Raw genomic sequence first — 573,656 nt, forward strand, 5'->3', positions numbered from 1 at the left:
GGTCTGAAAGGTCAGCCCAGGGCTATGGCCTGGAACAGGGCACCCCCACTACCTTCCCTGGGGAAGTGGGGTTCCGGGAGGGCCAAGGCAGCCAGCGTGACCGTGTAAGGGCATTGTCTGTCAGAGGAAGATATTAGGTAAGAGTTAGAAAGAGCCGGGCTCTGAGCCTGGCTCTCCCTGGCACTAGTTGTGTGAGATTGAGTAGGTTTACTGAACATTCCTCCTGCTTATAAAATCTTAGCAGTGATCAATGCCTACCTCCCAAACTTGTCTGTGATCAATGAGACGATGTATACAAGGTGCAAACCCCAGGTACCAAATACATGGTAGCTATTTTATGTTTATTCATTACGAGCCACGGGTGTCCTAGCTTGTAAAATGAGAGTAGACAGAGGCCTGGCACATGGTAGGAACTAAATAAAAGTTAGTCCCCTTTCTTTCCCCTTCCCTTCCGAAAGCACCAAGTTCTAGGCCTGTGTCATCCCTGGGGATGCAACAGCCCCAGCCCTGCCCAGGGAGTTTTCTATGGGCTCACGTTAGTGTTATCGAGTCATCTTCCCAGAGCAGCAGGGCTGCGGGCTGGAGCTGCTGTGTTAGAAGTTCCCCACCCCCACCCGCCTCCTCCTCTCCTTTTCTCCTTGCCTCTTTCTTCCCCGCGTCCCTCCCCTTTTCTTCCTTTCTTTGATTCATTTGTATTGAGTGCTGACCAAGTGCCAGGCCCTGTCTGTTCTGGGCACCGTGAATGCAGCCGTGAGGAAGACAGGGCCCCTGCTATCATGGAGCGTAAATCTGCTTGGAGTCAGGTGGGGAGAAAGAAAATAAACACGTATGTAAGAAAAAATAGAAGCACTGTGAAAGCAGAAAATAGAATCATGTAACAAGGAGCTGATGGGGGGTTGCTTTAAAATTTTTAAAGGTTTTATTTATTTTGAGAGAGAGGGAAGGGAGGGAGAAAGAGGGGAGAGAAACATCAGCGTGAGAGAGAAACATCGATCGGCTGCCTCTTGTGCCTGCCCCGACCGGGGACTGAACGTGCAACCCAGGCACCTGCCCTGATGGGGAATTGAAGGGGCAACCTTGTGCTCTGCGGGATGACACCCAACCAACTGAGCTGCCCTGGTCAGGGCAGTACACTGACTTTATTTATTTATTTATTTTTAGAGAGAAGGGAAGGGAGAGAGAAAGAGAAACATCAGTGTGTGGTTGCCTCTCGTGTGTCCCCTACCAGAGACCTGGGCCACAACCCCGGCATGTGCCCTGACTGGGAATCAAACCAGTGCCCCTTGGGTTCTCAGGCTGGCATTCACTCCACTGAGCTACACCAGCTGGGGCAAGTACGGTTACTTTAAATGGGGAGCCAGGAGAAGCACCGCTAAGGAAGCGGTATCTGAACCAAGACTTGAAAGGTCAGGAGAGGCCAACCATGTTCCACATTGGGAGAAGGGATTTCAGGCTGCAAGGACGGCACATGGAAAGGCCCCCGGGTGGGGTGGAGCTGACCTGTGTCCCTGCGCTTTTCAGTGGGAACCGTGGGGCTCCAAAGTGAAGCCCCACTCCGTCCCTCCAGCCCAGGCAAGGGAAGCAAGCTTCCTTTTCAAAGGTTGGCTGCTCTTCAGGTCTTGGGTGCTCTCAGGATGTCTCTGCAGTTCATTTGCTGCAACTGGCATCGGTCATTCATGTCTGTATCCTCGGGACCCCTGCCAAAGCCAGCCTTTCCCTCAGGCGCTGGGTCAAATTAGGGAGATTATTTGCTGAAGACTCGATTTGGCAGTGATGAATTGCAAACGGGTCCTATTTCAGAGTCCTCCTGCTGGGCAGGGAAGAACACTGGGTGAGGCTGGCATCCAGCACAGGTGGGAGATGCCAGTGCAGTGAGAAGCGAGTCCAACTCTGCTAGTCCTCCTGCTAAACCCTTCCAGCCCCCTGCTCAGCCACAGTGGCAACCAGGCCCGAGGGGCTCCCATTTGAGGTGCTCCACGTGCAGCCTGCCTTGCTCCCGCCCCATTGTGCGCACTCTTCCGGCTAGCTCCCTGCTTTCACTCGCCTTACCTTCTGTGCCCACAAGGCACCTCTACTCATTCTTGCAGGATCTGTTCAAGTGCTTCCTCCAAAACAAGGACTTCTCAGACACCCGCTGGGGGAATTCTGCTCTCCTTCCTTATTCTTCTAATTTCTCTTAAGCCTTTGAAGGCATTGGTCAGGGTGCGTATTGTGTTGGGGAGCCTGAGTTCCAATGCAGTGTGATTTCCTCGAGGGCAGGGGGCTGGGCCACACATCTTTGTAGCTCCAGAGCTTGCATGTCCTTCATGCAGCAAGTGCTATTGGGGGCCCGCTCTGTGCCAGGCCCCTGAGAGGTGAAGGGGGGACAGCTGTGGGCGAGGCATGTTCTCTGCTCCTCAGTCGCTCCCAGCCCAGTGCCGGGGACAGGCCATGAGGAGAGCATGGTAACACATAGTGCCAAGAGACAGATGTATCATCTCTAACTAGGAAAGCCCACTTGAATCTGGGGTGGTCCAGGAGGGCTTCTCAGGGGAAGTGACCACTAAGATGACGCTGAGGCTTAGCACATGCCTTTCTGCTCCTGCCTCACAGAGTACGGAGGAAAAGGACGGGACCCGCTTGGCCAGGGCCTGGGGAGCCTGGTCACATTCTGCTGCAAAACTGTCCATTTTCAAGTGACTTCAAACTTATGATGACTCAACAAGTCTTTGGACTCAAAGAGACTGTCAGCAGAATTTGAGGCCAGTGAACAGAATTCCTGCCACAGGACACTGCAGGGCAGCTTTCTCCTTGCTCATGGTTGCTTGTCCCCCCCACCCCCCGTCTCCCCAAGTAATGCATAGTAACTGTGGAACATTTGGGGGGAAAACACAAATCATCCATAATTCTGCTACCCAAAAATAACCATCATTAACATGTTGGTGTATTAGATTATTATTTTGGGATATTATTCTAAAATTGCTACAATAGATAGCTACTGTTTATTAATTTATGTAAATACATGAATATGATGAACTTGCATATATTTTTCCTGGTGTGAAGACTTGCACGCTCCAGTGCCTGGAAATCTGAGGGAGAGAGAGACACGCACACATGGAGGGAAAGAGACAGACAGATGGACGGAGAGACAGAGAGAAAGAGAAGCAGGAAAGGACTAGATTTTATTGAAAACCTATAAGGCAAGAACGAAACTTATGTGATAAAACAAACATCTCATTTATTCTGATGACAACCTATCAGACAGTTTTTGTTCTTATTCATATTTTATAGGAAAAAAAAAGAGGCAAGGGCAGCAAACCCCATGACCTAAAGCACCGAGCTACGTACAATGCAGTGGGCCCGGGAGTGAGCTCCCTGTCTGTCCTACTTTCAGAGCGTGCGTTCCTTCCGCCACCCACACAGGGACCACGGCCTTGTGAGATGGCTGATGGCCGTCCACTGGGCCCTGCTGCCATTTTTTTCACTGAGCCCTCTGACGGGGCCGGCCCTGGGCCCGCTGCTGGAAGGACTTGCCCGGAGCAGGCCTCGCCCTCTACCCAGGCTGCTGCTCTGGCCTCGCTGTGAGACCTCCACCCTCAGAGGAGGGGAAGGGCCACGGGGGACCAGCCAGATGCACTTGAAAAGGAAGAGATGGGGTCTGAGGTTGTCGAGCTCCAGGAGATACCCTTGCCTGGCTGGCTGTGGCAAGGCCTCCCCTGTAGACCCCTAGTCGTGGTTATGCAGCTCAAGGCCTGACTTCACCTTGTGGGGCTTAGAGACTAACTCATACCCGTCAACTCCCGGAGACCAGTCTGCACTCCAGATGGGAAGGTGCTGGTTTGCAGGCTTTGCAGGCCGGACCCTCCAGGTTGAGATAGGGGTAGAGGTGTGAACAGGTTCCCAGGAGTTAACACCTTGAAAAGAAGAGGAGGGAAAGTGAGTTTGTGCAGGGGGACCCTCTGATTAGGAGGCAGTCAGGATAAAGCCTCTGTCCACCCAGGAGAGGACAATTGTCCGAGCAGAGATGGTCATCAGAGGGGGCCCACAGTGGACAAAGATGGCAGGGGCCCGTTCTGCTGCCTTGTATGGTCGCTGGCTGGGGCAGGCCCAGGAAAAGCAGGCCTGCAGGCACCCCACACTGTTTGCAGCCGGCGCTGGGCCCTTGTTGGAAGGAGGATTCAAGCTGCGCATCTCTGCGTCTGTCACATGAGGGGAGTCTACCGGTTGCAGCACAGGGAGCACACCATCCAGCTTCTTAACGGCGTCAGGCTGCAGCCGTCTGGCAGAGTGACACGCTGACGGCTCTCTCTTTGGGCTGATACCGTCACCTGCCTTAGTTTTCTGGGGCTGCCATAAGAAGATGCCAGAGACTGAGTGGCTTAAGTAGCAGAAAGGTATGTTCTCAGGGTGGTGGAGGCTGGAAGTCCACGATGAAGGTGCTGGCAGGGTTGGCTTCCCCTGGGCCCCTCTCCTTGGTGTACAGATGGCTGCCCTCTTACAGCCTCATCATGTGGTACTGCGGGTGCCTCTCTGCGTGTCCCAGTTTCCTCTCCTTGCAAGGATGTTGTCAGATTGGCTCAGAGCACACCCTAAGAGCCTCCTTTTGACTTACTTACCTATCTTTAAATACAGTCGCATCCTAAAAGGGCTTCAAAATATGAATTTTGAGGAGACATAGTTTAGCCCATAACAATGTCCAGCTCCTTGTGGGCGGGCACAAACCTTGCCTTGATGGGCCCACCCTGCCCCTATAGTAGGGCAGGGAGGGTTAACATGGCGCCAACTTGAAAGAGATAGCCGGTCACGAGGACCTTGGATGTCATACTAAGGAAGTTGTATTTTCTCCTGAAAACCAGAGGTTTTCTCTTGATGGGCAGTGGCATGATCAGATATGTATTTCTGAAAGATCACTGTGCCCGTGACTTGGAAAAAATGTATTGAAAGAGGTGAGACGAGAAGGAGAGTGGCTCGTCGTGAAGAGATGGTTGTGCTGGTCCAGAGAACAGATGAGGCAGCTAGAACTGGAGCGGTTGCCATGGGGATGGAGAAGAAAGGACAGCTCTCAGAACCTGTTAAGATCTCTCCTTCCACAGTGCAGTGGCAGATACAAAGTCTGTGAGGGGGTTAATATTCAGATGCCCAATACGTTAATGAAAGAATAGGACCTTAATAGGACCTGCAACACAGGAATCATCTTTTTAACATCAAAATACTTGCTCCTGATGGGATCTTGAATGGGAGATTCACATGCAAACAGATTACATGCCTTTGGCAACAGGCCCGAGAGAAGGCCAGCATCTCTGCCCATAGGGACCGCTCATGACCTCTGGAGGCCCTGGCCCCTCCTCAGGGTTCTTTCCCCCCACTCCTCCCTCCGCTTGGACTAGACATTTAGCCGGCACACTTGGATGTAACCACTCCTCTGAACCATCAGTGAATACCGCTCCCCCTAGTCCTCCACGTGCCCCCTGTCCAGCAACCTCCAACCATCCAGCCACGGTTCCCGGACTTCCCAACAGTCCAGCCACCAGTGGGACAGGTCCTGCTGCAGGGAGGGGCTCCAGGACCCTGTTCTCCAGCATTGCACCCAGTGTCTGTCGACTCCTTGGTTCCTTGCCACGTCAATTATTAAATGGGCTGGATGTCATCAGCCCTTGTGTCTTGCATACCAGCCATTTCCAAACGTGGTCCTTCTTCTCACAAACACAATACTGTTTATTCCTTCTCATGGGAATGCCTCTCTCCCCTGTCTTCCCGGACAGCTCCTATACCTCCTTCAAGACTTGGCCCATGTCACCTCCTCCATGAGGCCTTCCTGGCTTTTCCCACAGAAGTATTCATGGTTCCCTCTTAAACCTAACTCAATTATGGTCCTATTTGTGTTGAGTGACATGTATCTGTTTATCTGCCTGTCTTCTCCACCAGGCTGCGTGCTTCAGAGGGACAGGTGGAGCCTTTGTGCCATTCCCTCTCGGTACATAGTGCACAGGAGGCACATAGAGTTGGATGGACTGTCTCTGTGGCCCAGAAAATGTGTTCTAGGGCCTTCAGTTTGGCTGCTTCAGATCGATCAGGGCTGGTTCTATATTTTTAAGGTGGGCTCTTGATTCCCTAAGGAATTTACTATCTCAAAGTCTCAAGGCTCAAGGTATCCTGGGTTCCCAGGCAGTGCCTGGCCTACAGGATGCCCTCAGTCCATGTTTGCAAAGGCCAGGTGACCTGATCAATGCCATTTTGGTACACAGCATGCAGGTATTACTGCCACAACCCTATGACGTGGATCTAATACTATCTCTATTGATCACATGAGGAAACGGAGGTCCAGAGAGGTTCGGTGACTTGTCCAAGGTTGCTGTGCTTAAAAGTGGCAGAACTCCAAAGCCAAGTTCTTGGCTAGTCTCTACCCTGCACTCTACCTGCTTCCTTCACGGGGCTGCATTTCAGAGCCCGATCCCAGACGTGCAAACTACATGAAGGAGCCTGCCGGCTCGCCCTCCTTCAGTGCCGGGAGGCCAGGTGACACAGCCCCGGACTGGGGCCGCCGACGCAGAGGAAAGACAGGCCGTTCCGCCTCGTCATCCACGGGGTCCTCTTGGCCCCTGGGCTCTGCCCCAGCTGCTCTGGTGCCCCGGACTGCCACGGCCGGCCCACTTCTGTCCCGGTGCCCTTCAGCACCTATCTTTTTCACAGCTCTATTTCCTCTCTTGTCAACAGATCTCTCAACAACATGTTTTCCATCATTGCCAGCTATTTTTATCCCTTTATCGGAGTTATTTCCTTTGGTAAATAGCTTCCTGGCACAGGGTGGGCGGCCCAGCCCGGGCGCCAGCCCGCGCTGCGTGGGCAGGAGGTGTGGGGTGGGTGGGCATCTGGAAGAGAGGGAGGAACCGAGCGATGCGGGCTGTGCCTGGCCACTGGGGACTGCTTTCTGTTCTGATGGCAGCGGTGGCAGGAGCGGCAGCAGCAGCAAGATGCTCATTCATTCTGCATTTCAATTTGTTAAAACCATTCTTTGGGAAGGCAACGTGTGCCGAAGCAATCAGCGAACGGTGCCCGAAATAGCCTCGAAATCAGCAGCATTTTGTTTTGCTCCGGGCTTTTTCATGCCTGGGAGGGGAGGAAAGAAAGGATCCAGAGCATTTTCTGCGTCCAAACACACATCTATTTTATAATAAGACAAATGACTCGTATTCCTGCTATTAAGCCCAGCAGCGTCCCCGCCCCACCAACCACCCCTCCTCTGAAGACCTCGCCAGCATTTCCTTTTGTGGCTGCAACACCGCGTCCCCGCTGCAGCGTGCCTCTGCCTCCTCCCGTGAGCCCAGCTTTTACAAGTTGGGATTTTCATAAATTAACGCCGCGCGTGCTGCTGCGGCTGCTGTGCCAGCTTCTTCAAAGGTGCTGCGAGAGGCAAGCCCTGGTGAACAGAAATAAGCCAGTGGTTTGCCAGTGGGAGCCTCCTGCCCCCAGCCAGAGGCCAAGCCTGGCCTTTGCAGAAAGCCTGGCTGCTCTCTGAGTGTGGCCCGTGGCACTGCCCACCTCTCAGCAGGGCTGCAGGACCGGCTTCAGCTTCCAGAGATTTCCCGATGACCAGGGAGATGGTGTGTGCTGGCGGGTGTCCCTGGAGAAGAGCAGGCAACCTGGACTCCAGCTCTAGCCTTGCTCTGACTCAGAACCCTGTTCGAACCACCATACTCCTTGAGCCCAGGTCCTGGGGAATAAGCTCTCAGAGCACCAGTTAAATCTCTTCCTTACAGCGCTTGTACAATGATGTACTTGTGGGCTATTTTGGCTGTCTAGACCACGGGTCTGCGTACTTAGGCCCATGGGCTCAATCCGCCCATATTCATTCATTTCCGTATTGTCTGTGGGGGAAGTAGACCCTTCCTTGGAGGGTAGTACTAAAGATCAAGTGCAATAACGTGTGTGGCTTTCACAATTCAGTGTCAGAGCTGAGCAGTTGCCATGCAGAGATTGGATGGACCCCAAAGCCTAAAATATTCACTCTCTGGCTCTTTACAGGGGGAAAAGTTTGCTGCCCCCTGGTCTAGCTGGTGAGCCCCAGGAGAGCAGAAACCATGTCCTTTTGGAGAGGTTTAGGGACACTCTCAAAATTCCTCCACTAGTAAGTGGCCTGAAAGTCAATATGAGTGTGGAGGCCTCAACATCCAGGACTGGCAGGGAAGCTGTCAAGGAAATATGCCCAAGCGGAGCAGGAATGTGACCAAAGAGAAACCCTCCCTGGGACAAAAGCCACATGGTGCGTCAGTGGGTGAGCTCAGGGTTTCGCATGATGTTTCTGAGCGAGGGCTGTGTTCGGGCAGACTCTCCACCGCTTCCTAGCCACGTGGTCTGGGGAAAATGCTTCACTTCTCTGAGCCTCTGTTGCCTCCGTTGTAGAATAGGTTTAACCATCTTTGTTTTGCAGGACTGTTATGAGGACTTAGCCTAATAATCTAAGTAAAGCGATAGCACAGCGCCTGGCTGATACTGAGGGCTCCCTCTAGGCCGGGCTTCCCTCACGGGTCATACGTTTCAGCTGAGCCCCTGCCAGGAATGACATGTCTCACCACAGCCCCCTCCGGAATGGCCTTCCCCGTGCAGCTTCCATGGCTGAACAGGGAGAGAGCCGGGCCCGGGGCTTATGCATGGCAACAGAATGTAGCGTTGAAGGATTTAATCATCCCAAGACTCGAGTTCAAATCCAACCCCTGCTGCTCACTGAGCTGCATGACTGTGAGCACGTCACTCGACGTCTCCAGGCCTCCCTTCCCTCATCTGAAGATTCAGGTGGGGGAGGCGGAATAGACCCCTCCTTGCAGGATGGTAATGAAGACGAAATGCAATCACGTGTGCTCTGTATTTAGAACAGGGCCTGGCACTCCAGAACAGTGCATCGTAAGCACTTGGTTGTTACTTCTCTCCCAGATGAGCTGGTTTAAGTCGGTTCCAACTTTTCTTGAATTCCCACATTAGGAATGTTAGCCTTGGGGGTCTCTAGGCCTCTCGTGGACCATACCACGGCGGGTAGGGGCTCTGAGAAGGCCTCTGTCTTGTCTCGCTGAAGTGGAAATTTCTGTAAAGCCCAGAGGTGCAGCACGCCAAACCAGCCCAGCTATACTCCTGGCATGGGGACCAAACAGTGACTTTGAAAATGTGTGTTTGCCTAGATCAAACCTCTAATTGGACAATTGTAGGTCTTCTGGCTTTATGTAGACTTTATGACTTTGAGAGTTCTTAAGCTGGGGTGAGGGATAATTTATGAATGGGATTTCTTTATTTCTGCAGCACACTGACTCATGCTGTTGACCTAGTTGAGGGGCAGGGATTCCATTACTTGCTAATTTCGCTTTGCCAGGTGGTCCTTGCTCTGCCAGCTCCCTCCGGGAGCCACAGCCAGGGGTACCGAAACCCAGAACAGGGTTTCTGGCTGCTTAAGAAATTGTCCTGGATGCAGATGGATTTCCCAGGCAAAGGAATATGGTGCTTGGGAGTTTCTCAAGGAAGCTTTACAGTTTTCTCTTAAATTTTGAAAGCTTATTTTACCAGGATTTTAAAGTCCTTTTATAGAAAACTCTCACAGTGTGCATTAAAGTCATCTGGCCTAGAGGGAGGGCTTAATCCCAGAGCTCTCTGCAGCAGAGCTACAAAGCCGTGTCTGAGTCGGTGTAGCGACGGCTCTGCCTTCGCTTAAAGATTGTGTTAAGGGGATGTAAGCTTCTACAACAAAAATACCCCAAAACATAGAAAGGCTCAAACACAGTAGAAATGTATTTCTCATTCACAAGCTAGTCCACGGCTGATACTTCTGGCCTGTGATTTAGGAACCCAGGCACGCTCCTTCCATCTCATGCCTTCGCCATCTTCTCTGGATCCTTGAGCTAACCTGTGTCTGGCCAGCAGAAGGCTGGCCACTTCCTAAAGGCCTTGGCCTGGGAATGACTCGCATCCCTTCTTACATGCCCTCGGTGAGGTCACTGGGGCACACCCAGGTGCCAAGTGGGGCCGGGAACTGTAGTCACTTGCTGGGAAACCTCTTCACACGGACAACCACAGATGGTAGAAGGCAGAAGGTGGATTTTGGTGGCAATTAGTAATATTTGCTACAGAAAGGGAAATATACCAAAATGTAGGCCACAAAGGGTTAAATAGATGGGGTGCCATTATGTCTAGCACCATGAAAGCTGTTGATATTTTTGTCTGTGAATCCCCAGCCCTTAGAGCAGTGCTGAGCATGTAGTAAGTGCTCAGTGAATGTTTGAATGCAAGGACTGACTGACTGACTGACTGAATGAATGAATGAATATTCTACCAGTTTGATTCCTTTGTTCCCTGGCTCAGGCCACCTAATAGAAAGACCAGATTCCTGGTCACTTGCTTCAGGCCGCCTGGAGAGTGTCCCTACTGGGCCCAGAGTCCAAGAGTTGGTTAAATGTTCCCCCCAAATAATCCACTTTCAGTTATTTATTTAACTTCAATTACTTTTATTGAAAAGAGTAAAAATTATATAAATTGGAGACCCTCCTAACCAATCTAGTGGACGGATGTGGTGCCCAAGAATCCCCAGGATTTCTACTTAGAAGTTTCCTTCAGGCGCAGGTGTGAGTGGGCCGACCCACCTGCCAGCCGGGGCCTGGCACTGGATCCTGCAGGGAGGCGTGTTGGGAATGCTAGGTAGTGGGAAGGGCAATGGGAAGCCAAGTCCCTTGTTTCTGAGAGATCTTATCAAGTCTAAGAGTCCTGTATGTCCTAGATCAGGGCGAGGCTCCAAGAGGAGGCGAGGTGGCAGGCCACAGAGAGGAAGGCCGGTCTGCAAAGGATGTCCTGGAAGCCTCTTCCGGAAATTCAAGAAAGCTAAGATCTAGGGCCTGGTCAGCTCTTGTGGCTCTTCCGAGAGAGAAAAGTGGAGGCAGAACACGGAGTGTGGTGCGGTTTGGAATCTGAGGCTTGGTCAACATTCAAGGGGTGTGATGAGCTAAATTTTTTCCCCTAAAATTCATATGCTGAAGTCCTCACTCCAAGTGCCTCCAAATGGAACTGTACAGGGAGACAGGTTCTGAAGAGGCAGCTAAGTTCAAAAGAGGTCACTGGAGTGGACCCTAGTCTGTTAGGACTCTGTGTCACAGCCAGAAGGGGAGGTCAGGACACAGGCACACGCACGGAGGGAAGGCCGTGTGCAGACCCAGGGAGCAGCCAGCCATCCACCAGCGAAGCTGAGAGGTCTCAGAAGAAACTAACCCAGGGGACACCCTGGTTTTGGATGTCCCGCCTCCAGAACTGTGAGAAAATACATTTCTGTCATGTCAGCCCCCAGCCGTGGTCATGATGTGCTTTGTAATGGCAGCCCCGGCAGACTAATCCATGGGGAAGTGGAGTCTGCTCTGCTTGCCTGTGTTTCTCTCCCTCAGGGCGGGTGCCACGAGGCCGTGCGTGAGCTCAGTGGGCAGTGGGAAATGGTGTCGGGGAGTTCTGGGCCTCTGGGATGCCCCGAAGCTTAGATCCCTGCAGGCTGCCCACAGCGACCAGGGCACAAAGGGCGCTGTCCAGCCGGTGAGCACCAGGACTCACCACCACCTGGTCCCTCCTCTGTGCTGCCCTCTGCTGGCTGCTGGGGTCCAGAGGCACAGGGGTCATGGCCCCCAACCCAGGTGAGCTCCGTCTGGAGGGCGACAGAAAAGTCCTGCGTTTCCTAGATCCTAAGAAGGCATTGGTTCCAAAATACTTTATCTAAAATTTAAGAACAATGTTTTGGGAAGCAAGACATACAGAGAAGCCCGGATTGTAAGAACTGCCCTGATTTTGCTGAAGTAAAAGGGGATCCCTGGCATGTCTTTGAATCCAGGAAGTAAAGTCAGTGCGTAGAGTACTGGGCACATGGGCTATGACGAGGAGGGTGCTGGGGAGGCTGTGAATGACTGGGCCTGGGGAGGGAGGTCAGGACCCTAGGGAGGGGACGGCAAGGGAGGAGTATGCCAGGCCGACGAGGCAGGGATGGTGTTCCAGCAGCGGGAACCTCATGGGCAAAGGAACAGGGTGTGCGCATATCTGTAGCGGCCAGAGTGTGTGTAAAGGAGCAGCCTGGGTGAGGCTGGATGGACAGACAGCATGCAGACTGCCAAGGGCCTGGCACACCGTGCCCACAGCCCCCAACATCCTCTGGACCGGAGGGTGGCAGACGAGGCTGCAGGCCAGGAGAGAGCCCCCGCTCCCTGTTGAGCAGGGGTCCCTGGAGCAGATCAGCCATTGCGGCTCCTTCCCCTCCGCGGCTCCCCACGTGGGCGCACAGGTGCTTGGTAACCGAGGGATGGTCTATTTAAAGCCCCTTCTGAGTCTGTTTTGGAAGGCACAGTGGGATGGAGTGGGAAGGAGGGAAGGTGCGTGTGAGGAGGAGGGGGCCCTGAGGGGGAATGCTCTACCCCGAGCTCACCGTGGGGCTTGTGGCCAGTCCCTGCTGAGCCCCGGGATTCAGCTTCCTCAGTGGCTTATAGCTCACAGTTATGCGCGCTCGGGAGCCAGCGGCGTGCGTTTAGAGCCGGGCTGCACCACTCACAGCCCGTGTGCTTTGGTCACGTTACTTAACCACTGGCCTTAAGTCCTCTCCCGTGTGAAACGGGGCTAATAATAGTCCCTATCTTTTAGAGTTGCTGAGAGGATTGAATGAGATAATGCATGCAGAACACTTTGAACAGTGTCTGGCACCTGGAAAGCACGTTGTAAAAGTTGACGATGATGATGATCGTGTCAGACTAGCTTTGTGGGCTGTGAACCTAAAACCAGGGAATCTTCCAACGTATTTGGAGCTTCAATGTGTAAGAAAGGTCACACCGGGCTCTTCTGGATGAAATAGGTGGGGACCCTGAGCCCAGGCCCTCAGCACCCCCTGCCCCAGGGCTGTCTCCCACCCTCCTGGGCAGTTCCACAGAACCCTTAGGCTCTAGAAAACTCAGGTTGAAAGCAATTGTCCAAGAGGAATGCTGAGGTCCCTCTCAGCTGCTCCTCTTAATCTAATCCTTCCTTCCGAAGCTTGAGTATATGTCTGAGAAAACTGTCCTTCAGTTATTGGCCGACACTCAAAATCCATGTTCTGCAAAATCCACGTTCTGTAAGCACCAGCTGAGCCAGGCCCCAGGCACGGCCTAGTGAGAGCCAACCACAGCGGACACGGAGGGGCAGGGAAGTTACCCACGCGACAGCCCTGGCCGCAGAGGCCCACAGACGGGCCGCGCCACCTCCACACGCTACGTCGGTAGATTTTTATTTAAGGGATTTTACATGTTGTGATTCATCCCTCTGCCCATCACAGCCACCTTAGCTGCTCCGACGCTTGAGCCAAGACCTATTTTCAAGGCCTTTTAGGAAGATCCCACGTGCCATCCACAGTTGTTCTGCGCATCAGCCTGGCCACAGTTTTCCGAGTTGGTCTGCCTCTCCACTTGAATACAGACACGCTGGTGACATACTCCATGAAGTGTCCCATTAGCATCTTTGGAGCCTGTTTCTCCAGCTAATCCACCGTCGGATGGCAGAAAGCACGTGGCTGCCTGGGCCGCTGTTGCGGTTGTGTGACATTCCATTTTCACTCAGTGCTTCAGCAGAGTGTTACAGGTCTCATCGTCACTGTTGCAGCAAATTTACTGAGCTAGAAGCAGAGCCCGTGTCTCAGTTTAGCGCCAGTAACACCTTCTGACACCCTGGCCAACAGTGCCCAGCCTCCTTCAGGAAGGAGGCTGCCCCTCCACAGTCACTAGGATAAGTTATGCAGATGTGCCTGCCTCCACCGGTCACAGCCCAGGGCAGGTTCCCATCCTGTTGCCTCCAAGTGGGCAGCACTTCAGTTGTCCTGTGAGTGGTTGTCTGTCTTCCGCACCGTGTCTTGTTCTCTCACCTCCAGTCCCTAGCACAGGTGCCCACGAACTTGACATCATGTCAATCAAATGAAACGGAATGTGGACACCTCTATGGGGCTGACTCAGCGATGACCCAGACAGACCTGGTCCCTGACCCCAGTGAGGTTACTGTCAGGGAGGGAAGAGAGAGAAGTATGAGTGTGGTAGGGTTCACAAATTATTATTGGCAGATGAAGTTCCCAAGTCCAGGGTACCTGCCAAGGGCCCTGGTCCCCACGAGAGGCAGGGTTTGCCTTCAGGATTTGCCAGCACTGGGCCTTGGGAGGACTCTGGAGAACGTCGTCTCGGGGTCCTTAAATGGGAGAGCACCTCGCTTCCTGGGACTTCAGGGCCCACAGTGGAGCTCTGCCTGGATTTTTCAGCATAAACAGAAGGCCGGCTCCTTATTGTGTCCATTGTTTTATTGCCCATGCACTTTAGACTTTGGACTTCTGGCTTCCATGGCAGACTTTGGAGGCCACAGTGAGTGAAAGCTGGGAGAATGGACCCAGTCCCCAGCCTGTCGTTCAGACCCCATCTCATGGACTGCTCTCTGCTTTTCCTTCATTCCCATCTGCCTTTAGTCACGTGCCGGCTGCTTCAACCACCCTGGGCTTGTCCTTATTCTCCAGATACTTCCATCCCTGAATGACCAGGTCCTCTCCCTGTTTACAACAACTGTTCTTGCACCACTCACCCTTTTATACCTACTGAGCTTCTACTCAGTCTTTAAAACAACCCTGCATGCCACTTCCTCCAGGAAACCTTCCTAGATCTCCTCAGCTGGAATATTGTCTTTTATTCTTCTCTCACCTGTGCCCACACAGAACTCGTACATGTATGCCATTGTGCATGGACTCTAGTTAAATCTCTTACTTTCCTCATGGTGTTGTAAGGTCAATGAGGGCAAAGCTTTTGATCCTACTGGTCTTTGGACCTGCATGTGTATGAGAAGTGCATGGAGTTTTGGCTTTAATTGCTAGGTCTTTCTGGATATGAGGACTTAGATAAGTTACCTAATGTATCTGAATCTTAGTATTCCAGTCTATAAAATGGAGGTTTAAAAAAAGACTTTCCTGACAAGCTTATCGTGAGCATGAAATAAGAAGACTTGTAGGAAGTAATAATGACAATGGAATCATAGTAATGTGAGCTAACCTTGACCAAGTGCTCACTGAGAGGTCTCTTGTAGCCTTCCCCCCCCCCCATTTCTCTAGTGGCTACATCTTACACAGTTGTAGCACAGCATCAAAGCTGGGACACTGACATCGTCCTGACGGCGTGTAAGTGTAGTTCTCTGTCTGTATCATTGTGCGGTGATACTGTCTGTATCACCGTTGCAATCAAGACACAGAACTCTTTCATCTCCACAAAGGTCTCCCTCATGCTGTCCCTGTATGGTAGCACCCACCCTCCTCCCTCTGCTGCCCGTAACTCCTGGCAAGCATTGGTATGTTTTCCATCCGCATAGTCTTATCATCTCAACACCCCATCTCTTGAAATGGGGTGACATGGCATGTGAATGTGACCTGGTGAGATGGGAATTTTCTCACCGAGCACAGTCCATCCAAGTTGCTGTGTGGGTCAGGAGTTCCTCCCTTCGTCGTCGCCGACTGATATTCGTGATGTGGATGTACCACCATTTAACCATTGAAGGGCATCTAGGGTATGTCTAGCTTGGGGCTATTGCCAAAGAAACTTCTAGAGACATTTATGTATAGGTTTTCATGTGAGAATGTCTTCATTTCTCCAGGATAAATGCCTAGGAGTGCACTTGTTGGCTTATGGTACATGCATGGTCAGTGTTTTGTTTTTTTTTAAGAAAGAGTCAACTGTTTTCCAGGGGGATTGTACCATCTCACATTCCCACTAGCAATGCATAAGTAATTCAGCTTCTCCCCATCTTCACCTGTATTTGGTGTTATCATATCACTATTTTTTACCTTACCTGTTCTAATAGGTGAGCAGTAACGTCTCTTCATGGTCTTACTCTCCACGTCTCTAATAGCTGCTGATGTTGAGTATCTTTTCACATGCTTGTTTGCCATCTGTATATTCTCTTAGTTAGCATGTCTCGTTGTGTCTTTGCCCATGTTCTAATTGGACTTATTGTTTGTCTGGACTCTTAATTGAGGTGTAATTGACAGAAAACATCAGTTTCAGGTGTACAACATAATGATTCAGTATTTGTATATATTCTGACATGATCATCATGAGTCTAGGTACCTCCATCACCACACAGAGTTTTTTTGTGATAAGAACTTTTAAGATCCACCCTCTCAGCACCTTTTAAATATGCAGTACACTATTATTAACTGTAGTCACCAATCTGTACATTATGTCTCTGTGGCTTATTTATTTTATAACTGGAAGTTTTACCTTTTGACTGCCTCCACTCACTTCGCCTACCCCCGTCCCCCTCCTCTGGCAGCCACCAATCTGTTCTCCATATCTGTGAGCTTGGGTTTTTGTTTCAGGTTTGTTTTTTTTTTAAATTTCACTTATAAGTGAGCTTATATAGTATTTATCTTTCTCTATCTGACTTATCTCAGCATAATGCTTTCAAGGTCCATCCATATTGTTGCAAATGGAAGATTCACATCTTTTTCGTGGCTGAGCAGTATTCCGTTGTATGTGCACCACACTTGCTGTGTTCATTCATTCAATAATAGGCTGTTTCCATACCTTGGTTATTGTAGATAATGCTGTAATGGACGTGGGGTTGTGTGTGTCTTTCAGGTTACCCTTTTCCTTTTCTTTAAGTCAATGCCTAGAAGTGGAATCACTGGATCATATGGTAGTTGTATTTTTAATTTTTTGAGGAAATTCCATACTGTTTTCCAGAGTGGTGGCACTTGTATTATTTCTTTTTTAATGTGGAGTTGTGACAGTTGTTTAAATGTGCTAGAAATGAGTCCTTTGGCAGGTATGTGCTTTGCACAATTAGCTCATTTAACCTTTATACCAGCCCACACAGAGAATGCTAACATTATTCTAATTTACTAGGTGGTGGGTTGAGAAAGTTCGTGGTAGCACTATGCCTGGCACAGAGCTGTGTGCCTTGAATAAGCATTTACTGAGCACTCACTTCATACCAGAATCTGCTTGTCTTAAGTTGAGTCCATCCGAAATAAGATTAGACACCAACACAAGGATATAGATGCCGTGAATAATAGGCTTTATGCCTATGGAACTGAGGCCAGAGGCACACAGGAGCCAGGGCCCTTTGGTGGGAATGGTGGGGCTGCTGGAGATAAGGAGGCAAAGATGCAAGTTGAAGGCAGCGGTGAGCAGAGGGACTTAACACCAGGTCATCAGCCCACTAACACGCTGAGAAGTTGAAGCACAAGCATTAGAGCAGACCTCTGTCTGTCTGGAAGTCTAGTAAACCTGCTAGCATTGTCCCTTCTTTTCACAGGCATCCCACCCCTCTCCTGTGCCACGGGTTTGATAAAGAGCTGGCCAGTTCCCACCACAGGGGTTTTTTTAAAAAAGGGAAGGTGATTCCTCCCATGCCTGCCCTTTCTGGGGTGCTGAGAGGAGGCCTGCTATCGAGAGAAGCACAGGGCCAGGAGTTGGAATGCCAGGTGCGGGTCCCAGCCTGGTCCTGGCCTGGACTCCCCATTTCCACATCTGCAAAACCAGAGCGACACCAGAAGCTAACGGGCAGGGTCCTTGTGCAGATAAACAACAGTACAGAAGTTGGGACAAGGCTTCAGTAAAACACATGGGTTCCAAACAGAGTTCTCTTTCTATCTATGTGCCTTTGAGCAAGGTGCTTAACTTTTCTAAGCCTCAGTTTCTTTATCTAAAAAATGGGGACAATCACAGTTCCCACCTTATGGAGTTGGGATGAAGATCAAATGAGATGATGCATATAAAGCATTTGCACAGATCCTAGTAAGACGAACACAATACATACACATTTTATTGAGCATTTACTTTGTGCCAGGATCTGCTTATCTTAACTTGAGTCCATCCCAAATAAGATTAGGCACCAAGACAAGGATATAGGTGTAAGAAGTTTAGTTGGGGGAAGGGGGAGGGAGATGAGGAAGGGAAGTCGCTTCCATGGACAGCTGGGGCTCAGTGCCCTGGGGCACCCTCTAAGAAGCTGTGGGGGACATGCCTCAGAGTCATTGTGCTGGGCAGTCAGGAGGCTGTGGGGTTTATCCACCATCTCCCAGTCCTGATAGGCTGATGGGAATGCCTGTGACATGAATTCTCCCACCCTTCACCTGCCCTGCACTTAAGCTAAGCCCATTCCCATGGGGAAGGAGGGAGGGCGAGGGAAACTCAGGAAGCTAGTGGCAGGTACAGGGAAGCTGAACTGTCTCCACAGGACATGGGTGGGAGCTGGCAGCCTCTGCTACACTGCTTTTAAGCACTTAAAATATTAACTCGTTCCATCCCCACGATGGCCCTGTGAAATGAGCATGATTTCTATCCCCATTACAGCCTAGCTGCCAAGTACTCACACACACATATGAAAGAGTACTCACACACACACATGAAAGAAATGAAACTCCTACCAAACAGACTCATCCTTGTTCTGTGCAGGGCCCTCTGAAATCTTCCGGAGTTTTTTTTTTTTTTAATTGTGTTATTTTTAAAATGCTATTTGTCACCCACTAAATTGTTTTCGTAACCCAGTAGTGGGCCGCAATCCACAGTTTTGGAAATGCTGGTGCCCTGACATTCTTTTTAAGAGGACGACGTAGATGACGGTGACGATGTCATAGGTCTGGCATCAGGCCTGGTGCCCCAGAGGGTGCCCAGAGCATGCTGGTTTCCTCGCTTGCCCTTCTTGGCTCTCAAGCAGCTGCCTCCCAGCCTCGCAGACAGCGGGCTGGACCGGCCCCGGCGTGTCTCCTGCTCTGACCCAGACTTGCCCCATGGGGTCTGCTCAGCCTCCTCTCTGGGCGGGGGGGGGCACCCTCTTGGACCGTGACCTTCAAGCCCCCAGCTCCCCAGAAACCAACCCCTCCTTGGGAGGCGAGGTTATGCCCTGTCTCCACCACGCTGTCACTTCCTTCCCCTGAGTGTCTCTGAGTGAGGATTGTTCTTCTAATCAGGATGGAGACGCAGCTCATTACAAGCTGGTGAGGCAACGACTCTGTGCTCCAGGCCCGAGACAGGCTGTCTGGGAGCTTGGCCAGTCCCCCGCTGCCCTGGACAACAGGGCAGTGGCCTCAGAGGAGAGCCAGCCCGCCGGGTTGGTCTGCCCCCTGCCCAAGGGACACAGGCAGGCAGACACTGTGCCGCGACTGGCACAACCTCCACTGCCGCAGAAACTCTGCCACGCTTGGGTGGTGAGCTTCTCCTGCACTCCGGGCTGCTTCCAGAAGCATCTGAGCAGCATCTGTGACTGTGACTGGCATTTATTGAACGTTTGAATTTATTGCACTGAACACTGTGCTACATGCTGATACGCAACATGTTGAGGGTCTTCACAGCAAACCCACGAGGTGGGCAGGATTGCCCCCACTCTGCAGATGCAGGAACTGAGGCATGGAGCGTTTTGGTAACTCGATGAGCTCATCAGGCAGCCACGCCCAGCGGCTCCCCCTGATTCTGTCCTACTCACACTGCCATGTTGGTGGCCTGCAAGCAAGTGACCCAGCCTTCCCGCTTCCTCTGGGCTCCAACCCTGGCGTCACTCTGCACAGTGGCCAGGTGATTCCCCACAGGGGGCTGCACATCTCTGAGCCCAGTGACCCTCCTCCGTAAAGCAGTTCCTAATGGCACCTCCGTCCCGAGGCTATTAGGAGTCAATGAAATAATGTATGTAAATGCATCTTCCAGAGCTTCTGACACATTAGTGGGGCTCGATAAATCTATGTGTAAAAGAGCCAATTCAGCTCTTTTCCCACTGATTTGACAGTCCCCCGCAGCCATTTCCCATGATGTCACTGTCCTGAGGGGGACGGCAGCCGATCAGAAACCTCCACCTGCTCCTGGGCCTCTCCCCTCTGCCTCGTCTGGTCCCCCTGCCCGGCCACACTGCCTTCCCCAGGCAGGAATCTCAGAATGACGAATATCTCCTAGAGGACTGGGAAGAAGTCATTTATTTCCTGCAACAACAGACCCTCCGCCCAGTACGAGGGGAGGACAGCAGCCGAGTGGCGGCTGCAGAGCCTCGTGCTGAATTCCTCGTTAGCTGCAGTTTAATTACTTCCTACAGTATGGGTTTTAATAACCGTAAGTCCCAATTAGTTGCTTGTTACTTCAGAAATAATTACTGATAGTGCCCCTTTGTCTTTGTTTCAATTCCTGCTTCGTTTCCAGCTGTAGGGGTCTAAATAAGCGGGCATTTTTCACTGAAAACGCTGCAGGTCTGGGGTGCTGCAGGAACGCTGAAACAGAGCTGCGGGTTTCAGCTCTGTTTGCACGGGCACCTGCATCTCCATGTAAGATGAGCAAAGGGCTGGCCATGGCCACTCCTCACCCCTGACGACACCACTGCAGAGAAAAACCCGGGCCCTGTGTCTTCAGTGAAGCATGAAGATGTGGTTCTGCTTTCAAGGTCCCAGGGGTCTGAGACATGCCCCCCATGACACAGACAGAGCACAGAGCTGCTGGCCTCCAGTTGCGAGCCACACCAGGGACAGGCCCCTCCACTAACCAGGGTTCCAGGCCGTAGTCACCGACTGAGGCCGCCATAGGCACAGCCGGGTGGCAGAGCTGTGTTTGGGGGCGAGCAGGGGGTGTGCCATCTCCTCCCCAAGAGCAGAGCCCTGATCTCAGCCACATTTCTGATGTGCAGCCCTAGAGGCCTTCTGGTCACACGGAAGAGGACATCAGGGGGACTTTGGAGGTGACCGGGACAGCGAGTGGCCCTCTGTGCTCTGACGGAGCTGTGCTCCAGCGGGGCCCTCCTCGGCTTTCCTCTGGGCAAAGAAGCTCCACACTTCGGGGAATTTTTTTCGGTCTGACCTGCTTCCATGCTGCGTTGCCTTTCTTAACTTTTATCCTGTGAGAGTATGGTCGTGCCCAGGAGCTGTTGTCTGTGGAAGCCAGGAAGCCATGACAGCTGGCATGTTTAGGTACTTGTGTGGTGGACACCTTTGTAAGGGCTTCAGATGTATCTACTTATTTCATCTGTACAGACAACTCTCTGAAGAAAGTGTGACCATTATCCTCAGCCCTGATTGGCAGATAGGGAAACTGAGGCATGCAGAAAGTTTCAATTACTTGTCCAAGGGAATCCAGCCCATAAGTGGCAGAGCTGGGGATTCCTTCCTAGGTACTTTGGCTCCACAGCCAAGTTTTTGACCATTAGGTAACCCTGCTTCTTAGGGAACTGGGTCAGCTCTGAATAATATATTTTTTCATAGACGCTTTTTTAATTTTTATTTTTTAAAGATTTTATTTATTTATTTTTAGACAGAGGGGAAGGGAGGGAGAAAAAGAGGGAGAGGAACATCAATGTGTGGTTGCCTCTTGTGCACCCCCTACTGGGGACCTGGCCCGAAACCCAGGCATGTGCCCTGACTGGGAACCAAACTAGAAACCCTTCGGTTTGCAGGCCAGAGCTCAATCCACTGAGCCACACCAGCCAGGGCATTTTTTTTTTAAATTCTTGTGTTGATTTTTGATTCCACGGTATTCTCTGAAATCTTCTCTCAGTGTGGACCTCAGGGCAGCTCCATCCACTTGCCTCCTGTTCTCAGAGTTTCTGCAGCTTCCGTGGCTAATGAAGTGGACGAGAAGCCTTCTGACTCTGGCCCACATGGGCTGTGACTCGGGCCCCCTGCATTTTGAGATGACAGAGCTCTCTTCCCCATCCTGCCGCGGCCTCCTCTGTGCGTCCTGTCCCTCTTGCAGCGTGGCCGCCTCGTCCAGGGAGGAAGTGCACCGCTGCCAGTGATTTGCTTTGTCCCACCACGACCTTGGGTCTCTTTCCCCCTGAGGATTCCTTCCCATGAAACTGCAAGTGCTTGACCAGAGGAACCTGCTGAAAATTCATCCTTTCTGGTGGTTTTCTTCTCACCTCCTGTTCATTTAGTCCGTCCATCTGAACCACAGTGCTGTCTCATTGTTAACGAGCTGGGCTCTTCTGGGTTGGGAAGTTCATTTGGAAAATCGCGTCTGTGAGGCAGAAATGCTCCACTTCCTTTGGGTCACAAAGGGGCCCTTTGAAGGTGCGTGGGTTGGGGGTTAAGTAAGCAAACAAGCGTGGCCTGTGAGGAGAGGCGTGTGGGAGGGTGGGGAGAGAAGGAAAACTGCTCCGTACAACGGTGCCTCGGTTTATTTAGACACGAGGAGCCTGTTTGTGTTTATCCCACGTGCACGTCCCAGGATTTCAGGGAACGCCCCATCATTGGCTCCAGAGCCATGGGGTCTCTTGCCGAATCCCCTGCTGGCCAATCTTTCTGGAGTGTCAGGAGAAGTGTGAGGTGCTCTCCTCTTTGGGAACCAGCGTGAGAGAGATCTGGTCCACCGTCTCAGCAACCGAGACGCTGCTCTTCTGCGTGCGGGAGGACGTGCCCCTGCTCCCTCCAGCTACTCCCTGCACAGTGTCTGTCCAGGAAAACCTCGAGTCTCCACAGCTGACATCTCTTCTTCCCCTCTCTCTCCAAACTGCTTTGCATCCCTGTCTTAGATTGGGTCCCCCCAAACAGACCCGAAGGAAGGGTTTCATGCAAGCGGTTTATTTGGGAAGTGATTCCAGGAAGCATCATGCGGGAATGGGGAGTGAGACAGGGAAAGCCGGTGACAGGTGCCCCTGTGGGTGGGTAACTGTTGTGTGGGTTGGGGTCAGTCCTGTTGGGGACCCTCTGAGGGACCGTGTAGGACACACCTCAGAACTGTCCCACTGATGGGGTGTTTATCCACCAACTCACATAGCCTATCAGTTGAGGGTGTTCCTGGGGGTGAGCACCGCAGCTCTCCTGGCGCTCCCTGTTGGATGATCAATCAATCGCTTCAGAGACAGAGTGCCCCCCGACCCCAGGCAGAGGGGCATGGTCACTGTCTGTGGGCGACCCCTAGGCTAGGCCAACAGTAATGCCAGGTCGTCAACAGCATCTGTTAAAGCAACTGAGTGCTCTAACACTGCACATGGGAGTGTGGGACAGAGCAGTAACAATGGTTAATATTTACATCTAACTGCTGATCAGTCACATGTGTATTGTGTATTAATGTGACTGGTCTCCCCACACCTTCCAGGTGGGGGCTGCTGGCATTATGTCCAGTGTAGCATTTCAGCTGAGAACACAGACTCTGGAGCCAGAGGAACTGGTTCAAATCTCATCTCGTCTACGGAGCACTTGTGAGACTCAGTTTCCACACCTGCAAAATGGGGGTAACCATTGCACCTATTTTATAGGGTTGCTTTGAAGATCAAAATGGCTATGACATATAAAAGCACAACAGTAGCTGGCATGCATGAAGCATGCAGTATGTACGGACCGTGGCACCCTCCCATAGATGAGGAGACTGGAGCTCAGGGCGGTGGTCACGAACCAAAGGTTGTGCAGCCACCACCACATGGCAGATGCGAGACCTCACCACAGGCCTTCCACAGCAGCAACCTCCATTTTTCTACTATGCTGCATGACTCTGTAATCATTACTGTGTGAGAAAGCACTTTATAAACTATAGTGCTCCATAAATGCTTTGGTTAGTGCTATTTCCCGGCCTTGTAACAGCAGATACATTCTTGTTCTCTTAAGAGCTCCAGTCTGGTCTTTGAATTCTGCTATCTGTCATCGCGGTATAGCTGGCACTGGGCACAGTGCCTGGTGGGATGTCAGCTAAGTGGACGAGTTACCAAAGGCGCCAGGATGACCCCACTGAAACCTCCAGTCAGAGCCGCCCCCACCAGAAATCCCGCTTGAGTCTGGCCTATCTCTCCCATGTGCCCCTAACACTGCTTTTTTCTCCTCCCACCTCCCATTCTCCCCACTTGAAAGTCCTCCCTACTCCACAGTGCCTTCTGCCTGCTCCAAAGGTTATTGCCCACACTGCCGCCTGCACAGTTTCTCCTTCCCCTGGCCTCCCCACCAGCCCTCCCTGGCTGTCCCCTGGGGTCAGAACTGCCCTCTTCTTGCCCTACCCCCACCCCGGTGTGTGTGCCCCATCACATACTTCTCAGGTGTTGCTCCCACAGAGTGCATGAGTCTGGGCTTCCCACCCTGACCAGAAGTTCCTCACAGGCAGAGCTGAGTCATTCACTCCTTTATTCATTGATTTGCCCACTGTTGGTACCAGACACTGACCCCCCTGGGTAACTACTTGGGAAATGGGGACACACAGAACAAGAAGGGTCCCTGGCTGCAGGAGCTCAGGCTGTGGGGGAGGAGGGCACTGGCATGCAAACATCGCTAATGATGGCGATGGATCTTGGTGCTGGCCCAGAGCTGAGGGTGCTCAGAGACCAGGGCCCTGTCTCCCCACAAGGTGGGACCAGGGAAGCCTTCCTGGTGGTGACACTGGCGCTCAGCCATTAGTTTGGGGCTGATGTGGTTGCAAGGAAAAGGGGTCTTCTCAAGGGAAAGCCAAGTCAGGGAAAAGTGGAAGTGGGCTGGATGTCGGAGAAATACAAGGGACTCTTCTGAAAGCAGAGAGCAGGGCCTTCCCTGGGGGAGCTGGAGAGTTGTCAGGGCCCTTGGTCTCCTTATCAATGTCTACTCTGTTCCTCTCCTCTCCACTCAGCTTCCTTTCTGCCCTTGACCCCACAAGGCCCAGCTCTGAGCCTAGATTCCCCCAGCCCCAACCAGTGCCCTCTGGCTTCATTGTTCAGGTCCCAACACCTGGGATACTGACTGGCCCAACCTAGGCCAGGTATCTATCCCTGGTCCAATCAGCTTGGTCCAGGAAGTGGGGCCTTTAGTTAAAAAAAAAAAAAAAAAAAGTCCTCGGCCCCCAGCAGGGCTGGAAGGCAAGGGCTGCCTCTCTACAGCAGTTGTCAAAGGAAATATATTAGATTCCTGTGGTTGCCGTGACAAAGCATAAACTTGGTGGCTTAAATCAACAGAAATGCATTGTCTCACAGTTCCGAAGGCCAGAGGTTCAAAATCAAAATGTTGGCAGGGTTGTGCTCCCTCCCAAGTCTCTGGGGAGGCCTTGTGTTCCCAGCCTCTTCCAGCTCCCGGTGGCTCCCGGTGGCTCCCGGCAGCTCCCGGTGCTCCTTGGCTGTGGCAGTGTCACTCTGGTCTCAGCCTGGGTCTTCACGGGGCTTCTCTACCGTGTCTTCTCACCTTTCCTTGTCTCATCAGGACACTGGTCATTGAATTTAGGGCTTGACCTGATCCACAATGATCTCATCTCAAGATCTTTAATTTAATGACAACCGCAAAGACCCTTTTTCCAAATTAAGGTCACAGTCACAGGCTGTGGGTGGACGTTTGGGAGGCGGGCAGCATTCACGCCACTACAGTGCGGGTCTGACGGGTGGAGAAGGGATGGGAGGGCATAGCTCGCTAAAGGAACAGCATAAGCAGAGGATCGTCACTGGGGAAACAAGGACGCATGACTGCTCCAGGAGCACAGGGTTTGCTGGTGGCGACAGAGGGGGCCAAGATTAGGTGGGGCCAGACCCCAGAGGCCTTCTGTAGCTTAGAACAGTAGCTTTGCCCTATGGGCAGCAAGGGGCCCCTGGTGGTTCTTGGGCAGTGGCAGAGCATCACAGACCTTGTGCTGTAGACAGGCCATCCTGGCTGCAGCATGAAGCTGTATTAGAGGGGGACAGGAGTGGGGGAGGGAGGCAGTCATTCAGTAAACCATTATAAAGCACCCACTATGTGCCAGACGTGTTTCTAGAGACTGGGAGCACAGCAACAGAGAAAGGGACTATACTGCTGCTGTATTAGTGCTAAAAGGAAGAGAGAGAAAAAAGCAAAGAAATGAAACTTTATAATACAAACTGGCTGTAAGGGCTAAAAGGAAAAATAAAGCAGAGAAAGGGGGACAGTGAGCAATAGGAGGTTTTTGTATCTGAGGTTCAAGGCAAGCCTCCCTGATGTGGTGGCATTGGAGCAGGGCCTGAAGAAGCAAAGGAAGGAGTCCCAAGATTTCTGAGGGAACAGAGTTCTGGGCCGAGGGAGAGGCACATGCAAATGAGGCTGAGGCTGAGGCAGCTGCATTCTCAGCCTGTTCAAGGAACAGCAAAGAGGAGAGTGTGGCTAGGGGACAACGAGCGAGGAGGGGAGAAGTGGACGAGGTAGCAACAGAGAGGCAGGGGGCCTGCTGACACAGGGCCTTGCAGATCCCAGTAAAAACCTGACTTGTACTGTGAGTGAGATGAGGAGGCTTTTGGAAGGTTTTAGGCAGAGACACATAACCAGACTTAACTGTTTTAAAGGGATTTGTCTGAAGGAGCAGGAGAGATTGGGGGCCCGGAGGGGAGAGTAGGAGACTACTGTGATAGCCAGCAAGAAAGGTGACACTGGCTTGGAGTCAGGTGGCAGTGTTGGGCGTGAGAAGTGACTGGGCTGCCTCTTGTACATGCCCTGACTGGGAACTGAACTCTCAACCCAGGCATGTGCCCCGACCAGGAATCGAACCTGCGACCATTGAGTTTGCCCGATGATACTCCAACCAGCTAGGCCACACCAGCCAGGGCCTGAATATACTTAAATCCTTGAACTGATAGCATTTGCAAATGGCTTGCCTGCAGAGTATGAGAGAGAAAGAGAAGTCAAGAATGGACTTTGGGGCCTGAGCAACTGGAAGGATGGGATGGCTGTTTACAGAGATGAGGAACTGTGGAAGGTTAGGGTGGGGCGGTGGGATCAGAGTGTGGGGACATGCTAGTTGCCTGTGGTCTGTGACATATGAAGTTACTGACACTCACTTTGTGCCGAGCAGTGTTCTAAACACCTTCCAGGCATTAACTCCTTCGAGACTCACAGCAGCCCCCTGATGGGGGCCATGTAGTCACCCTGCTCGCAGGTGAAGAAACGAAGGTGCTGAGAAGTGAATGAACTTACCTTACCCAGGTTCTCCCGGTTCACAAGTTGCAGAGCCAGGAGTGAGCCCAGATGTGTCCCCGACCACTACACGGGACAGCCACGGGCAGTGCGACAGGTCCAGGGGAGTGAGGAGGGCAGGGGGTATGGATTCAGGAACAAAACACCCAGAGGAGATGCTGATATGCCTCCTCCTGCCCCCTCAGCCCCTAAGCTCATGTGGAGCTCCTGGCGTCTAGGGAGAGCCCTCTCCCAAGGGGACATGGGGGTGCTCCTCTATGCTGATTTTAAGTGTATTTTCCATGTTCTCTTGTTCTGTTTGTGAATGCTGCTTTTGTTTCTATCTACTTAAAATAATACACCACAGTGGGCGGGAGGGGGGGCGGGGAACCCACTTGGTGGGAATGTTTAAGTTTCCGGGCCCAAAACCATTTCTAAATATTATTTTTAAAAAAGAAAAAATATGAAAAGTGGCCTAGTTTCTGCTTGGCTGAGAAGGCCTGTCCGACAAAGTGTGTGAGGAGGAGGAGGGCGGGAGGGCGGGCGGGCGCCGGCCCCACAAAGCCTTCCTGGAAAGGCTTGCTTGTGGGGGCTGCCTTCTTCCTAAGGGCTTCCAGCAGGGACCTGCAAACCGGGGCATTTCTTTTCTTAGCTGCGTCAGATTTCAGTGTGGTCTCCCCAGGCAGCCCCGGTAGCGTGCAGTCCATGCAACCCACTGCTCATCTTGGGGTCCGTGACAGAGAGCTGGCCGGTTATTCCCGAAAACCCAGGGGCTTATGTAATCGGCCACTCAGAGGCAAAAGATTAATGGGAATTCGTGAGAGGTCTGCATTCAGGACTCGTTCTGAATTCTGTAATTTTATCTGTTTGAGTTCCATTCAGATGCCCTAGAATTACACAGAAGCAGTTACTTGGAGATCTCTCGGGGGGCCTTGCTTTATTGCAGAGCTGGGGATAATTTGTGACTGGCTTCTTGGCACACAAGCCAAGCTCCTTTGTTTGCCTGTCAAGGTGCTGCCCAGGCCGAGGCTGCTTATTTGCTATTTATTTCAAAATGCATAGGGTATTGGATACTATTATGGGCCAGGTAATTTTCGGGATGCTTTCACATTTGTTGCTTTATGGTACCCTCACACTAATCCTCAAGTCTAAATGTTTTAATGCTTACAGACCAGGAGGCTGAGGCTCAGAGAGGTCAGCTGGCTGGAGGTGTCACAGCTGATGACAGTCAGAGACTCAACCCCGCATCCAGAGCTCCTCTTCGACCCCTCCTCTCCCTTCCACCTTTCTCTCCCCTCATTGCCCCGCCCCCGCCAGCACTCCCCGCGTCATCCAGCCCAACACCACTCAGTCCCTACTCCACCTTTCCTTCCCAGGGCTGTTCCAAGTGGGCAGTCAGTGTCCGTCAAATCCAAACCCCCAAGCCCTGCCCCTGGCCCCTATTCATTCCCCAGAATAGCACACAGGAAACCCCAAAGGCCATGAGGATGCAAGGATACCCTAAATGACCTCTACCTAGAGATGTGGCACCTAGAACATCCTGGAGTCCAGAGAACTGCCTCCTGCAAGCCCCTCTCTTGTTTCTCTATTAGCCTTTATTTTATGATTTCTCAGGCTAACTGCAGTTCCAACACGGGCCAGGAGTATAGCCTTACCTGGGACCTTGATAGAAACACAGAATCTCAGGCCCCAGTCCAGATTTGTTGACCCAGAATCTGCATTTTAACAAGATCTCCAAGTGATTCAGAGCACATACACTTACGTTCAAGGCGCTCTGCTCTGGCTGGTGTGTGCCCTTCACGCATGGCCCAGGTCCCAGGTCCCAGGTGCTAGGTCCCAGGTCAGGGAAGGGAACCAGGGCTTGGCCCACAGCTGTGTTCCATTCAGCCCCCTCCCTGGTTAGAGGGGCCTCATAGTGTGTGCCCCTCTGGGCCTGGTGAGGGCACAGTAAATAATAGCTCCCTCTCTATTGGATGAGTGAGTGACCCAGCTTCATAGTTGACCCCTCAGCTTCTGCTCAGCTAGGCCCTGGGGGTGAGTGTGACCCAATCCTGACTTCTGTCCCTGTTTCGCCTTGTCTGCCCTTGGAAATGGGAGCCGCCTTAGCCCAGAGCAGATGGGATGATTCCTTTTTAGCTCTCCTGTCCACACTCAGCTAGACGGGGACCCGCACTGCTTACTTTGCCATCGTGAGCATTGGGCAGTGTGGCAGAAGAGACACTGCCTTTGTCAGCACAGCTGGGGAAGCTGTCATCCGAGGTTGCAGCCAGAAGATGACTGGCTCTACATTTAAGTGTGTTTGGCCGCTACCTGACCCGATACTGCAGGCTTCCCGCCCCATCACTGGATCATACTCCCTGCCCCAAAGGAAGGAGTAAACAGGTACTTCTCCTGGCAGGCTGGCCTCCCCGCTCACAGCTCAGCTCTTTGCCTTATCAGCCTCAGAGCCTGTAATGAATGAGTTGGGCTGGGCCGAGGATGCTATTGTGGGGCGAGAAAGAAAACAGGTCCATTGAGCAGGATGCAGGATGGGAGCTCAGATTATAGGCTTTTTAATCACAGCATGTAGGAGATGCTTCGGGCATACAGGGAACCAAGGGGACACATATTTTATGCTTTTTGGAAACCTTTCAGCAGAGATTCCTTGAAAAGATAAGTGACCACAGAACCTTGTCTTATTTCTTTATTATCCTTTATTTTTATTCCAGATCAGGAGGCTAAACGCAAGGGCTACCAAATATTGAGGGCTTCCATCTCTCCGGGGACCGTGTCAAGGATGTAGATGCATGACCTCATTGTGTACCCAGGGCCACCCCACCCTCCCATTTTACAGATGAGGAAAAGAACCGTGACAAATCTAGGGACCACACCCAGTAGGAGCCAGGGTTCAAATCCAACTCTCTGCACCACGGAGTTCTTTCACCTTCCGGCGGAGCACAGAGGACTTTGCAGAGCCCCGTTTGTCAAGTGAAAGTCATGGGGTCCTTCTAGCGGAACTCATGTGTGAACCGTAAAGTGCGGGTGTGTTTATAAATAGTAAAATGCCGTGGGGACTCTTTCTCAGGTCTCCGCTGCCCTCATCTAATCTGCCCTCATGCCCCCTCTTGCACAGTACCCAGGATGCCAGCTGAAGACCAGCCGATGCCACTGTGAAAAGAAAGAACAAGGAGAGTGAAGCCAAATGCCTCGCAGTGCTTATTAGTGCGTGAACACAATGATGCCCTTGATGTTGTTCAGAGGAGGGGTGCACAGGCCAAGTCCACTCCGCCCTGTGAGCTTGTCTCCACACAAATGCTCCATTGAAATGAGAGCATCCATTTATTCTGAGGAAACCTGTCCTGTGTCAACCATGATGTGGGGGAGGAGAGACACCCGTATGCCGTATGGGCAAGTCCCCCCCACCCTCATTCCCCTCCACAGAGCCCAGTTGTGCACACTAGGCAGTGCCAGCCCTCCCGTGAGAAACCTGGCGTCCTCTTGCCCTTCCAAAGCCGGCTGTGTTAGTGTCCTACTGCTGCTGTATCTGTCGCCACTAACTCTGTGACTTAAAACAACACAGATTCATTCTCTGGAGCTCAGCGTCCAAACTCAGAGTGTCAGTGGGGTGTAGGCTTATCTTTTTCAGTTTCTAGAGGCCTCCCGAATTCCACGTCTTAGGGCCCCCACCAGCAGTCAAGCCCATTATCGTGACCTGTGTCGTCGTCACAGTTGCTTTGCTTGCTCCCTGCCTTTCTCTTTCATCCTCAAGGGCCCCTGTGATTACCTGGAGTCCACCTGGATAATCCAGGATAATCCTCCCTATTTTAAGATCCTTAACTTAATCACGTCTGCAAAATTACTTTTGTCCTGTGAAGGAACGCACGCACAGGCTCAGAGAGTTGGGTTGTGGACATCTCCAGAGGGCCGTTGTTCTGCCTTTTTAAGAGCACATAACACCGTAAAATTAATCAATTAATTAATAAGATGCATATTTTAAGTCATTAATATCAGTGCCAAAAGGACAGCAACCAATTCCAAATATAAAAATTGGAGCTGGAGTCAAAAGGTTGAGAAAAGAGAAAGGAGGGGAGGGAGAAGCACAGAATGCCAAACGCGTCAGGAACAAGCATGTGGAAATACAAGTTAGGAAGACTTTCAGGGGCAGTGGGGGAGGAGAGAAACATGGAGGGAGGATGGAGGGAAGGAAAGGTGTTAGAAGTCAGGGAAATGGGGAGGGCAAAGGCCCATAGGAAAGCTCGTTCCTCCTGGTGCTGCAGTTTTGCTGGCTTGCAGGCTGGTCTCCCCTGGTAGACACTGAGCCCGTTGGGAGCAGGGCTCATGCCTTCGATTCTGTGCACCCCAGAGGGCTTGGCAGAGGCCCTGACCCCTGCAGGCCTCTCCCCCAGCCTTCACGAGGGGTTGTTTCCATTCAGTCTCTAGGATCAGTGGAACCACTGATGCTTGGCCATGTGAGCCTCTGTGTTCTCAAAGAGTCTATTCCTGCTCTGTCCTCAAAGCCTGAGAGGGAGGGATAAGGTGCTGCCCAGGCTGTCCCCATGGGCTCCGGCACAAAGACTGAAACTTTAAATCATGGGTAACTTAAGCCCGCCAGCAACATAACAGCTAGCCCTTCCTGACTCTTACCACGCATGCTCCCATCATTCTTGCAGGCTAGGAACTAATATAACCCCCATTCCATATGCCCCTAAACGGGGCAGAGAGTTGCTTCTTGAAGGGCTGCCACCGCTCAGCCAGCAAGAGGTGATCCTTCACTCTGACGGCAGTCTCATCCCCAGGGGCATGAGGGAGGGTCATAGAGAATGTTGAACGCTCAGTTCTTAAAATGACTATCTCTTTACTCCATCTGCATTAGTTCAACAGAGTAATTTTTTTCCTTCATAATTCACCTTTTTTTTCCCAAGAGGATTTGAGGAGGCTTAAAATATAAGAGCTAATGTTTGGCAATGACCTATGTGTAGACGAGGAAGTCAGAGGAAAGAGGAAAACACAGGGAAGGGGACATCTGCCCCGGGACCGTAAGTGCCACGTGTGTGCTGCGACTTTGGCTCTAAACCTTCCGTGAAATGAACTCCCTTTGAAGCCTCAGAAGTCTCTTATTGCTTTATAGTACATGTACAACATAGACAATTTCTCATTGGCCAAGTGCCTCATAACTTGGAGAGCTTCGTCATAGCCTACCTGCATCCAGTTCCTACACAGCCTTTGCTCTTAGGGAGGAAGCCCAGGGGTCAGTCCACCCCAGAACAGCATGATGTGGGCACTTATTCTTTGTGCCATAGTTCCAGCAGATGGGCGGATGCATGGATGGAGGGATGGATGATGCATAGATAGATGATTGGTGGATGGTTGATGGATGGATGGATAGATGGATGATGGATGGTTTGATGGAGGGATGGTGGATGAAAGGATGGATGGATACAGCAGTAAAAGCCTGGGCCTACCTGCCTACATTCCTGGACAGGGGCCACTTCCTCATCTCCCTCTGGAATCAGGCCAGACCATTCCCAGATCAGAGAGACCCAGCTTGCAAAATTCCACAGCTGGCTGGGGTCCACCCAGTGTGTGAGCTGAGCATATGGACCAGATGGGAAGCTTTAGGAAAAGAGATTGTGTTTTTATCTTGCTTTTTAATCATTGTTCTGAGTATGCCTTCCTGTTTCCTTTCCCTGCCCTCACCTCTACATCAGACAGGCCTTGGCTGTGGGTGGATCTCCTGGGAAGCGCTGCCCTTGGCCTCCCAGGCTGGGAGAGTTCTGCTGTGTGCCAGGTGGTGGGGAGCCAGCCATGCCCTGCCCTGCCCAGGCTGTGGTAACCATGTCTGGACGCGGTAGGAGGGGATCTGAGCTGTTCCTGGGATCCGAGCCTAGCCCCACCACTGGGCCTCCCTGGGACTTGAAAGGCTCCCTACCACTCTCCCAGCCCAGGGTTCACTCCATGTGAGAAACTTGTCGTGATGGGGAAGAACCAAGCTGTCAGAGTTGGAATCTCTGCTGTATGACCTTCAGCAAATTAGTTAACTTCCCTGTGCTCTAGTTTCATTAATAATAATATTACTTACCTCAGAGTTTTGTAGGGAAGATTAAATAAGTTAATTCATGTGAAGTGATTAACACAGTGCCTGGCCCATTGTACGCAACTTACAACGTAAAATGGGTGAGACCAAAATTACCTTGCCCGCCTCTTAGATTTGCTGTAAAACCCAACGGAGTCATAGTTCATGCAGTAAGTATTATCGAGCACTTTGTACATGCCCAGCCTGGTACTGGGTGAGCCTAGAGGCGAGCGGCCTGCCATTAGGGGCCGTTTTGTGAAAGGGCTTTGCAAACTTCAGGGCTGCTCAGGTAAGAGGGAGGGTGGTGGTCTCACCACGTTTGAGCCTCTGAAACAGAGTCCTTGAAACCTCGGCCAGCAGGACCACCTCCCTCCGGTGAAGTTTATGCAGAGCTCCAGTGGATAAAGCACAGAGAATCAGGGCAGCTCCAGCTGGCGCGGTGGCAGGGCTGGGTCCTGCTGGTCCTGATGGCTCTCTCCTCTCCATGCCAGCCCCAGCCCCTAGTGGCCCTGAAGGTACCTCCTGGAAACCCCGTGGCTGCTCAGAACCCAGATGAAACTCTTGGGCCTGGAGGTGGCTCGTGTCTTTCTTTGGCACTCTGTCTTGCTCTTTCTCTCTCTCTTTAATTAATGAAATTTAATAAATTTTTAGAGCAGTTTTCTGTTCATAGAGAAATCAGGGAAAGTGCGGAGAGCTCCCATACGTGCCCTGTCCCCACGCACTCACGGCCTCCCCACGGGCACCGCCCGGCACCAGGGCGGCACCCCTGCTGCAGTGGATGGGCCTCCCTCGGCAGGTCGGCATCACATGAAGCCCGTAGTTTACATCCGGGGCCCTCTCCACACCTCACCCTCCTGTAAACGTGCACCTCCGTGGTGTGCTGGGCGCAGGTCTGGATGCTGAGGACACAGACCCCCAGCTCCATCGGCCAGGTTGGGGGTGGCAGAGGTCCTGCCGAGTGGGGGGCCTGCTCCACAGCTGTGGCTTTGCTCCACGTCCTGGACCTTTTACTTAAAGACTCCTCTGGCCCACAGAACAATTTTATTTTTAACATTGAATGTGGCCCTCCCCCTTTGTGACTTTTATACCATCTCCTGGGCCAGTCCGTCACATTCAAAATAATGCCCCAAGGGAGAAACTACAATGGACTCACCAGATGGCTGCCTGCCCCAAGCTGAGGGGAGCTCAAGAAGGGTGATTTACGGTCATTACCTGAGAATCGAGGGTTGCTAGTGCCCACGTGACTGTTTTAGTTGGCTTCCTTCAACAGAAAATAGATGATAGATAGATAGATAGATAGATAGATAGATAGATAGATAGATAGATAGAGCTATATATGCATTTATATACTAGGAGACAGAGAAATGGGTATATAACAACTATAGTTCTTCATTGCTTAAGTGCATTTACATTCCTATTTAAGTTCCGTATGGGGAAACTTGCTTAACACCTGTGTGCCTCTATCCCCTCATTTGTACAATTGGTCGTTGTGAAAATCAAATGAAATAATACACATGAAGTGCTTAGGACAGTGTCTGCCACAGAGTGAATATTCAATAAATGCTAGTTGTTATTTTGCACTTGTTATTACCAATGCATTTCATATAGATTCAGTTCAATAAAATATGTCTGAGACAGACGGCGCTGTAACAAATCAGCTGTAAACGGGGAGGTGCTGGAGGTGGCAATGGGATGAGTCAAGTCTTTATGACCCGTGGTCTGGGGAGCATCACACTTGACAGCTTTCCTGTGCTGAGTGCCTAGGCTGTGCTAGGCACTGGCATCAAACATCATTCCACCAAATCTTAACAAAGCCACCATTAAGGTAGCCTGTCTGTCTGTCCGTCTGTCTGCCTCTCTCTCTCTCTCTATTCCTTTCAGGAACCTGAAGCCGTACGCCCGTCAGCAGGAGACTCCCTCTGCTGCTGCAGCAGCTGTTGGGACACCCTGCCCTCTGTGCAGCCCCTGCCCCTGCCCCTGCCCCTGCCAGCAAAGTGCGTCTCTCCCACCACGTTTTCCAGGTGGTTTGTTTTCGAGACCCCCCACTGTATCTGACGGCCCACACACAGCTACACGGCTCGGGGCCCTCCCTCTGGCCTGCGAGATTTTTACAAGCAGCACACAGTGGAAACATTGGCAGGTTCTATTTTTTATTTTTTCAAATTTTCCAAAATACAGCCCTGCACACTGTGTACACATCCATGTTTCAGCCTACGAGTCTGCGTCAGAAGCCCAGGGCCTCTGGCTGTTTGGGTGTGTGCGTTGTAGTGTGGGCCCCCCTGGCTATCAGAGTTCAAAGATAACAGTTTCTGCCTTCGGGGTGTGTGTGTGTGTGTGTGTGTGTGTGGTATTGTGGATCTCTTGGCTTGCCTGCCTTCCCCAGGCAGTGTGCACGAGCTCGCCCTTCCCTATACGCATGTTTGTAAGCCTGGGCACGTGCCCACCCCTCTCCCAAGGGTGTCCACAGACACGTGTAAACTACCCTTCACTTCTGTTGTTGAGACTCTCCTAGGACACTGCTGGCCCTGTGGAGCAGGGAGAGCTGGGAGAAGGGAATGTTTAGTCTGGAAGGCAGGCAGGCAGGCAGCCGGAGACTCCCTGTGGAGCACCCAGGCGGGCGCGCTGGGCGCCAGCGCTGCTCCAAGGGCCCTGGCTGGCGGGGAGGACTGGGTGGCCGCAGCACGCCTGGGTCCAAGGTGCAGGGCGCCTGCTTGGGCAACGCTGGGCTCCGGACAGCTCCTACGGCTCAAGTGACGAGCTGGCTCTCAGCCAACCCCAGCTCTGTTGAAACAGGTTCCTTGTTTTTCTTGTTTTCCAATTCTTGGTTCTTCTTGGTCCTCTGAAGAATAGAATTTTTGTGCTGAATTGAAGCCGGGTGAGCAGAGGGATGTGGAAGGAGCATGACGCTTTGGCGTCAGGCAGACCTGAGGCTGAATCCTGGCTCTCCCATAACTAATCATATAACATCGAGACAGGGAGAGTTACTAGATTTCTGAGTAAAGCAGGCATAATAACATTACACTGCAGGCTTGCTCGGGAGCCTGGATGATAAAATCTATGTAAAGCACCTGGTAGGTTCTTGGTCACTTTTTGTTTCCTTTGCTTCCATGGAATTCTCTGGGCAACAGCTTTACGACTAGACCGGCAGTGCCATGAATTTCTAGGAAGAGAGCTATTTATTTTTTGATGACCTAGTTGAGGGCAAAGAGGAGGGCTCGGCTTTGCAAATGGTTTCTTTAGCTTGTTGTAAGTTGAATTTAAACCCTCATGTTCAGTTTTAATAGGTATTAGGAGGGCATTTTAGGAGGATGGTGGCAGTTGGAGGAGGGGCAGGTTGGAATTTCTGCAGAAAGTGTGCACCTGCCTTCCCCATAAGACCCAGGTTTATGAGCCAGTACCCAGCCCCCTGGGGCACGTCACAGTATTAGCAGGCTGGTAATGGGGGGATGGCAGGCTGCTTGCCACCTTGCCATGTAGTGCTCTGCTGCCCTCAGACACTGTTCTAGGCAGGGTGGATTCCACATTAAATGAGAACACTGATCCTCCTGCTCCTACCTGGTGGGTGAAGACACAAAACCAACAGAGGGACCCAGAAAACTCATATTAGCTACTTCCCAGAACAGCAAGTGCTAGGAAGATAAACTATGGTACTTGTGATAAAGGGTGCATGGTGAGGTGCGGAGGGCCACTTACACGAGGTGGTCCTAGGAGAGGCCTCCCCAAGGAGACGGTTTTCGTCCAAACCTGAAATGATAAGAAGGCAACAAAACAAAGTTCTGGAGTGGGGTGGGGGAGGAAAGAGGGGAGGAAGGCCCTCTAAAGCAGGGATGTCAAACTCAATTTCACCGGGGGCCACATCAGCCTCACGGTTGCCTTCAAAGGGCCAAATGTAATGTTAGGACTGTACAGATGTAACTACTCCTTAACAGTTAGGTGAGAGCTTGGCACTGCCACCAGGTAGAACCAAGGTGCCAGGCCGGATAAAACAAGGTGGAGGGCCGGATTCGGCCCATGGTCCTTGTGTTTGCCACCTGTACTCTGAAGTCTTCCTCTTTGCACTGGCCGGTGTGGCTCAGTTGGTTGGAGCGTTGTCCCATACACCAAAAGGTTGGGGGTTCAATTCCTGGTCAGGGCACATATCTAGGTTGAAATTTCGATTCCTGGTCAGGGTGCGATCCCAGCTAAGAGTGCATATGGGAGGTAACTGATCAATGTTTCTCTCTCACATCAATGCTTCTTTCTCTCTCTGAAACCAATAAACATGTTTAAATTTTTTTAAAGTCTTTTTCTTCTTCAGAGTACAAGTCCAGGGCCTTACAGTGTCCATCAAGTCTCCACATGATCCGACTGCTCCCCTGTTGCTCCCCCCAGGTCACTCCACTCCACCCCACACCCAGGTACACATCCACCTCAGGGCCTTTGCATGTGCTGTTTGTTCTACCCAGCGCACGGATGCCCACATGGCTAACTCACTTCCTTCTTCAAGTCTTGCTTGAAGGTCACCTTCTCTGCAGGCTCTGGAGCTATCCTATTGTTTTCCTTTTAGTCATCACCTTCTAACATTCTCTGAAATGTATGTATTGCTTGTTATGTATTACCTTTCTCGCCCTCCTAGGTGATTGACCCATTAGGGCAGGTACTTCTGTCTGGTTTTATTCTTCATACCTAGAATGGTACCTGGACCACAGTAGGTGTTTAATAAATTTTTTGGACAGACAGATGGACAGATGGACAGATGGATGGATGGGCGGGTGGGCTCCTGGTAACTCAAGGCATGTCTTCATCAGCAGGAGGAGCAATGGGTACAGTCTGAGTCTCTACCAAGGGCCTGGCCCCGTGACAAGCCATGGTGGTAGGGAGCCCCAGCTCTGTCATGGATATGGGCCAAAGAAAAATCAGCCAAAAAACCCAGAGTCAGGTTGGGGAGAATGGGGCTCTGAGGGAGGGACACCGGTGCCCTTCTAGGACCATGAGAATTCTGGGAAGGGGAGAGTTGAGCAAAGTGAGGAGGAGCAAGATGGCTTCTGTGGGACCGGGAGGGGAGAGGCCCTTCTTGGCTGCGGGTTGGGGTGGCAGAAAAGGGGTGGAGAGATCCAACACATGTGCACATATACCCATTTCATAATGTGATCTCAGGGGTAAGCTCATGTTCCTATGGACCTGAGTTCATGTCCTGCTTCCGCTCCATACTCAGTATGTGTTCTTGGGAAAATCACTTTATTCCTTTTATTTTTCAGTTAAGGTGGCATACACTTTTATACTAGTTTCAGGTGTGCAACATAGTGATTAGGCACATATGTAACTTACAAAGTGGTCGCCCCAACAAGTCTAGTGCCCGCCCGACACCGTACGGAGCTATTACTTAACAATTCTGTGCCCTGTCTCTGATCCTGGGCTAAATGTTCCCTACCTCACGGGAGTATGATGGGGCTGGAATGTGACAATTTAACCATTGAAACATATGCTTTAGAATCAGACCAAAGTTCAAATTCTGGTTCCAGCTTTAAGAGCTGTGCATCCTTGGAAAGTGACTTAGCCTCTCTGATCCTCAGTTTCCTTGGTTGTAAAATGGGAATAATGTCAACCTTACAATATAATAAGGTTGTGAAATGGAGGTGAAATGTGGTAATAAATGGAAAGTATAATACGTGCTATACATGACATGTAAAGGCTCGGCACATAGCCTGGCATGTCACAGACCGTCAGGTGCCGAAGGGATGTTTGAAGCAAGTGAGGATGGCTGAGGTGTGTAGGATCGTTGGGGGCCAAGAGACCCCTGTGCCGGCTGTGCTGGGCCAGGACTCAGTCAGTTTGGGAGCTACGCCAACCACAGCAGTGGAAGGTTTCCCATGGGTGTAGTTCCCTCGCTACAGAAGCTCCAATTCTAATCTCATCAGTCCCAGCAAAGGGGAGCAAGTGATTCATGCAAATGCCTATGTGCCCTGGGCCCTTATGCAAGACCTTTCCCAAGTGGAGAGACCGATCACAGTTGTCTTGAGGTCCCTTGCCTTGGGTACATCCCACCTGTCTTCGGGGCTCCGAGAGGACAGCCCAGCGCAGAAGGCAGCCTGGTAAGAGTGGGTCCCCGCCTGGGCCTCAGTCGCCCTTCCACACACTGGGAGTGGTGGGCCACCTGGGAGGTGCTGGGCCTGCCTCTGCCAGGAGGCCTCCACTCATTGCCTGTGCCATCTCGAACAAGTTCCTTAACCCGAGTCTCAGTTTCCTTGCCTGCCAAAGTGAGATAATGGCAATCCCTAGCAACCAAGGCTGTAGGGAGGCTTAAATGAGTTTATGAGTGTGAGATACTCTGCACGGGCCTGGCGCACGGCGAACACCCCATAAATGAGGCTACTTGAATCACTCCCGGGGAGGCTCTCCTGTTGTTGACACTCGAGGAGCCGGTGCGTCTCCCTCCCACTCTGCCCCCAGGGTTTGGCTCCCTGGATGCTCCTTGTCCTGGTCAGGAAGCGCCTCACAGCCGAAGGCAGCAGGGGAGTTGGACTCGGCGGGCGGGAGAGGAGCCAGCGGACATTATGTTCCTTCCCAGGAATGGGAAAGTGGGAATGTTCCTGGGCACGCAGCAGAGCTCCAGGACAAGCACGCCCCGGAACATCCACTCCCCCTGCCCCGCTGCCCTGCCCAGGCCTCACCCCTCCACGCTGGGCCTTGGAGGGGGGGAGCACATTACAGAGGGGGCCAGGTCTCCCCCTGGCCCCGGCACACACCTGGCCACACACACACAGCAGAGGGTGGCACACATTTGTAAATATCCTCACAGCCCTACACACACAGTGACACACATACACACTTGCAAGTGTTCTCAGGACCATGTTCACACATCCACACCCACTTGGCCACTCACTCATCTGTATTCATTTGTATGCATGTCCCCACAGGTCCTGGAGCATGAGCCCCATGTGCGTGCACTCACGCGTGGGATATTTGCTCTTTCCCATATACTTATCCCTACTCACAAATACACACACATTGACCTGCACAACCACACAGGTGTTGACACTCATGAACACACTTGTACAAATATGCATATCCTAAATGTGCGTACCTGTGTACACACACACGTAATTATACACACATATCGTTATACACAAAGTGCCTCAGCCTTCTGGCAGCATCCATTACTATACTATTCAAATACAACAGCTCATGCCCTCTCCCTGCTACTCTGAGAAACACCCCTTCCCCTGCACTTTCCGAGTGTTCACCTGCTGTGTCCAAATGCATCTGACTTCCTGACCTTGCTCTAGGCACCTGAGAAAATAGTCCCTTCTCCTCTGTCCACCTTTGTTCCAAAATGCCACTGACACAAGGCTTGTGGCCACCAGGCTTTTGCTGAAAATAAGAGCAGACAGAAAATAACTGATGTGCTGAGAAACAGGGTGGCTGCTCTCTGTCTCCACACAGCACACCCCCTGCTCTGTTCGGAGCTGCATCCTCGTGTCCTGTCACACCCCTCTCTCCCTCCATTCCTGAGCTCCTTCCCCAGCTCTACCCCCAGGCTTCGCCTCTCAGGCTCCTGGAGCTCCCAGGGAACAAGCCCGAATGTCATATTAGGTTCAGCAATTTAGCCATCTTTTCGTTTCTCCTTCCCCTTCCAGACCAGGGACCAAAGAGGCCCATTAAAGCATTTTCCTATAATAATGATGATGATGATGATGATGTCAGAAAACTCCCCTGAGGTGGATTGCTCCTCTTTGTTAAAAGACAGAACTAGCTTCAGACAATGTTTGATGTTGATGTTTTTTTACATAACATTCTCCCTTCTTCTCTCTCTCTCTCTCTCTCTCTCACACACACACACACACACACACACATGCACGCACGCACGCGCACACACACACAGACGTACGTGCACGCGCAGCATTGAAGAATTAATTTCCTGTTTCCTGCTCTCCTCCACTCCCCTCTCCTATCTTCAGGACAGTTGCTGGAAAGGAAGAGGCTGAGCTGCAACGTAGATCCCAGAGTGTGGGGGCTGGGGGCTGGGCTGGGAAGGACAAATCCTGTTAGGAAAGGAGGCGGGTAAGAGACGGACCTGACCTCAGTTTCTCAAGGCCTCAGTATGTCCACTGGGTCATGCCCTGCACTTGCCTGTCTCTCTGCCTTTCCTTGCAGTGTCTCCCCCTGTTATGGTCCCATCAACCCTCCCAACTATGGTGGTCCAAGTCCCCCCCCTTCCCCAAAGCCTTCACCCCTGCCAGTCCAGGACAACTCTTTCCCACCGTACACTCCTCCTGGGCTGTTATGGGCACTTTCACCAAAATCCTCTCCATCCTCTGGTTTGTGAGGCAGCCCTGGGGGCCCTTGTCTGTCTCCCCATCCCTATTGTGAACTCCTGAGGAATGGAGCCCGTGTTCCCCAAGTTTGGGTCCCTAATATACTCACATAGCCTGGCTCAAAGAATGTTCAATAAATTATGAGGGCTGACCCCCCGCCCCCAAATCAGAATCATCTTCTGGAGGATGGGCCCCTTGTAGTACAGGCTTCCCCTGGTAGGTGAGTGCCCTAGGAACCCATCTCTGTCAGTGTGCCAGCTGCATTGTTGTAAGAGGCTGCATTTGGCTTCAGCAAATTTTTTTTTGAAAATTTTTTCAACGTGTTTGCCCATTTCACGATGGGGGTGATTGATGAGGGCACCTGCCCACACCAGGCTGAGTATTCATCAGTTTTTGACCAAAAAAATGGCAGGACCCCAGTGCCCCACCCTCCCTTTTCACCCAATCTCGCCCCAGGCAATTTTCTTTGTTTCCCCAGATGAAAAATGTCCTCAAAAGAAAACGCTTTGCTGATGCGAAAGAGGTAAAACAAAAAACAGCAGAAGCAGTAAAAGGCACCAAAATTGATGAGTTCAAAAACTGTTTGGAGCCGTGGGAAAACCGTATCAGTAGGTGTATTGCATCAAATGGAGAGTCTTTTGAAGGTGACTGAAGTTTAAACATGTAAGAATAAATACACATTTTTAATAAATAAATCTGGGTTTTGGGGGGTCTCCCATCATACATATTTTTATCTTCATCTCTGTGTCTGTATAGCATTAGTATCTGGATGTCGATACTATGTAGGTAGATGTCCATCTAAGTACTAACCTACAGTAGAGGTAGATTAGACGCTACGTCTAGGGCAGTGAAGGCTGCCTGGCCCAGCCAAAAACCCTTGGCTGGAATAACAGGAAGCCTGATTTCTGCTTCTGCTTCTACCACTTACTGGGTTTTTGACATGGGTGGACAGATAGATCATTGAGCTTCTCCAGGCCTCTGTTTTTTCATGGGTATAAGGAAGGAGTTGAATACAGACAGTGGTTTTCAAACTAGGTTCCGGGGAACCTTGGGGTTCCAGGAAGAGGTGCTGGGGAGACAAGAGACTAGAGGGCTGATGGGCGGGGTGCCCATGTCTGCCGGGGCTGCTCCTCCTTGTTGTGTTTCATCCGCCATCCTTGCACACAAGAGTGCATTTAAACTAAGGGTCCCATTACTAAAAAACATTTTTTTTAGCAAAACACTGGCCTAGATCTTGTCCGAAGGCCTTTCCAGCTTTGACAAGCCAGGGTTGGCCATCTAGTTCACCCCATAAAACGCCCATGTGAGGAGGAAGCAAACACCATCCTTTCTCTGTGGGTTTAGGGCTGCCTTTCCTCTTGTTTCCACAGTCACCGACCACCTTTCACTTCCCTACCCAGGCCAGCGTGCTCCCCTCACCTCTGCTTCCTCATCCAGTAAATGAGGGCACTCAGCACCCTTCACTCTCAGGGTTTTAAGGAGAGACTTGTATTCAGGAACGGCAAATGCAAACCCCCCAGCCCACAGGGTGCCACCTGGAAGGTGCCCTCTTGGTGGCGGCTTTGGTGGCCGCCAGAGCCCCAGAAGATGGTTGCCTCTGTGCGTCGCGCCTGGCTCGTGGCTGAGGTTTGCAATCTGAGGGTGAAGATTGCTTCGTGATTAGGAGCTAGTGTGCTGTGAGACATCTAATTAGCCATCATCTTCCCAGGAGACAGCTCAGTTGTGTAATTTTTATTTCCACATTATACACGCCCTCCATGAGCAGGAGAGAGCAGGGCCAATCTCTCACCAGCTCCATTGTTTGTTTGCATTCCAGCTGTGCCCTTCTCATCTTTCCACAGTTCCCACCCACCAGGGGCGTGCCTGCTGGAGGGCAGGGCACTGGGTGCAGGGAACAGCCTTTACATGTTGCTTCAAAGACCCATCTTCATGAACAGCACACTGAGAGCAGCTGCATTGGTCGGATTTCCTGTCTGGTTTGAGAAGGTGGTGGTGGTGGTGGTGGGGAGGGTGTCAATGACTAGATACCCCCACCTACCACCTACTTACAGGAAAGATTCAGGGTTGTGCAAAGGACACTATTACAGCATCAACAGGACCCATCTTTTTCCAGCAATTTCGTATACCTCTCTGAGCCTCGGCTACCCTATCAGTTAAATCAGTGCCCTAATACCTTGCATCACAAGGCTGATGCAAGGCTCCATCCTTCAACACGTATTTATCGGGCTCCCCAGATGGAAGAGTGTGTGTGGTAGAGCGTGGCAAATGGAGAGTGCTGTCTAGATAGGACTTATTCTCACAATTGCAGTCTGTCCTTGATTATTCAAGGAGCTCTTATCAAGTTTAGATTATCCAGACTCATCATGAGATTAGAAGGCTGGCCAGCCTCTTCCTGCCGGCTGTTGCCTGCTTTGTGGTTTTCATCGTGGTCAGTTCAAAGAGGCTGATTCCTTGGAGCAAGCCCAGTAGGGAGAGACTGACATCCTGAAGCTATTAAATATGGCAGTTGTTTCTATCCTGTGGGGCTATGCATTCAACCTCTCTCTTACTTACAACACCAACTGCTTAGCACCGGGCTGGAGTCCATGTCTCTATAAGAGAAATATAAAACCCAGTCCCTGCCCTTGCACACGCTCCTTCTAGTTGGGAGGACAAAGATTCACACAGCATTTAGAAGCACCATTCTTATGAGCAAAGTGCTTTGCTAAGCACTTTTACCCATATACTTCTCATTCAAACCCTTTAAGTGGATATAATTAGTCCCACTTCACAGATGAGGAAACTGAGGCCCAGAGAGTTTGTCATTTGTTCAAAGCCACAGGGCTGGTAAACAGTGCACCCCAAAGACATTTCGACCCTGTACTAAGATCGTCTGTCCTGTGTCCATCCCCTGCTCTAGACTCCGAGCTCCGTGGGGGCCAGAGCTGTGTCTGTTCATCACGGTGACTAGAAGAGGCCTGTGATAAAGTGCTGGCCTCTGAGATAGCTCATCTGGGTCTCATATACCTCCCAGCCATCCCCTGCCCCCCGACTAACCTGCCCTCCTAGTCACATCCCAAAAGGACTTCTCCCTTCCTGACCTCCCTGCCAGGAATTCAGGGGCCTCTGCTCAGCTGCCAGGTTGTTGAAGCCAGTGGAGGCTAGACTGGGGCCTGGGGCTCCCGGCCAAGCTCCTGGACCTGTCTCCCCAGACAGAGGGGGTGGTCCCTGGCACCCAGGACCCTAGGCCCTTACCTGCCAGCAGGGCCAGAGGCTGCGCAGCCTGCCAAGAGCCTGCACCAGTGACGGCTGCCAGTGGAGACAGAGCCCAGGAGGCCTGGTCAGCGGTTGCCTGAGGGCTGAGAAATGTGCCGGCTCCAGTCTGGCTCCTTCATCTGAGAACTCAGGGGAACCCGACCCAACGGCCCGGTATTTGTTTCCGCAGCGTCTGGGGCAGCTGTGCAGATGAGGCCTGCCTGGAAGAGCCCCGGCCCGGGAAAAAGCAGCCGGTGCCTTCACCTCCCCCTCAGTCCATGTTCATGGCCTGCTGCCAGGGGAAGCTGCCTGCGTGTTCTCCCGGGGCCAGGGCCGATGGGAGGGCCTCGCATGTGTGCAAGGTCTGGGTGTCATGGACAATCCGGGTGTGTCTGGCTTCAGTCTTTGTCCTCCGAGGTGCATTGGGAGGAGCCCCCACTCAGAAGACAGACAGGCCTGGTTTGGATTCCAGCTCTGTCCCTTTCCAGCTGTGTGGCCTTGGGCAAGTCACTGAGCTTCTCGGAGCCTGCTTCTTTATCTGCCACGTGCAGATACTAGGGATAATTTATAGGGTTGTTGTAAAGATAGACTCACTGACATAATCCATGCAAATGGCCTGGCACATAGTAGATGCTTAATAAAGGCACGTTCCTTTCCCACCAGGCTGAGGTTTCCTAACTTTCTCTTGCTCGCTCGCCCGTATCCATAACACGGAGAACTCAGAGCCCTGGCTTCTGCCAACAACTGTCCAGCAAATGTGCTACCTACATTTCTCAGTCACCTGGGCTGCTGTACCCAGATTCCCCAACCTTGTCCCCAGCACACACATGTGAGGGAGGTGGCACTAGGTAAACATACAGGTTATTAATCAAGGAACAGCTCACTTGCAAATCTATGTCTTAACTTATTCTATTTATTCATCCATTTATTCATTCATTCAAAAACATTCATTTAACTTCTCCTCTGGGGAAGGCCCTATTCTGGATCTTAGGACAGTAGGGATGAGCAAGACACAGTCCCTGCCCTTAGTCTTGCGTAGCTAGAAGAGATGGGCAAGTGAAGCCATAAAAGAAAAAAGGAGAATTCTGGGAGACTTTAGAGATGAGGCTCCTCCCTAAGTCAGTCTGGAGAACCAAGGTGGGCTTCTCAGAAGAGGTGATGCCAGTGTATTGAAGGCACTTAGTTACTTTCTAGGCAGCAAAATAAAGGGAAGGATGGTGCAGGGAGAGCGAGCACACATGCACAGGCCTGCTGGCTGAGCAGACAGGCCCGTGTGTGAGTTAGAACTCGCTAACTTCTCTGACAGGTGTCCCCGCAGTATCAGTGAGTCCACACAATGAAAGTCTGGTTGTTGCTCCTCCACTGGCCCAGCTGGATGGTTCCAGATGTTTGTCTTCTGTGCAGTGGTCCAGGGACCCACGAGCCTGCTGCGTGTGACTGCCAGTCTTTATTTTTTCCTTTGTTGTAAACTTTAGTTTCTGAAAGTAAGTAAAATCACATCATGAAAAGCTTTTGGTTTGTTTGCTAATTCTTTTTTAAGTTTATTTTATTGATCATGCTATTACAGTTGTCCCATTTTTTATTCTTCCCCTATATCTCCCTCTGCCTAGTACACCCATTCTATCAAGCATTCCCCCCCTCAGTTCATGTCCATGGGTTGTACATATAATTTCTTTGGCTTCTCCATTTCCTATACTGCTTTTAACCTCCACCTGTCTGTTTTGTACTTACCAATTATGCTTCTTATTGACCGCCATCCTTTAGAGACTCAGAATCTGTCACTTCTAACAGGGTCCCCAGGAGGAAAATGATGTGGCTTTTGGTGAGCACATAGCAGTATTTCCACCAGCCCGTGTGGAGAATTTCTAAGAGCTGGAGAAAGTTGGAACAAAAGAGATGTCACAGAGTGGCAAGAGATGTGGTTGTTCTGGTAGGCGAGACTGCAGCCTCTAGCTGATAGAAGCCAAGCTAAGAAGTTTGGATTCATCCTCAAACTAGTGCAGAATCATCAGAAAATGTTAAGCGGGGATGTGTCAATCAGATTTGCTTTTCAGACCAACTACTCCAGCTGCAGTGTGGAAGACAGACTGGAAGCAGTGGAACCAGGCAGAAAAGCATTCTAGAAACCCGGACGGTTTTACCTTAAGGGTGGTGGAGAATTGGGGTTGGAAGGTGGGTGTAGGATTGAAAGTTGTCCTAAGGGGCAGCCTGGGCCCTTATTTTGGGTCTGCGTTGTAGCAAAGCAATGCCGATCCCAGTAGTCTCTGGACCCATGTCTGTCTGGTTCAATGGCTCGTTGAAGTTCATGCTCACCAAACAACAGTCAGTGCCAGCACCACTGCTTTGAGCTCTGTTTCCACAAGCCAGGGCCTCATCTGTTCGGGACCTGGGCTGTGGCTTTGGTCAGTGCATTTGCAGCTTCTGGAGACATCAGAGACATTTGTGTTGTTCTGTGAGCCCTGTGTCTCCCTTTCAGTGTCCCACTCTGTTCTCCATGTCTGTTTCTCAATACCTTTGCCTCTGCCTAGAGAAGCAAGGGTCTACCCCTGAGCATCAGTGGGGAGATAGAGACTTCCTTGCCCTTGGAGGAGGCTCTGGGTGTGTGGTTTTCTGTGCTCACCATCTTGCAGAAGGCCCCACCTGTAGCTCAGGGGCAGGTCACCCAGAAAGGGGCTGCTGGCCACAGGTCTGGAGCTCAGAAAGCTGCCAACTTGCTTCACACTAGAAGAGAGAAGAGATTATAGTCCCTATAAGCAATTCTGTTCTTGGAATCATAAGTACTGAGTCCTGTGATCTTTAAGTTTTCTTTCACCAACTCCAAAGGATGCTGGAATTCAGGCTGCCCCACACCTTATAGGTTAATATACAAGACCTGGTCGGTCCAGACCCACTTAGTATATAGACTCACACCTCATAAAATAGCACAATATGTTTCCTCTTAACCAAAGGGAGCTTCAGTGCTAGAAGCTGCAAATACTCAACTGGACCACAGTGCAGCTTGTCAGCTCTAAAGTAAGGCTTCCATGAAGCAGCCAGGGAACATACCTCTGGCCCTAATTTTTTCTGTTCCATCGAAGAATTAGGGTTTGGTGTCCTAGTCACATGAAAGGCCAGGAAGTTCTACCTGGCCCAGCCTCTAGCCTCTGTGTCCCCTGACTACTGGCCTTGCCTCCACTTTGAGCCTCTGTACACTTCTCTTCTCACTCCCATTCGCCTCCATGTTTGGGGACCCCTGACCCCTTTCCCTCCCAACCCGTTCCATCAGTGCTCACCCCCACAAGGCACACATTCGGTTGTGAGCACCTCTGAGCTTTAAGTTACTCATCTGAAAGTGGAGAGGGTATCGGCCCTTGTGCAGAAAAGCATTAACACAGGAGGCTAAGACCGCTGCCCTTAGAAAGGCCTGCTTACAGGGTTGGGCCTGGTCTGGTGGATTTCTGGGGGAAGGGGTCCCCCATTCCCTGATCAGGGTGTCTGACTCTGCCTGAAATGTTGTGCAAACAGTATGGCTCTTACTCGAGGACTCCCGACACAGCTGCACTTCAGTGTTGTCGTATGAAACAGAAGGTGAATTAGATTCACCGCTTTGAGGAGGATTTGTCTACCGAGGGTTCCTATGACATGGTCAGACCCTCTGCGAGCAGCCCCAGGTGGACGGCGCTGCCCACACAGCCCCACGCGAGGCCTCTGGCACCCCCCACCCCGCACCACCACCGTTACTCCTCACAACCCTCCCACAAGCGCACATTAGGGCTGGCATCCCATGCAGAATGGCAAAATATTTCTAGATATTTTATCAACAAAGGAAGTATTTATTTTGAGAGATATTTCCAGTTTTTAATAAGATTGTGTGTGGGGAGGACATTTTCCGTTGCTGTATTTTTAGGTTAAAATTTTCTGGGAAAATAACCGCCGCAGGCCCACTGACGGGGAGGTGGCGAAAACAAACCCGTCACACGTGGGGGCCTCGGCGTCTTCTCCTTCCTCCGACAGTGGGGCAAACGGAGGCTGGGGGGAAAGCGACTTCCTGGGTCTGTCACAGGAGGCCTGCGGCCGAGTGTTCCCCCGCTGCCATCCTCCTCCCCCTGTCCTCGTGGAGCCAGGTGACCCCACGCGGACCAGCGCTGTGAGTGTGATCAGGGAGGCGGAGCAGGAGGTAGGGAAATCGTGGGAAAAGTGCCCAGCTGTTGGGATCTCCTCCTACAAATCGGCAGCAGGATGTAGACGTTCGGTCCCGTCTAACAACTGGTCAACAGCCAAGGGATGACTTCTGTGAGTTCAGCAGGGCTGCAGGAAGACAGCAGAGGGCCTCCGGCTCACTGGATGTGATCGGTGTGTGTGTGTGTGTAGGTACATGAAGCCAGGCTGGAAGTGCCAAGAAAGAGAGAAAGAACCCACTCGGCAGGTCACTGAATTCAAAAACACCATTTGGGCTTTAAAACTCCTAAATAGTTCATGGCAAAATGGGACTCGAGGGCTTAAGTTACCCATCTTATAACTTGGTCATCTGGGATGACATTTCCCAAAGCAGATCTATTGTAGATATTCCGGGAAGAAAGGTTGCTTTGGTCAAGTTTAGGTAATGTGTTAGTCAGCCAAGTTCAATGGGTATCTTTATTGCGGGACTTGTCAGAGCTTGCTCGTTGTAGTATAGTATGATATACGAGGTCTGTCCAGAAAAAGTCCAGCCATTGTTGATATAGCAAGAACAGTTTGCACAACATTGATGTAACCTGGATGCTAAGGAGAATGGACTGAAATGTGCATACACGAACAATAATGACTTCACTGTACTAGTCAGTGGGGGCAGTAGACAACATTGAGTGAGCATGTGTACTGTGTGGCCATTGCACTCAAAATGACTGAGCGAGTCTATAGCCATACTACCCTGAACGTGCCCGATCTTGTCTGGCAAAATGACTGAGCAAGCAGAGCAACCAGTCTCCCTCAAATTTTGCATTAAGCTTGAACATTCCTCCACGGAAACTATTCGGGTGATTCAGGAGGCTGCAGCTATGGGCAACTGGTGATTGGCAGCGTTATCACAACAACCCACCTATTCATGCATCACAATTTGTGCAGGGTTTTTTGGTGAAACATCAAATCACCCAGGTGACTCAGCCCTCCTACAGCCCAGATTTGGTGCCCTGTGACTTCTGTTTTTTCCCTAAGCTAAATTCACCTTTGAAAGAGAAGAGATTTCAGACCATTGATGATATTCAGGAAAATACGATGGGACAGCTGATGGTGATTGGGAGAACTGCGTGAGGTCCCAAGGTATCAACTTTGAAGGGGACTGAGGCGTCATTTTCCTATGTACAGTGTTTCCCATAGTTTGTATCTTCTCCAATAAATGTCTCTATTTTTCATATTACATGGCCGGATACCTTCTGGACAGACCTCATATACACATGTAGTACACATATATTAACATAATATTTGGCCAAGTTTAGGTAATGTGTTAGTCAGCCAAGTTCAACGGGTATCTTTACTGCAGGACTTGTCAGAGCTTGCTCCTTGTAGTATAGTATGATATACGAGGTCTGTCCAGAAAAGGTCCAGCCATTGTTGATATAACAAGAACAGTTTGCACAACATTGATATAATCTGGCAGCCAAGGAGATACATGTTAATATATATTATTATATTAATTATATTACACTTATGTAATTATGTAGATATATATCACAGATACATATTATTAATATATTTATCTGTGATGTATATCTACATAAATACATAGAATACATGTAATACTATATATTATAGTACACAGCATTGCCTGGACTGTCATTTCAGGGTCTGCTTTGAGAAACACAGCTCTGGATTGCGTTACCCCTCCCCTAGGCCTAAGAGAACACTCCAGGACAAAAGGACAGTTCTGTGAGGCAAAGAAAAGGCTAGAGGGACAGGGTGAAGCCAGCCCAGTTTTCTGGGCCGAGTGGCTGGGTCGTGAGGTGAGGGATGCAAATGCAGAGCTCGACAAGGATGACGTCTTGGCTTCTGGTTGTTTGGGGGTTCTCTGAACCCGGCGTGTTGAAGTCCCAGGCCCACACTGGAGTACCACAGCTGTGACGGGACATTGTCACACTGATGTCAAGTCAGGGGCAGCCCCGAGCAATTGTAGAGACACCGGGGATATTTGGCCTAGAAAAAAGATGACCTGGGATACTATTAGCACTGTCTATAGTTATCCAAAGTCCCCTCTGTGGAGGGAGGCTCACCATTTCTTCATGACCCCGAGACAGGGACGTCACCAGGACCAGTGGATGGACGTTTCGGGGAGTCCAAGTTCAGCACCACTCGAAGGAGAGCTCTCTGTGGATCTTTGGTACCTATCAGGCCATGGGCAGGCTGGCTCGGCAGCTGGTCAGTTCACCATCCCATGCAAGCAGGGGCTAATGGCCTCCTGGTGGGGCAAGGGTCAACTTCAACTTTGGAGAATGAGTGACTTTGAAGGTAACTCAGAAGCATGGGACTTTTGACTCTAGGTCATTTGACTTTGGATTGACAAATGACAGCATTTTCCTGTCCCCTCACCCTCCACGTGCAATCCATCAGCAAGTCCATCGCTTCTATTTATAAATGACTCTCAAGCCCATTCACGTCTCCCCACCTCCGCTGCCACTACCGTAGTCCCAGCGACCACCATTTCCAAGCCAGAGTCTGCAGTACTCGTAGCTGGTCTGTCTGCTTCCACTCTTGCCCTCTTTCAACCCATTCTGCAGAGGACTCACTGAGCGAAGACTCTTGGAAGAAGGGCAGCCTCCTCATAGTGGCCTGCAAGGCCTCTGTGAGCTGCCCGAGTCCACTGGCCGGTCTCACCCCGTCCCACCCCCCCTTGCTGACCATGCTGCAGCCACACGGCCCGGCCTCACACACAGCAAGTTCTCATCGCCTTCTGTCGCCTGCACCTGCTGTCCCCTCCGTCTGCAACACAGCTGCCCCTGCTCTTCACACGGCCGGCTCCTGCTCATCCTCCAGGTTTTACCCCGAGTGTCACCTCCTCAAGAGGCTTCAGTGGTCACCCTATCTAGATGAACATGGCCTTCTGTCCCCATGGTTTCTATCTACTCTCTCTGCCTGTCAAAGCACATTGTCTATTTCCTTCCTAGCACGTGAAGCAATCTGAAATGTAATTTTCAATTACCTATAACCTGACCTGTCTTCCCCACCCTTCTCTCCCAATTCCATCTAAAATGTGAATTCCTGAGGGGCATGGATTTTGCTTTGTTCACGCTGTATTCCCAGCTAGACTGGTGCTTGGCAAATAGTAGGTGCTCACAAATACTGTTTGAATGAATGAATTGACAAAGGACCACTTTTAGTGTATGCAGGGTGGTGGTGTCGGAAAAGGGGTTCTTTTGGTCGAATACCTTTGGTGAAGAATGTAAGCCACTAGGAAGTCACTGAGCTCCCCTTGTCTCCACATCCCCACAACAGGGTGTACCTGCAGTGACTCCCCACTGCACCCACCCCTCAAGTCTGAGCCAGCCCCACCCAGCGACACTCAGGGAGGGAGCCATGGTCCGTGTAAGCTCAAGGATGTTTCATCAGACCTGCACCGGGAGATGAAATCCTTTCCTAAGTGTGAGAATTGCTCAATACAGTGTTAGGAAATCTTCCTCCCTGGAGGGCTTTTTAAGCAGCTTCTCCTCTTTCTGGGGCTGTTTTGAACAGACTTCCGTCTGGAGATGGAGAGACAGACAAGCTTGGGACTTAGGTGACCTCAGGAGTACCTCCCTGAGTCTGCCGGCTCCGTTCTTGTCGGGCCTGGAATTCCACAGCGGGTTTCTCTCTGCCTCCTATGCTACCTACTTTGACTTCTTCCCCTCCACCTTGGCGGTGGATGCACCAAGGCGCTGTGCACTGAGTCGACAGCTTTGATTAAACAGCTTTGATCTCTGTCGAGCATCTCCAAATAATATCTTTGCTCTCAGCATCTGTGCCAATTCCCAAAATAGTTCAGCCCAGCCAAGCGAGGAGCAGGGGGCTGAATTGCAAAGTGTATTATATGAGCGATTTAAAAAGAAAAAGCAGCTGCAAACAGTCAGGGGTGGGCGTGTGTGCGTGCGCACACGCACATGCTAATGCAGGCACCCCAGGCCCCAGGGAAATGATCACCGTGCTGTCAGCACACACGAACCCTGTGTTCACGGGGGCTGCCTGCTGCGAGAGTGGGCAGCTTGCGGCAGCCAGCCCCTCCAGTCAGGTGGCAGTCGTGTGGCAGAAACGAACACATCAGAGGCCTTTGCTTCTATTTACTTGGCTTTTGCTTGTTTTCATGAAGACGTTTGGAGACTGTGTGCCAGCCAGGTTGCCTTCCGCATGGCTGCCCATCTGGCGTGGGCCTCGGGTGTGTGCGTGAAGGAAGAATCGCCATGGTTTTGAGATGTTGATTCTATGTGCAATTATGTGAATGCCACAGGGGAAGAGCCGGTGCTTCTGAGTCGGCATGCTGCATTTTAGCCCAGGTTTGCCGTGAAGGTGGGACTTCACCACCCCCATGCAGTTAAACACGGATGTGTCTGAGTGTTGATAAAGGAGTACCTTGTGTGTCCGCACTGTGGTGCCCCTGTGTATGCTCTTCCATTACAGGGGTGAGCGTGCTGATGCCTGGGGGTGCAAGCGTGTGCACGTACACCCATGGATTGGTATGTTGGGGGGTACACACACACATATGTGCACATGGCTGTCTCTCTGTGGGTTGGGTTGGGCTTTCCTAGAGGGGGGTGGTGTTTGCACGCAGCAGAAGAGTGTGTGTGTGCTTACATCTGCCTGGGCTGACCCCCAGAGATGCTGGGGTAAAGATGTTTGACCTCCAGCTGTTTTGAGCTGTAAGTCATTATTTTCTCCCCTTTGGTGCCCATCCCCTGGGAGCCTGTCCATGTCTGTAGCTCCTTCACATTCACAAGTGGAAGGAAAACATCTCTATTTGGGACCCTGTGCTCCTCCACAGGAAGCATTCCTCGGTGCTGGGTGCTGCTGCAAGAAACCTTTGTTCTTATGGTGGCCAGAGGCCAGTGGATGTGAATTTCTGTGTCTAATATAACCCTTGTGGTGAAAGGCCTTTGTAATGAAGCTGGGGGAAGTGGGAGCCAGGAGGCAGGCTGTGGTCTTACATTCCTTCTGATCCAGCCCTTCATGTGGGTTCTTTTTCTCAGGGGATCCTCCAGCTGTGGGTCACGGGGCAGCCACAGAAGCCAGGCCCTTGCGGGAACCCTGAGAATAAAGCCCTGAAAAAGAGTAGTTCTGTTTTCTAGGGCCATTAAGGGGTCTGGGCGTGCAGGAAGAAGTCCAGAGCTGGCTGGGGTATGCACCTCAACTTGCTGGGTTTCAAGCTAGGGAGAAAGTAGGTGGCGGAGGTGGGCTGTGAGGCCGGGGCAGGCTGCAGTCAGAGTGCTGCGAGATGAACCAGTGTACGGCGTTACCTGCTGCCCTCGTGGGGCCTTGACAGAAGGTCATACCTGGAATTCCTCCCTGGTAGCTGCCTACAGCACTGTATTGAAAGAATTCTCAGGCCAAGTGCGTTATTGTGGGGAAAGTTGAGGGGTATGTTAATTTCCCCTGCTATAAGAAATTACAGAAATTTGGTTGCTCAGAACACCTCAAATTTATTCTCTTCTCATTCCGGAGGCCAGAAGTCCGACACAGGTCTCACCGGGCTGAAATCGAGGTGTCGGCAGGGTTGCATTCCTTTTGAGGCTCTAGAGGAAAATCCATTTCCTCGCCCTTTGCAGCTTCTAGAGGCCGGTCGTAATCCCTGGTGTGTGGCCCCTCCCTTCATCTTCAGAGCCAGCACTGGCCAGTCCGGTCTTCCCCACACTGCATCTCTCTGACACTGACTCCCTGGCCTCCCTCCAGCATGTGAAGGATCTTGTGATTACATTGGGTACCCCCTCCCCCAGCTCACCCAGCCTCTTCTCCTCAAAACCCTTAAGTTGATTATGCCTGCAAAGTCCTTTCGCCATGGCACATGATGTAGTCACAGATTTCAAAGTTTAGGATGTGGACAACTTCAAGAGGCTATAATGCTGCCTGCCGCAGCACACCAAGGACAGATCAGCAATGTCTGCCGTGGCCCTGGGAGAGTTTGGGGTGCTAAGTGGGCCAGATGTTCACTGTCCCTAGTCTGGCAGCTAACTGCGTGTACAGTTAGATAAGGCACATTGACAGGCTGGGGAAGGATGGGAAGAAAGGAGAACTAGCATTCACTGAGCCTTTACAAAGTGCGAGGCACTTGCTATGTGACTCAAAGTCATATCTCATTTCATTATCCTCACAACTCTTTGGGTGAAAAAGTAACTGGTGTTTTACAGCGGAGGAAACTGAAGCCCAGATAGGTTGCGGGACTCTTCCCAAGTCACCCAGCTGGTAAAAGACAAGGTCAGAAGCCAAAACCAAGTTCGGCTACAAAGCAACACCATGGCTGAGGCAGAGAACAGGGGCAGCTTCTGACATGACCGCAATGTCCTTTAAAGTCGAGTTGGCTGCAGGGGCAGTGGCGCTGCCCTGGATCGATGGCAGCGCCTGACACAAGCTCTTCTCTGGAGCTGTGCCCGCCTTGCAGATTATCCCCTGGCTTTGCAAGCGGGGTTGAGTGAGAGGCCAGGGCTGGGGGCTTCAGCCCCATCAGCAGAAATGCTAATAGCCTCCCTGGCAAACGTCAGAAAATGCACACCCAGCATCTCTGAGTGTGACTTCACGCAAACGTGGTTGGCATTCCAATCGTCTTTTCATTTCTGACCTTGAGGGGCTGCAGAGTGAAGCTGGCTAAGAATATACAGAGGTACAGGTGGGGGCTGTGTTTCTTTTAATACAGCTATTCTACAGCCCATCGGGGTTGTTTAAAAAGGGGCGGGAGAGGCCCGGCAGTCTGGCTTCCTCCTGCTTTTTGTCTTTTGTGCAGACGAGCACTGGGCAGCCACACGTGGCAGGCAATGATGTGGATTTATGACTGCGTCTGAGCTGAGGCCCTGCAGGGGTGTGTGCCACGTGCCCAAAACCCGGGGAGGCCAGAGGTGAGAAGGGAGGATGTTCTCAGAGAGGTTAGGGGGCAGAGCCTGGAGAGCTTCCTGGAGGGGGTTATGATGGATGTATTTTCTGGTGAGGGGAGAGGCCAGGGACAGCTGCTAATGGACACCATTTTAGAGGGAATCACACCGCAATTTTCAAACAGCAGCTCTATTCCAGGTACTATGCTAGATGCTTTAAATAGAAAATTCTTAATCTTCACAACACTATGAGGTAGATATTATTGATTTCCCCAATTTGCAGATATGAAAGGTAAGACCCAAAGAGGTTAAATAACTTGCAAAAAAATCACACAACTTGAATGTGGCAGAGCCAGGACTTGAACTCAGGTCCAACTCACTCTACAGCCCACAACTCTTCAGGGGTTGCAGACCCTCCACACCCAGCCTCCAGAACCCCTGAGGATCTGCTGCACAGAGCACGGCCCCACCAACACCTGCATTTCAGACTGCCAACCCACAGAACTGTGTGACAATAAATAAGCTAATACATCCGCATGACCCAGGACTTGTGTACTTTGGTATTTAACTAAGAGAAATAAAAAAACGGAGTTATACCAGAGCCTTGTTCACATATGACCCTAGCAGCTTTTTTTTGTGATACCCCCAAACAAGAAACAATCCAAATGTCCAACAGCAAGTAAAAGCACATGCAAAGGATGGTGGTGTCCAGCAATGGAACGCTACCCGGCAATGGGAAGGAATGAACTACTGATGCATACATGAGTGGATCTCAACGGACTTCGTGTGGAATGATAGAAGACAAACAAAATGACTACATGCAGAGTGACTCCACCTGTATAAAATACTAAAAAAAGACCAATTTCATCTTTAGTGAACGAAAGCAAAAGTAGAGCTTTTGAATGGATGGGAACGTGTATATTTTGACTGTGGTAGTGGTCACAGAACTGTCACATTTCTAAAACTCAGAGAAATGAACAATTAAAAAGCGTGCATTTTATTCTACATAAATTGTTCCTCAATGAAGTCGGCCCAAAGAGGGAGAGCTATTTGCTCAGGGTCACACAGATCTGATGGGCCAGACAGAACCTGAATCCCATCGTCTGAGTCTTAGTTCAAGGCAGCTCTTGGGAGAAAACACACCAGCCCCCAGGTCTGCTGTGCAAGGCCATTAGGTGCCTGGTACCCACCCTCTTGAAACACTCAAAGAGCCTTTCTCTGGAAGGCATTCTTCACAGCTCATCTCTAGGAAGAATGTCTTTTCTCAAGGGCCCTGTAAGAGCCCAGAGATTAAATAAGAGCCTGACTCAAGCGTTTTCAACCTGCCAGGCCCCACGGGAAGAAGGGAGGCCCAGGTGCACCTCCCTGTGGGGAGAGGGACCAGCAACTCTGGGAACTGGGATGCACAATGGGACCCATGATGCGGCCTGTTCTTAGCCACATATCCCAACAGGCCACTGTGACTGCAGAGGTGCCAACACGTCTGTGAGCTCCTGTTAAAAAGGGTGCCTTGGGGAGGCAGTGCTGCCTAGAGGTCAGGAACCCCCTTTCACCTATGTTTGCTCAGCCTCAGTTTCCTCCTCTGTGAAGGGAGCACATGAGGCTCACTTTGAAATGTCACCATGAGAAGTAAGGAATGTAATACACAGGAAGCAGCACCGTGTGGCACCAGGTAAAGCTCCACGCGTGGGAACTTGTTCTATCCTTTGAATGATTGTTGCCCATCCTGCTTCTTTAAGAGCCTGCAGATGATCTGAATGAAAAATCGAGGTGGGTGAACCAGCTGGTCATCCACTCTGGCCTTCATAGCCAAGTCAGGGCAGATGGCAGCCCTGACAGATGGCATCTGTTTCTAAAAACCGTTTCTGGCAAGATGAATTAGAAAGTGTAACAGGATATGCTTTCCTTCTGAGCTAGAAGCATGAGTATCTAGTTAGGCCAGATCCTCCAGGACCCCGAGTCCCAGGGTAAGGATGTATTGTATTCTATGTATTGTCTCGTAATGGCAGACCGTAGTATGTCCTGGAACAAGGAGAGAGCTGACGGAGGTGAAGCTCAGATATGAGGCAGTGCAGTGCCTGCAGAGGTGCTGACAAAGCAGGTCAAGGATGGGCAGTGAGGGAGCGTATCTGGACCTTTCTCTGAAGCAGCCGTAATATCCAGGGAGAAAGCAAGTCTTCCCCCAGGTCTGCAGCATCTTTGACTGGATGGGCTTGGGTTCATGGACAGAAATATTGGTTTTCTCATCCTTTTCCCCCCCTTTTCTCTAACTTCCCAAGCAATACAAGTATAAAACAATCAGTAGCACAGGAGTACGTGAGGTAGAAAGCAAAAGTGTGGTTTCCACCTCCATGCCTACCCCGGAGGCTCCGCCCCCCTGCCCAGAGATGGCAGTTTGGCTCCGGGCGCATTGGCGTGCATATCTATCCACATACAACCACAGAGATTTTTTTTAAGCACAAATGGAACCATCCATACATAGCATTCTCCCCCTTGCTTCTCACTTGGCAGTTTTTGTGTGGCAGCACATACAAATTCACTTCTTTCCTTCCAGTGGATGCAGAATATGGAGTACTTCATGTGGACTATCATTTCTATAATTAGCTCCCTGTTGATAGATATTTAGGTTGTCCCCACCCTTTTCTGAGTCTTCAAGGCATTGGTTTTTTTACACTCAAAGCTCTGGGGGAGGCAGGGAGCTGCCCGGCATGGAGCCCTGGCTCTGCACAGGCAGGTTCTCAGCTACCATCCTTTCTCCGTGCCTCCTTAGGGCTCCCCTTCATGTTCACTTCTCTTGCCCTTGGCCTTTAATAACATGTGACACTTGGCACAAGAGCCACGGAGCCATGGAGGAGCTCTGCTCTGTCTCTGATGTGCTGTGTTTCTTTAAGTGCTCTTGTTAGTGTTTCATGATGGATGGCAGTGAAACCTGGGAGGTGTACCAGCCAGGATTCTTAAAGTATCTGCTCGCACGAACTTAATGTATTCATTTATTCAGTGTGACGGTACAGGGGAAGAGAAGCATTGTGAATGCAGAGGCAAGCTTCAGAGGGAGGTAGAAGAAGACAAGAGGGAGGGAGACTAACATGTATTAGGCCATACGAAGCACCTGGCCTTTTATATGCATGCGTTTATGAGCGCTCCTCGCACACCCAGGGCATTGCTATTAACATTCTCATTTTGCAGATGAGAAAACTGAGGTGAAGCCACTTGCCCAAAGACATGCAGACAGGCAGGGCTGGGATTCCAACCTGGACGTGCCTGGCATCACAACTCAAGCTACTTCCATCCAACTCTGCCACCCTGGTTGCCGTGTTCTTGGAAGAAACCAGAGATAATGAGGCATGGTGATAAAAAAATAGCTAGCACTTATTGGTTGCTTACTGTGAGCCAGGCACCATGCTAAGGTCATGATGCACATGAACATATTTATAATCCTGTGAGGTAGCAAACCACTGTCCTGCCCAATTTATAGACACAGAACACAAGGCTTAGGGAGCTTATGGAGCTTGCCTGTGGTAGCATAATCCTAGCTGGCAGAGCTGGGACTTGAAGCTGAGTGCAGACTTTGGAGCCCCTTGCTTGGCAGAGCCACCCAGCTTTCCACCTCTTGCCTGGATGACCTGACAGGATGGAACGTTACGGTTGACTGCGAGGACCCAACAGCAGGCTGGCATGCCTCTGGGCGCCTGGCTGGAGAAGGAAGTTGGTCCAGCTGCTTCCTCACTTTCCCAGGAGTCAGGATTCCGATGGGGGGCAGGGCATCATTTGCAGGGCATGTGCCTTGAGAAGACCTCTGTCCGTGCAGGAGCTCGGCAGTGTCATTTGGCTTTGCTGCACTGCGGTTACCTCACATCACAGCTTCAAGCTAAGTTTCTCTCTAAATGGCAAACAAATGACAAAGGGCAGAGTGCTGAGTGGCAGTGCCTGGTGGCCTCCATTTCCAGGGAGAATGGCTGTAGGAGGAGCTCCAGGGTCGGTTCTCAGTGGCAAAGGCCCATTCCCATCCCACGAGGGGCTCCATCTCTCTTGTTTTCATGGAGCTTCCTGCTGCACTGGTCTCTCCAGCTCAGCATTCGTTTGGCACAGGGACCAGCACATGCACAACCCTGGAGGCAGCGTGGCATGTCTGAGGAACAGGGAGGAGGTCATCTGGTAAAGTTCCATGAGCGGGGAAGAGACACTCAATGTAAGGCCAAGGAGGGACCCCTGGAGCCAGATCAGGCTGAAAGGTGCAGGTCATGTTAAAACTTTGGATTCCACTCCATGTTTGAAGGGAAGACATTGGGGAGGGTTTTGAGTAGGGGAGTGATTTGATCTGATTTATATTTTACATCTCTCTGTCTGCTGAGGAGTGAGTAGACAAGTGTGGACACTTGTTAGTGGCTTCTCCATGTGGTCCAGGGTCCTGACAACACTACATCTCCTGGAACATGCTAGAAATGCAGGCCCTGAGGCCTCACCACACAGTCGCTGACTCAGAATCTGCATCTGCAGTGATGATGGTCACTGACTGAGGTAGCGACAGTGGAGAAGCTGAGAAGTGGTCAGGTTCAGGATGTATCCCAGGGGCAGGATTGGCCGTGTTTGGACGTGGGGTGTGGGAGACAGAGGAATCTCGGCTCTCGTGTGTGCTTTCAGCCTGAGCGGCCAGGTGAATGGAGATGCCGTTCACTCCGTTGGAGAACGCTGTCGAGGGAAAGCCTGCTGCGCGGTGGGTAGACACCTTCTACACATCCAAGTGGTGCTGCTGTGTGGGGAGTTAGCTCTACAGACTCAGAGCTGGGGGGAGAGGTCTGGGCTGGGGACACAAGACTTGAGTATAAAAAGTCCATGGGAACTTCTAAAGAGTATGAGTAAAGTAAGGCCAAGGCCTCAACCTGGCCCTCCAGCATTTAGCGCTGGGAAAAGCAGGAGAGTCTGGGGTGGATTGGAAAGATGTCTGTGATGGCCACTCCCTTCTGAGCATCTAATTTATGGCCGGTACACACGTATTTTTTGTTGTTGGTACTTTTGAGTTCCACTGAGCAGGTAGAACTTATTTTGCACGTTTAATAGGTAAAAAAAAGTCTGTGGTTCAGAGAGGGCAGGCATATCTCTGGGGATTTGAAATCAACACAACTGTCAGTGCCTGTGTTCTCCTGCTTATGCCACGTCCTAGGGGCTCTTCTTCCAGTGGGTCCTGTATGGTAGGGAAAGTGCATATAGCTGAGTTATCGCCCCCTTCTCACCACCCTTGTGCTGCCCACATCCTAAGCTCTCTGAAAGCACTCTGTCCTGTGTCCTGAGAAGGCCCCAGAACACATGGTTAGGGAGAGCAGGGAAGGTAGACCGGATGGGGAGGGGCTTGAGTGAAAGACTACGCCAATGTCCATCACCCACCAAGCAAGGCTCATCTGATGCCTTGGGGGTCCAGAGCTTCATGCAGGCGGTAAGTGGGTCAGGGGTGCTTGAAGAAGAGCTGGGTGTCCCGAGAGAAGGAGACAAGCAATAGGTTCAAGCAGCAAGACCACACCACTCTGGGGTGGCAGAGGGGCGCAGATTTCTGGACAAATCAGATCAGGGACAGAGGCACAGGGTGATAGAGATGCAGTATTAGGTCTGTGGCATAGGTGGGGACTTGAGCTGGGACCACAGTGCAAGATCAAGTATTATCTATAATGAAAGGGACTGTTTATCAAGCACTTTCTGTGAGCCAGACACTACATTAAGGACTTTTATATGTTTTACTAACACTTACTCCCACACCATAGTAGCATTTTCTCTGTAGAAATACCTGACGTCCCTGTACATTTATGAAGTCACTTAATTTTTACAACAACTCTATGAGGTAGGTACTATTATTATTCCATTTTATAATTTAGAGACTAAAGCACAGAGAGGTAAAGTAACTTGCCTAAGGTCACAAAGCTAATTACTGGCAGAATCAGTATTTGAACCCAGCCTCCAGAGTTTCTTTAGGCTTTTAACTATTGCTCTATAGTGAGCACTTTACACATAGAAGCTCATTTCATCTTCCTAAGAACCACATTTTCTCTATTATTATCTCTACTTTACAGAAGGGGAAAGTGAGACTTAGAAGGCTGTTTGATTTATTCAAGGTCACACAGCTGGAAGGCAGGGGGAGCTACATTACAAACACTGAAGTCCACACTTTGAACCACCAGCCATCACACCAGATCCATGCCACCTGGTCAAAGATGGCGCTGGCAATGAGGGTGCTTCATGCTGAGCCCTTTGAGTGTGGAAGTCAGGCCCCTTGAATCCCCTTACTGTGGATCAGATGGGCTCTAGACTGGGATGAGCCCAGCAGTGCACTGGAGCAGACTCTTGCTGGCTGACAAGAGCTAATTACATGCATTTCTTCCCAACTCTGCATTCACCGACATCACACTGGTTGCTTGAAATCAGCTCTAGTGGGAATGTTCACACCACGGAAATCAGCAAGTGCTGCGAATCAGGGTTTTTTCCCCAGACAGCTGATGTGCCGATACTCCACTGGTTAGACCTGAGCTGACATCTAAAATCAGGTGTGCTTCACTGGGGCCAGAGGAAGGTTGTGGAGCTAGGAAACCTGGCACATCCATTTTTGCCCTAGTCCTGGGGGTGGGGATGGAAATCAGCAAAAAGACTCTACAAATGCCTACTTAGCAGCTCAAGTGTGTTCTGTTGCCATAACATTAGGCCCTGGACATACATTGATGACTTCAATAGACGCGTCCCTGATCTGGTGAAGATTGTAGTCTGGTGGGGGAAGATGGCGAGCAAAAAGAAAAATAAAGAAATGTAAGTGTATGATTTCAGGTTGTGATGTTATGACGGTAACAGGAAAATCTAGTAGTAACAAGAGTCAAGGCAGGCGACTGGAAAGAGATGACATTTAAGCCAGAGACCTCTGGGATGAGCAGGAGCCTGCAAGACCCAGGTGGATGAAAGAATGTGCATGAGGGCCAAGTGCTGGAAGAAGCTCGGCAAATGCTGGAGGCCAGTTCAGGTGGACTCAGTGATGGCCGAGGGAGGAAGTAGCATTATTAAGGCATGGCCAGTGAGTGCCAGGCCTTGTAGGCTCTGGGAAGCGGGTTAGTACAATGGGAAGCTATTGGAGAAGGATTTTAAATAGGACCTGGCAGAGGGGAGGTGACATGCTCCAGTCTGTGATAATGAAAGGTGACTTGGGCTCATGTATGGGGATTTCACAGGGAGGAGGCTTGTCAGAACAGAAGCAGGGAGATCTCTTAATGAGAAATTGCAGGAATTCAAGCAAGAGATGGCAGTGGTCTGGACTCCATGGCAACACCTTTGAGATATGTTTAGGAGGTAGAATCAACAAGACAAAGCTCATGGATTGATGTGAGCTGCACAGCAAGAGACATATCAGATCAGGGACACAGGCACAGGGTGACAGAGACCCAATATCAGATCTGGAGCATGGGTGGGGGCTTGGGGAATTAGGGATGGCTCTGTAGTCTAGAGCTCAGTTTTTCTGAGACATTGAAGACCAGATGCCCAGGCCAGACTTCCTGAGTTCAGATTGTGACCTTACCCCTTGCTGGCAGTGTAGCCCCGAGCAAGTGACTCAATTCCTAAGGGCCTCAGTTTCCCCATCACTAAAAGGGAATTCTTACTCCACAGGCTTCTTGTGAGGTTTCAGAGAGTTATTCTGTATAAAGTGCTTAGTATAATACCTGAGTATACTGAGCAGCACACAAAAAAGACTGATCATTATTGCTGGTAGTCTATTGATGATTTCTGTGCCTGCCATTAGAAATCGAGCCTTTCAAGGCAAACAACCTGTGTTTGGAAAGAAAATGTTCTGGACAGGAGAACCGCAGGCGTCCCTTTCTCTGTTTGTGTTCCCTTCCCCAGCGTGAGCTTGGCAAGCCAGGCTGTTCAAAGTAAACACAAGTTCAATGCCCCAGAAAACACGAGGTCAGGAGGCACAGCAAAGGCCAGACAAACACCACTGCTGGACAGAAGGAAACAGGTTTGCTTTCTGCTGACCTCACCAGGCCACTGCGTCGCAGGGGCTGCCTGCGACAGGGCAGGACCTCCCCGGCGGGTGGGGACTGCATCGGGGAGCTCATCACCTGTGTTGTCTGGTTGCTTTTCTGGTGTGGCTCGGAGTGAGTCATCACTATCACTCACTGCTTCCTTGCCTGGACATTATGATTCACAGGCTCGTGAACTTGACATCCAGGTGGCAACAAGAGGTGGGGTACGGAAGAAGGCAGGTGGGCAGTGGGAGACAGTAATACTAGTGATGTCAAGAGTAATTGGAGTCTGCAGGGTGCTGGGGAAGGCAAGCACCTGGGGACAGGGCAGCAGATCCTAACAGAAGCAGGAGATGACCCAACCGGCTGGGATTTCAGCCGCCTGGACTCAGGGTGTTTCCGCCCTCCTGACCCCAGGTCCCGCCAGCCTGCGGGGTTTGGATGAGGTGTATTATAAAAGTAATAGGTAACTCTTTTCTTTCTAACTATAAAACCATACGATTGAATATAATTTCTAAACCATGTGTCTGCTACTCTAAGATTCTGATATGAGAGTCATGGTGGTGTGGCCCCACACAGAAGGGAAAATTGCCCTTCTAATTTTAGTAGTGTTAATAAGAACAGCTATTTCTGTGTAAACATTCTAACAATTGAGGGGAAATGGAACTTTTCTGTTTTGTCACTCTCTTTTTTTAAGATTGTGGTAAAATATGAAGTGAACCATTTTAACCATTTTTTAAGCATATAATATACTTCAGTGGCATTAAGAACCTTCACAGCATGGGACATCAGCGCCACCCACCTCCAGAGCTTTATCTTCCCAAACGGACACTCTGTGTCCATTAAACAATCAACACTCTACCCCCAGCCCAGGCCCTGGCAACCTCCACTCTACTTTCTGTCTCTGCTAACTCAGCTGCACTGGATCCCTCATACAAGTGCAATCACCCGTCGTTTGTCCCTCAGTGTCTTGCTTATTCCACTTAGCGCAGGTGTTTGTGGTTCATCCATGTTGTCGCGTGTGCCAGAATTCCAGTCCTTTTTAAGGCATAATAATGTCCTGTTTCATGGATACAGCACATTTTGTTTATCCCTTCATCTCTTTATGAACACTTGGGTGGCTTCCACTTTTTGTGTATTGCTGCTGTGTCACTATTGATGCTAGCTTTGATGAAATGATTCAAAGGCAAAAAGAGCACAACAATAAGAGGCATGGGTACCTTCTGTTTGTATGGTGTTTTTGACTTGTCAGGGGGCTTTGAAACTAAGGTGTGAAGGTGAATGGTAGTTTGAAGGTCAGACAAGCCTATATTGCAATCCTGGCTTTTCCCCACTACTAGTTGCATGATTTGGGGCAAGTTCCTTAAAGGTACTGTATCTCAGTGACCTTGTGTGAGAAGTGAGGACATTATGCCCAGTGTGGACAGTTATTATGATATTAAATAAGAACAAATGTGAAAATGTTGAGCAGAATCTGACACATAGTACTCAATGGATTTCATTGTTAATTTTGTGTTACTTGGTTGTATCCATCCTATTCAAATGGGAATCTGTGGTTAGGCAGGACACTTGACCCTGGTTTCATATAATGGACAGGGGGCTAAGGCTCTAACTGAATTAATGGCAAAGATCAGATTGGAACCCAGGTCTCCTGGCTTTCAGGCGTGGGGGTATCGGGGTGCAAATCATGTTTTATTCACTTCCCACCCTGCACATGTTGACTCTGCATCACGTTTTCTGCATGGGAAACCCAATCCCTTCCGCGGGAGACAATGCACATATGTGCAGAGTATACTGAATATTTGCTGGTGAGACAAAGAGGGGACATGTATTTTAGAAATGCATGCATTTTCATATTGGGTATTAGGTTCTGTGTGTGATAAATAAAAATAAAAAAAGGTGATGTTTATGGAGTGCTTATTATATGGGAGCCATTGTGCTAAGCATTTTATATATATAATATTATTTGACTTTATTGTCCCCACAACCCTATGAATTAGGCACTGTTGATGTGTCCAATTTATCAATACAACTGAGGCTTAGAGAGGGTAAGAAACATGTTCAAGTCTACACAGCTGGGAAGTAGCAGAGCTAAGGAGCTGAACTCAGGCAACCTGACTCCAAAGCTTGTCCTCCAAACCACTCCTGTGGTCCCTGGTCTCCCACTCCTGATTGGCTTCCACTTCTGATTCTCTGCCTCACCAAATAGCATCCCAGCCCCATACCATCCTGGTAGCAGATTCTTTTCTTCTCACTCTCATTTCTTATCCTCATTTCCTTCCTTCCAGATGAGCATGGAAAGTCAAGTATTTTCTCCCTCTGTTACTCTGAGCAATTCAAGTGTCCCCAACCCAGAGCTCCCTACCTCCTCTCATACCTCAAATCCCATCAAAGTTCTCAGCAGAGCAAAAGGCCCCACATACAATAACATCCACCCACCTTTGATGTTGGGCGTATGGACTCGACTTATAATACCATGTTTTCTACCATAGGGCAGGGATGACAAGTGTGTGCCATGCAGCTGCCACTCCCCACTGCCAGACCCATAGTGGATATGCTCATTAATGACAGTGCTCCTTCCTGTGGAGCCAGGTGTGGCTTCGTTTCCACGGCACAGAGCTCCAGAAAGTCCCCGTCAACTGATCTGCTCTGTTGCATGAAACGAAACCCTCTTCCTTCCCTCCCAGGGTACAGTCATGACTGTACAGGACCAGGATCAGACCACCCTTCGAGGGGCTGGTGAATCCCAGTCTCAGTCACTGGAGGTGGAAGGTGGGCCTCCAGCCGGCCTGGTTCCTTCTCTGGCCTCAGTCTTTTAGCCTAAACTCTTCAGTTGGAAGCTCTTTTAAGTGAGAGCAGAAAGTTGACACTGTCACATGGATATAAGCCCCACAGCTGGACATGGAGGCAGCCATTGGAAACTCCAAACTGAAGTCAAACCAGATTGGCCAGTTTCTTTGCACTGCCTGTGTTTCCCTGTCGCTGACCTGGAGCCTTTTAGTAGTCACGTTGCATGTCCCAGCCCAGGTATGACTGATCTGCAGGACATTCATGGGGAGGTCATAAGTCCAAGCTTAATTCAGAGCCATTTAGAGAAGCACCTCCTCCCCCAAGCCAGTCTGACGGATACAAGCTTGACCGGAGAAATGAGTCTCCCTGCCAGACATGAGAAATGAGTCTGCCATCCGTAGAGCTTCTGGGAAGCTTTGTAAAGGGGTAGGTTACAGAACTCTGAATCTCAGTGGAAACTGAGAGCTGGCTCATTCAAATCTTGAGCCTCAGCCTGCTTCAGCCTGAACCAGTAGCACGATGCCAGGAAACACGAGCCATGGAGGAGAATGCCAAGCCCCCCTTGCTCAAGGAAAGAGGGGGAAGGGCACTCATGGACCGCCAACTACGTGCTTGCAATGTGTAAGACATATTTATACCCAGTCTCATGTTCAGCCTCATAGAAGTTGCATGAGGGATATATTATCTTCACCTCACAGACGAAAAACCCAGAACCCCGAGAAATTAAGTAACTTGCTGAAGTCACAGAGCTAGTGAGTAGCAGAACTGGAATTCAGACTCAGGTGTTGTGAAACTTGAAAGCCAAGGAGCATATCCCCTGTGCAATATTTTTGCAGGAGGGTGGGGGGAAGGTAGTGAGGAAGAGGTAATCTCAGGCCTGAGAGGCTGAGCTAGTGGGTTAAGCAGAGAGAAACACATTGCAGAGACCGGCACCAAATTAATACAACAAAAATGACCTGTTAATAGACCCGAGAAGGCAAGAGACATGCTCTCGCCCACTCCAGGGACAGCAGCTCCTGCCGTGTGGTGGCTGGAACCATCTGGGCTGCAGACAGCCAGCTGGGGTGCTCTTTAACTCACCAGTACCCAGGACTTCCTTCAGACCTCCAGAGCCGGTGCTGTCTCTGAGGCTGAGACACAGACAGGGCATGGTTGAGGGGGTGGTGGCCTCCCCTTCTCCCCACAACAGCTCCGTTTGGGAAGCCCAACCCAGGAAGATCCTTGTGGCATGTTTTTACTAAGGAACTCGCTCTTCTGTAAAATGGAGATGTTAATATTTACCTGGAAAGGTTGTTACTCATATTAAAATCAATCTAATGTAAAAGCTCTAAGAGACATAGACACTCAGTCATCATTACTATTAATATCCCTTGATTTCTGATTCATAAGATGTAGTGTTGAGGGCAAATATATCTCACACTCCTCACCATAAAAATTTTTATCATCATCTCTTGGAAGAGCAGCAAAGTATGATAGAATCAATTTAATAATGAAACGTTGGCAAAGTGTTTTTTTTTATCATTCTTCTTACAACGAACTTTTAAAGTCAACCTAGGTATAAAATATGAATATGATATTTATGATCAATGCCAATCATAATGGAAAGTTATATCATTCTAAGGTTATGAGTCACAACATCATTTCAAAGAATTAAATACCACCATTCTCACCCCATCATCATCGTGACAACCTCCGTCTCAGGCGACTGGACCTTTCCCATTGCTAATGTCAAATCCTTCACAGGCTGACAAGGAGGCATTATGAATTCCCTTCGCAAATAAAATAAGATGGAGCTTGCAAGAGGCTGAATAACTATGAGTTCAAATGGCAGTTTTTCAGAGTCAGAATTTGAACCTAGTTCTCTCTGGTTTTAAAGAACATGTTCTTTCCATTGCATCTGCCAAATCCCAATATGTCACATGGCTTTTTCACTGGCTGCACCTGCAGGGATTCTGATTTCCTTCCATTGGTGTCTGGGATGGGGCAGCAAGGCCACAGTCAGCCTTGCAGAAAGTAACTGTCACTCCTGGTGCCATCACAGTCCCTGCCTGGCTAGGTGTTCCTAGCTGTGCCTCCTCCAGCAGCCTGGATGCAGTGAGGAGTAACCACCACTCAAGTATCACTAATGTCAAGGGAGATTTGGGGTGATGGCCTTGCACACAGGCGGCCTGAACCCTGAATATTTCCTTTCCCCCAGATGGCCAAGTAGGTTCCCAGGCAGCTTGGAGAGCTGTGGCATCCTGCTGTGGATTTGCTGGTACCGATGGTGAGGTCTCAGATGCCATCTCTCCCTGTCTTCACCTCCACGTTCCTATACTTGTAACTACTTGGAACTTGGAACTCCTAAGACCCTGCCATTCTCTTTCCCAGCTCAGGACCCACACACATGCTTGCTGCACTTTCTTCCTCCACCTCCACCGGGTGTAATGAGACTCCTCTCTGGCATCTTACATTAAACTCATTTGATAAGGTTCAGAAAAAGGAAGGCAGGAAGGAAGGCAGGAAGGAAGGAAGGAAAGAAGGAAGGAAGGAAGGAAGGAAGGAAGGAAGGAAGGAAGGAAGGAAGGAAGGAAGGAAGGAAAGGGAAGGAAGGATGGAAGGAAGGAAAGGGAAGGAAGGATGGAAGGAGGAAGGAAAGATAATGTTCAGACTCACCCCAGACCCACTGAATCAGAGCGTCTGGGGGTGAGGCCCTGTCAGCAGTATTTTGGTATCATTCTCCAGGTTATTTTTACATGCAGCCTGTGTTGAAAACTGCTGATTCTAGCCACTTCCCACCTGAAGTAAATGTCACTCCCCCCAGAAGTCCTTCCCCAGCCTATTTCCCACACCATCCAGCTCCCTCACACCCCACACTAGACTCATCCCCTCTTCTCCCCACTCCCATTGTCCATGCCCCAAGTGCTGCTGGTTCTTGGGCACAGTGATGGTGCCCACCATGGCCACTGGCTGGTCTCAGAGCCAGTGCCTTCCACATAGGATGAGCCTGTTCTAATTTTTGGGCTGACGGAATGGAACCAAACAGATATTCTGAAACTCCAGTTATTTACTAATGTCTGCTCTGTGCCAGGCCCTGAACTGAGTTCTGGGGCTTAAAGCTCAGTAAGACGTGGCCCTTGACTTTGTCATTGTCAGGCATGAAAGTCAAACTCATGAAAAAATAATTACAATGTGGTTGGTGTCTGACTAGGGGCACAGGTGGAAGTTTGTCAACTTCTTCAGGCTGGATTATACCCCTGGGGACAGCCAATACCCATGGGTGTGCTTTGGGGGCACCAGGAGCTGGGGAAAGAGAAGGAGCCGGGTGAAGATGAGGAAGCAGCTCAGTTGGTGGGTTGTGGGGCCCAGGACTGGGACTGGGCCTGGGCAGCTGGGGGAGGAGTCATCCTGGATCCCCTAGGGTAACCAGGTAACCTGGTGACCAGGACCAGGCTCAGTGCTTGTGAGGAACTTGATGAGTGTCGATGAATGAATGATTGAATGAGGCCAGTCGATGCCTAGTCTCTGATGAACTGGAGAACTCACTGGACACGTATCAATGTGTCTCTTATAGATTTTTTTTTTTGGCCAGGAAATTAGCTGAAAATAGTTTGTAAAGCGGTGACCTGGGCTCCAGGCCCGGAGCGGTGTCATGGTTAAAAGAACACAGATCAGAAGCCGAAAGGAAGTTCAACTTGATTTGAGTCCTTTATTCGCATTTCTCAAATACTACGAAAGGGACTCAGATCCAGTCACGCGTCTCAGGGTGTCTGTTTCCTTGTTTTTTCTAACACTCCCATCCACTGTCCTTACACCTCTCAGTTCCTTTGAAGCCCGTTTCCACCAGAGCCTCCCCAGCTCCCCAGCTCCCCAGCCGGGGCCCAGAGCCTACTGAACGTTACCGGACGTCTCCGCTCCCTGTCCACTGAGGTCCACCTCTGGGGAAGGGAGAGGACAGAGGAAGGAGGGAGTCTGAGCAGGCAGAACAGGAAGGGAAACCTTCTGGAATGTATCAAAGAGAACCTTTTTTTATCACATATAAATAAGATCTGCACTTCCCCTGTGAAATGCTATTTCCATCGATTGCCTTAAAGCGAACTTTGGGTTCTACAGCGGTGGTTTGAAGTGTGTTTGCAGCTCCGTGGTGATCTCAAACCTTCAGTCTAGGGTAGGATCACTCTCTTTCTGTCCCTCCTTATTCAGGCCCCTGACTCACCTGTTTCAACGTTGGCTTAAGGAGGGGACTTTGAGCACCTTACCCTGGGGGTCCATTCTGGCTGCCCAGAATTTGGGCTCTTTCCCATCAACTCACCTGCTTGGGGAATGAGAGAGCAGGCTGCTGGCTTTCTGGGCCTCTCTCCCCAGGCTATTAAATGGACTTCTTTCGAGGAAGAACTGGTGTGACTGAGAAGAATGTCTTGCTTCATTCTAAATAAGGTATTTTCCTCTATACTGCAGGCCCACAGGACACTGCAGGCCTTGGGAATGTATCTACTGTCCATCTTCTTGACCAATAAAATAGAGAATGAGCAGATGGATAGATGGACAAATGACTACCACACAGCAGTTAGAGAGGTAGGGAACTCAAGAAGATGTACCAGCTGCAAAAAGAGGGTACAGCTGGCAGCTGAGATTCATTGAGCTACTCGTTGGTGTCAAAAGCTGTCCTGGGCCTTTCTGTATAGAAAGTCACTTAATTGCACAAAGTGAGCTCCACTGCCCATCCCCCGCAGGCCCCAGACTCCTCAGAGCCCAGCATGCACACCACCCCCTTGGTCTCCTCAGCTCTGTTTGGTCTCACTTTCCTATTCCTAAGCCCCAGAGGACCACTCCCATTCCTTTCTTCCTTCGCTCATTCACTTACAATGGCTCTACCACTTACTAGCTGTAGAGCCCCGGGCAAGGTGCTTTCCGTCTCTGAGTCCCAAAGTTGGTTTCTGTGAAATGTAGATAACAAGAGCACCTCTCTCGTGGAATGTGGGTAGAATGGAGTACATGCACGTAAAGTGCAGTGCCTTGTGCACGGTGTGCTCTATATAAGTGCTAACTATGTAGATCCCCTACTAAGTGCCAGGCGGGGGGGGGGGGGGCATGCCACTCACAGCCTCCCCCCTCTCCCTTTGCTGGGGCTGTTCTCCCTGTGATGAAGCTCTGTACTTGTGGGCAGGGCCCTTGAGCCAGAGGTACCTGGCTGGGTGGTTGTGTTTGGTCAAAGGGTTCTAACTATTCCTATTCCCTTTGCTCTTAGGAGATTCCAGGTCAATACCCTTTTAATGCCAGTGCCCACTGTGGACCCAGCTTGCCTGTGACGGCCCACAGAGGGTGGTACTCCTTCTTTTCTTGTTCTGGGTGATGTCCAATGGGTCAGACCTGGTAGACCACCTGGCCTCCAGATTTCAAGTTTCTCTAAAATCCTAATTTAATTATATTGCTTGTTGCATACAACCCCTGATGAATTCAGGAGGGAGTCCAAATGTTCAGCTGCCACAAAGTCCCCTGTGATCTGGCTCCTGCCCACACGGATCAGGGACTCCAGTCCCTCCTCACCACGCCCACCTTGCACTCTATGACCCAGCCTTGCTGAACCTCGGTTTCTTGGATGTGCACACACACTCTCTGGCCTCTGCTGGCACACCTGTCCCACCTTCCTGGAAAGTTCTCCACTCTCACCTCTGTTATCACCTTCAGTAACTCCCCTTGAGCCATTATATCTCTGCCCAGGCCTCAGCTCCCCCAGCAGGTCCCAGTCCCTCACCTCCTCACATAACCCTGAGCTTGCGGGCAGTCTTGGCCTTGCTGGGCCCCACGAAGGCCCCAGCAGGAAGGCACAGAAGTGCTCCTGGAATGAGGCACCTGCCTTGGCAGTGCGCAGGGGGCTCTGTGCAAAGGGGACAGTGTGCTCTCTTCTGTCACACTCCAAGGACAAGGAGGCAGCCGCGCCATGACTCCTCATCCCAGTCGCTGGCAGCCCGGCACTGAGGGCGTCTGCCATCCTCAGGGGCCCGGCCAGCAGAAAGGACTGCTGACCAAGCATCTCTCTGACTCACTGGGCAGAGGAGGGAGGAGGCGGGTGCTAATTGCCTGGTCCCTCCACACCCAAAGGAAGGCCCAGCCTTTGAAGCTGCAGCTGGGCCACGGGGCCACCAATGAGGTGATGCCGTGGCTGCGGGCACCTCTGAGCCCACAGGAAATTATTAATAAAGAAATAACAGCCGCTAAGCACTCTGTGTGGATAAATAATGACACCCTGTCTTCCCTGACTGCCTGGCCTCAGCACTTCCCAGCCACAGTCTGTTCGTCGCCTCCCTTGGACTGCCAGGGAAGCTAATGGAGGGCCCCATGCATTTTCCAGTCCCTACCCCCACCCCGGCGTAGCCCCCTGGCTCGGCCAGCCCTGTAGGCCCCTCCCCTCCAAGCCCAAGAGCCTGTGATTCCATCTAGTTCAAAGGTGGCAAATAGGTTACATATTCTGCTTAGCTCCTAATGGGCAGAGGGGCTGGAGCTTGGGTTGAGAGGCTTTTGAAGCTCTCTGTCTGAGTCTACCAGAAAAGAGGGTGGCGATCAATTAGTGGTGTTTGTTATTATCTCTGATTTAATTCTCACGACTGGCCTTCTTTTGGACTGTTTGCTCTTGTTCTTGTCTCACCAACAACTTGTACATGCTTTTAAAAATCACAGATAACAGACAGCCTCTGGCACATCCGTGTACATGCACACACATCCGTGCACATATCCCTCCATGATTGATGTGATTTCTCGGCGGCCGTCTTCTTTATACAGGGCCTCTTATTTCATTTAGTTTTTGTGTCCTCTCCTTCATCTGGGACCACCTCTTATTTATGGAGACGTTGGAAATCCTCCTCACCCTGTGAACTCGGCTCCCTCTGTGAAGTCTCCTCTCTGTAACGTCCTCTGGTCCAACTGCCTGTGGCATTACTTACCCTCTCTCCTGCTCCTGGTGGCCCCTGTCTTCTGCTGCAGCCACACAAGCTCCTTGGGGTCAAACCGAACTCCACGTATCCTAGTAGTTCCACTGCCCCACCTGCCCCTCAAGACTTCGCTTCAACGGGTTAGACCAGAGGTCGGCAAACTTTTTCTGTAAAGGGCCAGATCATAAATATCTTAGGCTTTGGGCAGGCCAAGGGCCCTCTGTCTCAGAATCAGTGTGGGTCGGGGTCCAAGCGACCTTCCAAATGAGAGGATTTAGAGTTGAGAAAAGCAGACAGAGGATCAGAAAAGGGTGTCTGTGGCACAGAATGTAGATTTGTATTTGTGTTTGTTTATTTGCTGCTGGCCTTTTCCCAACATGAATGTGAGACAGGTTGCAACAAATTATATGTGTTCAAGATAGCTGATGGAAAGGGAAAAGTCAGAAACAGCCAGAGCCAAAAGCTGGATTAACATTGAACATGGCTCTGAACCTCCGAGCAGTCTAAATAAGCATAAGCAGAGGCCAGGGAGAGAAAGAGAAAGGGACTAACACTGAGCCTCATTTCCGCACAGCAACCTTATGATGATAAATAGTATCTCCATTTACAGGACCAGCTAGAGAGGCCACATTGTGTTCTATGAATACATTCAATATGCCGGTGTTTGTTGAGTATCTACTATGTGACAGGCATTCTGCTGGATGCCTTGCACAGAGTCTTAATCTTCTAATAATTCTCAGAAGATCTTATTATCCTCGTTTAACAGCAAAGATCAGAGAGGTGATTTCCTCAAAGCCTCACAGCTAATAAGTGCCCACGGCAACCTTTAACTCAGCGGACTTTGATTCCAAACCTCTCTTCTCACCACCCTGACAACCCAGCTTCTCGGAGAACAGATTCCTTGGCATGAAATTCTGTAACAAATTTCTCACATCGAGCCTTAGCTGTGGGGAGAGAAGGACATGGGATGGCACAATAGTCAGTTTTACAGGAACTGCAGAAACAGGATGTGGGGGTTGAAAGGTTCTGTGCACTGTCTTTTGGCTTTGATTAAACAACATGCGGACTGAAGCCCATGGTTGGCCTCTTTCCCCTCCTGGGAGGTGTAACCTTCCCTCCATGACCAGCTGAGCCTGGGCACGCCGGGCTCAGGAGCCAAGTCCCAGCATCACCAGAAACCACATACCCAGGATGGTTTGAATTTACCACCTTGCCCTTCCCTCTCCCCTTCTTGGGGCTGTGTTTTTATGACGCTTCAGTCTGATGCTTTTTGGGACTAGGCGCCTCCTCCGAGCTGAGCCAGCCTTTTATGGCCATGGAGCTAATTAAGTAACAGCAACTCAGGGGCACTTGGAGAGCGGCTCTGGCCATCGTCAGGCCTGGGCCTCGCAGCCAAGTGCCTCCAGCCCGGGATGTGGAAGGAGCTCTTGGCTGAGCATCAGGCTCACCCTTGGCCCTCTGTCCTGCTCCGACTCACCTCCTCTGTTCCCTCTGATCCAGAGCCCTTGAGCCACTTCTTCCCCGAGCTAACCAGGAACCTTCCGACCCTGGCCTGAGGATCGGCGTGTCCCAGACGTTATTCCTATTTCCACTCTGGGACGGTTTTTGCACAAGAGGGACACGAGGATGAGCTCTCAGAAGAAGCGTATGCGTGCCTCTTCCTTCCTTCCTTCCTTCCTTCCTTCCTTCCTTCCTTCCTTCCTTCCAGCCCCTTTGGCTACTAGTCCTTGGGGCCCAGGGGCGCCCTTGATGGGAAGGAATGGCTGCAGCTCCCAGCCAGAAATCTTTTCTCAATGGAAAGTTACAAGCAATCAACCCTGAAGGCTGAATTCCCCAGGGGAGAGAAAGTGAATTCCCCTGCACCTTTCTCTCAGCTTTGGAGTGGGGAGTTTGTTCTCAGCGGTGCTGTCTCCGGCAAGACTTTCCTTCAAGGAAAAAGTGAGGGCGGCCCAGAGAGGAATCTCAGTGGACACCCAGTGACAGGTGGGAGTTTCTGTCAGTGAGGTCATCCAGAAAGCAGGTTTTCTGGAGCCTCGGGCTCACTGGGTATTTCCTCACTTCCCTGCAGGAGACATCAGCTTCTCTACCCTCGGCCTCCACCCTCGGCCTTGCAGGCCCACACCCTCCTTCAGACATCACACCGTCTCTCCCGGCCTCTCCAAAACCTTCTCCCTGTCCACAGGAAGGTGGAGCAGCCCCTGTGAGGGGAAGAGCCAACGTGCCAGGTTCGAATCCGATGTAGAACCTTGCCGGGCCTCAGTTTCCTCTTCTGTAAAATGGGAGGAATGGTTGGGCCACCCTGTGGAGTCCGGAGGAGGCTTAAAGGAGAAAATCCGTGCAAAGAGCTCGGCAGGGCCTCTGCCTGCAGGGAAGGGCCTGAGATAAAGTGCAGCTCTTCCCCCACCTCAGCTGCTGCCCCTCCCCCACAGGGCCTCCACCGCCAGTCACTCCCTCACAACAGGCAGCATCTTCCCCTCTGCCCTTGACAGTGGAGATCCTTCGCATGAGACCAAAGGCCCTGCCCAGCAACTCGGTCCCAGCCCTGTTTTTCATTCCATCTCTCATGCTGCTCACACCTCTAGACTTCCCCAACTCCCCACCGTGTGTAACCCTGGAACCTCTGACCCCATGTTCCCAAACGCCCCGATATCTTTGTAGGGGTTGTTCCTTCCTCTCAACCTGCCCTCTCCCACATCTCACTTGATAAACTCCTACACATCTTTGAAGGTCGAATTTAAATGTCCCCTTCTGGGAGGAGTCCCCCTGCCCACCCTCACACACACAGGCACACGCCCCTGTATGGGGACCCCCTGGGAAGGGAATGGTCAGTGTGTCCTTTCCTGTCTCCCTCAGTCTGAGAGCTCCGGAGGGCAGGGGCCGTGCCGTGTTCCTGCATTCCTCTTGGCACAGGACAAGTCATGAACCGGCCATTCAGTGAATACATGTGGGGCGATAGCCTGCCTACTGTTCTCACCAGGGGGCCTGCGGTAGGATGTTTCCTTTTATCCCCAATAAGTCTGGGCCACTGGGCACCGTCGCGTAGTCTGTGGAATGTACCACCTCTGTGGCCACGCCCAGGATCCCTCCACTGACTTAGCCCCAGAGTTGCCCAAGTGCCTCTTAAACTAATTGATGTTTGCACAGCAATTCATCATTTACATGTGTATTTTCACAAATAGTGACATTAATAAGGTAACAGTAGCTGGAATGCTAACATTTCCTGAACACCTGCTCTGTGCCATGTCTTTGGCATTCCTTCTTATTTCACTTAATTCTCAGACCAACCCTATGAGGCCGATGTGATTGCTGTACCCATTTTAGAGATGTGGGGCCTGAGGCTCAGACTGAGAGTGGGAAAGTGGACCTTGTCCCCAGGCCCTTTGATGCCAAGTCCTGCAATGCTTCCGTCCAGCCTGAGAGCCTGGTGCTAGTGCATCAGAAGCTACCTTGGTCCTCACTCCTCAGGTCTCCAGTTTCTCATTTAGCTCCTTCCCTCTCTGCTTGTTGCCCTGTCTTACCCCTGCTCCAGGGCCTGGCCTTATGCTAAGAATAATCTGGGTTGCTGGATCCCCTGAATCCCACCATATGTATTTGAAAGGCAGCAGTCACTGGAGTGTGACAATGTTGGGTTCACAGCTGGCTCTGCCACCTTCCAGCTGTGTGCCTGTGAGCAGGTGTCTTAGCCACTCTGTGCTTCTATACTTTCATTTGCAAAATGGAGATAATAGTACCAAACAGTGGTTTGCTATGAGAATTTAGAACCTAGATCAATACCTGGCTTATAGCAAATATTGAAATAAATGTTTCCCTCCTTACCTCTCTCTTAAAAAAACCCCAGAAGTTTTAAAAAAAGGTTTTTTCAGAAAGCAATTTCTATGGCATTACGCTCAAGGAAACCATAGCAACCAGTTTCCTGTGGCTTGGTTTCTGGCCTCCCAGCTATACAATAGTGCTAGGACACAGCCTTTGTTGTCCCCGTGCCCCAGGGAAGATGCGGAAGTCACCCACTCTGTGGGCTGGAGGCATCGGCCAGGTAGAATTGCCCAGGCTGATGGTGCTGCCATTGTCACCTCAGCTCCCAGGGGACCGAAGCTGTCCCCGTCCTGTCCCTTGGTGGTCAGGCCGCAAGGGTGCTGCGGTTTCCCACCAGTGACTCAGTTGGTCTTCTAAGGCCTGCCTGGTTGTGAGTCAGGCCTCAGCAGCTGGCCTTCTTTTTTTATGGGAATAAAAGCAGCGTTTTGTTGGGTCTGGAGAGCTTCTTGACTCTTCTCAGATCTTTAAGACATTTCTAGGCTAAAGAGGCTACGAGAGCACCCTGTGATCATGGGGATGTGTGAGTGCTTATTAACCATGCAAGGAGGGCAGGCACACCTCTGGAGGGCAGGTTAAGGCTGCCAGCCACAACGAGGCTCTGAGGTTGGCCTTGTAGAGCAGGGAGTTCAGCATCCCTACTGGCCTCCGAGGCAGGCAGCAGCCTGATCCAGACCACGGTGACGCTGCATCCAGCTTGCCCTGCCACCTTGCACTCTGCGAGGAGTTGTCCCTCGGTGCCTGGCGTAATAAACGTGAACCGTGGCAGTCTGGCCGAGGAGGGATTTCCAGGCAAGCCATCTGAGCAAGAGCAGCCTGGCTGCATCGCAGTGTGTGGTGGAACATGGGCCCAGCCCGGGGGACAGGCTGCGGGGGTCCCAGGCAGTGGGATGGACGGCAGTGGGGTGGGGAAGGGCAGTATCTGGGTGTGGCTGGGACGCCTGAGCTTCTGTCACTTACCCTACAGCAGTCTCAGGGCCTCCTCAGCCCAAAGGCTCCCACTGGGCAGGTGGTAGAGGCTCAATATTTGATGCATCCCCTTCATTTTATAGAGGAGGAGATTGATTCAGAAAGGAACAGACTTTGCCTGATGTCTCACAAAGAATTACTGCATTTTAGAGAAAGAATGCCTCTTAAAAATTATCTGTCCCAATCTCCTCAGTAGGAATGAGGACTCTGAGCTTCAGGGCAGGAAAGGAACTTCTTCTTCTTTTTATTTGTTTACTATTTTTTATTTTTTATTTTTATAAGAACACAACTAGAATGGTTAATGTATAATCATTTGTATTTACACATAATATAGCTATATAAAATAAATACCATATGTGTATAATTGTGTGTGCGTGTGTGTGTGTGTATATATATATATATAGAGAGAGAGAGAGAGAGACTCTATAGGCATAGATAAAAAGATCCCCTTTACTTTATCTTCCATTGGCAATGTTTTTATTTTTATTTTATTTTTTCTATTACTTTTAGTCCCCTTATACCTCCCTCCCCTCCATAATCACCACACTGTTGTCCATGTCCATGAGTCCTTTTTCCTTTTTGCTCAATCCCTCCACCCCCTGCCCTACACACCCTCCATAGCTGTCAGCCTGCTCTCTATCTATGAGTTTGTCTCAATTTTGCTTTAGTTCAGTTTGTTCATTAGATTCCACATATGAGTGAAATCATATGATGTTTGTCTTCCTCTGACTGGCTTATTTCACTTAGCATAATGTTCTCCAGGTCCATCCATGCTGTCGCAAAGGGTAAACTTTTCTTCTTATTTATGGCCTAGTAGTATTCCACCGTGTAAATATCCCATAGTTGTTTTAAAGGAGTTTCTCAGGGTCACAGAGCAGAGGAGAGGATCCACAGGCCTTGGCTGCATGAGTGGGTGATTGGTCCACCCTGAGGTCAGCAAACTATGGCCTCCAGGCCAAATCTGGCCTGCTACCTGTTCTTGTAAATAAAGTTTTATTGGAACAATCCTGTGACCATTCATTCACACATTTTCTATGGCTGCTTCCTTGCTACTGTGGGTTGGGTAGTTACTGAAGACTATAGCCTTCAAAGCCTAAAGTATTTCCTATCGGCTCTTTACAGGAAAAGTTTGCCCACCCCTGGTCTAATTCAGTGAAGTTTTCCAAAAGCCTGGAAACTACTGGTCATGCCCCCAGTATCCTCCTCCTTTGAGAAGAAAAGATTCCGTCCCCACTGTCATGCTGGGGACCAGCCAGAAACCCCTCTGCACAGCGAGAGGCTGTGCCAGGAGTAGAAGGAGGGCAAGCTGACAGAGGGGAGTTGAGAGTCACAACTCACACCTGGGGACAGAGCTAATACGATGGTAAGAGTAAACACAACAACTGACATTTGTGATTGTGTGTCAGGTTCTGTCATAAAGTCTTTTTGTGTAGGGTGGAACCCTCCCAACAACCTGGCGAGATGGACGCAATTCATACTCCCATGTTATACATGAGCAGTGGAAGTGTGGGGAGGTTTAGCAACTCACCAAACCTACTCAGTGTTGGAGCCGGCCGTGAACCCAGGCCGACTTGCCCAGAGCCCGGGAGCAGGATCCACTGCCGGATCTGGATGAAGGGAGGCGTCTGGGGGAGAAGCAGGGCTCTGACCTGGTTTAGGGGAAGCAGAACCTTGATCTGTGACTCCTCTCTTCATTCCTTCGTCAGACATGTAGTGAGCACTTGTTGAGCAGGTCACCATGGAGCTGTGGGAGGCAGGCTTTCTGAGACAGAGGGAGAGAGGAGAAGGAAGAAATGTCAGACGTGGAGCCTGGGTCTGAGGAGCTCACCAATGTGGGGAGAAGGCAGCTGTGTGGTTAGTCACTGTCAGTGGTAGAAACTGACTGTCATAAAACCAGCATAGGTGGATGCCGGGGAATTCAGGGCGGCTCACATTCTGAATACTACATAGCCATTCAAATGTCCAGGACCAGGGGCTTCAGTGCCAATGCCTGGAGATGGAAATGGAGAAGCAGATCCCCTTGGTGTAAGACCGGTGGGGAGAGTGGGCTGCAGAGAACTGGGAGGCGCATTGCCCAGTGCTAGGTGCTCAATCACAGACGTTCCTGGCGCCTCCGCGAGCCAAACGAAATCTTCCTCAGGCCACATAGGCTGTGACCTCTGTCTAATGTCAACCGATATTTATTGCCATGGAGAAATTTATTTGCTTCTCTGTTTTTTTCTTCATGTTTTCCCCTTTTTGTACAATAAGTTTATAACAGTTGCCTAAGTTTTTAAGAGTTTAAAAGAGTGATTATTTGATATTCCTTCCCAGTCCACCATCTCCTGACTAAATTCATCCTCTTTGAGATTCAGCTCAAATATCACTGCCTCCAGGAAGATTCCTCATGTTCCTTGAGTGGATTGGGGTCCCCAGAAGTGCCCGGTGCTCCCCACGCCAGATCATCCAGTTAGCCGTGTACATCTCGTCCCCTGGTTGAATTAGCACTGCATCTGAGCTTCCTGAGGGTGGGGACCACATCTAGTCCATCCCTGTATTTCCAGTAGCTGCCATGGAACTTAGCACATAGCATGTGCTCCATAAACATTTGAAGAACAAGGAACTGAATTTAGAGCTGAAGGCAGGAGGGCATAGAGGAGAGGCAAAATGTGGGTCCAAGGGCCGGGGGAGGAGGACGGGGATGTGGAGGGCTGAGGCACCTGATCTAGGGAAAAGGACATTCCAGGCAGTAAAGAGAACCAGGGCATGGTGAATCATCCCATTTGGCTGGAGCGCAGGGTATTTCAATAAGAATAAGGATAAATCAGGTGGGAAAAGCTGGGGGGTAGGGGTGACCACAGAGGCTGGACCGTGAGACTTGGGAGCTTGGATGTTGTTCCTGGGACCAGAGCAAGGCTGGCCCCTCACTTACAGAAGCAGCTCTTGCCCTGGCTCCTCGTTCCTTTCATCTCCTGCTCCCCTTCAGAGATTTCCTCGCCTGTTTGGCACTGAAAGCAGTGCTGGCTTCTGTCCCGAGCAGCGTGACCTGCTGCCCATGAGTCAGGGGCTCGGCCATTCCTAAGTGACTAAGGCTGTTGCTTCCCGCCCGTTTCCCGTAACTGCCTGAGTAAAGACTCAGTCTGAATCACTGTTTATTGTTTTTAGGGACTTTTTTTTTCTCCTACCCTCCAGTTTTTAAATAACAACCACCTCAGCCGGGCCAGTGGAGCTGAATGAGTGCTAAGGAACTGGTGGACACAGTCCCCCACACAGAAGGGACCCAGGAGTTCCATTCTGTGCAGGGAAGCAAGGCTGCTATGGTTACGGAGCCACAGAGGCTTGTGTTCGAATCCTGCTTCTATCCCTGCCCGCTGTGCTCCCTTGAGCAAGTTGCTTCACCTCTCTGAACCTCAGTTCGCTTATCCGTGAAAAGGGGATCATATGTCACGTTCAGAGAGTTATCGTGAAGATCGGAGGTAGAGTCCGTGAAGCACCTGGCACAGGGCAGGCACCCTGTAAGTGATCGTTATTAGCACAAAGCATGGCTCCTCTGCTCAGGAATGAGCTCATGCAGGGAAAAGGTGTGGTTCTTATGCCTGCTGCCCACCTATCATTTCAGGAAGGCAGAACAATAATGGGCTTCCTGAAAGTCACACATTAGGAGTTTATTTCAGGCTGCTGATAAATCATTTTGTTCTGTTATTAATAGCCAACCTTTATTGAGCACTTGCTGTGTGCCATGTACTGTTCTAAGCATTTTACATGAAAAAAATTAATGTAATCAGCATAAGCCCATTTGAGGTAGATATTACCATTATCTCCATTTGCATCTAGAGAAGCTGAGGCACGGAAAGGTTGACTACCTTGCCAGAGGGAGGCAGAGCCAGGGTTGGAGTACAGATGAGCTAGCAGCTCCAGGAGTTGACGTCAGGCTCCCCGGTGAGCTGCTGAGGGCCGTTCCTGGCCTGGCTGCCCTTTCCCACATGTTATGCCCTAACGTGGTCGTCATCAAATAGCAAGGATGTTCCAGGCTCTGAACTAAGTATCATTGACTTTCAGCTTAATGTTCACAGCATTTATAGTTGGTAGGGTGGGTTGTCCGCATTTTACCAGAGGAGAAATTGAGGCTCTGAGTGGTGAGGCCGCACTCCGAGTCAGTGGGTACCAGAGCCAGCCTTTGAACCCCAGCGTCTCTGTCTCAGAGTCTGGGGTAGTCTCACCGCCCCATGCGACCTGGCTGGCTGCCGGACTGAGAGCAGGCTGACTCTGTCTTTTTGAAGCTTGTTGGCCTGGTTATTTGGCCTTAAAGGCCTCTGGTCTGCCTAAATCCACCTGAACAAGAGACCAATTTCCTGAGATGTAGCAACAGGTTCCTCCCTCAGGGAGAGTCCCTTGGTCCTTCAGGCCAATGGTCTGTGGCTCTGAGAGGGTCTGGCCAGCCCCTGGCCAGGGATGATTTGACAGCCGTGTCTCCTGTCCAGAGCTTCTCATCAGCTCCTAGTGAGCACATCCTCCACCACGTGGTCAGGAAGCTGCATTGGAACCTGCACATCCGAGTGGGATTCCTGTGGGGACGGAATGTGTCAGGTGGCTGACAGCCTCAGGAGGCTGCATGGCATTTTCACACAGGGTTTTGGACACCATACCTGATGGAATATACCGAGAATGGAGTCAGATAGGTGTCCAGATGGTTGAGAAAGCCTGTGTTGGCCACGTGACCCAGATCAAGCACCTCCAGGAGGAGCAAGCCATGGGGTGGACTTCACCTCGCAGGCCTCCAGGGCTGCTGACCGCCGCCAGAGCCTCAGACAGGGCAGCGGTCCCACTCCCCTGGCAGCCCCTTACAGCATGCTCGCCCGTGGTGCACCCTATAATTTGTATTTTTCCTTTACCTGCATCAAGGAGCGGGAGACTTGAGAGGGAAGAGAGGAGGACAGAAAGAAGGGGCCGATAATGATAATGTGTTAATAATAATTGCTTCCATATGCTTGCTACGTGCCAAGAACTGGGCTCAACCTTTTACATCCATTCATTATCTCCTCTAATCCAATTATCACTCCCACTCCACAGACAGAAGCACTGTTTACACTGAGAGAAGTCAGAGAGCTGCCCAGGAGGACATGTGTGCTGAGCACTTCACTGAGCACTTCATGGATGAGGTGCCCAGCACCGTGTGAGGGGCTCTATGTGCCTGGCCTCATTAATCCCCAAGAAAACCCTGGGAGGCTGGTATTTATTTTGCCCATTTTTCAGATGGAAACACTGAGGTTCCAAGAAGTGAAGGTTTGCCCAAGGTCACACAGCCAGGAGGAGAGAGGACAGACTCACACCTGAGTTTGAGGATTGGCAACTGTGCCACCCTGGCTCTGGCTAGAAGTTAGAAGACCTTGGTGTTAGCGCCTGCTGTGCCTCTTGTATATAAAATGGGAAGGCTGGGTGATAGGATCCTTTAAGATCCCTGCAGCACTCATATTTTGTGGTTCTCTGAGGAAGCAAGAGTGCCTTAGAGTTTCGGAAGCCATCAGTGGCCTGGTTCTGGGACCCTTCTAAGCCTGTTGAATGAGGGCTCCCGGGGAGAGAGCGGGGTCTTGTGCTCCCTCCCAGCAGGGTGTCTGGTAGCTAAAGCCCCAGGGCAGCAGCTTATGTGCGAGTGAGGGCTCACGGGTATGCCTTCCTAAAAGAGAAAAGGGTTAGAGGGAAAAACTGCGACCACTGTAATAGAACAGGCAAGATTTTTTACTTTTTTTATTTTTTTATTTTTTAAATTTTTTTATGTGAGCTCAGTCTCTTAAGATAGTTTTTTTTTTTCTTCCAAGATTTTATTTATTTATTTTTAGAGAGGGAAGGGAGGGAGAAAGAGAGAGAGAAACATCAATGTGCGGTTGCTGGGGGCCATGGCCTGCAACCCAGGCATGTGCCCTGACTGGGAATCGAACCTGCGACACTTTGGTTTGCAGCCTGCACTCAATCCACGGAGCTACACCAGCCAGGGCGCAAGAATTTTTAAAAAGGAAAAAAGAAAGAAAAGGGTGAGCTGGGTGGTCTTCCTATGCAACTGTGTGTGTCCCAACAAGGGCTGCATTTTTATGGGCCGTGACCTGGTGCAGAGAAGACGTAGGGTGACGTGCTCTGCCAGGGCCTCTGTGCTGGGGCCCCTGGCCAACTTCTCAGCCAATGACTGAACCCATCTAAGAGGCCCACCTAAGAGTGGGGAGTCTGGAAAGGCCCACCTCTGAGCCAGGCCTGGGGTGACCTTGGGCTCTTGCCCCTCTCCGGCTGGGTGAGTCCCTCAGCTCCGGGTCCCCACTCCACAGAGCAGACAAGTGCAGGGCTGCACCTCACAGGTCCCCAAGGAGGGGAGAAACATAAGGCTATTCGGTTGGGCCCTCCAACAATATAACTCTATTAGGTTTAAAAGACCTGCTTTTATTCTGAGTAGTTTGTTTCCTACATTTTTGACATTAAAATATTCTTTCTTCTACCAAGAAGCAATAGTGAATGCAGATGGAGCGATTTCTGGTTTTTTAACTTCCTTACTTAGGAAAATACAATAAAAGTTAGCAACCCATGTATACCCCCCAATTAGTTTTACCTTGCTCATGTGTGAACTCTCAGAGCTGGAAATCACCGATATAATGCCTCTGAATATTAGTTTCTTCATCTCTGAAGTAGGGATAGTATTTAGTTCCATTTCCCTCGAAGGGTCATTACGATGGAAACGTGAGGTGATGTAGAGTCTACACGCACTGAACTCAGTTGAAGATAGATTTATACCCCCTTTTCATGCCAACCGTTACAGCCAAGGCCTGCTTGCTGGGCATCAGCCCTTGTCGCCACGTGTGCCCATCATTTCTGAGGGGCTTCCCGGGGCTTTGGCTCATGTGTGCTCTGGAGAGGGGGCTCTTCTGTTGCATAGGATCCCTCCTGTCCCCACACTACAGTCAGGGTTATTAATGCCCCATGTGAAGTCACCGCTTGGCCCGCCCAATTGTCCTCACCAGTGTCTCTCTCTGAGACCCCAGAGGCTTGCCTCAGCCCACGGGTCCACCCATGGTCCTCACCTCTCAGAAGAGGGGCAGGCACTCAGACACACCCCTGGAGTGTTGCCTAAATGCCCATCATCACCCAAACTTGCTGCTCTTTGAGCTGTTGCTGCCCCTGCCACGGTAAACAGTAGGGGTGAGGTGCTGCCCAGCCCCTGGACAGTTTCCACATAGCCAAGGGCAGCTCACCGACCCCCAGCCTGCCCAGGGCCTCACCACACTGCAGGTCCCATGGCACCAGAGTCAGGAGCGCGTGCTGCTGTCCTCTAGTCCCAAGGCTCATCCCGTCTCCTACACCTTCTGGATGACTGAATATGGGAGCACTCATTCTCTTCAAGGGCAGTGAACCCCTCCCGCTTCACAGTGCAGGACTGGCCTCATCTCTAAGGCCCAAAGAATGGCTGGTTGGTACACTGTCGCTGGTTAGGTCATTGTAACCCACAGTCCCCCAGCACGGTGCCTGGCCCATCATGGGTGCTAGTGAGCCTTCATTTCCCAGCCTACATCCTTCACTCCATAAGAGCACAGCTTCAGGCAGGCCTAGAACCTGGCAATTCTTCTCTCAGGAAAAACCTAAGATTCTGCTGGTGGTGAATGTGGGGTTGGGGCAGGCCAGAAGCAAGACCCGAAGGAGGCCCCCAGTCCTGACCCCGAGAGGGGGCCCCAGCCGTGACACCCCGGGCCCTGCTCCCAGCGCCTTCCTGCCAGAAGGCTCAGCTGACCTCGCAGCGGGGTGTGTTTGGATGACTTGCCATGCCCTCGGCGTTCAGCTCTGCCATCTGGCTTTAAAGCACCTTCATTTCCAGCCTAGCAGGAGTTTTCCTCTTATTTCAAAGGCCTGTAACATCGCCCGTCAGTGGGGACCAGTTGAGGAAGAAGCCTTGGGAATTTCCAGACCCCGGCAGCAGGGTGGGGAAAGCAGCCTACTGGCATCCCTGCTGGATTTGGGCCCTGTGGCCAACCTCCCTCACAGGCTCTGCTTGAGCAGATCTGCAGGTGTGGCCAGGCAGAGGTCAAGTTCTTCAGGCTCCACGGTACTGTGAAGGAAGAGGAGGAAGGAAGAATAGAAGGTAGCAGATCCAGGGTCCTCGGAGAAGGCCATGCACTAGAATTTCTTCATTCTGCAAAGATGCATTCAGTGCCTCTAGCCATAGGACGCGCTCCTGTCCTTTAAGAGCGTATCAGTCCACCTGGAGTTGAAAGACTGTCACACAAACCGGTGAGACCGCCAACCAAGGCAGGGCGATGGCTGCGTGTGTGGGACCCAGACCCGGCTCTGCCTCTAAGTGCTAAGTGACCTTGGGTATGTCATTCTCCCCCTCTGGTCCTCCATTCTCCTGCTTGTTAAACGAAGATGTGTCCATCCCCAAGGGCCCTTGCTGCTCTGGCCCTGGAAACTGTGCGAGGCTGCAGGAGCTCCCCTGACTCACGGTACCAGCTGGTGTTTTTGGACCTGGGCTGCCTCTCGGGGCTCAGGGATTTTCTAAAAAGCAAAAGCACATCTCAACCATGCCACTGTCCAACTTAAAAGTCTGCAGAGGCTTCGCACAGCCCTCGGGACAAAGTCCAGAACTTCAAGTGTGGCTCGGGAGGTCTGGCACAGTCCTCCTGGCTCCCTGTATTCCACCAACATCGGCCCTTTTCCTCTCCAGGCCCCCGGGCCCGGGCCCTGCCCCTGCACCTTCCTGCAGGCTCTCCTCTGCCCACTCCATTCCTCTTAGGTCCCCTGGCATGTGTTCTCCTTTGAATAACCCATGTCGTGTCATCACCACGGCTGGAAATCTCTCCACCCGCCCCCTCCTAGATCGTGAGCTCCAGGAAGACGGGTCCTTTCTGCTCCCCATGCTATCCCCAGCACCTGGCCTGGCCAATGAGGCTGGCACTTGGTGTTTATTAGATGAGAGTCTCTCTTCCCCCCTGGCTTCCATGCATCGTCCCCTCCAGCTCTCCTCCACCTGGGAACTGGCCTATTAGCAAACCTGAACACACCACGGTCCCCTCTCTGCAAGATGTGTGTCTTACAATGCAAACCACTCCGCCTGTCTGAGGGGAGTGTGGCAGCGTGGTCCTGCCCAGGGCCTCCATGGAGGAAAAACACTGCATGCTGGTCCTGGTCATTGTCACATCCTGGCTCTGCGACCTTCAAAAAGAAACTCCTTTCTCTCGGTCTTGGTTTCCTCACATAAAATGAGGGGTTGCACTTGATTATAACATTTAGTCTTTAATGGGCACAGACTTCTTTGCCAGGTCCTGGGCTAAACCCTTTATAGGTAGTATAGGTTATTCCCACAGCAACTATATGGGGTAGGCACTGTTATTAGCCCCATTTTAAAGATGGGGAAACTAAAAATTAGAAAGTTTATGTAACTTTCCCAAGGTCATGTGGCTAGAAAGTGGCAGAATCAGAGTTTGTGCACAGGTTTGTCTGTCCAGCTCAAGACACTCAGCTCTTAACCACTTGGCCTCCCTTCTCAGGGCCTCCTGACCCTGGGGGTGCGAGTCTGCCCAGAGCCTTAGAAGGGGCAGCATGAGATCTGAGATGAACAGGCTCTGCCTGGAATCCGGGAGACCGTCAGACCTTCCGCCTGCCGTCTGGAATCTTTGGCAGCCCCGTAGCCCTACGGTAGCTCTCAGCTGCGCAAACACGTGAGAGGCAGAAAAGAGCCACAGAGATTTCTTCTCCAGATAGCAGGTCTCCACGCGGCAACTACTACCGCATACTGTGCTTGTTTTCAAATTTAAATTTTGAAATTTAAATTTTCATTACATGCGTTCAGAGAAGAGCACACGTTGTTCAGATGCAGCCGAATGAATCCTCTCCAAGTGAACACACCCATGGAACTGGCACCCAGGTCGACACACAGAATATTCCCAGCAGCCCCGAATCCCCGGCAGGCCCCCTCCTAATCATTACCTTCCAGGCCCTGTGCATTTTGATCTGGAGCTATGAGGAAAAGCTGAAATAAGAAGTTAATTTTCAAATTATCCTTTCATCTCCAGGGAAATCGCACATCTGCAGGAAGGAGTTGGAGGAGGGGAGGAATTCAACACAAGACGTATTAAGCCCTCAGACATAGCTAATGGCTGCAGCTTCCAGATTAAAAGGAGGAGAGAATGACTTGGTGTTCTGGGACCAGCCTGCGTGTGTGCGTGTGTGCACGTGTCTGAGTGTGTACGTGTTGTCTGAGCAGAGCAGGGCGGGGCTGGGTCGCACGGAAGCACAAGGAGGCTGTAGGATGAGTGCTGGGCCCCATCCGCATGGTTAGCTCAGGCCTCACTGAGGAGCTCGTGCTTAGCTGAGTTTTAGAGATCGAACCTAGCGCCTCTGGGTCCCAGCCTGCCTCCCACCCTCCACCCAGAGGAAGCAGCTGCAGACTCTTGCATTCCAGGTGTGCCTGCTGGGGAGCTGCCTCCAGCTTCTTCAGAAACCATGGAATGGGATAAAAGGGAGGCTGGGGGTTCACACAAACACCTCCCATTTGGGGAGGGTCACAGGTAGAGTTGGCCTCTTGTCAAGCTCAAGAATCTCTACATCAGGGGCTAAGAGTCCCTGCAAGGGCCTTGAGTGCATAACCATGAAGCCTTTGCCCCCTAAGGCTCTTGCATGGAGGCCTATTGGCCTTCCCTCTGCTACAGAGAGAGGAACGGAAGACTCAGTAGCAGGAAAAGTCAAATGCTAAAGCACTCCCAGACCCTGAGCTAGGCCTGGATCTGTGGCATTCTTACTCATTCCAAACAAACTACTTGGACCAGGTGAGCGTGCGTGGTTTTCTGTCCACCCTCCCACCCCTCACAGGCGAGAGGCTGTTGTGATGTCAGGTTTCTCAGATGACCCTGGAGAATCAGGAGGTACACGAAACCAGTGTAACCCTGCAGCAAGCATCTTTCTGGGCCTCGATTTTACTTCGAATTTTGTGGGGAAAAATACAGGCAGTTCAAAAAACCCAAGAGTGTATTATTAAGCATAACGACAAAATTCATATGCCCTTTTGAGACTTCAAAGAAAAGTTCTGCTGTCAGGAGGCTCCAGGTGGTCCCTCCACACTGGGCCCCGTCCCCAGGGCAACACCTGCGTTCCTGTGCTGTACAGGCATTCTGTGGACAGGTCCGAGTGACACTACGCAGAGAGGTAATCAGCAGCTATTACAGAACATAGGGATATAGTTATTATCAAGTTTTATCTCTGAGAAGAAAGTTGGGCTACAAGTAAGGGCACCAAATCCCCCAGCTGGCCTGGAATAGTCCCAGTTTGTACCTGTTGTATAAGCATCGTTATTAATAGCATCCCTTTCCACTGCCAGAAGAGCCCAATATGTATGAAAAATCATACGGTCACTGTAGCTATGAAAACCCAGCAAGACTGCGGAGGAGGCCTCAGAGACATTTCCTGGCTAGAAATAACTCAGAGGGAGAGCCTTGCATGCCCCCACAAGGAGCTCTTGGAGGCTTTAGGAATCTGGGGGGAGGGGGAATCCTGATGCGACCACCATCCGTGGTCCATTCTTGGCCTTCTTGGTCAAGGCCAACTTGCTCTGGACAAAGGTCATGTGACAATGCCAGACAGAGCCCGGGAGGCCTAGCTAAGCCAGCCTCGGTTGGTTGGTCCCTGGAGCAGCCAGAGAAGGATGGTCTATAGCAGCAATATGAATTATGCTCAGGGAAGTTGGCATGCCAAAGCCAGAATAATGTGTCAGTTCCGAGGGATAGGTACAGAGACATTGTCAGGAGGTGAGACAAGGAGCGGGGAAGCAGGAATGGAAGGAAGGGCTTGAGAAAGGAGTGCAGGGTGGTAGGGAGGGGAGCCCTGGAAACAGCTGGGGCAGAGGCTGTGACAACGCTAGTGACCGAGGGCTGGCATAGGAATGGAGCGGCCCGGCTGGGCAGGGGGCGTGCACGGGCCAGGCAGGACAGGCCCTCCCCGTGCTGTATTCACGGTCCGCCAACTGAACTGTCTTTCGATTCCTTGGCTTTGGTTGCATCACCTTAGGAGTGGTTATTTTTAAGTAAAAATGTACTCATGAGAGAAGACAGGGATCTTAAAAAAGAAAAAGGGCTTATTTTAGTATGAACCCTTTTCAGATTATTTCCCTGGGGACAAATTTATCAGCCTGCCCCATCCATGGAGACCAGCCTGGCCAGAGTGTGTGTCCAGGTACCGATATCAGTGTGACAGTTGGACGGAGTGCCCTTCCCGGGGAACCGCCATCAGGTGGGAGCTCGGGAAATAGATTGCCAGGATTGCCAGGTACATGACCTTGACCACCGTGTGCACGTCCAACGGATGTTGTAGGAAGAAAAACAAGACAAAACAAAACAAGAGTTTGGCCCTGTGCATTGATTGGATTCATCTATATCTATTTTAATACTTTCCTTTTTTCATTCCTATTTTTGCCACCTCACAATCTCAGGCTTGTCCTCTAGGCCACTCCTCTCCTCGCTTGTCACAACAGGAGCCACAGCCGGGAGGGCCCCGAGCCCACCGGCAATAGGACTGGGTGGAGTGAGAATGCAGCCCCTGGCTGTGGTGTCTGCAGTTAGGGGCTGGGAGGTTGTGGGGACAACTACAAGGGTGATGCCCTCTGGGGTTGTGATGTCAACGTGTCAAGAAAAACTTTGGGAGCCCAGGCCCCAGAAGTAAGTGTGGCAAGTTGACAATGGGCGTCGCTGGCAGATTGGGGGCTGAACACACGTGTAAGGAGTTTCAGAACAGCCCAGGGGAAATTATTGCTTTGGTTGAGAATGAAGAGTCAGGCTTACCAGGAAAAAATTTGAAACTCAACCACTTACCAGCTACATGACAATCTTGGGCAACTTAATTAACTATTCTATTCTTTAATTTACACACACACATACACACACACACACACACAGAGTGAGCCCTACCTCTTAGGGTCATTGCATGTGTTAGAAGAGGTAACATGTGGAAAGCATTTAGAATCAACACCAGCACATAGTAAGTGTAACACAAGTATTAGTTCATTAAATGACAGGCATACTTTGTTTTATTGCACTTCACTTTTTTGTGTTCCACAGAGGTTGCATTTTTTACAAATGAAGGCAAGACCCTCCACCAAACAGAAAGATTATGACTCGCTTTATTGTCAGACTCACTTTATTGCGGTGGTCTGGAACTGAACCCACCGTATCTCCCACGTATGTCTGTAAAGTTTTCAGGACCCAAAGGAGGACATACTAGAACATAGGTAGCAGTTCCTTACCATCCTGAATGGTCTTGGGCATTGCGATACAAAATTCAATGTGAAAACGAAACCCTCCCTAGGATTTGACAAGGAACCTTTGTAAAAGGAGCTTGGAAGTTCTTCAGTCCAGTTTCTTTATTTGCAGAATGAGGAACTGGCCCCAGAGAGGTAGAGTGACTCAACCAAGGTCACACAGTAACTTCAAGGCAGAGGCAGGAATAGAACCCAAATCCTATGACTTCCAAACCAGTGCCTCTCTCCCCTGGGGTCTTATCTGCCATAGACTTCAAAGCTGACCTGGCCACCTACAGTGAAGCCGGGGGAGTCCTAGGGAATGACCCCCTCCAGGGCATCTTAAACTTTAATACGGAAATGAATCACCTGAGGATCTTGTTAAAAATGCAGGTTCTGTTTTAGTACAGTGGGTGCAGGGTCTGAGAATCTGCATTTCTCCTGGTGATGCTGCCACTACTCTAGGAATCACACTTAACATAACAAGGCTCTGGGCAAGCACTGTCCCATAGAAATATCACATGATCTAAGCCGAAGCCGTAACTTTCAATTTTGTAGCAGGTGTGTTATTTGCCACTGAGTAGGTGAATGGGTGGTGTCCACCACATCTGTCCTCCACACCCCTGGTCAGTGCCTGTGGACGTGGGCCTCTGGCTTCTTTTATGGAGCTAACCCATCTCCCCATCTTACATTTGTTCTTCCTCTTTTCCTGCTGCCTTCTATTTTTATAGTGGCAACACTAAAAAAGAAACAGATGACATTCATTTTAATATACTTCCTTTTACCCAATATATCCAAAATATTCTCCTTTTGACATATAATCACTGTAGAAATCCATGAGATAGTTTACATTCTTTTTTCACATGAATCTTGAAAACTTGGTGTGTGTTCACATGTGGAGCACCTCTCAGTTCGGACGGGCTGCTTTTCAAGGAGGACGCTGCCCCCACCCCCCACCCCCGTGCCTGGAGGCTAGAGGGCAGTTCTAGGAGATGGCTCCGTGGATCCCAGCCCTGCCCCCCACCATGCACACCAGCTGAGGGCAACCATCTTTTGGGGTCTTCCTCTGATGTTTCCCACCTCGGCAGGTCCACTCAGCCCACTCTTGCACCCTTGTCACGGGTGCGGTCCACTCTGGCCCTAACCGTGAGGAGGGACAGCAGCCCTGACGCCCACCAGCCCCAGCTTCCTGTGACCACAGGAGCCAACATGGAGACCAGGGGCAAGAAGGCCAAAACCTGCTTTCTTCCTTCGTTTCTCAGTAGCACTGGGTTTATCTAGGTCAAAAGACCTCCATCTGACTGGTACTATGGTGTCAAAATACACGATTAAGTACTTAAAACCGTGTGTGCTCTGCTCTCATATGTAAGTGGAGCCGAGGATACTTTCTGTACGACTCAGATTCTGCCACAGTCTGGCCTGGTGTTTGAAGGTTCTGTGTGGGGCCAACCGTGACAGTGAGAGACACAGGCTGTGATTCCATGGCAAAGCGCCAGCGTGACATCTGTGGGTCCTCTGTGACTTCAGCTGTGGCTCTTCTCCTGCCAAAGGGACATCAGTGGGATCATCTGACAACTCCGGCTACCTTCGCAGACGCACTGCGAGAAATCCCCACACCACCTCATGGCTTGCTCGCCGTGGGAGTTTTAGGTCTTATCCAAACCAGAATGAAAGCTACAGCTTCTTCCCTGATCTGTGACTTGCAGGTGACTCACCAGGCACTTCTGTTCACATGTACCCCCTAGAAACCCATGTCTGAGAAGCTGGGTCATGTGATGCCTCAACCAAATGTTTGGTTTTGCTTGCTTTTGTCTGCGAAAGCTCATAGCTTGGTGCTACCTAATGCCACACATATGAATATCTGGAAACATATAAGTACTTTGTGCTCTAGCCCTGGCCAGGTGGCTCGGTTGGTTGGAGCATGATGCCGTACACCAAAAAAGTTTGCAGGTTCAATCCCCAGTCAGAGCACATACCTAGGTTGCAGGTTCAATCCCTGGTTGGGACAACCAAACAATGCTTCTCTCTCACATTGATGTCTCTCCCCCACCTCTAAAAATAAACATATCCTTGGGTGAGGATTAAAAAAATTTACACACTCTATTTTCTATAGACAAAACTTCTATATGGGGATGTTCAGATTAATGGCATTTTCTGGTAAAAGCAGAAACTATTCTTGTTTTGTTCCTTATTGTTGCAATCCTTCTAAATTTGGCTTGACCTTCTCCTGCCATCGTGAGTGGAGTATAATGAGCAAAATCAAATTTTACTTAACGCTTCAACATCATTATTTGCCTTGGCAGGCATTTCTGCATATTGACCATACAGGCAATCATATTTCATTCATTCATTCAATCAACAAATGTGCATTGAGTACCTATCACACACCAGGTGTTGTTCGAGGCTCTAGGAATGCATCAGGGGAAAAAAACCCCTTCTCCAATGGAGCTTATGTTTGAGTGCGTGCGTGCATGTTGAGGTGAGGAGAGAGATGGGGGACAATAAATAAACAGATAAGATAGAAACTATACCAGGTGATAAGTATTCTATGTGCTGTTTCACACATGGTAGGCTCCCGACTGAGGTCGCAGAACAGCCAAGGCTCCCAGACAGTAAGCTGCTCCCACGACCAACCCAGGGACAGATTTTGCCACCTGCCCAGGTACTTTGCTGCATGGCAACCTGACCAAGACCTGCTCTCCAAGCTCACTAGCTCCCTGGTTTCCTAGGGCTGGGACTTGCCACTTAAGCAGGTCATTTGGTGCTTTCCATCCCCATATTTTTAGATTTGTTGTTTCTCTATTTCACGTATCTGCCTCCGGCCTGTCTCTGCCTTGTCCCTTGGTTTCCTCTGTGTTTGAAGCCCTGACTGCATGTGACTCTCACCCTCCACAGGGTCCCCTCCTGATGGCAGGGGAGGGGACCCTGTGGTTTCAGTGAGATAGCAGCTGGACTGTTTGTACCGTAAACTTTCCCCATTGTCATGCGGCTGGAGCAGTGATAGCTAGAGGAAACATAAACAACAATTTTCCATGCAGTTTTACGCCTCTGTCAGCCAGGGGGGCCGTGCTGACACAAACACGGTGCCCATTTGTTCAGGGTTCCACGCTGAAATGTGCCCCGAGAACACGTGGCCCTTCAAAGAGATGGTTCCCAGCAGCCTGCTTCGAGAGGCCACCGAAGTCGTCTTCTGAGGACAATAAAGCCAAACTATATTTACAAAACATGGCCCTTGGGGGAAGGTGAAAACATTTTTCCTATTCATGATCTGGTCCTTTCTACCTGATGCGTAGTGATTGATCTTCCCCACCCTCACCCCTGCCCTTTCTCCTGGTTTAGGTGGGGCCCCAGTTCACGTGGTTTTCTGGTTAAATAACAAGGGCTTCTGTGCCCAGCCCCCACCCAGCAGAAACCCAAATGCCAGAAATCAGGGGGCTATTGGAAGGCAGCTCTGTTCTAGGAAGGACAGAAAAGGGGAAAAATCAATTTAGGGCCCTCCAGGACAGGCTATGGTCTTCATTAGAAAAATGTTTTTATTGTAGCTTGTGGGGGAATGTTAGGAGATTGGACTGTAAAATATCATTAGGTTGATCCATATGAAATTAGCAGTTTTGAATCAAAAATAGTTGCTATTGACAATATCATCTTCTTTTATCTGAAAATACACAACAGCTACCATTTATTGATTACTGCCTGTATGCCAGACATGAACAAAGCACTTTACACGAATCACATCACCTAATTTGCATATTGTGATGACCCAGCAGAGTGGTGTCTTAGGGTGGGTTGTCCAGAAGTAGAATCTAAGGGTTCATGATTTATTGAAGACGTGGCCCTGGGACAAACGGCGTGGGTGGGGGGAAGCAGGAGGACAGGGACAGTGAGGACATGTGGTTTGGAGCAAAGTCACCCTGTGGGGAGTTCTGGAGCTTCAGTCCCACGTCAAGACAAGTGAGCTGGTCTTTCATACCCATTCTGTCACTGGCCGAAGGCTGCCCCTTGTGGGGAAGGGGATGGGTGACAGTAAAGACTCAGATGCTTGCCGGTCTCTGCATGCACGGGGGAAGGGGCTCCAGTAGGCCAAAGTCAGGCCTCTGGGCAAGGTCACCATTGCTGGCCATTAGGAGCTGGGGAGGAGAGGGCCATGGAAATGGTAAGAGGGAGTTGAGGGCCTTGGCAGGTCATCTTCAGAGTAGGAGTCAGTTTTATCACTGTCTCCCACACAAAGCAGCTGAGATTCAGAAGGGTAAGAGTAATTCAGCTCCAGTCACGAAGAGGTAGGGCTAGAACACTGTTACCCTGAATTGGCCACTAAGCTATCTTCTTGATGTCACTTCCAATGTCCTTGACCACTGGGGTCAAGGAGGTGGTGCCTGGCTCCTTCTTTCCTTAGAATGAGATGTTAGAGCTACTTGGCTCGAGCAGGGGGACTTGGGGGCGGGGCATGCTCCAGTGACCGACAGCCATAGCTTGTTTAAGTCCATTTAGCAGACAACTGGACTCCATCACATTATTGTTCCCTTGTACATCTCTAAGTTGGAAAAGTGGCCTTTCCTGCCCCCAGCTTGGTGGGATCTACTCCCATGCTCCTCCACAGTGTCTGCGGCCTGCCCTCTCGCACAAGGGTCCCCTGGCATAGGCAAAATGCTCCTCCCCTGCTGCTTCCCTTGCCCTTGGCCATGACAGCAAAGCACTATCTAATGCCACCGCCTGAGTAGGCTATTGTTGCTTTGATCAAGAGCTCACTCCAGCCGTGCCAGCCAAGGGACACATTGGCAGCAGAACACCTGGTGAGGAGATCCCCTCCAGCTGCTGCCTCCTCACTCACTCCCCCAGCCAGGTGCAGCCACTCGCCCAAGGTAGCCTTTCTGAGGGAGCTGAGTCAGAGCTCTCCAGCCCAGGACTCACGCAGTGGGAAGGATACATGCTCAGGATGCTGGGACGGAAGTTCACAACCCAGTTCGGCCACTTAGTAACTGAAGTGGTTATTTACCTTCTTTGTACCTCAGTTCTGTCATTTCTAAACAGGAAATGACACTACTCTACACTGCAAAGATTAAGTGCCTAGTGCAGAATGGGCATTTGAGAAATGGTTAGCCCTAGCCTTTTCTTCCAGGCTTTGCTGGCATTGCTTTCTGTTACATCACCTATCTTAACTTCGGGTCACTGTGTGCATTTTAATTCGGCCTAGCTGCCTCGATTGGGTGCAGGGTGCAAGCTAGAGAAATGTGTCTTTTAGTGTTGTGTGTTTTTAAAGGTTTCATTCCTTCTGGGTTACTATCTGAGTTCTATCAAAGAACACTGGATGACTTTTTTTTTCAAATTGATTTTGACTAATGCAAAGCTAACCTGGTCCTCGGCATTGAATTCCACTTTCTAATAGCTCCCCAGGTGAGGCCCTCTTGGACAGCACAGCACAAAAGAAAAGGCACAACACTACGTGACCCTGAGATGCTGGGTCATGCCCCCCTCCGACCTTACCCCCAAACATAGAAACGCCGTCCTAGTTTTCAGTAACCTAATTGAACATCAATGGCATCAGAAAAAAAAAAAACCCGGCTTGCCACCCACACCATTGTGCTAAGAATAACTTCTGTTCAAGCCGTGGAGCTGGTCAGAATCTCTTCCCAGCGTTCCCCTCTGGAAATAGGTGTAAGGAGTCGGAAAGTGCGTTTGTCCATTTTGAGTCTGAAACAGGCATGGGCTCTGGAACTGGAAGCTTGGCCAAGAAACAAACCAACAAAATAAGAAACCTAGAGTAAACATCCACACACTGGCTTGCCTGAAAATCCGTCTCACGTTGAAAGACTCCTACCCTTCTGTGTGTTGCACGGGTCTCATTTACTCTGCTCTTCCCAGTTTGTCCAGCGGTCAGTTTCAATACTGACCTTATCTGCTCAGCAGAGTCCCGCTCAGCTCAGCAGCTCACAGTGGCTGAGCCAGCAGGACCTCGAGGTGACCAGCACCATGGCTAGCTGGGTTTGGGAGTGATTGAGTGTCTGGCTTTGGGGAAAGAACTGTGTACCTTTTCATCTTCCAAATAAATAGAATCATATATTCGTTCGAAACCTCTGTCCAGAAGGCCAGCTTTGTGCCAGGCCCTGTGTGACCTGAGCCCCGAGGCCTTGAAGCACAGGCAGTGAAGTGCCTCTTCCACCGTCTTGGAGATCACAGTCTGACACCAGAGATCCCCTGATTTTGGCTGCACAGTTGTATCATCTGGGAGCTTTTAAAAAGGACGCTTTACGTGTATTTTCCTCTTTCATGCTCACAACAATCCTCTAAGATAGATACTACCAATGTACTCATTTTGAAGATGGGGAAACTGAGGCAGGGGTTGGTTGACTCACTTGGTTATACAGCATTGCAGAACAAGAGTAGGACCATAAGCTGTCTGCCTGCAGAGAGCTGCACTTATCTTGGAATTGTCCTGTCTCTTCGCAGGTAGACACATAGGATGGGTATTGTGTCTGGAAATGACTAGAGCATGTGGCAAAAAAAAAAAAAAAAAACAACTAGGGAGAGGAAGCTGGAGAGGTGGGCAAGGGCATGGCAGAAAGGCCCCTGGGACCCCTAACTAGAAGATTGGATTTTATTCAGTAGATGGTTGAAACAGCTCTCTCCTAGACCAATGAGTAAGGAGCAATTGGCCGGGGCCTCTGGATCCATGTCCACACAACACAAAGTAGGTCAGTGTCTTCGGGAGGGAGCGCCGAGGTGCAGAAGCTCGGTGATGCCAATCGGCTCTGACAGGAGCGCTGCGCTGAGTGGGGAGGAATGTGAGAAGGGCCTCCTACTCCTTTTCGCCACTGAACTCTGGCTTCGACATCTTATCAGGCGTTCTGGGGTCAGCCCCAGAGCAGCTGGCTCTGTGCCTCCCTCCCCTGGAAGCTGCATTGGCTACCCAGAGCCTGTGCCCACTCTGTTCATCAAGCCCACCAGAACCGTCCAGGCTGCTGCCCAGGGGCGGCTTGTCACAGAGCACAGGGCTGAGCTGTGGCGGGGTGGCCATGGAAGAGCTAGGAACTCATGTCCCTATCTATTAGCTAGGCTGGGGGAGAGGCTACCCTCTCCGAAGCAGTAGGCTGTAACAGTCACACACACACAAGCCTGGTTCCAATCCCAGCCCTGCTACTTACTATGTGGCATTGGGCAAGTCCCCTGACCTCTAGGAAGATCAGTTTTCTCATCTATAAACTGGGGTGACTATTCCTACCTTGCAGGTTTAAGAATTGGAGATATTATTCACAAGACACCTGGGAAATGTGCCTAAGGCTCTCAGTAAATGGCAGGGTTATTACGCCTGATGAACTGCCACAGCTGTGTCTGTGGGCCCCGAGAGCCCAGGCTGACAGCCACCAAACAACCCCCTTATTTTGCAGATGAGAAAACTGAGTCCCGAAAGGGATCAGTGGCCTTCCCAAGGTCATCTGGAAATGGAGCAGCCGAACCAGGAGAAGGAGGTAGCTGTGAGAGGCCCCGTGGCTCGAGGCATGGAGCTGGGGTGAGAAGTTCAGCCCCAGCTTGGCCGAGACCACTCGCAGCCTTTGCTCTGGTTTCCTCCCTCCAGGATGGCACAGATACAGCCTCTCTGGAAGGGCTGTGTGGAAGAATAAGCTGTCATTCCAAAGTGCTGAAAAGTACTCCACAGGTGCCAAATCATGACTCTCCATGGATTTCAACACCTCAGCTGGCATGCCTTCCCGCCAGATGCAAGCTGCACGAGGACAGAGTGCGTGTGTGTGTGTGTGTGTGTGTACGTGTGAGCATGTATGAGTGTGAGTGTAGGGGGTAAGGAAAGGGAGGGGGACAGAGAGGAGCACATAGAAGACTCCAGATTTTCCAGAGATTATTTCCATACCTGAATTCCAGTGCACTGTGGCTTAGCTCTCTCCTGCCCTATGAGGCAAACAGAGCGTTCTCTTCCTTCCCAGGTTCTCTGCACCCTCCTTTCTGCCACCTGCTGTGGGAAGGTGTGGGCAAGGGCAGCTGGCCCAGGGCCCCCGCTCTGTGGTCTGCAGGGAATCAGTGCCACGTTGCTGAGGGGCAATGATCTGCCAAACCTACAGAAAATAAGAAACAGGGACTCAGGCCAGGTGACTGATGTAAAACAGGGTGCCCTGGGAAAAGCGTGGAATCTGGAGTCAGACAGTTGAGGGTTTGAATCCTGGTTCTGGGGCTTCCTGGCTGTGTGACTTTGGGGAAATCACTACTTCACCTATCTGTGCCTTGGCTTCTTCATCTATGAAAGGGAGAAAATATTACTTCCCAGCGTTAACTGCAGACATTAAACAAATGAAGATGCTGGCACATAACCATTTCATTCCCACCCCAAGCCCTGTCACCAGTCCGGGGGCACTGTGCCCCTGGATTTACCGTGGCGCCTGGGCCAGGATGTGTTGGTTTTACGTGTGGATTTGGAAGAGACAGACTGATGTCAGTATGAAGAGGTGGTTGTTGAAAACAAAGCTTCTCCCTCACAAGAGGCATCTCCCTTGGAAATGATGACCTTGGGCATCTCAGGTGTTTTGGGACAAAGCAGCCATTGATGGTGGCAGTGGGGAGACACCTGCTTGACACTCCGTAGCAAAAAGAATGATGATGTACATTGAGTAGCTGTCTTAGAGGAATCACGCACAAAGCCTAATTGCGTACCTCTCTACTAACCCAGTTTGGTCGGAGGCCGGGGGAGGAGTGGGCACAGGTGGGCTGGGCTGTAATGAGAGAGGCTGAACCTCCCTGTGCTCCTGCCAGCCTGCAGAGCTGATGGACAGTGTCCACAGAGAGGTTCTGTCACCCTCTCCCCAGCTTCCTTCCCCTGGCTGGCCCATTCTGGACACCCAGTTCTGGGGACACAGATCGCTTCCCCAGGATGCTGACTGGTGCCCATGGGTCCCTCTCAGAGAGGCAGGGTCCCCAGGTTCTGGGTCTTTACTCAATGTCTTATCAGTGGAAATTTCTACAGGTTCAGATATGGCCACGGCAAGGGGTCATGTGGTGACTCCGGGGTGGACGGGAGAGGAACTGTGGCTTGAACACTTACTGCGTGCCGGGAAAAATGATGATCATGATGGTGGTAGTAGTGACAATGTGTCAATCCCTGGTTTAGTGCCTTACAGATATTAATTCACTCAACCCTTCTTCCATCAACAGTGTGAGGGATGTACTATTAGAAACCCCGCTTTACAGATGGGAGACTTGAGGCTCAGAGAGGTTAAGTAACTTATCCAAGGTCATACTGCTAGTAAGTGGCACAGCCCAAACCCATGCCATCAAATTCATGCAGACTCCAAAGTCATCCTCCTTTTAACCACTGTGCCCTACTTTACTGCCTCTCAGCTGATCTTTCCCCAAAGTCCCAGGAGGTAGGTCTGACTAATGGCATACGTGAGGAAACTGAGACTCACAGAGGTTAATGACTAGGCCAAGATCACACAGCCAGCTACGGGTCTATGCATATCTATGGGACTCTTTCTACTTCCACAAGGCTTCTAGAGGAGCAACTAAAACCTCGACACTGTCTGTGACCCCATGGGTCAGTGGGAGGAGAATGTGGGAGGACCCAGCTTTTGCCCAGTTCACTTGCCCGAACTTCCACCCCCAGTGCACTGGAGGGCAGGCACAGAAGCTCCGTCCTTCCTTGGTTACCATCTTTGTCTTCTGGACCTCACCCCAATAGCATCACAAATATCACTTCTCCTGAAGCTTTGGCTGTCTCAACAGTCTAAAGTGCGGGTCCCTAAGAACCAGGATGCAAGCAACACTCGCCTGAGCTCTACCTCCTGTCTCCCCCACCCCCATCTGCAGAGGCAGGGGGAATGAAGCTCACCTGAGCTCCGCCTCCACTCCCCTACCCCATTCCACAGTGGGGCAAGTGAAGCTCCAAGCTTATCACTCTCCCCCGCTACCCCCACCCCTGTCTTCCACAAAACTGGTCCATGGTACCAAAAAGGTTGGGGAAAAGTTTGGTGATCTAGATTCTTTACTTCCTTTCATAGCAGATGCCTCACTTAGTAATTATGAATTCTCTGATATGATTATGTAATTATTGTCCATTTCCTGGATTATACTGTAAGCTCCCTGAGAAAAGAACTTTGGTTCTTTTTTTTTTTTAATTTTTTAAATATTTTATTTATTTATTTTTAGAGAGGGAAGGGAGGGAGATAGAGAGAGAGAAAGAGAGAGAGAGAGAGAGAGAAACATCAATGTGCAGTTGCTGGGGGCCATAGCCTGCAACCCAGACATGTACCCTGGCTGGGAATCGAACCTGGGACACTTTGGTTCCCAGCCCGCGCTCAATCCACTGAGCTACGCCAGCCAGGAGAACTTTGGTTCTTAAAAACATTCTTTCACCAACAGTTAGCATGCTGTCTGGCCTTCAGTAACACTAACATACTCTGTAAATGAATGAATGAACGCGTATAACTCCTATAAGGTTCTAGACGCACACCAGGCCCTCCATTATCTTCCATTATCTCAAGTCCTCAGAACAACCCTGTGCAATAGTTATCATCATTCCCACTTTATGGATGGACAGATTGAGGGTCAGAGAAGTGACGTGACCCTTTCCCTACCAGTCATTCATTAGTGGCGAATTCAGGAGTCACTCCCTGGTCTGCCTGACTCCAGCCCCAGTCTTCTCTCCCCTTCACTCTGCCCTGTCGGGGAGGAAACAGGGTGGAAGGAATAGTGATGAGGGGTCCACCAATATATCTTCTTGGGGAGAAAAGAGAAGAAAATGAGGTTGTGGAGAGCGGACAGGATTGAAAGTCCAGAGCAAAGGGTCAAAGGCGAGGAAAGAGCTAAAGTGGTCTCGGTAGTGTTCTAGGCACCTGTCTTCGACAACTCAGCAGCAGGAAGTCAGCCTTGCAGGCCAGGCACCTTCAAAGACTGGGTTCTCCATCTCCAAACCCAACCCTCATGGTCTGCCCCCGACCCTTGGGAAGGATAGAACTGCTCACAAGCCAATGATTCTGAATGGGAATTCATTCAACATCCCAAAGTTCGAAAGGATGGTGTTTGTGGCATCAAAGAAGCCAGGGTGGTGGTTGTTGACAGTGTCTGGTACAGCCTCTGGGAGACTAGCTGTGTCAGATTCGCAGCTGACGCATGTCCAGACTGCCCTGAGGAGAAAATCCTGATAAATTCATCAGCGAATGTCTAAAATTCTTGTGCAATGTGGAGCTTCAAGAAAGTTGCCAGCCAATTAAAAAAAAATTTAATGGTGTCTTGCCCCGCTGTTTGTAAAACAGCATCTTTTTAAGCCAAAAAAATAAAAGAAAATCCTTGTATATTTTGTTTTTTCCACTCGTCAAGCTCTGGGGCTTTATTTGCCCTGGGTTTGGAGAACGAGCGGAAATCAACACAGCTGTTTATGTTTAGTGGCTTCGAATGATCTCAGGGCACAAAAGATCCTCATGGGTGTCTGCTTTGTTGACAGTTTTTAGACCAGCTTTGAGCTCAGCCAAGGGGTAGTGTGAACTAGAATTGCCTTTCACACACACCCGGCAGGGTTCATCTCAGGCGTCCTGGGGCCCTCTTTCCTCCTGTCTCGTCTCTTTCTGCAGGACGGGGACTCAGTCTTCAGGCTGTCGAGACAGCTCTGTAGACGAGAGCTGATTCCCTACTCCCTCTCCTCAGGGGTGGTCTTGGCACTTGTGTAGAGAAGGATACTAAGCGCTGCTTCTCGGGAAGGAAGGGAGCGCAGGCGGGCTCTCCGGAGTAGCGGTTCCTGCTTGGCGGTGACTTTGTTACACACACGTAGGTAAAGCTGGATTTTAACCTCTGGTAGTGAACGAAGGACTGGTCTGTCTGACTAGGAGAGGGCTCAGCCCTCTGGCCTGAAAAGGGGGTGGAAGTGGGGGGGGTGCCCCGAGATGGAGGTGTGCTCGCTAGCTTCCATGCCACCAACATTTGGCACAGGGCTTGGTTTGCTGGAGGGCTTAATAATTGTTCCCAAATAATTAAAAGGTTGAAAAATACAGAAAATCCCATGAAAAGGTAATTTAAAACCATCTATAATTCTAACCCTTGAAAGCAAGGATGCAAAATAAAAAGAAATGACCTGTTCCCTATCTTGCCCCTCAGGAGTAACTGCTGTTAACAGTTTGGTGTGATTCCCTCCTTCCCATTCCTTCTCTTTATAAACGTATTTATTTATACATATGTAAACCATAAATGCATGAGCAAATTTACCAGTAGCCAAACATAGATGTAAACACTAAGATAAATACACTCCATTAAGAATTTAAATTTAAAAAACAATGACAAAATGAATCCTGAGTTCTAAATGATTTTTTTAACGTTGAGATTTTTCACAGCAGTACACCCTTCGATGAGCACAGACCTCTGAGAGGTAACTCTGTCCAAGCCGTCCTCTGAGAGCCCCGCACCCTGGGCACCTGTGGCCTCCCGTGGGTCAGGCATGGGCCTGGAGTGCCTCTCCCAGCCGCTCCCAGCCTCTCCCAGCGGCCACTCACCAGGCTCTGTGCTGGGGGGCAGAGCCAGAGGGTAGGCAGGAGGGCTCTTAGAATGACAGCAGCAACCAAAAGAGAAGATCCGGCAGACTGGGCGGCAGGGAGCATGTTGCTCAGAGCCTGGAGACCCCCTGGAGCGATGGTCAGGCTGCTTAATGCCATCCACAGAACTCACTGGCTTGGAGGCAGCACTTGGGCAATTACCGTGTGCTGCATTTTGGCTTCAGGGGCAGCTAGCCTGGCTAAGGGTGTCTCTCAACAAGAAAATCTTGCTCAGAGAATAAAAGAAGGCCTGAGTTTTTCCAGACTGGCTGTCATCGATTACAATTATCCAGATTATTGCCTTAATAGTCCTTTGCTCTAAAGGGTTGAGAGAGCATAGTCTCTGTAGCATATCTTAAAGCAGTGTTTTCATTTTGCCTGCACCCAGAGAGCTTTACTAACATACAAACGCCTGGGCCCCATTCCCAGACAGTCTGATTTAATTGGCCCAGGGTGGGGCCTGGGCAGCCTTAGTTTATTATTTCCCCGGCGACTCTAATGGACAGCCAAGGCTGGGAAGCCAAGTGTGAGGACCAGCTGATCCAGAGTCACCCAAGTGCTTGTTTAAAATGCAGACTCACAGATTCAGAAGTCTAGGTCTCTTGAAGGGTCTTAAGGATCTGTTCCTTTAAGAAGCACCTCCAGTAAGAGGCACCCCCAGTGATTCTTAGGCTTCTTGTATAAGGAGCACTGGCCCAGTCACCTTGGCCTCCCAGCGGACACTAACAAGTAGGCAACTCGGCCTCAGAGCCTCAGGTATGTAGGCCCCCCCCCCCCCACTGGCCTGCGCTCCATGTCTTGCCTCAGGGTAAAGACCACTGTCATTCACAACCAGGGCGGTTCCCGAACCTTTCTGACTATTTCTTCAACTGTAAAAATGGAGCAATTGCAATGATGCGTAATAAGGCTAATCCCAACAGGAAGCCATCATTGTCATTTCTACTGTTATTGGTACCATGGTTGTATGTTTGACAGTATACCATGACCGCGAGGGCCTAGTGTTCAGAGTTCAGGCTTGGGTTCCAGCCCTGCTTTTCCACTTACTTAGCTGTGGACGCTTAAGTAAGATGCCGAATCCTCTCTGGGCCTCGGTTTTCTCTTCTGTAAAATGAAAATGAAAATGTAGTATCATTTTCACGCTTTAGGATTATTGTGAGAGTTAAAGGTAAGGTATGTGTAATGCTTACCATAGTTCCTAGCACACAGTAAGAATAACTTCATAAATTATAGTTCTTACCAGCACCATCATTATTACTGGGTTTACTTGTTGGGTCTAATATGTGGAAAGAAGAATGGATAATACGAAACAAGCAATATAGTTTTTAAAAGGATCCACTTGAAACTCAATTAACAAGACTCCTCAATGGATAAAATTTCTTCATCTGTAATAGTAAAAAATAAGTGGGTAAAGAATTAAAAATAACAAGCCAAAAAAAAGAAAAGAAAGAAAGAAAGGCTTGCAGGTAGGATTCAGCTAAGATCTGGACATGTTCAGCTCAGTCCCCTTCGCCTTCACTCTCTGCACATACAGTCCGAGATGGTGCTCTGCCCCAAATGTAGGAGGAGCTTCATGAAGTCACCGGGACCAGCGGGGCTGTAGCCAGCCACATGAATGAGAGAATCCAGATGTTATTTTCATATTCATCTTGGTATTCATCTTGGATATACATTTTCCCTGGTTCCATCTCTTTCTCAGGAGACATTCTTATTTAAATGTGTTTGATACTTGTATTCCACATCAGATGCGAGTCCAGTTCCCTCCCTAGGGTGCTGCAAATCACTGAGTGGGATTGGGGGGATCAGTTGGAAGGATGATGATGGGAGAGAGGACACATTTTTCCTTTCCATGACCGTCCCTGATTCTGTATTTCTGCTCCCATGAAACTTAGGATCTCACTCTATGCCCTGTTCCCTTCCTTCTCCAAAAATGAACCCAGATTTAAAACCGAGCTCTTTTAAAAACAGTTCTTCTCCATCAAAAGAAGAATCGAGTCTCTCAAAGCCTGTGGTAGCACAGCAGGCTTTATTGTGAGTTAGGGGAAAGCAGAGGGTTTCACTTGGCTACCTTGCTCTGCTTCTGGCCCTCCTCAGGGGTCTCTGCATGTTGCTCAGGCTACTCCACTTTGGTGGGCGCTTCACATTAAACCTCTCCCAGGAAACTGAATTTTTCTCACTTATTATAGACAACACCGTAGCTTGAGCCCTGTGCTCCGGGCTGGCCTTCCCACGTCCCAATTCTCATTAATGTTATCTCTAAGATAACCTAAGATCTCAGAGACTCTCGTTCAAGTAGCCCAGAACTGGCTGACTTGGAAACTCGAGACTGGCCTATTTACCTAGTGCCTGAATATGGGAGGAAGTGATATGTGAATTTTATTCCCACTGATGTGATTTATCTACACTTCCTTCCCCCACCTACAGAAGGCAAAAGTAGTCACAGTCTAAGTTTTAAATGTTTTTCTATTACATTGTTCTCATTAATATTTAGCCATTAGTTTATTGAAGATAGGTTATCCTCAAATTCTTTGTGGAATGAGGCAAGTTATAAACTTATAAAGGTAGGAGAGTAGACCCATATCTCTTAGAGTTTCAACACTAAGGATGGAAAGAAAAGATTCTCTCTGTTACTTTCCGGGTTTGTTTTCTTTTTGGCAGAAAGTTAAATTAATCACTTAGCTGCCAACCCCATGAATGGCTGATGCTTCTTCTTGCCTTGTTTATCACTGTATATTTCATACTGCTTCTGTCAAAGTATTAGTAATACCATGTCATTCATTTCTCTGTTTGCTCCCCTGACTAGATTGTGAGTTCCTTATTTCTCAGTTGTGAAAAAGGGCGGTCCTCACAAGAACTTATTATTTGCTCCCTATCACAGTGTCTACTGCCCGACACATAGATGACTCTCAACAATTTATTCATTGAATTAATGATTGAGCTACTCCATATCTGATTAATCAATAGTTTGCTATATAACATTTTAATCAAGGTCATTGCCTCAATGCCTATAAACACACACACACACACACACACGCACACACATGCGCACACCCCCCTTCACACAGACTCCTCACACTCCAGAGTCTGCAGGAGGGAGAACCCACAGTCCTCCAGAGATCACCACTGTGCATACTGACCTGCTCACAGACCCATCTGGCAGAAGGTAGATCGGAAGTAGTGGGGGTGGGGGCAGGGTGAACGGACTTTCTAAGAGCTATCCTAAAGTTCTTACCTCCACTTCTCTGCAGTCTGGAATGAGTGGGCTCTCACCTCAGCCACTGCCAAAGGGTGGGCATTCGTGCCATCTCTGAGATATGTGTCCTAGTTGTCAACAATGTCATAGAAAATTAAGGAACAGCGAGTTTTTGAAAATAAGCTATTGTGATTTTTTTTTTACTCCCAAATAAACTCATGAATGTTTCACTTTTTCTATTATTTCAGAGACTTGTAACATGTCCCTTCATCTGTCATAGTGAGGGGTCTCCAAGAGGCTGTTGATTTTTTTCCCCAGATCCCTGCATTTTTTTATGATAGGCTGGCGTTTAGATGTTTTAGGATCTTCACAGGACTGCCTTCTTGGTAGGTCAGTCGCAGCCAGGGGTCTTTAACGCTAATGAAGGATGGGCGGATGTCAGCTCTGAAGCCCGGGTCCCACTCAATGTACCACCACTGGATGATGTCAGGATCAGAACAGGCAGAGGGGAGGGCGGCCGGGACAGCTGGCCCACCATGAGCTGAGGTTGGCTCTTCCTGCATCCAGGGAGCCGTCCGAACTCTTAGGGTGATTCAGTGAAAGTAAATTTCAAATTCCCCATCACTACCTGTGGCCCACGTTGAAAGTTTAGAGTCAGACAGAACAAAAAGAAGGAAAGATTGTCAAGGTTGAGATTTAAGATGAGCTGTCCATAGTGTATATACTTTTAAAAAAGGACATTTAAAAAAAAAATACCTGGGTTGTGTATTCTTTCCAAAGCAGTTTGCCATTCTCAATGATTTCTTTAGCTAACAATCCTTGCCAAACATATTGATTTAAAATGACTTTTCGTGTTAACATGGCATCCATGTGAAGGAACTAACTTTATAGAATATCTTTATAATTTGAGATGATCTTATTTAAGGAGGAACCTTGCAATTATCTCTTTTGCTGCAGGGGGAAAACAGCTTTTTTCCCACTTGTCTGGTTATTTTGTTAAATTATTTTGCTTTACATAAATGAATCAAGATTTATAGGAAAGATACAAAGGGAAAAAAATGTTCCAGGAAAGAACAAATAAAATTATTTAAAGATGAGGAGGCAGGAAAAGAAATTTGAAAACATACTTTAAAAGATTCACTTATTTTCTGTGAAGAAAGATTAGAAATGATCAGACTCGAATTATATAAATCCCACAGCATTAAGGTGAATGCTCATATATTTACCAAATTCTAGAGTACTAGTAATAGATACTTTTAATACAAAAAAATAAAAATAAAAATAAAAAAGAAAGAAAAAGAATGCTCTGTTTTTCATATTAGTCCACATTTGAGGGTACACATTCAAAAATGACCTTGGCAGCAAATACGATTTAAACGGGAGATCAAAGATGGCAAACACATAGCGTGTATGCCATTATTTCTATTTCTATGCCCATGACTGACATTATTAATTAATCACACTGCTGTTTACAACTGAACTGCACAGATGTACCCTCAGAATTATTTACAGCATAGTGTGACACAAAGTCACTTAACTCGAGATGACTCTGGAGATGAAACCCTTTGCTACCTATGGTTTAGCCTTACTGCTCAAAAGCTCCAGACCACCAGCATGGAGCTCAGTCAGAGAGCAGAATCTCTGCGCCTCGCCCCGGCCCCAGTTCCCGACCTACTGAATGGGAATGTGCATTTTAGCAAGATTCCCAGTAATGCTTATGTCTATTAAGGTTTAAGAAGCCCTAGAAGAGCACCGACTGCATGCTATTTTTTTCAAGATTTTATTTATGTATTTCCAGAGAGGGAAGGGAGGGAGAAAGAGAGAGAGAGGGAAACATCAATGTGTGGTTGCTGGGGGCTGTGGCCTGCAACCCAGGCATGTGCCCTGACTGGGAATCGAACCTATGATGCTTTGGTTCACAGCCCACACTCAATCCACTGAACTATGCCAGCCAGGGTGCATGCTATTTTCATTGGGCTGGATGAGGCTCTCAAGCGTCAGAATGCATCAGAACCCCTGGGTTAGATAGTGGTTAAACCTAGATTGCCAGGCCCACCTCCAGAGCTTTCTGGTTCAGTAGGTCTGGGGTAGGTTTTTTTTTAAAACCATTATTTTTATTTTTTCAAGTACAGTTGATATTCAGTATAATTTTGTATTAGCTTCAGGTGTAGGCATAGTGGGGGAGGCTTTTCAAGCAAGTTTCCTAGTGCTGCAGCTGGTCCCGGGACCATACTTTGAGAACCACTGCATTAGGGCCATGGAGATACTTCAGAATATCTCCATGACCTTTAGAGACAAGAATTACAGTACCATTTCATAACTCTTTGTACATCTGTCAAAACCAGAATTCTGGGTAGGAGAGTTCTAAGGTTTAAGGCAGCATAATATTTGTTGTGACTTTATGTACCTGAATCTAAATGGCTCTTCTCCTGGAGGATTGCTGCTGGTAGCGATCACTCATTCATTTGAAAATCTGGGCATCTCTTCTATCCACAGTGTTATACTTGACACTGAAAGAATCTAATAAATGTTTAAATGCAGTTACAGACTCTATCTCTCAGAAGAAAATAAACACATGAAACCATCAATAACCAGGTGGCACTGGATGGCAAGGGGAAGAGTGCTAGGTAAGTGGCACAGACCACACGTGATTTAATTTCAGAGAAAGGGAGGATGCCTCATATTATATACAACACTGTGTGCATTTTAGCCCAGCTAGAGTAGAAAGTTGCTACAGAATATAGAAAGGAGGGTGGATAAGATGGGAGAGGGAACAGACCAGGGTAAGAAAGCACCTTATTTCTTAGTGCTGTTTTAAGAGGTTGTTTTAAAATGGAAGTTTCCTCTGGTCTGGATAATGAAAAATCAATGCTATCGGTGTTGTGAATCAGTCTATAGGGTGGGTATATGGAGAATACCTGCATCCCAGAGACAGAGAAGACAAACAACATATAGGCAAAGATGACTGGGGGAGGGCAGTAGCTGTAACTAATAAGGATAACAGTACTGAACTTCTATTGGCCCCTTACACGGCCGATACTTGTGCCAAACTACCGTCATGCACTATCTCATTTAATCCAAACAACAACACATTACAGAAATGTAGTCAAATCTCTCTACTGCAAGGGAAAACCAAAGCTTTCTAAGGATGCACGTAAGATTAAAGAACTTGCCCAATTTAAATCCAAGCAGTTTTATAGGGTGGGAGCTCCTCATCCGTGAACTGAGAGGGTTCTGGCCTGCCTGGATTATCCCTTTCAATTCTCATATCCTTTGAGTCAGCAAGGAACTCAAACTGCAACTGAGAGGAGGGATGAAATCCTCCGGGGAATTCAAGTCGAGGAACCTGTGGGGCCAGTGTGTCCGAGGCACTGTCGGGGAGGGGCTCCTACATGAAATGCAGCAAGGTTTAGCCTAAGCCAGCCAGGGTCATGGAGCCTCTCCTGGCTTCCTCGGGACACTTCTAATTACAGAGTTTGTGGTAGATTGCAAGGAGGAGCTGTTTCAGGGCGGGAAGCTTCCTTGGGTATTGTATTTGCCCATAAATACTTCAAATAGTTAAGTGAAATGTGCAGCCTTTGAAAACCGAAGAGGAAGCTGTTGGGAGGCCCCCCGGGCTGCCTGGCAGAGCAGGCAGAAAAGAAGAGAAATGGCTGGCTTGTCATTTACGCGGGAGACGAGGAACAGCCCTGCCCAGGCCAGATGGGGGGCCACGGGGCCTCGGGCGCGGCTCCGGAAGACTTAAACCGTTAAGGTGACCAGAATAATTTCAAAAAGGAAACAAAACTTCCCCCGAGCCGTGCCTGCGGGGCCCGGAGGCGGGCGTTTGCGTTCGAAAGGGCATTTTTTAAAAGAAGTTTTCAGGGAGCGGGGGTGTCGGCCCGCGGGGAAGCGCGCCGCGGGAACAGTGCCGCAGAGAGGCCACCAGCCCGCTTTGTACTTGCTGCCAAGCGCGGCCCCAGAGTTTCGGCTGCAGCCTAGGAGTTGATGACACGCCCCCTCGCTGTGTGATCCTCGGCCGCTGATAGGTGCGCCGCGGACCAATGGGCGCTCTGGGGCGGTCCCGGCTGTCAGCGCGCGCCGCAGCCTCGCCGGCCGCAGCCTGTCTTCCCCTGCACTGAGCCCCGCAGCCAGCGCAGCCTTCCCGGGGTGTGCGGCGGCCGCTCTCGAGCGCAGCCCTGCCCAGCCGCGCGTCCGGGTGTCCGCGCCCCACAGCCACAGCCTTGCTGCGCTATAGCGCACGGAGCATGTGCAGACCCGCAGGCGTTAAGGTGCTATCTGTCCGGGGGGCTTCTGGGCAGTGGTGACTGTCACGCCTAGAGAGACCTTTCGGGGGCTCTCGCCGCGCCTCTGCGTCGTGGGTGACACTGCGGTGCTCACGCTCAGGACATCAGCTGCCTCTCGGTGGTCTTGAGACGTCTTGAGCTCCGTGCGCTCTCCCTCTTCTTCCTTCACTGTTCTCTCCTTCTCTTCCTCCGCAGCTAGCTCCTTCCCTCGCCCGCTCACATCCGCAGGCTCCAGGAGCAGGAGGCTTGGGTCCCCTCCGCCTTTTTTCCAAAGGGGCCTCCTCGCTTCGGAGATGCAGTGAAGAGTTAATATGGGCTTGCAAGCCTCAGGTTCCCAGGAAGAGAATCGCAAGAGGCAACAGCCCCTGAGCTCCCAGAGCCCCTGAATTGGCCGCCCAGAAGGGGCGTGAGACTCGGCTGCAGCATCCATCCAGGTGGGACCAGTTGAGCACCGCGACTAGTCCTCCGCAGCATTCCAGCATCTCGAAGGCGCGCTCATCGTTTTGCTCCGAACTCCCCGACGCGGGGATTTTTTTCCCCCTCCACTGGTGGTGGGCGCCTCGAGGGCCGAGGCCCGGCGCCTACTCTGCTGCTCGCGCTGCCTTTAGCGGTCGCCTCCGCCGCCGCTGCCAGGGACGTGCTGGGAAAGCCGAAGCCCCGCGAAAAGATGCCGGCCATCCTGGTCGCCTCCAAAATGAAGTCGGGACTGCCCAAACCCGTGCATAGCGCCGCGCCCATCCTGCACGTGCCCCCGGCCCGGGCCGGCCCCCAGCCCTGCTACCTCAAGTTGGGAAGCAAGGTGGAGGTGAGCAAGACCACCTTCCCTAGCCAGATCCCACTGAAATCGCAGGGGCTGCAGGAGCCGGCGGGGGAGGGGCTCCCGCTGCGGAAGACCGGCTCGCTGGAAAACGGGTTCGATACCCAGGTGAGAGGGGCTGAGTGCCGGGACAGCATTCTAGGGGGATTGGTGAATACTTTTTTTAGGGGGTGGCATGGCAGGATGGGGAGAAAGGGCTGCCCTGCGGGCAGAGAAGGGAATCCACTTAGACCGGCAGATTGGGGGATGCTCCAGGAGAGTAGCCTGGCCGGTGGGTGTGGCCCGGGTGGCCTAGGTTTGCCTTAAAGATCCGTTTGAGACCCGGGTGCGGGCATACCTGCGGCTTCCTTTGGGGGCATGGCTGGGTGTTTTTTTGTTTTGTTTTGTTTTTAACTGTCAGTGCTGGAAATGTCAAATCCTGCATGTTGAGGGCTTGGCCCTCCAAAAGCTGTATCGACTGTCTGTCTGTCTGTCTGTCTGTCGGTTCTACAGAGATTTTATCCCTGACAAGGAATGCTCAGAGGCCTTGTTGGGCTCGATGCCCCTGTGGCTGCAATATCCAGGAAAAGGAGTCTAGGGGTGGCAGTGAACCTGCTCCCTCATCTTGAAGATGACCTGCCCTTGCTCCATCCCTTGGACTAACAGGATTGCGGGCATGGTGCTGGGACTGCAGTAGGAGTGCCCGGTGCACCAGCTGAAGCAGCCAGCTGGAGACTCCTAGCGTCTTGGCTGGCTGTTGCGGTGGGGGTGGGGGTGGCTGCTCAGAATGGCGGCCCGAAGCTAAGCCCCTCCTTCCTGGATAGTAGATCCTGCTGCGGGTAGCCGGTAGCTCTGTGGCCCGGGTGACTGGGTGTGGGGGTGAGGGGTGGCTTGAAGAGAAGTAGTGACTTCTACCTTTCCAGTCAGAGCTCACATCACCCAATTCGGCTGGGTGGCAGCCTCTGGCCATTCAATCTCTTTTAAGGAAATCAGCAAGGACCAATCAGGTTCTCTTGGCCTGCTGCCCTCCCTGCTGTTTTTCTTCCCTCTTGTGGTAGGAGGGAGCAGGGGCACGTCGTATTTTCTTGGCAGTCAGTCATCAGGGACTTTTGGGGACAGGCTGACTTGACGGATGTGACTGTCCTGGTCAGGAGAGATGAGGGACGGGAAGGCAGAGGGGGAGGTAGTTTGAAGCTGGTGTCAGGGAAGTGGCAACAGACCAGCTGACCTTTTTGGCACTTACTTTCCTACTGACACTGTCTCCACCTTCTCCTGGAGTTTTCTCTGATCAGAGGCTAGAACTCAACACATTCCTAGCCTTTCTGATGTAGGAACTGGAGCTGGAAGCTAATTGTAAGCAGACTTTTGGAGCTCTGGGCTGGAGAAGGCCCTCAAAGCAGATTAAGCTCCCACGCCAGGCTGATAAGCATGCCCCTAGCTGCTGCACTTGCTAAATGTTTTTGGAAGCTGACAGGTTTGAGTGATGGCGTGTGGGAGGAAGGCAAGATTTCCCCCAGTGCTCCTGGGGCCTGTCCCGGCTAGGGTTTTTGTGTTCTGCTCTGTTTTTCTGCTGTTGGCCGCAGGATTGGTCCAGTGAGCTCTGATATGGGAATGAACTCAGGGGTACAGTCTTGTCAGTGTTTCCCCTTCATCCTGGGAGGCGGGGCTTACGAGATGTGGTGGGCGGTGTGTGGGAGGCCAGAGCAGTGACTCTGGGCTATGACACACATCCAGGCTGATGAGGAGGGCCTGAGGAATCAGAGGGAAAGTAGATGCTGGGGTTGATTGTTCATACCCAGGCAGCTGCTCTGCCTTTGCCCGTTTGACCCTTTACTTAACACTGTTGGAGGACTTGCACTGGGCAGGCTCTGGAAAGGTGATTCATCACCTCCTCCCTGAAAAAATGTCCTGCTGCTGCTCACAGAGGGTCTGGCACGGTCCTGTTCCCTCAAGGCTTTGCTTCCCTCCCTCACCCTTGGTGCACATTTCCCAGGATGCCCCATTCCACGTTGCCTTGCCCTCAGTGCACTGACCCTGAGCATGGTTTAGATGGACTGCTAAGGAAATTGACCACTCCCCAATAGGCTATCCTGGTTTTTACCAGTCTGACCTTTACTTATGTGTCTGGGCTTTCTTGGGGCTCTTCTCTGTGGCACGTGGCAGATCCTTGTTCCCAGTGCCCCACCCTGGTATCAAAGTGACCTTGATAAAAGGGATTTTCCCTTCTTTGGATCAGGCTACAGTCTTCCGGACACTGTGCCTGTTCACCAGGAGGGAAAGCCTCTCCATTATGGCTTGAGGACTGTATCTGGCTTGACATCTATAGTCCCTGATCCAAAACATAGTATTTATTGCTAGGACATACTTAGAGAATGATGAGCTAAATGGCAAACGATGTCTTTGGGCCTCTGATTCTCCTTTTATTTAGGGGCTTTGGGACAGAAAGCTGAGTTGTGCAGTGGTCAATAGCACAGGTGTTTTTTTTTTAAGATTTTATGCATTTATTTTTTTTAGAGAGAGGGGAAGGGAGGGATGAGAGAGAGAAAACATCAATCAGTTGCCTCTCGTATGCACCCTGACAAGAGACCAAACCCGAAATCCAGGCATTGCCCTGACTGGGAATTGAACCAGTGACCTTTTGCTTTGCGGGACAACACCCAACCAAGTGAGCCACACCGGTTGGGGCAATAGCACAGGTTTTAAAGTCAGGTTGATATCCATGATGTCCTGTCTTTGCCATGGAATAATAACTGGATGACTGGGTCAGTTAACCTCTCTGGGCCTCAGTGTTCCCATCTTTAAAAATGGACATAAACAACCACACAAATAGGGTGGATTAAGAGGGAAAAAGTATGTGAAGTGTTTAATCCAGTGTTTGGCAAACAAGGAACACAATAAAATTAGCTATTTATATTGCTAAGCAAGAGATAGGACATGCTATCTAGATCTAATGGCCTGGAAGTAAGAAAAGGCAAAGCTTCTTCTCTCAAGCCCTTGAGGAGGTGTCCACTGGTTCACAAGGATTTTCAGAGCATCAATCACCTGCCTAGTACAACTGGCACAGTGGGAAGATGAGGGAAGGGCAGAACCATTTGTTGAGGGTCTGATGTGCCAGGCTCTTTACATGTAATCTCATTTCATCCTCACAGTAACACTTAAAGCAGATATGGCATTTTCTATAACAATAATAATGTGATAATGGCAAATCATTACACAATACTTCCTATGTGTCAGGAATTGTGCTAAAGATACTATATAAAATGCCTCTTGATTCTTATGATAATCCAGTGGAAAAAGTGTTGTTACTGTCATTTTACTCAGAGAAAACTGAGGCAAAGACAGGGTTAGTGGCCTTGTGAGTAACAAAAGCAGAATTAGGACTTGGACAGGCTGACTGTGGACTCTGTGCCCTTAACCACGATGCTACCCACAGGTAACCATAGAGACTTCCTGATTTCTTTCAGGCTGTAATTTATAAGACCACTGCTCTAACCGCTGAGCTAGAAGAGTAAGTGAGACAGAGTGAAGTGGAGTCACTAGCTTTAAGTCATCCTGCTCCAGTATGGCGGAGCAGGGATTCTAGCTCAGGTTGTTCTGGCTTCAAGGCTGGTGGTCTTCCCCCTCTTTGTAGCTGCCTTCTTCAGCGTGTGCTGGCAGACGAACAGGGTAAATAAAACATGGCTGGCCCTTCGGGATTTTATAGTCTGGTTGGGAGGCATGACTGACGTACCAAGGGCAATAGGGCAAAACAGAGACAGGGCTAAGAGGTATGCTGGTAGTTCAAGGGAAGAGAAGGGCCGTGATGGTTGGAGAAGTCCAGAGGGCTTTGTGGAGGAGGCAGGAGGTGGCTGGGTTTCAGAAACAGGCACAAGTGCCTGGGTGGGGAGGAGAGGCAGTGAGATGGCAAGACAGGGAAAGATGAAGAGCAGGGCTGTGCAGTGGTGCAGAGCAGGACTTGATGTCATCACAGGGAAGCCTCATCTTCACGCAATAGGCAATGGCTCTGTTTCTAGTATCTTTCTTTTAAAAGGTGACGAGAAAAAGAACAAAGTCTTCTCACAGTTGAAGGATTGGATTTGCATGCTGGCTTCTTAGTGGACAGTAATTCTGAGCATGCAGGGTGGTGATGAGAAGCTGGGGAGACAGTGTCCATAAAAGCCTGGTTCATAACAGACCCTTGGAAAATGACAGTGATGATTATTATTAGCTTGGGGTCCAGAATATTCAATGTGGTAGTTATAGGCAAAAGGAGGCCATTTTCACAGCTCCTTTTATTATGCAGCAAATTCTCTTCAGCCAGCGACAGCCCATTTCCCCAAGCCCGCTCTCCTCCATCAAGTGTGAAAAGACCTAACGTAGCCAGCAAGCCAGAAAATAGCTCTGAGGTGCAGCCCCACTGTCGACCCCAAGCCCCTCACCTTGACTCCTCCCACAAACCTATAGCTGGGGATCATCCCCGCAGTGGGGGGAACTGTGTTCTGCAGCAGCACACCCTCCCAGATGCCCTTCCTGGTGCTGGGATACCTGGCCCCTCCCCCAAGAATGAACATTTATAGCATCTGCTCCATCAACGTGGTGTATAAATTATGACCATGTGCAAAGACTTGTTTTAGAGATAGGCTCTGTGTTAGTTCAGAAACCCTGCCCGGCCAGCCTTCAGATAAGGAATGCTCATGAGCTATTTGAGGAGAGGTTGGCCTATTTTTAAGAAGCAGTTGCAAGGAAAAAAAATTATATATAATACTTTGATATTTCCTGTTTTTAGGAGCCTGGTGCTCAACTTGCAACTCATTTCTTTAAAAAAAAAGTAATTAGAAGTGATTGAAATCCTCTGTGGGTGTTTTAGATGTTTAAAAAGAAAATGCAGGCAAGGCCCCTGGGAAGAGCGCTTGGCTCCAAGCTTACAACCTGTTGCAACTTTACCCCATTGTGTTTTGATTAGAATCTGTGCTCCATCATCAAAGTTGATTATGGATTTGATTAGTGCATTTTTTTGCTATTGTGTTATTCCCTTTCTTCTCTTTCTCAGTTCTTGGAGGGGAATGTGTAGCATGGTTATCTGCCAACATGCAAGAATGTTTATAGTTCACATATTATAGCTTATTTCATGGGTTAATTTTCTGAAGACACTTTAGGGGTGGGACTGGTGGCATATTTAGTGTATCATTATGTGTGTATATATATGTATATAAATACATCTACTTCTGGATATGTATATATACACATATATACACACATGTATACAAATATATACACATGGAACAGCTTAAAGTAATGAGCACATGTAAGCACACACACATCAAAGGCCAGGCTGGAGGAATTATAGCCCAATTTCCAACTTTCAGAGGAGCTAGATCTGCTTCCCACTTTTCACACTCTTTTCCTCTGCGACCAAGATAGAAGCACCAAATATTGGTATTTCGTTTTATTTACTTATAAGACATAAGAGATGTAGCCTCAAGAGAGCTGTGTTAATTAGGCTGTGGTGAAGCTCCTGAAGCTGGTTTGACAAAGCCAAACCACCCAGTGAGATTCTGGCTTAAGGTCAGAGATTTCTGTTTCTTAGAGTCAGGTTCAGCAGCGGGGAAGGCGACCTTCGTGGAGCATCTGCTGTGTGCCGAGTAGTCTGCGCGCGTGTGTGGATGTGTAATTTAATTTGAGACGCAAGAAACTGGGTAAAATGTGAAGCAGTGTGGATTTTATATGAGAAAGCTGAGCTTTGGGCAAGATATTTAACAACTAAATGTCAGTGTCTTCATCTATGAAGAAGAAATGTGGATGCTCATAGGTTGGCTATGAGGATTCAGGGAGATAATACAAGTAGGTGTGTGAGCACCCTGCCTGGCGTGTCATAAGCAAGGAATAGGTATTGCCTATTTTTATCATCCAAAGCCAGAGCCAAGTTTGGAAACCAGATTTGCCTCATTCCAAGCTCATGTTCTTCCCACTCTACCTCTCTGTCTCCCAAGTGCATGGTTGATGGCATAGAAGGACAGATGGCTTGCACCGTGAAAGCAGAGAACATGGCAGGGCTTTGGTTAGATGAATGGGAAACAAGAGTAAATTAAGAACAACCTCCTCTAAATGAGTCATATCCAGAGTTGTGAAATGAAACCTCTACGTCTTGGTCCCAGACATGCCGTCTTGACAGCACTACCCACACCGAGGGATCTGCTGCAAGCCAAACACTTGGGAAGGCTCTCTTGTACACCCAGTCTGAGCTGGCACTGGCACGGCAGAAGTGATCACACTGACGGCCCGGCCCAAGACAAAGAATGAAACAGTCCTGCTGATTGGACTTTTGAATGGCTCCTTATTGTTCTGAGGACAGAAGGAAATCCCTCTTTTCTCATGCCCCGTCTGATTGTGATGGGAGACAGACCTTGTGACCAGTTTGGTCATTAGGTGCCCCCAAGGCATGGCCAGCTGCCCAAAGGTTTTACCGATAGCCACAGGGTCAGTTTCAATGGTGACGCTGTCTCTTCTTCTTCAATGGCAACTTGGTCACATTGTTCAAGGAGATGGACAATGTGTTCCTAGACTGTCTTGGGCAGAATGGGCCATGTGATTTTGGGAACAAAACTGGGTCAGGCTTTATGCTTCAGTCCACATAGGACAATAGAGAGCCACACAAAGGTTTTTGCAGGAACCCTAGCCTCCCACACAGAACCTGAAGAATGACTCACGACGTAGTGCTTCCTTTCCCAAGGAAAACAGACCCTTTCTTGTGTTTTGCAAACAATGGCCCCACAGCGTCCAAATATTTTGTCTCTCCTCCCAATCAAAACCTTAATACCTTCAGTGAATTTTCAGTTCCAACTCTGCCCTCCTGTGTTTTTTTGAGGATTTTATTTTATTTTTCTAGAGAGAGGGGAAGGGAAGAAGAAAGAGAGAGAGGGAAACATCTATGGGAAAGAGAAACATCAGTTGGTTGCCTCTCATACACACCTCTCATGCTGGGGACCAAACCTGCAACCCAGGCCTATGCCCTGACCGGGAATTGAACCAGTGACCTTTCCCTTTGTGGGACAATGCCCAACCAAGTGAGCCATACCATTCAGAGCCAACCACTCTGTCTTGGTGGGATAGAAGATAGGGTAGAAATGGGGGCTTGGTCAAAATTATTATGAGCCTATCTTCCAGGGTTCTTTAGGGGCCTTTGAACACAATCAGTTATTCATGGCAGTGTGACACAAAAATAATTAAAATAATGGTCACTGACGCAGATTGAACGTAGCCTCTGTACCAGGATAACGGATAGCAAGAGACATGTATCATTTCATTTAATCCTCACAACATCCTATGAGGGAGATGCTGCTTCTTCAGTAGAAATATGACTGGCAGCTCTGGAAGTCAGCAACTGTGGTTCTAATCATTTCTTTTGACACTTTGCTGCATAACCTTCAAAAGTCACATTGTCTTTTGAGCTTCTGTGACCTCACGCATGAAAGAAGCAGGGCAATACCTACTCTGCTTTTCTTGAAGGGTTATTGTAAAGCTTAATAGAGGCAGTTATTATGAATGAGGTACTGGTGTAAGCAGCTTAAACCCTTTAAGGAAACCACGGCTGAGAGAGGTTAAGCAACTTTTCTACCTAGCACATCTGGTGAAGTGGTGGACCCAGAAATTAAACTCCTAAACCTTGACCAAAAGTCAAGGTTCTTAAATAGCAAGTGTGAAAGCACTTTGAAAAAAATATTTGAAAAGACATTGTTAATACTGACTCAAAGTAAATTGCTGTAAAATTTCAACTGTCTGGCTATTCCTCTCTGCCCCAGAATTCAGAAATATTGAAAGTATTCTTTCAAATATTAAATATTTGCTTATTGTATTGCAATATTGATTATTATTATTGATTATTATTGATTGTAATCAGTAATAATAATAATAATAAAATTTCTTAATAATATCAATTAACCCAATCTGGGATGTGTGAAATTCCAAGTTCTCCAAGACCCCAGGTGTCATGAAGCGTTACCCTGCGTGTGATTGGCAGGGCTGCTTTTGGACAGAGGAAGGGAAAAATGGGGAATCGGATCAAAATCATTTGTTGGCACAAGGAAACAATCAAATAAATTCAGACTGTGGATCATTCTTTAAGACAACAAGTCATCAAAACTGTCGAAGTCATGAAAGACAAAAAGTTTTAAAAGGCAGGTAAAGGACAAGTCCAGAAACAGACAAATCCAAGGAGAGCTCCTTGACCGGAACATGCACGGGGAAAACCATTAATGCCGGAAAGGTCATTTTGTAGACAAGTGCGGATATCCGAATGCAGGTTCTATGAGATGGTATTGCTCCAGCCACCTTAGTGGTACTGGGGTTATATAAGGAAAGGTCCTTTTTCTTGGGAAGTACGTGCTGAAATATTTCCAGGTGAAGTGTCTTGGTGTCAGCAACTAACTCTCAGGTGGTTCAGGAAAGAAAAGAGCGAGTGTGTCTGCAGAGAGAAAGAGAACGCAAGTGTTGTAGAATGTTAACCAGTGAATCTCGGTGAAGATGCATGGACAGTTCTTTCAACTTTTCTGGGTTTGAAGTTTTTCACAATAAAATGTTGGAAAACAAAGCAAAGCCTGACTAATCAGAGTGTACATTAGCAATCCCCCTGGACATCTACAGTGTGCCCATGAGAACATAGCTCCGACAGGAGTGTGTGTGTGTGTGTGTGTGCGCGCATGTGCACTCACACTAAGTAGCCTGGCCGAGCTGGTTTCACTAGGTTTGCGACCGGACTCCTTATCTGCTTTCTGGTGTAGTGTGAGAAGCTTCACTTAGTTCCTTGTTCTCAGAGTGCTTGCTGGCATTTAATGGAAATCAAAGGATCCGGTTTGATTCGGTGATCTCTTGTAAAATTCTAAGGAGTTTACACAAGTGAAAATATAAAAGAAATTTTTAAAAATGAAAAAATATTAAAAATATATTAAGACCTCTTGTTGAGTACTACTAGTCTAGGCACTGGGAAGGTAAGGAGTATGAGTGGAAGCAAGTTCTTTTCTCCACTTTGACCCTCTTCCCCTCCCCCTACTTACATCTGCTAACTTGTCCCTATCCGTTACCCATTCAAGTTGAGGCTTCATGTCACCTCCTCCAGGAAGCCTTCTGCTATGACCATGGTCTGGATGCACTATCTCACTCTCCCACAGCCTGCTCTGTGGTGCCCCCCAGCTTGGACTGTGGATGCTTAGTTGGCCAGACCATGGCTTCCATGAGATCAAGGATGTGTCTCTCCTTATCCCTTCGGGCTCAAGTCCAGCACTTGAGGTAGGACCAACAGTAGGTTCTTAGTTAATATTTGCAGGAGAAAAGAAGGATGGGAGTGGGACGATAAAAGGAAGAATTCAAAAACAGGAGTATGTGGATATCGAGCACCAGCTGTGTTCATAAAGCTGTGGCTGAAACACGGATCCTACAGACCTTCGTGGGATGTGAACCCAGAAGAGATGGTGGGTGGCCAAGCATGGGAACAGGCAGCGTGAACACTGGCTGAGATTAGCAGCAAAGCTCTCCCCTGTTGGGTCTTAGGGGAACTCACCTGCTCCGGCGGGGAGAGGGACAGGGTAGGTTCCTTTACACAGGGTGTTTGCCATGTGCAAACTGTCCGTCTGCTCCAGGGAAGGGAGACTTGTCAGGGTGTGATCACGGCGGTACTGCACCCCGGAAGGCAGGGATAGAACGACATGGGCTTTGGTAGGTGCTCCCAACTTTGGGGGGCTGGGGGGGCACTGAGAAGGGTTCTGTAGGACTTCAGTTGGTTAAGAAAAGGGGAAGGTTTAGAGAGTTCTAGTATGGGGCACACCCTCTACGAATAATGATTACAGCAACTATTTATGTGCCATTTCCGAACTTAATTTTAATTAATACTTACATGAACTTTCTGAGCCAATATTATTGATCCCAATTTGCCAGTAAGGAGAAAATGAGGCATCAGTGAGGCCCAGCCTGAAAGGGGTCATGGAGCGAGTGCAGGGCACACAGCTGTATGCACGGCGGCAGGGTTTGAACCTGAGTGTTCCTGATTCTAAAATCTGTGCTCTTAACCACTGCCTTCTTCTGCCAGTACCTGGAAGAGGCCTGAGTTCCACACAGAGCTGCTGCTTACAACAACCAAGCCTCGCCCTGGTGGGGTAGTGCAGCAGGTTAGAGCGTTCTCGCACTATGCCACGGGCATGGCTTCTAGCCCCAGTCAGGGCACATAGGAGAATATAAGAATTAACGGATGAATGCATAAATAAATGGAACAACAAATTGTTTCTCTCCCTTCCTCTCTCTCACCCTTCCTCTCTCTCTAAAATCAACCAATCCATACATTTTTTAAAAAATGACAATCCAGGCCCCTAACCCTCTCCTCCTTGGAGCCTGCTCGCCCATTTTCCAGGCCTTGGCCTCCTCCCTGTTTCCTTTTGGTCGGCGCCTCCTGGGCCTGTCACGGCCTGTCTCATGGATAGCATGGGGAGCCCAGTGCTTTTGCTCACATTCTCCTGCAATCTGGGCACCATCTCCCTCGCTCGCTGCTGGGGCTGCTGTCCGCCAGGTCACCCCGGTGCTGCCGGGCCGGGTGGGATCCACGTGCCTGACAGCTGGCAGCACCTCCTTCCGGTCCCCCTGCCACAGGCTTCTTGGCTGCAGCTCAGCACACAGCCCCCATTTTGTGCTGATTTGCTTTGATTCTTTTCAGTCCTGTGAGTGACGCATGTTTACGTCAAAATGTGTGGGCTGCGGGCGTCCCAGAGCTGTCAGGCCTTCCGGTGTGGTGTGCTGACTTTGGTTGTTAATTGTCTGAGGAAGGAGGAAGGCCAGCCCCAGAGGGAAAAGTACCATTTAGGTGACAAAACCAGATTTAGAATAACCAGGCTTACTTGGGACGTCTACTTAGCGATGGATGCCTCAAAGACTTAGGACAGCTAAGCCAACGTAGAGCTGGGAGGCCATCTGCTCCCACAATTCCTTGTGCAGATGGGAGAGCCGTGGCCCAGAGAGCGGGGGATGACTTGCTTACCATCACCCAGCTCCAGGGGCAGAGGAAAAACCGGAGCCCAGGCCTCCAGACTCCTGGCCCAGTGTTCGTCCCACCTCACTCATGGCAATCAGATGTTCTGCTCTGAAGGACCTGATGGTTGAAAGAATCGGAAACAGCTCTGAGCTATGTTCTTTTCCCCTCCCTTCTGCCAAGTACTTAAGTGTTCTTAATTCCTTCCTACTAGAAAGCTTTTGCATTTGGCTTAATGGATCAGAAAAGTCAGAACCTCTTTGTGGCTGGTATCATTGTGGCAACAGATCACCATTGAATACGTCCTATGGACCAGAAACTTCACATATACATCTCATTTAAGCCTCAAAACGATGTGATAAGTCTGGTGGCATTCCACCCATTTTACATAGGAGGCCCCAAGAAGGTCAGACACTTGATCAAGATTGTGTGGTCAGTATTAAAACTCTTCAATTTCATGTTTATGTTCTTTCTGGCAGGCCTCTTAGGACCCCCATTCCCGACTCCAAGCAGGAAGTCAGACCCACGTTCAGATCCCACCTCCGTATTTATTTCCCTGGTCTCTCACTTCCCCAGGGCTGGTGTGGGGCATGGCACACAGTAGGCCCTCAATCAATAGTTGTTGAACTACAGCTTGGACAGGTCAGCTGTGCCAAGCCTCAGTTTCTCCAGGGAAAGTAGCATTTCATTAGGTCATGTATATTAAAGCAATCAGTATGTATAAAAGTGCCTGGTGGGGGGTAGATACAACCACTGTTACTTACCTAGCGCTAACGATGTGCTGGATACTCTTGTAAGCATTTCACATGCGCTTTCCCATCTTCTGATCACAAAAGCAGTGACTTCTGAGGTAGCTGTGTTTGTCATTGCCTCCACTTCACAGGTAAACCAAGGCACAGAGAGCATAACAACTTGCCCAGGGTCGCCCACTTGCAAGTGGAGGAGCCAGGCCTGACACAGGCGGAGCCCGAAGAACCGGCCTCCTTACCCACCTGCGGTCCTTCCTTGGTACTGCTGCGAATAAACCCAGATCTGGCTGAGGGCGGGGAGGAGAGACACATGCGACTGAGGGCATGGGGGGAAACGTGATTAAGGTTCTTCGGTGTGAGAGGTGCCCAAGCCCAGCTGTGACTTGCCTCCTGAAGCGGCCTGGGCTCTGTTCTTTGAAAGACGCTGCTTCTCTCCTGGGAAAGCACACACTGTTTAGTCCTGAGAAGCACCCTTGACCTGGAGATGGTCACCAGGAATCAGGGACTCCCAGCTGCCTGGTAGACTGGGCGGCTTTCCCTCCAGTCCCTGCTTCTCACTCTTTTGGAATCGTTTCTTCTCTGAGTTACAAAGACCAATATAAATTTGACCTAATCCCTAGAAATGCTTACCTGACTAAAAATATGCCGGCTTCATTATATTTTTGGCCACATTTAGATTTGAAGTACACGAATTGCCCACACTTGTGTATCCGACATGAACTGTTGGGTACATTTTGTAACAGGAAGCTGCTGGTTTTCCATTCCAAAGAACTGGAATTTGGTCAGAAATGTGTTTTTTGCGAAAACCAACTCTTGCCACATTCCACTGCTGTTTTGAAGATCGTCTCGTCACCTGGATTCAGAGGAAGCAGGCCACGGGCAAGGCCAGGCTGGCCGGGCTGCCTTGCTGTATCCTCCAGGTCCGGCGCCTTCCAAGCGACCTCCGCCTGGCTCTCCCCAGGCCGCGCCATCTGCAGTGTGTTGCCTTTGGATTAGTGTGCGGGCAGACAGGGCGCTTATTTTAGAACTGGAAGGAGAGGAGATGTATCAATAAAAAAAGCAGGGAAGGAAAAATCCATTCAGTGGTTTTAAAATATCTCTCCCTTAATAGGGCAGATTATTTTTGTTTCTTAAAAATAACTGGTAGTTTGCTCCTCGAAACAGAGTTGGAAAGAGAGATGCATTAGACTGGAAACAGGAGGGGGCTCTAGAGGTGGCCTATAGGGTTCACACGGGACGGGTCATTTCTCAGGCTTCTGATTGGCAGACTCGGGGCCCAGCACACAGTACATGTTTACTAAATGTGAAGTGAGTAAATGACAGGGACTTGTGCAAGATTTTAGACAGAACCTGGACTAGCATCCAGGTCTGAGTTCAAGTCCAGAGCTCTTACTTATACTACTTCTCCAGATCCTACTAAGGAATTTACAGTGTGTCCCTTACGGTGCTAATGGGTCGAAATGTCATCCCTTTGACACTTTTGATTGTTTCATGGGGCTCCTAGTGCAAAGGTTGGTGAGTGTCTCAGTGCAAAGCGGATGAGGCAGGTTGGCTGGGAAAAGGTGATGATGGTGTGGCTCAGGGAGGGGAACCCTCACCCTGTGAGCAGACTCTGTCTGAGTTCAGGGCTGGCTCTGAGGTGCCCATAGCAGAGTGTGGGGTGGAGGACTGGGTTTGCCAACATGCTCTGGTTCCATTCTATCTTTAGTCCCTCCCTCCCTCCCTCCTTTTTTCTCTTTCTTTCTTGCTCCCTTTTCCTGCCCATTTCCTTCCTCTTGTTTTCCTTTTTCCTGGTCACTTTTTGTGCTTTAAACCCTTGTTAATAGAAGTATGGTCTGTGGACCAGCATCGATGGCCTCACATGGAAGTTTGTTAAGAATGCAGAACCCTGGGCCTAGCACCAGACCTTCTGAATGAGAATTTGCACTTTAACAAGACCCCCTAGAAAAGTCATAGGCAAATTGAAGTTAAGGAAATGGAGGAGCTTTTATGCCCTCATCCCTTTAGAAGTACTTAAGAGAAATCCCCTTCCCACAAAGTACTCAGTCGCTACCTCTGTCTGGAATCATAGACCCCATCGCCTCTAATAGCCCGAGCCTGTGATTGGTCGTGGGGGGCAGGGACAGGGCAACCCTAGAAGACATTGTCATCAAAGACACTTCTAGAATACATGGCCACTCCATTTCTTACACCGTTCTGTCATATTCACCTATGTACTTCGCTTTGGAACTAATGTTTGGTCAGCCTGATGTGGAGTGGGGGGCGCTGTAATCTATCTGGTAAATGCTCCTGGGAGATCTAGTCTATACCCTGGTAGCTCAGGATTAGAGGACCTCAGCTCTCCACTCTGCTGGGGGTGCTCTTGGCTGGTCGAGATGGCATCTTTCAGGAGCTAGAGGCCGTTTCACCCCAGCCTTTCTCACAGACAGCTGTGAAATACTTTCTAGCTCCAACAGCTATTCCCACAGCCAGAACAGAGCCCAGCTCCCATGATTCTCTGCTTTTTTGGAAGCCTCCTTCCATTTCTCCTTGAATTGCAACTGGAAATTGCACGGCATGATTTCGGCACAGGGTTGTAAAGGAGGCAGGATGTGTCCTGCAATATCAAGAGGCGGGGTGTGTTCAAGTGGCGGTGCTGGGCTCTTGATCCCTGCCTAGGGAAGCCCTCTCAGTAGGCAGGTGCTGAGTAAATGCAATCTGTCTGCCTGCTGAGGCATTTCTTTAAATCATGCTGCAGTCAGGTGTTGATTTGGGGAAAGCCCATTGGTAAGAGCTAAGCAGACGAACTAAGCCTCTGAATCAGGCTTTTGGTGAGATGATTGTCTAAGGCTGATGTCAGAGCTTTTCCACCTTGTTCTGTGTAAACGAGGGCTATTTAAAAGCCACTCACATGCTCACCGGTGCCATGGAAACCTCCTGTCCTTGTGGACACCTGTGTCTCAGACCTGGGCCATCCATCACAGAGGGAAGAGGAGGCTTTGGTGGCCTCACTCAGGACTCTGCAGGAGGAAGAAAGGTGGTGAAGGGAGTCCAGAGAGCTTTCTGCCACCTCCCCTGCTCCCTTAGCCTTGTCTCATTTAACCCCATCCAAGCCACCTGGAGGAGGGACCTCCCAGCCTCACTCAAGTTCAGACCTGGCCCTGAGTGGGACAGGAAGGCTGCCCTGTGACTGAAAGATGGTCAGCCTGGTATCAAGAAGTTGTTTGTGTGTAGACACACACCTGCATGCGAACGGACATCTGTGTGAGCACAGGCATGTGTGTGCATGTGTGTGTGTGTCCAGATGCTCCTCGAGAGGCTGTAGAAAATCCATTTTGACCACTGGGAGCACCATAGCCTGTGAGGCAGTGCGGAGGCTGAAATAGCACTGTCCTTGGGGTCAAGAAACATGAGTTCTCTTTCTAGACCCTACTTTCACAATCGGCATGACCTGGGCCCATGTCCAGTGGTTCTTTGCCAGGAGCCTGTGGAGATGTCAAAATAGTATACATGCCCAGACGGCTCCCTTACAGATCCAGGCCTGGGATGAGGCTTTGGCATCTGTATCCTTAGGGCTCTGAGGGTATTCGGGTGCACCCTTGGGTGAGATCTCCTGGAGGAGACCAGCCCCTCTGAGATGTCAGGATAGTGCAAGTGGTCATGGCCACACAGATCAGGGTTGGGAATTAGCTCTGTTCCCTGAAGGTGAGGCCTTGAGCGAGTTGCTAAACTTGCCCCTGCATCTTCATCTGCCCTGGAGGCAGGAGAGGTCCACACGGGGCTGCTCTGTGCATTAAACACCACGATGTGTATGAAGCACATGGAAAGTTCCGGACATTCTGGTGAATTCTCTCTAAGTGTTAGGTCTCAGGTGTGTACATGTGTGCTTGTGTTTGTGTGTGTATTTTCTGCTGTACCCTAATATATGGATAGAAACCCCTCAAGAAATACCAAGGCAGAATGCAGTTGAGAAATGAGATGACAGGGCTCAATTATATTAGTGTAATTTGGCAATAGGGAAACCAATTAATTCATCCTTTCAGATAGTTAACAACAGGAAAGGGAATGTGCAAAGAAAGGTCCTATGGGACCAGAGAGAGATTTCAGGCATGTGTCTCTTCCTCCACGACAGTGGTTTTTAAACTTCATTGTGCATCAGTATTACCTGGGGGGCTTGGTAAATATGCACAGTCATGGGCTCCAGCCTCAGACTCTGATTTTGCAGATCTGGGGGAGGCCAAGAACAGGTGTTTTTTAAATCAATTTTATTTTATTTCCTTTTATTTATCGATTTAAGGGGTTGGTGGGGAGAGAGAGAGAAACACTGGTTTGCTGTTCCACTTACCCGTGTATCCATTGGTTGATTCTTGTGTAGGTGCCCTAACTGGGGATTGAATCTGCAACCTTGGCATGTTGGGATGACGCTCTAACCAAGGGAGCTACACAGCCAGAGCCATGAATGTGTGTTTTTGACAAGTATGACCCAATGAATGTGCAGAAGCTGATCTGTAGCCCCCACTCTCTTTGATGGGTCCATAGGGAAAGACCCACTGGGAGGATTAAGAAGAGAAGGGAGCTGGGTGAGTCGAGGCACACAAGAAAGGGGTCCTCGACGGAGTAAGAGGGACTGAGGTTTGGATGCACACAAGCTCCAGAGAACACTGGGCAGCGTGTTTGGACTTGGTCTGCTGAGCAGATGGCAGAGGGTCGTGGTGGACAGGCAGCCCTGGCCGTCCGTCCTCCCTGCTGCCAGGGGCCAGGGTTGCCACGTAGGGTGGGCGTTGCACCACGGTGTCAGCCACAGGAAAGGGTTAACTGGGATTCCTGGTGAATGGTAATGCAGCCTGGGTGAGTGCTCCTTGGTTCTGTGTTTAAGGCCCATGCTGGCTGCCTTTAACTACCTGACACTGGCCCTAGAGTTCAGCATCCATCTCTCTGCTCATTTATAAATCAGGGCCAAGGAGCAGCCTGGGGCAGGAGGTCTGGGAGAGTAAAGTGGATCTGAGACGCTCGTGACCCCAGAGTGGGGTGGTAGAAAGAGGACCAGAGTTAAGACAAGGAGTTGTGTACTAAAATGCTCCTTATTATGGACTGTATGAGCTGAGAGGGGCCTCAGCCAGAGCCCCAGGTCTGCAAGGGGCCCAGTGTCCCCTTGATAAAGCCCAAACAAAGATATTCCCAAAGCAGTGGGCTCTGGATCTGCTGGTCCCTGGAGAGCACATTTTCCTGGTTCTTTTGTGCATTAGGAAGAACTAGAAATAAGAAGGGGTAGAGGGGAAAGGAGCATTTATTAGTCACCTAAGTTCCTGGCTCCATGCTACATGCTAAGATGATTTATCTCATTCAGCCTCCACCTTAGGAAGTAGATTTTATTAGTTTCATTTTACAGAGGGAGAAAGAGAGGCCCAGGGAGGTGCAGCAACTTGCCCAACCCCACACAGCTAGGACTTGGCAAAGCCTGGCCTTGAACACAGTCTGCCTCTGACGAATCGTCCTGTGTTCCTCAGTGATCCGGGGGAGGCATTGCTGCACAGTCCTCAGGTACAGGCCCCCAGGAAGCCCAGCTGCTTCGTTGGAGTGGGGGTGGGAGAGGGGCACAGTGTGGGCAGAGTGCCCTGGAGTCCCGTGACATGTGGGACATTTCTGTGCCCTCTGTCAACAATCCAGCCTTCAGTCAGTAATGTTGGCCTGGCTGCCAGCTGCTTTCACCACAGCCAGACCCCCCACCCACACAGGCAAAGGCTGTGGCCAAGGGCACCCTGGTGGGGGAGGAGGAAGTGCCCTCCAGCGGGGCCGGTCCCAAAGCCCCTGAATGGCCCCATTGAGGCACCAGGCAGGATGACAATGGGCCTGTTGGGGCCCTTAGTCTGGTCCACTGAGGTGAGAGGGCTGGGGCTGGGCAGGCAGCGCTGGCTCAGAGGCCAGACGCTGACTTCCAGGGCTGGGAGCCAGCGCCTGTGACGTGCTCTGAAATGCCAGCCCTGCTTAATGGGGAGCAGCTGGGGCAGCTCCACCTTCCGCCCCATGCCAGGAAAGCAGCGTGAACCCACTCCCCAGGCCACGGGCCCGCTGGCCGCCTCTTCCCCGCCTGGCACTGCTCTCCTCCTCCTGCTCCTTGGGGGCCTTCCTGCTAGTCAGGGACTCTAGTTGGCCTTTTCCAGTGTCCCCTCGGCCCTCAGGGACATGCTTTTCAGCCCATTTGGAGACATAATCCCCCCAAGCCCCAACAGCTTAGGGTACTTCCAGGTGGGTTTGCCAGATAAAAAGCAAGGGGACCAGTTAAGTTTGAATTTCACGTAAATAATACATAATCTTAAATTATGTTTAAGTATTGACAAATATTAATAAATGATAAAGACAGAACTAAGATATGGGTTTATTTGGTGTATCATGGGACATGGTTAAATTAAAAATTATTGGTTGCTTATCTGAAATTCAAATTTGACTGGGAATCCTCTATTTTTGGTTGCTAAATCTGACGACCCTAGCTGAGGGAGCACACACGTGGGGTCTCTAGGACGTGCAGCTGGGTTCTCCCTGATGCCACCAGGGTGGGGCATTGGGAGTGGGAGGCCTCTTGTGGGCCCACTCTCCCCCTCCTACTTCGCATACATGCAGTTCCTGACATGGAATTTAATGGGGCCTTACTAACGGGCAGTCATTACCCTTTGTTACTCACCCTGCCCCCCTCCAGGAGCTGCATCGTCCTCTCCCAGCTCCCACATGGGAAGGAAAGCTTTGAGGTGCAAGTCCAGTTGGTGGCTTTGTACTGCAGATCACGTTGGGCTGAGCCCCGGTGACTCAATGGTGACTGAACCAGATGTGGTCTCTGCCCCCGAAGGAGCTTATAGGAGACACACAGTCCACAAAAGAGTGACCAGGATTCAGCAAACCATAAACACTGTAGGTGGGTGGGGACTTAGAGGGGGCACCTCACAGCTTCAGGGACAAACACAAAGAGTAGGGGGCTTGAGGTCAGGGGATCCAAGTTGAAATCATGTGTGGTATTACTGAGCTGACTAGCTATGTGGCCCTGGGCAAGTCATTTACCCTCTCTGAGCCTCAGTTTTCCTCATCTATAAAATAGGAACAATATTCCTTGTCTCTAGGGACCAGTGTAAGATTCTCAGTAACATGATGACTGTGAACATGTACTACCCATGTCCCATGGATGGAACGGTGTGCATGTGTTGGGGGGCAGGGTACAGGTTGAAGGAGGAAGTACAGGGCGGCCAGGAATGCCTGGGCCCCATGACTGACTGCTCCACGCCCTTCCATACTGACCCTCAGCAGCCTGCCTCTAGTTACATCTCTGGGCACTGTTGTCAGTCTCTTTTAAGCATGCTCCTTCTATCTCAGGTGAGTAACAGTGATACCAGATGTGCGCATAGCATTTTATTGTTTGCAAAACGTAATGATTAAGAACATGGGCCTGGGATTGCAGCAGGCCTGGGTTCCCCTTCTGTCTCTACCGTGTGACCTCAGGTAAGCACTTAACATCTCGGTGCCTTAGTTTCCTCCTTTGTAAAATGGAACCTCATGGGCATGGTGGAGAGAATGGGAAGAGACCATTCACGTAAAGTGCTTAGCATGAGGCCTGGCACGGAGCAAGCGTGGGCAGCTATTAAAGGGTCTTATCTGAGTTTCATAACAACCTTGTGAATGAATTGGTGGAGTGGTATGTAACCAGCCCAAAGAGGCATAGCCAGAGGGGTGGCAATGGGAGAATGCACCCTTGGCTTCTTAGGAGGTCTTTGGGCACCCAGCCTTCAGGGGACTCTGCTTGGCTGGACATCTCTCTGTGGACTAGTTGCTGTCAGGCTCTCCATGCCCGGTTGTGGTCTGTCCAGATACCTGGGTGTCTTCTGGAGATCTTGGCATGCCTGTCTGTGCCGAGTCCAGCCCTCCCAGCCTCCTGGGAGGCGGGAGAGAGAGCACCCGGAGGAATCTGAGGATTTATGCGCCTCACAGCATCCATTCTTCCTTTGCTGGGCTTGGAGTCTGAGATGTGGGCGTTTTAATGACCTCCTTAAACCTTTTGGTTAATCGATGCCCGCACAGCTATGCAGTTGGCACAGATGCTAGTTTTATTGTCTTGAACACAAAAGCAGCTTTGAAAGAGGGGGCATTTCTGGGGAAAGGCTGGGGCAGGCTCTCGTGGGAGAAGGCAGACTCCAGCTGACCCCTTCCCCCTCCTGCGGGAGCAGGTGGGTTAAACGTCCCCTTTGGGCAGCACTCCGGTTCCTAATGGAGGAGTACCGGACAGGCTGGGAGTGTTGAGGGGAGAGAGGTTGACAGCTAACCTTTCCTGAGCACTTGCCTCAGGCAGCACTGTGATGGGGCTTCCTTCACAGCCTCAGGTTAGTCCCCTGGCCACCCTCTGGGGTTAGGTCTTAACCCCATTTTACAGATGAGCAAAATGAGCTGGAGAGGCTGGCTGATTTAGCCTAGGTCATGTGACCGGTAAACAGGAGCACCAGGTTTTCAGCTCAAGAGCATTCGGCTCCGGAGCCCACGCCTTGCATTGCCCAAGCACCCAGGTCTGTATGTGCGTTAGGGGACACCCGAACAGCGAACGCACGTGCTTACCTTCAGGGTTCCAGCCGAAGACATGGGATGCTCCGCCTACCATGCAGTGGGCATTAAGCCACTGGGCACCATCAGTGCCCAACGTCAGAGCAGAGGACTGAGGCTTCAGGGGGAGACGGGACCAGAACCGGTTTCTGATCTCACCCCTTTCCTTAAAGGGGATAAAGGATTTTGGATACGTGGGAGGAAGGAAGAGGGTTTTTTGATGACAGGCCGAGCCTGTGCAAGGCCTAGTGGTGGGAATGAGCACAGTCACTATGCGGTGGGAGATGACGGTGAGCAGACCCGCTTCAACTGACCGCCTACTGCGGGCGATGTTTAAGGCAGACCAGAGGCTGGAGGCCTGACCAGGGGTCCTTGGTAATCGTGGTGCTACTGTTGATGTTGGCAATGGTGATGATGGCTGTTTATTGAAGGCTTACTATGTGCTGGGTACTAGCCTAAGAATTTTACACGTATTAACTTGTTTAATGATTGCTGCTGTCTTATCAGGAAGGTACTATTAGTAGTAGGCCTATTTTACAGATGAGAAAACCATGGCCCAGAGAGATGATAAGGGATTGGGTGTGGGCTCTGAGGTTGGAGAGGAACATACTGATCTGAGAGCCCCTGGAGGAAGAGTGAGCATAGGACGCGGGGCCCGTGCCCGGTGTCCAGGAGGGGTGGGGAGGCTCTGCGGTGACTGCCGGGTGAGCCAGAACTCAGTCACAGGAGCCCACGTCCCAGTGGTTGTTACTGGCCGGCAAAGGCAAGGTAGTGACTTCCTGAATGCCTGTGTTAAGATGTAAATGCGCTATTGGAAAGGCAGAATACAATAAACCCGTGCCAGACGCAGACACCTGAACTTGAGTGAGGCCATCAGCTTCAGTGCGGGGAGGATGCTTTCAGAGAAGGGACCCTGGATGGGTCAGTTCTGAGAAGGGTCCTTCCATCAGGGTGTGCTGCCTTCAAACGTGACTGCCCCGGGTCCCCTTCTCTTGAACCCCTTCCTCTTCCTTCCCACTCACACTCAGTCTGACACAAAGCAATTCATGCTCAGCATTCATGGTCAACGCTAGGTTAGGTGTTTCTCTTCCAGGGCACACGCTGGCATTTTAACAGACTCTCAGACACGTGGCTGGTGGAGGTGGGGATGTGGGAAATCCCTGGGGGCCGGGCAGAGACAGGAGCGGTTCATGCATCCCACCCCCAAAACAGGTACAGTGAGAGGGCCGGCGTCTCTGCCTGTGTGTCACACCAGCAGTGCCTGGAACCTGGAGGCCTTGGGCCCACACCCCCACTAACGTCAGGAACCACGCACTCTCTCTGCCAGGTCTGCCACAGAGAGCTGGGTGGGTCCCATGAGCCTCCTCTCAGGCTGGGAGGGTGGAATGCAGCCCCTCAGCCCCCCAGCCCCACCTCAGTGGTGCGCATTCATGACAAGCACAGCTGTCCAGATGGCCAGGCCAGAGTAGGGTCTTGGCCTCGTGCTTACTTGCTGTGTAACCTTAGATCTCTCATTTGCAAAATAGGGATAATGATAATACTTTCCTCGTCGTATGGAGAGGAGTCAATCAGAGAAGGCCTCGAACATGCCTCGCCCAGGACTTTGCACATAGTAAGTGCTCACTAAATGGAAGCTGCAGTGGTTGCCCCACCCTGACTCTGAACCCTTCTAGAAGACTTCAGACTTCCTCCCTGTGTGTTGCTACTAAGCCTGGCACCAAGCAGCCCAGTGCCACTGATTACAGGGTGGTGGCGCAATCAGTCTGGGCCCCTATCCGCTCTGCCTGGCTTTCTCCGCCAGGTCCATGGGTGGTACTGGGTGTCAGGGTTGCCTGGGGAATAGCCCTCTCCCCTGGCATCCTAGGCAGGTCCCTTAGAATTCCTTTCCAGACCCATACAGGTTGTTTACAGCAGAGGGAATAATAGTTTTAATCAGTATTTATAGAACACCTACTGTGTGCCAAGTACGGGATCGATTAATCTTCACAACCACTCCATCAATTGAACCCTGTTATCACTCCCGCTTTACAAGGGAGGAAACAGAGGCATAGTAAGGCTGGGTCACTTGCTTGTGCTTGGAATTACACAGCCACATCAGAGGCAGGACTCGAACTCCTAACCTCACTCTGCTGTTCTGAACAAAGGAGGTTGAAGCCATGTCTTCTGCATGTTGCATGAAATTTTAATAACCTGCTGACAGCCCAGAGCTTTGCTGTTTCCCTGAGCACAAGGGACCAGAGCCATCTGTTGGGTGCTTTTTTGAGGGAGCTGGTGTGACTTGTTTCGGGATAAAAAGCAGAGAAATAGCATCACTCTTTTTCCCCCCCGTGGTAAAAATAACCTGCAGGGATGGGAAGAACAAACAGGGTTTGGAAGGCTGACATCGTGGTGAGGAAGGCGCTTCAGTGCTGGCGGCTGCCCACCTGGGTGCCATCTGCTGCCATCTGCCCAATGCGGGGGCAACCTCAACCTCAGCCTGGCCTGCCAGGGCCTGTCTGGCCACTGGCATCGCCCTTCAGAAATAGAGGAGGTTTCCAAAAAGCCTTTGGCTCAGAGCAGTGCAAGGGGCAGAGAGAGGTCCGCGGGCGGTAGTGACAGTTCCAAATGTATCATTGTTCCTCCCCAGGATGCAACAGTGACCAGGTGTCTCCCCCTCTCGGTAGCACCCAGCTCCAGACACACACCGGGCACGGCTTTTGATCATGAAACATATTTTTTAAAAATGGAAGTGGTTGGTGAGGTTGAGATTATGTTAATGTATGCAGTTTCCACTGCTGCTAGAATTAAAAATAGCTTCCTTTTAGGAAAACTGGAGCTACTCACTGTCAGTGTGCCATCTAAGCCACCTCTGGTGGGGCTCCAGGGCTGGTGGGCTGGGCACGGGGCACAATGACGAGGACGTCCTTGGCCGTCCCAGGCTCTGGAGCTTTGCTGAGGCAGAAGGTGAAAAAGACAAGAGCAGTCTTCACAGGCATGTTTAATGGAACGGAACTTGATCTGCGAAACTTCAGTGAGAACTCTTGTCAGTGTTAAAAACCCCGGGGAAAATTCTGGTTCTTCTCAGGAAGTATCTGTTCTTTAGGCTTGGATATCCTGGGGCATGTAGCATCTGTGCTAGGTATGTGCTAAACAAATACACTGATGGATCTGGAGGTTAGTTTCACATTCAATAACTGTCATTTGTTGAACGTCTACTGTGGGCTAAGACTTCTTGAATTTTTCATGTCTTTCTCATAATAAACTTATAAAGAAACTACAATTATGCCCATTTCACAGAAAGGGAAACTGAGGGTCACTATCTAATTGATTTGCTGAGAAGTAATTAGTGGCAGAGCTGGGATTTGGACTAGGTGTCTATTCTCCTAATCTCTTAGCCAGCCTGCCTTCCCCAGCCACCTGGCATGAGGCCACAAAATGCAAGTAATTTGGAAAGATTTGGGCACCTATAAAAAACTATCACAAAGCTCCTAATTCACAGAGCTTAGACTTTACAGGAAGGAGGCATTACAAGGAGGAGGAGAGGGAAAGAGGGTGCAGGAAAGAGGCCCATCTGTTGACTAGATAATCCTAAAGCAGGGTAACATCGCGGAGGTAGTACATGAGGATCGTAAATTTGGGGTCAGAGAGATTGGATTTAAGAGCCATCCTTGCTCCTTCCTAGTTCTATGCTTCTACGCAAGGCCATGTGCTTGGAGCTCAGTTTCCTCATCTGAAAAGTGGGGAGAAGTGTTCCTACCTCCCAGGGTGCTTGAGAGGGTTTAGTGAGATCGCACACGGCGAGAAAGCACTTAACAGGAAGTCGGCAGCACGTACGGTGTCCAGTGAATGGCAGCTATTACTAGTTATTATCTGATTTCTCAGACCGAAGCAGATCCAAGGCGGCTGATTAGTGGACCGCGATAAGTAGGCACTGCGGCAGCCCGATCAATCCCCAACAGTGAAACTGCTGACAACCTGACAGTAGAGAAAGAGGAAGCCAAAACCTCACTCTTATCAGTCCTTAGAGCAAGTACTGATGGTCAGGACGCTTCTCAGGCCATCAGAAAAGGCGAGTTTCTCTTTGTTGTACTCTTCTATTTGGGAAGGTAGGGCTGTCTGAGGTCGAGCTTCATGGGGGTAAAAAGGGCTCCAGTACCGGGTGCCGGTCAGCTTCATGGGGGTAAAAAGGGCTCCAGTACCGGGTGCCGGTCAGGCTCCCTGCGCTGGGTGGCCCAGGCCCAGCAGAGCAGGAGCCCTGGACAGATGTCTGCTGAGGATCCGCTCGGAGCCTGTCAGCCTTGCCGCGCTGGGTCTCCAGTTTTATAGATGTAGATCTTAAATGTGGGCGACAGATGTGGGAGAGGCACATCTAGGAGATGAAAAGACAGCTCCATCTGTGTGGTTCCGGAGCGCAGTGCGTGGATGGTGGCTTTTCCGAGTGGGGAACTTGGGGGCGAGTTTTCAAGGGGGGGAAAGTCCATAACTTAGAGCCAATGTGGACACCTCAACCTGGGCTCCGGCTCCCCGGGCATGGTGGGTGAGATTGGCGGGTGGCGCTGGTCTGTTAGGGAAGGGGAGGGGGAGATAGTTCCTGGCCATTGTGAGGAGAGCTCCAGGTCTGTTCCCCACAGAGGAAGTCACGTAGGTTTCAGTGCCTGCGCTTCGTGACAGCTCTCTGGAGGTGGTTTAGTAACTGCAGATGGAGGGCTTCTGCTGCTGGGACGTCGGGCTGCCCCTCCCAAGCTGCCCCACAGTGCGGGGCTGGATGCTGAGGCCCAGAGACACCGTGGAGCCTGGCAAGTTAGGTTCTGTCCCCCGGGCCACACCTTGGTACCTGCAGGGAGAAGAGGCAGTAGCCAGGGAGAAGACACAGCTCACAGCAAAACATACACTATAATTAGAGACAAATACAATTCTTATCCTCCTCTGTTATAATCCCCCCACTTGGTCAGTGAAACTTAAAATCATTTATTGAGTTGTTCACATGTATCAGACTCTTTGTTAGTCTCTTCACATACATTTTCTCCTTTATTCATCACAGCAACCCTATGAGATAGATGCTCATTTCAATCCCATTGTAATGATGAGAAAATGGATAAAGAGAGGGTAAGGTGTCCCCGGTCAGAGAGCTAGGAAATGATAGAGCTGGGATTCAGACTCAGGTCATAACTGCATTCACACCCTGAAACCCTCCTCTTTTCAGGGTGGGTGGCAAAGTTTAAGGTTAGGGCATGGGTCACAGGCTGAGGCTCTGCAGGCTGAATTAGGTCTGTGGACACCTTTGTTTGTATCCATAGATTTTTTTCATATGTTAATGCCTTGAAGGTAGTGTTCCCCCTTACCACAGCCCCCGCCAATCCCAGTGGGCTGGTACCTGACCAGCTACCTGGCCCTTTTAGGAATCTGAGTTTACAACTCTTGGCTGAACATTTCTTTTGCTTGAGTGAGTGACTGGGTCAGGTGTGTTGACAGTGTCTTATGGGAGGAAATGCTCTCATTTTCCCTCCTAAGAGGGAAGAAGGACTGGCATTCCCAGACCTGACGGAGCTGGGCTCAGGGACTTCTGAGACCCTGGTGTTGCTTTCGTGCCAGGAATTCAGCTTCATGAATTTGAAGAGGACAGTGGAGAGGAAAATGCACGGTCTTGTCCTCGGAGAAGACAAAGAAAGCTCTCCTGTAGTTTTTATGCTCCAAGCAGGCACACCCTGGGGAGCAGTTCGGGCCTTGGTGAGGAGTCCCTCGCCGTGCGTGCCACTGAGGGCACTGCTATGAGCAAAGTTCTGCATGAAGTGCCGGGAGGGATGGCTGCCGGCCAGAGGCTGGGGCGATGAAACCTATTTATAGAGCTAATCGAGGTAAACCGTACTAACAGGTGGTGGGCCTTGAGGTTTGGAGGGGCTGGTTCAAAAGAAGCAGGGTAAGTGACATTCCATGCAGAGGGCATGTCGTGGGCAAAGGCGTCGGGGTTGGAAAACGTGGAGATGTATTCAGGGCAGGGGATTTACTGATAGTTCACAAGGTACAGAGGGAAGGAGTGTGAAGGGAGAACCGACAGACAATACCAATACTGGCTTTGGTAGCCCAGTCGGTAAGAGCAGCGATTATTTGTGGAGCATTTGCTATGTCCAGGGCATGTTAACGGCACATTCCAGATATCATCTCCTTTGATTCTCACAAAAAGTCTATAAAGTAGACAATATTATTATTATTATCATCCCATTTTCAAATTAGGAAACTGATGCAAAGAACTCGGGGTCATCTTCAAAGTCATCCAGCTAGTGACCCAACAAGTCTCACCCCACAGTGCATGCTTCCTAACGGTTGCCCTCTTGCTCCCAGCAGCAGCCAGCAGCCCCAGTACGTGGGGTGTGAGTTTTCAAAGACTGGAATCCAAGCCCTTTCCCACAGGGCCCCAGGCTGCCCTAACTGTGTGTCTCCTCCCACTTACCCCTCTCAGGCCCCTCACCTTCCAGCCAAAACAAACTCTTTTGGAAGAGTGTGAGCTTGGGAGTCATATGAATTTAGGGTCAAATTCTGGATTGCCACTTCCTACCTCTGGTGACACTGGGCAAGCTACTTTACTTAACCTCTTTTAGTCTCAGTTTCCTCATCTGTAAAACGGGTGCTAATAGTACCTGCTGCATAGGCCTGTTGTGAGCATTGAAGGAAGGAAGTGCAAGACACTTAACATGTGTTTGGCTTGTAATCAGTGCCCAGTAGGCAGCCACTTCGAGCACAGAAGTCATTTCACATGTGGTCATCACACAGGTCTGGGATGGGCAAAGCTGTGGGTGTGGTTTGCAGTGAGGGCCCACGCAGCCCTCTTCGTGAGATGCTCCAGTAGGACCTGGTGTTCGTGGCACCTTGCTCTGCCAGGAGCCTGCATGGACAGATGGGACACTGGTGCCAGGAAGGGTATTGGAGTTGGTTGCCCTCCCCTGGGACCTGGCCTGCTGTCAACCCTGCCTCTCTCTAGATAGTGGGAGCAAGCACCCTTGGGTCTTGGTGCCCTAGACAGGCAGAGAATGAAGAAGCCTCCCCTGCTCTTGTCCAGAGGAAGGAAGCTCCACAGAGGACTAGAAGCTGCAGCTCCGGAGGCATGAATCTAAGGGAAGGCAGATGTGCCCACCTTCCCATTCACCTCGGCCACTTCCCTGGGAAGCCGTGGCTGCTGTTGCCATCTGGTGGCGTTTTGCAGCAACACAGGCACGGGGACTTGGGCAATATCATTAAAGGGGCGGAGCTCATAGCCTCCTGGAAATTGAGGGTGTCTTCAACCTGCTTATGGCATGGGGTGCAAAACTGGGATCCAGAGGGGAGAAACAGTGAGGTTGAAGTTCCAACTCCACTCTCCTGACTGGGTTTTGGGAGAAATGACTGAACTCCTGTTTCTTATTTAAAATGTGATGAAAATTGATACATCACTCACGAGGTTATGAGAAGCTCCCATTAGGGCTTGATAAACTGCAGAGGACTCTACAGGTGGGGGAGGTGGTGGTTATGAGGTTGTAGCAACACAGCGAGGTCAGGGCTTCTGCACACGAGAGGCAGGGTGTTGGTCTGGCGCCCACCTCGCCTGGTTAGACCACCCAAGCCCAGCACGGCTGCGGGAACAGGAGCCGGCGTGCGCTCTCCCTCTTTGCTGGCCCAGGATACATTCAGAGTGGGTGAAGCACTGCAGTCTTCGACCCCAGCTGTGCGTTCCAGGCGCTTTCTCCCTCTTGGGTCTTGCCTACCACCTCCTCACCCAAAAGCAGCACCAGGTGGAGAATGCGTGGGGTCCACAGTTCTCAGTTCTGGGCCCGGAACTTGTGTCTGGGTGAGGGAGAGGACAGAACACCCCCAAGATGAGGCTACACAGATGGGCTGGACCCGGTCGCCCTGCTTCTGCAGCCCCAGGAATGCGATGGCCTCTGGACCTGCACAGGAAGCCTCAGCGCCTCCCGTCCCGCTGATGGACAAACGGCCCGGTGTGTAATGTCGGGCAGGCATCTTAGTGGCTTCTCACCATCCCGCTGGGGCAGCTACCTGGACAGGTCCAGCCCAAGGGGCCTGGAGTGTCTGCTTCTCCACTGCACCCCCCCAAGTGGACCAGGACCATCCCCATCCTCAGGCTCTAAGGGGTCTCTTCCAGTTGTGACGTGCTGTCATGCTCATGGCGTCCCCTCCCCTTCCACGGCCTTCAGAGCACCTGGTATGGGCCAGACGTCATGCTGGATGTTCTCATGGAGACAGTCTCATCTCTTCCCCGAAGCAGCCCTTCCAGGGTATGGTTCTTGTTCCCATATTGCTGATGGAGAAACTGGGGCTGACAGAGGTTATCACTCAGTGAAACGGAAGCTTGAGGTGTTAAGCCTAGACTTCTTGCCTCCTTGTCTCTATGTAGTCTAAGCTGCGGGACCTTCCAGAAAGAGACCTGGAAGGGAGGCCCATGCCCGGGGTGAGTCCCAGGCTTCACTGAGCAGAGCGGGGAGGAGCCCAATGACACACTTGGCCAGAGACCCGGGGAAATGCTGTCCTGCCAGTGCCACCCTGTGCCAGGTGTTGGCTCTTCCTCCCTCCGTCCCTTGGTGCCGAGTGCGTCCGGAACGGTTCGTGCTGATGCCACTCATGTGGGGGCCGTCTGGACGCCGTGAGTCAGACAGAGCACAGTGCTGCGGGTGGAGGGGCACGCGGCCCCTTCTGAAGCCACAGTTTTCTTTTTCTTTCGTTTCAGCTAGCACTTTGAATTTTAAAAAGGAATATATGCAGATAGGGTTTTTTTGTTTTTAAGATTTAGCCACATGGGTGTACAATGAGTAGAAAATATCCATTTTCCTCTCAACCCAGCTCTCTCTCACCCTCCCAGGGGTCTCCTCCGTGAACCGTTTCTTGTGCATCTGTCCAGAAATTTTTGTACAAAAATAAACATATTCAAATACATCCACCTTTTCCTCCCCCTGTTGACATCCCCCCATCTTCACGATCTTACAGAGGTCTTCTCTTCACCGTCTCCGACTCAGAGGCCCAGTGCCCTCCCTTTCATGGCTGTTTTGCCATCTGTGTAGTGTACGGTCGCCGGCTCTGCACAGCCATTGGCTGGCGCCCTGCTCATGGCCATTCTGGCCATTCTGTGTTTTTGCCAGCATCCATGACGTGTTCCTGATCCCTTACCTCCGCACCGTTGCACACAAAGGACTTTAAGGTAGATTCTTGAAAGCAAAGTTGTTGGGTCAAACTACATATCTTTTAGAGTCTGCTACATGCTGCCGTGAGGCTCTCCAGAGAGTCTGTAGCAGGTAGTGCTCCCACCAACGGTGAGAGGGGAGAGTGTCTGCCCTGGAAGGTGAGTCCAGTAGTCAGACGGGGCAGTGGCTTAGAGACGTGATTCCAGGGGCAGCCAGGAAGTACTCAGCACCCCGCCTGCCTCAGGAATCTCCCTTTCCCGCCTGCCCCAGTGGCTGGAATCCTCCCTTGTTCCTTTACCTGGATGTTGTCTCTGGATGAATCTGTGATGTTGGGACAGATCTCAGTCCCAGAGGAACAAAGCTGGGCTCTGCGAGGGTAACGGGGAGATGCACTCGCACTCGTTAGCCGTAGACTGTGGGCGTGGTCGGGCGGTGTCACAACTCTCCCGGGCCCTCGGCACATCTGCCTCTGGGGACACGTTCTTCCACTGAAAAAGAGGATATTAAAAGTATATTTTATGATTCTGTTGGTATAAGACAAATATTATTCTGGCTGGATTGTATTCATTTTCTCTTCTGATTTAAAAAAGGTTTTATACCCTTTCCATGAGACCCTAGAAGTGTCGTGGCCCTCAGCACCGTGCCTAATGGGTAAGTTGGCCCGGACTTGGACCCCAGGCTAGCTTTCCAGATCTATCTGCTTCTCCACCTGTCGCTGCTCTTCCTCACCCCAGCTTTCGACACTGGGAAGGTGTGAAGTTCAGACCTTCACACCTTCCCAGGCGTAGCCAGTCATCACATAAAGCCCTGGGCAACATTTTGGACTGGGCCAGGGCTGATAATCCCTAACAGCATCAGAAACCTACCATTTCCAAAGTGTTTCCACCAACCAAGTTACCTGAAAATATTATGCCCATTTTATGGATGAGGCAACGGACAAGCTGAGAGAGAAAAGAGAGGTGACTTGTCTAAGACCTATCACTCGTAAGAAATAGACATCAGGCCCCTGCAGCCTCGGCCCCTGCACGCCCTCCCCTATGGCCACCGCCGCTGGCCGGGTTCCACCCACACCTTAGGGCCCACCTTTGTTCAGTGGATGTCTCCTTTACAGAAGACAAGGCAATGGCAGTGCCACCGCCCGGCAGGCACACAAGTGGAGCTCCACATATTTGGCGACATATGGCAGCCAATGGCAGCCGTGCTTCACGCTTCTCTCCCCAACTGACTTCAGTGTGTGGGTGTGTGTTATTTTAAACCAGAGTAAAATTGATTGTCACACATGCCTGGAGCCTGATTTTCATGTAAGTGGAGCATGATTAGAAGTTCAGGCTTGGATGGCTCAGCATCAGCTCCCTCTCTGGTACGCTTCTGATTGTGGAGCGCATTTGCTGTCTCTCACTGGGAGAGGGCAGGGAGGGCGTGGAGGGGGGATTGATGGGTTCAATACGCAGTTGTGAGTAGCAAAATTAGAATTGGATTTATTTCTTTTTTACTTAAATTTTACCTGATTTCTACATTCTTCTGATACATATAATGCCTTCGCCTCATACCCCCTCCATTTCTCTCTCAGGAACCCCACTTCCATCCCTTTCTGTTGTGCCAGCCAAAGGGTCAGTCAGCCACATCCACCTCCTGGTATGGGCTCGCCATCTGTACTCCTGATTGAGAGGGTCCGCAAGGTTAAGCTTTATAAAGCCAACCATTTTATCATGTCCCTCCCTTCTTAAAAAGCCATCATGATTATTGTCATTATTGTCTACCTTTTCTTGAACACTTATTATGTCATCACTTGTATTATTTTACCTCCCATTAATACTTTGGAGTAGGAATAATTATACCCAGTTTATAGGTGTAAAATTTGAGGTTCAGAGAGGTTGAGTCAGTAGTTGGAGGTCACACAGCGCTGATAGAGAATCCAAATGATCACCTGAAACCAAGAATTCCGCCCACTCAGAGACCTGGAAGGGCCTGGAGGACCTGGTCAGGACACCAGGCCCCTTGCCCCTGGGGCCCCACTCACCAGGTGGGATGGGCACGGCCCAGGACACCTGAGCACACAGGCGATGGAGCGCGGCACTTGCGGGACATGCCAGGCATGTAATGAGACCCTCTGGAGGTTTGTGGTGAAGGCTCTGATGAGATGGGCGGAGCACTGAGGCCTCCGGCAGGGCTGACCAGTGGAGTGAAGGGGCAGCAGGACTGCATTCCCTGAGGAGCAGACCGCCTCCCAGGTGAGGGTGGTTCCCTGGACTTGCTCCGAGGTCTGACGGATGCCTGCCCATGCCTGGGGTCTTCACGTCACTGCCAGGAAACAGTGAGGCACACCTCCTGACCTACATTTTCAGGTGGCCCAGGACTGAAGCGTTCAGCTAAGCCAGTCTTAGTCATTGAGCGTCTGTGAGAAGGGTGGTGAGACACATGAGACCTGGACCCACCACCTTCCAGGCGCCTGGGGGCAGGAAAAAGACATGTATCTGGGTGGCTGGGAGTGAAACAATTTAGGTTGGGCTTGAAAATCCCACCTCTGCTACTTCCCACCATTTAGCCTCAGTCTCAGTTTCCTCACATGCAAATTGGATATAATGAACCTCACATCACGCCCTCCTTGGGGACGAGGGCCGTGCCTGCCTTGTGGTCCACCTGATCCCAGGTACCTAGCATGGTGCCTGGCACCAAGTACGTGCTGGATAATACCTGTTAACTGAATGAATACTATTGTGAGTGTTAAATGTAATGATGTGGGTAAAATGCTTTGTTTGGGGGTTCATGGCTGCTTTTGGGATGATGGCTTTAATACTCCCTGGAGGGTGGAGCACCACTTGTATAGGGAGGTACAGACCGAGAGGAAGCAAGCTTGGAGGGAGAATGAAGGCATCCTCAGCCGGCCTTCTGAGGGTGTTTCGTGATGCTGAAAGACAAAGAAAGACGTACGTGAATGTGGTCAAGGATACTTGAGAGGCTGAGATGGGGGAGACTTTGACCGAACTTCAAGGCCAGTAACTGACAAAAGACAGGATTGAAACCCAGAGGTTGCAACTCTCGGCTAGTGTCATTTCTGGGCCATTCAGAAGTCTTGCAGTAAGGAGTCTCTTAAATTTTACCAGCAGATTGTGTACGCATCCACTGTAAGATGCTCTTAGAATTTCAGACGGAGTCTTATTTTTAGAGGCAACATCACACTGAGCATTTGACAATGATTGATTCATCTGTTGGTTTATTTTTAATAAGCATAAAGGCTGTTGTTGGTCGTCGCTTGCAGAGACATCTAATGCAGCGTTTATAGTTCTGACTCCGCAGGCCTGGAACTCATGGTGTTCATCACTAAAACGACGAGGCCGAGATGTGAGAGTAGGTGGGGCGTCTCTGCCACAGGTTTGTCCTCACCTCTTTAAGCATCTACTTCACCTCGCCAGTCACTGCGACTGCTGCGACTTAGTCCCCAGTTTGACTAAAATGTCATTATGTTTTATTACAACTTCATTCTTTTGATCCTAAGCCGGTTGATTAGGAGCTGGAGGCAGCCAGTAATTAAGCTCACCTGTCAGAGTTTAGCTGCAGTCAGAATGGAGTACCTTCTCCCACTTCCCCTTTCATTTCCCTGGGTGTCAAGGCCTCCGAGTTAAGCTCCTTACGGGAACCATATCTGACCCAAAAATGTTAGAGCGAGGATTGCCGAGATGGAAATTCTGTTAAGTTACTTACTTGTCACAGCTCAGAGGAGCTGTGAGTTCTCAGGCTGCTGAAGAAACTACTCATTTGTCAGGAAAACGGAATTCCAAACCATAATCGCAGGGGACGCAGTTTCTGGGATCACAGCATTCAGACTTGATACTCATTCATTTGTCCCCCCGAGAAGAAATTCAGGCCAGTCCAGAGACTTTTGAGAAGAAAAATGCAAAGTCCACAGAATCTCCCAGAGCTGTTTGTCATCTGCGGGGGGACCTGCCTCATGTCTGTGGCTTTGAGGGAGCTGTGGCAGATAGTTGGTTCCTACGGATGGGCCACATGAGCCAAAGGCTGGATGGAGCTTTGTTCTCGGCTCTCGAAAATTATGGTCTGTTGTACTTCAAAGGGATTCTAATGAGGACATTGGAGGCATGGGGAGCTCAGCTTGGCAGATTCCGTTTTCAGTTTCATGGAGTGTGGCGGTAACTTGATTTCTCTTGCTAACCTCTTTCTCTCTCTTCCTTGCCTCATCGGCCTTGCCTTCATTTCCCTGTCTGCCTCTGCTGTGCTCATCTTACCCGAGGTTTTACCAACTCCTTTCTGAATTCTTTTCTGTCTTTCCATGCAAGGTTTGGTGAAAATAGCCTTCCTTTCTAAAATGTTTATGAGAGACATCTTCTGAACACCTACCAATCCTGAGTCTACTCACTCATACAGATCTTTTCCTCTCGCTACTGCCGTAGATCTTGTTTTGTATGTTTGTTTGTAGGTGTGTTCCCCTCACTTCCCTCGACCTTCCAAGCAATTCTTAGACCTTTGCCAAAGAAGAACTCACTCAGGCTTGCTGTCCCAGACTCTGCATGCATTTGCCACCTCTGTCCATGTCAAGTTTAATCTACGTGAGAATCTGGTGAACTCCATCCCACCCTTACGCTGCCTTGGTAGCTTGCAACAACTCACTCACTCCAGTGGTGCTTCTAGAACAGTGCCCCGAGTAGGAAGCTGCAGAATGTTCAGCCTGGAAAGGACTTTACAAATAGCTCTGTCCCGCACTTGAGATGGCGTGACCGAAGACCAGAGAGGGAAACCCACTGGCCCAAAGGGACACAGGAGGCAGAGACAGTCAGAATAAGGCCTCAGCCCTCCTGCCAGCCCTTGGCTGTCTGTCCTTTGAGAATTTATTTCTACATGCAAATGCCAGAATTCAACATTTTTACTGAGTAAGAATTGCAGCTCTCACTTGCGGAGCATCACCTATGCACCATGCATTATGCCGAGTGCTGTTTATATGGACCACATGTCGTTCTCACCAAGTACTTCATGAGTGGAATTCATTTTACAGCTGAAGAAACTGAGGCAATTTTTGGTACCAGCTCTCATGATCCAGTTGTCTGTATCTCCCCCTAATTCCATGTTCAGTGATTTCATGTTGAGAACTGAAATCAGCCACAGTAGGAGTATTTACACCATAGAAATCGACAAATTTTACAAATGGGGGCTCTTCTCCACCCCCTGCCCCCACCCCCACCCCCAGCCCCATCCTAGGAGATCCAGTTTACCAACACACCTCTGGGCTTCAGGGAAGCTCAGCAGTTTGCCCAACAGTTTGCACAGCAGGGATGTAGCAGAGCTGGGACTTTCACCCAGGGGCATCCGACTTCAAAGCCTGTGCTTTGAACCATCACCCTATCTTGCTAGTCAGCCCGGCTGGGTTTCCAATGACTCATCCCTCTTGAGCTGGAAGTGGTGGTAGGAGAAACAGCTTCCTTGGGCCTGTTGGAGACAGGGTGTGAGGGACCGTACACAGAGGGGCTGTACCTTCTCTGCTAGAGAGGGATGCCCGAAGAGCGTTTCCCAGACCTTCCTCTGCTCTAGCCACATAGGCTTCCTCGCTGTTTTTAAGTGTTCCAGTCACACCCCTGACCCAGGGCCTTCATTGTTGCTGTTCCTATGGCCTTCAGTGCTTTTCCAGAGCTAAACACAGAGCTTGCTTTCTCACTTCCTTCTTGCTGTGCTCTTCCTTGATGAACCTCTCTAAAACAGCACCCCCATAATCTCTATTTACTTCCTTTAGTGTACTTTCGTAGTGCTTATTACTGCCTGCCTTCATAGGACGTGGGCATTTGCTTTTTGCCTTTGTCTCCAGTAGAACGTAAGCTCCGTTTTCGTTGGACCCATGTCTCGTGTGATCACAACTTCAGAGTGCGGAACGCGATGGATACGTGAACGGACCTCAGTTGTTCTGCTCTGTGCCACATTTCTTAGACGTGGTGGTCGGCGGTGAGCTCTGTCATTTACTTGTAAAGGCAAAGGGCCTTCTCCTTCTCTCTGATCTCCTGGGAACTTCCATGTCTGCAGCCACCTTCTCTCCACCCTGGAGCTTCTTCTTTCCCGTGCCCACTCCCTCCCTAGAGAGGCCAACGGTCAATGCTTGTCAATGCTGATTTGCTGACGAATAATTAACAGGACGTTTTTTAAAGGAACCTCTGGCTCCAAGAACTAATCACGTCCCTATCTTGGAAGGTGAATGTGTCATTTAGGCTGACTTTAAGAGGATGGTCGCAGCTGACTGAGTGTGGCCTTTAGAGAAGCAGATAGGAGGGGATGCAGCTAACAGCCCCAGTGGGAGGGGCTGCGGGCATCCCGGCTGGGTGCCTGTTCACCCATTCTGACCCAGAGGGCCACCTGGGTGCTCTGTCCCTCATTTCCTGGGCCATGCCTGGCAGTAACACATCATCGCTTATGTATACACACATCCCTATTTTCATTTCTTATTTAAAAAATCTTGCGTGTTTATTGTAGACAATTTAAAACATATGGACAGGGTAAAAGGGTAGTTGAAAATTGCTTGTAATCTCACCCTGGAGATAACAGTTGTGGATATTTTGGTCTGTTTCTGTTTAGCCTTTGTTTTCCTACAAATTAACTTGGTATTTTCTGACCTACATTAAGAAAATACATCACGGACAACTTCCCATACGGTTGAATATGTCCACACACAGTCATCTTTACCAGCTGGACAATAGTGAGCTGTGTGCGGGTGCTACCATGTACTTACCCCGTCCTTGACAATTGGGCAGGTACGTTGTTTGTACCTGTAGGTTATTACAGACGGCACTGTGATGAATTTTTTTCTGAAAATTTTTCTTAATTTAAAATTTTTTTCAATATAATCAATTCGCTATTCTTTTGTATTAGTTTCGGGTGTACAGCATACTGGTTGGACAATCATATACTTTACACTGTTCCCCCAGATACTTCCAGTGCCCACCAGGCACCGTGCACAGTGACTTCACCCCCACGACTATTTTGTAACTGCCAGTCTATGCTTGTCAATCTCTGGGGATGGAATTTTTTGTTGGTACATCTTTGACGAACAGTGATTGTTCTCATGTCGTTCACTTCAATTACTATAAATCCAAGGCTCTGGACTGCATGCCTGTGCAACTCCCCAATGCACATGTCGAAGCCCTTGTCCCCAAACGACCCCATGGGGGGGCGGGGCCTGTGGGAGAGAACCAGGGGTCGAGAAGGTCATGAGAGTGAGTGCAGAGCTCTCTCTCTACCAACTGAGGGTATGATAGGAAAACCACCTGTGAACCAGGAGGAGGGCCGTCACCAAGAATGCCCCATGCTGGCGCTCAGCCTCCAGAACCGGGAGAAATAAATGTCTGTGGTTGATGCCCTCCAGTGCATTAGAGCAGCCACTTCCCTGAGTCCTCTCCATGTACTTACTGGAACAGTACCTGTGAGGCAGCCATGGTTCTACCTCTGGGCCTTTGCGTATTCTGTTCCCTCAGCTTGGATAGCCCCTTTTAAGCTCTTCGCCTGATAATTCTTTTCCCCAACCCAAGTCATACATTTCCTTACATTTTAGTATTCCTGAAATGATGATGACCCTAACAACCAGTGTGTGTGCGTGTTGTGGTAGTGAGTCATGGACTTTAAGACATACCATGATTCCTCTTTATCCATCCAGGCTTAGCGCAGGTGTCTGGGCTGAGGGCTCCCTCTGGGTCATCATGACCGTGAGCCACTCTCTCATCGCACTGCTCACACCGCACTGCACTTGTCTGCTCATTTGTCTCCCTTGCACAAGGACTTCCTTGAGAATAGAAAAAAAATGCATTTTGGGAGCATCTCCAGCCCCCAGCAGCTCAGTAGCCTGGGCTCTAGGACAGGTGCTGAGGGCAAGTGGCAGGTGGGGAGCCGGTTGGTCGCTGGTTGTTGCCTGTTTCCCACTGGCCCTGCCCCGCTCCACCCCCCCATCACTGAACAGGTAAATGCAGTTATTTCCTCATTCCAGGCCCATGGAGAGCTCTTTTGCAGAGACCCTTGTGGGTGGATCAGAGCCTTTCACCTGCCCTGCCATTGAGGTTAAGGCTTATTTCAGGCCCTGGTGGATGTATTTATTTGCTCTGAGGGAGGAGGGCAAGGAGAAAGCTTGGCAGGCAGAGGTTTAGGTAATTTGTACCCACACAGCTGTAGAGAGCTTCCAAGAAACCACGTTACCAGCAGGGCAATTGTTTTCCCTGTGTTTCAGAATGACATTCAAGAGTTAGGGGAAATGCTTGAATTTCAGCTTTACAAAGGGCCTGCCAGAGAGATCACCTTTCCCCTCTGTCCCTCTCACCCAGCCCAGATACAATGACTGTGAACAAACTTGGCCATTTGAGCTTTTGAGTACCCCACCTCCCAATTTATCCCCTCCTCCACCCCCTTCTGGGTCTTTCTCTTTGTTCTGAGTTCATCTTCCTTTAGCTGCCTCTGCTTGACTTTTTGTCTTGTTTTCTATTAACTCTAACTCCAGAAAGAATACTGTCCCTCTTACATGGGAACACACTCTGCACGAAGTTGGGAGAGAGAAGGCCGTCCCTTTCTGGCCTGGGGTGGGGAGGGGTGGGCGGAGCCTTCCTGTGGGAGGCAGCAGATTCCTGAAGGTGGGCAGGATTGGAATACTGAAGAAGTGGTAAAGGAAGGGAAATCATTCCAAGTTCAGGCAAGAGTAAGACATGGTCAGGAAGGTGAAGACTGAGGCTGAAGCAAACATTTGTGTATAAAACCCATAAAGTACCTGCAATATGCACCCACCTGTATGTGTGGGTAAACCAGATGTCCCAGATCTCTGGTTCTCCAGTCATGTGTCTATGTGGGCTGTCCTCATTTTCATTCCCAAGACAACACAGCCTTCAAACTCGGTCTCTTTCCAAGGTCAAAGCAAAAGAATCCATGATCATAAAGGTGCTGGTACCCAACTTAGACTTCACTGGATATTTTGTAGGGCTGATGGGAGAACGAACTTATCTTGTATACCTGGCCACAGTGAAAATATCCACTAGACCTTTCTGTTTTCCCCCAGAGCTTTCCTTAGCTACATTGTGGTATGGATGGGTGTTGCTTCCTCCTTTCCTCACTCTCTTGCCGGCTCTTTTTTTATCTCTTGGATTCACCCCTTTGGACTGCATATTCCTCACCCTTAATCAGCCAACTCTTAGCTACTGAACTTACATACTACAGAGCCATTATGTTAATCACCAGCCCCCCAGCCCCAGCTTTTTCTTGATCTAAGTCCTTGGGATGCACCTTCCAGCAAGTTGGTTTGTTTCACTGTATTTCCAAACGAATACAATACCCTCCCCAAGAGCAATTCCTGTGGCTGATAGAGTCTCTTTCTTGTTACATGTATATTTCCTTATTTAGACCCCCACAACTGCTATTCTATTGCCTTCCTTTTGCAGACTAGATAACTGAAAATAAAAGAAGTGAATCCATTTGCCCAAAGTCACACAGCAGCCAGAATGGCAGACATGAGACCTGAACTCTGTCACTTTTTAAAAAATGTGTAACAGCCACCTCCCACATGTGGCGCATCAGGAGGGCGATTTTGATGGGAGAAGGGCTAGACGTGTAGACTGGGACGTATATTGGTCCCCTGGGGCTGTCTTTAAATACTGCTACACCTGTGTGGTGTGAAACAATAGCAATTTATCTCTCACGGCAAAGGGTCCAGAATCAACGTGTTGGCAGGGTGGGTTCCTTCTGGAGGGCCCAAGGGAGGGTCCATTTCTTGCCCCTCTCCTCGCTCCTGCGGTGGCTGGTGATGTCTGACGTTGCTTGGCCCGCAGGCCCATCACTCTGATCTTTGTCTTCATTCCACATGGTGTTCTTCTCTCTGTGTCTTCTCTGGCCTTGTCACAAGGACACCAGTCACTGGACTGGGGACTCACCCTAATCCATTACAAACTCATCTTAACTAATGGCATCTGCTGAGACCCTGTTTCCAAATAAGGTCATGTTCTGAGGCTCCGGGAGGACATGAATTTTTGGCAAGATGCCATTCCACCCAGTAACGGACCCGTCCGTGAAGGCCCCAGAAGGTAACGCCCAGAAATGTGAATTGTGGTCACGGAACAACCACACAGGGCTTCTTAGGAGAAGGATCTAGCTGAAAATGCACCCCACCCCACCTCGCCACCCCGATTTGGTCCAGTTCCCTGGGCTTTGTCTCCAGCCACAGCACCTGTGCCTTGTTGCTCTGTTAAGGAATGAACCAGGGTGGGCTGCCATCAGTGTTTTCCGAGGGCGGCAGCCTTTTCTTCCTTCGGGAAACTTTGCACTTGAGAAACTTTGCACTTGCCTCCATTGTGCCTTGGGCTAATCAGTATGCCTCGTGAAAGTATTTAAAGCCTGACGCATTAGTCACAACAAATCTGCTGCAGCGGGGAGTTGAAAAGACGGAACAGGCCGCCAGTTTCTTTTTGGTGAGCGCAGTTTGCTCTCCCCTCGTGGCATTTACATCCAGCCCCTGCCTTGGACTTCGTGCCCAGAATCCCTTTTCTGATATGTCCCTGGTGCAAGAAGCACCGCCTAGGCCTGGTGAGGCCACCTCTGAAAGCCTTTCCCAGGTCAGGGGCCAGGGGCAGGGGCAGGGCAGAGGGTCAGACAGGGAGTAGCCGTTCGGCCTGGCTGCTCCTCGGACAGGACCCTGATGCCCAGCGAATACTGTGCCAGCTGGAAGCAGTTGAAACAGCCCTGGTGACCACTTCAGTGCCCCTGTCTGACCTACCTCCAGCAAACACTGGGCTGTTTTGAAGTTGCTTTGAAGCTGGGAAAGCACTGGAACTTTGGGCCTGCTCTAGCGGCGGAAGCCACAGGCTCCATCTGCCTTTGTGGCTTTGCCAAACCCTTGACTGGCCTACCAGGGAGCGGATTTTGGAGAGACTCAGTTGGCTTCAGCGAGTGGGCAGAGGCCTCAGGCTTCTGTTCTGAATGGGGCTAGTCGAGCAGCTCAGCAGTGTGTCTCCACACTGGGCCCAGCGTGGTGTCTCCAGATTCTGGGGCTGTAGCCTGGGTGACAAGGAGACTTTGAATTCCTGAATCTAAGCGTTTACCTCCTCTGCTTCTGGTTAGCTGTGTGATCTCAGGTAAGCTGCTTGACCTCTCTGAGCCTCGTTTTTATTCAGCTATAAAATAGAGTGGGTAATTCCTGGCCCTTGGAGGGATGCAGAAGCATGAACTGAGAGGATTTATATAAAGGTGCTTTATAGGCTGGAGTGTGTAATGGGAGGGTACAATGAAAACAAAATGTATCACCCTAAATCTGGAAATAGTGTACATTTAATGAGGGTATGGTATGCACTAGTCATTGTTCTGAAAGCTTTTCATGGGTTGTCTTACTTAACCTGCACAATAGCCCTAGGAGTTGGTACTCTTATTATCACTGTCTTACAGATGAGGGAACTGTGGCTTAGAGAATTGAAGTAATTTGCAGAAGGTCAAATAGCTCATTGGTTGTGAAGGCCAGATTCCACTCCGGAGCCTGTAGGATTACTCCCTAGTCTACACTGGCTCTCTCCTGCGATAATGATTTTAAAACCTCCATTTATTAGGACCTAGTCTTTGTCAAACCCTCAAAATATATGATTTCTAGTCCTCACAGCAGCCTTGAGATGTAATATTACCACCTCCACTTAGAAAAGCGGAGATTGAGATCAAAGGCTTTAGTTCACTCCATTTATTGAGCACCTACTATTCTATCTGAGGCAGTGGGGACACAACAGTGAACAAGATGGGGGGAGGGTTCCTGCTTTCACAGAATGTATCTTTTAGTGCCAGGAGACAGGTGATGAAATGCGTGAACTAAATAATGTTAAGTCACGGTGAGGGCGATGAAGGGAATAAACCTCGTGAAGGGGCAGAGTGACGGGGGTCAGGGAAGGCCTCCTCGAGGAGGGGCCCTGAGGGCTGAGATCTGAATGGTAGAAAAGGGGCAGGTGTGTGAAAGGTGCAAGATGGTGAAGAGGAGCTTCCTTGGGTGCAGGACCAGCAGAGGGCCAGGAGGAGCTAGAGCGAGGGGAGCTCAGGGAGTGAGAGGAACGGTGGTTGGGGGGCAGGGCCGGGGCAGGAGGCAGTGGCCCTGGTGAAAAGGAGGTGACTGTTGTAAGAGGCAGTGTGGTAAAGGGACCCATTCCTGCCGATGCCGATTCCTGGGATGATCGTGTGACTGTCATTGGCCATAAGTCTAGTGAGGGACAGTGGTGGAGGAAAGGCTCAGGCCTGGGCAGGGCAGGGTGGGCTGGTGGGTGGGCTCAGGCTTGGAGCCTGTGGAGACCTCTCCCATTTTGCTGCAGGGCAAATAGGCAGCAGCCCTGGGGGCTTTGGGATTCCCTCCACACCTGTGCGGGCTGGTCACCACATTCTGATACATCAGTGGTTGATTGGCATGGCTGGTAACCACCCCGTGAGCAGACTGCCCAAGTCAAGCCAGGACGTCCCGAGGGAGGCAGAGCAGCCTCTTCTGCCCACCTTCCCATACCCTCCAGGAGACGACTCTCATTCATCACCTACCTGGGGATTACGTAAGAACCCCGCCATCTACAGGGCATTGCTGGTAGATACTCTAAAGAGCCCAGTAAGATTGTTTTTCCCTCTTGGGAGGAAGATGCCTTTGTGCAGCTGATCAGAATGAAACCATAGAACGTTCAACCTGGAAGTTGCCTTAGAGACAAACTTGTTCAACACTCTGATAAAAAGGGACTAAGCCTTGGGTATTGTTTTCATTTAGTGTTACGAAAACAGTTGGTGAAGTTCTTCCTGGGGAAAAAAAACCCAAAACTACACTTCCCATTACTTAGTAAACAGTAAACAGACTCTCGGGTTGAGGAAAGTCTGGCAGCCGAGCGGCGAGGGGCTTCTGGTGCCGCAGAGGGGGCTGGCTCCCACCTCCACCTGACTAGCTGTGTTTTTGGGCAAATCATTTAATGTCTCTTGATTCCTGTTTCCTGAATTGTAAAATATAGATAATAATGGATTCCTGCCCCGTGGGGGAGAACAGGATGAAACCACGTGGATGACGTGCTCACCGCACAGCGAGGAGCTAGTGAATGGTGCCCGCTGCCACCGTTTGGGGATGCAGATGCAGCAGATGCCGATGAGCCGTGACGGAGAGCATGACGGAGGCTCAGTGATGGCAAGAGGGTCCATGGTTGTTACCCCGAGCTCAGGCCCCTCTACCTTCCCTCGGAGTCGGTTTTCATTAATCCCCTTCCAGCCCCCCCGCACAGAAAAAAAAAAGTTTGTGATCTTCTCATTTGCCTCTATTGCCTGAAAGGTAATATCTAAGAGAAAAATAGTCTCGGTTAAGTGAGAGTTTCAGCATATGAATCAGAGTTCTAGAACAGAGTTTTGTCCCTTGACAAGCAGCCCCGGCACCCCTGCCAGTGTGTGAGCCTAGGCCCCGCCCCTCTGAGAGACAGGCTGCAGAGAGGTGTCTGGCCTAAGCCAGCTGTGCGGGGGGCCCATCCTGTGTCCCACCCCAGCTCAAGCTGCGGGGCAGTACAATAGATGTGTGAGATGACATCTTACTGCCCACCCCAGCACTGTATTATGATTTCAGCTGAAATCATCATTGGACAGTGCTATCTGTTATTAGTCACTTTCCTCCCATTTGGGGGGAGACGGCAGGGTCATAGAAGGTATCAAAACACCTACCCAGCAGCCACTGACTCACAGGCCCTGAGAACTGGCCGTCCACTGGTGACTAAGCATCGACTCGTCCCTTTGGTGGTTCTGCAGGGGCCTGGCCGGGCCTCGCCACATCCTGTTTCCTCCCCGATGCAGACTGCAGCCCCCCTTGTCATGTTGTGAGAGCAGCACCTTTTCAAAAATGATATAGGAGGGGTCAGAAGAATCGAGAGTCCTTCCCAAGAAGGAGTTTAGCTGAGAGAACCAAATGCTGCCCAATACCCCAGGTTAAAGAGAACCAGTTATGAACTACGGTGTAGTGACTTGGGCCCTGAGACCTGCAGGGAAAACGAGGGGGGAAATAGTAACAAATCAGCAGTACAAGCAATATTCGCTCATGAACTCTTCCAGCCATGTGTGAAAATGAGTAACTCTGGCCCCTACCATGTTTGCTTTGTGCCCCAAGGTGCGGAGTTTGGGAGGATGCCAGTGCTGTGGTTCCTCTGCTTTGGGGAATAAGGAAAAGGAAGCCCCCTTGGGAGGGCTCTTTCTTGGGAAACCGGTATTCACCCACACCCTGTGTTCAGATGGAAGCTGGAGTGAGTCTGAGAGGGCTCCCGACAGGTCAGGGCATGGGGCTGCCCAGTCAGTGCAAAAGCCCAGAGCCAGGGCTGCTGTGGGTGTCCAGATCTCCCATGGGGGGGAGGACTGGGGGGTGTTCGGTCTGTGGGGAGTCACTGATGCATTTTTGTTTTTATTTAGCACCTGCTATGTGCCAGGCACTGTTTTAGCTCTGTGAAATAAGAATAGCACATTTTCTGTTGTCATGGAGTTTACCTTCTTGTGGGAAGATACCACAGACGAGACACAAGTAAACAAATGCGTTAGTACATTTATTTGAGAGACTGGCAGGTGCTACAGGTGATGTGTTCAGGAATGGCTGGGGGAGGGGTTAGATGAAGGACTTAATGAAGACCGCTCTGTGGGGGCAGCATTAGAGCTGAAGCAGCAACCATGTGAAGGGCAGGGGTGCTGGAGCCGGGCAGTGGGATTGCCACCTCAAAGGTTCTGGTGGGGACAGCCTTGGCTCATTCAGCAATGGCCATTGTCACTGGAGCCCCATGAATTGGTGACTCCTTTTAGCTTTATACTTGATGTGGTATAACCCCAACTGGGGTGTCCACCCAAATAGTCAGCTGCTGGAGGTCGGGTAGGAAGGGGGGTCTCGAACTGCTCTGGGGACAAGCGGAATGGCTGATTAGAGGACCAATGCTACTCTCCTTCTCAGCTCCACCTCCAACTCCTGGGCAAGCTCTGTTTGTTCATCCTCCCTGTTTTCTCTTAGGTGGGGCCACTTCTCCCCACGTCCCTCACCTTTACCCCCGTCAAAACCACCAGCATCTCTCCCCAGGTCTCCTGAAGTGGCTCTGACCCGCATCCTTCCCATACGTCCCTGCTCGTCTCCAGTCTGCTCCGCACACTGTGTTCAGAACGATCTTTTAAAACCTCAGGTCTGATCATGTGCTTCTCTCTCTCTCTCTCTCTCTCTCTCTCTCACACACACACACACACACACACACACACCCCTTCTCAGTACTTTTCCAGGATTCCCCATTGCTCCCAGGAGAAGAACCCGAACCCCTACACTGACATAAAAAGCCCCACCTACGTAGATCCCCTACTGCTTCTCTAGCCTTGTTCCTAGCTACTGGGAGTGTCACTTTCCACGCCGGGGCCACACAGGCTTTTTTCCAGTCTCTCCGATGTTCTGTACTAGTTCTGGCCTCCGTGGCTCCTAGTATGTTCTTCTTCCATGCACCTTGGCCTTGCAAACTTCAATTCAAGTCTCAACACAGCTACTAGTTCCAAAGGGATGTCTTCCTCATTCTTCAGCACTACAATACTACAAAGGATTTTTTAGTTACATGTTCCCAATAGTGTTTCATTTCTTTTCACAACTCTTAGCACAACTGTGCAGAAATAAGCTATTAAGAGGTGACAAGGAAGCACAAGTTAGGTAATGTTTGGTCTAAAGAATAAAATGGAAGTGCTTTGTAATTAGGTTTTTTCGTTCCTGAAGTTCTTCACTTTTTAGAACAGGTTGGTTGGCAGAGGCATCCGAATGAAATGAGGCAGACCTCTGGGGTCTGAGGGGAGGTCCCCAGGCTGCTCCCTTCCCACACCGGTCCAGGAGCTCCAGGAGGGCAGGAACCACGACCTTCTTGTTCATTACCGTGTCCTCAGCCCTTGAAAAGTGTCTAGAGCACAGTAGCCACTTGATCCATATTCCCCGAAGCAATGACTACTTACAAAGACCATGAATCTGAAATGTTCCACTTGAATGTGCTACTTGCTTTCAACAAAAAGAAAAAAAACAGGAGACCGTCTGTGTTTTCTGTCCCATTTCCCCACCCTATAGACACGGTGATTGATATCTGGAGTTCAAGAACAAGCATAGTGAGCAGGAATTCTGGCAGATGAACAACCTGCTTAGGAAGTCTGTTCTTGCCGGGGACTATCAGAACAGCGTTGTTTTCTTTGGCTTGAAGGCGTCTAAGACTGTGTGTACGCAGGGAAATGGTATAGACCCACAGCGTGGAGTCGGGGCCAGGGGTGAGACTCAAATAATAATCAAGTGAAAGAGGGTTGTGTGAAGCCTGGAGGGGGACATTGCCTTTCTCAGCAGCCGAGGAACGGGAACATTCTGCCTTGTGTCAACGTGGAAGTGAGCGGATTAAGCTCCGTTTTATGCCGCGCCTGGAAAAATACCAGCACTGTACTCGCATAGTTTCTGAAAGCCAACCTCAAATGCCACTCAGTCTCAGCTCTGTAAGAGACGGTTACAGGGAGAAAAAAGGAGTCCATATTCAGATTATGGGAAATATCACTGAAGTGGAAAAAGATTGGAGCCATGGGTTTTTGCTTTTTTGAGGTTATATGCCCCTTTGAAAATCTGGCAAAAGCAGTGGACCCCTTCCCCCTCTGAGCCCCTTCTCCATCTGTGAAATGTGTAGCCATTAACATGTTCCCACCCATGGGGACCCCTGGAGGGTCGTAGCCTCAGGTTAAAACCTGCAGTTAGTGGGTCTGGCTGGAAATTGAGCAGAAATAAGCTAATAAGAGATGACAAGGAGGCACACAAGTTGGACAAATGTTTGGTCTAAAGAATAAAATAGAAATGGTTTGTAATTCATTTTTTAAAAGATTTTATTTATTTATTTTTAGAAGGAAGGGAAGGGAGGGAGAAAGAAAGAAACATCCATGTGATAGAGGAGCATCGATTAGTCGCCTCTTGTACACGCTCCGATGAGGACCAAACTCACAGCCCAGGCCTGTGCCCTGACAGGGAATCAAACCCAAAACCTTCCACTTTGTGGGACGACGCCCAGCCAACTGAGCCACACCGGTCAGGGCTGGAATTAGTTGTTTCTTTTTTAATTTGGGAATTCGTCACTTTTTAGAACAGGTTGGTTGGCACAAGGTGATCAAGTGCATCAGTGAAATGAGGCAGACCTGGGGGCCTGAGAGGGGTGCCCTCTGAGCATCTCCTGGCATTGAGCCACCCGAGCGGGTCCGTGTGCTGCAGGGCAAGCACCGCAAGGCCAGGGTGTTAGTCTGTCCCGTCCACCACCGGTCCGTAGAGTCTAGCTCAGGGCTCGATGCTGGGTGGTGCTCAGTGAATATCCATCCCATAAATGAATCAATTAATTGATCCCTGGTGGCCCCAGTTCACTCTGTCTTCCTCTCTTTCACTTTGGTCTGAAATGATCAGATGGCTTGGTGTTGATGTGTTTGTTCAAGAAATACGTGTGGAGTACCTCCCAGCCTCTGGGTGGGTCATGATGATTCTCTAGGTGCAGAATGAGACATGAGAGTGAAGAGCGCTTGTTCTGGGGCTCGCTACCCCGGGTCAGTCCCAGCGCAGGTGGCGGGGAGGGATGGACGCTGCAGGGTGGGGTGTGAGGGTTAAATCAGGTCACACAGTTAGAGCGCTTAGCTCGATGCTTGACACGCAGCCACGTGCTGCTTCTACCGTCACCTGGCTCCTCTGCCACACAGTCTGTTGGTTCCTGCAGGGTCCTCTGTGCTCCCCGATGCCACGGTTCTGAATCTCAGTAACCAGCTGTCGCTCTCTATACAGCAGGTAGAGCATAGCCTTTACAGAGTTCCAGAATAATGAATCGTGGCTGTATTTAAGGGTTAGGAATATTCCTAATTTTCCCTCTTTCTATTTTTCCATATTTTAATTTTAATTCGTAAGCATATATTACTTTCAAATTTAAAAAGTACTGTGTAAGAAATAGTATTATAATTAAAAATGGGCTCACTCAATTTTACAAAATACAGAGCTGGGAAATAAGAATACTTTATTGTCTCTGCTCTGTAGAATCAGTTTGAGAACTTCATTTGTCCATCATGTTTTCCAAATAAAATTGCCCAAATGTAAGCACTAAGAAAGCAAGGGTGTGTTCCTGAGCAGACACGGATGTGCTGTTCAGTTCAGGAAACATAGGGCTGAGAATGTGGACTCCTGCTTTTGCCCCCAGCTCTGCAACTATGCAACCCCAGACGTAACTTTGCGCAAACTGCTCAACCTCTTGAAGCCTCGGTTTTCTCACCAGGAAAAGGGAAGAAACAAATGGAGAACTTTTACCTTGTAGATTGTTATGGGAATGAATATCAAATAACTCACATGTGGGAGTAAGTCTTCCATAGATTCTTTTTTTCTTTCTTTTCTTCAGAAAGATGTCAATTTGACTATCAGTGACATCACCATCCTTTACATCAGGGGTGCTCAACCCCGGGGCCGTGGCCGGGTGGGTACTGGTCTGTGGCCCCTTAGGAACAGGGCTGTACAGCAGGAGGTGGTGAGTGACAGGCTAGCAGGCGAACCTTCTTCACTCACGTTAACCCCTGAAACAACTGTCTTCCATGAAGCTGGTCCCCGGGGCCAACAAGTTTGGGGACCACTGCTTTACGTTGTACTTGTGTGCATTTTGCATGTATGTGTATATAAATGTCTCCGCTTTGATGTTTAACTGAGCAAACGGATCATGGCCAAACCAGAACTTAAGATTTCTGAAGCCCGTCTCGCCATCTGCTTCCCCCTGCATTTCCATAAATGGCACCAACATTCACCCTGTTGTTCAAGCAAAAAGCCTCAGCGTCGTCCCTCACTCCTCTCTCTGCCTCACAGACCGTCTTCCATTTGACAGCCCAGCTGACATGTCTCAGAATGAGCCTCTTCACCACGGCACCGCCCCCACCCTCTCCCCGGGTGAGTGTAGCACCGCAGCCCCGGACCCTGCAACCGTCTCCCCACGGAGCCAGAGTGAGCGCAGACAAGTGTGCCTGAGGTCGGGCGCTTCCTTGCTCAGAACTCACCTTACCCTCCTCAGCCTCCTGTAATACCAGGAGTAAAACCCAAGTGGCTTCCTGTCCTTCGTGCAGATCTTTATAGTGGGTGATAGGCGAACTGGTCCTGTAAATGCTTTAGGTTCTGTGGGCCACATAGGAGTCTGTCATGTCGTCGTTATCTTCTCCTTTGCCTTTATCTTTGTCCTTGTTTCTGTCTCCACCCTGTTTCCTTCCTTCTTCTAACCCTTTGAAAATGTACTAACTGCTCTTAGCTCATGGGCTTACAAAGACAGGCCAAGGGCTGGAGTTTGCCTACCCTCGCTGTACACGAGCTGGCCTTGACCTTTCTCTCCTGCCCATCTCTCACCCACCCCCACCCATCTTGCTCACTGTGCTGTAGCCCTGGTGGCATTCTTGCTGTCCTGAAGCATGCTGACCACATGTTGCTCAGGGCCTGTGCACTCCTGTCCCTTTGTCCCTGTCCCTATCCCTGTGTCCCTAACACTGTTCCCTCAGGTCTGCTTCATAGCTCTCTTCCTTCTTGTGGGTCTCTGCTTGCAAGCACCTCCTTGGGGAAGCCTCTCCCAACAGCCCCTCTAAAGTGCTTGCCTTGCCCTCCCAGGCACACTCTGACCCTCACCTGGCTATTCTTTTTCTGGTATGTATTATATATCTATTTGTTGGTCAGTTCTGCTCCCCTAGAACGTGAGCTCCTGGACAGCAGGCTTTGTCTCATTCAGTGCACTTTCTCTGCCTTTCTCTCTCCCCCCGACACCCAGAAAAGAACCTGGTGCTGAGCGGTCATTCAAAGAGTATTTGTTGCATAAATTAATAAACGTGAGAATGGTTCCGCCCTGTAATATCATTTGCAACAAGGTGGCCCTCTTTTTAATCCTCAGCCCTGTTGACTCTAGTAAAGAGAACTGGATGAGCGTGCCCAGCTGTGCTCTGGGTGACAGTGAGGACTGTGAGAACCCAGTTCCATGTGCTGCTGGGGTCTGGAGGATGAATCCGGGTGGGAACACGGGGGTTGGGGGAGGAGCAGTGAGAGAGGGGAGCCATGCCAGGCTTTGAAGTGAGGGGAACTGTCCAGCTCTCAGGAAGCTGATGTCATTAGAGCATCCCTGGATGATAAGTAGTCAGTGGAGCCAGTTCTGGTATCTCTTGGGGAGAAAGGGAAGCATCTCTTAGAGGCAGAGGAAGAGCACTGAGATAAAGTGTCCTTCTCAGGAACACACAGCCAAGCCGGGCTGCAAACCAGTTAGTGCAGACATGGAAGGGATACTGCTTATCAGGCCTAGATGGGATGTGGTGGGAAAATCTATTTCTGGAGCCACTGTGACTCCCAGCTCCAGGCACAAATCCCCCAGAGTCTTATTGTTGGGGCCTCTTTGGATTTGCAAGCTGGAGGGGTGCATCTAGAGCAGTCAGTTATGACTCCCACCCCACACTCCCACCCTGCCTTGCTCCAGAAGCCTCAGGAGAAGTGAACTTGGATCTGGGTCATTGCAAGAGAGGCTGAGCTCTTTCTTGGAGCCATTGTAGGAGGCTACTTGGGGCTGGACTGCAAGGGGTGGTCCTATGGAGGACTCCAGGGGGGCTTAGTACCATACACCCTCGAGTTCTGGCTCAGGGTCAGACAGAGAGAGCCTTGGACTAGGCGATGAGCCTGGCTGTAGACTGACTCATACACCAGGCAGGGACCGGATCAGCCCTGAGCCAGGAGCCTGGTCTGGGAGCACAAAGAATAAAGGAACCGCTACCTTGAACGTGCCTTAGGGTAGAAACCGGAGGGTGCAGAGCCGGGGGCCTGTGCACTGTTCAGACTGGGGAATTTATGTCCAAGATCACGAGTCCAGCTCTTCGTTTCAGAAAGTAAGACAGCTAGATAACACGAGGGAAAACTTAGTGATAGCATAAATCACACTGTCCGTGGAGCCACGTCCCAGGAGCCCAAGGCCAGCGCTCAGATGATCTGGGATGTGGTAACGGGCCACTTGGCCTGCTTGGTGCCAGGGTTTTCACATACGCAGTGCCAATGGCGAGTCTTGGTACAGTTGGCTCATTGAGTTATTAGGAGCACATGAGAAAATAAAGGAAGTCTTTGCAAAGTTAAAAAGCCTCTGGTCATGTATAACTTGATCCCTGATCAAGTCGTATGAAACAGTAATACCAACAGGAACCATAACTGTCCAGGGAGCACTGACCAGTTGCCAGACACCACGTCCAGTGTTCACACGGGGGTCCCACGTGAGCCTGGAGCCACTAGAGAGAGAGGCGATGTTATAATCCCCATGGAGAGGTGAAGTCGTAGGGCCTAAAGGACTGAAATGACTTGCCAGGCCACACAGCCAGCCAAGGTGGGGGAGAATCTGAACTCAAATGGTTTTTCTCCAGAGGACATTTGGGCCTCGAGGGCCTCTGGCGCAGATCTCCAGGCACCCAGCCTCGCCCCCCTTGGCTTTCTTGGGGAAGCAACAGACCCGCCACTATCTCTTGCCTGCAGACAGGTTCAGTCCCTGCCAATTGCTGAGAAGCTGCGGAGCTTTGACGCTGCTGTTTACCAACTCCCAGAGCCCGCGGTTCCAACGGGGACAGCGAATCCCCACCAGTCCTGGGAAACCGAGATGCCAGCGGCGAGCACAGGCTCCTGCGGAGTTTGGAGAGTGGCCACGTGTGGTGGAAGATTTCTCCCCAGGAAGGACCTCCCTCACAGCTGCTGAGTGGGTCCTGGAGAAACATTTCCTTGAGAAAGCGGAGGCAGGGAGACGACCTCTGAACTCAGGCTGTCGTTTCCCATCTTCCCGTCAGGGAGAAGAGGAGGAAAAGCGGTCTGCGCTCCCTGCCTGCAGCGCCCCCCTCAGGACAGCGCTAGGCTTGCAGCCCAGGGTGGTGTGCTCAGTTTGCCTAATATGATTCCCGTAAGTGGAGTCTGGGGACTTGGCCCACAGAAAGTGGGAGATGAGGGCTTCTGGGTGCCCCTCTGAGAATTCCTCAGGAGCCTTTTCAGATGGACGAGGGGGGTGAAACGACATGCAAAGGTAGAGGAGGAACTATTGAAAGAGTGGCGGCTTTTGTCCTAGGTAAGAGAAGGCCCAGGAAGCATGGGCACTGTGGAACGTCTGAAGGGCCGCCCTGAGGCAGGCCAGTTCCGGTGGCCTCCAGGGGGTCCAGGAAGGAGTGGCAGGGGATGGTGAAAGGGAACAGAGAGAAATGTTACAGAAATGCAGGGTAGCAGCTGGAGGCTTCCAGATGGGAAAGAACTGCCTTGGGGACAGTGAGCTGGCTGTCACTGCAGGGATTCAAGCAGAAGCAGGTGGCCCTCTTGGCAGGGGCCTTGCTCAGGTAGGGACCTGAATAGTTATTGCCAGCCCCCTCCTTGCCCTGGGTGGCCTGCTGGTTGCTGGGTGACACTGGCTGACAATGGGCCAGATGACTCCTGCTGGGGCTGACTATGCAACCTTTCTCAGGTAACATGATGCCGCAACATGGGTACAAAGCCCTTGCCCCTGGAGCCAGGGTTCTCGGTTGTTAGTTGACATCACAATGAGCTGCAGGGCTTGTGAAAACACAGACTAGTAGGACCCACCGAGTTGCTCATACAATAGGTCTGGGGTGGGGCCTGGGGACTTGCATATCTAACAGGTTCCCAGGTATTGGTGATGATGTTGGTCCGAGGACCACACTTTGAGAATCACTGCTTTAGAATACAGACCTACGAGGCTTGAAACCTTAGGTCTAAAGCTATGGGTTCAGAGGAACCCATGTGAGAATCCCAGCTGCGCCATTTATGAGATGTGTGATGACTGGCAAGGTACCTAACACCTCTGTGCTTTTGTACCTGTTCTGCAAAATGGAGACAGTACTACTTTAACAGAGTTGTGAGAATTGAAGACAACGATTTATGTGAAGAGCACAGACAGTGTGTGGGAATGCTAAGTATGCAAATAATATTTATTGATCTTAGGCTCACATTATGATTATGGTGTTATAATAATCATATTATGGTTATTATGATTGTTATTATGGTGTGAGTAATAATAACAACAGGCAGTGGCTCTTATTTTATTACTCACACCATAATAATATACAGAGTGAGAGAGAATGAAAGAGACAGAGAGAAAGAGAGAGAACAGCACAGATTTAAAGTGTAGATACTGCAGGTAAACAGAATTTAAGTCCAAGGGACGTCATTTACTAGCCCAATGCCTTGGGCAAGCTATTTGATTTTTCTGTGCCTGTTTTTCCCTCTGTACCAACTAATTCTCAAACCTGTATCATAAGGTTACTACAATGACTCACACATAATCATCAGTTACATACAGATGTCTCAGAATGGTACCTATAGAACATAGAAGATTCATTTGTGAAAGCATTATTACTTGTGGTATTATTTTCATTAATAATAATAATAATAAGTAAAGCCCTATTGTCTTGAGTAGCTGAGGAGAGGGGATTTGACTAGGCGCCCGTAGGGGTGAGAGCCAGCCTTGGCCCTCTCATTAAGCAGCTGTGCTGAACCTCTGTTTGGGCAGCACAGTGAACCTCCCCGTGCCTCAGTGTCCTTGCTGGGAAGATGGGATTATGCCAGCCATCTGGCTTAGTTCATTGACTAGTTTAAAGAGTAATCACCTGGGTACGTGACGCGAAAGTGCTTTGGCAAACTAATACCAGGCTGTCACGGGTTCTGGATGTCCACTTGTGGCTGGCTGGAGCGTGGCAGGGAGGGAGCTGCGGCAGGGCGCTGGCTGGGGAGAACCTCTCCAGTCGTTCTGCTTTGGGGTCTGAGGAAGGCCCAGGACTGCGAAGCCTGCGGGGCCCACGGCAGCAGTCTGGCTGACCTGTGTGGTTTCATGGGCCTGCACAGGAATCAAAAGCGAGTCATTAGCAGTGCTGGGAGTTTTCCTGGACTAAACAATGGCACCCTCATCCTGGGATTCCCCGGGTTGTCATCTGTTGACTTTGGAATAGGAGGTGACTGTGTGCACACACTGCCTCGGCTGGTGCCTCTCAGACACCTGTTTCCTCCTGTCTCCACCCTCATCTCACTCCCTGTGGACTGGACCCCGAGTGCCAGCCCCGCTCCTCACCCCAGCGGCCCTCAGCACAGACACCTCCTGGACTGGGAGAAGGGGGAGGCCCTCGAGTACACTGCATCTGCTGCCGGGTGTGCGTGCGTGCACATGTGTGTGTGTGCACGCGTGTGTGAAGCAATCTCTTGTGAGGGTCAGGATGCCTTACGAAAGTGGAATAAGTATACCCACTGCTTTTGTTCCAAAGGAAAAGTCTCCAAAGATCCCACCGGAGAATAACTTTTTGGCCCACTTCTAGGGTGTTTGTGTTCTTTTCCTTGCTCAATCATGGCAAAGTTCATTGAAAAAAGCAGCTGCATTCCCTATAGCAAGTTTATTAGGGAGGCGCTCAGGTTTTGAACAGTTCTGAGGAAGTGTAGCCCGCAGCCCCTTGGGGAAGCCGCTGCCTCTTAAATTGCTACCCTTAATCCCTGGTGACCAGAACTGGCCCAGAACGAAAGGGCTGATCCCACAGGGAAAATAAAATAAACAGAACCACACCATGCTCTCCCCCATCCAACCACAACCACCAAAAACAAAACAGAGCAGAGCTCAACAAATCAGCGCAACTCAGTGCGAGTTTGAGGGCAACTCCGTTCCAAACTGTTTCTCTGAATCATTCAGATGCAAAACCAGAACAGAGGACAAAAATTAGAAGCCATTTAACTTTTTAAAGCCTTTCAACAATAGCTATCTATATTTCCATGCCCACAATGCTATGGCAGAATTTTTAAAAATGTTTTGTTTTTGCCTTCAACAGTTTTATTTCACCTTAGGTGAACCCCTGGCCCAACCGAATGGGGCTTGATGAGCCTAAAATCAGTCTTTCAGCCACTTCCAAAAATGTCTGTACGGCCCCCACACCCTGACACTTAATGGGGTCAGCACTGGAGGTGCTGCTCCTTGGAGGGGGTGGGGAGGACAGAAGGCTGGCAGCGTGGAGGCTTTTCAAAGGGGGTCGGAGGTCACCCAGTGATTGCACAATTTCAACCCTTATCTGCCTCACTGAGGTGCTGGCAGGGAGGGGGCTGGAGGAGGAGCCCCCAGGCCTGGGATGTGGAAGAGAGCAAATAAATACCAGGGACGCCTGGCAACCCTCCCAGCTGAGGGGAAAGCGAGCCTGGTCTTCGAAGATGGGTCCTGGATTGCTTGGGACCTGTTTGGCAGCCTCGTGTAAGTTTAAAACCTCTTACCCTGAGGCTTTAAAGTTAGTCTTTAATTCTTCATTCATTCATCCTGAAACTTATTTCTTAACCTAAGCCCCTTTGGTGTTTGGGTGGGGCAGGGGTGGGGCGCTATAGAAAGACATAAGACAGTCCTCACTCTCCAAAAGCTCTCCTTCTAGTAATATTTAAAAGAAAAGGTCGGCCCTGGCTGGCATAGCTCAGTGGATTGAGCATGGGCTGCGAACCAAAGCATCGCAGGTTCGATTCGCAGTCAGGGCACATGCCTGGGTTGCAGGCCATGGCCCCCAGCAACCGCACATTAATGTTTCTCTCTCTCTCTCTCTCTCTCTCTCTCTCTCTCTCTCTCTCTCTCTCTCCCTCCCTTCCCTCTCTAAAAATAAATAAGTAAAGTCTTTAAAAAAAAAAAAAAGGAAAGGTCAAGTATCCCAATTCTCAGGAAACAAATGAATCTTTCGTCTAGAAAATTGGGTTTATTTTCAATACATTTTTTACAGTACAGTGGAAGGAGCTCTAACAGAGGACTCAGATTCTTCTGGAAAATTAGGGAGGGACTGGATGATCTTGAAATTCCCCAGACTCCCAGCATGTGGGATGTGTTACTTCTGTTTAATCACGCCAGCAGTAAGCCAGGCGCTAGTTCGGGTGTACAAAGATGAGTGAGATAGAGCACCTGTTCCTGAGCAATTTATAATCTGGGGCTAATGATACCAATAGCGGTACTAATGCCCATAACAGCAAACGAGATGACAGCTCCAAGAGGAGATGGGCTAGGCCGTTGAGAGACAGAAACGGAGTACTGGGGACCACGGAGGTGGGCGGGTGCGGGGGAATCTAAGAGAAGTTCATCGACACAGTTGATTTCACTCCGGGTCCAAAGATCAACAGGTTGGCCGAGAAGGAAAGGAGAAGCAGCACTGCGTGCTGAGCGAACAGCCTAGGCCAAGGTATTGGAGGTGTGACTGTGATGGCCTAGCCCAGGAGAGTGACCCACAGGGACATTGGGAGGGGCCACAGGAGGCGCTGCTCTACCCAGAAATTCTCCACCACGGCCTGACCCCTGTCGTTGGAAAGGAGAAAGCAAACTGTGTGAGGAGCCAGGAAGCAACAGCTTAAACCCTGCTCAGGGAACCTGCTAAAGGCAGCAGCGCTAGTGAGGTAGTGAGCGCACCAGGAGTTGCCAGTACGTGATCCTTTATATCTCCAGGAGAATGAAAAGGGGTGGGGGGAGGGAGAGAAATCCTTTGCTGGCCAGCCCAGCGGCTTTTCAGAGGCGTTTTCACTCATTTGTGGGCTTGTCAGTGTGACATTGTGTCTGCCCTCCTGAAAGCCATACATCTTACTTTGAAACCCTCCAATGGCCTTGGACCCCCTGAAGACCCCAGTGTTCCCAGGCTGACCTTTAGGCGGGGGGGGGCTCATGCCCCTCTGAGGCTGGTGGGGGGAAGATGCCACCTCCCGTGCTCAGGCCTTCTTGCCACTGGCTCGCTGACAAAAGTCCTTTCTTCACCAGGAAGGATTAGTGCTTTTTAAAAATGTGACTCTCGAGTTCTGAAAAGCCTGCTAGCTGTGTACTTCCACGGCCTTTTAATTTTCGTACATTTTCTTCCTCCACCTCCAAGGTCTCTGGGCCCTCCCGGAGTGGAAGGGGATTTGAAATAAGTCTTAAAGTCACGTGCAAAACTGTCTGCTCCCAGGGATGGCATTTCCGGGACTTCATTTCCTGTATGTAGTGTAACAGTGACACGGATGCTGCAGAGATAGGGGGTTAGGTGGGTGGGGCTGAGCCGTAGTTCTGGTGGGTGGTTTCTGAGCTGGTTGAGCACAGCCAATCCCTGTCCCTCTCGCAGTCTTTATCTGCAATATGGGAAAAGTGACCTTTCTTAGCATTGCTGTGATGAGTTTAAGTGAAAGGTGCCCTGTACCGCACTTAACGAATAGCTGCTAACTTGGCTAGGATTTTCATTTGATAAATGATGCTGAACTCTTCTGTGGTTTTACTATTCAAGCCCAGTCACTTGGGGAAAAAAGTAATGGGCTCCCTGTGTTAAGCTATCTTGCGTATTTGCACCCTCCGGGGTGGCACACAGCTTCTGGTCTTCCCTTCATCATGCTTGTGCCACGTAAAGGCTGCCGTTCCCCTTGTGTGGGGGGAGAGGCACCATCCTGCATTCGGGGTGCGCTAGAGAGCCCCCTTTTGTCAGGCGCTCCCCACAGCGTCTGAACTCTCTCCCCCATTAGTCACTGCTTGGCTGAAGGATCAGAAGGACCCCGGTTAAGCTGAAGCATGTTTGCTGGGAAACACATTAAGGCAGTAACAGCTGGACACAAATTAGTTTATCAGACTCGGGCTGGACTTGCAGAAGCTGGGGGTGAGAAGGAACTTTCCAGATCACGCATTAATAGGTGAGGGAACAGAGGTCTTCGGAGGGGCAGATCTTTGGGATGCCAGGCCTCAACCCTGGCTTTCTGGCCCGAATCTCCTCCCCTCTTTGTTCTGCCTCGAGGAGCAAGATAGATACTCCAACTCTCATTCAGGAGATATTTATCACGTGCCTCCCGCACGCAGCTGGGCAAGTGCTGAAAATTCAGGGAAGCATGAGTAGGGAACACGGATGAGGGAATATGCAAAATGCTGGTCGACATGGGACAGATCTCATGATGCTGGGGATAGAAGGGTCTGGAACATAAGATACTTGAGCAGCAAAGGGCAGACCCGGGCTCTGGGGTGTCAGTGCCACCAGGAGTTGCACGACATCAGGATCTAGGGCCCTATCACGTGGCTACCAAGACAGTGTAAGAAAGGTCACCCTCAGGGTTCTGGGCTAAGAGGGAGGTGGGGTGGGGTGGGGGTCACTGCCTGCAGGGGTCAGCGCCGCATTGTCAGGCCCAGGGGATGGGTCAGAAAGCCGTGAGCTGAAAAAAGAGGCCCACACTGGGAGGAACCAGAGCACACTTCGGGGCAGACCTCCGCAAGCATTGTTCCCACCACTTTGTCCCACGTGGTTGACGCAGACTGATCTCTTTCCCTTAATTCACATCAAAGGCCTCGGTGGAAGATCACAAAAATGGGGGGAAGGAGAAGAGAGGCCCTGGGAGAGGCGACTTGATGAATAGCTTTCCAAGGTGTGGGAGGCTTCCAGGAGCCACTTCTGTCTGAAAATCTGCAGCGTCCTGACGCCTGCTGGTGTGAACTCATAGCCGTTACCCCATTGGGGACACCCCCTGCATCCGTGGATTACTGGTGATATCAGTCACCTTTTCCATATGCCGCTCCTTACTCCGGTCCTCCGCAGAGAATGCTGCTGCATGGTTCCAATAGCCTTCTAACTGGTCATCCTCCCTCCAGCCTCCACCTTTTCAAAGCTGTTCTTTTGCTGTTACTGGAGAGATCCTCTAATCTAATCACTCCCAAGAATTAAGAGTAGAATCCCCTTTTCAGGGACTTAGCCTGCTCCAGCCTAACAAACAACCCCATTTCCTGCCACTTGATCCCTACACTCTGATCACACAGAGCCTGCCATCGCCCCTCCGCACCTTTGCACGCACTATTCCACCTTCCTGGGGTGCATTCCTCCTCCTGTGGAGTCTGCCTTCCCCCTTCCAGACGCAGGGCAGTGTCACTTCTGTGAGGCTCTTCCAGGCTTCCCAGTCTGGGTCATATCTCTTCTCTTTGTGGCCCAGCTGTATACTGCACAGACCCTCTCTTGTGGCACCTGTCACGCTGCTTTGCAACCGTTGGTATATATGTCCATCTTCTAATAGACTGTGTGTGTGCACGGTAGGGGCGTGCGCGCACACACCACACACGTTAGAGACAGACTCCTTTCTGATTTTCAGTGCCCAGCCTGGAGCCAGGTAAATGCATCTTGGCAGATGCTCAAGGAGTGTCTGTGAAATGACCTAGCACACACAAAGTGTGAAGGTGCGAGGTCTGAAAGGCAAGGCCACAGAGCTATTCCCTTTACTTAAGGCCGAGGGAGATGCATGCCCTTTCTGCCCCACCCTACCCTTCCTCCTTGCACTGGGAATGGTGTTTCCCATCTTTGACCTGCAGAGGTTCTGACTGGGAACTAATTCAGTGACTTCCTGGAGATGTACAGTTTCTGATCTTTTGGATATCCTAGAGAATATGATAAACCTGTAGATGCTTCCCCAGAAAATGCGCCCACACCCAGTCTCACAGCCTTTTCACAGGTTTCTGGACTCCACACCCTCCCACCTAGCCTCAAGGACCCCTGGCTTAAAACAGCTACAATAGAGAGATTGTGTTTTACTCTCTAGGCCGATAAGATTTTGTCAGACTTTATTTTCAGAAGAAAAAGTTATCTTAGAATCCGTTTTCCAAGTACATAAGATATTTCAACATGGAATATGCCTTTTCAAATGACGTATGTTTTCAAACGTTCTCTTTTTCTGTTCCCCTAGGATGTGCCCCTTTCCGTGAGGCAGCGAATATCACTGCCTGTGTTTCGCTCTCCAGAAATACGTGCACTGATGTACATAACAGGGTCTCCTGCAGTCGTTCAGTGTGGGTCGGGGCCCCAGGCAGGATGTGGGATGTGCTGCCTGGGTCTGGCTCAGTCCTCACTGCAGAGGAAGCGGCAGGAACTTAGAGGAGGACGTTGTCGACAGGCTTTCATTTGGGAAACATTTACTGAGCTTGCACCATGCACCATACACTCTTCCAGGCACTTGGGGACCCGGTTGGGGTGGGGGGCTGGGCAATGGCGAACAAAATAGACAAGATCCCTGTTTTTGTAGGGTTTATAGCCTAATGGGACAAGGCAGAAAATATACAAGGATACAAGTTAACGAAGTTTACACAGTGAGCAGAACAAGGAAGGGAAGACCACAGTGACAGAATGGAAGAGGGTGGAAAAGAGAAGACTGCGACATTAAAAATCACCAGTCTCTCTGAAGGCGTGGCATGGGAACTGAGACCATCGGCAGGTGTAAGAGGAACAGGGCCAGGCTGGGGGGATGTCCAGTGCAAAGATCCTGATGAGGGAAGGATTTTCATGTGTTTGAAAAAAAAAAAAAAGGAAGAAAGCTACTGTAGTTGAGGACCTCTGGAAGGTCACTGTCAGATAAGGGCCAGGGCGGGGGGGAGTGTGGGACAGCAAGTTGTAGAGGTCATAGAAACAATTTGGGATTTTCCAACTATGAAGGGAAGCCAAATCCTGAGAGCTTTAGGTAGGGCAACATTTTGATCTAACTGGCATTTTTAAAGATCACTTTTAAAAGATTTAGGACCCATTTTCTCACTTCTCATTTTGAACAGTTTTGATTGCTGAAATGAATGTGTAATGTGGCATTTCCCTGAGTTATCCTGGGTGTCTATCAGCAGGAGGCAGCCAGGGTTTCCATCCGTTTCCATTCCAAGATACCACTGCCGAGCAAATCAGAGACAAGGTCTGGGTGGCCACTGCCATCTTGCTTGGGAGAGCTAAAGAATTCCTAAGCCTTTTCAAGGGTACTGAAAGACTTGCTAGGGACCCCCCCTGGAGCTCACTGACAGATTAGGGGATGCTGGACCTAGACCAAGGCTTGGGCAGGAAGGAGAGGAGGGCCAAGTCCCTAGAAAGAGCCTGTGGCAGGCGGGGGCGGCAGAGTCGGAAACAAAGGCCATACAGCCTCTTCCCCTGTGTCGCCTCCCCCTCCTGGTGTGAGGGCCACGGTGTTTTTTTCTATCTGCAGCGGTAGCAGCAGCCAGGTGTGTTTGAAAACACTGTAGCTCCATCCTTCCCGTAGCAGGAAATACATGTTGCTGGCGGGGGCGGGGTGTCTGAAGTGGGGTGGGGGGGGGCGGTGTAGAGACAGTGGTGACGGTGCATCCATCCTGAAGTCAAAATTCCAGCTGCTGCGGGGGCGGCGGCCCAGGGGTGGCCACTGGTGCACAACTTGGGTGAGTTCCGTGCAGAAAGAAATACAGACGAGCACCCGTGGGGACAGACATGAGTTGTGTCTGAGCTAAGGACTCACGATGACCCAGGAGCAACAAACTGTGGTCGGGTCCCCGCAGCCCCGCCCCCCCCCCCCCATCACTGCTCCCCTCATCACCGCCCCCTCCCATTTATGCCTCAGGCTGCCCCACCTACCCACGCCCTCCCTGAAAGAGTTAAGTACCTCTCCCCTCCAACCTTTTCTCCCCCTTACTCCGCCCCTCCCCTGGGGTTAGCCTGCCCCTCCAAGCCGTGAGGATCAAGCAGGGCGGCCCACAGGCTGCGAGGGGGCAGGGAGCAGCCACCCGACCCCCCCCTGCACCGCGGCCCCAGCGGCCTCCGCGCTGCGACGCGCGGGCGCTGGGACGCAGGGGGAGTTGTTTGATTTGGCCAGGCAGGGAGGCCGGCCGGGAGCGAGTGAGGAAGGCAGGGGAGCAGGCAGCGCAGGCGGACACGGCCCGAGGCAGGGGCCAGACGGCTTAGGTACAAGGGATGCCCGTGGGGCCGGGGCTGAGAGGAGAATTCTTCGGAACAGGACCCAACCTGCTGGGCTCCCAGGCAGGTGCTTCGGCCCCCTCCGCCCTCCCCCCACCCTTATTCCTCTTCCCTTCCCTCCTCGCCCTGAAGTAAGATGAGCGTGATGCTGTGGCGCTGGGAACAGAATAACACCACCATGAAGCTGGTAAGGGTAGACTGCAGACCCCACTCTCGGGGTGCTCCTCTACTTTGTATCCCCTGCCCCACCCCCGCATCCTCATTAGGGATCCTCTTCTATGATGGAAAGCCCCTGAAATACACTCCGTACTTGGTATTTCCCTTATTGTTTTGAAGATGGTTTTCAGGTTTTCTTTTTTTCTTTTTAAACCTGGAAAGTCGGTGTGTGTGTGTGAGTGAGCGTGAGCAACTGAAGGAGGTGTGGGAAAGGGCTGCGTTTATCTCCGAGTCCCTTCCACCTACGGACTCCTGGGGCTCTTGGGGGCTGCAAATGCTGGCGGTAGTCTCCTGCTAGTAGATCTGGTCCGGGATCTCCTCTGTCTCTCCCCTTCTAACCCCCCTCCCTGCTGTATTTTGATACTTCTGGGATGCATGCTGGTATTGATCTCTCCTAAGGTTTGGTTTGTTTGCCACGGGCGGGGGGGCGGTGCAGAATCGTGAGCCCAGTTTGAATGAGCACCACTCCGCTTCTCACGCCTCTCACAATGGCTTAGTTTTCTTTCAAGCTCGCAAGAACCATCTAGGCAGCAGGTACTTTTTCCCTCCTCCGTTTTCAAAAATAAACGCCCAGCCCATCACTCTGGGAGGGCTGAGGAGAGGAGCGGTTTCCTCTGCCCCAGCAGCTGAGCTGTTTCTCCATCCCGGGGACAAAATGTGATCTGAAGCCTTTTCTCTGGGTTTTTCTTTTGTGATTTGTTTTGTATCTGATGGTGTCAACTGGGGGGACCTTAATTTCCCATCGAAAGCCAGTCAGAGCTGTGGCCAAGTCCTTTACTCCTTTGGATGTCAGTTTCCTTTCTAGTAAAGGGGCAAGTTCTCACCCTGTAGCTGCTGCAGGATAAGAAACCATTATTTGTAGGTTTCCTGGCACATAATAAGGACACAAACTGGAATTAATACTCATTGGGGTGAAATTATTAAAGATGCTGCAAAAAACCAAACCCATAGCAGCTGCATTGTAGTCCAAGATGCTAAATGAACCTAAGCCGCTTCTTCATATAATGAACTTATTTGTTGGAAAAACGGCACCTTGCTTTTCATACTTCTTGTGTTATGTTTGGCCTAACTTGAAGCTACTATTTTACAACTTTGTTTAATGTGCTGTAACATTAGCAGACGGTATGCACCTTTGCTGCACTATGTCAGGACTCCAGCTCCCTAATCCTTTCCTGGAATCTCTCTGCAACCAGACCATTGCGGGAGAGCCCAGTTTTCGCAGTTTTCTCTCCAAGCTGCACCTGATTTGCTACTCCGAGACACAGCACAGGAAAGTTGGGTCCATGTCTGGGCTGGGTAACATCATGCTGCTCCACCTAAATGGTTTGAAGAAAAAAAGGAGAGAATTATTGCCCAGAGAGGGAAATGGGGAACATCCCAGGGGACAGTTTCTGGAGCTTGGTGGCAGGTGGTTATGGTAAGGGCTGAGATGCCCTCACTGCTCCAGTGTTGTTGCCCTTTTAGCCTATGAAGGGAGTGTTCCCCAATGTGGGTCAAAGGTCAGCCTTTATAGGGTCTGTCTGGGTCTTTAGACCTGAGTCTCACTTTTCAAATTAACTATGAGGACCACCCAAGGTAGTGGTGGTCTACCAAAGTACCCCCCTCCCAGGTAGGGGAGGGGCTGGAGGAGCTTGAGCAATCTGGAAGGCCTGGGGGAGGCAGCAGTACATGGTCCTGCGCACCTCACTGCTCCCAGGCCACGGGCAGGAAGAGGTGCATCTTGACATTCAGAGGGCCTCTGCTATGCTCAAGGATGGGCCTCAGCTTTTCTGCAGAACCCTGGAAACCACAGGTTAGTCGTTACATCATCAGTTTGCTTTTTGTGTCTTCGCTTACTGATTGGCTGATTTAGCAGTTAGTTGTGTGTCCTCACCCTGAGGAGCCCAGTTCTGGTGGGAGACCGTGCTGGGTGGGAGAGGCTTTGCACTCGGGATTCTTGGTTTGAATTCCAGCCTTGCCACTTACTCATCTCTGAATCAGTTTTCCACTTCCATAAAAGAGGCTTTTACAGCCTTCTTTCCAGGTTGTGAAAAGATGAGAATGTAGAAGCAGGATCCAGCTCAGAGCCTGGATCCGAGATGAGTTATAGGTGAGAACAAGAGTTGTCGGTAGTATTTTCTTCAAAGGTAAATGGGACTCGATCTCTGTCCTGCTCTCCATTGTGCTGTTGGGTGAATGGTTTCTTCTCCTAATGAGCTCGGGGGCAACAAACCTCTCTTACCTTTGAATCATTAGTGGCCCTCCGTAGGAAAGAGCTTTCTGGGAACATCTTGGAAGTCAATTGTGTGTGAATAACTGACCCAGAATGGGGCCTGGGGCCAGAGGTAGGTGCCTGAACTTTTATCACTGAAGCAGTTCACTAAACATGAAGTCATTTAACCCCCAGCTTGAAACTTCACTGTTCTGATTGAATAGTGGAACCAGAGTCTTTGTTTCATGCTCTATTTTAAGGCTAATTGGATCAAAATTAGGCCAAAAGTAATTGAAAGCAAAACTTGCATCTTTGTGTGTTACATCTGCAGGGGCATGTGAGAAAGGCACCTGCCCAGCTGGGGTAGAAGGCAGTAGCTGGTCAATCTGATTTCTGCTCAAATCCCTTCCGACAGAGTCATGGGGCCTTTGATGAACATGAGAGGAGGGGACCGCTCAGGCCTGAGTGCCCACCAGGAGGGGGTAAGCTTGGGGCCTGGCTCCGGGGCCTGATGTGGGTGGTTCTGACACCCTCATCACCCCCACTTTCCTTCTAGCACAGTCTTTCAGATTGCAGAGGGCAAGGAGGAACAGTGAGGCCACTTCTGGAGCAGCTTGTGTCCTCTGGGAAGTGGCAGAACCAAACTACAGGGGGAGAAGAGGCACTGGGAGAGGCTACCCTTGCAGTCTCACTGACTCGGCACCCAGGCTGTCCAGCTAGAGAGCCTCGGTCACAGCTTAGTTGAGGAGCTGCTACCTGTGTGACATGGGGCCAGTTGCACAGCCTCCTCCAGCTTTGGCTTCCTTGTCTGTAAATGGGTACCACAGTACCTCACAGAGTTACAGAGAATTAGAAAAAAGTGTGCAGCCCCAGCCTGTGTGGCTCAGTTGGTTGGAAGTTGTCCTGCAGAGCAGAAGGTTGCTGGTTCAGTTCCTAGTTGGAGCACATGCCCGGGTTTTGAGTCTGGTCCACAGTCAGGGTGCGTATGAAAGGCAGCAGATCGATGTTTCTTTCTCATGTTGATGCTTCTGTCTCTCTATTTCTCCCTCCCTGTCTCTTTCTCTAAAACATAAAATGAAGAAAGCATGCATCAGGCTTGGAGCTTGGTGTCCAGCAGTGGATGGGTAGCTCTTGTGATTATAATACAGTCCAGGAGTGTGTGCTGTCTCCGTGCTTGGAGAAGAGAATCAACAGAAATACTTACGACATTAACAATGCTGAGTTCTGGGAGAGAACCAGGGATATATTTTTTTTTTGTCTGTACTTTTTTTTATAGTCCAAATTTTCTACAATGACCATATATTACATTTATCATCAAGGAAAGATAAAAACATTACTCTTAAAATAACATAATATTAGTCATATCATAGCTAATGTGTATTGCGCCTTTACTTTGAACTCTGTTCCATTTCATCCTCACTGTACCCCTATGAAGTAGAAACTATTATTATCCCCATTATTCAGATGAGGACATTACAGACAGTTGAGTGGCTTGCCTAAGATTCCAGGGCTGGTAACTTGCAGAACCTCTGTTTTGTCTGATGGCAAATGCTAGGCTTTGAACTGCTGTATTGTGAAGCTCAGGGTGCCTCCGGGAGAGAAGCAGGGCCTCTGCTGAGCTAGGTACATGTGAGTGTGCGGTGCACAGGTCTGCTTACTGCCCACGCTCCTGTCAGCCAGGGGCCCCTGCGGTCACGGGGATGCTGAGTGAGGCGGAGAGCAAAGGGAACACAGGGATGGGGGCTGGCTTGGGTCGTCACCCTGCAGTGTCCTGGAAAACAGATATGAGGCCCTTTCTCAAAATGAAGGAGAAAGTGGCTCTGAATGGAGAATAATTGAGAATAATGATGGTGAGGGGATGTGCCTCTGACCTTTGAACTTCCCCTCCGAGAAGCATTGGTCCAAGACCCCCTGGGCCCATCTTGGGCCAGGCTAACAAGCAGATTAAAAGAGGTTGGTGGGTTAGAGGGCCCCGCCTGCCTTTCTGCGGTTATAATGTGCCCTCCCAAAGGTAAGGGTGCCGTGCACGTGGTGGCGCTCCTGCAGACACGGGGTCTGTGTTTCAAATCCTGTGGTCCGTCACTTCTCATTCATCTTTGTGTACACAGACTGATTCTCCTCTTAACAATTTCTGCCTTTTTTCTTTAAAAAATATTTTATATATTTCTTTTTAGAGAGAGGGGAAGGGAAGGAGAAAGAAAGAGAAACATCAATATGTGGTTGCCCTGCCGTGCCCCCTACTGGGGGCCTGACCTGGCCCGCAACCCAGGCATGTGCCCCGACTGGGAATTGAACCAGAGACCCTTTGGTTCACAGGCTGGCGCTTAGTCCACTGAGCCACACCAGCCAGGGCTCTGCCTTTTTTCTGAATAAAGCTGTTGACCATTCATCTGAAGGTACTCCCCTCTTCTGCTGGAAAATATCAGTCATTGCCATTCCCAGGGACTTCTAGAACTTTCTCCTGTTTTCTGCTCATTATAACTGGCATAGATTTTACCATCTACCAGGTACTGAAACCATTGTTTGTTTTCTGTCAATTCTAAACATCTCAAGGGCAAGAAATTCCATCCTTTATTGGAGAAACCAGGTTGAAATAGACAGGAATGTTTCCATACGCATTTCTATTGCGGGTAATGAGGCATCGTAGCCTTGCTCTGTGTTTCTGAAACCAAAGCATGTGAGGAAGGTTTTGACTCTGGTTAACGACTGGGAAAGTAAAGAACAGACTATTAGGAGAGGAGGAAAGGAAACCGCAGAAATTAGTAAGTGACTTCCTTTGCAGGACATTTTGAGGGAACACATTTTTCTTCATTTTTGTGTCAATAGATGTAGAGATTTATAATTGGTCCCTCCGGGGACTTACCGGTGCTCACATTACTTATACAATTATTTTTGTATGAAGCCAGCTTGGGCCAGCCACCCAGAAGGCATGTGGCTAAGCTTTCCTTCAGGGTCTCTGGCCTCTCCAGTGTATGTGGACCAGACTGCCACCCACCATCCAGCTTTAAACATAGGGCTCCTGGCTGGGCGACACAGGGGCTGTTCCTGAGGGTTGTTCTCTTTGACTCCGATGTTGCAAACGTGCGGGTGCTGACATCATCGGAGTAGCAGCCGTGGAGGTGGAGAGGCTGTGGAAAGAACCCGACCTACCACTGAGAATGGGTGATAGGGTGAGGGGTTAGAGTGAGTTGAAAGATATTGTTTATGAACAGGGTAATGAGAGGATGTGATGGAGATATTTGGGAGGTCTAGGAGGTAGGAAAGGATTTTCTAGCTACCAAAGCTACTATCTACGTCTGGTCCTAATACTGTGGTGTGGGACAAGGGTAAGCACCCGCATTACACATTGTCCTTGTCATAGTGAGAGAAGGGCTGTGTGCTCACAAGGAACAAGATAGGACCCAAGACACAGATATACCTGTGGGGAGGGAGGTGCTTTAAACAGGGATTTACCAGCTCAGTAGGTGCCCTGGGCTCAGGGGGCTGTGGCTCTGCAGTGGGCCCGGTGGGTGAGCCTTGATCCACAGTTGCAGCTCCTGCCAGCTTGCTCTGGCTTCGTCACTGATGTGAGTTTCAAGAATCAAGACCGCAAACTGCACCATTCCTGGTCAGAAACTCTTGGTGGAATCCTGCTCCCTAGGGGGTGAAGCCCGATTCCTCCATGGCGTTCAAGGCCTTCTGGGCGACAGCGGTGCTTTAAATCCCCCTCTGCAGGGCTGACGCACAGAAGCCACTTGTGCCCATCGGCATGGTCAGCCCTGTGCTGTCTCCCTTTCCCTGCTCCCTGGGACCAAATGCTTCTTCCATCCGCCTGTGTACACCCCTCTTCCAAAGCTTGATTCAAGATCCCTTTCTTGTAAGAAGGCCTGGCTGACCACGCCTCCTCCTGGGAGCTCTCCTTGGCAGTCGTGCTAGCCCGACTGTAATCCCAGAGTGAGCTAAGTCCTGCGCTGCTCATGGGTGTGCTGTGTTTGTTCTGCCACACTCAGAGTCGTGGGTGGACAGTCACCCTCCCTCCCCTCTCAGCTCTGCCACCAACTGTGTGTGTGCCCTTGGGAGGGTGTCATCTCTCTGAGGCTCTGTGTCTTCATTTGTAAAACGATGGTGATCACTCTTCCAAATTTGGGGTTGCTTGATAAAATAGGCATAGTAAACGCTCAAAAAATGTCAGCTATTGTTACAAAAATGATGATGCAGTCATTCATTCAACAAATATTTATGAAATGTACTACTTACGGAGGCTACGCTAGTAAACAAAAAAGAATTTTTGCCTGCATGGAACTTATGTTTTAGTGAAGGAAACAGATGATAAGCCAAATCTGTTATTACTTTTTTGTAAAGGTGAATGTTATGGAGAAAAATAGAGCAGGGTGAGGAGACTAGGGAGGCTCGGAGAGGTCGCTGTTCCATATGGGGCGGTTAAAGAAGGCCTCACTGCAACTGTGACTTAGTTGTGCAATAGTAATTACCATCATTATCACTCCTCAGGAGGCATTATAAGGAAGTGACTGTGTAATTCATTATCCAAACCTGGACACTGCTGAGAGTGAAAGGGGTGCCATTAATAATCAATCATACTGGGTTATAGGCATTCCTGTCCTGGGCAAAGCGAGATGCCTTCATGCTTACACTTGGTTATTTCAAGTTAGACATCAGCTAAAACACAGTATAGTGCCAGACAGACCTGGATTCAGATCCTGGGCTTTGCCACCTGCTAGCTGTGAGATCTTGGGCAAATCATTTAATCTCTTTGCCCCTTAGTTCCCATGTTTGTTATGCCTATCCTATCGATAGGGGTTTTATGAGAATTCAATGAGAATAATGCAAGTAAAGCTTTCAGTGAAGAACCTGACTCATTAGCAGTCAATAAAAATCCATCATCATCATCATCATCATCATCATCATCAGTTCAAGGGCAAAAATTATTCTTTTTCGTATCTTTCTCTGTGCCTGGGAGGGGGGTTAAGGTGCCTCCATAAAGTAAGGGTTGGAAATTCAGCTGAGCACTGGACTTGGGAGATGAGGTGACTGGGTCCGCCAAGTATTTGCATCCATCTGTAATTATAGAAGGTAAGACTCACACAGTGTTGGAATGCTGGACTCAAAGGTTGGGAGGGGCACTTCATGCTGGGGCAGCCGCAGCGAGAGCTGGACAGTAGAGTCAGGACTAACAATCTGGGGATGTTAGTTGAGGAAGGGGCCCCATTTATAGTGGCCCCAACAGTCCACAGTGGAGGACCCAGAGAGATGAAATGACCCGCTCAGGGCCTCATGGCCTTTCACCAGTTTTAATGCATCTGCTGCTACACATCCTGCAAGTTGGTGTAACAAAGATTATAAAGAGCAAGGAGCGAGCACTTAGCATTCCACCTGGAAAAGCCATGTTTCTTTGGAAATGGGCCGCGGATGACGTAACCCTGCCCTATCCCATTACCCGGTACGCAGCTAATCTTTGCACGAAACTTGTTTTGGTGAAACTTGAGCCTGGAGAAGCCAAGGAAAGTATATTACTTTCTCATTGTTGAATGCCTCCTAGACTTGGGCTAACATTTAATCTAAAGAGTAAGGTGATATTTCCTGAGATAGCAATGAGTTCATGTTTTGAAATTAAATGAAGTGAGTTTATCGCATTGGTTGGCTTTTTTTTTTTTAAGTGCTAACTACAATAGTAAATGTTCTCTCTAAAAAGTGATGTCTGGCTGCCGTATGGGGAGGAGCAGGGAGCCATAGACAAGGTAGTTTTCAGTCCTCAGAAGTTGTCTCACTGCCTCTTTTGTTAGGTACTGTTCCAGAGCGAGCTCTGTTTTGGTTTAAGGGGACCTCTATTTGAATAAACAGATTTCTGACCCAGAGCCATTTGGGGACCGCAAGGTTTACCTTACTTTATGTTTCCTGAGCACCTGGTGCACACGCTCTCTTCCTCTCTCCTTCCCAAGATGCTTATCGCCCAGTAAAGGATGGCTGCACACCTACCTCACACTAGGTAAGCGGGAAAAAAGTTCTATTCATGGACCTTCTCAGATAGCAAATGGGTCAAAAAGAAAAAGAGCATGTACATAATCAGATAATGCTAAGAATTTGGAGTTGGGTGCATTATTCTTTTCATGTAATTCCTGGGAGTGTTCTATAAGAACTAAAACAGACTTCTCCAGGGAGACCATCAGAGTTTCAAGGTCATCTGTGGTGCAGTTCCAAGGTGTTTTAGCTGCTAAGCCCTATGGACTGTGTCTGCATAGTAGCCATTGTGGGTAAACGACCCCCTTTCCCTTGCTGCCACTGTGCTTTTGACTGACTTTGACTCTGCACAGGGAGCAGACGCCCGCTACAGCATAAACCCCAGGAGGGCAGCATCCGAGTCTCCATCACCTTTGCATTCCCCAGAACCCACCCAGGACCTGGCACACGCTGTGTGCTCCATGAATGGGGCAGCTCTAAAGTCACAATTCTATTTTTCAACATAATGCAAAGTTGAATCGCATGAAATGTAGTGGTTTATTGTGAGGTGAATAATGTAACTGGGGTGAGTCTGAGTGGTTGCTGGCAGGGGGTCCTGGGTTCCCTCTGTGGGTTCCATATCTGTTTTGGTTCGGGCAGCAGCTTGTTTCCTGCCCAGTAGAGGTCCGCTCCAGGTTTAGTGTTGCTAGAGTGTTCGGGGACTCTGTAGCTGCTGGGAGATCCATGACAGTGAACATTGTTTGGGAGTTGTCCTGTGTGGTGGCTTCTGGGTGGTTCCCCAGGCACACTGAGCCTGGGGAATACAAAGAGATCCACCTCGTACCTGCCAAGGGGATGGTCATTTCCCACTTCCCCTCTCTTCCCCTCTCCCCTCCTGCACACACATACACGATCAAACCTTTTCCTACCCTTACTGGAGAATGGGCGTCTAGACTGAGGTTGGGAGCAAGTCACCAGCCCCTTGATGTTGGAATTCAAGTTATCATGAGGCCCAGTCATCTCAGGGTTTTGCACGTGTCCCAGGCTGGGAGTTTGTGGGTGGGTTCTGGGGCTCAGCTTCTGGAAGGCAGAATTTATTTATCGTGTACTGTAGGTGAGGTGTAGCTGTGTTTTGGGAGCAGAGGGTCTCAAGACCTTTTAATTCTGACATATAGTGTCACATTTAGGAGAAGACACACTGTGCTACCTGTCCCTCTTTGAACTTCCATGGCCCGAGACTGTCAGCTGGGATGGTGGTTTTACAGGTACCCCAGGCTTTGAACATTTTGTGTGTCTCAGACATTGTGGTGGGTTCTGGGGAATGCGAAGACGATGGGGAGGTCAGCTTTCCTCCCAGGGTGCACGCTCCTCTAGCTCAAGTAAGTGAAAGCTAAGGCCGTGGCTTGGGAAAGGCTCCCCTTGGGTAGGAGAGCTGTTGTGGAGGCAGAACTGACAGGGCTGGGCAGCTGATTGTCAGTGGCCATCAAAAAAGAAGGGGACTTGAAAGATTCCCAAGGCTTTTACCCTGGGAAATCTGGACTATAGACAGCACCGCCCCGGAGAAAAACCAGGAAGTCAGTGGAATGGCAAGTTGGGGGTAAAGGGGAACAAGATATGATGGACTGGTTTGGTAGGGTCAGGTTGAAGGCTGTTTATATCATTTTCAAGTTTTATTGAATGCTTATCTAAACTGTGGCCCAAACTATGCAAGGTTCTGAGCATGTAACATACGTCAGCGCTGGGCCGGCATTCCTCCCTGCTTCCTAGGGACAGAGACACGTGGGCTTTATTCTGGCTCAGCACCTTTAAGGTCCACCCCTATCAACTCCCCAAATCTGGGACTTCTGATAAAGTGTGAAGAACATGAGTGAGGCCTGAGTCCAAAGGAAGGCTTCTTGCCTTCTCTCCCATGACCTGGCCATAGGGTCGCCCTGACATAACTGACCACCTGGGTCCCAGGGGGAAGTGCTAAGTAGAAAAGGAGAGTCAGAGGTGTCTGCACCCCAGGAGTCAAAGCGGCTGCTTGGAACCTGATTCCGGGGACCCCATAGGAGTACTGATCTCTGCCAGGTCAGATTAGACACAGCGTGTCAGATTAGACAGAGCGTCTCCCATGGGTGTGGAGACGGAAGCCAGAAGTCACTAATGGCACTTCCTTCTTTGGGGAATCCAAGTGGGATCTGGGAACGACGGTGAAGGGGGGAGTTTCTGTTCCTCCCTCGCATGCTTCTCGGCCACTCAGCTCTTAACAGCCCAGCTGGGGAGGCCAGACTACTATGAGGGAACCCAGAGAACACGCTTATGCAAATTAGCGAGCAGGCGTGTGTGCCAGTCACTTGGCGTGCTCGGGAAAACGGTGCGCGGAGCTGCAGTCTGAAGCAGGACCGAGGACTCGTCCAACGGCAGCGGGTTAAGGGCAGTAGGAGATCAGAGGAAGGCAGCCAGTGTTGTGTGCTGATTTTGGAAACAAAAAGAATTTGGTCCAAATCATTCTGGCCTTGGGCAAGTTACCTCACTTCTCTGAGCTGCGGTTTCTTTATCTGGAAGACTGGTGGGATCTTGTCCTGCCAGGGATGTCAGAAATCTCGGAGACACAGGTGACAGTGTGGTGGCATACCTAGAGAGGCTGCCGGTACACAGCAGGGGCAGGAAGAGTCAGACCCCTGAATTCAGGCACAGCATGGACGGCGTCCTTGGGGGAGCCTCATGGCTTGGTGCTGGGCTTACAGAACAGGCAGCATTTGGGGTGGAAGAGGGAGGGGCTGCAAATGGGTGAATGGCAAGTGTAAAGACCCACGTTTTCTCGAATTTATGAAATTCCTTTCATAATTTAGCTAACAGGAGAGAGGATTTTGAGTAGGACCACTGGGTTATAGCTCTGAGAGGACTGACTCTTCTCTTCAAAGGGGCCTGGATGCCAGTCCTGTTTTTGCTCTCTCCATGCTGGAGTGTGGTTCCAAGGACAATTTAACATGACTGTTTCAAATGTAATATGTCCCAGATGTGGTGCTAAGTCACCCATCAAACTAGCTCTCTTCCTCACTCTTCCAACTCCTGTAAGTCAGGCTTTCCTAACCTCAGCACTATTGGCATATGGTGGGGACGGATCACTGTTTTTTCTCGGGGGCTGCCCTGGGCCTTACAGGATGCGTAGCTGCATCCCTGGCTTCTACCCATGTGGAGTGTTTAGTGGCAACCCCCCAGTCATGGCAATCAAACACATCTCCATGGATTTCCAGACATCCCCTAGAGGGCAGAATCACCGCCGTTGAGCTCCACTGCAGCAAACCGCCTACCGTTTCCCAGCTGTTCAAGCCAGAGCGTGGGGCACCACCCTAGATTCCTCCTTCTTGTACATGCCTTTGTTCTCATAGGAAGTCCTTCTGAGCGAACCCCCCAGTGGGTCTAAACTCCAGCTGGGTCTCATTTTCTCATCCACAAGACACTGTCATCTTCCACTCAGAGCGCTGCAGCAGCCTGACTGGTCTCCATCCTTTCACTGTTGTCCACGTTCTACAAATGCACCCCCTCCCTCTGCTGCTTTAAGTCCATGTCAGGGGCTTCCACTTGCACGAGGAATAAAATTCCCGACTCCTTGCCATTTAAAAGACCTTGCGCCATTTGCTCTGCCAGTGCCCCTCTCTCTTCTGCATCTCCTTTGGTTGCTCACCAGGCAGCCTCTGCACCTTCCTGCCCTGAACTCACCAAGGGGAGTTGGCCTGTGGCATCCCCTTGGACTGAATGCAGTGCTCCCACTTCTTACACGACTGGCTCTTTCTCATCCTTTAGGACTCACCTAAATGGAGCTCCTTCACCGAGACCCTCCCTGTGCTGTCTACCTCGTGTAGGTCCCCTCTTCAAACTCTTAGCTCCTGGTTTTTCCCTTCGTAACACCTATCATGTTAGGTGCTGTCTCCTGAATATGGATTGCTGGCCTCCGTGTAGGCAAGAATCATGTTTGACTGCTTTTAAACCTGTGTTGTACCTGCCAGGTACAAGATAGGTGCTCAGGAAATATGTTGACTAAATAAATGAATTAACCTTATTACCTTTCTTGAGGGAGAGAGATGCCGTTATTTTAGTTTAAAATTGGTAACAGCATCCTGGCCAGGTGACTCGGTTGGAGCATCGTTCTGTACACTAAAAAGGTTGCTGGTTCTATTCCTGGTCAGGGCACGTTCCGAGGTTGTGGGTTCAATCCCTGGTTGGGGGCACACAGGAGGCACCCAGTCGATGTTTCTGTCCATATCAATGTTTTTCTCTCTCTTTCCCTCTCTAAAAATAATAGAAACATGTCTTTGGGTGAGGATTAAAAAAATAATAATAAAGCAATAAAATAAAATCAGTAACACCAGAACTCTGGAATTAGGCTTCCAGTGCAATAAGGCGTATACCAGTTTTCTTCTTTGAAGCTCTCAGGACTGTTAGCACATTGCCTATTAAAGAGCAGCTGCCCGAGAAATAATTGCCGAATGGATGATTGGGTCATTTTTATATAGTAAGAATTCATGTAATAAATGTAGCATGAATGCATAATGATAAAAATAAGCAGATTTTAAGCAAGTAGTTGAAATCCCAACATCATTTTTTTGGCCTTCTCAAACCTTTAACAGGGAGGATTTGATCTCCTTTCCCCAGGCCCAGGTCTAAGACATGGGTGCTGTTTTCAGCTGTTAGTGTGATGTAGCTTTTAGAAGCCACGGGAAAATACAAACGCCACGCTGCCTGCCCTGCAGTAGATGTCCAGTACCTGTTGGCTCGAGTCAAGGCCAACTTAAGAAAAGGAGATGAGTATTAGGCAGTTTGGCATTCAGACAGAGAAGCACCCTTAGGTCTCACTTGGGAGTGAATCAGTAACTCCAGATTTTCATTAGAGACAGACACATTTTTAGCCTCTGAGAATGTATTCTCCGATGGGGAGATGAAGACTTTGGGGAACAGCATAGCATATACTTACACTAAACAGTGTGGCACTGTTCTGAATATCTTTTGAGTTGCTTTGAATTAGTACTGGGGCTTTTTCTCCTCTTTCTGGACCAGACTCTCAGCTGTTAGAAGCATGGAGAAGTAATGAAGATTCTTTACATTCTCAGACTGCTTTCTGGGAATCCTGCAAAGTCCCGCCTTCTCTGATTACTCTTCTCATGGCTGAGTTCAAGAGCATTTTGCAAACGGGGACTTTGAATCTGGGAAAATGCTTTATGACCATTTTTATGACCTCAAAGCAACCCACCGAGGCAAGTTATTTCCCTCTCTTTGCCAAAGGGGGAAAACCAAGGGCCTGGTCGATTGCCCAGGATCTCCCAGCCTCAGATGCTCACTTGCGGGCGGCTCTCCAGTGCCCGGCCGCATGCCGTCTTTTTCCATTAGACGTGCTTTGGCTGCTCTGGGAAGGGCCTGTCAGCAACTTCAGCCCACATTTCCATGGACTCTGTGGTCTCCGCGGGAGGGGGCAAGGCCCATTTCAGCTCTAACCGTAGACTGTTAGAGCTGTAAGATTTCAGTGCAAAGTTCTGGTCCAAGCCAATCCTTTTATACTTGGGCCAGCTGACATCCAGAGAGGGAAAGTGATTTGAGTAAGATCACAGCCCCAAGTCTACTTTTAGCCCAGTGCATTTTTTGTTTCCAACACAGTTGTCACTCGTTAGAACAGTGTCCTCAGTTCCCAGGAGACTTCATTTCTTCGAGGCAGGACCGAGCAGTGAGCAGTGCAGGGGCGTTTTGTGTTTGTTGTTTAGAGAGGTCGTGAGGGCAAAAGTTCAAGCAAGACTCTGGAGCCAGCTTGCCTTGAATCCCATTCCAGCTCAGCTGTTCACCGTGTGGCCTTGCTTAACTTGTCTGGGCCTCTGTGGCTCTCATCTGTGAAGTAGGGACAATCTTGGTGCCTCTACATATGGGGCACACTGCCGGCTAGATGGGTTAATGTGTAAAGTTCTCAGGACAGCACCTAGCACAGTATAAGGACTGCATGCAGTAGTTGCTCTCATTATTTTCGTGTGAATCCTAATTGCTCTTCACGAGCTATGTGACATCGCTGAACTTCGGATTCCTCCTCTGTAGGGATAACACTGGCCCAGCAGAATTGTTGAATAGATTGCAGATCGTGCCTAGGAGGCCCCTGCCGGGGTGGTTGGTGCTGAGGCCACGGCCAGATCTTTTACTGCCTCTAGGGGTGTGAGAATGTTGGAGCTGTGAGGCAGGTGCTCCGGTTGCTCCTTTCTCTTTCTGTTTGCAGAAAGGAAGGTTGTCAGGGCTGTATCTGCTGCCAGCCTCAGTGACGTTCACTTAGAATATTACTTACATTTTTTATTAGTTAGCATTTACTGAGGACTTGCTAGGTGACAAGCTCTGTTCTGTGCCTTGACGTGCATAATCTCATTTAATCTGCACAGTAGCCCTATGATGTTGGTGCTGCTAATACCCCCATTTCATTGATAAGGAAACTAAGTCTCAGTAGATAATAACTTACCCTGAGTCAGTGAGAGAGGTAGCCACACTGTTGAACTCACATCAATCTGGCTTGAAAATCAACACCCTTAACCGCTCACTGCTGGGAACTGTGCCAGATTCTGGTTGCACGGGTCCCGTGGGGGTTGACGTCACTCACACCAAGGACACCCGAGGAGGATGGAGCACCCTCCTGGGTTAACCATTACCACCTCGCCAGCTGCCAGATGACTGGAGGCCAAGGCGAGGGAAATGCATCCTGGAACCCCTCCCCTTGCCACCCCCTTGCCCCACACGCTGCGTACACCAATCTGTTGTAGCCTTTGAGCCTGGCACTGCCGAGCCCGCCAAGTTCTCTTCCTGCCCAGGTGCGGAGCCCATGGGGAGCAGACACTGGCGTGGCAGGTCTCCAGGCCTGGCCCTGGGCAGGAAGAAGCTGGCCTGAGAGCTGTTCAAAGGAGCATCTTAATCTGTAGAGGAGAGAGCCCCATCTCATTGCTCTAGTACCCTGTAGCAGAGTTGGGGTGCTAGAAAGAGCTTCCAAGAGCTTCCCTTAGAAAGAGTTTCCTTTAGAAAGAGCTTCCAAGGGAGAACACCTGTGACTGATCACCTCTCTCAAGCTAGGTAAGAGTTTGGGGCAAGCAGAGCTCTTGGGTTGGAATCCTGGACTGTACCCACCCAGAGAGCAGGCACTCACTCAGTGTTCCTAGGGGAGAGCCTGGCTGGGCCGAGGGTGGCGGCTGGTGCGTGTGGAAAGCACGTGGGACTTGGGATGGACTCGTTTAGATTTTGGTTCTGCTGTGCACCAGGTACATGACTCTGGGCTTCATTTATCCCCCTCCAATACAGAGGTGGTCATTCCTCCCCACCTAAGGATTCCTAGTGGGGTTATAGAGTGAGCCTGTGTGAGCAGAGCTGCTAGCTAGCGTGGTGTTGAGGGCCTAGGAGATGCTTTGCCAGTGTTCATCTTCTTCTGCCACATCTGTACAGCCCCTGCGTTGGGAAGGGACTACTTGGGCATGGGGCCGGGTGCCTGTTCTTCACGTGCACAGTCGATTTACATATCTTTATGGTAGTGGGAGGTGATTCCTCTCTTCTTGCTTCTCTCCGTAACAAATACACTTAGGTTCAGATTGTTAGGAACTTCTGTGCCAGTGACACTCCTGGCTTTCATGGGTAGCTTAGCCTCCCCCGACCCCTGTAAGTTCTTCCGTAAGTTGAAGCCTCACTGCCAGGGGGATTTCGTTCTAGGCGGTGGAGAGAATGGCCACATCTTGGTGCCCAGCCCAGCCACCGTCTGCCACAGGGGACAGGACTCCCTGCAAACAAGAACCATTTTCTGGGACCACTGACGTCCCACATTCTAACTGGTGTGCACATTGGGCCAGAGGGAGGGAGAGAAACCTCTCCTTCCCCCACTGCCACCCCTCTGCTGCTTGTGGAGGGTACTGGGAAGCAAAGGCTCTCTGCCAACTCATCAGCAATTACGAAACTCAGCCTCTGCTGTGATGCAGGCTCTGTTTTTCGTCTCCCTCCGGGATGTCTCTTCTTTATTTGAGTCTTCCCGCTTCATTAATAGGCACCCTTAATACTCTTATCTCCGCGTGCCTTCTGGGTTCACTGAAGCGGGTGCCAGAGCAGTTCTTCCTCGGGAGTCACAGTGCCTTCTGGGAGGTTTCGGGCTCTGAACTCGGAAACTGCAGAGTAAGGATGGGCTCAGGTTGCGGGGCAGTGGGGGGAGGCAGAGGGAGACAGGGAGCACCCGACAGCCCAGTTTTGAGGGAGCCATTTTTCCTGAGTAAGAATAGAGAGCCCTAGCCGGGTGGCTGAGTTGGTTGGAATGTCGTCCCACACACCCAAAAGGTGGTGGGTTCGATCCCTGGTCTGAACACGTACGGGAAGCAACCTTCCTATGTCTCTCTCTCCCTCCCTCCCTTTCTCTCTGAAATCAATAAACATATCCTCGGGTGAAGATTAAAAAAAAAAAAAGAATGGAGATAACTGCCCTGAGCTTGTCTCAGCGCACACCTCACGGGGTAATTACTATTGTTGAGTTTGAAGGCGTTGTTCGTTGCTCGTTGCCCATCTCGGCTTTAGAACCAATGGCTGTGCATGTAATCGGTCTCACTTTTATGGTGACTGGATTTAGAAAAGCCAATCAAGATGTCAGGTGAAAATCCAGCCAAGTTATGACTTACTTATCGAGGAAGCTTTGATACAGTGCCAAAGCGTGCCAGTCTTTCCCAACTTCAGCTCCTCACGGCCTTCAGCGTCCTGGCCCAAGCCGCTTGCACCTGGGCTGTTCCAGCCACCAAGGAACCGGGCTCCCCGCTTCTCCTCCTGACCTCACCTCTCCGTCCGTTCTTCCCACAGGTGGCCAGAGTGAGCTTTGGAGAACTTAGAGTGTGTTGCTCCCTGTTTAAAACCTCCCATGGCTGCCCACTGCAGGGAGGATAAAACCCAAACACCCCTCTTATGCCTTGGGAGGCCCTGCGTCACCTCCCTCGGCCCTGCCTACCCCCTTCCAGCATCCCACACGACCGCTTTCTCTTTGGTGGCAGGCACCGGGGCTGCCTTTCTGTTGCTGGGATGTTAGGCTTTTCCCTTCTTCTGGGTCTCTGTCCTGTTCGTTGCATTGCCTAGAATATACTTAGACAGCCCTTCATGTGAAGCTTCCTTCTCATTTTGTCCTCAGAGAAGGCTGCTCCCTGACCCCCAGCCATTCCGTTGCTGCCTGTGTCACTCTCGTCACTTCCCTGGTAGCACACCACGTGCACCGAAATTGTCTGAATTATAAATGTAAGTTATCGTCCATCTCACCAGGTTTGTATGTAAGTTCTGTGACTTCAGGGACATGTCTGTCCGGTTTGTACTGAACGCTGGTACCTAGCACAGTGTCTGGTCCAAAGGCGGGGTGCAGTAAATATGTGTTGGATGAATGGAGGACTGAACGACAGGCCCTCTCCTTGAGCAGGGTTCTCTGAAGAAGAACGCCTGTGCTTGGAGTTGTAAGGAGCCTTCCTTTGCCCCTAAGCCAGCAAGCGTTTCTCTTCCCCTCAGCTGTTATCAGGGCACCAAGTATACTTTTGTATTATTGGTTATATTGCATCATGATGTTTCACATTGTGTTTCTCGCATCCTCTCTAAAATCCTAGACTTGTGGACAGGATTTCAGCTGAAGAATCCAACTCAGGCTGCCTTTTGCAGCAGACAGGACCCTCACCCTTCAAAAGACAGTGTGAGCCAATGTATCAACAGTGGCTAGAACAACCATTTCCCCAGAGACTTCTTCCCTTATCAGACATGTTCTAGGATGTGCTTCGTGACATCTCTGCTAAGAGTGACCATGGTTGGTCCACAGCGAATTGGGCCTCATCCTGAGCTGTCAGTGGTGAATTACTTCCTTGGCATTGTTCCCATCCTTTTCACTTATGCTGGGTTTTGGGGGACCCTTGGTGCCAGCAGCATTTTTACAGCATGGCTGGAGAGTCACCCACCTCCTTGCCCTCGCATAATTGTGAATCTGCATCCTGGAGCTACCTGGGCTCTGCAGCTGAGAGAGTCAGCTCCTTGTGTCTGGTGCCAACTGTATGCCAACACAGCTGTTGTTTCCTGACCCCTTGGGCCAGGTCCTGAGACGGGAGCTAGTGCATTTGCATCCCAGTGAGGGCACCTGTAGTACAGGCGCCAGGCCCTCTGTGGCCCCACTCTGCTGCCCTGGGAGCAGGGGGACCTCTACCCTGGCAGGAGGGGAGGGGAGAAGGATTGCTCATTCCAATATCAGTATCATTTATGTTCATAAATACTCATAAGGACCCCAAATGAGCAAGTATTTTTAAAGAGTATTTCCAGATACTAGCATTTTTCCCCAGTGAACATTCATTAAAGTTCTTGCAAACTTCTCCCCCATCACTAGGGTTATATACAGGGTCCAGCAGAAGTAACGCCTGCTTGAGTGTTGGCAGGGTACTAATATGAGTATAATCATTTATAGTTTTAATTTGAACATTTCACCTAAAATGTCATATGGTGTGCTTGAGAGTGATATTGTTATGTTACATGCTAATGGTTTTGTAATAAAAGATTTTGTAATGAAAAAGGGGTGATATTGGTGCCAGACCCTGTATCTTAAAAACTGCATTTAAGTAAATAAATTCAACTAAAGACAATTATTGAAATTAATGATTTCATCTGGAGCTGTACCTGTGTCTTCCTCCGCTGCTCAGCACCCTGTGCAGGAGGTAGGTGTGTTCACCGGCTTCCTGTCCCAGGCACAGAGTAAAGCCACGAGGCCGAGCAACCTGCCCTGCACCCCAGTCTGTGAAAGGCTGAATTCCTGACTCTACCCCACAGCCTTCCTGTGAGGCCACATTATTCCCAAGAGCCTGAGAAGACACGTGGGAGAGAAAGTCATTTAAAGTGAATTATGAACGTTCTCAGCGTCGTCTGATACTATCCTGATAAGCCCACAAGATGAGATGTTTGAAATTCCCCACAAAACAGAGTTGTGAGATTTGATTTGTCAGTGTCACCCAAGCTTACTCACTCTCATACCATATTCATAGTTTTTGCCATATTTGTCCACCCCTTGTGTTGCTTATTTATGAGTTTTCTTCAAATTGACTACCTAATTTGAAGAAATATATTTAAAGAGATTATATTCCAAAAGCAGTGTCATTGAATATAATAGAAAGTAATCATAAAAATAAATATGTAACTATTAAAGTTAGATGGTCAGCATTGTGCACTCTAAAATCCTGTAAAGCATGCCACCAGTTTGTCTCTCCCACTTGGCGAAACACAGATTCATAAAGGAAACCTAACTCTTACTGACCAGCGAGAAAGGAAGACAGACCAGGGAAAGGAGGAGAAGCTACTGACTCTCACGGAATGGTCAGAAAGTCTCTGTCTAACTCTTAGTTCTGAGCTTGCTGCTTCATACTGATTGGGAAGCATGGTGAAAACTTGTCCCAGTGACAGATCTGCTTTTGTCCTCTAGGTTTGCTCTATGGCAAGTGTTGGTGGTTATTTCTCTTCCCAGCATAAGATTTTATAGAGACTTGGAGGTCTTCTTGGCCACGGGCACTGCTGGGTAATAATATATACTCATATGTGTCCATTGCACAGACTCTCATGGCTTTGGGAGATGCTGTGGGAAGGTGTCTATGTAGGTTGAGTCGGCTGCAAGGATGAAAATACATATGGATTCCTGATGGGCTCATGTAGTGAGCAGCTCCTGCGGCCAGAGCTGTGTGTTAAACTGCCCATAAATCATATGGTACATCGTTACTAAGCCTGAGAAGCTGAAGAGCACACTGGGGACTTGATCAGTTAGTGTTGGTCTAGAACCTAGGAATCATTCATGTGACTTAGGCAGAAAGGGAGTTAATACAAGAAATTGATAACATGAAAAAATTCCTGGAAGCACAGAAGTTAGGAGGGTGCAGCAAGACTCTTGGTTGTAAGGCCAAGCCACCGTAGCTGAGTTCCAGAAGGCCTGTTCAGCTGGAGCTGTCATACCACACTACTGCCCCCACCCACCCACCTCTGGCCCCCAGGAAGATGACCGGGCGCGGCAGCCTGGAGTTGAGGTCTAGCCCCACACTGTCATCTGTTGGAATTTGCCTGCTAAGCCCCCTCTGCCTCACTCCTGCCTTGCAGATCTCATGCAGGTGCAACTTACTGATTGAGCCTAAGTCACACCGAGAACCCTAGTGGCAAGGAAGTTCAGAATACGCTTCCAGACTGTAGTATGGAGGTGGAGGAGAAAACAGAAAGGGACAGGAATGGATCCTGGGTGCCGATAGGCAACATGACCGTAAAAACATAAGGCGGGTTACTAACCAAGGTAAGTGTGCAAATCCCCTCTACTGGGTTGGCCAAAAAGTCTGTTACATTTTTTCCCATAAAAGACACATTTTTCATTTTCCCCAATAACTTCATTGATCTGGATATTTTGAATATGTCAGCTATCTCCCACGATTGGCTTCTAGTGGGTAGAGGCCAGGGGTGCTGCTAAACACCTTCCAATGTATAGGACAACCCCTCAGCAAAGAATTATTTGGCCAAAATGTCAATAGTACCAAGAAACATTGCAAACCACTTTTGACACATTTGATCAGTTGCAGCACCTTCTCCATACACTGCACAATTTTTTTGAATCTCAGTTGTGTTTTTACCTTTCTTGAAATAATAAAGCATAATATGCCAAAAATGTTGAGCATTCCATCTTGAATATTAAAATGACTGCACAAAATTCAGCAATTTTTAAAAAGATTTTATGTATTTAGTTTTAGAGAAAGGGGAAGGGAGGGAGAAAGAGAGGGAGAAATATCAATGTATGAAGAAAACATCGATTGGTTGCCTCTTGCATGCCCCCAACTGGGGACCTGGCCCACAATCCAGGCATGTGCCCTGACTGGGAATTGAACTGGTGACCTTTTGGTTCACAGGCTGACACTTAGTCAACTGAGCCATACCAGCCAGGGCAATTTTGATAAGTTTTTTAAAAAATGCATGCTGATATGAGAGCTGTCACAATACAGTCTGTCAAAATTGTTTTGAATGATGTTAAAAACAGTGTACTAGACACTAAGAAGCATATACTAGAGCCATCTTATGGAAAAAACTAAATGAACTTTTTGGCCAACCCAATGCATGGTAACAAGCAGTGAGTACTAGTGAGGTCACAGGAAGGGGACAGTAGTATTGGCTTGATCTGAACCTTGCAGAATTTTGGGCAGAATGCATAGGGGATGGGGTAGAAAAACTGGTCAGGGAAAGCCAGAGGTGGAACGGTGCCATGTTACCAATCTATCTTTTAGTATGAAGGCTGAAACATCGCCAATCTCTGAAAATGTTTTACATGCAGCAGGTCAGTTCTTTCTCTGAATGTTATTTGTCCTCATTTTAGCCACAGAGAGCCTGAGTATAACCCACCCAAGGCCACATAGCTATTAGGCAGCTGAACCATGATGCTAGCCCCAGGTGAGTCTGACGCTATGTCCAGTGTGTCCACTCACTAGGCCACACTGCCTCTCTGTGGAGGGAAGGTCAGGGCGGAGTTGAGACTGAGGCCACGTTGTGATGAGCCATGAATGCTGGGCTAAGGATTCTGGACTTGATCTCAAAGGATGAGAGGGGTCGTTGGAGGTTCGAGAGCAGGAGGGTGACCGGATAGAGGCCTGAAGGTAGAACTAGCAGGAGAATGTGGCTTGATTGACATGAGAAGAGGCCAGGGGCGGAGAGTGTTTGAGATAAAAGACGTTGATATTTTATTCCTTCAGGGCTTTTTCCCTTCATTTTCTTCATTGGTTTTTCAAAGAGGATGAGCTCTTTTCCTACCAGTTCCTGAATCCCAGGTGAGTTTAGGCTTTCAGTTTGGTCAGTGAGGCGGATTCCTTCTGAAAAGCATTTTTTCCTTCACTCACTGATAGGTTTTGATCTTAGCCTATGGTCAAAGGTCAACTTCCCAACACAAATCATTTTCTTTTTCTTCTTTGTGCTGTGCTTTAGTGCTTTGAGGGTGACACTGGCTTATCTTCTTACCTGAGCTGCTCTGGTGACGGAAGTCAGTGGGAGTAGAACAGCCTCTGCGGAAACAATGACATGGGGCAGTTCATGCGGACAGGAGCCGGTTCTACGACAGTGGGTGCGTTTTTAAATCAGAAATACCTGGTTCGAATCCCTCTTCTGCCATTTTGTGTTTGGGGCTTGTAGGACTTGGGGAAATCGCCTAGTTTCCTGGAGCACCTGTCTCCTCCTGTATGGAGCTCGGATAACACTGCTGAGCCTCAGCAGGTTGTTGTCAGGACTCAGTGACGTCACACGTGTGCTTCTTCGTGGTGGCAATGCATATGGTAGACGCTCTGGAAATATTTGCCACCTTCTCTTTTTAGTTTTTTGGGATCTGGGAGGTGGTTCTGCCAGAGGCTTGATGATTTAAGCCTCTAGGGCTTTTCTCTCTTGCTGGTCCTGGTCTGTCCCTCCCTCTGGTCCCTGGCAGAAGCCATCGGACAGACAGATACACTTTCCAGACCCACCCAGGAGGAGGGCCAGTGAGCCAACCCTGTATTCCAGTTGCCTCCCAGTGACTGAAAGCCCACATCAAATGCCAGTTGATGGTATTCAAGTTCCTCTAGAGATGCATCATGCCCACTCAGCCCCCTGAAAACCTGTCTCCTCTTTTCTCTCACAGAGGAAGTACGCTTCCTTCTCAACAGAGTCAAACCCTCTGGCGTGAGCCTGTTGGCAATTCCCACTCTCTGCCAGTGCGGAGAGCTCGAGGCTTTTGTGATTCTTGGAGCATCTGGCCCGTCTTATCCAGATGACGTTTGGAATCTTAATCTTCTGGTTATGGGTTTTCATAAATCTGGTTTGAAATCTTCACTACCAATCTCATCTGCTGTGGGAAAGTGGCTTTCAAAAGATGTGGGGAGAGGGTGGTTCGTGCCTGTGTGGGGATGACTAAAGCACAGGGGGACATTGTTGGAAAGGAGGCTGTGGACAGGGTGGGGGTGTTGGCGCTTGTTTCCAGTTGTGGAACAAGCACTGAGTTAGTGGAGCTTTACTTCAGAAGCCTGAGCAGGGGCTTTGCGGTCCAGAACTCGCACTGTTGCAAGCACTGGGTTGGGTGCTTTACATGCCTTCTATCAGAGCTCCCTGCACATGGTACTCGTTGCACACACACAGAGAAACTGAGCTTCAGGTACATTAAGTAACTGGCCTGCAGTTAGCAAGTGGAAGGTGGAAGGGGTTTGCAAGTCTAGATTTAACTGACTTCAAATCCATAGTTTTTCAAGTATACCTACCTCCCATTAATCTCTGGATTCTTGGAAGCAAAACCCAAATCCCTAGATCTGAAACACTGGGACTGCCCCAGCTGGTGTTCTTTTAACCCTTCCAGCGCCTATCGCCTTCACTCTGCTCAGGGAGTGGAAGAAGCAGGTCAGGCAGGAGAGGTGAGCACAGGCTGGGCCCTAAAAGACTTTGCCAAGGTCTCAGCAGTTAGGACTTCATCCTGAGGGTAACGGGTAATATTGAAAGTTTTGTCAGGGAGTGGCCCAAATAGACATTACCAGCTATTGAAGGCTTGTTCCATGGCAGATGTATAGTTATCCTTTTCCTGTGGGTTGATTGGAAGCATTCTGATGCCCATGTGAACTCTCAGAGACTCTGGTGCACCTTCGAGGACCCCGGAGATCCTAGGCTCCTAGCAGAGAAAATGTGATTGGGATTTAGAAAGGTGCAGAAGAGTAAAGAGGTGTCCTAGATCTCCCTTGAGTCAATTTTATGAGTGCTCAAAGAGGTGTGTCCGAGTCACTGAAACTCTGCTAAGCAGCAGCAACCCCAAGTAAATCCAGGGAACTGCTCAGTGAGTCTCAGCGCGGCCAGGTGGCATGCGATTCGGAATCAGTTGGCTGATAAGTATTGGGTTGACCAAAAAGTTGGTTTGGTTTTTCCCGTAAGGTAGCTCTAGTAGAGCTGCATTGTTTTTAACTTCATTTGAGGCAATTTTGTTAGATTGTATTGTGACAGCTGTCGTATCAGTGTGCATTTTAAAAAGCTTGTCAAAATTGGTGAATTTTTGTGTAGCCATTTTAATATTGAAGATGGAAGAAGATATGTAACATTTTCAGTGTATTATGCTTTATCATTTCAAGAAAAGGTAAAAACAACTGAAATGCAAAAAAAGATTTGTGCAGTGTTTGGAGAAGGTGCTGTGATTGATTGAATGTGTCAAAAATGGTTTGCAATGTTTCTTGGTACTATTGGCATTTTGGCCAAATAATTCTTTGCTGTGGGGCTGTCTTGTGCATTGGAAGGTGTTTAGCAGCACCCCTGGCCTCTACCCACTAGAAGCCAATCGTGGAAGATAGCCAACAGACTCAAAATACCCAGATCAATGAAATTATTGGGGAAAATGAAAAATGTGTCTTTTGTTTTATGGAAAAAGCTGCACAGACTTTCTGGCCACCCCAGTACAGTGAGTCTGGTATCTTCCTAACTGGTCAGCTTTGGTGCTGGGCTGCAGCTGGCAGCGGCGTCTGCTGCGTGGGAGGGGAAAGGTTGGGCATTCCTCATGAGCATCCAAAAGTCTGTCACCTGCCTCTGCCAGGATAGTCCAGCATTTTCTTGTTTCTCCTGCCGAGCACCTGCGAACTGTTAAGGGTAAAGGGTCCCAGAAGCAGCAGTGCCAGTAGGAAGGAGAGAGCAGGTGTGTAGGTGCTGTTCATACCCCTTTCTTTGTCTCCCCCTTGCCTTATTCCACATGTATTGTCCAGGGCAGCAGAGCCCCGAGAGACTGTGCTTTGTGTGGACCAAGTGACTTCCCTCCGTCAAGAGGAGGCCGGGGCACGCTCCTCTTCAGGAGAGTAATTTAATGGAGGAATTGTTTTAACTGCCTGCCCCTGGGTTTCAGCCCAGGGCCTCAGACTTGGATAGAAGACCATATCTTGGCAGCTTCCCGGAGCCCAAGGGAGCCCCTCATCTTTTACTAAATTGACATATTTGTTTGTTTGTACAGGTGTGACAATTAGTGACAGTTTCATGGTGCTTCCCTCTAACACCCCTTCCCGCCCCGTGCCCCTTCTACACCCCTGTCCTGCCCTGGCCCCGCCAATCAAGTGTGCCACCCTCACTGGCCGTTCTGTACGGAGCAGCCCTGGGCCCACTTCTAACAAGCTCAGGTTTTGTGGGTCCTCTGGGCATGTCAGTATTTAGGGCCTCACAAAGGGAAAGAGAGGACCCCAGTTGGTTTCTAGGCAAAGCTGTCCCCTCCTAGGCTCATCTGTGAGTTTCTTAGTCCCCAGGGTTTGAGAAGGAAAATTTCCATTTTCTCCAACATAGGACCTGTAAGTTCATTCTTCTTCCCATTTCTAGGTAGCTACCCAAGACCTGCTCAGTAATGTTCTCTCCTGACCAAATACTGTGAAGATGCAGGACCTGAACTAATTTTAAGTCATATTGTTCTGAGGTGTAAGCTTAGTGGGATTCTAGCTCAGTAGTGTGGAGGCTCCTTGTCTTTCTAAAGAGAAGTGGTGGAAAGGGAGGCGTGTGGATGTGTATGTGTGTGTAAAGGTGCATTTGCGTGTGTGTGTCCATTGGAACGTCTTTGTGCTTTCATTGTCCTGTGATTACAACATGAGTGTGTGTGTGGAAGCGAAGTTGCAGTCTCCAAACGCCGGGAGGGCAGCCTGATCCCTAGCCGTGGATGACTGATTGATTGAAGCTCACCGCCTCAGAAACTTCCCGTCTTAGACAGAGCATTGGACCACGGAACGTCAGGGTCTTACCTCAGGACCCAGACGCGTTCCTTAATTAGTGTCTAAGTTTCCTCATGGCGTTATTAGGAACTTGGAATTTCAGAAGCCCAAAAGAAAACTATTTTTTTTTTTCAGGGAGGCCCTTTTTTTAAAAAAAAAAAACCCACTGAAGCAACTTTATAGTTTATTTTCCCTTGTCTGATTACAATCTCCCAAGTTGCTGATAGTTTGCCTTTGAAACGAGCCAGCTTTGATCAGGGACATGGCAGCCAGACAGGTCATTTTTACTGTGTGTGACTTAGTCCAACCAGTTTGGCAACAGCGGAATCCCCTCCTGGCGAGAGGAGTGGAAAGTGGTGGACACAAAGTCAGCCTGTGATGAGGCAGTGTGCCCCCTGACTAGGCACTAGAGCTCCTTCCCCCCCGTACCCATTGGGCTTCCCATAAGGCAGTTCCCTTCCGGCCTCTATGCCCATATGATGAGGCTCACACTGTCACCCTCGTGCCTTATTCCATGTATATTGGCCAGGGCAGCACTTCTGGCACTTCTCCTTTGCTGTGTCTTCCCAGGCCCAGCATTCCTGCAGGTTGTTAGGTGATAAACAGGTCATCTCCACCCCCTCTCCCTCTCCTTTTTTGCTCCCTCTTTGATGCTTGCTTCTCCCCAGGCAAAGGGTGCCGCCATGACTGTTTGTGGGATCTGCACTTGCTCTGTAGAGGAAGGCAGTTTCAGGCTCCACCATTGGAAGTGTGATGTCAAAATGTAAAACGAACAGAATAATAATCCTGAACCCAGACGGTTGCTGTGAGGATTGATTAGAAGTGCCTCTAAAGTGTACAGTTCAGTGTTGCCACATACTATGTGCTTAATAAATAAAAGCTAAGATTGTTACTTTTATTTTAATCACTATTGTCATCATTATGCATCATCATCCTCTTTCTCGATAGCAGCCATGGTGCTGGAGAACCAAAACCTTGCTCTGTGAATGGTATTTATAGGAAGGTGAAACACTCTTCATCTATGAAGACTCATGGAAGAGCCATTATGCCACTTTCGCTCTCTGAAGGGTTGCAAGAACTAATTTGGTGGGTTCCTCTTTACCAAATTAAGACCAAAATTCAATTTAGTGGAAGGAAGAGCTTTCTAAGGTAGTGTCAGATGGCTTCCCTAGGGTTGGAGAGGGCTTCATCCCTGGGGAAACCCAGCACGGGGCTCGTGCAGGGGTGCATGCGTCAGAAGGGAGATGGGGAGAGCATTGTGTGCCTCTCGGTTTCAGGGGGTCTTGTGCTGTTTGTTTCTCAGGGAAGGCCGCCTAGCCGGAGCTGCCACACTCCCTGGTTAGACAGTGACTTTTCCTGTGGTCTGTGGACCAGTTTGTTGTTTCATCATTTATATAGGACAGTGTCCATACTCTTGATCTGGGCTTGAATGAATGATTCATTCAGGATCCTTACAGCAGTGAGGCCTCATTGTTCTTGTTCTGGCTGGGCTCAGAGTGTGTGTTAGTGTTCATTCATCCTGGGGAGGGGCTTGTGGGGACAAGAAAGGGTCAGTGGGGACAGGCAGTTTGCAGGACTTCTGCCATCCTGTTCGCTGTGAACAGTCATGATAGCAGAAAAAGGGTTCCTTTCCAGTCCTCTCCAGGTTCGTCAGGGTCTTTTGCAAAGACAGACCCTGAACACAGACCCTTGTGTTCAGGCTGGGATTTATTTTTACCAGAGATACAGATGTTTTTGCTCTTGTACGAAATTTCATTAAAGCTCAACCAGCGGTTGACTGTGACAAGAGACTGCCAAGGTTAATATTTCTGCAGTACATTCCCGTCTGTTCACTCTTGGCACCAAAACACTCCCAGGTGGGCACATCGTGCTGGTGCCGTGTATCGGAACTGTAGAGCGGAGTCAATCACCAGTGCGTCTGTTTCACTGAGGTGGAGCCTCTGATCGCACAGTGTCAGCTTTGCCGTGGGACCCCAGCAGGGCGAACATTGCAGCTCACCCTTTAACAGCCCTTTCTGGCTACAGAGGCTGCCATAGCTACTGAGTTTGGGACAGGGACAGAGGACAAGAGAGCATTTGGCAGTGTTAAATGCCACCTCCTTCCAAGGTACCAGCCGAAACGGTGGCAGCATAGCTTCATGATGAGGACAGTTGTGGGTTCAGATCCTGTGCAGCTTCAGAGAGTCACCCATTTAGAGTGTCAGTTGCCTCATCTGTACAACAGGGTAGTCCCATGTCTCTCAGAGGATGCTGTGAGGGTGGACTGAGGTACTGCATGTAATTCACTGAGCAGAAGCAGGGTGCCCTGGCGCAGGAACGTGCTTGTGAGAGGGATGGTTGGTGGAGGAGAAGGGACAGGCCGGGAAGCCCCTCACTCCTCTCTCGGCTTTGTGGAGAACCTTGCGTACAACAACAACAGAACCGGTTCTGCTGCCTTCGAGCGGGAAGGGGCCAGGTTAAAAATAAGAGCAGCCTGGCTTCTTTGACGTGTTTTTCCTCTGCCTTGCTTCATTGGAGGCGCGTGGAGCTGGGAAATGGTCAAGCAAATATGGGCCTCATCTAGGAACATTTGGCACACGGGTAAGGAGAGCTCGAAGGCAGGGGAGGGCTGGGATTAAGGGTGAGACATGAGCGAGATGCTATAACATGATCTGTGGCCGTTGTACTTAGTGGCTTTCACCACTGATGTTGTAAGTTCAGATTTGCGCCATCGGGTCAGAGCGGAAAGAGCCTGACCGCATGTGGTTCGATGTGTTTCTTCATGTGGCTGCTGAATTGTCGGGTCACCTGTTTGAAAGTATATAACGTTCATACTAGCTGTGTAGGACTCCACCGAAGAAGAGAATAGAGAAAATTTATTTATTTATTTTCAATCACGGCTGGGCAAATGTATGTCTAGTTATCTAGGACTGTTCTAACCTGTGTTCTGCACACCCTCTGCCTCATACGGCACAGCACAGTGGCGAGGGTGCAATTTCTGACGTTCGGTCTTGCAAGATATGCAAGTGCATTGGGAATCCTCGACGAAGGACAGTCTTTATCTCATTTGAAAGGCAAGGCAGATTTTATTCCAGTCTTGGTGGTCGTCAGTGGTCAAATCTGGGAATGGCATTGGGGGGAGGGCACTCTGTTAATCAGAATATTGTGATAACCAGAACATTCCATTTCCTGGCTGTACCGGATGACAAATGACATAGTGGATAATATGTTCCTTGCTGGTTTTTTTTATAACACACCAAATCCATCTATTTTTCCTTCTGTCCTGCCTTTCTTTCTTCCCTCTGTCCATCCATTCATCCCTCCATCCTGCAAACACTGATTGGCACTTCAGTTGGCACTACGCCTGCGACGGAATATGGGGGAAATGATCATGGGTCCTGCCCTTGGAGACCGTACAATGTGAGTGAAATAGGAGTCAAGACACTGAAGTACCTGGATGAAAAGCCCAAGGAAAATCTTAGGAAGAGGGGAGAATGGCATTTGAACCAGCTGCTCTTTGAGAAATACACTGGATCCTAATTTGTGAAAACTTGGGCATTTCTGCCTCGGAGTATAGGCCCAGAGGGCGGAAAGAGGTGGTTCTCTGTGAGGCATTGCCACTAGTTGCATGGGGCTGAAGTAAAGGGGAGGGGTGGGAGATCAAGGGGGTCTGCTTAAGCAGCAGTTCTTGAGAATCCAGTTCAGGTTTGGGGCCTTGATTCTGCAGGTCCCAGGGAATGCTTTTACAGGAAGTGTGGCCAAGGGAGGACTCGCTGGCCCTTGCTTGCATCTGGACGCATGCTGATGGACCCTGGGAGGTTCTTCACTTGTTAGAGGTTAAGTATTAGCAGTCTCATTGATGTTGGGGGCTCATGCAGCAGCACCGGCGTATGTAGTACCACCCTCATTTTCTCCTTTCACAGCTTCTTTCTTTTTAAACCTCTTCTTGCCTTTCAGTTTTTCTGACTTTTATCTGCACTCTGCCCACTATCTGGAGACATTCCTGTAAGACCTGCTCTCCTGCCTTACCTCTCAGCCCTCTAGGAATTTGGGAATTTGGAGAAGAGAGGTTCAGCCTCGATGACCTCTTCTATCTTTGGAATCTGTCCCTTGGCTATAAATAAGGCTGTTGCTTAGTGCCAGTATTGATGGTATTTGCAGCTGTCCTCTGGGAGAGGAACTCAGACGAATAACCCATTTTCAAGAGGACACGGCCATTAGGTGATAGCTATTTATGGTTCCTACTGACCAGAGCCTAACCTGAACTGTCAGTGCCATTAAAATTTCATGTGCCATGAAGCCGCCTTTCCTTATCGGTCTGTCTCTTCCCATTTATCTGAAACATTTCCCTGTGTTGGTCTAGGTTCTTCAAAAAGATGAGCTATGAAATCTGAAGGGACTTCTGTATTCTGGCTGCTGGGATTGTCCCTGGCGCACCTTCTCCCCCGCCCCGCGCCCCCGCCCCACACCCCCCACCCCCCCGCCTGCCCCACCGCCAGCCAGCATCCCTCTAAACCAGGGTCCTCGCTTCTCCATTTCGCAGAAGCGAACGCTGAGTGCTGGAAGGCTAAATGGCTTGCCCAGAGTTACCAGGCCAGTGGGTAAGTGACAGAGCCAGAATTCTAGCCAACGTCTGCCTGGAATCAAAGCCTGGATAATTTCCACGAAACCATGCGTGTCTGGTTTCTGAACCTGGAATGTCACTACAGACGGTTTTATTTATTCATTTCGTCCCCTGATGGTTCAGTCACTTGGAGTTGATTGAACGGCAGTTTTTAAAAGCTCATTCATCCTGAGTTTGCCTTAGTAGCCACGGCGTTCCGTCTTTATAGAGTTTCTTTCCCACACCTTTATATGAAAAGAAACAAGGCCCTAAAATGTCAGGCAAAATTCCCTCTGGCTTTATAAGCTGATGTATTTTATAGATGGCTGGATTCTCCAGTGAACTTCTCACTGGAAAATATTCCTTTCCTGAGTTCTGTTTCTCCATCAAAGGGATATTACATGGTATGTGATAACTATTTTTTAGTGGCCTTGACATTGAAGTTCTGGGTAGGAAATTACCATGCATTAGTTACCCCTGCTGTCATTAGATCTCTTTCATCTCAAGTACCTGCACTTCTTCAACTTAAACTTTGGAACTTGAGCAGCCCTGGGGCCAGGGGAAAGTACTCTTGATCTCTGCATTAATGTGGATTCTTAGGAAGGAGGTGCACGGGTTAAGAACCTGGTCTTTGAAAGCAGAGGTCTAGGTCAAATGTCAACCTTCCGTCTTAACTTCTGGACATTAGGCAAATATAACATCTCTGAACCTCAGTTCTGTTATCTGTGAGATGAAGATACCTTCTGGACAGGGGGTGGAGCATTGATTATAATGTTCTCATCGTTTTTGTGTGCTACCATATGCCAGTGCTGTGATACATTAGCAAAGGCGGTGCTGGAGTCCCTCCCTTGGGGGACATATGTAACAACCGTGCTGCCCGTCTCAGGGTATAATATAGATTTTCTAAATACTAGGCAGTAACCTGGGTGTTGATGCAATGCTCCTCCTTTCCCCTTTCAGAGACAATTATCCACATATCTGCACCCAGAGCGTGGTCTGACAGTTCCTAACCCTGTTGGGACATCAGAATCCTCTAGAGAACTTTGAAAAGAAGGGCAGGTGTGTGGGTGGTTCAGACCTATAGACTCATACTCTTTGAGGGTGGGGCCTGGGCATCTGTGTTTTTAAAATCTCCCCAGGGGAACTCTAACATGAAGCAAGAATTGAGACAACTCATGTAACCGGCATATGGGGCCAGTGTGATTGTGGACAAATCTCACTGGGTGTGTTTCCTGACATGGGTGACGGCTCTGGCTGCCCATTGTCTTTCTGCTCACCCACAGACTGTCCTGTGGTCACAGTCATTTGCAAAGGTCGTCTCAAATGAGAAGTGAGAATATGCCCCTTACAAGACTACCTGAAGCTCCAAACTTGAATTCGGGTCAGGACCCTGCAGAGGGAAAGCGGTTGGCCCTCCTCCACACCCAGGGGACTATGCAGAGGGAAAGACGCTTACTTGGAGGGACCTGCCTAAGCTGGGGTGCTGCTCTGTCGAAAGCAGACGTCTTTCTTTTGTGGGGCACTTCGAGGTATGCACTCTCCGAGGACATACTCTAATCCTTTGCCATCATGGTGGGGGCTGCAGGCCAATCCCCGTCTGTACTGGTCTCCTGACTCCACCACTGAAACCATCAGCCGTGCCTCCTTTCTTCCCCTCTAGATTCTCAGGGCAGGAGTCAGCTCGCAGACCGCAGCATCCCTCACTGCAGGGTTATTCCGGTCAGTCTCCCCAGTGGCCCCGCTGAAGCACATACCTACCCACCCCAGGTTGGAGGGGGTGGGGGCAGGATGTGCTCATAGCACGTGGTTCTTCAGTGATACCCTCCTGTCAAAGAATTCCCTCTCCCCACACTCTCATCTCTTTTTACATCTCCCATCCAGTGGAGCAGGAAGCATCTAGAGACTGGCACCAAGGTTTTCCTTTGAATACTGCATTTTGCACATTGCCCCATGCACCCTTTGGTGCCTCTCTGTTGGAGCCCAGACTTAGAAGCAGCCCTAAGTGTCACATGGGCTCACTTGCATAGTGGCCAGTGGCTCCAGCTGTCAGGTCAGACAGGCTTGGTTTTAAAGACAGAAAGCAAGTGTTATAACTTCTCTGAACCTCAGATTCCTCATGAGTCTGGGACTAGTCCTAGATACCAACTCCAAGAATCTGAGAATTAAATGTGACAAGTGCATGCATATAAAGGGCTTATTGCCTGACACCTAGGAAGTGCTCAGCGGCACCCATTATCCAGCTCAGCTGAAACTCCAGCCACCTTAGCTGCCTTCTTTAAAACTTGGCTTGCAATCTGGCAGCCAGCTGGAGCGGGGCTGCGTCCTCACTGCTCCATGGAGAAACACTCCAGGCTCGGCCAGTTCCTTGTCCAGAAGCCACCAGGGGAAGGCCTCGCTGAGAACGGCTCACAAAAGCAGGGTCACAAGAGCTAACTGAATTAAGCAAGTTATCAGGCAGTAGAAAACGCAGTTAGATTTACATCTATGAAGCAGATGGCCAGGACACGATGATTAAATTAGTTTTATTATGTTTAGAGGAATTAATTTGTCACTTTATGATTTTTTCTTTTTCTTTTTTTTTTTTTAAGAGAGATGTGATTTTGTTATCTCTGGCAAAAAATGATTTGTAGAAAGAGTTTATCCTTTAATGGAAAACAGGGATGTGGCAGGACCTTGAAAAACCCTTTCCTTCTAATTGTCTATTAATAGTTGGTACAATTATGCAGAATGTGGCCCAGCGAACAGAAATGCTGCCACCTATTGCTGGTAAAAGCTGGCTTCTGTTAGCAAGCACATAGAGAGTATTTTTTCCTCTTAAAAATTTTTCAGAACATGGGCCATTGCATTTTAACGTCATTTTAAAAATGTTTTTGCCCTACTGAAGTTCTTGGGACCTGGTGTTTTCTAACTACATTACTGGTTACAGTGTCTTACAACACATTTGGTCTGGTTAGCTTGAGGGAACCTCAGGCATTTCCATTTCCTTCTTTGAAAGGTGAGGAAGAATCAAATGCAGAATCTTTAAGGACAAATGGGATCTTTTGAGTTAGGGCTCAGGGTCGTTAACTGGGAGAGTCCCAACCTTATTCTTTGGGTACAAATAGTTCTTTCATGGTCCCTTTGAAAGGATCAAAGCAAAACCTGGAGTTTTGAATGCTTTCTTCTTTTTTTGTTAAGTCCTTTTATCCTTAACAGTTACTAATGAGCATTCTAGAAAATTCAGCCCTGCAGGAAGAGTTTATTGTGCATAGTAACTAGGCTATAAACTTTATACATATGACCGTGTATGGTGTGTTTCTGTGTGTGTGTGGACAAATAAATGATATTTCTGAAATTGTGTTCCAAATGTAACATCAGGCAAAGCATTCTGGCCTGAAATAGCTAGATCTACATGCTATCCATGGGGGTTTAGGAACTGGGTATTTGAATCTGGCTGTGGAGCTTTGTATATTTTTAATAAACCTTTTTTTAAATTTTAGAATGGATTTAAATGTACAGAAGAGGGGTGTATCCCGCACTCAGTGTCCCTGTTGTTAACTCACGTGAATGAATGAGGCAGTATTAAAGCAGTACCATTAACTAACGTCTATACCTTATATATAAAAAGTAAGCTCTCCTTACTTTTTAAATTTAACGTCTTTTGCCTGTTCTGGAATCTCACCTGGCGCACCATTGTTGCGCTGGGTTGTCATGTCTTCTGGGGCTGGCTCCTTGTGTCTGTGACAATGTGTCCGGCTTACCTTCACAGTTTTGAGGAGTACTGATCAGGTGTTTTGTGGAATGCACCCCCTGCCCCTGTTGAGATTTGCCTGATGCTTTTCCTCGTGATTAGACTGGGGTTGTGCTGTTTGGAGAGGAAGACCTCAGAGGCAAGTGCTGTTCTCATCACATGTTGTCACGGGGACATGCCATCAACAGGACGTACCGATGCTAAGTTAATCTTGGTTGTCTGGTGTCCGTAGGCCCCTCCTGTAAGGTTGCTCTTTCCTTCCGGTCCATACTGTTCTCTGTGCAGCCCACACTTAAGAGTGGCCATTCATGCTTCACTTCCTTGAATAGCTGTATAAATTATTTAAAGTTCTGTTTGCATGAGGGATTGTTCTTTTGTCTCCACTTATTTATCTATTGAATCATGTACTTATATCAGAATGGAATAATGGATATTTGTTCCATATTGGGTTTCATCTGACACTACTTTGTTAATTTTGTTGCTCAAATCGTCCCCATTTGGCCCTGGGTGCCCTTTTGCTCAGCTCCTGTGTCCCTTGGACGTACCCCCCATCAGTGTGTTTTGTTGTGGGGGCACGTCCTTGCCTTCTGGAGCTGTGTGATGCTCCAGGTCTGTGTTGAATATTTTCTCCCACAGACCAAGAATCAGCAGTTTCTCTGAGGAGCTCTGCTTCCTCGTATTGGGAAACAGCCTTAGAAACGAAGATACTGCACTGAGTGTGTTACCATTAGGGTGTCCCGTGTTGGCTTTTCTCATCAACCTCTCCCCAGTAAGGGTGCCTAGTGTGTACTCAATACATATTTGTTGAATAAAGCATGAAATTGCATATAGCATTAATGAGGAGGAGAAAATTAAATATGATTTATTGAACCCTTCCTACATGCCAGATGCCTTTGCAGAGGCTTTCGGAACAGTGTCCAGTGTAGGGGTTTCAGTCGGGTCTGGTTGACGTGAGAATCCGTGCCCCTTCTACCTTGGTGTTCCTACTGTGGGAAGCCCCTCGTTTTGCTTTGCATGTCACTGGGGCTCCCACTGGCTTGGATGGAGCTGTGTGGGTGGCCCAGGCAGAGGCTGGAGGGGGAGAAATGGTGGCACCCATTTAGAGTCTCACTAAGGCCTCATTAGGAAATTGACTCCAATTTGGTTTGGGGAGAAGGGTGCTTTTTCCTGCCCTTTCTGGCTTACATTGAAGGTGACATTGATTTACAAGTCAGTGGGCTGGATCAGGGAAAGGAGGCTTCTGTGGGTAGAAAAGATCAATTAAATGATTATCCCAGCTGTCACACACTAATGCCTTTCTTACCGAGTTTCAGAATCAGGAAGCAGAAGGCCACCGCATTTAGCCTTTTACAGGAAATCTAATTGCCAACTTTGTGATGCCAAGTCTTATTAGATTGGGAAGAGCCGAGCTAGCCAGCTAGCCGCTGGCAGCTTCAGGCCCTAAAAAGAGCTTCCCACTGGCCACCTGGAATTCTAAATGACCTCCTTCTCTTCTTCTATGGGTGCATTTGCTGAAGTTTTATGAACACAAGACTTGTGGTTCATATTTTTCTGTCATTTTTGTCTGGGTCCTAGAGGGCTGGGACTTGAAGCTTAGCTAGCAGTCAAAAAGTGTTGATTGGATTCCTACTACGTGCTAGGTGCTGGGCTGATGGCTGGGGATTTGAGGGGTGCGTAAAACCACAGCTTCCTGTTGTTTAGAGCCCTCCCCCTAGAATGTTCTTCCGCTAGATCAGTGGGTCCCAAACTTGTGTCTGAGAATCATCTGGGGAGCTTGTTCAAACCCAGCTTGGGGGGGTCCACTCCCAAGTTTCTGATTCAGGAGGTCTGGAGCGGGCCCTGAGAATCTGCATTTTTAATAAGTTTCCCAGATGACACTGCTACCGCTGGCCTGGGAGAACCATTCCTCTGAGTCTTTGTATGGTTGTCCCCTTCATATATGTTAGGTCTCTAAATATCACTTCCTTAGGCAGGTTGTTCTTGATTTCTCAACTGTGGTATCCCTCCAGTCCTCCCCATTCATTCTCTATTGCATTTTTGTCATAGCACTCATCGTTTGCTGATACTGGCTTGCTCATTAGTTATACCACCATTGTGTCTCTCTCTGCCACCCCTCATCCTCAGTAGAATAAAGCCCCAGTGGAGCACTTTTCTTACTCACCGTTGATTCCTCTGAGCCTAGAAGAGTGCCTGCCACAGAGAACATGCTCCGTAATTACCTGTGTGAATGAAATAATTATGAGCATACGGGGTCTTGTGAAGGGGAGAGGCCTAGGCCACCGTGGGAGTGTAGCAGATAGACCTCAGGTGGGGCAAAGACATTGCGTTGTATCCTACACGGAGTGGTTTCTGGTTGTGGTTCTCACACCTATTTCAAATGCTGCACACCAGCATTTTTCCTGCAGGGTTATAGGCTATAGGATTTGTTTGGAGATCTCAGTAGCCCACTCTGGATGTGTTTCATTTTTCCATAGCCTTTCCATGGTCCCATCCACATTGTAAAAAAAAAAAGGGGGCAATCTCAAAAGCATAACAGAATTCCATCTGGCAAGCACCTCTTGCACAAACTGGTACCGTGAGCTCCTAGGTCCCAATCACTGACCTTGGAGAGAAGCGAGTCCTGAAATGGGCTGACCCTGATGACCCTCCTCCTGAAGTCTGCACTCGTCCACTTGCTGAGATCTGGAATCTGGCGGCCACGAAAATGCCCAGGTAGCCTTTTCAGAACCTCTGCAGAGGTGAATGAAGGCTCACATTCTTTCCCTTTGCAGGAGTGAGATTCCTTTCCTTCGTCAGCCTGTTGAGAAATGGAAGGGCGGGCGGTGTTATCCCTCCCTTTGACAGAGAGACAGTGTCAGGAAAGAGACAAGGCACGTGTGGGCACCACACAACCAACAGCACAGACAGAGGTTGTCAAAACCTCACTGCAGAAAATGAGAGCACACCAGCCTTCTGCTCTCATGTGGCCGCAGCAGCTGCCGCCACCTAGTTCAAGTGCAGTTTGTGCAGCCCCCGTGGCCTAGAGCTTCCTCACCAAGCCTGTGCCATGTGTGGGCAAGGAGGGGGCCACCCCAAGTTTGTTTGCCTGGGACAGCAAAGGAACTGTGATTTATTTCCCTTAATGTAAGCACGAAGAGACAGATTATTTTGGAGAGCGAAGAGAGTTTGCTGGGGAGATGGAGAGGGGGGAACTGTAGCTGGCTGCAGTCGGGGCTGAGGGCCAGAGGGCCGCCCAGCGGGTTGGGGTAACATAAGCTGCTGCTATTCAGGAGGTGGCCTGTGTAAGAAAATCTGGCCACAGTGGGAGTGTGACTTCAGCTAAAATTAACCTTCGAGGCTTCACACGCCTCCACAGTGCTTTGAACTAGACACCCCAGGAGGGCACAGGCCGAGGAGTGCTGGGACCGTGCTGTAGGTCAAGCCATGCCTATAAGCATCAATGTATGGGTTCCCACCCGGGGCCAAAGCTGGGATTCCTGCGACCATTATAAAGTGGTAAGCAACCTCGAGGGATTCCAGCCGGGTCTGTGGGGAGAGAGGATGAAGTTTGCTTGAATTGGGATTGTGTTTAGAGATGGCTCCAGTCTTATTTTCTATGCTAGGTAGGAACACAAGGACTCCAAGCCAGTCTCATCTGCAGAATGCTTTCCCAGAGCTAACTGCCACCTTCTTGTTGCTTTTTGCTCCGTGTGTCTTCCTGGGTGTGGAGCCAGTGTATTTTTAGAGCAGGTAGAGAGGACGTGTCTGGAAGTTGTTGATGGCCTGAAAAAATACAATCGCAACCCCCAAAGGCAACAGTCGGTGGGGGTGGAGGATGCCAGCACGAGTGGCAGATCTCAGATGGGGAGGAAGAGTGACTTCCGTTAAGGGTTTGAAGAGCTATAAGGAGTACTCTGGAGGGCTTCACTGCAGAAGGGGTTGGTTTGGGGCAACCTGGAGTGGTTTCCCCTCCTGACCTCTCCTGCCCGTGGCCGGGACAACCTGGATGGGATCTTTCCAGCCAGACGGCGGCTACCTCCTAGCTTTCTGTCTACTGTGGGGAATCCATCTGGGAGCTTGCAACATGGAACAACAGGGCAAGATGAGGTGGCGTTTTTTTTTTTTTTCCTTTATATCTTCTTAAACTTTAACCTGTTAACATAACCCTGGGGTAATGGCAGTCCTGAGGCTCGTGACAGAGTGGTGCTCTGGTTTGACAATCAGAATGGTCACTTTGATGTGGTTTGCTTAGCTTGCAAAAATGATGTAGTGTATCTTCCTCCCCGACAGCCCCCTCCTTGCCCTTCCCCCAACCCATCTTCCTAGGCCCCAGGAACCTAATACGCTTTAGGCAGGGCTTCTTTTCCAGGGAAGAGTGTGCTGCACTTATTTGCTTAGTGATGATTGCACATAACTGACCTTAGAATAATGGATTGTAAATTGTTTAAGCCTCTAAGACGTTTGCCTGGCTGAGTAGATATTCTGTATCTGCAAGGACATGAACGGTGTTGATGTGAATGCTGCAGAAAAAACTCCCTGTAGTTTTGTGGGTTGTTTTTTTTTTTTGACGCAGTTTTGAGGCCATTTTCTATGTGAGCTGCTCTACTGAGCCCTCTGAATATTTTCCTCTTCTTGTTGCCTCCGTCCCCCTGGCGTGTTGGCTCGTTAAGGGTAGAAGGCTGCTGGGATATCGGACACCACCGTGTCCTTCGCTTTAGAGGTCTAACACAGCCCAGGGTGAAGCACAATTAATGGGGATGTCTCCGAGTTATTATTGTTCTTTAGCTCCGGGATCTAGGATCATTGCCCTGTGGAAGAGATTTCTTTTCGAGGCAGGATGTTAAAAATAGATATTTCAGTAGAATGAAGCTATGGTCTGTGGTTCTGTGCTTCAATGAACATTCTCGTACTGCACGGGGATTTCCATCTCCTGCTGAATCTGGCTGAGTAGAATTCCCGAGTAGAGACACAATTCGAATTCCCGTTTTCTCAGAACGGGAATTTCCTGTTTTGTCCTAGAAGTTTCTCCCCATCATGGCCATCCAGTGACCTGGCCTGGTTTTTGTAGCTGCCCTGTGACACCTGGATGGCCAGACCATGTTGAAATACCTGGGCTGAGTGCAGATGCTAATCTCTGTCCAGCTGAGCCCTCCGGGAAATGGGCGGAATGCAGCTGCCTCCCCTTTCCCCCAGATTGTGGGAGGCTCAGGTTAGAGCCTGTCTACCCGAGAGCCTTATGAATCGTAGCCACTGCAGATGGGAGGCTAAGCTGTTGTCCTTAGGACTTTATTCTTCTCCTGGAGATGAATCAATTGGGGCTTTCTCCCAGGACTTCGTAAAATAAATAGTATCTTTGTGCAAATGGTTCTTTTGTGCTCTGGGCCAGGTTGCCCCTCCGGGTAGGAGAGATGCTCTTTCTTTCTTGGATGCCAGCTTGGTATCTGTTAGTCTTCCTAGTAAAAGCCTATTATAAAACCACCAAACACAGAAAACCCTAAATACCCTAGGCCTGCGAGTTCTGACATCTGGCCCGGAGAGGGGCCTGGGGCACAACGGCCACTTCCACTGAGGCCAAGTCATTTGGCCACGATGTTGCTGAGAAAGGAAGGAGACTCCTGACTAGAGAAGGGGCAGGTCAGTGCCAGCCGCTGCTGGGAACCACCTGCCCTGCAGAGATTTCTGAAGCGTTGCCACACAACCTTCCCACAGGTGGCACGGCATTGTCTTTACTGGGCCCTGTGCCTCTCTGCCTGATGGGATGTTGCTCTCTTACTGTTTATGAGGGTGTCAAACTATGTGAGGTCCCCCTCGGCCCAGTGACTTTGAGCCCCCGGACCTTCCTTAAGAAGCATCATTATCCTTCATCGAATACCTATGTGTGCATGCTGACAGGTGCTTGATTTTTTCTCCTTTAATCCTTAACATAAGTTTATGCTAGGTGCTACTAATTGCACCTCACAGATGCAGACACTGCTCAGTTAAGTGGCTTGCCTAGATTTAGGTACATGAAGAGGGGAAGCCAGGATCTGACCCCAGACCCGGTCTCACGCTTGTAAGCACTCACACAAACATTTTTCTCCTTGTCACATACAGTCAGGGAACATCCATGCAGTTATTCCTTCTTTATGCTTCGAAGTGGGGGAGGATAAGGTTGCCTGCTGCCCCATTGACTTCCCAGAGCCCCTAAACTATTCCACCACCCTCTTTCTGGAAGGGGAACCAGAGCTAGGTGCCCCTACCTCACTTTCTCCCTGCCTTCAGTCGCAGCTCCTTCAGCAGGACAGTGGGAGTGCCCCCATGCTGGGGTCCTCACTGAGTCCCCTTCCCCTGGTAAATCCGGCTGCTGTGTAATCTTCTCAAGAAACTTGACCCCGGGAAACCCTTAAACTACCATCTACTACTCAGGTGTCTTGGGTAAGAGCATCCCCAAATAATCACACGGCGTGTGTTGGGTATTGTGGATTTTAATCAGCAGTGTACAGCTTGTGGCCACTCACCTGCAGTGGTCTGAAGGGCCCTAAAAAGTCTCAACCAAAACAAAAAACCCATTCACTGGTTAAAAAAAAGAAAAGAGAAAGAACAATCTCTCCTGAGCTTGCCAGAGTGATTAGGTTACATTTCTTCACATCAGTCTCCTGGCTTGAAAGTATGGATGACACCATTGGGAATGTAAATGTTAGTTGGGAACAGTGACTCACCTGGCCATCCCTGGGGGCAGCTTCCTACCTGGGACCTAGCACACTCCCACGGAAGGGAAGGAGGTTCAGGTGAGTTTCAATCACCCAGGTCAGGCGGAGGCAGTGCCTGGGAGTGAGGGAGCCCTGTGAGCAAGGCCAGCTGGGACACCTCTGTGGGTGGTGGAGTGACTGCAGGGGCAGGGAGAGGCAGGGCAGCTGGAGACCAGAAATGTTCGGGAGACTGATGCCAAAACCCAGGAAGGAGGCTTATGCTGGAAGGAAGAGGCAGCGAAGGGGCCTTTCATTTCAGCCGGCTTTCCTGCCCTGTTACGTGCTGCACCGGGAGACCTGGAGCTCACTGTTTGTTTGCTTGCCCCTGTGGGTAAACCTCATCACGCTGACCTGGAAGCGACCTACCCATGCGTGCCTCCAGCTGGTGCTCTCCTGTCCCTGCACCCACTGGGGAGCAGGACTTGGCACTCCTCGGTTTACCTGAGAAGGATTTCACTTGCCCTAGAAAGCACCAGTAAGAATGTAGATTTTATCGAAAGGGGACAGTTCCGATCATGTGCAACTTCATGAAATGGCCCTGGACACAAAATCCGCCTCCAGCCCCACAGACTCCCTGCTTCCCAGCCCTGAACCTCATCTCTTCCTCTCCCTGAATTCTTCTCATGCAAAGTGTTTTGCTCAGTCTCTACTCCCCTAAATTTGCATACTCATACACCTCCCCTTTGGGGGTGGTGTGGGGAACATTGACAATTTTTTTCCTGTTTCACCTGTGTTTGCCTAGTGGCATAATGATTGGCTTTCCAGGGGTAAAACAGCTGACAGGTAGTACTTGCTGATTGCGTGGTAACTCTTCCTACCAAGGCTGGTTTCCATCTACCCACGTGACGTCTCTGGCCAGAGACTCGGGGAGAGATGTGCAGCAGTAACCTTTGTACACCGCTTCCTCCGTGTCAGTGTAGTGGAAGTGAACAGGCTCAAGAGCGCAAACAATAGTACAATGTAGTGAGATAATTAGGAAGTGATGAGTTTTGAGTATGTATTACAACCTTTAAAAATGTAATTGTAAGTGTGTGTAATTTAATTTATTAAAAATGTAATTCTGTTTATAGACAGTTCTAGAAAACCCAAACAAATCTGTAATGACAGCAGATCAGTGTTAGCCTCGCAGGGGCATTCGAGTGACGGATGCATTACAAGGGTTGCTGGGAAGTGCTTGGGTGGGTGGAAGTGTTTGGATTGTAGTGATGGTTCTATGGGTATATATAGGTCAGAACTCATCAAATTGTACATTTTTTTAAGATTTTATTTATTTATTTTTAGAGAGGGAAGGGAGGGAGATGGAGAGAGAGAGAGAAACATTAATGTGTGGTTGCTAGGGGTTATAGCTTGCAACCCAGGCATGTACCCTGGCTGGGAATCGAACCTGCGACACTTTGATTCGCAGCCCACACTCAATCCACTGAGCTACGCCAGCCAGGGCAAATTGGATGTTTTTTAAAATGATTTTATTTATTTATTTTTAGAGAGAGGGAAAGGGAGGGAGAAAGAGAGGGAGAGAAACATCAATGTGTGTTAGCCTCTCATGCGCCGCCGACTGGGGACCTGGCCCCGCAACCCAGGTACGTGCCCTGACTGGGAATCGAACTGACAACCCCCTACTTTGCAGTCCAGTGCTCAGTCCACTGAGCCACACCAGCCAGGGCAAACTGTACATTTTAAATATATGCAGGTCATTATATGTCAATTAAATTTTAATAAAATTGGGAAAGAACTTTAAGACAATTTGCAAGTAAATATTTTATTACTTTTTAAACTATTCAATTTTCTAAGTTTGGCTTTATTGTACACAAAGCTACATTTTTCTCTGCTTCATTTTTATTGTGGCTCATGAATGATTTGCCTATGTATTTATTTTAGGTCCCTAGAGCGCCATATATTTGGGTTTGGGGGTAACATAAAAGTAACTTAATTTTAATGGGCCTCTTTTTCTTCAACATTAAACTTAGGGCTATAGCAGATCACCAAAGGCTCTTCCATCATTGAAATTCTGTTACTGTAATTGTGGATAAATTGGTCTTTCGGGATTCAGAAACACCTCATAAAAAGAAGGTTGTAGAGACTCAGAAATATTTAATCATACAGATTGTATTAATCCTTTTAGAGAGTATTTTGAATACCTAATTTTAGACCACCAATTTGGTAGTGCAGCAAGGAAAGACAACAAGGAAATAGCTGCCCAAAGAAGAAAACCCAATCTTTGGTATTTTATTCTTTTTGATGTAATCATAAATGAGATTTTCTTAATTTTTCTTTCTGATATTTTTTTAAATAAATAATGACTGTGTTTAACAACCTGCAGATTTCCTGAAAGTTTTAGCAATCAGCTCCTGAGCCAGTGCATGCCTACTCTAGTTAGGTGTGTGTCTGTCCATTGAAATAGAACTTGAACGTTCACTGTCTGCTGTTACGGTGCTGGAAATTTGCACAGCAGGGTACTACCTGTCAGTCCCTGTTTTGTGCCTTGTGCTAGGACTGATCTAAAAGGTGCATGAACTTACGTGATTTCATGAACTTGATCATCTGGGCAGATTCATCAAAGGAACAGATTCATCCATCCCATCCATTCGTCCATCCATCCATCTCCCCATTTAATCATTTGTCTGTCTGAACGTTGATTAGTTTCTTCTTCCCCCCTCCCCTCCATCTGCCTGCTCCTTCATTTTCTATCCATCCATTCATCCTGCAGCAAGTTGATAAATGCTTGTTTATCGAGCCCCTGTCGTGAGTCAGACATTGTGCTAGTGTTTCAAAGATGTATAAAATGTGTACTCCCGAGAAGCTCCTGACTGAAAGAGATGTGACTAGGTAGTTGTGGTAACTGGGATAAGGACACATGCAAAGTGGTTTGGGAGCCCAGGAGAAGGAACAATTAAGTCCACGTTGGGAGTGAGAAAGTGGGTTGGGGATAGCTTTACAGGGATGGACCCTTGACTGGGTTTTAAGACACTGAGTAGGTGTTTGCCAGGTGGTGGGTCAGAGATGGCACTGGTGGCAGAGGGGACAGTGCACAAAGGCATGGGCTAAGGAGCCAGGCACACAGGGTCATTTAATTGTAAGTGCACTAGGGTTCAGCGAAGGGAGGGAGGCCTGGCAGTCAGCGTTAGTTTCCAGGAGAAGGGACTGTCCTGCTAAGGGGAGTAGATGAGGGAAGACATGCCAGAGCAGAAGCAGAAAACCCACCTGCAGGGACCGAAGGTTAACGCAGCCTGGAGCCCACAGTGGTAGTGGTGGACCTGAGAGCTTCTTGGGTTAGGGACGTGGAGACAAGGCAGGAATGGGAACTAACGTTTAACATTAAACAAGTGCTGGGCACTGTGTTAAGCACTTGACAAACATTAGACACAGTAGCCCTCACAGTACATGATGGGGTCGTAGGTTTTTATCCCATTTTAAAGATGCGGAAGCTGAGGCTGCACAGTGATGGTCTTCCCAAGGTCGCAAGGCCTTGGCATACTCCGTGCCTAAGTATGTGCGGGGTTCTTTAGGTTTCCTGTTTCATTCTGTCCACCCAACTGTCCTGTGGAGAGGAAAGTGAGGATCAGAGAGGTTAAGCGGCCTGTCAGAGGCTACCCAGGTCTCCAGGGTGTTGTCTGGGTACAAGCCCGTGCCTAGAAAGCTAAGCTGATGCATTTGGGCTGGATGGGAATGGCTGAATGGCACAATTGCTCACATTTCTTTCCCTGTAGTTGATCTGCAGGTGAGGGGAGCCGCGGAGATTTAGAAGACCAGGTAGAGGCCAATGCGTAAGAGATCATTTAATAGCTAGACTGGAAAAAGGCCTGTGTATTGCCTAGGTGGTCACCAGCCTTTCAGGGGTGGCCGCCCTGCCCGGCAGCCCTGGAAAGCTCTTGTGGGTTTTGGGATGCTCGCCGTCAAAGAGCATGCTCGGCAGCTGCCCCCAGTCCTGCAGGGAAGGGCCCCTTCCCGCCACAGCCACAGAGGAAGCCCCAGGAAGGAGAGCGTGCCTAATTAGTGACTAATGAACACAGGAAGGGACAGAAAATACTTGAGAAATTCCAACTGGGCTCTGACACTTGGTTTTCTTGGAGCCGTTAGACATTGCTGTTGAAAGTTGTTCTGATCTCACTTCGCAGGTTGGAGTGGGTGAGAGGAAGCACTGCTGAGGGGCCGATTTTATTCTGAAGCAAGTAGGAGTAGTTCCATCTTTCTCCTCACCTGCCCTTGTTGAATTTCCCAGGGCGACCCTGGGAGGCCTGGCTCCCACTCTGCCGTTGTGAGCACTGCAGGGCAGGCTGCCTGGGTCCAGTGGGGCGGCACCTTTTATTAGCTGTGTGACCCTGTGCACATTTCTTTACCTTTCGGAGCCTTTGTTTTCCAGTATGTAAAATGGGGATGATCGTTCTTTTATTCAACAGAAATGTAGTGAGCACCTACTATGTTATGTGCCAGGCACTGTACTGAATGTTTGGAAAACTGCAGTGAATAAAACAGGTACAAATACCTGTCTTCCTGGAGCTGTCATTCCAGTGGGGAGAGATGATAGATAAGATTATAGGTACAAACACCTGGCACACAGTAGGCCCTCTACAGATGCACATAACCCTTGTTCACAGGTGATGGTGATCGGGTGAGGAAGTGAACAGAAAAGTATTGCGTATACTATGAAGCCTGTCGCTGGAGAACAGAGTGGCAGGAAGAGGGGACTGTAGGCATTGAAAGTGGGGTAACCCAAGGTGTGGAGTAAGCAGGCACCTACATGCTCATCCTTAAGATCTCACTGGTCCCTCCCAGCACATTCACCAGCCTGGTTTATTTTTCTAAAGGCACAGTTTCAAAACCTCGAGTTGCTGTGCACACCCACCTGCTGCTTGTTCGTGTTCCCAGCGGACAATGCCGCCATTGTGTGGCCGAGGGGCCGTTCCCAGGCAAAGCCCGGGCGTTCACTGCACAGGTCTTGGGCCGGCCTTGCCCCTCTTCAGCCGGGAGGAACTAGGGGACTTCACTCCTGAGTGTTTCCCCGTTTGGATCCAGCCCTGCAATGCTAACTCATGTTCTTTCAGGATTTTTATTTTTGTGATAGTGACACTGTTGTGAAATTATGTTTGCTTTGTGCTTTGGTGACATGGGAAAGTGTCAGCTCCCCTCTTGGATCTATTAGCCCTGAATGACAAGTGGCCACTTTGTTCCCAGGGTTAGGACAAGGTGACACTGCATTGGCTATTGTGCAGTAAGCCTGGCCCTCTCTTGCTGCTTTTCCCACACTGCTGTGGCACTTGACCTTTGATGGCCGGTGGTTCCCGTGCGGGCCTCTCAGTAGTGGTGTGGCATCGTTAGGAGCCAGAGTTGCTTCTTTCAAACCCTGCATACTTGTCACTTGACATTTGGGAGAGTCATTTCATCCCTTGGAGCCTCTATTTCCTCATTTGTCAAACAAGGGAAACAAAACCTTCCTCATCAGTGAGTAGAGGACTAAAGGAATCCATTGTTTGCAAAGTGCTTACATTATATGTCATTGTCTTTGTGGGAATGGTCACCACAGCTCACATACTGAGCCGTTGCTGTATGCCAGGCCTTGTTAGACTACTGTTTCAGTTCAGTCTCACGTTAACCTGGACAGGCAGTTGATCCATTTCACAGATGAGGAAGCCGAGGCCCAGCTAGTTTAGGTAACTTGTCCAGGATAACTCTGCCAGGAAGTGGTTGAGGCATGTTTGGAACCTAAGCGGTCCTTGAGAAGGTGTCTTCAGTCACCACAGACATTGGGCCTGTGGTAGTAATTACCCTGCAGCGAACTGCAGCCAGAGCGGGACCCAGCACAGGCAGGTGCTCGGGCGGCGTCTGCTTCATGCGCCACAGTGGGTACGTGGCTCTGAGCAGTGCATCTTGACGTGATGTTCATGGGTAAAGTAGCAGTAAGGATGGTGCCGGGATGTGGAGCACCGTGGAAATCTGGGTTAAGGGTAAGCCCTGCCCTTTTCTCTAGTTACTTGCTCTGTGCGTGTATTGTATACGTGCGTCCCTTTGAAACAAAAGCGCACACGTGGGCAGGTATCAGGGTGTATCTCCGGTGGCTGCGTGGGTCAGTAGATCGCTGAAGATAACAAGGGAGGAAACCAGCAGTGGGTGCCTCCCTTCCCCCTGCTATTGACTGTCCTCTGGGTCCAGATAGAGATGTGTACTCCTTGGTATAAATAAGTTTGCATTAACCATATTACAAAACATGTGTCGGCAGGGAGAGCTGGTGGTACCATTCCACAGGTGTGCAGGTGGGGAACAGAGAAGTCAGGCACATCTCTGCACTCCCAGAGCCTGGCTTTCTAGCAGCCCTACCTGCCTGGAGACGAGCAGAGAACCAAAAGGCCTTCCCTGTTGAATCCGGAAGCGGCTCAAAGAAGTGCCTCCAAATCTGACTGCTTGGCTGTTCTCATTGACTCAAAAGTCCCATCGAGCCTCTTATGTGAACAGTACTTTCTCTTCCTTCCCACTCCATTTTAAAGGACACAGATATCTTTTAAGGAAGGCCCAGCGACTTGATAGCCTTAAGAGCATCCTTGTGTACATCAATACACCGTTATTCCTAGTGGTGTCTGGGAGCCAGCAGGGAAAACCAAAATTGGGTTAATTTAAAAAGCAGGGATCATGATAATCCACTTGGGAAAGATTCCCTATGGGAAAAAAAATATCTTTGGCTCTCAGAAGTGTACACTCTTAGCAACCTAGAATGACTTATTCCCCCAGAATTTAGATAGCCAAGAATTTGCTAATTAGAACGTGAATAAACATCATTTATTAACCCTGTGTGCCAGACACTTACAGGTATGTGCTCATTTAGTCCATAAAACAACCTTGTATATCACCGTGTTGCAGGTGAGAGACCCCAACCCTCAGCCAGAGCGTGACTCGCCTAGGACCACGCAGCTGCTGGGAGGCAGAGCCAGATCTCAGCCCTTGTCCTCCTCGCCAGCTCCTGAGACGGCAGGGACTCTGCCCTTGGGATTGCTGTGATGCGTGAGCAAACACAAACGACTGAAGTTACGCACTTGGAGACGGCAAAGGTGGGGTGGAAGGAGAGTCACTGACCTCCGGGGGATGCGTATGGTGGCAGCGAGGACCCTGGGAAGCACTGGACCCTTCTGAGAAACCAGGGAGCAGGGGAAAAGTGGGTTCCAGGCCTCCCCTCCCACCCTGTGAAGTTCAAAGCTCATGTGGACACACGGCTGCACCTGCAGGGCAGGCTCACACTCCTTGCTCCATGCTGGGGGTGCAAAAGCGAACGTGTTACCGGCTTTTCCCTTGATAACCAAGAGTGCATTTTGATTTTCTTAAAATTGTGAATGATTGGATCATTGTTCTTTGTGGTAATTCAGGTTCTGGGTGAACGCTCTGTGCTCTTGATGCAGTATTATTTTTGTGCTTCAGAACAGTCAGAACTAAATCATTCAACCATGTACTGCTCAGTCGTGGAAATATTATGTTGATGACGTGGCCAAAGTCTAGAGGGAGACATCTTGAACGGGGGCCAAACAGTAGCGCCCCCTTTACAGTTGATCTACCAGAAGGCACCATGGATGCTGAAGGACTGGTTCACGCTCACCTTCCTGGTGCTGTTTCCTTCTGAGACACATTTTACCGTACTCCTGGAACAGCATCCTACAGTCAGCGCTGCCTTGTGGACCCACCAGGCTGCCCGGCACACTGGGCTGGATTTATAGTCGAGTCATTAGAGCGCCAGCTTCTGGTGCATGTGTTTTGTGGCATGTTTCTTGGGCTCCTTGCTTAGAGTGCCACCCTTCCACACACCTCTCTCCCCCTACATGCTTCATTTGAAGGCTAAATTCAGTATAAACTTACTATGCTTGTTGGTTTAACAGTGTGCAATTATTACCAGTTTTCTTGTTACAACTAATCAGGTTCTTTATTTCCATGGATCTGTCAGAATTTTCCCCTTTGATTCCAGCCTGTGCACTGTGGAACGATGTGGCATTATAAGCACACAAATGATGGACACACTCCTTGAAATTCTGTCAGGGGAGTAAGTGAATCAAAACAAATGCACTCTGCAGCTGCCCCCACCTTCCTCCCCCTGCTTTCCCTTCAAGCCTCTGGCAGCAGCCTCTCTCCCACACCCAGGCTTCTGGAGCACCGAGTCTCCCCTTAGAAGGGGTGGGGAGACAGGTGAGCCCAGGGAGATGAAGGGGTCAGAGAGGGAAAGCAATAAGAAAGATGCCTCCGACATTAGTGTGGTTCGATGATCTGGAGCTGGGGGTGGGGATGGTGACTTTGTTCTTTCCTCCTATTGTGGTTCTTTGTGTTGTCCATTTCTACTGAAAGGTCACACATAGGTGGACTCAGGGTAAAGGAAAAGCAGCCCTTGAGGCCCCAGAAGTCGGGGGGGGAAGAAGCAGCTCTGGAGAAGTCGATTCTGAATGTCCGAGGCTTAGACAGGAAGCCCTGCATGCTTTAGTTGAGCCGTCGCTTAAAATCTTTCGCACATACCCAGCTCCATTTTTGCTGAGTTACGATCTGGAGGGAGTCTGTGTTCGATGCCTGGGGACATTGCAAGTTTATTTTCCAAGGGCTCCTTTGGAAGAGTGGTGTTCACTGCATGAGCTACTGAAACAGCAAGTGAAGGAGACGGGGCTGAATCATGTCAGTGCTTAGCGTGGCCTGTGGCTACTGGTTTTTCAAATAAATCTCATTGTGTTCTTGTGACTACTCACTTATTCAAAAAGTTGAGAGCTGGGGACAAGGGAGGGGAAGGGAAACTCCAGATAATTGATGATTCTTGTTGGTTGGGTCCTGATGAATGAGCTTGAGCCATGGAGTGATTTATTTTCTCAGTTCCTTGCCCTTTTCAGTCGATAAAGAGATTTGAGATCCCCGGTTGAGGATTCGCTGAGACACCACATTAGTTAAGTCTCAAATGTAATCAGTTTCCCAAGGATTTGCCCTTTTTCTTTCTGTTCAGTTCCACCCGGCAACCACTCACCAACCTCCTGCCTCAGGCCCCCTCGCTGTGAGGGCAGCAAAGATGGGTGAGATGTGGTCTCCGCCTGAATCTGGTGGTGAAGGTGAGAAGGTGGAGCAAGTCCTCAAGTTCTTGCAGTCTGTGGTGCAGCTCAGGCTGCGGACGGGACTCCATGAGGGACTGGCATTGGAACTGGGCCTTGCAAGGTGGCCCCAGGTGACTCCCCTCCAGAGGATGGGGAGGCGTGAGATCAGAGACTGGGGAATGTGAGCTGTGTCATTTTCCGGAGGGTCTTTGTCATTATTACCACCGCACACTTGGTATGCGTAGACATGTATCTCATTCAGTCCCTATTACACAGAGTGGCATGTGTTTTTTTGTTTGTTTGTTTGTTTGTTTTTTGGTAAAGAAGATGGATAGTAAATATTCGAGGCTTTGTGGACCCAAAGGTCTCTCAACTCTGCCATTGTAGCATGACCACAAATGAGTGTGACTGTCCCAATAGATCTTGGCTTATAAAACAGGTATCTTACGGGTTTGGCCCAGGCCCCCATTTGCCAGCCCCTGTTTTCTAATACACTGTCATACCTCGGTACTCGTTGGCTTCAGAGCTCATCAAACCCTGTACTAGTTGCATTTTGACAAGAAAAAGAATGTTTCAGCACTTGGGGTGCTCACTGGGGATTTGGTGCACTTGCTAGACCTTTTGAGTCATGAACGCTGCCCTGCAAGAGAAAATGCTTTATGACTCGTCACTTGCTCAGTGCTTGTTTGGTACTCATTGGTTTTGGCACTTGTCATGAGTTGTGGAATGACTTAACAATGAGTACCGAGGTACCGCTGTATTTGGTATAATCTCCAGCTTATGGAGGATAAAGCTGAGGTATAATCAAGGTTAACAGAAATTCATTTGCCCAGAACCAAGGGCCTGCTTGACTCGGGCCATTCTAAAGCCTATGTTCTTGACTTCCACATGTACTACCCCCTCTGCAAAGGGGTCAGAAATGCTCTGGGGAAGAGCAGAAGACAGTAAGTCTGCCTTGAATCTCTGTGTGACCTCTGACAATGTGAACTCAGTGGGAGGTGGGGAGGACGGATGATCTTCTGAGCAGGTGATCATTTGGGCGCTGGGAGATTAAGTTGGCAGGGGTGTGTGGGCAGGTTGAAGCTGAGAGAAGAAGAGCTCTTGTTTTAAGCAGCTTGAGGCAGAGAGGTTCTTTTCTTTGGCAGAGCCATTTCTGACCACTGTGGAACATTAAAAGTTCTCCCCGGCATACCAGGTACCTGCACGGCCTCACCATGGCTCGGTACAGCATGCTCCTGCTGGATTGCCCAGACACATAGAAGGCTGGTTCTAGAGACAGTGCATCTGTTTCAAAGTGCCCTTCATCACCTGAGAAGGGAATGAGTGGAGGCACCAGCATCATGTCCCACTCAGCAGTGTCCTTGTCCATGGCCCCTTCTCACCTCACCTGATGGTCTTGAGGCTGCTGGTGTTAAGCATCGGAATGCTTTCATGGTCCCTTGGACATAGCTGGTGGGAAAGTTCACAGGTCTTTCTAGATCCGGAGTCCACTGGCCCCCAGGTATTGACAGAACATTGTCAGTGTACTGTGTCTTCATTAGGGAGGGAGCCCTCTCTCTGTGTACCAGCCTGGCCAGTCTCTGGCCTGCCTTTGCTTTACAGTTGACCATAGTTTGTGATTCAGGTGGGGGATGCTCCAGACCCTTAAAATCATGCCGTGTGAAGGACAAGGGGAGCGAGTCCCTGGGGGTCGTTGGCATCCTGGAGGTTCAGGGTAGAGGCTGTGTCTGGTTTTGTTATGGCCCATTTATAACGCTGGTGGTAAATGTCTAATTTTTACTTTTATTTACTGAACACCTAGCATGCCCTATATCCTGTATCCTTTGTGTACACCAGCTCATTTCATCTTCTCTTAGCCCGATGATGCAGAGATGATTGTCCTCATACTGCAAACGAGGACACCTGGCCGAAGGGCACAGAGGTGATCGGCAGCCTGGCAGCTGCAATCTAGAGCGAGTCTGTGACTCCAAAGCCCTCCTCTTTACCCTCTGCTGCCTCTGCCTCCTGAGCCCCAGAGTGGGTCAGGCCAGGGAATTCCACGTGGCACCTCCTTGAGTTATCACGGCCACCTTCCATAGTAGGCCTCGCCGTGCCCATTTTACAGCTGAATACACTGAAACGCAGAAAAGTTGAGTGACTTACTCAAGGGCATTCAGATAAGAGAGAAAACTAGGTTTTTGAGTTTTCATTTTTTAGTGAGAACATAGCTGAAGAGAAGAGTGGGTAGAAGAGTGTGTCTTGAAAGGGAAGAATTGTCAGGATGGGCGGGGTAGGACAACATGGCGGCTGAACTACAACCCGGAAGAGATGGCTGATGTCAAACCAGGGTGTGGGCAGAACCACCAATGATATGTTGCCGCTTTGTTCGGAGGGGACCCATCCCCAGCCCCCACGAAGAAGGCCAACCAAAATAAAACCCCGCCATATTCCCTATTTGCTTGCGGCTTTTCTCTGCCCCACTGTGCGGACCGAGAAAGGTCGCCCGGGCGCACAAACCCCAATAAAGCTCTATACTGCCTAATTTTGTGGCTGATTGGCATTCCTCGGCAGAGCCTAAGAAAACCTTTCATGAATGGTTTGAGATGCGTTTATATTTTTATTAAGAGAAGTAGCCCTGTAGTGTCTAAGGCATTCCGCAGTCAGTCTGCCAACATGGGTTCAAATCCTGGCTCCTCCACTTACTTGTGACCTTGGACAAGTCACTTTACCTTTCTGTACTTCAGTTTCTCCTTGAAAAATAGACACAAATACTAGTATCTACACCACAGAATGAAGATTAAATGAGTTAATAGGTATAACATGTTTTTACCGTGTCCAGCATGTAGTAGGCATGATATGGCATGATAATTGAAAAGTAGATGGTAGTGATCTCATTTTAGAGAAGAGAAAACTTAGCCTCAGAATAGCTCCACTGAGGTCCCACTGATGCACAGAAGCAGACTGAGAACTAATATGCCTCTTGCTACAACAGGGACGTGGGCTCCGTCACTGACCGAAACAGCCCCCAGTCCCTGCCTTCGGGGAGCCTGAGGGAGTGGGACTCGGACACAGGTCTGCCTCTCTGCCTTTCAGTGTTTTCCTCCCTCCTTCTTGCCCTCTTAACCACTTCATTTAGTGACCATTGACGTTTCAGATCGGCCACTGTGATGACCAAGATGAAGATGGTGCTCCGTTTCCTTAGCTCTCTCAGTGCTTACAAAATTAAAAGTGGTCTTGCCTTATTAGATTTTTGATCTCTGCCAACTTGAGAGTCATGGCGGGAAAAGTAAAGTGAATTCAAGGCCGATCCGAGGCCTTGAAGTACGAACTAGGACCACGTGGCCATGTGCAGTGTGCCTGTGGGCCTCTGCAGTGGACGCCTGGGCTCTCAGGTGGGAGTGGGGTGGGCAGGGGTTATCCGGCCTCAGATCTTGGTGAAATAGAAAGTGCAGTTCTACCTTTGCATGTTGGGGGTGATACCTTCACATCCCAGGTGGAGCAGTCAGAGGTGCCCCCTGTCCAGTAGGGCTCTGCTCTGCAAGATCCTGAGGCCCTGGCCCACAGACCCCTTCTGGGAGTCCAGAGGGGCGGGGAGGGCCCCACTGTGTGAGATTACTTCAGAGGGGCGTGAGGTTCAGAAGAAAAGGATGGAGGGCAAGAGTCCAGGTGAGGGCAGGGCTTCCGCTGCTCCGCAGTCACATGAGGCCTCAGGCAGGCTGGCTAGGTCAGGGGAGATGCAATGACCACCTTCGTCATTTTGGCTTAGTATGTGAACTGCTGTTGGTACTAATACAGAGCCCAGGCGAGGTAGGATGGTTACTGTTTGGACAGTCATTTGTCCATGTCACTCTGGGGGCAAGAAAAGTGCTGATAAGCAGAGCCTGCAGGTTCTCACAAATTCATGCACGGAACTTAGCGTTCAAAACTGGGGAGGAGATTTTAAGTTTTGTTTGCATTTGGCTTATGTCAGTTAGGGGCAAAGTTTCCAACGAGAGTTTTCTCATGCTTTTTGGCCTGTTTGGAAGAACATATCTTTTGTGATGATGGTGAGGGTGACTGAGAGGAACAGGTCTGATACTGGGTTGGCCAAAAAGTCTGTTACGTTTTTTTCCATATGATAGCTCTAGTAGCGCTCAGTTGTCTTTAACTTCATTTAAAACAATTTTGTTAGATTGTATTGTGACAGCTGTCATATTAGTGTGCATTTAAAAAATTAATCAAAATTGGTGAATTTTTGTGCAGTCATTTTAATATTGAAAATGGAAGAAAATAGGCAACATTTTCAGTGTATTATGCTTTATTATTTCAAGAAAGGTAAAAATGCAACTGAAATACTAAAAAAGATTTGTGCAGTGGATTGAGAAGGTGTTGTGACTGATTGAACGTGCCGAAAGTGGTTTGCGAAGTTTTCTGGTACTATTAACATTTTGCCCATGTGATTCTTTGCTAAAGGACTGTCTTATGCATTGGAAGATGGTTAGCAGCACCCCTGGCCTCTACCCACTACAGGCCAATAGCGGGAGATAGCCAACATACTCAGAATATCCAAATCAATAAAGTTATTGGTGAAAATGAAAAATGTGTCTCTTGTTTTATGGAAAAAATGTAACAAACTTTTTGGCCAACCGTATCCACCAGGGGGTCTGCTCTCCTGATCTCACAGGTGACCCAGCCTCTGCCTTTCAGGGTGCAGTTTACACCAATGCTGTGGTTAAATATGTTGTAATTTGCTGGGTTTTGTTTACAGAATCCCAACAGTGAAAATGATGCCTGGCTTTTAAGTTAAACAGATTAAATTTGAGGTGATTGTAAGGCCATCAATAACTCCACTCACACAAGAGTCATTGAGGAGCTCTGTGTTTTCGTACTCGGCTTTTTTTTTTTTTTCCAAGGGAACCAGGCTCCTGAGAACTCGGTTAACTCAATAGCCCTTCTTACGCAGAAATGGCCCATTAAAAGATGCCTATTGGGTGGTAACCTCCCCATACGTTTTCTCAATAAAGAGAAAAAGATGGGAAGGGGCGGGGTGGTGGAGGCGGGGTGGGGGGACCTCTCTCTCACATTTAGAGCCTCAGCCTCTCAAGCAGGCTGGCGCGGACTGTTTAGTTCCGTGTCCCCTATCCCATTCAGGCCTCTGCGTGTTTTGAAGCTTTCTTTAGCTTTTCCCTGAGCCTTGACGGCGGATCTCTCAATAGGCGAAAGCCCAGCTATGGTTGCTGAATGCCCCCTCGGTACAATGCACTGAATGTTAATGGCACTGGCTGGCCCTGGACAGCCCACCAGTGGGATGGGGGTGGCTGCGCAGCCCAAGCAGCTGCCTCAGACTCAGATGGGGTCCGACTGGCTTCCTAAAGTTGCCTTTTTGCTCTTCTGCAGATCTACACGGACTGGGCCAATCATTATCTAGCCAAATCAGGCCACAAACGTCTCATCAAGGATCTCCAGCAAGATGTGACAGACGGCGTTCTTCTGGCTCAGATTATCCAGGTTGTGGGTAAGAGCAGATTTTATGCTGGGGATTGATGAGTTGCAGTGGAGGGAGACCCAGGAGGGCTCCAGTCAGGCAGGGGGAGGGGCACGCTGTAGTCTCTAAGAAAACTGCGGTATTTCTGCCACACATGTTGAGAATTTATCTGACTGTTCTGTGCTCAGGAGTGTGGCTACTGGCTCCTTTCTCCTGATAAGATCACCACGTAGCTGTCTTATCTTGATCCTTTGAAAAGAAAGACTGGCCAAGGCTGGAGGGAAGTGCTGGTGGTTTGGGGAGGGGCTCTCTGTCCTCCTCCTTACCTCCTGCTGCCTACCTTTCTGCCTCTCTAATTCTCTTTCGCCCCTTCTCTGTTGGCAGTTTTTGTGTGGGTGACTCTGGAAATATATATATTTTAAAGGTTTTAAATAAGCAACATGGGGTTGGTTTAGTCCTGCCAACCCTAGTTGGGTCTGAGAAATCGGAAGACGAGACTCTGGAGAGGGCCGGTTCTGGTTTTTCACACTAGGGGCGGGGAGTGGGGTGGTGGGATTTTTGGCCCTCGTCGGGGAGCAGAGGGTTCATCCAGGAAGGCACGTGGGTGGAGGCTGGGCACAGCTTTGCCGTGAGCCTTACAGAATGTGCCCCAGTGGTCCTGCCTGGTTGCTCAGGGCAGACCGAGGAGGCAGGAGGTCAATTATACGGCATTAGGCTGGTGGTTGTCGCTGGCAGCAACCAGTTTATGCCAAGAGATGCCAAGAGAGGAGGCACAGGGAAAGGACAGAAAGAAACACCAGCCCCTTGGGCACGTATTGCTGTGGAAAAGCCACTTATCCTTCAAGTGCGAGAAGTCGCCTCGTGCAGTGGTAGCTCTGCTCGCGTCTTTGGGGATTGTACCTGAACACACAGGCAGGTGGGCCCTCAGCTGAAACTTTGGGACTCTGGCTGCCACTCAAGGAGAAGGAAGCTTCCCTCTGTCCTGAGAGTGATTTCTTCAGGCTAGCTTCTGTTGGTCCTCCGTCTCCTCCTCTCCTCTTCCTTCCGTCCCTGTGTTCGTCTCCATTGCTGTAGACAAATGGCCACAAACTTAGCTTGAAACAGCGTCTACTCATTATCTTTCAGTTTCTGTGCGTCAGGAGAGCAGGTGTGACTTCGCTGGGCACCTGTGCAAGGCTGTAGTCAAGGTGTTGGCCAGGGTTGAGTTGTTATCTGGAGGCTTGAACAGGGAGGGGTCAAGTTCACACAGAGTGTTGGAGGAACTTATTTCCTTGCAGTTAAAGGCGGTGAGTCCTGGTTTCTTGCTGACTGTTGACTGTAGGCCCTTCTCAACTCCTACACGCCCCTCTCAGCTTCTTGCCACAGGGGTCTCTCAACACGGCCACTTTGACTGACTTCTTGTGTCAGCAAGAGAGAAAGTGTTTTGTGGGGAGAAGACCCTCATATAATGTAGCATCCCATTGCTTTTGCTATATTCTGTTTAGAAATAAGTCCTAGGTCCTGCCACACTCAACGGGAGGGTATTGTACAAGGGCTTAAACTTCAGTGAGAGGAGTCTCGGGGGTCTGTCACATTCCTCTGCTTCTGTTCCGTCCTCTTCCTCGTCGTCATCATCTCTCCTACAAAGTTTTTAAAAATATTTCTCTGAATTTTCTCTACATTTCTATGAAATAGACAGCATTCATCCCATTTTACAGATATAGAAACTGAGGCCCAGTGAGCCAGTAGTTCAGCATCACAGGACTAGGCATCAAGGGGAGTCTAAGCTGGGTGAGTCTGCTTCTCAAACTTCTGTTCTTTGCTTGGCTGTATTCTACCCCTCTGTCAATCCAGAGGCACTGAACTCGGTACAGGCCACTTCCTCCCTGCAGTCAGTTCCGGAACCAGTCATGGGGCCCTATCTGTGGCCAGCACTGTTCTCCTTGCTGGGGCAATGCACAAGGCTTGTCATCTTGGAAGGAGTAGCATCTTCAGGGCAAGGTCCTCATGGAAGAGGGGACTGCATCTGAACTGGGCTTGGACCTCTGTCTCAGCTGGGTCATGGACCAATCCTGCCCGAGCCTTGGGCTGTGCAGAGGGCTTCCAGCAGAAACCCTCTCCACTTTCAGCATGGGCAGCAAGACAGAGAGTGGGAAAGGATAGTTAGTGCCTTGCTCTCATCCCAGCTCCATCCCTCCCAGTGGTGAGACCTCTAGACACTCACTTAACCTCTGCTGCCTCTGTTTCCCCATATTTAAAATGGGCACAGCCATGCCTGCTTCTGAAATGCAAGGGAGATATCCTAGATAGCTTTAGTAGGCACTGCCTAGAAAGGTATGTGAAGAACGATGATAAGGCTTCAGTATCAGTGTCAGAGTGTGTCATGATAGATTAGTTATGTCTGTCATGGGCCAGAAGAGATGAATGTTAGCACGTACGTCATGAATATACTAAACATAATGCTATGGAAATGTAAGCTACCACACTTTTTATTGTTGCTCAGGAGGAAGTATCCCTGAACCTCTTCGGATGACATCAGTGTCCCTAGACAGTCACCCCTCCAGGCCTGGAGCTACTGGAGTCCAACTTCAGAGGCTCCAGTTAGTACCAGTGACCCAGGCTGCCTCTCAGGCCACCACGCTGCTTTCCCTCACCCTGCAGGAGAGGCTGGCTCTGGCCAGAGATTCCTAAGTAAGGCCAGATGTCAGCACGTGGACCCTGACTGCCGGGCCTACAGCCTGTGCTCTGGGAGTGGGGAACAGAGGCCCAGAGGATGGAGAGCTAAGAAGGCAGTTGAACACAGGCATCTTCTCTGTGTGTGACTTCTCCTCTAGATTGTCTATCAGCCAGTTGAGAAATTTAATCTTAGAATATCTTATGAACACAAATCTCTTGGTGAGGGAGGAGGAACAGTATTTTCTGATCAGGGTGCTACCTTTTTTCTTTTTTTTGAGAGATAGAGACATCAATTTGTTGATCCACTTATTTATGCATTCTTTTTTTTTTAAGATTTTATTTATTTATTTTTAGGGAGGGAAGGAAGGGGGGAGAGAGACAGACAGACAGACAGACAGAGACATCAATGTGCAGTTGCTGGGGGTTATGGCCTGCAACCCAGGAATGTACCCTGGCTGGGAATCGAACCTGGGACACTTTGGTTCCCAGCCCGCACTCAATCCACTGAGCTACGCCAGCCAGGGCTTTTTATGCATTCTTTAGTTGATTCTTGTACATGCCCTGACCATGATCGAACCCACAACCTTGGCATATTGGGATGATGCTCTAACCAGCTGAGCTACCTGGTCAGTGCAGGGTTCTGAATTTGTACTCTTTACTTTTGAGGTCCATGTTTTTCTCTGACATGTCCATTAAAATAAAATGGAAAAAGGTATACTTATACGTGTACATGTACTTAGTGTATACATGTTACGTATATATCTGTATCTATTTATCTATCTAATCTATCTATCTCTCTGTCTATCTAAAATTTTCCCAGGATTGGAGTCCTGGTACTCCATCTGTGCTGGACAGGATTCTAGTGGTTCTTTGCCTGGAGAGTTCCTCTCCACTCATGAAAAGTCAGTTTCTCTCTGATTCCTTTCCTAGCTTCTCCGGGCAGCTGGAGAGACACCCTCCTCTACCATCCCACCACCTGCTGGATTGGGCCAGGGTCTGAGTCATCTTCCTTCCTGGGTTCACAGCATTTAGCAAGGATTACCGATGAGAATTTTATCCACTGCATCCCCTGCTTCTGCAAGTCTGGATCAAATTTTTTCCAACAGGTGGCTTGGAGGTTTCCCCTTCTTGGGATTCAGCATTCTTCTGAACATTCTTCTGGAACTGTATGTCATACCCTCCTCCTTTCCTGGATTCCGCTGCAACTCTTAGCTCTAAGTTTTAGAAGGGACCTTTAAAAGCCCCAACCTGATGCATGAATTGCTTGTATGAAAGGTAGTCAGCAGATTGGTAAATACTTAATGTGATGGGCAGCTTACTACCTCCTCAGAAAACTAGATCTAACACAGAGAATTGGAATCCTTCAAAAGCTCTTCTTTTCTTAGGTCAAAATCTGCCCCCTTGGTGATATCTCCCTATAAGTATTAGTCTCTCCTCTAGGGCTACAAAACAACAGTAACAACAATCTAATTGGAGACAATGAGAGCATCAGAATAATTGAGGATGGTCATGGATTATAACCATAAAATAAAATAGGAATCTGTAAGTCATTACTGATAGATAAATAAATAGATACATTCACAGAGCAGAGAGGGCTCAGCGGTGCAGGAGAATGCTGAATGAGACATGTAGACGGAGTTGCAATCTTGATGGGAAAGATTAGTTCAGGCAAGAATTATTGATGGGTGCTGAAATCGAGGAAAGTTTGATGAGAAGCAGACTATTTGCATGGTCTCAGAGTGTCTCTTCCCTGATTGCTTATTAGTTCCAAGGGGGAAATGTAGTAACCCCGCCGGGGAGAATCCAGACATGACCAGCTGGTCAAAATGACATTACACGTGAGGGATGGCTGGATGTCACGTGCTTCCTGCTGTTGTAGCCGAGAGAACACAGCATCACTGATGGTGAATTTCAGTCAGGGATGGAAAACCTGAAACTAATCACGAGGAATCTCAGACAAACCCAAATTGTGGAATACTCTAGTAAAAAAAAATCCAAAACTGGCCTGCACGGTTCCAAAATGTCAGTGTTGTGAAAGACCGAGAAAGGCTGGGAGATTGTTCAAGACTAAAGAGACAGAACAGCTAAATGCACTGTGTGGTCTGGATTGGGGAATAAAATGCTACAAAGGATTCTCTGTACTATTTCTGTAACTTTCCCATAAGTTTGAAGTTATTTCAAAATAAAAAATTTAAAAGAACACATATAAATGAAGGCACATCAAACTTTGCAGGCAGGGAGGTTGTACCTTTAAAGGACAGCCTCTTTCTAGACCCAGGAGGAGTATCGGGCATAATGATTAAAAGACCTGTGATGCTGTGAAACCTGACCCATGATTGGGGTGGGGGTGGAGGAGATAGGGATCAAGGAGTTTATTGTACCTATAAGCCAAACTTCAGAGCAAGTGAGGTGGAGTTAGCTGGGTGAAGCAGTCAGGAGGGGCATTCCTGGTGGAGGAAATAGGGTGTAAAACAGTTGGAGCTTAGAGAGCCAGAGCGACAGCAAGGCAAAATCAGGCAGGGTCGCCAGGTACAAGAAAGTGAATTCTGGGCTTTAGCCTCAGAACAAAAAGCCAAGGGTTGGAAGAGCTGATTTTCAGGTTGGGGACTGACATGATCAGAGGTGACTTGAAGGAAAACCTTAAATGCTTTTCACAGACACTGCTCCTGAGTCCTCATCCATTCCAGACACCCCTGGAGGTGGGCTTCCTAGATAGTGGGATTGTTTGGGGCCATATTATTTCATTGTTGCCTTTTGCCTGGTAGGCAGAAATGGGCATTTGCTCCTGCCTTTTCGTGTCCTTCCTTTAGTGACTGAGGGTTGGATCTCTCTGTGCTCAACCTCTTATTAGTGTGATTATCTTCTTGAGTCATGAGCGGTCCAGACTCAGCAGTCGCCTGCCAGCCCACTACAGTACCAACTTCGTGAGTTATTAGAAAGGTTTACAAGGCCGGGATAAACAGCATGAATCGAGAGAGAGACACACACAGGCTCCGTCGTCCTGCTTACATTGCTGTCACTCAGGGAAGATGCCAGCAGGGATTGGAGTGAGGGAGGGGCAAACGGGTGGGAGAAATTGAAAAAAGAGGAGAGAGATAGAAGGAAGTAGGATGAACTAAAGGGATTGGAGAAGAGGAAGCTTAGACAGGAAGAGTTTCCTGTTGGAGATGAAGAGAACTGATAACTTGTTCTCTATCACCATTTGGGCTGCCTCTCAGCCCAACAGGGAAGTTCAAACACGCAGGAGTATATACCTTCATTCCCTTGATGACCTACTACCGCTGCATGACCTTGGGTAAGTCATCTACATTTCTGGGCAGCTCGTTTCTCTCCTCATGGGTAGGGCTGCCAGCTGTCCAGTGCACATGCATAGGTTCCCCATACAGACGCTTGGACTGGTGAAATGCTCGGAACTTACCAGACAGAGGAGGTCTTCGGAAAGTAATGAGCTTGATGCCATTCATCGTATTTTAAAAGTGTGTGCTAATGGCCCTGACCAATGTGGCTCAGTTGGTTGGGCATCGTTCTACAAAGCGAAAGGTCACTGGTTTGATTCCCAGTGAGGGCATATGCCTGGGTTATGGGTTCAATCCCCAGGTGGGGCAGTATAAGAGACAACCAATTGATGTTCTCTCTCACAACGATGTTTCTCTTCCTCTCTTTCTCCCTCTCTTGCCCTCTCTAAAAATAAATCATGTCTTTAAGAAAGTTAAAAGTACACTAATGCCTTCCAGCTACTAACTTGTTACCTTGTGTGCAGATAAGTTACTGCATTAATGGGCTAAGAATGTATTGAACTGGGATAAATAAGTTACTGTTTATTAGGGATAATTTAGGAATGCTGATCGTAATCACAGTTGAGGACTGTGATTGCCTCTGCACATGGCTTTCTGCTTTGGGGCTGTAGCCAAAGACCCCGTACAAGACTTAATTAATTTGGCTCTGAAAATCAAGCTCTTCTTTCTTCTTACTAACAGAATCAGAACTGCTATTATCATTGTAAGTATTTGTGACAACCATAGACATACTTGAGAATTTAAATAAGTATTTAAATTACATGAAATTGCAAACTAGGAGGTCTACGACTCACTTTGCATTTTATTAAGCATTTATTTTGAGTTTGGTCTTAGTCATGTGATTTATCTCTTCCCATATAGCCTTTAGCATGGTCATGAACAGGCTGCATTCCAGAGTTTGTTTTGAATGTTGTCAATGGCAGAATTAGGCCAACAGGAGTCTCTATCATTGGAATTCAGGGAGCATATGACTGTGGTTGAGGTGACAGGCCATGGGAAGGATTTAGAGGAGCCATTAGGCCAAGCCCTTTCGTTTCATTTATCCAGATGAATTATGACGAATCTTTAACATTATTTCTTAAGATTACAATTATCTATCCTTCACCTTAATGATCACTAATGACTTAATGCTGAATTGGGTATTGATCGGAATTCAATGACTTATGGCTTCGGCCATCATAAGTATCCAGTTGGAAGATACCTTGAGTGTCATTGACACCCCAAAGCCTCACATCTGTTCTCCATGTGCTACACCAAAATCCAAGGTCAGAGTGCAGGCCTGCCACTATAGAGGAGTGCCATTCATCAAAGGTCATTTTTTAAAAATCTTCCATACTTACATCTGTATTTATAAGTGAAAGCACAAAACAGGCAGTAACGCTTCATTCTTTGAATTGGTCAGAGAGCACCTTCCTTAGCTCCACTCAGCACGCATCGATGGAGCGGCTACTGTGTATCAGGCACTGTCCTAAGCTCTGGTACAAGTGGGAAACAAAGCAGATACAAGTCCTTGTTCTTGGGGAGTTTATCTGCTAGTGTTACATTCTGCTAATCGTATTTTCTGGTGAACTAAGGAACACATACCCGTTCATCTGAATCCCATTCATCGGGCATCGTTTACTATTTTCTGGTGCACTGAGGAACAAATATCCATTCATTTTAATTCCATTCACTGGGCATCTTTAGCATGCTTTGTAAATGCTTTGTGGCACCTCCTGTGGGAGCAGGGGAAGCAGGTAGTGGAGGGGGCATTTCTAAAATGCTTGTCCCAGGGTTCTCCTGAGAAAATATAGTGGGCTCTCTGAAGATCCCCCCGGCTGGGTCACCTTCCTTTTTTTTTTGCAAACTTACTTTTGGCAAAGTCTAAAGACAATGTAGATTAGGTTATATGCATACCATCCAGACAGTCTCATGGTAATTCAATTTTTAAACAATTTCTTGTCACTAGCTTGCGTTATTTTTCACTTCTCTCTCAAGGTAGAAATACTGGAGGAATAAAAAAGCTCAGCTGAAGAAATGGAGAGCTATGTTTAGGTTCAGGTATCAGAGGCTAGGGACACTCTGACTCCGTTACTCTTTTTATGTCTTTTTTCTTCATGGAAGTTTTAGGCATGAAATTCATTAAAATTGGATGTGATAAATTTTTTTGGAATTCAGTGTTGCGAGCACTTATGAGCCCTAAGGATGTAACTGTGAAACACAACGTGTCAGCTATGCTGGGGGAGGCAAGGAAAGGAGTTAGTTACACGTTAGATGATTTAGAGCAAAATAGAGGTGGGTACAGGGTGCTGAGAGCCCAAGAGAACTGGGCGGGCCTTACCCTCCTGGGGTGGGGCATGGGGTGAAAGATCACGGGACTCGGGAGGAAGCTGGTTTCCCAGAGAAGGCAAATCCCTAGTCCTTTACTGTGGAGTCCTATCTGAGTTTCTGGGCTTAGCTCAGATAGAGACATTAAGACAGGAAATTTTAATTTTATATATTTTACACAGATGATAAGACTGTGTAGTCTCAGGTTAATGATAGCTGTCATTTATAGACCACTTACTGTGTGCCAGACACTGTGCTAAGCATTTTCTGGCATCATATAACCTATTTCTCATAGCCCCTCCTGTGAAGTTGGTAGTATTAGCTCCATCTCACAGGTGTGGAAGCTTTGGCCCAGAGAGGTTGAGTGACATAGCTGAGGTCACACAGCTAAGAGCTGTAGAGCTGGGATTCACACTGGGGTATTTTGCTCCCAAGGCCAGTGTCCTGACATCTATATGAACTGCCTGTTTCGTGTAGCTACAGTTACAAACTCAACCCCTCTGTGCATATCTTGGGCTGCGTCTTGCAGGGGGTCCTCCATACTTGACTGTGGGAGGCTGGGCTTTTCTTCCCTGTTACTGGTATTTGATTTCCAGTTAATCCAATGCACCTTCTTTCTTTCACTTCCCTTATTAGGTAAGAGCTATTACGATGTCAAAGAGTATCCCAGATCGAATTGGGCCTTACTACGTCCAAATGGATGAGCCATTTTTAAGTTTTACTCTCTCCTTTTCTCTCTTTGCCACCACTTGGGAATAGGATTATTAGTAATCCTATTAGTATCAAGCAGTGTTAGTTTTTCTGGCTAAAGGTAGGGTGAAATGTTATCATCTGAAGCTTTTGTCCCCTGGAGGTGAGTCAGAGCTGGACTAATCCACTCTGAACCATCCCATCTTTTGTGGGGAGGTTGAGCTTGTCTATGGAAAAGCCTGAAGCAAAATCATAGCTCAGCCTGTGCCCTAGTCTGCTACATTTCCACGACGCCCCATCACTCCGAGACTGTCCTCAATGCAGTTGTCTCCGCTTTAGATGACAACGACCTTGCCCCAGCTGTCCCTGGAGGACGGTGGCTCGATGATTAAGTCCTAAAGCTTGCTGGATGCCTCTCAGTATTTCACATGCCTGTGCTGGTCGGGCAAGCCCCAGGCCGGGCCTTGGAGCTTGGTTGGCCTCCAGGGTCCTGAACATCACGAAGCAGAGTGTCTGTGATGGTAATTTATTTTTCTGACTTGTGTTTCCTTTTTCAGCAAATGAAAAGATTGAAGACATCAATGGCTGTCCGAAGAACAGGTCACAAATGGTAAGCGGCACACGGGGAGAGAGCATTTGCATTATGTTAGCCCTGTCTCTGAACGATACTGACCGTATCATAAACATTCACACCATCAGCTTTCCTCTGGGGGATTATATTAATAAACTAACAGCCTTTGCCAAGTAGCCATAGTCTGCTCTTCTGACATTTGTCGGCATTTACTGAGAAATGGTTGTGGTTTTTACGTAGATGGTGAGACAGCAAAAATGAACCACGGCCCTTGCTCTTAGAAACAAATTATTCGAAACTGGGGCAAACATACACTTGCTTAGAACTTGGACTGTCATGACTTGTTCTGCTTCCGCTGAGACCCACACCAATTTCTGTTTCTGTGTGGAGCGGAGGCACCGAGGAGGTAGGTGATGGTATCTCACTCCTCCGAAACTGGGGCGTATTTCCTTTGAAGGTGAGGATGATGTGAAGTCAGAACTCTGGCAGGAAGTGTGAAGTGAGTTACATCCATATCATTTTCCGTGTAATCTTGGCAAGTGGTCTTCTCTCTGCCGTGCTGTGCTTGCGTAAGCTCTGATAGTACAGCTTTAAAAAAAAAAGACTTTTTAAAAATCTACTCTTAGTTGCATGTTCTGCACATAACCTTTGAGTTAAAATTCAGGATCACTGTTGAGTTGAGAAAACATTAAATTGTGATGCTGTCAGCACTTAGCTTTTCTCTTCGAAATGCTTTCAAATGTGGATATTTGCATACAGAATGTGTAGTGTCAGAGTCTGTTAAGATGATGCTAATACCTGTTTAAAATATGAACACAGTTACTTAAGGACAACCTTTTTGTCCCTGGACATGAATTTGCTTCCAGAGATCTAAAACAAGGGATAATTTGTTTTCTAACCTCACCTCGCTTCAGTTGAGTAGGCATGATTTGGTAGTCTCATTCCAGAATACACTGAAGTGACCGGCATTCCTTGGGTGTACTGTCTAATTTTCTGAATTATTTGTTATCCCAGTGAGTTGGACAGAAGAAGCCTTTTCAGTCAACTTTTTTCATGCACAGAACTTTTTATTATAAAGAGGGTGTGTGGGTGTGTGTTAGTGCGGGGTGGGGGGGTCATTTTTTGGTGCACACTCTGAAACACGTTTCTCTTTTTTGTTGCTCCCCTGGAGAGTTTCTGTTGGTTGGTTGGGTTGATCCGGAGCCACTGCTCCTCACACCGGGAAGTCCCATGCAGACATCTCAGGGCTGCTTGGACTTTTGGAAGAGCTTGGCTGCTATTTTTGCTAGAGCTCCTGCAGCTGTCTGGTGTATTAATAATTGAGAAAATTTGGATGATAGAAGACTTAATTTTAGTGCAAGCATTTTACACATGCAGTCATATCTTCACATGAAAGAGATGCAGTATTTCCCCCTGAGATGGATATCAGCGCATTTGTCCTGGCCCGCAATGATGCATGTGTAGAGCTGACGTTCCAAGGTGATGAGCCTTATTTGGAACATTTGTGTTTTCCGCACCTTCTGTCGGAGGTGTTGTCTGTTGTTAAAATCCACTTTAAAACTTAGAAAATAAGATTGTCACCCAGGCCCTTATGTTCAAATTCAGCTTTCCATGTAAATATTTTATTTATAAATACCACCGTAGCACCAGTGTAATTCTGTGGTGTTTCTCCAGAAGTCTTTCAGCCGTGAAAGGACTGGTTTTATTGTCATGGATTTTTCTTTTTCTTTTCTTTTTTTTTTTTTAGAACACAGGACTGTAAAATCCTATAATTGCCTGTGATAATTAGTTCCAGCTTAAGGGCAGGGAAGCAGACACGGTCTGGTGGTGAACGTAGCAGAGAACAGTTCAGCCACAGGATGTGGGCCCAGGAAGATGTAAGAACCTCCGGCACAACCACTCCCCTCCATAGGAAATGAGAAGGATGATGATAAGGACAACAGGACCATTGTCCTGTCCCCTATATTACAAAACAGTGACAAATTCATACAGAAGAACGGACCCAGGGCACACCGGAAGTTCTGGCAGACAGCCAGGGTGGTGTTCTGACTAACAGGACGCCAAGCGTGTGCGTGAGCACGTGGAACAGAGCATTTCTGCTTGTGGGAAGCTTAATTGGAGAGCAGTAGCATAGTGCACGGGCCATCATTTCTAGATTCCTAGGTCAACTTCCCAAGTAGGCATATTTGAGGTGGCTAATGACAGAGGTTTGTTGCTTTCTTTTATTTGCTAAAAGTTGCTGGTTCAGAGGAACCAGAGGAGAAGGTACGTGGAAAGCGTCGAGCTGGTAAGCGGAGGCTGACACACAGTGCGTTGTGAACTTGGGCAGTGCGCCTGCTGGGAGGTAGCTGTCGCTCCCTGACCGGGATCCGCCGGCAGTTAAGGTGCTTACTCCCTAAGAACACAGGGCCCCAGCAGTTTTGTTTCAGAGCAGGAGTGGGTGTTACTCCAGTTTTCAGGGGGTAAATTCATTTCACCTGCCTATCCGTGGGAAGAACATGAGCTTTGATTTCGTGGGTAGGAGGCACAGGCCTTTACCTCTTCCTCCCACCCTCCCGCTCCTCCCGACCCTCGGGCTGCCAGCGCCTCCTTTCCCTCTTGTGACTGCAGCTCTTCAGGCGCTTCTCCCAGACCTGCCTTATTCCCAGAGAATGGGGGACGGAGAGCCACTACTTGTGGCATATGGACTGGAGAATCCCAGGGGCATTGGTGGCCAGCAGGGGCATGGCATGGCATACTTTTAGCCAGTCAATCCACAAACATTCACAGAGTGCCAACTAATGCCGGGCCCTGGAGGGGATCCCTAGGTGAATAAGACGTGATTCCTGCCCTCGGGGAGCTCGGTGACATGCAGGCAGGGGACCAGAGAACAAGTGAGACGATTGAACAGTGCAGCTGCTCCTACAGACACCTGCAGGGCACCATGCAGCCCACTCCACCCCGGGCAAGGGGAGGTTTTAGAGTAACTTCTAAGGGGTGAGTCTCAACAGGCAAGAGGGTTCTCCACAGGGGAGTGGTGGGTGGACAAAGTTTCCCATTTCTGGAGGATTCGTTCACCTGAGGATGCCACAGACCCTGCTGAGGGAGGTTTTGCAATATGTGTTCACTGATCCTCCCCAACTGCTATGAGCTCTGTCTGGTGAGATTTCTTCCGGCCTCTCAGCAGCATCAACCCTTTGCCACGTGTGTCCAAGGTGAAGGCTGAGGCCCAGAAGAGCCCAGTATACGACAGACCCTGTAGGCACTTGGACCTGCGACAAGTCTTCTGCATTCATCGTCACTCCCCAGATTGCCACAGCTCGCAGAGCAGCCCCCCTTGGACCCAGGAGCAGCGTTTCCTGAAGGAAACTTAACCGTGGTCATCAACTGTGGCTGCAAGTTGAATTGCAGGACCAGGAAAATGCAAGTGCTCCTGGTGGGAAATGGCAGTGAATGTTTTTAACATCAGCACTAATGGGCCTCCCCACAGTGCCTTCAGGTTCACATGCGACTTTACGCTTAGGGGCGCATCGGATTCTCCCACTCTGCCGTGGTCAGCACAGCACTCCCCACTTTGGGGTGAGGAGATGGGAATGCTGGGTAGCAGAAGGCTGTCCCCAGGGAGAGGCCGAGCTAGGGCCCTTGGCATCTGCAAATCCCGGCGTCCATCTTTCAGCCTTATAAAACAGGACTGTGACCCCGACTGCGAGGCAGAGGCCGGGCAGTGGCTTCCCTCTCCCCAGCAAGCTCGGTCTCAGTCTGTCCCGTCTCAGTCTGACCTGCATGCTTGCGGGGCCAAGTCCTCGGAGATAAAGCTGTAGAAACAACCCTCCCCTCTCCTGCCCTCTCTCACTCCCTCTCCCTGACCAAATCAGTCCCTTCGGCCCTTAAATAAGTTTGTGTGTGCGTCAGAGCTGGTTAAATGTTTTGTCTGTTTAGCATTGCCATGGCAACCCAGGGGCATCTTTTTGGCTTTCAAGTGGCGTGTTCAGCAGAGTTGTGTGTTAGTTTGGAAGGAGAAACATTGCTTGGAGCTCAGCCAGCGGGCACAGGGGTGGCCCCCGCCTTGCTCCTTGAACTCAGTGAGCTCCAAGACATCAGCTTGCTTTTGGAGTCTAGGGATGGCCACTGCGGGAGTGGTTTTCTTTTTAAATCATTATTATTTTAGGTGCCTTGGCTTTCTGTTGTTGATTAGGAGAGGTGCAAAGTTTGCAGGGCCTGCTGACCCGTCCAGTGGAAAGCCCCAGGCCTGTTTTCCCCTCTGGCTGGCTGATCTGGGGCCTCCCAGCCCTGCCCACCTGCTTCCTCGGGGCTCTCAGGGAGTCCTCCTGCCCTCTTCCCTTACAGCATCCCGACGGGAGTTGGGGGGGGGGCAGCCTGGGTGTGAGAACCAGACAGGCCAAGTTTGAGTTCCTTCTCTGCAAGTCTGTGGCCTTGAGCTAATTCTTTCACCTTTTGAAGCCTCTACTTCCTGTTCTATAAAGCAGGGTCGATAGTAATACATACCTCATAAAGTTTTTGTGAGGAATCGTGAGGCAAAGGAAGTGATAATAATGGATAATAATAATAATAATTACAATGAGAAAATAGAACTGAAGCCTACGGAGTGTTTGCTCTGTTGCAGGTACCATTCTTAGTGTCTCACAAGTGCCCTCTTAGTCCATCCTCCCAGCAGCCCTAGGAGGTACCCCCATTCTCCCAGCATGTGGTCAACATGCAGTCTGTGGCAGTTTCTATGGTGATGCTGGTTAGTTTTAGTAGTCATTCATGGGTTTGAGACGTGGAACCTTTTGAAGATCTGAGAAAAGTTGCCAGCCCTCTCCTCCCAGATGGTGCCTACCCCAGGATTTTGCACGCGGCTTGAGCGGATTGTAGATTCCAGAGCCCAGCCCGTGTGCCCCTGGGGCTCCACGGACCCCAAGCTCAGTGCTCTGGCTGCGGAGGGCACAGCTCTGCCCCTCACCATGTCTTCTCGGGGGCTCCTGTGGAAGACGCCTGCACCTGAGTTCTCCAGGCAGTAGAGTTTGCACTTAGACACAGAGAAGGACGGGGCTGTGGTTTTCAAATTTCTCCTCCCCCAAATAAAAGCACATGTGGAACCCCATATGGGAAAGTGATAAATGCTGAATCTAAGCAGGAGGGAGTGGCCTAGGGCAGGGCCATCTTAGCCTCTCCCTATGCCCTGCCCACCCCCTCGTCACTGTCGCAGGTGCCCCTGAGCCCCATCTAGAAGGCCAGCACCTGGGAAGACACAGTGTGATGAAGCCTAGAAGGAGCATGGGCGCACCAGCCCTGAGACCCAGCTCTGGTCCTCGATCCACCCTCCTTGCTCTGGTCCATACTCTCCTTTGTGGAGAGAGACTGGGCCTCCCCTTTCCGCTCTGACCTCGGGGCACTGTAAGGCACCTTGGCTCAGAGCATGGGCTCTGAGGGCCGGCAGCTCGTGACCCGGGCATGGCCCACAGGCTCTCTGGGGACCCGTTTCTATAACAGGAATGGGAGTAGTCCCTGCCTCACGGCGTTGTTGTAAGGCACACGTGAGATGACCTGCGTGAAGTGCTTGCCTGCTGTGGGCACAAAGGAAGCATTCAGTGAATGTTAGTTAACTCTTGACGGGATAATGATTCTTTGAGGTACCTGTGTATTTTTAAAGAAAATGACATTTCAAGAATGACCAGCTTCACCTTTAGGGGAAGGAGCTTTGGCCCTGGATAATCCACTGGGCCTCTCCGCACCTCCCAGCCCCCCACCCTGAGGACTATGGGAAATGACACTGCCTCAGAGGGCGACTGTGAGGTTTCTGTGAGCGAACTTACATTCGCAGAGCGCTCACGATGCACGGAACATGTTAAATGCTTGACCCTCATTATTACAGTTTTCCTCCAAAGAATCCCATGAAGTAGACACCATTATCATCTGTATTTTGCACGTGGAGACTGAGGCTCACCTAGGAGGCAGAGTTGGAGCTTGAACCCAATTCTCTCTGGCTTAAGAGGGTGTGGAGTTCATTTGCGTGACAGACAGTGGGCGAAGTAAGAATAGTCTTCACCTCACGGGTCCCTGTTCTGCTTGTTTTTCACTGGTGGGTACAGCTGAATCAGCGGGGTTTGGCTGGGACGTAGCAAAGAGTGGGGCAAACTGATTATTTGTGGACGGGGCCTGAGCTGACCCGCTGAGGGAAACTTAAGAACAAGGGGCAGGTGGCCCTCAGTGGAAGGCAGGCTCTGCGGATGGCCTTGAGAGTCCTGGCGCCAGGTACTTCTGACCGTTGTCCGCAGAACTTCCTGGGCCAGGGGCCGGCCATCTGCAGCAGGATCAGGTTTCTGGGCCCGGTGACCTTGAGCCTTCCCGACAGCTGCCGAAAGCTGGCCACATGCCTGGGGCGTGTCTGAGATCCTTGGGCAGCTGAGGAGCTTCTGCCCTGGGCCCCTGGGCCTATTTTTACACGGCCCTAAGGGGCACATGTGTTACGGAAACAAGAAGGCATGAAGAAAAGTCCACAGGCCACTTTGAATTTAAAGAAAAGTAAGAAGTGTCCAGGGCCGATGTCAGCAGGAAGCATCCACCACCTCGCACCATCACTGCTGGTGTTTTGGCCAGAGTTCTTTTTCAAAGATAGTGACAACCTCCACATGTGTGTCTCTACATCTCTTTGGCCACAGTGGCACCCCGTTTCCCCCTCCTTACACTTGAGCACACAAGAGGGAAGGGCCTTCACAACCTAGTTACCCTCATCTGTTGCCACTTGGCCACTTCGATTCTGTGCCCCAGACATACTAGAACTTGGGGTGCCCCGAGGTGGTCGTGCACACTCGTGCCTGCATATTTTGCTGCATGCCGTTGTCTCCCGAGAAGACTTTATGATCATCCCACCTGGGTACTGTAACCTTTAATATTCAGGCCAATTGTTACTTTGAGCAGTTGAGATAATTAGGTGTCTGTTGTCTATTGTGTCCCCGGGTGTCCGTGCCTGCATTTCTCATAACACTCTCTGGTGGTTGGCAGAGGACGTGTATATGTTCTCGGAGGCGATACCATGTCTTCCACCTGGATATCCTAAGTGAACATCTATGACTTACGTGACTGACCTATAGTAGGTCATAGATAAATGTCGGTTGGGTGGATGGAAAGACCAATGAGGCAGCTGGCCTGGCCTTGCCCGTGTGACCAGAAGACTATAACATCCCATCATTCTCCTATCGTTATCTGTAGCTGAGCAGTGGTTTGAGCGCTGGGTGTGAACTTGGTAGTTCTGTGTGGGAGTTAAGCAATGGGTATTGGGCCCAGTTCTGAAAATATCTTCCATTCTCTTAATTCCTTCCTTCCTTGGTTTATTCAGAAGATCCAAATAGGATATTGCAGTTAACTTTTAGGCATCTTTATAACTACCAGAAATTAACATTGATAACAAAAATGGTCAGGCTTTGTTTGTTCTCAGTGCTTTAGTCTCATATCAACCCTGTGGGATGAGAAATGCATTTTGTCCATTCCGTGAACGGGTGGGAGGCTTAGGCCCTGACGTCTTTGCTGTGCTCTGCTGGGGTCGACCGAGTCATGTCAGAGGACATCTCGTCCTTTTCCCCGTGGGCGCTAGAGCCCAGGGTTACTGCCTTTGTCCCTGGTGCTGTCTGTGTTTTACTGTAATAATAATAATAATAATAATAATATAGAAAACATTTATTGTAGTTGGGTGCTGCTTTAGACATTTTTTCTGCATTAACTGATTTTATCTTCATAAAACCATTGTTATTCCCATTTCACAGATGAGGAAACTGAGGCAGAGAGAGGTTGAGTAACTTGCCTGAGGCTGCACAGCTCATAAGTGACAAGCTAGGGTTTGAACCCTGGGAGCCTGGCTCTAGAGTCCATTCCCTGAACTCTTACTCCATCCTACAATACATATAAGGAAGTCGATTGAAGAAGGATAAAGCACTGACTGTGCTGTGGAAGGGCAACAATGACATTTGTTATCCTAGCCCCTCACATAGGGATGGGCTGAGCCTTGGGATGATTCATTTCATCATGGGAAGGAGATTTGGGAGGAGGAACAAGCGTGGACTCTGGACTTGGGCAGATCTGGGTCTCACATGCTGGCTGTGTGTGCTGGGCATGTGACTGAATCCGAGTCCTTCTCCTCAGCAGGGAGTGTGGAAGCTGCCTCCTCGGGTGGTTGAAGGGATGAGTGAGAGAGGGTGTAATGAGCACCTGGCATCACCCTTGCTCGAGATGAGTGCCCTTCCCCGCTTACAAGTCATGTATATATTAACTATTGATACTACTGACTTGTGCCTTAAAAGGCTCTTTCATACTCAGAAAGTAGGCATTCAGTGGGGCAGACTGAAGGGTGTGCCGCACTCCCACCCCCAGGATGGTCCCCTCCTAATCCCTATGGGAGCCTGTGGATGTCACTTTATGTGACAGCAGAGACTTTGCAGGTGCGACTAAGGATTTTGAGATGGGAAGATTATCTTGGATTATCGGGGTGGGCCCCATGTGATCACAGATGCACTCTGTGAGAGGGAGGCCGGAAGGCTGGAAGATGTGATTATGGAAGCAGAGAGAGGGAGATTTTGTTACAGCAGCAGTAGGAAATAAACGCTTGGGGATTCAAGCAAAGTAACTCTTACTGTATTAGACAGTCAGCTATTTGGGTTTATAGCAGAGGCTCATCTTGCTCCTGTGAGCCCCTTGGGTTTCTGAGCCGCATTGTTAGAACACTTCAGAACGGAGTTCTCTAGAATACATCCGTGTGTTCAGAGCGGGTCATTGTGGGGAAGTGTGAGGGGACAGAGGCCCACACATAGTGTCCAGTGTTGCCTGTATTGTGGGCCACTAAGCTGCTGTGCGGGGGGCGAGTGCCATTTCGGCTGGTAATTAGAAGTGAATACCAGGTGTTCCTGACCTCTTTGGAGGGAATGTAAATTCACAAGTAGGTACTTTATTTCCTAATAACATGTGTTTGTCTTGTAATTAATACGACATTGAGTAAATTTTGTGAGAGATTTACCATATTTTGTATACTAATTAATAATATCAAAGTTTTGTAATACATACAGTGTTTTTCTTCATCTCTTTTACTGCAATAAAAATTTCCGTATCCCCAGCACCTGCTGCTAGGTACCTGGGAAGTGCTCAGCTAATGGTTCCTAATGCACGAGCTAAACAGTAGTGCTCCAGCCATCCAAGAGCTTCCTGGAGAGTGGGGGTGATGTCACATGTCAAATTTTAACGTCAAACACACCGTGTACTTGTTAAATGCTTTAATGAAACTTGAGTCATCCTAAGCCAAGAAATCCTTTCAAATCCTGCGTCTTCTCTCACAATTTTATATTTTAACTTAGTCAGAAAGATGTATGGCAAAGACACGAGAAGAACATGATTTGCATTAGGAAGTGAAGTAGTGTTTGGTTTGGCAAAGCCGCCTCCAGCGTGCTTCCCTGGCTTCGGTGTGCCTCCGGATCTCCCGGAGAGCTTGTCAGAGCAGATCGCTGGGTCCCACCTGACTCGGGAAGGCTGGGGCGGAGCCGGGGAATTTGCATTTTTAATAAGCTCTGGGGTAATGCTGATGCTACAGACTGGGGACCACATTTTGCCAGTGCTGTCTTAGAGCCAAGTGACAAAAAGCCTGTTTGGGGATATGCCTGTGCAAACATGCATTTAAACTTGTATTAGTTTGCACAGATGCTTGACGTTGTTGAATTGAACCATGTCGCTAAAGGGTTTACTTAAATTTTACTAAATATTTTGAATGAGCCCATCCGTTTGCTTTTTTGGAAAGGTTGGGATGCTTTAGACATCCTCCCATCTGAGAACTGCAGTCAGTTCTGAGTTGATCGGCTGTGAACTGTGCATGTGCCTTCTCGACCCCCTCGCGCTCGCTTGACCTCTGGGGCCCTTGGTTTCCTCCATTGAAAAACTGAAGTGATAATCCTTTAGCACGTTGTACTTAAGTGCCTGTGTCCCGCTAGACATTAACTTTTTTTTTTTTTTGATATTTTATTTATTTATTTTTAGAGAGGGAAGGGAGGGAGATAGAGAGAGAAAGAGAGAGAGAGAGAGAGAAACATCAATGTGCGGTTGCTGGGGTTTATGGCCTGCAACCCAGGCATGTACCCTGGCTGGGAATCGAACCTGGGACACTGACATTAACTTCTTTGAGGGTGGAGTCGCATCTGTCCATCTGCCCACACTGCCTTGGCACCTGGTGGATGCTGAGCGAATATTTGCTGAAGAAGTTCCCTTCACACCTGCCTGGGGACTGAGGTGTTGTGAGTGGCATCGTGGTGCTCCATGAAGTTCAAGACCTTAGCAGACGTGAGGATGGGCGGGGTAAGACTCGCTACAGATCTTGAACTGAAAGAGAAATTGGATGGTGATTTATATCCACATAGATTGTGGTTTAACATATAAGCCATCTGGGCCTCGTACTGGGATCCATCTCGGTGCATATGTCTTCATGGGGTTCTTATGTTTCAGCCTTGCATCAAAGGGGTGTCTTCCGTCTATGTGTTTGTTTTTTATTTTTTTCATGAAACAGAATTAGTGATGGATTCCTGCTTGCACTTTGGTGGGGCACAGTCAGCCCGTGGCGTCTGCGTGTTAGAAACCAGTCGGTAGGTGAATGGTTGGGCCAGTGTGCTCACTGGAGCAAAAGGCGGACAGTGGTGGCCACAAGCTCATTCAGGTCCCAGAAGGTCTTCTACAGCAAAAATGAAAACCGAACAGTTGCCAATAGGTAGAGGAAAATCTATGTACCTCCTTAAAATTGATCGTGCAGCTTTTTAAAGAAAGGATGTGATGATCTGGTGACACTGGGGTGTCACTCCCCAAGTAAAAGTTTGTGAAAACTGAGTAGCAGCTGGCCCTTTAGGTAGGTGCAGCACGGGTGTCCACCCGTGGCCCACAGCCCACACACGGCCCAGGGTGGCTATGAATGCAGCCCAATAACAAATTGTAAATTTTCTTAAAATGTTATGAGATTTTTTTTTATGATTCTGTGTCACAATGTATTTTTTTAAAGATTTTATTTATTTGTTTTTAGAGAGAAGGGAAGAGAAGGAGAAAGAGAGGGAGAGAAACATCAATGTGTAGTTGCCTCTCATGCGCCTCCCACTGGGGACCTGGCCCACAACCCGGGCATTTGCCCTGACTGGGAATTGAACTGGTAATCCTTTGGTTTGCAGGTCTGTGCTCAATCCACTGAGCTACACCAGCCAGGGCCTGTATCACAATGTATTTAATGTGTGGCCCAAAACAGCTCTTCTTCCAGTGTGGCCCAGAGATGCCAAAAGGCTGAACGCCCCTGGGTAGGGTGTGTGGCATGCTCTCTACCATTCCCTATAGTCTTACACCCAACCCGTTTTAGTCACTTGTTACCTGCCTGCCCCCTTGCACACATTTGAGGTTTTTCTGCCCCAAACTATTGTATTCCTGCAAGTATCCTGAACTTCCACAGAAATCCTAAGCCCTGACGTGGTGCTTTGAAAGGTTCTGTTTTGGGAACATTTTGACTTTTGAAACAGTGCCTTTCAGTGTTTATATTGCTTTCAGTATTTCCTCCTGCACCTGAAGATGTAAAACACTATAAATGAATGTATCTTACACAAAACATGCTCAGAAGGATGTGGGAGAAGTCACTTATTCCTCAGTGAAGTGTCCTTTGTCCTTTTGATGTCAAGGTTGGCTTGGCTTGGTTGGACAGCTAGGTGCCCCACAGCTGAAGGACCGGGGCAGGGGAAGTGACCAAGGGGAAGTGCTTGTGTTTCTCCTTGTCAGCGTTAGTGACGCTCTTGCTCTTTGTTTGTCAGTTCCCCACATTTATAGCTTTGAAACATTTTCTGTTAAGTGTTCAAATTCCAATTCTGCCATTTAACAACCGTAATTTTAGGAAAGCACCTTGTGCCTCCTTTGCCCCATCTGGAGGATGATAGGGAAAGTAGGTACTGTCTACCTTTTCTAGTGGTGGGAATGAACTAGAATATTAATGTATGGGAAAGAGAGAAAGAATGCAGACCTTAGTTTCTCGTGAGGCCTCTATAAGGCTTTCAAGAAGGGAATTGGTGTCCCCATTCTGCTGAAAGGAGAGCTGAGGCTCAGGGGAGTCAAGTATCTCGCCCTAAGATACCCAGGAAACCCTGAAAAATCCAGTTTCCCAGACTTCACCTCCACTCTTGTGAAATCCTTAATTTCCCTCTCCCCTGTTAAAATTTCCCAGTCCCAATGCAAATGGTAACACTTTGACGTGAGTTGGCTTTTCCTACAGCATATGTTTGGTGGGTGGAGGGATTCCCACATTGGCGTGAGCATGGTAGCAGTGATGCAGATTTGGATGGGCAGCAGAACCAGATCCCAGTCTCACCCTCCTCGCACTTTCCCTGAAGGAACAGGAAAGCAGGGGGAGAGAGGCGTGCAACCTGGGTTTTCTTCCCTAGTGAGGGAGGGATAGCCTGTTCCCGTTCATGGAGGTGTTGAGGTGAATCAACCTAGAATGAAAGCCTTCCCTGTGCCCCATCCACTTCTCTAAGGGGATTGTGCAGAAGAAACCCCAACTAAAGCTAAAGCAAAGGGCCTTTAGGGGTTAGCCCGTGGATGGAGTGTCTCTTTTGATTTGATCTTTTCTTCTAGATATCATCATCAGTCTTGTGAGGCTCCTTTGAGAGACACTTGTGGAGATTTTTCAGAATTTACTGATGATTCGTTTTATAAGTGGCTGTAAAGTGCTCTGTTTCTATAATCACCCCTCAGTTTAATTCTAGCCTTTAGGAGGAGGGTGCCTTCCCAATACATTGGTCTCCAGGTAGAACCCTATGAAATAACCCATATCTAGCTACCTTTTTACTCAGAAAAATTGCAATTTTATCTGGTTCAGCTGAATATTTGTAAAAGACAGAAATATTTCATAGCAGGGCTTAGCATTGCATGACAAGTGAAAAATTGCCACTGTTTCCTCACAGGTGCATTAGGTATCTTGCAGCCTTGGAAAGCTCGAGGGTATGCTGTAATAGAGACCTTCCTTGTCTGGTTTGTTCTCTTCGGGTGGACTTGGACCACGCCTCGGACATGCTGGCTATGGCAGGAAGCAGAGCTGAGAATTATTTAATATTGATAATAGTCTTAATGTGATATTGTATAATTTCCGATTTGGTTAGCATGAAGCCCCTTGCCTTGGTCATAGATTTTAGAATTTGGAACTATTTGCCAAATCTCATTTCTTGGTATAAAGTACTTTGTGTACTACTTGCAAAGTGTCCCACACTATATACTAATGATCACCAGTGGTCTAGAATTCAGTGCTGGTAGCCATACCTACCAACAGCTTTTGAAATGGATGGAGGTAATGTATGGGAAATGTCCCAGAATGAGCCTGGCATAGACTAACCACCTCCTCCTTGCTAGGAGCAGCAGGAATTGAGGAGAAGAGAGAGGGGCGATGTTGGGGTTGGATCTCCTGCAGAAATGAGCACTACAGGGGGACGTACACAGGCAGTGGAGAGGAGGGCAGGCACCTTTGTTCCAGCCGTCACCACGCTGGGGGGCAGTGTCCTGCAGGGTTTGGGACTAAGTGTTAAACATTCAGACTTACCCGCTTGGCCTTGCTTTCTTGGTCAACAATGCTTCCAGGGTGTGCCTGGCACTTCTGTACCCTGCTGTCTGTGGAGTTGCAGGGTTGAAACCCATGGATGGACCCCTCGAGAGCAACCCAGAAGAACCACATGCTCCAGACCTTAGGAATCTGGCTGAGCCACCAAACTGAATCACAGCAGGCTTGTGTGTGGGAACTAGTCACTGCAAGGGTGAGCACGCCCTGCTCTTGGCCTTCGTCTGCAGATGACCCCATTACCCTGTGCCTTTATGTGTATTTGTTTTGTGGGTGACATGACATGTTCTAGTGGTCTTTCCAAAATTGAGGATTCGCAGCTCTCTGGGGAATATCAAGGATCTGCTGTTCTGTTTTGTTTGGCATTTACATGCCCTTGCCTCTGGAAGACTTCGTGGTGGCTTGTGGATTTCAGCATGTGCATGTGGCGAGGATTCTGAAGGAACCCAGACCTTCTGCAAAGAGCGTAGTGAATCGGTGTCAGGCTTTTCAGCAGGTGAGTCGATAGGTGTCAGTTGGCGCTTATGGCTTACGTGAGTTCTGTTTGGTGGGGTGACGCCTGCTGACGGTGAGCCCTGTCCAGGAGGCTGTCTGCTCCGGGAGGGGAGGACCACGCTGTCCTGTCACCACTGTTTCCCCCTGCACTACAGCAGGGACCACAAGAGACTGAACATTCCGTCATTGTTTTTCAAGGAAGGAGTGAGGCCGCCAAGTTCTAGGTAGTTCCTGGGTGGACTTCTCCAGTCGGTGCCTCTCCCTCTGGTTCAGGAGGCAGCTGTGTGTTTGTGATCCACAGGTCAGATTCTCTCGTTCAAGCGGGAATGAGTTGGGAAGCTCCTTTGAAGGTAAAGCCAAAGTATTTTTGCAAAAAACCAACAATTTCTTTTTAACAAAACTACTTGTCCAAAGTCTTATGTAACTTGATAGTGGAGACTCTGATCAGAAAGCGTTTTGGACATTAAGGGCCGAGTCTGACAGGGTTAAAAGGAACTCCGGCTGCAAGGAACCCATTCTTAGTTCTGGTGTCGTGTAACGTAGCAAGTCTCAGCATGTCACAGCTCCGTAACGATCGTTGCTTTCGGGAGAGGCCAGTGGCGTGTGGTATTCTGCTGTTCTGGAGCTGTGTGAGGAAAAAGCCTTTTTAAAGCTCTGACTTTGTAAACTTCTAGACCCTTAACATATGCCAACCCACAGTTGAGGCTAGAAGCAGTTAATAATTTTCCCAGGGTCATATGGACAATCTTTAAAGGAACCAGAATCCAGTGTGGAGTCCAAAGTCCCTCTTTTTTTCAACAGATCACCATTGTGACGGAATATAAGTACCCCTGGGAAGAGGTACCATACAGGAAGCCTGAAGCAAGCAGTTCCTTCTGCCTTGGGGTGAATTAGTTCATCAGTGTCTTTTTGAGAGAGGGGACTGGTGTGGCTCAGTTGGTTGGACATTGTCCTGCAAAGCAAAAGGTCGCAAGTTCGATTCCCAGTCAGGGCACATGTCTGGGTTGCAGTTCTGGTTCTGGTTAGGATATGTACGAGAGGCAGCCGATTGATGTTTCTTTCTCACATTGATGTTTCTCTCTTTCTCTTTGTTCCTTCTTTCCCTTCTTTTGAAATATAAATAAAATATATTTTTTAATTGAGAGAGAGGGTTGGTGAGGGGCAGGCATGACATCGGGTGACGGAAAAGTCCCAGAGACCTGGCAGCTGGGCTTGAGGGGAAAGCTGGGAGGAGAAAAGGGAAGGCAGCCCAGAGAAGCTGGTCTAATTCTCTGTTTTCCCAGGTACCCCCCCCCCCCCCAACACACACACACGGAGCTTTGGGCATGTTATGGCCTTGGAACTATTTCCCTGTGACGTTCATGTCAAAAACGACAATACGGTAACAAAAACTGCCCGTCACTGGACCCTTCCTTAGCGTCACACATAGATCATCTCACTTGGTGACGACTTCTGCCCTATGTATGAGGTCTTATAAAGCCCGTCTTACAGTTTAGCCCACTTGCAAAAGATCATAATGTAGTAAATGGCAGAATCAGGATTTGAACCTGGATTTTTCTGCCCCCCCCCCCAAAAGCCTGTGTTATATCTTCTAAGTGGGCTTAGAAGATATACATTAAGTATACATGTTAAGATATACATGTTAAGTATCTCCTTAACATGTTCATTCCCCTTTAGCATTTGTGTCCAGCTGCTGGCTTGGAGGCCTCAGCTTGGAACAGCCCCTTTGGGGGATGCTAGGAAGTTAGGGGTCATTACTCTAAAGGTATCAACAGGAGAAAAGAGGCTCGGAATGGTACAGCGAGTGAACGCACACGCAGGCGTCCACTGGGCCTCTCTGACAGTGCAGAGCCACAGTGGAGTTTTCTCCTCTGAATGCCTGGCCCGTCTAGAAGGGGACCCTCTGCAGAGCGCAGCCCTGAGGGTGCATTATGGGAGCCTCCAATATAAGGACTGATTTCTGCACCTTTAGTTACAGCCCTCTTCCCAGGTTTTTCTCTTCGCTTCAAGGGAAACATTGAGAAGTCAGAAAATAATAGGAAAATGAAATATTCGAGGCAGATAGTCAGTGGAGAAATTTGAGATTCTTGTTTTTAAATTTTTTCTCCTCTAGAGAGTTTTTTTTTGGTACCCATATGGACTTACCCATTTGCTGTAACAGCAGAGAGACTCCTACAGAGTTTTTTTCTGAAGGAATTTTTGACCACAGTGTTGGAAAGCTGAAGTTATAAATACTAGAAAAGATAAGGTGGACGGCATTGCCAAGTTGGAGGAGCTGGGCACGGCATTAAAGCAGCAGGAGAAACAGACTAGGACAGAGAGACTCAAGCCCCCTCCCGCCCCAGTCCCACGCTCTTATTTAAGCTTTCGGCTTCAAAGCCACCAAGAGAGCTAGAGCCGACTTGCTGGGAATCTTGACGCTCCCCTGGCCCAAGCTGGGTCAGAGGTCTGGAACCCCTTGTCCTGCTGGGTGCATGGCTTTAAGCATCTGCCAGGCAAGTGACAGCCTGTGGGGCTTCCTTGCAAGGGGAGATGCTGCCACACAGCCCTCACCTAGAGAATTTGAAACGCCACTGTGCTTTGTTTTATTTGGGGGCCCCTTTCTAAGATTACAGCTACAGTGCCCAGACCCTGCCGGCTCTGTCCCAGGTGGTTGTACAGCTCCAGGACCACACTGGGGCCCATGTGATCCTCTGATGAGGCTGACACAGGTGGTTGCCTCCCCCCAAAAAAGCTGGGCAGATCATGTATCAGGCCATGGCCCCTAGAAATGCAGAGGAAGGAGACAGATAACCCTGGGGAGACAGGCATTTAGGAGGGCATTTCTCTGAAGTGCATTTTGCTTTTTGGTTTAGTTTCATGATTAGATTTTCATTTTTCTTCTTTTCTATATTTATTTTTGGAAAGAGCCAGAGGAAGGAGTGTCAGAAGGGTTAGATACGAAACAGACCCCCCTAGCGCACGTGACCACAGACACTGACATCCCCTTTCCGCTTCTCCCTGTCTCCGTGCCCAGCCCGGATGTCTCTGGAGCCCCACCTCCACTGCTTCAGCCATCCCTGGCACCCTTGAGCTTTCCCACTGGAAGGGCTTGGTTTCCCTGCTGTTACCATGGTAACGTGGCAGTGACAAGGCTTCCCTAAGAACTGGAAGGACCCCTGCCTTCTCTCCTTCACTGCGTTAGTTAGCTCCTAAGTGCAGCCCCCTGTGGCCAGCCCTGTGCTCTTGCTCGGTGTCATCTCTGTTGCTCTTCCGTGCCCACTGGCCCCCAGCCATGTAGACTTCCTTTCGGTTCCCAAATGTGGGACATTGCATTCTTCCTGGAAGCTCTCAAGCACTAGGTTTCCTATGATGGGTATGTTCTTTTCTTCCCACTCTGGGTTCCCAGTGAACTCTTAAGTCTAGGCTCAAATTCCCCTTCTGTCAACAAATATTCTTGAGTACCTACAATGTGTTCCATGCTATTTTAGGTGTTTGGGGCTACATCAGTGAACAGAACAGAATAAAAGCCCTGTCTCTGTGGACCCACTTGCGCTCTCTTCCTTAAGAAATTCTCACCTGATCCCCATCCCCCAGGCTAGATCAAGTCTTGTAATACACGACAGGTGTTATTTGTACACTGTTTATTTCATGTCAGTTCTCTAGTCAGACTGTAGGCTCTACAAACTGGCTATTACATCTGTTTTATTCACCCCTATATCTCCAGTACCAGCGCACTGTCTGACACCCAGTAGGTGCTCAGTAAACATAGGTGAAGAAGTGGATGAATGAATGAATGTTCATTATTATTGTTGGCAAGCAGCAGTATCAGGTGTGGGGATCACACACACATCTGGAAGAACGTTGTTTGAGTTGATCTATGAGGCTTATGAAGACTCTACACTGTGCTTTTCAAGTCCCCAGAACTCGGAAGTTCTCACTCATCCTTGTCTGGGTCCAGATCTCCCATTGCCGAGGCTTGAGGCATTTCATGATTTTTTTTAAAAAAAAAATGTCTAACTTCAGTTTAGCAGCTGGTTGCCTCCCCTCTCAGTTGCATCCTCCCAGGTTGGAGATCTCCAAGGGAAGCCCCAGTGAGAAGTTCTTCACTCAAAAACTGGCACCCCTTTTACTCAGTGCCCCGAGCCCCAACTTCCCCTGGGCCTCTGTGTTGCCGATAGAGGTGGTCTTCATTTGCATCCACCATTTTCACGCGCTTTGCACTCAGCTACACTGGTATTCAGAGAAAAATGCTGCCATGACAACTGCCACAACAGATGGTATTTGATCAGTCTCCAAGCTACCGAGGAGCTACACAGCAGCACTTCCGAGGTTCGCATATTTTACGTTATCATGAGACCCAGTCCGGCCGTAATCATGATTGAGATGTGAAGTTTTCCATTTGCCTCCTATCCCCTCTTCTCTTCCCAGTAGTTTGGCATTTGTTTTGATTTTCCTTGCTCTCTGGCTGTCTTGGGTGGAGATCTGTATGTGGATGTGAGAGACAAAGGCTACAGCATGCATAGTCCACGGGAGTTGCTCTGCCAAGCGTGACGTCAGAGACCGTTGAGAAACTCTTCACTTTTAGGTTGGAGACCAGCTGACACTGGGAGAATGGCTTCATTGCAGGTTTTTGCTTTCGGGTGTTCATGGACTGCACAGGACGGAGGCCGCACGTGGCACCAAACTAAGGGAAGCCTTGGGAAATGCACCTTGGTCTTGATCTAAACCCTAACTCTCCCTCATCCAGCATCTGCCTGCTCCCAGGTCTCTGAGCCACACTGTGGTCCCACCTCTGGGCTCCCAGCCTGCACCCCAGCTAATCCTGTAAACTTCAGGATCTCCATCCCAGAGCTATGGCAACAACTACAACAGCCTTCTCACCCTGCCCCCCTCAGCACCACTGGAATGTCCAAGTTAGCACAGATTTCTTCAGCTAATTTTAGAAAGCAGTTTATATTGGCCGAGATGTGTTAATGAACAGCCTTTGCTGTGTTTACATACTTTGCTGGTTAAGAGTCTTTTCCTTTGCGCTACCTCCCCACTTTGATGGTTGCTTCATCTCGCACTACGTGTCTGGATCACACATGAGCCTCCTTAGAGAGGGGCTTTAGGGGCACCCTTGTGCTGTAATGAGGTCCAGACTCCTGCCACCTGGTCGTTGCCCTCTGGGAATTGGGTGGCAGCTTGCAGTCGCAATGGGGCATGAAGATGGGTGGTTTACCTGGACAGTATTTGGGAAGAAAACCTTAAGGTGTATGTTAATCACATGAGAGCTGGGATCAAAGAAACCTTCTCGCCTTCTGATCTCATTCCAAGTGAAGCCGGAGGTTGGAATTCACATCTGACCCAGCTCCGCTTCCCGGCCCGCTGTCTTCCTGGGGCGCAGATGAAAAGCGTGTGGGTCTCGGCTGCCTTGTCGGGAGTGGTTTTTAACCTCCACAGAGTGTTATTAAAGAGTGGATTTGAGGCTCAGGAATGTTTTCTGAGCTCCTCCTGTGAGCAGAGTGGAGGGAAAAGAAAATTCAAGGCTCTTGATGGGCGTATGAATTGTCTTTTAAATGATGACCCAAGGGCTTGTTTCTAGTTTTAATGTTTTCAGGGAGTGCAGCCCAGACATCTGTATGCTGCTCCTGTTTCACCTCTCCAGGAGATGGCACCCCTTCTCCTCACCTAAGGAGGGAGGGTCCTCACGCGTCCCTTGTTTATATCCTCTGGTTCTCCCTGAAATGGATGGAGGTGGGGGTGTGCGTCGAACGTGTCTGTGAGCCCCAAAGTGAAGCATCATATAAATGTGGGCTCCTGGACAGGGAGGAGGACTCCGGACCATCATCGTCAAGAGGATCGAGCACCGTGCCTGGCGTGGCCATGCGAACAATTATGTTGATTGGATGAATCATTAAAAGGATCGTGTCGCTCGGGTGCATCAGCCTTGGCACTGTTGACATTTTGGATTGGATATTCCTTTGTTGTGGGGGCTGTCCTGTGCAATGTAGTGTGTCTAGCAGCATCCTTGGCCTCTACCCACTAGATGCCAGGAGCAGGTCCCCACCTACCCCCACCCCTGTTGTGACAACCCGAAGTGCTGCCAGACACTGTCACCAGTCCCCTGAGGGACCAAATCCCTGCCCCTTCTCTCCTGCTTTCCCCCACCCAGTGGGGAACTACTGATCTAAATGGTGAAATTCACTGAAAGAATAACAGGCCTTTAAAAATCAACAGGAGGAGAAAAGTATTCTAGGTAACCTACTTACCATTATCCATGGCTTTAATAGATTTTAACATTAAAAGAAAGCCCAGTGGGTGGCTGAATTGAAGTATGCCAAGGGTAGCCTTGCAAGGAGAAATTACTATACACTTTAAATGATATGTATCGAATGCTCCGTGAATGGAGCAAGTAAATGTTCTTTATGTTCCTGGAAGGCTGTTTCTGTGGATTACAACACAGAAGCAGAGCGGGGTTTCTCCTGAACATGTCAGTGGGTATCTTTTAATTCAGTGTCACACTGCTGTACTGTTGTTGAAACCACTCAGTCCAGGTCAGTCCATCTTCATGACATGTGCCAGGATAACCTCAGGTGGACTGTTTTATTTTTTGCATTAACAGATTCAGGAGTGGTCAGCTTTTTGTTTTCCTCATTTTCTATGGGAACATAATTGCCAAAGCCTTGTTTATCAACTATGTGCAAGATAATATATTTAAAAAATAGGATTATAGGAAGAGACAAGGGGTAGAAGAGGAATTTCATAATTTTACCTGACTTAAATACCAGTGCCTCTTTGTGGGGGCGACAAGTCCTTTTGAGTTATCTTGGTGTATCACCACTGTGTTCAATAGCATAGATGAGGACTGGTAATTATTTTCTCAAATCTGGGTTTTGTCATGGGGTAAAATAGCATTGGGAGGTATAATTTTTATTATCCTCACAAATGGAAGCAAATTGCCCCAACACACCTTCCACAGGGACTTCCAGCCGTGCCCTTCCTTCCTCCCCTGCCCCCACCCTCCAAGATGTCAGGGCCCGGCTGTGCCGCCAGCCATTCTGGGCTGGACAGAAGAAGGGAGAGTTAAAAGCAATCTCCTTTTTCCTCCCTCTTCATAGAAGTGACGTTCTGTGGTGATGGCAGGGGTAACCCATAGCATCCGCATGTATTTAGTTTGCAGGAAATTGCATTCTGCCCCTTTTCCTTGAGATGAAAAGATGCCTCCTTGACGTGAGCTGGAGGCCAGGAGAGTGACCGGAGCAAACCTGAGCTAGAAAACACCAGGATGAGGCAGTTTTGTAGACTCGGGGCTGGTGGAGTCTTCTAACCTGAGTGCAGTTGTATTTAAGTGTGCCAAAGCTTAAGTGAAAACATTTGGAAGATGGGAAGATTGAGAGGGGAAAGTGCTGGGGTGGATTGGGGGGTGGGGGCGTGGCCTGCAGGAAGACTGGAGCAGACTCTGCTCCCCTCGGAGCTGGTGACACGCTGACACCTCACCCTCTGTCCGTGAAGGAGCGATTGGGATGTTGCTCGGGGACAGGGAAGGGAAAAGGTCACCTGTACGCCGTGAAAAACAGTCATTTATTCATGAAAAACAAATTCCATGAATTAAAGACTGGTTTGGGTTCCTAAGAATGCTGGGAGGTCAGGTGCTGGGGAGGTCAGGGGGGTGTTGGGTGGTTGGGGAGGTGAGGGGGGGATCTCCACTGTGAAATGGCAGTTGAGGGAAATTAGAAGATCCCTGTGTCAAGTCAAAGGCAGTTTCTTTCACTGGTGGTCACCATTGACGTTAATCCAGCCCGAACAGTTTCCCGTAGACCAAAACATAATTAGCCCTGACAACTGAAGCTGAATCCGACCTTTGGGAATGACCTAATTGTTTTTTTTTTTGTGCGGGCTGGACGTTGGCTCACCCTTGACCATGGCATCAGCCCTGGCAAAGGTGGGAGGCCTCCCGGTCTCTGCCCCGTGGGCCCCTTCTTGCCACAGAAAACACGAAGGACAGAGGGGTTCGGCGAGGTCGCAGGCCTCCCCGGTCCTCTGCGATGCCTGCCATGCTGAGAATTTTGTGAGTAAACACTACCCAGATTCCTGCTGAAACTCCCGTTCGTGTTTGTACATTTGACCGCCTACTGCCTTGGCGGCTAGAAATTTCTCCCAGCTGCTGGTTAGACGGGTGGGTCTCCTAACCTCGTCCCCACCTCCGTGCTTCTGGCAGCTGCTCACGTTTTCAGGGTTGCACCGGCGACACCGACCGGCTCGGGAGCTCCGGTTCCACCCTGGTTATTTTTGGCAGCTGTGAGCCATCCGAGGCCCCGACATTTGGCTCTGTGTGGTGGGGATATTAGGTAACCTCTTCCTGTGCAAGTACAGACAAAGGAGAGTCCTGACCTGCATCCATTCCTGTCCTCCTGTTTTGCCCTGTCAAGAACTTCAGCGAATGCACGGGGAAGGGAGCCCTGTCTCTCTGACCTGGCACTTTGTGTCTCCTAAGAGGTAGCTCTGGAGAAGGCTGACCGTTTATTGAGTGTATGTTGTTGTGTTTGTTTTTCCTCCTAGATTGAAAACATAGATGCCTGCTTGAACTTTCTGGCAGCTAAGGGGATAAACATTCAGGGGCTGTCTGCAGAAGGTGAGTCAGCGCTCGTCACGAAGCTGCCTTTTCGTCATTAGGAATGCCCACCTGTTACTGATTGACAACATGAATCCAGTTGAGACGCGAGATGCTGGTGGCCTCTTCTGCTTTTGTCTCCCTTCTGGTTGGGAGGCATCTCAGTGCTCATCTGGACTTGAGGGTGCCAACTCTCTGACAACCTAAAGAATCACTCCAGGAATGCACATTCTGCCACGATGGCCGTGTCTGTCAGAGCGGTGAGACAGAGCTCGCTTCTCTTTGAGAGAGGGGCTGAATCAGACAATGCCAATTTCATTCACCTGACTAGCAGTTCGGTTAATTATCAAGCCAGGCCTTATCTGTGGGAGAGAGAACACTTAACCACAGGACGTATTTAAACTGCACAGTTCCCAGGGAGAAATGCCCAATCCTTATCTTTTACTTTTATGAGAAGAAGCAGTACTTTTCCTAGCTTGGAAAAAAAAACATTAAAGAGCACTTGCTATATTAATGAGATGCTACATTGTGACACCCTGATTAGTTTTTAATTAACTCAGATTTGGTGGCTCATTAGCACATGAGCGTTCGCCGGTGGTGCACTATTCAGTTAGGGCTTGGTCTGGAGACGGCTGGTGTGAATTCCCAGCCTCCTTGGGCCGCCTCTCGCTCTGGAAACTTTCCCTCTCGCTCCTAGTTGTAAATACAAGCAGCTGCCAGCTCCAAGCTGCCATAGGCCCCGGCATCCTCCCAAACTCATTAGGCTGCACCTGCCTCCACTTTTCCCGGAACAGGTAAAGCAGTTTGGGTTTCGGATGACACCACTTCCCCCTAGCAAGTTTGGGTTCCGAAAAGATGCCTGCTAGCATTCACTCCGGTGGTCAGGGTGGGAAGGAGGGGAGCGGTGAGGAAGGAAGCAGCCCCGTGGAGCAGGTAAGTTTGCAAATGTGATGGATTCCTTTGGGGCCTGCTTCTTGCCTCTGCTCTGCTGTGCAGGGAAAGCTTGCTTTTCCTGGCTGTGGTTCCGAACTGCAGTCTCTTCCAGGGTTGGGGGCAGGGGATGGCTGCATCTAGTGCCTCATGAGTGTGATGTGTCTCCGAGTGGAACTCCCCCTGTGGGCACTCCAGTGTGCGGGCCTGTCGCATGTCATGCATGGTCACGCTATTGCTTCCAGAGCTCTCTAAACCAGCTCTTGGGTGGGGGGCGCCCTGTCTCAGCTCTGAGAGGAGGGCCCTTGGTGGGTTCCCTCTCCCTTGGGGTGTGAGCCCTCCTCCAGGGAGTTGAGGTCTGGGTGGAAGGACATGTGGGGTTCACAGTGCTGGGGCACAGGGTGATTGATGGGTGGTGTTTCATGGACAGGTAGGGAGACACAGGTTACCCTTCTGAGAAGTGTATTTTCTTCTGGTGTAGAGTTCTCGGGCTGGCCTGTAGGTGGCAGGCACACGCTCCTCCTGGTTGCTGGGAGCCAGTGGACCACTGGCTTGTGCCCCTGGGCAGAGCATCAGCAGGGACTTGTATGGAGTCTTGCTGAGCAGCAAGGACCCTTTCTGTTGTGGACCTCTGGCCACTCTGCCATCTCTCTGCCCATTGCCGTGCCTTCTGCCTTGTTCATCTCCACACACCCCCAACCACTGAAGTTGGGATTTATAATAGGCTGAGTTTACAGGTGTGGACACTTGGGCTTAAAGAGGTTATGAGTGATATCCCTAAGGCTTGTAGCCAGCAAATGACAGAGTCAGGACTTGAACCCAGGTCTCTGTGATTTCAGAGCTTGTGTTCATGGTGCCTTTTTAGGACAGCAGGTGGGTAAAATCTAGGCATGCCATGTACAGGTGGAAGCCAGCAAAAAAGATTGAGAAGTTTTGTTCACTGGACCACAGCGTCAGAAGGTGCTGTGGAGCCCCAGGGAGGCATGTGGTGCAGAGACGCTCAGCCCTCGCCCCTTGTAGATGTTGCAGCCGTGAGTCTGGGTGGAGAGGGGCACAGGTGCAACCAGTGTGTTGCGGTATCAGTTACTGGGGTATGACCACGAAGTGGGCATTTATGGCATTTCAGTAACTGCCCCCGGCTGTGCTGTTCTGATCCCCTATCTTTTCTGCTGAGTCGAGACTCACTCAATGATATCTTGGCTGAATCTGTAATTCCTCAGCCATGCTCATCATGAGAACAGTGCTATGCCAATACTTATGACTCAGTCTTGTGCATTTTTAAACTTCGAGCTCAGACTCCACTCAGAGCTCCTTTCCCCCGTGCCTCCCAGTGCAAGTGGCTTCGGAAGGTGGAAGGGGGACACAGGCGTGGCAACGTCACTTCCTCCCCCTTGCCTTGTCCCTGTGCCCAAGCCTCCAGGACTGGGGCAGCACAGGGAAGCGCAGTTTGGCTGGTGGTGAAGTTGCTGTCTTCCCCTCGGGTAATTGCTACTGTCCCCAGGTGGGAGGGTCTGCCCTGCTGGCCAGGGACTCACCCCCATGCTGCTTCCCGGGCCTTGGTAGACTTTTGTGAGATTTGACCAGCCCTTACAACTCATATCCAGCTGGTCCCATCCCCTGATCCAGGCCACCCTTTGCCCCCATGCTAAGGTGCTCCTGGTAAGGCTGCAGACCTCAGTCACACGGTCCTTCCATTATCCACCATCGAACCAACAGGCAGGTGTGGGCTCCATCTTCCACTGCGGTAGGCAGAGCAGGCCTCCTGTGGCCTGGAAGTCCCCCACCATGGGACTGCTCCTCAGCTCCTTCCCCTCACTCAGGTGTCCAAGAGGCAGATCTGCCAAGTCTCTGCTAAGCAGGTGTCCAGCTGGGGACTGGACGGCCAGCACCCCCACTTGGAGTGATTCCTCTAGAGCCTCCTCGCCTTTGACTGCAAGGAGTGCAGGGGCCCCACCTTCTTCTTGGTGAGGGGAGAAATACCCTGACTCTGTGATCATCCAGCATTGCCACCCTCTGCACCCTCAAAGCCATTATCCCATCTAGATCTACTTATACTGATTTCTTGGGAAGTGAGGGATAGTGTTTGGTGGTAAGACTGATTCTGAACTTGTACAGTCTTAAGGGATGGCGACTGGCTCCAACCTTTGCCAACTCCCTGAACTTAAAAAAGCAAGGGTACTCCTGCCTGGTGTGGCTCAGTGGACTTAGTGCCAGCCTGCAAACCACAGGGTTGCCACTTCGATTCCCAGTCAGGGCACATGCCTGGGTTGCAGGCCAGGTCCCTAGTAGAGAGTGCATGAAAGGCAACCACACACTGATGTTTCTCTCTGTCTCTTTCCTCCTCCTTTCCCCTCTTTCTACAGAATGAATGAATGAATAGAATCTTAAAATAAAAAAGCAAGAGTACTTAGAGCCTTTGTCCTCAAATGGACCTTACTCACAATTCCAGAGTTAGAGAAATCTCACTTGACATACTGTTAAATTGTGGGAATAGAAGCCATTCATTAAGAACTCACCATGTGTCAATCACTGAGCTATTAATAAATGCCGTAACATTTTACACCTTGTATAATCCCCCAGCAACCTTACGGGGTCAGTGTTCACATCATCCCAGTCACACAGATGAGGAAACGGAGGCCCAAAGAGGTTAAGCTGCACGTGGGAAAAGGGAGGCCCACGAGGTCAGCAGTGGGTAAGCTTCTCACATCTGCTGATTCAAAGGCCTGGTGTTTTCTACTACTCACGGCTGCCCACACTTGGAACCACCTGCTGAGCCACTAGACAAGCATTAAAGTGCTTAAAGAAATAATGTAGTTTTAATGCTTTTTATTTTCCTTTTGAAGACAATTGAGTGCCTCGAGGCTGCTCCTGATGGAAATATATATATATATATCCGCAGTTGGAAAGCCCCGTGGGCACACCTCCACCCTTTCTCAGTGACTAAAGCTGGTGTGGGACTCAGCGGAGTGTACGCACCCGTCCTTGAAGCGTTTCAGCAGCTCGGGCCCTGCCCCGACCTGCCCGGTAGAAAGCCTTTGTTCCGGGCACAGACAGCAGATGCCTGCGGCAGAGGCTACAGGCCGAAGTGAGCCTGTGGAGGTGCCGCTGGTTGGAGGCACATCCCATGGACCAGGCCTCCCTGGCCCCTCGGTGTTCCCAAAGGCTAGACCCTTTCATTTGCTCTTGGAGCTTTGCCAGAGTCCTGTGAACTGGGGCCTCACCCTGCCCTGGGTGATTTTCGACATCCCTTTAACCCCTCCCCAGCCCACACGCCACCTGTCATGGCCATCTCTAAACCTGTCCCTGGGAGGAAGTATGGCCTTTGTCCTTGGGAGTTTGCGAGCACCTGGGGTTTGCACCCGCTGGCCCTGAGCCCATCTTCCTGTACGGGAGAAGCGGAGGTCCCGAGGGATGGCTTGTCCTGTGTAGCTCACCAGATGGTTGCTGGGCACATCCTATAGGGCGGCACAGCCTAGGTGCTGGGGTGCACAGAGAGGTGAGGCAAGTCGTACAAAACCAGCCTTCATTCCAGGTCATCAGAGAGCCGTGCTGATGGTACGTCCAGGGTCCAGTGGTGCCCAAAGAAAGGCAGTGACCCGCTCTGCCTGGGGCAGTCAGGGGGCTTCAGAGAGACCCCGATGCTTCCCCTGGGTTTTACAGGATGCGTCCACATCCACCAGACAAAAAAGGAAGGTAAAGAGAAATCTAGGCAGGAGATGGGGCCTGGGTAACAGGATGAGAGCCAAGGACTAGCTTTTCACCAGTCTTTCAGACTGGAGAAGGAGAGGCAGGAAGATCCTTCCTGATGCCTTCGGGAAGGAGTGTGCTTTTGAAGTGAAACCAGTCGCTGACTTGAGCTCAGACCTGGGTTTTCTGCTCTGACGTCCAGAGACCTAGATGCTGAGCTTGCTTCTCCTTTCATCCTGAGCCAGAACGCAGGAGGTCTTTCTGAACTTTTTGCATAAATAAAAGCAACAGGTGACTTTGGTGGTGCATGTGGGGCCATTTCTGCCCCTCAACCAGAGGGGGCTCTGTAAGCTCTGCTCCTACCCCCTCGAGCCACTTCCCCTGTGGGTAGAGTCATTGCCAGTTTGGCAAGCTGTACACAGAAGGGCTGCAAGAGTCAGGTGGAAAGTTAGATGGTGAATGCAGGTGGAGTAGAAGGCCTAGCTGGAGGAACAATGCCATTCAATCAAAAGTCCCCGTCAGTTGGGCAGAGCCTTATACCACCCACTGTGGCTTAAGGGGATTGAATAGAGATCCTGCAACTCTGTGGTCTGAGGCAACCCTCCCTTTGGCTCTGAATCTCTGCTTCCCTACAAAGCAGGTTTCTTTGTGTTAGATTATTCCTTTGTAAACCAGGCCTGTGGTTTCTCTTAAATAATGTTGAAAGAAAATGACTCTCCTATTTGTTCTGCCCTTTGTGCCCAGCCTTCCCTCCAGCATCTATGCAGATTAGCACCAGCCAATGGAAACAAAGAGATCAGTCAGAACCCAGAGAAATTCAGAGTCAAGGCTACCGAAGTCTAATGGAAATTGGAATATGGTTCCGTAGTTTGTTCTTCAGTTTACACGGGAGTTTACATGGGGGTGGCCACTGAAGAGAAAGGAGAGCAGAGTTCCTATGCTGATTTAGACACCAGCTAGCCAGTGTCTCCTTGGACAAGTCAGCTCTCTCTAGGTCTATGTTGTTTTCCTTCTTAGCCATCAAGAGGGTGAGGGTAGTGGATCAGATACAAAATGATACTCTTTCGGAAGCCTTAGGAAACGTCCTGAGGGGAACATTTGTGGGCTGGCAGAATGACATTTGTTTCAAGGGGGTCTGTGGGACCCATTTACCAGGCCTCGTGAAACCCAGACAGATGCCATTTGGAACTATGGGAGGGACACAGTTCCAGCTGTGTGGCAGACCGTCTGCCACAGACCACCCGTAGCATGCACTGTGTGGCTCTGCACCCCAGACAGAGCCTTTGCCACTCCTGAGTTTCTTTTATGTTCTGAGAAGAAAATAAACAGTCCAATTGTTCACCAACTGACTGGTGCATGGGTAAACCAAATGTGGTATGTCCATACACTGGGGTAATAATGCTCAGCAACATAAAGAGACTCGTGGCAAATACTCTGACACAAATGAACCTGAAATACGTCATGGTCAGTGAGAGACGGCAGCTGTGAAAGACCACCTATGGCACGTTCCCTTTATGTGAAATGTCCCGAAAAGGCAAATCTGTCGAAACAGAGCGCAGATTAGAGGTGGCCTGGGACGGGCGTGGAGTTGAATGCACATGAGCGTGAGGACTCCTCAGGGTGTAAGGGGTATATTTTACAACTACATTGTTACTAAACTTAACTAAAAAGGATTGTACATTTAATTTTATGGATGTGAATTATACCTGGAAAAAAAAAGCTGTTAAAAAAAAAAACAAAAACAGAAGGTCACCGAGTTTTCTGTAACGTGAGATTAATTCCCTCCTCGACACCCGCGCCTGGCACAGAGTGGCCATGCAGGGACAACAGCCGGCTCGGCCTTCCTTCGGCTGAGGAGCCCGTGGTGAGAGCTGAGGACACTGCAGGGAGAGGAACTGTATTTCCTAAACCAAAGAGGGAAGTACTGAGCCAGGCCGTGTCCCAGGGGCTTTGCACACGTTTTCTCACTGAGTCTGCACTTAATTCTCATAACAACCCAGTGGGAGAGGTGTAGCACGCATCTGCCCATTTTAAAGACAAAAACCGAGGCTCAGAGCTGAATCGTGCAAGTACTCAGAGTCTATAAACCAGGGACTATAGAGATGTAAACCCAGGTCTTGCTGGCTCCAAAAGTCAATGTCTTTTTGTAGTGAAAACGTTGCCTTCTGAGAAAAAGCGTGCTCATGGGAGCATGGTGCTCTCTGACAAATAGAAAAGATGCTTTAGGGAATCATGCAACAAACTGTTACGCACAATAAATGACTTACCGATCACAACAGGTGGAGAAGGCGACGGAGCTGGCTCCTTGCCGGCCAGGGCCGGGCTGCTAGGCTACGAGGGGGCCGACACGGGCATGGCAGCCTGTGGCAGTGAGCAGCCTCTGAGCTCTGAGATGTGCTGATGTGCAAGTTCCTTCTTTGTTTTGCTTTGCCGTGGTTTAAAAAAATGTGTTATGGAATGTTTGATACATTCCATAAGAAAAGGATACTTACTGAAGAAGAATAAGGAATACTTACATGACCACCAGCTAGCTTAATAAAACATTATCTGGTGTGCGTTTAAATTCACTGCACAGGATGAGTATACAAGCAAGCCAAGTTCTGCAGGGTGAGGAGACCAGGCTTTGAGCCAGAAAAACCTAGATTCAAATCCCAGCTCCAGCATTTATTACCTTGGGAGGCCATAAAATTTTTCTGAGTAAGAGAGGGATACTAATACTAAAATTTTATGGCCTTTTAGTATACTAGTAAATTTTAGTATACTATAGTACACTAAATATTTTAAATATTTTAGTATACTAATTTCCCTCAGTAAGAGAGGGATACTAATGCTCACTTCCCAGGTTGCAGAGATTGAGTGAGATCATTCACAGAAAGATCATTCACCTGGTAAAAGCACTACCTGGATTTCATCTATGAGGAGAAATGGTCTAATACCCAAGTTCCATGCCTCCTCTTGTCTCATCTGGACTCTGTCCCTAACTCCCACCACTGTCCAGCTGGGTGGCCACAGGTGTGTCACTTTCCCCTTCTGTTTTCCCATGAGTACAATGAGCCAACTGCACTGTCCCATCTGAGCCTCCCATCCCCTGGCCCTGGTGCACTTGTGAGAACATTTAGACCCAGACGTGTGCTTCTCCTTTGGTTTCCTGAGGATGAAGCAGAAGCAGAGTTGAAGGCTTAAAGCCCAACTATCCAAGGAAACTGGGAGGCGTGGCCACCTCTTTGGACCCTTCTCTGCCCGCTGTGTTGCACACACAGTGATTTATGAGCATCCTGATTCGTCCTTGTCAGTCGTGGCTTCCACTTGTCATCCTGGTGTCATTAAGAGCACTCTCTCCCACATACACACTCTCAAGGGTGTTATGGTTTGCATGACAAATTATAAGGATTTTTCACCATAGTAAAAATCCTCACTTTTAATTTAAAAGATTTTATTTATTTATTTTTAGAGAGGGGAAGGGAGGGAGAAAGAGAAAAAAACATCAATGTGTGGTTGCCTCTCATGTGGCCCCCACTGGGGACCTAGCCTACAACCCAGGCATGTGCCCTGACTGGGAATCGAACCTGTGATGCTTTGGTTCACAGCCTGCGCTCAATCCACTGAGCTATACCAGCCAGGGTCGAAAATCCTCACTTTTAAGGCATGACACTGGAGCTGTATGGGAATCTGCTATAGGCATCTGGGGCTACACTCGTCATGCTGTAACTGAGATCAGTGAAGGACCTCACTGTTCATGGCGTGCTTTCAGTATCTGCTCCCTTTTGACCTGTAGGACAGCCTCGTGGGATGGGGCAAGCTATGTCAACATCACCACCGAGGTCCAGAGAGATTCAGGGACTTGCCCAGGGTCGCACAGCTAGTGAGTGGTAGAGCACAGACTGGAACTCGTTGCTCAGGTTCTCCGAAAGCTGCACTCCTGTCAGTTTTGTCCCTGACAACCAGCACCTGCTGGCTCCCAAAGTAGACAGTGAAGGCTGGATCCTGGGAGTTCGTATCATCAGTTTCTCCAGAACTCAGTCTGGTTAGTCCCCAGCCCCACCCAGGGTACTGGCAGCACCCCATTCACACCTCTGCCCTTCATTGGTCCTTGGAGGAAACTTGTTTCCCTTATCAGCAGCCTCTTCCCCAGCCTGGGGCTAACCTGAGGGTCTGTGTTACCCACACAGGTGAGGCTTCCCTTCCTCCAACATCCCCTCCCTCAGCTTAGAGAGCCCCCTCCTGCATCCTTCATGCTGGGTGGTCCTGTCATTTCACCTTCAGGGTCAGCTGAGACCCTGGTTATCACATCTGGTGTTAAAAGATCTGCATGTGAAAATGGATTGCCCGGGAAGAACACCCTCGCACATCTGTAGCCTCTGCCTGTGAATAAATATTCCTTCTCTGCAGCTCTTCACATTTTAACATCTGAAAAACTATATAAAAATATTCTCATCTCCACGCTGCTCTAATTTCTTTTGATATAGGAGAATTTATGCATGAGTTCTTTATAGAAACAAGTCCTCTAGGCTGTCCCCACACCCATCCCAAATTGAAATTATTGATTCAGTGGACAGGGGAGACACAGAGCCATGTGTTTGAGGGCAGGGTGACCAGGTACAGCTGTGCAAGGACTGGGGAGGGGGACAGCAGCCACGTGGCATGCTCCGGGTGGCTTGAAGCATAGAACTCGGACTTGGCAGAGCCCCGTGAAGACCAGAGTTTTCCCCGCACCAAGGGCTCCTCCGTCCCGATGGTTTGCCTTGCTGTTGGAACAAGCTCCGTCTTGCTCGGATCTCCTACTTCTCTGCTTTATGCCCTCACTGAGAGTGTCCTCCGGGCATTTGCCAGACATCCAGTTGCAACTTGCCTCGAGTATCCACTCTAATCCCAGCAGGGAGAATAAGCTAATTTCTCTGTGGTTGAGGCCCGATCTTAATGGATTTGTGATACCAGGTACATATAAGTGTTCAGGAAATCTGTCCTTTCCTGGAGGAACGCAGCTCATGCGAGGGCTGCAGCAGCCCATTGAACTGGAGCAAGAGAGGACTCCTCCGCTAACCCCTGTCTCCATTGCCTTGCAGAAATCAGGAATGGAAACCTCAAGGCCATTCTAGGCCTCTTCTTCAGCCTCTCCCGGTACAAGCAGCAGCAGCAGCAGCCCCAGAAGCAGCACCTCTCCTCGCCTCTGCCGCCTGCCGTGTCCCAGGCAGCCGGGGCCCCCTTCCAGTGCCAGGCTGGCACTCCTCAGCAACAGGTGCCAGCCACTCCCCAGGCCCCGTGCCAGCCTCACCAGCCAGCACCACATCAGCAGTCAAAAGCACAAGCCGAGATGCAGTCCAGGTGGGGACTCCTTACCAACTGATAATCCTGTTTTCTCAGGGGCCCTCCTTCACACCCACCAAATTCTAGCCTATTCGAATGTGTTTCTTATTTGTATTTCTTCAGTGCTGAGAACTCCTGATAGGGAGGAATGAGCAGGACCTTGAAACGGAGGCCTCCTCCTGGGCCTGGCGGCGATGTGTACTTTTTAAAGTCAGAATCCCCGGCGGCCAAAGCCAGTGAGCTGCTCCCGCCTTAACTCTGCCCCGTGACACACTCAGGCTCCCAAGCAGTAAACAGCCCCTGAAATAGACTGCGGGCATGTTTTGTGTGTTTGCCTACTAGCCGGTTTCAGTGTTACCTGTGCGAGTAATTTTACTTAACTGGGGGCCCAGGTTGTCCTCCAGCAGCTAGCCCTGCTTTGCCCAGAGAGAAACGTTAAGAACGAAGAAGAAGAAGAAAGATGGCAGGTGGTCCTTGGCAAGCAGCCACTCTCCCCAGAAGGGCCAGCATCCCCGGGTGGGAGCAGGGACCATTCAATGTGCCTGGGTTAGTTGGCCCCGAGTGTTGGGAGGGGTCCGCAGTGGCCCTCTGCTCTGCAGCACCAGGGCCTGGGTTTTGTTGGTGGTTCCAGAGGGGCCGAGGCTGGCCGGCGGGGCTCACCGCAGAATGCTGTGCGAGCAGGGGGCCAGGGCGGCGGCCGTCTGCTGTGTGTCCGTGGCAGTAGTTGCTCTCCTAAACAACTCTGGAGAGTTGTTTAATGTTTGGTCACCTTGTAAAATGTTTGTTTTGATGGCAGGAAAAAAAAGGAGATTGGGAATTAGAAAGTTTGAGAAAAGTCCAATAATTGTTTTTTTTAAGCTTTAGCTACCAAACTTCAGTGTCACAGATCAAATTGGTCACTTGGTTTATTTAACGTGCACTGAAGAGTAATGGCCTCCTGCTCCCAGTCCCAGAGCCCCGGCATGGTCACCACGGGGCTCCTTGCACACCTCCACACCCTCGGCAGCCCGCTGTAGTTGGGCGAAGCACAGAGCAGTTCAGACAAAACAGGGGCCTTATGGACAGTTTTTTCCCAACGTGAGAAGTGCTGTTTCCCAGTTGTGGTGTTGGTAAAACCAGCAGTGACGGATGTGATGTAAATCAGAGCCCCTCATGAATGATCCAGTTGTACCCAATTTACATTACGGAAATCTGTGGGCTCGCAGAGATACCTGGGCCAGCAATGAGGAGCAGACAGCCAGGCAGCCAGGCAGCCAGGCAGCCAGCCTCTGCACCCTTTCCCTGAAGAGCCCTTCTCCCCTCAGAGACTCCCTGCCCGACCTGCATGATGGAGCAACCAGGGCACCATTTCCCACACTGATTCTTCTGGGTGCTTATTCCCTGGATGATAACTTGCCAGGGGGAGAGTCCTGTCAAGGAAAAATTGGGAAATAATCTGGGTCAAGCTGTTATAACTGTTTTTGAAATTCTCAGATCCTTGAGTCTGTTCACACACATTTATTTAGTTGGTGTTTGAATGACTTCTGTGGGCTGGCCACTGTTCTAGGCCCCCAAGAGGTCATTGGTGAGTGGGACAGCTGAAATGTTTGCTCTCTACATTCTATTAGAGGAAGCAGGCAAACAGAGAGGGAAGAGAAATATCAATAGTGGTGTTGCAATAAGATTATGGGATTCAGAGGGGTGGGGTTTATAGGACGGTCTCTCTGAGGGCTTGACGTTGAAGTCAAACTGTGAACAAGGAGTGAGCCAAGCAGAGCTCAGGTGTGGAGTAGATCAGTCAGAGGGAGCAGCTGATGTGAAGGTCCTATGATAGGAACAGCTTGGCAGATTGGAGGAGCAGAAGAGCTGGTGTGGTTTAAGCTCACTGGGTGGGGACCGTGGGGCGTTAAGAGGTAGCCCGGAAGCAGAGAGGGCTGCCACTATTTCCATGGAGGACAGTGTGACCGGTGGCCTCTGGACTTGAGCAGTGCTATGGTTCTGAGGACAGGTCACAGAGTACTGGCCAAACTGGATTAAGAAGTTTGTATTTCATCCTGAAGTGGACAGGAGGCCACTGGACAGTCTTGAGCAGGAGGGGGAGTTGATCTGATTTAGTGTTTTTTAAAAGGTCCCCCGTGCTTCTCTCTGGAGAGTAGACAGAGGAAGAAGGCCCCCAGTTCAGCAGCTTCTGTGGTCCTCTGGGTGGTAGTGGCTGGGGTCAGGGTGGTGGAGCAGATGAGAGAGGGACCAACTCAGCATATTTTGCAGGATGAGCCAACAGGGCTACAGATAGATTTAGTATCTGGACTGAGGGGGAGAAGACTCACAGATAAAGCCTAAATTTCTGGCTTGAGCATTGAGGGAATTGGTATTTATTGAGATAAGGAAGCCAGGGAGGGACACAGAAAACCTGGCACAAGAACTCTTGTTTTATAGAGCATCTCGCTGCCTGGAGTTCCAAGGAACACGTGTGGAGAAACCCTGGGCTTGTGTCACTGGGCCGGGCCAGCCTGAGGCATCTATCTTCATTGTAGGCGTTTGTTTTCTTAAAAGTCAGGACACCCATCTGCGAGTAAGGAAAAACATCCTACTATTAATAAATGCTTTATGTAAACAAGAGTCAAACTCACTTAAGCCAGGCTTTTCCATTCCAAGATGGTTCCTGCCATCGTGGCGGGGACAGGGACTGGCATTTGGAGTTGCTGTCCATCTCCACTCCTCCTTTCTCTTGTCCAGCTTGGGTTGCTTCTGCAGAGGACTGGTTCTATCCATTGCATAGGGATGCTTTCTCATTTCACATCCAGAGGTTAATCTCATTTTCCAGTTCTAGGGCTATGATAGCCCATGCTAGCATTCTGGCTATAGGGTTTTTTTAAAATAGTATAATTGCCTCACTGGTTCCATTCCTTTGTATTACTATCCCCAAATTCTGCCTTTGATAACCAAAATCACAAAGGTAATGATTTGAATCCCTGATCATCAGTATCCGATGTTAGTGTAAGCCCCAAATGCCAGGTTTGTCTTGGTCCTGTTTTGGACTTTGCCACATATGAACATACCTAAATACTCTACCCCTTGGGATGATAAATACTAAAACTTGGCAGCTTCTCCATGATGTGTGTGAAAAGAGTTGCTGAAGCTGGCCAAGGAAATCTGAGACAGGAGCAAGAAGGAATCAGAGCAACATTTCCAGTGATGGCCAGTTGGAGGGTCCCTGTTAACTCCCTAGTGCAGCTCTTCTCATTAACCTGTGTGATGGCTGAGAACTTGATCCACATTCTACCTGTTAACACTCCTCACCAGTCTAGAGTCCAAGAGAGGAGCCTAGTACCCAAGACTTGCTTCCCTTTCCATCTGTGTCCACCTTACATATTACCAGTATTCACCTGTTGATGGAAAACCCGGAAAGTTGCTTTATTTTTAAAAAGTGTTTTGTCTATTGCTTTCTGTCTATTCCTTCACTTCAGAAGGAGGTACAGAAAGTATTCCTCAAACTTGGCCACGGAACTCCCCTTAATTTATAGAGCCGCATTGTGTTACTCACCTCAGACCCTTTTATGAACATTGTGTGTGTGTGTGTGTGTGTGTGTGTGTGTATTGTGTGTGCATTCCAGAAAGGTAAGTATTTCCATTTTTCATAAGGCAGTAAATGAGTTAAACTTTTTCTTTTACTAAGTCCAACCAAGATTCTTCAGATGTATGAATTTATGGTCCATAGCCCAAAACTTAGTACATTCAGCATACTTTAAATGATCATTTTACTACCACTAAGCAAAAGTTTCCAAGACCAATAAAACGTGCAAACATCTATACCCTTTCTGGGTCAACTTTATGGGACACTCAGGGCATTCATCAGAAAAGCACCTATGTGGCATAGAACCATCTAAGTACTTCAGAGAGTTGCAAAGTTGTTTTTAACCTGTCAGAGATCCCTTGCTTTAACATTTTATTGTGGGGGAAAAGGCCTTATAGTGACTGGTTGCAAACAAAGATACTGGGTTTTTAAAGAAGAAAGAAAGAAAAAAAGAAAAACCTCATAAGTTTTTGGTAACCTTGATAGCAGTTTCCTCACATTGGAAATTCATCAAATCAGGAAAGGTAGACCTCGAAAGAAGGCTCCGTGTTGTGGGGAAAGTGGGCAGAGAGAAATTCAGGAGCGTTCCCATTGTCACGAGACCCTGTTGTTACCTGTGTGTCTAATGTACCTTCTCTCCCTCACTCAGCTCTTCCACTTTTTTCTTTTCCCATCATGCAGTGCATCATCCAAGGACTCATCTCAAAGCAAAATCATCCGCTTCACTCTGGGTCAGAGAAAGATCTCTAGGTTAGACTTCCTGTCCTGCAAAGCATGGTTTCAACCCAACCCATCGTTCCCTTTGCTCCTGCTACGTCTCCTTTTGGTCCCTGTCCCCAGCTCATGTTTGCAGTTTGAGAAAACCAAACATGCTTTGGCTCATGTTGGAGAGTTCTGAGAGTGGTTGGGGTGTTTGTGGTGGGGGGTGGCGATGGGGGAGGGACAGTGTAAGTAAGTGAGGTTGTGTACATAATGTTTCTGCATTTCATTGATTTTGGTTTTGATTGCTTGGTCATCAAAATCCATTCTGATTTAGGGAGAGGGGGGTGTCTAGGTCATTTTTGTAGTGGTTTTATGATGAGTTTGGCTTCCTGCTCTCTCCTGACCCTGATCCCACCTCACCTGCATCTCATTTATGTGTGCTGTGCTTTTTATTGTTGTTGTTAAAATTACTAATATGGGATGGGTTTTCTGTGGAGTTACAAAGACCTGAGACATAACTCCGGTTGGTCAGAGGAGACTAAGCAATAAGGCAGCTGTATCTCCTTTCTGTTCCGGATGCCCTTTGTACCATGGAGAGATCACCTCACTGGCCTGACATGAACAGCAGACTTGCTCACTAGTTCTCTTGACTCAAGAGTTTGGCGTCCTATCCTTGTATCCTACGAAGAGAACCATTCTAGGGTGTGGGACATGCTGACTACACCATTGTATCTACTGTTATTTTAAAGGTAGCAACAGCTAACACTTCCTGAATGCTTATTATACACCAGTTTGAATGCATTCTCTTACTTAATCTTCACATCAGTCTTCTTGTGCTAGGTCATATTATTATCCCGTTTTTACAGGTAACGATACAAAAATTCATAAAGTTTGGTAAGTTATATGAAGTCACACAGCAAATGGAAAACCCAGGATTTGAACCCATGTGATCAAACCCCAGCACCCCCACTTTACCCACTGTATACACTTCTCTACCTCCTCTTCCTCCTCATTGAATTCTGGCATTTATGTGGTTGTTGAGGCTGCTTTTTAAAATCTTAGGTTTCAACCATTACTTCTGGCCTTTTGCCTCACATTACCCTTATAGTATGTAACAGGAAGAGAATCTCCTGTTCATTATGACTAGCCTTGATTTTTCATTAAATACTCACTTAAAGCTGATGGGGTACCTGCACTCCGTTTGTCTGTATTCCCGTAACACATACTGAACATCTGCTTGCTGCCCCTCCTCTCAAGCTTTAGGTGCCTTTTCTAACCAGGGTTGACCTTTCTAGAAAGCGTACACACTGGGAGACCCAAGTCAGGATCTGCCTGGCGGGAGGTGGGAGGAGAAGCTGCTCTGTAGAACAAGTTGGCATGTTCCCTAGACTTGGTTCTGGGACCATGTACAGCTGGGAATCCATGTTCATCCCTGCATCTTGTAGCCACGTGTCTTCGTCAGTTCGGGCTGCTATAGGAAACCACCATAGACTGGGCAACTGAAACAACAAAATTTGTTTATCACAGTTTGGAGGCTGGGAAGTCCAAGATCAGGGTGCCACTGTGGTTGAGTTCTGGTGAGAACCCTCTTCCAAGTATCTAGATGGCCGAGTTTTTGCTGTGTCCTCACATGGTGGGGAGCAGAGAGGAAGCGAGCTCTCTCCCATCTCACCTTACAAGGTACTAACACCATCATGAGGGCTCCACCTTCTGACCTAATTACGTCCCTAAAGCCCCTTCTCTGGACACATCACATTTGGAAGAAGGGTTACACCTGAATTTGGTGGCCGGTAGGAAGGCACATGCAAACATGCAGCACCATGCTGGTGACTGCATTCCTTAATAGGACACAGAGCCCAAGTCAGGACAGACGCACACTGCATGGGCAAACGGGGTTCCCATTTTTTTGAGTGTCCTACAAATGTCCGTATGTAGGAAAGGAGAGGGTGAGCTCGGAGGAAACATGGGCTTTAGTGTTTGTTCCCACGATATGCTTCATTCTGGGAGATGAAACAGGAGCTAGTGGAGCAAAGATCGCACTGGGAGCACATGCCCATCTCATGCGTGATTTTGTAACAGGCCCCAGCTGATAGAAGGAGGCAATGGGAAAAGAGGAAGAACTGAAGGATGAGGGCAAGCCTGCCCCTGCCCAAGGGTCCACTGGGCACAGGGCTTTCAAGCTCTCCCTCTGGCTTCCTTCAGGGTCATATTCCTACCTAGAGTTTCTTTTGGATGCATCCGGTCACTGATGAGGCCAATAAAGCGGTGCTCTTTGTTTCATTATTTGTGTAACCTGGCCTTCCCTTAACTCCCCACTTCCCATCCCTAGTTTGGGGCACAAGCCTGATGAGCATTTGAGCTGATCAGTCACCACTAAGTGTAGCAGTAAGTTTGGTTATCCAAAGAAGCAGCCCTACTCCTGGCCGAGTAGGACGCCTCTCCCAGAGCTCTGGAAATAGGTCTCTGGTTCACATGCAAACACCTTGAGCTGAACGCCTTGAGATAGGCACCAGGGATATTCAGCCAATGAAAAGCCTCACCCTTGAATCTGGATGCAGGGAAGGGGCTTATGGAGGGAACTGGTACAGGAATGAAGGATTTCCATGTATTTCTGCCTTTGACACTGTTCTTGTCTCTTGGGCATCCCTAGTGAGCCCCAGGTGTTCAAGATCATTCTACCTACAGGAGGCAGTGGCTGAGAGTGCATTTTGGAGTTTAAACCTAGTGTAAGTTCATTTTCGCCACTGCCCGTGTTAGCCGGGCACATTATTTAATCTCTCTGAGCCTGTGTTTCCTTACTGGTAAAATGGGATAGTCCTGCCTGGCAGTGCGATGTGGTTTATGTAAAGTCGTCTCTAATCCTCTCATACTGGCATGTAGTAAGTGCACCAGAACGAGCAGATATGTTGATGCTGGTGTGTGGGGTTGGCCTGGGCGAGGTAAAGCAACCAGGCCACTTCCAGCGAGTCCCACACAGCTGATCACTACATGGCCATCTTATGCAGAGGAATCAGTGGGGCCAGAAGTTTGGCCCAGCTGTTGAAAAGAAGATGCTAGAGAGATGAGCGGTTTAGCATTTAATCATCTTGTCTAGCATAAAGTGTCTCTGATGAGGATCCCCACCCCCTGCGGCCCTGAGCATGTGCACACAAGCTGCCATCCGTCCCGGGAGGGTCATCTTCTGCTCCCGGCCTTTGAAGTGGTTTTGGGGGGAAGAACAGCTTTCTTCCCACCAGCACGTACAGCGCATGGAGCCAGGACGCACTGGCAGGTTACGTGCCGGGAACTGTGGCGTTACCGCCCTGCCTGCTGGGCGCTGCACATGTTGGAGAAATCGACCATGGCTCCAATAGCAGCAGGTTTTTTCTTCCGCCTCTTTGTCCCACCACGTCCCTTAAACATAATTTCCTTTTAAAAAGAAAAGCAATGTGTGTTATGTTCAAAAGGACCCATCTGTGTCCTGTCATTTTGTAATGTGTATGGACATGGAAGGGTCATGAGAAGTGGAGCTGCTCTTCCAAAGGAGCTGCTGGAACCTTCTGGCACTGTCAATGATGCAGGGTGTAAATGAGACAGGGTTGACTCGCCATGCTCCTCTCTCTCTTCATTTCTTTGGCGAGGCAGACGCCCTGGGCAGAATCTGCTCTGCTACCTGCAGCTGTGTCATGTGAGCGGGACCCAGCTCTTCAGCAAAGAGGGACTCTAATGTTCAGACAGCTGCTGCTTCCAGGCTGGGGCTTGATCGAAGTTCTCCTGATGCACAAGGATGTTAATAATGATGAACTTCAGAATGGTAGCCAGAGGCCTGGAACTGTGTCACTGTGAAGTAGAAGATAGTCAGCGATGCCACTGTAGCTCCGCTCTCAGCCTCCCTAATGAGCCCTCGCTGCTGCAGGGCAGGACGAAGTTCGAGACTCACACTGACCTCATTCCCCAAGCCCCAGCACACAGCGGACCTTTCCTTCCTCCACTGCTCTACGGGCTTCCCTCTGCACGTCCCCTCTGCCTCTCACCGTGATGCCCTACTTTCTTGCTCTCTACTCACAGGCCCATCCCATAGGCCACATCTACTCTCGGGTTGCTTTTATTTGGCACCTTCCCCGACCATCCACCAACCTCCAAGGTTATTTTCTTTCTTGAAATTGCTCCTGGACTTTGCATATTCTTTTATCACACACATGTTATTTAGATGTCAGCTGGGGCCAGTCAGCTCCTTAAGATCTGGAGAAGATTGAATTAGAACCCTGTCTTAGTCCATTTGGGCTGCCTTAACACAATACCACAGACTGAGTAGCTTATAAACAACAGCAATGTGCCCTTCACTATACTGGAGGCTGGAAGTTGAAGAGCAGGCACCAGCCTGGCGGGCTCTGGTGAAAGCCCTCTCCCAGGTTGCAGACTGCTGACTTCTCGCTGTGTCCTCACACACTGGAAGGGCACGCTGGTTCTCCAGATCCTCTTTGACGAGGGTATTAATGTCATCCGTGTGGGCTCAACCTGATGACCTCATCCCCTCCCAAAGGCTCCATCCCCTAATAGCACCACTTTGGTCATAAAATTCCCACATGAATTTTGGGGAACACCATAGCAAAATCCTCCTTCACTTGGTAGAAATTTCAGTACTCTCCCTGTGATCGGTCAGGTAGCTTCACATTCTCAAGGTCGCCTTTGGCTTTGAAATTCTATATTTGAAGTCTTGTACTTATAATTCAATCTGAATTAATTCCATTTATATGCGGATTCACCATTCTGAAGAATGTTTTGGTTCGTTCGTGGGTAGATCCAGCTAAGCCTTTTTCTTTACTTTCCACCCACCACACCTTCATTCTTGGCCTTTGTGTGCTGGTGCACTTCGATAAACATTTCAGAGAGGTGGAGGAGGCTTATTTTGGAGCAGCAACTGTCCAAACCCATTCACAACAGAACGCAAGGTGTTTTTTTGTTTGTTTGTTTTAAACTATTTTTTTAAGTTTTTATTTATTTTTAGAGAGAGAATGGAGGGAGATAGAGAGAGAGAGAGAGAGAGAGAGACATCAAAGTGTGGTTGCTGGGGCTTATGGCCTGCAACCCAGGAATGTACCCTGGCTGGGAATGGAACCTATGATACTTTGGTTCACAGCCTGTGCTCAATCCACTGAGCTACGCCAGCCAGGGCCCAGAACCCAAGTTTTAAAGCTGGTTGTTGGCATAGATTTCCTCTGAAACCTGGAAGAAACTACTAGGTCTTCACCCAGTTGTTCCATTTGGTCAAGCTCAGGGAGCTGTCCATTGGTGATGGGGGCATAGCTTTGAGCTTTGAGCTTGAGCTTTGGTCAGCTTGAGCTTTGGTCAGCTTGAGCTTTGGTCAAGCTTGAGCTTTGGTGGCTTTTGATGGCTAAGTGTGTGTCAGTCATCCTTTATTTTCTATGTCATCTGCCCCCAAAGCCTTCAAGAACTCCTTCTCCACATGTCAAGAACCGTGGCACAACTCCACAGCCCTTCGAAGGATGGAGAGGCCGCTCCCATCAAAGGGAGCACCCCTGGGTCCTGACTCAGTGGAGAGAATCTGACAGTGACCACCCATGGGAAATGCAGAGCTCTTAGTTAATCCAAAACCAGGAATGCTTCACTCCAGGGAGTGGGGCTCACAGACGGCCCAGAGGTACCCTAAGTATAAGATCTGTCAGTCACAGGGAGTTGGGTGAGCAGTTTCCTCTTTGGGAATGTCCCCAAGGGAAGTGACAAGTCCTGTCGGCCAAACCCTATCTTGCCTCTTTGAAAACGTTGATCTCAGAATTTTTACAATCTCTCTCCTGATACTTTAACCTAGTTCATCTATTTACCTATTTGTCTCTTTTTTGTGCCATCACATGTTTACTTCATGGCGATGGCCAGTGGGCCAGTTCCTTCCCGATTCTGTGTGCTCAGTCAGCTGAGAGGGTGGGGAGGGGAGCCGACATGCATTGAGTACTGACCACATTAAGGGCAGACATGAAGTCCCATCCCGAGATTACAGCTGTTCTCCCTGGGTGGTTTGTTATTATTCCAAAGTTACAGATATGAAACCTGAATCTCAGAGAGATGACAAGACTGGCCCCATGTTATGTGTGTGGAAAGAGCCCATATTCTATCCGTTCTGCCTCACAGAGGACCAGACTGCCTGCCTAAGTCACGGCTGTGCCCGTCCCATCCAGCACTTTAATTACCGCATCTATAAAGGCCCTATGCTGCCGTGAACTGTGGTTCAGCCCAAGGTCAGGGCAGTGGGAGTCCCCAGCAATTCTGAAAGGAAAGCACCATTTCCCTTCTCATTGCTTTTTGTATCCTTGCTCTCTGCAAACTCCCCACTGGAGTAAATGTGGTGGCCTGTGTTGCCCTGTATCACTTAATACCATTGCTGTGACATCATCTCGGACCCAGTCCATAATCCTTTTCCAGGCCTATCTAGGCATAAAGACTCACACTGAGTCTAGCCCAAAGGAGCCCCACATCCATACCTACAGAAGCTCTGCCATTGGCTGTGACTACTCAGATAGCCCTGACGTGGAGGACTTGCAAGGTGCTGTTTGCATTGGAAGCAGAACCAGGCGATACCAAGATCCCATTGCTGGACTCCCTCCATCAGTTGTGCTGGCCACGTCTGCTTCCCAAATGCTGGCACTAGTCCTGCTGGTCTTGTTCCCCACTCCGTCCCTGTCTTTGAGGGTGAATGTCTTCTCCAGACAAGACAGGGTAAATGAACAGAGGGGCAGGTCTTCCCAGTGCAGTGGGAGGTGATGCCTCTTTGGGTGAAGAGCTCACCCCCTTTCTTCGCTCCTAGCTCCCCGTCAGGGAACTGGGCCAGCTGCTGCTTAGCTGCACAAATTTACAGTCCTCTCACACCAGCTCATGTTCTCTGCTTACTTTACAGTCACCTTTCTTGTTTGGCCCACAAGAAAAAGTTTGAAGTGGTTGCCTGCTTATACCTGAAGTACTTCCAGACTGCAGACTTCTTTCGCGCTTACAGATTTGCATGGAAAGAGAAGGCTAAAAGCTTTCTAAGTTGAAAGTTCAGACTTTCACTAGCTCTAATGCTAGTCGGCTGAGGTTCCAGTGGCTTCTAAATACAGCTAAGGGGGTTTTAGCAGAAAGATACAACTAAATATTTCACCATGTATTCATCTTTCAAATTTGATGGTTGGAAACAGCCTTAGTAGTCCCTGGACCGAAATTCTGACTTGGGGTCTTACCCTCAGCCCTTTGGGGGAATGAGCTGTAATGTCTTCAGACACATTACGAAGATGTCTGCTGACTTGATTTCCCAAACCGCCCCCGATGAGGTGTTTTATTTGAAGGGAAAGAACACGTGTCTTTAGGCCGACAGGTTCCTCCTGGTTTTACAGAAAACACGTATGGTTTTGTCCACCCACTGTGCGGAGAAGCCCTGGAGTGCTGCCGGCGGAGACAAGTCGTCAGATGTGGAAGGAAACGGCTGTCTGCACAGCGTTTCCATCTGGGCCACGCGTTTTCATTGCGTGGCTCTGAGGGCTCTCGAGGTAGCCGTTTCCTTTCTGAGAGTTAGAAATTCTCTTTTCCTCGATCCTTATGTCTGGGGCACGGCAGACACCATTTTCAACAACCAAGGTAAACAGTTTAGAGGCTTCATGGGCCTTTATGTTCCACACGTGGTAGAATTGGAGATGACATGGTTTGGCTCTATCATAAAGTGAAAACACTCATCTAAGAGAAAAGGGAAGATGGGCTTTGTATTTTCTTTCTTTTTTTTAAATAATAGTTTATGTCTTTTTTCCCCCAAGTTCTTTTTTTTTAAATTAATTGTTGTTCAAGTCCAGTTTTCTGCCTTTTACTCTCATCCCAACCTCCCAGCCCTCCCCACCTCCCTCCCGATTCCACCCACCCCTAGTTTTTGTCCATGTGTCCTTTATACTTGTTCCTGCAAACCCTTCCCCTTTTCCCCTGAAATTCCCTCCCCTCTTCCCTCTGGTCACTGTCAGCCTATTCTCTATTTCAGGGTCTTTGGTTATATTTTGCTTGTTTGTTTGTTTTCTTGTTTAGGTTCCTGGACTTTGTATTTTCAGTCGGCAAATAGATTCATATATTTTTCCTCCAAAATGTCTCCCATTGCTCAGAGGAAGACGTCTTATGTTTTGCTGTTGGACTTACGGGGGTCATGACTAGCCTAGTTGTAGTGGTTCCACTGAATTCTTTGACTGGCCAACCTGGCTCAACCTGCTACCATTCAAGAGCAGTGTCTTGAATGGTTTCTTTTCCCTCCTGCATGGCTGCAGTTCCTTCTCCTAAGACGCTTTTGTGCTTCTGACACTGAATCTATTACTCTGTTGCTTTTGCATCGTAGACTTCCAGGTCCTACCGCCAGGGTATCCGCTGCAGGCAGCGACGCCAAAGCTCGCGGAGGGTCAGCTGCTGCTAACAACCGACGCAGCCAAAGCTTTAACAACTATGACAAGTCCAAACCAGTCGCCTCCCCTCCCCCACCGCCACCACCAAGCAGCCACGAGAAAGGTGAGTCACCTTTGGGGTTCTTTTTGTCGCCTTTTCTTATAGCAGATCCAGTTCCTTTGGGTGAGTTTAGTCGGGGGCGGCGTTGCTGATAGGGTTGTGGGAATGGATCCCAAGGATGTACTTGACTGGCAGGAACTTTGTTAGCAGAGGCATTAATAAAGTGGGGAAATCATTGTTACATAGATTCATAGTTGCCAGCAAGAACAGCTGTATTTGTGTGGGTGGGGCCCATAAGAAACCTGGCTGCAGGTAGAAGCAATGTGGATTTGCAACTTAAAAATACATTTTCATAGAGCATGCTCTGTACAGCAGGTGGTTTTCCAGAAATGCAAGTTTCTTGAGGTATGCATTTTGTGAGCTAATAAGCGTTTCGCCCATCAGAAATGATGTGAGGGAAGTGACAAGGGAGTTTCCACCCCTTGAAAAGAGTCAGAAATGGGGGCTGGCTAAATGAAGATCTTGACTACGTTAAAGGAGTAGGCAACGCTGCTCTTGGTATCCTGGTGATGGAACTTTTACCAAAAAAGGATATGCTTCTTTACTATACACAGCACTGAGGTTTTAGGATGGAGATAAAAAGTGAGTCGCCCTGTGTGGGCTCTGGCACAGAGGCGGTCAGAGCAACTTTTGCTTGCTTCAGCGTGTCCCTTGCTGGGCATTGGAGATGAGAGAAACTAAGGCAGCTTAGAAGATTCTTCAGTAAGAGCAGAGCTCCCTTTCATTTCTTCCAGGCAGAGTGGGCTGGACTTGTTGGGGGGACACGCTCGGGTCTCATAGACACTTTGTAGGGTTTGTCCTGCACGTGCCTTCTTCTTGCAAGAGCCAGGAGAGCCGTCTCCCACTCCCTAAAGTGCCCCAGGAGCCTGGACAGCCCTCTGACTGCCAGTGAAATCAGAACATCCCCCACCCACGCTGCAGCTCAGGATGACTTGGTTTAGTGGAGCTGGATATCCCCTTCCCAGAGTAGCAGAGAAGATGTGAAGGAAATTTATATCAGGCTGACAGATACATATGGCAGAAAGTTTCCCAGACAAGGCACTGGGAACTAACTCTGTACCTAGCAGTAAAGCTATCACCAGGGCGTCTCAGCCAGTCAAGACTGTGAGCCAGCCCTGGGTTTCTGCCCCAAGCAAGCCATTCTTCCTCTTCTCTCCTCCCCGCACCCTTCCTTCCCCTCACCTCCCTTCCTTATCTTCACCATCCCCAAGTGCTTTTTTAAAACACTTTTTAAAAGATTGTGTTTATTTATTTTTAGAGAAAAGGGAAGGGAGGGAGAAAGAGAGGGAGAGAAACATGGATGTGAGAGAGAAACATCCATCGGTTGCCATCTCTTGCACACACCCCACCCAGGGACTGAGTCTGCAGCCCAGACATGTGTCCTGGTCGGTAATTGAACCGGTGACCTTTCACTTTGTGGGATGACGCCCATCCAACTTAGCTACATTGGTCTGGGCCCAAGTATGTTCTTTTTAAAAGTGTGTTTAAGTTACAGAAATAATATATGCTTTTAAAATGGTACAAGTATATATCAAATAAAAGTTCTCTTTTATGTGCTCCCTGAAGTATTCCAATATAAACTATCCTGTGCGTGTCCTTTAGCACTTTCATATATATTTATGTGTGGGTATGTGCCCATTTAAATATAGAGAAAGGTTTTTGTCTTTCATATAAATAAGTAGCTAAATTTTATTGAGCTTCTACTATGTGTCATTGAATTCCCCCAAACCAGCCGTGTTGATCCCCATCTTACAAAGGATGAAACGAAGGCAAAGAGAGGTTGAGCACTTGCTAAGTTCACCCCAGAGAGAGAGGTGTAGTGGGGAACGAACCCAAGCGCTTTGGCTCCAGAGCCGTGACTAATACTGTGCTTTTCCTGGACATGGCACAGCAATGCTGGAGGCCTCACTCACTGTGGGCTGGTTGCAGATGCGCCGGATGAGCTGGGGGGCAGCTGGAAGATGTGAGGGAAAGCCTGTGCCCCCTGTTGGGCCAACCCACCCTTGTCCCATGGTCATTTGAGGAGAAAGTCTCATATACTACATGGTCTGCAGGAGAGATGTGACACCTTACCAGGGGTGTCCAACATTTTGGCATCTCTGGGCCACACTGGAAGATGAAGAGTTGTTTTGGGCCACACGTTAAATACACTGTGACACGTAATCACTAAAAAATCTGATGGTGTTTTAAGTAAATTTACAGTTTCGTGTTGAGCCACATTCATAGCCATCCTGAGCCGTGTGCAGCCTGTGGGCCGCAGGCTGGACACCCCTGAATGAGACCAAAAGATTAAAAAAATCAAGAAAAAAGGTCCTTGTGGATGGAACAGGTGTGGGACAGGGTCAGTGGCTGGGACCGTGTCCTTGAGCCCGTCACAGACCAGGGCCACTCAGGCAGCCCAGCCAGCTGCTGTCCATCAGCGCTGGGACAGCCACCAGCCCACCTCTGTCCTGGGCGGGAGTTGCCATATGTGCGCCAGGCAGCCAGGGAGCCCCGAGGCCTCCTCACAGCCCATGCTGCAAATCCAATAGAAGTGTCACCCCAGGGGAGGACTTCGGTGTCAGAAGAAGGGAAACAAGAAAGGGACTTTGATGTTCACTTTCTTACTTGATCACAAAGATTCTGTGAAGTAAATAATATTGACTTTATTGTACAGATAGAGGAAGCGAGGCTAATGGAGATTTTGTAACTTGTCCTCCCTGGCAGTTGAGCACTAGAATTCATGCCCAGGTTCAACTGTGGATTTGAACTCTGGCTCTGGCCTGTCCCCTGGCGTGTCTGTAATGAGGATCAAGTGAGGTAACACGCGTGAGAATGTGTTGTGAGCAGTGACGCTCACAAAGCCTTGTTAAGGATTCTGAGTGATCACAGTAATGGACCGTGATTCCAGCTGTGTGGGAGCTGGGACAGAGCAGGCCTGGGGCAGGTCTGGATATTTTTTGTGCTAATACTTTCCCACCATCCTGAGGTGAAAAGACCATGTGATTTTTGTATTTCCTCCTCCTTTCTTTACGGTCCCTAAGTTCTCCCTTGAGTCTGGTCTCAACTGCAGCTTGTGTGGTAGTGAGCCAGCTTACACACGATACTTAGCATGTGCCGAGGGGGCAGAAAAAACCCAACCTCCTCGCCACGTTGAAGACATGGCAGGTACTTGGTGCACGAGAAAGCATCCTTCACCCTGAGAAGTCTTAGAGAGAGACATGCTTGTGAGCAGGTACATTGCAGTTCAGGGAGGTCAGTGCTATGGTTGAGGTACGGACCACTTTCCGAAGAGAGCGAGTTAGTGGTATAATTTCAGAACCTGCCTGTCCTCCGCACTTTCGTGTGAGTCAGTCCGTCCCTGACTGCATTACATCCTGGCATTCCACTCCTACGTGAACCAATTCACATGGGTTTTTATTTGTAACCCGTTGGCTTGGGAATTCTACACCTAGCAGTGGATCTAATCACATCAGTGAGTGAAGTGAGAAATGCATCGTTCTGTTAATAAGTGACAGAAACATTTCAACAGTCACAATTTTTAAAAGGAGCTAAGAGGAATAAAAGGAAATTGTAACAGGCCATTCTTAAAACCCCACAGAGCACTTTATGCTTTGTGGGGAAATGCTAAGGGCTTTTTGTTGACATCATGTCCAAAGATGCAGGTCCCATCTTGCTAGAATCTGTAAATTTCCTTCTGATTATAGTGGTCCATCACCTGAGTTGGGAAACAGAGGAAAAGTTATAATACTTCATGGCTAGAAAAACCCGGGGCACTCACCCAGAATTCGTCAGCCTGTTCTGTAAGGTGACTGAGACACAGTTGATAGACATAAAAACCAGGAATGTCCCGGTACAGCACCACATTCTGTGAATGCTCCCATGGACTTGGAGCTCAGATTTTGCAGTTCGGGGGGTCTGCGGACGGACCCTTGGCTTTTAGGAAAAGCTGCTAGTTGTCATTATCCGTCTCAGGGTCAGGGCCACCGGTGGCCTCATCCCCTCATTTCTGCAGGCAGCCCCCGCAGGCTGTGGTTAGATTCCGCCTTGCTGGCCCCTCCTGAGACCTGTCAGCAGGTTCTCTGTCAAGGTGTCGAGGAGTGCCAGGCACCCGCTGGCTGTTTACTTCGTCTCTTGACTCTGAGTGGCTCTGAGGCTTCAGCCCAAAATCAGATTTTCAGGGGAGAATGACTTGTCTTTTTCTTTCTTTCTTTTTTTTTTTTAATTTTATTTTAATTGTTGTTGCAGTATAATTTTCTGTCTTTTACTCCCATCCCAGCCGACCCACCCAGCTCTCCCCTCCTCCCTCCCATTTCCACCTGCCCCTAGTTTTTTATCCATGTGTCCTTATACTTGTTCCTGTAAACCCTTCCCCTTTCCCTCTGAAATTCTCTCTCCTCTCCCCTCTGAACACTGTCAGTCTGTTCTCTATTTCAGTGTCTTTGGTTACATTTTGCTTGTTTCTTTGTTTTGTTGTTTAGGTTTCTGTTAAAGGTGAGATCATATGGTATTTGTCTTTCACCGCCTGACTTATTTCGCTTAGCATAATGCTCTCCAGTTGCATCCATGCTGTTGCAAAGGGCAGGAGCTCTTTCTTTCTTTCTGCTGCATAGAATTCCATTGTGTAAATCTACCATAGTTTTTTGATCCATTCATTTACTGATAGGCATCTAAGTTGCTTCCAACACTTGACTATTGTAAATTGTGCTGCTATGAACATTGGGGTGCATAGGTTCTTTTGGATTGGTGTTTCAGGGTTCTTAGACTATAATGACTTATCTTTTTCAACATTTGTGACATTATCTGTTTTCCTTCCATCGCTTCATATCCTCTGAATGGGCTAACGCTGCCAGAAACCTAGTCCATTGCTGCATCATTGGGTTCATCGTGTGGATCTGTGATGTTTAGTATTCCTAGGCTGAATTCTGTGTATGTGGAAGATACTGTCTTCTGAATAATGTTCTTTCATTTTATAGAAAGCATATCTTTATTACATTTTCATCATAAAATTATGAAAAAATATTCAAACAACACAGAAATGTATTAAAAGAAAAAGAACACCACGTAAGCCCATCTCCCAGAAACAGCCACCGTTTACCATTTAGTTTGAAATGTTCTGTATTTTTTCTTCATGTATATATATCACATTTTGATAGATAAATTTTTCCTAATGTTTACTTTTTACCAGCTACTATTCCAAGTGCTTTGCTGTGTCACACACACAAATGTATATGACTTCTAAAATCTTATAAATAAAACCAACAAGCCTAGGATAGCCTTTTTATAGGTCATTCTTCATAATAGTTGCATAATACTCCACTGTACGAATTTACCTGAATACTTTTAACCACTTTAAGTTGCTTCTAATTCTTTGATATTATAAATAGTGCTAAGATTAACACCCTTGTATATCTCTTCTGCACGCATACAGCCACGCCAGTGGGATTGCTACATTAAAGGGTATGCACGTTTTACAGTTGTTCGAACATTGCCAGATTTTGCTCCAAGATTTATAATCTTCATGGACAATGTACGAAGGGCTAGTTTCTCTACACACTTAATACCACTTTTATTTCCATTTCCTTGGGCAGAAAATACACTTTCAAATGAAGCAAATTATTTTAAGAAGCTATTTGAAATAAAACAAAACCATTGGCCATTTTTGCTGATCTTTGCTGTAAGTTATACCAGTTGACCTTGGCATAGTACAAAAGCTCTTGGATCTGAGGTCAAGGTCCCTGCTGGCTAACGTGACCCCACTCAAGACACTCACCTTCTCCAGGCCTCAGCTTCTCCTTCTGTAAAGTGAGTCCGGGTTCCCTGCGTCACTGTGTCACTGAGAAGTGTGAATAAATCCGTCAGTTTTCACTGGCCGCTTGGCCTTGTCTAGTGTGAGCCCTGTTAGTGCTCTCTGGGAGGCCTCCTGCCCTGGTCTCTATTCTGTGTTACTTCCTTCCTCTGCGTTCACTCCCGCCTGTCCTGGGCAGGAGAGAACAGCCAGGCGTGGCTGGAGGCAGAGTTTTACAACCTTCAGCACCATGTCACGTCTGAGTGACATTAGGGCCCTAGATTTAGAATCTCTGTAAGCTTGTCACTTGGTGGTTGGTGAACCAAGTTTTTTATCTGAGTTAGTGGTTAGGAGATGTGTTCTGCCATGAACCAGGATCCTGACATAACTTTGCAGTGTAGACTGAATGGGAGGAATTCAGTGGTCCCTGTCACGCAGAAAAGACTGCGGTCGGAGTGCTTCTGTTCCTGCGTTCTTTCATTTGTTCATTTCTTCACTCTATGTCTCCAGCATTGGGCTTGTTGTGGTGACAGAGAGAACTGGGGCATAGACTCTGCTCTCTAGGGGCTCATGGCCTCAGCGCGGGGCCAGTGGGGTAATCATCTCTGTTCGGGAGTCAGCTGTGAGGTCACCGTGACCCTTTAACCAGAGCTGTAATTGTCTAAGGGCTTAACAAGCCAGCCTAGAGGTCTGAACCAGGGGGTGTCATTGAATTTGAAGAATTCCTAGGGGAGCGTCTAGAAGTGGAACTCAGTGACCCATGGGAACATTTGTTGAGGCCCAGCAGGCAGGGTGAATTAGGAGCAACCAAACTTGGGGACCTCACATGCCACTGGTGGAAAAAAAGAAAATGCAAAAACCTAGCATGTGTTGGAGAAGTTGCACCATCAGAATAGTTCTCTCAGGAGAAAAGGTTCAGGGTCTTGGAATTAAACAGAAGTGTTTACCTTCAAGGCAGAAACTGAGTTTGAGGTCCAGCCTTATCCCTTCCCAGGAGTGTGGCTTTGGGCAAGTGCAGTGCTCACCGGGACATCTGCTTAGGGTCACCCCAGCAGACCCACCCTAGGCCACACATGGCACCGTCCTGTTCAGAATACAGACAGGAATCACAGGCTGCTGGCAGGGCTTAGCAGGTGTGTCTTTTCCATAGGCATGGTCCTTGCAGCAGTGTGTACAGCAGTCCACACAGCCATCCAGGTATTACTGCTGCCCCTTTTGCCTCTCCTGCCTCAGGTAGCAGCTCAGATGTGAGGGGACAAGCCTCTGTTAGGGCAGGTGTAGGAGTCATTTTAGCTTACCCCACAGCAGCCAAGGTCTCTTGTAACAGCTCTATGTGCATAACTTCCAGGGTTCTCTAAAGGGGTTTGGCCCGATTAGTAGTATCAGCCCTCAGAGAAGCCCCAAATGGCTGTGTGTCCTCCAAGAGGTATTTAGCTGGAGTTTATTGACGCTGTGGGTTTCATTTGCATGGCATAAAGAAACCCTGCCAAATTCCAGTCTTTTGAAACGTTTGTATCATCACTTGGTTCACTGTCTGTCAATGTGCCCTTTTACAGTTGGATGGGCAGGAGGTAATGCGCCCTGCAGTAAAGGCAGGTCTCCTTTAAAAAAATTCCAATGCCATCTTGTTTCCATTGAGCTAACAGAAAATAAGAAAAGGGATTTTGCTGCCATACTGAGGCTGGAAACACAGGAGAGGGAGTGTCCTGGTGGGGTCCAGAGACGGTAGCAGAGGGGATACAATGCAAGGAGGCGCTCCAAGGGAGGAAGGCGGCTCCCTCTTCCCTGGTTGGAGAGGCGGCTCTTTCTCTACCCAGCCGCTGAAGAGCAGGTGTCCCTTTGTGAGTGTGAGAGCACCATCTATTTCAGGGCAAGGGTGAGCACTAGGGAAACCGCCTGGAGAGGAGCCCCAGGGACGTGCCTTCCTTCCTGCGCTCCGTCCTGGGTTTTGTCCTGAGCTTCTACCGTGAAACTAAGGTCAGACGAGACAGTGGAAGCAATTGTATCTGGTATAGTCTCTCTGGCCACCTTTGAAAACCATTTTCTCGATCTACTGTGTAGCTCAAGAGAGCTGTCGGAGGACGAGACTCATCAATCCCTCTAATGTGGGAAACGAGTAACCTTTAAAGCTAAAGCCATCCTTGGCTTGGCCTAAGAAGGAAATAACCATGTTTGCTTTTCTCTAAGATGGTTTCAAAGCCAGTATGTGAGCTTATGGTTCTGCTGGCTTTTTTCTCTGGCTTTTTTTTTTTTTTGTAATAGGAAGGATGAATAGAGAGAAAATAAATCATTCAGGAAGATGAAATCTACTTGATGAGTCTTGAGTCAGAATAGAAAATGACTGGGTGATGCTCATCTCAGCTGCAGGTGCTGAATGTCAGCGTTTCTTTTGCTTCCACCTGCTGAGAGGAGAGGGTTACACATACGCGAATTCAATTTCATTTCAGGGATCAGTGGTAGGGGGAGGAAGTATTTACATTTCCGGGTGCTCTCATAGTCATTTTTTTATCCAGCTGTCATCTGCTGTCAAGGCTTAGTTTAGTCATTGATTTAAATGTTCTTTTTAAAAAAAATATCCTTCTTCTCCAAGTTAGGTTTTGACAGTGTTTATGAGCATGAGAAGACAAACAGGTTCTGGATGAGGATGTCAGGAGGGGTTACCTTGCAAATTTGCATCTCCTCCACAATGGTTACAACACACGCACATTGTGAGTCTCTGCTGCCCCCTACTGCCCAGGTTCCATATTGTGACTCTGACGGGAGCCTTGGTCTCCAGCCTGGCCTTTTCAGGGCCCTGTTTGGGAAGATGAAAGACTTCAGACAGGGCCTCCCTACATTTGTTTCCTCCATTTGGGATAATGTACGTGGCTTGGAGAAAACCATGTCATGGGCATGACCAAGTTCATGTGGCAGGGTGGAAAGCTTTCTGTCTGGTGCTAAGGAAGTGCCAACAGGCCTGAGCTAAAATCGGTTTCACAAGGCCTTCCTCCCCTTCCCTTCAGTGGCGGCCAGCTGGTGGATTCCAGAATCAGCTCAGGCTCCAAGGATTAAGGGTCTTTGAAGGCACTGGGAGATGTTTGCTGCGAGAAAAGTTATGCCACATTTGGCTTCCTTTCTAAGAAGCAGGTAATTTCAGCCAGACTGTGTGGTAGGGAGTGATCGAGTCTCCCCCTCCTAATGATGTGCTCGCACACTTGGAACTCAACCTGCCATCTATTCCGCACACTTTGGGTGCCTTCTATGTCTTGGGCATCGTGTTAGTCACTGAATATTTAAAGGTGGGGGGAAAACAGATAATGATGTCTGCCCTTGTGGAACTTACAGTTTGGCGGAAGAGACAGATATTAAAACACAAATAATATTGCACTTTGTGATAACTGTTTCACATGAAGGTTAGCTGCTGTGAGGGGATAAAGGAGGGGAGAACTTAATTCTCTGGATTATGTAGACCCTCACCTGATGAGACCCTGAGACGAAGTTCACAGGGGTCCGCTGTGCTCAAAGCACCCATCTCCCACCCAGTGGTTAGAAACAGGGCGTTGAGGAAGCAGTTGTGGAGAGAGACCAATTTCCTTTTCGCAGGTCTCTATCTTGGGCCAGCCTTTTCTGTCTCTACCCACAGAGGGTAGGACTAAAAAAAATATAAGAAAGCAAACTTTGGCTCAATTAACACACACACACACACACACACACACACACACACACACACAGGAGCATTTCACCTTTGTCACAGCTGAAAAGGCTGCCCTGGGAGCAGAGAGTTCCCTGGTTCCAGAGGAAGAGGATAGAGCCCGGATTAGGTACTAGAGGTGTCAATTGGAATAGATAGTCTCTGGCCTCCCTTGCAAATAGAGGATTTCATGGTCTCAGGCAAAGGGTAGAGCTGGTGTGATTTTAGTAGTGGCTGGAAAGGCCACAGTTTATTAAAGTTCGCAAAGCCTCATCTTTGGATTGGCTCCTTTGAAGGTCTTCCTCCATTCCCAGAATGCACTTTCTTCTCTTATTCTCAATTGTGCTGCATTTCATGCAGATGATGGCCTGTGTACAGTTTGGGATGACTTTGTTGATTCCCTTTACATGCTTAGGGAAGATTTCTCCCTTAACCTCAGATAAGTTGTCTTGAATTTGCCGAGCTTATGCTCTGAGGCCATCAAAAAAACCACAGGCAAGGATGCCTGCTACCTAGAACTCAGGACTGCTGCCCGAGAGGTCATTCATGGCTGGCTTCAGCCATTTCACACTCAGATTCACTTCCTTGCCCTCTCCTGAGTAGAGCCAGCTATAAATGCCTTCAGGCAGTTCTCCACACAGGATTCTATTTAAAGCTTTATTTCACATACATGCTGTAGGGGGCAGCATATCTTCATTAGGGAAAACCAGGGAGAGAGCCCACCTTCTAGGGAAGAAACCAGGGGCTGGCACTGTAGTAATACATCTCCTTAGGGAGCCAAGGGCCTCATATTAAATTCACGTAGTTCTGAGTCCATACCTGCAGGTACCTGTGAGGAAGAGTGACTTTCCCATGTGGGGTATATGTGCTAGGGCGCTGGCTCTTTTGCTCTTTTAGTCAAATTCTGAGCCATTTCGGTCTGAAACCCTTTCATCAGAAATAGCGATTATTTTCGCTGAAGCATCTTCCAACCTGTTACTGCCTAGGAAACAGTAAATAATAGTAAAACTTATGGTAGCTGACCTTCTTCTGGACCCTCCAGCCTTGGTAAGATTGGTGAAGCAGGTTTTGACTTGTTGAGTCCGATCTCCCCAGGCCCTCAAAATTATGGTTTCAGATCATAGCCATCTGTTATTTCTCCCCAGACTACAGGTTGACGGGAAGCTCTGCTGAGATGTGCCAGGCTCGGGTGATCTTGGTTGGGCTTACTCATCTGTCTGAGGTTGTTGGGTGGTTGACTGGATGCTGGCCGGTCGGTATTGAGATTAATCCAGCTTTTTCCGCCTGGTCTTTCATCCTCCAGTGGCGGATGAGCTCTAAGGTAGAGGGTTAGAGTGTGCAAGGCCCTTGGGGGCCTGAGCTCTGAAAAGGGGCTTCAGATCTCTTCTACTTTGTTCTGTTGGCCAAAGCAAGTCATGTGGCCTGCCCAGATGCAGGAGGCTGGGCAGCACTCCATTGCAGGAGGTGTGATACCGAGAGGGGTGGAGACTTGGGCTGGTTTTGCAGTCAGTCCACCACAATATATAAGTTGAGTCCAATAAGTATGTATTGGTTTCATGCATCAAGCTAATAGTCTGTTATTTTCACTGCAATGAGAATGAGACTACTCTGAGCTCAGCAAAGATCAACTCAGACACATTTATAATTTCCTACAAGTATGCAGGGTATGTGACCCTAGTTGCTGAGCTCCTAGGAGGAGGGGTGCTGAAACGCCCTTGGGTACGCCAGTCCCACAGAAGTTCTCTCTGACCAGCAGATAGAGTCCATTCGTTGGAGGGCCACAAGCTCTGCTTGCTTTATGAGGCCCCCTTTGGCCAGGGTAGGAACTGCCTGAAAGTAGCCTGTTCTCAGGCTTTTGGGAGCCTTGGTCCTTAGACACCTGGGCTCCTCTACTTCTTACATTTTTTTTTCATACCAACTGGCACCAGCTGTCACGTGATGAAAATGGTCTGAATGCCAGACTGGGGTTCAGGACCCTAGGGCATCTGGTCCCAGCAGTTCCACTTGATGGCCATGTAAAGTTGATGGATTATTTAACATCTCTGACCTTCCAGTTCCTCGGCTGTAAAATAGAAATGAGAATAGCACCAACTCATAAAGTTGTTGTGAGAATGGCATGAGATGGAGAGTATCAAAAAAATCCTGAATGCTATATGCAGTGCTGTGGAACACACGGACTCACGAGTGTACAAAGTCAGAAACCCCTGCAAGGAACAGAGTGACCCCAGCAGCTGAACTGGGAGCCCCCAAAGAGCCACGGCCACACTCCCGGTGTGTCGCTTCAGGTTACAGTCTGAAGCAACCACGTGACCACATCCTCTTGCTTTACTGTATGTCTTCTGGGTAATCTCTGGTGCAGGATGTTTTTGAAAACCAGGGGACTGAGAAACGCAGAGTGACCTTCACTAAAAGATCAGTGTGTTAGCATGTGAACACTCACCACAGCTAGGTAAATGTCCACCTGCCTGGTTATCCTGTGCTTCGGCATCTTAGAAATGTGACCTATTGATTCTTGAAATCCCCCCAGTGCCATTCATTGAGGCAGGGGGAATTCAAGACAAAAGTATTGATTTAGACAGGCAAACATATTGGAAGAAGCATTTTAAAAAAGGAAGTTGCCTTTTAAAAAATAAATTGTCTACTAAAGTAGAAGAAAGCAGTTATATCTTTCAGCACAGTTTTAAACAAAAGAGTATTAGCCAACTTGATACTCCTTTAAAACAACTTGAAAAGGTCATGATTGATGATTTTTGCACAGTGTTTTAGAACAAAGGATGCTTTGATTAGTAAAGGATTTTTTTCTGGATGTAATTCTATTTTTTCCTTTTGTCTGTCCATCATCCTTTAGTCTGGGCTCTGTAGTCATCTTAATCTACCCAAACCCACAGTTTGAAATAACCTGCTGCCCCGCTTGCGGGAGCTGGTGACTGAAGCATCTCCGGACAGACAGAGGCAAGGCGTTGTAGCTGAACTAGTGAACAACCGCAAGAAGCGAGGCTGGGTGTGGCCATTTCTGAGCTCCCCTCTGCCTGTGCCTGAGCATGCCTAGCTGCCATGGCTCTGGCCTTGGGGTGTCATGGGCCTTAGTGGTCATGTCTTGGCAGATGAAGTAGCCACTGCTGGCCGGAAACTGAACGGGACTGTTCAGTCTCATTACGGAGCCCCTCAGATCACCTTCTGGCATGAAACGCTTCAGAAATCATCAAAGGCTGAGGTAGAGGCTGAATGCCTTGAAGTGCTTCCAAAGGCTTTGGCATATCTGCCTTTTGGATGAGCTTAACTAAACAGAGAGCTTTTCAGGTCTGGGGTGGTGGGGGGAACGGGAGAGCTCCCTGGCACTGAGGGTCACACCGAGATAGGGGGTGCGGGTAGAAGGAGGGGTTGGCTCTAACTGACCCAGCACTCTCTCCCTCCATCTCTTCCTCCTGCACCTCTCCCTGGAGCTGTTCCTGGCTGCCACCCTCCTCTGTGAAGGTAACCTCCCAACACCAGGGGGAGCAGGGAGCCCGTCTGTAGTTAGGAACTTTCTGCAGTAATGGTAATATTCCAATGTGTGCTGTCTAATATGATGGCTACGAGCTCTGTGTGGCTGGGAAGCCCTGGACGTGTGGGTGATGATGATGAGGAACTTATCTTTAATATATTCGGTGTTACTTCATTTAGATGACCACCCACGGGTAGCGGCTCCAGCACCTGAGAGTGCAGCTCTGGGTAACAGTTTAGTGAGCAACCAGGGGGTCTACCGTTGAAGTCTGCCAGTAAGAAACGGCTTCCTAGTCACGAAGGACCAAGTATTGTATGAGTCCATTTATAGGAAATGTCCACAGTAGGAAAATCTAGATCAACACGAAGTGACAGTGTGGATTAGTGGTTGTCAGGGGTAGGAGTTGGGCTGGAGGTTGGGGAGAGGGGTAGGCTGGGAATGAGTACTAATGGGTACTCATTCCATTTTTGCTGTAATTTTTACAAAGTAGATTGCGGTGCTGGCTGCACTGAAACCACTGAATCACACACTTGAAGTGCGTGAACGTTAGTGCACGTGAGCTCTGTCTCTGAGCAGTTGTAAGGTAGTGGCTTGCTTTCGTGCGCACCCAAGTCACCATGCTGACCTCAGCTCTGCTCCTGCCCAGTGTTCCTGGTCAAGTGCTCCCTGCTCCCCGGGCCTCAGTTTCCCCTTGATTAAAATGGAGGTATTGCCTCAAGGGTAGCACAAAAGAGAACTTCTGGTCCTCCTTTCCCTTCATTTAACTTTAATCCAGCTCAGAGGGGATGGTCGGTCCCTGGGGTGGGGAATGTGCCCCTGCGTTCTGGGAACCCAAATCCAGAAGCTGCCCCAGTTCCAGCAGAGCCCCGGGCAGCCCCACACAGCTGAGAGGCAGGTAATGGCCCGCCCTGCCCATCCACTCCCTTTGGAATTACGTTGTAGAGAGCCTTTGGTGCCAGTCTGGGAACTTTAAATAGTAGCTGAGACATTTCTCTTTTTGCCTTTGATCTAGGTAAAAACAGATTGTACGTCTGAATTGTCAGTTGATCCGATGCACAGAAGCAGCTCTCCAGACGCTCAGCCAGCGGATTGCCAGGGGCGAGGGGGCGAGACTGCTGGTTGCACAGGGACTCACAGGTCTTGGTGGTTTGTGATTAGGGGAGCCTGTGGGATCAGGAGCAGGCTTGAGCTGATCTTTTTCTTCTCCCCCTTCTTGATGGGCTTTAGGAAAACAGAAGTCTGTCAAAAAATCACAAGTCACTGACATCAGAGGAAGTAATTGCTACCATCATCTTCTTCCTCCCCTTCGTTATCACTGTCGTGAAGCCTGGTGTGTGTGTCAACAGCAGATGTTACAAATGCCTGCCTTACAGATAACTGCAGGGTCTGCTTCCAGCGTAGGCGAGGCGATGGGCTGTGTCCAGGAAGGGACATCGCTACAAGAATAATGGAGATGATGGTGATGGGAGCGGCTGGTGGTTGAGGAATTCTTATGTGCCCAGAGGTGTTTTAGGTACTTGGCACGTGGAGCCTCATTCAGTCCTTCATGCCATTACCAGGAGGAATTGGTACAATAGGATCTTCTCCCTCTTACAGATACAGAAACAGGCTCAGAGGGATTCAGTAAGTTACCTACAACACCACAGAGCTGGCAAGGGCCAGATTTCAGCTTTCAGCTAGGATATCTGCAAGGTTCCAAAGTTGGTGCTTTGCTTTTCACTGTCATACTCTCACAGAAGCTAGTTGTCAGTAAATTCACTCATCACGGAGCCCTTCTTTTGGGTCAGGGGCTGTACGAACCTCGGGAGATGCAGCTGTGACCCAGACCAGCGAGCACCAGGTGAGTGGTGAGTTAACTGCAGAGAGGAAGGAAAGAACAGTCTGTCTAGACAGAGGGAACATGCCCAGAGATGAGGGGGTGAGAGAGCACGGCGTGATCAAGGATGTGAAGGTGGAGTCTGGGCATGTGTGTGTCCGAAGGGGGCAGAACGGCTTTGTCAGTTCTGCCCAGCGAATCAGCGCTGGACCCTGAGTTCTCCGAGGGCAGGCAGCGTTTTGTCGTGTTCAGTAAATCCTTGTTGAAGGAGGAGATGGTGGCTGCAATGGTGTTAGAACCCAGGTGTCCTCAGTCTGTTCCATGTTGTGCCCAGCCGTCTCACTGTGAAAGCCCTTGGATGACAGGTGACTGTGATCCTGTGATTGATAACGAACACACATTTGGTCTTCATCCTCTTTTCTGGCGCAGTGCTTCTTAAACCCGTGGGCTTCCCTAAGTGACCAGTGCCACAGAGGATTCGGTTGTTGTGTTAATGCCTTTGGAAGGCACTTAAGGATGGGACTGGTTGCCAGTAGAGCCAGCCTTGTGACTGGAGGGTTGGAACTTTCAGTCCCACCCCCTGGCTTCCTGGGAGGGCAGAGGGGCTAAAGACTGTGTTCAGTCACTGGTGGCCAGTGATTTAATCAATCGTGCCTGTGTAATGGAGCCTTCATTAAAAACCCGAAAGGGTGAGGTTTGGAGAGCTTCCCGGCTGGTAAACCCGTGGAAATACGGGGGGGAGAGTGCCGGGCACAGAAGCTGCCTGCCCTTTCCCCACCCCTTGCCCTCTGCATCTGTTCCATCTGGCTGTCTCTGTTCCAATAAATTGGTAATCAGTGAGTAAGATGCTTCTCTGAGTTTTGTGAGCTGCTCTAGCAAATTAATTAAATCCAAGAAAGAAGGGCATGGGAACTGGCAGTCTGTCACCGGTCAGTCACAAGCACAGGGGGCAGTCTGGGTTTGCCGCTGGTGTCTCAGGTTGAGGGAGCAGGCACACTTGTGGGACTGAACCCTTAACCTGTGGAATCTGATGCTGTCTCCAGGTAGATAGTGTCAGAATTGAGTTGAATTGTTGGTTACCCAGCTGATGATGGGAAATTGCCTGGATAGGTGGGGAGCACCCCCCTCCAACATAGCCACACATTGGAATTGGCACTCAAATCCTTTCAATGGCTTAGTGTGCCCACACAGGCCTGTCAGGGCGGAAGGCAGTTGCCACGGCACAGCGGAGTGAGAAATCCCAGCCTGGGGCAGAGGTGCCGTAGGGGTGGAGGGACTCTCGAAGTTCCACCCACAGAGCTTTGCCCACCTAATGGTGGGCTAACAGTACAAGGGAAGGTACATCATGATCCAGTGTCAGGTTTATTTATGGACACAAGGGACCTGACAGCTCAGGGGATGCAGACCGGGGCCAGCTGAATCCCAGTGCGTTTCCATGTCTCTCAGCAAAAGGTAGCTCTGCCTTTGTGAGCACGGGTGATGATACCTACAGCCACGGCGGTGGTCAGTTCTCACCAGTGAGACGGAGGGCTATGGGGATCCATCGCTGAGCTTCTGCTAGGTTAGATCTCCACCGAGGAACTTCTTTTGGCGTTTACATTCAAATTTTGAAGCAGCGTGTCTGTTTGGTACTGATTTCTTAACTTTATCTCGTTAAGTAAAGATGAGTGAACTCTCAAAAGCAGGTTGGGCTAGCATCAGTTGGTTTCACAATATTGATTTTAAAAAGTAGAAATGGAATTTAGATCTGGACTCTAGGGCATTCTCCCTTCTTTACTTGCAGGGAAAAAAATGCAAGAAAAAAGTGAGTCTTGTGCATCTCTGTATCTCTTGGAAAAGGCTGCTCTGCTGTGAAACACCTGCAGCGTGGAGCAATCGTCCATATTCCACCTAATCACATTTGGACTTCAGCGTCTGTGCTGCTGGTCACTGAACTGTCCATGAAAGGAAACAGAAAAAAAAAAACCTGTTTAAATGTAGTATTTCAGAATGCCTGACTCTTCTCATCCACCCCACGAGACCGGTCACTGCTGATGGCCACGTTCCCATAACCTGTCACAGAATGGACATGCACTAAAGAATGAGTGCGTCCTTCAGAGTCCATTCCAAGGGCCCGCCTCCACGAAGACCATCCCATCAGTGTAACTGGAAATTCTCGCTGTGGGAGCATGGCTCCGTGGGTGTCTCCCTTCCTAACTCTGGAGTAATTTCCCTAGGGACCCGGGCTCTGTCTGATTTCTCTCGTCACTCTGTCTGCCCCTCCAGGGCGCATCACTCTGTACCTTTGCTCACCCAGCGTGTTTGTGTCCACACTAACTTCCGTGAGCTGAACACTTAGGGATAACCCAGAGAGAAGCTGGGTGTAACAGACATGTTCAGTGCACAGTTGTCCTAAAGGCAGGGACGAGGCATGCAATCTGAGTTGTCCGAGGAAACCCATGCATTCCTGGCTGCTATTTTAAGACTCACCTCCTAGATTGATATGCTTCAGGTTTATTTGGTTTAACTCCTGCTCTGGAAGTCAGCTTGTGCCTGTGCATCAGCGTTGTCAGGAAAGCAGCTTCTGCGGGGTTCCGGCCGGACAGCTGCAGAATAGCTGGCATTTTTCTTTCCTTCTCTCTGTATTGACAGCAGGTTTGAATCACCCTGCCCTGTTTTCTGTAACATAACCATGCCAGAAATCGTTTGAAAAACATTTGTGATGCCTAATTGGATCTTCTTTGTGACGAGAAGGGAAGCCTTGCCTTGGTACACTTTGTATTTTTGTGTTTGGAGATTTGTTATGAACATGAAAGGGCCGCCCTCTCCTGCCCTTCCTATTTCCTGCCAAATAGCATGGGTGTGGGGGGTCCTTTCACAGCCAGGAATATCCCCCCCAGCCCACTGCTTCCACCCACACTCTTGGAAATTCTTGGAGAAGTCTGTCCACTCATTCCTTTGCTGCTGGCCACCCCAGTTGGGTCTCCTCTTCTTGGCTTTCTTAGGCTCCGGCATTTCCCTGGCAGAGCTCTTCCCCTTCACACAGAGAGAGTCAGAAATTATCCACATGGTAAGCTAGTAAAACGTGAAAATAGCCAGAGTGGCCTGTGTGGGCCCCTGCCCAGTTGCAAGCCAAGTTTGCCTATCTTCCCCTGAGAGGAGGACTTTCACAGAGCCCCAGCTCTGGGCCCAGATCTGTTACTAATGTGAGGAATGACCCTGAGCAGTAAGCACACTCTCTGGATCCCTGGTTCCTCCTCTTTCAGAAGGGCCATCACAAGAGCTGACCCGAGAGCCTCCTTTCAGCTGGAGGGTGCCTGGATCCCACGGTGGCTCCCTGGTGGAATGCACCTGCTTATCCCTGTGCCTTTCTTGTTCTGCCACAGGTATTGCCTAGTCTCCAAAAGCCAATATAGCTGGACAACACTTTCTTGTCAAAGCCCAAAACAAGGACCTAATCCATGGAAACCTCCTTTAACCCAGATACCGGCTGTGGACTCCCTGAGCCAGCCGTAAGCTGCGCCAGCTTGTCCCAGCTCATGAAAGCCAATTCAGAAATCTGGGGGAGTTTCGAAAGACTGTTGACGTCACACTGGGAGCTTGAAATCTGCCATGTCAGGAATATTTACACCGCAAATGCTGTGAATCAGAACTTATTTTTTCCCCTTCAATGAGTCTGTTGTTAAGCATTCACTAGTCTACCTCTGGGATTGACATGAAATCGAGATGCGGACTCACAGGCAGAAGGAGACCCAGTGTCCTTCCCAATCTTCCTGGAAGTATTGGGTTACATTACTGTTGGCTGGTATTCATTTCTACTTCCTATTTTGCTGAAATACTTGAATTTGGAGATCATGTATCTTATCATCATTTGTACAGTATCTCTCTCTTACCCATTGAAACCAACCCAACTCATTATTCAGTCCTAAAGAGTGACAGAAGGCTTTAGGCATAATAGATGTTTCCTGAAGGTTTAGGGCCATGAAGGGGTTACAGTTTGCAATGTAAACAGCTTAAAATTGACTGTTGGACCTACTGTGTCATTCAGTGTCCTTCTCTCCCTCCCTTTCATATGCAAAGCAGTTTGTCTCTGTCTTCCTGTCTCCTTCCAGACCACACCTCCACAGCCTCATCTTCCAGGTTGGAGTGGCCTAGGTCCAAGGTATTTCCTAAACGAAGCTTCTAAGAGGAGCTCTGGTACCAGCTGTTAAAATTACATTGTTTTTTTTTTTTCTCTGTCCTCCCTCTCCAAAGCTTGGTAGCTGACTACCTCCAGTTAATGGTTCAATGTAACTCAAAGATGGTGCACAGCTTTGCTGCACCTATTCGGTGTATAAATTTAGTGCACATTTATGAAGCATTGAGTGTCTACCAGCTATTTTAATGGTTTCATGGGGTCCATCAAGGGTTTAGTTGTTGGTAGGGTGGGGTTTAGGGTGAATCTCAAATAAGAAGTTGTCTTATTTTCATAAAGAAGAAAATAGCTTTTCTGGACAAGGCAGATGTGTAGTTGAGTGAACCCTTGGCACATGGACCTTGGAGCACTTGGTTGTCATTCCTCCTCTCCGTTCCTTCCTTTGGAGGGTGCAGATTCCCTGCCTTGCCCACACACCCCTGTGGGCTGGCCTGCTTCTCACCTGCAGCATCTGCCATACGGAGTAGTCAGCATTTTTGTGCCGGGGGCCGTGTTCTCTCACCTAGCCACTCTTCGTTCGCGCCGCTGTCTGTTTGAAATGCTCCCTGCTCTCCTTACTCCTCGCTCTTCTTCCCACCAAGTTCTAATTTAAAGATTTTATTTATTTTTAGAGAGGGAAGGGAGGGGGAGAGAGAGAGAGAGAGAGAGAGAAACTGCATCAGTGTGCAGTTGCTGGGGGCCGTGGCCTGCAATCCAGGCATGTGCCCTGACTGGGAATCGAACCTGTGATACTTTGGTTCGAAGCCTGCACTCAATCCACTGAGCTACACCAGCCAGGTAATTCCTCTTTTGTGTTTCAGGCTAGACACTTTTTCCTCTAGAAAGCCTTTTCTGACCCCAGGGCCTGGGCGTGAAGCAGCACCTGGCCCTTATTCTCCAGTTTCCTCCCCATGCTTTAAGGTCATCTTGTCCATCCTTCGCTCGCAGGAGAGCTCCTTGAGAGTGGCCCCGAGCCTCTTTCTCTTCTCTCTCCAGTGCCCTCCCAGAGCCCGGTGTGCAGAGACTGCAGGTAAATATTTGTTGGTAAAGTGGATGAGTGACTGAGTGAGCTGCAGAGTAATTAGTTAAGCTCAGACACTAGAGCCAGCAGGTGTGTGCCTGTCCTCTGACATTGGACATGCTACTTAATCTTTCCAAGCCTCCATTTTCCCACCTGTAAATTGGAGATGAGGCAGTATCTACTTCTTGGCCATTTTGAGGCATAAAGTATGCAATGCAAGTAAAGTACTTAGCATGGTGACTTTTGTATACAATATATGCTCAATACATTATTGAGCTGCTATTAATAATTAATAATTATAAATAGCAGATGAAGGGGGAATAAGCTTATATTTTTAAAATATGTACCAAAAAGCAGTGACTTTTAGCATTTAACTGGAAGACAAATTACCCTATTTCCAAGTAACATCTGAAGCTACATCTGTGATTTTCAGTAATGGATATTAATGTTCAGGAATGCAGCCTGAAGCATTGCATGGAATTTTCGATTAGACTCAAGGTTACTAAGGAAGAGAAATGGAATAACATGCTTTTAAGAGAAAAAAATCAATGTGCATTAAAACATAAAAGGTTTTTGTTGTTGCTGTTAACTGGCGTAACTAGGAAACACAGTTAGCTAGCTTATCTCTTCTTAGTTTTTTAAAGCATTTCTAATTATGATCTTGGCAATAATCACTGTATTAGGTTCCTGACCTGAGACATTACGCTAATCCTCATGCATGCATTCACCCATTTAAGCAGTATTCAATCTTATCAGGTACTGGAGATAAAAAGATGAATGAAACAGGGCGCCTGTCCTCAAACAATTAGTATTCCAGAGCAAGGGCTGGCAAACTTTCTCTTAAGTAACCAGATGGTGAATATTTTGGGCTTTGTGGGTCATAGGGCCTCTGTTGCAACTACTTAATTCTATCATTATAGTGAGAAAGCAACTATAGACAATATGTAAATGAATGAGCATGGCTGTGTTCCAATAAAACTTTATTTACAAAAGCTAATAGTGGGCCAGACTTGGCCTCCAAGCCCTGGTTTGTTTACCTCTGTCTAGAGGAGATAATTACTTATAGTTAGCTGAGCTTGTTTCAGACTGGCAGGAAGAACAAAGGGCTGAGACCTATGAAGGGTAGAGGGTGGGGGTGTGAGGAGAGAACGAGTTGGGCTGCAGCCCTCACAGGCAGAAAGGAGTGAAGGCAGTAGGGGTGCTGTGTGATGGAAAGGAGAGCACACTAAGGCCAGGAGGACTGGGTGTGTGGCTGGCCCTTGATGCACACACAGGCAGTACCAGTGTAACTGAGAGATCAGCTATGCTGGACCTGTGCTAACCAGCCCAGATGCTGGCTAGCAAAGACCTTCCTGCTGTCGGGTGATCTGATTTGATGCTGTCTGTAACCTAGCTCAGGATATCCGTGGGTTCCCATGGACTGTTTCCCAGCTGCTCTCTCTCTGAAGCTTTTCTCCATTCCATCCCAACAGCCGGAACACAGATGCCTCCTTTCTTGTTGGTTTCCAAGGAATATCTACTCATAGCATTATTTCCTATTTTTTTTAGTAACTTTTTTTTGACAGTTTATTGTGGTGCCCCAGGGAGGGAGATGTGGCATCCCACATGTCCCCTCACTTGCTTGTCCTGCCCACGCCTTTTCCCTCCTTTTGATGCAAGAAAGGAATTCTTTTCCTTACTTTCTGCAAGACAGTTGCTCCCACATTCGGGTTCCCCCAGGACTTCAGCTCTGGCCCACATGGCTTATCAAGGAATTCTACCAGAAACAGCTCTCCCATCCTAGCAGAAACTGAGGTGCTCTCATCACCCTAACAAACAGCAGCTTCCAAGAAATACTCTGCGACCCCTTCCCACCCCTCATCCCCCTCAGCCCATAGCTCGGTGCCGCAATTCTGTTAAGTTTCACAAAGGAGAACAGGGCGGAGGCAGCACATTGTCTCAGCCTCCGTGTTGGACAGACCTTGGCTTGAATGTCACCGTGGCATTCACCGTCTGTGTGATATCGGGCCAGTGACTCAACCTACCTGAGCTTGAGCTTACTGTTCTATAAAACAGGCTTGATACTGCCCTCCTCAGGGGGCCATTGTGAAGATGAAGGAGCTGAACCAGGCTGCCAAGCTCAGTGCTGGTCACCGTGGAGCCCATGTCCGTTGTCTTTTCCTGCCTTCATTTCCTCCTTTGAGTCCCAAATTGCTAATATAAAATTGTATTTGGCTGTCTGTCACTCCTTTCCATCTTTGGCACTGTGATATGAGTCTCTTGATAGAGGAGGTTTAACCTTTTACCTTGAACTGGTGGTGTCTGGATTGACAGCTGGGAGGGACTAGATTAGGAGTTGGTTTACTATTATTTGAAACCACCAGCTTTGCTTTTGGCTTCTCAGCGAGATTTGGGGAGGAATGAACAAGTTGAATCTGTAAGCCTGTTTTTTTCCAGCCTGGACTGGGAGGTGACCCGTAAGGAGCCTTTATTGTGGAAATACTAATAAATTCAGCGCATGAGCTGAATGAGGAGAGCGTTGCGTGCCCGGTGAGTGGGAAGATAACATTCTGATTGAGTTATGTGTCCCGTTTTTCATTGTGGCTGGATGCAGTGGATATGCCCCTGACGTTCCTGGTCGTGATTAGTATTGCGAATGCATTTGGCTGACCAGCTTTCACCCCGATCAAGTGGAGAATCTATATATATTTGTCCTTCAGACTTTGATTGAATCACTAGGTTTGGGTATCTAGATACTTAACTTCCTTTTAATACTTGGTAAAGAATGAAGTTGTGAAAGTTCTATGCAGGGGTGGGAAAATGTGGCTCAAATGACTTTCTTGATTCTCCCTTGCTCCCAGAGTTAAGTCACCTGCTTTGTGACCCACAGCTCCATAAACATTCCCCGATCACAACAGTTTCACACTTCATTACTATCAGTACTTCTGCCCCATAGTCTCTCTCACCCACAAGACTTAGAACCCCTTAAAGGCAGAGGCCACACATTCATTGCTGCATCTCCAGCACCCAGGAAAGTACCTGGAACAGAAGTGTCAAAAATGTTGGAGGGATGGGATGGGATAGGATGGACGGAGCAACAAACACTACATGTGGTTGTTTTAGGATTCCAAGGAGAAACATCTCCAAATAACTTGGAGCCCCAATCACATCTCTGGTTACTGTACCTCCAGAATGTATTATTCAGGATGACAAAGATCCCCTGGCACAGCATTTAATGAGCTTTGGCATGAGTGAGTGTGCATTAAATCCTCCAGCCTGGTTCGTGAGTGCGCCTGGTTTCCACATTATATCTCATGGCCCTGCGCACGGGTGAGAAGCTCCTTGAATCCCCTCTCACCCGCACTCATGTGAAGAGCCCTTTGAGTCTTACGGAAACACTGCAGATGTTGCCAGGAGTGTCTGAGTCACCACGGCAGACAGTGAGAGCTGTGTGTGAACTGGGCTGCCTCCAGCGAGCCTGGTGGGGTGGCTGGATGAGGCACATGGGGCCCTGGGTCGGAGGGGAACAGGGGGAGCTTGCCAGTGATCTGCAGTTTGCCTGGGCAGGGCTGTGGGGAGCTGCTTGCCAAGCTTGGGGACTTGAGAACACACAAGGCTTCAGGAAGAGCAGTTGTCTTTTCCGCTTGACAGTTGGGTAAGAGAGGGTTTTTTGGGTGTCCTCTGGCCCCACTCTGCTTATGGAAGACAGCAGTTCCACCAGTATTTGCTACAGCTGTACCTCACTTTAAGAAAGCTCAGTATTTGTAGGAGAACCGAAATCTGCATGCAGAGCATTTTGCAGGGTGCCCCCCATCAGGACTCCTTTGCTCCTCGTGCTGAAGGGAGCAAGCTTGGTCACCGTCCCCGTTTGGTGGAGCCCATGGGTCAAGAGCATGGACTTCCGTGTTCAAAGTCTTGCTCTACCAGTTCCTAGCCAAGGCCTCAGGTGAGTTGCTAAGTTTGTGAGCTGCAGTAAATCCACTTCATAATATGCTTATGTTTGAATTAATGAAATCATTAAATTACATGAATCCGTTAAATGAAATCACTTCGAGCACTTAGTGCAGTGCAGTACCTGCCGCATGGTTGGCACTCAGAACTGACGGTTATTGGTGTTTTGTTTTTACCTGTGAATAAACTGCAGCTCAGCTAGACTTAAGTAACTGACTCCAGGTTCCCAGGCGGTTCCGCTGGTCTTGAGCCCATCCACAGAGTGCTGTGATTGCAAAGTTCCTTAGATGACGTGAGGGACACGGAGCAAAATACGACAGTTACCTTGGCATTCTCTCCACACCTTCACTATTACCTTGTTTTTAAAAGATGTCTTAACCTCACAGAAGAGTCACTAGGATGAGTGTTCCATTTAGAATAACTCAATCTGCCCCTAACTTGTCTCGGCCAGACCTGTTGCATAAAACAAAACAGATACCTGGAGGAAATTGCGTCCTGCTTTGGGGGAGTAAAGCCCGTGAGCAGTCTCCAGGGGCAGATTCCCTACGTTGGTGTATTTTGTTTTTTCGGAAGAAAAATTCTGTTTTTTTGTTAAGAAGACAACCATAGGGTGAAAAGGCCTGGAAGTATGTGTGTGTGGGTAGGTGACATCCATGTGAAACCATTTGATCCATCTGATACCAAGTGTCTGCACCCTCGGAGGAGGCAGGATAAATGACTGCTTTTTTCTTCTTCTGTTTCTGCACATTTGGCATAATACAATCATAGATAGTGAATAATGGTCCAATTCAGTGCTCAGTTTCTGCATTGATTCCCCTGGAGAAATATAAGAAATGAATTCTTCAGTTGGCCTCTGATTTTGATTGGCAGGAAAAATAACAGCAGAAAGATTACATTTTGCTAGCATCCCACATTCTGAAGAACAAAAACCATACTTAAATGGTTGCTCAATGCTTGACAGTCCCATTTTTAAAAAGAACCTCCTGGAGGGGAAAAAATCCCCCTTTTCCCTTTTTCCTCCGGGAAGGAGTTAAAAGTCAGAGAACTGTGCTGTCGAGTCTCTGAAAACTGTTGGCAGAAGACTTGTATCTTGTACCGAGAGAGGCTCACATGCTTGGAGAGCCCAGTGTATTGTCTCTCCTTAAGGCGGGCAGACTAAGAGCACAGCTCAAGTGTGTGGACTTGAACTGAAGTTGTCTGGCACTCATCTGTTCGATCCTGGGTAACCCCGTAAAGCCCCGTGACTCAGTTTCCTCATTGGTAAAACAGTAGTTAATACCTACCTCACTGAGTTTATCCTGCAAATGAAAATAAGTCAGTACAATAAGCCTTCTAGCACAGTGTCTGGCACAAAGTGCGGGCTCTGGAAATGTTGGCTATTATTCCTATGGATGTATAATTATTGATATTGTTATAGGGTTTTTCCATGGAAATCTTTTGTCAGATCTCACACGTACAGAGAGCTGCTCGGGTGGAACACACAAAAATAGGCTGGCTCAACGCCCCTTCTCCACAATCACTGTGAACACTCCCTTCCCCATCCCGGCCCCTGCCCCCTTGGCTGTCCCTAAGGCACCCTAAGGGGGGTCCCTAGTGGAGCCCCCAGATTCCCGCTCCCCAGGGTTGTGATGGGCTCCTGGCCTCCTGCTGTGCTCACACTCTTGCTCACAGGCAACCTGAGTCAGGGGCCTGCCTTTTTGTTTGTGTTCAGGGTCAGTGGACTGAAAAATCAAAGAGAAAGGAAAGCCACCTTGGTGATAAGAGTTCTTTGAACACCTTGCCTCCTCCTAAGTCCTCTCTTCTCCATGAATCACTCTGTTTGTGGGAAAATTTGAATTCTTTAGTACCTGGATTTTGAGCTTCAGTACAGATGACAGTGACCTTGGGGAGCTGGCTGGCACTCCAGTTCCCTGGGTCCATCCCTGACATTCTGATTGATAGGTTTGGGGGTAGGACCTGCAGAGCTACTTTTTCTTGAAAAAGCTCCATAGTCCTAAAGTTCAACAACAACTGTGCCATTTACTGACTGCAAGACCCTAGAAAAGTCATTACCAGCCCGAAGTCTGTGTCAGGAAATGAGTGACTTAAAGTAGCAGATCTGTAGGAAGCCTTTTGAGGTCTGAAATTCTGAAGATTTCATCATTCTAGCTCCGATCCAACCTGTGCACGGCTAGGTGAGATCCTCAGCTCCCTCGTTCTGAGTGGTATTCTTGTATTCATACAGTCCGAGAAAACATCTGTTTTTGTGGCTACCATGTCCCAGGGCGGAGTCACAGGGCGCCTCACTGCAGACAGACACCTTTTTAGGCACCCCACTGTGCAGCCACGACTCCGCGTCCTGTTTTCATGTAGTCACTGTGGGCTTTCGTGAAGACACTTCTATTTCCTTTTGAAATACAAGGGAACAGGTACACATTAAGGATGTTTAATGCCCAAAATGCATATCATGAAATCATTCCACAGCCAATCAGGTTGTAGCATCACAGCAGGGGCACGGGGCATCATCTTCCTTCCCCTGTGCATCGCTGTCCTGGTCAGTGACCATAACCTGCTGAACAGCTCTCTTTTCTGTTTTGCATTGTGTGCCCCCTCTGTTGGGACAGTGTTTGCCAAATTGCAATCCATAACAGGCTGTTTTCTTAAACCATTCCATAAAATCAGTTCTCTGGCAAAAATCCATTTAGGACTCACACCATCATCCCATTATCATTTCGGGTATTCCCAGCTCAGGCAAGCCCATTAAAGACTCTGCGTCCTGCAGGCAAGGAAGCTGCTGGGCCACCGTAGGCATACCTTGGAGATGTATGGGTTCTGCCCCAGACCACTGCAATAGAGTAAGTGTCACAACAAAGCAAGTCATAATCTTTTGGGAAGTGGCCTTTTACCTTCAATTTGTAAACAAACAAACAAAAAGAGCAGCATACTTGAAGCACAATAAAGCAAACCACAATAAAACAAGGTATGCCTCTATTTAGCCCTTTGTTTTCCAGACATACGTGACCCTAGAACCCCTTCTCCCTGTTACAGACTATTTGTGGTGCTCAGTGGAAAGCATTTTGGTTTAACATTGGTTTGGAGGTTCCTGTCTTGGAGTATCAATCCTTTGCCCTGGGAGGAAGTAGGAAGATTCCGTTGCTCTCTTAGAGGAGCAGGGCACGGAGTTTGCAGAATTCCTTAGCTCAGTGTCTCATAGAGGGGTGTATTTATAATAGTGTACAACTGCCACACTCTGCCAAAAAAAACAGTTAGCTGTGGACAGTGACCTCCTGCAAGAATGAGATGTGCCCCCTGTCCAGTGTTTATAATGTCGCTGAAATTTCATACACCCTTGAAGAAAAAGACAAGGCTTTCTGCAGCCAGTTTTGTACTTTTTCGTAGCCATATATGGTACAAGAGAGAGAATGGGCTTGACCAATGAAAACAAAAGCGTTCTCCTGAAAGATGTTGCTTGGGGTTTTGAACAAATAAGTTCAAGAGAGAGGAAGGAGGTGTTTCGAGGGTGATCTGGCTTCAGGAAATGAAAGATAAAGAGTGGGAACACTTTCTTTTTTTAAGTTATCTTCCTTCAGATGTCAGCAGTCAAATGATGCCTTCTTATCCAGCTGAGTGGGAAAACTCCAAAAATGTGTGTTAGGCACCTTTCAAGGTCCAGGGTGGGTGGGAGGAAGAGTGAGATTTTAAGAATTCTCTTTTTAAGGTGCTATTACAAGGTCAGACGTAAGCCCAACTGCATACTGATGTTTCCAGCAAGTTTAACCTTTGTTTATTTAGCTTTACCAGTTCTTTATGCCATTAAGTGGGATTTAAACACATACCTTGTGAAACTGGAGAAAAGGTAGTGAAAATTGTGCAGGAAAATGATACTTCCTTATTTTCTTTTACAGCTCTTTAATTACCAACAGAGAAGCAAATGAGCTCATTACCCCTGGTCTCACTTGGATTTCTCCAGAATAAGCCACGGCAAAAAAAAAAAAAATGACCTTGTCATGTATTAAAAAGAAACACAACTGCAATGGCCCCAGCTGTTGTGGGCGTCTTCCCACTTCCTCGGGGGTGAAAAAGTCACCAGGAAAACTGGGAACGTTGTGGCTCAGGCAGGAAAGAGACAGCTTCAGTCTATTATGATAATGCCCTGTTTGCAATCTGCGTTATTGGTTTGGGTCACACCTTCACAAGATACTGGAGTATTTGTGTGTGACATTTGCAGTGACCCGGTATAGCAAAATCTCCACCATATGTAGAAAAGTAAAGCATTGAAAGCATCACAAACATCACCAAGGTTTCTGGTCTTTTGAGTTCATTTAGCTTTAAAGAGAACAGCTAGCATGGTTAGCCAAGAGGGAAAAGCCAGGCACACCTGATTTTAATTTCAGGCCATATGGATGGATCCAGTGTGAGTAATCGTTTTTATTTGTTTGATTTTTCCAACAACGATTTCTGGGCACCTTTTCGTGTATCAGCCCTTCTTGTAAGTAAGCTCAGTGCAACTGGTAACCACAGGGCCGGGCAGCAAGAGTCAGGGACCCCGGAGAAGCCCTGACAGAGACTTAGAGCTCTTTCTCTACTTTTTATTTATTTTTAATTTTTTAGTCCTCACCCGAGGTTATGGTTTTGAGCTTTAGAGATGGTGCAGGGAGAGAGAGGAACATCAAACATCGGTCAGTTGCCTCCCATACGTGCTCCTATCTGGGATCAAACCTGCGATGCAGGCATGTGCCCTGACTAGGAATCAGACCGCAAGCTTTTGGTATACAGGATGATGCTCCAACCAACTGAGCTATCCGGCCAGGGCCTTGTGGCTCTTTAGGTGAAAAGAGAAGGTTTCTGAAGGTTTCCCTGAGGAAATGGTAAGGTAGGTAGACTGGGGGTTAAGGTGGTGAGGTTTGGAGGGGGACAGTGTGGCATCCTGGTCCAAGGAAACAGGTTGACCAACTTGGAAACAGTTGGTGATGCCCAGTTTAAGGAGGCAAAGGCTAAGTGGTGTAATTTTCATGTCGGCTCGAGTTTGTGAAAGAGGACCACTAGTCCTTTGAAGCAGAAGTTGTTTTTCAAGCTAGGATAAAATAATACTAAGAAGGTAATGTTCAAAACCATACAATTCTGCATGATTTATTAACCATCAAACTAACAGAGAAACTTTTAAAAAATTAATCAACATTTATTGAGCCCTTAGTGCATGCAAGGCCTGTGCTGAGCTCTGGAAATAACAATAGTGAACTCTTCACCCGGGCAGGCACTGCTGGTCAGAATTCTGCTTCTTGCAGCCAAATACAATCCTGTTTTTGTATTGTGATAAAATAGACTTAGCATAACATTGCCACTTTAGCCATTTAAAAATAACTGTCTAGTTCCGTGGCATTAAGCACATTCACATTATCATGCACCATTACCACTACCGTCTCCTGAACTTTTTGTCATCCCCAACCGAAACTCTGTACACAGAACACGAATCCCCACTCCCTCCTCCCCTCAGCCCTGGCAACCACTGCTGACTTCCTGTGTCTGTGAATTTAACTACTTTAGGTACCTCTCATTAGTGGAATTCCATAGTATTGTCCATTCATGATTGGTTTATTTTTGTTTGCACGCCTTCAAGGTTCATCCATGATATAGGATGTGTCAGAATGTTTCTCCTTTGGAAGGCTAAATATTCCATTGTTTGTACACACCACATTAATTTATCCATTCATTGAGCCAAACAATATTCATTGTTTATTGTTTCTCCACTGATGGACACTTGGGTTGCTTTCACCTTTTGGCTGTTGTGAATAATGCTGCTGTGAACATGAGTGCAAAAATCTGTTTGAGTACCTGCTGTTACTTCTTTTGGGTGTTTACCCAGAATTGGAATTGCTTGATAATAGTCAGTGTTTTAATTTTTCGAGGAACTGCCATTGTGTTTTCCACAGTGGCTGTACCATCTTACATTTCCACAGAGTACACAGGGCTCCAGTTTCTTTATGTCCTTAAAAACACGTATTTTCTGTTTGTTTGTTTACTTGTTTGTTTTTAATAGCCATCCTAATGGGTGTCAAGTGATATCTTATTGTGGTTTTGATTTGCATTCCCTAATGATTAACACTGTTGAACATCTCTTCACACGTGTATTGGATGTTTGGATATCATCTCTGGAGAAAAGTCTATCCACGTCCTTTGCCCATTTTTTTTTAGTCAGCGTGCTGTGTCGTTGTTGAGTTATAGGGGTTCTTTTTGTATTCTGGAGAGCAGTTCATTATCACATGTGTGATTTGCAGGTGTTCTCTCCCCTTCCATAGCTTGCCTTTTCTCTCTGTTGATAGTGTTCTTTGACGCACAAACGTTTTTAATTGTGATGAAGCTTGTCTATTTTTCCTCTTTATTTTATTTTTTTGCCAATGCTTTTGGTGTCATATCCAAGAAATCATTGCTAAATCCACTGTCGTGAAGACTTTGCCCTGTGTTTTTTTTCTGAAAGTTTTATACTTTTAGTTTTCATGTTTAGGTCTGTGATTCATTTTAAGTCAATTTTTTATATGGTGTAAGATATGAATCCAACTTCATTTTTTGAAAGTGAATATCCAGTTTTCCCACCACCACTTCTTGAAAATACTGTCCTTACCCCACTGAATAGTCTTGAAAATCATTTGACTGTGTATGCAAAGGTTTATTTCTGGACCCTCTAGTCTACTCCACCGGTCTACATTGTCTGTCTGTATGCCAGTACCACACAGATTTGATTACTGTAGTTTTGTAGTAAGTTTGGAAATCCAGACATATGGGACCTCCAATTTTTGTTCTTTTTCAAGAAAGATTGTTTTGGCTATTTGGAGTCACTTGCGATTCTGTATGAATTTCAGGATGGACTTTTCTATTTCTGCAAAAACAAATAGAAATCATTGAGATTTTGATAGGGATTGACTTAACAGCAACATTAAAAATAATTTTCTTATGTAAATCAGTATCTTTCTTGTAACTTGGGTGTTACAGGAACCCATGAAATTGTAGACACCAGAAGATTCTCGGAGCATATGGGTCCGGAGCCTGGCTTCTTCTCACTCCATGCCCTCTCTCTTTCTTTAGTGGCTCTCATGTTTTCCTTCCCTCGCTCCCTGTACCTCCAAGGGTTGTCTCCAAGAAGGAGTTGGAAAGGAGACAGTGTTGAAGCCCATGCCCTTAATATTAGACACTGGTCACCACGGTGCTGGGAAAGCCTCTCTGGCCGGGCCCACAGAGTCCTGCAGAACCACTGACTGGACAGACTGAGGGTCGCGTGGCCCTCTGTGGTCTGGTGGCGCACAGGACGGCACAGAAGTTGACCTGACCAGCTCTGAAAACAGTCCCCAGCCTGTGTGCTTGGAATCTTAAGTACTTAAAAAAACTGGTTTCAATTACCCTAACATATTTGAATGCTCAAGATTGACACCTGGACAAATTATAGGAAATTGCAAACATTTTCCCAGGCCCAGCGATCAGGCCCTTTCCTAGAGATTACAGAGAAGATTCGGGCAGGGAAACCTCCCCAGGGCCAGTCTGCAATCACAGGAGGGTGACAGGAAGGAGCTGGGATCGGCAGGCTCAGAATACGCCCCCTGGGGACCTGCTAGCAATAGGACCAGACCACCAACGTCTCCCGAACTTGGATCTGAACTAAGATGCTGGGGACAGAGGGACCCGGGGCCAATGTTGGCCCTCGAGGAGGGAGAGAGGAAGAAGGGCTAATTTGTCTGCCATAGACAGTATTTTCATTTACAAAGTATTTTGGTTCCTGTCAGGGAAGGTTAAGGCTGGTTGCCAGAAAAACCAACCTTTTCCCCTCCCCACAGGAGGATTAATGCTCTCCCTGAACCCTTAAAAAAAATAATAAAATAAAAGCCTTTTCTTCAAAGGCATCCTGTCTGCAATATTTCAAATGAGACTTTTCCTTCTCGCTGTGGTTTGTCAGTTGGTGGTGGGTGAACCTTGGAAGCTGGTCTGTTAGCACTGAGTGATGCTCACTCTGCCGGGCGCAACCCGTCGGTGGGTCAGAGACTCTGCCCAGGGGCTCTGTGATCAGTGTGTGGACCAGTTTTCTGCACATAGTAAGGGGATGTCTTGATATTTTTCAGTTTGACGTATGGATATTTTGATATTTATTGGGTGTGATGTAAAATGTCATTCTGAGTATGTTTAGTAGTCAAAAACTCGTTAAAGCCATTATTTTAAAACTTATCTTTGTCTAAACAAGGCCCGGTCATGTTACCATATCTGGCCATTCTCAGCGAAATGTCACGCGTAAGTAAGTACGTATAAATAAAGCTCTAAAAAGTAGCCATTTTAGATTAGTTTTGAACCTAGTCCTTATTTGGGCCTTCTGATTTGATTTATATTTGGTTGATTACATTTTTTTTAAGAAAATAGGTTTGATACAACGTATTTCTTGATTTAATGGAATAATGTTTTTCCAACGTCAGTCTTTCACAAATCTGAGAACTGCTTGTGTTTTTGTTTGTTTCATCTTTTCCCTAAATCAACATTTAATATTCATGAAACTACAAATGTACAGATGGGCCACTTCTCTTTCTAAGATGCAATAAAGTAAATACACAACTTTTAAAATACAGAAGTGTTCGTCCATGTGCCATCTAAAATAATCTCCCCTCCTCCAGTGGCCCACATACCATTGCTGGGACAACACTGATATCCAGAACCTTCTTTGGTGCTTTCCTTCTTTCTCCCACTTAAATTCTTTGCTCTAACAAAGATGCCTATACATGAGAAAAGAAATGAGCTTGCAGTTATTAGGGAGAGAAGCACTCTTAATTTTAAAGAACTCACCCTTCACACTCATTTTCATAGAATACTAGCGTTTCTGAATTGACTAGCAACTCATTCGAGGTTGACTATACCTTGATCCAGGCAGTGTTCCCCATTTATTTGTAAGCATCTTGAGTGGACTGTGGAGGGCACTGTCTGAGGATAGAGGAGCACCTGTGGGGTGCAGCGCAGGGTAACAATAGAACTTAGTGAGTGTGGGCTGCGTGCAGTGGGACATGGTTGGCTGTGACCCGGCCTCACAGGGCCTCTTGGAGACTCACCGAGATTTCAATAGAAATAGAGCTGAAAGGGCTCTAGAGAAATAGCTCATCCTCTTTCTTACGGGGCACCTGAGGCGCAGAGGGGCAAAATGGCCTATCTAGGGTTATGCCGTTTGTTGGTGACAAAGTTTTGAGGCTTGGTAAGGGAACTCTCATGCTAGCGACCTCAGCACCCTGGTCCTGAAAACGGCTGCTTTCCAAAGAAAGAGGAGCAAGCCCCAAGCTGCCACTTCAGCCAAGATCTGAGGTCACTGGTGTGGTGATATTCTTAGGCATGACAGAACTGTGTCGAGTTAACCCGGGCAAGACAACTCATGACCTGGAGCCCCCTTCACAGTTAAAGGGATTTCCGGCTGTAACAATAAGTGCAAGGGATTGATGATCTGCTCCTCAGGTGCCCTGGTGCCTTGTAGTCCTACTGAGGGGACTTCTGTTCTAGAACCCAAGTTCAGAGCCGTCTCCGAGTGCTACCATTTACGGATGTAATGTGTATCCTTGAAATGTCCCCACGACTTCGTAACCAGTAGAGCCCAGGCTAAATGCCAAGTGGAAATTCTGAAGCTCTGAATCCCAATCCTGGGTTTTTTCCTCCCGAGTTCAGACTGAAAGTTTTAATAAAACCCTAATGACTAATCACAAATCTTATGTTTCCGTTGCCTTAAATGTGACTTGCAAAGGTCAAAACTACTAACCAATAATTCAGAAACCATTTATAGTCAACCCTTGAGCAACACAAGTTTAAACTGTGCATGTCCAGTATACATACATTTCCCCAGTAAATACTGCAAATGTGTTTTCTCTTCTTTATGACTTCTAATGACACATTTTCTTTAGCTTATTTTATTGTAAGGATACAGTAAATAATAGGGGTAACATACAAAATCTGTGTTAACTGACTACTTGTGTTAATGGGAAGGCTTCCAGTCAGCAGTAGGCTATTAGTAGGTAAGTTTGGGGGGAATCAAAGTTATATGCGATCTTCCCACTGTGGGATGGGGCGTTGGCACCCCTAACCCCCACATTGTTCAAGGGTCCACTGTACCAACTCCTTCCTGTGCTCTGGCAGGCTTTGGGACGCAAAGGTGAACCGGCGGGTGGGGGAGCTGTCCTGGAGGAACTCACAGACAAGTGAAATATCAAACCAACCCTAGCAGAGAGGGGATGCAACAAACTGGAGGGTGACCTCCCCGTGAAGGTTTCCCGGACACTCTGGGGAGAACTAGTGGATCCCAGTCCTTGGGGCTGTGCAGCCCTTACCTCCCTTTTACTCGGTTTCTGTGCTCTGCTTTGCGGTCTGTCGCCCCTTTGGGCAGTGAGTTCCTGTAGGACAGCAGCTGTATTTTACGCAGCTCTGTTTCCCGTGCCTGGCATAAGTAGGTGGCACTCCCACATCCTCTTCGGGGGGTGGGGGTGTGGGCAGTGTCCTAGGAAAACACAGAGTAGGGAGCAGTTCCATCAGATACAGACCAGGCAGTGCGTTCAGCCTGAGGGTCGCAGGTGAGGAAGGAGAAGGCATGGAGCTGGCATTTGAAAGACCAGGAGGGGGTTCAGGGCGCTGTTTCGACAGGGCTGAGAAGCAATGATGTGAGTGTCTGTCCTGTCCTGTGAGTGTGTCTGTCCTGTCTACGTTGTACGAGCCCTTGTCTTCCACGTGGCGCTTTCCTGAAGGAGACAAACACCTTCAGTCAGTCTGTACATTTCACCTAGACAAACCAGGTGTCTGTGGAGCTGCGGGTCAGCCGTTAGTTAGCTCGTTAGTTGTTGGTTAATTTCCAGCTGTGTATGTTCATGGTGAAAATCCACAGAAATGCTACAGAGGGCCATTTCTCATCAAAACCATTTCAAATAAGCTTTGTAAGGTCCCAAGGAATGTGTGGGAGCTATGAAGTCCGTGATTCATGCACGTATGGCCAGTGGGGAATGTGCCTAAACCTTCTGTAGGAAAGAGGTGGGTGTCTCTGAATGTGACGTTGTGGTTCCTGTAAAGACTTTGTTGCAACATGCCCCCCAAAGCCCCCCTGACCTTAGCACTTGTTTTCTAACAAATGATAAATGCATGCATTAATAATGACACCGACTTTCATTTGTTCCTCCCTGCCAGAATGTAAACTGCAGGAAGGCAGGGGTCGTTGTTTGTCATTGCTGTAGCCCAAGGGCCCGGGTCAGTGCCTGGCACATACTGGCTGCTCATTGAATGAGTGACTGGTGATATTCATTCATTCATTCATTCATTCATTCATTCCGTGCTCCAGACCTGAGCCCAGGTAAAGGGAAGGACAGCTGTCCTAAGAGATATTGGAACTTGGTGTTGGGGGGTCATTTGGATTCCCTCCAGAGAGCTGGCCTCGGTGGCATAGGCTGCCTCCTCTCCAGGCCTCACCTCGGATGTCGTAAACAGACCTACGCAATAGGAATGGCGGTGCCTGGGCAGCACTCTAGTCTTTTAAGCAGGTGTTGTTCAAACGTACTCTTCATCAAAGGAAGTAGCTGTGACACAGTCCCAAAGGAGCACTGTGTCGGGAGCCCTGGGTTCAAACCCCAGACACATGCATTTCTAGCTGCCCGATTTAGGGTCTGCTATTAGCCCTCCCTGAGCCTCAGTGTCCTCACCCAGAAAGTTGGGCAGCAATCCCCTCTTCGCGGCACCCCTAGCACTGTGGCTCCTGATACCCGGGAGGCCCTCTGGGAGCAGCCTCAGGCCCTGGGAGAGCCTCGGGCTGGCTGGCTGGGTGGGTGGGTTCTGTGAGCCTGTCTTCGAGCCAGTCTCCAGCTCTCCCCAGGAAAAGATCCAGTGACGCCCCGTGAGTTTTGTTAGGGAGGGTTGTGCAGCACCCCTCCATCGCCACCCCCACCCAAACCCAAATCCCCAGCAAGTCAGGAAGATGTATGTCTTTGAAAACATTGGGAGGTCTGCTTTGGATCACGCTGGAGCTGTGGCTTCCCTGAGCAGCTGAGAGTGAAGGGAAGCCGCTCCTCTGCCCAGAGCTCCCCCCGCACCGCCCCCACCGCCCCCACCCCCGCCGCTCGCTCAGTGCGCGTGTCCCACACAGGGGCTGCCTTCACGCGGCTTTGGCGGCCGTTGACTTTTAAATCATAAAAAGCCGCTCTGTATAGTTTACTCTGTTGCTAGAAGGCAGCGGAACATAGGTATTAAAAAAAAAAAGGAAAGAAAGAAAGAGCAGAAGAAGCAGCCGTTAATCCCGACAGGCTTCTGGGCACCGGAGCAGCTACGGATGACAAAAGTTAATTAGAAACATGAGCAGTTTAACCAGAAACACTTGTGACAATTGGAAGGACAGCTTCTCTGGTAGGAGACCTTTCTACAGGGTGTTGTTTCAGGAGAAAGTGGCTGCTGCTAGGTAAGTCGTGTCATGGTGACTTTGCAAGCAGGACGTGCTCCGTGGGGGCTGAGGTGCCGCATCCTGTCTGTTCCATGCAGCGGCGGGTGTAGGGGGCACGAGGGCACGGGGCTCAGCCGCTACCTGCCTTCCCTGCCACTTTGGCTCTGACAGCTGCCCTTGCGTAGCAGTTGGAGCTCCAGGGTTCCAAGTGCTTCCCGACAGGGGTGCTACCGCGTTCGGGTCTGTGCTATGGGCTGCCTCAGTGGGGAGCAGAACTCCACTTTGGAACCCACCCTTCCCAGGATAATTCCAGTTCTAGTTTGGAAGTGTGTTGAGGCTTTTCTGAGAACAGAGTCTGGCTGGGGAAACACTCCCTGAGCGCCAAGGGGAAAGCCTTGACTTTCAGATAACCTGTGTGCTGTCTTGCCTACAGTGAAGCCATGTGCAGCTTGCACTAAAACGTCTTTCTTATTTTAAGTCTACTCTGAACCATCTTTGTAACTCTTGAAAAGGGCCAAAAGGGGAGAAAACGGACCTGTTCTGATAGGACTTAGCAGCTCCTGTGAGTAATTCTTCTTCTGTAAAAATTGTACTTGGTTTCCCTTCTTTTCCTAATTTTTTCTTTTTTTGCCTGTTCTGTTTTAATGTCTCTGCTACATTGTTTTGTTAAAGTTGGATAATGTTCGATTGTTTCCCATAACCGGGAACTGGTGTTGTGGGCTCAGTAATTCAAAACAGTAGGTACTTCCTGCATCTTTCCTGTACCACCACCGTGGTGGTGCAGGTTTCAGTTTGTTTCTTTTTCCACAAATGTAAGTGCTCCGTTGTGCTCTGTGAGCATTTGACGGTAAGATCAGCGTGCCTTTGCACAGTGTACGCCAAAATAGGAACTGTGCATGATGGAGAGCAGGAGAAAGTGAAGGTAAGATTGAACTGCAGGTAGTGCACAAAGCAGGTGGTAGAGCTGTAAGGTGTTTGAGTTTGGAGTGGCTGGCTAAGCAGTCACGGCCGACCCCCCCGAGTCCTTAGTGCAGGTCCACAAGCATAATTCAGGTTTCCCTCTCTTTCCCATCTCTGCAGAGCCATTGGCCAGCCCAGCCTCCTCCCACCCCGGAATGAGCGAAAATGCACCTGCTTCTTTGGAGAGTGGCAGCAGCTCCACCCTTGCTAATTGCGGCGTTTCCTCGGCCATCCCGCAGCCCGGCGCAGCCACCAAGCCCTGGCGCAGCAAGCCCATCAGTGTGAAGCACAGCGCCACATCCTCCATGCTCTCGGTCAAGCAGCCCGTGTCCGAGGCCCCCAGGCCCAGCCCCGAAGCCTTGAAGCCAGCGCCCAACAATCAGAAGTCCATGCTGGAAAAACTAAAACTTTTCAACAGCAAAGCGGGTTCCAAGGCGGGCGAGGGCCCGGGGTCGCGGGACACGAGCTGCGAGCGGCTGGAGATTCTGTCCAGCGTTGAAGAGGGCGAAGAGATGGAGGCCACCGGCCGCACGCCCTCCATGGCGGGCCCCACTTCCAGCAGCCCCAAGATCGCGCTCAAGGGCATTGCCCAGAGAACTTTCAGCCGGGCCCTGACCACCAAGAAGAGTTCCCTGAAAGGCAACGAGAAGGAAAAGGAGAAACAACAGCGGGAAAAGGAAAAGGAGAAAAGCAAGGACCTCACCAAGAGAGCCTCCGTGACGGAGAGGCCAGACCTCAAAGAGGGGCCCAAAGAAGACCCCAGTGGGGCAGCGGTGACCGAGATGCCAAAAAAGTCCTCCAAGATCGCCAGCTTCATCCCCAAAGGGGGCAAGCTCAGCAGTGCCAAGAAGGAGGCCCCAGCCCCTTCCCTCAGTGGAATACCAAAACCAGGAATGAAGAGCATGCCTGGGAAATCCCCAAGTGCCCCTGCCCCTTCCAAGGAGGGGGAGCGGAGCCGGGGTGGGAAGCCGAGCTCGGGGCTCCCCCAGCAGAAGCCCCAGCTGGACGGCAGACACTCCAGTTCCTCCTCCAGCCTGGCGTCCTCGGAAGGGAAAGGCCCAGGAGGGACCACCCTGAACCACAGCATCAGCAGCCAGACTGTCAGTGGGTCCGTCGGAACCACCCAGACCACAGGAAGCAACACCGTCAGCGTTCAGCTACCTCAGCCCCAGCAGCAATACAGCCACCCCAACACTGCCACGGTCGCGCCTTTCCTGTACAGGTAGGAGCTGCCCCCCCACCTGCTTCCTGGGCCACTGGGCAACGGAGCCTTTCTGGTGACTTCTGGGTAGCCGAGGGCAGGAATCAGGCGTGCCCTCGGGGAACATGTAAACCCACAGCTAAGGCACCAGCGATAAGCTCCTAGTAGCGAGATACACAGTGTGCTGGAGGGAACAATTAATACGGGAGGGCTTGGTGAGGGGCGCGAGAGGGCTAAAGAAAGGAGGTGAAACTTGAGGTGACCTAGGGTGAGGAGCTCACCCCGGGGCCATGGGGCCATGGGGGCATTTCGGAGACAGCAGCAGCAGCATGAGCAGCCACGTGAGAGGTGGTTTGGTCACACCTGACAGTCTCCAGCATCAGTCCCAACACATCCCGAATGTACTTTAAAACGTGAGAAACACAGACACCGCCTCACTGAACAACTGAGACTCCTTCTCACAGAGGCGTTTGTCTTGAGCTTCCAGCCCCTCCCGGTCTCTTGCCACAGCACACGCGTGAAGCATGTGCTTCCAGCCCCTCCCGGTCTCTTGCCACAGCACACGCGTGAAGCATGTTCCCAGTCCCTGCTGTGTGCTGGGATGTTAGGAGGGGACAGGGTGAGGGAGAAGGGGAGTGGTGAGGAGGGACCAGTGTTGAGAGAACAAAAGAACCCAGGTTGTGTTGAGGAGACAAGCCTGGGTGTTTGTGCCTGACTGTCCTTCTGTCTGTCATCTGCCCCTCAGTCTTTCTTGTCTCTGACGGTGGCACTTCCATGGGAACAGATGTGGGGCCAGGTGCCGCCGGCCGGGTGTGGCTCTGGCCTCACGAGGTTTCCTGGCTGCTCAGCGCACACCACACACCTTTGCAGAAAGCAGACACTGGCTCCGGGTGCCATGTGATACACGTGGAGGAGTCCTCTCCCAGTGGACAGGAGCTCCCCCAGCACTGGTCCTAAGGAGGCCTCCGAGCTTTGCTCACGGCTGTCAACTTAATCTGTGCTTCGGGCGTGTAGTGTCTTTGACTGCACAGCACAGTTGAATGATAACTAACACATTGGCATAGCAAAGGGGGACCAAGGATTGAATGATTGGATGTCACATTCTAGGCACTCATTTAACAGCCTCTACCCTAAGTACATACCCATACCCAACTGTACACGCACACTCAGACACCCAAAGGTGTGGATGTCCATTGGCAGGCACACGTAAGTGTGAGAGCCAGTACTCGTTTGTATAGAAAATGCAGATGCACATATGCACACGTGTATTTACATAGCTGTTCATATGCAGAGACTCGTGCCCACTGCCTTCTCTCCCTGCCTGAGTCGTGTTGTAAGAGATCGTCACCATTCCCGCCAGCAGCTGATGGCAGGACTCACTGCAGTGATTTCAGAGGAAAGCCAGCCAGGTCCAGCCGGTGAAGGAGTGTCAAGCCTTGCCTCGTCCCTCTTCCCTTTCCCTCCGCTCACCCTCCCCTTTAGGAGGGTCATGCCAGAACTTTTAAACTGGGAGCGAGTCATCTTCTTATTAAATCACGTCATCAGCTCAGCTAGCAGTCCTGCGAGGAGTGCCAAGGCTCAGCTCAGGACTCGGCGCTCGTCTACACGCACAGCTTTTGATACAACAGTTCTCTGAACCACGGAGGCCACTGAGTCGCTCCCCGTGAAATGTTTATCATTCCAGTAACATTCGTAGTCTTGAGGTAATGCATATTCAAACAGCTGTTTACAGATTCTTGATTTGCATTTTCGAAATTAAAATATAGAGTCTTTGTTCACCATCAATCCCATACCCCCCTTTTTTGTCTGTAATTATTTCAAAGATTATAAAATATTTACCCTTTTAAAAAAATGTCAAGCTTTTTTTAACGAGAGGGAAAACTCTGTGATAAAGAGCAAGTGTCTGACAAGCAGGAGAAAGGAGGAAATGCCCTGTGTATCTACAGAGCCCCATGCAAAGCTTACTCTGTTGGAGGTCCTGCTGCTGCCCGAGGTTCCTCTGTGCTCTGGGTGAGCCGGGGAGGAGGCCGGGAGGAGGTGCACTGAGCTAGGAGTCAGGCCTCCTGGACTCTGGCCTTGATGCAGCGCCCTGTGTGGCCTTGGCACTGAGTGTGTGCGGAAGCCTTGCTGAGAGCTTTTCGTGCCTCAGCTCGTTTCCTTATTCCCACATTTCCCTGAACTGCCTACCTTTTTGAGATCCCCATTCTATAGCTGAGCAAAGCTGAGGCTTAGAGTGATTGAATAACCCGCTCTCAGTCACAGAGCTCGCAGCCAGAAGAGCTAGTATTTGACCTGAAGGCTGTGTGAGGAGGGAGAATGTTGTTAACCACCACACTGTCTTGGCTCTGCAAACCACGGTGTCACTCTGAACCTGACTGCCCCCATCTCTAAAGTGAGGAGACGGGACTAGGTTACAGAAGCTATTAAAATGGTGTAGATTTCCTTTGTGCTCTAAAACGCTCTCTCAAGTTCACGGCTCACTGTATATAACCTGCCCGGCTCTCCCTAGAACCTCTCCATGTTAGTGATTTAACCAAGGGATACAAGGAAGATCAATCATTTTAAAAATTACTCAGAATGAATTTATACTTATCAATTTAGAAATAACAGTGTCACTGCCTCTGTGTCATACCACATGTGATTTTTGTAGCAACCAGCAGAGGTCCCTGCCATTCCCTCTGTCCAGGTGAGGGCCCCGTGGTTCAGAGATGAAGGGACGTCCTCAGATGTGCACGGTTATCAGGTTATGGAGTTTCTTCTTCTGCCCAGCATCCTTCTAGGCCTAAAATGTCCTCATCTATCCATTCAACACACTGATTCTGCCTTGGCTGCCTGCTCAGCCTATGAGCTTAAGCAGATGGTGTTCTTCTGTGTACATATCAAAAGAACCAACCCTTGCCTCCAGAGCGCTCAATCTAGCTGAGGAAAGATGTCTTAGTTACATCACATTGTCACACACAGCCATCAGGAGAATACGGAGGGTGGGCGGAGTGGTCCGCTGGCACAGTCAGGAAGGCTTCCAGGCCAAAAGGACATGGGAACTGCATCCTAAAGGCAGATTAGGAGCAAACTAAGGGAGAAAGAGGGGCAGGGCCCGTGGGCAGGAGTCACAGTAGCTACAGAGACAAAATGGCTAAGGGCGTGGTACGATCTGGGGATGGAGAGACGCCACCTGTGGGTGGCGCCGAGGGCAGGGCTCTGTGTCCAGGGCATGAGGGGCGGGAGAAGGGGCTGTAAATGGAGGAAGACTTGTGTGACATGGGGCGTCTTCTGCCACTGTAAGGAGTTTAGACCTTATTCTTTGGAAAATGGGAAACCGTTGGAGGCCTTTCATCAGAGGACAGTGTGGTCATATCGGTGACACAGAGACCAGTGGAGGCTGGCATGAGGAGTGGACCGGACCTAGGAACAGTCTGGGACAGAGGTCATGAATTCAGGTGCCTGATTGGGCCCCCAAAGGGTAGTATAGATGGGGGTCTTGGGAACAGCAAGGCTGTGGCAGAGGGAACGCCACACTTCTAGGGGGAGCCACCACCCCCTGGCACCAGTGGGCAGAGCTCGGTCTTCCCAGACTTGCTTATTTTTTACTGGGGAAGCTAGAAGTTGCTAAGGGTGATTCCTTGTGTGATCTCCTGATTTTTAAATGTTGAAACTAATTCAAAAGCTTTAAATTATTATGCATACCCATCCTAATAAATCCCTGGGCTGGTTTCTACACCTGGCTGCCATTTACAGCCCCCCGCTGGAGGCAGCGTGCCTGTTTACGGGGCTCTCACGGGGCCTGGGCAGAGATGGTGAGAGCCTGGACTCTGGCCAGGGGATGGAGAGGACCCCTGGGAATGTGGAAATCTTTTAAAGATAGAGATGGCCAGAAATGGGAACTGATGGCTTGGGGCCAAAGGGAGGAAGAATAGATGGATGAGTTGAGGTGTATCAGCACATCCCCCACATTTAAGAGAGTTCTCATTCTTGGCAAACACTTTCTTCACAGAGAGTGAAATCTGGTTGCATTAGCTCAGGACGCTAATGAATTAATACTGTCACACCCAGGGACGTGCATCCGAGTGTAGTTACGCATTTGCACGCCATGCCTAAATGAACAGGGGTAGTTGTGGCAAGAACACAGTGCATGGAGCGGTTGCCTCGATTTGCTTGACAAATAAGGGCATGGAGAAGGTTTGGGGAAGTACACATTTCAGTCAAGTGTTGAAATGATGATCAATGAGACCTTTCATGTCAGGAGATCTGAGCTGTGAATCAGAGACCTGGAGGGCAAGCACACCTGCTTGGCACGCAGTCGTGACTGGTTTTACAGTCACCTCTTCAGAGAAGCCATGCCAGGAGGATCTGGGCGGGGGGAGTGGGGGCCGTCAATGGAGTCACCTTATGCTTGACTTGCGGTGTTGCTGGTTACTTAGAAGTTGCTGCTTGGCATAAGCCAAATGATTCAGTCTACCCAGTACTCCCGGCATTTTGCTGGCCAGACTTAGCGCCCTGATGGGGATTCGGAGGAGCGCTCCCCAGTGACGGATGGCAGCCCCTCCGACTGGGCGATGAATATTTCATCTTTTACAGCTCAGTGGCTCTCTCTGCGTCTAGGACGTTGCTCCACACGCGCTAATGAATTATTTAGTGTCAGTCTGCCAGTCTGCTCCGTCCTAAAGCTCCTTGCTGCAGTGGGTGCTATGGGAAGATCACAGGGGTCCAGATGTGCATGTTACTGTGCGTGACAGGTGTCTCTGCTGTGGTTTGTGTGTGAAGGTCCCAGACAGACACCGAAGGGAATGTTACCGCCGAGTCCAGCTCAGCAGGCGTGAGCACGGAGCCTGGCCACTACGCCAAGAGCGGACAGCCTGCGCTGGAAGAACTGGCCGGTGAGTACGCAATGCTGTGCCCGTTGGCAGTGCTGTCTAACCACCTGCGGGAAGGGCACGATTGGAAGTTGGTTTACTGTGGCATTGATTGACGAGCTAAACAAATGTATTTATTTTTCTTACCTTTTTGTTTCCTTTCTTTCCTGTTCTCTCTCACACACAATCTATTCCCTCCTCCCCCAAATTGTAAATACGTCTCTTACCTGTTGGCAGATCATATTTTAAGGTATGTTCCATTTCATTCATCCCGGGGCGCTGAGCTGCCCCGACACCTAGCTCTGAATCACCTGGTTTACGCTTCAGATAAAGACGTTTTCCAGCAAGAGTTGGAACTCACGGTGTTGCCTCCTTTTTTCTTTCCTGTGTGGAAGTACCACCTGAACATTGTTCTTAGCATCCTCTATTAATTGGAAAGATTACAGCCTGCAGCTTTCACCAAAACCAAAACCAAATGAAATTATTTAAGTAAAGCCCAGACCATGATGATTGAGGGGGCATTATATAAAAATACAAAATCCACAGTTGTCATGTCATTCACACCACAGATATGTACCTGTTAATGCTGCCCTGTCACACTCTCCACTTGGAGCACAGAAGTCAGCATCTGAGTTAGACTTTCTACTGCAGTGCTGGCTGAGTTTCTACCTCCCCGGTCTGTCTTCCCTGTTCCCCAGCTCTGCCCTGCGTGCCGGCAACTTCTCACAGGGCAGTGGCTGTGTTACTCTTCTCCTACCTTTCCACTTCCACATTTGGGTTAGAAATTGAGTCTGTGTTTAAAACTCGTGTATTAGACTCACTGTCCATGACCACATCATTCTCACAGCCACGTCACAGCTGTGGCATTGGTCTGCAGCCAGAATGATCGAATCTCACCCGTCTCACCGTTAGCTCTAGTGTTAATATAAGAGGATCTGAGCGAGTTAACTATTTCCTTCTGGTTCTGCTGACTGGGCGCTGTGACGGAGCAGAGTTTCCAAGCCGTGGGTAACTGATCTGTCTTACAGTAGTTCGGGGCTCCACATTCGGTGTTGATTTTAGTCCCTTTCCTCCAGGGTGTGCAGCTCCCTTGCATATGAGAGCATGGATAGCTCAGGGAAAGGGCCAAGAGAAGGGTGTGGTGTTCAGCTGACGGCTCAGGTCTCCACACGTATCCCGGGTCGTGCTCTTCTGTGCACACATCAAAAGAGCAAGGCCAGGGCTTCGTGGCCCGGTGTGTATCAGATGCGTGCCCCGTGGAGTTGTGTGGATTCGCGTCAGGCACCAGGTCTCAGGAAAATTCACATTTGAAAAGCAAAAGCGGTATCCAGAGGACATTCCATAAAACCCTTAAGTTTCATAGTGCCAGATTGCAGCCTGTGATCTTTCTCTCATTTCTCTCCTTCTCCTCGTGTCTCCTCTGCATCAGGATGGTAACACCAACTAGGAACTCAAACAGCCTGAGGTGCTGCCAGTGGCTTTGGGGAGCAGATAGTGCAACCAGTTGTGCCTGCTCAGCACTCGTCTGTGTTAAGCCAAATGGCGTTGGTTGCAAATGAAGATTTCTTAGTCAGGGTGACTCGTCTTTACATTCGAGCAGTAGGGCTCACGTGTGTGACTGTATGGTGAATTATTTTATGGAGACGCTGCATAGTGGCATGGGGTCAAATTTAACTGATCCGCAACTGCTCCCTTGAAATGACAATGGATGGCGGGTATATTTAGAAATGGACATTTATGAGGCTATTTCGTCAATTGCTTCGTTCTTCCTGTGCTTATGCAAATAGTTGGATCTTTCGACGGTGCTTGGTCATTTACACAACGCTACTGTTAAGACCTGCATCATGGATTGTAGAGTTAGAAAGAACCACACAATCCTGTTTGTTTCTTATTCAGCCTTTGACTCCCTTCCGTCATTCACCGATGAATCACCTTTCTGTCTCTGCTTGGGTATTTCTTGTGACAGAAAGATTATTCCTTCATTAGGCAGCCTTTTCATATTTTGTGGTTTTAATGGGTAACAGTTCTTAACTCTTACATTTTTAATCCCTGGATATAATCCAGCCTCCAGAAGTTCACAGACAACTTCGATCCTTTTCATGTAGCAGCTTGTCCTTTAAGCCTTCTTCTAAGTGAAGATCCCAGGTTTCTTCCATGTTCTTTTTGTAACACCCTGACATCCTCTAAACCCAGCCCTGTGGGGTCAGAGTGTGCAGTGTTCTCTCCATCACAGCCAATGGCTGGAGAGAAGGCTGCCCTTGGCAAATGTGAGAGCCACAAGTAGACATAGAATAGGTTAATTTTTGTAATCCCTGTGTATGAGCTGAAAGGATCCTGCAATTTCTGCTAGAGCATGGTTGTATTTTTATTTTGTTTAGGCTGAGAGATGGCGGGAAAACCATACACTCAGGTTGTGTATGGAGGCAGAATTGGCAGCTCAGGATGTGGTCACCTGTGCAAGGCAGGTGGATTATTAGTGTGCATTTCTGGGTCACTCCTGGCATCCGGCGTGTATAGGGCTCTGGGGGAAGCAAACATTTCCCAGCAGGAACCACCGCTCCCCAGGAGGGGACTGGGACAGTCAGCTTCAACGAGCCCTCCATTTGTGCCAGGACCTCCTCAGCCTGCGAATGGAAGGGTTTTATCCCCATTTCGCAGATATCCTTCAGAAGAGTGAGTGACTTGGCCAAGGTCAGGAGGATACTCTGCAGCCATGCCACGAACCAGACCGTCACCCGTCAGAGTGCAAAGTCAGTGCCCTTTCTTCAGCCTCCACTGACTGAGCGTCTGTTGGACAATAAAAATTTCTTGCATGTCTGCAGATACAGGTGGGGGCTACCAGCCGTAAAGGTGGAGAGATGCCATTCCACCTCAGAGACCTTTGAATTTCCAAAGGAGAGTTAACTCAGGCAACCACGTCACGAACAGGAACGTGGATGAATAAAATAATCATTCTACTCTTTGTAGTATGATTGAGCTAATTAATGAAGGTAATTAGCGTCATAATGAATTTTCACGGCAGGGCTCAGAGCTGTCCAAAAGATCAGTACCTTTGTTGGCAGCCCTGTGTCGATAAAATGTGGCCAAACTGGCAGCAGATTTATTTAACTGTGGCCCGGGAGATCGATGTAATTACGTTCCTCCAAGGCCATTAGGAGAAGGTAGACAACTACACTGCTTTCATTCAAAAACACATGCCTACGTGTATGGATTTTAAAGAATTGGGTGGGAAGTACACGTTTGACCACTTTTCAGATAAGAGAAAACAAAATAAATGCCTTCCAAATTTCTCTTGGTTAAAAAGAGGTAGAAAATTGAAAACACTTGCTTTTGCAAGAGTAGAGTATTTGCTGTAGCCGATTTCCTCCACGAAATCACACAGCTACCATTTAGTCCGTTCCCCAGCCCGCAGGCACCAGCATGCCAGGAACAGCCTAAGGAAGCTGCCATCTGTCTCAGAAGGGGGAGGTTCAGTCTATGACATTTCTTAGAGCCCGTTTGACCCACTAATGACAATTGCTGGAAGTTCTACTTAGTGTCTGATGCAGACTCCATTTGCTGCTGCCCACGAGGACTATGTTGTCTATGGAGATTTCTTTTAAAGTGTTGCTTCACACTTGCAATGATCGTAGGCTTTTAAAGATCCTTGATTGTGGCCCTTGAGTCTTCTCAGTGCTCCCTGAAATTACTCCGAGGGGAAGATGTTTGATTCCTGTCATTGTTACTATAGTTACTCCCCTGGCCCTCCTGGACACTTGTGCCAGCTTGATCTCTGCTGGGCCACACATTTTTGTGGAGAATCTTGCCCAAAGAACGGAAGTCCTTTATCTCCCAAATGAAGCCCCGTGTCGTCTCAGTGGCTCCCTGCTCTGCAGCACCAGCAGGCGTGAAATCAGTGCTTGTGGCGGGCACCAGGCTTGGGATCTCCAGCTCCTATGCCGTTTAGTCCCCACAGCTGTCCCTTGAGGTCAGGACCGTTACTGTCCCTGCTTTCAGGTGGTGGCATCTGAAGCGTGGAGAGTGCCAGCACCTTCTCCGTGACCACACAGCCAGTGAGGAGAGGACCAGAGTTTGATGTGACGTGATAAAGAAAAGGCAAACCTCTCTCTGTAGAGCTATTTGTGGTTAATAAGAGCAGATCATTTAGCCATTCCAAGTTCCTTTTATAACATAGGTCCAGGAGACAGCAGTATGCGTCACCCCTGGATAAGAAAACAAACGGCCTCGCCCACTCTTGCACGGGCAGGAAGTGGTCCCTAGGAACCAGAGCTGCCCTGTGCGTGTCTTTATTGGAGTCGGCGTGACAGCGTGTTTATGTCTCAGACCAGGTTCCTTGCTTCTCCCATCCGCTAGACTTCACTCATTTCAGGAAGGTCCTAAGGGGAGGAGAAAGACTTCTCTCCTTGGATTTAACACTTTCCTTCGGGCATGCATGCATTTGTTCACTCACTCATTCATTCTTTCATTCATTCATCCTCAGATCCTTCTTAAGCACCCATGGTGAACCAGGCCCCTAGCGTGGGACATGGTTGTTAAGTCATGAACACAGTTACTACTCCCGTGAAGTTCACCATCTGTCTGAGAATTAAAATAGTCTTAACCCTCGTCTTCCCAGGGGAAGACCCGGAGGCTCGGCGACTGCGGACGGTGAAGAACATCGCTGACCTGCGGCAGAATTTGGAGGAGACCATGTCCAGCTTACGGGGAACTCAGGTTACACACAGGTACTTGAACTGTGGATCACTTTACTGAACCAGCTGGGAACTCGACTTTCACACGGCTTCTCCTGCGTTTGTTCATACTGCTTGCAGAGTGATTTGGTTAAGAATGGGATAAATGACCTTGATTGCCAAATGTGCAGGAATTGACAAAGCCAGCCATACAGTGGGTGGAAGAGAAGTCGAAGGAGCAAGAATTAGTGTAGACAGATCGCTCCCCAAAGCAGGAGGTCGCTGAATCCATTCAACAGGATATTTTAGACGAGCGCTGTTTAAATTGCACTTTTGTGCATTTTCCAAAAAACCCTACCATGCTGTTGAAACGAGCAGGTGAACTGTGTTTGACCCGTGTGATAAAGCGAATAGCTTGAATTCCTACCCGGGTTCCGACACACAGCACTCTGTGATGGTGTTAGTCATGCACGTCTACAAAGCACGTAAGGAAATATTTATAAAAACGTATGATCGTGTTTAAACAATGATTTAGTTGTACGAAATCTAGCATTGCCTTGGAAACATTTATCAAGTTGTTTTCATTGCTGAGCGAGAAGTTGAAAAGGATGCAACCCTAGGACATTTTCTTCTGATTTTGGCAGAACCGAGATTTACGGTTTGTGCTTGGCTTTGGTAGTCAAGGCCAAGTCGCCGGTACCCCTACTGATCTCCCAGAGCCTCCTTCGCTTCTCCAGTTTCAGTCTCTCTGATAAATGAATAAGCGAGGAGACCATGGGGCTTCCCCACTGCCAGCGTGTCTGGCAGATCAGGGGTAAGCACCATGGGTTCCATCTTACAGAAGACCAGGCAGGGCCCAAATGTGGGGGTCCCCAACAGGAGGAAGGTAAGGCCACTTGCAGGACTGCAGGGAAACAAAAGCAGTCAGGGCACCAAACAGCTCGGTTCTTCCGGAGGAGCGAGAACTTGCCTGTGGTGTGGGGCCCCAAACCTTCCGCTGTTTGATGGCGGGGAGCCGGATGTGGGACCCCGGGGCCAGGTATGAAACGGGCAGACTGTGGGTCACAGCAGCGTGGTGCATTTCTCGGCTTGGACTCGGACAACAACGACGACAGAGGGGGCGGCTTCGATGGTTTCTCCTGCAGGAGGGGCTCCGCTCTGCTCAGCTGGGGGCCCCAGTGCAGGTCTGAGGAGGTGAACTGATGGTCCCGACGACCGTGTCGGGGCTGGAAAGATAGGGGCCTGCCTGCCAACGAGCCTCCCCCTTGGCTGGGGGCCAGCCCGGCCCCCTGGCAGGTGCAGGCCCATGGGATTTTATTTATTACCCATGGGATTTGATCTCAAGCCCAGGCAGGTACCACTCTCTTCCAGCCTTTTGCCCCAAAGCTTAGTTGTCATTTTGCACACAATCTGGGAGAAGAGAAGGTGTGGGGGGAATGGACCTTGGAGACTTAGAAAGTCAAGGCCCTCCCCAGCTGCTTGGGCAGGAGGGGGCTGAGGAGATGAGACAGGGTATTAGGAGCATCCCAGGGAACAGGTGTGTCCTGCGTTTGTGAAGGAGAGCTGTGATGCAGCCTCCCAGGTGGGTGAACGGGCAGGTGGTACCCTTACACTCACTGTTACCAATTCAGCACTTTCTGTTTCCCTTCCTGGGCTAGAAAGATTAGAGTAGTTAAGATAATTCCATCGGAGTGTTGGCAACGGGGACCTTGTACCATGTTTTAGTGGGAAAGGTCTTCCATGGGCTTTCCAGAATGTTAACTGGGTGTGCATCTTCCTCTTTTTGGTTTAACAGAGGGCGGTACATTGATGCCTGACATTTGATCCTGTTTTGTAGAAGGGAAGTAGTTCATAATTTAAAAAAATTAAAGAACCTATAAACTGCAACGGACTGTAGGCACACTAGGGTCTAACCCAAGGCGGCTTTCATGTTTTTAGCACATTAGAAACCACATTTGACACCAACGTCACCACGGAGATCAGCGGACGCAGTATCCTCAGCCTGACCGGCAGGCCCACCCCTCTCTCCTGGAGACTCGGCCAGTCCAGCCCCCGCCTCCAAGCAGGGGACGCCCCCTCTATGGGCAACGGGTACCCGCCTCGAGCCAACGCCAGCCGCTTCATCAACACCGAGTCGGGCCGCTACGTGTACTCTGCGCCCCTGAGGAGGCAGCTGGCCTCCAGGGGCAGCAGTGTCTGCCACGTGGATGTCTCAGACAAGGCAGGAGATGAGATGGACCTGGAGGGCATCAGCATGGATGCCCCCGGCTACATGAGCGACGGGGACGTCCTGAGCAAGAACATCCGGACGGACGACATCACGAGCGGGTGAGTCCTTCCTTAGGGCTTCTCCCCTTTCACGGAGCCGGAGAAGGCTCAGCGCCTGGGCTACCGGTAGGCTGGTTTGGGTTTTGCCAGGGCTTTATTTAGGTTCTCTGGAGCAGATCAGACTGCCTGCTTGACTTTCTGCTCTCTCTCCACGTCAGAGTCCAAGGCTGTGTGGCACGTCAGCAATTACTCCCTGAGCGGGTCTAGCAAGGCTGCTCTTGCGGCCGGAGTGACACTTGACAGCAAACTGGGTTGTTTCAGTTCCTGAAGCCAAACTTTGCACTTAGGGTGGGATCCAGACCCCTGAGCATGGCCTGCCTGGTCCCACGGGACCTGGCTGTCAGGTCTCCTGGTTCCCCAGCCTCCCCACCCCCTGCTTCCCCTGCGGTAGCTGTTCTTCAGTTCCGCCGTCTCATCAAGCTCTTTCCTTCCTCGTGGCCTCTGCACCATCTCTTTCTCTGCCTGGATTTTATTCCCTGGATCATTGCATGGCTGGTTCCTTCTTGTTGCTCCGCTGGCACCTCTTTGGAGGAGCCCACCTTGACCATTCAACTTGAAGTAGTTTATGCAGCCTTGCCCCATCCCCATCCCCTGTCCTCTCCATCACCCTGTGTTACTCTCCTTTGAAATCTCACCACTATTTGAAATGATCCCAATTATTCGTTTGTATTTTACGGTCCCTCTATCCCCTCCTGTTTGCAATGATAAGCTCCGTGAAGCAAGGACCTTGTCTGGCTTGTTCACCACCGCATCCCCAGTGCATTGTAGGCATAGGAGCTTATGAATATTGCTGAAGGAATGAACACGTGGATCCGCGGATGAAGGAACAAGCCCAGCCCGCCTTTGATGCCATGCTCTGTAAGCCACACCGAGGCTCTTCTCTTGTTTTAGCTCCACTCCAGGTCACTGTGTAAACAGAAGGTGCATCTATTTATTCCACTTGCCTGAGACTTCATCTGTTAACTTGGTTTTTGAAGTTTTCCAAGATCTTTCCTTGCTCTAGCATTCTAGCAGTCAAAATTACAGGTAATAAAAATCAGGCATAAAACTCAGGCCACGTCCTGGCTAGTATAGCACAGTGGATTGAGCACCAGCCTGTGAACTGTAATGTCACCGGTTCAATTCCCAGTCATGGCATATGCCACGTCCCCAGCTGAGGGTTGTGCAAGAAGTAGCCAATTAATGTTTCTCTCACACATCAACGTTTCTCTCCCTGTCTGTCTTCCTCCTTCCTCTCTCTAGAAATAAATTAATAATCTTAAAGGGAAAAATAAAACCTCAGGCCACTCACTTCCATGAACAGTGATCAAGAGCCCGTGGGTGAGTCTGTATTTTCATAATTGAATAATAGCTAATTCTCCCACTGCACACCAAGCTCCATGCTTATATGGAGGTTACATATATGACCTTGTGCTGCACTCACAGCTGTCCTTTGAGGTAGGTGGTATCATAATCCCCATTTTATGGGTGCGTAAACTGAGGCTCAGGAAGGTTAAATAACTTGCCCAAGGACCTGCAGTGGTTAAGAGGCAGAGCCCAGAGCTAGTGCTGCAGAGCCCTGTTCCTTTACCGCTGTGCCTCACTGCCTTGCCCGATGTCTTACTGATGCATTAAAGAGCACAGCTGCTGGAGTTTGTTTCACAACTGATTTACTTTTGCTTAGTTCTACCCGTCTGACTAGAAGTGTTCTGTGACTTAATGAGAAGTTTAGACATAGAGGTGCTTTGGCTCCTACCTTGTACTTTTAGAGCCACCCTGCAGTGAAAAGCCTGGAGGATAGGAGCCACCAAACCCTTCCGATGTAACACATTTCTGCCCTCCAGAATGACTGGGAAAGTTAATGAGCTGATAAATTAAGTGGCCCAGTTACCTTAGAGCATCATTTTGGGTTTCTAGTTCTTTGTAAACATGAAAATAATAACACACCCATTCCTAAAGTGAAGTTGTGTGTGATTTAATCTTTTTATTATTAACTTGATGACTTCAGGTATCCAGCACGACCTCAAGGTTATCATTATCAAATCTCACTGTAGTTTTGAGATTTCTGTATCCTGTCATAGGGTTCACTTTATTGCTGGATCTGTCTTTTAATCCTCAGTAGATGAAGGTCAGTGCTGACAGTTTCCACAAGGTGGAGACATTGAAACACTCAAAACTGAACCTCGGTGAGAGCACAGCCAGAGTCCTGGTTTCCTTGGCTGCCCCAGCCCGAGCCTTTACCCCTGCCGAAAAGCACAAGTGTTTACATTTCAGGTCCTGCTTTGGGAAGTTTACATTTTTGAGCAAGTGAGATAGCTCTCAGAGCAAGTGTAGATAAAAGTGCAGACATGTAAGCAAACCACCCAATTATTGAACCTAGAGAACTCTGGCCTGCTTTTTCTTCTTTCATTCCTTTTGATGCAGAAATTTACTTCCAACAGGAAGAGAGATAGCCCAGATGGCATTTAACGTGCCTTCTACTTGTAACATTCTAGAACGCTAGTTAAGCGTGACTTCACCCTGTGGCAATGCCTGCTCTGTTTGCTGGGAGGCTGAGTTATCAGTTTGTGCGCATGTTGAATCCAGAGCAAGTCATTTAATGTCCTCTATACTCATTTCTTTTTCCTTTTATACACATGACCGGGTTGTAGATATTGAAGGGCTGGCCATTTAGCCTCTGCTTCGGAATCTGCTCAGTAAGTCCGTACCACGGAGGCAGCTGGTGCAGTGGAAAGAGAACAGCCCAAAACAGCAGACAGATGGAGCTTAAACCCTGTTCTGCCACGCTTGTGAGCTCTTTGTGACAGTAGGCACGTCATCCCACTTCCCTAAGCCTTGAAGCGCCATAATGAATGTGGTTCGTAACCTTCCCCAGTTACACTTCTCTTTGAGGTTGTATCTGATGAATGGCAAGTATCTGATAAAGACACAAAGTCTCAGACAGGGTCTGGGTATCTTATCAACCGCAAACATCCAGGCCCTTGGACACAATGAGATGATTAAAGTTTTCTTCCAGATGTGTGTTTGGCTTACTGGGAGAGCCTTGATGTATGAGTAATATATAAATCCATAAGGACGCTCTTTGAGGAAAGCCCTTGTAAAAGTTTACAGCAAGTTCATTTAGAAAGCCTGGAATGAAAGTAAATTCTAGTTTCTGAAAACCTATGACCTTTGTTTTCAAAATGACACTGTGCCTCCTCTGGGTGTAGCGGCCGGTTTCTGAGGTCTGGAATGCCTTGTCTCCGGGGGACAGCGTGCACGCAGGTCTGTGAGTACCGCTGGGTGCTGCCGAAGGGGGGGCCGATGTTAGTGAGAACCCAGTGCCGGACGCCTTTGGTCTGTGTGTGTGTGCACATGTGTAAGTGAACTCCGAGCGTGGGCCAGGCGTGTCTAAGTACTTTACGAGTTGTCGCCTGACCTCACCTCTGCCTTTTATTAGATTGGTAAATCGGGCTTTGGCTGGAGTTAGTGGGGGAAATTTTTAAATAGCAGATGAAGATGTCTTCTACCAAAGCCTGATCTGTGAAGTCAATCCATCAACTCATCTTCTAAAAATTCCGAGTACCGTGTGGTACAGAATAAAATTAAGTGGACAGACTTAGCATCCATATGTTTGGAAAGATGACTGCTTTTCTTTTCAAAGGAGGCACTGAGTTGTATAATCTTCTAAAGCATGAATATACATTCCTTCCCGGAAAAAATTGACCATTTAAATTTAACATCTGAAGTTTCTCCGAGAGCCTTTGTTGGCTTCCCATGGCCTATGGGAACAGATCTCAACTTCTTAACCGCATGTGGGGGGCTCTTTATGGTCCTCCCCTCGGTGGCCCTCTCCGCCTTAGCCCTGGCCGCATCCCCCCTCACACACCCACGCTCCCCACTGGCTACCTGCCATTCATTACAAAAGGCTGTCTCCTGCAAAGCTCTGTGCCATCAGGACATGCTGCTTTCTCCCTGGAATTCCTTTCCTGTCAAGTCCATCTAATTAACCCTAAAATAAACGCCACCTCTGTGATGCCCTCCTAGATTTCCCCAGTCAGAGTTATCTCTGTCTTGCGAGTTTCTGGTGACTTCAGTTTACACCCAACCTGCTCCGCCTTCCACTTGGCGTGGGGAACTGGTTGAGAGGGACTGGAGGGTGTGGGGGGAAGAGCACGGCTGTGAGAGGCAGACAGACCTGGAGTTTAGTCCTGGCTCTGCCAGAGGAACTGGGACAAGTTCTCCACCTTTGGGCATCAGAGCTAGGACTTGAAAAGTGCCCGGCAGAGCCCGGGGTGTTCAAGAAATGTGCACTCTGTGTGTGTGTGAGTTTTCCTTCTCCAACCTTGGCGCTCCTGGAAAGTAGACAGGGCCTGTTATTTTTCTAAACTCAGAGACCAGTACAAATAGGTGTTTAATAAATATGCTGTGAATGGTCTGTTCTGCAGTCCTACCCTCACAGGACCTTGGGCTTATATAACTTGCCACCACCAGCTGTGAAACTCAATGAGTCTATTTACAGAGCACTTGGGGGAAATCAGTTTCACCTCCGGTGTCTTTTTGGTGCGAAACCTAGCTCCATCTAGTGGCCAGTGTAGGATGTGATGCTGTGGATTTGATGCTTTTACCTCTAGGAGTCATGGAGTTGGTTTAAGAGTGAGGGCAGAGGAAATGGGTGTTGTTAACAACTGGTTTGTTGTTCGAACATAGCCTCGCGAGTAGCTTGGTGTGGGACAAGTGGGATTTTGAACAGGGTGGTCCTCGGTGTTGACATTTTAATGGCAGCAGTCGTCCCTGGTGGGTGGCAGGGGGTTCTCCATCACCAGGTGCAGGGTGTGCTCTGGTTTCTGCTGGGAGACTCGGTTCCTTAGAAGCTGAGGAGCCCGTCCTTGCTGAAGTGCCTGCAGCTCGCAGATATGTCAGGGTGTGCCTTTCGTCAGCTGGGGTTGCCCTGGCAAAATACCACAGATCGGGGGCTTAAACAACTGACTGTCACTTCTCACAGTTTTGGAGTCTGGGAGTCCAAGGTCACAGTGCACCACAGTCAGACTCTGCTGAGAGCCCCCTTCCCAGCCCACCGTGTCCTCACATGGCCGAGAAAAGAGGCTCTAGTGGGTCCCCCTCTTCTTATAAGGGCACTAGTCCTGTCATGACCTCATCAAACCCGATTACCTCCCAGAGGTCCCACTTCTGATACCATCTTATTGTGGGGGCGGGGGTAGGGCTTGAACATATGGTTTTGGGAGGGGCAGAGGAAGGCACAAATATTTAATCATGGCAGAGTGTTCATGCTTCCAGGCATCATTTTCACATGCAACACTCAGTGCTTAGGTTGCCTTTCTCATTACTGCCCAATAGGTCACCTCCTTCTGGAAGCCTTCCTTGATTCTGTCCAAGCAGAGGCAGCGATTCTTTCCTCTGGGCTCCCGTGGTACTTGACGTACCACAGTAGTACTAGTAGAACTACATCAAAATTCCAAATATCTGTGTGTGTACGTGCGTGTGTGTGTGTGTGTGTGTGTGTGTGTAAAATCAAACAAGGCACCCACACACGAATTTTAGACTGTATCAGTGCATTGCTTGTGAGGAAGGGAGCCCATTCTTGCCACAAGCCCTGGGAGGTTAAAGTCGGGTCGGCCTCAGACGCTCGCGTGTCCTCATTGGCTGGCACAGTGTCTGCCGGTTCCATAGGAGGTGGTCAGTGAGTATTTGCTGAATGGATGCTACATTGACCTGCAGCAAACTAAGACCAGTCACCTGCCTCCGAATGAATATGTGCCTAAGACTGAAACCCCTTGAGCTTGAGGGCCAGCCACGTCATGTAGTCTTCCTCTCCTTGGCCCTATCTTATACAGTCTGATTATTCCAGACCTTGACCTCCTCTGCCCCAGGAAGCTGGACGTGGACAGTACAGGAAGAGAGAGACAGCCCTGAGTTCCGGACCAGGTGCCGTGGGGGGTCATGGGGATGGAAGTGCCTCTCTTCCTCTCCTTCTCTGTCCATTAACCACCATGGGGCGGACGTGGGGGGTGTCGGTCACCAAGCCAGCACAGATTGCCGCAGGCAGCCCTGTGCATCAAAAAGGCAGCACTGATAGCATGAAAGGCCTTCTTTTCTGGTGACTGTCTCTCGTGGGCTTTCCAGGCCAGACCCGAAGCGACCTTGACAGGCTGTTGTTCCTGGCAAACTGAGGGGAAGGAGAAGAAGCCAAAACGCACCCCGGAGCCAAGACAAATGATTTTAGGCAAGGCTGTCCTGGAAGGCGCCGGGTCGGGTCACGGCAGGTTCCTGCGGGGCACGGCCGGCAACTCGGGGGTTGCCGTGGATGGGCCCTTGTTTCTTGGGGTCGGTCTCTCTGCGATGATCTTGGCTTGTGCAGCTCTTGGAAGGCTTGGGAACTCCCAGTTGCCAGTCAGCCAGCCACTGGGAGCTCTCAGTGGGGTTAGCGAGGTCTGACTGTCATGCAGAGGTCACAACTCAGCTCTGTAGACAGTTCTCTAGGGCCTTGGGCAAGTCACTTGCCCCTAATGCGCTGCCGCCCACTCTCACACTCTCTCTCTCTGTCTCTGTCTCTGTCTCTCTCTCTCTCTCTCTCTGTCGCTCTCTCTCTCTCTCTCTCACACACACACACACCACTAACAACAACAACAGAGCTATAGTAAGCAGCTTTGGGCACTGAGTAGCCCAGTAGGTTAGAGATGGGGCCGGGGCAGGTCCTAGTCTAGGGGTCTTTCTACAGTATTTCTCTCTTCCTTTATTTTTCTCACCAACAGGCCTTACCCATGCATGAATGCACAGAAACCATCCATACCACCTCCTGTCTGACATTTTTCCTTCTCGTTAAATATCCCAGGCAAACACAGTGACCCCTGTTCTCGTAAGCGGCTCTGTGGGCGGAGTAAGGAAGCACAGAGAGTCGCACAGAGGCCAGGACTGATTTCCCCAAGTGTCGCACGACAGGTGACAGCTTCCCCACGTGTGGTTGTGATGTCATCTGACACGGGCAGTTGGCTGGGTGACGGCTCTGGCTACCAGTGTCAGTTGTCCCTGATGGCTGGGGTTGGGGGGGCATCAGCTGTGTGCTGCTGCTTCCATCCTCAGCGGGCCCACTTGATGTATGGGGTGTGGGAAACCTGTCGGCCCTTATCGGCAGCTGGGCAGGCACTTTTATCACAGCAGAAAGAACAACTGGGCTAACAACATTCTGAAAGCAGGGATTGTCCATCGTTCCCAAGCCTGCCCTCACCACTGTTGGTGACTGTGGATCTAGCAGGCAGAGACCAGGATTAAACACCGATTTTCTGGCCAGCAGCCCTGTGGAGAAATGAAGTGTGGTCCCACTCTGACGTGGGCAGCCCAGACTGCCCCTCATAGCTGACAGCCTCATGAGTCATGGGGAAGAGGGAAAAGGGGGAATCTCATCTTCTCAGGAAACCAGGCTTGGGTCCCGACTTGAATGCACGAGCTGGCTCTGAGATCTGAATCCCGTGGGGAAGGAAGGGGGGAAGGGAGCAGACGTGGGTGCTCTGGGGGAGGAAGGTCCTTCCTCAGCCCTTCTTGAGCAGTCCTCACCGCCCGCCCTCAGATCCTTGGCGACACCCTTCTGGTCCCAAAGCATTCCAAAACATGGGCTCCCCCGGAGTTGGAAACTGGCGAGCATTCCTTTGGCCGGCCTTCTGAGGACGCTCCAGGCAGAAGGCAGTACAGTCCCATTTAAAAGTGCTTATTGAGTTTGTTGTGTGCTGGGGGCTGTGCCAAAGGCCCTGAGGCCAAGGGGAATGGACAAGACCCAGTCCCCAAGATCCTAGTACCTAGTGGACGAAAGCTCATTGAACAAGGATGCGTGCAAATCAGCAGAGGAGGGTGAGCCGCAGAGACCAGTGGGGAGGCGGTGGATTCTGCAGGGACCACTGATGGGAGGGAAGGAGCCTCCTGTGAGGTACAGGCAGTGGAAGAGTGTGGCCGTGGAGCCCGCCCTGGGTTCTGGGGCTGCGAACACCACTCTTGGCGGTGTGTGCGGGAGCGAGCTGTGTAACTTTCCAGTGCCCCTCCCAGGGCTGTCCTGGGGCTTCCGTGAGATCGTGCCGGGCCAGAGCGCTTGGCAGATGTCACGGCCAGAAGGTCTTCCGGCAGTAGCAGCAGCATCTTCAGGACACATGAGCTGGGCCTTGAAAGATAATAAACATGTGCCTGGGCTGACCAAGGTCCAGAGCAAGGGCCTGAGGACAGATGGCCGTGGGGTGTGTTTTTATGAGAGAAGTGTCAGGGATGGATTGGAGACTCGAGAGAGGAGCTGGGTGGTCTCGGGTCAGAAACTGTTAGGGTCCGGAGATCGGTGACGTGGCTCTGTGTGAGGCCAAGACCCTGGGAACAGATGCGCAGAGGGATTAGACAGACTTCTCACATTAAGCTCAGCCTGACATGGGGCCAGTCTGACACGGACCACGAAGGTGTGGAGAGATTAGGACGGCTCCCAGGCTCCGGCCGGTGCTGAAACTGACTGGGAGGTCGTTGACCTCTGTCCTCAGCACCCTCCATTTGTTTCCGGGGTTTCCCTCTCGCCTGTGGCACCCATTCAGTCCCTCTGCTTGTCTCAGGCTTTGGGGACCGGAGCATCCCAGTCCCGTCCAGGGCTGGCTGAGTGTTTAAGCAGAGTACGTGGCAGCCTAGAGAATGTAATTCTGGGGGCTTTAGGAGAGCCCCGATCCCACAGCCCTGGAGAAGCTGGGGGCCCAGTGGGGGAGATTCTCCTGTGTGTCGGCACTTAATTCCAACACAAGGCAGCAGGTGGTAGTAAATGTTAGCATTGAGAGGCATAATGAATGGGGGGACTCCAAGGGGGACCTGAGAGTAGAACAAGCCCCTTGGGGGCCTTTTACGTTCTCACTTCACCCTTCTGGGAAGCCAGCTTTTCTCATCTGCAGATGAGAGTAGCAATGCCTGGAGCTGCTGTTCATGGGCGAACCCATGCAGAGTGCTCCGTCAGTGTCTGGGGCACTGCAGGTCCTTCCAATGATCCTCGTAATGATGGCACCGCTGCCAAGGTCAGATGGGGTGGGGTGCACATGTAAGGCCTGGTTCTGTGTGTGGTACAGAGTGAGAGTCCTCACTACAAGTATATTTCATTCTCCTCCACCCCAGCTCCTGGCCAAACGCCAGGGCAGCGCCTCCTTGCAGTGAGTGGGGTTTGAGATGAGACCGTGACTGTCACTCACGCAGCAAAGGCGCATCCCCTGAACCGCTCCCGCCACTGCCACTGTGCTGGGCTTGTGGGCCTTGCTGTGGCGGATCAAGCAGAGCAAGGCACTCCTTCCTTTCTCCCACCACCTGTCCCGCCTGCTGTCCTGTCCAGACAGACTTCCGGCCTATCCAAGGCTCTCCATCTGGGTGTCACTCAGGTTGGCCCAAGGTGCTTGATGGGGGAAACTCCACCTTGTGTGCATTGGTCAGCACTACAGGGACACTCTGCACTTTAGTTATTTCAGGTGGACAAGTATTTAACAAGCGTGTCCGCCCAGGCTCTGCTCTGGGGTAGGACCGACTAGGCTTGTTCTTAAGGCTGCACCATCTGGCTCTCCTTACTCTGGGGGCTCTCACTCTTGGTCCGTACAGGTTCCTCTCAGGGTAAACTTGGGAATGGCGCGTTCAGTGAGAGGCACTTACACATGCGGGAGAAACGTCTTCCAACTCTGCAGCTCTCGTTGGATGACGGGGAGTCTTGCACCCGCTCTGTGTGCTGAGCATCTTACTGAACCCCCAAACTCTGGCTTTACATGACGCCACTTTCACTTTACTAAAGAGGGAAATGAGAACCGAAAGGGGAATTGTCACGGGACAGATGAAGAAGATGGCCTAGTATTTTGTTGTTTCTTTCTCTCTGTGCTCCGGAATCTCACTGGGATTTTGTGGCTTTGCTGGATATTAGTTGGATATTTCTGTCCTTTTTCCTTCAGAACCACCGTCTTTGCCGAAGTGTCCTGGTCAGTAGGCTCCTCTTTCTCTGCTCAGTGTTTTGCAAATGTGCCTTGAATGGACAGGGCCGAGGTGTCGGGGTAGACCTGAAGGCCCTGTTTGTCCTGTTAAGCTTTTGCATAGTTTTGTTAAGTTTTTGGATGCCTCCCTCTAGAAAACACAGTCTGTGTGTGTGTGTGTGTGTGTACATATATATTTATTTATATGCTTATATATATGAAGATAATATATACTTTAATATATGTATATTTATCTTAAGCATATAGATCACTGAAAAAAAATACCCCTCCCAGTTATTTTTCAAGGGTCAGCAGCTACAGAGTGGCTCAGCAGATTTACGACAGCAAGGTTAGAGGATAGCAAGTTCGAGTTGAGGTGAATACGAAAAGAAACATTTGGATGAGTCTGGGAGTGTTTGGCCCCGAGACAGTAAGCCCATGTTGAAAGACTCAAAAAAAGGGAAAAAAGCCATATATGCCTGAACTCAGATCAAGATAAGAAACTGAAGTTCTGTTGAGAACTCACGATCCTCTCGTGAAGCTGCTCGGGGGTGGTAAACCTCAGACGTGGGGACGGGAGACCCGAGTCCACATGCCTCGTTTGCCGGCTGCGTGACCTGGGGGGAACAGCTCCCTTTGCTGAGCCTGCCTCCCGTCTGTTAAAGGGGAACCTGCTTCTTAGGTGTGTGGTGAGACCGAGAGGAGGCAGAGTTTATTGGGTGTTGGACACACACAGAGTGGCGGTCCCCTTTAGCTTCTCAGGGTTATTGCACCCATTGGCCTTCCTAATCCTTTATTGTATGTGGAATACTCACTGAGATGATCTCACGCTGTTTCTGATTCTGGAGTGCAGTGACCGCATACCTGCCAGCTGGGTCACAGTTGGTAGGTGTTTTAGTCAGAGGGTTCTCTAGAGGAAAAATGTTGCACTGCAAGTCCAAAGGCAGCTTGGGGGCAGAATTCCCCCCTCCTTGGAGAATATCAACTGATTTTTTTCTTTCTTCACCTGATTGGATGCGGCCCACCCATGTGATAAACAATGTTTAACTTTAAGTCTACTGAACTAAATGTTAACCTCCTTTAAAAAGCACCTTCACAGTGACATCTAGACTAGCGTTTGCCCAAATATCTGGTGTCGTGGCCTGGCCACACCGACACATGAAATTAACCAGCACAGCCTGCACGCAGGCCTCCCAGCACAGTGTGATCTGTGGGAATGAGTCATCTGGGACTGGAGGCAGCTTACCTGCAGCCCAGAGGCACAGAGCGGCACGTCAGCTTGTGGAAACATCTGCGAGGGCTCAAGGCTGGTGCGTCCTGCCTGGGATGTGACCACAAATCAAGAATCTGTGCATGCCTTGGAAGAATCATCACATCGCTTCCCAAATTCCCAGGGTCTTGATAAGAAATCTCCTTGAGAAATGGAGGTTTCAACCTTTCCTCTTAACCCCCAAATAGCTGCGGAAGGAGACAGACGCCCTGGCGTGGACAGCCCTGGAGGGCTGATGATTTTTGAGACCCCAAGTGCCATAGGATTCCGAGTCTGAGGAGAGGCCCAGGCTGTCTCCAGGGCCCCCCTCCGGCTATAAATCAAGCCCACATCCACCTTTTGATCTGGGGACAAGTGGGAGGCAGGAGTCTGTGGTTGGCTAACTGCGACGTCGAGCCCAGCTCCCAGTTCCAAGAGCTTCGCGCTTGCGATCGCCCGGTCATCTGTTCTGAAATGAGAACTCTCACATACTTAAACAGTGAGGTTGAAAGGGTGAAGTGTGTCCGGACACACAGGACAGAACAAATGTGGTGTTAGCTCTGAAGGAGGAAGGCCCGGGAGATGTCACCTAACAGTGCCTGTGAACACGGGCCCCTTTGCCTGGCCTGTGGCAGCGGCTCTGTGATTCCCAGCAGCCAAACTGCTTTTGAGTCTATTGCACGTTAGGCGCTGACTTGAGCTCTTTATATACAGTGTCTCACTCTTTATACCAGTTCTGAGAGAGAGAAAGAGAGGGAGGCTGGTTTTCATGTTCTTTTTACAGTTGAGACCAAGATCAGAGAGGGTTCGTTGCTTGAATAGGTCACACAGGTAGTAACTGCACGTATTCCCCTGGGCTGAAGTCAAAGCCCTTGCCCCACGAACTGTGTAGTATGGCTTTTCACTGCAGCTGGACCCCACGCTCTGAATAGATGGAAGGCAAGACCAAAAAAGGAGGCGGGGGCACCCTCTGGACACTTGGGAGCCCTGACTGGCAGCCCCTGTGCCATTTTAGGGAGTTGTGGAAAGAGCTGAAAGGTGGTGATCAGAGCGCAGGGCCCAGAGGGCCGTTGCCCAAGAACTTGAAGGCACACGGGCAGTGCCTGTGCAAGCATCACGGAGGCTGGCTGGGGCAGCGGCCAGGGCAGATACTTTCCTTTGCTTCAAAAGCATTACTATGTGTTTCATTTCAGTTAAATGTCGCAGGCCTTTGCTGCAGCATTAGAAACACTTGTGTCAACATTCCCCAGGTGCTTGTGCGGAAAGGGAATGGGGGCCAAACTGGTTCCGTGGATGCTGGGAATGAAAACCAGCCAGGGGGTCAGCGGCGGGAAGGTCCCCATCCAGGGTCCGCTGCGCACGGTGACGTACCAAAGCACCTCGCCGCAGTGTGGCTTCCTGCTGTCACATCTCACGGGCGCGGGCATTCCTGTCACCCACAGCTTCCAGCCCCTGTAGGTGTGATACCTGAATTTCTCTGAGGAAATTCTGCTCTCACAGCCCCCCACCGATGACGAACCCAAACAAAACACCCAGTTACAAGCTCAGCACCACCTGGAGACCTCAGAACCATGCATGGCAAGTTAGAGCGTTATTAATCAAGTGATTCTTGCTCTACTCTGTGGGAGTTGTTAATTAAAACCACTCAACCACTGAGTTGGGAGAGAGGGCAAGGGACCAAAATTGGGGACTGCTAACAGACTGGCTTCTGTGCAGGCTGATGCAGCTATTGTAGAAGTGGGGACAGACTTGACGGTTGAATAAACCATTCACCAGTGACGTGTGTGCGGTTCCTTGGGAACTGATTTCATTTCATGTCCTGCAGTCAGGCCCTCCGGGTGTGAGGAACCTACCTGCCTAGCCTGTGACCAGGTATATGCATTTGTCTCATTACATCCTCACTAACCTGTACCGTGTTCTGTCCACTCTCCTGGTGAGGACGCAGCTACTTGGAGTGCGGTGACTTGCCCACGGCCTCGGAGCTGGTGAGCTAGGGAGCCGGGACTCGGGCAGACAGGCTGACCAGAGTGCGGGAGCACAGCCACTGCGTCCCAGGGTTTTCACTGGAGCTGCGTAAACACATCCAGAATCTAACTCCTCTTCTTTCCCCCAAACCTGTTTCTCTGCCTGTGTCCCCACACCCCTCCCCCTTCCACAGCCGGAACCCAGGAAGAATCTCAGACTCCTCATTCCCTTGTTCCTGCTGCTCCGGCACAGAGTTTGATGGATTATGTCTCTTCAGTGTTTCTTGCTGTGTTCTCTCTAGTCTCGCTGCTCATATTTCTCCCCAAGACAACTGTGTTCATCCCTTCGTTGCTTTCCTTGCCTCTGATCTCAGTGCCCATCCAACAGAGACATCCTACCTTTTGGTGAGAAAATCTCCTAGAGTATAACTCTTGATTCCATTATCACCTGGCTCCATGTTGCCTTTGGTAAACTCTGTGTTTTAGTTTCTGTTGCTGATTAATGAATGACTCTAAAACCTAGCTGCTTGAAACCAGCTTGTATTATGCTCCCAGGATCTCTGCATCAGGAACTGGCACTGGTACAGGGGGGATGGCTTGTCTCTGCTCTGCCTCACCTAGAGCCTCAGCTGGGAGGCCCCTGGGGCTGGAGCTGGCTTGATAGCTGGGGGGCCACGTCATTCCAAAGCTTGTTGGCTCGTGTAACTGACACTGGGTCTGGGACAAATCAAAGGTAGGACGCCCATGACCTCTCCATGTGGCTTGGCGTCCAAAGACATGGAGGCCCTAGGACTGGTAGATTTCTTACCTGGGAGCTCAGTGCCCTCAAAGGCAAGTGTTACAGTGACCAAAGTGAGGCTGCATCACCTTTTATTACCTGCCCTTAGAAGTCACAGGTGTCACTCTCACCATACTAGGTTAATCAGAGCAGTCACAGGTCCTAGTTCTCAGCGGGAGAGCAGCAAGTGCCGGTCGAAGACCAGGTGGGACAGGAGTTGTTGCTGTGGTCATCTCTGGAAAATACAGCCTGCCGTATCCCACCCCTCCATTGCCCAGCATGATGTACAAGGCCCTCCATGCCCCTACATTGTCTGTAAGCACCATAGACGCACAGACCTTGCCTGTCACACTGACGGCGTATCTCTTGTGCCTAACACAGTGCATAGCACAAAGTCAGCCCTCATTTTCATGTGGGGAGTGAATGAGCTTTCCACTTCCCTAGACTCATTTCTGTTGCCCTCTTCATCCCCTCACCACCCACCCCTCCCCCTGCTCCCATTCTGGTCTTGCCACTCTGGGCCACAAATGCTTTCCTTGCTACAGATACCAGGCTTTGAGAACTCTGCGCCTTTGCACATGTCTGTCTGTCTGTCTGTCTCTCAACGCCTCTGCACTCGATTGCCATCCACCTGCCACAGTCCTTCAAGAATCTGCTGAAGCCAGGCAACCTTCCCCAGCAACCCCAGCAGACACCCAGCCTCCCTCCTCTGGGTTCCCAGACACCTGGTCATACCTCCCAGATGGCTCCTCCCAGTTCCTTTGGCTTTGCCTCTTTGTATAACAGTCTCCTACATCAAGATATCCTTGAGCCAGGGATTGTGTAATTTGACCCCTGCATTTCTAACTCCTGCCAGACGTGCGGTGTCTGCTTAGTCATGTGGGTAGAACGATGGGAGACAGATAACAGTAGTAACTCAGTGATCATGGCAGCCAGTGCGTGTCCAGTGCTTTTCCCATGGCCCAGCCTTCATGTGTGGCCTCAGTGAATGCTCAGAGAAACCCTCGGAGGCCCGTAACATGTTATCGTCCCCATTTCACAGATGTGGAAACTGAGGGTGGGAGAAGTCTTTCATCCAAGATCATACAGGTATACTGTAAGGCGCAGCCAGTTTGGGGAAACTTGAGGACTCAGCAGTTGAGGTCCAAGCCCCTTTCCCTTCGGTGTTGCCTCCTGCTGGGTTTTAGGCTCTGAGACCCAGAGATGTATCCAGGTTAGAGAGCTCTGTAGATCCTAACCTTTGCCTGGATTAATAAAATAATGTGGGAAGCGACAGAGTATCTGCATGTCAGGCAAAGCCTGTTTTGCTCTCGGTGCCAGGTTTTAAGGGGCTGAGAATCAGGCTGAGGTTTGTTTAGGGAAAGCAAACAAGGAAGGTTGAAGGGCTCACAGCCTAATAGAAATGTCTGGCCCTGGCTGGTGTGGCTCAGTGGATTGAGCACTGGCCTGTGAACTAAAGGGTCACAGGTTCAGTTCCCAGCCAGGGCACATGCCTGGGTTGCAGGCCAGGTCCCCAGTTGGGAGTGCATGAAACGCAACCACGCATTGATGTTTCTTCCCCCCTTTCTCTCTCCCTTTCCCTCTGTCTAAAAATAAATAAGTAAAGTCTTAAAAAAAAAAGAAAAAAAGAAATGTCTGTAGAAAGTAGATCTACTTGGTGTGGAAAATTCCTAGAAGAGCATAGGCTCCAGAGCACCAAATTTGAACCACAGGTGGAAGTTAAACTTAAATTTTTTATTTTCTGAACACTGGGGTGACCATTAATCCGTGTAAAGAAAAATATGCTGAAAATTAGACCTGTCCAAAGCAGGCTGGGCTGTTTTGCAAGGACATGAGCCTCCTGTTCCTGAGAGTAATCATGCACAATCTGGGATACTGTGTGTCCATATGTTTGCAGCAAGGATTTCTGTCTGAGGTACGCGAGCCTGAGACATGACCTTCCATGGTTCTCTCTGGACTAAGGTTCAGGGCGTCCAGGTTCCCATAGGAATCCCCGAGGCTCAGATACAGACAGACCAGAGCCAAGTTCAGGAATAAGAGTTCTGTTTGAGAAACCAGGCTTTCCCCGGTCACACCGACCTTGGGGTGGTGGCAAGACACCAAAGTTTCTTTTTCCTCCTGAAAATGTTCTCACCCACACCCCCTTTTAATAAATGCAAAATTTATGCGCACCCCCTTCCCCTGCTGTAGGTTCTGATCTGCAATGGACGGGGTTTGGAGGCAGAGTGGCGATTGCGAATCACTGTGAGCTCAGGGTCTGCACACTGGGTGAGCTGTTGGTGAAAGTTCCACTCTATAGTCATACTATGCAAATGATAGTTAAAGTGTAAAATGTTACAGTACTGAACACGCTCACTCTGACTGGACAAGGTCCGGGAAACTCAGTTGACCTCCATCCCATTGCTGGGAGAGGAGAAGCACTTGAACAAGTGGGAAAGGGAGAAACAAGATGTCAGGGACCCTGTTCTTTTGTCTGCGAACACCCGACAGCTGTTCTGGCTCCGGTTCCCCCTGCACTGTCGAAGGTAATCTGAGTATCCTGGGGGCAACCAGCGTCTAGATTCCTGCTCTGGAGGTCGCTGGCCTGCGTTCCAGTTCCCTGTGTGCCGGTGCATCCTGCCAGCGTGCTGTTGCAGCTGCCGCTGGGGGGGCCCCTGCCACTCCCAGATGACACTGTCCCGTTTCACTGGCCAGCCCCTGTGCCTGTGTGCTTGGCTGCTTGGCTTCTGGGTGTCTCATGCCCACTTCGCCTTCAGAGCTTCAGCCGCCTCCTTGCTATGGGGAGGGACATGCTCGTCAACACAGTCTGTTCTACCTGCTCCCCTTTCAAAAACGCCTGTGGCACCTTCCAGGCCCCTACAAGTTGAAATTCTAGGAGGAGACAGTCTGCTTTTCAGCCAGAACTCCCTGCTCTACTGGTTTCACTCTTTATTCCTTTTTAAAAAGTCAGGAACAATGCGGAATTTGGCCACGGGGCAGCAAGACTGCCTTCAGCTCCTTGCTCCCCTGCACAGCCAGCAGCGTGTTGGGGGTGGGGTGGTGCTTGGCTCCAGCCACACTGTCCCCTGAGTGGGACCTGCGACTTCTCCCTCCAAGCCTTTTCCTCCCAGCTTCCTGGAAGGCCCCCCGTCTTCCTAGACATCTTCCTTGGAGCCTTTAGGTAATGTAGTCATAGAATTTGACTTTTCTTTCAATAGATGCAAGGATGGCTTATATCTTTCTGTATTCTCCAAATGCTGAACACGTGTCATTTACATAAAAGCAACTGAATTCTTGGTTATTATTTTTTCATTTAGTCCATTTTTTCATAAATGTCCAAGGACATTTATTAGGCATCTCATGAGTTCTGGGCACAGTTCAGGGATGGGGGATAATGAAGCTAAAATATTGAAAATATTGGTATCATCATCAGCATCATCATCATCCATCCTTTATTGAACTTGTTGGGCGGGAGGCTGGAGCACAAGGAGGCAGAGAAGCGAGCAGTTATAATAAAATGTAAGACAAGGGGGCCAAGCCTCGGGCTTACCATAAAAGGCAGGTTTATTGAACTCAGTAAATTTATTGAACACAAAAGCATATTATAATGAAAACACATCAGTGGCTACTTCTTGGTTGTGGTTCCTTGGGAAAATCACTTAAAACTCTCTGAGTCTCAGTTTTGCATCTAAAAAATTACTAGACCCAGTTATCTTTAAACATTGCCCCCGTCCCAGATCTAATACTGTGTATTTCCCTGAGACTGTGTTTAATTGGTATTTTCCTATAAGGTGAAGTTGTAGAGGTACAACTTTGCAGTCTGGTGTCCTGAGGAGGAGGAGGAGGAGAGCATTCTGCATTCCACCAGGAAGAGACTGGAGGAGGCAGAGAGTGGCAGAGTGAGGGCACCAGTGGTGGTGTTTCAGCCTCTGCCGAGCACAGCGTCTGTTCTCTGCAGTTCGCATGTGTCAGACCCCACAGGCACTTCGTAGAGTAGAACACACTTTTATGAGACTCGACAGAAAAGGGCATTTTGCTGCACTCACGTGGGAGGGACGGGGGCGTGACTTAGGGCGGGCCCCACTGGGGCCTGGGTGGCTCTGTCACTTTTCCTGCGGCCCATGGTTTGCATAATAAGATGCCTTTTCACTTTAGGATATTTTTTTTCTTAAGAATTTCTTTCAAAGCCCTGGCTGGTGTAGCTCAGTGGATTGAGCGCGGGCTGTGAACCAAAGCATCACAGGTTCAATTCCCAGTCAGGGCACATGCCTGGGTTGCAGGCCACAGCCCCCAGCAACCACACATTGATGTTTCTCTCTCTCTCTTTCTCCCTCCCTTCCCTCTCTAAAAATAAATAAATAAAATGTTTTAAAAAAAAGAATTTCTTTCACAACCAGTTCTATCAGGATCCTTCAGTGTAGCTTTTTTGGGGGAGCAGGTAGAACCCCAAAGCAGCAACCAGGAGACGCACCTGACGGGCTCAGGGCATGGAAGGGCCGCAGCTGCACTTTCTCAGCCACAGCCTGGTCCCTTCCCGGGATACATCCTGTGTCACTGCTGCGGCTGCCCGGCGCGTGTTTGGACAGTCTGTCTTCACGTGGAGGCCTGGTGCTCAAGCAGTTCCAAGCCTGAACTCTGCAGGAGAGAGCTGGTTGGTGCCCATCCTCATGGATTTTAAGTCCGTTTTTTTTTCCAAACATAAAAAAAAAATTCAGCCCCGGCCAGGTTGCTCAGTTGGTTGGAGTGTCGTCCTGTGCACAAAAAGGGTTTGATCCCCGGTCAGGGCACACACCTAGGTTGTGGGTTCAATCCCTGGGGGGCATGTACAGGAGGCAACCAATTGATGTCTCTCTCTCACATCAGTGTTTCTCTCTCTTTCTCTTTCTCCCTCCCCACTCTTCCTCTCTATCTAAAAATCAATACATATATTTTTGGGTAAGGATTAAAAAAAATCTCACACCCCTTTCTGCTTAACATAAAGACATCATACTTTGAATTGGGTGGGTGAGGGGGCATGGCGAGGGTAAGAATAGGTGTGACTTTTGAGAATTACTCCGCCTTTAGTGGGTCCATACCAAGCAAAATTTGGTCATACTTCATGTATACACCACACTATTTAGAAACCACTAGGCCTTTTTATGTGTTGGTTTAGAATGGTGCATGTGTAGCATCAAATGTGCTTGTCCCAACTCCTGCCCCAGCGCAGAAACAGGCCCACTCCCACTGAGAGCCGGGGCTCCAGGCCACCAGGGTTCTGTTTCTGGGGGTGACCCAGGGCGTGTGATGCGTGGAAGAGTGAGCAGGGTCAGCTGTTGTGTCCAGTGGCAGGTAATGGGAGCATCCTGTGGTCACCTAACTTTGATGAATCCCAATGCTTAAAGGCCAGAGACATGTATGTGTGTGTGTGTATGTATAAAAATTTTCTTTGTATTGGTAGTACAGTTAGTGAATCCCATTTAGAATGAGTGTCCAGAATACTAATTTTCTTAATGAAAATGTCACCTGCTAGAAATTCAGCAAGGAATTCGCTGCACATTTTATGTCCTTTATGTGGGCACATGTATGTCTGTGTGAGCTCTCTAATTTTCTTGCCCCAACCCAAGGGGCACCTTCTCATCCTTCAAGATGCTACTTGAAGGTTCCTTTGTGCGAGAAGCCCTTTCTTGCCCCATCCCTGCTCTGGACCTTGCTGAACCCCATGCAAACATCTACAGGTCTGCATGGCACCCCCAGGCACTAAGCCCCCATCAAGGTCAAGGACTCAGTCTGATTCTTGTTCCCAGCACTCAAGTCAGTGCCTGTCTCACAGTAGAGGCCACATACATGTTTAATGAACGAACGACACCACCTCAAACCACGCACCATCTCCAGGACAGCAGCCTGTTTATGACTCTAGTGCAGCCCCTCAGCTGCATCCGGAAATTTCTGCTGAGGTTGGGGGATCCCCAAGGCCTGCTTTATCCCCCAGTCTGAAGGTGGGGTTAGTCATCTTCTCACCCCACTGTTCTCAGTACACCTCGACATTCCCTTCAGCTGCAGTCTAGGTAAGACAAGGTGAAACTTGCAGGAACATAAGCCGAAGCACTGGCTGGCTTCTCCCCAGTTTGGTGGTGACTACGGTTGTTACCTGGGGGTGTCTGCGTGAAACCAGACAAGGAAGAGACACTGGCTGTCTGACTCCCACCCCTGGGGTGCTAGTCATCTTGGAAAGGGAACACGCAACCCTGAATACCATCATAAATTCCGCTGACCTCATGGAGACATGAACTTGTGTCTTGAAGCACTGGGGGTGGGGAAGGCACGTCCGAAGTCAGAGAGCAATGAGGCATAGCAGGGTCCAGAAGACCAGGGAGTGCGTCTCAGGGCATGGGAAGTGCCTGGGAGGAAGGGTTCTGCTGACAGCAGAAGGCTCCCCAGGGCACTGGCATCTAACTATGGCATCCCTGCGGAGCCACCCGGGCATGGCCCACGGCCCTCTGTCTTCAGCACGCCTGGCACTGCTCACTCACGAGCCCTCTCCGTCTCGACGTCCACGGATGTACTGCTCTGAGGCCTGTCAGCTTGTACATCCAAGACCAGGCATTAACTGATATTTTGGAAAAAACCTTGGAGCCCTGACCACGGTTGTCAAGCCTTCATCTGAGATGGAGGAGCCGTCAGGGAGCAGGTACTGTTAACACGCGCGTTGTCTCCTTCGTGTCGAGGGCCAGCACTGGTCACTGGGAGGGCCTGAAGTTGGAGCCACCGTTACACCGTGGGAGTCTTTAGCTCTTAGGGACACTGAGGCCAGTCTGGCTCCCAGCTCCTCCATCTGGGTCTCAAGATTTAAGGCAGTGTTTCTGACAGCTTGATCCTCACTAGCTGCAAGGAAGTACTTGCATGTCTGTTCCAAATGCAGGTTTGGGGGAAGGGAAGGAAAGGGAGAGAATGGCACTTTCAGGGTAATAAAACTCTATCTTGTGTGATGCCGTGATGGTGGATACAGGACATTATACATCTGCCAAAACCCGCAGAGCCATACAACACAGAGTGAACCCTGATGTACACTTGGACTTTGGTTAGTAATAATGTGTGAATGTTATCGGTAATATTAATATTACTAATAATTGGCATTAGTTATTAGTATCAGATAATTATCAAATAATAATGCTTCAATATCAGTTTGTCAGTTTTAACAAATGTCACACTGATGCAAGATGTTAATAACAGGAGAAACTGGAGGTAGGAGAGAGGGGGAATATGGGAACGCGACTTTCTTTGCAATTTCTGTGTAAACCTCAAAGTGCTCTAAAAGAAATAAGGTCTGCTTCAAAATGCAGGGTTTGGGCCCCACTGATGACATTCTGTCTCTGCAAAGCTGGGGCCTTGAAGTGTGCAGTGTTTTCTCGGGTTGCCAGATGACTCAGGTGCGTTCCAAAGGTTTGAGAATTCCTGGACGGCAGGCAGTCCCCTTTCACCGTCGGTTTCATTCTGAGAAGGAGCTTAAAGGGGCTTTGTCTGGAGAACTGCCTCCTGTGTGTTAGGATGTGTTTCATCTTTCAGTAGGTGGGCAGAAAGCTTCCTGCCAGTGCAAGAACTGCTTCCCGTAACACCACACTGACAGCTGAACCACAATAAAGGGAACCCGGGCCGGCCCGAGTTCCAGACGCCAGCACGGTCAGATTCCCAACGTGTGCAGCCGTCTTCAAGAAGACCACTCTGCCAGCTCTCATTGCAGACAAGCATAGTTATGGATCATGATGGAAATTGTCCATGTGTGCATTGACTTACATAGGAGTGATAAATCCGCTATTGTTATAATTCCCCAGCTCTGTGTGATCATCTGTTCTATTAGCAACGTGGTGTATTTTTTTTTATTAAAATGTTTTGGCGCTGATATGTGCAGAGATCCTTAGGTATCCTAGACCAAAACACTGAGGAAGTTAGTGCCCCATGGGATTTTGTTAAACTTGTGAAAATTCTCCTGGCGTTTCTGTGAGAGACAAAGGGAACTTGGCAGCATGGTTAACCGCCACACAAGAATTTTCCCACTTGCTCAGTCCCTCCTTTGCTGGGAGTTTGGAGACAGCAAGCCCACACCCACAGCGATGGGGAGGCGGCGTCTGCGTGCTAAAACTCGGGGTGGCGTGTGAGTTACAGCAATGCCATGTGCCGCGGCCGAGTCACTGCAGAGCAAGCACCACCAGGAGTCTTGCTGCGTGGAAACTTGCGGAATGTGTTGGAAGAACCCAGTCAGCCAGGATCCACCTCTGCCCCAGCTCAGGAGAGGGGCCGCTGCCGTGGGTCTGGGGAGGGCATCTCCGGACCGACTCAGACCAGATGCACGTTTTGCACCATATGTGAGACGGGGCCCATAGCTTCAGCAGGTTCTCAAAAGGGTGCATAACTTAAGAAGACTTAGGAATTTCTGCTTTAGATAGAGGTCCCTAAATGGTTTGGGATGGGTTAAAAAAAAAGCTCGTGTTGGTTTTTTGAATATATATGTGCCACGTTACTGAAATAGTGTGTAAAGTGTAACATTAAAAGGGACGTGATAAGAAAGAAATCTCCATAGAAGCACTTCTGTTCTCCTTCCCACTGCGGAGACCGGTGCTTCCACTCTCCAAGGTGCACTAGAGCCACCCTGTCAAACGGCAGCGTCTGAATCAGGGCGTCTGGGAAACTGCCGTTCTGCAAGGTCGCCAGGTGATGCTGCAGCTCCTGGGGCATGGCCCAGATTTTGAGTGGCAGGTAGAGGGTGAGGCACCTGTCAACGTTTTGTCACAATGTCCCAGCAGTGTGCCTCTGCCGCACTTTAGGAATAAAGTCTGTGGCGCTGTCCCTCCCCACCCCCCACCCCAGTGAGGCTTCAAGGAGGCCCCTGGGACCCTTTAGGAAGGCTTGTCTTTTCCTGCGGCTGCTTCTGTCCCCACGGCCTGCCAGAGCAGAGCTCTTGTCTGACTAGCTTAGCAACGTCTGTGCAACGCTCCCCAGAGAGGCATGCTCCGGTGCCCGAGCTGGCTGGAGTAGGCTCCAGACCTCCTGAGCCCGGCTCCCTTCTGCAGCGGGCTTGACTTCCTGCCACACCCGGATCAGAGGACTCAGCCGGAGTTTACCTGTCATCCGTTCGCTCCACAGCCGGGACTCAGTGAGATGGAAGTGAAATGCAGACAAGGCAGGAAAGGGGCTGGTGTCCCTTGAGCTGTGGACATTCCTGGTTGGTGGCTGGCTGGTGGCCATTGAAAGAGCTTTCCTGTGGTGACACCCTTTTGCCATGGTCCTGCTCTGAGCCAAGGTGGCTCGGGGCGTGGCCTCAGGTGGCTGTTCCAGGCTTGAGCAAAATATAAGGAAGATTCTACTAGAGGTGAAAATTGAACTCCCCTATCGTCCTAAAAAGAGTAAGATACCAGCTTGGTGACGTCCTGAGGAGCCAGTAGTGCTGACAGGTGCCCCAACTTGGCATCAAGCAGAAAGGTAGGAAACTGGTCAGATTCCCTAGACCCACAGCCCCCCTGTGCCCCTGACCGCAGGGTCCCGGCAGACGTGGACAGCAAGGACGTGTTTCCTCATTACTTGTGTTGTATGGTCCAGATTTTTTATTGCTAAAGTCCTGCTATTACAGGGAAAGATTTTTCAGACCTTAGACATTCTCTCCGAAGGCTGCATTGGTTTTGTTTCATCGTGGTGAGCTTGGGGCGGCCCCTGATAGAGAAGCACGGCACTGTGTGCTTTCATTACAGCTCACCTTCATGGGATTGAGAATGTCAGGTACATCCTGGCCATAGGTAGGGTACTGGGCCCCCTTGTAATAGGTCTCTGTCCTTGTCACTACACGCAGAGACGTTGGGAGTGGTAAAGGACATTATACCCTATTTGCCTCAGCTCTTGTGCCTAAAAACTTTGAGGTTTTCCAAGTGTCTCCTTCGTAAAATTATAAGCATTCGCCTAAATTTCAGTGCCACCGTTTTAGAATTAGCATTGAAAATTTAAACCTGTTTTTTTCTAATCACCTTTTGCATCTTGAATGTATTCTCTTCCTTCCTGAAGTCAAACGCAGCAGCTCTTTTCCACCATAAAGATCGGCTTGCTTCACAAAGGTTCAGGCAGCTTTGTCAGACGAGCCTGTCTGTTTGTCCTTCTGTGACCCAGAGAGGAGTTTATTCATCTGACTTCTGAGAGGCCCTGCACTAAAGGGGTCCTTTTACAGGTTTGTCCAGAAACTCAGTTTACACCCCGAGAAACTTAGAGAGTGAACACCATGCCGCGCTGTCGTGGAGTAGACGGGACTGTGAAAGCAGACGCTGTTTGGGGACTGGGTGTTGGTGAGACGCTTGACTTCAAGGGCTTCTCGTCGACCCTCGTTGTTTCTTTTAAGCTTGTGCAACAGAGTACGTGCTGACGTGCATGGTCATTTTTTCATATTGATATTGGCAAGGAAAATGGTCCGTATTTCCCTCCTTCCAGTTTTATTTACAGTGTTCACATTTCAACCAAAAGGGTGTCCAGAAAACATAGACAGGCTGACATGCCTTTAAAGCAAAGTATTCGTCGAGGCTTGATTTCTTTCTTTTTTCCCCCTCTCTGTTTGCACTGCTTTCATTTCTTGCATCTGGGGGTTTAAAATTTCTTAATGCCATGTTCTGTTAGAAGTGCACTGAACTCGATCAGGTCAGTAGGTATTTCTCTCCCTTCCCTTCCCCGGCCACCTCCCCCATTCCTGATGGAAGGAAGGTGGTTTCTTCGGAGATGAGTGAAGGTCAATGTGTGCTGCCTGTGCAGGCCATGTCGGATGGTAGACCTTGGAATCCAGGAGCCACTGTCCCTCCGTCCGAAGGGGACTCACGAGGCCAGTTTCCCTTGTTTCCCGTTGTGGCCTCTGTACGTGTAAAGGAGAACAGAGATCGACTGAAGACACGCTGGACTCGAGTCTAGCACACATCTGTGTTCTAACAGGTCCTGCTAGAGGCCAGAGCTTTTTCACAGTGAGTGTCAGTTACACGGGATGCACCCACTTTGTTGAGAAACTTCTTGTCATAGGCACGTCTGGAGGGATGGTGAGGTCTGCCCGGCAAGTCTGGTCGTTCCCCAGAGGCCTGGAGTGACTCAGAGAGGATTCAGACACCTGGTGCATTCTGAACAGTCTGTAGCAGGAAGTGTCGGTGAGAAGACGCTCACCAGAAATGCAGTAATGAATGACAGAAGGACTGAAAAGTCAGTGTTCTGTGCAAAACAGAAGCCAGAGCTGGCCGCTCACTTGCTCCCCTGGTTTGCAGGCAAAGGTCTTAACCCCATCTGGCATCCAGGCCCTTCCTGACGGTGGCCCAGTCCCCATGCAGCAGCCCAGCTCCTGTCTTTGCTCTTAAAGTTCCAGCCACGGTGAACTACGTACTCTTCTCTTAACTCAGCCTCCTCTGCGTTTCTCTTGGCTGTTTTCCACGTTATCCGTGTGCCTGCATGGACTCTCCTCTCTGTGCCACCTTCTCCCACGTGCTTGGAGCCTGTGGCATGTCCACCTGTAACGCTGCTCTGTGTGTAGGAGGAGAGTGACCTGTGGTTGAGTCCCTCGTGGGTGTTGGGCTCTGTGAGAGCAGGGCAGGAACGAGGTCTCTAGGCCTTTCCTTCTCTGTTCCTGGCACAGAGCCTGGTATTTGTGGCACTGAACGGGGAGAAGGGTATGCAGTCACCACGCAGTGATAAAGCGTTCCCAACGTGCCAGGTACTTGATAGGATTCCTCTGCAGTGTATGTGAAGCCCTTTGCACAGTGCATGGACAGCACCAGTAGCCATCAGTTCTTGTTAATAATGACGTGCACCAGGTTGCTTTGCTAGCAAGGGGCAGAGGAGGCTTTGAACCCAGGTTTGTTTGAGAACAAGAGCTCTTTCTGAATCTGACTGATGCTCATCCCCTGCCCCCCCCCACCCCAGCCAGGGTGCCTCAGCCTTGAATAGCAAGGAAAACACCCCACAGACAAAAAGCTCCCAAAGGTGGGATGCACCCATCATTCCCTGGCCTCCCTGAGCCCTTAGGAACAAGACCCTTTTTAGCTGCTGGGCAAGGGCTGGTGTTTCAGATGAACACAGCAGTGTCCGCCTCACCTGTAAATGATGATTTCCACAGGGGGCTGACTTGAGTATGGCCATCTGTGTTAACGTATTCAGTAGCCAATTCCCATGCAAGCTTGGTTGAAAAAAAATGTATCTTTTTTATCAAGGCTGGAATAGTTATGAAAAAAATATGTGAAGCTTTTCTGTAAATCAGACTATTATAATCAATGGATAATATTTAGAGGTAAATACGTCAAATTAGATTCTTGAGTATGAGGCTGGGTCTGGCGACTGTCTCCAGTGCTATGCTGTCTGCTAATGAGAGAACCTATGACAGAATTTATTTTGAAGAATATTATTACAAATATATGATTGCATATGTTTTCACAGACCTCTGGGAGAAGATGTAAATTCCCCATTTTCCTCATCATTTCTCCCTTCTCTCCTCCCCCCCCCCCCAATGAAATAGATTTGCAACAAAAGGAAATCATTGTCAGATTAGTTGCATTCATCCCACTCCCTGGCTTTCAGGTGCATTTGAGAAGGTAGAGCATGTGGATTTAGCCTTGCCTTTTCCCTTCCACTCTTGTCTAAACAAAGTCGTTTCTAGCATCAGCTGACAAGCCAAGTTATTGCATCCAGTCCAATCCCTCCAGGGCCCTTCCACTTTTCTTAGTAGCCATTTTTCAGCAAAACCACATTGTGCTTGGGTGTTGCTGGCCTGAGCTGCAGCCTGTCTCAAAATTCCAGCTCTGGAATGCTGACCAAGCTCTACTCTCTGGCCTTCCCAGAAAGCCAGCCGGGGGGTAGGGGGACTGGTGCGATGGGGGGTGGGGGGCACTCGTCTACATGCCCAGGTGCATGTAATTGCCCAACTGTGTGTGCCGTTTCACCGGCAGTAAAAGTCCAGCAGGGAAATGAATGCTAAAATTAGTTTGTTTGTCCTTTGAGAAGTTCCCCTCCAGTTGAAAGTTTTTTGTTTATCTGTATGCTCTCAAAGACTTTACTGAAATCTTGCTTCATGACACAAGGTTGTGTTTTGGTCCTTGGAAGGACATTGGTTCTAGAAGGTCTATCCTCTGGCAGAGTTGCTGCATTTGGGTGCAGGTGGTTTTTTTCTGTATGTGTCAGCTGCAGGATGTGGGCATGTAGCCCCCCGCTGGACCCCGAGTCGCTACATCTGGTGGGTGGGTGGGTGGGTGAGTAGGTGGATGGATGGATGAATGGATGTGTAGGCTAACAGGTAGTTTAATTTGCTTTGCCATTTGTCTTAGATGTCAAGTTTGCTGACATTTACGAGGAAGAAAAAGCTGTAATTGCTGTCTTTCCAAAAAGTTTTGGCTAAATCCCACCCAATGACTATATCTTTGGGCTTCATTCATTCAGCAAAAACCAGTATTTAGTAAGCACTTAGAATGTGCTAGCACATGGGATGGAGATTTGAAGAGAATAAGAACAGTCCCTGCCTGTTGGGAGGTGACTGTCTTATGTGTGAAAGGCTAGCATTAAAAGGTAATCAAACAAAGAATTATTTAACTATTGCTATCAGTTTTTTTAAAATTGAGATTCAATATTATATACCAATAAAAATTCACCATTTCTAAAAAAAGGGTTTATTTGTTTGTTTTAGAGAGATAGAAAGGGAAGGAGAAAGAGAGGGAGAGAAACGTCAGTGTGTGAGATACATCAGCTGGTTGCTTCTCACACCCCCAACCAGGAGCCTGGCCTGCAACCCCAGCATGTACCCTGACCGGAAGCTGAACCAGCAACCTTTCGGTCTGCAGGCTGGTGCTCAGTCCACTGAGCCACACCAGCCAGGGCAGATTCACTATTTAAAGTACAAAATTCACTGTTATTTATTTCTTTATTTAGGCTTAAACAACAAAACATTTATTTCTGACACTTCTGGAGTCTGGGAAGTTTAAAATCAAGCTGCTTGAAGATTCAGTTATTGATTCTCGGTGACGGCTGCTTCCTGGCTTGCCGTCAGCCTCCTCTTTGCTCTCTCCTCATGTGGCGGAGAGAGAGCTCTCCTTTCTTTCTCGTTTTATAAGGACCCTGGTCCCATTAGGGGTCTCTGCCCTCCTAACCTCATTCAATCCTAATTACTGTCCTAAGGCCCCATGTCCAAATGCTATCACATAGGGAGCGAGGGCTTCTTCAGCATATGGATTTCGGGAGAACACAAAACTTTTAGGCCATATTATTTTCCTTATGTCTTTTGTAACAGTGAAACAGCTTCCCCAGAAGCAGACTTGGCATCACTAGCCAAATTTGGATAATACAACCCATTTCTAAACTAGTCAGTGGTAAGAGGTGTAGACAGACGTCCTGCGGTTGGCTTAGACTAGTCAGGATTCACGGCCCCCGTCTCTCCTGGAGAAGAACGGAGTGAGTGTTCTGTTGTCCGGGGAGGGGTGTGGACGGCGAAGGCAGTTTCAGTGGTTTTTAGTGTACTCACAGAGCGCTTTTTGTTTTCAACACGGTACAATGGAATGAAAAATTCAGTCTTTGCTGCTGCTGCTGCTGCTGCTGCTTTGTTGGCATAACCACAGTCTGATGCTGGTTCGACGGACTCCCAACAGTTTCCGTTACGTTGGCATTGCATCGTCTGTGGTCATTCATGGCTTAACTGGGGGACAAAGGGGGGGCATCAGAGAAGTTCAGTTCAGACATGTCCTCCTGGAAGCTGCTCTAAGGGGACATTCTTTTGGCCCGTACTGGAGGCTCCTCCTCCCCCACGGTGGCTCCAGGGAGAACGTCCTTCTCTGCCCCTACCTTGAACTCTCTGGTTCCCGGCAACCTCCACAGCATCTTACAGTTCCATTTTCCTACGAATGTATCTATCCCAAAAGTTCCCAAGTGAGACGGGGAGAAAATTCAAGGACTGAAAACCGTCAGGATCTACCCCTTGTATTCCAAAGCTAAAATATTAAATGCTGTGAAACATTTCATGATGCAGCTCAGCTGCCGGTTTCAGGAAAATAAACTACTCGTGGGTCTTCTTACTTGACTTGAAATGTGTAACACTTACAATTTCAGACGCCCCGCAAGTCTTTCTCACACGGCCCCGTGTGGGAATCACAGGGACCTGAGTTTGGTTTCTTGCTCTGCCGTCCTGTCCTCCCCTGAAGAGCGGGTAATAGCACAACAGTCTCCTTGACTGTGTTGCAAAGGAGCTGAGGTAGAGAGGTGAAGCTGCTTTGGACCTGAGCTACTTCCTAGTCACGGCTAAGGTCTCAGGAGCTGGTCTGGTCTGCGGACCCTCAGCCGTCTGCACAGAAAGCTCCAGGGGTCACCCCCTTCCCTGGACAGCACCGATTTCATCAAAAGATAGTTTTATGACAACCACCCGAATACACTGTTATCAAAGGTGAAATGCATCGTCTGTAGATACTTCAAGATGATGACAGCCCTAATAATGGCTTTCATTGACACAGTGCAATGCAAGTTGCAGAGCACTTTTCCTGTGCCTTATCTCACTGATTCTCATGTTCGCCTTGTGATGCAGGAAGGCTGTGGTATATTCCCATAGTTTAAATGAAAAACCCAGAGAAGTGACCTGCCTGTGATGGCTAAGGTGACTGTTGGATCCTCTGTCTTTCTGCCCCTTAAAAGCTTGCCTGCACCCTCCACTGCCCTGTTTTATAGTATTTTTCTCTGTGATTTCCTTGGGACTTGCCAGTTTCATTCTTTCAGGTGAAACACCTGCTTGTATAGGTGCTGACGTTAAAAAAGAATGTCGTGAATACATTTGATATTTAATGAATGTTATTCACTAGTTAGTGCCCCTCGGCTTCATAGATTCCTGTGAGTTTGCTAAGCTGAGTTCTATTTTTGCTACCAAGCTGGTGATCCTTGGGTTGAGTCAGCTGCGGCGTTGGCCTGAGGCTGTGATCAGTGACAGAGTTTCTGGAAAGCCTCAGTCCCTTCCCCTTCGAGCACAGGATGGCCACACAGGGCTTCTGGATGTGAACAACAAGACTGTACAGGACTTGCCTTTGACCATACCTTTGCATCCTCCTCTTTCTAAAGGTACATGACCGATGGCGGACTTGGCCTCTACACCCGTCGCCTGAACCGGCTCCCTGATGGGATGGCTGTGGTGCGGGAGACCCTGCAGAGAAACACCTCCCTGGGCCTCGGGGATGCCGACAGGTAAGCTTGCCTCACCTGGGCCTGGCCAAGTTCAGAGGGCATTTCACAGTGACCTGCGGAATGAGGGCAGTGATATGTGGAGTGGCGGTGCTGCTTTAACCATGCAGAGGTCGGGAGGCCCTGAGGCCACGCCTGGGGTTGGCAGCTGGCACAGCAGGAGGGAGAGGGCTGCTGGAGGGCTGAGTCCTGCTCTGCTGGGGCGCTGCTTCTGGGTAGTTTCTGTTGTTGTTTTGACTGTTGCTATGCGTCTTTGTCAGTTCAGCAGGCCCCGGGGATCTGCTTGGCTTCCCCTGTTAGGCAGCTTTCTAGGTACTGCACCTCGGAACAGAGTCCCTGGTGGTGCACAGGAGGTCTGTGTGCACATGGGAGCTCTCCAGGCCTTGGCAGATCTGGCTTCGCCTGCAGTCTGCTGTTACTTGGTAACAGGAGGCAAGGCTGAAGTGCGGAGGCTGTAGAGCGGAGCAGGTGAGGTTATGGCGCTGGACCGGTTCATCATTGCAGCTGCCGTCAGAGATGCAAAGAGCTCCAGAAAACACTGTAAGAAAGAGAGAAGAATATTTGGCATCCACATTTCTAGTCCTTGCTCTGACGCAAACCTGTTCTATGACCCTGAGCAGCCTCTTAAAGAAGAGGTTTGGGCTGTCAGGACCCCCAGGACCGCTGCGAGCTGTGATGTGCTGTGTTTCTAGATTTCAGGGCCCCTTGGTGACCTGTCTGTTCAAGGATTTTTCTGGCATACTTGATTGGCCTCTTTCCACGTCTGGGTTCATGTGATGCTACGTGGATTTTGGTGTGAGGGGTTGGCAGTCCCTGTACTCTTTCGGGGGCTGCACCTCATGTATCGGAAAGCCAGGTGTTTGCGGCCCAAGTCCAGCTTCCTGTTCCCGTAGTAGGGTGTGCTGTTTACAAGGAGGTGGGTGATTTCCATGGTTCTCTGGTTCAGAGAGATGGGGCAGCCTACTAAAGAGACAGACACTGAAGTCACCCCAGAAATGGCATTTGCTGAAGAGCTATCTCTCCTCACGATCTCGCAGGGAAGCCTGGGAAGCCTAGGCTGAAGTAGGCAGCACTGAATCAGTTGTCAGGAACTTGGGATCTGGCCCGGGCTCTGCCACGGACCTGAATGCGTCCCTCTCAGAGTCCCCTGTGTCCAGTGTGGTGATTTATACCGAGACGACAAAAGGCTTTCCACTGCAGCACCAGCTCCAGTCCGTTTTGTTCCTGTAAATAATTTTCTTAAAGTATTGGTTTGGGGATTTCACAGAAAGATGAACCACTTGAGAACTCTTCCTAAAGCTCAAGCTCTCTATAGCTAAAATGGTTAGAGGAAATATTACAAGGGGTAAGAAAAAATCAGTTGCTGTAACACCCTCTCTGGAGATGTCACAACATCGGCCAATTATTTGGCTTGTTTGTGTTCTCCTGTAAACGTGTGGTTGGTTGGTAAATCGATCGGCATGAAGTGCAGGCCTTCTGAGGTTCGTTTCCCCTTCTAGCGGGGGAAGAGTCTGTGCCAGGCAGTTTAATTTAGTGCTTTGTTGCAGGGTTAATGGAATTATCACAGATCACAGCTGAGCTTGTCTCTGCTTTTGGAGGTGGAGGCACTGGGTGGGGGCTGGGAAGAAGAGCTCTGCTGGTTGCATTTTTCCTAGATCAGCCCATATAGGGGCCAAACGGACAGCACTGTCTTCTGGTTCTCCCCTGACGGACACGGCTCAGATGTGATCGTGTAAGACTAAGTGGATGATGGACCAGTTTTAAAGAAAGAATTCAGGTGGCTTTTTTTTTAAAAAAAGAAAAGGGTTTAATAATACTTATAAATTTCCTATTTTATATAAGTTTTCACCTGTAGGCAGGGAGACATTGTGCATTATTCTGGAATAAGTTAAATATCTTTAATCTCCAAAATTATTGTAAATAGACCAAAGAAATGCTTCATCTTTGGCTAAGTTGAAATAGTATTTGATTTGTTTCTGTAAAGTTCTTCATGTAAATCTCCCCCCAAACTGTATTCAAGTGGGAGGTTCACATTAGTCATATAGGAAATAATTCTAGATGGTAGACAGGGAAATATTTCTCTTTAACAATTACATTTTAGCCCTGGCCAGGTGGCTCAGTTGGTTAGAGTATTGTCCTGTACACCAAAAGGCTGTGAGTTCAATCCCCAGTCAGGGCACAAGGGGAAGCAACTAATCAATATTTCTCTCTCACATCGATGTTTCTCTCTCTTTCTCGCCCTCCCTTCCCTTTCTCTAAAATGAATAAAGCATATCCTTGGGTAAGGATTAAAAAAAAACAATTTCACTTTAATTTTAATATTTTAAAGTGTAATATTTCAAAATATTTTAAAAAGTTAATATTTTAAATATAATGAAATATAATATTTTATAATATTTTATTATATTACATGAAGCCCATGATTTTACAAATATTGCTTAGGGTAAGGATGTGTGCAGATATATTATTTTTTGTGTGCAGATATGAAATATATGAAATACTATATAATGTTTCATATTATATTTTATCATATTACATGAAACCCATGATTTTACGAATATTGCTTAGGGTAAGGATAGTATAGGCTATTTCGTGTGAAATATCAAGGAAGAATATCACAGATTGTGTGCAGATATATTATTTTTTTAAGGTAGTGTGCAGATGTCTGCACACTGCTGGTTAGGCAATTCTGTTCTTGTTCCAATAATTGGAAATTTGTTCTTTAAATAACTTAAAATAGACATATGGAAAAATACAGAGAACCCAGCACCTCTCCAGAATCCTTCCCTTTTAACCTGGAAAAAAAAAAAAAAAAAGAAGGTCCCAGAGCTGAGATATTTCCAGAAAGTTCCTTCTATAAAAGACAGCTGGCCCGTAAGGATTTGCACACAAGCAGCGGACTGGTTCTACAAAGGAAATGGGAAAAGTACTGAGAGGCGAGACCTGATTAGACCTCAGCTGAGGGAAGACAAGCAGGCAAAGTGCAGACCACCTCCCTGTGCCTGCAGGAAAACCATTAACCTCAGCAGTGCTGCTCCGGCTCCGGCTCCGGCCCCGGCCCCAGGGAACAGCCCTGCAGGACACTGACCTGCCACACAGACCCCGGCTGTTTGCAGCAGGCTGTGGCCAGGTTATCTCCAGGGTTATTAAAAGTAACTGATAGCAGTGTGTACCTCCCGAGCCCAAGAAGTAGAGACCGTGTCAGCTTGTGAGTCTCTGTGTCACCAGCGGCCTCTGAGAAATAATAAAGAGCGACAGTAAATCCAGAATGCCAGGTCTGTCCTCGATCTCCTGTCACTCCTCAGGGCTGCCACCCCTGGGCTCCAGTTTTTACCTGACAGTCACCAGAGGCTACTTCCAGCCAACGAGAGGCAGCCGGCTGAGAAGGGAGCATCAAAGGGGACAAGTCAAAGTGGCTTATTACAAGACATAGGCCCCAGATAACAGACAAGCAAAGAGAACTTTAGCACAGAGGTCTCTGAACGGACAGCCTGGGAAGAAAAAGAAATACACCCAGCAGGGCCGAGGGGCTGGGATCCAAGACCATCAAAGGGTTTGTGTCCCCTCATTACCCATCAGAAGTTCTTGAACTCTGGTGAACTGCGTGCTTGCAAAGCCTACAGCTCAGCTCTGGGGAAGTTTCCACTCCTGAGTCCCTTTCTTTGTCCTTGCAAGTCACCCCTGTGCTCGTGGCCCTTTCTGTCATCACCCTCGGGCTTCAGCATGCGGTGCGCACAAGCAGCTACATACTCCGCCTAAATGGCACCCCTGGGTCATGGAAGTGTCATCGAGAGCACCCAGAGGGCAGCAGTCAGGTTGCCGAGGGTGTTTGATCAGGAGGGGGACTTTGGAATTACTTGGTACCTTGCTTCTCCAGGGGTGTCCCTGGGGCACACTGGAAGAAGAGTTGTCTTGGGCCACACATTAAACATCTTGCGACATATAATCACCAAAAAAGTCTCATAATGTTTTAAGTAAATTTATGATTCTGTGTTGAGCCGCATTCACAGCCATCCTGAACCACATGCAGCCTGCGTACACACTGTAGGTTGGACACCCCTGGTAACTAAACCATTACAACGTCCCTGACCTGACCAGTGTGGCTCAGTTGGTTGGACGTTGTCCCTCAAGGCGAAAAGTCGCCGGCTGGATTCCCTGTCAGAGTACATGCCTGGGCTGCAGGTTTGGTTCCCAGGTCAGGGCCCATGCAAAAGGCAGTGGATTAATGGTTCTCTCTCACATCAGTGTTTCTCTCTCCCTCTTTCTCCCTCCCTTCCCCTCTCTCTAAAAAGAAATACAATCTTTAAAAAAAAATTTAAACATTAGAATTCTTATTGAACTTAAGTGGCTTTTAATGATTTAGGTAGTGACAAAGCAAAACAACTAATGCTGCATGGTAAACCATCGGCCTGAGACTTGAACAAAATCTAAATTGCCCACTAACATGGTGCCAAGGAACCGAGCAGGAAGGAGAAATCGTTTCTTCCCCCTGCTGTTACTAGGTTGTCTTTGTGCCCCCAACCCTGAATGTTTCAGGTATTGAGTCTGCCCTCGCAGTAGGATTCTGTCCCTGCACTGCCTCTGCCGTCTGCATTTGGAGCCCTAGCTGTCCCACTTTCGGCTTGAATTGGAAGTCCCATGGGGTGAGGATGTAACTATGCAACCTAGCATTTGACCAGCCTGCCAAGCTGAGCCCTCCTTCCTCGCTGGGAGAGTCACAAGAGCCCAGGGCGCCACTTGGCTTTGTGATCTGTGTGGAACAAGGCGGCCTCCTGGCACCAAGCACTGCATTCACAGATTCAGGCCCGACCTGCAGAGAGGAGTTTAATCCAGGCCAGAGGTCTCCAGCCTGCAGATGGAATTGTTGGGAGCCCTTGCCAGGTAGTAGCCCCCCAACCCAGTGATTGGTTAGGCACAGCCTCTGCTGGAATGTGCAGACGAGAAGGAACACCAATGGGAGTGGCTTCTCCGCTGGCCTACCTTCCAAGCCTGTGGCAGGCAGAATAATGCACTCCCTGCCCCCAGGGTATCCATGGCCTGGTCTCCAGAACCTGGAGATATCATACGCTACCTGGCTGGGGAGAATTAAGGGCCCCTGTGAGAAGTACACCAAGTGAAGGCGGTGCAAGTGTTTCATGAAGTCCTGAACAAAGATAAAATGTTCCTCAGTCCTGCAAATCCTTCAGGGCCATCTGAGCTCTGTCCCCTGGAACTCTTTTCTTTTCTATCTAATTAATGAACACATCACTAAGCCTTCTCCTTTCCATAACAGCTTAGAGTAAATATATACAATAACAGAATAATTGTGTATTGAAGGGAAGCATTAGGACTAGGGGGAGTGTAAGTTAGGACATGACATGTAGGAAAGGATGGAAATTGAGGATACAGACATACTAGCTGCAAGGTGCTACATGGTTGGGTGCTTGAGCCCTGAGCTTCCTATCGGTCTAAGTGAAAGTGAACTTTGCCTCACTTTCCCCCACCCCACCTTCCTAATCTCTCCCGTACTATTTTGCCTTCGTCTTTGCTTGCTTGAGTCAGTTGGTCAATCTCTCTTCTTCTCCCTCCTCTCACTTTCATGTCCACCCCTCCCCCTCTCTCCTCTCATTCTCCTTCCTTCTCCTGCCTGTTACACCCACCAGTGCCCCTGAGCGCTTTCTTAGCTCTGCATTCAAGGGCTATACTCCTTTTCTTGGGACAGAGAAATGCCTCCAACACTGACATCAATGATCGTCCTTCTGTTTTCTTTCCCCTCCTTCCTCTTTCTTCTCCTGCTTGTGTTGTAGCAGGGAAACAAAGCAGGTGAGAGTAAAAGTCACTTTCATTTTAGAGCTCATAAAAGGAACCTTAGAGGCAAATCTCTCCTTCCGTGGTAACAAGGTAATAATTACTGTGTTGGCCTTTCCCAAGGGCCTCTTTTCTGCTGGAGCCACTGGCTTCCTTTTAAAGTGAGAGCTGCTTCCTGTGGGATGGGTGGGCAGGGGCCACCTGCACTGAACAGAGGGCTGGTGCTGACAGGAAGCAAACCATCTGCACCTTAAGCCACAAAGGAATTCTCCCGGGAGGTTGTAAAGAGAAGAGAGGGAATGTCTGTGGAGTATCCTTTCTTGTTCATTCGGTGTTTTCACTAAAAAAAAAAAAAGAAAAGTAAAACAGCAATGTAGTGGCCCCTTGAGAATCTTCCACTTCCTAATGTTGCCCGACGTGACAACTTTGTTCCAGGTTGCACTGTAGAAACACAGGGAGGTAGTAGCTCCCGAACCCAGTTATTTCTTAGGCAGAGCCTTGGCTGGGATATGTAGGAAAGAGAGAGGGGGGGGAGAGGGAGGGAGAGAGGGAGGGAGGGAGAGGGAGATATGGGGGCAGGGGCCACACTTATTCCCCCCAAAGTACATCTTCCAAAAGTGGTACCTTTTCAATAGTTGTTTCGAGATAATCTGTAGACTTGAAGTTTGTTCAGAGTACGAACCAGAAGATGTGTAGCAATATGAAAGCAAGAATGAGAGGTCAAAGAGAAGAGCCCCAATGGGGTACCGTTCTTCTGGGTTTCTCCCCTAGCAACTCAAAGCACAGGCTCCCAGACCCAAGGCAGAATCTGACTGCACCTGTGTCCTGCAGCAGAAAATCATTGCATTGTAATCCACGTACGTGGGCAAGTCTTTGCATCAGTCAGGACAGGATAGATTGGGCTGTGTAACAGACAACTTCAAAAAAATCACCCTATCGGGCCATTGCAGGTTAGTGGGAGGCTACACTGTCCATCATTCTCACTCTCGGACCCAGGGTGCTGGAGGGATTTCTGTTTAAAGCATTCAGAAGCCACATGGCAAAGAGAAAGGGAGTGTGGTGAGCCACACACTGTCTCCTAAAGCTTCTGCCGGCATGGCCTATGAAACTTCTATTCACTTGTCTTTGGCCAGAGGAAGTCACATGGTACACTCAAGTTCAGAGGTGAAAAGCAGTATAACTCTACCACATGCCTGTGAAAGCAGAAAATATATTGACGGCATCAGTGACCGTTGTTGTGTTGCATACAAGGGATGGCCTTAGCTTAATGCCGCCGCCCCCACCACTGAGACAACTCTGTATCGTGTGCTTTATCACACATTTACTGCAGAGCTCCCAGATGCCAGGCACTGCGCCACCCAGTCTGATCGACGGCCTCTGGTAGCTCCTGTGGGTGAAGGACAGGGAGGGACATGACGACTAAATTGGTTAAGGAATTTTAACCAGTGCTGTGGGTCAGTTGTATTGCAACAAAATATTTGGACTGAGCTTTGATGTGTGACCACTTACAGAAAATGCTGCTGTTTCCTGGGCACTTACTACGCATCGTAGGAAGTGGTGATCCGGAAGATGAGTAAGCAGTAGTCCCTGCTCCCCAGTCCCAAGGAGCTTGAAGTCGAATAGAGGGGAGAGAAGCTGAAAATAAGCCATCGTAATCTGAGGTGCCAGCACTGCAGAGACCTTCCCCAGGTCCTGTGGGGAGCAAGCAGGAAGGACCGGGAGCACCCGGGGGCTCCCTGCCGTCCCACGCTGGGGACTTGCTGTCGTGATGAAACGGGAGGTTTCTTTTCCTGCCGGTGATGATCGGAAAGATCCTTTAGAAACATGACCCAAGTGTCCAAATAGGCCCGTTTATCTCTCCATCTGTTTGGGCTTTTCTTTTGTTTCCTTTACAATCCTTGGTCGCTTTTGAAGAGCAGCTTAGCCCTGATTCCTGTTACTGAAATGTAAGAGCTGATTGAAAGGAGCCCGGGGATAAGGCAGCCCTTTCCCTGGCCTGTGGAACAGTGGCCCTGGTTACAATGTAACCTTCAGACCGTCGTGCTGGCCGGCGGTGCCAGCCGCGAGCTTCTCTTCTGGGTGACCGTGCCCGGGAGTGTGTTTTCCCAGGGCCGCCTTCCCCGAGCCAGTCCACGCAGAAGCTAAATGCAGGGCTGGCTGAAAGACCTTCAGAACCATCTGTCACAGCCCTCTCCCTCTGCCAACTGAGGCCCAGGGAGGTAGTGAGTGGCCCAGTGACCACTTGCTGTCCTCCAGGCTTCAGGGAGCAAGGTCACCGCAGTGTGAGTTCGGGAAGCAGGGACTCTGAAGCAACTCTGGTGACAGCACGCGTTGTCTCTTGGGTGAGTGTGACGAATGCAGCCCATGCAATAAGGGAAGCAGTGCCCTGGGAACCGAGAGCCCTTGTCCTAGATCTGGCGCTGCCACCACTGAACATCTTGGGCACGGTGTCCCCCTCCCCCCTTTTCTTCATCAGTGCGGTCAGACTGGCTGATCCCAAGGCCCCGGAGCTCCTGTGAGCCAGTGTCCTTGTCCGTCACTTGAGGGCAGAGTTTAACAGAGTGGCCGGCTCGTCAGTGCAGATCTCTGCACAGAGCAGAGACCCCCAGGAACTTCTGGTCTCTGGTAGTCGCAGTGACAGGTGTCATCATGTGATGGTTCTGTTGGGAGTGAGGTCCTCACTCACCCAAGACCTCTGGTGTGTGCAGACTCAAGAGGCAGAGCCCCACCACCCCCACTTCTGCACAGGGCAGGCCTCTTTGGGACGAGAGAAAGCCTCCAGGCATCCATCTTCTCTGCACCTTGGAGCTAAGCCTGCTCTCAGTGCACTTAGAGGAGGGTAGGAAAAGAGGGCCACTGTTATTGCTGGTGGCAGGTTCTGAAGAGCGTCCGGAGCTGAAGGATCAGAGTGGAATCTTACAAAACAGGGGAGCCCGGGAAGCACTGTGGATGGGATGGCAGGGGGGCAGGGGTGGCGTGGGCCTTTGTGACACTTCAAGAGAAATTTTCTATCACGCACTGTAGTGGCTCTTGCTCTAACTTGGAACTTTGCCAAGATTACGTTAGGAGTTGAAGCTCACGGCATTATAGTCTTATTTTCATCCAGATAAAATTCGAAGAGACTGATAAGCAGTGAATTGTGTTGATTTGGATGGGCATTTTGACTCGGGATTTAATTGGACTTGGGTGCACATTGTTCCCCCCCATCAGCGCTGCCTGTCCGGAGGGGGGTGGTCAGTCTCTGCATCGGGCAGTGTCGGGGCTGGGCTTGGAAGGACTTCCCTATCCTGTGATGTTTCATGCAGTTGGCAGGCTCTGGTACACCAGAGTCCTGCAGGGCACAACAGCACCTGGGTTTATGCAAGGACACTGGGAGTTTTACGTATAAGGGAACAGGCTCCAAAAGGTGACATTCCTTCCCTAAAGCCACAGTGCAGAGTTAAGCCTTGGATTTGCATCTCTCTGGACACAAAACCTCTGCTTTCCATTGCTGCGCTTGCCTCCCTCGTGTTTGAGGCTCCGGGGCCATCCCCCCAGAAGGAGAGCCTCATGGCAGCTCCGAAGGTGATGGCACCTGGACTCCTGGCCTTTAAGACAGCCCTCTCCCTGCGTCTGATTTTCTGCAGGCTCCGTGACAGGGAGGGCCTGGGCGTGGCTCAGGTTCCTGCCAGGGCCTGCCACCACCATCGAGGGAATGCTCACTCAGGAGAATCTTAGGGGAGCTTGGAGCTGTTGAGCCTCATATTTTTCTCTTAAGAACATTTAACTAATGGGTTGGCCAAAAAGTTGGCTCCTACCCCCCGCCCCTGCAGGATGGCTGTACTAGTGCTTAGTTGCCTCTAACTTCATTTGAAACAATTTTGTTAGATTGTGTGATGACAGCTGTCCTATAAGCATACAGTTTTTAAAAAAACATAAAATTGGTGAATTTTTGTGCAGCTATTTTAATACTAAAGATGGAAGAAAATACACAACATTTTTGGTATATTATGCTTCACTATTTTAAGAAAGGTAGAAACACAACTGAAACACAAAAAAGATTTGTGCAGAGTATGGAGAAGGTACTGTGACTGAGAGAACATGTCAAAAGTAGTTCGCGAAGTTTCTTGATACTACTGACATTTTTACCAAATAATTCTTTGCTGCGGGACTGTTTTATGCATTGGAAGATGTTTAGCAGCACCCCTGGCCTCTACCCACTGGAAGTCAATAGCGGGAGAGAGCCGACATTCTCAAAATATCCAAGTCAGTTAAGTTATTGGGGAAAATGAAAAACGTGTCTTTCGTGGAAAACAACATACAGACTTTTTGGCCAGCCCGATACTTCGGTGCCAGAACTTGCAGCAGAGGCCTCCGAGCTGCCATTCTCACGTGGAGCACACTGGGTGCCCTGCAGGGCCTGCCTTCTTCCCCTGGAGCGGCCTCTGCTGGGGACCCCTGGGCCTTTTCCTGTCTCAGTACCCCAGGAGCAGGCCCGGCTTGTGTGCTCTGCTGGTTTTCCTCATTCACTGGGCGCTTTGATTTATCCCCCTCATTAATCCATGCTGCTCAGTACTGTAAAATTGCCTGAAATGAGATCTGAAGGGAGACTCTGACATTTTGAGGGATGTGGCAAGACTGAGTGGGAGAGATTGGGTGGGGACCGGGGGAAATGAGATGGTTGCATGGCTCAAGGATTTCTATCACCGCCTCTCCCGTGAGCCTGCCCTGAGTTTGGGGGCAGAGGCGCACAACCCTACGGTTTTCCCAGTGGCGAAATGAGCCTAAAAAGCGTCCTTCCTGGCTGCTGCTTCGGGGTGTCTAGACGTGGGTTGTGGGGAACCCGTGAGTATGCAGCCCACGGAGGAGGCGTGCAACAGAACCACAGGGCATTTCGGATGGGGCTAGAGTCAGTCTTGTCGCCTTTTACAGGGTGCACAGGGGGACCCTAGGAGGGGAGTGGGGAGCGCTTTGGGTGTCCTCTGGTCAGCCAGAAGCTGGCTTTGCTGGCCCAGCACTCTGGGGAGATGAGGGTGGATCTCTGGGCATGCTATGCCTTGTGCTGTCATGTTCATGTGGGGAAAAGGGACCCATGTTTTCCTGTCAGTGTGGGGGCAGCTTCTGAGGGCCCCAGGGACACCAGAGGTGCGGTCCCTTGGGAGGCCGGCTGAACTCCTCCCAGGAGCACCTGCTGTGTTCCAAGTGTTCTCCTAGATGCTTTGCATATTTGTTTTAACTTCACATTTTTGTTTATTTTTATTTAACTTTTCTTATGTTTTCCCCCACCAGGCTATCAGTATTAGTAAAACAGAACCTAAGTCATTTTTTGTTTTCAGGTCAATTCCCTTTCTAGCACAGCGCCAGGCTCAGAGGGGCGCTCATTGCATTTATGGCAAGTGAGTGAATGCATGACTGCCTTGCTCTGTGATTGGGCACCGACCAATCAGAATGGGGCATCTGCAGCTGTGGTAATGCTATGGCTGGTACAGATGCACTCCGGTGCTGTGGTTTACATCCAGTGCTATGGTTTACAGTGAACCATCCCACTCAGCCCCCATCAAGTCTTCAGTACAACTGTAGTCCCAACTCGCCTTCAGAAAATGGGTTTGCTGGTATCCAGGAGCTTCTCCTGTGGGAGACTGAAGAGTTTAACCCAGTCCACTACCTTTTTGAGAAAAATGATTTAAAAATCTATGACAATGCCCTGCCCCCCCGCCCCACGCATGCAGGCGAGAGCACACACACGCACAAACACACATGTGCACATGTGTGCAAATGCACGCACACACACACGGTCAGACTCCGGCTTTGCTGTTCCCAGCAAGATGACAGGTCAGTTAATTTCCCACCCTGAGCCTCATGTCCTTGTCTGTAAAATACAAATGAGCCTGCTTCATAGACCCGCTGTGACAGTGAGCGAGAACAGTGTAGGACCGATGTCCTACAGCTCCTGAGGCCCGTGAATACCCCCAGTCAGTGGCAGCAAGTTTTACGCAGTCATGGGTTGGCGTGCTGGTTGCACATGAGGCATGGGAGGCCCAGAGAGCTTAGGCCGGGGACCCCAGCTGTCAGTGGGGTCTGTTCAGCCCCCCGGGCCGGTGCTGCATCGCTTCCATGCCACAGCGTCCCCTTCTCTTCATGATCCTGCTTTGGTGGGGGGTGGGGGTCTCCACTCTCATACCCCTTCTTCTCCAGTCCTTGGGGGACTTTGGTGAGAGAGGCAGAAGGGATCATTTAAGGCCCGAGACCCCAGGGGGTAAAAGCTGGAACAGTGAACACACCCTCCACGTCCTGGCAGGAGGTCCCACCCTCTGGAGCTGGCGGGCTAACCATCATGTAACAGCCTCCTCAGAGGTGCAAACCTGTTAAAATCCACAGCAAAGGTCTTGAAAAGGGACTTGAAAGGGTTTATGACCTTGTGGATTTGAACATCATTCTGAGCCAGGCTGTAATTTCAGCTCTGCTTTTGGAAGTAAAGTTCAGAGCCGTAATTGGAGGGGGGCCTCAGAGCACGCACTGATTACATTTCAAGCCTTGGGATGAAGCTGCTATGGGAGGGCCTGGGGTACTGACCGGGCGTGTGGAGGGGTGCAGGGAGGGGGGTGAAGCAGGGTGTCTAGCTAGGGCAATTAAATGTCCTTGCCTTTCACTCTAAACAAAGGCCTGTGACAGTCTCCCCGAGGGCTGTGCTCTTAATGATCTGGAATAAAGACATAGAGAGCAAAGCCCCAAAGCTGGCAGAGCTAATGTGGGCCCTGGCCTCGCCTACCCCTGCAGGAAGTCTGCAAGGGAGCTGCCTCTGTCTGCAGGCAGCGCTTGTCATGCTAATGACCAGCCACTCTGGTGCCCAGGAGGTCAGCTCCCAGATCACAGATTTGCACTCCCGGAGTTGGGAGCTGGGACTGCTTCTCTCTGTCCTTCATCCTCCCATCCCCTTCACAGCATGTTCCTGTGCACTGTGGTTCCTGGCACCGGCCCTCTGCTGTCTCTGCCACTGTCCACACATCACCCCCAGCACAGCCATGGTGATCCCCTCCGCAAAGGTAGCTCTGACCTTGTGATCCCTCTCCTGCATCACATCCTGCGTGGCCCCATGCCACAGGCAGGGTGAAGCGGGAACCACCCAGCCTTGGCCCTTGCTGCCACACCAGCCTCACCGTCTACTTCGTAAGCCACAGCGCCTGACGCTTCTCAGTCCCCAGCCCACGCTTCAGTGTTCTGAGTCTGCTTGCCTTCACCCAGGGAATGCCCCCTGCGGACGCCGCTCTGCCAGCCTCACACACACACCTCTCAGCATTCAGCTCCAAGGTTACCTTGCTGAGCATCATCTCAGGCTCTGTAAGTTTCCTTCCTTGGAGCTCCCGGAGGACCCTGTGCAAGCCTTTATCGTCCCTTCTCACAAGATCTTGCCTCTTTTCTCTATGTTAAATTTGAAGGCAGGGATTATCTTATTTATCAATGAGCCGTCAAGGCTTGCGGAGCTAAACTTCAGTTTTAGCCAGATGAGTTATGTCTCCCCAGCCGAGGCCTTGCGTTTTTCCCTGTGCACGTGGTGGTTTTTCTCAGTCTCCGTACCGGTTCCACCCTTAGCAGGTCGGGTCTCCACTAACGGTAAGGGGCAAGCCCAGCCCAGATGACTTGTGGTTCGGCATAGCTCTCACCAGGGACCTACCAGAGCTGTGGTAGTGTCCTGGGGACATGGGGATCTGGAGTAGAGCCTTCTTCAAAGACAGCAAAGCCCTCTGCGTTAGCTCAGAGACCCGGTCCTGAGCCACTGAGGCAAAGGGCAGTGCAGCCTGGGGGACATTGGTGCTTCCAGTTCAGAGGTCAGAACGAGAGTGCTTAGTGCAGGGTGGACGGAAAGGGATCCCTGTGGGAGGGGCTTCTCCACGGGTCTTAGAGGACAAGTGGGGTTTGAGTGGTGAGGAGAAGGGCGGTCCAGGTTTGCAGAGAGGGAAATGGGATGGAGGAGAAGAGGAAAACCTGGGGGTTTATGCTCTGGGACAGGAGGCCCCATCTCTGAAGGCCAGTGCGTTTTCCAGGCTGGTGGGAGTTTCACTCCAACACCTGACGCCTGACCCTTTGGCAGTCACCATCCCCCTGGCTCCAGGCTGCACCAGGGGTCATCCCTGTGTCCTTGGAGGGAAGCCCTCTGAAAACAGACTCTGATAACCTCAGGCAAATAGCTTATTTGCAGATGTCCTGGGGCTCCTGGTATCAGAACTGGCCACCTCCTAATGATTAAACACTACACAAACACCCAGTGACCAGGGTGCCCCCGAAAGGTGGGCTGTAAACCAGAGCGGGGCAGCCGTTCCACCAGGTGGGAGGAAGCGGGCGGGGGAAATGCCTTCTGCCCTAAGCAACAGGCCCTCCAGCAGGTACCCGGAGAACAGACCAGGAAGAAGGGGAGAGATGGGGCTCTGAGGTCACCCAGCGTGGAAGATAACAGACCCCACCCTTCCCATGCGCCATGTGCTCTAATGTGCTGTGCATTATGTACATTATAACCTGGTGAGTTCAATTTTACAGCTGGGGAAATAGAGCGAGTAGCTGATGGGACTGGGTTTAAATGAGGCCTGTGTTGATGTTTTATACCATATGATGATTCCCACCTGTGAGGGGAAAACTATCACCACCCCCGGTGGGTGATGCAGCTGATTTAAAGAGACTGGGTCCTTGGTGTGGAGTCACACAGCCAGCAGGACTAGAACCCAGGTCCTCTGAACCTCCACCTCAAGCCCTTCCTTGCTGGCGAACCCCTAGAATCCCCCAAAATTGGTTCTCAAACACCAGGGCTCCTTGAGCCCCAGGGATGGAGAAACATCAGGCCATCCAGAGGCTCACCTGAAATTCCCAGAGACAGTGGTTACCACATTCCCCTCCAGAGCATCTCGAAAGGCTTAGTTTGTTCTTTTTGTGTGTCCAAGTGTGAGCCTGCCAAGCTAAAATGTTCCTGAGAGGAGCCCTGATTTCAGAATCCATGTTTCCAGTGTAAACCAGTGTTTGTGCTTGAGTTTCCCCTTCTGTGAAATGTGCATTCAAGTCCGGGTCTCTGCTCCCAGAGCTTGTGGCACCCCCAGAGCCTGGCAACATTGCAGATGCGGGGTTCTCCCTGCGGCACCCCCAGAGCCTGGCAGCACTGCAGATGCGGGGCTCTCCCTGCTGCCACTGAGGAAGTGACCACCCGTGCTAATGGAACATAAAGCAAAGGGCTCGAATGCTGGGTGTTTTGATGTTCTGATCAGGTTACAGTTACTTCTTTCAGAACCTCCTTCCATGAGAAGCTCAGTCTTGCTAGTCTCATAAATCCCCTGTCCCTGCCACTGCCTTAGAGTAACTTAAGGTGGTGCTGAAACAAGATAGCATCTAACTCCACTGGGTTGCTTTTCAAATGGCAAGCTCTCGCCCCCAATCCTGGCCTGCAGCGGCCACGGCTTTTGTTCCGGATGCCACCAGATGGACTTTAGGCAGTCAGGGGTTTCTCATCTGCTGTTCTTTTTTCTCATGCTTCTTTTAATGCAAGACCTTGAACCTGAAGCGATGCAGTGCAACAGTAAAGAGCAGAAGTTCTGGAATCCCCTCTTACCTAAATAACATGGCTGGGATAGTCAGATCACAGCTCAGCCACTTACTAACCAAATCAAATGGCTTAGAGTACGTTAGTGCAGATAATAAGAGGCCCTTCCTCGGTGGAGTTGGTGTGAGGCCTACCTGTGATAATCCCAATAAATGATAGCTATTATTCGGAAGGAAGAATCCACTCCAAGGCCAGGCAGGAACGGATGTGCCTTCTGATTCATCCTCCTTAGACTCTAAGCTCTCTGATGAAAGAGACCCCCCACCCCTGTCTGTCTTAACACTTTAATAGCCAGGGCCTGGGAGGGAACTGTCATGTACTAGAAGCTCAATAAATATTTGTGAATGATTTCAGTCCCAAGTGGTTTGCTTATTTTTCATCAATTTTTAAAAATCCTGACCCAAGGATATTTTTTAATTGATTTTAGAGAGAGAAGAAGAGTGAGGGGTGGGGGGGGGAGAGATCGATCAGTTGCCTCCCACATGCGCCCCAAGCAGGGATCGAACCCACAGCCTTTTGGTATACGGGACGATGCTCCAACCAACTGAGCCACCTGGCCAGGGCTATTTTAATCATTCTTTAAAAACAGAACAAGAGCAAATGATTCCTGTCTGGAATGACAGGTGTTCAATAAGGAGGGGAACGCAGGGAAAGGACACTGCCACTTCTGAGCACTCTGTGCCTGGTGGGCTGCACGCTCCAGGGATCTTACCTCATTGCATCCTGCCAAGCTCCTTCCTGGGAAGTCCGTGTGACCTTTATTTCTCACGTCAGGAAACTAAAATGTAGCTCAGAGAGGTGAACCTGCCTGAGGTTAGACAGCTGGAGAAGCTGGGATAATAATACTGGCTGCAGCAACAGTAGCAGCAACTAACATTTATGGAGCCCGGCACTTGATCGAAATTGACTCATGGAATCCTCATGACAACCCAACGAGGTTTCCACATCTTAAAGACAAGGGGACTGAGGTACAAAGAGGTTAAATAATTTGCACATTCTTGGAGGTGGAGCTGAGACTAGAACCCTGGTCTCCAAAGATCATTTACTTCTCGTCTCCCAGAAAGCATTGATGAGGTCGTTGTAGGAGCACGCTTTCTGAGACAGAAGAATGAGGTTATTACCTAAAATGCTGGCACTTCCTTTCTTAGAAGTCTTTACAGTGAGGCCTGCTGCCCACCTGCCCGGGATGTGTGCAAGGAGTTCTTCCTGGAGGTCTGGGGCCAGGACGGGAGCACCTGCCAGTGAGCCCCTTGGTGCCTGGCCTCCTCTCTCCGCCTCAGTTGGGTTGGCAGCATTGTTTCCACCGAAGAAACTGAGCCGCCCTTCTCTGTAGTGAAATGACAGGCTGGAAAAGGCTCTCGAAGTCTAAATTTAGCCAGCAGTAGCAGTGTCTTCATGGTCACCGGAGAAGATAGGTTTGACAGGTTGGCTGGAGGACAAAAGCCAGTCCTTGAGGAAATCACTTCTCCTTTGAAAGGTAAGTCCCCTCCGGGATTTATCTACATCAAGCCTGGTGCGTGAGCCCATTGATCAGCGGCTGTAAGAGGAGCATGGAGTGGTGGCCACCAGGACTCAGAACTGCCACCCAGTTGGGGCTTCTGCTGTGACTCTCTTCCAAGATCAGCCAGTAACAGAGCCCCTGTCTGCTGCACCCAGCCTCACACCTGGGGTCCTTGGTTTTACTGTGCTGTTCAGGGTTTGTTGAAATATTTTATGTCCACAGCACAGGAAACGAACCCCGTTATGCTTCACCCCTCTGCAGGTCTTGTGGGGTGGCTCAGTGCAGGTGCCCTGTTTCGTGGGGAGAAGGGAGCAGAACCCAGAAGCTCCAGAATTCTCAAGCCGTGCATTTTCAGCCTCAATCAATCAGTCTGCTTGTCCATGGCTCGGCCTCCTTCCTTAAATTCGTGCTGAAATTTTCTGTTCTCCCTTACAGAGAATTTGCCTTTTCACTAAAATGCAGGCATTCACCTTTCTGTCTCCATCCGTACCTGTGTCTTTTTTCTCTCTCATCCTCATTGTCCTCTCCTCAGCTACGCCCTGAGGTCCAGCCCCTTGCAGGACTTCGCCGTCCTCTGACAGTCCCTAGGGATTTCAGGGACACGAGCAAGAGCATGCCAGCAGTCAACACCTTTGACCTGACCCTCGGGACTCTGCCCAGACCAGATAGAAAGAGGCTCAACTGAAAATCCTTCACACCGCGGCTGTGTCCGCGCCACAGACCCTGGAAAAGAAATTACCCAGAGTGGGGCACGACTAAATTTAGACTCGTGTGTTTTGCTGCTTGTGGCTTTGATCCGTCTGGCAGTTGAAAATTGAAGTTCCTCAGATCCTCTTGCCCCTCCGGTTATTTTGCGAGCTACACCACTTGCACAGAATAGTGTGTGTGTCTGCACACGCTTCATTTCCCTGGCATCTGATAAATGTTTGGAAATCGGGCTGCGCTGGAAGCATTTACTACCTTAAAGTGCTTTGTGTAAATAGAATGGATTCTTTTCCTCAACAGCTGTGATGTGGCTGCATTGTTTTAAATGTATAAGGTCACTCTCTCTAACTTCCCATGAAGTCACTTGCATCCCGTTCGACTGTCTTTACTGTTCCTTCCTGCAGCGTTTGCTGGCAAATGAGGCTTCAGGTCTCCACCTGGCTGCACAGGTGTCTGTGGGATCTTTCTGGCTGTGGGGTGGGAAATGTGGGATCCCTGGTCCGTCATGGAGAGAGATGAGGGTACTGCAAAAGCACGGGTTGAGGCCTAGAGATCATTTCTCATTTATTTGCCGAATGAGATATTCGGCTTAGAGTCTCATTTACAAGCCTGTCGGCCTGTGTGTGAGCGTGAACCTGAGCATACCATGTCAATTGACTTAAAAGCATGGGCCTGTGTGCTAATCTCAGCTCTGTAACAGTGACTCTTCTGTGGTCCCCAGAGTCCAGAGTCGGCCCTGACCTTCCGATCCCAGATGTGTTGTGAGATAAAACATCAGGCACTTTTGTTTAATTTCTGAGTTTGGACATCCAAACACGCCTCCTACTACCTCTTAGATTCCAGCAGCTTTAAATGTCCTTGGATTTTGTAGACAGGAACCCAAGTCTATAATATGTGTACAGCTGCGGCGCTTATCAGAATGCAGACGTGCATCTCATTACTGCTAATTGCAGCTCTGCCGCCGGTGATCTGGGCTCAGACTTCCTAGCTGGGTGACTGGTAACCTACTTATAGCATTGGCTACGTAAGGATACATTACGGTATCTTTCAGGCAGCTGCTCTGGAGGTAAATGAATACCTGGGGGTCTCTTTCCTTCTCTAGGAAACTTTAAGTACTGTAACAGGCTTTCATTTAAGGCTGTGCGAGGCTTATTTCACCGGATTGCTATTTGGAAGCTCTAACAAAACACCTTTATGAATAGCGGCTGTAATACCCTTAATCCGCTAAACTTCCTGACATTTTAAACCAACTGGATTGCTGTGAATGAAATCAGGCTTTCCCATCTCTGGGCTCTCTTCCTCTCCCCAGCCCTGCCTCTGCGTCTTCAGGACCGAGGGGTGCGAATTCCTTCTTGCTGTTAGGGCACCAGACTAGAAGAGACCAGGAAACACCATCCAGTTTATTTAGACTCCTTACCTGGCCTGACCCACTGCTTTTTTAACAAGTGCTGGTGAGGTTTCTGTTTCTCATTAAAGCTTAGGACTTTTTAAAAATTAAATGTGATTTTCTTCCTTATTAAAGAAAAAGCCAAACATTTATTTTATTTTAAAGATTTTTTTTTATTTTTAGAGAGAAGGGAAGGAAGGGAGAGAGGGAAAGAAACATAAATGAGCAAGAGATACATCAGTCCATTGCCTCTCACACACCCCCAACTGGGGACCTGGCCAGGCAACCCAGGCATGTGCCCTGACTGGGAATGGAACCAGTGACCGTTTGGTTGGTAGGCCAGTACTCAATCCACTGAGCCACACCAGCCAGGGCCGAACATTTATTTTATTGTGGAAAACTAGAAAGTAACAGATGAACAAATAGTGTGGGCAGGAGGTAAATAGTCACGGTACTGTATGACCCAGTGAGATCCATTCTTAGCGCCTCGGTTCCTCCCAGACTTTCTTCTGTTCACGAAAGCACCTGTAACATTTATTTTAAAAGACCAAACTTGCTCGAGCATTCACTAGGAATCAGGTACTGTTCTAAGGTTTTTTTTTAAGATTTTATTTATTTATTTTTTTAGAGAGGGAAGGGAGGGAGAAAGAGAGAGAGAGAAACATCAATGTGCAGTTGCTGGGGGCTGTGGCCTGCAACCCAGGCATGTGCCCTGACTGGGAATCGAACCTGCGACACTTTGGTTTACAGCCCGCGCTCAATCCACTGAGCTACGCCAGCCAGGGCTCTGTTCTAAGTTCTTTACATGTATTGATTCATTTAATTTTTATAATAACTCTGGAAGTAAGAACCCATTATACAGATGATGAGACCGAGAGGCGCATTGGTTAAGCAACACATCCAAAGCCAGGCAACAAGACGTGTCTGAGCCGGGGAGTGTACTCTCTGGCCCCTAATTTCCACTGCTACGCTATATACCCTCTAGGAAACAAGAAGTGTTTTATAATCCACTGTCATAATTTGACACTACAGCATGAACATCTTTTTTATATTAGGATTTTGCAGCATCATTTTGAAGGGCCACACAGTGTTCCCTTCTCTAAAAGGGCCCTGATTCAATGAACTCCGCCCCTGTTGATGGATGTTGAGGGTGTTCCAGTCCTTTTGTTCTTATAAACAGCAATGCAAAGACCACTCTTGGGGCTAAATGTATGCACACTAGCGTGGCTGGAAACAAAGCTCGTATTCTATATTTTCCTTATCGTTCTGACGTTTGTGCGTGCAGATGGTGCTTTTGAGGCACTGCAGAAGAAATATACTCTTGAGCATGTGCTGGCTCCTGGTGATGGGGCCGCCCAGAACCATTCACACACTTTTGAATTTATGCAGCATTGTTCCTGGTACCATGTTGAGAAGAAGGTTGGCCGAAGAATAGAGATTCTGTTTCGGTCCAGCTAGCTGCCCGCAACTGAACCTACAAGTTTAGTGTCAGTTTGCACTATGCTGTGGATGGAATGAAAGTCTTTCTCTTTCTCTCTGAACTTAAATGCATTTACAGAACCAGGAACTCCCATGATGTCCCCTCCACCCACGGAATCCCTGACTTAGCCCCCTCCGGCTTCCTCTGGCGTCTTCTGCTCTAGGCACTGGCAGCCCCCTGGGGCTCCCGTCTCAACCCGCCCCTCTCCCAGGGAATTCCCGACACCTGTGGCCGCCCGAGCCCTGCTTCTGGGCAGTGTTCTTTCCTCTGTTCCATCATTAAAAAAGCAAATGAGTTGGGAAAAAAAGAGAGAGAAGGAGAGAGGAAAGGAGGAAGAAGGGGGTCCGTGGGCAAAAACTGTGACCAAGGCACCCTCAGTACCTGGCTGATCCACGGCTGTCAGTGAGGAGAGGAAAGCCACACGCAGTGTGCCAAGCACCCGGCTCATGGCACAAATTCAAGGGTGCTAACGGCAGTTTCAGTGCTTCAGCCGGGGTCTTGCCAGCACTGTGGCCTTGGACAAGGCACTCACCCCTCTGCTTCTTCATGTCCTCGTCTACATGGGGGATCATAAAACCTGCTACATGGGGATTGCCAGAAGGATTAAATAAGATCGGAGAACTTAGCATAGTAAACACTATGATAAGAACGCAATAAAAATGAGAGCTTAAAAAAAATCCCAAGAAGGATTCTGATTTATAAGTCAGGCAGACGTGTTCTTTAACACTTTTTAGCTACGTGACCTTGGGCAATTTACTTGACCTCTGAGAGCTGTAGATCACCTGTGAGTTGGGGACGATAAAATCTGTTTCACTGGGGTGTTACGAGTTTTCATGTCTACATCGTACATCCTGACTCTCAGTTGGTTTCAACACCCAGAGCAAAATTTCTTCCCTCATCCTGAACAGAGACTAATAATGGGCAAGGGGAACGAGTTTAATCCTTAACCAGTCTGTAACTGTTCAGCTGCCCTCCCCACTGGGCAAATAGCTGGAATGAGTTGGGCTCTTTGCCAAACTAATGTTTTGTTTTGTTTTTTAATTTTTATTTTTTCCCTTTTGACTTAGACAAGATTGTGGTTCAGAGACTGTGGAAGGTTTTGTGAACCTGTTTTATGGCCCCTGTGAACTCAGAAGGGAAGCCGTGAAATACCGGAGCTAAGGCGCAGCACAGGCCTTATGCCAAGGGAGCCACACGGGGCTGCAGGAAGCGTCCTGTGGGAGGGGGTATTTCCAGCCTGTGGCATCACAGCTGATGCCTAGAAAGTCTGTGGTGAGTTCAAGGGCCGTCCCAGCAGGGCACTGACGGACTGAGTGTCACATTCACAAGGCAAGTGAATTTTCTTTTGAAGAGGTATTTCAGGGGAAGAACTAGGGTTACCAAAACCTGCACTCTTTGAGGGGTCTTAGAGAAACGTGGGCCAGCAACCTGAGAGCCACCCTCTGGCGGTGCGTTGGCCAGACCCCACTCCCTGTCACCGCTCTGCCGGGGGCCCGCCTGCACGTGTGGTGTGAGAGCCCCGGATGCTGCCTCAGGGCCAGCAGGAGCCCAGAGGCCCTAGACCGCTCGCCCTGCAGAGGACACATGCAAGGACGTCCTCGCAGCTAGAGCCACCTTTGAAAAAGCCACAGAGTGGCTCTGAAATATCTTATTCCTTACCCACCCATCTTAACAGAGATAATACTCAACTGCAAAAAGAAATGCGTGAACTCTAGGATTCTCCCTATGCACCCATGATACCATTATTAAAAAATAACTCCTGATAGCTATGATGTTCTTTTCAGTTTCCTTTATTTTTGCCTTTCTAAAGAACAAATTACTGTATGGATTCACCTCTTTTTTTCCATATTTCCTTCTAAATCGCCAGGTTTATCACTGTGACCAAAGGTGCAGGAAGGCCTAGCTCTAAGCTGTTCCCTTAATACCTGACAAACTTTCTTATCTGCTGTTATGCCTCACTGGCCATGGGGACAAGGACACAGGACTCTCTGTGGCTGCTGTTGTTGGCCAAGGGTGTCAGAGATGGGGTTTGAGATCATCTGGATTTCACTGTAGAGAAGCCACATCCGGGCACAAGTTCTTTAATTGTCACCAGATTCCTAACTTGTGACACTACACAGCGTTCCTGTACGTGCGGGCAGGCGGGCACAGGTTTTCCTCACTGCGTGGGCAGTCATCCTGTCTTCTCCCCTGTAGCGTGCGTGCCCCACCACTTACCGTGCTTTGCTTTCATGGCATGTATTATGGTTTGCAGTGAAATATGTTTGTTCCTTGACCGCCCGATCCCACACACACGTCTGACCCTAAGCTCCGTGGCACAGAGAGACACCTTTAGTCCTTTGCATGCCACTTCTTCCCAGCGCAATGCCTGGCACATAAAAGCCAGCACCCAGTCAATATTTTATTTTTTAATTTTTAAAAAAGATTTTATTTTTTTATTTTTAGAGAGAGGGGTGGGAGGGAGAAAGAAAGGGAGAGAGAGACATCAATGTGCCAGAGAAACATTAATCGGTAGCCTCTTGCACGCCTGCAACCGGAGACCTGGCCTGCAACCCAGGCATGTGCCCTGACTGGGAATCGAACTGGTGACCTTTAAGTTTGCTATACAATGCCCATCCCACTGAGTCACACTGGTCAGGGCCCAGCCAGTATTTAAAAAAAAAACAAAAAACAGTCCCTAGAAATATAACAGAATGGTATCATGGAATTTGGTAAAAGGGTAGATCTAAATTAGACCAAGGCCAGAAGCACTAGAAGTAGCTAAAGGACTTTGGGATAAGCTCTCCGTGGCTCTGGCCAACTAAATGCCCTAGTGTCATCTGCTGGCACAGTGCCCTGGAGGTGCTCACTGCCCTAAGCGGTGCGGAGCCGTGGAGACGGAACAGGACTTGGCATCCGAAGGCTTCGGTCCGTTCCTTGGCAGTTCTGTGACCGTGAGCAAGTCATCTCAATGCTCTGAGTTCCAGTTTGTTTTTCTATAACACAATGTTGGCACAGTCGTGAGAACTAAAGAAGAGTTATAGGCAGTAAAGTCTACAAATCCGTGTTATTGTTGTCATTGAAAAGGACGTTGGCCTCTCGTATTCTTCGCTGGAAACTTTGGAGCTGGTTTGTGGCCGATTGGCACCCTGTTGGGAGAGGCATCTCTGAGGTTGGAGCGAGGACAGAGTCTGGTTTTAGGCAGAAGGCGCTGGCACCCGTGGCCGTGTTCTCCAGCCTCCTCCGTCCGAGCGCTTGTTAACAGGCCCCTGGTTTCAGGTTCGGAGCGGGAGGGGAGTGGACATGGGTGACAGAGCGGCTACTCCTCCTGGCGATGAATGAAGCCTTTTGTTTAGAGACGGAGGAGTGAGTGTGCTTTCACGCGTGAGCACCCACCGTGTGGGCTGCAGACCGTCCCCAGAATTAACCAGTTGAAGGTAACAGAAACTGCAGCTCCACAAGATAAAACATTCGAAGCTGAAAGGTGGCTCTTTCTTGTCTTTCTGACAATATTGGGGGACAGTGTCACCTCCTCACTGGAAAAGTAGGGCAGAGCCCATGGTCTGTGTGAATGTGAAAAAGCAGCTGGGCCAGGGCCAGGGGAAGCAGAGCTTCTGCATCGCCAGCTCCACAGGGAAGCAGGTTTCTCACTCACCCTGCAGGTCCTGAGCCCCAGAAAGGAACTGAGGGAAAGGAGAAAGAAGGCAGGGGACGCAGAGACACACCGACTGCATCTCCAAAGCTCTTTATTGACGCCTCGCTGGGATCACCTGTCACTCCCGTGTGTGGAGGTCTCTAGAAGGTGGACTTTCTTCCCTGTTGACAACACACCCCACCTGGGCTCTGCGCGTGGCAGCCTGCCTTCAGTTCCTCGACACCCAGCTCCTCCCCGCCTCTGACCTTTGCACTCCACGTCGCTCTGCCTGGAACCCCTGGCTTCCCTCCTGCTGGTGGCTGACTGGCTCCCTCTCATTGCCTCCACGTTAGCTTAAATGCCACTTCCTGGGATGTTTTTGTGACCACGCTACTTAAATGCAGGGCCTCCTGAGACTGTCTTTCCTGCACCCAGTTTATTTCTTTCTCCACTTTTACCGTGACATCCAGAACGACTTTCCCTGTTCGTGTCCTCCGAGCACCTGGCCCCCTCAGGGCCGGGCCACTTTCCCCTGCTCATCCTCTTGTTCTCAGTGTCCAGCACCGGTCAGGCTCGAAGCGGCTGTTTTGTTAAATGGTATTCATTTTCTACCCCGAAGCTACCTGGGTTCTTACATTTTTGTTAAAAACCACACATTCTGGCCCTGACTGGCATAACATAGTGGTTTGGGCATCGTCCCGCAAAATGTAAGGTCCCCAGTTTGAATGCCGGTCACGACACACGCCTGAGTTGCAGGTTTGGGAACCGATGTTTCTCTTCCTCTCTTTCTCCCTCCCTTCCCCTCTCTCTAAAAAAATAAATAAATGAAGTCTTTTTTTTTTTTTTTTTTTTTTTGAAAAAAATCACAAACTCCCTTGTGTTCACTCCTGTACTTGGAAGACTTTGCTAAGGACCCCGGGGGTGGTCTCTGCCCTCCCCACCATCTGCTGCAGATCACGCTCAGGAAAATTCCACGTCCCGCGGTGCAATGCTTTTCATTTTCCCAGGTCTTCTTTTAACCTCTTCCCACTCTTTTTTTCTTTTTTAATTAAAGATTTTATCTACTTTTAGAGAGGGGAAGGGAGGGAGAAAGAGAGAGAGAGAACACCAGTGTGAGAGAGAAGCATTGATCTGTTGCTTCTCGGATACGCCCCGACTGGGGAGGGAACTTGCAGCCCAGGCATGTGCCCTGACCAGGAGTGGACCTTTTGCTCCGTGGGACAACACCAACCAGCTGAGCCACACGGGTCAGGGCTCTTCCCGTGCTTTTTCATCCATCCAGGGGAGCCAGCCTGCCTCCCGCCCTCCCTCCCTCGCTCCCTCCGGCCTGTTACTGACAAGCCTGAGGAAAGCCACCCAAATGAGTATAAGACTGGCTTCCAAGTTACAGAAACAAAGAATCATAGTATAAAAGTGAAATGACCTTGTATGAAGTCAGTGCCATAAAACAGACGCAGCTGCTCTTCACAGGGGTGTATGGACAGGCTTCGAGGAGTCAGTTGGTCCCCGAAACTGTGTGCAAAATGTTGTCTTGTCTGCAACACTTTTTTTTGCAGGGTGACAGACCTGGGTTTCTGTCTAAATTGGACCAGGCCCAGAAGCGTTAGATTCTCCAGTGGGTCTGTGACCAAATAAAAAGATTGCGAACCATTGAGCTCAAGTCCTTGCCCGCACCAGAGGTCCCCAGGAGCCTGCCTGGGACGTTCAGGTCCCCGTTTGTCCTTCCGTGCCCTGTTGGTCCAGGACCTCATCAGAGATGCCCTGGGCACTGGGAGGGAGGCTGCTCAGAACAAAAGCAGGCAGCACTCCTGTCTTCAAGGATCTTGCTTAGCTTTTGAAAAATACGGACAACAAATACCCTCCTCCCCCCAGTAAAAAAGAAAACGTGCCACCTGGTACGTGCCACGAAGTGTCCTGTGGCAGAAAGTAACTGGACCAGAGTCTAGGGAGGAAATTCTGAGGAGGTGACATTCCAACTAAGACCTGAACCGTGAGAAGGAAGCATGAAGGAAGCACGTGGGGAGGAGCATCTGGGCAGAAGGGACCACAGCACAGAGCCTGTGAAAGGCAGAGGCTGGTAGGTAGGAGTCAGAATGTAGTCTGCAGTTTGTGAGAATTTAGGTGTGTGAAGCACATGAAGGCAGCCAGGTCAGAGAAACCAACCTCAGAGTCGTTCGTTTACATTTAGCATTGGAAGCATGGATGAGATCGCCTAGGAAAAGACTCGGTACAGGAGAGAAGGGATTCGGGACAGAATCCTAGAGGCCTGGAGAGGAGAGGAGGAGGGTGAGTATAGGAGAGCGAGAGGCCCAGCCAGTGGGGGAGGAAGAAACAGCAGAAGGCATGGAAAACCCAGAAGAGACCCATTCAAGAAGCCAGAAGCTGTGGGTGCTGCATCTGGTGCAAACTCGGAGTAAGAATAGGGACTCAACCATTGGCTTTGGCGAGAAATAAGCCGTTGATATTCTTGGGAGAAACAGAACGCGGTGTTAGTGGAATCGTGGGGACCCGAGTCGGAGAGGTGGGTCGGAGTGAGAAGGGGGCCCAGGAGTTGGAGTGCGGACGGCTCCTTTCGGGTGCTCCGCTGTGACATGGAGCCCAGATCTGCATGGCCGTGCAGAATATGGGCACAAGATAGTATTTTATGAAATGGTTGGTGTACCATTTCATAAAACTTGGCCAGTAAAAGGGAGATGCTGATGGTGTTGGAAGAGACGGAGCAAAGTATCTTCATTACTATTGTTCTGATACAGTATTCATTAGAAATAAGTGGACGTCTTTTTAGATTAATTTCAGTAGTTTTCAGTTTGTAAAGCTTTAGCCCACTCTTTGATACCTGGGGAGAGTTTATCTACGACTTTTTGGTTTAAACATGGCTCTGTGAGTTTACCTGGGAACCTTGACATCATCATTAACACGAAGTTCTAGGAAGTCTTTGAAACTTGGCCTGTTCAGAAGCCAGGGTCCTACATCACAGGTGACATTGGGCTCTTTAAAAAGCACCAAACGGCATCTTCTCTCAGAGGGCTGGTCGACCTGCCTCCTTTTCCCTGTCCTTCTGTTGCCAGATCTCTTAGCCACGTTGAGTGTTATCTTTTCTAGCATGGAAAAACCCTAGCTCAGTGAACCTGACGCTGCAAAGAATTTAGAGCATTTTACATGAAAGATGTGATTCTTACTTTTAACCGTATCAAGAGGACTTGAGACCCCCCCTTAAAGTAATTGCCTTGTGCAATAAAGCCCCCCTTGTAAAAATTTGCATAATCAAAATTATATTATATTTAGTGTAGTAGGAGATTGACATGAACTTTCATACAAAGAGAAACCCCATGTGCTCACCCGGGTGCATCCTTTCTTAAAGTCTTGCAGGGATTCAGCAGATTCCCTCAGGTACCCCCTCCCTCTCCCCCAGCCTCTCTGACCCTACCTCCTGCTAGGGCTCCCCTTACTTCACTGCTCACCACTCCAGCCACAGTGGGCACCAGTTCCTGAAATGAATGTGCAAGTTGCATCCTGTCTCAGGACCCTTTCACTGAGGGACCCTTTCACTGATCGGTTCCTTGCTTGGAAGGCTCTCACACCCATGTATTTACAAAACCAGGCCCCCCATGCTTCTTCCAGGTCTGGAGTGGTCATTCTCTCAGCAGGCCGTCCTTAGCCACCCTGTGGAAAATTTCAGACACCACCCTCCTGACAAGTCATAGCTTTTTCCCTACATGACATTCTCTCCTTAGCGCTTATCACTAGCATATCGTATAATTTGCATTTCATCTCACTTGTTTTATAGTTTACCACTAAATGGTGAGTTTGATAAGAGTAGGAAACTTTTTGTTGACGCCTGTATTCTCATCACTTAGAACAGTGATTGGCGCATCACAGGTGCTCAGTAAATGTCAGCTGCATGAATGAAGAATGAATGAATGAATGAATGAACGAATGAATTGGACATGCCTTCATTTCTCCTTGCAGTTAATCTGGATTCTCGTATACTATATTTGCTTAACACAGGGAACAGCTGTGGCAAACTGGAAAGTTGTTCATGTGTGACTGTGTGGGTATATGCACGTCTTCACGTACATAGCCACCATCCCGTTCCACCCAGATGAACCCAGACCTCAGCCAGGTTCTCAGATAGGTCATGTAAAGATAAATCCAGTTCCAGAGACAGTGCAGAAGGTAAGGGGAATGGTATAAAGCATCTTTGTCAGCCAGACTTGGGTCTGTCCTGAATTTTTTATCTCGATAAATCTGGGCTACACCTGCCTCCCTGGAACTCACCCCTCCCGCCCCTGGCTTCCGCCGCCCACTCCCCACTGAAGATGCTGGGCACAGTGTTTCTATTGGGAGGGGCTTTGAGGAATGAGACATGAATGATTGACTTTGGCTGGGACTCCTTCCAGATTACAATCTCTGCTCCTGGACACGTTTGCTTTTGCATTCACCTGGGAAGCCCCGCTAGACCCTGTTTCCTCTCTGAGCTGACCTTTTATTCCCTCCCCCCCAAGGGGAGGGGCGGCGCTTCATTCCCCTTTGAGAGGCTTCTGTTTGCTAAGCAAACACTGACCACACAGGGACCCTGCTTGGAACCAGTTATTGCTTCCTCCCCAAATAGGTCACACACACACCCCAACACCCTACTCCCCAGGCCAGGGTGAGAGCCTTTCTCGGGGAGTTTTTGAAAGCTACCAGGAGCCAACTGGTAGGATTTTTGGAGAGGGGGCTAGGTATTTTGGAGAGCTTCTTAATCCTTCTTCATTTTGAAATAGAAGCTTGTGGCTATAACATAATTTTGTGTTTGAATTCTCAATAGTAAAACAGTTGTTCATTGTTCATGGCAACTGTTTACACAGTTCCTTTTGAATTCCTTGATTACAGGTTTTAATAGGGGATTCGCTGGTGCAACCCCTTGCCACCCCAGAACTGGGACTCTCCCATGTCCCAGCTCCCCTCCCAGCCTCTGGATCAGAATGTTTAAAGTCGTCATGCATGGACTGAATAAAAAATAATAAAAATAACAGTCCTTAAAAAATAATAAGTAGCACAAGGAATCAATGCATATTTTTGTTGCCACTGCATCAAAATTGGTATCACCAGAAAGAAATGTATGTCATTGTCGACGATGCAAATGGATATCTTTCCCTTTTGGATCCAGGAGTTATCTCTGTGGGCTAATCATTTCAATCAAATAAATGCCTTGCATTCAGCTGTCGATGGAATGGGCTAAGAAATGTTATTATCAGCAATTTTGCATCATTATTAAAAGCAGGAATTTTGGCTGAAAAGACTTTCTGCAAACGTTTCAGCATAGTCCAAGGTGATTTAAAGTATTTGTGCACACTTAGATTTTATTCAAATTGACCTGCCGATACAGACTCCCCTGGGACCACATTGAGGGGCCCTTGTACTCAGTGCTTTACGGTAACAATTTCAGAGTTTGGTGTTAGCGTTTACTTTGCTGAAACTTTTCACAGCTGACTTGATACCAGCACTCCGGCCTGACCTCTCATTCCCTCAGCATTTTATGGGTTAATTTTGTTGTTGGATCAGATTTCTCTCCTGGGCTGGGGATCGGTGATCCCCTTATAGCTGGTCCTTCAGTAACGGAGTAGCTGGGTGCCTGGGACTCCCTGGCCTGAAGGGGGCTGGCTCAGCTAGCTGACGGGTTGCCATCGTGAGATTCATTCAGCGTCTTTGTCCACTTTCTCTAAGGACCACAATGTAGTGAAATGCTCTGGCCTAGGAATCTTACAAGGTAGGACGATTTCCTAACATCTGGGGCCTGGGGCTGGGTACGGTGCATGTACTGTCTTGTCATTCCTTGAATGGTATTGAAAAATCGGGCAGAGCAGCCAGTGGTGTGCAGCTGCTGAGTCCCCCAGGGCTATGTGCTGGGGGAGTCACTAGTCAAGACAGTCAGCACCCTTCTCCCTGCCACCCCCATCCCCTCGCGTCCTACCCTTGATTGTTTCAGAGGAAGCGGAGCATTACCCAGATGCCCTTGGTCCACCTGGGCATTTGGGTAATGTCAATATTTCCCAGACCATCTTATCAACTTGGGCTGCTGATACTGAAAAACTGGGTGTTGATTACCCAGCTGTCTTAGGTCCTTATTTCAAGCTTTTTTGGGGGGGGGGGGGGCGGGAGGAGACCTTTTAGCTTGGTGGGAGGGGGGAGCTGCAGAGAGGCATTGCCCGCCCCCCACCTCCTGCCATGCAAGCACTGCTCGTGGTTCTGAACGCCCTGATTAAAATGACTTGCAGTTGGAGGTTTTGTCTGGAATCTAAGAAGCCGGGTGAACTGCGGTTGCGTTTACTAATACTGCAAATGACTGGGTGGGTTTTCTCTGGAAAACTAGGTTCCAAGAGAGATGGCGTGGGAGATTGAAGTATGAGTTCTTTTCTTGTTGGTTAGGGCTGCTATAAAACTGCCCAAAGAGGAGCATTTCTATTTTTAAACCAGACAAGGGGAGGAGGAAACAATGTTCATTACCACCTACTACTTGCCAAGCATGTAACAGACATTGTTTCATTTCATTTTTGTTGCAAAGCCAGCAGTATTACCCTCCATTTTGAGGTAGGCAGTTGGAATGAAGAGAGGTTAAGTAACTATCTCAGGGTCACGCAGCTAACGAGCAGAGCAGGGATTGGAACCCAGGCCCCCTCCACCTCTCCGCCTTCTTTGGTGGGCTAGGCAAATGGCTGGGGGTTTTACCTGCCACTTTAAATGGGGACACTTGGTTATGGAGGGAGGACTCACCAAAGTTCATGTGATGCAAGCACAGGCATGGCTGGCCAGCCAGCCGGGCAGTTCAATTCTGCTGGTTTCTGGCTGGGAGAGGGTGTGTACCAAGAAGCAACTCTGCTTTGGCCTCAGGACCTACCTGGGCACTCTCTGATCTCTTTGAGGCTCCTGGGCCCATGATCTGTAGATAGGTTTGTGCTTGTACCTGGTTCAGAGGGTGCAGGAGCCTAAGTAAAAATCAAATCTGGGGAGGCCCATACCTTGGAGCTGGCCGTGGGTGGCTGGGACTCAGCCCTGGAACCCTGGGGCTGCCTCCTGAACAGCTGGATTTATTGACTCCTGGAGGGAGAGGTTGCACACCCTTCATGTTAATGCTGACCCACACCCGGCACTAGCTGCTCACGTGTGTGCTGAGGGTTGCTCATTAGTGAGGGCTGAGCTTCACTTGGGCTGGAACGCCGACTTTGAGGGGTGTTTCTTGACCTGAGTTCCCTTCCCTTCTACGTTGCCCCAGAAGGGTAGCTTCAGGGCAGGTCCCTCATGGACTACAAAGTGTGGCCCGCTTGGCGTGGGGCGGGGGGCAGCCCCCTCTGTCAGCTGCCTGGGGGCAGTTCTGGTTCTGTTTGTGCATTCAGGCTACCAGACCCCCCAGAATGTACTGAGAGGTACGGAGGAGCAGGGGAGGTACAGGCGGGTAATGGGAGTGCTAGGACTCCACACCTCCCTCTATGTACTCAGGCCGAAGGCAGGCAGCCAGTGCCCTGTCTGGAATTCTTCTCCCACCCCTCTCTCCTTTTAACTAATTGGAGATGTTTGAAGAAGAATGATTGCATTAAAAAGTGTCCTGGGCTTTTCGGTTAACAAGTGGGAGTTCTGAGTTCTTTTATGACCATGATCTATTTAAAAGTATCTTTCTCTCTGCTCTTAGGTTGAATTAATGAGATTAAGAAGAGTTTGAATTTCAGGGTCTGGCAGATCGAAGTTCAAATCCAGCTCTATTTATTAGCTCTGGCACTCTGGGCAGGTCGCCTAGCCTCTGCAGGCCTCTGTTACCGTATCTGTGAAAAGGGAACATTAGTAGCTTGTGCCTCAGAGAGCGATGGAGAGGAGGGTGTGGGGCAACGGTACGTAGGTAAAGCGCTTCGCAAAGTGCCTGGAGTCCACTGTTAAAACATTTCACCTGTGTCCCTGTTCCCTGTCATTTGTGTTAGCTCTCTAAACTACGCTGAAATCAGTTGATGTTGAAAGTCCATGTGTCTTCTGGTAAACGGAGTACCAGGGTGGGTCTGTTGAGATCTTTGGCAAAAGCGGCAGCCAGGCAGTGGCCCAAATGTCAGCAGCCCTCTCTCTAGTGGAGCCTGGGAGGAGGAAGGCTTTGTGTAGCCGAGGTCAGCAGACATGCTGGTGCCTATTGTAACAATGAGGGTCTAAGGCATCTGGACCAGAGCGCTGGGCTTTCCAACCCAACCAAGCCCCAGGAGCCAAAGGGAGGAATTTCACGCTTACTCAGGGGACCACCTACTTGTTGAAGGAATGAGTTACCAAAATGGGACAAAGGTGCTGCGGGGTGAAACTCAACCCGGGGCACTCGGAGTGCTGCTAAATCCCCTGCGAGCCCTCTTCAGGGGGCTGGTGGTCCCTCTCTCCTCCCCAAACAATTGGCCTCGCACCTGGCACCGTCTGTAGAAGCTGCTTCTCCCCTGGGACACTGTCCATTTATGGCAGCAAGCAGCAAGTTTTTGTACTTGAACTTTGTCATCTACTTCACAGCGTGGGCCTGCATCTCCTTCCTGCAGTCCCTGCAGATTCTCTGGATCCTGGACTGCAGCAGATAAAAGCCGGTTATCTCCTGTGTGCCTAGAGTGCTGCTTTGGTCCCAACAAAAGGCTTGTGAGGGCTGGGTGGTGTTATCACCTAGCACACGGAGTATCCCCCTCCCCCACATCTTCTGGAGGGGCAGCTGCTATCGAACTGTAGATGGCGGAGCCACAGCTCCCTGGCTCCAACACAGATGTATTTCACTTTCTTCTGCGGAGCTTGTGCTACCTCCACCTGGAGCCTCCTGCCTGGGCTTGGGGGTGCCGTGGCCTCTGCCGGATGAGACTAAATGAACTGGGATTCGAGTCCAGCTCTGCCCTAGCTTTGATTCCAGCTCGAGTTCTGGGTCATTTTGCGCCAGAACTGCAAACCATGTAGGCTAATCCCAGAGATGAAATCTAGAGAGAGAGGTGGCTGGTGTGTCGTTTTATTTGAGTAACTGAATCTTTTTTTTTTTCTTTTGGTGTGGAAAACGTTCAAGTCTTTCTAATACACAGAATGTGCCAAATGAATAAGTAAAGGAGGTGGTTGAATATTCTTGGTTCTATGTTGGAGTTCCAGCTTCAACATTTCCTACTTGAATGGCCTTCGGACCTCTCTTCCCAAGCCTCGGCTGTCCTGTCGCCCGTACAGTGGGTAGTGTTAGTCCATCTGACAATGTCTGGGAGAAGACACACAGTAGCAGGGCCCGGCACATAAACTCCGTGAGCACGGTTATTATTTTTTATCATGGAGTTGTGAGGATGAAATGAAATAATGCAAGTAAAACTCTTTAACCCAGTCTGGCACAGCCCTATAAACTTCAGTTAACGTTGGTCATTGTCTGTGAGCGTCGTTCCCAGACAGAAAGTGAAGGTTAGGATTCTTGCTGCGGGAGTCCTGTTGCATTCTTTGATAGTGGGCTATTTTAATAGGCCCCAGTGGTGGTCAGAGATGATGCCCTTGAGAAAACCTCCTGGGGAGGAAATAGTTAACATACCTGTCTGGTGGGAGCTGTAGGTAGCCGGACCCTTTCCCTTCCCCAGGGGTTCCTGCTGAGCCTCTGGTTGGGCTTGCTCACTCATCCACACCAAAGGATTCCATTGCAGCTCGGGCCCTGAGGTTTGGAGGGAACAATTGCCTTGAACAATAGCCAGAAAACAAGTTCCACCAGTCTGGGCATTTGCAACTGAATGCAGCTGTCTGGCGGGGGGCGCTTGGCGGCAGCCCTGTGAATGGGCTCTTCTGGGATTCTGGAGCAGGACTGGAGGAGCGAGCAGGTAAGGCCTGGACACAGCCCTTGCTGACTCTGCAGCAGGACTTGAGTCACCAGGAAGGAGGCAGAGGGGCCCAGGGCCAGCCCAGACTGTTTCTGAGGATTGGAAGCAGACTGAGTCTTTGGGGGCGGGGAATGGGGGGCAGGTGGAGGCGGCTGGCTTTGTGAAGATTGCTTTTCAGAACCAGTTACAGTGCTGCTGCATCTCTGTGAACGTGCTGCATCTCTGCGAGCGTGCTGCCGCTGATGTGTGAGCAAAGAATGGGTATATATACCTGCCATCTGACTTCTGCAACCTCAGCATATCTCTCCCTGGAATAAACAGCATGATCTCACAGGCAGTCCATCTGAAAAGTGTAGTGACCCTGCAGAACCTTCAATAACTCCGCTTCTCCAAGTCCCGGCCTCTTGCTGACAGCCAGGAACCCTCACGCCTGGGTGTGCAAATCCCAGTGGCAAAAATCTGTTCACTCATCCCTCTAACCATGGGATCCTCTTTTGCCTTGTGCTTCATGTGAGATGAAATTATAAATACAATACCACATTAATTCAAGACTGTAGCAGATACCTGTTGCATCTACCTACTCCCAGAAGAGCTTGATACTAAAAATGTGTCCAAATTAAAGATGGTTTTTCCGGGGGGCCTGGTGACAGCAGGTTTCCCTCCTCGTTCCCATGGAATGCTCACTCCCCGAAACAGCGAGGAAAATGGGGAGTGTGAGAAGCCGGAGTAATTTATGACTCTCTCACCTGCGTTCCCCATGTAGCAGAGAGCTAGCTCCTGCTCGGGCTGTGGAAATTGCTTTAAGCCCTCTGAGTGGCATTCGAATTCCTGACACAGTGATGTCAGCATTTCCTATAAGACTCTGAAACTGGATCTCCTGGTTTTATGGGCTCTGCCAGTTTTGAATAGATTTTCTGGTCACTTTTGGAGATCCTTTTCCCTTCGCATCTGTGTTTCTCCAAACGTAGCAGGCAAACGGTGAAGGCCTTGGGAGCCTCACTCCTGGTTAACATGCTGTCTTGGCCAAGATGGGGTCTCTTCTTGATGCCCTTGGTTGCCATCAGCAGACAGGGATTCTGAAGCTGATGTCCTCTTTCTGATCAGCTGGAGTCTCATCATTCCGATGGGCTCTGGGGCCCACGCCTCTGTTTCTTGGGAAGAAAATTGGAGTGGCATAATACGTGTAACGTGCCCAGTACAGTGCCTGGTGTTTGGGAAACACCATCAGTGGTGGCTGTACATATCAGGCGAGCCTGCATCCTGTGCCTTTGTGGATAGGCATTGTGGTCTGCTGCAGACACTGTGGTGAATGGGGACTGAAAGCCTCTGTGCAAGGGTCCACAGACTGTAATCGCAGGCCAGTCGGGCGGCCTCCGTGAGTGACAAGGCTCGGATGGGCACGCACGTCTCTGTCTGGAGAGGGCAGGTGCTACTCGGCTAGCTGCTTGTCTCCTTCCTGTGTGTGAGATCCTGGCACCCACTCCAAGTATCTGAAAGTCTGTGTGGGCTTAGAATAATAATAACCTGAGTGGCAAAGTCAGCAGTGAAAAAACAGAGAGACTAGGAAGTGCAGTTTCCTGTTTGGCAGCTTCTCCTTAATGGGGGAGATTCTCTGAGATGGGGGAAGGACCTTCAGTATGCCACTTCGCCTCGGTCTCAACTTTCCTCTGAGCTTGAATTTGTAGGATGTCAGTTGGGAAGCAGCTTTTGGGATGGCTTTGTCCAGCTCCCTCTGTATACTGGGGATTGGGGACTAGAGAGGAGGTGACCAGTAGGAGGGAGGCCGAGGCTGACACTCCGGCTCTTCCGGCTCCTTGCCTTTGCCACTTCCTACCTGGGAGGAGAGAGCCGCACAGCAGAGTGCTGGTGGGCCAGGGTGTGGGCGTGCTGTCGGGCTGGTGCCTTGTACTGGGACTTGGCTGGTGGCATTGAAGGGGCTATTCAAGGGGACTTTAGGGGACATTGAAGACTGCAGAAATGGTGTCTGGAACCAGTGTAGTTTCCTCATGCTGCCCTTTGCTCATCTCCCTGTTGTATATTTTTATTTGTGCCTGAGCTGTGTGTCCTTGTCTGTCACATCCACTGGCTGTGAGGTCAAGGTCAAGGGTAGGGACATCATCACCGTATCCCCGCTGCCTTGCCTGGTGCCAGGCACATACAGGGCACTGGCTGACTGGATGAGATGAATGAATGAATTCAAGACCCCTGGCTCAGGATCCAAAAATAGTGAGTTTACAAGTCTTAGGAAAAAATAGCAAATTTTTGATGGAATTCCTTCTCCCCACCATTGGCTAAAAGTAGGTGAGCGTCAGTTTCAAATCTAATCACTTATAGCTCCCTTTGTGGCACTATCTGCTGGACCGATGGGGGACACTTCACCAAGTAGAGAAAAAGGTCCATGACTGTGACCTGGCTAGGAAACGGTGCTTTTGTGTTGGTGACTGTGAGGAATCAGTGGATGCATCTTCTTGCCATTTCTCCAGATACCTCAGCCAGTGAATTTGCAGGGCACATCCATGGTATGCTGTCCGGAGGGGGGGGGGGGGGGGGGGGCGGGATGAGGACAGGGAAAGCAGCTCTGTGTTCCACATCCCTTTCAGTTTCCTGTTGCAGAGCCTGAGTCTGGAGGAGGCCCTGGGGTGTCTCTGCTTGTTTCTCACGTCTCTCGGACACGGTGCTGTTTCCACTGAGCGGCTGGGAGCAGCTCTGGAAGTCGGGCAGTGCAGAGCTAAGGTGAACCGGAGTGGGGAGAGGTGGTGACAAGCGACAATGCTCTCTAGAGTTCATTGATTCTCCTGGTCATTTGTGTAAAATTCACTCCTGTAGAAAGTGGAATCCCCTCGAGCTCCTTTAAAAGTTCGTTAGGTTTTACTATGCTATTTATTGAAGTCTTTATTGTTAAACCTAGGCTTTCTTACAAATACCATCTACAAATCAAAGGTTTTAGTATACATTAAGATGACTCCCACTTCTTATCGGTTACTAATTTCTTAATTCACATTTAACAAATTGGGTTTAAACGATTAGTACTGTGTGCAAATTTGAATCATTATTTTCTTCAATAATTCAACCTGTTTTCACAAATGTAATCTACCTGGTTTCCTCGGGCTGGTGGAGTGCCTGGCAGGGTCGCTCTGTCAGCCTAGCAGCAGAAACCTCCTACACGCTTAATCGACTCTTACAAACCCATTAAAGTCACAAATGCCACACATTATCTTAAACACTCCTGTGCTTCTCACAGTCTGTATGTCATTTTCAAATCGTTTATCTTGAAAAGCTCAGGTCAGAAACCAGCACTCATTTAAAATCGAAATCACAAGACTGTTTTTCAGATTCTCTAATATGTCATACACACTCATTTCAATGTTGTAAATAGGCAGAGATTATCCCAATGATCAGAGAGCTTGCATTCTAAAGTTAAGTATTAATATTACAATTTGTTTCATCATCTCTCTTCATCTTTTTAAGCCCTGCCGGGGTTTAAAGTCATTATTCCCAACTAAGTGCAGTAGGCTGACCACCCAGGTGGGCCCAGGATCATCCTGTGGTCATGTCCTCTCTGTCACACTCCAGACCATGATGCAGGGGTGGTCAGCTCAAACTCCAGAGTGCTCGATCGCTCCAGAGCCATAGCTGAAAACACTAGTTCTTCCCACTATGTCATTGGGGTCCCACAAGCCTCTGAGCTGGAATTGCATTTCGCCACGCAGTAAACACACATCCTCTCCGTTTCTTTCAAGTTTCCCTGGTAATCAGTTTTTGTAACCTCTTTCAATATTTACTGCCTGACCTGGGTCAGTAGACTTTTGTACCCTGTGCCAGGTTGTACCTAATTTCCTTTGCCACTTGATTGGACTCAACTAATGCCCTTGCTGCCTGAATGGGTTTGGCATGCTTTTCATACTTTTCCCGTCTGACTCTGGGCCACAGGTCTGGAGCCGTTTCGCAAACAAATTGCAATTTCCCAATAGTTAGCGTGGGTCTATGTACCAAGTGGTTAAAAAAAAAACAAAAACCCGAAGCAAACCAGTTTTGAGCAAAAGAAAGCAGCAGTGCCTTAGTTCTCACAGCTCGGTCTCCCAGGGGTGCTCTGGCTTCAGGTACAGCTGGGTGCAGGCGCCCATGCAACGTCTTTCCTCTGGACTCTGCGTCCCCTGCTAGCTGCCAGCTCAGGCAGCTGAGGGGGAAGTGACTGCTGACAGCACTGGACTTCGATCACACCTTTTCCTGAGTGGTGTTTCCTTTCTGCTCAGCCTCTCCCGTGTGGCCATGTAAGTTTGGGAAGCGCTATTCTAGGTGGCATGAATGAGATCATTGCGGGGCTTCCCAGCGCTAAGATGTGTGTGCACCTTGTGGAGCTAGTTTTCCTTAGAATACTTTTCAGGGTTCACTGACCTGATCCTGGTGGATCATGATGGTTTATACCCTGAGTTTTGGGGGAGAAGACAAGTGGAACCTACATGATTTTGTATCTAGGTTGACTTGGCAGCGTCCCCGAAGATGCAGACATGAAGGAGACATGACTGGTTCTCCGAATGCGGGGACAGCTTTGGTTTCTGCCGCACGGACAGCTCGGGACACTGAAGCTGTTCTTGCTCAGCATGGGGCCTTCCTTAGGGTCACTGGTTCCCCCACTCCCACTCTTCCGTGGGGCTGATCTCTGGCTTCTCCCCTCTGGGGCCGGCTCAGTTACAAGTGTTTCCTGTGAACTCAGGATAAGCCTCACGCTGCTCTGAGCACTGAGGGGAGGCATCCTGTGTGTGATCAGTGCCCCAAGCCCCGCTGCAATCATAGCCTGGCGTTGAAAGGCTACGGCGAAGAGCAGGTACACTTTCAAAGTAAGAAATCTGGGGTTGGATTCATGGGCATCTGTTACTTTTGTCCTTCCCCTCCCCTACCCCCTGCCAGTCACGTGCCTCTCCCATCCATCCTCCTCCTTCATCAGATCATAGGAAAGTTTAGCTACATCAAATTCCTCACTCTAGACAGCCGATGCCACTGAAGATTCGTGGGGTTTCCACTAACTGTGAGAGGAGATTTGAATGAGTCCTTTTCCATCTGTTGTGTCATACTCTCCCCAGCCCAGGTTGCATCAGCCATGTGTCACCCCCTAAGGAAATTGAGGCGCAGAGTTGTGACTTTTCAAAGAATGAAGCGGAGAGGGAACCGGGCTCTGAATTCAGGGCCGGTGGTGATTTTGCGTCAGAACGTGCCCCTGTCTCTCCTCTGCGCTTGAGTTCCATCAGGAGCTATTAATAAGCACTAACGCTGTGCCTGGCGAGGGAGGGGAGGTGACCCACAAAGAGAGGTTGACACCGCTGCAGCACCACCAGAGCCGGCACGCAGCAGGTTCTCGGTGAACAGCCTTTGTCGTGAAGGGCAGCATGGCCCAGACCAGAAGGTGTGCATGTTCTGAAATTAGACAGCCTTGCATTTTAAACCCAATTCCAGTGTTGCCTGAAAAACACTGGTTAAGATACTTGTTCTCTCAGCCTTGACTTCTTCATCTGTAAAGTGGGAGGTCATAGGTGCCTTGCAGAAGTGACACGGGGACTGGAGACGTGTATAATGTGTGTGAGGTGCCCGGCACTGTGCCTAACACGTGACATGTGTTTAGCTGCTGTCACCAACCAGCCCCTGTGCATATTTGGAAGGCAGAGCAGACTGTCCTGTGGGGAAAAACTAGAAAATTGTATATGTGTATAGAAACAAAGCCAACTTGTGAGACCGTGGAACTTGGAGTGCAGGGCAGGTAGGGCGGGCTTCAGGGTCAGGAACCAGGTAGGGGCCGGGCCCATCAGCGGAATCACACTAGTGCAGTTTGCTGAGACCCTGGAGCCTGGGGCCTTCTGGACCCTTTTACGTCACCCACACTAAACCCCTCTCTGAGCATGCAGGCTTCCTGCCTCCACCCTCCCTACCTGGGGACCAGTCATACATTTCCCCTCATTTCTGGGGGACCCTCCAGGTGGGCTTCTGGAAGCCAGATAGCAGTGCTGAAGGGGACGGTGATGAAAACAGCTCTCAGCAAACCTTCGCCATCCCGCCTGGTCCTCAGAGCTTGGGCAGGGATCCTACAAGCTGCGGGAACAAACCAGAACTTCTTTTGAGTTGTTGCGGGGCAGGCCTTCACCACACCACCCAGCATTTCTGAGGCATCATTGCGCAGGCAAGATGCCGGTGGAAGGCTCAGTGGAGGGGTAGAGTGGCTGAGTCAATGCTTTGTTATCAGACAGCCCCAGGGGTAGAAGCTGGCCTCACCACTCCCGCTGTGTGACGCGGAACCTGGTGCGTGCCTGCCTCGCAAGCCGTGGCTTCCTCCTGGGAAGTGAGCCGTGCCGTGTCCCTACGTGCACTGAAAGTGGACATAAGGAATGCCGTCTGGCGTCACAGAAAAGAGGGTGCCTCTGGATTCATAATGGCTGGATCTAGATCCTGCTCCACCTCTTACTAGTGTCCTGGCCTCTATAAGCCTCCGTCTCTCTACCTATACAATAGAAAAATAATAGTACTTAGCTATATTCTCTATATTAAGTACAGCAGTGTTAAACTCTTCAGCCCCATGAGTTTAAATCACCTGCTATGTACCTGCCACCCTGTAGCCAAAGGAGAAAAATGCAGCAGGCTTGATAGGTGGGGGAAGGGGTGGCACCATACCTAGTGAGACCAGGGAAGAGAGCCTTTCTGAGGGGTGGCACTTCAGGTGAGAAGCAGGCAGGGACAAGTGTCCAGGAAGAGGGATGACTAATGGAAGCCCTGTCAGCTTAGGAGGGACAGAAGCCCACGAGACCGGAGCCCATGAGTGATGGAGAGGCTGGCGAGGGATGGGACTAAAGAGAGGCGGATCAGAGGGTCTGGACGGTGAGAGTAGGGTTGGGCTTTAAGTACCCGAGAAACCACTGGAGGATATTAATAGTGGGGCAACAGGGTCTGATTTATGTTTCAGATAGGGTCCATATGGGGTGAGTGGACTGACTGACTGGTTTAGGAGTGGAACCCAGGGCCAGCTGACCTGTCGGCCAGCACCCAGGCAGACTAGATAGCAGCTTGAACTGGGGGGCGGCAGGTGCCCATGGGGATACGTATTGCCAGTTGAGAGGGCGGGAGCAGGAGGTGGATTGAAGTGTCTTGGTGGTGCTGGGAGATGGTAAGAAGGAAAGGGAAGAGTCATGGCCCACAGACTTGCCTTGAGGTGAGGGCAGGGGTGGATCACAGTGGATCTGAGAGTTGGGAAATGAAGCATTCTGTTTTAGATGCATCCTGGGCTATTAGTAGGGTCCGAGCTACTAATGGTGCTGGCAGGTCCCTGCTGCCTTTTGCAGCTTTCATCCGCTTGGCATTTCATCCGGGAGTGGAGTCCAGAGCATTCTTCCTACTTATGGCGACCCCCAAGGAGGGTGCCACTGCTGAATCTTTCTGTGCACCGCTCTTAGCTCTCCAAAGCCACTGCTCCTGCTCAGCCATGGGGCTTGGGAAGCAGCCATCCACTTCATAAAGTTCCCGGGATGGAGTTGAGGATGGGGTGGGAAATGGGTGGTGTTTTTAGCCACTCGGGGAAGCACCCGGCCTTATGGGGAAGATCTGTATCAGCCGCTTGCCCCAGCCGCCAGTCCCAAACCACCAGGATGACGCATGGCTTTGTGCCACAGCCAGCTTCCCTCTGGGGACGCTTCGCATGTGTCTGTACCCTCAGCCTGCATGGCAGCGAGTGGTTCTGGTGCTCAGGATGTGTTTGTCTTGGCAGCTGGGATGACAGCAGCTCCGTCAGCAGCGGCATCAGCGACACCATAGACAACCTCAGCACTGATGACATCAACACCAGCTCCTCCATCAGCTCCTATGCCAACACACCTGCCTCCTCTCGCAAAAACCTGGATGTACAGGTAAGGCACACGGTCCCTCCCAGGTTCTCCCAAAGGCCCAGCCAGCAGAGAGCCTTGGGCTGGTGGGTCCAGGGGGCCGTTCGGGATGAGCAGACTCCCCAGGTCCATGAGGGGAGGCCCAGTCTCCCGCTTGCTGCCTGTGCCTGTGCCCCCCGACCTGGCCTCTGGCTGGTGTAGGGCAGCAGGGCGCTGGAAGCAGGAGTGGGGCAGCCACACTGCCCTCTGTCTGGTGGCCTTGGTAAAGCCATGGTCCCTTCCTGGACCTCAGTTTCATACTCTGCTTTTTTAAAAACTGGGATGCTGGACTCAGCCAGGAGTGCGAGTCCCCTCTTTGCCGTGTGGGGCGCGCCTCTGGTTCCTCGGACCGAAGGGGGGGAACCAAGACTGGGTACCCTGGCTGGGACGGCCAGTGCATCGAGCGTGCCCTTCTGACGGCGTGTTTTCATTGGCCCATGGTGTGGTTTTTCTTCTTAACTGGATTCCATGTCAAGTTTTATGAATTGTGTTATTTTACATGAAAATGAGTTTCTGGTTTCTCTTGGGAAAAAAAACCCAGAAGATCTCCTGGACCTACATTCTCCAGATGGCAGCTGTCAGCGATGTCCCATTGCTGGCCCCTTTAGATGGGTCCCTGAGCCCCTGGGGCGCCCAGCTGCCGTATCCCGAGAGCGCGAGTTTTCAGGGCTGCTGTAAGCTCCCAGGTTTTGTTTTGAGTGTAGTGATACGTTATATTCGCTTTCAAAGAGGTCTCGTGGGGGTCCCTTCACTGACCCTCATGGCTTTCCTTAGTGGTCGAAGGGGAAGGTGGGTCCCCCAGGCGGGCCTGCCAGCACAAGGACTGGTCATTCGTGGGACCGCCACATGTGGGCTGCCATCTGTCTCATGATGGCCCCTCCCACCCACGGGGCCGCTGCTTCGGGGGAGCCCGTGGGAAGGTCTGATCTGGACAGAGTCTCCCAGGGTGCCTTGTGTGTGGGGGTGGGGTCAGAACTGACACAGCCCCCTTCATTCACTCCCTTCCACGTACTTACTCTCCTGCTGTTTCTCACGCTGGACAGAGGGGAACTGCTCTGGGATCTCTTTGTTTTCAAAGGTACCCTGTCTTTGAGGACAGGGCTAAAGCCAGGGTGTGTCACGGTGTGGGAGTAGTTCTGTCCCACAGAAATACATGCTGCCTGACCAGTGGAATGTTGTAGGTGTTGCCTCTGAGTTTGCCCGCCACTTCTAGGGTTTTCATGTTAGCTGGAATTTCTAATTATTGTGGAGAGTGAGGATGGGTGGGGTGGTAGTGAAGGGGGGAAAATCTCCCCCAATGAAAGGGGCACAAAGATTTGGGCAGGGGGGCACTGATAATGTTCTACACCTCGATTTCTGCGTGATAGATATGTGTGCTGAATTGGTAAAAGTTATCCAAGCCGCATACTTACACCATTGTGTACGTGAATGCTGTACCTCCATGTAAAGACTTATAATAAGAAAGAGAGAACATAAGCCACACTGCCCCGGAGTGATCCCCATTTCGTCGGTAACTAGACACATGCCAGAGACAACCAGACTGCCTGTGTCCCTGCCACCTGCCCCGGCCGAATGTCTTGGCGTCTACCACTTCTCCTTTCCTCGTGGGCACTAATTTTTCCTGAGATTCATCCTAATTTTATTTCCTACCGTATGTGACATAAGTAACAGCTGGCTCCCACAGGCCCTTAGATTCTGAAACGGGGAACCAAGGAATCGCTCAGCGGCTGTCTAGCTGGGGGGCAGGCAGGGTATCCGAGGTCCTTGAGAGGAGAGAGGAAGGGGTGCCGGAGGGGACAGGCACCAACAGATCAGTGAGTCAGTCGTTTCTCTTGCGTTTTCCTGAGAGGTGGGAACAGCTTGCTCCTAAGAGGCGCACTGACCCAGCAGAACACAGTGCTGGAAGCGTGTCCTTGTCTTTGTTCCCTCCCGCAAAGCCAGAGCTGGAATCTGTTTCCCACATCGACACAGAGTTCACATCGGGATTTACCACTGATTTCCTATCAGACACACTCGGGGTTGGTTCGTGCCAGGCTCCCCTCCTCTTTGACCAGCTCTTTGCTTCCATGTAGCACAGGTCACATCAGAAAAGGTCCAGGAATATGACACACACATGTCTTTTGATCACGATCAGAAAGTTAATTTCAAGGGACCTAAAGGATTTAATATTCATTGGGTTGTTTTCGTAGTAAGACTGCCTGCATTTAAAATATTTAAATAAAACCTAAGCAAGTAGGTGTTGCAATAAAACACAGACTTGTACCAATAGTTGCTAAAATTCCTATTGGAGATGGTTTCTTTAGGTGGATTTGTAGTGGCATCCCTTTGTTCCTGTCCAGGGAGCACCTCCAAATATTTGAATCTGTGCGAATGGCAGCCCCCCCCACCCGCTCCCCGGCTCCCCGGCTCCCCTGTACCATGCGGAGGAATGCTAAGGGCCATTACTCCTCTCCAATCAGCATCAGCATCAGCATCAGCCAGTGGGAAGGCGTGTGCTGCCGCCCTCCCCCAGGGCTCACTCGGGTTTCGTCACACGCTGGCTTCTCCTGGGCGGACGGGCAGCACCCACTGTCCCAGACAGGTCACGGAGAGGCAGGAAGAAGCGGCTCAGCATGTCACTGAGAAAACAGGTTGAAGACAGGTCACCTGCCTAGGTTTTCATATTTGAAAAGCCTCTGGGGAATAGCCAAAAGGAAGTGCATCTAAGGAACAAGGAAGGTATGGTCTGGAGAGCCGAAGGAGTAGCCTCCATCAGCTGATGGAAAGAGGAGGAGGTGCATCACGGAGGAGCAAGCAATCCTTGGGGGGACGGAAGTGCCCCGTCTGTGAGTGGCCGCCCCCCTTGTGGACGTCGAGGAGCATAGCGTGCCCTCGTTGAGGCACACATGCCCAGGTTCAGCATCAGGCAGCCGTGCCCACTGCTTCCCCGAGTAGGGGGCAGGGTCTCCCCTGCTTGAGGCATGGCAGCCTCCTGGCTGACTTTCCCCGGGGGAGCTGGTGGGCCCAGGTGGGCAGCCAGACCAGGTCGCCCCGTCAGGTCCAAGGGGTGGCCTCTGAGGTCAGGGCTGAGCCCCCCACTCTGACGTCCTTGGATAAGCTAATCACCCCTGCAAGCCTCTGTCTCCTCGCCCATAAAATTATGGCAACGAGGCTGATCTTGAAGGGTGTATGTGGGGGTGCCTGAGAATACGTTATCTAAACGCTGTCTCTCGGTGCCCTGTTCTTGGCAGTTGCGCAGCAGTGACCGTGTTTAGTTCCTGATTTCCTCTGGATTACCGTCCCTCTGCCTCCTTCCTCCCTCCTCCCTCCTCCATTCATATCAACAGTGAAAGCTGACTGTGTTCTTAATCCATTTTGTTGGTCATTTCAAAGCAACTCGCCTTATATCTTGAAGCATTTTCTTTTGAGGACAGTGTTGTTGCTGGCAGGAGAGTTTAACAAACACACATTTCTGTCCCACACAGCCATCTCCCCACTGTGTCCTTGGTCATTTTGCATTTCTTCTCAGGTCTCTGGAAGGTTTCATTCCAGGTGCTGAGCTGCAGAGAGGCACAATTCAAGATTTTTCTTACTTTCACAGCCTGTGAAATTTTTAGCAAAATATACAGGGTGGGGGAAGGTAGATAATGCCAGGTGCATTTATCCTTTGCTTCTCAAGGAAATAAAATCCTGAATTCTCTGGCAGAGATTCCTGACCTGTGCGGCCATGAGAGAGCCGGGGGCTCTCTGGGCGTTCCCTGGATATTGGGATGAAGGGATGGGGTTTGGTGGTGTGGGGGCGGGGGGAGCACTGTTTCTGCCCATCTGTTTGGTTGTTGCTGTTGTGACTTGAGGCAAGTTACTTTCGCTCTTTACACCTGGTCTGTGAAATATGGCTGATGCAGGCTCAGCAGACTGAGTGGGCTAATGATGGATGTGGAGGGACACAGTGCCCGGCAAGAAGAGTGGCGGGTGATGGTGATGATGCTGGTAATTTTTCTGCTGTGACTGGGGCCCAGGCTCCAGCCAGTTCAGCCTCTGGATCTGCAGGGGATGTGGGCATGAAGAGGGCGTGTCCTTGACTTCTAGAAGCTTGTGGCCCAATAGCAGGAAAGACAAGTGCCCTTTTCACACCTAATGCAAGACAAAGATGGGATAAATGCTAAGGTGCTGGGGGTTTTCAGAGGCGGGAGGGTTTTTGAGTCCCTCCACACTTAGCTCATTGAGTCTCCTCTCAGCTAGCTCTCTAGGACGCCCACCTGTTATTCCCCCCTCCCCTTTGCTATGCAAGGTAATGATCTCGGCGAAACAAAGCCACCCCTCCAGAGTCACGCTCACAGCAAAGGAGGGGCAGCACCCAGACTTGAACTCCAAGTCTGCCAGACTCCAAGCCCATGTCCCCCACCCCCATCATGCTAGGTGGCCCCACCGCACTGCTCAGCACCCCCCTCCCCTTGGTTCCAGCCTGTCATTCTCAGAGGACTGGCCTCTCTGTGGTCCTTGAGGAACCGGGGCTCTCACTCGTGACGTCTCCCATCTCCCAGGCCCACTCCCTCTCCTGCCTGGCTGTTCCCCCACCTCCCTCCGGGATGTTGAGTGAGGAAATGGACTTCCAGGCAGGGGCAATAGGAACATCCTTTCAAAAGGAGGCACCGTATGAGAGGGGAACAGCTGACAGAGGCACGGAGGGCCAAGGGGAGGGCACCGCTCTGTGCAGCCCCGTGTGGCCATCCTGCTGGCCTTGGGTTGTAAGCCCTGGGAGCAGAGGCAGGGACATTTTCACCTGTTGATCCCTCATGCTGTCACCATACGATCTGGCGCGCGGCTCCAGGAGGGTTTGCTAAGGAGATAGGAACTCAAAGCCGGTGATGTCCCAGGCAGGTGCCCACTGTGCAGAGCAGCGCAGGGAAGGCTGCCACCCTGGATCAAGTTGTGGGGGTGTGATGGCAGGGTTTTTGTTCTCTCCAGAGCGGGGGTCCAGCCACAGTCCTGAGCCAGGGCCATGTGGCTCTTTCTCTGCCACAGGTGGAGTCGGAGCTCTGGGGGTCCCGCCCAGAGGCTAGGCTGGCGCTGCTGTGGGGTTGGAGTTGGGGAACAGCCAGCCAGCCTGTATGGAAAGAGCATCTGCTGGGTGTTGGGATCCTGTTAGGAGCCACTGGACAAGCAGAAATGTTCTTGGGCTTATTCCCAGGAAGGCGGCGTCATAAGCGGATGCAGTGTGGGTCCCTGGAACCCTTGCATCTCCACTGCCTCACTGTGTGATCTTGGACACTTTCCTTGTCCACTGTGTGCCTCAGTTTTCTCATGTAAAATTGGGACGACGAACTGTAACTTCCTCAGAGAGGATTAAATTACGTGATACAGGCAAAGCACTTTAGCCCGGTGCCTCACACACAGTGCTTAGTAAATGTTATTGTTACTGTCACTGCTGTCAGCACAGCTACAATTTGACTGAGGGGAATGAGGTATAGGAATGAGTATTAAAAGAACGGATGCAGTAATCCAGGATGTGGAGCGCTAAGTTTTCAGTACGTCTTAGAGTGTATTCGAACGTGTTAAAATGTACTTGGACAAGATATTAATGATTTGCACTTGTTCATTGTAGTGTTCCCAGTGCCCCCGAGCTTGCCTGGCAGATGGTGGCCGCTGGTGGATATTTGCTGGGTGATTGCTTCCAAAGCCACATCCTTTCCCGTCTCAGGCCTTGGCGCATGCTCTTCTCTTGCTAAGTTTCTTCTCATTCTTTAGAGCACTTCTTCAAAAAGGTCTTACCTCACCACTGTCCCCAGCCCCATTATCATAATCTAAATTACATCAGTGCCTGTATTTCTCCCTCAGACTCCTTGTCCTTTTCCTTACAATACCCCTTATAATTCACAATTACTTATTTGTATTTATTTACCCCATCTCTCCTCTTTCACTGGATCGTAAATTCCAGGAGTGGTGGGAACCAGTCTTACCCACAGTTCCCCAGACACCCCGTGGTGCCTGGCAAACAGTGGGCACAGAGGAAATCTTGCCCCGAGCAGGAATCGAACCGGCAGCCTCTCGCTTTGTGGGACGACACTCAACCAAGTGCACCACACTGGTCAGGGTGGGAGTGGGTAACTTTGTTTCCTCTCATCTGTAAAACTGAGGTGAAGACAGTACTGCTTCCCTGCTTGCCCTATGTGACCAGGTGGTCAGATGGCCAGGGTCAGGTGGCATCACTTTGTTAAAGTGAGCTCTACCTGGACAAGCGTGTGTTCGTTTTTTCACTCATTCACTCGCCCAGCCTTGAGGGAGCCCCTGCCCTGCGCTCAGACGTGGGAAGTCCTCTTTCTGTGTCCCCACTGCCACTGAGCAATGAGCTTCCCATGGTTGGGGGGTGCTTTTGTCTCATCACGTCTCTGGTGCCTAGTACCTAGCAGGAGCTCAGCGTGTGTCTGAGGAATGACTACACAGGGAAGACACTTGTAAGCTGGCTCTCATGGGTGAGGGGAATTCTTAAAGGGGGGGGTAAGGGAGAGCCAAAGAGTCCATGGTGGCGAGAGAGGAACAATTGAACTTGGGCTGCTTGTCTGTGTTTGGGTTTGATCCCACTCAGCCCGTGTATTTCGTGGAGGAAGGTGTTTGTACTACTCTTGGGGGACGGGTATTAGGCCAGATTCAGGACAGGTGATCGTTTTGATTTCCTGTCCCGCCGAGGATGCCCACTGTAGGGAGTTACGTACAGCACGTAAGGGACGAGTGTCTTAGTACAGCCACTCTGAAGTGTTGCTGACCTCCTTTCCCCATTCTCTGCATGGCTTCTCCCAACTGGCATCTCCTCGGGCTGCCCCCCCTTAAGGAGGCCCCTGAAGCTTTCTGGTTAGCTTCTGCCTTTTCACTGCAGCAAATCATTAACATCACACTTCTGTCCCCTCCTGGGTTCCATGGCCAGCAGGTCAAGGCTCTTCCAAAGAAAGCTGGCTAATTATACGCCTTGTCTGAAAAGAATCCCACAAGAGGAGCAAAGCAGTGTGGCATATGCACAGTGCTGGGGTAGGAGCAGGCACCCGCTGGCTTTTAGCTTTGGGGGGAAGTGGCTTTTGAGGGTGTGTGTTCCTCTCGGCCCCTCTCCCTCCCTGAGAGTGGAACTAGCAGCCACCCCCACTTGCTCGCTCACTGGCTCCGAGTGTTAGACTGTGACGCTGCGCTGGAGCCTGAGATCTCGCTGCCAGTGGAGTGATAGGGAGACGGAAGAACAAAGGGAGACGGGCAGGAAGCTGGATGCTGGCTGGAGCTCAGGCTGCCTGAGTTACAGGGGGTTTCTCGCCAAGTGGCAGAGAGTTGGTGGCTGAATTCTCGCCACATCTCCCATCTGCTCACAGTTCTCTGTGGGGCTCCTTCCCTCTCTCCCTCTGGCCCCTTTCACTCTCCTCCCTCACTCCTCTCAAGGACATAGTTGTATTCTTTACTTTCCTTGGACCGAAAAAAATAAAAAATCAGGCCTTCTAATAAGATAACCAGAGTACAAAGGCCCAAACATTTTTAAGTCGTTAGTTATTATTTTTCTCTTAATTCACCCAGTGTATTGGGATTTTTGCTCGGTGGTGAGGGTCTCTCCACCCTGGGGTCTGGGAGGGACTAACTTGGAGTCTCACCCGCAGACTGACGCGGAGAAGCACTCACAGGTGGAGAGGAGCTCCCTCTGGTCGGGCGACGATGTCAAGAAGTCCGACGGAGGGTCAGACAGCGGCGTGAAGATGGAGCCGGGCTCCAAGTGGCGGCGGAATCCCTCGGACATGTCTGACGAGTCCGACAAAAGCACGTCGGGCAAGAAGAACCCCGTCATCTCCCAGACGGGCTCGTGGCGGCGCGGCATGACGGCCCAGGTGGGCATCACCATGCCGAGGACGAAGCCGGCTGCCTCGGCGGGCGCGCTGAAGACCCCAGGATCAGGTGAGTGAGAGGCATTGCCGTCTTTCATCCACAGGTGTCCGTTTCCAGACCCAAACCGTAGTCACTCTAACTCTAGCAAGGAATTGTTCTTTGTTTCTTTGTTTTTTAAGTCCCGTAAATGCTCAGGTGTTTGTTCTTAGGGTGTAGACTCTGCTAATAACCAGCTTTCAGGAAAGTCCGCATCTCTTCCTTTCTCCAAGTGGAAACATGTGTGGAAGGTTTTAAAGTCTGAAGGCAGTGCACTGCTGAGGCCGTGTTAAACTGGTGGACATGTGCTGGGTCAGAGCACACACGTGAGGGCCTGTGTTTATAAGCTGTTGGCATGCTGCGTTGATGTTTCCGTGATTCAGGGGTGTGTGTAAACGGGAACTGTTTTTGCAGGAAGTCAATGGTCCCTCCTGTGGAAGTTAGGAACATCTTTTCAATGGACGGAGGGAGAAAGTTCAGTGAGAGCCAGGCCTCTTCCCCAGACATGTCAGTGATTGGCTGGCTTTGCTCTGTGCTGGGTAAATTTAGACTGCCTTGCAAATGAGTAACATCATTGACATCTAAAAGGCTCACGGTGACAGTAGTAGACTAGATTGCCTTTATGAAAAGCTCTTTCCTCTGCCTCCCAAGGGTCCTGCTCTCCCCAAGGAGAACGTGAACCAGTTCTTTGGAGGAGGGGAGGATTTTAAACAGACTGAACTGGATGAGCCGGCTTCTTGGTGTGCAGGTTAACCCTGCCGATTTCTCTCCTAGGAAAAACCGACGATGCAAAAGTGTCCGAGAAAGGGAGGCTGTCCCCCAAAGCCTCGCAGGTGAAGCGCTCCCCGTCAGATGCAGGCCGCAGCAGTGGTGACGAGTCCAAGAAGCCCCTCCCCAGCAGCTCCCGGACGCCCACCGCCAACACCAACAGCTTTGGGTTCAAGAAGCAGAGTGGCTCGGCTGCCGGCCTGGCCATGATCACAGCCAGTGGGGCCACTGTCACCAGCAGGTCAGCCACACTGGGCAAAATCCCGAAGTCGTCTGCGCTCGTCGGACGGTCCACTGGTCGGAAGACCAGCATGGACGGGGCTCAGAATCAGGACGACGCGTATCTGTCTCTGAGCTCCCGGACAAACCTGCAGTACCGGAGTCTGCCGCGGCCCAGTAAGTCCACCAGCCGGAACGGGGCCGGGAACCGGTCCAGTACGAGCAGCATAGACTCTAACATCAGCAGCAAGTCGGCAGGCCTGCCGGTGCCCAGGCTGAGGGAGCCCTCCAAAGCGGCCCTCGGGAGCTCTCTGCCGGGCCTGGCCAACCAGACGGATAAGGAGAAAGGCATCTCCTCGGACAACGAGAGCGTGGCTTCCTGTAACTCCGTGAAGGTGAACCCGGCAGCACCCCCGCCTGTGTCCAGTGCGCCTCAGGCCACCCTCCAGCCAGGGGCCAAGTACCCTGACGTGGCCTCTCCCACGCTCCGCAGGTGAGTGGGTAGATGGCACTGAGCAGAACCGGAATATATGGAATGGTGTCCTGGATTTTTAATAATTTCCTGTTTCTTAGTTAAAGCAGTCTCTGTGTCTTCCTCTCCAGTCCTAGGATAAAGCCGTTTGGTCAGAGGCTGCCAGCAATGTTGCTGTCACCTGATTATTTTTCCATGTTAGAATGAAAATCTTTTTTTTTTTAAGATTTTTATTTATTTATTTATTGTTAGAGAGGAAAGGGAGGGAGGGGGGGAGAGAGAGAGAGAGAGAGAGAGAGAGAGAGAACGAGAACAGAGAAACATCAATGTGGGGTTGCTGGGGGTAATGGCCTGCAACCCAGGCATGTGCCCTGACTGGGGATCGAACCTGGGACACTTTGGTTCGCAGCCAGAGCTCAATCCACTGAGCTACGCCAGCCAGGACTAGAATGAAAATCTTAAGCCTCTGTAATCGATCATCCTGAGTTCAAAGCTTGGGTTCACCTTAATTAGCCACCACGTAAACTTTCTTAGCAGTATGTCTCTGTTTTCTCATCTGTAAAATGGGTACACCGATACCTACCTGAGAGTTCTTATGAAGATTCATCTATGTAGCCATATCTGGCCCGTAGTAAGTAGTGAATACCAGTTAGCTACCATCCAGATCTGCACAGGTAGCTTAGGGGATGCAGACAGGTTTTTTTCTTGTTAATTCAGTGACTGCAGTTCCTCCTCCTCATGCTAGACAGTGATCTTGGCCAGATCCTTTTCTCAAATAGTCCAGTGTTCTCCACATACTTATTTATAACCACATGCATAATTCCAAATTAGTTTCTGAAATTTTAGCTTCCTGGGGAAAAAAAAAGCCTCTTAAAGCAGAAGTGTTTCTGAAAAAGAAAAAAGGATTTCCTATTACCTTAAAAAAGCATTTTCTCACATTTCCACACAGGGCAGGAATTTTCACATGAAAGTATTATTTGCTATTTTTTCTTCAACTCTGTTTTAAATTTCTACAGCTTTTGCCTGTTCATAGTATCTCATTATAATCTCCATATCCACTGGACCATCCTCAGACTCCATGTGCATGGGGCAGGACTTAGTCTCGCTTCTCAGGGGATTTCTTGTCGTAGGAAAGAGTAAGTCCAAGGGCAGCAAACCATGCAGTGAAAAAAATAAAAACCGTGCGCTCATGTACATATTTGGGAATGAATCGGAATGTTTGAAGAGGCTTCAGAAGAAGCATTCCACATGAAAGGTATAATGAAGCGGTTCACTGTTCTTTGTCTAGACTTGATTATTAGAATTTCAGTAATAATTACTTTTTCTGGGGAAGGTCCTATTGGGCTGTTCTTTGTTGTTGTACCAGATTGCCTTGTAAATGAAAATTTTCTCTGCTTCTTGCCTCAAGTATTACATGTAATATTCACTCTTTGGTATTATGAATTTCCTCCAGCAACTACAAAGACATTTTATTAGACCTTTAGGCTAGTGTACTAGAATACTAGAAAATGCACACATTTTCTTAGGTTCTGCACTGAACACCTTTCGGCCAATTCCTAACAATTGCATTTTTACTAAATGGTTAAGGTGTTTTTATTGTGCCTTAGTATGAAGAAGATAGATCTTGGGTGAAGTGAGGTAACTCTCTTCAACAAAAAGGTCGGGTGTTCTCCGTGTCTTTACACATAGCAGGATTAGGAGCAATGAGTAAAAGTAAAGAAGGCAGATCAGATTTTGGTTTTCTAATTGACAGTGCTAGACCCTGGGGTAAGTTACCCCTTAAAGTAGTGGGGTCCCCATTACTGGAAGAGTGTAAGCATTCTCAAGCCAAAATTCAGTAATCAGATGTTTCATTCTCTGATGGTCACCAGGCAAAAGTGTTCCTCATCTGTCTCCAGATATTGTAGTGAGGATTGGTTACGTGGTCAGTCGGTTGGTCGTCTTTACAATGATTGAGATTTGTAAGGACTGTTTGGAGAAGACAGGTCAAACTCACGCCACTGAGCAGCGTGGGGAAGGGCCTGTCGGTGTTGTTGCCACTGTGCAGAGATGCCTGTCCCCTCAGAGTTTCAGTGAGCGGAATCACTCGCCTTGCTGGAGCAGGTACTGCTCCCTGACTGTGAGATGGCCCTGCCGCTCACCAGGCGCCCTTCTGCCAGCAGAGGAGGGACACGTTTCCTGTGTGCCTCCAGCACGTTTCTGGTCATGAGTGGGGTGGGGGTGCTGGTGACATGGAATGGCATTTCTGTGTCTCTGTGACAGAGACACAGTTCATACTGCGTGTCTGGTCTGATGTCTTGGGAGCTCAGCAAGGTTTCCGTGTGCATCATTGGGTAGTACTAGCACTCCGGCAGCAAAGACACACCTTTCAGGTAGGGCTTTCACCGGAGACGTCTGTGGAGATACTCTCCCCAGGCCTCATCCAGGTCCAGGCTCAGGTTCTCGATCCTACCTGGGCTTAGAGATCAACTCGGCCCACTGCCCGGGGTCGAACTGTCACAAACCAAGCGCCTACATTGTGCCTGGGGTCACGGATACGGAGATGATGCAGGCAGCTTTTTGCCTTGTAGATGTTTCCTGGGCCAGGGCAATTTTCTGTTTACTCTGTTTACTCTGTTCACGGAAAGAAAGGGAAACAGTGTCTTGGACCAGCATGAACAGTCCTGTAGAAAATTATTCCCTATGGCCCTTTGGCTCAGACAGAGCCAGGGTCTCAGCTGCACCATAGAACCGGAAACTGGAACGTGTCATTCATGAGTGTCCCGGTGGCCTGTCCCAATGGGATCCCATAGCCATTTCCGTTGAAACGACTGTGCCTCCCCCCAGGGACTCCCGTGGCTCCTGGACCTGAGCCGCACCCAAGTAAACAGCTGGGAGCCCCTCGGCTCTGGGTGTCCAACCCAAACAACCCTTTGTCTCTTCACAGACTCTTTGGTGGGAAGCCTAGCAAGCAAGTGCCCATCGCCACAGCTGAAAACATGAAAAACTCGGTGGTCATCTCCAACCCTCATGCCACCTTGACCCAGCCAGGTAACTTAGAGTCCCCCTCAGGCAGCGGCGCCCTGAGCAGCGGGAGCAGCAGTCCTCTCTACAGTAAGAATGTGGATCTCAACCCGTCTCCTCTAGCTTCCAGCCCCAGCTCAGCGCACTCGGGCCCCTCCAACAGCCTCACCTGGGGCACCAATGCCAGCAGCTCCTCAGCAGTTAGCAAGGACGGCCTGGGCTTCCAGTCCGTCAGCAGCCTGCACACCAGCTGCGAGTCCATTGACATCTCCCTCAGCAGCGGAGGGGGCCTGAGTCACAATTCCTCCACGGGCCTCATCACCTCTTCTAAGGACGACTCCCTGACTCCCTTTGTGAGAACCAACAGTGTGAAGACCACACTGTCAGAAAGGTTGGTGACGTGCGTTTGGCTGCCTGTCTCTCTCAGAAAGACACCCTTTCAAGAGGCAAAGGATTATGTCAGGAATCCCACATGTTAATTGCCCTAGCCTGGGAGAGTTCTCTCTTTCTGGCCACCGATGGCTTCCGTAGGAAAGCCAGTTCAGGGTGGGATTCAGCTCAGCTCTACTCCCTGTTGCTTTTTTCATCGTGGTTATTCTCAGTGCTTGGAGCTTCTGGAAGTCTCCTGGGGGTAGATTTAATGCATCCATTTGAAATGGCATTCCGTCTTTGAAATCCTTCCATTTTACTCTGTTCATCAGCTGGCTTCTCCCCCCACCCCCCCTTGTAATTGTGCAGGCAGAGTGGGTGGCCGGCTGCAGCCCTGGGGTGTGTGGTAGGATGTTCCTTAGGCAGCAGGGTCGGTTTGGTGGCCGTCATGGCAAACACCCTCCCATTGAAGGGCTGCTGGCCAGTGACAGGAAATCAAGAAACCTAAAGCATCCCCAGAGCTCTGGATTTCACTTCAGTGGTGAAGTGTCCATTGTCTCCCCGATAGGGAAGGAAGCAAGCCAGGGTCAGCCCTGGGAATGAGAAAAGTCACTGTATTTTACAACTCCCTCTCTTTCTTCTCATCTAATGTTCCTTCTCTTGTTTTCTACCTGCCTGGACTTCTAGCCCTCTCTCTTCCCCTGCCGCTAGCCCTAAGTTCTGCAGAAGTACTTTGCCCAGGAAACAGGACAGGTAATGACATTGTAGGCCGGAGACCCCACCGAGCCTTCTAGGTTCCTCTGCCCGTCTGTGTCAAGCCAGATGTCTTGTGTGAGGCTGTCGGCCCAAGGCTTCCGCTTGTGTTCGTGGCTCCGGTGTAGTATGCGACCCCCAGACATGCCAGTGAGGGTCTGTTCCGCTGTCCACTGAAGCCCCGGGAGAGGTGGGTTGGGCTGGCCCCTCCCTTCCCGACTTGGGAAGGAACCTCAAACCTGCCACTTGAACTGGGGGCGGCAGAAGCTCTCACTTGCATCTCAGCGTTCCTGCGGCATGCTCCTGCTTCCCACCCTTTCCCCCTTCTCCCTCCCCTCCTGCTCCAAGCCCAGAGATGATCTACCACCCACCGAGCAGCTTGGCCCTCACCTTTGTCTCCCACCCCCTCCACTCCCCACACAGCTGGCTCTTCTCCCTTTAAAGTCCTTCGCTGCAATTTGGCTCCTCCTGTTTTGTAGGCTGCTGTGTTCTGTGTGCCCATTTCCTGTAGTGATAATAAGAAAGAGTATGTGGAGTGTTGAGACTTTATAAAGGAAGAGGCTTGTTTGCCCCCAGCTGTCCTGTGGGTGGGCCTCAGAAATGGATATTGACCTTTAATTTGTGGGGGAGCCGTGGCTTGGCCAAACATAACAAACAGATGTTGTTTCATGATAGAAAAAAAAAATTAATGAAAGCCCTCTTCACCTCATCAACAGCAAAATCTTTGTTTTTGTCAGACTCACAGACCAAGCCTTTAAACCCTTGCTCTTTGGAAACCCAAATGCCTTGACTTTATCAGCCCGCAAGTTGTGACATGCCCCGACTCCGGCCCAGGGCTCAGCTCTTAGCTACGTCCAATGAGGACTGCAGAAACTGAGAGGGACCTGGAATTCACTTGTGAATTCCAAATATGCAGACTGCAGGCCTCTTAAAACTCTCCAGCAAGTCCCTTGTCTCACTTGAAGTCACCGCCCGTGGCACTGGGGTGGCCCAGAGCAGGTAGTGCAGAGGAGGTGGCATCTCTCTCTCCAAGAAGCAGTGGTGACGGTGCAGAGATGGGCGACTGGGCGGTGGAAGGCACGGGCTCTGCCTCAAGGTGCGGCAGCCCCCGAGTTTGGCCTTGAACCTGCGGGGCAGACTGGCTCAGGCCTCCCAGTAGCTTGGGGTGGAGCTTGCGTTGGTGGCAGCGCAGGCCGAGGACTGGGTTTCTCCGGCTTCCCTCGGACAGGCTGTGTGCTCCGCTGGGCACGGGGCCTTCCTGGCGAAGTGAGTCTCTCTCCCCAGCTCTCTCCAGCCCCGCCTTAGCCTGTCCCGCCTCACATCGCCTGCTCTCTCTGTGCTTCTCTGAAGTTCTCACTTTTGTTTTAACTTCCCTACAGTGACCCGCACCTTGATAGGAACACTTTGCCTAAGAAAGGACTCAGGTATCTGTGTTTCCTCCTTGCATCCATGCCATGTGCTGTGGCTTTGGGGCTTGGCTGGCGGGGGTTCGGGCTGGGCTGGGCTCCCCGCTTTGGCCACCGCAGTAGGGCCTTGGACGACTGCTCCCCTGTCACCCGCTCATTCTCATCTCTCCATTCGTTGGCTTATGTGCTTGAGCAGGGGCTGTGCTTTTTCAGGCTTATAGTGGTAAAACCATGTCATGCACCACTGGGGCCAGTGGATTTCGTCGCTGAGCACGTCACCACGACCATCCTGTTCACGGGCTGGCTTCCCAGAGGAAGGGCGTGACTTATAGCATGTTGGTTTGTGAGCCAGGACGGGGCCATGGAGGAGGGAAACATCACCGCCAAATTTGAAAATAAGTAACTCTCGGCCCATAGAAAATTGTTAAGGACAGATACCTAGCACTCATCAAAATAATAATCAGAAAATTGAATCAACCCAGCAAGACATGGGCATAATCCGTTTTTGGCGGAAAGAGAAGACGATGAGGAAGTGATTTCCTTTCGCCCATTGTGAGTCATGACCTGGGCTCATTCTGGGTGCTGGTCCTGGTGAAACAAGATGCTGTAAGTCACCGCGCCTCCCACCACCTACTTCACGTGGCCAATCAGAGGAACCTCGGTTCCAGTGCCTGCCCCATGGTTTCAGTGTCGTGTGGTCGCAGCTGTCATTTGCCCCGCTCCTGAACACCTCCTCCTCTGTGGCATCAGCTTCCCCCTGCACTAAGCATTATGTGCTTTGCAAAGAACGGAACTCGGAATGAAATGTTTCAACACTGTCATGCGTGTCTGTAGTGGATAGCCTGTAGCTCATAAGGCTGAGAGCATTTTGAACAGTCACGTGAGGTAGGTATCACTGCTTTCTTTCCAAAGGAGCTCCAAGGAAAGCCAATTCTAAGATTCTAAACATAATAGTATTCAAAAATCTCCCCAGGGTGACCTTAGAAGGGGGAGCTGGCAAGGCCTTTTGTACTGAACAGTGTGCATCGCACTGAGGGGGGCTGATCGCTAGCAACTGGGCTAGATGCGTACATTTCAGCCACTTCTAATGAGCGGGACTTTGCTGCCCCACCGATGTCCCAAGAGGAAGCTAACCTCTCTAAATATTAACGTTTCAAAATGCTGCATATCTATTTCTGGAGCAGATCTATCCTGTGAAAATGATGGCTTTTTAAATTGGCTTTTAAAAAATTCAGAAAAGGGATATGTGACAAGCTGTCTTCAGGCAACCGGTATGACCTAGAAAGTTACATGCCCACCTAGAGTGGAAACAGGAAGGCAGGCACGTTCTCCTGTTCCTTCTCGCCCTGACTTTCCCTTTCCAGCCCCTCCCTCAGCTCACACGTCCAACACCAGCACACCCACAGCAGCTTTTTTTAAGCCAGAAGAATCCCACTGTTGACGTAATCACCAGCCACCGTATGGTAATCTGTTTGTTAGTCTAAGGGTTCTCTGGCCACTCAAGACGATGTAGAAATTTGAGAAGCTGCCTGTGGGCATCACGAGAAGAACTCATACTTTGAAATCACACAAAATAGGTAGAAACCTTGGCACATGACTCAAGATAACATCTATGAAGGCACTTCCTTAGCTCATGGGAGACATTCGATAATCATTTCCAAACACACTGCAGAGTAAATGAGGAGGGGCACCGACCTCCGAAGAGCCTGGCCTGTGTGGAAGCCGATGATTTAGGGCTCCTTGCACGCAGACTTGCCTGTGCTGGATCTCGGCAGCTGCTGTGAGCATCGCTGTCCTCACACCTTTTCATGTCTGGTTTCTGATACGCTATGGTTCCTGGCCACCTGCGTGCGCTCTAGAATGCAGGTGCCCTGAGTTATCTAATTAAAACGTCCTCGGAGCTGTAACAGCAGCTTATTTGGCTGCTTCAATCCCGTCGGGGGCGGCGGGGGGGTGGCTTTGACACGACGCTGTCATGCATCGACATGTTATAGGTACGCCCTGTGACAACTCTTCTGAGTGTTCACCGACCTTGCTCCCTTTGTGTATTCCCTCCAAACTGCAAGGAATTCCAATTTTCCCCAAAGGCAGCCAAGTAGCAAAAAGAAAAAAAAATGTTTTGAGAAACTTCTTAAGTTTCGGGATGTGATCTGATTTTTTTTTAACATCAACTTTGGCTATCTGATCGTTGTCAGCTTCTCGGAGTTCATTTTCGTAAGTGCGGATCATAGTTAATCCCAGCTTGATTTCTGTCTGCCCAGGTATGCTCCCACCTCCCAGCTCCGCACACAAGAAGACGCAAAGGAATGGTTGCGGTCCCACTCTGCAGGGGGTCTGCAGGACACTGCCGCCAACTCCCCCTTTTCTTCCGGCTCCAGTGGAACTTCTCCTTCTGGAACAAGGTTCAACTTTTCTCAGCTTGGTGAGTGGCTGCTGGTCAGTGGCTGTGCTGACCAGCTCCCCAGGGCAGAGGCGAGCTTGCATTTGAAAGAGACAGGTTGGTCGCAGACTCTCAGTATCTGATCAGCCTTCCACAATGTAGTTTGATTAGAGGAGATGGATAGCAAAAGAGCTGGAGAAAATGGGAAAGGTTTCGGTACTCTAATCAATCATTTTCCTTCCTGTGGCTGATAGAGGTAGGGCTATATAGCAAGGAGCTAACCATCCCATTCTTTATTTCTAAGACCTGAAGAAGTAGGTATTATGGCATATACCATGTTTGGTCATCCTCATTGCTTTATTAAGCTAGAAATAAAAATCAGGTTTTGATTGAACAAGTATTCTTGGAAGTGCCTACTGCTGACATAATGCTTGGATTGGCACGGGGGAAAGGGAAGGAATTTGTAACACGCTCCCTGCTGATAGGTCAGTGGATTCTTTTTTAATGCAGCAAACACACTCAGGCAGACTCGTAAATAGGATCAAGGAGAAGAGGCCAAAGCGTTATAGGAAGCTGTGTAGAAACTGAAGCATTATGTGCAGTTAGAAAAAGGAAAGCTCAGCCCTGCCTGGAATTACAGGAGAAGGTGACGAGAAGGTGGCAGGGTGGGAGCTGAGCCTTGGGAGGCTGACAGAGGCGGGTAAGAGCTTCTCCAGTCTTGTCTCCTCCTTGAGAGAGAGCGGCAGCCCTTCCTGAGTGTTGTGGATAATAAACTCGGAGTCTTTATTTAAGGACAGGTGTGGCTTGTAATCAAGTATGACTTAACTCTTCCTTTTGGGCTAACTGCAGGGATACTTCTGAAACCGTGCACATTGCTAATGACAGGATTTTAATAAGAAAGCTAGTTTCGGCTACAGTAAATGTGCCTCCTTTGCACCGAAGCTCTTGAGGCGCCGGTATTCGGCGTTCCCCATCCGAGGCAACGAGACCTGTGTGCATGTTGTTCTTTCGCAGCCATAACTCTTTGAGGCAGGAGTTTCTTGTCATGCACAAATGCTTCCCATCTGATCAAAAGCCCGGTGGGACTATTTTGGGCTTTTGGCTTTAGAGGGAATTGTTCCAGATGAGCCCAGGGAGTAATTAGCTCATGCCTGGAAGGTGACACTAGCTTGTCTGAACGTGCCAAGTTGGAAAGCGGAGGCCCAGAGCCTCAGCTTTGGAACTGACCCACCTTTCCTCCCTTATTTTTAGCTCTCAGTGTGTAACTCAAATGCTGATGTGACTACCTTTTGGAAAATAGACGAGGGAGAGGAGTTGGCAGGGATGGATATGGCTGATAATAAGCAGTCTCCTCTTCGCCCCGGTCCAGGACTCGAACAGAGACGTGACTTTGCAGCCTTTTGATTCCATCATCCCTTTTGTTCCAGCGAGCCCCACCACCGTCACGCAGATGAGCTTGTCCAACCCGACCATGCTGAGGACCCACAGCCTCTCCAATGCCGATGGGCAGTATGACCCGTACACCGACAGCCGCTTCCGGAACAGCTCCATGTCCCTGGATGAGAAGAGCAGGACCATGAGCCGCTCGGGCTCGTTCCGGGATGGGTTTGAAGAAGGTAAGCAAGGAGATTGGCCCTCTCCCAGGCCAGCGGGTGTAATTCATGCTCTTCTGTGCCAAGGTCACTTCACTGAGCTAGAGTCTACCTGAAAGTGCTTCCAACTCTCCCACGGACTCTGGGGGTCAGACCGGGGAACTAAATAGTAGGTCTGGGTTTTGGTGAACCTTGCAGGACTCTAGGGAAGAGGCTGCTGAAAAAAACCTCTGGCGACCCTCTGAGCTGGCTGAGTTGCACTCTAGGCTTCTCTGCCTTGGACGTGGGCCGGAGCTTCTTGGCACGTGCCTCCATCTCGAGGTTGCAGCCGCCGGCTCACCATCTCCGCAGAGCAAGTTCCTGGAGAGTTCATTTCCCGGGGCTGACACACCTCTGCGGCTCTGGGGGTCAACCGTGTCTCCTCGCTGCACTCCGGAATTTTCCGCTTCTTTATTTAGGCATCCATTTTTTCAAGGTTATTGCCTTCAGTGATGCCCTTTTCTTCCTTTGCTTGCTAGTTGGGAGTATTTTAGATTAGGTTTTTGTGTCCTGTTCATTGTAGTCAGAACTTTGGGATAAAAATACTGTGGGCAAGTTTGTCGGCCGCCTTCCTTCCCCGGTTCGGTCCTCTTTCCCTTTGTTCCTGCACTCAAGGTGTGAGTCAGGGAGATGAGCAGTCGGAACACGGTGGAGGGACATCGCCCACTCTCCTGAAGCTTCCCGAAGGTGGGCTGATAGGGCAGTGGAGGAAGGACTCCCTGACTAATGAACGGTTAAGAACGTGCAGTGAGACAACCAGGGTCTGAGTTCCAGTCCCGCCTTATGCTGGGTACATGATCTTGGGCAATTACTTCACCTCTCTTTGCCTCTGTTTTCTCACCAATAAAATGGGAGTGATAATAGCATCCAGCTCTCGGAATTAAGAGAATTAAATGAGATAATACGTACAAATGTTATCCCAATGATGTTATTACATGTCTCAGCCTGTAGATGCAGCTTTAGCATTGGTGTTCTGGCAGCTGGAAGTCCCCCGCCAGAGGATGGGGACTCGGGGTACAAAGGGAGCCCAGGCTGGGGGCTATATCTCTAGTGGTACCCCCCCTTTTTTTGCCAACCACAGACCAGAATGTAGGAGGGGAGTCAGGGGTGCTTTCCTCTGCCCCCAGTTCCTGTCACAGTGGGGAATAGTCCCAGCATCCTCCTGGTAGGAAAGAACAATCAAACCTGTGATTGTTTCAGAAATCTCTAAACAGGTCAGGAGATACAGAAATGTGGGATATAGGCTTCTAGTTTGCCCAATGTACTTTCTTTTTTTAAAAGATTTTACTTATTTTTAGATGGAGGGGAAGGGAGAGAGAAAGAGAGGGACAGAGACATTGGTGTATGAGAGAAACACCAATCCATTGCCTCTCTCACACCTGCAGCTGAGAACCTGGCCTGCAACCCAGGCAAGAGCCCTGACCAGGAATTGAACCGGTGACCTCCTCAGTCTGCAGGCCGGCGCTCAACCTACTGAGCCATACCAGTCAGGACCTGCTGTGCCTTAAGAGTTTTAGAGTTCAATTACAGAGCAGTTGCCCTGGTTAATCTTTTTAGTGACTTAATTCTCTCCACACTTATTTATATATCATTTGCATCCAATGACATTCAGTGAGTAGATGCAAGCCTATAAATCCATATATGGGAACCTGCAGGACTGAGGATTAAGGAGGGTGGGGCCTGAGTGACTGAGAGAGTTTCCCTGGATTTAAGAGCTAAAACCCAGTGCTGTGACCACTCGGAGCCGAACGCTGGCGGATGTGTTGACCCTAAGGTGCAGGAACAGGCAGTTTGTCTTGAGCTTTGTTCACAGTCAGTGTGCCGGCCAGGCAGGGCCCTGGAGCACCCCCAGCCCACCTGAGGACGACTCACAGGTGGGGTGCATCCTGGGCCGCATTCATCTTCTCTGTCACGAGAACCGCGTGCCATGCCGAGACTTGCCCAGACAAGCACACTTTGCCTCACAAAGGCCCAGGACCACTGCAGGGCCCTCATTGGATAGCTTTTCCTTACTCACCTGGCATCAAGCTGTCGGGCAGCACAACCGTGGAGTATCCGGTGTCAGAGTGACACTGATAACGAGTGCTTGCCCACAAGCAGTGTCTAGACTTCGGTAACCCTCGTCATGCACGGCCACATGGAGCTGACATCAGAGATGGAAGTCAGATTTGTGGGGAAGAGGAGGGGACTGCTGTTGATACACTATAAACACAACGTTTTCTTCTTTGGGGATATTTGGTGTCATTCATTTTTATCTTTTCCAAGGCTATTGCAAAAAACAAAATACAGCTTGTGCAACAAGATGGGTTTTTCTTTGTCTCTCTTTCTTTAAAATTCATTTTTAATTTTTCAGTTGCAATTGACATTTAATATTGTAGTAGTTTCAGGCACACCGCACAGGGGTTGGACGTTTATGTAATGGATGAGGCAGTCCCACGGGTTACAGTGTTTTTGACTGCATCCCTATGCTGTCCTTGACATCCCCGTGACTATTTGTAACCGCCAGTTGTGCAACTTTGTCCCTTCCCCTTTCTCACCCAGCCCCGCCCCCAGCCCCTCCCACCTGGCAACCGTCAGTTTGCTCTCTGTGTATATGAGGTTTTCTTTCTGTTTTGCGTATTTATTTACTCTTGTTTTTTGGATTCCCCCTGGGTGCCATTGCATGTTTTTAATTCCATTGGATAGAGAGACTCTTTTCCCTCTCTTGAAGTGTTTACAGTGTTGCAGAAACAGTTGGAAAAATTTCACATCCCACTTTAGAACTTCCTTGTAAGAATCAGCAAGGCATATCACATGCCAGAACATAGGATGGAAATTTAGGAAGAATGAGCACGAGTATTTGTGCAGGAATTTTGCGGGATTTAATAAGCGTCTTCCGTTTTGAAGGAAGCGTGGGTAGCATAACCGTGTAGGTTAGGCAGCGGCATGGCCCACATACAGCCCTTCGAAGTTATTTCAGGTCAGTTCACTTCCATCAGGTGCATTATGCAATGTTAAAGTCAACTCCAATAGCATACACTCAGGGGGATACTTGAGGCATCTTTAAATGGGTGTCTTTGGAGGGAAAAACAATCCTGCGACTGTACCAATCACCCTTAGGAGCTCGTGCAGTCTAAGCCATTCTGTGAGGAATTGCAGGGGCAGGGCCAGGCAGCTTTTTGTGAAGAAATCCCGCCTTGCAGCTCACTCGTGGGTCTCGCCCCCGAGTTACATCTGCAGTGCAAATCCTGGCTCCTTCCGTGTTACCAGTGAGGCTTTTGTAAGGGGCCAGACCCTGGCAGGGGCCTGTTCATGGAGATATGGAAAAGAGTTGTACTAGCTTTGAAGGCATGGTGAAGATTGGGTGAGATAAATCCTGGAAAGCATTTAGGGAAATGACTTTGAAAAGAAGCTTAGAGTAAGGGCTCAATCAATGGTAGCTATTGTTATAATTGTCATGTTTTATTTCACCCTTCTCCACAAAGGCCGTTTCATCCCCGTTTTGTTCATGACAAAATTGAGACAGAAGAAGTGGCTTGAGGAGTTTCCGCAGCCAGGACTAGATCCCAAACTCTCCATGCGAGCCATCTGGTTTTCTATTCAATTCCACCTTGACACTGGCTCTGCCTTGGTCGTAGCTGGGCTTTCCTACCTGTGTGAGGCGACCCGGGACCATCATCAGCCTGTTCTCGGTGTTCGGTTATACGTCTCTGCTGCTTGAGGGGGCAGTCTGTCCGCCCTCAGAACCAAACCTCATTCCCACTGGCTCCCAGTACGCAGTGCCCAGTGGTGAGGCAAGAACCAGGGTACAATGCCCGGATTCACCTTCTCTGCTCCTGAGCACCTGTGTGTGCTCAGCCACATCACTTAGTTTCTCTGGGCTTTAATTTGCTCTTTTGTTAGTTGGGGATAGAAACTTCTGCCCTGTGTGGGCATACTCCCTATAAATTCTCTGCGATGATAAGGGTCCCTTCAAACAATAGTACAAATGAGAAAGTGCTTTGATTCATATGAAGCTGAATGTACAGATGAGATGCCCATGTGCGGCTCTTGTTGCTTTATTGGCTGGAATATGCCCAGGGGGTTTCATTTGTCTCGTGACTTCACCCCTGCCTAAAGCATCTTCTCAAACATTGGTTCTGGCTTGTGCCTGCCTGCAGGTGGAACAAGGGGCTGGGGAACGCATTCTGAAACATACCGAAGGGCTTTACAAAAAAAAAGAAAGAAAGAAACCGCCCAGAAACCAGTAAACCAGGTCACTCAAGGGCGAAGCAAGCCGATTGCATTCCTGAATGCTGTATGACCTTGAGCAGCTCACTAACCTGTCTTGGTTTCAGATTCCTCCAAGGCAGAGACAGCCTAGGTGTTCCCTAAGGCTCCTTGTGACTTCACATTGTTGGCGATGTAGCACAGAGAGGAAACGTATGGCCTGCTCTGGCTGCGCTGGCTCTGTAACTCGCATCTGCCTTTTGTTGTCCGAGAGCATCCATGCCCCTCAACCCAGGCTCCGACTTGGCTCAGTTCACATGAAGGAGGGCCAAGTGCAGGGAAGCCACATGCAGTTTGGGGTTGACCCTGGAAATCAAGAAATCTTTCTTTGGCTCACAGCCTTGCTGTTGCTCTGGACCGAGTGAGAGGAGTTAACTTCAGAGAAAAACAAGTGCCTCCACCCGAACCCTGCCAGATGTGCTCTTCTTGCCCCGTAGCCCCCGTTACACTGGGATATTGCTGAAGGCATTGTCAGTAAGCCTGTGCGGTGGAGAAACAGAAAACAATTTTTCATTTTCCAGCAGCCGTATGCTGTGCAGCCACCCTGTGCAGGCACCTGGCAGAGCGGGGTGATGGGATGGTGTGATCTCGGGGCCATGCTGTCCCCGTCTCTGACCCCAACTCAGCCTCCAGTATAATCTCCGACTGCAGCTTATGTTTTGGGGCTGAAGTAGGTTACCCCTGTGGAACATTAGGCCACCAGGTTGGGACATGAGAGGCCTCAATTAATGTGTGGACATATTAATGCTGAAAGCCATAATTGGCCATTAACACCTTTCACTGATATTTTATGGGATATGAGTCAGAGAAGTCATGGTTGGAGGGAGAATGGAGGCAAAGATCTAGAACTCCAGGCATTGCTAAGGAAGGTAGATGTGAGTGGTGGTGCAGGGGCAGCCTCATTGTAACAGGCACATGCAAAGAGAGAAGAAGGCTGGTAGGGCAAGCTGAGAGCAATGTGAGTTCAGAAGGAGAAAGTCTATGTAGATGAGAGTCAGGGAAATCTGGGAAGGCTTCATGGAGAAGGTGTTTGCACTGATCCTGATGGTTAGGACAGACAGAAATGAGATTCATCCTAAACAAAAGGAACTGTATGGGCGGAGATTCTGAGGAGGCAAAGTACTGCCCAAGGCATCCTTGAGAGGCCAGTGTAGGATCTCTAGTGTTAGGAGGCACCTGAGTGGTACACTGAGAAGGTCCTCAGACATCACGTAACCAGGTCGCTTCTGCCAACTGCTGCTCCACGCTGAGTTCATTCCTTGGGAGGTTAGTGGAATCCACTGAGCATGTGTGGGAAGTTACTCCTGATCCTCCGACTCTCAGACCAAAGGTGATAGCGCAGTGCAGAGTAGAGGCGTTCCACCCGTGGTCAGGGAAGCTTTGCCCAGTGAAAAGGTCTGTGAGGTCTCCCCGGGCGTATTTCTGTTTTTGAAACAAGGTGTCGAGAGAGTACCGAGAAAATGTCATGAAAGAATCTGGTTTCCCAAAAGAGAAGTCAGCCAGAATACCTTGTCGCAGAAAAGACCATGCTTTAAAATTTCAGGAAAGCAATTAATAAAGTGTCTCCTCTTGGCTGAGGGCAGGAAGGGTGATGAGAGGGTACGAGGATGGTTCTAAGCCCAAAAGTACCAGTTGGAGACAGAAGAGACGACACCACTTGCTTGTCTCTTCGGGGACATGATAGAAATTGAAAGAAGACTCTAAAGTCACTGGATATATTTTCTAAACAAAGGTTTGTGGACAAATGTTCATTCATCTAGAATGAATTTACTATGGCCAACAGCCCTCTGTGTTCAAAATAATCAGCTCACTTTTGCACATACCAGTGACAGATGCTAGCAGGGTATAAAATATGCATGTGCCACGGTCTGAACCCGAAATGAGCGCCTGAGAAAAAAGAAGGGAATGAAGTATGCTGGAATGGTAGCAGATTGCCTCTGGGTGACAGAATTATGAATCATGTGGGTTACGGTAGTGAACATGCTTTTCAACACTTCGCTGTCCTTGAAAACTTTCATTAAGCAATCATGTATCATTTTGATAGGGGGGGAAAGTATTTAGAAGATTGTCGGGGAAAAAATGTGGTCACAGAAAATTGACTGATTCCCTTAACAACTTACTCCTTGACTCCTTTGATGCTGACCTCCGGCCGAACCAGGAAAGGTTGGGTCAAGGTGAAATCGACTTGCTCTGAGCCTGGCAGTGTCCTGGAAGACTGGATTTCGGCTTCCTTTCCCCCCATTCTGGCTCCACAGCACTAGCTGTGCAAGTCACCTTTTCTTCTCTTTTCTCAAACAGTTCACGGATCCTCACTCTCCTTGGTTTCCAGCACATCGTCCATTTATTCAACGGTGAGTGTAAATCAATGCTGTATAGTTATGATGGCGTGAGCTGAGGTTCCTTTGTCAAATGTGTCGAGAATAAAAGACCAGCGTTCTTCCTAGAGAGAGGGTATTTCCATTATAAGGGGATCAATTAATTAGGCAACCAGCTTGAAATTCATAAACGGCTATTGATTAGAATGTACCAACCAGCGAATCAGGAACCGGCTGCTTTGTTAAAGTGGCATTGTGCTGTGGGTGATAACTAGTCAGTGTGTGTGAGGAGCCTTGGCCACCTGCTGGTAGAATTTGAAAAGAAAGGCCTTGAAAAAAACGTATTCATCTGTCTGCCTCAGTTTCTTTATCTATAAAATAGAAAGAACAGCTGTCCCTACCTTGTGAAGTTATAAGGAGGATTAAATGTTCTGAAGATTATATTTTGCTACAATATAAATTCATTGAAGACAAGGACTTTTTCTGTTTTTATTCCTAGTGCCTAATAAGTGTTCAAAAAGTAGGTTTGCCTAGAACAAGAAAACGCACGCGAAGCCATGAACACAGTGCACGCGCCACAGAGGAAGCGTCCATACATGTTCGCCGACAGGGGGGAGTTCCACTGAACAAAAGCCCTATGTAATCAGACGTGGCGCTGGGTTTGTTCAGAGGGGCTTACTTTTTATAGCTATGTGTGTCAATACTTGGAAATTCCTATAGGAAAAAAAATCCATTAATTAGGAATTGAAGATTATTTAGTCCTTAATTCTGTGGAGAACAAAGGTTTTTTAATGTTTCAGGTTTCTGGGCTACATGGCAGGATGAACTATATATAGCCCCTTGTAAGTAAAAGGCTGTCCCGGAATCAAATGGAAGAGACCACGGTCTTTCTTAAGCCTCTAGCAAACACCTCCACGACTGTTGACCTGGTCTGATTAGGAGGGCCTAGAAATGCTCTCTTTTGCTCCTACTTACCTCACCCCTCTGACTCCAAAGTACCTCTTTCTGCAGCTAATGGCCTTCTCTGAAATTTCATCACAGACTCCTGGCTTTCATGTTAAAGGCTTTATATATAGTAACCTTGGGGAGAGGCCGTGTAAGCTGTTATCTACTAGGAAAGCACAGAGGTGGCCTTCTAACTGTGAGCCAGTCTTTGTTCTACACTGAAACTCTTGTGATATCGATACCAGAGATGGGACTGTCAAGCCGAGATTCACCGCTTCAACAGGATTACTGGCACTAAAGACGTGCCAGGCTGAGCCCTGCAGATATGGTTTAAGTGTAGAGAGGAGCCTGCTGCTGAAAGAGGAAGGCAGAGGCACCAGAGGGTCCCAAGGGACATAGGACGTGGGACTCTAGTTTCACAGGGTTGGTGCAGAGCCCTAGCAGACATTTTGGTGCCCACGTCCCGTGTCTTCTCAGTGGCATTCCCAGGGTTCCCTGTCCACCCAGAGGGGCAGGCCCTTCTGAGCGGAGGGAAAACCGTGATGGGTTCCCACCAGCCAGTCTTGGAGGGGAAGTGCGTGAGCTGCGCCACCTGTGAGCCTCCCGTGGCGGAACCCATCCCTTGCCCTCATGCCAGTCATTGGAGGTTCTTGCAGTCAGAGGTCTCTCTTCCCAGAGCTCTTGTGCCGGGTGGACATGAAGCAGGTATTTCCATTAAATGAGAAATGGTCTTTTCCGGGTTGATATAAATTCACAAATTACCAAAGACCTAACAATAATTTTAATTCATCTGGATAACAAGAAACCGGAGGTCTAATCTCAGTTTTTCTTCCTCCCTGTATGACTTTGGACAAATCACCTCATCATTTTGGGTGTCGCCCCGTTGCTCTTGGTGTCGGAGAGCCAAGCAAGGTGGTCTCTGAGGTCCCCACAACCTCTGACATCCCACCAGTCATGGAATCGGAGGTTCCCCTTTACTGTCCCTGGCATGCGCCCTCTCTGAGAATTTAGGTTACCTTTGCAGACTTGAAAAAAAGAGAGAGAGTCTAACAATTAGCTGTTTTCATGCCAGACTAGTCTGCTAATTCCAAGGGAACCTGCAAGTCTGGCTAGACTCTGCGCCCAGCAAGCACTGATGTGCGCTCCCTCACCTATTATTAGCCACTGGGTGGTGATGAAATTCTGAAACAAATGCTCAGGCGCCTTTGCAAACATTAAGGTGAACAAGCTCTTATTTGTTGTCTGCAAAGAGATCTTTGGAGTCTCTGAAGTTGTCACCAACCCAGACCAAAGAGTCTGTTTAATAACTGAGTGTTTTATAGGCTCTTATTGGATGATGATAGGTTTTTTCACCCCTTGAAATCTCTGTAATTCTTGGATATCCAAGACTGCCCGCTCTGGCTGGAATGTGCCTGTCATTTTAATTACAAAGACAGGAAAAGGCAACATGATGCTAAACAACTGTCGTGGAGAAGCCATGGCCAGCCCATGGAGTAGAGAAAATGCAAGAGGCCACGTGTGGGATCACGCTTGCTTTCGTGACCGGTTAGGGAGCACAGCTGAGTTCCATGGGGAGCTGCTAAGTGGGGGGAGGTCAGCAGCTGCACCTGGACTTCCCAGATGTGCAGAAGAGCAGCAGCAGCTGGGGGCAAGATACAAAACACATGATTTCTCCAGGCTGCCTTTGAGAACAGGGGCTCACCCCCATAGACAGGTGGGCACAGTGACAGTGGCAGAAACGGGAAGGAGTGTTAGGCCTGTGGATAGAGGTAGGGCTGGATGGTTCAGCCCACTCGCCGACCTCTGCTAGCCTCCCAGATGTTAGATAGCGCTGACAGTCTCACCATTAACTTTTCCCCTTTGGATCACACTCTGAAGATCGGGCCTTATTTCTGGAAAGCTTCCATGAGAATGTAGCTATAGTAAAAGCAGGAGAATGTGCTGGTTAAGATCACAGGCTCTGCAGCCAGAGTGCTTTGGATCTAATCCCAGCTCAGCCACTGATCAGCAGTGATCACGGGCAGATGACCAGTCCTCTCTATGCCTCACCTTCCTCATCTGCAAAACAGAAGGTGATGGTGTTAGTGCCTACGCAGAGGGTTCTTACGAGGACTAAATGAATACTGAATATAAAGTGCTTGGAACAGTTGCTGGCATGTGGCACTATTCAATAAGTGCTCGTTATTATTTTTTTAAAGATTTTATTTTAGGAGAAAAAGGGAAAGAGAGAGGGAGAGAAATAGCAATGTGTGGTTGTCTCTTGTGCACCCCTCACTGGGGACCTGGCCCATAACCCAGGCATGTGCCCTGACTGGGAATCGAACCAGCAACCCTTTGGTTGCCAGGCCCATGCTCAGTCCACTGAGCTATAACAGCCAGAGTGCTAGTTATCATTACCAGAATGTGAGTAACATGAGGCGAGGGACTTGGACGAGTTAACAGCGACATCTAAGTTCTTAAACAGTGCCTGGCACACAAAGGAAGTCAGTAAATACTGGATAGGTGGGGTGGATGGGCAAAGAGGGACTGATAAATATTATCTGGGAGGAAAGAGTGGACCCTGAGGACATCTCCAGACCTTCTCCTGAAAGTGTTTCTTAGATGAGGAGTTGGCCTAGCTGTGTGAGGTAGGGAAGAGACTAACCTCTCTGAGCCTCAGAGGGATTATAGGCAAACCTACTTCATGGAGTTCCTGCAAGGATTAAGCAGTTTGGCCCCAGTGTACCTAAAAGTTAGTTGCTGCTCTTAGAAGCCAGCCTGGATGGCAGGGGCTCTGGGTGGGGCTGGGAATGAGGGAGTAGGGAGCAGAGTGAGGGAAGATTGGATAGGAACCTGCCCCAGCTTATGGGTGTGGGGCCTTGGTGGGGGCGTCTAATGAATCCCACCCATTTACATTCTGAATAGAGAAGTAGACACCAGAGTCAGGTGCTAGCTTTAAAAAATAATGAGTTTATCGCTAATACATATGGATTAGGACATTTAGGGAGGACCCAATGATAAAAGAAGGCTCTTGCTGATTTTCACTCACCTACCTGGCTTCCATGTCACTGTTCCTCCCTGGACAAGTGTGAGGGGGGTTGTGGAGAGAGGGGCGGGAGCACTTCCAGCATTTCCAGGAAGGGGTAAGGGGGAGCCTCCTTCTGGGAGCCCCTTGGGAACCCAAGGAAGGGGAAAGAAAGGTTCCCCTGGCAGTAGGTCCCCCCCCACCCAGGTGGGCTCCCCCTCTGGGAGAAGAGGGGTGGTTTTGTTCTCCCACTGGCAGCCAGCTGCAGTCAGAGAACAAACCTTGGGGCCCAGCACGGAAGGCTTTGCCATCACAAGGACCCCCCGGCGTCACCTCTATTTCCCCAGGGTCACAGTAACCGGGGAACTCGAGGTTACCCGTGTGTTTATTCTCTCAGTCTGGCACCTGCCCTGGCCCCTCTCCTGGGTCCCTGACCCTGCCAACATCCCACCTGGGGACAGGGGACTCCTCACAACCAAAGTGATTAGAGTGTCTACTACTTCGTAATTTCGTAAAATAATACGCTGATTGTTTTGGACCTTTTCATGGGTTAACTTTTATCCAAAACCAGTTTGTCTAGAAAAATACGCCAGGAAAGAAACTGGTAAATCTTCCAAACTGCTGTCAGTACCCAGATACGGTTACTGTCCGCAGGCTGGTCTGCTCTATTCTGTTGTTCCTCGACTCCTCTAATCGCCCTGTGTTTTCTTTACAGCCGGAGGAGAAATGCCAGTCAGAGGTAAGCGACCGTTTGCTGGTCGATTTCCTCTTCCACAGTCGTTCCGTTATTTCACCCAGCTCAGCCTGGAAACGGACTCCCAAAGCAAGTAACCCTCCCTGTCCCCGGTCTCCTTTAGATTCGCAAACTACGGCGGGAGTTGGATGCCTCCCAGGAAAAGGTTTCCGCTTTGACCACCCAGCTGACAGCAAATGTGAGTATGGACCCCGGGCAGCAGCTGTTGGAGGAGCAGCAGCCACTGCGGCCTGCTGAGCATCAGCTCGAGGCCTCCTGGCCCAGAGCACTGTGGAAGCCCTGTGGTGTGACACACGGGCTGTAGCATCATGGGTGTGGATGTCGGCTCTGCCACTTACAGGCTGTGCTTTGGGCAAGTTCTCTAACCTCTACACTTGTATTTGCTCCTCTGTACCATGGGCGATGATACTACCCATCAGGGCTGTCACGGGATTCAGTACCTAGACTATATTAAGTGCTCAGAAATGTTTATTTCCCTTCCCTTTCTCTTTCTGAAAATTTTCATAGAAGGGGAATAAAGGTGGTGGGGGAGGAAACCTAAGGTTTCACAATAAAGAGCTGACTGCTCTGTAATTATAACATACACAATTACGTGTTCAGGGGGCACTGCCAGCCAGCGCTCAATTCAGCAATTGTTTAAGTGCCAACTATGCCCCCGGCGCTGTGGGTTCAACAGCAAAGCAAGCAAGTCACTGTCATTTTAGTGTTGTTTGTCTGGCACAGCAGAGAGACAAAACAGTTTTGCCATAACACGATAACTGTTATGATAGAGATCAAGGGGAAAAGGTTGTGGGAACATGTAGGAGGAGCACCTATCTCAATCTCAGTGGGGTAGGAGGTCAGGAAAGGCTTCCTGGAGGAGGTGACATCTGTGCAGGGGGAGGTGCATGGAGAGGACAACTTTCTAACTGAAAAGAATAACTGGTGCAAAAGCCTGAGGTGAAAGGTCTTGATGCATTTGGATGAGAGGCAGGGTGCAGGGGAGAAAGAAGGAGGCGCCAACCAAAGGCCACCGTCAGGGTGCGCCGCAGAGGCCCTTGGCTGTTAGGTGGGAGGTTGGGCTTCCTTCTGAAGGCAGTGGAGCCCTCTCAGTGGGCCTCCAGCAGAGCTGTGGGGGGTTGGTGTGGTGATAGGATCAGTGCGGTGAGAGAAGAAGCAGAGAGCTCCTACCCCATCAGTCCAGTGTGTAGAGGAGACCTGCTGCAGGGCTGACACACAGAAGGCAGAGCCTGAGGTTTGGGAAGGTGCTGAGATGCCTCTGGGGCAAGACTTCCTACGCAGGAGTGCACAGCCCAGCCTGAGTCTGCGCACACAGGTGCGCAAGGCGGTCAGAAAACAATCTGCCTGACTCCTTAGCTGCTAAACAAAGAGTCTGTGAGTGCCTTGCACAGTGCTGGCCCTTGGTTACAAGCTCAATAACCGGTGGCTGCTGTCACTAGTATTCATGTTTCTGAGCTCTCTCGCACTTCTAGAAATCTTAGATTTTTCTTCCAAAGCCCTGATGTACTAGGCCACTGCGTGTTTTGTAGTCCTCCTTTTCTTTCTTTACTTTGTCCACCATCAGTAACGCTATCAAAAGACCATCAGAAATTGATGTGAGACCTAAATTTGAGGCTTAGATCCCATTCAGAAGAACAGCAGAAGTATTTTCCTGAGAGCAGACTCTTTATCTGGGTCACCATTTGAATCCAGAGCCGCCCGTGGACCCAATAAGCCAGGATCTCCTGGGTATAATCCCAGTGTGTGAGAGCTGACAGTGACCCCCTCTCCTAAGTGATCTCGAACTACTCCTCTACTTGAGAATTGCAGCTGTCAACTGTTGCCCCTCACTAATCTTAAAGCAGTAATGTACTTATAATGAACTTGGGTTCATTCTTCCAATGACCTCCTGCTCTGTGGGACCTTACATTGGGCCATTCGCAACCCTGCTCTCTGTCCCAGAAGTCAGAGATCTCTCTTGTCTTCCTATTCTTCTAAGAGTGTGTTTCACTCCTCACAAACGCCATTGAATCCAGTATTGTTTTAAAGTAAATATTTAGTCTTACCACACACCACCGGCAGTGCTAACGTGTTTTATTGTCTGCCATCTCTCCCACAGGCCAAGCTGTGTTTGTTTTTCTAGGACAAACTACTCAAAGCCACCTTCTCTGGGTGTTTTTATACCACTGGTGTTTGTTTTCCCTGGGAATGCGAGAATGGTGCTGGATGAGAGGGGGGGGCTGTTGCGTGGTTCTGAACCAGGCCTCCGGTGGCCTCAGCCTCTTTTTCATAGTTGCATTCATACGGAAAGTCAGTCCTTTCGTTCACCAGCAAAATGCAGACCTCCGGTTCTTCAGAGCAAATGCGGTTTCTTCCGGAGCTTTGCAAAAACACTTTCCTACTAGCAGTTTGTGTTTTCAGTGGAAGAGAAAATGTGAATACCCACTGATAGAATCACGGGTGGCAATCAGACAAAGATTCGACATAAATGGAAATTCAGTCCTTTAAATTTGACTGTGTCGTTCCCTTGAAATGCCAGGATTGCCATCACCCTTTTTCACATCCATGTCCTGGCCCACTTCCTTCATCCGCTGTGTGACTGCCTTGAATTAAATTGGCTCTGGTCTGGCCACATTCTCCAGGGAAGACTGAAGTGTATGTCTTTATTTTAAAGTGCAAAGGCATTCTCTCAATTTTTAAGAGAGAGCAGGCACACAGTCAGACAGGAACTGGCTAGTCCACTTCACATGTCCCTTGTAAGTGGCCCTCCCCCCAGGCCAGATCCTATGGTTGCTGGGAAAGACTCAACCATTGATCCTAGAGATGATCTTACCCTCAACTGTTCCTGTTTGGTGAAGTGTCCTGACAGAGGCCTCTGACTCATTTCTCAAACGTCTCCTCCTTAAATCGCAGCGTCCATGGGCCCCCCGCACAGCCCAGGGCAGTGACTCCTCCCCCAGCCAGATGTTATCCAGCTTTTATTCTTCACTGTGTGCATCACCCATCTTTTCTCCTGGAATTTTCCAACATGATCAAATCTTGCCTTCCCCAAAGACTCTCAAGGATCCTGCTGGTCCTTCTCATTCCTCCTACAGCCCGCTGTGTATCTACCCGCCCCTCTCTGAGAACCCTATCTTGATCTCCTTATTCCGATGTTCTGATGGTATCTTTGGCCACTTTCTCATTCCCAGACCTCTTCCTTTCCTCCACACTGTTCATTCATTCCTGTGTTTCACCTACATTATTTCATTTAATGCTCATAGTAACCCTGGGAGGAAAATAAATATTGTTCCCATTTTGTGAAGAAACTGAGTCCAATAGGATTAGGTGATTTGTTCATTCTTTATTCTTGGTTCTAACAATATTAACCAGGACCCTCAGTCCAGCAACCAGTCTATCACCTCCTGCTGTGTGGAAGAAGGAAGAGGTCTTAGTGTTAGAACACAAAGTTGCCTCTTGCCCTTGAAGAGGGTTGCAGAGCAGGGAGCAGATGGGAAAAATCACATTTCTCAATTCTAAGACACACATTTTCCTTTTCACATTTTAACATCTTTGAAATTTGGATGCATATTTTACTTATAATTGGCAGCATTTAAAAAAATGTCTTAGTAAGATACAAAATAATGGTGCCTTGTGTTCTTAACAGAGGTTTATAAAAGTGCAGGGGAGCTCAGGGGAAAGTCGTAACTCCCTGGGGGCACAGGGGAGGGGTTCTCTAAGGAGGCAGCAGATGGGCCTTTCCGTGGCTTTTTATTAACCCGGATTATAACAAGCAAAATATGCCAGCCACTTTGTTCACTCACTCTACAAGCGTGCTCAGTACAAGCCCCTGCTGTGAGCTTGGTGTGTGATGAACAAAAGGTCATCCTGCTGTGTGGCAGAGACGCGTGAAGCAGGTCCCGCAAGAGCACACTCAGTTCTGACTGTGATGCCACAGAGCACAAAGCAGCCGCCTAGTGTGCAGTGTGCTGGTCAGAGTAAATACGAAGGCACCAACCCAATCTGGTGGTGTCATGAATGCATGAACTGGGATCTCTTGAGAAGGATATAAAAAAATTAGGGAGGGAGGCAGCTGGTGGGTAGAGCACCCCAGGCTGAGGGGGAAATGTGTATAAAGGCCCTAAGGTGGGAGGAAGCACGGGGCCTTTGAGACATGAAAAGCTGGAGTAACAGTCCCAGAGTGCTGGGCAGCAGGGCTCAGGAGACGGAAGCATTAGACAGGGTCTAACTCGCGTGGTCCTGTGAGGATTTCCGTCCCTAGTGCTTTGCACCATTTAAGCACTCTTACCTTACAAGGGTATGTAACTCGGGCTGTGTCTTCCCCTCCAGGCTCACCTTGTGGCAGCCTTTGAGCAGAGTCTTGGAAACATGACCATCAGGCTTCAGAGTTTGACCATGACAGCCGAGCAGAAGGTAAGGCAGAAAGGATGTTTTTTCTCCTCCCTGCTTAGAGTTAAAAAACACACGTAAACATACTATTCTCTTTCATTCCAGATCATGTACAGATTGATTTGTATAGATTTTAGAGTAGGTCTGTTGAGTGCCCTAGATGGCCAGGTGGTAACTTGATCCATGACAGATATGACACAGTCCTATTTCTGCTGTTGCCATGGGCTCTCTCACGCACGTTGCAAATTGACCCAACTTGGTGTTTGATGAGACAGAGGTTGATTAGCACTCCTTTACTTCCTACCTTCCACTGTTGAAACTTGCTCTTTGGTTGAACTCTGTACAGAGAATGATTTTAGAATAACCAATATATTTTTTCCTGCTTCTCAGGATTCAGAGCTGAATGAGTTAAGAAAAACCATTGAATTGCTAAAGAAACAGAACGCAGCTGCTCAGGCTGCCATTAACGGAGTAATTAACACGCCGGAGCTCAACTGCAAAGGTAAAGGAACAGAAACAGCCTTCAGACAAACAACCTGACGCAACCGCTGCCAGAGAGTGGGTGGGTGTCCAAGTCAGCCAGGCAGGTCCTGGAAGGTGAATACGTCACCCAGTTACTTCTGCCCTCTGGGAAGATAGCCATTCCATCTCATCCTCTTTGATGTATCTCAGAATGGAAGACACTTTATTTCTATTGGCCAAGTGTCAAAGTATTTCATAGCCCTTAATTTCACTACCGCTTTGATGTTTACGTATTGATGTGGGGCAACGTGAAACGGGCTCATCTATCTGTCCAGGAAAAGATTTGTGAGCAAATTGCTTTGTCCCTGTGTCGCTTACTTGGGGGGCAGTGTGGGTGTGAGGATGAGTTACTTCCTGCAACAATGGTATTACAGTAATAATAGAAGTCATAGTGACAGCTAACATTTATGGACCGCTCACTGTGTTCTAAGCGCTGTATCAGTGCTCCAATTATTTAATTGATGATCTCATTTTCTTTCCACAACACCCTTATGAATGCGATACTGAGCCTCTCCACACTGTACTAGCAGGGGCAGAGTTTCATACACGAGTCATTTCCCGGGGCCACGGAGCAGTTAGAAACAGAAGAGGGACTAGACCCATGTCTGTCTGACTCTGCACTGGTGCTCTACAAACCAGGTTGTAGGTGTAGCTCTGTGCTCGTGAGGAAAACTGTCTGCAAACTATTTTGGAATCACCGACATGTCAGTCAATGACATGTGTCAGCGTCATTCTGGCACCACTGTTGTTTCAGATATCAGGCCTCCTGAAACCTTGATGTTAGAGTTGACATGGGAAGGATTAGCAAGAGCTGGCCAGGCAGAGTGGAGGAAAAAGAGCATTCCAGAAAGAGGGTTAGCCCCGAGATGAGTGGGTGTGGCGTCTCCCAGGGGGTGAAAGGCAGCCAGTGCAGCGAGGAGGGGGCACTAAAAACATCTCTCTAAAGCTTAAGAGAGCTGGTGTTGGGGGAATTCTCTCTAAACCTTCTTGTACTTACGTAAAGGAGAGAGAGAGAGAAAGAAAGGGAGAGAGAGAGAGAGAGAGCCCTCATTTATCGAACAAATGGTATAGCACCCATCTGTTCAAGGACCTTAATAGCAGCAGTGAGGGGCAGAAGGTGATGTCTAATGGGAGACACGGAGTAGTCCTTGGGTGTGTAGATTTAGGTGTGCGGGTTAGTCCTTAAGACAAAGGAATGGGCTTAAGGCAGCAGCTGCTGACGTCCTGCCTCGGGTCTGCAGGGAACGGCACCTCACAGTCTGCAGACCTCCGCATCCGCAGACAGCACTCCTCCGACAGCGTCTCCAGCATCAACAGTGCCACCAGCCACTCCAGCGTGGGCAGCAACATAGAGAGTGATTCAAAGAAAAAGAAGAGGAAGAATTGGGTGAGTGAACATCTAGACCCTCTCGTGGGACTAACAGAGTCAAATCTCAGCACCGGTGTCCCCCCAGATAAAGCCCAGGCGAGCTCTTAACTTCCGAACACAGACCTTTAGTTTGTGGGTAGGTTTCTACTAAAGTCAATATTGTGCTCAACCAAACACGAGGACTTGTGAAATCACCACCACCTTACAGTTTTTCTGTTCATGACACTTTACGTGAAGTACTCATCTTTCATTTTATGTATGTATCATTTCTTCCTCATATCATATTTTGGCCAGAAGTTTCCAGGTATTAGAGCAAATTTACTCTTAAGTGGTTTCTTCTTGGTTCCAAAGTATATTTTGAGTATTATCACTAATTATCCATTGTTAATCATAATCCTTAGCTATTTATTTACACAATCACCTACAATAGCCTTAGACCACCCTTTTCTTTGAGAACTTTTGACCATGACCGCTAAGTAAAATTTTCACACTGGTGATGTTAGCAGTCAGTGAATGGTTCTCACTTTGGAGGTGACACCTCAGAATGGCAAGTTCAGTAGAACCAGTCGCCATGGCAGCGTTTCTCCACGTTTCCATGTCCCAGTGTGCTCCTTTACTTCCTATTCAGTGACACCTTGAACAGTTTTTCCCAGTCTCCTGGGGAAATCCCACTCCTCTCTCCCCACCCAATCTCTGGTTCTGCTGTCGAGGCTGTGGAATTCTGATGGACATTCGCTGCTCCCTGTTTGCAGTCCAAGCGGAACCGAAGTTGGCCAGTGCTCCAAGGGCCTCATGTGTCAGTGCCGATAGCATCGTGTTTTCATATTAGCTTTAACGTCTTCATTCATTCCATACACTTCCCGCTCATTTTGTGTTATCTTGGATGGGTGGCGAGGTCTGGTGATAGGGCAGTTAAGGATTCAGTAATTTTGATTATTCATGACCTGTACTGGAGGCAAGCTAACAGGCCAGTTTAGTGTGACCCTCTCATCATTCTGATGGAGTTTTTTTCTTTAAGTTACTAATGGCTTTTAGTCAACTCATTTGCTATGATTTAAGCAAGTAGAATTAACTCATGTTGCTGTTTCTAATACTCTGTTGATAACTACGGTCTTATTTGATTATCAAAGTGGTGAGAGAGAATTCTCTTTTATGAAAAATCCTGGCTATCCATTTTCTTCAGTTTAAGAAATAAAACTTATTTATGTTGCCTTAAAGGTTTCTCTGGGTTATCATTACAGTTGGGGAGGATGGATAATTTGCATCCTCAGATAATCCCAAAGCTTAATTCTGTCTAAATTCTGTCATCTCCTCTTCCGCCTGGCATTTTACCAAAGATGGAGGCAAGAGCATAGGTTGATGGCTTATGTGCCAAATGCTTCTGTTTCTATAACCACTCTCTCAAACTATAATCAGAAGCAGGAATAAGAAAGAAGTATGATGTAGATTCACCCACAAGCTGGGCATAGAGTTAGTTTGTTATGGATGAAATATTGATTGAAGAAAAATCCCATTAATTATTTCAGAATGGCCCATTTTCTGAATTTCTCAACGGCAAAGAAAGCCCTCAGACCTTGTTTCCCAAAGAAAAAAAAGGACTTTAGCAAAAGGAGGTTACTTTTTTAAAAAAACTTTTTTTCAAGACATAACTTTACTTTCTGGCCTAGAAGATTACATGCTTACCATGATTTTCAGAAGAGACGTGCATTTTAATTCTTGACGGTCTCGTTAGAATTTTGAGGTCCATCCATCTCATGGTTTGGGCAATTTGTGATATACCAGTTTCTTTCCCCCAGTATGGTGAATAAATTTCTTTAAAAATATCTTTTTTTTTTTAAGTAACACAGCAAGGTGTCTGATTTCATGCTCACTGCGTTGTCTCGTGTGTATGCGAGGATAGCAGGAGCCCCAACGTGCAGGTGTCAGGGAGCTCTCCAGTGAGTAGGGACCAGTGCAGTAGCAGTGCGGCTGCCCTTCCTTGCTGAGAAGAAGAGACACCCCCTCACCAAAAAAAATTAAGGCATAGAGAGGTGAATGATGAGGGGCAAAAGGGTGAGGAGCACAGGTGAGGGGGGACAGGTATTCTAACCAGACAGAGAAGCTGGAATAACTCAGATTGTTGGGACTTCCAGACTCGCTATTCTTTTCCTTGCATCACAGAGGAAGATGCCCCTCGTGCTTCGAAAGATTTGTGATCTTACTGGAAACCTCCTCTCTGTGTGGTGTTGACAATTAGTCATGTCATGTCTGAAAAGTCCGAAGCTTTCCCCGTCACTGGCTTTCTCTGTTAAAAATTGTCTTTTTTCCTTCCCCTCCCCCATTTTTGCTTGCGTTTTCCCTGGCAGGTCAATGAGGTAAGCAAGTCTGTTAATATCAGATACCAAGCTAACCCATCCATTGATATGACTAACCTCATCCGCATCCGTCACCGCGTCTGAGCATCCCGCTTCGTTGCTGTGCCACCTCATCCTCCCGACATCCCCCTGCTGAGCCAGGCTCTGTCTTGCTGTTGGCATCTAGTCTTGAACCGAGAGTAGGCATGGAATGTTACCCACAGGTCCAGTCCTTTGAGCTGTCCACACCAGATAACTTTTCTTCCCTTAATGCAACTGATTGGAGAGAGCTGTGGGGAACTTTTCTTCACGGGTGGGAAGAAAACGTGGGAGAGTTGATGGCCCTTTTGCCTGCATGTTCCTGTTTTGCCAAGGCCTACGTGTTGGTCTCAGCCCCTGCCAGGCTGACGGTCTTGTCTGTTCAGTTACGCAGCTCCTTCAAGCAAGCTTTTGGGAAGAAGAAGTCCCCCAAGTCAGCGTCCTCTCATTCAGACATTGAGGAGATGACGGATTCTTCTTTGCCTTCCTCGCCAAAGTTACCGCACAACGGTTCCACGGGCTCCACTCCGCTGCTGAGGAACTCTCACTCCAACTCTCTGTAAGTCTGTCCATCGGGGTCAGATGGCATCTCTCTCAGGCAGGAGTAGCTGGGAGTCCTGTTCCGTTATAACTGCTCTTTGGGGTCCTTGATGTCTTGCCTTTATGGGGCCACACAGGTCCCTTCGGTGTTTTTGGACTGGGGAGGAGGAAAGGGAATAGAAACTTAGGTTTTTGTGCTGGTGGCCTATCACTGTGGCTAATCAGTTAGTAAGCTGGTGTCGGGCAGGTTGCTTACCTCTCTTTGTTTCCATTTCGTTGTCAAATTGGGGTAATGGTTGTCTACTTGTCCTATCTAAGGATTGAACAAGAGAAATGGGTATAAAGAGCTATTATAATCATCCTGCCGTGAGGTGGAGGTGGTGTTGTAAGAGCTGGCTATTTCTGCTAAAGTTCTGGCTCCTTTGGGGGACAAAGCTCAGAGTGATTACCCTTTTCTTCTTTGATTGTGACGCAGTGTTGATTCTCTGAGGTCAACACACAGAAATTGGAAGTTTTCAAACATGGAGAGATTCAGTGGCAATTCTCTTTCCCAAACGGTCTATATTTTGTAATGTGACTCATCCCCCTGAACTCCCCTAGTAATTTAACATCAGTCCATTCATTCAGAGCTCCTTGGGAACATAGCTGGTTCTGTGAAGGGTGACATGTGTCTGCCCACTTGGCGATGGCCCAGGCGCTGTTCCCCTTGGTGACGGGTTGCATAGATGGGGAGAGTCATCTGCTCTTGCCCAGCCAGCCGCCCATGATTTCCACTGGGCACCCACTGGTCATTCTCCATCTAAAAACATCCCGTGCCTCCCCTAACCACATAAGGCCCAGATTCTAAGGGCAAGAACATGTCGGGAACGGCTTGGGATGGACCCTGGTGAGGACCCAGGTGTCAGCTTAGAAGATGGCACAACTGGCTTCCTACAGCAATGGGAAGGATTGGCCCTGCCCCCCCCAGGCTGACTCCCATTAGAGACCAGGCCAGGAGTGAAAAAAGAACTGAAGCAGATTGTCTGCAAGAAGTTATCCTGTAAGATGAGACAGCACCTGGGAGAACAGGGCCACTGTGCCTGGGGTTCAAGTGGCCACTGAGCTAGAGTGAGACAAGGGAGTAGGGTGGCTGTGGACACCTCAGTTTCCTTGTTGGTGAAAATGGGGTTCATTACGTCTACCTCACTGGAGTCTGCTGAGGGCCAAGTCAGGCACCGTGTGTGAAGGGCGTCCTTCCTCCTGTTCCATCTCCTTCACTTCAGGAGGCCAGGTCTGTGGGGCCCTCCCTGAGTCCCCTCACCCAGACAACCAGCCTGCTGAAGACGGCAGCTATACGAGGATTCCCAAGGCCAGCTGATGCAGTGGGTGCAGGGAATGAGGGCGAGAGGGTCTTTGTAGCACACCAACTGCACAGACCCCATGGAAGACAGGAAGAAGAAGAAGAAACAGAGCACAGGCCCCTGACCTTTTAGCAACCCCACTCACCAGTGAAGCAGGGTGGGCTGGGGCCTTCACTGTCCTTAGATTAGCAGTTCCTCTTTCCTTGGGCAGCACCTGGTAAGAGGGTGGCCACAGAGCCGTGCACTAGCATTACAGGCGAGGATAAAACCTGAGCAGGGGCGAGGAGAGGAGCACTGAGGCCTGGATTTCAGTGCTTACCCAGAGCCCTGTGTTCTTCTGTGAAGGGTGAGGCCAGTCACCCCCTCATCCACCCTGCTCTGGCCCTCTTCCTCATCTTCGAACTCTCCAGTCACACTCCCTGCGTCTAGCCTTTGCCCTCTGCTGGCACACTTCTCCCCAAGACACTCATTCCTGCAGGTGTTCCTGCTCAGTGTTACCTAGTTAGTGAGGCTTTGCCTGTGCATCATGCAAAAAAACAACACCCCCTCCACTGCCCACACACCCTACCATCCCCTCTGCTCCCTCCCGTTTCACTTATTACCATTGCAAATATCGCCAACCTGTTACATACATTTTTCTTTGTCCACCACCATCCTCCACCACCACCCAAAAACCTACAGTCTGACCTCCATGGAGGTAGCTCCTCTGTTGGTTTTGCAGACATTCAAGCATTAGATGGAATGAATGAGTGGTGGTTGCGGTGAGTCCTGAGTGGGTTTAGGATATATTCTAGAAGAAAAGTTGGAAGTACATGGTGACATTTGAGGCTCCCAGGAGACTTTCACATGGAGGTGCCAACCAGCCTAGAGCGTGTGAAGGTGCAGATTTGGGAGACCGGGGCTTGTCACTGATATTGAAAGCTGAGAAGCTAGAGGGGTTCTCCCAGGGGTGGACTGGAGATGCAGGAGAGCCAGAGTGGCAAGCCCTGAGCTCTGGGACACTCAGCTATTTGAGGAAGAGACAGTAGAGCAGCCAGGGAGGTGAGAGGGATCCCAGAAGCAGGGAGAAGACCCTGTTTGGAGGCAGGAATTACTGACCAGGCCCAATGCTGCTGGGTGGCCACGTGGGATGAAGAGAGAGGCAATGATGCACTTGGCCATCCGGGTCTCCAGAGACCATCTCGAGACCTCTCCCTCCAAACCACTGTCCCCACAGGAGTTGGGTGGGGCAGACTCTTGGCTCTCCAGCGCCTTTTGGACATTCCACAGCGTCCATGCACACTGAAGATGTTTGTGTTTGGTTTACTTTTCCAAAGGGTGGGCAGAGAGCAAATGCCTCTTCCCAACCTCGAAGTGTTTGTAAGAATGTGCAAATCTACATGTGAGAGAGAGTTCAAAGAAGAAGCCAAAGGCAGAGGAGTCTGGACTTAGAAAAGGCCCCGCCCGGTGGGCGAAAGGAATGGCGCTGTGGGAAGGCAGTGCTTCCCACACTCGAGGCATTTAAAATTAGGTATGCCACCAGCCCTGCCTTCCGGACAGGGCAGCGGGAATGTGCTGGAATAGTGTTTTAGGGACTGAGTGGAAAAGATATGCATCTGGTTGCTGTAGTAAGTAGTCCATAAAGTGAACTTCTGAGTGCATACTGAGTGCAGGGCGTGACCTGTTATATCACAGGAGTGATATCTGACAGGAGTGATGTCACAGGAGTCAGGTGTGGGAAGGAACCGAGGGGGAAGGGTCTGCCGTGGGCAGTAGAGACAGGGACTAACTCTTGGAGCTGCTGCAGAAGACCTTGTTTTCAGCGTCATCTCTGTTGTAGCACAGCCCTCCCGTGGGGCAGTTTGTTTCTGAGAACTGGCCCATGTGGTGGGGGGCGGAGAGGGGAGGGGGAGCGCAGGAGGGCCTCCTGCAGTTACTCCCAACACAGACTTGCTTCATTCTGGTTGGCGTCCCTTCGTAGAATCACAGGCCAAGCTTTGCAAAGTTACCCATGCACTATATTCCACAAAGTGGGTGGGTGCTGAGGAGTTCGTGTGTCCCTTGCCGAGAAAGCTTTCTAGGGAAGAGGTACTGGAGCAAAGTGCCTTGCTGTGGGGCACAGACAGACCAGACTGACAGTTTGAATCGAAGCCAGCTGCTCTCTGCAGTGGACTGGAGCTTTCAGATCTGGGCAGGGCATGGTTTGGCTAAGACCAGAGTGTCACACTGGAATGGAGTTCAGACTTCGTACTCCGTTTAAATCAGGAAACTGTAGTCCTCTCAAGAACCAGTTTTTGCAAGCTCCCCTTGCCAAACTCCCAAACCAAAAAAAAAAAAAAAAAAAGCATGACCAGTTCAACCTTCCAAACCCTGGCTATTCAAAGCAGAGCTGAGGGGCAAAGGGGTGATCTAAATTCTAAAGATATTTCTGTCTCTCTATCCCTTTTAGTCCTAAATCTGTTGGCCTGAGTTCTTCAGAGGTATGAAGTGGGAATAATTACATTTTTTAGGAGTCTCTTAGAGGTTTCAGAAGATTTTGAAACAGAGAAGTTTCCTTGGCTGCTGAAAACTCTTAAAAATAGGAGGAGTTTTTTACTCTCTGTATCTCTCAAATAAAACAGTTCAGGTATAGGTCAAGAAAATAGCAACAAAAAGATTTGGCTGTTCAGGTGTTGATTTTTCTTCTAGCCATTCTGCCCCCGAAATACAGTTACATGTCTTTTAACAATTATAAATGGTTTTTCTTTGGCAATGAACATTTCCACACCCTTGCCCAGTCTCATGGGTCAGGCTTTGCTTGGCCCCAAGTCCAGCACTTGGGTTTTACAGAACGGGCTCGCGTGGCTGTTTCTGCAGGGGCCACATGCTCAGCGTGCCTTTTGGAGATAATCAGCTTCAGCTTTATAACTTCATGAACTTGGGATTTTTTGCTTCGCTTGCTCCTTCTTCTTTTTTTCCCCTTAGTCCAAGGAAGTCAACAGAACTTGTTTTTAGTAGAACCACCTATTTAACATTACAGTTCCTCATGACCTTTATGGTCTTCCACTCTGGGCTGACTTGCCAGGTACCTGAAGAGCAGACATCACTAAATCAGGTCAGGAACCCAGGAACCTAGAAGGGCCACCTCTTAAGAAAAAAGGACTTAGCAGGGTCTCACAGTTTCCTTGCTCTGGGAGTGCAGCTGGGGAAAAACACCCAGCCACACTGCTGCATACTTTTCAGATGAAACTTTGGCCTCTTGCCCTGGCTGGGTAGCCGAGTTCGTTAGAGCATAGTCCCACTATGCCAAGGTTGCAGGTTCGATCCCTGGTCAGGACACATACAAGAAGTAACCAATGAATATATAAGTAAGTGGAACAGCAAATCAGTCTCTCTCCCCCGCCCCCTACCCCCGTCTCTCTCTCGCTTGCTCTCTCTCTCTCTGTCTCTCTTCCCCAAAAAAATCAATTAAAAAAAAAAAAAACTTTGGCTTCCATGCCAGGTCATTCGCTCTGCTCTCTAACTACCTGAGATCTTGCTCTTCCTTGCCATGAGCTTTAAGCAGTATTGCACGTAGGGGAGTGAAGAACATCACTCTCTAGACACTTAGGAGAGTGGGTTTTAGGGACTAACAGAACTAACTCCTTCCACCCCTGTCTTTAGGTTTTTTTCTTTTTATGGCACATAAAAATCACCCCCTCAGCTGCCTGACCCTGGAGTATTTAATCTTTAAAACAGACAGTTGACCTCGTTTCTCTGAGTGGTTTTAGATCCCAGGGGCCATGTGGTATCATTATCGGGGCCCAGCTGTGTACATATTGGTGGTGGGGGGTGTAAGGGTGTTAAACTCCCAAGGTTACTACTCCCTTTTCTGGCTCTGTTTATCCTTAGATTATTGGAGTTCTGCTAAAAGGCACACAACAAAACCGTTCTGGTTGCCAGATCTCCGCAAAGGTAGAGTGTAGAAAGCCATGAAATCTGTGAAGTTCAGGTGCTTTTGATAGTATCACCTCCAGGAAGCAGGGGGTAGCCGGTTGTACAGGGTTACTGCTGAGCAAACCTGATGACGGACATGGACCAGTGGTCAGTGGAGGCCTGAAAGGACATGAACTCAGAGCTGCCTTTGTCAGTGTCATTCCTTTCCCTAGAATTTCAGAGTGCATGGACAGCGAGGCCGAGACGGTCATGCAGCTCCGCAACGAGCTGAGAGATAAGGAGATGAAGCTGACGGACATCCGCCTAGAAGCCCTCAGCTCTGCGCATCAGCTCGACCAACTCCGGGAGGCCATGAACCGGATGCAGGTGAGAGCCCTGGAGTGCCGGCCAAGCCCAAGGCAGCCCGGGACGGCTGGGCAGATAGATGGCTGCTCCCTGTCGCACCCCAAGGCCGCATCGGAACCTGGTGGCAGCCCTCTGCTCTCCTCACCCTTTTCTCTTTGCAGGCCCTCCCACATATTACTCAAAGACCAGCCTTTTAAAAGTGTAGAGTAATCCTCTTCCTCCTTCACACAAGACTTTCCGTGGCTCTGCTGTTGCTCCTTGCAGGTGTTGGAATCTCCTTCCCCTGGCCTTCTACAGGATCCTTTCCACACTGAATCCCCATTGCCCCCTCCGCCAGCAGCCCCACTTTCCAGACTCTTCTCACTGGCCAGCAGGAGCCACTGACTGTGCCCTTTGCATGCCTGGGAATTTGTTCCCTAGTGTTCCTCTACCAGGTGTCTTTCCGCACGTCTGCAAGGACCCTTCCCTTAAGACTCAGCCTCATGCTGCTTCCTCTGTGAAGCCTTTCCAGGTCCTGCAGCTGGAAGTTGGTACCCTCACCTGAATCCCTATAGATCTGTCCTTCCAGCCCCTCGCACCCTCTGCCCTAGGTTGAAGGCATTTGGGTCTGCTGAGCTATTCTTTTGCATCCCTTTCTCTGAATATAGCACCAGTATTCAGCACGTAGTAGGTTCTTTAAAAGTACTCATAGAATGAAAGACCTCTGCAGGTTCTTCCAAATGCGACTTCCCTGAGAGCAGCATCTCCCAGAGGAGGTGCCATGAAACGCCCCTTCAGTGAGAGACTCTGCTCACTGCGTGAAAGAACGGCTCCTTGATCGGGCACGTTTGGGAAAGGCTGCCCACCGCATGCCCCTCTCAGATTCACAGTGCACAGCAGCTCATGAAGGGGTCTGAGAAGTCCTGCAGTAAAGAAACCTAGCAGACCCAGGGTTGCTCAGTCCGCTTAGATAAGACTCTTTTTCACTTGCCACTCAGCCTCTGGGAAGCATTTCTGAGGCCCTTTCAAAGGCCAGCTCTCAGAAGGGATGGACCACCCCCCACCAGACAGGCCTCTCGACCACAGCAAACACTGTTGCGTCTCTCCAATGGTGTGATTTCCCCTGCCTCCGCTGGACTTACTCCCTTCGGGGACTTCCAGAGCCCTCCTCCAGAAAAGGTCTGTTCACATCATGTCTTCCTCTTCACAGAGTGAAATAGAGAAGCTGAAAGCTGAGAATGACCGGCTAAAGTCGGAGTCTCAGGGCAGTGGCTGCAGCCGGGCACCCTCCCAGGTGTCCCTCTCCGCCTCCCCGAGGCAGTCCTTGGGCCTCTCCCAGCACAGCCTGAACCTCACGGAGTCCACCAGCCTGGGTGAGTGGTGGCACAGGGCTGGGGGCGGGATAGCGCCCGAGGCTGGTACTCGGTCTCTGAGCCAGTGCCCCAAGATGAGCAGATCAGCAGATCAAATGGGGAGGCAGCAGGCGTGTGTGCACTTGGGGCGAGTGAGTGTGTGTGGGTGTGTGTCTGCTACCCACATGAGCCCGGCCGTTAGACCGCTGTCATGCTTTGCTCCGGCACCACGAGTTCTCCAGGCCATGAGCTCGGATCCCCTTGCCCACCATGCTCAGTTCTGTTTTATCCATTTTAAGAGGCTGACCTGCAAGCTGAAGGCTGCGTCCAAACCCCACGGCAGCAGGTCCCACTTGGGGCAACAGCTCAGTCGGGGATCCTCCTGCCTTCAGGCTGGATTCCAGGCTGGCGCAGTAATAAGCAAACACGGTCTAGGTTTCCTTTGTAAGCGTGTGGAGGCTGACGCTTTGATTTCTTATCCATGACGCTGCTGTTGCTATTTTGGTTGAGTCTCTCCCTCGCACTTCCATTTGGCAAGGTACATCGTCAGCCTGCTGGTTCCTTGGTTGGTCCACCGTTGGTTTCTGTGGTTGCGTTCTCCATTCCGCCCTCTCCCCTGCCCTGCCACCCCTCTCCCCCGCACCCCGACACCTGGTTTGTCCCGCTGCTGCGCCAACAAGCAGCGGGGGTGTCAGGAAGCTGGCTTTGCTTTCCCATGTGCCTAAGGCTGTTGATGTTTTCCATTCGCAGACATGTTGCTGGATGACACTGGTGAATGCTCGGCTCGGAAGGAAGGAGGCAGGCATGTTAAGATAGTTGTCAGCTTTCAGGAGGAAATGAAGTGGAAGGAGGTTAGTTGGACCCCTTTCCCTGCTCTGCCTGTCCCTTCCCCAGGTAGAACGACCTAGCTTAGTGACTTCTTCATCACATCCTGTCTATAACCTCGGTGCCTAAGGCGACTTGGAAATACTACTAACACTTTCCTTAACTAGCAGTAATCCCCAGAAGTATTTTGACATAGTTAATGTGAGCAACTAGCCCTTCCCTCTCTCCCGTGTTTGGAAAATCTAACGAAGAGTCATAAACATGGCCCTATGTTCACTCACACGCTGACATCACCCAGCAGTGGCTTCTCCGAAGTTAATGTGTGCCCAAAGCATGTCCAAGGCAGCTAAGCACACTTAGTACACAGGATTCCGAGATAAGCTCCAGTTGTATCCAGCTCTCAGAGGCGACCCGTGGAGAAGACACTGAGGGACAGAGGTGCCCAAGTCCAGGGAGCACACACTTGGCTAGAAGGGAAGCCGGTGGGACGCCCTGTCTCACCAAGGCTGGGGAGGGCAATCTGAGTTTTTGAGTAGTTTCTGTTCTCTTCCGGGGTCTCAGGAGGCCATAGCGCCAGCGGGGACTATTTAGAGGTAGAAGTGGGTATTGAACATCAAAGTTGGTTTTTAGTCATTGATTAAATCCAAATGATAAAGTGAATGGCCATCTCATCACACCAATAAGTGGGACAGGGCTTCATCAGTCACTGTGAGGTCCCCTTCGGTTTTGGGTTTGTTAGTTCTCAGCATTCCAGCCAACACGGCTGCTGTAGCGTCTGAGAGCGAGGGAGCCCGCAGTGCCCACTGAAACAACATGTCTGCAGCCAGACCCGTCTCACCAGGGTTCCCCCCCTGTGGCTGGCTCTCTAGTCTCACCGAAGGGGCTGGGCCCCGAGTTTTAGAGCTGCCAGAAAGATCGGATGAGGAGCTCCATTTCAGAACCTGGCTGGTAGAGCGATGGACCATCGGAGGGGGGGATTCATTCTTACAATAAACACGGGTGCTACCTGTGAGTGTGCTTTATTCTAGTGACTATCAGCGTGAACAGATAGATTTTACATTTCATAAAAGTTTAGGAGTCACTTTAAAAACGGTATGGTTCTGAATCGCCACAGAAGCCAGATGAGGTTGGTCGACCAGATGGTATTATCTCTATTGTACAATGGAGAAGCCTAAGCCCTGAACTTTGCTCACTTAAGGTTACAAAGCAAGCAGCACGGCCCCATCATCCCACTGCAGACTGCAGCTCTTTTCTCCGCTGATTTTTGCCTAACCGCCCGACACTCCCTCCCGGCCCCCCACCATGTGTCTAATTCTGTGTCCCTATGAGCATGTCAGATACTGTAAAACCCAACAGAATGGAATGTCCTGTTCACTTCTCTTTAGTTGGTTTAATTAGCCCCACTGTGCAGAGCCCTGTGAGCAGAGATAAAAAAAGATTACTTTTCTATAAAATTCCCAGAGTTTTATGAGTTTCTCAAGTGAGTGTATTTTAACTTTAAATGAGAAGAAAAGCAATAAATGTTATTTTAAAAAAGAAAAAAATGGAAGCATTTCCTGTCTTGAAGGAGTTTAATGTCTAACAAGAACACAAACAATGTACAAATAAGACAAATACCTAAAACTAAACAACACAGACTATGTCATTATATAAGTTGTGTACAGAACCATCTGGCAACGTGAGCTCTCAGCCTGGTGAGTTAATCATTGAAGGCTTCCTGGAAGAGGTGAGTTTGTAAGTGGTTTGGAAAAGACTAAATGGCAGACAGGAGAGGGCAGAGCATTCCAGGTGAGGGCTATGATCTGTGCACAGTATGAGGTATGAACTTAGTAGAAGGTTCTAGATTCCAGAAAGGAGATTCTCACTTTCCTATCCCACAGATTGCTATTTTAGCAGCGGAGCAGAGAAAGTTTTTAAGACTATTGCATTCAGCCTGAGTTATATCTGGTGTTAAAACGAAGAGTGCTTTTATTCCCCTCTCAAACCATTGGTGATGTTCTGGGGCGATCTAAGTCCTTGCTAAGCTGGGTCAGAAAAGATCCACCTGTTTTTTTACCTGCATGCATTTCCTCACCCTTAGGATTCCAGACCACACCTCTTCCTTATTGGCTGCATTGGAGTCAGTGGCAAGACGAAGTGGGATGTGCTCGATGGGGTGGTTAGACGGCTGTTCAAAGTAAGTGTTTCGAGGAGATAGCTGGGACAGTCTACCTGAAGCGGGGGCCTGGGCGGAGGGAGGGGAGGGTGGTGCGTGTCCTGGACCTGGTCATCTCGCAGGCCTATCCCCTCTCCCACATCCTTACATTGCTGGGACTTGTGTCCTGGCACTCAAATGATCAGAAGAAGGATGGTTAAGTACAGACGCCTGATTGACCAAACCATTCCCAGCCGCCTGTGGCTGTTGCTGGTGAGCTAGTGAGTCCTTTCTCCAGCATCAAGCCATCATACGGACGTCCGACAGTGAGCAGCTAACGTCCACATTCTGCCTTCACCTCGGAACCTCATGCAGTTGCACCTGCTGTGGAGTGTGTGTCGTGCCCCTTGGCTGGGGCTAGAACATCGGGTTGCCATTCTTTATTTCGGGGGGTTTGATCCATGTGCCCACGTCCTTGCCAGCACTCCATCTGTGATTGCTGACATTGACATCTGGCCAGTGGCCAGTGTCGAGGATGTTGGCATAGTTATTTTTGTGTTCATTCTAATCAATTCACTGGCGTGGTGTTTGCCACAGGAGAAATAACTAATGAGTCTGAAGTGAGCCTTGAAATACAAGGTGGCTTGAAGGAAGCTTTCGGTGCACTTCTTTCTATTGTCCTGAAGTGAGTCAGCAACCATAAGTGCTCATTCATTAGTTATACCCCCTGAGCGGTACTGATGGCCCGCGCTTTCTGCACTCTCCATGACCCCAGTCTATTGTCAGGCCTGTGAGGAAGGTTCTATTGCTTTCCCACTTAAAAGGTGAAGAAGGTAAGGCTCAGACTGAGTCACTCACCCCAAAATCAGGAATCTAAAACCAGACTGTGTTGGTCTAGTTGAACTGGCCTGACTTCTGACTTAACTAGTACACTGCATTCTCTTCCAGCATCTAGATTCAGGTGACTTCACACAGGAAATTCTGTTCTCTGATCAGAGATTGCTCATCATTTTCACAGGCCCCCTGTAGACATGCGGGTGGGCAGGTGATGTTCAGGGCTAAGGGCAGGCCACTCCTGCTGCTCGGGCTGAAACCTTGTCCCTGCTCCTGGGCAGTCGGACCTCCTTGGGTGAGAGAGACAGCCGTTGGGGCTGAGAAGAACCTGTGGGTGATCACCTGTGAGGAGATGTGAGCATTAAAGGTGGAAGAAGTCTGGCATTGGGGTTCCACCTTGACCTTCGTCTGGCCACCCTATAGCCCATGGCCCTTCATTCCAAGTTCACTGACCTAAAGAGGGAACTCTTTCCAAATTCAGAACACATCTTGCTGTTTAAAGCTCCGGGAACTGCTTTTCTTCAGCAGCCATGGGTTTTGCTCTCCTTGTCATCAGCACGGCCTTTGCTCTGAGCCCAAAGAGGGGCCAGTGCAGGGGTCTCTTAGGAGAATTACTTTCTCATGAATTCCCCAGCACCATTCACAGGTCCTGATGTCTTCGACACTTCAGCCGAACTCGGGGAAAGCTGCCTAACTTTTCCCTGCTTGGTTGACCCAGACTAAACGTTCACAGTCTTGTTAGGGTTCCTCCCCCCCAAAGCCACGCCACACACACACACACACACCACTAACCAAATAAATCTGTATGTTAAGAGGCCTGTGACCGTGAGGCACCTTCCCCGTAAAACAAAGTCAGCTCTTCCCTCTCGCCCCCCACTTCCTCAGCTCGATTTCAGCTCAGGTTGCAGCTGAGAAAGAAGAGACGATTGTAAATCACTCAGTGAAAACATGAGTCATGGGCAGACTTTTAGCCACAGCGTATTGATGGCAGCGTCTTCATTTTATTTTTTCCAGGAATACATCATTCACGTCGACCCAGTGAGCCAGCTGGGGCTCAACTCGGACAGTGTTCTGGGCTACAGCATCGGGGAAGTCAAGCGCAGCAACACTTCCGAGACGCCCGAGCTTCTGCCCTGTGGCTACCTGGTGGGAGAGAACACCACCATCTCTGTGACCGTCAAAGGTACCGCGCAGACTGCCGGGGAGGGAGCTTTCAGGAGCTGCGTTTGTTCTGCGACTTGGCTGAGCACGCTGCGGCCACAGTTTTGTTTGTGCCCGTGGGTGTGGGTGGTGGTTTTCTTCCCCCCTCTGCCCTCTGTCCGCAGTTATTCTTGCCTCGTCAAGTTAGACCCTCTTCAGCGTTCTCCACCACCATCAGAAACAAATGATCATTGAGGAAATTATAACAAACCATCTCGTTAGCCTGATGCCTCTGAGATGGCAGGATCTTAACAACCTTATGCAGATGGGCTCCACCGAAGCCAGTGGCTCACCCTTGCCAGCAAGCCCTGGACGGGGCCCCATTCTGCAGATGGGGAGCCACGATCCACTGCAGGCGAGAGAGGCATCCCTCTGGGCCCCCAACGAACCCACCGGATCGCTTGCCCACACGTGGTGCGGCCGGAGCCTCCACGGCCTCCTCACCCAAAGACGCTGAGCCCCAGACCACAGTGTATTCCGTAGAACTCCAGGCCCACAGAGCATTTAATGGGAAAAAAGGATTTTGTGGCCAAATAAGTCTGAGAAACTGCATCAGTATCCCCATTTGGGTTTGGGGAGCAGCGACGCGGGACTGCACTGATACACTAAAGGCTCTACTCTTTAACATAAGTCTTGCCCTGCAGAGGGCTGTTCAATCCAGGCTGACGCAGACCCACTGGACTGCACACCCCCTTGTCCTGTATTTTATGAACCACCTGAGGAACTGGCCGGTACACACTGTACGACGTGCAACCCTCGGGGTGCCGTTTCTTACTGCCCTAGAGGGCACTGATCTTGACTGTGGTTTTAACCATGCAGTTTGGGGGCGCGTCTGAGGCAAGTTTTATTTCCCAGTTGGTAGGTTTTCCAAGAGAACTGCAGTCTGGGCTCCAAATCAGCAGGAACCCAGATCCCTCCTGGTGATGAACAGTGAGGTGCTGCTTGGACCTCACACGTAGTCTCACCTCGTTGGCAAGCGACAGTTGCGGCCTTGGGCTGCCAATGACAGAGCCGTGCCCAGATCTAGGTTTGGTACCCAACGCAGTGGAACTCAGGTGCTGCACCAGTGCCTTCGGGACCAAGCCTGCCCCAGCTGCTCTTGTTTCCTGAGCTCCCTGCACATGGAATGGCCGTGGTGGCCCCGATTCACCTTTCTAAAGCTGAACAACCTATAAAAGAAGGAGATTGTCTGTCTGGAAAAGTGTGAGGAAATTCTCAGTGGTGGTTCTGCCCTGTCGTGACTCAAACACGCATCGCAGTCACCGTGACCAGGGAGAGGCTTGGGTTCAGTGAGGTCCTGAGCGCTCACCTGTGGTGGGTGAAGGTGCTGGGCGAGCCATGCTCAAGCCACCTGGAGTGAGCTCCCATAAGAATAAAGCGTCCTGTGAGACGAAGGTGGAAACAGTTCCAGGCACACCGAAACAGCCCCTCACTACACGCACCCTCTGAGGAAAGCCTTAGGGGTTACGGGCTTGTTGTTTCATCCACGCTGGCGAGCGCACATTGCCGCTTACAGGGGTGCACTGCAAACACGGGGGTAGAAAGAGCGAGCCGTCGCTGAGACCAGACCAGACCTCTGCAGAAACAGTGACGGACTGTCGGCCCCGGGGGAACCACAGGGCTTTGTGTGTCGCTGCTGCCGGCTCCTCGTCTTGTTTTAACATCTCCAGGGACCGGCCCAGGTTTCTTGTTTTCTGATGCCTGACTCCCCCAAGTTCCTGAAGTGCTTGAAATGTACACCTTCAAGGCACTAGCAGCCACTCAAGGGTTTGAGCTGGACGGTTTGTGACTGCAGACAGTTCACTTCAGTGGCACTGGGGGAGGCAGGTGACTTGGCCTGCTCTCAAGTGAGTTTGTCTGCAAAATAGTCACTCCAGGGCAGGGGGTGCAACAAAAGATTGAAGCAGCAACACACGTTCATAGAGAAACGTTCTAGTGCTTTTCTCCCGATGTTGTTAAGTTTAGGCTAGTGACCCTGCGCTCTGTACTTTGCATTGAGGTTTGAGCCAGCGTGGTCTGTACTGAGCCCAGTACCAGGAAAGTCTTAGGCCCGTGCCTAGAATGTGAGTCATTTCGGAACATGCATCATGGTCACTCTGGAACAGTGTCTGTATTTAGGGGCTCTTCTTAGTTGGGGCGGGGTTAGAAACAAGCATGTAAATGCATTACGGGGGTCTGTCTGCAGTATTATGTGGAAGATGCGGTTTTTAAAACAATAAATGTTCTTCAGTTTATTTTTTGCCTGCATATACTAGGTTTCTTGAGGTGAGTTTTCAACAGAATTAGCTTAGGTTCTTGAACAAGTGACCTTGGATGCGTCTTCTCTTGGGCGTGCTGTCAAGGACCTAGCTCTGTTAAAGCCAGCAGCCTGATGAATGGAGTCGCCCCGGGCAGGAAAGGGGAGAGCTGAGTTTCCTCTTGATGTTGCTGAGGCTCAGAGGGAGGCGGCGTTTCGGCCTAGGTGTGCCATTTGCTCACATCCCCCATCAAACGGCCCTGCTTTGCATTTGCTTGTCGTTGCCTTCATGGCACATGTGAGTGTAGGAAACAGTGGCACCAGGCACACGGGAGAGAACGGGGTGAGGCAGGAACCCCAGGGTGCTTGCAGGCATGGGAGACTGGGGTTTGGTTTGGACAAACTCCATCAGTATGGCAAATCCAGACAGACAAGCAGAGCCCAGAGTCTCAAGAACTCTGCAGGGGACAGGCGAGGACCCAGGGCTCGCATATGAAAGTCAGCCGAGCGGGGGCCGGAACACGCAGTGCTCAGGGGCAGGAAGCAGAGTCAGTGTGCTCACAGCCTCCTGTGTGTGCACCAGGGGCCTCAGGTGAGCGGGCTGCAGTCCCAGCTGGGCAAGCACTGGGCTCATCGTTCTACAGGGCTTCACACGCTTCTGTCTCTCCCACACAGGGCTCGCAGAAAACAGCCTGGACTCGCTGGTGTTCGAGTCTCTGATCCCCAAGCCCATCCTGCAGCGCTATGTCTCCCTGCTGGTAGAACACCGGCGGATCATTCTCTCTGGCCCCAGCGGCACCGGGAAAACCTACCTGGCCAACCGGCTGTCGGAGTACCTGGTGCTTCGGGAGGGACGGGAGCTGACCGATGGGGTCATCGCCACCTTCAACGTGGACCACAAGTCCAGCAAGGTGAGGAGGAGGTCTTTCGGAGGCTGCTGCCCAGCCAGGGGCCACTTTTTGGCCCTTCCAGAACTGTTGGTGAAGCAGCATTTTCTACGTGCTCACCTCGGGAGGCTACGTAAGTCCTGTGAGGAAGGTCAGACGGGGGCCAGCAGAAAGCAAGGCTTTGTCCCAGAACTTCCCACTGAGACATTCCAGCTGTAAGTCGATCTGGTTCATTTCTTACTCACCCACTGAGTCGCACACGCATAGTTCTTTGAGATCACCCCACATGCGACCACTTCAGTTTATTGATAATTTATCATGCGCCTAGCGGTGCTGTTGTTTTTCCCGAAGGGAACCTTTTTTTGGAACACGAAGGACAACAGATCACATTGATAGACTGCTTGCCCTGTGACAAGGCAGACTGGCTCCTCACAGCCATCCATCATTCAGGAAATAGTTGCTGCTCTCCCCATTTCACAGAGGAGGAAACTGAGGCCGGGGGTGGGTGGGCACTCAGATGGAACTGAGAAGTGGACTGGGGCCCCAGTCAAAGCCTGGGACTCCGGGGCCAGCAAATAGGCTTGACCCTGCGTCACAGGGAGTGTCTGATGTCTCAGCTGTTGTCCCAGCTCAGGGTTGGGAAGGGTTTCTCACACCTGTTTGTCTCTCACACCTGTTTGTCATTCACACAGCAGAGCTCGTGGGCGATGCCCCTGGCTGGCCCGCTGCAAAGGGGCGGGAGAGTCCACGGTGAACTGGAAATGGTGGGGGTTCCCAGGGCTCATTCCCAGATGACTGTCTTGTAGGTTGTGTGGGTCGGGCACGGTGACATTCACGAGCTTCCCCAGTGACTCTGATGTGGGGACAGGACTGGAGAGAAGTGGTCCAAGCCCCACATTGAGAGCCTGTGTGCGTGTGAGCTGAGGGAGGGCCTTCTCTCCGGGGCCCCTTGGTGGGGCGCCTCGTGTCGAGGTGCAGAGGGCAGCTCCCCAACCCCACCCTGGAGATAGGGAGCGAGTCCCTGGAGCTCTCTCCTTATAAGGCTGAGGCCAAGAACTCAGTTGGAAAGGGGCTAAGAGAAGGAAAATCACTAGTAACTTAAAAAGTTGGGCTTTTCCTGTTGCTTGCAAACTGCATTTTGACTTACAAGGAAGACCTGGGTTTGTATGTATGTGGGCGGAGGCAGCTCGCGTGCCGGATAGGCTGGTGTGGGGAGCACACTGAATACACCTGAGTCTGAATGCAGCCCCACTGCTTGTCCTCGGGGCAGCCTGAGGCCAGTTGCCTGACTGGGCGGTGCCTCCGTTTCCCTCTCTGTAAAAGGGAGCTAATTGTAGTGCCCAGCGCAGAGGGTTGCTGGGGGCCACGGAATCTCTGTCAGGTGCTGGAGCTCTGCCAGGTGGGCTCCAGGTCATGCCACCTGTCACGATGATGATGATGTTACCAGGATATCACCCTGGGTCCTCTGGCTGGTCCCTAACTCACCATTTCAGCCTTTTCCTCCATGGCACCACTATTCTTCCTCTTCCTTCCCTGGCGAACAAGCCTGCACCCAGCTGGGCTGTGTTCTGGCCCCAGCACCTGCCAGCACCCCACCCATTCTTCAGTTCAATACAAGCTTATAACCCTTTCAACCAGGTCTCCCCAGGCCCCTGTGCATGCAGACTGTCCCTCGCATTGTTGGCTGGCTGCCTGCCCCAGCGCCGACCAGTGGTACTCACGTGTGTGTGGAGGGGGCTCTGCTCTATGCATTCGAGGGCTCCTATAAAGATGGCAGGTGTGCGGAAGAGCACCTTGTATAGGACTTATACAGCTTACACAGGGGCGGATAAGGCATCTGCCCCTGGGAGCTTCCTGGGAGGCTGGCATAATAAGAAATAGGCAAGAAAAATGACAACACTTACAGAGAAGTGGTGGGGCAGGGACAGAGAAGCAGGCCTGGGCACCCTCCGCGGTACTGTGCTCTCGCCCTGGACTGAAAGTTTCCTGTTACCTACTGAGTGTCAGAAGGCGGGGCCCAGGCCTTCCTCACCCCCTGTCTGCCCTCAGCCCCCAGGCTGACCCCCTGCAGTAGGCAGGCGTGTGCCCCGTGAGAGCCTGTCCTGCTACGTTAGCCCGGGCAAGGGGAAGGCTCTGAGCGTGTGCATCTTCACTGGGTTGCACTCACCCTCTTGTCTTCCCCTGGGCCTTGCAGGAATTGCGCCAGTACCTGTCCAACCTGGCCGACCAGTGCGCCAGTGAGAACAACGCTGCGGACATGCCTCTCGTCATCATCCTGGACAACCTGCACCACGTCAGCTCTCTGGGCGAGATCTTCAACGGGCTGCTCAACTGCAAGGACCATAAATGGTAAAGGCCAGCCCGGGGCCCCATGGTCCCCAGGAGAGTGGCTGCACGTGATGTGTGCTGCTCAGGTGGCTAGGCACATATGTGGCCGGGGTTGGTGTGGGGTCCAGGGGAGGCAGCTGGCCATCTGCCCAGACACAGATTCCGCTGACCCCTGCGAGCGCCCCGTTCTCAAGCTTGGCTTTGACTCACAGAGCCCTCTCTTCCTTCCTGCCCCCACAGCCCTTACATAATTGGCACAATGAACCAGGCTACCTCTTCTACTCCCAACCTGCAGCTTCATCACAACTTCAGGTAAGGTGCCACTTTTTGAGTACCTCTTCTGTGCCAGGCATTGCGTTGAGCATTCTTCCCAGCTTAACTCTTACCTCTTACCACAGCCTCACATAGTTACATTTCTCATTCTCAGCTTACAATGGGGGAGACTGAGGCTGGGGGAGTTAAGTGACTCATGTGAGGTCACCTAGCTGGTCAGTGGAAGAGCTGAGACTGGAACCTGGGTCTCTGCCTCCAAGTCCTGGGGTAGCGGAGTCAGGGAGGCAGCTCTGGGCAGAGGCCGTGGGCGTGCTTGCCTGCCCTGCACATCACCAGTGGCGTGTGTCTGTGGCCCATGTGAACGTGAGCAATGAAAGCTCTTGCCTCTGAATGTCCCCACAGAGCTGAGCCTGTGGGTCTCTGAGTTCCAGCTGCTATGCACCCCTCTGCCCCTGCGCCACTCAGGGTCCCCCTGCTGGGCTGTGGGAAGGACTGCCCGACTCTGCAACGCCTACGTATGTTGCTGGCTTGCCTGCCATCGATAACTGCCCTTTGCCCCTCAGCTGACCCCGCTACTCCTCCCCTCCTGCCGACCCTTAGCAGAGGCTGAGAAGCCCTGTCGTGGGTGGGACCCCGGGCTCATTTTCACTGGCCACTCTGCCGGCGTCTCTGAGGGACATCTGTGAAAGTGGGCCTGGATTGTCATGATCCATGATCAGGGAATGTGAGCTCCTCCAGGCCACTGAGACCATGGCTGACCCCACATCCAGGTGGCCTCTGTCACTGCCACGTCATCTCCTGGGGGCTACTATACCCACTTCCTAACCAGGAGGCCTGCCCTCATCCTCTGGGCCAGTGGCAGCTGGTGCGAGCATCCTGGGATTCAAACCTGACCATAATCCCCAGGCTTAACATCGTTTGGTGGTTCCCACTGTAAAGTGAAATCCAGACTCCTTGGGTCGGCAGGTCAGGCGGTTACACTGGACCTCTGACAGGTTCCCCACACACCCCACGCTATTTCTCATGTCCCTGCAACTCCTACAGCAAGCGCTCCAGCCCCCACCCCACCCCCTGCTCCTGCCTTTCCCTGTGTGGCTGCTCCATCCATTCTTCCAGTCTCAGCCCAGGCATCCCCTTCCCTGATTCCCCGGGCTTCACCACGTCTCTATTTGCTTATCTGCTCCCTCCACAAGACTGTGAGATCGTGGGAAACAGGGACAAGTGTGTCTCAGTCGTTGTTACAGCTCCACAGCCTAGCACAGGGCCTGACACAAGCACAGGGGCCGGTGAGCTCAGTGGTTAGAGCTCAGCCTTTGGAGCTGCACCATCTTGGTTCTAGTCTTAGCTCTTCTATTAAATTGCCATTTGATCTCCGACAAGTTACATAGCCTGTCTGTGCCTTAGCATTTCTGTCTGTAAAATGGGGCTGGGGATGGTATATATGTCAGGGGTTGCCTTGAGGAGTTAGCATACATGCAGTGTTTCCCACAGTGAGTTCTACTTTACTATTAGCTTATACACCATCCTTCTAGTTCTAAGGTGCTTTGAATCTCGAGGTTAGCGCTCGTTTTTATCACCGTCATAGTCATGGAAAAGCATCCCTGACCTCCCGTAGGTGGGTGCTGTGTGCCAACCACACGGAGCCCGTGAAGGGCTTCCTCGGCCGGTTCCTGAGGCGGAAGCTCATGGAGACAGAGATCAGCGGGCGGGTGCGGAACGTGGAGCTGGTAAAGATCATCGACTGGATCCCCAAGGTCTGGCATCACCTCAACCGCTTCCTGGAGGCTCACAGCTCCTCGGATGTCACCATAGGTAGGTGGGAAGCCGGGCGAGAGAGGTCCTGAGCTCAGACCCCCTCAGATCTGTCCTGAGGCCCTGGCTGGGACAGCACTCCACAGGCACCAGTCAGCTGGACTCCGTGCTGTCCATGCGGTTAGAAGAGGAGGCAGAAGGACAGTCCCAGCCCGAGACAGACCCCAGGCTGCCTCACGCATGTCCCGGTGCTGTGTCTCTGTCCTCTTGCCCTGCCCAGTGTGCTGGGGCTGATCAGCAGTGAAAGATGCAGTGAGAGATGCATCCAGCCTGGGTGGATGCAGAAACTGCCCGGTTCAGTGACATGCCCCCCGCCGAGGCTCCCCCGGATGAAAGCTGCCCGCCAAGGGGGACTTGCTGTGCTTTGAAAATAGAATAAAATGTTACCAGCTTTCCTGACGCCTAAAGATTTAGAACAGGACAAATGGGTCATTGTTCATCCCTCCACTCTGACATAAGTATTTTAAGTGCAGCTTTTTTTGTCCTTGTCCATACATAAATTATGTATGTGGCTACCATTATAGTATACCGGTATGTCCTTTTATTTTTCACTTCACACTATCTCATGAGCATTCTGCGATGCCATTCCGGTTTTATAGTTATATCTAAAGGCTGAAAAATAATCAAATATGGGTACACCATCATGTGCTTAACCATTTCTGTTCTCTTGGACATCCAGTGTTTGCACTTTCAGAGGCTTGGATTAATAACACCACAGTGAACATCTTTCTCCAGAAAACCTTTCCTCCCTTGGGGGTGATGTCCTGGACAGAGAGGTCCGAGGGTGGGGTTGTAGAGCCCGAGTGTCCTGCCCTGTGCCCACTGCCCGGCAGCTGGAATTTCTGCTGTCGCTCAGAACACCCGGGACCATGGCTTCTCCTGACCCCACTCCGCAGTTCAGCCCTGACTGGCTTTTGTTGTGGCCCTCAGGCCCCCGGCTCTTCCTGTCCTGCCCCATCGACGTGGACGGCTCCAGGGTGTGGTTCACCGACCTGTGGAACTACTCAATTATCCCCTATCTCCTGGAAGCCGTCAGAGAAGGACTCCAGGTGAGAATGACCACCAGCCAGCCTCCTCAACACTGGGGTGGGGGCAGGCCGGAGGCGTGTGGAGAGGGACTATGCTAGTGACCAGATGAGCTGACTTCACCTTCTCCTTCAGATTCTTACTGACGTGAGGTGACAACCCCTCATGACGGCCTCACAGGACATCAGTGTAGCACAGAGTAGGGACACCCTTGGCTGTACATCCTGGTTCTGCCACTTGTTAGCTGTGTGACCCCAGGCAAGCTGCTTAGCCTCTCGGTGCCACAGCGCCCTCACCGATAGAAAAGGAGAATGACAGTGCTCTGCCGCAGAGGAGTGTTGCAGGGCTGAAGTGAACCCTGGCTGCAGTGAGCTCAGTGCAGTGAGAGCAAAGCCGTGGAAGCCAATGTATGTGGCCCTTCACCACTGATGAAGTGAATGCTGTATCTGCTGTTTGGTTCAGGCCCTGCCTTAGTCCTAGAACTGAGCAACTTTTTTTTTATCTCCGTTCTTCAAAAGAGAAAAGTAACGTCTCAAAAGAGAATAAGTGACTTGCCCAGGGTCATAAAAGTAAACCTGGAAGAATCTGGGATTCGCAAAGTCCAGGCTTCCGGCTCGAATCCCAGGTTCTCGGCCCCGCAGCATCAGAAAAGCATGGCTGCTCCACTCCTCCCTCAGCCCAGGGTCAGCTGCAGGAGCCCCGCAGCACTCAGTGCTTTCACAGTTTGATTGTCGAGCCCGGAGGCAGCCTGAGGAGCTCTAGGCTTCCGGCACCCACAGTGAGGAATTAGCAGGCATCACACGTAGCCGAATCATCCAGAGACCAGTAGAGCAACGGGTGTCAGGGCTCCTTGGTCCCTCGGTCCCGGGTGGTGGGAGATGCAGATGCTGTTGCAGGCCCGTGGAGGTCATGGAGGGGTGCGAGATGCACGCACATGTGCGTGTGTATGGCAGTACACCTCAGTGGTTGTTTGTCACTTCTGTACGTTTCACCGAACCTGACGAATGTTTGACTGCTTCATCGGTAGCATGCAGGCAGCACTGATGGTCCTCAGAGGCCCTCAGGACAATGTGAGCTTGGACAGGACAAGAAACCAGAGAGACATGCCGCCATGTCCTGAGACTCACTAGTTCAGCGTGAGGCAGGAAGGGTCATCCCTTCCTGGTGCTGCGAGGTGGTTTGAGGAACTGTCTTTCAAGAGTATGGGAGCAACCAGGGGAGGCAGCCAGAGTTAGCATTTTACCAGGTTGCTCACGAATGAGTCAAACCTATAACTCATCACACTGATGAACCCGGAGATGCCACAGCGTCTCCTGATTCCTGGGGAAACCCAATGTGTTCCTCCGAGACTCTGGTTTTGAAGGAAAGTTTGCTGACGTTCTTTGAGGGCCAGCTACTCGCCAGGCACTGTGCTGAGGGCCCGATGTGCATGATCTCCTGTGGTTTCCACCACTTGGAACACCCTGTACAGATAAGGAGGCCAAGGCTCACAGCAGGTGCAGCCCGTGACCGAGTTTACTCACTGGGGTGTGATGAGCCAGTGTGGGAGCCCTGGCCCAGCGGACACCTCAGTGACTTCTGGTGGCCCTAAGGGAACCCCGTAACTGCACCCAGAAATCTCAGGTGGTCCAGGGAAGCAGATACTGTGGTTCAGGTAGTGGAGCTCTACATCAGATTTCATTTGACACAAGGATTCTTCTCTTTTAAAAAGAAGTTTAAAATTCCCTACTCTTCTCCCGTCACCTTGATTCCATGCTCACTGTGTGTGGAGCACCATGCAGGGTCATTTACTCCTCAGCTGGCCCTGCTGGGTGAGTAGAGGGGGCGTGAAGGCAGCGCCCTGTGGCTAGAAGGAGGCAAGCCCTTCACTGAGTGTATAAGTTCAGAAGAGGCAGGGGCCCCAGAATGGACTCTGACGGGGCTGCCTGTGGGGGTGGGGCCACAGAGAGACCCTGCTGAGATCAGGCCTATCATTGACTCCCAGACAGTCCCTCCACCAGACCCCATCCTTTCCAGAAGAATTGTGACAGCGCCCCCTAGTGGATACTAGATGCCTTTGCAAGTTTTGACTGCGGAGTCTTTTCCCCAGAGCATGCGTGGGGTGTGGGGGTCTAGCTGCCTAGAGGCTCTTGAATGTATGCCTTGGTTCCTTGTGTGTGCTATACACGTGCATCCTATGGAGTCAGAGGCTCACAGTGGCCCAGGTGTTAGTTGCTAATGTGTTGGCTCCCTGCTCCCAACCCAGTGAGGATACCAAACTCCTCTCTGCTGTGGTGTGCATGAACGTCCTGTTTGTCTGTCTATCTAGCTGTCTCTGCTGCTGCTTAGAGCTGCCACAGGGCTCTGCACTGGGGCCAAGGAGCTTCACAATATTTCCTTTACTTGCCATGGTACTCACCCAGCTATTCATCACCTAAACTTGAACATGGCCAGCGGCAAGTGGCGGGGAGGCTTGTAAAAATATTTCCTGTCCTTGCAGATGGTGTTAGCATTTGCCTGCTGTACATTTGTCTGATGAGTCAGTCCCCGGCCCTGTTCCCCTTTGGAGTTGTCATTGCGAACACTTGCCAAAGTGTCTAGTCTACAGAACAACTCGAAGGACCTCGGTCCCCCTGGTGGACGGGAGGGGAGGTGTGGAGGGCGCTCTACCAAATGTTTGAACACCACTGGGCCAGATTCTCTCTAAGGACTTGATGACCTCCAGGTTCCAGCCTCTCTTAGCCTGCAGCCCTGAGTGTCCCCTCCAGGCTGGAGGGTGGAGACAGAAGCAGTAGCTGTCAGGAACGAGGCCTTGGTACAGCCTCACCTGTGTGAAGTCTGGCTCGGGAAGAGTAACCCAGTTCCATGGGGAAGGCCCTGGGAGGGAGACGCTTCTAAAAACTGCAGGAATGTCCCTAATCTGGAACAGCGGAACAGCCTTCTGCAGTTGTAAATATCCCCAAATGTCTATACCCTTCCCTCCCTGACACACACATGTGTGCACATGCACACGCGGCCTTCATGTAATCCGGTCTGGACTCAGCACTGGCCCTGGTTAAGGAAGATGTAGCAGCACGCCGGGCCTCAGTGCTAGACTGGCGGGGGCTGGGGGGCGGTGCTCGTGTCTGAGAAAGCACTGAGGTCATAGGAGGCTGTGTCTGTCTGGAGTGGAGGAGGAGGCAGCCGCCACTGAAGAGACAGGCCTGGGCCCGTCTGCAGGGTGGGCAGCTTCCCTGACAGGACTCACGCACACCAGTCAGAGGTGGCGTAGGCAGTCGAGAGACGGCTGCAGGGGACAGCCCAGCCCAGGTTGATGTGCCCTTGTCTGGAGTCTCAGGAGAGGTGCAGAGGGGAAAGGCCCAGACGTGGTAGCTGGGGTCCTAGGTCTGAATTCAGGTCTGTTTCGTAGCCTTTCCCAACTGGCTCTTCTCGTTAGGCCCCAATATCCTCATCTGGTACATAATGAGGGAGACTTGAGTGACCCCAGTTCCTTCCAGCTGAGGCCGCCTGTGACTTGGAAAGACATGCTTTTGTCAGTAAGAGCTCAGCTCTGTTCTATTGTCAGCACCTGGGCCTCTCTCCCGTCAACAGTAGGAGTCCCGTGAGGGCAGAGGGAGCAGACAGACAGACAGGCCGTGGTCCAGGTGTGATCCTACTCTAGAGCCCCCACTGTAGCCGCTGTGGTTCGGGAGTCTTTGGTCTTTGTACACCCTGGTCCCCGGCAGAAGGGGCGCCCTCCAGAGCCTCAGACAGCACTGCCCAGGGAGGGGGCATCTTGTCCTGGCTGTGGGTGCGTCCTCCCACCCCTGCTCAGACTCCAGTGGCGCGTGGATCTGGACGGTCTCAAAGTCCCGTTCTGCCTCCTCTCTCTCCTGAACCTGTCCCCGGGTTTGGCAAGCCCAGGTAGTAATCCTTCACCCTGAAGCCACATAGTGGTCAGCCGAGACAGTGGCGGGAGTGGTGGAGAGGAGAGGCAGGGACCACACCCGGCCCCGCTGCGTCCAGAGGCTCGCCTCAGGCAGTGGGCAGCCTGGGTCCTTGCTCTTTCTGCGACTGCCAGTAAAAGTCACTGACATCCTTTTATAACCAAGGCTTAAATGAAGGAGCGTGGAGGCCTGGTAGCTGTCTTAAAAAATTAAGTGATAATACAGTTTGCTGTATTTAGTCACTATGGACAATTTTGGGAACTCTGTCGGGGGGAGAAGCACCAACCACACGTGACCTCTGCTAACAGTTGGCCATTTTGAAAGTGACCGGGGCCTTCCCAGAGGGACTCGGAGAGTCAGACTCTCTTCGAGAAATGAGGTTTTATCAAGACTCGGCACATGTGACCTCTGCCTGTGGCATCGGTGGCCGGCACCCGATCGTGGGGGAGGGGTTCTTTGGGCAGGTGCACGGAGGAGCAGAGGCTGGGGCTGCCTCATGAGCTCACAGCCAGCACCTCCCTCCAGCTCCGTGTGCAGCGACAACGTGTCGGCAGTTGGAAGCCGGCCGTGTGGGACCGCTTGTCCCAGGGGAGTTGGCAAACGCTCCAAACCCAGTGGTGGGCTTTCCCCCGAGACCACTGTTCCTGTGAGATTGGCGAGGCTCCGGGTTCAGGGCAACATAGTGAGTCGGTGGCAGAGCCGAGGTGTGAGCCCGGGTCAGCCTGACTGTAAAGCCGGCATCCCTGACCCCTGCGTCGTGCTGCCCTCAGTCTCAGCATGTCGAGCTACACATGTCCCTTGGCTGTCTCCCTTAGGGTGGCTTTCCAGAAGTGGAACTACACTGTCGGAGGAGCATAGTGCTGGGTTGGGGGAGTTTTTCAGAGAGTTGCAAGATCAGGGCTGCAGGAGCGGTCTCGGCCCCCTTCCTAACTCTGCCTTCTCTGCCTCCTTTCAGCTCTATGGAAGGCGGGCGCCCTGGGAGGACCCTGCCAAGTGGGTGATGGACACCTACCCCTGGGCGGCCAGCCCACAGCAGCATGAGTGGCCTCCCCTGCTACAGCTGCGGCCTGAGGATGTCGGCTTCGACGGCTACTCCGTGCCTCGGGAGGGCTCCACGAGCAAGCAGATGCCCCCCAGCGATGCTGAAGGAGACCCGCTGGTGAGTAGTGCTCAGCTCCTGGAGCAGCTCGGCCCTCACTGAGCGCTCGCTGTATGTTGGGCATGAAGCAAGGCCTGCTGGGAACACAGAGGTGACTGAGCCCCAGCCTTGCTTTGGGAGGCTGGGCTCATGCCAAGATTAGGGACGCTTTTGCCAACGTTATCTTCCATGGTTTTAGTTTTTCGCTGAAATCTTTAACCACTCTGAAGTTGTTTGTGGTAGAAGGTCAGAGATAAGAACTTGATTTTTCCCTGTAAGTGTTGTCCCTACACCACTCCCTGCCCTCTGATCTCAGGGCCACCTTTGGCATGGAGTCCTGCTCCCATGACCTCTCCCACTCGCCGTGGAGCAGAGGCTGAGCTTGGCAAGGAGCAGAGCCCCAGTCAGGCGATCAGCAGCACAGGCAGGGAGGGGTTTGCAGGCAGGATGGCCTCCGTGTGGGTCCCACAGCCAGCGAGACAAGTTCAGCTACTGTCTGAGCCGCTTACTTAAGCTGCCATGGCTAAAGGAACAAGGACCCTTTAAGAAAAACCTGGGCTAGTGATGGTGACGCTGCAGTTAGGGTACAGAAAGTCCTCACTGAACATCCTCAACAGGTTCTGTATCTTTACATAAAAGCGCATGTAGTAAAACCACGTATATCAGTTACCATAGGCTAATTGATATAAGTAAGGATTAAGGTCCTGTGGCATGTCATCGGTATTATCAAAAAAGGGTGTTATTTATTCAAAGACCCCTTGTACTCTTTCTGTCAATATGAGGCATATGCACAGTCACGCTGCAAAATTAGACCTAACTAGGCAAAAGCCCATAAAATTTGGTGGGAGCAAATACAGCAGAACCTGCCATGGTTAAATACTATTATCGTGCCTTACGTGGATCCCTGAGCTCCCCTGGCAACTCAGGCCAAAGGAAAAGCACGTCAGAGACTGTCCCTCGCATCACCTAGTGAAAGATGATGTTCGTGAGACATGCAGCAGGATTGAAAGACGGCCAGTCGCTGTCCGCTCCCTGCTGACTGACTGCTTTGCTAGATTTAAAAACAGCAGTAGGTGTTCTGGTTGTCCGCCATCCTCGTGACTGGTGGCACGGAGATGTGGTTCTGTCGAGACTTTTTTAACAGAAACAATATTTTAAATGGTCTTATTATTTGTGTTACGATGCACAATCTAATTTGCAGCATTTATCAAACTTTAAAAAGACGTTTCTAACATTAACCACTGCTGACTCCTGAGTCACGGCGCTAATTTTCATGGGTACAAGCTCACGAGTCTTATAGGAAAATAGAATGTGGGCCGGCTGGCACCTTCCCAGACACCCTTTTCCGGACCAGGAATATTTATCTCACTGATTGAATACAGAAGGCGTTTAGGTAAACCTGGGACTCTGAGAATGGTTTCACAGAAGGCTTCTTCCAACCCCAGGCCTCCAGAAGTGAGCGCGTCCATCAGCCGCCCCTACTTACCACGTGGGGTGTTCTCCCAAGTCTGTGTGCTCTGCCCGGGGCCATCAGTCTCGTATTACAGTAGCTCTCGTGTTCACTAGCCTCTCTGCACCTGAGGCTGAGACCTCCGAGAGGGCAGCACTCAGCTGTGTGTGTTCCAGACCATGCACTGTGGGTGTACCAGGAACGCTGATGAGTGAATACGTAACATCGGCTGCAGAGGGTTGGCCTCTGCATTTGTGCCCCACTCGTCCCCCGTTAACGGACACCAGGCTCACCCAGGGTGACCGCTGGGCATCCCTGGGGGCAGCTGGATTTCCTGCCCAGCAGCACCAAGTCCGGGCCTTAGCTCGGAGAGACCCTGTCTTCCTCATTTACTTGCTAGACAAAATATAAAACACATACACACACACAATGTATAGTTATAAATATCCCCACTCCCAAACAAATAACAATAGAGAATGTCAGGGAAGATTTAAGAGCACTCTTTAAACTCTTTAACATGATGATGGTGATGACGACGACAGCAGCAGATCACATTTATTGAGCACTTACATTGTGCCAGGCCCCGTTCTCAGGGCCCGACACACATGATGTCATTTCATCCCCTCCTTCAGCCCTAGGGCACAGGGGCCGCTGTTCTCTCCAGTCCAGAGACAACCGGTGGGTCAGATACATGAGGTGCTCTGCCCAAAGACTCCTGAGTCAGGCTCCAGGCCTCTGATTTCTGTGGCTCTGCTTGCTCCTGGTGCTGTCCCTGCCCTCCCCGTGAAGGCCTGGGCAGCAGCTGGCGTACAGATGAGCTTGTGCTTATCGAAGGGGGAGCCCCGGGCTCTGGAGGTCAGGGTGCTGATGAATGCATTCCAGAAGCAGGGAGGCTCGTCTGCACCTTTACCGAGGCTCAGATAAGGTGTGCCCTCCCCAGTAAAATTAAGTATCATATTTATCAGGGACTTTCAGTGTTGTTTTCAGTGCTCTGCTTATATTAACTCAGTCTGTGCCATAATGTTATAGGGCAGGTACAATTGTTACTCACATTTGTTTGACCAGTGAAGACACTGAGACACAAACAGATTCAGGAACTTGTCCAAGGTCACGCGGCTAGCTTAGTGAGTGGTGCAGCGGGATTTGAACCGTGGAAGCCTGGCCCAGAGCCCATGCTCTTGTCCACTGTCCCCGCTGTGGGCTGCAGTCCCAAGGTGAGTCTGGAGGAGGAGACGTGAGCTTGCTAGAGGCCAGGGGTGGGTGGCGGGCCAGATGGGAAGCTGCTCACACTCTCCGTTCTTTCCAGATGAACATGCTGATGCGGCTGCAGGAGGCGGCCAACTACTCCAGCCCGCAGAGCTACGACAGTGACTCCAACAGCAACAGCCATCACGACGACATCCTGGACTCGTCCCTGGAGTCCACTCTGTGACGGGGGCAAGGCCATGGAGCCTGCCCCCTCTTCCTCCTCTTCCTGCTCCCCCCCCTCCTCATCCTCCCCTCCCCTCGCCCCACTCCACCTATATCACCGTAATGATGCCCTCCTGAGCCAGCCCCTGCCGCAGCGTGAGCGCTGCAGGAACACCGAGCCCCCTCGTCCCCCAGCCTTGACCTGGCTGCAGGCATCCCGGGCCAGCCGCCTTGGGACTGCTCCCTTCCACAGCGAGAGCTGCACCGTCTTCGGTTTTATTTTAAGTATTGTTTTTGCCTTGTTGCCGTGACCTCCCTAAGACACTGAAGATACTTTTCGGGAAAGGATCATCACTGCTGAAATGAAAAGGGTTAAAAATGAAAACCCCATCCGAAGCTCTGGAACCAAACAGCATCCTGCGACCAGATGCCCAGCCACAGAGAGACTGGAGCAAAGTTGGAAAGGCAGACGGCACGGCTTCCCCTCCACGCAGGGCCCGCAGACCGGGCCTGGCCGCCGGCACCCCCACGCCCACGCCGGCCCGCCACGGAGAACTGGTGCTAACTAGGCATTTGCTTTGGTCCCACAACCAACAACAGAGCTCTGACACGGGGAAAAAAAACAAGTCGTGCTTTCTGTATTGTTTTATTCTCTAAATGGTGCTCTCCTCTCCCGAGAAATATTGGGCCCGTTTCAGCCCAGCCACACCGTTCAGACCTGGCAGCCTGCAGCCTCTGCCGAGCCCCGGAGCCGAGTGCTGAAGTGAGGATGCGCCCAGCGGACACGCCCCCGTGCAGACAGCCCTGTCTGTCTCCTTCCCAGAAAGAAGTGAATCAGGTGTTCCCTCTGTAGACACTGTGTGCAGGGAGAGTTGGTCTGCTTTGGAGAACAGATGACCCCGATGAGAATGAGATGGAGTTTCTCCCTTTCTGACTCTTTGATTTTGAAGGTGTTCCCCCTTCCCCGTTTGGTCAGAATCAATCCTTTGGTGGAAGCGGGAGCCGCAGGAGTTGAGTTCCGGTTTGGTCCTGCTGAGTTGCGGTTTTCAGTTGTCCATCCTCACTGATTGACACACTTGCCTCCTGCGGCTGGGGCTGGGGCAGCTGCGTCCCCTGAAGTGGACCAGGACCCCCATCCTCAACACGTGGGTGAGCCAGGATCTTGCCTTTCCTTCTCGTCCTCAAGGCTTTGGAACGCATGTCGACACCCCCAGCGTGCCAGCCCCAACCTCAGGTGGGGTGGGGAGGTCACCTCGCGAAAGACTTGCACTTTTCTCCAAACCAACGTGATGCAACCCAACAAGGAGGTGGTGGCCGTGCCCTCCCAGGACCCCCGGCCCCGGCCTCCATCCAGGCGAGCCTTGCCTGACCTCTTCGGTGCTGACCTTCCCAAAGCGATGCCTTACTGGTTTTGTACGAACCGTGTTCATGTATGAGTGTCACACCTGTCTGGGGTCTGTTTGTTTTTTTTTTTATTTTCCCCGTCAGAGCACACAGGGCTACAAAGTCATCTACTCATCAGGAGAACTCAAGTTGCTGTGACTTCTGTCTCATCCAGAGGACTCATTTGTGTGGGTGTGTGACCATAGGAAAAAGGAAAAAAAAAATCCACTTTTTTTAGGTCCTTAGCAGTCTCCAGCTAACTCCCAGGCAAAGCTCCTACAAGTCTGGTCCCCTGGCATTGCTGACACAGCCGTGCTACTCTGTGTCTCTGTGTCTTCAGCACACTGGGGTTTTCCTTACAGAGTGTGGTAAGCCTTTCCGTTGTTTGTTTCTGTTCTACAAGGAGAATCTTGTTTGACCCCAGTGGGGGAATCTCTCTTAAAGATCAGGGGTTTTATTCCATCTTTACATTTCTGTTCCTGAAGGGTTACCTCTGTGTTTTCTTGTTACCACAAGAGCTTGACCTGAAACGGCTCACATTACATCGGATGACACCATGTTCTTCCTCCTCCAAAGGGAAAAGGGAATTTGTCCCACTAACTGGTAAATGGAAAACCTCTCCACACCATCCCTGTTTTTATCTCAGTAGACTCAGACTCTGTTTTGCTAAGCTTTCATCAGTCATCAGGGTGTGTGAGTGTGTCCTGTCCTCTTTTGTTTTCCATGCATCTTTCAAATCACATATGTAGCCCGTGGCCACGGGCCGAACCCTGAGCCTTCTGGTAGACCTGCAGAGTGGTCCTTCTCAGTCTAACTCCCTGCGATGACCTTACACTCATACTGTGAATTTGGGAGGAGGCAAAACTGACTTCTCCCTGTGGGCAGTTTCCCCAGTCACCTTGTGAGTAGACACCTGTCAGTGTTGTTTGAGACTCGTTTTTTTTTTTTCTTTTTTAAGCAACACCCTTCCTTTCTCTCCCCTCCCCCACAGACTTCCCTCCCATTGGGTCCAGGCTCAGAACCGAGACCTCTGTCCCTGGTGCTGGCCAAGCAGCGAACAGGGATTCCAAGTAGTGTGACCCTTGTGTGATTCACAGCTCAGTGGCCCTCCTCACGTTTCGGGAAGCAGGGTTGTCTGATATGCACATTTCTTGGTCATATTTTACTTTGTCAGTGTCACTCACCTTTGAGAAAGTGACTTTGTACTCATTTAGGGCTCTGTCCGAAATGCTTCCATTTTGCCTTTTTCTACAGTTAGGCTAATTTTGAAATGTATGAAATTCTATGCAACATTTATGTTGAGTTACCAATGGAAGCCAGAATTTTCTTCCCGAACTGCCAAGAATTATACAGGCCATAAATGAGGTGGGAATACCTTTTAATTTAAGGTTGGGGGCGGGGTAGGGGCAGGGCAAGGAATGAGATTTGCCTGTACCTTTGTTGTATCTTGGGAACACTTTTTATTTAATTGTGGATGCTCTAAACTTCAGAATTCTGTGTATTCAGATTTGATCATGGCGAATCTACTTCAGAAGGAAAAACTAATCCAACTTTGTGGATATAAACGGAAGGTTTGCTGTTTTGATCTAGTTGTTTGCCAGCAGAGCAGTTTATGAAATATGTTCTATAAGATGTACATTTTTTCATTGTAACATAGAAATTGTAAATAATGGATTAAAGTGCTGCATTTTGCTGAATTTTTTCTAGCCATTTTTAAAGAGAAAACTAGGAATCGAGTATTTTGTGTACGGTATGTTTCCATCCCCCCTCCCCTTCCTCCTCGCCCTCCCTCTCTCCCTATTTAATTTTCATTTGTCATGAGGTTTTTGGATCTGCCAATGATCTGCTGGAGATCACGCCCCACGTCATAGAGAATAAAGCTGATGATTGTACCAGTCTTAAATTATTCATGATTCAATAAAATCAATGCTTATTTATTCAGATTCATGGTTTGGCTTTTCTGTGCTAGAGCAAGTCCTGGTCGGTGCCATTCTTATTTGGATGCAACAAAGGGGCAGCACCCAAAACTTCTGCAAACCCACCTTAGCCACAATGTCATCAGCATCCTACACCCTCTCAGTTCCTCATCCAAGTTACCGCTGCTCATGGGGATCTTGTGGAAATGCAGATCTGGTTGAGTAGGTCCAGGGTGGGCCCGAGAGTCAGGCTCCTGGGCACCACGAGGTGAGGCCGGTACCCTGGGCCCCAGACCACACAATGAGAAGCAAGTAGTGTCCCATCCCGCCAGCCTGCCGTTTTGCCCCCTGGGCACAAGAAAGCCTTTTTAAAATGTATTGAGCACCTGCTAATTGCCAGATGTTCCCCAAATCCCCCAATATAATCTGCAAAATGACCCCGAGGAGGTATATACTCTGATCCACATTTTACAGGTGAAACAACCAGGTTCCGAGAAAAAGACGGACTCAGCAAAGAGGTGAGGGTTGGAGTTTGAGCCTGATCTTCCAACCCCAAATCCCACCCCCCTGGGCTACCTCTAATCTTAGGGTCCAGGTCCACGTGGCAGTTGACATTTACTGCAGAGATGGCGTAGGCAGTGGGAGATGACATCACCTCCCAGCATTCACTTCTGTCAGCAGCAACAGAAATCTTAAAGGTTTGATCTGAAGTGAGGCCTGAGGGTTCCCTGTGAAATGGATCCCACACAGCTGGCTCCACTGCTAATGACGGGAAATATCTAACTCGTAATGCACGGCAGTGGCCCAACCAGGGGGAGACGGAGAATCCAGATGTTCAGCACCAGCAGTTTTTAATGCCTGTCAAAAACATGAAGGGGAGCTTGCACGATGGTGTAGCAATAAGAGGTCCTAAATTTCCAAGATTTTCTGTATCGTGTTCTACCCCATAGCTACTCAATATTCTGTGGTGACATCTAGGAAATATGGTCAGCATATGTAAAGGGCACGACAGGCTAGAGGCTAGTGGACTTTTTTTTTTTAAAGAAATGGAACTGTGCATTTAAATATTTGCTGTGTGCAGACACTCAGCTGAGAATTTCACCCCATCTCATATAATCGCAGCACCTCTAAGAGGGAGATAATCATGTCTATTTTACAGGGGAAACTAGATGACCGATATTAAATAACTTACGTGGTAGGAATGGGCTTCTCGGTTTTCCTGATTCTGAAGCTCCTGCCCTTTCTGCCAGACAACGCTACTACCGTCACCTTAGGTGGGACTTGGGGCGGGGAGGCTCACTCTTCCCTTCTGCATTAGCTGTGTAACTAATGACCTCGGACACTTGGCAGCTGAAAGCAGCGTGTTCTAAGACCATGGACCAGGAGTCCAGACGTGGCCTAGCTGGGCCCACTAGCTCAGGGTTTCTCACAGGCTGCAATCAACACGTCTTACATATTTACAAGGCACATTTAAAAGCAAAAACTATAGTGTATGAAAAACGTTGAATATTTTTTCCTTCAGATCAGGAGACAGACAAAGGTGGCTGCTCTCATCACTTGAACTCACAGCAGAGACCCTAGTTGGCGAGAAGCAGCAGGAGGGTTCCACTGTGGGGATTGGGAAGGAAGCTATTACACCGTCTTTTCTCACAGACGATGTGTACCTAGGTGATCCAGAAGAATTCACAGATTATTCAAAATAAAAGTTGAATGAATTTGCTGGGTATGATCAGTCCCCGAAAATCAGCCGAACATCTATCTGTGTGCAGCCAAGAGTTTAAAAAATTAAAAATACTAATTTAAGAGCATCAGAAATACCATATACTTAGGAATAAATGCAATGGAAGATTTGCAAGGTCTCGACACAGAACTCCATAAAACAGTGTTGGGAGGAATCAAAGAAGACCCAAACAAATGGGTGTGTTTATGGGTCGGAAGACTCCATGCTATAAAGATGTCAGTTCCTCCCAGATGAACTGTGGATTTGATGCCATCACAGGCAAACGTCCAACATAGTTTTCATGGAATTGACAAGGTGATTTTAATGTGTCCATTGAAATGGAAAAGGTAAAGCACAGCCAATGAAGAAGAACAAGAGGAGAGACTTCAGCCCTGGCCCAGTCTGAAAGTTGGCTAGAACATCATCCTGATACGCCAAGGCTGTAGGTTCAATCCCCAGTCAGGGCACATACAAGAATCAACCAATGAATGTGTAAATAAGTGGAACATCACATTGATGCCTCTCTCTCTCCCCCTCGCTAAAGTCAATAAATTTTTTAAAAAATTAAAATTAAAAAAAGACACATGTCTCCACCAGATAGCAAGACTCGCTATGAAGCTCACTAAGACAATGTGACCTCGTTGTGAGAACTGACAAGTAGTTCAGGAAAATAAAATGTGATTAACACTTCCCAGTAAGCCTCACACATGCTTGCTTGCTTGCCTATGTGGAATTATGGATAACGTCTCTGACCAAAGAACCCATCTGATGGAGAAGGGAGCTTGACAAAGGACACATGATGATGGAACCCACTGGTTCCTACCACAGAGCTGGAGGTTGAGCTTCCTTCTCGAAGACTCGGAAGACACCAGCCCAGGGCAGACATTCTGTGAGGGGCTGTGCTCTCCAGGAAACACATGTGTTCACCCACGAGCCATTACTGGTGTCTGAGTGCCCAACAGTTAGGGTTCAAGAGCGGGAACTGAAAATCGGAGGCAGGACTGGTCCCCTCAAGTACCCCACCTGAGGATTCTTGCTTGCCATCCCCACAACTTTATGCTCTAAAACTGGAGGTGCTTGTCCCTGGTGTGTTGGGGGAAGGTGGGGAGAGGCGGGAGGAGGGTCCCTTCTACTTCCCTACCACTGAATTGAAGACTACCCCTGCTGCCAGTCACCTGGGACTGCTCCCACCAGGTAATCGGCCCTGATGAGGAGGAGGAGTGAGGCTGCCATGTGCAAGCAGGGAGAAGGGTGCCTGGAATGTGGAGAACTCTGGGGGACACCTCTTGCTATTCCCGTCCCTGGTGACAGCAGTGAATGAGTGTCTGCAGCCCAGCCAGACCAAGGTAAACGGTTGCTGAGACCCGTCAGGAATGAAGATGTGGGTCCTCCAGGCCCATGGTGTGCTGGCTGCTGAGGAGGGAGACACAGACGGGGGGATGGAGAAGGGAGATGCTGAAGAGCAGTTAGGGCCCTAGGACCAGCTACAGCATGGAGACGAGCTTGTTCCACTAACCCTCACATGCTAAGTCTTTTTTTCTGACATTGTGACCACCCCTCCTGGAGCATCAGTAACATGGAGCCCCATGAGCCAAATGCATTGCAAGGCAGAGCTGCGGCTGACACTCTTCATGCCTCGGTCCATAGCTCTGACATGACCTGAGCCTGCAGTGCACAGCTGGTGCCGGCAACCTCCCCCACAAGCACCTCCATCTCTCTGCTTCTCTGCACGAGTCCTCCCTCCAGGGCCACAGCAGCTGGGTCAGCCTACAGACACAGGGGATGTAGTGCCCAGGGACAGCCTGCAGCCAGCGAGGTACAGGAGCAAGTGGTCAGTTCCCTGCTGTCCTGTCCTGCAGTGGGTCAAGTGGGAGGCACATGCTACAGGGCCCTTAGGGAGTCCCCAGGGGGACTGAGCCCCAGTGGCCCACAGGGGCAGCTCATGATGGAACCCTTCACTGGCTTCCTCCCTCCCTGGTCACGTTCTGTCTACTCCCCCACCATGAGCGGTCATGAGGGTGAAGCACACCCTGCTGGAGCGAGATGGGCCCTGGGTGTCTTGCATCGTGTACCTGAGATGCCTCACCCGCCTCACCTGTTCCCAGCCCCACAGCACAAAGCCGCTGTCTACACGCAAGCCCTTTCTCAGGATCTGCTAAGACAACTCAGCAATCCCGCTCTTAAAATTATTATTATGGATCGAATTGTGCCCCCTAAAAAGATATGTTGGAGTCCTACCTCCCAGTACTTCCAAATGTGACCTTATTTATTTATTCTTTTTAAAAGATTTTACTTATTTATTTTTACAGAGAGGGGAAGGAAGGGAGAAAGAGGAGGAGAGAAACATGAATGTGTGGTTGGCTCTCACTTGCCCCCTACTGGATAACTGGCCCATAACCCAGGCATGTGCCCTGACTGGCAATCGAACCAGCGACCCTTTGGTTCACAGGCCAGCAACACTCAATCTACTGAGCCACACCAGCCAGGGCAATGACCTTATTTAGAAATATAGTCTTCACAGATGTAATTAGCTAAAATGAGCTCATGAGCAGGGTGAGCCCTGAATGCCATCTGACTGGGGTGCTTAGGAAAAGATAATGCAGAGAGATGAGGAAAAATTCCATTTGAAGGGGGAGGCAGAGATAGGACTTGTGTGGCTGCAAGCCTAGGAGCACTGAGGACTGATGATCCTTGCTTCCCCTGGAAGCCAGGAAGAGGCAAGAAAGGATTGATTCTACCCAGAGCCTCACGGGGAGGAAGGCCCGGCTGGCACCTCAGACTTCCGGCCTCCAGAACTGGGAGAGAAGAAATTCCCGTTGTTGTAAACCACCCAGTTTATCGTACTTTGTTATGGCAGCCCTACCCAGCTAAGAGAGTTATACACTCGACAGAAGTGCATAGTAAGGAACAGGTGCACAAGTGTTTGTCGCAATTGTAATGTTCATTATAACAAAACCTGGAAATGATCCACACTTGCACAGCCAGTATAATGACAAACTGTGGCCAGTCAGAGGCAGACAGCAGTGAGACTGTGTGTGGGTGGATGTTGAGGGCATGTTGAGTGAAAGCAGCCAGACACGGAGGGTGTCAGATGCACAGTGCCACGTGTGTAAAGTTCACACTACCACCTTGGGACGAGTGTCTGCACAGGTCACAGAACCATAAAGCAGCAGAAGAAGGGCAGGGGCCATGGTCCGAGAGGGTGGAAGCCTTTGGGTTGCTAGCTCAGCGATTGCACAAGCATTTGCTTTGTAATGGAACGTGGAGCTGTGTATCTTTGTTTCGTGCCCTTGTTTCTGTGAGCATTATACTTTACAATGAGGTTTTTAAAAAGCACAAGCCACCCCAGGCTGAGCAACCCTGTCTTGCAGGATTCAGGGCTGTGTCCAGAGTGCTGAGGTTATGAGGCATTTCCTCCGTCTTCCTCATTCTCCCAGCTCCAACTTCCCTGGCCACACAATGTCTGCACGGCGTCAGAGGCTGGAGCCGGGGAGCCTCAGAGGATGGAATTGGGTCCAGAGGGGAAGATGCAGCAGAGAGGTGCATGTGGACCGCAGGCAAAGGCTGGAGGGCTACCTGACACAGCAGCAGCAGAGGGATCCGCCCCCTCCCCAGCCCCGTGCTTGGCAGATGAGTCCAGGTGTCCACTGGAGCTTTGGGATCACGGGGTGGGGTTGCTTCAGGCAGGGCATAGGGGAAGGAGCCTTGGGGTCTGGAGACCTGAGCTACTGGCTCCTACCCTGGCTGCCTCCCTCAGAGAAGTCTCACCTGCTCTCAGGGCCATAGGTTCCCCATTGTCAATGAAAGCATTGAACTAGCTCGGTGGCTCTTTAACGTGACTGATCCCACTGGCCCAGGAAGCACCGACTGTAACCTCTCCCCTTAGCACTGGAGAACTAGAATGTACTGGGGGCACGACCTCTCCCAACTCCTGCCATTCCAGGCTGCAATTACAGGCAGCCCGTTATACCTCAGAGCGGCCACGAGGGGGTAGCAAAGCCCAAGTAATGCCATAGTGCCAGTCCTCCAGGGGCCAGGCTGGGTTTTCTTGGCAAAATTCTCTCTCCCTCTCTTTTCCCGGCCTCTCTCTTCTAATTTAAGTGTTTGTTTGTCTGTTTGTTTGTTTGTTTGTTTAAAGGATGGGGCATGAACCACAGAAAATGGAGCATGGTATTTTCCCTCTGCTTCATGCTGGGAGGGGGAAGCTGAATTCCTATAAAGGAAATGGAAAAAGGAATCATTGTAATTCAGGCATCTAAGACAGGTAATTTGCCTTCACGATTCATGTGACCCATTTAACAATCATGTGACATTGGTATCCTCCCCCTCCCCCCGCCCCCACCTCGATGGAATGACTCGTTAAGAGATTTGTGCAAAGCCTAACCAGGCACAGAGTAAGGATTTGAACCCAGGGCCTGAAAGATTCCAAAGCTTGAAGTCTTACTCCTACACCACAACACCCTCCAATTGCCGCTGCCCACATCCAAGTACTCACATGCATAACCTCACTGCTGGGCCCCCTGGGCTCTGCAGGTGAGGCCCAGAGGTATTATTACACTTAGAATAGGAAACTGAGGCTGGGGGTGGGGAATGGTCTCAGAACACAACCTGAGCTAACAGAGCTGCCAGAACCTGACCCAGTGTCCTGGCTTCCTTTCCTGGGCAATTATGGGAGTAGCTAGGCTCACAGGCTCTGGAGCCCTACAGCGTGAGTTCAAATCCCAGCTCCATGATTTGCAAGCTGTGACCCTGGGCAAGCCATTACTCCCTGAGCCTCACCTTGCTCACCTGGAAAATGAACATGGCAATATTCACCTGTACTAGATCCTCTGTCCTCTCATCATCCATCATTCACTTCTTCCTAAGTAAACCCTGATATTGTGCACCTGCCTACCCCTGCCCCACTGGTCGATGTGACTCAGGGAGGCGGACCCTTCCCCCACTTCACCCTCTGGGGTGGAGTCTATGGTCTAAAGTTAAACCCAGCCTGTGTTGTAGGGGTTGGAGCTTGAATAAACATATCAAGCTGCTTGCAGGAGTCTTGGCAGAGCGGAGGACTTCTGGGGAAGTTTCCTGTCTCTTGAGAGATCCTCAGGGCAAGTCCCATTCCTCTTCCTCTGACAATTGTCACGTCTGGAGGTGACCTGGGCCTGGTGCAGTCGTCTTGAGCTCAGCCTTAGGATGAAGCACCTGGAGGAGCTCAGAGCAGAGGTAGAGCCAGACTTGCTGTAGGTTGTGGGGCCACTGACTCATCCTTGTAAGAACTCACCTCCCCTTGGGACGCGCAGTCAAATGAGGTGATACAGGGCATCAGGTTAAGGCGAGGTTTCTGTGACAAGCCTTTGGGAGCTGCCAGGCAGACCCGGCCTGAGGAGGCACCGCCTGCTGAGATAAAGCCAATAAAGCCGGTAAACCGGTAAACTGGAGCACCACCTGGGGGCACAAGCCGATGGGAGCCGCTTCTCCTGCTCTTCTGGCTGCTCCCAGGGCTTTCAGCCTGATACTCGGCCAGGGCAGAGAGCGGGCTAAGGCCCTGAGGTCTCCAGCTGGCCCACCTGGGTTTAAATCCAGTTCTGTTACTTACTAGATCCGTGACTTTGGACAAGTTGCTTCACACTTCAGTACCACTGTTTCCGATCTGTGAAGTGGAGGTGATGATAACAATACCTACTTCTTAGGATTATTGCAACAATTGAAGTCAAATGTGTAAAGTTCAGAGAACCATGTGCGGCGCATTATAAGCTCTCAGTGATTGCTGGCTGCTATCATTCCCATCTCTTTTTTTAAAGGTTGCCAAGATCTTGCCAGGCTGGAATTTATTTTGGACCCCTGCCTCAGGAGGTGGGGAGTGCTGCTAGGGGATCTGGGTTCCAATTTAGGCACTGCCCTGAACTGGCTGTGTGACCTTTAGGGAAACATTCCCATGTCTGGGCTCAGATGGTCAGGTGTGCAACAAAGGCAACGTGCCGGTGAGATCTCTCTAACTCCCAACATCTGCGATGGCTCCCTTGGCTTGTTTTTCCTCTGCATGCTGATGTGAGCCTTCAGCATTGGGAAGAGGAAGGAGCTTGGCAGGTGTCTGTGGTTGCAGCCCTTCCCCCAGCCCCCGCCCCCCGCTCCTGTCGGGAAGTCCTGGGTCCGCTGCAACCTATTGCATTACTCCACTGCTGCCGTCTGGAAAGTCTTAATGAATTTTGAACAGGGGACCCTGCGTTTTCATTTAGCACTGAGCACTGCAGATTATGGAGTGGGTGCTCATTCAGATTCACAGGCCTGAGTTGTGGTGTTGATTCATCAAGCTAGGGGTGGGGGAGACAGCAGGCAGACCAGACCACATGCACCAAGAGAGGGAGAAAAGCTCACTCGCCGAAGGAACATTGAAGTGCTCTTACCAGGAGGAGGGCACGGTTGCTACACAGGCAAAATTGGACAGATGGTCATTGCAGACATGGAAGTGGAACAGTTCTGAGAACGTAGGAACCCCTAAATCACCCAGGAAAGCTGAGTTCTTGCTTTCCTTGTGTGTGGTTCTCTGGAGGGCATCACACAACTATTCAACCCATGCTACACTCTCCCCAGGCCAGGCGCCAGCTCAGCAAAATATGTACCATCTCCTTCCATCCTCAAGTGAGCATGGGGCATGGGTATTATTAACCTGCTTCATGGCAGGGAAAGCTCAAGCAAGAGTCTCTTTGCATAGTGGGAGAGCCAGCTACAGAGTGCCACCCCCACTCAGGGCCACATTGGGGTGGGAAGTCCCCGCTGTGCTTCCCAGCAGTCCTGAGCCTCCTGTCACTGTCCCCTTCACTCTACTGCGGTGATCTGTGTCTCCTCCACAGAGCTGGAGGCGTGCTAATTCCACAATGTAATTCTAGTGCCCGGAGCGGAACACGGCTCCTATCAGTAAAAGGCACCAAGGTAGAGAACACAGAAAGATAGAAGGAATCTCAGAAGTGTACAGGCCTCAGCATCAGGCAGAGAGGTGAGGACAGAAGTGAGGAGGGAGTGCAGTGGGAGGAAGTCCAGAGGGTAAACTCAGCAAGGATGAAAACTACCTTACAAACGAATAGCAATAGGAGCAAACAGACCTGTCCATGTATCAAATAGATAACAGAACTTTGTATAATTTAGTGGAATATAATCATGCAGTCACTTGGTAGGTGTGCTGATGGCAGTGATATTGACATAGAAGTCCCAGTACCCTTTTGTAAGTAATGTTGGTTAAAGCAAACATATTGTCTAGGGTAACAATAATTCTCACGTTCTGGGAAGGGACATACAGATATGGAATTGGGGAAGGAAGAGCCCTGTGCTGCTGCATTAAATTGGAGATTATCGGTACGATATCCTCTCTCTCTCTCTCTCATAGAGGCAATATTACAGTGCAAATCAGTCCACTTAGCAGGCAGAGCCTGATGTCTAAATACCATGCCCCACTAAAGAAATAAACAGACCCGAGTTTCTCGGAGAAGTGGCTAATTCCAGGTGGGGGTCAGAAAAATTACCAGGTCAGCCTGGAACACAGGAAGTGCTCAAGGACAGTTGGAGATGGCTCTAAGGGATACAGGAGTCAGCTCGAAGGGGCTCCCGTGGGCTAAGTCTGAGATCATTGAACATCGAAAAGGATAATGGTGGGGATGGATCATAATATAATTGAATAGAACAAAAAATCCATGAGTCCATAGCGATAACAAAAGGCTGGGGGTGGCACCATTCAGAAGCATACCGCTCAGCGATAGGCCTCTTTCTGGTCTCAGGCAAGCACAGAGGGGACCCTTAGAAAGAAGCTGGGAGATGAAGGCCAGGAATTGAACAGTTCCACGTACAAAATATTTGAAGTAGAGACTTCATTGTAAGACAGGAGGCATTTGCTCATCTTTTTACAATTTTTAAAAAAGATAATATTTATCTTTTTTTAGAGAGGGGGGAGGGAGAAAGAGGGACAGAAACCTTGATGTGCAAGAGATACCTTGATCAGTTGCCTCTCACATGCCCCCAACTCTGGCATGTGCCCTGAGTGGGAATCGAACCTGTGACCATTTGGTTCACAGGTCGGCACCCAATCCACTGAGCCATACCAGCTAGGGCTGCTCACCTTTTTTTTTTTATAATGGGAAACTGCACTTAAATTCCAGATTTCCAGCTTTTTCCCAGGCAAGCTGACCTGTATTCCCACGTGGAAACAATCAGCTAGAGTGAGTAGCAGTCAGCCTAGTCAGTGGGCTTTGCATCCTCCAGCTCACCAAGGTCCCCACCACTCACCTGCCTGGAACTTGGAGACATCGGCATTTGTGACCACTCATTCAATCTGTACAGCTTCTCTGAGAATTAGTGTCTGTCATTAGGAGTGCTGTCTGTGTGTTGTGTTATGTTGTGTTGTGTTGTGTGTGTGTTTGACAGCACTCGACATTTGCTAACAGGACAATTGAGAAAAGGTGGAGGTGAACTCCCACTTGTGATGACTATATGTGGAGAGTGTCTTCCCAATTCACCAATGAGTATGGAGCATCAGAGTTCTCCTTCCTGCACTTGGCCTGTCCAGCCTCCTCCCACTTGTCATGTGGATGTCAGTTTACCTGCTGTTCTGGGATGAGGGGAGGGCATTTTGTGAAAGAGGAAGAGAAGCAGCTAGAACTAGAGTAAGACCATGTCCTAGGGGTAAGGAGTAGAGTTTTCCCAACAGTTGGTGGAAGGTTTCCTGATCAATGCATGAAGGAGGAAGGTCTATGGAGGAGAGGCCAAGATAATGGTGGGGTGGAGTTGAGGAACAAGGCTAGGAACTAAGAGAAAGATCTACATTCTTAGATGCTGCAGGAGACCTTGGTGGTTGTCTACCCAATACTAATGCTCTCCTTCTGACCGACAGAACCCCAATATTGTTCTGGCAGCAGTGAGCCTAGGAAGAGCACAGGGAAGGAGAAGCCAGCCCTGATTGTCTTATGGGGTTGTTGGGAAAATCAAATGGAGTGACAAAAGGTAAAATTTGTGAACTCTGAACAATTGTGAAGGGTTAATTTACTATTAAGGCAAAGAAAACTTGTGAGAGAACATTGTATGAGAAACTATCTCCTGCCGTGGCTGGTGTGGCTCAGTGTATTGAGTGCCGGCCTGCAAACCAAAAAGGGTCTCTGGTTTGATTCCCAGTCAGGGCATATGCCTGGTTTCGAGCCAGGTCCCCACTAGAGGGCGCACAAGAGGCAACCACACATTAATGTTTCTCTCCCTCTCTTTCTCCTTCCCTTCCCCTCTCTCTAAAAATAAATAAATAAAATCTTTTAAAAAGAGAGAGAAACTATTTCCTCAAATATGTGTTCACAAATGAGGCCTCTGTAAACTAGTCTGTTCAAGGGCTTGTCAATAACTAATAACTGTTCCTAGTCACTTTCCCCATAACTACAGTTTTAAAAGGAGAATTTTCTTGGAATACAAACCTCAGCACTGCTTACATTGTCAACCCCAGTAAATGAGTCCTTTTGACTTCAGAACAAGGAGCTTAGTGACAGCTGCTAGTTGATATCAAAGTTTTTGCTAAGAGCAACTAAAACACGGTTCTCTCACCCCTCACTCTGCTTTGCCTAGTCAGGTTAGTGATTGCTGGGGTGTGGTAGGTGCAGAAAAATTAAGTGTAGGGGTGGCCTCTTTCCCATAGGGGTGCCTATGTGGTGCGAGTAATCCTCTTTTAATCGCAGTCTAAACATGGCCCTAAAACAAGATGTTTGTGCCAAAGAGAATTCCAGGAGGCATTACCCTCATGGTGGGAGGTGGGGGCGTGGGGAGGAGTGGGGAAAATAATAGAATTGTCAGCCCCACCGAGCTTGGGCAGGGGGTGGAGTGCACACTTTTGTTGCTTTGGATTACCAAAGAATGAATTGAAACGTCACTTTCCCTTTTAATCAGCACCTCACTCTAATAGTATTTTTGCCACTTAAACTGTAAAGAATGTGGTTGCATTTTCTCCCAACAACACATAAAAACACATACAACTAACTATACAAACACCTTTGGGGGTTTCTTTTCAAGTTTTTTGGGGGGGATAATTTTGGATTTACAAAAAGCTGCAAAGATAGCATGGGGCATTCCTTGTATATGCATCGCTCACCTCCCCCAATGTTAGTATCTTACTTCTCTGTGTTACGTTTGTCACCATCGACAAACCAATATTAATACATTATTAAAATACATTATTATTAACTACAGTCAATGCTTTATTCAGACTACTTTAGTTTTTAATCTACTGTTCTTTTTCTGCTCCAGGATCTCATCTGGGATTCCAGGTTGCACTTGATTGGGTTTGTTTTTACATCAGCATCAGAAAAGTCATTAAAAAAAAAAGTAAAACCATCGACTCAAAATCAAGGAAACATATTTTTTTTTCTCTTTGGAGGGTATAAAGTTTTAGGCTTAGGTAGTAGGCCTTTGCCAGGACAATCATTTTTATAGTTAATTAATTCTGCCTTTTCAAATTCAGATGATATGACTTGAACTAAAGTCACCTTTTAAGGGAAAGAGTAAATATTTATCAAAAGGACTCCTTGTGGAGCCTGAAGTTGGTAGTGGGGTGCAGGAAGGGGTGGAAATTTGGGTTCTGTGGTGCATCCACCCTTAGTGGGAAGAAAATGTGCTAGGCTCTCTGCCGTCTAGAAATTGAGGAAAGTTACTCAGCCTCAGTTTCCCATTGTGTCAGATGTTGATACTGATCCTTCAGTGCGGGGTTGTAGTAAAGTTAGATACAAAGTAAATGAAAGCTTCAGCATTATGCCCAGCACACTAGGACTCAGGAGCCATTTTTGTTATCCTTTCATGGTTTTTTAAAAATATATTTTATTGATTATGCTATTACAGTTGTCCTATTTTCCCCCTTCACTCCCCTCTACACTGCACACCCTCTCCCACACACATTCCCCCCCTTTAATTCACATCCATGTGTCATACTTATAACTTCTTGGCTTCTACATTTCCCATACTATTCTTACCCTCCCCCTGTCTATTTTCTACCTACCATCTATGCTACTTATTCTCTGTACCTTTTCCCCTCTCTCTCCTCCTCCCACTCCCCTGTTGATACCCCTCCATGTGATCTCCATTTCTGTGGTTCCTGTTCTAGTTGTTTGCTTAGTTTGTTTTTGTTTTTGTTTTAGGTGTGGTTGTTAATTATTGTGAGTTTGCTGTCATTTTACTGTACATGTTTTTTATCTTCCTTTTCCTAGATAAGTCCCTTTAACATTTCATATAATAGGGGCTTGGTGATGATGAACTCCTTCAACTTAACCTTAGCTGGGAAGCACTTTATTTGCCCTTCCATTCTAAATGAAAGCTTTGCTGGATAGAGCAATCTGGGATGTAGGTCCTTGTCTTTCATGACTTGGAATACTTCTTTCCAGCCCTTTCTTGCCTGTAAGGTCTCTCTTGAGAAATCAGCTGACAGTCTTATGAGCACTCCTTTGTAGGTAAGTCTTTCATTTTGTCTTGCTGATTTTAAGATTCTCTCCTTATCTTTAATCTTGGGTAATGTAATTATTATGTGCCTTGGTGTGTCCTCCTTGGGTTCAACTTCTTTGGGACTCTCTGAGCTTCCTGGAAGTCTATTTCCTTAGCCAGACTGGAGAAGTTCTCCTTTATTATTTGTTCAAATAACTTTTCTACTTATTGCTCTTCCTCTTCTTCTTGCACCCCTATAATCTGGATGCTGGAACATTTAAAGATGTCCTGGAGGTTCCTAAGCCTCTCCTCATTTTTTTTGAATTCTTGTTTCTTCATTCTTTTATGATTGGATGTTTCTTTCTTCCTTCTGGTCCACACTGTTGATTTGAGTCCCAGTTTCCTTTCCATCACTATTGGTTCCCTGTACATTTGCCTTTATTTCACTTAGCATAGCCTTCATTTTTTCATCTAATTTGCAACCAAATTCAACCAATTCTGTGAACATCCTGATCACCAGTGTTTTGAACTGTGCATCTGATAGGTTGGCTATCTCTTTGTTGCTTAGTTGTATTTTTTCTGGAGCTTTGATCTGTTTTCATTTGGGCCATTTTTTTTTTGTCTTGTTGTGCCTGTTATTATGAGGGGTGGAGCCTTAGGTGTTCGCCAGGCCTGGGCAACCCAGTCTCTGGGTTGTGATGCAGTATGTGGGGCAGGGGTCCAAGAGGAAGCAATGGCGCTGCTCTGCTCTCTGCCGGCTTTCAGTTACCCCCCCACTTCCTGCAAGCAAATTGAGCCCTTCTGCTGCTGATTCCCATGTGGGTGGGTTTGTGTATGTCCTGGGACCCTGTGGGTCTCCCCAATGAACTGTCCTGTGAGGCTGGGAGTTTCTCCTGCTGCAGCCTCAACCCCCACAGGTGTTTTCAATCAGTGTTTTGAGGCTTTATTTCCCTGAGCTGGGACCCTGGGTTGCGTGGTCTCTCTCACTCCCCAGTTTCACCTGGTTTATCTGTGTGTGAATGTGGGACTGGATGTGCCTCGCTGGGTCTGCCAGCTGCTGCTTTTTTTGCTTGCTGCAACCCCTCTCTGCCTGGCCCCCCAACTCTGTGCTCCCTACTGGTCTGGATAAATGTGTCTGCTTTAACTCCTTAGTTGTTGGACTTCCATACAGTTTAATTTTCTGTCAGTACTGGTTGTTTATTTGTTTTTAAATTGTTGTTCTTATTTTGGTTGTGCGAGGAGGCACAGTGTGTCTACCTATGCCTCCATCTTGGCTGGAAGTCCTTCCGGTTTTTTTTTTAAAGGGAAAGAGAAGCATTTTGGAAATGTTTTGCCTAGTGGCTACTTGTTTCAACTCTAAGTAAAACCATTTCCTTACCACATCACTGTCTACCACCACATCCCAGATACATCCTTCCCTCTGCTCTCTCTTATGTCTCTCTTGAAGTGGTGTGGTATATGGTTTCCTGTTCCTACTCCATAAAAATTATATCATCCTACAAGCCTTTGAGCAAATTTCTCCACAAAGCTTTCTCAGATGCTCTCAGTGCTGGGGAAAGAGCATAATCAAAAAGGTCTCTGAGTCTGTTTCCTTATTTGTGAAATGGGATTAAAAATAGTACAGGGAAACAACAGTAGAGTGGATGAAACTGAGAATCAAATCAATGATTTGGAACATAAGGAAGCAAAAAACAACCAGTCAGAACAACAAGAAGAAAAAAGAATCCAAAAAACAAGGATAGTGTAGGCAGCCTCTGGGACAACTTTCAGAGGTCAAACATTTGCATCATAGGGGTGCCAGCAGGAGAAGAGGAAGAGCAAGAAATTAGAAATCTATCTGAAAAAATAATGAAAGGAAACTTCCTTAATTTGGTGAAGGAAATAGACATTCAAGTTCAAGAAGCACAGAGAGTGATGGATGCAAAGAGGCCCACTCCAAGACACACCATAATTAAAATGCCAAAGGTTAATGATAAAGAGAGAATTGTAAAAACAGCAAAAAAAATGTAGTTAACTACAAAGGAGTTCCTATAAGACTTCTGGCTGATTTCTCAAAGGAAACTTTTCAGGCTAGAAGAGACTGGCAAGAAATATTCCAAGTCATGAAAAGCAGGGACCTACAGCCAAGATTGCTCTACCTAGCCAAGATATCATTAAGAATCAAAGGGCAGATAAAGAGCTTCCCAGACAAGAAAAAACTATAGGAGTTCATCATCACCAAACCATTATTATATGAAATGCTAAAGGGACTTATTTAAGAAAAAGAAAATCAAAACTATGAACAATAAAATGGCAATAAATGCATATCTATTAACAATTGAATCTAAAGAACAAACTAAGCAAACAAGAAGAACAGAGACAGAATGATGGGTGGAGGGCATTTTGATGTTTGCCAGATGGGAAGGGGGTGTGGGGGAATGGGTGAAGAGGTGAGGGGATTAAGAAGTACAAATAGGTAGTTACAGAATAGCCACGGGGATGTAAAGTACAGAACAGGAAATGGAGTAACCAAAGAACTTATACGCATCACCCGTGGACACAAATAATGGTGTGGGGATTGCCTGAGGCAGTAGGGGGTGCTGGATGGAGGGGGGGAAATTGAGACAACTGTAATAGCATAATCAATAAAATAAAATTAAAAATAGTCATAGTTGGATGAAAGGGAAAATGTGTATATGAAATGCTACTCATCACATCTAGTGCATAGTATGTTCTTCTAAAGAAAATAATAATAGCACTTCTTATAGATAGTACCAATGAAAATGGAAAGAAGAGCAGAAAATCTATTCAGGACTTATATACAGGGACAGGCCTTAGTGGTTGATTCCTTGTATGGAGTGGAAAAGAAGGAGAGGTCAGGAATGGCACTTGGGTCTCTAATTTTTGAGTGAGAGAAATATAGACACTCATGGAACTAGGGGCAAGAGTGAGGGGCTTTTTTCTTTTTTTGTTTTGTTTCATTTTATTTTGTTTTGTTTGAATGGATTATTGCAACTGGAAGACGTGGCACTTGGTCCTGGCATGTGGAATTTAACAAGTTCTTGGAGCACCAAGATACCCAAAGGCCATTCACTATCTGTGTCTCAGTCTGAGAAGAGAGATGTTTGAGCATCTTCCTCCCTCCCTCCCTCCCTCCTTCCCTCCCTCCCTTCTTTCCTTTCTTCCTTTTTGCCTAAGTAATTCTTCAGTTCATTTGAAAGATTTACAAATTCCATACCTATAGTTTAGACCAGCAATTTTCAACCTTTTCCATCTCATGGCACACATAAACTAATTACTAAAATTCTGTGGCATGCCAAAAATATATGTTTTGCTGATCTGACAAAAATATGTATAATTTTGATGCATTTACATTGGGTAACTATTGTTATGTTGGCTGTTTCATTTTTTTTATTTGACAGTCTAAGGGGAAAGAGGTCAGTGACCCTGACTAAAGAATAGGTATTCAGCCCTGGCTGGCGTAGCTTAGTGGATTGAGCGTAGGCTGCAAACCAAAATGTCACAGGCTCGATTCCCAGTCAGGGCACATGCCTGGGTTGCAGGCCATGACCCCCAGCAAGCACACATTGATGTTTCTCTCTCTCTCTCTTTCTCCCTCCCTTCCCTCTCTAAAAAGTAAATAAATAAAATCTTAAAAAAAAAAGAATAGGTATTCATGTTTTAAAAATTCTCATAGCACACTGGTTGAAAGTTGTTGGTTTACTCTCTAGAGTGTTTCCTTCCCTCCTTTTAATTTATTTGTTCACTCAACACATATCAGACGCCTACCGTGTGTTAGGGACTATGCATGACACTAGAGAAACAGCATGCAAAGTGGATATGGTCCTCCCCCTTGTGATGCTCCGCTGAAAGAGACACTACAATGAGCCAAAATTCAGCATTTGTAGCTCTTAAGTAAAGCTTTGTGAACACAGAGAAGTAGCATACACTTTTAAACTTTTCAGAGTATTTTTTTCCTTTTCTGGGTTTTAACTTTATTATTATAGAAAAAAATTTGTTTATATCATATAATGTTTCTTGCTTTGAATTCTACATTGTCTTACGATAATATCGCTGCCTCCAACTTTTTCACTTGCATGTCACACTTTTGACCATTTCTGGGTTTTATCTCTTCTAACATGTGAGTTATTATTCCAATTCATTTAAGTTTTTAAAACCTGAGATTAAAAAAATCATATAATTTACCATTTTAATCCTTTTTAATTTGCAGTTTTGTGATGCTAACTAGCTTCACATTGCTGTACAACGGATCTCTAGAATTTTTTCATCTTGGAAAACCAAAACTGTGCCCACCGTACAACTCCTGATCTCCCACCCACCCCAGCCCTAGGCAGCCACAATTCTTTTGGTTTCTATGAGTTTGACTATGTTAGGTGCCTCATTCAAGTGGAATCAGATAGTATTTGTCCTTTTACTATGAGCTTATTTCACTTAGCATAATGTCCTCAAGGTTCTTGCATGTTGAGTATGTGACAGGATTCCCCCCCCCCTTTTTAAGGCTCAATAATATTCCATTGTGTTTACAAGAGGGGGATCCCCCCAAAACTGGAATTATCTTCTGGAGGACAGGCCTCTTGTAGTACAGGCTTTTCCTGCTAGGTGAGGTTCTAGGAATCTGCATCAGTGTACCAGCTGGCCTTGTTGTGAGAGGCTGTGTTCGGCTTCAGTGAATTTTCTTTTTAAGACTCTTCCAATGCATTTGCCCATTTCATGACGGGTGATCCACAGAGCATCTGCCCACACTGTGCTGAGTGTTCAGTAGTTTTTGACCCAAAACATCACGACTGCCGTGCCCCACCCTCCCTATTCACCCAACCCCACCCCAAGCAACTTTTTTTGTTTCCCTGGATGTAAAAGGTCCTCAAAGGGAAATGTCTTGCTGATGTGGAAGAAGTGAAAACATAAAATGGCAGAAGCACTAAAAGGTATAAAAATCAATGAGTTCAAGAACTATTTTGAGCAATGGAAAAAAAGGTCTTGATAGATGTATTGCATCAAATGGAGAGTACTTTGAAGGTGACTGAAGTTTAAACATGTAAGAATAAACATACATTTTTTATAAATAAATTCCATTTTGGGGTACCCCCTCATATATAGAACACTTTCTTTTTTTAAAGGGATTTTTAAAAAGATTTTTATTTATTTATTTATTTTAGACAGATGGGAAGGGAAGGAGATAAAGAGGGAGAGAAACATTAATGTGTGGTTGCCTTTCACATGCCCCTGCTGGGGACCTGGCCTGGTCTGCAACCTAGGTATGTGCCCTGACTGAGAATCGAACCAGTGACCAATTGGTTTATAAGCCAGCACCCAATCCACTGAGTCACACCAGCCAGAGCAAGAGTTCTAACCTGATGTTCTTTGCTCTCTAGGCTGTTGGTTAAATACATCATTTCTGCTGAAAGCCAGTCTTTAAAGAACTTCAGTGCCACTTGGGGGCCCTAGAGTCTGGTTGTGGGCTCTCATGTCATGCCTGCAGATGGCATTCCTCACAAAATTAGTTCATACACAAAAGTCAAGACCAACTATGAGCTTCTCTGGGGACTAGGAACTATGCTTTCAGGGAGAAAAAGGAAAACCATTTCAAACCGGAACCACTTAAACTTCCACTGACTTCTCTTAGCCCATCGTTTCCATCCTTAGAGAAGGGGAGAAGGAGTATTGCAGACTGGACTTGCTGGTACTTGACTGGAGCTCTGTAACCATAGCAAATATGCTTATTCTGTGGTGAAGGGGAGCAGAGAGGGCCCTGGCCTGAGAGTTGGAGGTGGGCTCCAGTTCCAGCTTGGCCACCAAGCAGCTGGGTGGCTTTAGACATGTGCCGTCCCCTCTTGAGTATCGGCCTCCTTTCTGTGAATTCCTGCGGCCCTCGGACCAGAGGAGCACCATTCCTTTCAGCGTTAGTAGTCTGTGAGTGAATGATAATATCACTTGACCCTTTTATCCATTCTACTTTTTATTTGGCATTTGTTCATTTGATACATATATACATATATAAAAACCTGTACATGGTAAAAATACAAAATAAGTATTTCTTTATAAGTTATACAATTAAACAGCTACTTTTTAAAGTTTAAAAACCATTGCCAAAAAAAAATAAAAAAGAAACTCTAGTCAGTCCTTTATAGTCATTCACAATAACCTTGGTATAAAATATCCATACAACATATGTGTACAAAATAGCGTACAGTTCATAAAAGCTGTGCAAAGACAGCAGAGTTCGGTACAAAAACAAAAATCAAAGAGGCTTGTGGGTCTCTCTCTGTCCACACCACGCCCAGTGCTCAGGAGCCTTGCGAGTCCGCAAAACCTCCCCAGAAATAACGGAAGGGCACAAGGTAGGGGGCTTGGTGCGTACACTGTGGATGCAGAATTTTTTTTTTTTTAAAAAGCTTTAACACACACATACAGAAATAGAGATGGACTCTTTCTCCCATTTAGAGAACTCATTTCTTTGCCCAGAGAGCATTTTCAACATGACAGAAAAGGCTCAGCATTTTATGTTGCACCTTAGACCAGAAGGCATAGATGTTCTTTCTTTTTGGAAATTCTTGAGCTTTCTAAGGGCACTGTTACTGGAAGACGAGGTTAGCAGAGTCCGGAGTTGTACCTAAGGTAGGGAGGTGCCTTTAAGAAGGCAGGGGTCTTGGAATTACGTGCTGCTGTAGCTCCTACACGGGTTTCCTCCTCCATCCAGGGTTGCCTGCCTTACAGGGTTGTCGCTGCTAAGGACCAGCAGGGCCTGGCTCACCGTTAAACCCGGCTGTGGGAGTGAACCCCCCACTGTGTTTCAAATAGTTTGCAATAAAGAAGATGGACAGGAGCCCTTGAGAAAAAGTTAAGACCTACATTTAACGTCTGTGGAGAGGGCTGTGGAGAGGCGTGGTGTGGGGGAAGGAAATGTGCCCTTGGGCGATGGAAGGGGCTGGGGCGCCCTTGACAAGGTGACGAGTCCACAGCGGGGAGTGGCAGCGTCCGGGTGGCGGGAACTCAGTGAACACCAGGCCCAACCCAACCTCTTCAATTTCAAAGCACTTAGAAACAGTACCCTGGGCGCGGGAGGCTCCTAAGACACCGTGATCTCCTCCTCTTCACCCTCCTCATCCTCCTCGGAGTCGGAGAAGTCCGAAGGTTTGCCGGGGCTGCTGGAGTGAGCCGGGGAAAGGGGCGGCCCTTGGAACCTCGGGTCCCGCAGGTGCCGCGAGTCGGGGGACGCGTGATAGGCCATGCGGTGGCGGGGGCTGCCCCGGCCCTCGTCTTCCTCCTCGTCGTCCCCCTGGCCCTTCTGGCCCACGTCGCTGAGGTCCGGATGCGGATTGAGTTTCGTGGGAAGGGTCTGCTCACGACAACCCCCGCTAGACAAGAGCTCACGCTCCTTGGAGTTCCGCCACTTCATGCGTCTGTTCTGGAACCAGATTTTCACCTGATGCGCGAGGGGCAGAGAGGCAGTGCAGACACAAAGGTTAGCACAGACCCTCCCTCAAAGAGAGCGGGGGGTCGGGGGCGCAGGCAGGTGAGGGGAGGGGCAGGGAAAGAGGGTTCTGTCCTTCCTCCCCCAGCCTCTTCCGCACGCCCTGATGTGGATTCAAAGGGTCCTCAGCTCTAAACCTCCCCTCGCCCCCACCCCCACTCCTTGCGCCTCTGGCCCCAACTTCTGGTACCTGGCCCAGACGGACAGGGGCGTAGGCGCTGCGTCCAGGGCAGGCGGGGTGGGGAGAGGAGTGGGCTGTCCTGAGAGGCCTGGAGAGAGCTGGACCCCGCACTCCTCATTGTGCTACACGCAGGGGAGGGGTGGAGCGCGTGGCGAGGAGAGGGCTGTGGGGAGACGGCTCTCACCTGTGAGTCTTTCAAGCCCAACTTGGCTGCCAGCTTCTTGCGGTCGGGCTTGCTGATGTACTTCTGCTTCTGGAACATCTTCTCCAGCGCCTTGCGCTGCACGTCGGAGAACACGGCGCGGCGCAGCATGCCCCGGCGAGGCTTGCCACGGGCGGCCAGCGGCCACGAGAAGGTCCCCGGGATGGGCACGACGCTGGAGGACGCTGCGGAGGGGTGCGGGCGGGAGGTTGGGCGGGAGGCTGCGAGTTCGTGGGTGGTGCCCCGCCCGGGGGTGGCGTCCGCCTTCCCAGGGCCACCTCCCCCGGTTTTCCTCTCTGACCCCTTCGTCTCATTAGAGCTCTCCACTTTCTTCCCCTGGAGAATAGGCCGCGAACCTACAAACCTTCGGGAGTGAAAGGCGCTTTCCGCCCAAATAACTTTCCCTTTCAGCCAAGCAAACCCGGATTAGGTAAAACCACGGAAACACAGAAAAGAGCTACCACAATAGCCTGTCTTCGTTTTTTTCCCATTCAACAGTCTGGGGGAGACCAACCTGCGTACATCAGCTAAAATAGCAACAAAAAATAAATGATAAAATAGCCAGCCGAGACCACTCTTTTATCACCTAGGTGGCTTTTGCATTCCTTAGATGAAACTGAGGGGCTTTGTTTATTTGGTAGTGAGGAGAAAATCCGCTTTGGATTTTTTTTTTAACCCAATCAGTATTCATCTTTTTTTTTTTTTTTTTAATATTCCTCTTCCTTCCCCTCCCCCACAAACGTAAAGAATTTGGACGAATACATGAAAAGTGGCAGCTAATTAGCACATTGACCGCTTCCCAATGGGTATTGGCATGATAAAAAGGGGGAAAGTTTCGCTTTAAGGGAGGGGGAAAACAAAACAAAAAGAAACAGAGACTCTAATGAAGCGTGAATGGTAATTGTGTAGTAATGAACTAACAGAAAAAGACTGAGGACAAGCAGCGAAAGCCATATATTACGGGGACAAAAGAGATTTACACTTTCAAACTAAACACAACTGCGGGCCAAGACCATGGGGAGAGTACGGATGGCAGAGGCTTCTCTCCCCCGAATCATTTTCATTAAATGGACATGAAAAGCTATTTATAAAGCTCGGGTTGTTTTTGTTAGCGCATTGAGATGAGAGAGAAAGGGAGCGCATTCCATGATCCGCAGCAGCGTGAATGGGGTGGGGAGGGGAGGTCGGTGAATTCTCTCTCTTCCTTTTAAAAATCAATTGCTTGTTGCTTTCGCCGATATTTGGGAGTGCTGTCCTGGTTTCACCCACCCCCCACCAACCGTGCGCAGCCTCTTTTCTCTCTACAGGCGCCCCTCTTTCGCCTTCTGAGTCTCCACCAGTTGCAGAGATTCTGAGCTACCACTGGGACTCCAGGATGAAAACCTCGTGGAACCTGTTTAAGGCGTTTCTCCTGTAGAGTAGGAACCAATCTCCTGTAGAGTAGGAGCTCCCCTCCTACTTATTTTACCAGATCAGTGGTCCTTTAAAAAATACGACGGTGGGGGGGAGGGTATGAGAAGAGTTTGGGAAATCAGGTTGGAAGAAGGTTGGGGTTGCGGGAGATCTATTCTCCCTCCCCAGCGCGACCCCAGGAATCCCACACAAGAGGGCACTCCATGTGGTCTTGTGAAAAGCCCGAAGCCCTGAATGAGTCTTAAAGAGAAATTAGCCCCGGCTGGTAGGTGTCTCTGGGCGGCGTGGAGGGGCGAGGGCCGGTCTGTGTGTGGCTGCCCGGAGGAGCTGACCAATTGGTCATGGTGCTGAAACCTTTGTGGGGGAATCGTGGCCAAGCGCACTGACTCTGTGGGAAAACGGCGGCGTGAAGGGATGCCAACAGCTCCTCGCCGGGAAGGGAACCGCCTCAAATTGGGACCATGACAATTCCTGCTAATTTGTAGAGCAGAGAATTGGTGCAAAGTGTCAAGCAGTCACTGCTTGTGCTAAATAGGGCATCAAATTGGCGCGACGGATTCGTGAATGTTGTACGCCTCGCAACCTCTGAACCAGAGCATAACCCCGAGGGGTGGACGGAGAAATATGGCTTCGCAACGTGCTGGGACGGGGGCGCGCCCGGTCTCTGGGAAGGGAGGGGGATGAAACCTACCTGGGAAATACGAAGATCTGATGAAAGGCTGGAAGGAGCCTTCAAAGTAGGGAAAGGCAAAGGTCTTGGGAGGGACGCTCTGGAGCAAGGCGGGGGATCCTTCTGGAAGAGAGTAAAGGAGGGAGGAAAAGAGGGAGGGAGACAGAAAGGGAATTTGATTATTACCTGCTCGATCATCGTTCTGCACGTTGAATACACGGTATGATTATACATACGAAATCCTTTCATCCCCCAAATAGTCCTGAGTCGCCCCCCAGCCCCGTTCCCAGCCTCATCCTAGGCATTAACGAAATGGGTAGGACTCAAGCACGGAAGAAGAGAATTGCAGATCCATAATACTAGCGAAGCTAGTAAATGAATATAGCCTTGGGCTTTAAGAAACTGGCACCCAGAGGCTAGAGGGCAGAATCGCAGAGGCGCAGTAGCGCGCGCTTTGTTTAGCGGCGCTAGGGAACGGTGCGCCCCGGCGACTGAACTGCAGAAGTTCGTTTTGAGGGTGGGGCGAACCTGGAGGCTTTTCTTTCCCGGAATCCGCGGGTCCTAAGTCTCACATTGCGCGACGTGAGGCCTCTGGGATAGTGCGTACACGTGTGCGCCGATATTTGCGTGGGTACCTGCTGTATACACGAAACCGAGGACAGGACTCCGCACCTGGACCGGTCCTCAGCGTTTTGGGCTCGCTTACCGTTTCTGGGCGCTGAGGAGAGAATGGCATTCACCCCAAACTTCAGAAACGTGGGCTCGCTGGCAGGGGCGACGGCAGTCTGTGGTGATCCGCCCCGCCGGCTGCCCGGACCTGGGGAGCCGAGGTCTGAGGCCCCGGTGTCCGTAAGATTCGCGGTGGCCCCCTGCCTAGGGGGCGACATGCTGGCCGCGGGCACGCTGCGGGGCAGGTAGGCTGGGGGGCGGCTGATGCGGATCAGATCCTCGACCAGGAAGCTCGAATGTCCGGAAAATGCCGACTGCAGGGACTGGGGCAGCGTTAAGGTGGGTGTGGGGCGCAGGAGGCTGGGGTACCCGGTGGGGGGCGCGAGGAGGCCGGGGAACATCATGTTAGGCGCAGGGCAGGCGTAATAACCCTTCTTCCAGTAGCCGAAGGGTAAATGCCTGGCTTCCCGCCCCTCCCGCCCCCGCGGTGCCCTCTCTCTTGGGCTTAGCAAACGTCTCCAAGTAACAAACGCTCCCACTTGGGCGCCTGCGAGTCCTCCGTGGTCCTCCCGTCGAGGTGATGGTTTTATAGGAGCCCGCCCGTTAAAGCGCTTTGAAAAGTGACAGCTCTGACAATGAAGTTCAACAAAGTTCTCCACTCGAGCTTCATTCGCCGGAGGCTCTGGGCGCTCTGATTGGCGCAGGGGTGCAATTTATGATTGGATTAGTCTTCATAAGCATTGCCCGCACAATGGGCCGGCAACAAAGGCTGGCGCACATCAGTTCTGCATATCGACCGCCTCTTTGCAATACAGTTCATCCCCAAAGCTCTTGCCGGGAGTTTTTGTTCCGAAGCAACACCCGGGCTAATTAAATGCCTATTTAGAAGTTTCAGATGACATCTTGCCTCATAGAAAAGGAATTATTTAAAGAACGCACTAAATTTATTTGCAGCTCCCCTGCTGAGCCTAGAAAATAAATCAATAAATATTCATAGAAATTCATCCCCAGGCAATCACTGAAATAACCCTCCCTCTTTTGGGGAAGGGCAATGGAAAATTTTAAGTCCATGAAAGTGAAAATATACTCCCTCTTCCGACTCCAGTCCTCTGCTACTGCAGCTGAGGCATAAAGCAGATATAAGAGGTAGGTTCAGTCAGTGTGTTTGTGGAGGGGGTACCACTCTAACAACCCAGGGGGACTTGAAATTGGTGCTTCAGGGCTCCTGGATGCTCATTCATAGGGGCGAAGGGAAGAGGTCTTGACTTGTGATTTCATTATGGGAAACTGGTTGAATTTGAGTGAGTTGGTGATACCTGAAGAGTGGAACAAGCCTCCTTATGTAAATTCCTAGCAACTTGAAAAATGATTTTCAGCCACATTTATCTAAGGAGTGTCACCAACTAGCATTCCCCAGCTCATCGAGGGTAGGAGCGGAGGGGAGCACCTCCCCGGGGCAAAGCAGCAGGTTTCCACTTGCACAGGGCTCCCCGCTGCCAGCAGCTGCCTCATACAGGGCAGCCAGAATGCAGCGAGTGCTATGTGGCCCGTTTCCAATCTCAAGGAGCCTTAGACAGTTTCAGCTGAAACTCACTCACAGCCTGAACTTTTTAAAAGCCCTAGTAGCAAAGATTGGGATTTGCCAGGATAGAGCGCTACCTACCCAATGCGGGGCCCTGAGCTTGGTCAAAGTTTTGCAACATCTTACCTGCAAAGTACAAATGTCTGAACATGGAATAAAGGACATGGTTCCTGAGAATGTTCGTGCACATCAGGGAAGCCTATGCTCGATTGGGGGCCTCAGATGAGAATATTCCTGCAGACAGTCCTTCCCTTTCCTCCGGGCTGGGGCTGGGGTGTTTCTGTGCTCCGCAAGATAACAGATGTGTTAAATGTCCCGTTCACTTTAGTGCGGCTGAACCTCCCCAAAGAAAAGTGTGCAGCCCTGCCAGGCCTCCCTGATCCTATTAACCATGAACTAACTGTCACTTTCAGCTGGTTTTCCTTTTTGCTTTTTAACACAAAGCTTTCTCAAAAATCTTATTAACCAGCTTTATTTCTCTGGATGGTTTTGTTCAGGGCGTTTTTTGTTGATGATCTCCATGTCGCTGCTTTAACCATTCAATAAAAGTGCATCTGCGATTTATATCACATTAAACCAGAAACGGAGCCTGCTAAAGCTCTCCCTTGATTCAAATTAAAAAGTTATTTAGGGGTGGGCTCTGGAGCCGAATTAATGCTCGAAGATGACACGAGTATGGCCTTCCTGAGCCCACGACGGCTTTTGGAAGCGTACTGGGCAGCGGGCGGTGGAAAACCCCTAAGGAAAGAAACTTTTAAATAAATGACGGAAATGTTTAGATACAGAAAGTGCATTGCTCGAATTCACTAGGGACCCGGGAAAATAGAAGAGGGAGGTCTGTAAGCACATCAAAAGTTACTTGTTTTGAAGTTTTCCAGTAAAGTAAGAGACAAAAGTCTAAACCATTTGAACACTTGGGCTTTAACTTCGCCACAGGATAGTTTTCCATTGCAATCCCCACCTCCTTCCCCAAATGCATTCTGGAAGCTGGATGCTCTGCTCCGCTGTTGCTGTTGGGTGGTTTTTGTTTTTTGTTTTTGTATTCTCTCCTTCTCTTCTCCTTCACCCTAGCCCCTTCTCTTTTTCCTTCCCCTTCTCCCACCATCCCTCCTTCCCTCTCTCCCTCCCTCCCTGCAGCGGGCAGTTGCCAGTTCCCGGAAGGAGGAGGGCAGAGACTACAGGTGTTGGGTTTCTCATCTGAGAAGTGCCTGCCGGGCTTTCGGAAGATCGGCATGGAGCCTCTGTTTGCCGGGTTTTGTCTGGGGAGCAGCAAGAACTCAAAGCCAGTCTAGGGGCCTCCCCAGCGCTCCCCTTCCCTAGGCCTCCTCTCCTGCTGGGGCATTTTCCCGGGAGTAGCTATTACAGTTATTATCCTGCCCACTGGCACGCTCCAACACCCCCTGCACACACACACACACACACACACACACACACACGGCCATTCTACCTCATTATACACTAACTGCTGCTATCTTCTCCTTTTAAAGGGGGCGCTGACATTTTTTGGAATGTGGGTCAACCCCTTGCTGTGATCCACGTGGACCCCACTTCCAGCGGTCCATAAGCAGTCCTAAGGCGCCAAAGAGAAAAAGTGAGGGCGGGGGAGAGGGCTGGCCACCCGTGAAAAGGCAAAATAAAGCCTAAGGAAGCAAGAAATCGGACGAAAGGATCTTACTTTACGTGATCTCCTCGAACGCGTCTTTTGAAACTCCGGGATAGCGTGAGGGGCTGCGCGGCGCAGGCGGCTGGGCTAAGACCTGTGACTAATGCCGCTTGACCTGAGCCCACGGGCTTTTGTGCGCCCTTCCATTCATTGTGATGTCGCTATCTTCAAGTTTATTTCGGAGAAGTCACTCGCGCCCTCTACCCCAAAGCTGGCCTTTCTGGCCGTTTCTCTTTCAAGGGTGAAAGAAGGCAGGAGAGGGAAAGGCAGAATCCGAGGCCCTGTTTGGATCCTGGCCCGGGCCGCGAGGGTGACTGCTGGGCGGTGAAGGCCACAGCAGAGCCAGCGGGGGCTCCGGGGGCCCCCTGGGCGCGTGGGAAGGGCTCTCAGAACCGGTTCTGAAGGACACTCCGCCCCCCCCCCCCCCCCCGGCAGTAGAAAATGGGAGGGTCCCAGCACAAGGCGCTGCGCTGAGGCTGCTGGCAGGGCCGGGTGCAGTGGGGGTCGAGCTGCGAGCCCCCCGGGTAAGCGCTGGCCACGGAGGGAGGCGAAGGGCTGTGCAAAGTGGAAAGCGGCTTGAGATTCCTGGTCCTCCGAAAACATAACGTGATTCCGTCAGGGAGGGTTTGGGACCCTAAGGTCGCACTTTTCGAAGGATCGAGCCCTTAGGCCATGGCGTTGCGGGTGGGAGCTGCCAACAGTTCGAGAGATTTTGCGTATAGCGGGACGCGGGGCAGCAGCGTCGGGGAAAAATCACCGCCGCCTGGCTTCTGTGGTCCTGGGGAAAGAGAGAGAGCGGACCCGCTAGGCGAGGGAGGAGGGCGGCGAAGCTCGAGCTGAAAGAGCTCTCCTACCGCCCCAGCCCTCTATTAGGCCAGCCGCTCTATTAAGACACCTCTAAGGGGTTCACCTTTAGAATAGGCCACAAGGAGCTACCGGCCTCCCCAGCCCTTTCTGGCGTCTCCCTCCACCCCTCGCTCCTTTCACCCTCCCTCTCCCCCCACCCTTTCCTTGAAAATCCTTCTATTGTGCCAATCAAGCAGATGGTTTGCAGGAAATATAGCTTGGCCTCGCTGACCGAAACTAATTTTAACTAGCTTTCCAAGCCTGAAACGTTTGTTTTGCTCTTACAAAATAGCCCCCAAAACAGCTGGCAAGGGTGAATTAAACCCATTAAAGACACATTTATAAGAAATTATATTCACATAGATTGCCTGAACCCCTTGTGCAGCCTAAGAGGGGAGATGAGCGCATTTAAATGAAAATGTCCCTGAATGCTCCCCTCCTTAACGTAGCCTGAAAGTCTCAAAACATTTTACTAAATAGATTAACTTGACTATTGTCTTGCGTCACATTTATCAGCTTCATTAAGTGAATAGCTGAACAAATATATTACACATGCATGAAAAGCTCTTTTTCGAGGAGCCTCATTGTATCCTCAGCCCTGACAGGTGGTTAACTGTGTGTTGTGTTTTTTTGTGGGTTTTTTGTGTTTTCTCTTTTTTTTTTTTAACTCGAAGAAAGAGGATCTCTGTAGAGCGGCGCGGAGCGCAGGGCCGCCTCGGCGGGAGTGTAACTCACTGCTCGGACTCTGCGGCCCAGAGATTTTAGCATCCTGCGCGGCTGACAGAGGCGATCCAAACCCATTCAAAATAACCAAAACTAAATTTTGGTGAGTTGGGCCTCCAGTGTTTTTTCTCCCCATCGCCCCCAGCCCCTTGTCTGGGAAATTTGCCTCTTTTCAAATGCTGATGGTTCTCTCCCCGCCCGCAATAAAAGTTGCCTTTGTTTTTCCATAATTCTCCGAAGACTGCGGGGTTAGATATCCTTTAACCTCGGATTTGGATTCATTTCAATGTACTGTGTATCTTTAGGGAAAGTCCTTGTCTCCTGGGCCTCAGTGTCCCTGTGAGTAAAAGGAGGAATTGCCCTAGAGGGAGATGTGAGAGCCCTTTCAGGCCGACCGTCTAAGGTTTAAAAACTCTCAGCTCTCTGTCGCCCCGCAGCGGCGGGCCCCAGGAGCGCCCAGCCTATGGCTTGGGCTGGACCACCCAACAGATAGCATTTCTGGGTGCCAGGGGTGCGCCCCGAGAGGAGGGAAGGAGCGCGGAGTAAGATGGAGGCTTCAGGGCGGATCGGCTCGCCTTCGGAGGGCTGCGAGGACGCAGCCTCTGCTCCTCGCGTCTGGAGATCCACTGGGTGCGGAGAGCGAAGCACTGAGGCCCGTGTTCCTCGCCTCGCGCCCCCCTTGGGTCCCAGCTAATGCCGCTGCGTTCGCGTCTCCCCTACAGTCCTGGTCCCGCCACTAGGTGTGGCCCCGCTGCAGGTGTACTACAGGAGCAGGCGCTCCTGGCTAGGTTTCCCAGTGCTGGGCGTCGCCTTTCAGCTGCTTTATACCGCTCAGGGCCCCACAATGACCCCCCTTCCTCACTGCCCCACCCCTCCCCCACCCCAGCTTTGTTTCCCTTCCCCTCGCCCGGAGCTGGAATTATTGATTGCGTGCCCCAGGGTCTTACTGGATGGAGAGGCTCGGACAACGGTGAAGCTGGCCGATGGGTGCTGGTTGGGAAAGCCTATGGGAGGGATCTTTCTCTGGGCCTGAAAGGGCTGGGTTTGTCCGCAGAGAGGACCAAGAGAGGGAGAAGAGAGAATGTGAAATCTATTCCACCTTCTTTCCCCTCCCGAGAGAGGCCGGTTGTGTTCAGGTGGAGGTGGCCCCTCCAGGCGGGAGAGTTGGCGGTCTAGTGAGTTGAGCGGTGGATCCTGAACGGCCCAGCCCACCGTCATACACGCGCGCTTTCGAACGGTGGACTTTGGGAGAAGAGTCATCCTGTCTACCTTGAGTGGTGCTTCGAGGTTTCTACCAATCTGTCAAGCTGTCTCCTGGTACTTGTTGTCTTAATATGAAACCTTGATCCTGTCCAACAGTTCAGAGCCTGCAGGGGAAACCATGCTTGTCTCTGGACTAAGGCTTTCTTCTCTAAACCAGAATGTTGCTTCAGCTTCTCTCCCTCTCTCTCATTAAAAGAATGAGACAGTGTGCTTTATTTATTTAGTTAGTTATTTGTAAATCCTCACCCAAGGATATTTTTAAAGGTTTTATTTAATTATTTTAGAGAGAAGGAGAGAATCATATGCAAGAGAAACAGATCAGTTGCCTCCTCATGCCCCCAACTGGGGACCTGGCCCGCAACCCAGGCACGTGCCCTGACTGGGAATCCAACCTGCGACCTTCCAGTCTGCAGGCCAGCACTCATTTCACTGAGCCACACCAGCCAGGGCTAGGATATTTTTAAATTGGTTTTCTTAGAGGGGTGGGGGGAGACATCAATGTGAGAGAGACATATCCATCGGTTGCCTCCTGTATGCCTCCCAACCATCCACAGAACTCACAACATTTTGGTGTAGCAGACAACACTCCAACCAAGGGAGCCACTGGCCAGGGCAAGGCAATGTGCTTTAAAACAGGAAGAATAGTCATTTGTAGATCTAGGGTGAGCTCCTTAGAGAAGGGGGGAGGGGAAGCATCCTTGTCTCTAAACATTCTGAAATTTTTAGCTCATTTTGTCTCTGTTTGCACCATTTTCGTGACATATAGTTACTTTCCTAATCCAGACACGCATGAAAGGATTAGAGGTAAGGCTGCTAGTTCTTTATAATGTAGTGAAAATTAGGTTTCAAACTTAGTTGTCTTCTAATAGGGAGGGAGTTTTGGTTGGGTCAGAAAAGGGACCTATCCTGTAGAGAGGCTGATGGAATCATGAGTAGGTCCTCGAGAGGGAAGTATTCTGAAATGTGTGGGCTTCTACGTTGCTGGAGGTGTGCTGGCCTGAGGCTGTGTTGGATCTAGAGGTGTTTGCATGAAGGAGAGAAGGAAAAGTCCTCCAGAGATATTCACCTGCTCTGCAGTTCTGCTTAGTCAGTGTAGGGGAAGAGGACAGAGACATAAGAAAATGTGACATTTCTCTTACCTTGGGAAGAGATAGGAAAAATGGCCTTGCCTTAGGGTGTTACATACACTTCAATCAGTTCTTAAGAACTGCTCCCATCTGCTGAAGGAAAATCAAAACATTCCTTGCCCGTTCACCCTCTTCCACTGTTAACCTCATCTTCTAATTGCAGAGAGAAGAGAATTAAGTCCCCTCCTTCCTCCTTGGGAACGGTATTACTTATTCTCTTTGCTCTTCCAAGTCTACTTCCTACTCTTTCCCTCCCTGCTTTTGCCCTGAGAAGCTGGCTTCTAGGGAATGCACTGACCCCCAATACCTGGCTGTCTGGTTTCTTCTTGTTGGTTTTAGTCAGTGGGAGGCACTGCACCAGCTCAAGGGCAGGAGAAGAGAAAGGTTGAGGTGCTTATTCTTCCCACTCTCCTTCCTTTTTTGAGCTTCTGTGAGGAACTGCAGCTGCAGCTCCCAAGTTCACTGGGCTCTGGATATATTGTCTTGCCAACCTTCTACCCTTTCAGGACTAGTGCTATAAGAAAACATAATGGCCTTCATTGTTGCTAGCATTGTTGCATGGGTCTCCAGCCAGCAGTGATCACGGAATGCTGCGGATGGCTTGACGATACACAAGATAAAACATGCAGAGGCAGACTAGTTTCTGCGGAGAAGTAGGGACAGAATGGCCACCCCCTCTAGTGGGGAGCACGCTGATTTACCATCCAAACCTGCTTTTATTGGGCTCATTTTGCATAATAATTCAGGTAAAGTACAGTACTCATTACGAGGAAGTAAGGAACAACAGATAACTGCGGGTCTATTTTGAGTCAGGGTCAAAGAGCTGTAAGACTTTGAGGAACAAACTAACTTCCTCCTTGGACCCTTCTCATTCAACTGAGAGCATTTTAAACAAAGCAGGTTTCACAGTAATTTACATGTTCTTTCTTAGGCCTGATCACCCGGGGAATCCGCCCTTTTCAGCACAGAGCTGCACCACCCTGTCATTGTTTCAGGCTTAGGTGGAGCAAGGGAACTAAGGCAACCAAGAGATAAGGAGATTTTCTCCCAAGATGAGGACTCAGGCTATGTAGAAGCCGCGGAGCGAGGGTCCATCACCCCCTTTTGCTGTAGCCCCCAAAGTCCTTCTTTGGGGGGCCTCCCACATGATCGTGCCTGTCTTAGGTAGTTCCCCCCTTGGGGAATCTTACCTGTCTTTGGCTAACCGACCAAGCTTTGGGGGTTCAGTTATGAATGAAGCAGCAGAAGCAGCGTTCCTGCCAGGGAGATAAGTTTTTGTCTCCTTGCTGGCTTAAGGTTCCAAGTGCTTTCCCTTAGCCTTAGCCTAGGCGGGGGTTTCAGCTTCTGATACCAGGCAGGGCAGTTCCCAACATAGCATTTCAGTGCATTAACATCCCTCGTTTACTTCCTTAACCCTGCCCACACTTCTCTGCATTGGAAATACATGCTGCTGAACTCCTGATTGATACAGGGACCTTGTTTTCCACTGTTCTGTCTTCAGTTTTAATACTCCCCTTCACCACATGTTCTTTCAATTTGTGCTCACTTTGAAAAGGACCCTCTCTTGACTTTATGTCCATCTCCAACTACATCTTCTTACAGAATTCCTTTAACTTTTGTGAGGCTTGAATTGAGACAGACGATGGATAGAAGCCTGTGTCCCAACCTACTTCACTTCCCACCTTGACTCCCCCCATCCTCATAACGGGCTATGCATCCAAGAGTGTGGACACCTGGTCTACATGCTCACGATTCATTCACACCCCCACTCCCCTCCAAACAGCCATCCCTGCTCCAGGCCTCAGGTTTAGAGGCGGGCACATGAGTGACATCATCCACCCTTGGAAAGAGAGACCTAGGAATGGGTTTGCACAATCTTTGGAACCATTTGGACAAAGGTTCCATCTGGGCAAAGAATGCCAGGGTCTACAAGGAAGTGTATAAAGCTCTAGATAAGCACATTTCCTTGGCCCCATGGACGTAAGAGGACCTGGAAGGGAGCCAGCCTCCCTAAAGCTCCGGGCCTCGGCCAATTCCCATTTTGTCCAGGTCTAAGCACGGCATTTCTTCCACAGCCAAATGTTTTTGAAAGCAACATCTACCTTTGCTTCCTTAAATTCTCACCATGGCCTTTCTACACCTGCTGCCATCACATTCCACTGAAGTGGCTTTTGTCAGTGTCACCGATGCTGTCCTTGTTGGCATAGTTGATGAACTCCCCTTGTCAGACCTGGCCTGCCTGCAGCCTTTGTCACTGTGCACGTCTCCCTCCTTCCTGGCTTCATGGTCATTGTTCTTTCCTTCTCAGACTGCTCCTTCTTGCTCTTTTCATGAACCCTCTTTTCCCTCTTTATCCCTAGGGGTGTCAAACTCACTTTCACTGGGGGCCACATCGGCCTCAGGGTTGCCTTCAAAGGGCTGAATGTAATTTCAACTCTTTAACAGTTAAGCAGTAGTTACACTTGTACAGTCCTAAAATTAGCTCAGCCCTTTGAAGGCAACTGTGAGGCTGATGTGGCCCCTGGTGAAAATGAGTTTGACACCCCCGCGCTTAGACAGGAATGTAATTCTGTGTTCTGACTTTGGCTCTTCTCCCAGACAGTTACTGAAATCCTAGCTATTACTTATTCCATCCCCACTGAGCTACGTGCATGTCTTCAAGGATGCCCTGCTCTCTCAAACCCCAGTGCTTTCATGCATGCTGACCCTTAAGTACTCTCTTTACCAGGCTAATTTCTATTGGTTGGAAGAGATTGGGCTTAAGCCTCACCTCCTCTGTGGCCCTTCTCTGACATGAGTTCTGAGGTCTACATCCCTTAGATATTTTCTTGTAGTACCTAACGCTCAACAGATAAAATATTGGATGCAGTTTATATGTGGATTTCAAACAAACAAATACTGTTTTTAGTATACTCATAACTATGTCCTAAATATTGCACAGAATATACTGACACTAAATTATTCATTGTTTATTAGAAATTTAAATTTAACTGGATATTTTGTATTTTTATTTGCTAACTCTGGCAACTGTACCTATTGAAATAACTTACATGCATGTTTTCCCCAGAGGCCATGAACTCCTTGAGGTGGCCGTCCTGTCCTTTGACTCTGTGTCCTGGTGCCTGGCACATGGAGTGCGTTCAGAGAATGTGTGGAGTGATGAATCTTTCCAGGCCCGGGAGCACCCTCCTGCCTCATCTAAAAGGGTCTTTCCTGCTTTAAAGTTCAGTGTATTTATTTCACTGATCTCTCTTCTAACCTCTCCCAAAGTTTTACTAGCCCTTCATTTTATGCAGTTCGGTCCCTTAGAACATAACCAAATGGGAAAGCTCCCAGATTTTGTCAGAAGATTGTCGAATCTTTATTTGTATCCTCTGAGCCAGTCCTTTTGCTGATGTACAGAATTAGGTGGTGATTTCTGTTGGTATTGTTGGCCATTAGTGGGTATTACCAGCGAATATACTAGTTGATTAACATGTTTAACAGAGAGTCAAATTCCATAGCAAGGGAACCAAGCTCAGCTTAACACACAGGTGTTAACACCTGGTCTCACAGCATTAAATAAAGCAGAGATGTAATTTTCACAGTGTAATGAATGAAGGCACTGACATATCCCGACTCAACCCTCACTTAGGTTCTTATACAGGGATCCTGTATATATAAATACATATTTTAACGAACTTGTCACTAAGAGGAATTATATGACCCAGAAAGCTAAAAGTCGTTGCTCTGAAAGCTGGTGCCTGCCTAAGAAAAGGGCGCCAACTAGTCTTTAGGCCTCAGGTACTAGACGGCTGCCATGAAACAGGAGGCCGCCACAGGATGCGAGGTATCAGAACTGGTTAGCTCAGGTAGCGAGGAGGAACACGAGGCCCAGAGGAAAGGCAGAGATGTCCATCTTATTATCAGAGAAAAGTTCAAAGTGCAGAACTAGAGCTCCACTGCCCAATTCAGTAGCCACCAGCCATGTGGGGCTCTTACAAGTTCAAATTCGTTAAAAAATAAAATTTAAATAACTTGAATAAAAATAAAAAGCTAAATTTCAAAATTTAAATAAAACTTGAAACCTAGTTTCTCAGTCACATTAGCCATATTGCAGTGCTCAGAAGCCACACGAGACCAGCGGCTGCTACGTTGGAGGGCACAGACAGAGACCGTGTCCATCACTGCGGAAGGTCTTTTGCCAAGAAGCCGGGCGGTTGGCGCAGGGAAATGGAGACCTAGAGGGATGTGACTGCCACGTTCAAGTAGTTGAAGGGTTGCCAAGAGAAAGAAAACTAGCAAGTTTCATGTTACTAAAGGAATCAAAGAGAGGCAGGGTGCATACTGTACAGCAACTACAGAGATTTAAAAACATACACCAGATCTTATCCTCCCACCCTCTCCTTCAATCAATAAATGTTTACTGGGGACCTGCCGTGTGCCAGCAGGCAGTGTTCCAGGTCTGAGGACAACAAAATCTACAGGCTGTGCCATCCCAGATCTTCCCATTGATTAAGGTAAAGGAGGAACAGGCCCCTGCCAGCCCCCACCCTCCTACAACATTCCTGCCTCCCTAGTCTCTTCTCTGCGCCTCCGCCTCCGAGAGGCCAGGCCCTTTTTCACCTCTGCGTGTACTTTTCTCTCTGCTTGCTCCCTGCGGCTGGTCAGCTGTGTGACCTTGAGCCGAGCTACTTAATCTTTCTGTTCCTTGGTTCTTCCAACTGCCTAGTCTAAAGTGGGTGTAACAATACACTAAAAAACTGGGAAATGTGTATTGCCTGGAGCAGTGAATAGGTATATTTAGATACAGAGGAAATAGTGTCTTTTCCCCTCAAGAAACTAAATATCTTAATCCTATACAGGCATACCTCATTTTATTGCACTCTGCTTTATTGTGCTACATAGGTGTTGCATGTTTTACAGATTGAACTCGAGACCCTCCACCAGCACAAAAGGTTACAGCTTGCTTTATTGCATACCTGGTTTATTACGGTGGTCTGGGACCAAACCATAATATCTCTGAGGTATGCCTGTACCTGCTTTCCTCCAAGATGTCAATAAAGAACTTGCAAGCTAATAATAATAGCGGTGATAGGGATAGTTAGCTTTATTGAGAACTTCCTACATGCCTGGAACTGTGTTAAACATTTTCCATGCATTATTTAAAATAATCCTCAAAACAGCCCAATGAGGTAGATACTATTATTGTCTCCACTTATCTACAGAAGACAGAGAAACTTACAGAAATTTAATGATGTAGCTGTGTTGGCATTGCATCGCGTCTGCCTGGCTAGGCTGGTGTCCATTTTTCAGAATTTTCTTTCCAATGTGATTCCTGTTAGGAGGGGTAGAAGAGAGCCTTGACAGCGTGGGAGGGGGGAGGGAAAGCAGCGGTCACTTACTGGCTCACCTCTTTGGTGTGAGGTAGCAGCTGGGCGGTGAGTGCTCGCTCCACCTTTCCCAGCCCCTGACTCCTGGGCCAGATGTGTGTGTTTAGGTCCCCGAAGCAGGAGGACATCTACGACAACAAGGTAAGAGGCAGCAGGGGCTGACCCGGATTTCAGTCTGTTCCCATGGGCTCTTTCTGGCCGTGTCTGTGGGTTGCAGCCTGCTCCTGACCTATAGCAGGTTATTGGAAAAGAACATTTCACTCAATGTCATTTCATTATGTCATTTCATTCCATTCATTGTCATCTCATCAATGTTTCTCTAACATTGATGACCTGCCATAGGAATTTAATTCTTGTTTATATCAATTAGCCTGTGGTTAAATAGGGTTCATTATATGTCATTTCACTTATGACATAATGACATATATGCCATTATATGTCATTATCACATATATATGATATATATGTAATGGATATAAATCCACCAGAACCTATTGGTTCTGCTTATCTGATTGAATCCCGACACATAGTTATAAATGCCAGAGCTGCGGCTTGGAGCCCAGGGCGACCCTGGAACCTGTGGTTGTAACCACTGTTCTGTACTGACTCAGAAGTGCACTCTGAAGAGAGTCTTGGGATTTTGAAGGTTGACAAGACTAGTCTGTGGTTTGAATTCCAGGTCTGGAGCCCTCATCTGCCTTGAAGCACCACAGGGATTAAGAGATCGCTATACTCACAGGCCAAACTGACACCCAGAAGATATTTAGCAACTGATAAAGTTTACCTTAGTTTATAAAAAGAAAACATTCTAATACTAATACTAGTGACACAAACTCATTTTTAGCATTTACACAATTTCAGTATGGTTCAAAATACTTATGTATCAACTCATTCAATCTTCACAATAATATTAAGAGGTAGAAGTAGCATTTCTAACACCTATTTTATTCATAGAAGTAGATATTAGATTTTTAAAAAGTGAACTTTGCGAGGGCAAGGGACTCAGAGTTAGTCCAAGGAAAATGGAATCACCATTTTTTAAATGAAATGGATCAAAAGTCACCTTCCTGGAGATAGGAAGGACCGAGTTTCCTGGAAATATATGGAGGTTAGATTTCTGGACAAGGAAGATACCCTTTAACAAAGGAAAGGGGGTGTAGCTTACATTGGCAACAAACTGTCCATTACCACATGTGCCTCGTCCAAAGCTAGACCATGAGCGAGCCCTAGTAGCTGCCGTTCACCACTGTGTCTCACTCCTGCTTTTCACAGTGTTTAATGATTCTACCACAGATGCTGCTAATGCTGCCAGTACCTGTTCCTGTTCTCTTCATGGACACTTAGACAACACTTCCAAGCTTTCCTCACAGTTGGCTGGCACCGTGAACTCTGCTCTGGGCAGTAGAATGTGGGTGGAAGTGATGCGCATCACTCCCAGGCTCGGAATATAAAACCTCTGATGTGCAATCCTGTTTTGTCCCCTCCATCGGGGTGTGGAGGCCATGTGTTGGGGTAGCAGAGATACAACAAGAATTTGGATCTCCAAGTCATGGCTTGGAGGAGAGTCAGCCATCTTGTATTGGACTGTGACACAGGCGAGAACTAAGCTTTCATTATGAGATTTGGGGTTATCAGAGAACGTACCCTACCTTGACTAGTGTACTCACCTAGATCATCTGCCCTGAGCCTTGTGTTTTGAGCACATGAGCTGCAGCTCTGGTGAGCAGGTCTTACGCCACCAACATGGTTATCCAAACATTCCTAATTTGGAGACCCTCTCCATAAAGTCCCTTTTGTGGTCGCCTTTCTTAAGCACTTCCAGTGACAGGGACCTCACTATTTCTAGCAAGAGATAACTTCCACTTAGTAAGAAATAACACAGGCTAGATGAAGGTGGCAAGTAGACTTCAGTCCAAGCACCAGATTTCACTGAGGGACAGTGGTACTGGGTAGAGAAGGACTGTGGGGAAAATTTCTGCTATTAATTAATAGTCCAGGGATCTGGAGGCAGAGGAGGTAGACCCATGTCCCATGCAGTAGCTGTGGTTTGAGAACGATAAGCAATGGAAAGAAAGCTCATGGGAAGGAGGTCTGCCATTAAGCTACAGTTCCTAGGATTGGGTACTGAGGGACTTTCCTAGGGATAATATACAGTGACAACAATAATGATGGCTTCCTTTTAGTGAGTATTGTGCCAGTATGTGTGTATGTGTGTGTGTGTGTAAATTTCCTTGTCTCCTCATGAGTCCATTTTACAGACAAAGAAACTGAGATTCAAAAAGTATAAAGTAGCTTGCAGAGGATCATGTAGCTAATTGAGTGGCAGAGGCAAGTTTGGACCAGGGGGGTTTGACCCAAAGCCCATGTTCCTGTCTATTGACCCGAGGAGGAGACTGACCACAGCAAGATTTCTTAATTTCAAATTTCAAATTTTGTTGCTGGGTGTGGTGGGGTGTGGGTGACTATGCATTACATTATAGGATATTTAGCAACGGTGTTGGCCTCTATCCACTAAATGACAGCAGCATACTCACCCATCCCCCAATTGTGACAACTAGATATGACTCCGGATACTGTCAAATGTCCCCATGGGGGCCCAAGTTGCCCCTGGGTGAGAACCACCAGGTTAGAGTCTTTAAGGCCCCGTGTTTGGTGTAAGGCTGGTTCTGGGCAGCCAGGTGATCCGTGAAGGGATGACAGAACAGGAAGAAAAAGGGACCATGCAGGAACTTAGGGGGCAAGGGGCCACTCAGGGTAGCCTGGGAGCCTTTGCCACCTGGAACAAGGCTACAACAATGAGAGTGACTACAGGTTGTGCCCTCTAGGCTCCGGAATTTAGTTTCCTAGATGTTCCTGTTAAGGGGCAGGACTGAGTAGATAGAGCTCAGCTTGCAAGATTCCTGAAGGTGAAGAAAGGATGTGGGGGGAGGACTTTAGCCACACTGTCCCACTGAAGCCGCTGAGAGCCTGCCACTGCAGAGCCATCTAGTACTCCATGGATGCTAAGTGAATGTCTGTTGAACGAATCGTGAACAACCAGGCCGAGGGAAAGAAATAAGGCAGTTGCTCTTAGTTTTTAGTAAAAATAACTTGGTATAAGTAAAATGCTATCAGACAACACTCCTGAATTGCCACTAAACTTGCACTTGGCTGACATTAACCAGCAAATTTTAGACATTTGGGCAAAGGCACCAAAGTTAGAGTGAAAGAAAGGGAGTGTTACTTATAGCAAAAATTAAGTGCCGAAGTCTAACATGTTCACTCGATGCCTCTACTGCTTTCAAAGGGAAGTTTACTTTATGTGATGCCGCTCCTCTGGCAGGACAGAAAGCAAATTGCTTCCAAAGAATATGAATGGCATTTGGCCAAATCATAACGTTCCTCATAGGTAGCTGAGTGTTCATGTGTTTCAATTCCTACTCCTTATTTCGCTTTCTCTTATTTCTAAAGAGTAAGTTCTTAATACACATAATAAGAATATGTTTCAAAGGGTTCCTCAAACTCAGGGGGACAGTGGTTACAGAAGCTACTTCTGCCTTCCTCGATTCGGAAAGACGAGCATCGCCTGTGAGGTCACTGTCCTCTATCTCACATAGCGCTAAAAGGAGGCACAGAAATATTTAAACTAATTAAGTTCAAGGCCAACAAACATACCAACAGCTGCAGTTTATGATCCTGTGTGACTTCTGGTTCTTTCTCAAAAAAAAAAAAAAACAAAACCAAGTACCACAATGTCTTGAAGTTGCTTCTGACAAATAAAGCTTGCTTTGTTTTCTTCCTTCCTCATTTCCATTTTCAACAGCAAGTAGTCCACAAATCCATATTTTTTCTGCCACTATTCAAGATATTTTGCTATCAATTACGTGCAATAAACAGCACAAAGCATGAAGGGAGTAGTGGGGTCCGTTGTGGTCCCTGCTATTCACATATTGACTGTTAATCTAATTACCAAGGTGGGGCCTCCAGAAACGGAGCTGCCCACATAGAAAAGCCTTCCCCCCACCTGGTGGATTATTTAGCCAAGCTTTATAAATGGGCAGAGTTTGGGGGTGAGGGAGTGGTGAAGGGAGAAACGAACTTTTTTTTTTAAGTTCTATGCAGAGCAACGGAAAGAATTTAGTGGTTGTCAACATGAGTTTAGTACAAAGGTATGGCTTAAAATGTAGGTTCATTTGGACTGAGCCTCAGGTCACGCAAGCCCAGGGAACCTGGGCTGCTATTTGTTTTTTGTGCGTTTTTAAAAGAGTGCGTGGGATGTAAGGGAGGGCGTCCAGCGGAGGGGATGGGGCAGCGTCCCAAGGGGATGACGTCTATTAAAGGTTGGCTACTTCAGGGGTGTTATTTCCAGGGGCTCTCAGTGACTGATTGTGTGAAAGGGCAGCTTTGAATTGAACAGCCCCAGCCAAGCCTGAGTTTGAACTGTTTTTCAGTCCTTGATTCCTACAAACAGAATGAAATACCTTGTCGAATAGAGCCCATTGAACGAGGATGATGGGTTAAGAGTGGGGGTCCGAGGTGGCAGCGTGGGTGCTTGTTTATCGAGGGGGAGTTGTCTGTTGTTCCTGGAGCTGCTGAAAGGAAGGACGCCAGAATCTGATGGCTGGGGTAGCATTGATGGGAGGTAACGGGGTAATCGGATTGAAAGGGAGCCATAGTATTTATGTCAGTTCACATTTTGTCAAAGGAATAATATGAGGTGCTACCTAGCAGAGGCTTTGGCCCAGGGGTCCAGTCAGCAAGCATCCAGGCCTCACTGGATTCAATATAAATTAATTCTCACAGGAGCATTGCCTGATTAATCTATTTGCATAATAGTAGAAAAACTGCAGAGTCGTTACTTTTTTTTTTTCTTCTGTAGGGATGTGGACAAGAGAAGGTTGAAATTCATTTGAAAGAAGAGTGTGTGAGAAGTCAGAGCAGCAAAAACCCCCTCTGGGACTCCCGGAGCTGCTTTCTGGAGTGAGAGGGGCTGCAGTTGCACTACGGCCCCGTTAACTCTTCCCAGGAGAGATTACCTTCTTCTGAGGCCCTTTCCTGGTGTTCGAGTCAGGGAGCTTAGCTCTTGGCTCAGCCAGTCGTATCAGGTTCAGGGGAAGAACAGGCCATCTGCCCCAAGTGAAATAACCCCCTTGGTTCAAGTTCTGGTCAAAGGACATCATCGTTTCAGAAAATAGATAGGCTCAGTTCTGATTTACTCAGGTTCAGTGGTGTTTCTGAAAAGAATTTCAGGTCTACTTGCCATTCCATAGAGAAACCAAGTAATCTGGTTTATAAAGCTCACGCCGTCCATGACCCATTTTGACTCAGCACAGTTACTGACATAATAGGTGCCCGCTGAGCACAGTTCAGTGTGCGATGGTGGGTGTGCCAATGGGATCAGTGGTACTTTCAGAAAGGACATTATAAAACCAGAAACAGAACGGAAGAAAGGGAGCTAAGGGCTCATGAGTTTCAGATATTCAACATCCAAGCTGTTTTTCCTGCAGAACATTTGACAATAGAAAAAAATTTAAATATTGTCATAAACATTGCTCAGCAAACCCAGCTTTGATTACTTCCAGCTTTTGCTCAGAAATAAAAAGCTTTCTTTTCATATTACTACAGGCACTATTTTCAGTATATTCTTCCCTCGGCATCCATTTGTGGTAAATAAAGCACCAACACCATGTTGGCTCAAAATGCTTCTATTTCTACAGATTCCTGATGGGGATACATTAAAGACAATAGCAGAGCAAATCCTATTTTCCAAATGATTGTATGGTTAATTTTAAATTTTCTCATGCAAACTTCCTGCTATAAAAGAAATGCCTATGGAATGTGCTGAACAAATCTTATGTTCACTTTCCCTTCCGTCAGTACATCTAAGGGGACAATTATGAAATGCCCTGTTACTTGGGAATATCAAGGAACAAGACCGGAAGACAACAGAGAAGGAAAAGGCTGTTTTGTGCAATTCAGTCCCATTGAGGGATCCTCCCAGCCTAAGACCCCATTTCTTTGGAATCTGTATTCTCCCATATCCTATTAATGAGGGTGAGCTTCCAATATCTTTTTTTTTTAAAAAGAATTTAGTTTGGTAGAGCAATTTTAGGTTCAGAATAAAATCGATAGGAAGGTACACAGATTTCCCTGCCCCCAACACATGCATAGCCTCCCCCATCATCAGAATGGTTCTTTCCTCCTTCCTTCCCTCTCTCTCTCTCTCTAAGGATGAACCTACCTTGACCCATCACAATCATCCAAATCACATAGTTCACTTTAGGGTTCACTCTTGGTGTTGCACATTCTGCAGGTTGGACAAATGTATAACGACATGTATCCATCATTACAATACCATACAGAGTATTTTCACTGCTTTAAAAATCCTTTGTGCTCTCTTTATCATCTCACAGTGAGGACGCTGAGAAATGAGGAGGCCTGGCTCGCTGGCATCATTTTCTGTTTCAAGGAAGCGTTCTGAAGTCTCCGGGTTTCTCTTCAACTGTGCTGAGCATGGTTGCCGCCGTAAGTGCCTGTACATCCCCCCAAAGTATACTCCTAGACTGAAGAAGAAAATGTTCAATGGCTATACCTTCTAAAGTAAAATGATGATTTTTACAACACATTATTTTTTAAAAGATTATTTACTTATTTATTTTTAGAGAGAGGGGAAGGGAGGGAGAAGGAAAAGGAGAGAGACACTGTTGTATGAGGGAAACATTGATCAGCTCCCACACATTCCCAACTGGCTGGGGACCTGGCCCACAACCCAGGCATGTGCCCTAGACCGGGAGTCAAACCAGTGACCCTTTGGTTTGCAGTCTGGCACTCAATCCACTGAGCCACGCCAGCCAGGGCACTACACAGTATTCATATAGGCGAATTTGGGTCTGCAGGGCCACCCTTTGGGGACTGCTTGATCACTTCTCTCCTCTCAGGGACACTGTTTTCTCTGACTCGGATCCTGCCTCCCAAAGACCAAGGGTTAGGGGTGGCTCCAGTTGTTCTTTAATTCACCGTGACCTTGGGCAGTTACTCAATCCTGCTCTCCAGTTTTATCATCTATACAGTGGAGAAATTAACATCATAGGTAACTTTCTGAAAGGGATACTGTCAGGAAGAAATTAGTGGATTTTTAAAGGATTTTAAAATATGTAAAAAACATTAATATATTAGTTATCATTGATATCCTTCTTTATAGGACTTCTGTTCAGCTAGATCTCAGGTGTTCTGAATGATGGTTGTTCTGTTACTTAGTTGTAATTCTGGATGGTTGTGGGAGGTTCCAATTACCAGGGGGACCTACACTGCTATCTTGACTGGAACTCCATTTATGCCCATTTTTGAGATGAGGGAGCTGAAGCTCACAAGGGTTAAGTGACTTCACCGAAGGTAAAGCCCAAGCATCTGGATTTCTAGAATTTGTCTTCCAAGTTTCCCCAAAGTCCCAATTCTCCTTAATGGGCCTCAGGAATAGGAGGTGATAACAACCCTCTGGGAAATGCCATCTCCTGTTTAATTAGACAGGGGAGGCTTGGGGCACCTTTCTCTTAGAACTTGGGCTCCTTCAGATGCTCAGGTGTCCTGGCTACACACTCCAAAGACAAGGAGAGAAGTGGAGCAGATTATGGCCTTAGATAGCTCTTACTTCTTTAAGGTATTAGCCATCCCTTATGCCATAAAATTCTATATTGAGGCTGAGTGGACGTTATTCAGACACACACCAGAGAGACGGAGATCAGTTCAGAGAGCTAAAGAAACCATGTGGAGGCAGATTCATGCTTCTTGAAACCAGACATGGATAGAATTTTTCAAAAGGTTCATCTGTCACCCTTCTTTCTCCCTACACACCCCCACACAAACTTGGTTCACTGTTTATCACAAAGAGCTAAGTGGAAAATCAACTCCACAGCGACATCAGCTTTGATTACCCCTGACTAGACAAAGAGCATCACAGTGACTGAGCACAGCACATGGTACGCAGTAAATGCTCAATGGAACAGGAGTATTTCAAAGGCTCCTTGTGATAAACTCCTCTCCACTGGGCTTTCACAGAGCTCTTTGTGTCTGGTCCTCTCTCTGCTCATCAGAGTCTTCTGCCACATGCTTCTTGCACATCATATACTCCAGGAACAATAAAGGTGCCATCATCTGTCCCTCTGGCCCTCCCATCCTGTTGGGGTGTCACCTCTCTGCTAGTATGCCTGACAAACTTCTCTTCCTTCAAATCTCAAGAGATGTCTTCTCTAAGAAGCCTGCCCTGACTCTTCTTCCAAGTCAGCTCATGGAGTCAAGTTTTGCATTGAAAGCAATTTTATTTTCCATTCTAATTGGAATCCCTAGAATCAAAGATAGAGACCTTTTCCTTCAAATATTTTCATTTCCCAGTCCTCAATGCTGTGCCCACTGCAGAGGAGGCCCTCAGGAAAGATTATTGAATGAATCAGTGATTTCATTTAATCCTTAAAACCACCCCATAAAGTGGGGTACCTTTGTAATTTCATTGTACAAACAATGAAACTGAGTTCAGAAAGGTTAAGGGACTTAGGTTACCATGGCTAAGCAGTGGAGCAGGTATCAAATCCAGGAATGTCTACTGCCAAAGCCCCTGCTCTTTCTGCCTGGCCACAGCTGTGGCTGCATCTCCCTTCAGCTCGGGAAGCAACAAGAAAATCCTCTGTAGACCAAGCACCTGGAGCTCCCTGCCCTGCTCTCTCCACCTGTTCTGAGAGTCAGCACAGCTCAGAATGCACCTTTTAAATTAGCTGGCAATTAAGGATTCCATGCCCTTTGCCCCTCTTGTGATTTTTTTTTAAGTGGAAGTATTTTCCCCAATCACATCGTCTACACTTCCATGCCCTAAACTCTCTAGAATAGCTTTAGGACTCTGGCTGGACCAGATTCTCATCAAGGTTTTTATGTTCCTGTTGTGTCCCATCTCCCCTTCGAGATTAACCTGTGTTTGAAGTGTGGATTCATTTCATTCTGCATTGATGGGGGATTCTGAACTCTCTGCTTCTTGGAAACAAGCCCTACTGGGTCTGTTCGCTACATGGTCGCAGAGGAAATGATCTTCCGCACGTAGCTATAGAAAGTCGAGCGGCAGAAGTAAATTAACCTACCATTTCCACAAAGGAAAATGCTGAGAATTGCCAACAATATTTATGTGGGCATTGTGCTCTCAGATACACTTGGATGGCAGTGAATTGTCAGTTACTATGACAAAATGACTGAAGAAATCAATCTGCCAAGTTTGAATAGCTCTCAATGGGATTCAAGTTTCTCAGGTTAAGGGGCCCACAAAGCTAACAGAGGTTGGGTCTCATATCGATATGACCTCCATTGGAGAGCATGTAAATTAGATGAGATGTGGCCTTAAGAAAGGCATTTTCTAATATTCACATGGAAACGAAAGACCATTTTAGAAGGCTTGGAAGTCCAGCCATGTTAATGACATTCAAATCAGGGCTTTTCTCCAGAAGAAGCTTTAAGGCCTCTCTAAAACACATGAATTCCAGAGAGGAGGCATGAATTTCACCTGGTCATGGGACCTTTCCTTCCTCCTTGTTTGTTCTTTTTTTTAGCTAAGTTATATTGGATTGCACAAAAAGTAATACACTGTGGGTGGATATGTATATCTACTCCCAAGCAATTTTTTTTTAGATTTCTTTCCTTTGGATTCTAGGTCATCTCTGGCATCCTTTCCATTTCAGAGAAATTGATTTTAAAATGAAAACTTTTTATGAGTACTTGCTAAGTTCCCATTCTAATAAAAAGAAAGATAAAATCACTCATTCAGAAAATACAAAGGATTTGAAAAGATTCGAATTTTGGAGCAAGATTTGGGAGAAACAAGATGTTGAAAGCCTGTTTCATTTCATTTCTGCGTCAGCTGATCTGTGCTGTGATTTTAGAATGACTCCTAGAAATCCTTTACATACGTACACAACCCATAAATCAAGTTGAGGTGAAATCTGATATTCTTCACTGCAAAGGCTAAGGATCCTTAAAGTCTCGTGATCAGAAAGAGAACAGAATTTGTTTTTCTTACCAAAAACCCCAAACAACAGACTCAGTTCTACTTCTTACCAGTTAAGTCTCCTCTGTGAGCCCTTTGCATTGTGCCCCATGTGTTTAAAATACACTAAGATAAAATGTGAAGATAAGATAACGATTTTATCTCACTGTACACACACTAATGTGAAAACTAGAAGGACCGCTACCGGAGGGGCTGGAAAGCCTGGTACTTAAATAACCACACCGTAGCCGAGGAATCTGGGCTGAACTCTAGTTCTATCACCATGAAATGGTGATCATCACAGCTGTGTCATAGCTAAAGACACTGAGAACTCAAGGTGTCAAGTTTGAGTTCTTTGTAGTTGTTAAAAAATATGAGCTCTCCTCTGGAAAGTTATTATAGAGGACAAAGATAAACTCTAAGGAAATGCAGTGTGTAATTTAGTACTGAATATCGCGTTAGGGTTTGAGAAGCAGGAGACTTAAGTTAGGGTTGAAGGAGACAGGAGGCATAAGGAAAGATGCCTTCAGTCTAGACTTTGAAACACAGGTCCAAATATAGTTTTATGCAATTTTTTAATATTCTTAGTATGTAAAGAAATTTTAAATCAACAAGTTAAGCGTAACAATAGTAAAATGCCAAAGGACCTAAAAGATAATTCATAAAAGATAAAAATATCAAGAAACATGCCAAAATATTCAAACTAACAATGAAGGAACTTTAAATAATAATATGCTCTCCCTCACCATTGAGTTGGTAGAAAAAACATTTTTTTTACTATTATTATCCAGCAGTGATAAGTTTGTTTTGAATTTTATTCATGGAGGGTAAAGGAATACAACCACTTTGGAAGACAGTATGGCAGTGTGCTGTCCAGAACCTGAAAGTGTTGTTTAGCCTTGATAAAATTACCGGAGGTGTCCATGTCCACAAAGGTACAAAACACTCGTGCAACATGGAGCTACTTATAGTAGCAAAAATAGAATTGACTGGTTGCCTAACTATAGGGAATTGGCTTAATAAATTATATGTAATATTAAGAAGAATATTTTCAAAGGCTTTTTAATGGAATGGGGCAAAATAATAGTGATTTAAAAGCCAGATTGAAAATTATAATATAAGATACTAATGCTATTTAAAATGCACCCATGCATGTATATGCTATATGTAGATATAAATGTATATTAGGAATAAACAAAGAATAGTAACTATCTCTGAGTGATGGGATCATGGATAATTTTTATTTCCTGTTTTATAATTTTTCTATGTTTTCTACGTAAACAATGAATGTTATTTTTTGTATGTAATGTGGTTTTCCACTTATTCTTAATTGAACAGAGAAGTATAGATGCTATTGTTTTGTTTTGTAAGAAACCAGTCCCATTTCCTTTGACATTTCCATCTTTGCTCTCTTCTCATTGGGTCAATAATTTATTTTAGCTCCTGTAGAATCTTGCCCAAATGCCACATTTCCCATAGAGTTAGGAGGCACACATCCTCTTGTGAGATCATCTTTATGCAATATTCTCTCCTTCTTTTGGCCAGATCACCTATTTTGCAAGATGACAGAAGAAGCAGTCAAGAATGGTGCTTAATTAAGAGCATGGACTCAAGTCTTATTGCCTGGGTTCTGTGATACCTTAACCAAGGCACTTAACCTGTACCAAATATCTTTTTGGGGTAGTGGAAAGTGAAAGTTACTTAATGAAAATTTATTAACTTGTTGAATTGAATGATGAAAGAACAGATCACAGCAAAACAGAGGCTTTAACACACACACACACACACAACTTAACACCTACACATATATACAGGGACCTGCAGAAGTAATGTCTGATTGAGGGTGGTTGGTAGGGTAATAATACAGATGTAATGATTTTTAGTTTTAATTTGAACATTTCAAGTAAAATGTCATATGATATGCTTGAGTGTGAGATTGTGATGTTACAGAATTACATGCTTATGGTTTTGTAATAAAAAGGGCATTATTTGTGCTGGACTCTGCATAACTTTATATATATAACTTTCTATGAATATTTAAAAGCTGCCTTTCTACTCTTGAGTAGAGAGACAGCATGCTATTTTAGAAGCAGGAGGCTTGAACCAGGATGTCAGCCCCAGTTGCTGTCTCCTTGAAAAAGAAACCTAAACTCTCCAAACTCCTTTACTCACCTGTAAAAATGAGGATCAGAGAGAGCTCTTGTGATGCTTACCTGTGTGATAGCATTACTGTTCAATAAATATTTCCCTACACTTCTACTCCCAAACCCTTATTTCTCCCTACCCAAGACAAATAAAGTGTACCTTTCCAGACACTTCATCTCTGACACTAAAATTAAGGACGTTCTAGAATGACCCTTCCTTGTAGCTCCCGCAGTGTCTTCTACAGGACTTGGTTCATCCACCCGTGGTGACAAACTCCCTTCCAGTCAGCAACTATAGTGGTGAGTGCTATGTACACACAGCTCGCTTCTGTTCCTTCGTCTTCGAATTTCTCTTTTGGCTGTTACACTTATATTTCCCACTAGCTCACCATCTGAACTTAATCTGCAGAGTCAGTTCCTATGAAACATTAAGCTTTCTTGTTCATGAGGATGTCCGTCTTCTTCTCTGTAGTTCTGGAAAATCTAAGCAAATTCATTCTTTTTAGGGAAGTGGTTTGATTAAATGGTTGCAACTTTACCCCAAATGTGGTCATACTTAGCCTTTTTCTTTCTCATGTCTTCCTTTAAAAAAGAGTAAGATTAAATAAGCCCTTTTTCATTGAACTTGACATAGATGATTATGAATGACTTCAGAAATGAACCCCAGTGGCATGTGAGACAAATGATTTTGAGCCCACCCTGTGTGACTTATAATGTTTATAGTTGTTAAGAATATGAGAAGTCCGGCTTGGAAAATACTTATATAAGAAAGCCAGATTATTGCAGTGAAAGAAAAGTGAGAAATAAATCAATGGCGTTGAATCTTAAAAGTCTGCCAAGCAACAAGCCAGAGTGGAAGATACATAGTTCAGAAAAGGGGTTGACTCCTTTTGAACCTTCACATCCTCTAATCCGTAAAACAGGTTTGTTCTCTTGTTCAAACTCACTGAAGACCCAAAACAGCTGGATAAAATCTGGAATAATACAGGGTTACTGTTAACAAGTTTAAATTGAGATCAAATCTTAATCTTTTCTCCTTTTCTGTTTATTTGCTTCAAAGGGTTTCAGGGGCAGTGATGTGAATCATTCTGCATGCGCTTGATAGATTTTAGGCTTTATGAGGGGCAAGATGCCTGCTGACTTTGCGAGCATGAAAAGGCTGCTGGGAGGGGTGGGGGGTGGTTGGTTCAGACTCGGTTAGTCTGAGAGTAGTGGCTCATGTGGGTCACTATTCCCACAAAGGTCAAGGACTTGTCTACTTGGAGTAGGGGCAGAGCACAACAGGTGGTTTATTCCAGGTTGTCTCTCTGCTTTAAGACAAGCAAGAAAAATTTTTTTGTGTGTGAGAAATAGTAATACTGTTTGTAGCAAGGTTCACAAATTTTCAAATTGCTGATTTCTGAAGGAGATTTTAGAGGTAGAAATTAAAAGCTCAGATATCATCATATCCTACAATTTTGTTCCTCTTCTACTTTAGTTTAACTGGAATTTATAAGTAATTGCATTAATTTTTTTTTCAATTTCCCCTTCTCTAAAACTTCTGGAGAAAGTATCAAAACCAAATGAAAACTTGTCTGTAAAGAGCAACATTATGTAAAAGATACAAAACTCATAATTCAGCTAAAATATAGAATATTTTAATGTGATTGTCTTATTTTCTCTTATGTAAATTTAACACATTTATGAAGTGGAGTAGTTAAAAATAGAATAGTTTTATCTTCTCTGAGTGACTTTTTTTTCACTGCTCAAGAGATATCCCAGGGTTTCACATCTCCTCTGACTTTCCCTAATGAGAGAAGATGTCAGGTGTCTTTAAAAATGTACATGATTTTAAATTCTAAGACATAGTTGTAAAAATGACATTTAGACCCCCCTTTTTTTCCCATTTACAAAAAGAAATGCCACCTGACCTTTTTTTTTTTTTGTATTTGTATTTGGTTCTGGAGAATTGTTAATTTGGATGTATTATGAATATAGACATACTAATGTATAAGAAACCTATGTGTAGTTTTTAAAGGAATCTGGTTTAAGAAATATCAGATACACAAAGCAGATTAAATAAGAGGATGTTTATTCCTATTGGAAAGTTTTCATTTTACAGAAAATTTGCATGAGAGTTCCTTTAAACATAGCAATTTTCATGTATTTGAAATAAGAGTTTGTACAAAAATAATTTTTCAGAGTGTGGACTTATTACTATTAAAATTTGTACTTAAATTTTATTGCATTCGCCTAATCCTCCAGATAATTGTGGTTTTTAAGAAACGACATACGTTCCCTTGAATTACCCAGAAACTGAGAAATAAGGTTATTTCTAGAACATTAAAACTAGAAGGAAAGTTAGAAAACTTTGATGAAACTGTGTGTAGAGTTTTTTTTTTTTTAACGCTGAGCTTGCAGTGAGAACATAGATGCAGAAAAGCTGACTAGCACTGTTTGCTCCTGCTCTCAGTTTGGAAGTGCATATGTATGTTTGCTCATGTTTGGTGTAAGAAGTTGGCAAAAATCTCACAGCTTAAAAATGATCAAAGGAGCATTTTCTACAACACTTTATTCAGCAAATAGCAAAATAAAAGGGAGAAATCTTTAAAATCTTTTAAAAAAAGGTTTTATTTATTTTTAGAGAGAGGGGAAAGGAGGGAGAAAGAGAGGAAAAAAAAAAACATGGAAGCCGGAGGAGAGGTACATGGATTGGTTGTCACTCCCACGGCCCTGGGGGAGGGGGGATGGACCTGGCCCACCAACCAGGCATGTGCCCTGACTGGGAATTGAACCAGCAACCCTTTGGCTCACAGGTTGGCACTTAATCCACTGAGCTACACCAGCCAGGGCAGGAGTTTTAAAGTCTTTATATGCATATGTGCTTTCTATTTAAAAAATACAAGCCATGCCCTGGCCAGGTAGCTCAGTTGGTTTGAGTGTCCTCCAGATACGCCAAGGTTGCAGGTTGTATCTCTGGTTCAGGGCACAGTACAGGCATAAACCAGAGAAACAACAAATTGTTCTCTCTCTCTCAACAATAAAAAATTTTAAGAATAAAAATACAAGCCATTTAACACATGTATGTGATCATTAAATGCCATTTGGCTCTTATTCACCTCCACCCTCCGCTGTTTCATCGCTGTTTCTTCGGACGTCTGAATTTGAGACATCCGTTGAAACAACCCCACCCCCAGCCTCTCCCCCATCCCCCACCCGCTCGCCTCCCTCAGTCCCGAAGACTACACAACTGCAAGTCTCGCTCACCGAAAGGAACCCGTCAGAGGAGGAAAGGGGAGGCTGTTCGCAAACAGATTTTTAAAAGAAAAATATCAAATCAAAGACAATTTGCCATGGACAGTGGCAATGTATCTACCAAGCTATCTGTGACCCTGAGTAAAATTCACGTTCAGAAATGGTGAAGGGCTAGCGAAGCAGACTGTCACCCGGGCAGAAGACAGACGTGGCGGGAAGGGGCGCGCTCAGCGTCCTGGAGGGAGGGCCCGCCGCTGGGGTCGCTGCGGAACCCGCTGCAGTCGCCCCTGCGCCGATCCCGCGGAAGGCTGGGCCCTCTTTTAGGACCTTTTGAACTCTGGGCTCTGGACAAAAAAAAAAAAAAACGCCCTTTTGAAAAGGTGGCATTCACTGGGCTGTCAGAATTCAGCAACACCAAATTAAGGCGGCAATGAAACGGTGTTGAGCTCAGAACTGCGCTCCTGCTGTTGATCCCCGACGTTTTAAATTAATAACAGGCTCTAATTTCAAACATTTAGGCTAACCCTTTGGAAGAAATAAAGAGTGGAGTGTCATACTTATTAAACTCTTTTTTTTTTTTTTTTTAATGTCAGGAGAGCTGAGGGTGGCGTTTCTTGCGACCGGCATCCCGGTAGAGTTAATTACGTGCAAAGGGGTTAATAGCCAAGGCAGGCGAAGACGGAAACGTCGCTCAAGCCCTCTCTGCAAGGGCGGGTGTGCGACGGAAAAACGCTTCGCGCGCGCAAAGACGTTTGCAGAGGGCGAGAGCCCCGCTCCGAGAGTGGCCCCGGGTCTGCCCCCAAAGGTAGGCGCGTAGAGGCAGCCGACATCTGCTCCTCAGCTATCAATCAGCCAGGGTCTTGGGAACATCGCTTCGAGGTTCTCCCCAAAAGGTGGCTAGGACGAGACTGAACTTGGAATTGTTCTTTCTCCTCTTGAGTGCAGTACAAAAACAAAGGGCCTAATTGGGCCTTCTAGTGCGGATGTTGTTGCGTTTCCTACCGGTGTCCCGGCTGGGAAACCAACCATCCTTGTCTTACTGCCACCCCGGACTCGTCAGTTTTGAGAAGCAGCGGGTCCCACGGCACGATCACACTGTTCCCCCCGGAGCCGGGCGTCTGCAGAGCCGCGGGCACCCTCTGCCCCCCGCGCGCCGAGTCACCATGGGCTGCTGCTTTCGCGTCGGTAGCTTCGGGCCGGCGAGCCCTTCTTCTAATTTCAGCACAAAGGATTTGAGGTGCATTGCTTTCTTTGGCGAAAAGCCCTCGCCGGTCAGAGTGAAATCTCCGCTTTTTTTCAGGAGCATTGCAACACAAAAGGTTTAAGGGGGGAGATTGTTAAAAGGAAGCCCTTTTCTCTTTAGGCTGAATGCAGTGGGGAGATTAAAACTTTCATTTGAGATTTTGCCGTATTCATGGTGGTGGGGCCGTGAATAGGACTGAGTCAAAGCCCCCAGAGCTGCTGTGTGCCCTTTTATCTCCCAAACATCTTCAGACACAGGTTGTTTTGCACTTGAAAGAGGGGAGAGAGCGGAATGTGGGATTTTGACAGCTGATATTGGCCTCTGAACTTTTGATGGGGATTTTCTAATTAACCCCAAGTACCCATCAGGTGGTCAAAATGGAATGATTTGTGTCAGAGAGGGCAAAAAGTTTTCCATTTTGATCAAATGGATGGGGAAAGTTTTTAACATTTAGAGTAAGAAAATGTAGGAAGAGTCTTTGAGTACAGAATTTGAAAGCCAGATGGAGCAGGTTGGGTTGGGAGAGGCAGCCCGGAGGCCCGCAGAGTAACCGGAAGTACCCTCTCCACACCATCAGCATCAGAACCCTCAGGGAACGTAAATGTGATTCCTGAGACTCAGAGAGAATGACTCCGTGTGCTGTTGGAAGCTAAATCAGCGAAGAATGTCAGGTGGAGAGGTCTAACTAGTAGTTTTACCCTTATGTCTGCACTTGAGGATGCCCATTTGTGTGTTAGTTGGTTTTAATTTTAGTTCAAACCCAAGACTCTTCGCCAAGAACCTAATGTAGCACACATGTGCTAAATAAATTCCACATGGCTTTAGCGGGCACATCTCCAGATTAAGAAATGATAGAAATGATCAGCCTTTGAAAATGGAGAGAGAACGGATTCATTGGCTCAAAGCCCCAACTGCGGGTTGTTTTAGAACAGGTCCCAAGCACAAATAAAATGTTTGAATGAGGAACTTCCAAACGCTAAGTCCCTTGAGGATTCTATTCAGGTTCAATGTATCTGGGTAAGAGTTCCCTGGAAAGTACACAGGCATACCTTGTTTTCTTGTGCTTCACAGGTTGCTTTTTTTTTTTTTTTTTTTTTTTAACAAATTGAAGACAAAGCCCTCACCAGCAGAAAAAATAGGACTCACTTTATTTCCATGCTCACTTTATTACAGCCGTCTGGAACTGAAACTGTGGGATCGCTGAGGTGTGCTTGCATGCTTAAAAAGGGCCACAAAGGGCAATCTCTAGGGTAGTGTTTCCCCAGCTTCTCTGATAACAAGACTAGGAGTGCCTGTTTGAAAAACAAGAAAATTTGGGATGTCTTTGTACCGAATACTCCAGCAGATAGTTTGAAAATGTAGTTTTTGAAAAACTTAGTCCTCAACCAAGGACATTTTTTTCATTGCTTTTAGAGAGAGAGGAAGTGAGAGAGAGAGAAACATCAACTGGTTGCCTTCTCGTATGCATCCCAACCTGGGATTGAACCTGCAACCTGGGTAAGTTCCCTGATTGGGAACTGAACCCACAACCTTTTGTTCTCTAGGATGATGCTCCAACCAACTGAGCCATACCAGCCAGGGCTGAAAAGTGTATGTTTTTAACAAGCTTCTCTGAGGGCTTCCAAGGCCCCCAAGTCTGATGGGTCTCCTATGCCACTGACTGCTGCTTCTCAGTCTCCTTTACAGATTTCTTTTCATCTCTCTGACCTTTAACTGTTGAAAGAGCACCAAGGCCCAGTCTTTAATCCTCTTCTCTTTCTAAACTTACTTCCTTGGTGATCTCATAGTCCGGTGACCTCCTGGACTTCCAGAGTTAGAATTCCAATTCAGATGTCATCTGAACCCTAGACTACATCTGTCTAATTGCTGCCTGATGTTTCTACTTGGCCTTGACATTTGACTGAGAATATTCTCTCCCCAGGTTTCAGAGGGAAGGCCAGTGTGTCTGGTACGTAATGTGCAAGGGTGGGAGGGAAGCAGAGATGAGGTTGGAGAGGAAGGCAATGGCCATAGGAAGGAGTCTAGGTTTTGTTTAAAGGGCCATTAAAAGGTTTTAAGAGTGGAGATAGGTAAGGAGACATAACATGATCAAATTAAGGTTTCAAAAGGACACTGGCTACCATGTGGGGAAGGAATTGGGGCAGGGCAAGAAATGTAGAAAGCGGAGGCCCAGTTAGGAGACTCTTTTGCAATAGTGCAGGCAAGAGATGATGATGACTTAGTTCAAGTAGAAGCACTCAGATGGAAAGATGTGGACAGAGAGGGGACAATTTTGAAAGTAGTCACAGCTGGACTAGTTGAAGGACTGGACTTAGAACACAAAAGAAGAAGAGAAATCAGGATGACTCACAGGCTTTAGGCTTAATCATTTCGATGGTGGTGCCACTGACCTAGAGAAGTGGAAGGCCGTGCTTCCTAATCTTTACGATGTCACAACGCATATGAAAAATGCTAATGTGTGCAAGGTACAGTGAGTAAACTAGAGGGGATTTGCCTGCCACCAGCTTGTCTGCTACAAAATGCCATCTGATATACGTAAACAGGGAGGATACAGGTCACCTGTACCTGTGTGGCCTCTAGCCCCTGTCCATTTGGCCTGTGCTCCTTGGTCACCTGGAATTCCTCCAGTGGCTCTGAGTGCCCTGAAGCTGTCTGCCAAGGGGGAGATCCTGGGCCAGGTACAATTCCTCAGGCGGATCTGTGAGGGCCAGAGAGTGCTCATTTTGTTGTCTGGTTTCGGGGTTCATGAGACTGCTGGGTGTGGCACCTGACCCTGCTCAGTGGTGCTGCTTTCAAAGCATGCTGGGTAGCTGCAGAGGACCTTGGAGGGCCCCAGAACCGAACTGTCCACCCTAACAACCTGGCATCTCATGGCACACGTGGGTGCTATGTAACTTAGGGGAAAGGGCTCCAGCTCAGCCAGTTCTAGTCTGTGGGCAAAACTGTTATGAACAGAATTGTGTCTTCCTGGTTCCACCCCTCCCCCAAATTCATATGTGAAACCCAAATCCCCAGTGTGACTGTGTCTAGAGATAGGGCCTCTATGAAGTTAATTAAAGTTAAATGGGATCATAAGAGTAGGGTCCTGACCCAATAGGACTGGTGGGAAGAAAGGGAGGGAGGGAGGGAAAGGCAGAGCCAGAGCCAGAGCCAGAGCCAGGCCAGGGCTGTGCGTGCACCGAGGAAAGGCCGTGTGAGGACACAGTGGGAAGGAAACACTCTGCGAGCCAAGGAGAGAGGCCTCAGGAGAAACCACACCTGCTGACACTTGGATCTTGGACTTCTGGCCTCTAGGACCGTGAGAAAATTAATTTCTGTGGCTTAAGCCACCCAGTCTGCAGTATTTTGTTGTGGCAGCCCTAGCTGACTGACACAAGAACTGACCCAAATGAAGGGATTTTCAAGCTTGGCTCCCTGTTGGGACCACCTGAGGCACTTTCAACAACTCAAGTGCCTGGTTTCTACCCTCGGATTCTGACGTGGTTGGCCTGGTGCAGAGCCTGGTTATCAGGATGTTTTAGAAGTTCCAGAGGCAAGCCGAGTGAGTGTTCAGCCAAGGTGAGAGAACCCCTGGGATAACGTGTAGAAATTTCAAGGAAACAGATTGAATTCTGTGAGTGGAAAAAAACCGAGCTTTTCTTTTGGGTCTGCTTCATGAAATGGTGAGACCCCAGTCAGTGAAAGCATGTAAGTGAAGGTTGAATAGTGTTAGGGTTTCCTGGGAGAGGTCGGTCTGATAACCAGAGTGCCATTCCCGCTGGCATGACCACAGTGTCACCCTCTAACATGCACCCTCACCTTTGCCTGACCCCACACACTGTGGACCATCTGCTGGAGCATCCTGGGTTGATCTCACTGTGTCGCCCCTGATCTCCACCAACTCATTAGCTGACCCGTCTTATGTGTGTGTTTCTCCGTGGCCTTCCATGTCCTCACCATCAAACGAAGAGGCTCAACTCGATGTATTCTAAGGTCCTTTCCAGATCTCAGATTTCTGAATTTTAATCAAGTAAAAATATAGCTTCCTGATTGTAACGGGAGACGGGAATTAAGCTAGCAATGTCAAGCCGTATCAAGTTGCCCTCCAAGAGAAAGGCAGATTTAGTCAATGAGCTACGCTTATTTCTACACAAATTGAATTAGTGGGAAATGAAAGGATCACCTGCTGGAGTTGTCCCTTTGGCCCTGACAGAGAAATGCTTTCTGAGAATGACTGCCTGGGAAAGCTTAGATTTCTGTGGGCACACCTGTCAGCCTCATTTGTAGTTTTTTGCCACTAGATGCTTATTACCCTGTAAGTCAGTGCAGAAGAGAGAGGCGGTGTCGGGCATTCAGAGGATCTGAATGCCTTTAACCATGCCTCTAACCATGCTGGAAACCACGGTGGCTTGGGGAAGGAAGGGGAGACACCAGAGACCTTTCCGCTGCTGAGCCCTGGAACCTCACTTGGGATTTGCCTTCCTGTGTGCTTTGTTCCCCTTGTCGTGGATGTGAGGACTCAGCCTGCTCTGTGACTTTGGATTCTGCCCCTAACTCTCCCCCTTGCCCCTTTTATGCCATATTGGAAACTAGCCGTGGCACTTTGGCCTTGAACAACTTTATGACTGACAGTGTGGGAAACGGGCAGGAGGTAAGATAAGTAGCCATCCTGAAGATAGTAGAGAGATTTTAAGTCCCACAGAAGTTTAGTGAGTCCACGCCCCTGGCCCAGTTTTCTTGCTCCTTTCTCAGATGGGAACGAAAAGCGTATCATGAGATTAAACACCAGCAACTTTCCCCTACTCCCTGCTAACCTCCCAGGCACTATCAATCAGGGTTTCTAGAGACACAGAAGCAATTGGATAGGTAAAGATACTTATTTTGAAGAATTGGCTCATATCTTTGTGAGGGTCATTCGAGTCTGAAATCTATAGGATAGGCTGGCGGGCTGGACACTCGGGCAGGAACTGCTGCTGCAGCCTTGAGGCAGAGTTTCTTCTTTGGAAATTCTCTTTTCGCTCTCAGGACCTTCAACTGATTGGATGAGACCCACCCACACCACCATGAATAATCTCCTTTACTTAAGGACAAGTAGCCGACCAACTGCCAGCCTGGCTGCAAGAGCTTCCACTATAGACTAGGCTAGGCTACCATACCGTACCATGCTGTAATGCACCCTGCTATACTATAATACACTATTTAGGTTTTTGTCCTTTTTTTCAAACTAACTATTAAGAGCCAAAGTGTGTCAGGACAGCACACAACTTTGTAAGGTTATTTAGTGACTCTCTTTCTTATCCTTCTCCGTAGCCCTGTCTCCCTGCTCCCCAGTCTCACATAATTACCATGTACTGGGCCCTGTGGCAAGCACAGACATGTCCTATTGACTTTTACAATAACCCTGTGGAATAGACAGTATCATTCCCATCTTAGAAGTGAGTAACCTGGAGCGTATGTACCTTATATAATACGTTTCTAAGTGGCAAAGCTGAGATTCAAATTCAAGTCATCCTGATGCTATGACTGTTACCCCTGAGCTTGATCTTAAAAAGCTCATCCCACGGAGATGAGCTCAGACGTTCTCAAGATGGGATCTCGAAACTCTTGGGGGCTTCCCAGAGTCTTTCAGGAGCTCAAAATTAGTTTTGTAATGATACTATTTGATTTGTTCATGCCTATTCTCTCGCAAGTGTCTAGTAGAGTTTTCCAGAGGCTCCATGACCTGTGATACTGCCAGAGATTCAGTGCAGAAGCAGCTATGAAAATCCAGCTGTCTTCTATTAAGCCAGGCATTAAAAGAGACCTGCAAAAATGCAGAGCGATGTCACTCTTCTTTATATTTTATTTTGGAAATGTGTTTATTTTTACCTAACTGTAATTTATGTTAATAAGTTACAGTTTTTGAGAATATTGAATTAACAAGTATTTTTTTAATTTCCTCATTTTAATTTCTGATAGAAGTAATAGCTGACAGGTATAATGCACATAAACAAAATCTCTTTGAAGTTCTCAATAGTTTTTAAGATTGTAAAGACATCCTGAGGCCAAAAGGGGAACAGTATGGGTGGGCATTTCAGTACTAAGTGATGGGTGTGATCCAGCCATGCAGGTGGGCCATAGCACCCTGAGGCTATGGAGTCAGGTGCGGGGTAATCCAGAAGGATCAATGTTAAGTCCAGCTGGTTTTGCCATCATTTTCCTATTTATGTCCTAGGGACAAGACTCTAAATGGCTGTATGCTGACCTTGGAGGTGGGTCTTTATCCTATAATCACTGGGAAGCCAATGAGTGATTTTAAGTTGGAGAGTGACATCAGTGGAAGCTTCACCCCAAGCAGATGTTAAAGATGTCGTTGGGAATAGGAGTGATGAAGAATGAGGAGAAGGATTGCATGCAGACTTCTGGCTCAGAAACCAGGAATCCAGGATTCAGAACGTTGAAAGGACATGCCTGTGGCCACACAGCTATCTGTAATGTGTGATCCCAAGCTCATGTGTCCTCCACCCCATAAGGCTTTTCTCATCCTCCTCCCCTGGTTTCTTTCCTCTCTAAACCTCAACCCATTAAAGACAAGAGAGATGTGAGACTTTAGGCTTCTAGGTCCTCCTTGTAGAGGGTACACCACTGGAATTCAGAAAACATTTCTTTGAGCAAAACTGTTCTTTGGTAGGTCTCCTCAGTGATGATGGTATGGCCATGTATTGTTTGAATTGTACAGGCATAAGCAGAGGCTGGTAACAGAGCAAGATGGGCAGGGTAGCCATGTCAAAGAGAGCCTCGGGCGGCTGGTCTGGGCTCTCTCCAGTGGCTGCGGCGATATGAGTAGGTCCTGGCTGGTTCCGGCTCCCCAGCCCCTGCTGTAAGAAGAAGTCACAGTCCTTGCATTTTGGATGGGTGCTGGAGCCTGTAATCAGTCTAATCAATCTTGCTGACACTTCTTGTTTCAGCTGTTGCTGTGACCAATTGTTTCTTTGCTGCATTTCAGCCCAAGTATCAGTGTATCACTGGTGTGTGTGTTGGGAGGTGGGGGTGGGGGCTGGTTAAGGAAGCCTGCTAAATTTTAGGAAGCCATAGAGTGTGTGCTGGAGGTCATGAGAGAAACTAGTTCTCAGTTTCTTATATCTTATTGGTCTCGTTTAATTTTAAATCCAGATTGTAGAAAGTCACTTTTAATCACACTCACATTCTGGAAAGTGGTTTTTAGTCACATTCTGTCAACATTTCTGCTTTATGTTTTGGAATGTTTTGGCCTCAAATGACTAGATGAAAAATTAGAAGTTCCTTTATTGACTTGTTATATAGTTTAAACTCTATGGGAGGCTGGGGATGCTTACATTTCTGTAAAATGTTCCTGTCCAAGGCAGGAAGGTTTGGTTGGGAAAGAATTTGGTAGCAGAAACTGGATTCCTTTGTCAGGAGTTAATGGATACAATATATTGTTTTTTCTCTCTCTATGTGCTGTGGAGTTACCCTCCACTTTCTGGCATTTTGAGTTTCTGATGGAGATCTTCATGCATTTGAGGACTGGAGGGAAATTTTAGAGGAAAGAATTGTGTAACAATGACAGATGGTCTCAAAGTCTCGTGTGGTCTTTCGAGTTACAACATTCTATATACTATATTTTAGAATATTTTAATCCATTTACTTGGGAATTTCATTCAAATGCCCCATGAGCATCTGAAAACCAGTATGTGATCATCTTTTTTTAAAAAAGATTTTATTTATTTTACTTTTTAGAGAGGGGAAGGGAGGACGAGAGGAAGAGAAACATAGTGTATGGTTGCCTCTCTCGCACCCCCTACCGGGGACCTGGTGCACAACCTAGGCATGTGCCTAACTGGGAATCCAACTGGTGATCCTTTGGTTTGCAGGCTGGTGCTCAGTCCACTGAGCCACACCAGGCAGGGCTAATCTTTTATTTTCAGGCCCAAACCTGCTCCTTTTGTATCCTCTACGATAGTAAGTAGAGCCATGAAGCTTAGGGTTGTCCAAGACAGATCCCAAAGGACGTCCGAGACTCTTCAGTCTTCCTCATGCCCTACACCGAGGGTAAACATATAACTTACCACTCCGATCAGGACACTTTTATCAGTGCAAGGGGCACTGTTAATTGTTAAGTCATGACAAGAGATGTAAACTGAAATTGTTTTGGGCAAACCAGGACTTATTGTCCCCAAATCATCTTCCTTGTATTCCTTGAATCTCACTCTGTTTCCTCCTTTCAATTGCCTTTGCCACTGCTTTGGTGTACAGCCTCATCAGCCCCGACCCAGACTATTGCAGCCTCCTAAGCAAGTCCAGTCCTGACCTTCTCCAGTCCATCCACCACCCCCATCCAGGTCACTCGCTGGCTTATGTCCCGTCAGTAGCTCTGTGGACTAGAGGCCGAAGACCAAACAACTTAGGGTAGAACAGAAGGCTCATCCTGATGGCCTCTTCCCTCCCCAGCATCCTTCCCACCCTCTCCTCTCTGTACCCACTTCTCTGGCTTTTCTGACTTGCTCACAGTGCCTGCCTAAACCACCATGTGTCATGCTTTTGCACATGCTGTTCCCTTGCTCAAAATGCTAACTAAGCCCTCTGGTCCATCTGCTGGAATCATTTAAGATTTAACTCAAATTTCCCCTTCTTGGGAAAGACGTTTATAATGTGACAATGTATAGGTTTAGCCTGAGAGTACCCTGAGGGTGAGACCTGTGTTTGCTCCTCTTTGAGAAGCTTTGGGTCTCAGGCATGACCACTACTGACTTTTGTGTGAACTTTAAACAGGTCCCCCCAGGCATTTCTAGCCCTCACAAGCTCGCAGTTGACAAGCAGAACTTGGTCTGGATTTTAGACCACCACTTCCACTCACCCTTCGTTTGGTGCACAGACATGCACCGAACCAAAGGAGTAGTGCACACCAATACCCTGCACGCAGGAGACCTTGGGTGAATGTCTGATGGGTGAGTGTCTGCTAGGATGTGACATCACCTAGGCTCACTGTGGTTACACCAGGTCTACCAAAGTGCTGTGACCCCGCCCTCTCTGTTAGCACCCTCAGTCCCACCTCCTCACTTGCTGCTGCCATCCTCCTCCCTGTCACACTGGCCTTTTCCCAGTGAACCCTTCGGTCATTTATTTCATTTTCTTACCGTCCTTTATGACTGCTAAATGCCAGTTCATGTCAATGTCTTTTTCAGCACGTCATTGACTTGTGTCCATTTACTCAGCATTACCTTCTTGACCTGCTCACTTGTTGGGGACAGCAGTTTGTAGTCATCTGTATCCATGTGACTTTTTGATTTAAAAAAATGTGCTTTCATTTATTTTTAAGATTGCAAAAGGGGTCTCGGTAGGCAAATTTTGCCATGTCTAGTGGATACCAAGAACAAGGCTGCGATGGGGCCTCGTGACACCTGGGACCAGGCATGGCAACACCATGAAGATGCTCTCGGTCTCTGGACCTCTGTTCTGTGTCCGCCTGCTTTGTACTCCATGCCAGTTTCTTATCTTTGTTTTTCTGACTCACATAGTAGAAAACAAAGTTACTGATAGCCCCTGAGCTTTTATGGAGCATGTTTATCTACCTGAGGGGCATTAAATAACTCTCTCTCTACCCCAGTTCTAAAATCCTGAGGCAGAAGCTTGGTGTTTTAATGTGAGCCACATGTACTGTCCTGGACCAGGGGGATATGTCACATGGGGGCATGGCAGCTTCTCCTGCAGTCGTATTGCTGCAGAGCAGGAAGGGAGAGTTCATTGATTCACTCTCAGCTCCCAGCTGAGGAATGTTGGCATAACTTACTGCATCATGGTATGCAAGCAGACCTGCTCTCTTGGATCTCACATTATAATGAGGAAGAGAGACCATTAACTAGGAGCCAAATAAACACTGTACTTACGAAGTTGATAATGGGTATAAATAGGGTCAAGGAAGGCTGCTTTAACTACAAGTTGAAGGATGACAATGAATGAGCCCTTGCAAGAACTGGGGTGAAAGTCTTCCAGGCTTCTCCAGACAAGGAAAGGACAAGCACAAAGGCTCTGAGTTGGGGAAAGGGTCGGGGTTGGGGGTTGAGGGTTAGAATGAAGCCCTTTGTAGACGGCAGAGAGTGAGTGAGGATGAAAGTGTTTCTATGTTGGACAAGAAACTCAGGCTTGCAGGCTGTGGTAATGATGCTCAGCAATGGGAAGCGACTGAAAGACTTTGAGGAGTCAGCATCATCTGGCCCAAAGGCTACACGAGAGGCATGGATTGGCAAGATGGGTGCAAATGCTGGGAGGCTGGGAGCTTTGGGCACTAGATGGTTTGTGCTAGGATGATGCTAGTGGAGATCTCTTGGGGGCTATCTGGATATGGAAAGTGAGGGAAGGGGAAATATCAACAGTGTTTCCTGGTATTCGGCTTCAGTAACCAGGTGGATAAATGGTGGTGTCATTTACTGAAAAGCCTGGAAGGAGGCAGCGGGGGTGGGGTGGGGGGAGGGATGAAGGAAAATCAGTATGTCTGTCTAGATGACCCGTTTTGGGCTGTCTGTAGGATACCCAAGTAGAATGATCAAACAGCCACTCTGATATATTAATTTGGGGCCGCCAAGAGAGAGCTAGACTAGAGACTAAAGTTTGGAAGTACGTATAAAGGTCAGTATTTCAAGTGGCAGCACTTACTGTGCTTGGCACCCAGAAAAGACCATTTTGTAACACTCCTTCCTTAATATGACAAAATATTTTTCATAATCATCATGTAGCAATTGGAAATGCTCACAAATGTTGGTTAATTCTGTAGTCTTAAAATAAAAATAACAACTTAAGAGAATACCTTTTTCATTTTAAAGATATTCAAATTTAGTAAAATATTGATGTGTGAATTATATTTTACACTTACCAACAAAAATATTACACCTCGTAGTTCACATTTCAGTTTCACTAGGAGCCAAATAAACACTATACTTATCTGTTTTAAAGATATATAAAAAACTCCAACTGTTCCCATGAAATGACAGGACTGAAGTAGTTGGAGTTTGATTTTGTCGTTTTCACAGTCACTGGGCTGTCACTATTTTGCACCCGCTGCCCAACCACAGGAGTAGGTGGTACTACAGGGGAAGAGACATGAGCTGTACCTGACAAAGACTGAATCATTTCAAGCTATTACTAACTTCGCTTGAAAAACGTGCATGGAGCTGAGTCTGTAGGTGTCCTTCAGGTGGGGAGGAGGGCCGAACAGTAGACACAGAAGTGTTTGTTATGTGATTTTATGTATTTTTTGTATGTTTGAGACATCATACAAGATAAACTTCAAGAAAAGGAATAAATGACATTACGTTCTAGACACTTGGAAGTGAACACAGGCTCTTTTCAGAATCATCATAAGAAGTCTTCATTGCAATCAAAGCTTCTAGCTGTTTGACTTTCCCAGGAGTGGGCATTAGAATGAGCTTTAGCAGGGTGGGCATTTAGAACCCACACCACAGGTCTGGTGGGTAGGGGAGGGTGGGGGTGGGAGGTGGTAAAGAGGGGCTTGGAGACCAGGCACTCCTAATTTCCCCACAGCTCCCTCACTGTGTCTGTGAGTCCAAATACCTATTGGGGATGTCAAACTCATTTTCACCAGGGGCCACATCAGCCTTGCAGTTGCCTTCAAAGGGCTGAATGTAATTTCAACTCCTTACCAGTTAAAGAGTAGTTACATTTACACAGTGCTAAAATTCCATTCGGCCCTTTGAAGGCCACCACGAGGCTGATATGGCCCCCCGTGAAAATGAGTTTGACACTTCTGACCTATACCATGAGCCTCCTCTAACAAAACTTCTTTTCTAAGGCACTTTTATCTAAGAAATAAAAAGTAATTTCCAATTTAATTGTTTGATTTCCTTTCTGTTGGTACTTTCCTAGCAACTACATTATTTATTTTTAGATTACATTGTCAGTGCATAGTTGTTCCTTCAGCCTTATGGGATAAGAGGTTGATTAACTTGGGAGACTAACATTTGTTACCTTAGGAATATGTGTCCCGAGAGGTGAGCGATGGAGTACCACTGTACTTTTGGATCCCAATCTGTTTGTAAACTGCGGGCACTCCATTTTCAATTAGATAGTTATAGTGGCTTCTATTCTTCCCCTTGGTGATGTTATTTTGCAGGTCTTCCCATCCAGGGATGGACCGTTCTCTCACCCCTTGAGTCTGGGCTGACCTCACGTCTTACTTTGGGCAAATAGAATGTGGCAAAGAGACCATGTGCCAGCTCTGAGCCTAGACCTCAGGAGGAGCTGATTGCTCCTACTCTTTCTCTTGGAATTTGCTGTTGCCAAGAAAAGTAACTCGGACTAGCTTGCTGGAGGACGAACCCACAGAGCGAAGTCATGCCGGGCAAAGCCATGCTAGACCAGTCAGCCCACAGTCAACATAACAGCTGACCTTGACTGCGCCTAGGCAAGATCAGCCAAATCTCATCTGGGTCAGCATAACTTGTGAGAATTAATAAAGGGTTGCTGTTTAAGCTAAAAGGTTTGGGGTTGATTTGTTAAACAGCTGTCTCTAACTGATACAATTATGTAGCCTCGAACTTTGGGAGATGGTACTTAAGATGGAAGCTTAGTGCTCTATGATTAGATACAGCAACATTTTTTTTTTCAATCACTTGAGACTTCAAAATAACATATGCTAGGAATACATTACTTTGAAATTTAAGTCATGGCTGTTATTAGCTCATAAAGAAGTGATTATTTTTTATGTATTCTGCTATAGAGCATTCATGGGAAAGGGCCATGTTAATTTCACTTAGATTCTTTAATTCTGAACTTCTTCATGCCTGTTACATGACTATCTCAAATCTTAATGTTATGGCAACACAATCCCATTCTTTTGCTTATTAAGTAGAGGGATATGATTTCAATTTGGCTACTGCTTTGAGAGCAGAAAATCACTGAAATGATACTAATGAAATGCTCACTGACTTACATGCTCTTAAAAATATCTCAGTTATTTGTATCCTTTTTTTTATTGACCTTTCCCCCTCAGCATCTACTTGCCATGTTGTACGTAGGGATGCTTTTCAGGAGAGAGGGAAGAAAATGTTCACCTGTTTTAAAAAGCTGCCACCAGGACTGCCACACAGGCAAAGATTTTTCCCTCTCACCACCATATGATTTCCTTGAACAGACTGCAATTTCATCAATTTTCCATGCTTATCGTCCTGAATGTTTGGCATTACCATATCTTAATGTTAACAAAACAGGAATTTCATGGCCGCAGTTTTCACTTGCAGACAAGAAAAGCGTAAAGGCCTTGTCAAAAATATGGTGTGTCTCGTGTTGGCTTGCACATGTCTCCTGGTGTAACTTTTCTTGCTTTCTCCTTCCTTCACATTGACGCCAGTGGCAGACATCAGGCGCCACAGAACGACGTTTGTCACTGATGGACCACAAATACAACGGTGGGCCCGTGAGATTATAATGGAGCTGGAAAATTCCTATCGCCTAATGACGTCGTGGCTGTCCTAATGTCATAGTGCAATACATGACTCACGTGTTTATGGTGATGCAGGCTTTTTGTTTGTTTGTTTGTTTAAAGGGCTGTGTTAGGGCGAGACTAGAAAAACCTTTCCCCATAGGTTTATTTACCCTACTTTCCAGGTGTGACCTTTCTAGAGTCTCTTACGTGTCCTTGGTATTCTGCCAGGTCTCATCACTCTGGAGAACGTGATGTCCTGAGCCCTGTGCGGGTCCCTGCGGCTGTTCCCCTTCGAACCCCACGTGGTCCTCTGCCGGGCCTGTGGAGGCCTGCCCTGCGCAGGCGCGGCTTAATATTCACCAAAGATTCACCCGGCCCCTGCAGATTTCTAGAGCTCTTTCATTGTCTAGCTTTCTTCTCTCCGTACTTTCCCCTACCAATTCCAGTTGTCTCATCCCCTTGGAAAGCTGACCTTTATCTCCTCTGTTCAGTGAGCTTCATTTTGCTCTGCTCGGATTTTCCACATCTGCACTGAGGTTTGGAAAATGCCTATGGGAGGAAATCTGGGACACGCACGGTGTTTACCTGACAGTCGTGAGCTGACTGCTGCCCAGTGTAGGAAAACAGTTGTTTCATATATTTTGTCCAGTTTTCACAGTAGTTTATGATAAGAGGGTTAGTCCAATATTCTCCTTCCATTTCATAATTTCAGAGAAGATGGGAAATTTTTTTTACCACCATGATCTGTTGGTAGGGTGGTTGTATAGTTTATCATCCAAACCTGGATTATTTTGAGAGTAAAAGATAGTGCTCTTAATAAATTATATGGACTTAAGGGGGTCATATTCTGTTGTAGGTGCCACTGGGACCTGAGATTCTGAACATATAGCAAACATTTATTTACTTATTTATTTATTAAAGAATTTGTTGATTTATTTTTAGAGAAAGGGGGAGGGAGGGAGAAAGAGTGAGATAAACATCGATGTGTGACAGATACATTGATTGGTTGCCTCTCGCATGCCCCCAACAGGGGACCTGGCCCACAACCCAGGCATGTGCCCTGGGTTGGAACAGGAATTGAACCAGTGACTTTTGGTTCACAGGTTGGTGCTAAATCCAGTGAGCCATGCTAGCCATGGCTATTTTATATTTTTAAAGATTTTATTTATTTATTTTTAGAAAGAGGGGAAGGGAAGGAGAAAGAGAGGGAGAGAAACATTGATGTGAGAAAGAAACATTGATCAGTTGCCTTTCATACACATCCCAACTGGGAATTGAACCTGCAATCCAGGCATGTGCCCTGACTGGGAATCAAACCTGAAACCTTTCACTTTGCGGGATAACACCCGACCAACTGAGGCACACCAGTCAGGGATAGTAAACATTCTCTTAGATGCCAGCTGTGGAAACGAGCTCAGTTAACTTCTTAGTGCAGAACAGAAATTTGGGGCCAACATAGTTACTATAAAAAGGAATGTCCAGCACTTTCTTTGACTTAATTCTCCAAAAAAATCTTGAAAGCACCCCAATAATTTTATTTTGTTTTTCCTACTGTATTTCAAAAAATAGGAGTCTTTGAAGCGGTACAAAGTTACAAGACTGAGTGAAGTGCTCATCAGGTGGTTTCATGTTAAATTTTCACATGTAACAGTTAGGGTTGCTCGCACAATAACCCCATGTATCATGAAGGCAAACAGAAATCTCTCAATGGCATAGCTGTTGGTGCCATGATGAAAAGAACACTGGATCTAGCTCCTGGAACTGGGCTTTGCCAGTTACCTGAAATAAGGCCTTGAGCAAGTTACACTACCTATTTCTTCTTCTAAGGCTCTCTTTACCTACCTGTGGGTTTCTTGTGAGTTAATTACATGATATTTGCATGTTACTTGGGCATTCAAACAAAGTGGCTATTATTGTTTATAAATTAAACATCTAATCCACAGTAGGCATTCTACTGATAACTATTGTTCGTGTTATTTTATTCTAATATACAACATAAGTTATAGTTATTCTCAATTTAATCAATAGTAATAATAAATGTAAACCAAGGAAATACAGACGGTAAACTACAAGTGAGCAGGGGCCACACCATTCTTATTTCTTGTATTACACATGCCTGGCGCCCAATGAATCAGTTGGAATAGGAAACTGTGACTTCATAATGTTGCTGATAATAATTATTTTTAGAGCTTTCCACACTTCAGAGAGCTTTTGCACACTGGATCTCCTTAGATCCTCAGAGCAACTGTGTGGGCAGGGAGGGCGCTGGTGTCCTCGTTCACTTCCATTGACAACTGAGGTGCTGACGATGCTTCCGAGCTAAGAAACTTAGAAGCGGTGCTGGGGAGACGTAGAGGGGTACGGAACATGTTGCTGGTCTCTTCCCCATCCCTGTGGGGCTGAGGTGAATTCAGAGGAGGGATAGGAGGTGAATTCCTTTGGCACTGCCACGAGAAAGACCGATCTTGTCGACCCTGGGAGAAGAACCAGTCTGCCTGGGCACACTGAGCTGCTGTTTCAGAGGTCATGTGAAAACCAACTTCAGCCTGACAAAGGGATCATTTTTAAAAACACTTACTTTCGCCCTGGCTGGCGTAGCTCAGTGGATTGAGCGCGGGCTGTGAACCAAAGCATCACAGGTTCGATTCCCAGTCAGGCCACATACCTGGGTTGCAGGCCACGGCCCCCAGCAACCACACATTGATGTTTCTCTCTCTCTCTCTTTCTCCCTCCCTTCCTCTCTCTAAAAATAAATAAATAAAATCTTTAAAAATACTCACTTTCTCTGCATGTTTTCCCAGGTCAATAGATGAAAGCTTTAGGGCTAAGGGCTCTGGGTACAGCAAGGCAGAGGTGTTGTTTAAGCATAATAACAACTGCCCCATATCCAGGGTTTATTACATGCCAGGCTTGTGCTAAGTGCGTCACTGGTCACTGTACTATTTCACTTACCCCTAAAACAACCCAGTGAGGTGGCCATGATCTCTATTCCTGGTGTACACATGAAGAACCTGAGGCTGGGGGGGGAGGGAGTCACATGGATCACGTAACTGTTAAGAGAGGGACAGTTATTTGTGGGAATACAGGGAGCTTGTGTTCTCTGAGGAGGACATTGCCTATGTGGCATGACCCACAAGAGAAAGGAGAATGAGGAAGATGCTAAGGGGTGCCTTTGTCACTGGAAAGAAACACTAGTTCAGGATGCTGTGCTGCAGTGAGCACATCGCTTGACCTCTCTGAACATCAGTTTCTTAATACGTTGCCAAGTTAGAGCACTGGATTAGATGAACCCTTCTAAACATTATTTTCTGTGTTTCAATGTTTTCATCTTTCCATAAAGTTAGATCCTTACTGCATCTGGATCCTGAAAACTAAGGGCGTTCTAACTCAAAACTGTTTATTTTATCTGCCACCAGGGGGCTCTGTGCAGGAAAGAGGAGCTAGGTTTTCATTTGGCTCCTAAAATCTGTGAGGATTTTTTCTGTTCAAACTCCCAGGAAAACCTGAGGCTTTCCTCAGACTTAGAAGCCTATCTTCTGTGGAATAGATGCTCAGTGACTATTTCTTGATTATAAGCAGGGGGAGGCCAGGTGATGAAGTGGAGGGGACTCAAAAAACTGGGTTCTGGGTGCTCCTTCCTCTGTGAGGTCTGAGCCAGAGCTACATGACCTCTCTGGGCTTCTGTAACTCCTACTGTGGAACAAAAATAATGGGATTATTGGGGGAAATGAAATAATATCACTTAAAATCAACTTAAAAAAGCATAAAATGCTATAGAAGTATGACAGATAAAGAATTGCCCCTACAAAATCAAACCAGGTTTTTTTTTAACTTACTGGTACATTATCCCCTTTAGTCATCTCCCCCAAATCCTCACACCATGCAGTTACTACCAGGGGCCTTTAACTGTGTTTGCTGACATGGTGTGGCCTGTCCCCCCTTGTTGATGAGGAAGCTGTGTGTTTACCCTGATTAGCACACTTCTGGGCACAAGGGGCTGCTCAAGGGTTGGCGGGCAGTTGTATGTTACGGCTGGGCCTGAGGTGACATTCCTGCGATGACAGGGATGACGTACACCCTTGCGGGTAGTTGTTATCTCGTCAGTCCCTGGTATTTAACGTGCACTCAAAGATCTTGCACCTCTCTCTGGGAAACCAGTGAATTTGGTCTGAGTCACACCCACTGTTGGGGTCTTTCACTGTCCTTGATAAACTATATTTTCCTTGAGGGCACCTCTTATTGCTTTTCCAGTTAGCGAGAAGTGGCAGTCTTGAAATTTAGAAACACATAACTCATAAACATGCTTTCGGTACTTTCTAGCCCAAGAGCACAAACCTCTACATTTTTGCTGTCTTGAAAAATGTCCTTCTGAGACTCTCTTCTTCCTCTTCTGGGCTCCCCGCCCACGCCCACCTTCCCCAGCACCGTTGGCATCAAACCATTCCTGGGGTCCCCAGGTGCCAGTGCTGTCCTCTCCCCATAGAACTGAGTGAAACTCCTCCAGGTCCCGTGATGTCAGCACCATCTCCCGTCCCAGCACACACGGCCCTGGAGTGTGGACTGCACTTCCCCACAGCCTGACATCGTCCCTGCCTTCTGCACACACTCCATGCTCTTCCCTCTCATTTGTGCCTGGCCATTCTCACCTGCTCATGGCCAAGGCCTGCCTGCCTGTTGTTCTAGGTGTAGTTTAAATGCCATCCGCTCTGTGGAGTGATTTCTCCCACCTCTTACCTCTCACCTACTTCTCCCTGCATTGTGCTCTGGGGAGCTATGGCGTTCTTCCTCTGGTGTCAGATTTCTTCCTAGTCCCACAATATCAGCACACGATAGACCCCCTGTAAATATTTGTTAGGCAACATGAGTGAATGGAATTTAATCAGAAGGGTCTTTGGGGAGTATCCCTTTGGAATAGATATTTATCTAAAATTAAAGGTTCCCTTTTCTTTAGAAGTGGCTCGTTGTGGCCATTTCTACTGTCTCAGTTCCCCGGCTGACCCTTTTACTGAAGTCTCCGCCTGCTCTTGCTAATTTTTGCTCTTCTCCATATTAAATGATCAAGCCCGCTTGTTTAAATTTTTTTTCCTGCTCCCACTGTTCTCATGGCCCTTTACAATGCATGCAATTACATGAGCTGCCTTTGAAAGCAAGATTAGATTTTAAATCTTGTGATTAACCTTTCACATCGCGAGACTGCCAGCTCCTAGTTTCTGGTGCTGTTTCTCTTGTGTTGCTTTAGAATAATTTCTCTGTTTTATCTCTTGTTTTGTGTTACTTTGCAACTCGATTCTCCGCTGCATAGACCCTGCTTGGGAGCACATCTTGCCTCACCTCATTTTGTAGAATGACTCCTCTACACAAAATCAAACAAATCTGTAAATGTCGGAAAACACCCTCCGTAAATCCGTTAGTTAAGAGTATGGAGGTGGCTGCCAGACTTGCAGAGTTCTTGTTTTGAGATTTTGGACACAAGATCTTAGAAGGAGATGTTTGAAAATTTACTGAAAATACAAATTATGTGTATTTACTCAGGGGATTTTTTCCTAAATAGAAAACTAGTGAGCTTTAAATTAGAACATTAAATTGGAAGTTTTTTTTAAACCCAGGAAATGCTGGTTTGGGTCTACATTTCTTGAATTTTTATTTATGTCCATTTTCTAATTAACAAAGAGAAACTATTCTGAGCTTAGAAGAATACTTTAACTTTTTTAGAGTTCAGTAGAAAAGCATTTTGCCAGTCACACAACAGGAAATAACTAATGGCTGGCTTCCTAAGTAAGCAAGATATTTGGTATTTGAAGTATTTTTCTCAAGATAATTTCCAATAACTTCCGATAGTACTTGATTTCCTGATGGTTAAAATAAAACGAACATGAATACACAATCAGATTTAGACCTATAAAAGAGATTCATATACAGTAATTGCTTATGGGCAACACGCAAGGCATGAAATTAATTCTAGCCCAATCCGAAAACCCTGAGAGTGTTCAAATGGATGTGTAGCGTGTTATAGTTAATGATATTTCATCTGAGGACCTTATCAAGTTACAGCAAAGCCTTGTCATTATTTTTTACTCTCCCAAAGTGACACTTTAATGAAATGTGTCAGCACACCAGTGTTAGGATACGTTTCATTAATGCCCAGGACTTTTGTTCTATGCTTTACATTTGGAAACAGATTTAAGTATTAAGTGCCTCTAATGTCTGCAGCCAGGGGATCCTTTCCGAATTTGTAACAGTGACCAGAACAGACCGCATTACACTCTCCAAATGGTGCGGTTTTGCATTTGAATGTCTGAATTATCCCGGTTTCTTAGAGAGGACCACAGCACCAACATCTTAAATCCGCAAAATACTGTCCGCTTCATTGAATGCCCGCGATCTAAGCATATGTGTAATTATTCTGTAATTCTCCCCAAAATGTGATTCCTTGGAAATGCATACTAGGCTTCCCCTATTGTAAATCCAATGACTATTTCTTTGTGGCCACTTCTTTAAATACGGTAACAAGCAAGCCTGTGTGTCTGGACGAACCGCCTTGATAATCACGACTTCTTCCCAAGCTCTCCTTGGGACACCCATCAGGGAAAATATGCCCCGCGTTTGTTTAAGGGGAGAGAGCATGGCCACAAAAAGACCATTTAAGATGGTCTACATTACAACGAGAGGATTTCTTACCAGCAACGAGCCCCGCGTCGCTCACAATGGCCTTAGAAATAGTCTTAGATCGTTAGAATTTGCAAGTGTTACCAGAGCCAGCTGTGGTAATCCAGGGCTGCATATAGATTTTAGAGAAGAATAGAATCCCATGCCCCTTAACACAGCTTTGGATGTGGTCAACCGTGGAAAATTAAAACATACACTTTAAAAACTGACAGCTGGAAAGAAAGGTGGTGGTGGTGGCTGGGGGTGGTGGTGGTGAAGTAGAAGAGAGGCTTACGGTGATATTTTCACCTCAGTTTTTATATTCCAGCTTTACACGTTGTTTGGGAAAACCCACCGGTACCGACTTTCCCAGGGAACAGCCTTCGCTTGCAGTGATTTCGAACTGTAAGGGAGGCCCTGCGTGTGGAAGTCCTTTGCAGCTCGTTAATGCACCGTTCAGATGTTGCCGGGCTGTTGTTATTGCAACCCCTCATTAACTCCAGTATGAGTCGTTTAATTTGGCCCTTTCGGTTTAGCAGAGCGCAGTGGGTTTGCGGGTGTTTACTGGTAAATACAAACGACCGTGGAGTGGAGGGAAAGGGAAGTCAACTGGCAGGGTCATCGTTCCGCTGCGGATAATTTGATAATCACTCTCGAGCAGGTGTTTGCATTGAGTAATTCCTTGTCCTGGCATAATTTTGCAAATCGCTAGGCTTTTACAGCCCATGCTGCCCCCACTGCTCCCTGTGCAACGGTAGCTTTGAAAGTGATTTCGGCCTCAACGTGAGCTCGGAGGTTAGCTATTTACCAGTCTGCCTCGTTTGCTTGTTTATTTTGCTGACTGTATTTTTAGGAACTTAGCATGATGGAGAAAGTACTGTGGCAGAGGAAGGAAATCAGTCTTATTGATCATGTCAGAGAATTTCAAAATTTGGATGAAAGGAAATCTGTTTTAACTTGCAGCGTCATAGGTAAGCTGTGAAAAGTTAATCTTTTCAAAGGGATTCCAGCAACCAGGGAAGAAGTGGAAATACTGGCAGCCTGTGTGTTTCAGGGGAGGGGGTGGCAGCCCTCACATCAGAGACCAGGGCTCTGACTCACCACACCCTGTGAGTGACGTCTCCACTGTGTTTCCACTTGCACTTCACTTCAGTTTGGGAAAGAGCAATGTTATGTTGGAAAGGGATTTTAGAAATTTATTTTTTAAAAGATTTTTTTAAACAGATTTTTTTAAAGATTTTATTTATTTACTTTTAGGGAGGGAAGGAAGGGAGAGAGAGAGAGAGAGAGAGAGAGAGAGAGAGAGAGGGAGAGAGAGAGAGAAACATCAATGTGCAGTTGCTGGGGGTTATGGCCTGCAACCCAGGAATGTACCCTGGCTGGGAATTGAACCTGGGACACTTTGATTCCCAGCCGGTGCTCAATCCACTGAGCTACACCAGCCAGGGCTTAAAATATTTTTTTTTTAAAGATCTTATTTTCATTTATTTTTGGAGCAAAGGGAAGAGAGAGAGAAACAGAGAGAGGGAAACATCTATGTAAGAGAGAAATATCGCATGTGAGCTGCAACCCAGGCGTGTGCCCTGACAGGGAATCGAACCAGTGACCTTGCATTTTGTGGGATGATGCCCAACCAACTGAGCCACACCAGTCAGGGCTGATTTTAGAAATTTAAAAGAAATGAAGACATGACTTAAAGGACCCTAGACCCACTACATTGCCTAGAGATTTATATCTCTTCCTAAAGAAAGACTGATGCGTATAAATAAGCAAGGGATGTCCGAATTCTCCATGCCTGTTTATATCTAATTTTTTTGAAAAGTACTATGCTTTTACTGTATCATTTATCTGGACATTATTTTCTAATCTGAAGAGAAAACAAACTTAAACAAGCTTCTGAGCAATTAGAATCCATGTCCCTAAGTCTACTCATGAACTTTCTAACTAAGGGAGCCCCTCTACACTCACTCGGAGCCTGTGGACTCTTACATTACAAATACTTCTAACGAACAGGAATATCTGCCTCCGCAGCACATAACAGATTAGAAACAGCACAGCAGATGGGGAACAAACGAGGAGAGGATCTCAGACATACTGGGAACAGCAAGAAATAATAGCCAACAGCTTGATTGTGAAGGGGGAGACAGAAAATCCATATAAAGCAAACATAAAACTATAAAAGCTTAGCAGTCTGGAGTGATTCAGGGCTTTACAATTTACCAATCCCGGTGGGTCTCACTGTATTACAGCACAGAATAGAAGCTGGTGCTCCTTATTATGACTTCGGGTCATCAGGAAAAGATTGTGTTGTTAAATGTGACTATCTTTAAAAAGGCGTACTTAGAATAACTTTCCCTGAAATTGGCTATAATTCAGATAAAAGTCTTTGTGCTTAGAAAGCTGACCTTTAGGAGTTTAGAAATTTATATTTATGTGGAGATTATGTCCTCCATAATGCCAAATAATTAGTGCATAAAAATTCCTCATGCTTTGAGGTGGCATAGCCAAATGTTCTTACTCAAATTGAGTTTTATAACCATAATTCTCTCTATGGTGAAAAGCTGGTACAGTGAGGAAAAGAACACACTGAAATGGACACCCCAGGTGTCTTGGTCCCTGCGCTACCATGCTGAGTTGCCAGGTGAGGTGGGGAAGTCAGTCACCCTTGGGTGCTTAGTTTTCTCATCTGTTCAATGAGGTTCTCGGACACCTTCCAGCTTGACAAGCTAAAGACAATTTTTTTTAATCGTAGCTCGATAACTTAGAGTTGATTTTCTTTGTGCTTGATGTGGAGATGAACCACCCAGGCTTCCTTCCATCATGTGGGTATTCGAGGGACTAACTCAAAGTTTGTTCTCGCCAGTACTATGTTAAGGTATTTAAGCATGACTCTGAAAGGACTTGGAGCCTAAAATATTAATGACCTTTATCTCTTTGTGGTGAGAATTTACATATAATTTTTAAAACACATTCCCTTTTTTTAAAAAAGATTTTACTTATTATTCATTCATTTATTTATTTGCTTACTTTTAGAGAGAGGGAAAGGGAGGGAGAAAGAGAGGGAGAGAAACATCAGTCTGTGGTTGCCTCTCACACACCCCACACTGGGGACCTGGCCTACAACCCAGGCATGTGCCCTGACTGGGAATCGAACTGGTGACCTTTCAGTTCACAGGCCGGCACTCATCCACTGAGCTACACCAGCCAGGACTACTTATTTATTTTCAGAGAGAGGGGAAGGGAAGGAAAAAGAGAAACACTGGTGTAAGGGAGAACATCAATTGGTTGCCTCTCTCCCATGCCCTGGCCTGGGACTGAACCTGCAACCCAGGCATGTGCCCTGACTGGGAATGGAACTGGTGACCTTCTGCTCTGCAGGATGACACCCAACCAACTGAGGCACACCAGTCAGGGTGAGAATACAGGTAATTTTTATTTTCTTCTTTATGCTTTTCATGTATTTCCAATATTTCTGAGAGAGTTATATGTTACTTTTTTATAACAAGAAGAAAGCAGTAAAAGCTAACTGAAAAATATAAACATGAAAGAGAAAAACTTGAGCCCCTTATGTGCGCCGAGCAGCTCAGACTTAGAGGCAGAGCACGCTTGGAATGGAGGGCGGGAAACACTGCGCCCTGGGAGTGGGGCACCCCCTTCGAGAAACATCTCTGTGACTGTGTCCTCCGCCACATCACGAGGGCTGGCTGAAAATCACTGGCAACTTTTCCGACTTGGGGAATAAAATTATAGGATTCAGCAAACAGAGGCCTATGACATTAGAAAGGAAAATCCCCAAACAAACAACTATGTGTAACCCTGGATTCTCAACTGCTCTGTCTTCTAGGTGGTTGTCAGGGCAAAGGAGCCTCTTTGGCAGGAACACTCTCCTTGTGACTTGTCAAATGCTAACTCAGGAAGGAGCATGGTTCTAGACTCTGTGTCTCTGGCCATGTTCCCTAAGATCATCTCCTTGTAGAGGGGTTAGGAAATTTGAAGCCTACCGGGAACCTGTCTAAACAGGTTGGAGAAATAGGAAAGGATCCGGGAGGCTGAGAAAGCCCTGAATGTTTAATGACCCAGGCAACGGGCTGTCTGGTGCTGCCAGGAGCTTGGGGTCAAGCGGACTGCAGCTCCGAGCGTGGTCCTGGCCTGGACGGTCCCAACCTGGCAACAGCTTGTGCCGAGCAAATCCTCTCCCTGGAGGTTTTGCTTCATCTGAATAAATCCAATTTCAAAATCTGCCCTTGATCTAAGCTCCTTAAGTTTCTAGGGGAGGACTGAGGGTCTTCAGGGTCAATGCCAATAACAAAAGACAGGAAAAGTCCACCTTTCTGCGTATCGCGTTGCTGCGTTCTATATGCTATTAACTGACTCCAGAAAATGTTTCCCTTCAATAAAGCCGTCTTTGGAGAAACCTCCTTACTTTAAAGATGACATTTAGTTTTTTCTTTTTAAATGTTCCACATGTTTAGTAGATGGGGCACTGGACAAAATGGTAGTAGGTCTTGGTTCTGGCTCTGATGGTACCACTACCAATGGTGGGATTTTGGCAAAACAACTTCTCTGGATTTCAGTGTTACAATCAGTACAGTGGGGTGCTTGGGCCAGATGTATCTTTCTCCCCTCATCTTGCAACACTTGTCCTAAGTGCTTTGGGGTGGAAGACTGGGGAGGATGATTGAGATCAGATAACCTTGGTAAACACGGAACACCACATCCCTACTGGGAGATTCACAGCGTCATTAGCATGTTAAAGGCTTTGAGAAGTCCTGTATGGAGAGAAACGTTTTCAAATATTTTCAGCCTGGTGTTTCAGAACTTTCTTACTAAACCAGGAAGCCCCCTTTGGTAATCCTATTGTCAAACCAATGTCCGACTCTGACAATGAACATAGGTGGCCCCTTGTGTGGTTTAAATTTTAGCAGGTACATGACTGTATATGTAGAGGCGTGATACAGATTTGTTACATGGCTGATGGCTTATGGTTGGGAGATATGATTTACTTGCTGGTTTAGGGAATTAGGATCCAAAACTACTCAGCAGTTGTATTAGTTTCCTGTGGCTGCTACTGTCAAAAATTTTCACAAATTTGGTGGCTTAAGACAATGGAAATGTATCAGCTCATAGATAGTATTGGAATTCTGCAGCCGTCTGTCCAAGTACAATGTGATGTTGAGTTACTATCCAAATTTCTATGTCTTATATCAAGCCCCTTGCTATAGGCCATAAAAGCAGTATTATGTAGCAATGAGTGTAGTATGAATTCAATTATATTAGGATATAAATCCCAGACCTAAGAGCTATATAACCCTAAGCAAGTTATTTAATCTTCTGAGCCTCAACTTTCCTATCTGTAAAATGGAGATAATAATACTCACCTCTTATAGCATTGTTGTCAGGATTAAATGAGATAAGGTCTGTGAAGAGCTCAGCACAATGCCTGGCTAATAGTAAATGCTTAATGCCATATTTTTCTGACCATAGGACACACCTAGGTTTTAGAGGAGGAAAATAGGAAAAAAATTTTTGAAGCAGAAAGTGTGGTAAAATATTTAATAACCTGTGATCCTACCCTACCACCGCCCACCCCCCACAGCGAGCCAGGTAAGCTACATTTGGACTGTAAAACACACCCCCCTTTTCCTCCCAAATTTGTGGGGGAAAGTGCACCTTATAGTCTGAGAAATATGGTACACCTTGGCTCTTATGGTCATGATTGTAATCATAAGGTGGAGTGTGTTCTGTGAGACATGTCCCCCCCCAACTACCCCCAAAGTTGTCGGAGCAATACGATAGAGGTCTGGAAATGTGGCACATGAGAATGACTGTCCCTGAGGGTCAGGAGATGTCTTCAAATACATGAAGCATCCTAATAAGAAAGAGCAAGCAGACTTGTTCTCTGGGGCTGCAAGGGACTGACTCAGAATCCATTTGTAGAAGACAGAGGGGAGAGATTTCAACTCAAGCGAAGGACCATCTGAGGATGCGAGCCATGGATTGGGTTGCTTCAGGAAGTGGGTTTTGTGGCCTCACGGAAGGCAGATTGGGGCTGCTGATGGTCAGGAATGTGAGAAAGTTTATTTCTCTCATCAGAATGAGCTTCTGCAAGAATGTCTCAGTGCTAGATTTTATGACTCCTCTTGCTTTGGCATATGTTCTCAAGTTTCTTAAGTTGAAAAGGTGATTTATTGGTTAATGTTCTGATATTAGATAGAATTGTCCTTGTTGTTTTTTAAGAGATAAGAATCCAATTTAGACTGGATTTTAAAAAGAAAAAAAATAAAGTTCCTAGTTTATCACTCCTAACCAAAATGTTTAGGGAAATACCAGTTTGGGGCCTCAGTGGGTACCGGGAGGGATACAAATGATGTTCTTAGTATTCATCTTTTCCTCTCCGGCTCTCTCTCTAGCTATCTTTCTTTTGTGTTGTTTCCATTCTCACGCAGGCATCCCTCTCTGAGTGGAAAGATGCCAGTGAGACCCAGCTTTCACCTAACTTTTCAGGAGTCCATCCAGGTTCCAAAATATCCTAGAACTGACTTTCAAGAAAATCAGGCTTTCTATACCAAAGATGCTTTTCAAATCCATGCAAGCAATCCAGTGTTGAACTCTAACCCATCTGGCTCAGGTTGCATGTCTATTCCTGAACCAATCCCTGTGACCAAGGATTTAAAAAGCTGTGACTGACCAGTATGGGTCACATATTCATTCCTGAGGCCCCCTCACTTAATAGCAAGGGGAGTCGAATTTCCTAAGCACAGTCAGGGAGCTTTCACAGAGGGTGTAAGAACTGTTGACAGACAGGTAAAAGAAATAAATGTCTACTATGGTGGTATTAGTAATTAGGTGGCAAATAGCAAACAGAATCTTTCCTTCACCTGGCCAATTGCCGGTCTGTTGTTTGGTCTGGTCACTGCCCCTAGGCAGAGTCTAGGTAGAGAAAGGCTGGGATGCATCCAGATAGTACCAGGGTTGCCCTGCTCTTATGGCCTGTGGACCCTAGACCTCCTCAGCAAGTAACATATTATCCAACTTGGGGCTATTGTGAGAGTGGAAGAGGACACTATGAATAGTTATGCTGGGACAACGGGCATAAGCCAGCATTGTTCCAGGCACTTTAGAATAGGCAATTTCCCCATTGTGAGGCAACCATATGCAGTTTCACTCAATTCTACCAGTATTGACAGAGCCCTTACCGTGTTAACTTTGGGGCAAAAGTGCCAAGTTGGGGTGTGCTAATAGTTATTCCAGCCGGAGCAGCTCCTTCTTCTCTCCCTCTCCTTCTCCTTTGCTGACAGAGGTGTGCTTGTCCATTGTGTTCCTCAGCAAGAGAATGAAAAAACTCTGTGTTGCCAATCTCAGATACCCAAACTTGCAGCCTGCTCTTTCATTCTGGTTTATGAGACTTTGGCTCGGGCTAAGGAATTCAAAGCATGAGTAGATAATGAGTTTGAGACAGAGTCCCTCTCTGGCCCTCACAAACACACCCCAATTTCTCCAGTACCATTTATTAAAGAAACCATCTTTTCTCCATTGAGTATTTTTGGTGTTCTTGTCACAGATTAGTTTACTGCATATGCTTGGGTTTATTTCTGGCCCCTCTTTTCTGTTCCATTGGTCTATGTGCCTTTTTTTATGCTAGTACCATACTGTTTTGATTACTATAGCCTTGTAATGTAGTTTGAAACCAGGAAGTGTGGTGGCCCCATCTTCGTTGTTGTTCTTCTTTTTTAACTTATTGATTTTTAGAGGGGACAGGATGAGGGAGAGAGAAATATTCATTTGATCAATTTGTTGTTCTACTTATTTATGCATTCATTGTTTGAGTCCTCTATGTGCCCTGACTGGGGATCAAACCCACAGCCTTGGCATATTGGGATGATGCTCTAACCAACTGAGCTTCTCAGCCAGGGTCATCTTTGTTCTTCCTTCTCAAGATTGCTGTGGCTATTTGGGGTCTTTTGTGGTTTCACAAGAATTTGAGAATTTTTCTCTCTCTATATAAAAAATGCCATTGGATTTTGAGAATGATTGCCTTGAATCTGTAGATTACTTTGGGTAGCATGGACAGTATTAATTCTTCCAGTCATGAACACGGGCTACATGCTCACCTCTCTAAGTTATCATTTGCAAATCAAGGATATTTATTCTCCCTCTAGAGTATCATGGTGTTGAACTGATAATACAGGACACTTTTATAGGCAACACTTCTAAAATAACACACATGAAGTACTTAGATGGCAAATTGTATTTAGAAGAGTAAGTAGGTCAGACTTTAGGATGGAAAAGACAATCAAGGATGGTTAAACCAGAATGCCCAAGAAAAGTTCAAAACTGGGAGCCAGGGCTAAGTTCTCTGCCACCGATTTATTTTGTGACCTTACTTTGACTCCCTCGGCCTTCGTTTCCCCATTTGTAAAATGAGGGTTAGACCAGAGGGTTGCTAAGACCCTATGAGCAGTTTAAAATTTCTTTGTTTCAGTTCATATTTATGTCCAGCAAATTCCACAGTGAACTAAGCAAGAGGAAGCAGAACTAACCCGATTTTTGTTTCTCAGCTACACCAAGTTTGTTCCCAGCTCAGAGCCTTTGCTTCTGCTGTTTCCCCTGCTTGGTCTGCTCTGCCCCCAGATCTTCCCAGGCAAGACTGTGTCTCTGGATCAATAAGATTTCACCACAAGTGTCATCTCTCAGACCTATCTGTGAACCACTCAATCGCAATAGCCCCCTCACCTGTTATTTCACAGTGTTGACATTCTTTCTTTTTTTTATAAAAGATTTTATTTATTTATTTTTAGACAGAGGGGAAACAAAGAAGAAAGAGAGGGAGAGAGACATCCATGTGTGGTTGCCTCTCATGCACCCCCAACTGGGGACCTGGCCTGCAACCCAGGCGTGTGCCCTAGACTGAGGATTGAACTGGCGACCCTTTGGCTTGCAGGCGGGCACTCAGTCTGCTAAGCCACGCCAGCCAGGGCACACTGTTGACATTCTTCATTGTTGGGCTGTCCTGAGCATTGTAGGATGTTTAGCAGCGTCTCTAGCCTCTGTCCACTAAGCCAGTTGTGACAACCAAAAATGCCTGCAGGCATATCTACATGACTGGCCTGGCCACTGTAAGCAGCCAAAGTTCGTGACCCATGCTTCAGACACAGAAGTGCTCATCTAATTGGAATATTTTAACCCCAAGCTATTTGAAAAGACCTTTCCAGTAAGTAAAAATGAAACTAAAATACTCTTTCCATTTCCTGATGAGTCTGTGCAGATGCTAATCAGATTACAACACTTCTGTCTACTTCTTATTACCTCAGTAGCAATTCTTGCAGGTTTTTATAGACAATTTATCAGTTGCATCCTCACAGACACTTCCTCTCTTAACTTTTATGACAATTCCTTTGCACCGATCTAAGGGACAATTTCTTCTAGATTGTAAGCTCTTTAAGGCCTATCCCCAGGCTATATACCTCAGTGTTTCCACAGGCCTAACAGAGGGCAAGATACCCAGGAGATCTTCAATATGCTTGGGGAGAGGAGGAGGTGCTGCAGCTTGTCCAAAAAAAACAAAAAAAAAGTTTAAAAGAAAATGTAGAAAACAGAGACAAATTAAAAAAAACAGATGTCATCGGTACTCCAATTCTTAACAGTCACTGAAAATACGTCAATATATGTATCTTTTTTCATTAAGATATATATAGACAATATATTTTCCATAAAATTACAATATACTTAAATGTAAGTTTTCATCTTACTTTACTCCTTACTATGCAGTATGAGTATTTTCTAAGTCATTACATATTTTTCCAAAACACCATTCTGAACGACTATGTGTTTCAATGATGCCTGGATAATGATTTACTCATTAATGATGTCTCAATATTGGACTGGTTTTATTATGGGCTATTATAAAACAGTACTTTGATGAACATCCTTATGCAAAAATGGAATACATAACTTGATACATTCTTAGAAGTAAAATTATTGTGCCCAATGTTAAGAATGTTTTAAAAACTTCTGGTACGTGCCTCCAGCTCCCTTCCAGTTTTCTCCATAGGTGTCCAAAACAGTCATTTCTTAGGTGGTACATGAATCACAATGGTGATACATCAGGGAACCAACTACCGAGCAGCAGCAGTAGCAGTAATAACTATAATAAAAATAATGGCATCTGTACAGCTTAACAGTTTAGAGAGTGCTTATCTCCTTTTGTACTTAACATTATTCTCTTTTGTTCACAAGCAGATATTATTTTCATATTACAGATAAAAAATCTAAAGCTTGAGAAGATTAAAGGATTTGTTCATGAATGTAGCAAAAGAGCCTTTGGATATCAGAAATATAACATTAAAGGAGAGATTGGCATATTTTGTGAAGAGCTCAATGAAAAGACTTTTGGAGCTAGGGCTGTAAATTTAAATTCTAGAGATATTTCGCAAATAACCCTTAAGCTCCTAAACCTTAGAAATACTTTCTTAAGATATTCTGAGAAATTTATACTTTTGTGGGCCCCCAATTGTGTATGGCTGGAGATAATATTCTAGGCAAGAGGTGATTTTATCAGAGAGGAAAGGATGTATAGAACTTCTTTTAGAAAAGCAGAGAATATCAGAGTTAGTAGGGACTTTAGAGATGACCTCCTCTAACTTCCTCAGACAAACTTATTCTCGGAGAGGAAAAGTAACTCATTCAAGGTCACACAGTGATTCAATGTCAGGTTTGAGGCCAGACCCGAGAAATACCAGTTAGACCTGGACAGAATTCAGAGAAGAAACCAGATTAAAATAAAGCAAAGCAATTTTTAAAAACATTTTTAGACCAAAGGAGGTCGTAAATGCATTTAGTATACAAGAGCATTCCTATTGTGTTATGTTCAAATGCACTTGCAACTCACTCATCATGCAAAGAAACATCTGTGTGAATCATTTGAATAAGCCTTCCCGCTTTCTTCTTTTATTTTATACTCTTAACTAAGTAATTTATTTAATAGGGTCATATGAGTCATACACGTAAGCAAGACGAATCACACAATGCATCTCCATAAAGTGTAAGTAAATCAGACCAGTTGTTTTCTGAACCTGGTTAATTATCAAAATCACCTGGAGGGATTTCTGAGTGTATAGATTCCCAGAGCCCTCCCTCCACAGACTCTGATTCAGTAGATCTGATGAACTTAACCATTTCCTCCCAAAGTTGCTTAAAAAAAGGATGCAAACATTTTCAAGTTTAACCGAATCCTTGAAAAGAAAATAATGAATTCTTAAGTAGTCACAACAAAGATTGATTTTTTTTTTTTTTTTGAAATGTCACACTCAGTTGACTGTTCTGGCTTAAAATTAATTTGGGGAGGTAAACTTCTAAATGTCTGTCCAAAATGTCTCTATACTCAGAAACGTCTGAAAAAAATTAAGTTAGGGAGGCCACAATCGTCAATAAATGGATTTTCTGTTGTGTAAATGTTTATACAGATGTTGTAAGTAGGACCTATCAGAAAACCCATAGGTTGCTAACAGCAGACGACTTTGCATATGTGTGTTAACAGGAGAATGTGCTGTGTTTCAAATGAATGGGGAACCGGGTCTAAATGACTTTCAGATTAGCTGGAACAGATGGAAGGGTCACAGTTGAACAACTTGACACACCAGCATAAAGGCCACGTTGAAGTGGAGTTCATTGCCTCTGACAGATACTGTCAATCAATCTGGGTCCTCCCTCTGTTAGCCAACAGGCTAGACTTTTAAAGATTTAAGAAAGAATTTTTTAAAAAGTATTCTGAAGCAAGAGCTGGACTTCATCAGTTTTTTGGTTTTTTTGGGGGAGGGGACTAAACTCTGTGTTAGACTGACTAAATTTTTAGAAACTAAACAATATGTTATAGACATTTTGGGAAATAATGTGATATAAACTTGGCACTAGAGGCTCTCACTAATGTATTATTTTGTAAAACTTTAGTCCACATTATGACTTTTGAGGGTTCTATTATTACATTAATTAAATTAGTACAGAATGCCAGAATGAAAGAAATGCAATTGGTTTTTTTTTAACTATTCAACTTGGATTTTGAACCACTGTTATCAGAATGATACATACAAGCAACTATTAAAATGTACTGTATTTAGGTTACTGGTATTCTTTTCCTAGGTCTAATTTTGTAAACTGAGAGGTGTTCAACTTTTGCATGTGGCCCAAATGGTAAACAAACAAACAAAAACACCCCACACAATTCACCATATTCTCTTCTGTTGTGAGCAACTCCTCAAAAATAAGATGGGGCATGGGAGGTAGCTGTGCCCCCTTCAGGCCGCTAGGGGACATTTGGAGAGTCTGGAGTCCCTTCCAGACCTTCAGCCTCAGGTGGGCACTCCACAGAAAGCTACCGTTATCTCTCCTGCCTCAGCACAGCTGATTAATCCAAATCAACACACTGGTTCCTATGTGCTTCCATGCATGTGGCTAGAAAGTTGGAGTCCTGGAAAGTTCAGAAAGGAGATTGGTATTTGCACTTCTCCATCAGGGAGGGACTCTGATCTTGACCCTTGGCCAACTGTGGGTCCTAGTGGTTAGTCTGAGAGTGCCCATGGAGAATGAGAGGAGATGCTAATTATTAGACTCTAGGAATCTGAATCTTGCACAGTATGTGTCATAACTAAGTGGTTAGCCATATAGCCTGATCTCCTTCCCTGAAGCTTAGATTGCATTTTAAACAGTGGCTTGAAAAATAACAGATTGTTGGAGCATCTTGTAGATCTTATTTCTAGGGCTATAATGGCATTTTATATCCTAAAGGCATTTTCATAGGATCGTGGACTATAGCCCAAAGCTTCAAAGGGTGGAAAGCAATCCCCTTACCTCTGTGCTTACCCACATCACAGCATCACCATTTCCTCCCCCAAACAATGCCCCATCTTAGAAAACCTGTCTCACCCACAGTCTAGAAGAGGGAGCCCACAGAGCTGCATGACTCCAGCCTGACTCCACAGCTGCTTACACCAATGTGGACAGCTGGCCCAAGCCTTACCTGTTAGAATCCATCTCCCAGGAGTTTGAAATCTAGGCAGGGACTGAGTCAATCGGCAATGTGGGTAGTTGGAGCAGTAGGCAGGTAGGGTAGCCAGCATGGCTACCCAAAGCCTCTTGTGAGTGGAATTTGGGGGAATGGAAATTTAAAACTTGGCAGATGAAACTAATCTATAACGAGGAAGAGTAGATTAGACAGGAATAAAGGAGCCCAGGTGAGAGATCCACGTGGCTCCAGGTAGGGGAAAACAGAGGGTAATCTTACCGTTCTTGTGAGACCCTCCTGTGTGTTCTGCAATTGGATTATGGGAAAGTCCCTTTATCCTCACATTACACTCACCTTTACTTAAGTTGATTAGAGTTTCTGTTCTTTACAAGCAAACATTATGATTGGATACCATGAAATGGCCATTTCTTTAATTTAAAGCATTTATTGAGCACCTACTGTGCAGCCAACCTTTGGGAAAACAATAATGAATGGAAGAGGCAGGGATATACTCCTGATGAATTTAAATTTATGTCAGTGTCCTCTACTTTCTCATCACCACCTCTGCCATCAACTGATGAATGGATAAATAAATGTGGTATATTCATATAATGGAATATTATTTAGCCATAAAAAGAATGAAGTACCTATACATGCTACAATATGGATGCACTTGGAAAACGCTATGCTGAGCGAAAGAAACCAGACACAAAACGCTATATATTGGATGATTCCATCTACATGTGAAACGTCCATAGTAGGCAAAAGATAGTAGATTCGTGATTGCCAGGGGTGGGGGCAGTGAGGAATGAGAAGTGCCTGCTAACAAGAATGAGGCCTCTTTTTGGAGTGATGAAAATGTTTTGGGATTAGATGGCAGTGATGGTCACACAACATGGCAAATATACTAAACCCACTGAATTGTATACTTTATTAAGAGGGTGAGTTTTATTGCATGTGAATTATACCTCACATAATTAAAAATATGCAAAAAAAGAGTGAAGGAAAGAAAAACTGAACAGGAGAGCAAAGGAAGGTGTCCTGCTCTGTGATGCTGGGACGGAGATTCTGCTAACCACTTTTTGCTCTGCATAGGCAGCTTGGAGGAGTGAGGGGCACTGGGAAGCTGGCGGAGGAGGAAGGGACATGCTTCCTGTGTTTACTCGTCCTGTGCCATCTCAGAGTCCACTTTTGCCCATTGAGTCTTTGAACACTTATTTACTTCCTTAAGTTAAATTTTCTCCTTTCACATAACTATTGTTGTAATAACTATTGTTGTTATTTTCCTGATAGGATACTAAATGATACAGACAGAAATAGTGCAAATAAAAACAGAAATTGCCAAATTAGAGAAGAGAGATACAGGACTTAGTTAAGCAGTAGTTTTGTGATAAAATCAGTGAGAGAGAAAAACTTCCAGAAAATCATAATGAGATTGAGAGAGAAAGAGAAGGGGGCAAGACATGTATGTGTCTAAGCATGGGAAAGGATACCCAATTTATTCTATGATGCAAACAAAAGGTTAATGTATTCATAGTCAGCCAACAAGAAAAAAATAGTTCAAGTTTCCCAATGGCATTTGATGGAATATACTTCCACATTATGGGACACTATTCCGTTAATAGGTATGACTTCAAAAATGTGTTCTGTGGGCTAATAAATGTGGAAAATTATTGTATTATAGCTTCCCCTTGGAGGTTCACCGTGCACACTGGCATATTAAAGGCTCTGAGGCCCTAGCTGGTGTGGCTCAGTCGACTGAGTACCAGCATGCGAACCAAAGGGTCGCCAGCTGGATTCCCAGTCAGGGCACCTGCCTGGGTTGTGGACCAGGTCCCCAATAAGGTGCACGTGAGAGGCAACCACACATTGATATTTCTCTCCCTCTCTTTCTCCCTCCCTTCCTCTCTCTCTAAGAAATAAACAAATCCTTTAAAAAAATATAAAGGCTCTGAGGACCTCTAATTTAAAAAAAAACTGTGAAAGACATTTGCCAAAATATTTTCCAAATGTATTTGATGTTCTGAAGATATTTTAAGGCACCAGACATGCTGCCATAAATCATCTCATTTCTGCAAATGGATGGAAGAGTCCAAAACAAAATACTAGTACAGAGTTCAGTGACACCCTTTGACCAAGTACGAATGGATAACAGAAATGCAAGAACAGTTTGCTCTACAAAAATATATAGATATAACATATTATCATAAAAGGTTAAATAAGAAAAATCATAATTATCTCAAACAATGAATATTGAAAAGCTGCTTGATACAATTCAGCACTTATTTCTGATTAAAATGTCTAGAGTACTAGCAATAGATTAATACTCCTTAGTTAAATAAAAATATATATTAAACCAACTGTCATTATAATATTATGTCCAGTTTATAAAACAACTTCATTGTAATATTGTACGAAAAGCAAAATTAAAAATAACTTAAAATATTAGACAATAGAGGAATAGTTAAATAAAATATAGCATGGCCACACAATGTTATCTTTTGTAATCATTGACTCTAAATTTGACTATTCTAACCATTATAAGGCATACGACTCAATAGTATTTAGTGCATTCATGATGTTGTATCACCATCACCATTACCTAGTTCCAGAATGCTTTCATTACCCCCAAAGGAAACTTCTTACCCCTTAAGCAGTTCTAGTCCCCTTCCCCTAACCCCTGGCAACCGCTAATCCACCCCCTGGATCTATGCGTTTTCCTATTCTAGACATTTCATATATATGGAATCATACCATATGTGGCCTTTTGTGTCTGGCTTCTTTCATTTACATTTTCAAGATTTGTCCATGTTGTAACATGTATCAGTACTTAATTCCTTTTTATAGCTGAATATAATAGTCCATTGTATGGTTATACTGCACCCTGTTTATCCATTCTTCAGTCGATGGATATTTGGGTCATTTACACCTTTTGGCTGTTGTGAATAGTGCTGCTATAAACCTTTGTGTACAAGTTATTGTTTGATATATGATATATCGTGTGAAATATGATATAAGTACTATCATTTTCTTAAAGAAAAGATGATGTAGAAAAATTGCAAAATATTATAAAAGTGAGGAAAAGCCTATAAAACTATAATTATAGTAGGCTTTAATTTTATATTTTAATATATAAAGACTAAGTGAATAGAAAAATCTCCAAAATATTCAAAATAATTGTCACCAAGTCATAGATATATGGATAATTTTTATTTTATGTATCCTATTACATTTTTGAAAATTTCTGCAATTAACATATTTTATAGCCCTGGCTGACGTAGCTCAGTGGATTGAGCACGGGCTGCGAACCAAAGCATCGCAGGTTCGATTCCCAGTCAGGGCACATGCCTGGGTTGCAGACCATGGCCCCCAGCAACCGCACATTGATGTTTCTCTCTCTCTTTCTCCCTGCCCTCCCTCTCTAAAAATAAATAAATAAAATCTTTTTTAAAATCTCTAAAAAAACCCCATATTTTATAATAAAAACAATGTATTTAAGCAACTCTGTTTAAAAACCAGTGCTTGGACACACACAAAGAGGGAACACATAGGTAGCGAGTGCTATCTGTTCTCCTGGGGACCGTGTCTGGGACAGGAGATGACAGGTGATGGGGTACCAGTGGAGGATGAAGATTTGCAGGGTTTCTGAAAAGATGGGTGACTTGAACATACAGTTACGTGCTGCTTAATAATGGGGATACATCTCTGAGTAATGTGTCATTAGGTGATTCTGTCATGTGCGAACTTCATAGAGTGTATTTATACAGGCCTAGATGGTAGAGCTTACTGCACCCCTAAGCTGTATGATATATCATCACTGTTTATGTGGCCCATTATTGACTGAAATGTCATTATGCAGTGCATGACTGTATTTCTAACCTGGACAAAAGGAGTTGGCAACAAATAAAGGGGTAACAATAATAATAATACAGGAGAGGAAGAACAATGTCCTGATCTTAGAGAAATTAGAAAAGGAAGTGATCAAGCGTAGAGACTAAAGGATTGGCCTTAAAATGTGCAGATGTACATCTTCCTCTTGGATTAGAGGGGTTTTGGTGAAAGTGTACACACACAGAAATTCGGAACAGGTGTATAGAGGAAAGTCTGAGGGATTTCCCACCTAAGAGACTTAATGGAATAGGAGAAGTCAGATGCTGGAGGAGGGTGGGTTGTGTTGTAAGCGTACAAGATCGAATGTTGGGATGTGTAAAAGTGACTGCACACCCAGATTCCTGCAGTACTCAACCTCCTTGTTTATTGCCTTCGGTGCATTCTAAAATTCACTACATATGCTTTGCTCATTTAAGGAAACTCTTGTCAATAGAATTTTCTCCTTTCATTGCCAATCTGACCCTGTCTGAAAGGAAGCAGTAGCTTCTAGAGCTTATTGATAGTACAAATTGGAGGTGTTGCTATAGTTCTCCTTTATTTCATAGGGCTGTATATCTTCTCGTAACTTATGTTGGCTCTTTTTGTAAATTACTGAATATGTATCCAGGGAATTCTCTCCTTTTGCACATCTTTGCAGTAGAAAGTCTTATTTTATTTGTTCATGCAGCTCTTTAATGTGCATGCTTTATTATTTTATTTATTGACATTAAGGAGAGAGGAAGGGGAAGACAGACAGACAGACAGACAGACAGAGTGAGAGAGAGAAAAATTTGTTTTACACTTATTTCCTGACCAGGGATCAAACCCACAACCTTGATAAGTCAGGGTGATGCTCTAACCAAGTGAGCTACCCAGCCAGGGTCTTAAGTGCTGGGTAGTGTTACTTTTTGAATGTTAGAATTAGGTTTGACTGTATCAGAGGTACAAAATAACAGTATATTAAATGAGATAGAAATTTGTTTCTGTTTTAGGTAAAAATCTAGGACTGGTAAGGTACCATGTTTTGCCATGTATAAATGCACACCTGCATTTTTGTGTGCATGATAAAGGATTGTTACACCCATTATTACACCCATGGTATGTAATCATTATGCCCATGTATAATGTGCATCTGTGTTTTTCCCTCAATAATTTGGGCAAAAAGAGTGCACATTATACACAGGAAGATATGACAGCTCTCTCGAAGTCCTCAGAGACGCAGTCTCCTTACACCTATGCCATTATAAGGGTGTGTTCCCTAGTCCCATGGTCCAAGATAGGGCCCCAGCCATCGCATCCACATTCCAGGTAACAGGATGGGGGGAAGGGGTAAGGGTTAGAGACTAAGGGAGGTTCATGGAAGCTGCCACAGGATACTGCCACTTAAGATTCCATGGCCAGAACTTAGTCACATGACTGCATTCTACCTGCAAGGAAGGCTGGGAAATACCCATTTTATTCTAAGTAGCCATGTGCTACCACTAAACATTTCACTAATTAGAAAGAGGAGAATAGCCCTGGCTGGTGTGGCTCAGTGGATTGAGCACTGGCCTGCAAACCAAGGGTCACAGGTTCAATTCCCAGTCAGGGCACATGCCTGGGTTGCAGGCCAAGTCCCCAGTAGGGGTTGCACAAGAGGTAACCACACATTGATGTTTCTCTCCCTCTCTTTCTCCCTCCCTCCCCCTCTTTCTAAAAATAAATAAATAAATAAATAAAATCTTAAAAAATATATATTTAAAAAAAGAAGAAAGAGGAGAATAGCTGTGAGGGACACCCTACAGTCTCTGTCACTCTTTCACTGATCAGAAACACCTTCATCTCCTGGGGTAGAAGGAAGCAGCCACCAGAGGGGTCAAAGCAGGGACATTTACTTCTGTGTGTCTCGTGTGCAGTTTGTGTATTAACCTCACCCATTCTCCTCTCCAATGTGGTTCTTGCTAGGAGCCACCTTTGGGAGGTCTCCTGTGTGTTTTGACAGACCATCCATTCGTGTGAGGTGTGGTCTGCTTCAATGGGATCTTGATTTCTGCCGTCTTGTATGTATAGCACCCTGCCTTTCTAGAGGTGTTAGGAAGCTCGAAGTGTGTCCATCCCTTGACTTCCCCAAGAAATACTACAAGCTGGGATCATTGTCTGGGTTCCACGAGGGCTTCTTCCATTTACAATCCAGGCAGTCTTTGCTCCTACATGGCACACTGGTGGTCCCTCCAGAGGATGGTACTGCTCATGCAGAAATTCCTTAAAATTGCGGACACATGAGTGGTGTTGCTCCTACCTTCCAATGATAAAACAGACTTCTTCCCCATGACAGCTGATTTGCTTTGGTAATTTTAGTAGAAATTTTGTTGAGAGAGGGGACATTAGGCCTAGGGCTTATTACCACATTCTTCAATCAGAATCCATTCTTTGTCTTTCTTATAATATCATAGCTTGTAACTTGGCATATCCCTTCTACAACTAGCCTGCATCCAAAGTTGAGATATTGATATGCATAAGACTTTTTCAAGAATTGGAATCACTTTATTCAGGAACCTCCAGAACAGATAAACACTATTGTGTTTAGGGAAGTTTGGGCAATTAAAAATCATAAACCCATTCAACCAACCTTAAGAAAAGGAGAATTTTTGTAAGGATGTACATTCCTGGATTTGGAACCAGAAAACTGCCAGTATCATAGTTCGCTGCTCTCTCTTACACACCATGCAGTTTCTCATAATGATGTTGCTGCCTTTGTCCCTGTCCAATCTGGTCTACCTGTGAGCTCTCTGTCACCTCGCTTCTCCCTAACTGCAGTGTGCCCACGGTCCCAGGTAGATACCCCAGCTCCAGGTGTGCCTGGAGAATTTTCTGTTCAACTCTGGCAGATACTGTCCTATTCTTTTCAAATTCCTGAAGGAAGTATCTAATTGGCCTAGCTCAATTTTGCTAGCAGGCTTTTTAAGCATAAGTCACAGGTTACTGGATAGGCTGCTCTCAAGTTCAAGGCTACCTCAGTTCATGTCAGCTGAGGTGTAGAGCAGGGTGAGAAGCACGTGGTATAGAACGTGGCTTGTCTGCAGTAGGCTTTACCCTACATGTGATTGGACTGTTCCATGTTCACTGCCTCCCTGAGCTAACAAGAAAAAACACCAACCTCCTTAGCCGAGCGTTCAAGGCTTCACGCTCTTAAATGTGCCCACCTTGTCCAGCATGCCTCCTGCTCCCACCCTCTTTGCCAGCCTGGCCGAACTATTGACTTTGCCCCCAGAACCACCACAGAGATCCTGCCTCCAGGATCTGTCTGCCTCCAGAGATCCTGTCATCATGCTGCGACTACCTTGCCCTCCCCCTCTCCTGCCATCCTTGGAGGGCAAGCCGAAATTGCTTTCTCCCCCTATACCAATAGCAGATATTATCTGTAGGTGTTCAACAAATAATATCTGCTGTCTAACAACTTTACATATACGATCTCATTTAATCCTGTCTCCTTGCCTTTCAGTGTAAGTATCATTATTCCCATTCTACAGGTAAGCAAAAGGAGGCTGGGAGAATTTGAATTACTCACCCAAATTCGTGCAGGGAGTAGGAGTCAAAGTTGAGAATCCAGACCCCTGGTCTATCTGATTTCAGTCTATCCTTTTTCTGTCACCATGCTTAGTTGTGAAGAATTTCCTGGTGACTAGAATCCAAGGTGTCCTTGCCCTCCTTTGAACAGTATTTGATGTCTGTTCTGACATTTAATAGGTAATTACTTATCATACTAATTGTCTTTGAGGTTATGAACGTTCCCTCCTCAACTAAACTTTGCTTCCCAGTGGGGGTAGCACTGGCCCAAGGAGGCATTTGGGGAATTTACATATGTGGGGACTGACCATCACATTGACTGGAGAGGACCACTGTCATGTCCTGTGCAGGGCCCCTGCACGGGACAGTCCCAGACAATGAGTAATTTTCCTGCCACCCACAAGATTCTGTGATGTTCCAGTAGATAGTCAAGTTTGAACACTTGTTTATAATTACCCAAGGCTCAAACCTAACTCTGTTTTACATATAAACACCAAGTAATCTTTCTGTTTTAACCAGGACTGCAGCAACCATTGTTAAAAAGAAAAAGGACAGTTATACTTTGTTTAGCTTGGCCTCTTCACCATTTCGGAAAATTCCATGCACTGATGACAACAGTGGCAGTGGTGTCTGAGTCTTTGACAAAATGTAGCTATGTCAGCCTGCTTTCATAGCTGTTGTGTTTACTCTGATTCTGTATGTGGATGCATATTTCTGACCTCTCATAAGTACTAGTCTAAGTTTCCTCAAGCATTTACATATTCAAATACATGGTTTTGTTATCAATCATTTTCCTTTTATTTCCCCTTTCTATCACTGACAGAGCATACATTGCTCTTTTGAAATTATATGTGTAGGTAGACTACCTCATGCATGATATCTACAGATAACTTCAATACAGCAGAGAGCATGTTAACACTGGTTTTGGAGGAGAAATGAACTAAGAAGCAGAGCTCTGCTCCCTGGGAAGACAAGGACCGAGCCTCACCCTGGTTGGGCTTCTCAGAACTCCTGCTGGAGGTCTGTGGGAGGCAGCGAGCATGTGTGGGATCTAACCGAGAGCAGGAAGGTGGCTCCCTACCCGCCCAGTAACTGCTAAAGCTGTGGGGAAGGAAGGTCCCTATCTCTCAGAGTTCATTCCTGTTTGGACATCGGATGGCCATTTGCTAAGTCTTGGGTTCTTGAACTTGCCCCTTGATCTCACCCTTCTGAGCTTCGAGTGTTTCTCCACCTGAAAGCTCATTTCCTCCCCCCTACCCTCAGCCAATCTCCTCCAGGACAAATCCACATTTATCTTTTAAGACACAATTCAAGGGGATTTTCCTGATCCTATCCTCTTTCCTCCCTGCTCTTCAGAATTGAATCTGAACTCCCACAGTATTTTACATGCACCTCCTTCGTGGCATAGTGGATTGTTACTGTGTCTTCAAGTTCTTTGTCTGTAGTTTCATTGTCCTACTCAGACAGTGAGTTCTTGGCCCTCGGGCCCTGTTCCTGACTCATTTCTACATCCCCCCACACAGCACAGGACCAGGTACAGCCTACATGCTCAGTTGTTGCTGAATGAGTAGGTGAACCACTGAAAAGCAGTCCTGCTTTATGAAGCTGGGGGGAAAGATGTTTCAGTGTAATGGATTCTTCCTGCTGATGGATTCAAATTGGGGCAGGATTTCTTTTGAACAGTTTTCCTAGTACTTTGCCTCAGGGAGCTCTGTGCTAATCCCAAAGCGGGGGACAACTAGAATTGTGTGCAAATGCATCAATTCTTGTGAAGAGAAAGAATGCTAATGTGCTCAGTGGGTCAGCCTCCTCTCTAACCACCAACCCTCCTGACTTTTGAAGATCCAAGTCCCATGTGGTTCCATTGAGGAAGTGTTGCTGGTGCCGGATATTTCAAAGCTGAGACCTCTGAGATGGGTCTCCTTTCAGTCTGCATGTCCTATCAGCGATATTTCCATGGGAATGCTGGGGGGATAGGGAAGGGAGACAAGGCTGCCCTACTTTTGGACTCATTTTCCTCTTTCTGGATAAAAGGATTTCTTGGTCTTTCTGGAAATGCTGTGTGTTCACTTTGTTTATCTCACACAGTGAAATAAAAGGTGAGCAAGGAGTGTAGAATACAAAGGGCAATAATAAGCAGTTTTGTATAATTTCCCTCCCAAACATTCTCATGCCCATGGCCTCAATGACCTTAAAACAGTCCTTTGAGATCACATGCATTTCCACTCCGTTATCTGAATGTGGAAATATAACCAAAGGTGTCGACCTGGGGTATTTTTAGGAGCTGGGTTGTAAGTACCGAGGAGGAAGTAGTGTCTCCTTTACGGGAAAGCCAGTTTAGAAAGACCTGAATGGAAGGTGGGTAAATATCCTTAAGAAGCGAAGGACTGGCTTAAAGGGCTACTTAGACTCTAGTAAATAAATCACAGGAATAAATAAGAAAAATAGAGTAAATGATAAAAAACACACCTTTTATTGAGCTCTGTTTCCTCCTGAGCATCATGCTAAATACTCTACTATATGACTTGTTTCAATCTTTGAAAGAAAAGAGCCTGTGAGATAGTTTATTAATCGTCCTATTTTATAGATGAGAGAATGTGGCTCAGAAAGGTGAGTGACTTGCTCAAAGCCCTATGGGTTAGTAAGCAGTAGAGCTTGGATTCAAATGCAACTTGCTATAGCTCTAAAGCTATGTTCTTCTAGGCCATTCCAAAGACAAACGTGCCCAAGAGTATCTGTGTCCTGGAGAGACATCTTTCTTTTTCAAAACCAAAAGAAACGGGGCTTGGAGAACAAATAGAGACTTTTCCCTTTCATGGGAAAAAAAAAAGTCTCCTGCAACCCAAATAAATAAACCCATAAGAAGAGCAGAACAAAGGCCAGAGCTGCTGGGAGTTGGCCTTTACCTGCAGAAAAAAGCACAGAGATTCTCCTGGGACCGGTGGGCCCGTTTCTTCTTTTTTTTTTCTCTTGCTTTGGAAAGAAGCTTGGCTGCCAGGCTTTGATTCAGAACAGGAGTGCATTCAGAAGCATCCTCTGGCAAGGCTGGGAAGCTGCTCACATCCCCGGAAAATTCAGTGGGAGAAAAAGTTTATGGAAGCGAGTAGGAGTTTATTCAACAGTGTCTGAGGCCTTTCAGAACCGTGAGTGAGTCTCTGTAAAGGAGCAGTCAAGCATAGGCTGGGAATTATCTCTGCTGGGTGCCTACCTGTGACAGGCGCTCAAGAGCTGCTAAGAGGCTCATTCAGTGCTAGAGGGACAATGGCCAGTGGGGACAAACAATTCAGAGGAGTCTATCATTCTGGTGGTGTTATCTTTAGCACTGAATAAAACCGGAGTTCCCCCTTTCTGCCTCCTAGTCAGCACTATTTTTAGGAGCCAGTGGTACTTTTCAACTCTCTTTCACTATTTTTCAACAGGTTCACAAGGGCACGAAGTGCAGTATATAAAAAGAGGATAATGACTTGACTTGAGTGCAGGAAAAGGCCCAATGAACGGGGCAGCCAAGCTTGCCGGCACCAGAATAGATGAAAGTTTGGAGAAGAGGCAAGAAGAAATGGCATTGTCTGCACCGAGAAGCTCCCCGTTTTACATACAGTGCTTCTGAGACCCTGAAGTAGTCTCTCTGAAGTTCAAAGTTTAGAGAAGAAAGAGGCAGCTTGGAACATTTATGAGCGAGAAGTTGGAGTGATGCTGGGAGGCCTCCTGGGCCGAACTGCTCGCAGTGTCGAGCGTGGGCCCTTGCCACACAGGCGCCCGTGCCTCAGCTTTCTTGGCGGGTCTGCCTTCGGGGGCCTGTGGTCTGTGCAGAACCCTGTGCTTGGGCAGACCCTGCCGGAACCATCTTAAC

The 573,656-nt window shown here is 48.9% G+C and overlaps 2 protein-coding genes and 2 long non-coding RNA genes across 8 annotated transcripts; 2 read left to right on the top strand and 2 right to left on the bottom strand.

The window, feature by feature from the left end:
* Window positions 1–110,887: 110,887 nt before the first annotated feature.
* On the top strand, window positions 110,888–476,423 carry NAV2 (neuron navigator 2). Of its 5 annotated transcripts, XM_028515602.2 has the most exons (42): window positions 110,888–111,974; window positions 228,425–228,542; window positions 238,018–238,070; window positions 260,626–260,698; window positions 270,358–270,616; window positions 274,833–274,901; window positions 283,189–283,355; window positions 320,668–321,769; window positions 326,510–326,622; window positions 331,214–331,322; window positions 333,207–333,596; window positions 363,555–363,677; window positions 405,269–405,407; window positions 413,033–413,324; window positions 414,066–414,771; window positions 417,677–418,144; window positions 418,810–418,875; window positions 420,255–420,299; window positions 422,543–422,703; window positions 424,089–424,277; window positions 424,820–424,909; window positions 428,626–428,634; window positions 430,839–430,891; window positions 435,520–435,543; window positions 435,662–435,736; window positions 439,867–439,950; window positions 440,317–440,428; window positions 441,690–441,835; window positions 444,163–444,171; window positions 444,576–444,748; window positions 450,176–450,329; window positions 451,498–451,660; window positions 452,390–452,490; window positions 454,545–454,640; window positions 456,447–456,615; window positions 459,544–459,779; window positions 461,950–462,104; window positions 462,324–462,395; window positions 463,972–464,168; window positions 465,099–465,217; window positions 470,055–470,258; window positions 472,994–476,423. In XM_028515602.2, exons 1-42 carry the CDS (start codon window positions 111,717–111,719, stop codon window positions 473,117–473,119), a joined length of 7,467 nt encoding a protein of 2,488 aa, XP_028371403.1. In that variant the 5' UTR covers window positions 110,888–111,716; the 3' UTR covers window positions 473,120–476,423. The 5 variants fall into 5 exon arrangements, with proteins under 5 accessions (XP_028371403.1, XP_035885032.1, XP_035885031.1 ...); XM_036029139.1 differs by lacking the exons at window positions 424,820–424,909; window positions 428,626–428,634 and having other exon boundaries at window positions 110,889–111,974; window positions 417,677–417,780; window positions 417,877–418,144; XM_036029138.1 differs by lacking the exons at window positions 424,820–424,909; window positions 428,626–428,634 and having other exon boundaries at window positions 110,889–111,974.
* LOC118501313 lies at window positions 164,353–170,808 on the top strand. The gene is made up of 2 exons (XR_004903947.1): window positions 164,353–166,702; window positions 166,942–170,808. It is a non-coding gene; the product is annotated as an uncharacterized LOC118501313 (long non-coding RNA).
* Window positions 293,678–307,409, bottom strand: LOC118501312. Its single transcript, XR_004903946.1, has 3 exons — window positions 307,398–307,409; window positions 303,789–303,791; window positions 293,678–300,023 (listed from the first exon to the last, which is right to left on the bottom strand). It is a non-coding gene; the product is annotated as an uncharacterized LOC118501312 (long non-coding RNA).
* A 20,133-nt stretch (window positions 476,424–496,556) lies between the features above and the next one.
* On the bottom strand, window positions 496,557–500,557 carry DBX1 (developing brain homeobox 1). The gene is made up of 4 exons (XM_028514479.2): window positions 500,178–500,557; window positions 499,493–499,594; window positions 497,371–497,573; window positions 496,557–496,957 (listed from the first exon to the last, which is right to left on the bottom strand). The coding sequence occupies exons 1-4, from the start codon at window positions 500,542–500,544 to the stop codon at window positions 496,601–496,603; spliced, it is 1,029 nt and encodes a 342-aa protein (XP_028370280.1). The 5' UTR covers window positions 500,545–500,557; the 3' UTR covers window positions 496,557–496,600.
* Between the last annotated feature and the right edge of the window lie 73,099 nt (window positions 500,558–573,656).

This window comes from Phyllostomus discolor, chromosome 6 (assembly GCF_004126475.2).
Source record: "Phyllostomus discolor isolate MPI-MPIP mPhyDis1 chromosome 6, mPhyDis1.pri.v3, whole genome shotgun sequence".
In the NCBI taxonomy this organism is placed as follows: Eukaryota; Metazoa; Chordata; class Mammalia; order Chiroptera; family Phyllostomidae; genus Phyllostomus; species Phyllostomus discolor.

Bases quoted from the DNA above. Each gene is read 5' to 3' on its own strand.
- NAV2 (XM_028515602.2), top strand. From the start codon at position 111,717: ATGCCGGCCATCCTGGTCGCCTCCAAAATGAAGTCGGGACTGCCCAAA. The intron at 413,325-414,065 runs GTGAGTGAGAGG...TTTCTCTCCTAG, and splicing joins GCTGAAGACCCCAGGATCAG to GAAAAACCGACGATGCAAAA. The intron at 462,105-462,323 runs GTAAAGGCCAGC...CTGCCCCCACAG, and splicing joins AACTGCAAGGACCATAAATG to CCCTTACATAATTGGCACAA.
- DBX1 (XM_028514479.2), bottom strand. From the start codon at position 500,544: ATGATGTTCCCCGGCCTCCTCGCGCCCCCCACCGGGTACCCCAGCCTC. The intron at 499,595-500,177 runs GTAAGCGAGCCC...ACTCTCTTCCAG, and splicing joins CTCCTCAGCGCCCAGAAACG to AAGGATCCCCCGCCTTGCTC. The intron at 496,958-497,370 runs GTGAGAGCCGTC...CTCGCGCATCAG, and splicing joins TGGGCTTGAAAGACTCACAG to GTGAAAATCTGGTTCCAGAA.